The sequence below is a fragment of the Cervus elaphus genome, chromosome 20, assembly GCF_910594005.1.
Source record: "Cervus elaphus chromosome 20, mCerEla1.1, whole genome shotgun sequence".
In the NCBI taxonomy this organism is placed as follows: Eukaryota; Metazoa; Chordata; class Mammalia; order Artiodactyla; family Cervidae; genus Cervus; species Cervus elaphus.
The window spans coordinates 59,572,239-60,148,954 of record NC_057834.1 but is presented as its reverse complement, the minus strand read 5'-3'; the positions used below and the strand labels follow the sequence as shown (position 1 = coordinate 60,148,954).

General features: G+C 38.7%; 2 protein-coding genes across 5 annotated transcripts; both read left to right on the top strand.

Annotated features, from left to right (window-relative positions):
• The first annotated feature begins 106,819 nt into the window (after nucleotides 1-106,819).
• PRMT6 (protein arginine methyltransferase 6) lies at nucleotides 106,820-109,256 on the top strand. Its single transcript, XM_043877881.1, has one exon. The coding sequence runs from the start codon at nucleotides 106,975-106,977 to the stop codon at nucleotides 108,100-108,102; it is 1,128 nt and encodes a 375-aa protein (XP_043733816.1). The 5' UTR covers nucleotides 106,820-106,974; the 3' UTR covers nucleotides 108,103-109,256.
• Nucleotides 109,257-190,752: 81,496 nt separating this feature from the next.
• Nucleotides 190,753-554,988, top strand: NTNG1 (netrin G1). 4 transcript variants are annotated; one of them, XM_043876960.1, is made up of 10 exons: nucleotides 190,753-191,759; nucleotides 198,723-199,457; nucleotides 385,672-386,312; nucleotides 462,300-462,472; nucleotides 477,846-477,872; nucleotides 488,694-488,759; nucleotides 491,148-491,207; nucleotides 499,851-500,018; nucleotides 505,672-505,806; nucleotides 553,733-554,988. In XM_043876960.1, exons 2-10 carry the CDS (start codon nucleotides 199,212-199,214, stop codon nucleotides 553,963-553,965), a joined length of 1,749 nt encoding a protein of 582 aa, XP_043732895.1. In that variant the 5' UTR covers nucleotides 190,753-191,759; nucleotides 198,723-199,211; the 3' UTR covers nucleotides 553,966-554,988. The 4 variants fall into 4 exon arrangements, with proteins under 4 accessions (XP_043732895.1, XP_043732897.1, XP_043732896.1 ...); XM_043876962.1 differs by lacking the exons at nucleotides 499,851-500,018; nucleotides 505,672-505,806 and having other exon boundaries at nucleotides 190,760-191,759; XM_043876961.1 differs by lacking the exons at nucleotides 488,694-488,759; nucleotides 491,148-491,207; nucleotides 499,851-500,018 and having other exon boundaries at nucleotides 190,761-191,759.
• The last annotated feature ends 21,728 nt before the right edge of the window (nucleotides 554,989-576,716 follow it).

Sequence of the window (576,716 nt, the reverse complement as noted above, 5' to 3'; positions counted from 1 at the left end):
GATCTTCCCAACTCAGGGATCAAATGCAGGTCTCCCACATTGCAGGCGGATTCTTTACCACCTGAGCCACCAGGGAAGCTCAAGAATACTGGAGCAGGCAACCTATCCCTTCTCCAGGGGGTCTTCCTGACCCAGGAATCAAACCAGGGTCTCCTGCATTGTAGGCAGATTCTTTACCAGCTGAGCTACCAAGGAAGCTCAATAAGTAGTTACTGGAATACAAATATGCATTAGTTAAGTAAGGAAATGTTGATATATACTTCCAAAGCTACATATTATAAATTTATGTCATAATTATATTTCCAACTAACTAATGAAAAAGCATTTAAAATGTAATATATTATGCTTCCCAAAGGTACATGCTGAAATTTTCCAGCGAATAAGCTGTTCCCTTTTTACCTATAATAGTGAATATATATCTAAAAACATAAATAACATTATCAGCTATCATTATCTTATTCCTCTTCTTCATCAAAAGACCCATAGAATAGAACTGAAACTAAGTATAAGTAGAGATATGTATGTGTGTGTGTTTGTGTCTATGTGTATATACACACACATATAATCTCATGTACATATCTATATACATATGTACAGAGTAAATAAAAATGGAATGTAAATTATAAAAACAGAATTTTTTTCATTTAAACTTTTTATTTTTATTGGAGTATAGCCAATAAGCAATGTTGTGATAGTTTCAAGCACACAGCAAAGTGCCCCAACCATACATATAGATGTATCTCGATTCTCCCCCAAACTCCCCTCCCATCCAGGCAGCACATGACATTAAGCAGAGATTCTTGTGCTATATAGTAGGTCTTTGTTGGCTATCCATTTTAAATATAGCAGTGTCCATCCCAAACTTCCTAACTATCCCTTCCCTCTACCATTGCCCCCTGGTAACCATAAGTTCATTTTTCTAAGTGTGTGAGTCTAAAAACAGAATGGTTTTTAAAAGATAATGAATCTTGGCACTGGAGGGGACACTAAAAATCACATTCCAGAAGCCTAATCATGCAGATTCAGTATCTGAAGTCCAAAGAGTTGGAATGAATTGCTTGAGATCAGGCAATATTGTACAGCAGAATCATGATAAAATGCTGATCGCCTAATGCCTAGCCCAGTTTTTCTCAATTATACTATGATTAACAGATTTACTATTGCATTTTGTTTTAAGCTGATTCTGATGGAATCATGAATATGTTTGTTGTGTTCAACATTCTGTCTCTCTACTATAGTAGCTAAGCAGATTCAAACCACACTTAAACTGATTATCTCCATCTCCTTTATTTAACCATATATTATAGTGTTAAAAATAAATAACCCAAGATAGACGATTAAAAGATTCATACAGCGAGTCATTGTCTACAAAAGATTTGAAAATAAGGCTGACATCTGTTACAAAGAAGGATTAATTAGGTATTACTTTAAATGATGAATTCTGGCTCCATTTCCCATGAGAACAGTTGGTAAATGTACTGTTCTAATTAGAGATTTGGATCAAAATATCATTTTATTCTAATCATGAAGCCTATTAAGATTTTTATTAATACTATCAGTTTTACTAACTACGTGTATCACACATGTTTATATGACAAGCACAAATACTTTTTCTCTGGTGAAAAAAAAAATCCTACAAATGGTATAACATTTATAATTAGGGGTTATTGATCTAGGGCTACACTGCAGCATTATAATTCCTCCTTTTCATAGCACACTTTCTTCATAAAATGTTATTGATAATACTATGCTATTAAAACCTGTTAAGATCCTATAAAATGAGTGACAGAAAAAGCAAGGCTATGCTGAGAGGTATGGCAGATAGGCTTTAAGTCATGGGCTTGTATTCTGTATGGAGGACCAGTCACACCTCTCATGGACTGCCTTCTTTCTACCACCTAAATCCAGTCATGTGACTTGCCTCAACTCCCACAGCACGGCATTGGGAAGGCAGTATAAATAAGGGGAAAAACACAGAAATTAGCATATGGAGTCATGGGCTTAAATCTTGGCTTTACTACTCACTAGTTCTGTGTTTTTGCCTAAAATGTTCCCTTGATATATCTAATTTTCTTGATGAGATCTCTAGTCTTTCCCATTCTGTTGTTTTCCTCTATTTCTTTGCATTGATCGCTGAGGAAGGATTTCTTATCTCTCCTGGCTATTCTTTGGAACTCTGCATTTAAATGGGAATATCTTTCCTTTTCTCCTTTGCTTTTCACTTCTCTTCTTTTCAAAGCTATTTGTAAGGCCTCCTCAGACAACCATTTTGCCTTTTTACATTTCTTTTCCATGGGGATGGTCTTGATCCCTGTCTCCTGTACAATGTCATGAACCTCCGTCCATAGTTCATCAGGCACTCTGTCTATCAGATCTAGTCCCTTAAATCTATTTCTCACTTCCACTGGATAGTGATAAGGGACTTGATTTAGGTCATACCTGAATGGTCTAGTGGTTTTCCCTACTTTCTTCAGTTTAAGTCTGAATTTGGCAATAAGGAGTTCATGATCTGAGTCACAGTCAGCTCCTGGTCTTGTTTTTTGCTGACTGTATAGAGCTTCTCCATCTTTGGCTGCAAAGAATATAATCAATCTGATTTCGATGTTGACCATCTGGTGATGTCCATGTGTAGAGTCTTCTCTTGTGTTGTTGGAAGAGGGTGTTTGCTATGACCAGTGTGTTCTCTTGGCAAAACTCTATTAGCCTTTGCCCTGCTTCATTCCTTACTCCAAGGCCAAATTTGCCTGTTACTCCAGGTTTTTCTTGACTTCCTACTTTTGCATTCCAGTTCCCTATAATGAAAAGGACATCTTTTTTGGGTGTTAGTTCTAAAAGGTCTTGTAGGTCTTCATAGAACCATTCAACTTCAGCTTCTTCAGCGTTACTGGTTGGGCATAGGCTTGGATTACCATGATATTGAATGGTTTGCCTTGGAAATGAACAGAGATCATTCTGTCATTTTTGAGATTGCATCCAAGTACTGCATTTCGGACACTTTCTTCAAGAAAATTAGAGATATCAAGGGAACATTTCAGGGAAAGATGGGCACGATAAAGGACAGAAATGGTATGAACCTAACAGAAGCAGAAGATATTAAGAAGAGGTGGCAAGAATACACAGAAGAACTGTACAAAAAAGATCTTCATGACCCAGCTAATCGCAATGGTGTGTTTACTCACCTAGAGCCAGACATCCTGGAATGCGAAGTCAAGTGGGCCTTAGAAAGCATCACTATGAACAAAGCTAGTGGAGGTGATGGAACTCCAGTTGAGCTATTTCAAATCCTAAAAGATGATGCTGTGAAAGTGCTGCACTCAATATGCCAGCAAATTTGGAAAACTCATCAGTGGAGTGGAAAACTCATCACAGGACTGGAAAAGGTCAGTTTTCATTCCAATCCCAAAGAAAGGCAATCCCAAAGAATGCTCAAACTACCACACAATTGCACTCATCTCACACGCTAGTAAAGTAATGCTCAAAATTCTCCAAGCCAGGCTTCAGCAATACATGAACCAAGAACCTCCAGATATTCAAGCTGGTTTTAGAAAAGGCCGAGGAACCAGAGATCAAATTGCCAATATCCGCTGGATCATCAAAAAAGCAAGAGAGTTCCAGAAACACATCTACTTCTGCTTTATTGACTATGCCAAAGCCTTTGACTGTGTGGATCACAATAAACTGTGGAAAATTCTGAAAGACATGGGAATACCAGACCACCTGACCTGCCTTTTGAGAAACCTGTATGCAGGTCAGGAAGCAACAGTTAGAACCGGACATGGAACAACAGACTGGTTCCAAATAGGAAAAGGAGTACATCAAGGCTGTATATTGTCACCCTGCTTATTTAACTTCTATGCAGAGTACATCATGAGAAACGCTGGGTTGGAAGAAGCACAAGCTGGAATCAAGATCGCCGGGAGAGATATCAGTAACCTCATATATGCAGATGACACCACCCTTATGGCAGAGCGTGAAGAGGAACTAAAAAGCCTCTTGATGAAAGTGAAAGAGGAGAGTGAAAATGTTGGCTTAAAGCTTAACATTCAGAAAACTACGATCATGGCATCTGGTCCCATCACTTCATGGGAAATAGACAGGGAGACAGTGGAAACAGTGTCAGACTTTATTTTGGGGGCTCCAAAATCACTGGGGATGGTGACTGTAGTCATGAAATTAAAAGATGCTTACTCCTTGGAAGGAAAGTTATGACCAACCTAGATAGCATATTAAAAAGCAGAGACATGAATTTGCCAACAAAGGTCTGTCTGGTCAAGGCTATGGTTTTTCCAGTAGTCATGCATGGATGTGAGAGTTGGACTATAAAGAAAGCTGAGCGCCAAAAAATTGATGCTTTTGAACTGTGGTGTTGGAGAAGACTCTTGAGAGTCCCTTGGACTGCAAGGAGATCCAACCAGTCCATCCTAAAGGAGATCAGTCCTGGGTGTTCATTGGAAAGACTGATGCTGAAGCTGAAACTCCAATACTTTGGCCACCTCGTGCGAAGAGTTGACTCACTGGAAAGACCCTGATGCTGGAGGGATTGGGGGCAGGAGGAGAAGGGGGCAACAGAGGGTGAGATGGCTGGATGTCATCACCGACTCAATGGGCATGAGTTTGAGTAAACTTCGGGAGTTCGTGATGAACAGGGAGGGCTGGCGTGCTGCGATTCATGGAGTCGCAAAGAGTCAGACACGACTGAGCGACTGAACTGAACTGAACTGAAAGCTCTGTGTTTCCGTTGGTTACTTAAGCCCCTATATGCTTCCTGTCTTTATTTTGTCACGTATTCAGTTCAGTTCAGTTGCTCAGTCGTGTCCGATTCTTTGTGACCCCGTGAATCGCAGCACATCAGGCCTTCCTATCCATCACCAACTCCCAGAGTTTACTCAAACTCATGTCCATCCAGTCGGTGATGTCATCCAGCCATCTCATCCTATGTTGTCCCCTTACACTCATTTCTCAAGGGTTGTTGTGAGAATTATATGAGCTAATTTATGGGTTTGACATCCAATGCTACTCAAAGAAATGTTTATTTAATACTTACCAAATACTTCTCCTAGAATTTGTGAATAGTTGTTACACATTTTCAGAAAATATAGTAAGCCATCAACAGTTAGGGGGTAGAATGGAGGAAGTTAAAATAAAAACATACATATATGTGGAAATAAAAACTAAGCTGCTTCAAGACGTTTACTACATGCTTACTTTTTAATGAATGTTTGGTTATTTTATGAAAAAAAAGTAAATCTTAGAGCAATCACAGAAATTCTCTTTTTTAAAATTTTCAATATAATGAAAGTGAAAGTCACTCAGTCATGTCTGACTCTTTGCAACCCATGGACTACACAGTCCATGAAATTCTCCAGGCCAAAATACTGGAGTGGGTAGCCTTTCCTTCTCTAGGGGATCTTCCCAACCCAGGGATCGAACCCAGGTCTCCTGCATTGCAGGAGGGTTCTTTACTGTCTGAGCCACCAGAGAAGGGGAGGATGTTAAAATACCAAATTACCCCATTAAGTGATAGACACTTGAAAATGCTAGTTACTGAGGGAGGCTTGCTGTCTTGTCAATGGCATCCTCACTGCCACCACTGCATGTTGTCACCTCAAAGGACAAGAAAGTACTAGTAGTTGAGACAGAAGTCACAGTCAGGGCTGAGATGGGAGAGTGGTAATTGCTGGATAAATATACTTAGATGGAAAGGAGGCAGTCTTGTAGGAGGAACATGTTTGTGTTTGTGTATAGAGGGTAATTAGATAGTTCATCTTTAAAAAAATCTATTGAACATACATCTTAAGAGAGAGCAGAGTGTAAACAGAGAAACAGTTTCCAAAAATGTTTAAAAATCAGCTCCTTTACATATGTGCTCAGTCTAACTTATGATCATATTTCAACTTATATTTTTAAATTTCTTAAAGCAAATTTTGAATATCTTTTATCCAGTAGACCAAGCAAACATCTATGAAATTAAAGAAGTTGACAAACATCTATGACAAAGAGGTTTCTGGGAGCAGCAAACCTTATGTGGCCTGTCCCCTTAAAAAGGCTGCTGCTGCTGCTGCTAAGTCGCTTCAGCCATGTCCGACTCTGTGAGACCCCATAGACAGCAGCCCACCAGGTTCCTCCATCCATGGGATTTTCCAGGCAAGAGTACTGGAGTGGGGTGCCATTGCCTTCTCCAATAAGCAAAGGCAGCTGCCCCCAAAGCTATTATCTCCTTATCCTCTGAGCCTGCAGTTGCAGGGTTTTTTTTTTTTTAATTTAATTATTTTTAATTGAAGGATAATTGCTTCACAATATTGTGTTGGTTTCTGCCATACATCAACATGAACCAGCCATAGGTATATATATATATATATATCCCCTCTCTTCTGAACCTCCTTCCCACCTCCCACCCCTTCCCACCCCTCTAGGTTGTTACAGAGCCCTGGTGTGAGTTCCCTGAGTCATAGATAAAATTCCCATTGGCTATCTATTTTACATACGGTAGTGTGTATGTTTCCATGCTACTTTCTCCATTAGTTCCATCCTCTCCTTCCTCTCCGCCCCTTGCCCATGTCCATAGTCTAGAAAGATGGTACTGATGAGCCTATTTGCAGGACAGCAGTGGAGACCCTGAGGTTGTTTTTAACAGCCACCATGCCCTCTGTCTCAGTAGTGAGCTAAATCTTTGCATTAGGACCAATTCAGATAAAAATTTTTAAAAGATAGAAACAAGGCCCATTTTTAGAATTCAAAATGAAAATAACTCATAGAAACCTATAAAGACATTTATTCTTACAGTTGAAGATTACCAACTTTACTGAAAAGAATGCCAATGAGGAAAAACTGGCATTACATTTTAGCAACTAAAACTAAAATATTCATGTCTAGACATATTTCAGAAGTAGCAATAAAGAAGCAGATCTTAGCCTTCAAACTGAACGTACGTCACAGAACATATCTCAAAGGTAGCTTGACCACATACAACTTATTGCTACAAGTATGAAGTCTACATCAGTCCGTTATCAAAGTCCCAGACTCAACTAGCTACAGTTGATCTCTTGCAAACTGCCCTTTGTTGGCCCCTTCTCACTGGCTTGTACTGCTCTGGCAAAAATCTAAGCCAAATAAAACCCAGTTATCTGCTCTAGGCTCTATCCTTGAAGCTAAGCGTCGGTGAAGAGATTATGCAACTGAGTAAATCTGAAGCACTGCATTTTTATGATCATTAATCTTTTCTTCTAAAGAAGAGTCCTTCTACTTCTATTATGAACCCAGTTTCTCTTGTTTTCTCTAGGAATTTACTTCTTTGGTTATTCTTTCTCACTCCATCTTAAACCTCTCCTCTTAATTGGAGTATTCCTAGTAACATATGTTAATATATGTTTCTGATCTTAAATAAATAAACAAAAGCATCTCATCTCCCAACAGTTTGCTGCACTGTATTTCTCTTTTAGTTTGTATCCAAAACATTTGAAGAATTTTCTTCTTGCCCTGGATTTCCTGTTTACCTTTCAACTCACCTGAATCTATCATCTGCCTGCAACACTTCATCTAAACTCACTCTTGCTAAAGTTAACACTGGCCTCCAAATGGATTTTTAAGTATCTGACCCAATTGGCCACTATTTCTCAAAATACAGGCTTCACTGACCCCTGTATCACATTTCCTCCTTCTTCTTTGGCAATTCTTTCTTAGTCTCCTTTGCTAGCTACCCTTCTCAATCTTTCAAGGCTTGAATTCCTTGGGGTCAGATATTGCAGTTCTAGTCTTAGACCCTCTACCTAAGTGTTTCAACCATTCCTGTGATTTTAAAAACTGTCTGTGTCCCACATTGATATTGCCAGTCCTGACCCTGAGAATGACAGACTCATATCCAATTAACTACCTGACTCAGTTATTTATTTGCCTCAAGGTTGTTGCCATCCAATTGGTTTGATATGGAACCCTTATTCTTCCCTCCACTATCCCTCTCAGTGGCTTTCTGTTTCACTTAGAATAAAATCCAATCTCTTTAGCATGGTCCCCAAGGATCTGCATGATTTGGCCTGTGTCCAGATCTTCAAAGTCATCTCATGTTTCTGCACGGTAACTTCATTGAACCAGTTCCTAGAAAATGCCAACTTCTTGCCTGCCTCATGTTTTACAGGCATTTCTTCTGTTTAGACAGCTCCTTCATGTCTCCCTACTCATGACTTAACAGTCTTCACTTGACTAAAGTCAACTCATCTATTAATGTCCAGTTTGAATATCATACCACCAACTCTCCAATCCAAGTTATCTCCCATTCTCCAGCTGCTATTCTACCTCATAGAATCTAGTTAATTTACTTCATAGAAGTCATTACAGTGCTTGATTATACGATCATGTACATGTCTATGTCCATCTCTTATAGTAGATAATAAACTCCATGAAGCAGGAACATTTCTGTTTTATTTACCATTGTAATATACTCTCTGGTCTGTAGCCAGGGTTCAATATGTGTAAGTTCTTGAACCAAACGAATAAAAATTCAGTAGTAGTTACTTAAACCAATTAAGCTATTTAATCTTTGTAATGATTCTATATATAACGTTCATGTGTATTAGAAATATAAAACATTTAGTATTTGTGTCTCATATAATATCTAAAATTATACAAGGTTTGTGACATCGTGTAACCTCCTACAAAGTTTTCTGGTTTACTGTCTCCATTTTGTATTAGCACATTTGAACTTTCAGACATCACTTTTTTTTTGGTAGATAATGCAACTGAGGCTTAGAAAGATAAAAGACTTGATAAAATTCACATTTCTAGTAAGACAGCAGATATTTAGATTCTTCATGTCAAATACTCTTTACATTATGTTGATTATATAATAATTACATATTATATTATTGCTCCAAGACTAAATTTTAAACATTTTGAGAAATAGAATCACAACTTTAATTTGCCATTTATCCCCTTGAAAGATGATCACAAAAAAACGCTAACTTTGATAGAGAAGAAGATGGCGGAGGAGTAATGGATGTGGAGTACATTTCTCTCCACGGATACATCAGGAATACACCTTCAGACACAGAAGTGCATGCAGTACACCAGGGGAGGGCAGACAGGAGGACCTGACCAGTAGAAAAGAATATATAGAACCAGGCAAAATTCGGTAGGATGAAGGAACGAGGGGGGAAAAACAAGAGTATAAGTAGGACTGGACCTACCCTCTGCAGCTGGGGGAACTGAAGCAGGGGTCTGATCCCCACAGCGAGGCAATTGTCTGAGTCAGAGGAGAAATATTCAAGGCTGAAAGTAAAACAGCTGATCTGTGGCAGCCTAAATGGAATGAGAATCAGACAGTCCTTGTCACAGTCATACATATGCCAGGCAGGAACATGGGTCTCCTGGAAGGTGCAGCAGCTGGGAGCTGGAGTTTAGGGATTGTGGAGCAATCCCAGTGCAAGGGCTTCTGTTAACTGCGGAGAGATGGATCAAGGGGAGATGAAGAAGGGGATCGTGGTGGGAATTGCCAGTAGAGGAAAGCCAGGCAGCCATGGAAAAAAGGCAATACTGCTGAGTCATGTGTAGGGGGTGGAGCCATCACCATAGCCTCTTTCTCCACAAGCCAGCATAGGCAGCTGAGCAATAGAGAGGCTGGCCCATCAAATGCCTGACACAGTGAACTACAGAGTAGGACCCCACTCAGGGTGACCCTTTAAGTGCCTGATGTGCCCATCTACAGAGTAGGACCCTAGTCAGGGTTGGGGCGGGGGGGGGGGGGGGGCTCTATGTGCCTGACTTGCCAAACAACAGAGAAGGACCCCAGGCAAGGTATCCCTCTAAGTGCCTGAACGGGTGGAGCTATGGAGAAAGACTGGCCAAAGAGGCCTTCTAATGGCAAATAGGTGGGGAAACAGTGGAAACAGTGGCTGACTTTATTTTTTGACAGCATATTAAAAAGCAGAGACACTACTTTGTCAAAAAAAGGTCTGTCTGGTCAAGGCTATGGTTTTTCCAGTGGTCATGTATGGATGTGAGAGTTGGACTATAAAGAAAGCTGAGTGCAGAAGAACTGATGCTTTTGAACTGTGGTGTTGGAGAAGACTCTTGAGAGGCCTTTGGACTGCAAGGAGATCCAACCAGTCCATCCTAAAGGAGATCAGTCCTGGGTGTTCACTGGAAGGACTGATGTTGAAGCTGAAACTCCAGTACTTTGGCCACCTGATGCAAAGAGCTGACTCATTGGAAAAGACCCTGATGCTGGGAAAGATTGAAGGCAGGAGGAGACAGGGACGAGAGAGAATGAGATGGTTGGATGGCATCACCAACTCAATGGACAGGAATTTGGGTAAACTCCGGGAGTTGGTGATGGACAGGGAGGCCTGGTGTGCTGCGGTTCATGGGGTTGCAAAGAGTCAGACACAACTGAGCCACTGAACTGAACTGATCACCAGCTGCAAGAGGCTCGAAAAAAGACTCTGATAGGGCCATAACTCCTGCCGCGGAGGCAGTTTGTGTCCCTGACACTTGGCACCGCCAGGGTCATCCCTAGAAGCCAAGCAGCTGAGCCACCTTCACACACAACTCTCACTGGGGCAGAGCTGCCACAGGCAAAAAAAAAAAAAAAGAAAAAGATGTCTTGTGATTATGCTCGCAGGGTCACATCAGTCCTGTCCAACTCTTAGCGACCCTGTAGACTGTGTCCTGCCAGGTTTCTCCGTCAGAGAGGGGGCTCTCCAGGCAAGAATACTGGAGTTTATTGGCCAATACTGGTTGCCATACCCATCTCCAGCACTATATTTCCTGCTGCCCTAGCCGCCAACTCCTCTGAGTACCTGGTGCTGTCAGAACCCTTGTGACCCAAGCAGCTGCACCACCTCCACGCCTGGCCCTCACAGGGGCAAACCCAAGTCCTCCAGGGCAGCCTCAGGAGCTACACCCCAGCGGATGACCCACATGTAGAGGTGGAAATAAAACCACAATTGGAAACCCAGGGGCAGTGTGGCTAAGGAAGAAGACCCAAAACCTTCCCACGAGCTGTACAAGCTGCAGATTAAATCCACACGATCAACCAGGCAGACTCTGTGTCTATGGAATATATAAAAGGCCATTGAGAGTTCCCACAAAAGAAAACGCGCTATTTCTGATAGCTATGGATATTGGCGGCAAGAACACCCAGGAGTAGGACCAGGTTAGAATCTGAGCTGCCCCCACAGCAGGTCCAGAGATCAGTACAGTTTTGGAGGGCATCCTAGGGAGGTAATGTGATTCCCAGCACGGGAAAGGACTCTGACAGCAGACACTCAAGAAAAACATTTAGTATTCTTATTTTTTGACTTGTTCTGTAGATTCTTCTGGATGTTTTCTTCTTTTTTCCCCTTTCTTCACCTCCTCTGTTGTAGTTGTCTATTTTATTGGCACTAAGAAATCTAATTAAACTTTTGAGCGTTCTGCTTTTTTTTTTTCTTTATTCTCAGTCACATTTTTTATTGTCATAAACCTCTGCCTCTACGTTGGGCTTTTGCACTTCTGTGGCGTTTTGCTCTTTTTTTTCTTTTCTCTTTTTTTAATTTTAATTTTTAATTTTTTAAACCTATTATTTCTACATTTATTCCCTTGTTTCCTTTTCCTACTGTTATTTTCCCCTTGCAATTAATCTTTAATGTATATAAACCTTCTTTATCTACCTCTATTTAACTTTACATAGCTATTCTTTCTTTCTTTTCTTTCTCTCCTTTCCTCTCAACATATTTGTTAGTTTTATTTGCATTGCTTTATTCCCCAGTTGGCACCTTACTTTAGTTTTGTTTTCCAGTTTGTGCTTTAATTAGTTTTGTTCTGGTAGATATAATTTTTGGTTTCCTTTGTTTGCCAGGTCAATCTATTGTACTTTATTTTTGTTGGACTGTTTTGATTTTGCTTATGGCTGTATATGTATATGTGTATATTCAGTCATACTTTCTATTGTTGTTATAAACCTCTGCCTCTACATTGGGCTTTTGCAGTTCTGTGGAGTTTCTTTTTTCCCCTGTTTTATTTCTTTTTCCATTTTGTTCTCTTTTCTCTTTTTTTATATTTTCAATTTTTTAAACCTATTGTATTTTTTCTACATTTATTCTATTGTTTGCCCTTCCTACTGTTCTTTTCCCCTTGCAGTTAATCTTTAATGTATATAAATCTTCATCTACCTCTATTTAACTTTGTATATCTATTCTTTCTTTCTTTTCTTTCTTCCCTTTCCTCTCAACATATTTGTTAGTTTTATTTTCATTGCTTTATTCCCCACTTGGCACCTTGCTTTAGTTTTGTTTTCCAGTTTCTGCTTAAGTTAGTTTTGTTCTTAACTAGTAAATATAATTTTTAATTTCCTTTGTTTGCTGGATCAATCTACTCTACTTTATTTTTGTTGGACAATTTTCACTTTGCTCATGAGTGTATATGTATATGTGTATATTCCATTATTTTAATTATTATTTGCCTGATTTTGTAACTGCCATTGGTCTGGGGTTCATCTTTGGTTTCTCATTTTTGGACATTATTTTATTCTCCCTTAATGCCATAACAAACCACTTGTGGAATCTTCGTTCCTGACCAGAGATCAAACCCTGAGCCTTTGGAGTGGGAGCACTGACTCCAAGACCCTAGACGACTACTACTACTCTTCTCCCTAGAGAACGAACCCTAGGGAATATTAAATAGTGAGAACTCACACAAAGGAAACCACTTGAATACAAGACACAGCATCACCCAACCACCAGGAGCACCCTGTGCAGGACACCTCATCTAAACAACAAACAAAACAAAAATACAAACCCAATCATCAGCAGACAGAAGTACCACCTCACTCAGCCTTGCCCATCAGAGAAAAAACAAACAAAAAAACAAAAACTCAGCACAAATCTCACACTATACAAAGCTCACACAAGCCACTGGACCAACCTTAGGAGGGCAGAAACCAAAAGGAAGAAACAATTTAACCCTCTTCAAGGAAAGAATTCAACTTTCCTTGAAGCCTCGGAAAAGGAGACCTCAAACACAATAACTTAAAAAAAAAAAAAAAATGAAAAGGCAGAGTAATACCGCACAAATGAATGGACAAACTAGAAACACAGAAGTCCAAATAAATGAAGAGGAAATAGGGAAATTACCTGAAAAAGAATTCAGAATAATGACAGTAAAGATGATCAAAATCCTTGAAAACAAAATGGAGAAAATGCAAGAATCAATTAACAAAGACCTAGAAGAATTAAAGAATAAGCACACAGAGACAAACAATACAATTACTGAAATTAAAAATACTCTAGAAGGAATCAATAGCAGAATATATGAAGCAGAAGAAAAAATCAATGAGCTGGAAGATAAAATGGTGGAAATAACTTCTGAAGAGCAGAATAAAGTAAAAAGAATGAAAAGAGCTGCAGACAGTCTCAGAGACCTCTGTGACAATATCAAATGCACCAGCACTCAAATTATAGGGGTCCCAGAAGAAGAGAAAAAGAAAGGCTTTGAGAAAATTTTTAAAGAGTTTATAGTTGAAAATTTCCACAACATGGAAAAGGAAACAGCCAATAAAATCCAAGAGGCACAAAAGAGCCCCATACAGGATAAACCCATGGAGAAACATGCCAAGATACATACTAATCAAACTAACAAAGACTAAACACAAAGAAAAAATATTAAAAGCAGCAAGGGAGAAGCAACAAGTAACATATAAGGGAAACCCCATATGCTTAACAGCTGATCTTTCAGTAGAAACTCTGCAGGCAAGAAGGGAATGGCAGGATATATTTAAAGTACTGAAAGGGAAAAATCTACAACCAAGATTACGGTACCCAGCAAGGATCTCATTCAAAATTGATGGAGAAGTAAAAGGCTTTTCAGACAAGCAAAAGTTAAGAGAATTTAGTACCACCAAACCAGCTTTACAACAAATGTTAAACAAACTTATATAGTCAAGAAATACAACAGAAGAAAAAAGATCTACAAAATCAAACCCAAGCAATTAGAAAATGGCAATAGTGACATGAAGTCGCTCAGTCATGTCCGACTCTTTGTGACTGCATGGACTGTAGCCTACAAGGCTTCTCCATCCATGGGATTTTCCAGGCAAGAATACTGGAGTGGGTTGCCATTTCCTTCTCCAGGGGATCTTCCTGACCCAGGGATCAAACCCAGGTCTCCCACATTGTAGGCAGACACTTTACCCTCTGAGCCACCAGGGAGGCAATAGGAACATATATATCAATAATTACTTTAAATGTAAATGGATTAAGTCAACCAAAAGACACAGATTGGATGAATGGATACAAAAACAAGACCCATATATATGCTGTCTACAAGAAACCCACTTCAGACCTCAAGACACATATAGGCTGAAAGTGAGAGGGTGGAAAAATATATTCCATGCAAATGGGAAGCAAAAGAAAGCTGGAGTAGCAATCCTCATATCAGACAAAATAGACCTTAAAGTAAAGAAGATCACAAGAGATAAGGAAGGACACTACATAATGATCAAGGGATCAATCCAAGAGGAAGACATAACAATTGTAAATATCTATGCACCCAACATAGGAGCCCCTCAATACATAAAGCAAACACTAACAGACATAAAAGGAGAAATTGACTGTAACACAATAATACTAAGAGACTTTGACACCCCATTCAGACAAATGGACAGATCATCAAAACAGAAAATTAATAAGGAAACACAAGCCTTAAATGACGCATTAGATGAGATGGATCTCACTGGTATCTTCAGGACATTCCATCCAAATGCAGAATACACCTTCTTCTCAAGTGCACTTGGGACATTCTTCAGGATAGACCACATCTTGGGTCACAAACCAAACCTCCGTGAATTAAAGAAAATTGAAATTGTATCAAGCATCTTCTCCGACCACAATGCTATGAGACTAGATATCAGTTACAAGAAAAAAACTGTATGAAACACAAACACATGGAGATTAAACAACACGTTTTGAAATAACCACCAGGTTACTGAAGAAATCAAAAGGAAAATCAAAAAAATTCTAGAAACTAATGGCAATAAAAACATGACAACTCAAAACCTATGGGATACAGCAAAGGCAGTTCTAAGAGGGAAGTTTATAGCAATACAATCCTACCTCAAGAAACAAGAAAAACATTGAATAGACAACCTAACTTTACACCTAAAGCAACTGGAAAAAGAAGAACAAAAAAAAAAAAAAACCAAAATTAGTAGAAGGAAAGAAATCATAAAGATCCAAGCAGAAATAAATGAAAAAGAAATGAAAGAAACAATAGTAAAGATTAATAAAACTAAAATCTGGTTCTTTGAGAAGATAAACAAAATTGACAAACCTTTAGCCAGACTCATCAAGAAAAAAAAAGAAAGAATCAAATCAACAAAATTAGAAATGAAAAAGTAGAGGTTACAACAGACAATGCAGAAATACAAAGGATTATAAGAGACTATTATAAACAACTATATGGCAACAAAATAGACAGCCTGGAAGAAATGGACAGATTCTTAGAAAAGTTCTATCTTCCAAGACTGAACCAGGGAGAAATAGAAATTATGAACAACCCAATTACAAGCACTGAAATTGAAGCTGTGATCAAAAATCTCTCAAAAAACAAAAGCCCAAGAACAGATGGCTTCACAAGAGAATTCTATCAAACATTTAGAAAAGAGCTAATGCCTATCCTTCTAAAACTCTTTCAAAAAATTGCAGAGGAAAGAACACTTCCCAACTCATCCTACAAGGCCACCATCACCTTGACACCAAAACCAGACAAAGAAAACACACACAAAAAAGGCAAACTGTAGGCCAATATCACCGATGAACACAGATGCAAAAATCCTCAACAAAATTTTAGCAAACAGGATTCAGAAACACATCAAAAAGCTCATACACCATGGGCAAGTTGGGTTTATTCCAGGGATGCAAGGATTCTTCAATAAACAGAAATCAATCAATGTGATACACCATATTAACAAATTGAAAAATAAAAACCATATCATCATCTCAATAGATATAGAAAAAGCCTTTGACAAAATTCAGCACCTATTTATGCTTAAAACTCTATAAAAAATAGACATCGAAGGAACCCACCTCAACATAGTAAAGGCCATATATGATAAGCCTACAGCAAACATTTTTCACAGTGGTGAAAACCTGAAAGCATTCCCCCTAGATCAGGAACAAAAAAAGAGTGTCCACTTTCACCACTATTATTCAAAATAGTTCTGGAAGTCCTAACTACAGCAATCAGAGAAAAAAAAAAAAAAAGAAAGAAATGGAATAAATGGAATCCAGATCGGAAAAGAAGAAGTAAAGCTCTGTTGGCAGATGACATGATATTGTACATAGAAAACCCTAAAGAGAGTATCAGAAAATTACTAGAGCTAACCAGTGAATTTAGCAAAGTTGCGGGATACAAAATCAATGCACAGAAAACACTTGCATTTCTATATATGAACAATGAAAAGTCAGAACAATTAAGGAATCAATCCCATTAATCATTGTGAAAAAAAGAATTAAATATCTACTTTAGGAATAAACTTACCAACAATGGTATGATCACTCACCTAGACCCAGACATCCTGGAATGTGAAGTCAGGTGGGCCTTAGAAAGCATCACTATGAACAAAGCTAGTGGAGGTGATGGAATTCCAGTTGAGCTATTTCAAATCCTGAAAGATGATGCTGTGAAAGTGCAACATGCCATATGCCAGCAAATTTGGAAAACTCAGCAGTGGCCACAGGACTGGAAAAGGTCCGTTTTCATTCCAAACCGTAAGAAAGGCAATCCCAAAGAATCCTCAAAATACTGCATAATTGCACTCATCTCACACGCTAGTAAAGTAATGCTCAAAATTCTCCAAACCAGGCTTCAGCAATACATGAACCATGAACTTCCAGATGTTCAAGCTGGTTTTAGAAAAGGCAGAGGAACCAGAGACCAAATTGCCAACATCTGCTGGATCATCGAAAAAGCAAGAGAGTTCCAGAAACATATCTATTTCTGCTTTATTGACTATGCCAAAGCCTTTGACTATGTGGATCACAATAAACTGTGGAAAATTCTGAAAGAGATGGGAATACCAGACCACCTGACCCACCTCTTGAGAAACGTGTATGCAGGTCAGGAAGCAACAGTTAGAACTGGACATGGAACAACAGACTGGTTCCAAATAGGAAAAGGAGTATGTCAAGGCTGTATATTGTCACCCTGCTTATTTAACTCATATGCAGAGTACATCATGAGAAACACTGGGCTGGAAGAAGCACAAGCTGGAATCAAGATTGCCAGGAGAAATATCAATAACCTCAGATATGCAGATGACACCACCCTTCTGGCAGAAAGTGAAGAGGAACTAAAGAGCCTCGTGATGAAAGTGAAAGAGGAGAGTGAAAAAGTTGGCTTAAAGGTCAACATTCAGAAAACTAAGATCATGGCATCTGGTCCCATCACTTCATGGGAAATAGATGGGGAAACAGTGGAAGCAGTGTTAGATTTTATTTTTGGGGGATCCAAAATCACTGCAGATGGTGATTGCAGCCATGAAATTAAAAGACACTTACTCCTTGGAAGGAAAGTTATGACCAACCTAGATAGCATATTAAAAAGCAGAGACATTACTTTGCCAACAAAGGTCCGTCTGGACAAGGCTATGGTTTTTCCAGTGGTCATGTATGGATATGAGCATTGGACTGTGAAGAAAGCTGAGCACCGAAAAATTGATGCTTTTGAACTGTGGTGTTGGAGAAGACTCTTGAGTGTCCCTTGGACTGCAAGGAGATCCAACCAGTCCATCCTGAAGGAGATCAGTCCTGGGTGTTCATTGGAAGGACTGATGCTGAAGCTGAAACTCCAATACTTTGGCCACCTCATGCAAAGAGTTGACTCACTGGAAAAGACCCTGATGCTGGAAGGGTTTGGGGGCAGGAGGAGAAGGGGACGATAGAGGATGAGATAGCTGGATGGCATCACTGACTCGATGGACATGAGTTTGAGTAAACGCCAGGAGTTGGTGATAGACAGGGAGGCCTGGCATGCTGCGATTCATGGGGTCGCAAAGAGTTGGACACGACTGAGTGACTGAACTGAACTGAACTGAAAGAGACAAAAGAACTGTACACAGAAAAATTAAAAGACACTAATGAAAGAAATCAAAGGTGACATAAACATATGGAGAGATATTCCATGTTCCTAGGTAGGAAGAATCAATATTGTGAAAATGACTATACTACCAAATATAATCTACAGATTTAATGCAATCCCTATGAAATTACCAATGGCATTCTTCATAGAACTAGAACAAAAAATTTCATAATTCATATGGAAACACAAAAGACCCCAAATAGCCAAAGCAGTCTTGAGAAAGAAGAATGAGGCTGGAGGAATCAACCTTACTGGTTTCAGATTATACTACAAAGCTACAGTCATCAAGACAGTATGGTACTGGCACAAAAACAGAAATATAGACCAATGGAACAAGATAGAAGGCCCAGAAATAAGCCCATGCATCTATGCATACCTTATTTTTTAAGTTTTAGAAGGAATTTTAGAAGGAGGCAAGAATATACATTGGGGCAAACACAGCCTCTTCAGTAAATGGTGCTGGGAATATTGAACCACTACATGTAAAAGAATTAAATTAGAACTTCCTAACACCATACACAAAGATAAAGTCAAAATGGATTAAAGACCTAAATGTAAGACCAGAAACTATAAAATTCTTAGAGGAAAACATAGGCACAACACTCAATGATATAAATCAAAGCAAGATCCTCTATGACCCATCTCCTAGAGTAATGGCAATGAAAACAAAAGTGAACAAGCGGGACCTGATTAAACTTAAAAGTTTCGGCACAGCAAAGGAAACTATAAGCAAGGTGAAAAGACAACCCTCAGAATGGGAGAAAATAATAGCAAATGAAAAAACTGACAAAGGGTTAATTTCCAAAATATACAAGCACCTCATACAACTCAATACCAGAAAAACAAGAAACCCAATCAAAAAGTGGGGAAAAGACCTAAACGGATATTTCTCCAAAGAAGACATACAGATGGCTAACAAACACATGAAAAGATGCTCAACAGTGCTCATTATTAGAAAAATGCAAATCAAAACTACAATGAGATATCACCTCACACTGGTCAGAATGGCCCTTATCAAAAAGTCTATAAACAATAAATGCTGGAAAGGGTGTGGAGAAAAGGGAACACTCTTGCACTGTTGGTGGGAGTGTAAATTGATACAGCCACTATGGAAGACAGTATGGAGATTCCTTTAAAAATGAAGAATAAAACCACCATATGACCCAGGAATCCCACTCCTAGGCATATACCCTGAGGAAATCAAAATTGAAAAAGACACATGTATTCCATTGTTCACTGCAGCACTATTTGCAACAGCTAGAACACGGAAGCAACCTAGATGTCCATCGACAAATGGATGGATAAAGAAGTTGTGGTACATATACACAATGGATATTACTCAACCATAAAAAGGAACGCATTTGAGTCAGCTCTGATGAGGTGGATGAACCTAGAACCTATTATACAGAGTGAAGTGAGTCAGAAAGAGAAAGATAAATACCATATTCTAACACATATATACGGAATCTAGAAAAATGGTACTGAAGAATTTATTTACAGGGCAATAGTGGAGAAACAGACATAGAGAATAGACTTATGGACATGGGGAGAGGGGGTATGAGGGTGAAATGTATAGAAAGAGTAACATGGAAACTTACATTACCATATGTAAAATAGATAGCCAACGGGAATTTGCTGTCTGGCTCAGGAAACTCAGACACGGGTTCTGTATCAACCTAGAGGGGTGGGATGGGGAGGGAGATGGGAGGGAGGTTCTAAAGGGAGGGGATATGTGTATACTTATGGCTGATTTGTGTTGAGATTTGACAGAAAACAGCAAAATTCTGTAAAGCAATTATCCTTCAATAAAAAATTAATTAATTAATTAAAAAATGCTAACTTTGATGCCATTAATAAGATCATATTATCAAATTTACCATCATCCCTATCCCTGGATGGAATACACTACTAAATAACTTTGGTATCAAAATGAAAACATGTAAAACAATTCTATCTCAAGACATACTTTGCTATTTTAGTTTCCTAGTTCCATCTACTGATTAATATAGGATAAGGTGGTATGGGAAGAATATCCCTAATTTTGAGGCAAAGAAGATGATAAGAATTAAGAGCTGGCTTAGAGGTGTTAAAACACTATCTTCCAAAACTCATTTTCTCATTATTAATCCACATTACTTATTTTATTAGCTATTTTCCAAGTTTAAACATACAGGTGACAAAAGCCCATTCATATGGCAATGCAGGCAGGTTCTATGACATTAGCAAACTCATATGGAGCCATTTGTCAAAGAATTACTGCTTTACTTTTATTATTAACGAGAACAATAATGGTAAGAGATAACGTTTACTGAGTACTTGGAATGGTCAAAGCATTATTTCAGAATTTTAAAACTACTATTTTATTCTCAAACCATTCTTTAAAAATACACCTTATTTCTGCCATTTTGTTGACAGAGATACTGAATCCATAAATCATAAAAACAGGCTTCCAGATTGCTCAGCAGGTAGTTTGTGGGTCTGGGATTTGAACTCAGATTTATCTAGTTAAAATCCATTTTCTTTAGATGCTGGCAATATTGACCACCCTTTGTCCTTTTTGATAGTTTACCTCAGTTTCTTTATCTTCAAAGTTGTGATTATTGTCCCTTTTCTGGGTATCTAATAGGCTCCTAAGAATCTTTCAAAACCTTCACTAAGAATGGGTATGAAAGACAACAACAAAAAGGTAATAATGTGACAAAGATGTGTTAATTAACACATTTGTGATAAACATTTCACAATATATTACACATATCAAGCATCACTGTACACCTTATACTTCCCTGGTGACTCAGACAGTAAAGCACCTGCCTACAATGTGGGAGACCTGGGTTCAATCCCTGGGTCACAAAGATCTCCTGGAGAAGGAAATGGCACCCCACTCCAGTATTCTTGCCTGGAAAATTCCATGGACGGAGGAGCCTAGTAGGCTACAGTCCACGGGGTCACAAAGAGTTGGACACGACTGAGCAACTTCACTCACTCACTCACTCACTTAATCTTATACAATATTATATGTAAATTATATCAATAAAGTTGAGGGAAAAAAGAGTGGGTAAGAGACATGAGCATGAAGTCAGAGCATGAAATCACATTTTTCACTTACCAGCTGTTGATCTTAGGTGCATTATCTTACTTCAATAAGCCTCAATTTCCTTGTCTATAAAACAAAAATAAAAATTATAAGCTAATTCATAGGATTCTCATGAGAAGTAAATAAAGCATTTCTTGGACTAAATATGCTCCCCAGCTCACAGATATCTAAAAGGTAAGAGTTCTCATTACATTTTTTAAAGTTTTATTGGATATTACTTTAGAGTTTATTAGCTGGGTAAATTTGAAAAGGTTACTTAACTTCCCCAGGCTCCATTTTTTCTTACCTAAAATGAGAATTAAAATACTATCAATTATAATCATTTTGTCCAAATAATTTTTGTTGAAAATGGGATAATTTTGAGAATTTTTTTAAAAGTCATTTAAATAATTTTAGATAATTTAGCTAATATAATCTTGAAATAGTCACTAAAATTTGTTTTGTTTATATTGGTAGATCTAGAAAATAATTCCATACAAAAATATTTATAAAAGTAAAATTTCTAAAAAGAATAAATAAATTTGTGTAATGTAAAAGAAACTGAAGCACTTATAAATGTTACCTGAGTATTAAAAATAACAAGCACAGTAATTATACCTTCTATATATTCATATAATTTAAGCAGTTTTTAGCTATCTTTATCTCATAGCATATCACTATTATTTCTAAAACATGTATTTTCAATATTGATTTAGTTTTAATTTTTGATAATATTGTCTAGAATTACCCTTAAAATTACATATTGTAGTCAGTAAATTTGATATTCTTGATACCGCCAATTGACTTTTATATGTAGAACATAATATTTGAGAAAATACATGAGAAAATATTCTGGCTATGAGTGTGAGGAATATGATATGTTCAGAGCAAATTCTGCTAAATGTAGTATAGTCTGAATTATATTTTTCATATTTAATGTGGAAATATTTCAGCTCAAATACTTTCACAGAAGCTATATTCTGCCTCCACTAAAAGTAACAATGTTCAACAAATTTTTTATAATTAAAATGTCATTAACTAGTTCTGTTATTATTTTGAATGGATCTTTATATTTGTATTCTTGATCATCTCAATTTCATTTTATTATGGATATAGGATTTATTTATACAAGTAAAATCAGAAGTTTGATTAAACAATTCTTACCAGCAGGTAAGATTTTCCAAAACACAATTATGCACATTTATATTCTCATTTTCATTACATTCTCATCATTTAATTGTTCAGTTGTTTCTTTTGTAGGGATAAATTTCAGTGTCTACCTGATTGTATGTTTTGTCTTTAATAGTTAATGTGAAAGCCACTCAGTTGTGTCTGACTCTTTGCAACCCCATGGACTATACAGTCCATGGAATTCTCCAGGCCAGAATACTGGAGTGGGTAGCCTTTCCCTTCTCCAAGAGATCTTCCCAAGCCAGGGATTGAACCCAGGTCTCCCTCATTGCATGTGGATTCTTACCAGCTGAGCCACCAGGGAAGCCCAAGAATACTGGAGTGGGTAGCCTATCCCTTCTCCAGAGGATCTTCCCAACCCAGGAATCATACCGGGGTCTCCTGCATTGCAGGTGGATTCTTTACCAACTAAGCTATCAGTTAAAGCCCTATTAATAGTTAAAATTCCTTCCAAATCTTCAAAAGTTTGTTCCACTCTTAACACTGCAATTAAATAGTTACAATTTTTTTTAATAAAATGAAATAGAGAACCTGACTACAAGAAAGGGTCAGTAGAATTGTGGGAAAATTACAAAATCATTTATTATAGGTTCAAACATACCTAAAATTACATTTGTGATAGGCCATAAGAAGAGAAAATAAATATTAGTATATTGCCACAATGATATATGTGTGTTTGATACCAGTCCCAAAATTTTGTAGTTCAGTTTGTGAATGCATAAGATATTTGTAAATTTTGATAATTACAGCTGTACTTCAAAAAATATCATTATCAAAAAAACAGAATGCAGTAGTTGTTTGGATTATAAACTATGCATGTACCATAACAAATTTCCTGCACATGTCTGCCCCATGAATTTCTTAATTTATGAGAAAACTATTTTTTAACCATGCATTATATAGTAATGTAATATTTGTAGTCACATTATCACTATGAAAACAAACACATCCTCAGTGTTTACCTTTAGAGATGAATTAGCAAAGTGGTTCAAAATAATGTAAGGTGTTTCTCTTTCAATATAATGAACTTCCTCACCTATCTGATGGGATTGTCCATGTGTGATAGGTTGCCTTTCCACCATTTTCAAATTTTTCTCTTCTTTGAATTTTGTCAATTTAATTATAATGTGCTTTGGTTTAACCCTTTTATAGGGTTCAAATTATTTGGGGTCTTTTGAGTTTCATGAATCCGAATATCCATTTCTTTCCTAAGTTTGGGAAGTTTTCGGTCATTATTTAGATAGACTGTCAGTTCCTTTCTCTGTCTCTTCTCCTTCTAGAGTTACTATGATGCATAAATTTATTTTATGTGTCAGTGTTCCGAAAATACCACAGGTTTTCTTCATGGATTTTTTTTTATCCTTTTTTTCTTTTTGCTCCCCTGATGGGATAATTTTCAATGGAAATCGGAACCTAATTTTTCCTTCTTTTTCTAAGTTGCTGTTGAAGTCCTCTTTTGAATTATTCAGTTCCATCATTACACTCTTCAGCTATAGCATTTTCATTTGCTTTGTTTGATGGTTTCCATTTCTTTGTTAAACTCCTCATTTGTTTCTTCTAATGTTGTCTGTTTTCTGTACTTCACTGAACTTCTTTAAGAGGGTTATTCTGAATTCTTTGTCAGACAATTCAATGATTTCCATTTCTTTAGCATCAGTTATGGGAGCTTAGTTCCTGTTACTGGTGTCAGGTTTACTCGGTTATTTGTGATTCTTGTAACCTTGTGTAGGTTTCCGTCCCTTTTAGCATACAATCTCTTCTTTCAGACTTAATGGTTTTTGTGTTAGCAGGTTAAGACCCTTGGCAGTCACTTCAGCTTAGGGTAGTGGATGGGTCAGGTAGTAGTATCTGCAGACAGATCTGGAGCATGTTATAGGGATCCCTAGTTGGGTGAGGTCACTGCCTTTTCCTCTTAGGCTGAGGGAAGAGTTGCCAGTGGCTGGGCTCCACAGTCAGGTAGGTTTTCTGGCTGAGCTTCATGTTCAACCAGTGCCTCTGGGTGAGCTCCCCAGCTGGACAGAGTTGCTGGCTGTTTTCCATATTTGGATGGGGCCACTCTCTGGCTCTGGAATCACCCCTGTTCAGGTGGGGCCTCAGGCTGTCCTCCCCAACCTAGATGGTACCCTGGCTGGACTTTACATTAAGGCAGGGCCACAAGCTGGGCTTTATGGGTGGGTAGATCAGGGAGCAGAGAAGGCAATGGCACCCACTCCAGTACTCTTGCCTGGAAAATCCCGTGGGCAGAGGAGCCTGGTAGGCTGCAGTCCATGGGGTCACTAAGAGTTGGACACGACTGAGCGACTTCACTTTCACTTTTCACTGTCATGCATTAGAGAAAGAAATGGCAACCCACTTCAATGTTCTTGCCTGGAGAATACCAGCGATGGTGAGGCCTGGTGGGCTGCCGTCTACGGGGTCACACAGAGTCAGACACGACTGAAGCGACTTAGCAGCAGCAGCAGATCAGGGAGGGTGTTCACAGCTGGGAGAGGTTTTAGGGTGGGTTTTCTGGTCAGGAGGGGATGCTAGCTATACCCCACAGTTGGGTGGGGGTGATGAGTATGCTCTAGGGTTGAGAAGAATCTCTATCATGGCTTCTTGGTCAGGTACGGACACAAGCTATGCTCTGCAATTGGGTAGGGTCACTGACTGGGGTCCCTGCATCAGGGAGGCTACTGGAATCCCTCAGGATCGCATGTCCTGCTCCACTGATAGGTAGGGTTGTGGGCTGAGCTCTGTAGCTGGGTGGTTCCACAGGCTGAGTTTTCAGCCTCTTTTGGGTCTTTTCAGGCCCCCTGGTTATTCAGGGCCAGTTGTTATTCATTTGCTAAGTTGTGTCTGACTCTTTATGACCCTAAGGACTGCAGCACGCCAGGCTTCCGTGTCCTCCACTATGTCCCAGAGTTTGCTCAAATTCAAGTCCATTGAGTCAGTGCAGTCTACTCATCTCATCCTCTGCCACTCCCATCTCCCTTTGCCTTCAATCTTTCCCAGTGTCAGGGTCTTTTGCAATGAGTCAGCTCTTCCCATCAGGTAGCCAAAGTATTAGAGCTTCAGCTTCAGCATCAGTACTTCCAATGAGTATTCAGGGTTGATTTCCTTTAAGATTGACTGGTTTGATCTCCTTACAGTCCAAGGGACTCCCAAGAATCTTCTCCAGCACCACAGTTCAAAAGCATCAATTCTTCAGTGCTCAGCCTTCTTTATGGTCCGATTCTCTCATCCTACATGACTACTGGAAAAAACATAGCTTTGGTTTCAAGGACAGAAATTATGCCTAACAGATGGACAGGGCTGCTGGCTTGGCTCCCTGCGTGCAAAAGCCGGAAGATGTCTTCTACTGCTGCAGAGTGTTGTGGCCACAATTTCTAGAGCAGTGGATCTGGATGCTAAAATCAGAAGCTGGGCTGTGAATCTGCTCTCCTACCAGGGAATGGTATGTGCTCCATGGCCAGCATGGCCTGGTGGTGGCGATCCAAATCAGGCCAAACTGCTAACTGCACTCCCTGACCTGATTGGGTCATTGGCTTGGTTCTGCAGATCTGCACAACTGCTGGCTTGGATCTCTGCTTAAGCCTTACTACAAGCAGGAATGCAGTTGGCCAGGTGGTGAACTGGTTAACTGCGTCTATCTGAATCCAGTAATTGAGCTCCACAGATTCTCCCAGTGACCCTGTGAGCCTACCAGGAAGCATCCAGCAATGCTAGGGAAGCTGGATTTTCACTCAGGTTCTGTTTTTCTCACTGGAGAAACACAGGTCCTGGAGGCCTTCTCAGTAGAGCACTGTGCCCCCCTACCAAGGAAGGGGTGATGTGGTCAAAGTGAAACTTCTCCTCTTACTCTTGTAATTCATTCATTTTCAGTCTTTGTTGTCTAGGAAGTGTTTCAGCCTCACCTGGCTTCTTTGATTTCACAACGCTCTCCTGTCTAGGCACAGTGGCTAGTTGGTCTTGTTTGTGTGTGCTCAGTCATGAGCTGTGTTCAACTCTTTGCAACGCCATGGACTGTAGCCCACAAGGTTCCTATACCCATGGGATTTTCCAGGCAAGAATACTAGAGTGGGTTGCCATTTTCTCCTCCGGGTTATATTCCCAACCCATGAACTGAACCTACATCTCCTGTGTCTCCTGCAATGACAGGCAGATTCTTTACCATTGCCATCTGGGAAGCCCCTGGTTGGTCTTTTAGGGGACTGTATTTTGATGATATCGCCACCTCTTTTAAGTTATTATTCTTAAAATGAAATTTTAAAATACACAAAGCATTAGTTCCTTGATAGTCTTGGTCTTTGTTTCATTAAAAAAATTTCAGACATAGAAACCTTAATTTTGCATTTTCCGTTATTAAATTCTTAAGATTGGTTCTAAAAGCAACTTCAAGTTGGACATTAGAGTATACGCTGTTTCATATCAGCTTGTTTTCTTTTTTTGAAGATGAAAATATCTTTTCTCCTTGTTCTGATTTTTGCTTTGCCATCAATGTCAATATTGCTTTTGCTAATTCAGATTTTAAATCAACTTCTGATTTCATTTAAAGCATTCCACACAATAGTCACAAATTTTTTTCTCTTTGCATGTCCTCTGTTAGTGTCTAAAAGAACTGTAGAGTTCAGTTCAGTTCAGTCACTCAGCCGTATCCGACTCTTTGCGACCGATAGACTGCAGCTTGCCAGGCTTCCCTGTCCATCACCAATTCCCGGAGCCTACTCAAACTCATGTCCATCATGTCGGTGATGCCATTCAACCATCTCATCCTCTGTCGTGGTAGTGGTAAGGAACCCACCTGCCAATGAAGGAGACATGAGAGAGTCAGGTTCAATCTCTAGATCGGGAAGATCCCCTGGAGGAGGGAAAAGCAACCCACTCCAGCATTCTTGCCTGGAGAATCCCATAGACAGAGGAACCTGGCAGGCTACAGTCCATAGGGTTGCAAAGAGTCAGACATGACTGAAGCAACTTGGCATGCACAATAATATTAAGATAGTCTAGCAAAGCAACAGCACTACACAGAATCACATGCCAAAATTACAATGAAATGATTTGTTTTCAGAACTCGTTTCTTGGAATGCCACTTATATGTCTTAGAACACCACCCATAAATTTTGAGCAGTATATTTTATAAGTATAAACATAATTTTTTTCTTTTTTGCGAGAATGGCTCACCATCAGCAGCAGACAATTCCAAGAACATACACTTAAAAAATGGCAACAACTGCAAGCATGACTGCTGAGATAATAACCATGCTTTTCTATCATGTTCCTGTCCTTTGTCTTTCAAATTGGATGCCTGTCTTTCACTAATTCTCAGCTTCTAAGATTATCCAGAGACCCGTGTCAGTTAACACATTATACAAAGACACAGAAATAAACATTAGTAAAGCTGCCATCCTTCCTGAAATAAGGGATGAGATTATCCATTTGATTACTGATTTATTTTACTTTCAGAGTAGTTAAAACTCCAGAAAAATTTGCGTAGGGAGGCTACACATTAGTCTATCCTTGAGGTTTGAAAGATTGGATAAGGCCACTATTGGAAAGCATGGTGGTTCAGTGGTAAAAATCTCGCCTGCCAGGGCTGGAGATGCAGGTTTGATCCCTGGGTCAGGAAGCTCCTCTGGAGAAGGAAATGGCAACATTCTTGCCTGTGAAATCCCAGGGACAGAAAGAGCCTGATGAGCTACAGTCCACGGGGTTGCAAAAGAGTTGAACACAGCTTACTGACTAAACAACAACATATTAAATCAGGGAAGAAAACCAGATGACCTTAAAAGCCACTTACAACCTTAAAATAATAAGGCTATATTCAATGCCCGGGATTAACTCATTAAGCCATTGCCACTAGCTGTTAAATTTTCTAATATTCTGAGCCTGCTCTGAGCCTCTGTACTGCTTAGAGCTGAGTTACTACAGAAGAAAGAAAAGTCAGATTGAGCTGTCATCCCCAAAAAATTAACATATGCACCTAATTGGCTTAGGTTTTATTATTATTATTATTCATATAATTAAAATGTGTGTCTATAGAAAATGTGACCATTATTTTTAAATTACTATTTCAGAAAAGCAAGTTATCAAGATTAAGGTTGTGACACAAGTAAGGGAAATTCATAAAGTGTGCAGAAATTACAGCTAAATCCAGAATGGGCATATCAGTACATAAGCAGGAACACATTTTCAAGTTCTTGATATGCTTGGCCTCTATCCATACCACTAATTACTTCTCAGCTCAAACAAGCAAAATCGCTAGCGATTTGCTCAGCAATAGGTGAAAAGATATGTTTCTTTTTTTCTTTCCCTGTGGAAAATTGTCTGCATTGTACTGCAATGCTGAGCAAGTTATTCTTAGCAGCATGTCTCCTCAGACATTTTATGGCAGCTTGGGGAATATTAAATGTATGATTAATAAATAATTACAACTATGTGTCCTATCTTCAACCCATATTCAAAAGGAATTTTGACTGTATGAGGCATTTAAGAGAAGTTCTGAAAACAATATATTTATACATTTTAATTTAGATTTATTCCAATGTTAAAGTACAAATATTTACATACCCCATGCCTACTTTACATATAGAATTATTTTAACCATTATCAGTATACAACTACCTCCAGGGAGAAATTCAGTAAAGAATTTAGCAGCAGGAAAATACAGTAAACAACAATTTAGGACAGAAGGTAAAGAACATTGTAAACATGGAAAATCTGAAATTAGAGAAAGAATTTTTAATTAGGCAGAATGTAATCACTCAGCTGGAATTTGCGTTACCAGGACAGGAGCATTTTGTTACTGTGGCGGAAAGGGCTTTCAGATATTTCAAGAACAAACCAAGCAGAAAATCCCATCTCAGTCTTATTCACCACCTCTCTACCTAAGAGAACAATATAGTGTGAGCTTAGCCTATCCATTCTTGTGTAGGGATATAATATTGGAATGATTATATCACTGGCAACAGGGTATAGTCTTCATGAGCCTAGGCCCTGAATTTTCTGGAAAAGTCCCAAATTCCTACTTGATCAATTCTAAGTGTTATCCTTAGGTTCCAAAATTATGATCACTGTGACTTTGAAACCCAAAGCTGTGGCTGATGAGAAAACACTGCTAGCTCCAGCTCAACCACTCAGCGTGTGCCCTAAAATGTTTCTATGCAATTTGGGTGGCAGTCCCAATCTCCCTCTTTATGCAAAGGCATGACTGGGAAGATGCCAAACAGTCTATCATTCCATGGCTTAACTAGCATTAAGCAGGACAGCCTAGCTGTTAAAAACACAGATGGTACCAGTGTGATTGGATTTGAATCCCAGCTCTGCTAATTCCCAACCCTGTTTGAATCTGGGCAAACTAATTAACCACTCTGTGCCTCAGCTTCTTCATCTGTAAAATAGCCTGATGACAATAGTAATTTCTCATGGAGTTGTTATAGGAGGCTTTGATGAGCTGACATAAAGCACCAATAAGGAGGAGGGGTATGGGGGGGTAAGGAATGGGAGTTTGGGATTAGCAAACTATTATATATAGGATGGATTAAACAGCATTCTACTGTACAGCACAGGAACTATATACATTCAACATCCTGTGACAAACCATAATGGAAAATAAAATGAAAAAGAATATATTTGTATAACAGAGTCACTTTGCCATACAGAAGAAATTAACACATCATAAATCAACTATACTTCAATAAAAATTTTTTGAAAAGAACCTAAGCACAGAACAGTAAATGTGATAAGCATAATGGTTAAGCAAACACATGTGAGAAAGGACTGCATATGTTCAAATTCTCTATTATTGCAGTGATTCAGCTGTCCTTCCCTCTTTATACTCCAGCTCTGAGCACCTTAGGAGAGGGGTTTTGCTCGGTATAATTATGAGAAAGCAGATTACAGAGGTTAAGAAACTTGCCCATATCTTACCTGACACCCAATATTTATAACCTTAGTATGCCTGATTTCAAATCTATGCTCTCTATACCCTGCTTACCCAGAGTCCCCAGAGATTTTACAAGATGGTTATTACTTATTACAATATGTTTTGGTCCCAAGTTTGTTGTCTACAAAAATATATAACAAGTATGATTTTTGGACATACAATGATTGAAAGGCAGTTTCTGGTTTACATTCTCACAATAAAAAATTAGCAGTTAAAGAATCAGATTCTACAGCAAGGCCTCCTGTGTTCATAATATCAGCTTTGTCACTACCTAGATGACCTCAGGCTTAATATCTCTGTGCCTCAGACTTCTTCTCTGTTAAGCGAGCAGAGTGTCAAGTGTTAGCTGCTCAGTCGTGTCTGACTCCATGCAACTCCATGGACCCATGGACCCATCGACCTACGAACCCTACCAGGCTCTTATATCCATGAAATATTCCAAACAGGAATACTGGAGTGGGTAGGTTTATTCCCATCTCCAGGGGATCTTCCCAACCCAGGAATTGAACCTGGGTCTCCTGCATTGCAGGCAGATTCTTTACCATCTGAGTCACCAGGGATGTCCCATAACAGTACTTAATTCAGAGTATTATTTAAATATTTAATTAATTAATTTTTTAAAAAGCCTTAGAGTAATGCCTGGCACATAGGAAGCAACATAGAAATGCTTCTCATTAATATACTTACCATTACTACTATTACTTGGGAGGCTGGGATGAGTGGCAGAAGAGATATTTAATAATACTATACCAATATAATCAGGACTATATGTACATATATAGCCTGCAGAGATGGGTAAATGTGTTTCCAGTTTTTGTTCAAACAGAAAATCACTCTTCTTTTCAAAGGGATGTGCTACTCCTTCCTCATGAACCGTTGCTTTAGTGTGCAGAAGGACACTGATCCCCAAACAAGAGACACTTAAAAGGCTCAGCTTAGAGATACAGAGGGATCCCAGGTGGCACAGTAGGAAAGAATCTGCCTGCCAATGCAGGAGATGCTGGTTCAATCCCTGGGTCGGGAAGATCCCCTGTAGTAGGAAACGGCAACCTGCTCCAGTATTTCTGCCTGGAAATCCCATGGACAGAGGAGTCTGATGGACTACAGTCCACTGGGTCACAAAGAGTCAGACATGACTGACCACACATGCATGCACCCAGAGATACAGAAAGCTGGGATTATACAGACCCAACTAACAATAAACAAAAATGTTAAAAGGAGGCAAAGCCTTCCATGGAAACAAGCTGTTAAAAAGTCAATATCTAATAACAAGTGTTTGAGTAAGTATTATACATAAAAAACTCAAATGTAGTGGAATAGGTCTGACTAACTTGGATGAATTGAGAACAGCACCATGGGGAGAAGGAGGTGAAGACAGATTGGCACTGAGGTATCCCTTTGGCTACCCCTCTTCAAAGCTTATGATAACCAAAAGATGAAGGAGAAAATGACATTTACATCAGAAATCTTACTAAGACTTGAAAGTTTGTTGTTATGTATGTAAACAGTATATGGTTCTTTGTATAGTATGGAGCCTTCATTTTTTCCCATATTCATAGACCTCTAAATATAAAAGTGCCTTCAGGGATTGTAAAAGAGAGTTGCCTAAACTGGCTGGACCCCCACTCAGCTGTTAAATTTAAGATTCTGGTGTTCAGAGTGTACAAAATAAGTAGTACTTACAATATTTTCTCTTATTAAGGTTTATTTCTAAGTGGCCCCTCTTAGATTTGTCTTGGTAGGGTTTCAGTTTCCCATTTGCTTTCTCCTTTGTTTTCAGTAGAGGGAAAAACTTGAACAGATTTGCTGACAGCCCCAGTGAATGGGTCACTAAGAGGATTGTAGATTTTAATAGACTCTTCTCTTGCCTTCCCACGCAGCTAGCTATTTCCTAAAACCCTAAGTTCGAAGGATTTGAAATAGAACTTTAAATATTATAGAGCTGAACCATCAAAGAGTTTTAAACCTGCCACTGGATGAAGGACAGAAAGAAAGGACCATCTGATCTAAAGCCATGAATTCTTAGCACTGACGATGGCTCCCCCGGAGCAGAACAGAGGAAAACAGAAAAGGAAAATGCTTAATTGAACCAAAATAAGCTACTATGACATACATGGAAATCAAAGCTTCAAAATGGCAAATTAAAATAAAGGGTAAAGAAAGCAAAGGTGATGTTAACTTTCTTTCCTGAGGCTGCTAACTTATCTAGGGCAATGGATTTTAGATGCTAGAAAAAGTGCTGGTCCATAATGATGTTTTTAATGTTCTCCTACAAAGTGGAGAACATTAAAAGATTTTAAAATTAAAAGTTTTTTTTTATTAAGGGTAGTTTTTTTTTTAAAGGATTAATACTTAGTCTAGGAGTGTGTTCTACCTATGTGCTCAGTCAGTCAGTCATGTCCAACTCTGTGACCCCATGGACTATAGCCCGCCAAGCTCCTCTGTCCTTGGGACTTTCTTGGCAAGAATACTGGAGTAGATTGCCATTTTCTTCTCCAGGGGATCTTCTTAACCCAGGGATGAAACCCACATCTCCTGTGTCTGCTCCATTGGCAGGTGGATTCTTTACCATCAAGCCACTTGGGAAGCCCATTCTACTTACATTTTTGTATTAAAATACCACGTAATTGGAAGAGATGGTGACAAAATATGGTACTTTATTTGTCCATTTCAATGCCTTAATGATTAAAATTAACAATCAACAACACTATATTACCCACCTACTCCCCAAAATTCTGATCCATGAGAAAACAGTCTGAGACCCAGCAATTTGAGTCAGTTCTCTTCCAGAGGGCACATTAGCATTACCTTGGAAGTAGTTTCCAAGCACAGCTCCCCTCCCCACCCTTTGTGGTATGAGCTCTCAGAAGGGAAGTGGAAGGAGAGGGACGGGAGATGTATATTCTTATATAAGACTCTGATACAGACCCTAATTGACATCCACATTCTCACAGGAGAATGCTCAACTCTCATCCCTGGAAGACCCATATCTTTTTATTTTGTGTTTTTCTCGAATGTATTCACCTCTGTGGACAGAGGACAAGTAGTTTACAATGAATTTTCCTAAATAAGAGAAATAATATTTTAGGAAACAAGTTTTTATGCTCCACATAAAAAAGCTCTTTGAAGGAGAAGCTTCAAGGAAATGGCAATTCTTTTCATAAAGAAATCATAATATTAAGACTCTAGGGATATAGCAAATATATTCTTGACTGTGGTGGCAAGCTAAATAAAGTCCTTGAGCTAATTTTAATGGAAAAATTTCTACACACAAACCGAATAAGTAGACATACTCTATAAATATATATTTCTTGAGTTCTAAAAAAAACACATGGAGGACTGCTAAAATACATATTCAAACTGTGCAAGATGGGTGAAAGTGTAAAAGTAAATCCAGTTTTCTTTAACACTGTGAAGCAAAATAAAATGTTTAAAACACTGAATTCCTCTCTGTACTTGAGGAGATTGCTCTAGTACAATCTTTTTGCTCTAGTCTAGCTCATTTCCTCACTGACTGTATATTCAAAACAAATTTACTTATTTAAGCCATTGATTTCCACGGAAGACTTTGCCTCCTTATGGTGCTATTAGAACTAATGCTATACCCCGACCTTCCTCTCACTCCACCCTACTGCCAGAGCAAAATAAGTCTCAACTTTTCCTCTGCAAATTCTACGCATGCTCTAAAGCCTCTCTTGTATATACAAGCACAGAACACAGCATGTGCTTGGCACTTGCAAGGCTCCAAAAGGACCTAAGGGGAAATTTGAGGTTTTAAGGAGATTTGGATTCTAGGTGTGGGATATGAGTTGGAGGAGGCCTTGAATAGAAACAGGGAGATTCTGTAGGAGGCTGCTGTAATTATCTAGGACAACGATTATCAAAGCATGGCCTCCAAATCATCAAAATCAGAATCACCTGGAACTGCAATTTGTTAGAACGGCCAATTGTCAGGCCGATCCCAGACCTACCAAATCACAAACTACAAGTTCCATCCCAGCAATCTGCATTGTAGCAAGGCTCCCAGGTGATGCTCATGCACACTGAAGGATGTGAGCCACTGACTTAGCAGTGGGAAACAAGATTAGTGGCAATGGCTTCGGAAAGCGGAAAACACACTTTCCAGCTGTCACTGAACTGAAAGACACGATGACTGATTAGATGACAAGGAAGAAGTGAAAAAAAAAAATTGAAGCTTTTTATTTGTGTGACTTATGCCTAGTGGAGCCTTTCAGAGATATAGAAATATAAGAAAATATAAGATTAATGGTGCAGCATAGAAAATAAATGTTTTTTTTTTATTCTCTCTGTGTGCATGCATGCTCAGTTGTGTCCAACTCTTTGCAACCCCACAGACTGTAGCCCACCAGGCTCTTCTGTCCAGGGAATTTCCTAGGTAAGAATACTGGAGTGGGTAGCCACTTCCTTCTCCAGGTGATCTTCCTGATCCAGGAGTCAAACCCACGTCTCCTGCATCTCCTGCACTGGCAGGAGGATTCTTTACCACTGAGCCACCTAGGATGCATCATATCTGAAATTTTAGACATTCAAATGGAGATGTCCAGAATGGTAGTACAACAAAAAGATCTGAATATAGGAAGAAGGATTAAGATAAAAGTGATCATAGGAGTGATTAAAGTTGAAGAGCTAATTAAAAAAAAAAAAAACAAGGGAACAGAGGACGTCACCCAAGCAGAAAGTATGAGAAGTGAAGGAAACTGGAAAGATAGAAAAAACGGGAAACTGGAAAAAAGGAAGCTGGAATCTGGAAAACACTAACATTTAAAGAATAGATGCGTGCAAAGCTTGGGAGAAAAAAACAGGATCATGGTATTTTAGAAGTTCAACAAGGCAAGAGTTTTAAGAAGGAGGAGTTAATCAACAGTTTTAAATGTCACAGGGAGATTAAGGTATGAGAAGAAATATATCCATTAATTTTGGAAATGAATACAGTTGTGACTTTGATAAGAAAAATTTCAATGGTGACGAAACGAGATAAGGTAGGAGGAAAAAAAGAATGAATTAGGACTCTGGTTTCAGCCATAACATGTAAAAAGTTTAGCATTCATTGCTCTTATCCTTATAACAACAAAAAATAAGTTGGACAAACTGAAAATAAGTGACTTTTCTTGGACCCATCAGAGAACTGACACCACTTCCAAAATCTGGAGAAAGGATCATCCAAGAAAATGAGCCTGCTATGTTTACCTGAAGGAGAAGCCATTGGAGCCAGCAACTGATAGGAATACTTAAAAGGTTATTTTGCCAAATTGCTGGAGGATGAGCATGGACTAGCATGAGTGTGAGAAACTCCTGGGACCTTCCAGAATATCATGGCTTCTCCTTCCGGGTGATCATCTAGCAAAAATCCCTCCCTGATTCAGTCACGGAGAGTGTTTTGATCACTTCCTCTCCACCCTACTGGTGAGGGAGGGGTTCATTCTAGGATTACAAGAAGAGCCAAACTCACAGCAACTGACACTGGATACATGAGCTTGACAGCAATTTATGAGTCACATCCAGCCACAGTCCAAGAGAGGATGCAATAAAGGAATACCTGGGGGCTTCACTTGGGAACAGAGTGAAAAACGAAGGGCTGTGGAAGGCAAGTTTTATAGTAGCAAGAGGAGAAGGTGCATCTCAGTTTCTCCATAAAGATGTGGTTGGCTTGTTTGATTAATTCTGTAATCTGGCATGGAACTGAAACTCACTATTCATGGATTAAAATGACCTGTATTTAGTCCATTTGATAGGGAGGATTGTTAAGCAGAGGGTCATACCAAAGGAAGCAGAGTGAGACGAAAGTAACCACAAAGTTTTCTATTTTCTGTATTTGATGTATTGACACTTGGGCCTTGCTGACCTTGGAGGAACTGCCACTCTCAGAACTAGCCACTTTTTAGAGATAACAAAGGACTTGCCTGTGAGCATACTTTTCATTTGCAAACCAAGTCTAAAGAGGCCTTACAAATAGCTGAAGAAAGAAGAGCAGCTAAAAGCAAAGGAGAAAAGGAAAGATATACCCATTTGAATGCAGAGTTCCAAAGAATAGCAAGGAGAGATAAGAAAGCCTTCTTCAGTGATCAATGCAAAGAAATAGAGGAAAAACATAGAATGGGAAAGACTAGGAATCTCTTCAAGAAAATTAGAGATACCAAGGGAACATTTCATGCAAAGATGGGCACAATAAAGGTCAGAAATGGTATGGACCTAACAGAAGCAGAAGCTATTAAGAAGAGGTGGCAAGAATACACAGAAGAACTATACAAAAGAGATCTTCATGACCCAGATAACCACTATGGTGTGATCACTCACCTAGAGCCAGACATCCTGGAATGCAAAGTCAAGTGGGCCATAGGAAGCATCACTATGAACAAAACTAGCGGAGGTGATGGAATTCCAGTTGAACCAATTGCAAATCCTAAAAGATGATGCTGTGAAAGTGCTGCACTTAATATGCCAGCAAATTTGGAAAACTCAGCAGTGGCCACAGGACTGGAAAAGGTCCGTTTTCATTCCAATCCCTAAGAAAGGCAATGCCAAAGAATGCTCAAACTACTGTACAATTGCACTCATCTCACATGCTAGCAAAGTAATGCTCAAAATTCTCCAAGTCAGGCTTCAACAACACGTGAACCATGAACTTCCAGATGTTCAAGCTCGATTTAGAAAAGGCAGAGGAACCAGAAATCAAATTGCCAACATCTGTTGGATCATCGAAAACGCAAGAGAGTTCCAGAAAAACATCTACTTCTGCTTTATTGACTATGCCAAAGCCTTTGGCTGTGTGGATCACAATAAACTGTGGCAAATTCTTCAAGAGATGGGAATACCAGACCACCTGACCTTCTTCCTGAAAATCTGTATGCAGGTCAAGAAGCAACAGTTAGAATTAGACATGGAACAACAGACTGGTTCCAAATCAGGAAAGGAGTTTGTCAAGGCTGTATATTGTCACCCTGCTTATTTAAATTATATGCAGAGTACATCATGCAAAATGCTGGGCTGGATTAAGCACAAACTGGAATCAAGATTGCTGGGAGAAATATCAATAGCTTCATATTTGTACATGACACCACCCTTATAGCAGAAATTAAGAAGAACTAAAAAGCCTCTAGATGAAAGCGAAAGAGGAAAGTGAAAAATTGGCTTAAAACTCAACATTCAAAAAACCAAGATCATGGCATCCAGTCCCATCACTTTATGTCAAATAGATGGGGTAACAATGGAAACAGTGAGAGACTTTCTTTTCTTGGGCTTCATAATCACTATAGATGGTGACTGCAGCCATGATATTAAAAGACACTTGCTCCTTGGAAGAAAAGCTATGACCAACCTAGACAGCATATTAAAAAGCAGAGACATTACTTTGCCAACAAAGGTCCATCTAGTCAAAGCTATGGTTTTTCCAATAGTCATGTATGGATGTGAGAGTTGGACTATGAAGAAAGTTGTGCACCAAAGAATTGGTGCTTTTGAACTGTGGTGTTGGAAAAGACTCTTGACAGTCCCTTGGACTGCAAGGAGATTCAACCAGTCAATCCTAAGGAAATCAGTCCAAATATTCATTGAAAGGACTGATGCTGAAGCTGAAATTCCAATACTTTGACCACCTGATATGAAGAAATGACTGGAAAAGACTCTGATGCTGGGAAAGATTGAAGGTGGGAGAAGAGGATGATATGGTTGGATGGCATCACCAACTCAATGGATATGAGTTTGAGTAAGCTCTGGGAGTTGGTGATGGACAGGGAAGCCTGGTGTAAAACAGTCTATGGGATCTCAAAGAGTCGGACACAACTGGGCGACTGAAGTGAAGTGAAGTGATTCAGAGTCTACCCCCTGAATTTATTACACTTCAAGCCATTATTCTCCCACTGTACTCACTCCAGGACCAGGTACCAGACAAGAAATAGTCCCCATACATCCAAGTCTGCAGAAATTATTCAAAGTAGCCAATTATGTTTACCCTGCCTTACCTGTTCCTTCCTGTGGAAACTACAATTAAGATTCCTGACAACATTCTCCCCTGGCTTCCTGTCTGCTGATCGACCTTGGTAATTCCTCATGTGACCTTGTGTAATGTGCTATGCTTCCTGTTTCTAGGTGTTTTCGAGTATAGAAATTCTTCCTTCATGACAGTCATATTATGTCATGTGTTTATCATACCTGAATAAAACAAATCACAGCTACCTTGAAAACAAAGGAATTTGGGTTAAGACATTCAAGGTCCTCCTGGTTTTACCAGAGGCCAAGACAGCACACAGTTTTAACTTGTGGCCTTACATCTCCAACAGGGGGAAGAATAATCATTAAGAACTGTGTCCAGAACCTTATCAGGACATATACCTGTGCTCCAGGGGAAAATATTTGGCCAAAGCCTATCCCAATTGGGAGAAGGGCATTTTTCCACTCCAGCACTATCTAGCCTTTTTATTTCATAAAAGGGAGGGGGATTCAACAAGAGTCAATATTTCAAGAGGATAGGGAGAACTAAATCCAGGGAAAGTGGTAGGCAAAAGAAGGAAAAGTAAACAAAAAATGCTATACCAGTTGAAAAACACTTGTAAAAGACATAAACCTAAGACACAAATCCATTAAAGCATCGAGACTTAAATGTATGATTATAGAATACCTCTCTCCCCAACACTTCACCATCACACCAACCGGGCTCCAATATAGAGACAGTGGATTACACCTGAAAGAACTGAAGACACAGGCTCTTTCAGAAGGAGGCATAAGGAAATCTCAAAGTCAAGAACAGAGACAAAAGCAGGTCACTAGACAAGTTGAAGCTCTGGCACCTTTGGTTACAAAAAACATTAAACACATCCCACTCTTAGCCAGATCACCATATATTCTTACACTAAAGTACTTCAATCCCTATTACCTGGCACAAGATGTCCAGCTTTGGGGAAAAAATTACAAGGCATGCCAAACACAGCAGAGGGGAAAAAAAAAAAAAGAACCAGATTTGTTATGACGCAGATGTTAGTATCATCCCACAGGGAACTTAAAATAACTACAATTAATATTTTAAGGGATCTAATGGTAAAAGTAAAGAAACATCTGGACCATGCCAGAGATGGAAACTCTTAAAAATAAATCAAAAATCAATTCTACAAATAAAAAACTTTGTAACAAAGAAAAAGAGTGTTTTGAGTGGCTGATCAGTAGGCTCAACATAGCAGAGGAAAGAATCATTCATTGTGATAATAATTCATCAGAAGCTTCCCACACTGAACTGCAATGAAAATGAACAGACTTTTAAAAAATAGGACAGACATCTAAGAAATGTAGGACAATTTCTAAAAGTGTAACTTAGTCATAACTGGAATATCACAAGAAGAAGGATATGAAACAGTAATGGATTATAACCCAGAGTATAAGATAAATATCAAGCCTACACTGATAAAAATGAATGAACAAGTTAACAGTTGTGAAAAAACAGATAAACTGTTTATGGAGAAGAATTCCATATAGTTGTATAGTTACTCCACCCTCAGGTAGATGGAGCATAATTCCTCAGTCCTGAAGAATTGGCTGTCCACTGAAACTTTCTTCCAAAGAGCACACATGTCAGAGGGAATAATTGACTTCCTACAAATTGTGCTAACAATCAGATATCCGTATGCATTAAAGCAAATTTTCATCCACGCTTTGTACCGTATCCAAATATAATTCAAAATGAATCATAAGCTTGAATGTAAAATCTAGAACTAGAAAACTGTAAGACAAAAACAGAGGAGAAAATCTTTGTGACATTGAGTTAGGCAATGGTTCTTAAATGTGACACCAAAACTACAGTCTATATAAGGAACATTTTATTTTTATAGATTCAAATTTAAAAATAACATCAAAAATGGAAAGACAAGTCTTATACTGGAGAAATATTTGTAAAAAACATAATTCTTAAAACACATGTATTCAGAATATATACAAATTTACAATTCAATGGTAATAAAATGAACAGCCTAATAGATTAAAATTGATTAAAATTTTTGAATAAGCACTTTTCCAAGTTAAATATACAAATGATAAACACAGGAAATAATACTCAACATCAAAATACACTCAACCACAAAAAATACCACTAAAAACCCACTTGAATAAATCTATTCAAAAGGGCTTTCCTAGAAATCCAAAAAAGAGGAGATATATGTATACCTGTGGCTGACTCAGGGGCTTTCCTAGGAGCTCAGTGGTAAAGAATCTGCCTGCAATACAGAAGACCCGGGTTCAATCCCTGGGTTACAAAGATCCCCTGGAGGAGGACATGGCAACTCACTCCAGTACTCTTGCCTAGAGGATCCCATGGACAGAGGAGCCTGGTGGGCTGCAGCCCATAGCTTTGCATAGAGTTGCACACGACTGAAGTGACTAAGCACATTTTGCACACGTTGCACACGACTGAAGTGACTAAGCAGCAGCAACACGGCTCATTCACTTTGTTTTACAGCAGAAAATGACACAGCAGTGTAAAGCAACTATACTCCAATTTTAAAAATGTTTGATATATACATAAATACTGGGGGCTTTGCAAAAGTTGGAAAGAATGTGGAGACACTGGAATTCTCATACACTGCTGTTAGGAATGTAAAAATGATACAATCACCTTGAAAAAAGTTTGGTATTTCCTCAAAAAGTTAAGCAAAAACTTACTGTATAACATTGTAATCTTACTCCTAGGTATCTCCCACGGTAATAAAAACATACAGCCAAAGACTTGTACATAATATTCATAGAGGCATTATTTATGATAGCCACAACCTGGAAAAAAATCCAAATGTCTATCAGCAGGTGAATAAACTATGGTATATCTGTACAATGAAATAACTCTCCAAAATAAAAAAGAACACACAAGCAATACATGTAAAACAATAGTGAATCCCAAAACACTGTGCCATCTGAGAAAAGCTAGATACAAAAAACTACACATAGTACAAATCCAATTATTTGGAGTCTCTAGAAATTAGAAAACTATGAAGACAGAATGAGGTCAGTGATTGTTCAGGGCTGGAAGTAAGAATGGGATTAACTCTAAAAGGCAGGAAAGAACTTTTTGGGATAATGGAAGTATTCTAAAGTGTGGTGGTGACTGTATATATTTATTAAAACTCATAGAGACCTGTATCCTTAAAATAGGTAAATTTTACAGTCTGTAAATTGTCTCTCAATAAAGCTGCTTTAAGAAATAGTGAATATCTCCTAAAGAAGTAGAGGTTGTACTTACTTGAAAATTGACTAAAAGGAAAGAGATAAGCCTTTAAATAATAATTAAATAATCTTGATAGAGATGTATTTTCCCTTACAAAAATGAGAAACAGTTGAGCATACATAGTATAAAGGAGCCAGTAAATGATGGGAGACTAAAAACATAATGAAAAAAATATAATGGATCCAGACCCTTGAAAGCAAGTAGATGGATTCACTTAGGATGAAAAGGCTTATTTCATTCTCTATGCTGGGAGAGAAGATGGAAAAGTTGGATAAAGTTAAAGATAACAAATGGTGGTGATGGGGCAAAAAAAAAAAAAGCATCAAGTTAAGAGTTTTATCCCCCAGTGTCAATTCTCACTTAGAATTAAATGGAAAGAATATATTCCTTAATTGTTCAGTTTCTTCCTAATGATAATAAATTCTTCAATTAGTATGAATAGCATGGTATTCTTTTTCACTGAAGTGCACTTACATTTGTAGCTATAACAATAAAACTTAGCAAAATAATCTTCATCATCAATCAATTGTAAGAGGTGTGTACAGTTAGGGGTCTTAGTATGGAAGAATTTAGAAAGGCACATGATGACAATTGAAAAAGAAACTGATTAGGATCTATAGGATTGCTGGGAACTTGAGGCTCACCTGACCTCAAGTAAATAATTGCTGGAAATGAAGAATTGCTTCCATCATTCAGTTAGGTATTTTCTTCAGCTCTAACCCATAGCACAAGGTAGATAAGAATAAGGTGGTGGTTAGGTGGATCTATTAATGCTCTCACTATTTCCCAAAAGATTTCTCTATAACTACTTTCACTCTGGTCGATTGCTCTATCGTCCTCACCTTTCTCCCCAGCTGGCCCTCGCTTCAATCTACCACCTCCAGTTCTGTCTGCCACTGCAGTTTACCTCAAAGTCCTGCATACCTCTCCTCCATTGGGAGTACAATGAGTAGAGATGCAATATCTTAGGCTTCCCTGGAGTGTCTGTATTACTGCCGAGCAATTAGTCATGATTAAGTTTCAGTAAGTGAGAAATAATTTAAAATGATTACCAGTAAGCTATTTGTTAATAAAATCTTTTCTGAAATATTAGTAATAACCATATGTGTTAGACCTCATTTTTAATTTAGGCTTTTATGTCAAAGAGCTAGATGATATAGGACAAGTGACTTAATACCTGTGAGCCTCCATTTTTTCACCTGTAAAATAAATGGTTTGGCTTAAATACTTTAAAAAATTAGCAATTTTTTTCAATTACAAGTGAACAAAGGGACTAAGGATAAATGTTTATAAACCAAAATAGGTAGATGGTTAAAACAGAGAAGACCCTGAGAGATGGGATGGGGAGGGAGGTGGGAGGGGAGTTCAGGATGGGGAATACATGTACACCCATGGCTGATTCATGTCAATGTATGGCAAAAACCATGACGATATTGTAAAGTAATTAGCCTCCAATTAAAATAAATAAATTAAAAGAGAGAGAGAAGAAGAGATCCTATTTGTTTATTCCTGGATCTACTATTGCAATTTCACAGCACAGAGAATCAGAAATGTAAAATTGATTTTTAATGTAAGTTTTTGTAGCATTTGATGTTACTGAAAGAGAAAACAGTTTCTAGGAAAGAAAAGTCAAACATGTGCAACAATTTAAAAAATATGTCAAAATCTGTATAATTTCCTATATCCTAGGGAATTGAAAATTACTACTCAAGAAGACAATTACACTCATGATAAATCCCTATTTCACATACATGAAAAAAATAAAAATTTAATCTGCCTATCTAATATCTCAATTTTAAGTGTTCTGTAGCTAAATTTAGATATGCTATCTTTTTTTACTTGATGTTGGAGTTAAAACCTTTTCAGTTTGGTGGTTTTCTCTGAGAAAGACTGGCCCAGGATGATAATAAAAGACAAGGAAAACTTGTCTATAACAGAAAAAGATTAAAGAAAATCTAGTGAATTGCTTGAAGGAGTAAAACCTAAGCTAGAGTGTAGATAAAAGTGGACATAGTTGACTTCTTCAAAGTGAAACCTAAAGGCAAAGGTAGAAATTATGGATACATAACATAAAGAATATTTTTTTCTAGTCTTCACTGTCCCACAGTGAAGCATACAATTTCAGGAAGGAGTCAGCTTTGGGGACTGGGATTGAGTGGTAAGACCAGGGGCTTCCCTGCTGGCTCAGTGGTAAAGAATCTGCCTGCCACTGCAGGGGACACGGGTTTGATCCCTGATCTGGGAAGATCCCACATGCCACAGACAACTACGCTAGGCCCATGAGCCACAACGATCGAGCCTGTGCTCTGGAGCCCAGAGGCCATGTGCCACAACTCCTGAAGCCTGAGTTCCCTACGGCTCCTGCTCCACAACAAGAAAAGCCACCACAATGAGAAGCCCAAGCACTGCAGCTAGAGAGTAACCCCTGCTCACTGCAACTAGAGAAAAGCCCAAGCAGCAACAAAGATCCAGCACAGCCATAAATAAATCAATTATAAAAAAGAATGGTGAGACCAGCTGCCAGAGAAATTTTAAAAGGGAGTCTTATGGTAGACAGAAGTTAGTTTCCTTTACAAGATACTGATTGATGATAAAGTTCATGACTAGAAGACTACATAAAACCTACTGACCTCATAGGCTTTAATATGAACGTTCTCTTTTTTTTTTTAATAGAAACTAACCAACTGATTCATCCAATAAGTATTTAATAATAATTTACAAAGGAAAAGTGAATTTTTCATAAAGGTCTTGTAGAGGATTGACATTAACATCTACTAAATCTTAACTACTACTTGCCAAGCACTGTTCTAACGCTATGGATTTACTAACTGAATTCTCAAAAATAACCATTTGAGATATTACACTATCCTCATTTTACAGATGCAAAAACTGGTACCCAAAGATATTCAGAAGTCCACCTAACTCATAAATGAAAAGGCCAGAATTTGAATACCATTGGTATGATCACCAGATCAGACCTTCATTCATTATAGGTATACCAGTCCTTTCATATACATTTTTTACTGAAGTCATCTTTTTCCCAATGATGTGTTTATTCCAACATGGTGAAAGCAAAAAGGGTAGCAGGAAAAATTATCTCAGCATCTGGACCACTGTCTCCTAGCTTCTTTGACAAACTTAATTAATCTTTCAGAATCTTCCTCCTGGTTATGGGATTTTCAATTAACCAGCATGAATACAGAGAAGTGTCTTGACTAAACTAAGTTTATTTATACCTGCAGTGTTACAATGCAGTATGGCAAAATGATTTTTAGCATTAATCAACTCTAATCCCACAGAAGAAAATATACTATCTACTAAGAAAGGCCTTTTACAAACAAAAGTTATCACTTTCCTTTATTTCTTCAAGAAAGACTGAACTGATAATTATCTGTCTACTTTAAAAAATCTACTTTAAAGAAATAATCAGAATTATGGAAAAGATTATATAAAATGTGAGAGTTGCAAAAATTCAAAATTATCTAAATGCCCCCATAGAAAGACAATGGTTAAATAAAGAATTGTGGATCTATAAATAGATTTTCATCTATTCATTGAAAATCATATTTTAAAAAACAGTCCATGTCATCAAAAATTCTTATTATATCATACTGGGAGGAAAGGATCCCAGTACATGCAAAAAAATGAATTAGGAGACTATACTCCAAAATATCATCACTGATTATATCTTGATTGTATGATTATAGATGATTTTAATATTCTTTTTAGTGTTTCTGTTTTCCAAATAATCTACAAAATACATATACTATGACTTTTATAATTTAAAAAAATTTTTTAATCTATATTAAAATAGAACTTCATGGTTACTTTTTGAATAATAAGATGATATTTATACCTGGGAGAAGGAAATGGCAACCCACTCCAGTACTCTTGCCTGGAAAATTACATGGATGGAGGAGCCTGGTAGGCTGCAGTCCATGGGGTCACAAAGAGTCGGACACGACTGAGCAACTTCACGTTCTTTCTTTCTATAGTTTCTTTTGGAGAAGGAAATGGCAACCCCCTCCAGTGTTCTTGCCTGGAGAATCCCATGGATGGAAGGGCCTGGTGGGCTGCAGTCTATGGGTTGCAAAGAGTCAGACACGACTAAGCAACTAACACACACACACACATTTATACCTGCCAACCAAAAAAAAAAAAAAAAATGCATAACATGAGAGTTGTAAGTTAAATTTTATGTGGGGTAAAATGGGGATTGCAGCCCAGGAGAGAGCACCTCAGATAGCTCCGAGAAACTGCTCCAAATAAGCAAGGAGGAAGGTAACTGTATATGTAATTTTGATGAAGGGGTAATACATGCAATCAAGCACATATTTTTTTATTGAAGGTTTCTGCTAGTCACGAGGAACAGTCATCACCATGAAGGACTTTAGTGCTTTTCTAGATATGAGGAGATAACAAATATTGGGCTTATAAAATTGGCTCCAGAAAATATCTCACTATCAGAAGACCTTTGCGGCCAGTTTTTCCCCCAGGACAGAGAGCCTCATTTCTGCACCCCACTCTGAACTCCTTTCAGGGCATGTTGAAAATAAGCAGCTACAGCAGCATATGATTTAATCCTTGTAGAGGTAGATGGCAAATGTCAATGACAAATGTCAATGGCAAGTGCCAATTTGTAGTTGACATACCTCACACATTTTCTGGAAGTAATGAGTATATGTATGGAGTATTTTAACATGCTATTTCATTTAATTGCTAAAAGAAACCAAACAGTCTTCCAATTCCAGCTCAGATCAAATGACATATATTGGACTCACTCTCCTACCTGAACCAAAAAACTGATTAAAATACATGAAATAATGGTGTTTCAAGATACTAGATATCAGCTAATGGAGAATATTGATTCCTGAGGGACAGGAGTCAAATGAGGTGATCCTTAAAATTTTCTCAGCTTAGTGCCTTGTGAAGGTTCCCAGCCATGACACAGACTGGATGGGAGGAACCCAAGCAAAAGACAATAGTTTCCTGAGGTAAAAACATGGATTTGTGAGTTCAGGGCATACAAAGTTAAACTTCACAGGACAGAGTACTTTAAAAATGCTACACAGAGGAGGAACTCTAAAGACCCACAGTGTGTAAGAAAATTACCTAAGTCCTAGGAAGGATTAGAAGGGACAGTACCAAACTCACTGGAATGCTGCCTATTCCCATGAGCCAAGCTGAAAAACATCAAAACTTACAGGGCACTGGAAGGAATACTCATAAGGATTTTTTTTTTTTTTCCTCAGGAGTGGAGGAAAATTGCTGTTGTTTAGTTGCTAGCTTAGGTCTGACTCTTTTGCCACCCTCATGGACCCTAGCCCTCCAGGCTCCTCCTCGGGATTTCCCGAGCAAGCATACTAGAGTGGGTTGCCATTTCCTTCTCCAGGAGATCTTCTCAACCTAGGGGTCGAACCCTTGCCTCCTGCATTGCAAGCGGATTCTGTACCACTGAGCCACCAGGGAAACTCAGAGTAAAATTAGCTCCAGACTAAATGCTGCTCGGTCTCCACACTACAAATCTTAAAAGCAAGACCAAAAGGATGAAATGGTTTCAAGTGACTGTATTGCATTCCCAGAACACACCTTAAGAATACCAGGGATTGAACCCAGGTCTCCTGCATTGCAGGCAGAGTCTTTACCATCTGAGCCACAAGGGAAGCCCAAGAATATTTATAGCAATACAAAAATATTCAGCACACAATGAGGTAGCATAGGAGAAAACCTAGATGGCCTGGCTGTGGCAATGGCTTTTTAGATATGCCAAACACATGAGTCATAAAAGAAAAAATCACTAAGCTGAACTTTGCTAATATTAATACTTTGTAATTTGCAAAAGACACTCAGGAAAATGAGAAGAAAATATTTGCTATGGACTGGAAGAAAATATTTGCTAAAGGTATTTCTAATAAAGGACTGTTATCCAAAATATACAGGAAACAGTTAAAACTCAACAATAAGAAAACAAGCAACTCAACTTAAAAATGGATGAAAGATATGAAGACATGAACAGACGACTCACCAAAGAAGAAGGCACAGCATATGCTCAATGTAATACACCCTTGCATGCGTCCTAAATCACTTCAGTCATGTCTGACTCTTCCCAACCCCTATGGGCCTTAGCCCACCAGGTTCCTCTATCCATGGGATTCTCCAGGAAAGAATACTGGAGTGGGTTGCCATGCCCTCCTCCAGGGAGAAACTTAGTATATGTGATACTGTAATAGCAGCCTTGTGTCATTGTACATTGTACTAAACCCATAGAAAGTACAACCTCAAGAGTGAACTGTAATGTAGACTATGGACTTTGAGTGATAAAAAACGTATCAATGTAAGTTAAGCAGTTAACAAATGTACCAGGCTAGTAGTGGATGTTGATAATGGGGGAGGCAGCACTTAGGTCAGGGGAGGGAGTATAAAGAAATCTCTGTACCTTCTGCTCCATTTCACTGTGAAGCTAAAATTGCTTTGGAAAGAAAAGTTTGTTTAAAAAATCCTCTGCCCCCAAATATAAAGACATGCTATTGGCTTTTGTGCTTCTATAACATAAGATCTGAGTTAACTTTTAACATGTGATGAAATGCATCTGTTAACAAATCTTTATAGTTTATACTGGGGTTCAACTTACAATTATATCTGAGATCCCACTAAATTTCAATAATGTAAACCCTATATTTTTAAGGTAGTCACCAAAGGTAAAAGACAAACAGGCAAGATTCTCCTTAGCCATCAGAACTGTTTCCATGCCTAAATTCTCTAGAGCTGTAGCACTCATTGCTCTAAAGTATTCCAGGGTGGGCATGTATACTCTGAATCAACAAGTGATAAATTTAAATTGTATTAAATGTTTGCACTCATAATCAGCTTGACAAGATGGGAATCCATGTATCCCCCTGGTTAAAAATAATTAATATGGCCCAAGGTAAATTAAAATAGGTCCCTCACAGATATAAGACCTCTTTAGAGAAGAGGTGATGACACTAAGGCATTCAATAGAAATTTTACCTCCTTCACTAGCCTTAGGCTTCAGGCCTCATAAACGCCATAATGGCTAATTTCAAATTTAATTAAATAAAGTGTGGCACCTTTCGATCATTGGACAAATATAAGGGTGAACTGCAGTAAACAGGTTGACTCTATTTTTTAAATTTTTGACTGTTGATAGCTTTCAAGCCCCACTTTTCCCCCTTCTCATATAATTTCCACTTCTGGGAAAGCCCACGTGCTCCCTTCTGCAATACTTAAGCCAGACGAGCCACAGTCTTTAGGCAGGAGCCATTCCTCCAGCCCCATCCACTAACCACCACAGAAGTCAAACCCAGTCACCCCTGCCTTGCTCTCTGAACCATTTCAGAGAGCTACTTAGGAGCTTGCAGCTCTCCTCAGGAAGACTCATTTTATGAATAACAAATCTCTTCATATCCTCTTGATGCATTTGTGGCATCCTTAGTATCAATATTAAACTAAATGATGTGTGGGAAGTTGAGCCCTTTTCCCATGGAGTAATCAAAACAGGCACCAAGCCAATATTCTTAAAATTAGTAAGTAAAGAGAAAGAATCAAACACCCATGCTGCTTTTTCTCTATCAGTTATGTTCCAGAGTAACCAAATGCAGGAGAAATGAAAGAATGAGAAGCATCATCATACTACAACTCTAATGGAATACTGGGTTTAGACAACAATCATCAGTGACTGTGAAAATCATTAGATAAAAGATTAATGGGTAACTTTGTAATAGACAGATTAGGTTGGAACCATCTGAAGTGACTGATCACCTTAACAGCCCTAAAAGACAGACAACTAGCTGTTATTTGTATCCTGTTGAACACAACAGGAAGTACACAGCACAATCTGTTCAATATTCTTACTAAAATAATAATATGCATCCAATCAAGCCTTTAGATTTAAATACTAGCTATTAGAAAATGTGGTGGATAGAGGAACCAGCTAAATGTAACCATGAAACTCACATTAGTAAAATATGGTTTATGGAAATTCCATCAGAAAAATCCATGAATTCTTCCCTAAAATGCCATTGAAATGGGAAAAGGAACTAAAGAAACAGGAATAGTAGACCAAACTACCTGCCTCTTGAGAAATCTGTACGCAGGACAAGAAGCAAAAGTTAGAACTGGACATGGGACAATGGACTGATTCAAAGTTGGGAAAGGAGTACGTCAAGGCTGTATATTGTCACCCTGCTTATTTAACTTATATGCGGAGTACATCATGTGAAATGCCAGGCTGGATGAAGCGCAAGCTGGAATCAAGATTTCTGGGAGAAATATCAATAATCTCAGATATGCAAATGACACCAGTTTAATGGCAGAAAGTGAAGAAGAACTAAAGAGTCTTGTGATGAAGATGAAAGAAGAGAGTGAAAAAGCTGGCTTAAAATTCAACATTCAAAAAACAAAGATTATGGCATCTGGTCCTATCAGTTCATGGAAAATAAATGGAGAAAATGTGGAACAGTGGCAGATTTTATTTTCTTGGGCTCCAAAATCAATGCAGATGGTGATGGCAGCCATAGAATTAAAAGACTCTTGTTCCTTGGAAGAAAAGCTATGACAAACCTAGACTGTGTATCAAAAAGCAGAGGCAAAACTTTGCTGACAAAGGTCCATACAGTCAGAGCTATAGTTTTTCCAGTAGTCATGTATGGATGAGAGAGTTGAACCATAAAGAAAGCTGAGCACCGAAGAATTGATGCTTTTGAACTGTAGTGCTGGAGAAGACTCTTGAGAGGCCCTTGGATTGCAAGGAGATCAAACCAGTCAATCCAAAAGGAAATCATCCCTGACTATTCATTAGAAAGACTGATGCTGAAGCTGAAGCTCCAATATTTTGGCCCACCTGATGCAATAGCCAAGTCATTGGAAAAGACCCTGATGTTGGGAAAGTTTGAGGGCAAGAGGAGAAGGGGGTGACACAGGATGAGATGGCTGGATGGCAGCACTGATTCAATCGACAGGAGTTTGAGCAAGCTCCAGGAGATAGTGAGGGGCAGGGAAGCCTGGCGTGCTGCAGTGCATGGAGTCGCAAAGAGTTGGACATGACTTAGTGATTGAACAACAGCAGCAATACACAAGATGAATTAATAAACCTATTGCAATGTGTGAATTTTGATTCTGATTCAAGCAAATCCACTGTAAACTGTTTTGAGTCAATCAAGGAAGTTTGCACACAGACTGAACATTAATTGATATTGAGACGAATTGCTAAATATAGTAAATGTGATGAGGATATGGTGGTTATGTTCTTCTTAAGGGCTTAACTGTTAGATACACATACAGACTTGTGGGAAAGGGAATGTAATGTGAGGAAAGAAGAGCATGTTAGAGATACATACTATCGGAAGATATCAATGTCTCACCTGAGACCTAATAGACATGAGTAGAAAGGGAAAATAAGTATACACCACACAAGACAAATAGCACATGGGAAGCTGTGGATATCAGAAAGACCACAATCTAAGAAACTGAGAGGCACAATATGGATTGCATTGTAGAGCAGAAAAAAAGTGGGAACACTGAAAGGTAATTGGAAGCTAAATCATGAAGGCCATGAGTATTAGGGTTAGTAGCAATAAGAAGCCATTGAGAGACATTAAAAACTAGAATGATAAAATGATATTTTGCTTTAGAAATGTCACTTATTATGTTATGTGGAATGGATAGATGGGTAAGATTTCAGGCAAGGTGACAATAAGTTAAAAGGGTTTTGAATAGTTGATATATGAAGTGACAGTATAATTGATGAGAAAAATTTCAACAAAGTGACTGTGTGTGAGGGACAGGGTGTGAAGGAAACAATATAGACAAGGATGATACCAGATTTCTAATTTGGGGAAGTAAAGAATGGCATTGTCTCTAGACTGAGATTGGGAACATGAAATGAAGAGCTGGTCTGGAAGCAAAGATCATTTGCTGCCTTACTGAATTTAAAATAACCTCAATATACCTACATGGAGAGATAGCCAGTAGTCAGTGGACACAATGAATTGGAAACTTTGGGATATATATTTGACAATCATCAATATATACAATGTACTTAAAACTGTAGGAATGCATGAGAAAGCCCTGGAAGAATGTGTATGGTAAGAAGAAAAGCTTAGTAAACAAACCCTAAGAATATATAACTGAGAACTATGGAGAAGGAGATTCATTTTTAACCATCTGATTCCTAAAGCCTTGCACTTAGAAACTGCCACTATTTTGTTAAGCTAACCAAAAGCTGATATTATGTCTTACGTGCTTATGTTTGATTATTATTTTTAATTATTTTAAAATACATTAGAGATTGCAAGATTATACTACTTTTTTATTTATTTTCCTGTCAAGTACATATTTGCTATTAGAAACCATGCCACTATGAATATTTTTATATGTCTCCTTGGGCACAAACACCAGAGTGTCCTTAGGAAATATATGTAGAAGTTGGGTACATATGCAAAAAGTTTTCTTAGGGTTCATATCTGGATGTAGGATTCCTAGGTCAAATTTCAGTGTTCAATTGTAGGAGACAGAAACAATTATTTTAAGGAGAGAAATATACAACACAGTGTTAAGTGCTTGCAAAATCAATGAAGAGGCTACAGGAGTGGGCTCCAGACTTCTAAGAATGACTCAGAACAATGCCACTAGAAGAACCACTAGAAGTTCACCTTGGCTACAGTCAGAAAGGTTGAAAATCGGGAAGCTATTATTGGAGCTGTTGAGTTGAGGAATAAACCACTATCACTGTGACCCCAGGATCAAGAAACCACAGCCTCTGAACTACAACTGTCTGTCAACTCTGATGAAAATAGTAATCTGACATTCAGTGTTACTGTAAGAAAAACAAAACAAACTCTGCCTGACAACCAAAACAAATTCAAGAATTGCCCCTATATCATTTCTACTCCCTAAGTATTTCCCAACTGTATTTAATTAACAGAACCATGTGTTTCTGGTGTTCTAACTTCTCAAGAGTCTGAGAAATATTGATTTTAGCTCTCAAACTTTTAACAAAAGAGAGGAACCTGGCAGGCTATGGTCCATAGGGTTGCAGAGTTGGACATGATTGAAGTGATTTAGAATGCACACACACACAGTAGGCCAACTTGGAAAGGAATGCTGTCCACCACATAGTGTCTATGCACCTTACATTTGGCTACATACTGTGAAACTTATCTCTTAGTTAACTCCAGATACCATAACAAAATAGACTGGGTGGTTTAAATGACAAATTTATTTCTCATGCTTCTGGAGGATAGGAATTCAGAGATCAAGGTGCCATCCCATTTGGTTTCTAGAGAGAGCTCTCTTTCTAGCTTGCAGACAGCCAGCCACCTTCTCTGCTGTGACCTTGTATGACAGATATCTTGTATTCCTCTTCTTTGAAGGACTCTAATCTCATCATGGAGGGACCATTCTTACCATCTCATCTAAACCTGTGTGTGTTGGTTGCTCAGGTATGTCTGACTCTTCGCGACCCCATGGACTGGAGCCAGTCAGGCTCCTCTGTCCATGGAAATCTCCAGGCAAGGATATTGGAGTGGGTTACCTAATTACCTCCAAAAGGCCCTGTGCTCTGCTCTGCTATATTTAGCTGCTCAGTGGTGTCTGACTCTTTTTGACTCCATGGACTGTAGCCCACCAGGCTCCTCTGTCCATGGGGATTCTCCAGGCAAGAATACTGGAGTGAGTTGCCATGCCCTCCTCCAGGCCAAAAGGCCCTACAAATATCATCCCACTGGGAATTAGAGCTACAACATATGAATTTAGAGAAACTCATTCAGTCCTTAACCATTTCCTGCATGGATTTATCAATATATATTCTCACCACTAGTGTATGGGTGCTTCCACTGTTCAACATCCTCTCCACTGATTAGTATTTTCAAGGTTTTTTTTTTTCATTTTTATCAATCAAATAGGTGTAAAATTGTATTCATTGTGGTTGTAATTTGCATTTTTTGATTACTATTTAGGTTGAACATATTTTCAGTTGTTTGTTGGACATTTTAATTTCCTTTTAAGTTTAGATATCTTGTCTTTTTTATATTGAGTTGTTAATCTTTTCTGTAATGATTTATGGGAGGTCTTTGTAAATTCTGCATCTTAATCCTCTCCTTACTATATGCATTGAAATTATCTTCTAGTATATAGCTTATAATTTTACTTTTCTGTTGTTACTTATGGCATCTCTTCATAATATATTTTTTTACATTTTAATTTTTATGCAGTAAAACTTAATTTCTTCCCTTTATAGTTTATTCTCTGTGGGTTCAATTTATTACACTCCTCTCCTAGAAGTGTTAAAAGATATTTTTCTAACAGAGAAGTTCTTTATAACTTCTTAAAGGTCTAAAGATTTAATTTGCACAGTAGGTTTTATTAAACTTCTGATATTAACTTGTGGGTATGGTGAGAGATATGAATCTAATATATATTTTATTCCTTATGGGTCATCATTGTTTGAGCACCGTTTTTTTTTCTAGCTAGATCAACCTTTCCCTACAGTTGGAAATGCCACCTCTGTCATATATTAAGTTCCTGAGTCTGATTCTGAGATCTCTATTCTGTCAACTTGCCTATTCCAGCACTACACAAAACTGTCTTGATAGCTTGATAATTTTTTTGCCTTAAAATCTATTTTGTCTGATTTTTATATATACTAGCTTCATTCTGTTTAATAGTTGTCTGTTATACATTCTTCATTGTTTCACTTCCAATTTTTTTGTGTATATTTAAATATGCACTTTAAAAAAAAAAATGACACATGGCTAGATTTTTTTAAAAATTCAAGTCTGGCAATTTCTTTTTCACCTGGCAGGTTAATCCATTCACATTTATTGTGATCGTTGATGGTGAACCCAAGTTTCTGCACCTGATGCAAAATGACGTCAAACAAACCAAAACAGAGTTTGGAGTAAAGAAATGTTAATTTTAAGGGCCAGACAAAGAGAAAGAGCCAATACACATGCGTCTGTTAAACAGAAGGCCCAACACATGACTAAACACTGGAACCAGAAAAACGTTGGAACTAAAACCTATAATGTGATGATAAATGCTTTATTATACTAAAGAGCCACAATGCACTCTAGCCAGCAAGAAAAACATGGCAAAGTGCATTGGCATCTATTACTCCAACTATTTTTGCTTTTGTCTTTGTCCTAGTTACTTTCTTAGGAGTATACCCATTTTGATGCTTATAACTTACAGATGATAAACAGGAAGTTATCTATTTGTCAGAATATTTGTAAATGTTCTGCCAAGACATAGGACTTAAGTCGGAAAGCTTTATCTCCCTCTTCACAAACTTTGGTTCCTCTCTCAGTGGAAGATCTGTTTTCCAGCCTGCATGGGGACCTTTCTCTTTCTGCTCCTACTCTGACTCAAGTTTTTGGATCTAACATCTCTGTTCACTGCTCAGAAACAAGTCCTTAATTGGCCACTTTACCCTATTATAATACAGCTTGTGTTGGGAAAGCTTATTATAGCTGACTACATTTTTATTTTAATTATTAGTGTAATTGTGGGCTGCAATACATGGAATAAAATAAATGGGTAACTAAATAGATGCTTTTTTAAAGCCCCTTCATTTCCTCTGTATTTCTTAAATTGCTAATGGTTCTTTGCATTTCAACATGAAAAACATCCAGAGAGCTGAGAACACATGATACACACTACTGCTACACAGTTTCAGAAATTAAATGTGTACCCTTGCATCATTTGGCTGAGTCAGTAATGGGGCAGGGGTGGGGGGGTGGAGAGGCGGGTTGGGGGAGCGGGAAGTGCAAATTGTGTGGCCACCATTAGCAGCAGCCATTATCAGCCAGTCACCATCACTGCCAAAACTCTGTTTCTTCTTTAAGGCTCTTTTCTGAAATCTGAAACTCAAATGACATTTGCTAAACTGCAAAGCTTCCACTAAGCCTTGGCTCAATTTTAGTGTGAAATCTAGCTCTCCAAATTATGTGTGGATCTAGGCTAGATTCCAGCTTCTTACACTCTTATCTCTATCCATCGTCAAGAATCTTCCTCACTACCAGTGTCTCCTTATGGGGAAAACCCTTTGGCTTGACTGATTCCTTCTTATCTAATGTACAAGAGCCAGGTGGCCTTCCTCCCAGACGTAATCTATTTGCTAGTTCTTTCTGTCATCTTTTGAAGAGGACAGAAATAGGGGAATCCCTTCTTCCTACAACTTTGGAAATGTTTAGGCATTTTTTAAGAAGGTCAGAGTGAAGATATCAGGGATCTCTAAATTTTCTGCCAAACTTTTGATTGTCCAGGTGTTTAGCTAGATTCAAGGGCTACAACAGCAGTGCATCCTCTGAAAACATTTTAAAACTAACAATATATACTAGTTTTTGAGGTTTCACTTATATTTAAAATGTAACAACAACGTTGAAAAAGAAGAACTGCAACAAAGTATAAACTTAAAAAATGTTCAAAACTGTTTTTATTCTCCTAGTTTCTGAGATTTGTTGTAAGAGTGAAGATTAAAAAGAGTAAAAATATCATTGTGCCTTTAAATTGTACCTAGAACCCAATGTGCCAACAAATTTGGAAAACTCAGCAGTGGCCACGGGACTGGAAAAGGTCAGTTTTCATTTCAGTCTCAAAGAAGGGCAGTGCCAGAGAATGTTCAAACTACCACACAATTGTACTCATTTCACATGAGAGAAAAGTAACACTCAAAATTCTCCAAGCCAGGCTTCAACAGTACATGAACCGAGAACTCCCAGGTGTTCAAGCTGGTTTTAGAAAAGGCAGAGGAACCAGAGATCAAATTGCCAACATCTGTTGGATCATAGGAAAAACAAGAGAATCCAGAAAACATCTACTTCTGCTTCATTGATTACACTAAAGCCTTTAACTGTGTGATCACAACAAACTGTGGAAAATTCTTCAAGAGAGGGGAATACCAGACCACCTTACCTGCCTCCTGAGAAAGGTGTATGCATGTCAAGAAGCAAGAGTTAGAACGGGACATGGAACAGCAGACTGGTTCAAAATTGGGAAAGGAGTACGTCAAGGCTGTATATTGTCACCTTGCTTATTTAACTAATATGTAGAGTACACCATGCAAAATGCTGGGCTGGATGAAGCACAACCTGGAATCAAGATTGCCAGGACAAATGTCAATAACCTCAGATATGCAGATGACACCACCTTAATGGCAGAAAATGAAGAGGAACTAAGAGGTTCTTTATGAAAGTGAAAGAGGAGAGTGAAAAAGCTGGCTTAAAACTCAACATCCAAAAAACGAAGGTCTTGGCATCCGATCCCATCACCTTGTGGCTGGGGAAGCAATGGAAACTGTAACGGACATTATTTTCTTGGGCTCCAAAATCACTGAAGCCATCAAATTAAAAGATGCTTGCTCCTCAGAAGAAAAGTTAGGACCAACCTAGACAGCATATTAAAAACCAGAGACATTACTTTGCTGACAAAGGTCCATCTAGTCAAAGCTATGGTTTTTCCAATAGTCATGTATGGATGTGAGAGTTGGACCATAAAGAAGGCTGAATGCCAAAGAATTGATGCTTTTGGACTCTGGTGTTGGAAAAGACTTTTGAGAGTCCCTTGGACTGCATGGAGATCAAACCAGTCAATTCTAAAGGAAATCAGTCCTGAATATTCATTGGAAGGACTGATGCTGAAGCTGAAGCTCCAATAATTTGGCCACCTGATATGAAGAACTGACTCATTGGAAAAGACCCTGATGCTGGGAAAGATTGAAGGCAAGAGGAGAAGGGGATGGCAGAGGATGAGATGGTTGGATGGCATCACCGACTCAACGGACGTGAGTTTGATCAAGCTCCAGGAAATGGTGAAGGACAAGGAAGCCTGGCATCCTGCAGTCAATGGGGTTGCAAAGAGTTGGACACAACTGAGAGATTGAACAACAATAATAAAAGCACCCAAGAACAGCATTAAAACAAAATCAACTCAAAAGGTCAGCATTAATCATAAGACTGTGATTCTGACTGTGACGATTTCAGGCAGGTATGTCAAACAAAAGGCTTCCCAGGAAGCTCAATAGAAAAGAATCTGTCTGCCAAGCAGGATGCCTGGGTTTGATCCCTGGGTTGGGAAGATCCCTTGGAGAAGGAAATGGCAACCCACTCCAGTATTCTTGCTTTGGAAATCCCATGGACAGAGGAGCCTGGCAGGCTACAGTCCACGGGGTCACAAAGAGTCAGACAAGATTTACAACTAAACAATAACAAAACACCATGTTAAAAAAAAATTGCATTATGACAGCTGTTATATCAGCATGCATTTAAAATTTTTTCTTAAACTGGTGAATTTTTGTGTAGTCATTTTAATATTAAAATAAAAAAGCAACATTTTTGGCAAAAAAAAAAAGAAAAACCAAAAAAAAAAGTTTAATTAAAAAAATTTATTTTTCCTTCTAGGTACAAATAAAACTTTAATAAAAAGGGTAATTTTGAAGCACAGCTGATAAACACTTGGCACTTAATAAAACTTAAATTTTGTAACAAAAGAATAGTTATTTTAGCTTTTGGGGTTTTAATTTTTTTAACAGAAGGGTAAATAATAACACAATGAGGTTCTCCTCCCAGAAATTTCCTGGGAAATTTGACTGCCATCAACAAACTAACAATTCAGACAAAATCCCTCTTTCTACTTCTAAAGAAAACAATTGTCTAAAATGTTTCTATAATTCTCAAATTGAGCTAATTGCTTCTCTGCTCCATTTCATTTATCTGATTGTGTTTGAGTCACACTTCCTCTTTTTCATTTTCCAGCCCCTTAGGGCCGACTGATATCTTAGTCTAGGAGAGGCCACACTGCAGTAACAGAAAATATCCTCCTCAGGTCACAGGAAGGGCTGGCACAGCTGTGTGTGGTAACTCTGAGATCTAGGTGCTTTTCATCTTACAGCCATGTCACCCAGTTCTCGCAGGCTCTAAGGTCATCACAGGAAAATACGGGGATGAGGTGGCTTCTGGTTCTATATCCTGCAAGATTTGCACTCACATTTCATTGGCTAGAACCAACATATGCAAGGAAGGCTGGGAGGTGTGCATAGGCAGTGGGTAAGCGCTCATCATTTCTGACAAAAATGTGAACTTCTGGAACTACGCTTCTTCTTTTTATCTGAGATTTTCTAATTGTATAGTTTTGCTCACTCTCAAAGAACAGGGTCTTAGGGGTGGGGGAAAGAGGGGACTTTATTCCAATCTTGGTATCTCTTACTCTTGGAATACATTCAATTTCCCAACAACTTGATAACACAATTTTTAGTAAATGTTTATTCTTTCAGGATAATTTGGGTGGGGCTGAGGACAGGGGGTGGGGTGATACCTTGCCTGGCTGCCTCTTTTGTCATGGACAAAAAGAATAACATGTGGAGTCCAGGCATGAAGGGGCTCTTTTAATTTATGTAAAGAACTTGTCATGTGAGTCTAGCTGTATGGATGCAGGAAAGCTAAAAAAAGACAAAGTCCTGATGTGTCCATTCAGAATGCACCACTGTAAATCTACTGCATGTTATTACTTGCCAATATATATTTTTCATGTTTTAATAAATCACAAAATAGCATTCACAATCTGACTCACTTGGAAAAAGTAGAAAATAGTTGTCATGCTCTTTCAGAGAATGAATTCTTATCAGTCAGCCTAGTGACCAGTTTAAACAGAAATGAGTATGAAACTGCCAAGACAGAACAGAAGAAAATGTGTGCTGTCTTTTAAAAATGTCTTCCTGTCGGGCAAACAGCACACACAACCACCAATGGGAGATATTCAGCCTGAATTAAAACAGATGTCAGCCCAGAATGGAGAGACTACAGAGAGAGAGAGATAAGAAATAGCAACACAACAACTAAACAGCTACAGGGTGAGACCATGACTTTCCCCAAGAAGGTTAGAGCAGGTGGTTTACCTATGCAAATCATCATCACTGGAGACCTTGGTTCACATCTAGAAGATGAGAAAATTGATAAAGAATAAACCATAGTAAGGAAGGAAGACCCTCCTGCTACACGTAAAAGAACCTATGTAATCCACTGAGCCCCAGGAATCCCATTAAAGTCACAACCCTGAAAGATGTTTCAAAATACACTATGGCATCTAGCTATAGTGAGTTTAGTTTGCTTAAGCACTGAAATTCTTAATGGCATCCAAAAGGACATAGTGTTACACACACACACACACACACACACACACACACACACACAAACACATAGGAAAGGTTATACATCTAAACTTGGTGGTTCTCAACCGGGGGTGATATTTCTCTCCTAGGGGACATTTGGCAATCTCTGGACACATTTTGGTTGTCAAAACTGTATGATGCTTCTGGAATGTAGTGAGTAGAGGCCAGGAGTGCTGCTAAGCATCCTGCCATGCACAGGACAGCTTCCCATTATCTAATTCAAAGAATTACCTCATTCAAAATTTCATTTGTGCTATTATTGAAAAATCCTGACATTAATGACAGCTTCTCTGGGTAATCAAATTAATAGTTATGGTTGTTTCTTCTTTGTGCCTCTCTATATTCTGGATTATTTTCAGGAGAAGGTGCTTGTTTTGTTTTCATCAGGGTAAAAGAAAACTCCATTTGGGAAGGAAAGAACAATTATTTTAACATGCTTGAGTTAATTTGAGTGAATTTAAATCTGGAGACATTTTATACAGAAAATCTTGGGACCTTAACTGTTATAGAGAGATGATAGATAGATAGATAGACAGACAGATTTCTATTATGTGACCTTCCAATTCCAATGAATTTGTATTGTCTCGACTCATATCTATTCCTCAAATTTTCAGAATTTTGTTATTATAATTCTAAAATTGAATTTCCTATTCATAATTTTTACAATAAATCCATAATGTGGAAAGAATTCAATTGTCAAATGGTGACTGGCCTGATGAGGAATTGGGAAGGACAATTCCTCTTTATCCTAACCATCTCAAACATTACAGAGTATCTATCCTATCATCTCCACCTTCCAGCCACTAAAATGCTAGTGGGGCCCCTTCCATTGAGTCATGTACAATGAAAAATGCCCGCATTTCTGAGTATCTCCTTAGATGGACTATAAGCAACCCCAGCTGAGAACTGCTTGACTAGTTGGGATTCTGATGGCTTCTTCCAAACATGAGTCTTTGATTTCCCATATACCAATAGAAAACCTCTCCTGATCCTTTTATTTTAATTCCACCTGTTCTTAAGTACAGAAATCAAGGTTCTATACAGACATCTCAAGTTGAAGAAATGTCATTTTATTGATATACTTTGGTTTTGACAAATTAAACCAAAGTAAACTCAAGAGAAAACAAAGTAGATGATAACATAAAGGTCTAAGTGCAGCCAGTGGAACTAAATGTATTTAGTATGATTGCAAAGAGCATTTTCATAAATTTGACATTTCTCTTTACTATTACTGCTGTCTAGAATTTCTGCCTTCTTGCCTCTAATTTCCAAGTTCTAAAGTAATTGCTAAAAATAGCCAAAATTTCCTAATCACCATGTCATATTTTCATACAGTTGGTCAAGTGCATTTTGTCCAAAGAGTTACTATTTTGCAGTACTGCTACAGGATATCATAACTGTTTGCTTTTCTATGAATACAATACAGCATCTTAAAAAAATTTCATATTTCAAAATTTTACTTTTCATAAAACATTAAGCTAAATTTTTATTCCATGAGAATTATATATTTTTAGACAAATTGTAATTGCATTGATATTTAATGTCTTTGAGTTTATTTTATTAAGGTATAATAAAGTCCTTTCTAAAGTCATCTTTTTCATATGTCAGCTGACATATAGGGGAAGCACCGAAAGGCAAAAAACACAAAAACAAAAAAAATTGAGCACCTAAATTGAGAAACTGGATGTATACTGAGCTGAGATTTGGAGTGAACCAGATTAAGCTAGAGTTTCAAGCAGAAGAGAGAGAAAAGAAACTGAGAAATGGTCCTTGAAAGGATGTACTAGTAAGCAATGAAGTGGTTACTTAAGTCAATGACAGTGGCACACCAGATTATTAAGAAGTTAATTTGATTTTAATTCAAAAAGACTCATGGTGTTATGACTGAAGTCCACAGCTTTCACAGAGGCATACAATATAAACTCTTTTGAATTTATAACATATAGGACAGCATGCTATGAATAACTTAAGAAAAAAATTACTTGGTTCTTGAATTTAGAAACACTTCTACTGAGGGCTATACAGTGACTTTTCTTTTTTTACTGTCTATTGTGAGAAATTTCAAGTATATACAATATTAGAGCATTTGTATGATGAACCTTCATGTATGTATCATCCAATTTCAACCAATATCATCACAAGGTCAATCTTGCTCTTAGACTATGTTTCAATTTTGGGTAATGCTTATCTGACAGGATAAATTTAGGAGCCGCATTCCCAGAAATCCTGAACATAACCAGGATAATAAATGGATTTTCATCTTCAGTCTCTAAAGAATAACATCACAAAGATTAAGACCCCAGATAAAGACATCAAATTTCACACATCCATCTACTTTCTATTTCTCAAAAAAACTCCACCAAAACGACAATAAGTGAACTTTTTTTTTTAACATTATCCCAAAATAACTAGGAGTATGGGAGAGAGGACAACAGCACAAAGGTTTGGAAGTCAGAAACAGATGGAAGAGTGGCGTACAACTGAATCCTAAATGGGATCTGGGCAATGCTGGAAACTGATCTCACTTAATTCTGAGTCTCTGAAGAGTTTTAGGGAAGGACAGCTCCAAATCCCAGAATGCCAACAGGCATCCTTCATCTTCACACAGGTGAATAGAGGATCGTTCTCTGCAGAACATGACCAAACTAAGGAAAGAGCCCTATAGATGGAGGTGTCGGGGTCTTCAAAACTAAACCGTTCAGCCACATCATCCTACGGCAAAGCCTATGGAGAACTAACCTCTTTCATAGTCTCAGAGCTCCCCAAGATTTTAAGTCGCTAACTTTTGAATATGAAACAAATGAGTAAAACCACACATCTGAGAAAACCAGTCAAGATGAGAAACTGAGATCAAAATAATCAAAGAGGAAAAGCAATTGGGAGTAAAATTGGATACAGAGGAGAGATCTCTTAAAAGAGAAAAGAAAAAAATAATCATCAGTATCCTCAGAGAGACAAAAGAAGGTATCAAAACCATGAAACAAAAACAGGATATTGGTTTTTTAGGAAGCATTTTTAGAGCAAAAGGAGAGCTATTGGAAATGAAAATATGATAACACATATGCAATACTCAATACATAACAATGAATACACAGGCCACAATGGAAGCAAAAATATTAAAAAATTTAAAAGAGATAAAAAAGATAAGATAATGAGAGGATTAATCTAGATGAGTGAGTCAATTCTAAAGGAAATCAGTCCTAAATATTCATTGGAAGGACTGATGCTGAGGCTGAAACTCCAATACTTTGGCCACCTGATGCGAACAACTGACTCATTTGAAAAGACCCTGATGCTGGGAAAGATTGAAGGCAGGAGGAGAAGGGGAGGACAGAGGATGAGATGGTTGGATGGCATCACCGACTTGATAGACCTGAGTTTGAGCAAGCTCTGGGAGTTGGTGATGGACAGGGAAGTGTGGCGTGCTGCAGTCCATGGGGTCACAAAGAGTCGGACACTACTGAGCAACTGAACTGCACTGAGAAAGTGTTAGTTATCAGTGTGTCCGACTCTTTGAGACCCCATGGACGGTAGCTCACCATGCTCCTCTGTGCCAGGCAAGAATACTGAAGTGGGTTGCCATTCCCTTCTCCAGGGGATCTTCCCTACCCAGGAATCAAACCTGGGCCTCCTGCATTGCAGACAGATTCTTTACTATCTGAGCCACCAGAGGGGACTTGATGATCTAAATGACCCAAACTCCAAATTAGAAACAAAAGAAGACAGAATACTGACAGAAAATCGATCCAGGGAAATAATGAAAGAAAATTTCCCAGAACTAATTAAGAAGCCCACCAAGTGTCAGTCAAAAAAAAAAAAAAGATAAAAATAAAGCCATCTCACCAAACATCATCATGAAATTTCCAAACACCAAAGTAAGAGACAAAATCCTAAAAGCTTCGGGGTGGGGGGCGGGGGGAGAGTTTATACACAAAGAAACAGGAATCAGAGTAGCCTTGAATTCTATACAGCAACATTCCAATATCTCAAGATTACAGTGCAGTTCTGGATAAAATTGCCTAGTCTTTATAATATAAATATTGAAATCTACTCCAACCAGAATTATAATACACCTGTAGTCAAGGCTGTGGTCCTTCCAGTAGTCACATACGGTTGTGAGACCTGGACCATAAAGAAAGCAGAGTGCTGAAGAACTGATGCTTTCAAACTGGAGTGCTGAAGAAGACTTTTGAGAGTCCCTTGGATAGCAAGGAGATCAAACCAGTCAATCCTAAAGGAGATCAATCCTGTTCATTGGAAGGACTGATGTTGAAGCTGAAGCTCCAATACTTTGGCCACCTGATGCGAAGAGCTGACTCAATGGGAAAGACCCTGATTCTGGGAAAGAGAGAGGGCAGGAGGAGAAGGTGAACAGAGGATTAGATAGCTGGATGACATCACCAAGCCAATGGAAATGAACTTGAGCAAACTCCAGGAGTTGGTGAGGAACAGGGAAGCCTGGCGTGCTGCAGTCCATGGGGTTATGAAGAGTCAGATACCACTGAGTGACTGAACAACAACATATTAAGAGGAAGAGAGCTGAGTAGGAGAGTGAGATGACAGTAAGGGAAAACAGAGTAAAATCTTTGCTTTTCATTGCAGGGAGTCAGTGCTTGCATACGTCCAACTCTTTTTCGACCCGATGGACTACAAACCGCCAGGTTCCTCTGTCCGTGGGATTCTCTAGGCAAGAATACTGTATTGGGTTGCCCTGCTCTCCTCTAGAGGATCTTCCCGACCCAGGGTTTGAATCTGTGTCTCTTGCATCTCCTGCATTGCAGGCAGATTCTTTACCCAGTGAGCCACCTGGGAAGCCCACAGGGAGTCAGTAGATAATGCCAAAATAATGCAAAATCAAAAAGTAACAGTATAAGCATGTTAACAGGAGGTAAATACCACATGCACACACATATGTGCTCCAGATAGACAGTGTAGACAGATATTTAAAAGATATAAAAGCAACTTATTTGAGGAAGGGAAAATGAATGAGAGAAGGAAGAAGAAGACTATTTTTTCACAGCACATCTTATTTAATGAATTAATTTATTTGATTCTTCAAATTATTTAATTATGTGGTTACAGTTGAGGCATCTATAACTTTGACTAAAATTTTAAAACTGCAATGTCGATTAAAAAAATAAAGCCTTATTCAATGTTTCTGTGTTACTCTAAGTTGATACTTGTGTATATTTCATTTGGATTGACTCCTCGTATAATCAAAACACCCCATTTTATAACCCTCCAAGTAGCCAGCAATCCTGTGTGTGTGAGAGAGCTGTCACAAGGCTGATTTGAGACTGAGCTTTGACAATATTTTTGAAAGTAAAACAGAAAATAACTGATCCACATAGTTTTCATATGTCTACTGGACACACAAATTTTTAATTAGCTAAATGTGTGGACAAAGTAAGACCTTCCTGATGGCTCAACAATTTTGCATCAGAAGAGCCTACAAAACAGAGAGATAAATTGTTGGATTGCTTCCAGTCAGGATCTTAACATCTGTGTATGCTCTGTCTCAGGAGAAGCTAAGGAGCAATACAGAGCTTTAAAAACCACTAATAGGTATTCATGAGATGATCATTTTCAGCCACTAGAGACTTAACTTGAAAGGATAACACTGACCTAGACACAGCCATCCTCTAGGTTATGTGCTGAGGAGAAGCAGATATCTGAACCCTTTGTGATTAAATCATGTCAAGTTGTTCATTTCCTCTACCTATTTTAAATTACCAACATATTCCTAATAGATCCAACCATCTTCATGTGCACCAAGACCCATGCCTGAATTCTTCCTTGTCACTATCATCACCACCTCCACCATAAAATACTAAAAATATAGACATGTAGAGATGGGTAAACTGTAATATGGGCTCCCCTGGGAGCTCAGAGGTAAAGAATCCATCTGCCAATGCATGAGACACAGGTTAGATCCCTGGATCAGGAAGATAACCCTGGAGAAGGAAATGGCAACCCACTCCAGTATTCTTGCCTAGGAAACCCCATGGATAGAGGAGCCTGGTGGGCTACAGTTCATGAGGTCACAAAGTGTCAGACATGACTGAGTGACTAAATAACAAACTGTAATCTAGGTCTTAGTGAAAACAATGTTTCGAGAATCATACCTGTTTCTATTCACTGGATATCCTATTTTGGAATTTGTCTGATGCATGTGAGAACAGTATGTTTTCTTAAATAGATTAACATTTTAATATTTGTTGAGTGTGCATACTAAATCATAAATATGCACAGAGAAAATACCTTCTACATACTTCAAAAGAAATGCAAAGATATCTAAATGAGTCAAAAAGCAGGGCACAAAAGTAACAATAGAATACTTCATTATTTTTGTCACCAGACATTCCAATCATTAATGTTATACTGGAAAACATTAATCACCTTAAATTGTATCTCTATGTTAATATTTAAGTTAATATAATCAACATCACTTCAAAGAGTTTGTAATTTATGTAGTTCTCTTACAGCTGGTTTAATTTCCTTTAGTCTTTTAGACTATTGCAAGTTTTGAGCAATCAACAGGAAAAAAAAGAAAAGAAATAAAGTTGTTTACAAATACATCTCTTTTAATTTTGTTTAGGCTTGTTTTTCAAAAGATAGTAAGCTATGTTCATCCAGTTAAGACTCCTTATATTGCCATTTATTTGTGAGATAAAAAATCAAGTCTGAGTTTAATGTATATTTCTAATTTCCTCACCTTTTAAAAATTGTAACAGTTGGAGTTACAATCAGCATGACTAAATTATCTGTCACTGGATGGGAAGAGTTCTGGGTCTTTTTCTTTGTGAGAGTCGCTCAGTCGTGTCCAGCTCTTTGCGACCCCCTGGACTGTAGCTCACCATGCTTCTCTGTCCATGGAATTCTCCAGGCAAGAATACTGCAGTGGGTAGCCATTCCTTTCTCCGGGGGATCTTCCTGATCCTGAGAGCGAACCCAAGGCTCCTGCATTGCCAGCAGATTCTTTACCATCTGAGCTACCAGGGAAGCCCTTTTATTTCTTTAGGTTCAAGTAAACCAGGAATACTCGAAGAACCAATATAGGCACCAAAGAGTTACAGTTTCACTTGACAAATGCTCACAAACTATTCTTTCCTATAATTTATTTTGGAGTCCTGTCCATGTAGGCAGAAGTCAGTTGATCAGTAAAATATCTTTATTCTTATACAGATTATATCTATTCTTGCCTGTTTTTCATTGTTCTTCTAAGCTCTATGACAGAAGTTAAGCAATATCATTTTCAAGTGCCCTGTTTCCTGCAGTATAGTTTGGATCAAGATTCTTAAGTAGTTTAGACTGCTGAAGACCTCAGAGACTGCATAGATGACATTTCAGAGGGGCAATGAAACTAAATTATTATGCACAAACTCTTGTCACTCATTAGTTAAAGTCTTTTCAAAAAGAGATTAACTCTCAAATTTGTCTTGCCTGCCCCTAGTCTGAGAAGTGTTCATGCCTTCAAAGCATTTGAATTCATTTCAATTCCCTTTCACTAAATTTGTTCTTTTTTATTCAAAGCAAAGGTATTTTTTCTTAACAGAGAAAACATAAGCAGTATTGTTTCTGTCTCTTCAACCTCTATTGTTCATCGCTCAGTGGTGTCCAACTCTTTGCGACCCCACAGAAGCCTGCAACATGCCAGACTTCCCTGTCCATCACCAACTCCCGGAGCTTGCTCAAACTCATGTCCATCAAGTCGGTGATGCCATCCAACCATCTCATCCTCTGTCATCCTCTTCTCCTCCTGCCTTCAATCTTTCCCAGCATCAGGGTCTTTTCCAATGGGTCGGCTCTTCATATCAGGTGGCCAAAGAACTGTAGCTTCAGCTTCAGCATCAGTCCTTCCAATGAATATACAGGGTTGATTTCCTTTAGGACTGACATTTCTAAATCTGACTAAATCTGAAGACACCCATCTTAAATAGGATTCCACTAGAACACCTTGAGCAAGGTGATGGTGAAAGGTCTTCCAAAGAAGCACCCACAGAAGACAGTAGATTGAGAGAGTTAATTCTTAGGTAGGTTGGTAAGGAGTGTGAGAGTTGGACTATAAAGAAAGCTGAGCACTGAAGAATTGATGCTTTTGAACTGTGGTGTTGGAGAAGACTCCTGAGATTCTCTTGGGCTGCAAGGAGATCCAACCAGTACATCCTAAAGAAAATCAGTCCTGAATGTTCATTGGAAGGACTGATGCTGAAGCTGAAACTCCAAAACTTTGTCCACCTAATGCGAAGAGCTAACTCATTGGAAAAGACCTTGATGCTGGGAGGGATTGGGGGCAGGAGGAGAAGAGGATGACAGAGGATGAGATGGTTGGATGGCATCACCAACTCAATGGACATGAATTTGAGTAAACTCCAGGAGCTGGTGATGGACAGGGAGCCCTGGTGTGCTGCAGTCCAGGGGGTTGCAAAGAGTTGGACACAACTGAGTGACTGAACTGAACTGAACTGAAGGAGTCTGGGGCCCTCGAGGAGCAGAAAGGGACAAATTTTTTTCTACATTGCTTTGTTTTAGTCACATATTTTTTCTTAAACTCTTTGAGTTGTTATGACAATCTTTAAGACTAACTTCCTTGTAGCTCAAATAGTAAAGAATCTGCCTGCAGTGCAGGAGACCTGGGTCCAATCCCTGGGTTGGGAAGATCCTCTGGAAAAGGGAATGGCAATCCACTCCAGTATTCTTGCCTGGAAAATCCCATGGACAGAGGAGCCTGTCAGGCCACACAGTCTGTGGGGTGTCAAAGTCTGACTACTACTACTACTACTTCTTTAATCCCAGAGCTAATGATAACACAACAAAATAACTCATCTTGCTCAATGGGCACATTTTTCCTTAAGCTCTATACTAATGACTATACAACAACAATGTATCTTGCTTGAGGACATGTTTCTCCTTAACTAGACTATATGTTGTGGGAGGAGGTCTGGTAAGACCTTTCTATTGTTAGTTCTAATCTTATTAATTTAAGATGTATGTTGTGGGAGTGGGTCTGGTAAAAGTATATAAGACTAGCCAGTGGGGCACTCTCGGACCCCCTTTTGATGTCTGTGTCAGAACTTTTCTCTGTCCTTTTTCACTGTAATAAAAGTTCTGCCACACAAAAGCTCTGAGTGATCAAGCCTGGTCCCTGGTCCTGAAACTAAATCTTCTTCATCAGAGATTACAAACCCTACATCCTTCACTGTGAGCTATCAAGATGATACAGAGAAAGGAAGGAATTCAAAGGAAGGCATGTTAAAAAACCAGGATGCTACTGTAGATAACAGAGGATCAATTCTACTGAGAAGCTTGGGAAACTGCATAGAGTCCATCTCAAAGGACCAAGGAAACTCACTTAATAGGCACAATCTTGTCAACCATTAGTGAAGGCTTGTACCAAAGAAATCATTTTTTAAAATTGTCTGGGCTGCCCATTGCAAGCTAAGAACTCTCCACCTTTGCAATAAAAGTCTCAGGCAAAGAGCTGCAGGTATTTACAGAAGGAAGCTTTTGGGTCAGGTCTGCAAGCATGAGGACTATAGGTGTTCAGTGGAAATGGTCAAATATATGGACAGCATCTGCTTCTTCACACCAAAATGACTAATATGTCTCTATAAAAAATATCCATTTTTGGACTTCCCTGGTAGTCCAGTGGTTAGGATCCACCTACCAATGCAGGGGACACAGTTCGATCCCTGGTTCAGGAAGATTCCTTATGCCATAGGGCAGCTAAGCCTGTGCACCACAATTATTGAACCCACATGCCCTACAGCCTGTGCTCTGTAACAAGAGAAGCCACTGCAAGGAGAAGCCCTCACACTGCAACTAGAGAGTAGCTACCACTCACCTTAACTAGGGAAAAGCTGGCTTGTAGCAAGGAAGATCTGATGCAACCAAAAACAAATAAATATGTTGTTAGTCTTAAACAAATAAAAATGGAATAAGACACCCATTCTTTATTTTAATGATCTTTCTCTATATGATTATTAGGATGCGCTTTCAAAACTCCAAGTCCTATTTCATGCGTGCGTGCTGAGTCACTTCAGTCGTGTCTGATGACTTTGTGCAACCCTATGGACTGCAGCCCACCAGGCTCCTCTGTCCATGGAAGTCTCCAAGCAAGAATACTGGAGTGGGTGGTCATGCCCTCCTCCGGGGGATCTTTTCAACCCAGGGATCGAACTCACGTCTCTTATGTCTACTTGCATTGGCAGGTGGGCTCCTTACCACTAGCACCAAATCTTATTAAGCCATCCTATATTATAGCTCCAGATCACAGAAGCCCACTATGTTTCCTTTATTTTTGAAAGCCATATCTTTAGTGTTGATGGTAAGCACCTGAGTGAGTCAAATGCTCATTACTCAAGCTTGATGATGTCATCACTTCACAGCTTCAGCTGATAGGTAAGGGTCTCAATGTCCTCATCCTTAAGCAAGAGTAATATTTATTTGAATTAAGATAATAGTTTATTTATTAGGCTGCAAAGAGCAAGCCGGGCTACAGTCCATGGGGTCACAAAGAATCAGAGACAATTTAGTGACTAAAAACAACAGGGCTCTCCAGGTGGCACTAGTGGTAAAGAACCCTCCTGCCAATGCAGGAGACTCAAGAGACATAGGTTCAATCCCTGGGTTGGGAAGATTCCCTGAAGAAGGAAATGGCAACCCACTCCATATTCTTGCCGGGGAAATCCCATGGACAGAGGAGCCTGGCAGGCTAGTCCTTGGGATTAAAAAGAGTCGGACATGACTGGGCACATACACGCAAACAACAAAAGATCAAGGAGGTTAATATAAGTAAAATATTTAACATCTTCTTTATAAAATAGTAAACATTAATTATTATATTAGTAGTAGTAGTAATTACTGGTTTCACTAAACAGTTTTTCAACTTCCACATTTTCCTTCTTAAACAAAGTTATACCTTGAATAAAAGTTCCCTTAATCTTTAAACCATTCTAGGACAGGGTTTCTGAACTTCAGTATTATTAATATTTGGGATTGGATTAATTTTAAAGGCTGGGCATTTTCCTATACATTATCAAGTATTTAATAATATCCTTGGCCCCTCCTCCAGTAGCACTCTTGCCTCAAGTTATGACAACTAAAAATGTCTTCAGACACAGTCAAATGTCCACGGGGATTGATGGTCAAGTTGCTAGGAGAAAAATAGTACATGGCATATAAAGAAGTAGTCAATAAATACTTGTTGAAAGAAAGGAAAAAAAGAAAAGTAAAAAAATAATGGAGAAAGAAGGGAGGGAAGAGGAGAGGAAAAGCAGAAGTCAAGGAGGAAAGAAACAGAGAGAAACAGAGATGCCCTGCAATAAGTGGCAAGAGTTTATCATAAGTACTGACTTTCACTGAACGAAAATATCAGTAGATGATCTGACGGCTAAAGTCCCTCAGAGCTGCTGCCATGTACTGCCCCCATGCCAGTTTTATAATCAGATTCAGGGATACAAAGCCCATGTATTACACTTGACCTGTACATGCAGTCTTTTGTTACTTCTATTCTTTTCCCCTTTTACTCTGTATCCAAATGTTCTCCAATCTGCCTTAATCTTCAGGTTCATGAGTTTTTATGATAGGTAAATGTTGTCTTAACAAATGACAATACTTGATCTCTTCTGTTTAGCATTCTATTATATTTCAACAGTTTATACCTGGCCCTGTCCAACATGGTAGCCACTAGCCGGTAGACTTAGTATGTAGAAAATAACATAAAAAGCTGATTAATAATTTTTATTTGATTAACTGTTTTAATGATAGTATTTTAATATATTGAGTTAACTAAAATATATTGCTAATATTAATTAACTTGTATCATTTTACTTTACTAATGTATACCCAGAATTAGCCAAACTGTGAAGCTGCAGGCACATTCCTCCAGACTGCCAGCTGTAACCAAGACTTCTTTTTTTAATTGGAGTAAAGTTGCTTTGCACTGCTATGTCAGTTTCTACTGTATAGCAAAGTGGATCAGCTATATGCATACATAAAGTGAAGTGAAGTCGCTCAGTCGTGTCTGACTCTTTGCGACCCCATCGACTGTAGCCTACCAGGCTCCTCCGTCCATGGGATTTTCCAGGGAAGAGTACTGGAGTGGGTTGCCATTTCCTCCTCCAGGGGATCTTCCTGACCCAGGGATTGAACCCAGGTCTCCCACGTTGCAGGTAGATGCTTTACCATCAGAGCTACCAGGGAAGTTCCCCATATGTATACATAAATCCCTCTTTTTGGATTTCCTTCCCATATAGGTCACCACAGAGCACTGAGCAGAGTTTCCTGTTCTAGCCAGTAGGTTCTCATTAGTTACCTATTTTATTCATAGAAGTGTACATATGTCAATCCCAATATCCCAATCCATTCCCACCCGCCCCCCACCAGAGCCCAAGACTTTCATCACCAAGTGTGCCCAAGATTTCTGACGTCAATTAAAAGGAGTTGCAGTCCAAATACAAAATCAGAAGGAAAATTGCCCTCACTTCAAGCATGAACTGCAAGTTCAAGTTTCCAAAGCTACTCTGTTTTGATACTTCTCTAAAAGGAATCACAGAACATACTGAAGGCTATTATACTCACAGTTATGGTTTTATTACATTGTTCAGTTGCTAAGTCATGTCCTACTCTTTGCCACCCCATGAACTGTAGCACACCAGACTTCCCTGGCCTTCACTGTCTCCTGGAGTTTGCTCAAACTCATGTCCATTGAATCAGTAATGCCATCCAACCATCTCATCCTCTGTCACCCCATTCTCCTCCTGCCCTCAATCTTCCCCAGCATGGGGGTCTTTTCCAGTGAGTGAGCTCTTCACATCAGGTGGCCAAAGTATTGGAGCTTCAGCTTCAGCATTAATCCTTCTAATGAATATTCATTAATTTCCTTTAGGATGGACTGGTTTGATCTCCTTGCAGTCCAAGGGACTCTTAAGAGTCTTCTCCAGCACCACAATTTGAAAGTAACAATTCCTTGGCTCTCAGCCTTCTTTACAGTTGAACTCTCACATCCACACATGACTACTAGAAAAACTATTGCTTTGACTAGATGGACCTTTGTAGGCAAAATGAATGCCTCTGCTTTCTCATACGCTGTCTAGATCTGTCATAGCTTTTCTTCCAAAGAACAAGTGTCTTTTAGTTTCTTGGTTGCAGCCATTTTGGAGGCCAAGACTATAAAATCTGCCACTGTTTCCACTTTTCCCCCTTCTATTTGCCAGGAAGTGATGGGACCAGATGCCATGATCTTAGTTTTTTGAATGTTGAGTTTTAAGCCAGCTCTTTTGGATAAGGGAATGGCAAACCACTTCAGTACTCTTGCCTCAACAACCCCATGAACAGTAGGGTTTTATTATAGGGAAAGGACATAAAGTGGAATCAACCATGAGAAGAAACCCATAGGGAAAAGTCTAGGACAGTTCCAAACGCAGTTTCCATGGTTGTTGCACAGGATGTGTGGCAATCCACACAGAGCACTGCCAACCAGAGGTGCTCAGCCAAGCTTCAGTGCAGAGTGACCAGACTCCACTCCAAGGCTACGAGGTGTGGCTGGTCCCACCTGAAAGATCTGATGTTGCCAGCCCCCACCCTAAACAAAGACACAGAAGGTATGACATCAGATATGACACAGATGACTCCTACAAGCAAAGACAAAAGCTAAAGATCTCTTAGGGCAAGGCCAATGTGGCTACTCCTACTGTGAGTACCAACGTTAAATTAACTATGTGGCTACATTTTGTTCTATTAGACAGGACTTATAGATAAGCACTGTTCCATAACCTGGGCTTCCCACCTCGTGCTAGTTGGAAAGAACCCACCTGGCAATGAAGAAAACATAAGAGATGTGAATTCTACCCCTGAGTTGGGAAGATCCCCTGGTAGGAAATGGCAACCCACTCCAGTATTCTTGCCTGGAAAATTCCATGGATAGAGGAGCCTGGCAGGCTATGTCTATGGGGTGGCGAAGAGTCAGATATGACTGAGCACACACGCACACACTGTCCCATAACCAAAATTCTTATATATCCTATTATCCTAAATCTCACTAATATCTTTGGATTCTTATATTAAAGCTGTGTCATACTCTGTCACCTTAAGTAAGTTGTGAGGACTTTTCTGATTTTTTCTTTTTTTTCAGTATGACCTATTGGCAACTTTCTCCATTGTTATTCCCCTTTCTAGGTCAGTTTTGGATAACTGAATATATTTACATGTTTTAGAATACTTGATCTATTTTCAGCTGATCAGTCTGACATATCTCTTATTAAAAGAATTTTCTCCATCCTTGGAGTTCCATTTTTCCCACAATGAGCTCATCATTTTGGCAATCTTAAACAGTTGTCTAGGAAAATGCTGACATAATCTAGCAACCAAGTTCTTAATTGAATATATCCTCCTTTCTCCTCCATGAAGAAAGAGCCCAATTCTTCACAGACCCTAGATGCGCTCTCTAGGTCTTTTTCTGAAACTTTACTCATCCTATAGTAAAATCAGAATCATGTTCAATTACTTTCACCAAGTCTCCTGTGTAATTGCTCCAAAGACAAAGTTCTCTTCCCAGTCAGCCATTTCAGGACTACATACAAGTCTCTCTAGATCAATACTTTGTTGACTGGATATAAAATTTGGGGTTTATTCACCATTTATTCAATACTTGTAGTATAATATTAAGCAAGACTTATAAATAGAGAAAAGGTTTCTGCTGTCAATGAACTCTGAGCTTGTAATGGAACTTGACCAAAAAAATGCCTTACATGAAAAGTGAAAGTTGCTCAGTCGTGTCTGACTCTGCAACCCCATGGACTATATAGTCCATGGAATTCTCCAGGCCAGAATATTGGAGTAGGTAGCCTTTCCCTTCTCTAGGGGATCATCCCAACCCAGGGATCGAATGCAGGTTCCCTGCATTGCAGACAGATTCTTCACCAGCAGAGACACATGGGAAGCTCAAGAATACTGGAGTAGGTAGCCTATCCCTTCTGCAGCAGATCTTCCTGACCCAGGAATTGAACCAGGGTCTCCTACATTGCAGGCGGATTCTTTACATGGTCAATGCATTTTAAGATCATGACAGGCAATCTGAAGACAGACCAAGAACTAAGCTGCTCAGTCTACAGACTATAGATTCCCAGAGGCATTCATTTCACACGATTATTAATGCATACCTTGTCAGAAGAAAAAGAAAATATTAATTTTAAAAAGACCTCAATTAAGAAATACCCATTCATAAAGAATGTGTGCTGCAGTAGTGGGGATACAATTAACTATGTCTTTGCAATTGGGATTTTTAAGTCCTGGATCTTAGGAGGTAAAAATGAGTCATTAATTATATTTATTTTTGGTTCATCTTCTTATATTACTCCATTCTGTCATGGGGCATATACCAATTAAAATGTATGCATGATGTTTTTATGAACACATTAGGTGGAGATAACAATCACTAATGCAAAACCAACACAACTAAGTTGTTCTGCTGTGTTTAGCTCTGGAGGTGGGCACTATATGAGATTCTGCAGCCTCAAGCAGTTCTGTTGATGGCTTCCTGTCCCTGGCAAAACCACTGAGGATAACTCTAATAGATGCTACATCTGCACATATGCTGTTGGTTGTCCTTCCTTCACGCTTATTCTACCCTAGCTGACTTTGCACATCTGTCATAATTTGGTGAATAATAATAAATACACTTATGCAATAGGTGATGCTACAAGGCACCAACAGAAAATTCATTATGCAGCTGAGATTGGGGAAACAATCATAGGGTATCAGGGACTACCTCATTGTAGCCATCTTATGCTAGATAAGGAGTTAGGAAAGATATGTCTTGACCTAATACTTCTTCTCCCTTACTGAAAATCTTATGGAAATTTCTTAACTTTTCTGCCTCAATCATTCATCTGAAGAGAATAGCTACAGGGAATAGTTATATCTGTTTCAGTTACTTCAGAGTGATTCTAAGTAATAATTGAAGGGGTTTTTCCTGTAAGTACTTTAAAAAGATTTTAGTCTCTCACAAGTCTATACAGACAACATTTTCTTTAAGGTTTTATCAACCACAGTCTCATTTTTAATTTCCTTAAATGAGATGGTTTTCCATAACACCACACAATAATCGGTGCCTTTCAGGGGACAGGTTTGAAATTTCTATTACTGGTTCATAAGCCTGAAGTTATCTTCTGAAACAGAAGTCATAATGTTTTGATCACCCATCAAAGAATATTAAGGCAGCAGTTAAGAATCTTCTCAACTGTGCACGCTAATCAGGGAAATCTCAGAGATTTAGCTGCAAGTGAAGACCACAAACTGTTTCAGGAAACTTTTTATGTCTCTTCTTTCTTGGCAACAGGTGGGTGTACTTTTCCCTTCATTACTAAGGCATTCCCTGACAAATAGCTCTATTTCCATCAAGTGGTAAAATAAGCATCTTCTACCATTGTTTGACGCCCACGGAAATGCTTTCTGCTGTTGACTCACTGCAAATTAACTCGATAGTGCTGAAATTAATCACCCAGATTCTTTATCTCTATTTAGAAAAACAGGGAGTCCTTGGCTTTTTGTCAATGGAACCATGAGGAACCCAACTTTTACATCATTTATAGTTCTTTGTAATTGCCTTAATAGGTCTAATTAGTATACTGGATTTTGTTTTCCAAGAGTTTGCATATTTTTAATGGGTTTACTCTCTTGTTAAATGGTCTAAATGACTTTCCAAGAAGACCAGCTCTCAACAGAGGCAGACTGCTTATCAAAAAAAAATGACTATTAATCTCAAAATGTCTTTTCCCCATGATTTTAAGTTTAAATATTTAGTGTTGGGTTTTCACCAATTATAATCAATTAAGCTACATTAGTAGTGAAATTTCAAATCTCTTAACACATTTTGCATGATTTTAAGATTAAATATTTAAAAATGAACTTTGGGCAATCTAAATAAGTGTTCTGTTGAAAATTAAAATGTCACTGTTTGTTCAAGGGATATTTTCCAAATACAGTCAAAATATTAAATAGTAATAATATCTTATACCTAAAAAGTACTTCAAAGTGTTTTTACAGGCATTACTCATACTAATCAATATTAAATATTTCAATAAATAGTGGAATATACATCTTTGAAGATCCTTATGTAAAGATAAATATTCTCTTCATGTTTCTTTTTAATGAACATTTTTACAGTTCTTTACAAACTGGATAAAATGTGTTGTGAAATCTAATGACTTGCTTAAAGGAAATCACTTGATTCCATACATTTTCTACAGAAAAATAAGAAAAAGATCATGGAAGATACTCTATGGGATAGTAGTCATACCATCTAACAAGATACGATATACAGTTACTCTGTTTTAAAGAAAGAATAAAAGACAGGTGCTCTCTATAGATCATATATTTTGGTAAACAGTAAAGGAAGAGAACTCACAAGTGTTTATACATTAAAAAGTCAACACACTCAATTATCATTTGCCTTTTGGAGTGTTCATTGGGTGCCTCGCTGTTTAGATCCTGGGGATACATTAGTGAACAAAAAATAATCTCTGATAGACTATAATTTATATTCTAGTGTAAAGACAGCAATAAACAAATATATACATATAAAATAGAGTGTCGGGTAGTCCTAAGTTCAGGAATAAGAGGAAGGTACAGGGCTACAGAGAGGAAGAAACACCCTTTTAGAAAGGCCACCCAGGAAAGACTCAACGAAGTCCGAGATGAAAGGACACCTGACCGAAACAAGGCAGAGAGATGTGTGGACCCCTGGGGTCAGTGCACGCTGGGAGAAGGAAACTAGCGCCAGCGCCCTCATGGCATAGTGCTGAGCAAATTCTAGGAACAGAACTGAGGTGCATGGCACTAGAATACAAGGAGAAATCCGTCTTATTAGAGTCCATGTTACAGTGACAGATTTCCACACCGTGGTCTTAAACGCCTACTGCCTAACACAATACAAAAAGAGTAAAAGCTCTGAACAAAATGCACAGACACGCTGAATAAAAGTCAGTATGATCAATATGTGGATCACAGTCAGGTTAAGGGGAAAAAACACGATCGTGATTTATTAAACAAAATCCAAGGTACTGTTGCATTTTTTCTGATGCCTTAGAAAACTACTTAATTATATTTTCTATGTCAAATCAAAAATCTAACTTACATTCCATATGAAAGCAAAAAATAAAAAATGCTTACAAATCCATTCGCTTCATGTGGGGAATTAGAATACAAATGTCACAGTCTGATAAAACTAGACTTTCATTCTTAAACTCCCTTTACCTTCAGAACCACCAGGGAAGCCCCTAAACTCCTCCAGACACTATTACTAAAGATGCTCTCTTTTGAGGTATGTGCTTTATAACAGATAAGAGGCTCTCAATTATATATTTTTGCCATTGGAATTTCCATAATCCTGGATTTTATTAAATTAAACCACTTTTATTTTGTTTTTTAATATTTTAATTTTCATTAAGAGCTTGCTATTTTTATAATAATGTATACAAATTTATTCTGGCATTGGGGGTAGACGAATGGATAGATAAACTGTGAGATGGATTAAAGTATGTATGCATTAATTATATGAGTATATCAACTGGGCATGAAAACTACAACCAAAATAATTAAGATAGTCTTATATTATTTGCTCTGGAGGCTAGTTTTTATGAGATTTTTGTCATATAACTAATCTAAACAAAATTTAGCAGTAAAATGAGATGAAAACAAAAAATCTCCAATTTAAGAGAAGGGCACAGATGTGTAATTCTGTCACTTACTAGCTGCATGACCTAAGCAAGTTACTCAGCTTCTCTGAACCTTAACTTTCTCTTCTGTAAAATGAAAACTATAACTCCTTATTGTTTTAAACATACACTATCAAAATCCATGGCACAGTACCAGGCATTTAATAGGGTGCACAAAGATTAACATCTGATTTGTAAGTAATAGCAGTAGTTTTTATTATCATCACTACTACTAATCATTTGTAAGTCTCCCTTAGTTGGTGGCAGTACAAACAATCTATGTCCCAGGTGAAACTGTAATACGTACTTGACCCTGCCAGGATCTACTGGTTACTTTAGAGAAAGACTCAATCAATCTTGCACTCTTAACTTAGCATATGACAGATGGCAGTCTGTGATAACATTACTCCTGAGAGTTATGCTATGTTGCTGCACCATTGAAAGTGAAAAGCAATGACCAATATCTGCATAATTATAAACTCAGTGAAGAAAAATAGGGAAAAGTTTATTCTCACACATTTTGGTATAATAATTCTATTATAACATAAAGGAAACTTTAATTATTTAATGTTACCCCAGCCAATGATGGCAACTCACTCCAATATTCTTGCCTAGAAAACCCCCTGGAGGTCTACAGTCCATGGGGTTGCAGAGTTGGACACAACTGAGCAACTAAACCACCAGCCAATGATAGCGATATACTTTTATGACTTACTTTTTGAGAAAATCACATTAACAAAATATACAATTATAAATTATGTAACACTTCTTAAAGAACATATGTTCATCACAATAGCTTTGAAAACAATAACACACACATGCACAGAGTCCAGAATAACAATGGAAATAAACATACATTCAAGGTGACATCTCAAATGCATGACAGGAAAGATAGGCTGTCCAAAGAACATTTTTGAGCCAACTTGGTAACTGTCTAGAATACAGTGAAGTTGATTCAATACTTCACAAAGAAAGACAAGATAAATTTCCAAATAATCAGAAGTGAAGCAGTCCATACATTTAGTGTAACACTCTGCTTCCCCAGAGTCCTCAAGGCCATCAACATGGGGCTAAGACACAGCATATTCTGAATAGGATCACCCGCACTCCATTCAAGGTCAAGAGACTAAAACAATAACTACTAGAATTTCTAAATCCTTAACCAGAAACTCACCTTTCCCTTCTCCAATTTAAACTCTTAAATCCTAAAGAGGCTCTCTGTCTTAAATACACTCGGGGACTTACTTCATCAGGCCCTTTATCCTCAGGTATGTCCATCACCACACTCTTAAAACAGACAGCTACACTCTAATCATAGAAAGAAACCCAACATCATTATTCTAATTCTACCAATCCATTCAACTGCTGAACTTCTTCCACTCTCAGTTCAGTTGAGTCGCTCAGTCATGTCGGACTCTTCGCAACCCCTTGGACTGCAGCATGCCAGGCCTCCCTGTCCATCACCAACTCCCAGAGTTTACCCAAACTCATGTCCATTGAGTCAGTGATGCCATCCAGCCATCTCATCCTCTGTCGTCCCCTTCTTCTCCTGCCCCCAATCCCTCCCAGCATCAGGGTCTTTTCAAATGAGTCAGCTCCTCGCATGAGGTGGCCAAAGTATTGGAGTTTCAGCTTCAACATCAGTCCTTCCAATGAACAGTCAGGACTGATCTCCTTTAGGATGGACTGGTTGGATCTCCTTGTAGTCCAACGGACTCTCAAGAGTCTTCTCCAACACCACAGTTCAAAAGCATCAGTTCTTTGGTGCTCAGCTTTCTTTATAGTCCAACTCTCACATCCATACATGACCACTGGAAAAACCATAGCCTTGACTAGATGGACCTTTGTTGGCAAAGTAATGTCTCTGCTTTTCAATATGCTGTCTAGGTTGATCATAACTTTCCTTCCAAGGAGTAAGTGTCTTTTAATTTCATGGCTGCAGTCACCATCTGCAGTGATTTTGGAGCCCAAAAAAATAAAGTCTGCCACTGTTTCCGCTGTTTCCTCATCTATTTGCCATGAAGTGATAGGACTGGATGCCATGATCTTAGTTTTCTGAATGTTGAGCTTTAAGCCAACATTTTCACTCTCCTCTTTCACTCTCATCAAGAGGCTCTTTCATTCTTCTTCACTTTCTGCCATAAAGTTGGTGTCATCTGCATATCTGAGGTTATTGATATTTCTCCCAGCAATCTTGATTCCAGCTTGTGCTTCACCCAAGCAGGGTGACAATATACAGTCTTGACATACTCCTTTTCCTATTTGGAACCAGTCTGTTGTTCCATGTCCAATTCTAACTGTTGCTTCCTGACCTGCATACAGATTTCTCAAAAGGCTGGTCAGGTGGTCTGTTATTCCCATCTCTTTTAGAATGTTCCACAGCTTACTGTTATCCACACAGTCAAAGGCTTTGGCTTAGTCAATAAAGCAGAAATAGATATTTTTCTGGAACTCTCTTGCTTTCTCGATGACCCAGCAGATGTTGGCAATTTGATCTCTGGTTCCTCCGCCTTTTCTAAAACCAGCTTGAACATCTGGAAGTTCATGGTTCATGTATTGCTGAAGCCTGGCTTGGAGAATTTTGAGCACTACTTTATTAGCATGTGAGATGAGTGCAATTGTGTGGTAGTTTGAGCATTCTTTGGGCATTGCCTTTCTTTGGGATTGGAATGAAAACTGACCTTTTCCAGTCCTGTGGTCACTGCTGAATTTTCCAAATTTCCTGGCATATTGAGTGCAGGTTTACATATCATCATCTTTTAGGATTTGAAATAGCTCAACTGGAATTCCATCATCTCCACTAGCTTTGTTCGTAGTGATCCTTCCTAAGGCCCACTTTACTTCACATTCCAGGATGTCTGGCTCTAGGTGAGTGATCATATCATCGTGATTATCTGGGTCATGAAGATCTTTTTTGTACAGTTCTTCTGTGTATTCTTACCACCTCTTCTTAATATCTTCTGCTTCTGTTAAGTCCATACCATTTCTGTCCCTTATTGAGCCCATCTTTTCATCTTCCACTCTACTCTCTGCAACTCATGGTTCCATGATCAGCAAGATCATCTTCCCTTCATCTTCTAGAAGTCTGGTTCTCCCCATGGACCCTCCTTCTCCTGCAGCTCTTTTAAGTGGCAGCTGTCTATTGACTCCTAACCTGAATGTCACTAAGGTAAAAGTGAGGTAGATATCAGCCTCAGTCCTCATTGCTGTTTTCAGACCATTCCATCCCTAAAATAACCTGCTTTGAATACACTGTCACCAGATTACATCACTAAATATTCCCTATTTTTCTGACATATCAAATGTTCTAGATCATTTTTGTTAATTTCTCAAAAATTCCAGCCCCTGAGTCTCTCTTTACAGTACTATACCTTCCTACCAGTAGTCATGCATGGATATGAGAGTTGGACCATAAAGAAGACTGAGCAACAAAAAATTGATGCTTTCAAACTATGGTGCTGGAGAAGACTCTTGAGAGTCCCTTGGACAGCAAGGAGATCAAACCAGTCAATTCTAAAGGAAATCAATCCCGAGTATTCATTGGAAGGACTGATGCTGAAGCTGAAGCGCCAATACTTTGGCCACTTGATGCAAAGAGCAGACTCAGTGGAAAAGACCTTGATGCTGGGAAAGATTGAGGGCAGGAGGAGAAGGGGACAACAGAGGATGAGATGGTTGGATGGCATCACAGACTCACTGGACATGAGTCTGAGCAAACTTCAGGAGAGGTGATGGACAGGGAAGCCTGGCATGCTGCAGTCCATGGGGTCACAAAGAGTCAGACACAACAGAGTGACTGAACAAGAACAGCAAACATGCTGAAAGAGTTTGCTAGGACTGCCATAACAAAATACAAGGGACTGGGTAGCTTAGTAAGCAGAATTATTTTCTCACAGTTCTGGAGGCTGAAAGTCCAAGATCAAGGTGCTTACAAAATTTATTTCCTATGACACCTCTCTCTTTGGCTTACAGATGGCCATCCACCTGCTGCCCCCTTCCACATGGTTTTTCTATATGCACAGACCTCTCTAAGGTCTCCGTTAGATGACCTCATTTTAACTTAATTATCTCTTTAAAGACTCTACATCCAAATACCGTCACATTCTGAAGTTCAAGGAGTTACAGCTTCAAGACATGAATTTTGAGGGAACACAATTCAGCCCATAACACTTGTGGATGATCCATTTCATATTGTCTTCTCTTTTGTTTGCTTTCATGTCTTTTAATGATCCTGTCACTAAAGATAGATCCTTTCAATATTTATGTCAGATTATGCCACTCACATATCTGATATTCATTATCAAGAATGCATAGAGGCTTTGCTATAACTGAAACTCTTTCATAATTTCAATATATTGCTTCCCAACCTCTGGTGATTCCTCTTGCCAGCCTACTCCTAAAAATATTTCAGTCCCAGTAACTCTTTAGTCCCAGTAAAAAGATTCCTCTCACCTCCCCCTGCCCTTTGATATCCTGATTCCCCTCTTTTAACTGCTTACATTACATGGTTTCTCTTCCCCTCCTCTCCCTTCATTGAACTAATTTGGAAATGCCATAACCTTGGTTAAATCCAACTCTCACCATTCTGTTCCCGCATACCTTACAGCTGAACAAAACTAGTCTCACTCTAAATCCCTCAAGAGGGCCCTTGCTGCTACCAGAACAGTTATGATCCACATATATTCACTCCCCAACACTCCAAGATGACCATGACACCTATTCTCTCTTCCCACCCTCCAATAACTCCTCACTCTTAAAGCCCTTGCTACTAACCTCACTGAGATAATTAAAGGATTCAGGAAGTCCTGGCACCATGACATCTGTGTACCTATGTCCATCTAGACTCAGGTAGAGTCTGTCTGCCTTCCTGTTGGCATCGATAAACCATCCATCTCCATAATCTTGTACATTAGATCTCACCCCTCTCACTTTAGCAAGTCACTATTTAACATTTTCTGTCACTTTCTCCTTTATCATCAAATTCTTGTTTCCTTCTGTCCCAAGTCCATCAGCATAGCTTGGGTGTGCATTTAATTTCTCTCAAATTAAAGCAACAACTTTTTAAACTTTCTTTCAGCTTCACTTTCTCTACCAGATACCATCTCATTTTGTTCTTCCCTCCTAACAAAATTTCTCAAGATTTCTCTAAACTGTCATTCATTGCACTCCAGCCCCACGGCTCTTGCTCTTTCTCAGGCATGCTCTTAACTTATGAGTCTCAACCTAGCAAGATTTTCTCCCAGAGAAAAGTCACTCACTTCCTTCCTATCTTTACACAGATGTTATCTTCTCAATGAGGTCTACAGCAATCACCTTATTTTAAGCTGCAGCATATGTCTGCCACTTGTTATTCCAGTTCCCCTTCACTGACTTTCTCTACCTTAACTTTAATAGCACTCATCACTTTTGGCATACTACATAATTTATGTATTACATTGTTTTGGGTATTTCTGCTTTGATTCAGTTTTTAAATCTATCTCCTTCTGCTAGAGTATAAACTCCACAGTGGAAAGGATAATTGTCTTGATCAATGATACATCCCAAGTACTTACAATAGTTCCTAGTACATGAGAGACACTCAATAAATATGCGTTCAATAAATGGATAAACAAATCTAACAAAAATTTAGGTATTAAAAAGATAAAATTATCAAATGCTGGAAGAAAATTGTGTGTTGAGTAAGGGGATGGTGGGTAGGGGACTTGTATAGAAAAGGCCTCTCTATTGTATCTCAAAACCCTAAATCCACAAAAAGATAAGTAATTTGAATATATTAAATTTTTTAAAGAAAAATTTTGCCCAACAAAGCACCTTAAGCTAAAACAAATCTCAAATCACAAAAAACAATTTGATCCTCATATCACAGATAATGGTTAATCCTTATAATTTATAAAGGTCTCCTAGAAATTAATAAGATAATCTTATTATTTTATAAAACCAATAGAAAAAGAGGTAAAGACTAGGAATATACAATTGATCAGTTCAGTTCAGTCCCTCAGTTGTATTCGACTCTTTGTAACCCCATGCACTGCAGCACACCAGGCTTCCCTATCTATCACCAACTCCTGGGGCTTGCTCAGACTCATGTCCATTGAGTCCATGATGCCATCCAACCATCTCATCCTCTGTGTCCCCTTCTCCTCCTGCCTTCAATCCTTCCCAGCATCAGGGTCTTTTCAAATGAGTCAGTTTTTCACATCAGGTGGCCAAAGTATTGGAGTTTCAGCTTCAGCATCAGTCCTTCCAATGAATATTCAGGACTGATGTCCTTTAGGATAGACTGATTGGATCTCCTTGCAGTCCAAGGGACTCTCAAGAGTCTTCTCTAACACCACAGTTCAAAAGCATCAATTCTTCGGTGCTCAGCTTTCTTTATGGTCCAACTCTTACATCCATACATGACTACTGGAAAAACCATAGCCTTGACTAGATGGACCTTTGTTGGCAAAGTAATGTCTCTGTTGACAGTAATGCTGTCTAGGTTGGTCATAACTTTTCTTCCAAGGAGCAAGCATCTTTTAATTTCATGACTTCAGTCACCATATGCAGTGATTTTGGAGCCCAAGAAAACAAAGTCTGTCATTGTTTCCATTGTTTCCCCATTTATTTGGCATGAAGTGATAGGACTGGATGCCATGATCTTTGTTCTTTGAATGTTGAGTTTGAAGCCAGCTTTTTCATTCTCTTCTTTCATTTTCATCAAGAGGTTCTTCAGTTCCTCTCCACTTTCTGCCATAAGAGTGGCATCATCTGCATATCTGAGGTTATTGCTATTTCTCCCAGAAATCTTGATTCATGTATACAATTTATACAGGACTGGAAATAATAATGGTTTTTATCCATATGAAAATATGCCCAACTGCTCTCATAATACAAAGTAAAACTACCATGAGATAATATATTTATGAATCAGATTGATAAAATCCAAAAGCATTTTATAGATGTGCTTATACATTGCTGCTGAAAGTACAAATTGGTACAAGTTCTATGTAAGGCAATTTATCAAAATCTGACAAAATCACAAATGAATAGACCTTCTGAATTAATGATACCTCTCCTGGAATTTATTTTATATGAATCTGTTTGCATATTATGAGGTCTGTAAAAAATTATTCATTGTAATACACCATGAATTATTAAAATGCTGGAAAGTGTTCATCAGTAAGACTTTGGTTAAATAAATGATATCTCCACCAACTGAAATACTATTCAACTGTATAAAAGAATGTAAAACATTATATTTTGATGTGACAGAAACTCTAAGAAACAATGTTAAGTGAATACTGCATCAAGCAGAACAACAGTATCTTATGTTTAAAAAACAGACAATAAGAATATACATAAATACTGGTATTTGCTTACATGTATAAAAACAAACACTAGAATCACATCCAGTAAGTCCCCTACATATGAATCTTCAAGTTGAGAACTTTCAAAGATGTGAACATGCATATGCTTCCAGCAAGAAACCCTCCCTCCTCCGGTCAGTAACTCGTCTTGCCTGTTTACTCAATGCTAGCCCCTGTATGCCAGTTGTTGTAGTGTACTACTATACTTTTCAAAGTACTGTATCATATGATTAAAAATGTTTTCTTTATTTTTTATGTTTTTTTTTATGTACTATTTAGGTGAGAAGTGGTGTAAACCTATCACAGTACACTGTCAAATAGCCAGTTGTGTTAGTTGGGTGCCTAGGCTAACTTTGTTGGACTTATGAACAAACTGAATTTACAAATGCACTCTCAGAATGGAACTTGTTCATTTGTTGGGGACTTCCTCAGAAATTAACAAAAGTGTTACCTATAGAATAAAGAGGTGAAAGTGTTAGTTGCTCAGTCATGTCTGACTCTTTGCAACCCCAAGGACTATAGTCCATCAAGCTCCTTTGTCCAAGGGACTTCCCAGGCAAGAAAACTAGAGTGGGTTGCCATTCCCTTCTCTAGGGATTATTTGCAACCCAGGATTGAACTCAGGTGTCCAGCATTGCAGGCAGATTCTTTACCATCTGAGCCACCAAGGAAACTTTTCACTGTATATCTTTCTGCACTCTGTATATTATTTTTGAACTATGATAATGTATTATCTATCCTAACAAACACATGTTAAAAATAGTTGCAGAAAAATAGCTCATAAGAAAATCATATCAATGCTACATCATTGAAATTCCAGCTAACTTACTTTTATATACACCTTGACGAAACACTTTATATATACCAAATATGAAAACAGACGAAAAGAACATTTCTCCATTTTGACTACAGGATGAGTGTGGCGAGGGAAGAACAGAAACCGGTAAAGAATTCATTACTGTTATTTATTAGATACTGCAGGCCTGAAAACATGTCAGGAATCCAAATAAAACACGGCAAGAAGCAGTATTAGCATCAAAAACAACCACTGACAGTGAGCAATACCACTTGCAGAATGAATAAACAGGTGTATAGCCACTTAAAGTTTAATTTCCACATAATAGGAACAAACAGATAAATAAAAGAGAGGCCTTCCCACTGAGATCAAGAAAAATTGGACCACAGAGCAGCAGCACACCACTATTGTTAAAATAACAATCAAGATAGTGGGTGATGAAAACAGAAGGAAAACACAGAGACTGAAGGCAATCCGCCTGATATTTTGCATCTATTAATTCCTTTGTAAGTACAGTTCAAGGCCCTCAGATGAAGGAAGACTCTGATGCCAACACTCCCACCTTTGGGGACAAAAGTATCTTGTTCAAAAGTGGTGAGTACAAGTACAGACAAAGAGATTTCTCCCACTAATGGCTCTCACAATAGTCTGCACCAAAAACTGGGAGATCAAAGGGGTGTGACCAAATGAACTAAAAGTGTCATTGAAGACATATGCAAGAATGAATGGAATTGGGAGTAGTCTACCTAAAAAAAAAGAAGGGTAAGAAAAAAGATGAGTAGAATCAGCATCAATAAGAACACATTATTTAGTTACCAAGCATTTCAGACCTTTGGAATCAGAGAATTAAAAAAACAAAACAAAACAAAAAAACTCCCTCCAGAGAGCTTTGGAGATGGGACACGCACATTAAAACCAAGTTTATAAACTTGTTGCTTAAGAGTCAGTCCAGCACAGAAATATATTTTCTTATAGAATGCTACGTCAATACTAAATATGCTAGGCACTTTCAGATAAAAATCTGAATTTTCAGTTTCTTTTCAAAACTGGGCCACAGAGGACTGCCAAACGTTGAGAGGAGGAAGTGTTTAAGGAACCCTGGGCTGTATTTTACACTGAGAACAGAGGAAACGCCATGTGAGAGAAACCACCAGCGGCCTGGAGCCTATAAAGCTTACAAGATGAAGCACAGTGCTGAAGGGTATATTAGACAGCTTGGGCAGCCATCACAAAATACCATGGGCTGAGTGGCTCAAATAACAGAAATTTTCCTACCATTCTGAAGGCTGGAAGTCCAAGAACAGGGTGCCAGCATGTTCAGGTTCTGGTAAGAGCTGTTTTCCTGCTTTGCAGAGAGCCCTTCTTGCTGTGAACACACATGGGGGACAGTCGGCTATCTCTCTCCTCTCTCTTCCTATGCTTATAAAGCCATTAATCCTATCGTGAGAGCCCCGAGACCCTCATGACCAAATCTAAGCCTACTTACCTCCCAAAGGCCCCACCTTCAACTGCAACCACATGGATAGCAGGGGTAAGGCTTCAACATAGGAATTTGTGTATGTGTGTGCATGCTCAGTCGTGTCCAACTCTTTGTGACCCCGTGGACCATAGCCTTCTAGGCTCCTCTGTCCATGGGATTTTCCAGGCAAGAACACTGGCGTGAATTGCCATTTTCCACTCCAGAGGATCTTCCCAACCCAGGGATCGAACCCAAGTCTCTTGAGTCTCCTGCATTCGCAGCAGATTCTTTACCACTGAGTCACCTGGGAAGCCCATGAATTTATGGGGGTGACACAAACATGTGGTCAATAAAAGGAGCAGAAGTAAACCATTTGCTGAGTAAGAAATTTGAAAGTTAATGGAAATGTGGTTAGAAGACATATGACATTTCAATTATCTCTTTCACTCTTTTGTATTTCAAATTCGGTGTAGTTAAAAATCTTTCTCCACACAGCATTTCCCTTGTGGTTTGGTGGTAAAGAATCTGCCTGCCAATGCAGGAGGCACAGGTTCGATCCCTGGTCCAGGAAGATCCCACAGGCCTCAGAGCAACTAAGGCCATGCACAGCTATTGAGTCTGTGCTCTAGAGCCTGGGTGTCAAAACTCCTGAGCCCATGGACTACAGCTACCGGAGCTCTCATGCCTAAAGCCCTGCTTCTCAACAAGAGAAGCCACCACCATGAGAAGCCCATGCACCACCAAGAAGACCCTGCTCATTACAACCAGAGAAAGACTGCCCACAGCAACGAAGATCCACACAACCCAAAATAAATGAATAAATATTTTAGAAAATCTGTCTCCACTCAAAACTTCACTCTCTAATTTACAACTATTTTACCACCAAAAATCTCATCTTAAATTTCCAGAAAAGGAAATATATATTCCATTCCGTACCAATTATGGACATAAAAGTCAATTTCACAAAGTACATAAGAAAATTGGTTCTGCTAATTTACATTTACCTTTCATTAAAAAATAAATATTTTTAGTGAGCAGAGACTTAGAATCTGGCCAATAATTTGATATATTAAATTAGTTAATTAGTTAATTTAGTGATGTTAAATAGTCAAATGAGGTCACAAGTTCTACTTTAAAATTAATTACCTGTGCACATTCTTCAACAATATGGAAGCCTTTCATTTATTTTTCAAAACAGCTGTTAAACTTAATTTTTAAAAACATGCTGCTAAAAATCTTTTGCCCATGAAAGTCACCATATTTACACCTCTATTATCCTCCCTTTCAGCTTCTTTTGAAAGCAGGTGGCTTTTGTTTCATAATTAGTAAATACTAAAATAGATCATCAAAATGCAACTTTGTCAAGTTCCTAAAAGCTCCTATATCAGAATATGGTCCAATCTGTACTGGTAATAGAGCTGATACAAGGCTGCTCTGCCCAGAGATGGGGTCTCTCATAGCTTTGCAAACCTAATGTTCCCTTCACAGGTCCTCACTGTCCTCAAATCTAAAGCTGGGTTTGGAACCAGGGTTAGCTCTGATAAATGCAGGACAATCTTATCTTTGCTACATTAGGCCCAAAGAAGAATCATAACCTATGTGAAAGTGAAAGAAAGTGAAGTCACTCAGTCGTGTCCGACTTCGTGGCCCAGTGGACTGTAGCCTACCAGTCTCTATGGGATTCTCCAGGCAAGAATACTGGAGTGGGTTGCCATTTCCTTCTCCAGGGGATCTTCCCAACCCAGGGATCGAACCCAGGTCTCCCGCATTGCAGGCAGACACTTTAACCTCTGAGCTACCAGGGAAGCCCAGTCTATGTGAACCACTGTACAGATCTGAGAGTCACTTACTTGCCACAGCTCCACCACTAGCTCTTTGGCAACTTGATCTCTCTGAACTTCACTTGCCTAATCTTCAAATGATAAATCTTCACTTCCCAATAATAACGCCAGTCTCCTAGAATTATTATAAATTAAATTCTTAGTACAATGTCCAACAAAAAAGAAAGCACTTAAGGCAGGTCAAAAAGAGACAGATCACATGAATTTACTCTCTCTCCCTCCTAAAGCATACCATAATGGAGCTTTGTTTTAAGGCACAAAGCCGCAAGGACAAAGAGAACAGAGAAAAGTAAGAAAAGTTTAGAAGTCAGAAAAGTAAGTGATAACTGACTAATGGGAACTTGACAGCAGACCCAGGAAGGCAAAAGGCAAAGCAGGCAATGAAGGAAGTGAAAAAGAACCCCATTTAAGATATGTAACTGTGCCACATACCCACACCCCACCCCTGTCTGAGGCATAGGTGAAAATAAAGCCAAAACAAGAGGTCTAGTAAAAAGTCTTAAAGAACAGTTATCCCATCCACCATTATAAGACCAGATCACCCGGGTGATGGTTTCATCCCAGGGCACATTCACATCCTGAATGCTTGAGACTTCAGGCTGCTTACCCTTGTACTTCACAAAGGTAGAAAGTCAGGCTTAAAAATAACTTGTTAGACAGGCAATTAGACAAGCTTTCTCAGAAGAATATGATGTCTACCTTGAAAGATAGGGATCAAAACAAACAAATAAATGGAAAAGTCACCTCAGAAGAAATAAAAGTCACCAAAGCAGGGAGAAGAAATTTTCAAAATATTACTAAGACTATCAGAAATAAAATAAAAAATACTGCATCCATGGAAAAAGAGAACAGAATGCTATTTTTAAAAATGAGCATCAGGGAATAAAACAGAGCTTTCCAGTCTCCTGTGTAACACAGTAGGTAAAGACTGAGTACTCCCCTTGGTAAGGATTTCCAGAATCAGTAATCACACTTGAGTGTTTTGGGCTCCCACATCCAGATTTCACATCCTTTTTTTAAATGTATCCCCCCCCCCAACTCCCTATTCTGATTTAGATCCCCCTTATCTGTGCACTCAACACCCTGTGCATACATCTTTCATATCTCATACAGAATATACCCTAATTTCTGTTTGTTGTCTATCTTCCATATTCCAGTGCAAAGTTTCTCCAGGGAAGGGACTGGGTGTTCCCAACACATAGCATAGTGTCTGGCATATTAGTAGGTGTTCAATATTTGAGCAGATAAGTAATTGGATAGGGGAAATGTCATCACACCAGTTTGGTATGTCCCCAAGACTGATCATTCCAAAAGCCCATTACCAGCTCTGCTGGACCCCCACAGTAAACCCAGATATATCACTTGACTAGGGAAAGAACCAGAAAAATGTTTGAGAAGAGGAAGAAGGCATGAGTGGGATCTTCCCTTCAGTAAGGAAGGTCAATTGAACAAATAATATATAATTTATACAAAAAAAAAAAAAAAACCCTCTATGGAGTACCTATGGAATTATGCTTCTGATTGAAAGGCAAATGCTCTATTACTATAGTTAAACTCCAAATATCCATTTATGTATTCTAAAATATGAACAGTGGTCATATTTGAAGTTATTTTCTTCTTTTTGCTTCTGTCTTTTCCAATGTTTTTACAGTGAACAGGTCAGTTCAGTTCAGTAGCTCAGTCCTGTCCAACTCTGCAACCCCATGGACTGCAGCACGCCAGGCTTCCCTGTCCATCACCAACTCCCGGAGCTTGCTCAAACTCACTTCCATAAAGTTGGTGATGCCATCCAACCATCTCATCCTCTGTCATCCGCTTCTCTTACTGCCTTCAATCTTTCCCAGCATCAGAGTCTTTCCCAAAAGAGACCCAGGCATGCAAGCTACACAGATGATTCCAATATTCAGGCAGGTCTGACAATAGCCATTTACAGAACACAGGAAGGCTCATTAGAGCCTTAAGGCAAGAACTAGGACTCCACCCAGTAATTGCTTTCAGTGACTTTACTCATAACTTGTAAGTGGAAAAGTAATCATTAGTTCAGTAAGAGGGGTAGAAGACACATAAAGATACATAAAGAATAAGACTTCTCCTGGTGCCTGAGCAACATTAATCCGGATCCAAAGTATCTATTAAGTGAAGACAATGAGTAAGATAGGATTTATCAGGCTTATTTCAAGTTTATCTTGCTTTTCTGTATTTCTAACTGCTAAGGAGTAATTTCTTAGAGGATTAACTCCATTAAAAACCCACCCTCTTATCCTTTTTGCTAGCAATTCTCTCCAAAGTATATAAAAGCCTATTTCAGTTTTTAAGAAGCTAGTTAATCAAACGGATATTCAAGTTCATTTCCTTGGTGTCCTTGGCTAAGAGTTGACACTCAAATAAGGGCTTATAGCACACGCATTTGAGCTATTAGCCACGTCTGCTAACCATTTATCTTCCTTCTTTTTTCTCAACTCAAAAGCTAAAATTCTGTTAGCCTGTCACTTTATTTTTATTCACTAAAATATTACATTCAAATCACATCACTATTATATTAACGTAATAGATGAGCTCTGTAATTGAATGTGAATACTATCACTTTGCACCCTTCTAGAGTTATTAATTTCAGTGTATTCACTGTATTTTCGAATAGGGCTGCACAGTAAATAATACAACAGAAAGAGGCTTTAACCTATTCCCAAAGCCTACACAAGGATATAAAGCCAGTGGTGTATTAACTTAAAAAATAGATCAATCTTATCTTGCAAAGAGAAGATAAAAGGTAGTTCTGTCATTAAAGACAACCATGCTTGAGGCTGTAAACCATACTTGAGAATATAAAGAGAAGCCTGCAAGCATCTGTTAAATTTGGCTTTCCGTCCTTGAAGAAAATCTTCAACCTGATAGACATTTTAAAAACAAAAAAGCAGATTTAATCATCCAGGCATTTCCTCGTGTTAACTAGGCTGAGAAAGCATAAAGCCAATAACAACAATAATTATAATATCATTTTACAGCACTTTACAAAGAGCTTTAATACACATGAAAGTGAAAATTAACTGAATTCTTAAGTATGGCCATTACACTATCCAGATATCCTAAGGCATGTAAGTGAAGAACATAACAGTATTCATCAGAAGAGTAACACCATAGTGCCTCAAACCAGCAAGAAAATTCAGAGTGAGAATTAAATATCTGCAGAGCCATGAGAGGAAGACATTTGAATAATACAAAAATTAGCCTCAAGTTTTCGAGAAACAAACTCAGCATTATTTGCAAACCGTAGACAAACCTGGTTTAAAGGACTAGCAGGTCGATTTTCAACTCTTTGTACTCATGTTGGTCTGCACCCTCTGGACTTTCCACTGCAATCTGAAACTGGCTCCAGGCGATTTAAGAAAGAAACAGACAAGTCCAGACGGGTGGCATGCATGCGCATGCTCAGTCGTGCCGGGCACTTGTCCACCCCGTGGATTGCAGGCGGCAGGTTAAAAGGCAAGGGGACTTACCTAAGAGGCTTGTCTTGGGCGGCGGTAAGATGGTAAGATCTCCCCACCCGTCTGGCAGAATCTTAAGTTTGTATAGAGGCTTTAATGGGGTTCAGTCAGGTACGAAGTCCAACAATACCTGACGGTCTCAACAACGTCTTACTCTCTCAGGGCTCCTTCCATGAAATGGCTCGGGCTGTGGGAACGGAGGGGCTTCCCTGGTGGCTCAGGGGTAAAAAATCCACCTGCCAATGCAGGAGACCCAGGAGACGCTGGTTTGATCCCTGGGTATGGAAGAGGGCACGGCGATCCACTCCAGTGTTCTTGCCTGGAGAAGCCCATGGACAGAGGAGTCTGGCCGGCTACAATCCATATGGTCACAAAGAGTCGGACACAGCTGAAGCGACTGAGCACGCAGGCGTGGTAATGGAGGGCAAAACATTCATTTCCAGGACAGGGGAGGGGTTCAGTTCAGTTCAGTTCAGTTCAGTCGCTCAGTCGTGTCCGACTCTTTGCGACCCCATGAATCGCAACACGCCAGGCGTCCCTGTCCATCACCAACTCCTGGCGTTTACTCAAACTCATGTCCATCGAGTCAGTGATGCCATCCAGCTATCTCATCCTCTGTCGTCCCCTTCTCCTCCTGCCCCCAATCCCTCCGGGGTTAGGAGCTTCCAATTGCGTGGATCCAGCTTACAGGTCAACAAGCGGTCACACCCTCTTGATGACCTCCCTCAGCACTTCATCGCTTATGACTGGCTCTTAAAATTTCACACCCACCGGTTCCGTCCAATGTGCCCTTAGCAGTCAGCAAAACGTTTCACTAGCAGGGAGGTGGCTCATTTGGCGACTTTCAGGCTGCGTTGGAGGCAGATTCCACAGAAGCCATATGGGCACGTGCAAGAGAAAACGCAGAAAAAGATAATGCTTCCCAAAATAAGTAACAGTGTTTTTCACCAAAAGGCCCATGATTATTTGAACCACTGATGTATTAAGTCCCCTAGGATGGGGGCGGGGGAGGTGGTCAGATCACATAGCTTTCACGTGTGTCCTCATGTGATTTAATAAAAATGATGTCTTATCAGATTCATTAGGTATGAACACACAACAACATTCTGTTCCTATAATGGCACAAGTGCCTCCTTTCCAGACGGTAATAATGTCCAAGGCCATCCAGTTTTGGAGGACAGTATTTTTCATTAGAGACATTTCATTGTTCGGTAAAGACAGGCTTTGCTGACTATCATTTAAAGGTTTGCTGGGTGAATTCAGCGAGAGCTTTGTATGTGTGCTGTAACATCCTCAGGCCAATGAAGGGAACAAAGACAGTGGCCAAGTGACTGTCACAGTGGAAAACAGAATGTGCTCATCTGGCCTAGAGGAGAAGGAGGGTGAACATTTTTGTTACTTCGGGGTGGGGGAGAGTCTCCCCAGCCCCCAGAGAAGACCTGGATAGAGCACAGTGGCCCAACCACCCTGGTGGAAGCCATGTCCAAAGATTTGTGCTCTCCAACAAACAGCTGGGTGTCACAACCAGTCAGAACCAAACAGGTCACTACCCTTCCATGCGACGGCATGACTACACTGTTCTGGTGATATCCATCCCATATTCCTAGTACAATAGTGTTGGTTCTGTCCAGAGTGATTCGTCTGTTCCCAGCATGGGGATGCCGGAGGTTCAAATGTCGATAACCCAGCGTGAGCCACAGGAAACTATCCTAAATCTGAGTGCTAGTCACCCCTGACTCTAGTGGTGGTATTTTTAGGACCCTTCTGGTCAGCAGTTTGATGGGTTGCCTGTGTAGTGTGACTGACAGAAAAAGAATACCCATGCCCAGAGTTTGAGATATTTGTGCCACAGGCCAGATCTCCGAATCACGTATCGGTAATGCCAGATGAATTAAGAATACTAGTCCTAGCTTGTTCTACCTTATGTACTGCGTTATGGCCTTCCAGTTCTCTCCCCAGAATGGCCATGCCACCACGGAAATCCTGATTAGCTAGAAAGGGGCCCCTTCCCACAATACCCAACAGTTGGATTGATTCCTTTGTTGGGCATATGAGTGGACTCACTGTATAAAAGTATTTCCATTTTTTTGTTCATCCTGTGACCAGTAAACAGAGGAGCAGCGGACACCTAAAGGCAAAAGACAGATATTTAAGAGAAACCTTGGTGGGAAAGTCTTTCCCTTTTAAGAATTACACATGTGGCCTGATCCTTAATGTGACTGCAGCTTTAAGAATTTGACCTGGTTGCACATACCATAAATATTGGCCAGGGGAGGCAGCACTGTCAGGCACGTGGAGATTCGCTGAAGGTGGGATGTTCTAGATCAGGGACCCTCCTTTTTCCCCATCTTTCAATGGTGAATGTTCTGTTCCAGGTATAGCATGTTTCAGTAGGTCCAGCTTACAGTGGGACAGCAGGATCTCAGTGCCCAACCCATACCTTTAATAAATCACAAACACATCTAATTTAAACGGAAGCCCGGCTTGGGAGATGCCTAGAACTTTTATCCATTTTGTTAGTATTTTTCTTTTGTCAAAGGTGATTTACTGCTCTGATCCCCAGTCCCACATATGCCCTTTCTTTACCAGGCAGTGTGAGGGATGGAGGCATCAAAATAGTAGGGAGTAAAAGTCTTCCCAAACCCCCACATCCACAAAGGCTTGTGCCGCGTGCTCTTACAGACTGGATAGGCTTGCATCTTGTCAACCATAGTTTGTGGGACAATGCAGATTTTACCTGCTCATATGACTACCAAAAACTTTATGGTAGTGCCTGGGCCTTAAGTTTTTGGAGAGTTCATCACCTAGCCTCTGGGTTGAGCACTTCTGTCTTTGCAAATGGCACGTTAAGATCTCCAGCGTCTTATCCTGGTCTCCCATCTTGTCTGCCAGCCTTACAGCTAGCAGAGTAGTGGACATCCACACATGGTTCTCTAATAGCAGCCCCTCTTCCTGCTTTCTGACTTGGGCTTCAGCCTCTTCAGCGGGCATTGGTGGCCAGCAACCAACCCACAGTAGAGGCCAGCCCCCTGCACAGCCATTGCTTTCCTTCTTTGCTGTGTCTGTGCATCCTGTACACACATGAAGTCCATACGCATCTAACATATGGGCCACCCCTTCCCACACAGAGGTCAGCGGCCAACTCTGGACTTCCCCGGCTGATGTCTCTTTCTCAAGGCTCACTTCTTTGGTCTCCCGATTGGCTCACCAATTGTTGGTTCATCAAATTTAGGAGCTCCCCGAGTGAAATCTGAAACTAGCCTCCTACACAGAGAGCAAGGAGAGACCAAAGCATCAGGAAGATCAATCCGAATTGGCAGGTGGCAGGTTCAATAAGCAAGGGAACTTGCATACAAGGCTTTTATTGGGTGGCAGAAAGCTGAGTGGATCTCCACACCTGTTTGCCACTCTTATTTAAACTTTATATAAAGGCTTTAATGGGGTTCAGCCATGTACACATACAGATGGTCTCAACAGCACCTTTTCTTAAAACTATGTATCCTGAATATTGCTCTGGCAGAGTACATCATGAGAAATGCTGGGCTGGATGAAGTACAAGCTGGAATCAAGATTGCCGGGAGAAATACCAATAACCTCACATATGCAGATGACACCAACCTTATGGCAGAAAGTGAAGAACTAAAGAGCCTCTTGATGAAAGTGAAAGAGGAGAGTGAAAATGTTGGCTTAAAGCTCAACATTCAGAAAACTAAGATCATGGCATCTGGTCCCATCACTTCATGGAAAATAGATAAGGAAACAGTGGAAACAGTGGCTTGCTTTATTTTTCTGGGCTCCAAAATCACTGCAGGTGGTGACTGCAGCCATGAAATTAAAAGACACTTACTCCTTGGAAGGAAAGTTATGACCAACCTAGATGGCATATTAAAAAGGAGAGACATTACTTTGCCAACAAAGGTCTGTCTAGTCAAGGCTATGGTTTTTCCAGAAGTCATGTATGGATGTGAGAGTTGGACTATAAAGAAAGCTGAGCCCCGAAGAACTGATGCTTTTGAACTGTGGTGTTGGAGAAGGCTCTTGAGAGTCCCTTGGACTGCAAGGAGATCCAACCAGTCCATCCTAAAGGACATCAGTCCTGGGTGTTCATTGGAAGGACTGATGCTGAAGCTGAAACTCCAATACTTTGGCCACCTGATGCAAAGAGCTGACTCATTGGAAAAGACCCTGATGCTGGGAAAGATTAAAGGCAGGAGGAGAAGGGGCCAACAGAGGATGAGATGGTTGGATGACATCACCGACTCAATGGACACGAGTTTGGGCAGACTCCAGGAGTTGGTGATGGACAGGGAGGCCTGGCATGCTGCGGTCCATGGGATCGCAAAGAGTTGGACATGTCTGAGCAACTGAACTGACTGACTGATGGGATAGAATGGGCAGAGCATACATCCCAAGGGCAGGAGAGAGTGCAGGGAGCCTCTGATTGCCCAGGTCCAGCAACAGTCAGTAAAGTCCTTTGAGTGACCTCCTCCAACAATTGTGAACTCCTTATGGTGAACAACGAGACTGCTTCCTCCTCTTTTTCTTAAAACGCAGCATGGTGCTAGATATGTAGAGGGAGCTCAAAAATATTAAGTGAATAAACTAACATTCTTTTTCTTTAAAAATTTCACTTTATTTTTTTCTCACTTGATTGAAGTATAGTTGACTTTTATTAAACCAACTAAGGTTTTTATATATAGTCAGTCTAGTACAGCATCAGTAACAATTCCCATATCACAACTCTTCTGAGTAAAACACAAGCAATGATTAGATAAAAACATGATGTCTAATTTTCCCTTTTCCTTTGACGTATAGAAAAAGAAAAGCTGCAGAACAGAGATGAAAGAAATGAATAGCTTGGGTCCCTCTTTGATGCAAAGGCATCCAGATACAGTATGATCCATAATGACTTTGAGGAAGCTGAAAACTGAATGCTCTACAGCAGTATAAGAGGAGGAAGTACTGTTTTATGCAATCACATGGATTAATTTCAATACACATATAGACAGCAAAGGAATCTAGACCAATGAGGAGTCAGTTAGCCTCTTTTTGCTTATTTTCTGATCTCTAAAGGGGTTAATTATAATACCTACCAGGGATTGTTTTATGAAACTCCAGTTGTCTCTGGGGTATAGAAAGCGCAAAATAAATGTGAATTGCCATCAAAATAAATAATATTATGACTACGTGTATGGTGTTCCACTAGACTGTAGGAAGATAAAGGAAATTGGTTCCTGCCTAAAAGAAATTTACGATCCTATAGAAAAGATAAATAAGTGATTGGCATAACTACCATGTGCCTTGACTTACTAATGTCACCTCATGGATTTTGCAAATCAGAGATTATTCCCTAAAGTATAAACTCCATAAAAGCAGGGATTTTTGTCTGTATTTTTTACCCTTCTACTTTCTGATATAGAGTGCCAGGTGTTCAGTACCTATTTGCTGAATGATTTAATTAATGATGCATATAAAACATTTAAACAATGCCTCGTACATGGCAAACACACAAACTTTAGCTATTATTAAGGCACTTAATATATAATATGATAATAAAATAAATAAATTATATAAAGTATGAAATATTGAGTCAAAATAACCATACAAAAAATATGAAATTACTGATAGGAATGATTATTTCTATCTCAAAGGACCCGTGTGACAACAGAAACCTAGTTAAACAAATTGTGTATTCATACAATGGAATACTACAAAATAAAGCAAGGAAAGTGAGAAATACTGCTACACATAGTCACAGGGGTGACTCTCACAACCATAATGGTGAGCAAAAGAAATTAGACACAAGAGAACACATACTGCATGTTTTAGGTGTATATGAGGTTCAAAAAGCCAGGTCACTGAGTATTTTATGATATAATCAGGATACATACCTTTGGGAAGGAGAAAAAGTACAGGATTAGAGGGACACAGGTATAGTTATGACACTGGCTATGTTTTATGTCTTGATCTTGGTGGCGCTATAATGATTGTTCATTCTGTATGTATATTTATATTATTAATAGACAGCCTTGTTTTTGCTGTAGTAACAAGAACACCAATATCCCAGTGGCTTGTAACAACGAAAGTTTTATGTTTTTTGCTTCCATTATATGAGAGCTACAGTCTACTGGGTTCATTTAGGCTCAGCTCAGCTTGGCTTCATTCCTGGACCCAGACTAAAAATGTATTCGCTATAGATGATTTTTTTTTTCACATGGTGGGGTTCAGAAACTCAAGGGTGACTAAGGCAAACTTTGTTGTATTAAAATCTTTGGCTTAGATATGGTGAACAGCTTGTTCAAAACTTTGTTTCTGATCTATTTGATCAGTCATCTCCCCATGCCTTGAGTCATGTGTGCTCAGTCACAGGAAATTCTTCATGACCCCATGGATTGTAGCCTGCCAGGCTCCTCTGTCCATAGAATTTTCCAAGCAAGAATGCTGGAGTGTGTTGCCATTTCCTACTCCAGGGGATCTTCCTGACCCAGGAATCGAACCCACGGCTCTTGCATCTCCTACACTGGCAGGAGGATTCTTTACCACTGCCATGAACCACACCCATAATTCTCTGAGCCATAGACTAATTTTGAGATAGTTTGCAATATTTATCAATTTTCAGTGGGAATACACAGTTGGTCTCTATGCTGAGCTGTTTTCTCCAGCAGAAAGCATTATTTAATAGATGTAATTGAAATCCCAAATCACTTTATTTTGAATTTATCAAAAGGGACATCATCCTGGGGAGGTGGGAGGCAAGGAAGTTATTTGGAATAGGACCCTCCCTGAGATAAGAAAGCTTTTTCTACTGGCCTCGGAGAAGCTAGCTGTGTGTTGTGAGAGAACCTGGGAAATGACCATGTGGCAAGGAAGAACCAGCAGCCTTTAAGGGCCAAAACACCCTCCATCTGGAAGTCAGGAAAACTCAGTCCTACAATTGCAAGGAACAGCAACTACATGCTTGAGGAGAGAATCCCAAGATCCAGAAACAAATATAGCCAGATGGACACTGTGATTGCAGCCTTGCAGAGGTCCAGTGAGGCATGCCTGAACTTCTGACCCACAGACACCAGGAGATTTTAAAATGTTTGTAGTTTTAAATTGCTAAATTTGTAGTAATTTGTTTTACCACAGCAGAAAGAATAATAGACCTTCCATCCTATAATCTCTGCATGGCCTGCAACAGTCTGCAGGTTGTCTAGTGCAGGGGTTCTCAAATTTCAGTGTTCCTTGGAATCACCTGGATGACTGCTAGAACAAAGACAGCAGAGCCCCAACCTCAGAGATTCTAATTTATTAGGTACTGAGTGGGGCTCATGACTGCATGATTTATACAGTTTCCCAAGTGATGCTGATACTGTGATGCTTCCCAGGTGGTGCTGGTTGTAAAGAACTTGCCTGCCAATGCAGGAGACATTAGAGGTAGAAGTTTGATTCCTGGGTCGAGAAGATACCCTGGAGGAGGAAATGGCAACCTGTTCCAGTATTCAAGGCTGGAAAATTCCATGGACTAAGGCATCTGCTGGGCTACAATCCATGGGGCCGCAAAGAGTCAGACATGACTGAAGTGACTTAGCACACATGCACGTTGATACTATTGGTCCAGAAACCACCTTTGAGCATCACAGGACTACCATGACTACATTACTTCTCTACACTTTAGCAAAATACTATAGGAACATAAACATCTGATTGAAGCAATAGTCAGCTTCCTTTCATATTAAAGCTTTTCACAGAAGAAAAAAAGAGAGAGGAAGATCTTATTAAATGATATTCACTGAACCATAATGCCTGATTTTCATTAAACTACCTGATGCTTATTACTCCTGGAGCAGGTGAGCAAAGGCTTATTTCCAAAGATGCACCGATACATTACTTTTCCCATATTATAATTTACATTCATACTTTTCTGTACGATTTTCACTAAAGTGGCCTGATTTATAGCAGAAATTGTTAGGCTGTCATAACCAATATTTACACTTAAAATTGTTAAAATGCCATATTTAATACACTAAGAGGGCTCAATAAATTTAAATTGAATTGCTAATTATGGATTAAGTTCATAATATCCCTGTTGTTACAACCTAAACAATTCAATACACACAATTTTCAAAAGAATTAGAATCATAATCTAATCAGGGAGCTATGAATTTGCTATTCATCTCTTTCAGTATTAGGTTTAATCATGGGCCAATACACTGTGGATCTAAAAGATACTATACACATTATGAGAGTTACATATACCTGGGCTTTCTATTTTTGATGTTCCAATTTGTTTAAATACAAAAATCACCACCTTTTGTGTTCATTTTCTATAAAGGATTTCTTTTTTTTTTTTTTGACAGAAGTGCCTCTTTTTATGCTGGCAGCTTCCAAGTAACTGAAACAAGGCAAGAACTACATCGTTTAATGAATATTCATATCAGAGAGATATTTATAACATTCTCATGTCATTGTTCCTTTACCCTTCCCCAACATACACTTTGAGAATTATAATTAATCCTTGAAATCCTAAAGGAACTACCTTCAATTCTTATACTAGAATTTAAAAAATATATTTTTAAACAACAGGCCTTCAAACTAAAGGAGAAAAGAATTTAGAAATAAGTATTTCTGGGAGGAAACCACATCAGAACCAAAGATAAACAACTAACACAAGAAAGAAAGTTGAGAGTTAAAAGTGGTATAATGATTTACCTAAGTAAAAAAACTGTAAGAATAACAGATAACATTAACACAAAACATAAGCTTTTTAGGGGTAAGGGGTTTTGTCTTTTTTTTTTTTATTATTAATGTGTCCCTTGTTTCTAAATACTTAGTATAGAGTAGATGTCCAGAATGTTTGTTAAACAAGTGAATGATTGGATAAATGCATGAATGTGTATGATGCAGAAAATCATGGCTCTCCTAGTCATATAGGGCTTCCCAGGTAGTGCTAGTGGTAACGAACCCGCCTGCCAATGCAGGAAACATGAGACATGGGTTTGATTCCTGGGATGGGAAAATCCCCCTGGAGAAAGACATGGCAACCCACTCCAGTATTCTTGCCTGGAGAATCCCTATGGACAGGGGACCCTGGTGGGCTACAGTCCACAAAGAGTCAGACTCGACTGAAGCGACTTAACAGCACACACACTCCCTGTCATACAAAACACATCTATGATCCTGTGTGTACTGAGGACTGCCAGTCTGGAATCTGCAAATGGTTCGGATCCCAGCACAACATGCTAGATTCTCAATATGAAAGTGAGAAATAAAAATATCTTGGTGTTCAAATGTCCACTGTTTGGCATGGAAAAGCCAGATGTATAAATAGCTCTGGTATAATTAGATAAGTGAAAAAAGTTATATAAGTATTAACAGGACATAGGCTACTTGAAAAAAACTACCAAAAAAATGATAATATTTGAGCACTATCTAAAAATAAGAGTGGGAGGACAAGACTATTGCACTGAAAGCAAAATTACAAAAATGTCAAACTTCACTTTGTTTTTGGAGAATAGTAAGCTGTGGATTTCAAACTTTTAACTGTAACCTGTAGAAATAAATATGTATATAGTATGCATAACTGAAACACGGTTTTTGAAATAACACCCATCTTTATTCATTTTATGCATTTGATATTTTCTATTTTTTTAATGCTGGTGAAGGTATATTAAATCCATTTCAAGATCCATTTGCTTGAAAAACATTGGATTTGTGTGTTGGCTATGGCAAATAAACTACTGACATGAAAATACAAAGAACACTTTGCCATCACAGCTCTAATTCTTCTCCCATTACAGTGGTTTGCTGCTGAGTTGCAATGCTTAGACTATGATCTGCTCCCTTTCTTATTGAGGTAACTCAGTATGGTAGCAAAGATGAGCAAAGAAATCACTCACTATATCAAGACAGAGTGCAAGAAGGAAAAGCGTCACAGACCATTTTCCCTCTAATCTGGGTATGTTATTTAGGGCTTGTGCTATGTTTAGTTGCTCAGTCATGTCTGACTCTTTGCAACCCCATAACCTGTAGCCAACCAGGTTCCTCTGCCCATGGGGATTCTACAGGCAAGAATATTGGAGTGGGTTGCCATGCCCTCCCCCAGGGGATCTTCCCAGCCCAGGGATCGAACCCAGGTCTCCCACATTGCAGGTGGATTCTTTACTGTCTGAACCACCAGGGAAGCCCATTTAGGGCTTACCATTATTCTATCCAAAAGGGTTAAGAGAATTTGGAAATGAAATCATTTCCTATCTGGGAGCATCCTAAATTTGATCAACATCTGAATTCATCCCACAATTTACCAGAGTCAGATTGTCATAGAGAACCACAAAAAGCAAAACTCTCTTCCCCTTCCCCTATGAATAATAATTTAATTGTTTCCACAACAAGTCTTCATTGAAGACTATTAAATACTCTATGTCAGGTTCTGTTCTAGTGCTAGGAACTATTGATACAATAGTGGGGGAAAAACTCCTAGTCTCCTGTAGTTTATATTTTACAGAAAACAAATTGACAAATTACATACATTCAGCTGGAAATTCACCTAATAATAAAAGATATGAAGGAAATAAACCATACCTTGGGTGAGAAAATAGTGAGTTTTGTGTTTTTGTTTTTTTTTTGAATAGGGTTTCCTTTCTTTTTTTTCAAGACTTTTTGATGTGATCCATTTTCAAAGTCTTTATTAACTATTGAATTTGTAACAATATTGTTTCTGTTGTATGTTTTAGTATTTTGACCCCGAGGCATGTGGTATCTTGGCTCCCCAGGGAGCCAAGGATCAAACCCACAGGGATCAAACCCACAACTCCTGCCTTGGAAGGTGAAATTATAACCACTAGCTAGACCACCAGGGAAGTCCCAGAAAATAGTATTTAAAAGAGCCAGGGAAGGACCTTCTTTGGCAATAACATTTAAGCTGAAACCTGACAGATGAACAGTAGCCACTAAAGTACTAAGAAGAAAAACAATGTCCTAGTCCCTGCAAGAGCATAAGTGAAGACTTAAGACCAGAAAAAGGCTGAAAACCAGTCTATCTCAAGCCCAAGGAGGAGTTGGGATGAGTAGTTGAGATAAGATGGGAAGTTACTTGAAGTTACTAGATTGTTTCAGTAACTGGAAGTTACTAGGGAATGACACAGTCCAATTTAGATTTTGAACAACTAATTCTTGTAGCTCTGTGGAGAATGGATTAGACAGGGGTAAGACTGGAAGTTGAGAGATTTCTTAGGAGACTGATTTCCACATAAGCAAAGATGGAAAATTAGACTAGGGTGGAGGCAGTGGAGAAGAAAAGATGGACTCATATACTTTGGAGGTAAAACCAACAAAACTTATATTCAGATGTTTCCTTAGAAAGATTGCAAGTAAGTAAATTGAAAATCAGGTAGTAGAATGCATTTAAAAGAAGAAGGAGAAGATTTTGAGGACAGAAAGAGTGAGAGAAGTATACACTAATAGCCTAGAAGTACTATATTAAAGTGGCCACATTTATAACTTTAATCACATGTCCTGTTCTGGGCCTCTATTTTCTTAAAAAGATATCAAGCTGGGCAGAGAGGAAATGCTGTGAAGATTTTTAGCCTTAAATGGTTGAGCCCAGGCCACTGAAAAAAGATAATTTACTCAATGAAACTAATGAAGCAAAATTTAACTAACATCATTTTAGTGAGAAATGGTTCTCTCAGGCTGCACAAATTCCCTGGGTAGCTTTTAAAACTATATGCACAGGCTCCACTGGAATGCTTCTGATTTAATTAGTTTGAGGTGGGACACAGGTGTTTTTTAAAAGCTCCACAGAGGATTCTGAGGAGCAGCCAGAGTTGAGCCCTGAGTTAGAAGTACAGCTAAGGGGACTGCCCTGGTGGTCCAGTGGTTAAGAATCTTCCTGCTAATGCAGGGGACCTGGGGTCAATTCCTCGTCCTGGAAGAGGCAGCAAGGCAAGCAACTAAGCCAGTGCATCTCAACTACTGAAGTCCCCACGCTCAAGAGCCTTTGCTCTGAGATAAGAGAAGCCATCACAAAGAGAAGCCCTGGCACCACAACTAGAGAGTAGCCCCGACTCACCACAACAAGAGAAAGCCCAGGCACAACAACAAAGATCCAGCCCAGGCAAAAATAAATGAAAAAACTGTAATAAAGAAGTACAGCTGAGGATGTCAGGTTAATAAATCTATTTCATTCAATGACAGATTAACAGAGAATGGGCTGAAGGAACCTTCCCCCAGATAAGGAATACAGGCCCATTGTTAAAAAGAAACAGTTTGAGACTACAAGAAAATAAAAGTCAATGTTCTTCCTGTTTTTTTTTTTTAAGCTAGGAGAAAATTTTCTCACGTTACTCATGATGAACACAGACACCCATATAAACATCATATGTATTTTTAAAAGGATTTATTTCTATTACGAATATCTCAGAGGGAAGAGGTTAACAGCAGATAGTTGACTGAAAGGAACATAGAAGAGGAAGAAAGGAGTACCAATCTAGCCCAGACATGGAAACAGGCAGGAAAAAGTGAGTTGAAGCAGAGAAGTGATCACAGGTGATGAAGGATTCAGTTACCTAGGGAGGGGAAAAAATCAGCTACCAGAATACACCTAGCAACAGTTGCTTTTCAACTACTCCTTGGACTGGACGTTTCCAAGATTTAAGCCTTGAATGAGTCACAGAATTACCAGAGCAGAACTAAGAGCCAAATAACTATTCTCCTAAAATAGAGACCAGAAACTTAATTTTCAACTGCCTTTAAGATTCTTTGTTGCTGGAAGTTGCATGGGTAATTGAAGGCAAGAGTACTTATATAACTTGCCCTAATCATTCCGTTCATTTGTGGTCTCACTGGAATCCAAACCAGGGTTTTACACTGTTGGGTTTTCACTTTGTTTCATTTACACTTTTGCATTCTGCTGCTTCCCTCGTGTCCGACTCTGTGCGACCCCATAGACGGCAGCCCACCAGGCTCCCCCATCCCTGGGATTCTCCAGGCAAGAACACTGGAGTGGGTTGCCATTTCCTTCTCCAATGCATCAAAGTGAAAATTCAAAGTGAATCGCTCAGTCGTGTCCAACTCCTAGCGACCCCATGGACTGCAGCCTACCAGGCTCCTCCGTCCATGGGATTTTCCAGGCAAGAGTACTGGAGTGGGGTGCCATTGCCTTCTCCCTTTTGCATTCTACCTCCCCTGAAAACTGAGAAGAAAAACACGCAGTGCAATTTCCAAATCTCCAGGTTTGGAGAGCTTTAAGAGTTGCAACTGTGTAGATGAGGCAGCAGCTGTGCACGGTGGCGCCCAGAAAATTCTGTGTAATAAAGTCTGGAAGTTGGACAAGACAAAACATGGATTTTCAGTTTTAAGTGGGCGTGTCCACGTCACGAAGGGCGTGAAAGCCAAAGAGACTGGAGAATCTAAGGGAAGGAGAAGGAACGTAGAGAACCATGAAATGTGGGTGCAGGGGATGGAAAAGGGATTCCAGGACACCAAAGGAGCAGGAAAAAGAGCAGAGTACAGGTCAGAGGTATCCGGCTGACACTCGCCCGGCGACCAGCCAAAACCGCGAGGCACGAGCGCGCACTACAACTACCATAAGGCCCAGCGTCCTGGAGCCCGAGGCGCGGCGCGCAACGCACGCCGGGAGTCGGCCCAAGCCGCCAAGATGTCGCAGCCCAAGAGAAGAAAGCTTGAGTCGGGGGGCGGCGGCGAAGGAGGGGAGGGAACTGAGGAGGAAGATGGCGGAGAGCTGGAGGTGGCTGTGCCGCGACCCCGGAGAACTAGGCGGGAGCGGGACCAGCTGTACTATCAGTGCTACTCGGACGTATCGGTCCACGAGGAGATGATTGCCGACCGCGTCCGCACCGATGCCTACCGCCTGGGCATCCTGCGGAACTGGGCAGCGCTGAGAGGCAAGACCGTGCTGGACGTGGGCGCGGGCACCGGCATCCTCAGCATCTTCTGTGCCCAGGCTGGGGCCCGGCGCGTGTACGCGGTGGAGGCCAGCGACATCTGGCAACAGGCCCGGGAAGTGGTGCGGCTCAACGGGCTGGAGGACCGGGTGCACGTCCTGCCGGGACCGGTGGAGACGGTGGAGTTGCCGGAGCAGGTGGATGCCATCGTGAGCGAGTGGATGGGCTGCGGACTTCTGCACGAGTCCATGCTGAGCTCTGTGCTCCACGCGCGGACCAAGTGGCTGAAGGAGGGCGGTCTTCTCTTGCCGGCTTCCGCCGAGCTCTTCGTGGCGCCCATCAGCGACCAGATGCTGGAGTTGCGCCTAAGCTTCTGGAGCCAGATGAAGCAGCTCTACGGCGTGGACATGAGCTGCCTGGAGAGCTTCGCCACGCGCTGCCTCATGGGCCACTCAGAGATCGTGGTGCAAGGCCTGTCCGGCGAGGATGTGCTGGCCCGGCCGCAGTGCTTTGCCCGGCTGGAGCTGGCCCGCGCCGGCCTGGAGCAGGAGCTGGAGGCCGGGGTGGGCGGGCGCTTCCGCTTCAGCTGCTATGGCTCGGCTCCCATGCACGGCTTTGCCATCTGGTTCCAGGTAACCTTCCCCGGAGGGGACTCGGAGAAACCCGTGGTGCTCTCCACCTCGCCTTTCCACCCCGTCACGCACTGGAAGCAGGCGCTCCTCTACCTGAACGAGCCGGTGCAAGTGGAGCAAGACACCGATGTTTCCGGAGAGATCACGCTGCTGCCCTCCCAGGACCACCACCGTCACCTGCGCGTGCTGCTGCGCTACAAAGTGGGCGACCAGGAGGAAAAGACCAAAGACTTTGCCATGGAGGACTGAGCGTGGTCGTCTGTCCCAGCTACCTCCCAAGGCGGCCAGACCGGCGCGGGAGAGGCGGAGGGTTGGAGGAGTGAGGGAGATTCCACGTGCAAGTAGGGGGCTTTATCATCCGTCTCCCTTTTCACCCAGGGCTCCTGGGGAGGGAGTGACTTCAGTCTCCCTTCGAGGAGATTCTTCTGGCGATATTTATTAAAAAAATGATTTCGAATCCCCTGCCACAACCGAAACAGCGTGTTTATTAAGGGCCCTTTAAACCTCAAAAGCACGTGGTACCAGGCACTCCTTTTTCTATTTCGTTTCGTGCAAATGAAAGGGGGAAGAAAATAGCAGTTTGTGAAGGCTCCAGTCACATCCCTGACACCTCACACCCTAGTCTAAAGCCAGGGAAAGGGCAAAAGGGTTTATAGTTGGACTCCATGTATTTCCGATAAGATGGGATATCACTCCAGAGCCATATTCTCTCATGTTCTGAATTTCCTCTCTTCCCAGGTGCCTCTAGACTACAGTATTTTGTCCTCATTTTTTTTTTTTTTTTAATAAGTTTTACTGCCGGTAACGGGGGAGGTGAATGAGGATAAAGTTTAAATAACACCTACTACTTCCTTAGGATGCTAAAGTTAATGACATCTTACTCCATTAAATGAAATAAACTTCATATGTACTACTACAGCATACCTAAAAAATCTAGAAGGTACGTTTGGGAGAAAAAGACCTGAAACACAGTAAAGTAGTATGAACTTTTTGTCTTTACTGTTAAGATTTAACCAAGAAAATTTCATGTAAGTTCCAGAGTAAAAATTTTGTGTGCTTCTTTAAAACAGACTGATAGAGGCGATTTCTTCTGAACTTGGTCCAAGGGCTTATTTATCACCTTGGGTAAATTATTTAAGTAAGGAAAATATTTTCCCAGCTCGAGAATTAAAATCCCTCATTCAGAGGGATCATGTGATTTGGCCTACTAACATCAAGTGAAAATTTTTTTGTTAGTGTTTTGTTTGTTTTCTTTTTATTTAGGTCAGCTAAATGTGAAAGTTGTTAATTTAGGAAAATCATTTGTAATGTGAGTTATGTTGTCAAATTTATTTTACTCATGTTTCCCTCCTTGTCTCTGGCAAATAAAGCACTGGCATTCTCTATTTTTATAGATGAAGTAAGAAGTCTTGTGTAATGTTTGATTTATAACTTTTGCCTTTTTAATATTGTTCTTAAAAATGGTGTTATAACCCCATACAGAGCATAGCTTAGGGATAATCAACTATGCTTAATGTATGGTTTTACACTAGTAGCTTTTGTATGCTAATAGAAAACAGGTGTGAAAATCTGATCTGAAGCACTCTAGCATAGTTCTGTTTATTGTAACGGTTTTTTCTTCTTTATTCATCACTTATTAAAATACTTAAGTATAACTAATTTGCTAAAATTTGGTATCAACTCACTAGATCTGCCATTAGTAAGGGAACTATACATGTACAAAATCAACTTTACAAGATCCTTGACTTGTGATACATTGTTATCACAATGTGATAACTTGTTACAGTTGTCACCATTGTTGGTATTAGGATAGTTAGCTTATGTAAATGGTTCAGTCATTGCAATTTAGGCCTGGTTTAAACTAGAGTTACAAATTGGTTCCTTATGTTAGGGTCGACTGTATTTTACATTGAACATTAATTAGCATTTTGGTGTACAGTTTTAAGTGAATTTCTAGTGTTTATGTTAACTTCCTACCACAATCTCTTTGTTGTATGAGTACTTGAAAGCATCCTTCCAAATTCCATTTTTTAATATATGTTTTATACGAGTATTATAGAGTTCTCATTATCAGTATAAGCACACGAAGGGACACTAGTTAAAACTTTGGTTAACTATAGAAGTAAAGGTAAGTATTTTATAATTAGAATTAAAAATTATTTTGTAACTGTTTCCCCCAAGTAAGATGGATTATCATAAAAATACAGCTATACAGCTAAAGCAATTAGTTAAGAGGCAAGAGTGTAGTGGTGAAAAGTCATGGACTGAAGCCAGACATCTCATGCTGCAGTCTAGGCTCCACCACTTTTAACTGTGTGACTGTGGGCAAAATACTTAACATCTGTTTTTTCTCCACTGCTGTCATGCAAATGGGGCAACAGCCACACTTGTCCCATAGAAATGTGAAGATATAGTGAGTTAATACACGTAAGCAAGTAGTACCTGGTACATAATAAGATCCTTGCTGTTGTAACTATAGAAAAGAAATATGCAAACCTGGAGCACTCAGACACACAGAAAATGTACCACAGAATAAATGAGTCAACGTTTTGATTTTTTTACAGGTGTTTGAAAGTATGAGCATGGCTGTATATGATAAGCAGTGTGACTCTGGACACCACATGATCCAAAGGAAGCCCAAACCCTGGAAGTGATGATACTTCAAGAAGGATGAGATTGTGAGATGCACCATCATTCAGGCACTGTCCAGACTCTGTACGAACTGGTACCGAATCCTTAGGGTCATTTGGGCAATAGGAAGGAACTACCAACTCTAAGGAGAGAAAAACAAGATTAAGTTTTACCTGCTTCCCTCAAATAGCTTACATTTATTTAGCACTGTGAAACTTTCCAGCTATTTCCATTAACTCACTGGACCAATGGACATGTATTGAGTATTCAGTATATTAGTCATTGTGATAAGCACTTAGGATAGAAGCCAGTAAAACATCATTTCTATTTCTAAGTGGGTATAATATGTTCACAGAATAAACCAGTAAGTAAAAAATAATGGGCCAAAGACTAGGATGGTATAGGTGTTACGGTGGGCAGGTAATTATCTTCAGCTTACATACTAGGAAAAAAGTTAACACATTGAAGAATTTAGCCTAAGACTATACAGCTAATTCTTGACAACTGAACACAAGTTTTTCAATTCCTAACCCCCAAACAATCCCAAGTTTAAGGAAGTCCCACTGGAGCTCTTATCTCATGGGCCTCAAAGAGCCACCTTCACTATATAGGATCTTCAGCTTGATAGATCCTAGACACTCAACAAAGGATTCCCTGATGCCATTTCCCTATGTGTGTCCATGTGTTCTCAGTCCTGTCTGACTCTGCAACCTCATGGACTGTAGCCTGCCAGGCTCCTCTGCCCATGAGATTCTCCAAGCAAGAATACTGGAGTGGGTTGCTGTTTCCTCCTCCAGGGGATCTTCCCCACCCAGAGATCGAACCCACGTCTCCTGCAATGGCAGGTGGATTCTTTACCGCTAAGCCACTTGGGAAGCTGCTTCCCATTCCGTAACAGAGCTAATCAAATGTGGTCCCCCCAGGAAGTTGAATCCTCAACACAGTAGCAGAGATAGACAAGCTCTACCATTCTACTTGGTACTTGGTGCTGAGGAGCAGAGAGACCTCTGACCAGGTCACTCGTTTAATAAACACCAACTATCTAACATTGAAATTCTGTGACAAGCAGATCTTGTTTAAAAACCTGGAGTGCAGCAGGGAATAGAAATTGCCTTCATCAATAATTTCCAGTCATTCTTTAGCTTGGAAACATTTCATTCCAACTAAATCTTGCCCCTGCTGAAGGATGAGGCCAGCTCTCTTACCAATTTCATCCTTAAAATTTTTCCCAAGTGCAAAAATATTTCTTATCATCACATAGATTATTTGCTATATGGTGTTAATTCCAAAAATAAATCTGTGTCCTCTATATAACTGATTTGTTTCAGTTAATTGGCACAATATATTGGGTATACATACTTACACTGGCTACTGGAAAGCTGAGCCAAATGTATAGCTCACTTTTGATTTTTTTTTTTTCTAACTTTGTATCTAGCTTCATTTCCATAACCCAGTTTTTTTCCTTGATTTATTCCTCTCATAATAAATATTAATGTTTTGTTGGAATTTATGTATCTTTTTTCCTCCTTTAATACATTTTGGCATGAAAATATTTTCCTACATTTTGGAATACCTGCAGAAATTCTGAGAGTTGGAGATTGGAGAAAAGTCTAGAGGACTCTGAGATATGTCCCCTTTATTTTCTATGAATTGTGTCCAAAATTGTTCACATGGATGTAAAGCTGACTGGATCACATCTTTGTAGCCAATCTACAGCATTTTACATTTTGTAGAATCAAGATTTCTGAATGTGTGACAAACTCAGACATGTAGACAATCTTAAGGACACCTTAAATATTCTGCAGCTCTTTGTAAACTTAGAACAGGCCCTCAGTTCAGTTCAGTCACTCAGTCATATCTGACTCTTTGCAACGTCATGGATTGCAGCACGCTAGGCTTCCCTGTCCATCACTAACTCCCCAAGCTTGTTCAAACTCCTGTCCATCGAGTTGGTGATATCATCCAACCATCTCATCCTCTGTCGTCCCCTTCTCCTCCTGCCCTCAATCTTTCCCAGCATCGGGGTATTTTCCAGTGAGTCAGTTCACATCAGGTGGCCAGAGTATTGGAATTTCAGCTTCAGCATCAGTCCTTCCAAAGAATATTCAGGACTGATTTCCTTTAGGATTGACTGGTTTGATCTCCCTGCAGTCCAAGGGACTCTATCAAGAGTCTTCTCCAATACCACAGTTCAAAAGCATCAATTCTTCAGTGCTCAGCTTTCTTTATAGTCCAACTCTCACACCCATACATGACTACTGGAAAAACCATAGCTTTGACAAGATGGACCTTTGTCAGCAAAGTAATGTTTCTGCTTTATAATATGCTGTGTAGGTTTGTCATGGCTTTTCTTCCAAGGGGCATTGTAGATTGTTGTTGTGTTAGTCACTCAGTCATTTCTGATTCCTTGCAACGCCGCGGACTGTAGCCCATCAGGCTCCTCTGTCTGTAAAATTCTCCAGGAAAGAATACAGGAGTAGCCATTGCTTTTTCCAGGGGATCTTCCCAACCCAGGAATCGAACCCAGGTCTCCTGCACTGCAGACAGATTTGTTACCATCTGAGCCACCAGGGAAGCCCTGTAGATTGCCAAACTCCTTCCAAAAGTGATTCAAAATAATTTAATGTGATGATAAGGAAGAAGGTGACATAATGAGACTATTTCTCAAATATCATGCATGCTTGTAGGAGAAGATTCAAAACAAAGAATCTGAACCTAACTAAACAGAATTTAAACAAAAATTAAGACATCAACAGTGACATTGGAACTGTGCTCCTTGGAGAGCTTTGATAATTAAATTCATCATATTGATGATAATAACTTTGGGGAAAGACGTGAGATTTCAGTTGGATAGCTTTTTAACTCTAAAAACAATCACTTATAACAGAGATTTAAAATACGGAGAGCTGGGGTGAGGGAGAAGGGCAGAATTACTCCTCTTTCTATAGGCTATCCCCTGCAAGGAAAGACCAGAAAGGAGAGTGGGATGGGAAGAAATTCTCCCCCCAAGTTTTTAAATGCTTTATAGGCATTCCTGCAATCACCTGAGATAGGTATTTTTTTTAAAAAACAAAAACTTCACGTTCTGAAATGTTATGCACTAAAAATAACAAACTGAAGGAAAAATTAGGTTGGGTAGACCATCATAATATATATAATTTTGTAACCAAGAACACTAATTCTATTAAAAATATTAGCAGTTTAGAAAGATGTTAACCGTAATGAATGAACATTGCAGTAAATAAGATAGCTTGATGAAAGAGCATGAGGAAGTTACAGAGACAAAGCGAAATGCACAGAGATAGGGAGAAGGCTTAATAAACATTTATAGGACATAGAGCATGTGACTGAACAGAGCCAAAAGCAATAATACTCGGTGTGATACATTCCTCTCTGACTGGTTGCATGTAGTTGCATCTGTGTACTTTGTGTTAGGTGGTTGCTACCCGGTGGTGGTAAATATTAATGATGGGAGTGATCACAAATGAACCAATCAATTTCCACGTTATATTTTGACATTGATCTACCTACCAATCTCATTCAAGTTCATTATGTTATAGAAACGTGTACTGTAGCATAACATTTGATCCTTTGTTCAGTTTCCAAAAATTATAAAGTACTTCAAAATTCCATTGGATTTACAGGTATTTTCAATGCAGTTTTTCTTAAAGGAAAATGGAACGAAGTGGGGGCCTTACAAGTGGATATAACCACTCTTTAGCATGAATCTATTTATTTTATTATTTTGGTCACCAGGAAAGATCAACTAGAAGGGGAAATAGAAAATTCTGGCCTTTTTAGAGTGGAGGGAAAATAACTGAGTATTCAGGAGGTGATTAGATAGTGGGATTTGAGAACAATAGGTGTTTTTCCAGAGCCAAAGGTCAACATACAAATCACCCTGGGGTCAAAGAGACCTGAAAGTTAGTGAAAGAAGTGCATAAGCAAAGGTTAGACTCCTCACGCATATACTTTGCCTGCATTACAGTATCCTGAAGCATATCTGCAGTCATGGGCTCAGAACATAACCAAGATTATTTTGATCAATTACAAATTATTGCTTGTTTTGATACTTGTCCCTAATTGCTCTTTTTAGCTTAGATTCTAAACCTATTCAAAGACTCTTCTCAAATTTATGAACAAAACCTTCCAACCTCTGTTATCTCAAGTGATGTGCATTTAGTAATGGGTGGTATAGGGTGGGCTGATATTAGACCTTTTTAAAAAAAACACTTGGAGCTTTGCTGCTGGTAAAACTATTATATTTAAGAACAAAGGGTAGAATTTTTATTTTAAATATTTTAGATTAACTGTGATGCTAGAGAAAGAACTAAGAATCTCAAATGGTAAAAAAAAAAAAAAAAAAAATTTCACTGTATGCACTTACTGAAGCCAGACCTCCACCGGAAATTTCCCTAAAAATAACAAGCTCCTTATTTTAATGTGAACTCATTCTACCATTATTTATCACCTGATGAATTATAAAAATAGGAAATATTTAAATGGTTAGGTATTACAGTAAAAGAATTAAAAAGAGAGGATTTGGAAAATCCACAGATTAAATACATGGTCCCTGAATAATTGAGAATTTACTCTAGTCAAAATAATTAAGAGAAAACATAGAGAGAATGACAGCAATTACAACAAGGGGATTTTAGTATGAAATGAAATTGGAAATTACCAGGGAATGTTCAGTTTGTAATAAATAGAATTCATTATTAGCTAACTTTGCTTTAACCCCAACCAGGGGAATTTTATAGAGCCCAGACATTATTATAAAATAGATTCACAATAAATTAATTCCATGGTATTGGGTCCAAGAAAAAATAGGCCTCAGAAAGGTGTTCTGTGTAGATGGAAGATAGAACTGTTGAGTTACTATAAGCAATAAGACAAGATTCTTAAACTAGACCAATAAAAGATATGGTCATTGCACCACTCCTATAATAGTGATGTTATTTAAGATATTAAAATGATATATTATTCAGTGCTAAAATATGTGATATGGTTGTTAGGGAGATAATAGTTTCATTTTTTGATTCATTATCTGATTTATTTTATACCAGATGATAATGTATTCATAGGGACATATAGTGAAAATAGCATATGCTGAAAATTTTATACCAAATGACACTCTAATACACCAGCTACTACTTCTCAGCATGTAGAATGCTTTTATGAAATAATGGCATATTAATCATACTGTGCAAAGTCCCATTAAAATCAATGATGTATTGACTTTGTTTATTTCACATTAGTTACACGTAATGAAATAATGTTCTGTAAAGAGTGGCTTTCATCCTGAGGAAAACTTCATATCATTAATTTTCATGTAAAAGAAACTCCTTCTTTTATCAGACATGCCACAGCATACATAGAGATAAATAGTCATGATACTTACATAAAGATTCTTTATTAATTTCTAAATCATTATTGAGTGCCTAACATGCACTAGATGCACTTTAAGTACATTATTTTATTTACTCCTTGAAATAGCTCTGTTAAGTTCTTCTATTATCAGTCCCATCTTACAGATTAGAAAACAAAGGCCTGGAGTTGGATGAATTGCCCAAGGCCATATGGAAACTACTGGCCAAGCTTGGGACTCATTACCTAAGCTCTGAGGACCACCTATACTGCTACACATATAGCCTCTCCACAAAGCCTGAGTCCTCTGGTGAAGGTAACTTCAGTGGGCACTTAAAATAGACTGATTGTTGTCTTAGACTGGGGTCTCCAAAAGCACACTGAGTCAAGGATATATGTAAACATGCTTATCAGGAAATAGTCCCAGAAAATGCTAGAAAGTATTCCCAGAAAATGCTAGAAGGGCAGCAGGACTAGGAAGGAAAGAGATCTGGGTAGAGTGCGATATTAAGCCAAGTCCCAAGAGTGAGAACTTTGCCCCAATCCTGCAGAGATGTTCTGGAGACAGCATGAATCACACATGTGAAAGTGAAAGTATTTGTTCAGTCCTGTCTGACTCTTTGCAAGCCCATGGACTGTAGCCCACCAGGCGCCTTTGTCCATGGAATTCTCCAAGCAAGAATACTGTAGTGGGTTGCCATTTCCTTCCCCAGGGGATCTTTCTGACCCAAGGATTGAACCCAGGTCTCCTTCATGGCAGGCAGATTCTTTCCTGTCTTAGCCACCAGGGAAGACCACACATACTGCTCACTCTATAGGGACATGTGTGATCTGTGCTGTCTCCAGAGCATCTTCGCACCATTCAGATCTTCTCACCCATCAGACATTGACTAATGATTGCCTCTGTTGTTTAGTTGCTAAGTTGTGTCTAACTCTTTTTCACCCCCAGGGACTACAGCATGCCAGGCTTCCCTCTCCTTCACTGTTTCACCCAGAGTTTTCTCAAACTCATGTCCATTGAGTTGCTGACACCATCCAACCATCTATCTCATCCTCTGCCAGCCCCTTCTCCTCCTGCCCTCAATCTTTCCCAGCATCAGTGTCTTTTCCATTGAATCGGCTCTTCGCATCAGGTGGCCAAAGTGTTGGAGCTTCAGCGTCAGTCCTCCCATGAATATTCAAGGTTGATTTCTTTTAGGAAATGACTGCCCTTAGAGAGACATAAATTCTTAGGCATCTCCCAGCTCTCATGTGGGTGGGCGTAACGGTGTCCACAGCCTAAGGGCAGTTCCCCCAGCTGAGGGTTGCCAGTGTAGCAGATTGTGTCAAGGTTCCAGGGGAGCAGATGTACAAAAAGAAAGGGAAAAGATACAAAGTGACGTAAGTAGAATAAGTGAACTGTTGATAGGATACTGATACTCTCATAAATATATTTTCTAAGATTCATTTACATTCTAAATAAATAGTTACACATTTGCTTTATGTCTATAGTTATCATTAGATCTTTTAAAACTGCGTGAATAAAATACAAATATATTTAGAAGGAAAAAGTTGATATCCCATTCCCCACAGTTTAGAATGTATCCTTCTACTACATAGACTCATGTACACATATTTAACGTAGTTTTTTTAAATATGTAGACATATTATTCGTATTACTCTTAAAATTATATTTAGGTTAAAATATATATCCTAAATATTTCTTGAAGTCAATATATGTATAAATAACTTACTAAGAGTAATATGAAAATATATGGTATACATAATCCATAATTTATTCAACCTATTGAATTCTCTATTGATAAGTAGTAGTTGTTTACAATTCTTTGCTATTACAAATTACACTTACCCTTCTTTCTATTGTCTGCCTAGTTGATTTCATCCAGTCCCATTACTTTAAATAGCGTGTCATCTATATGCTGATAACTCCTCAATTTATACTGTTATCCCCTGACATCTTTATCGAGTTTGTACTCATATATACAACTGCCCAATTGTCATCACCACTTGGACATAGCAGGGATAACCTAAGTGATCTATTTAATATATAGTATGTATATATAAATATATATATATGTATATTACATATATAATTTTACCATATGTAAGTATTTTCTTACCTTATACTTATTTTCTTTTCAGAACCAGTATGCATTTATTGGACATATTTTTTAAATAACCAGAACCTCTCACTACTCTCTGTACAACTTTATCTTTAGTCAAGTTGATATGCTCCTTGAAAACATGACAACAGCTAAGTCATCACATCAGATTGTGATCACCAGTGAGTGTTTATTGAATGCTTATTGTATGAGAGTACTATTTTTGATTGGGGTATATCAAGGAGCATAGGAAAAGGTCCCTGGCCTGAGGAGCTGAGTCTGGAGTGGAGAGCAAGCATCTCAATTTCCTAAAGACAACTACTATGATAATGCAACCTACTTCCAATAACAAATGAATCACACAGACAATGGCTGTTGTAAGAGTATGGTCACTGCGTGATGGGAAAATCAGAGCTTCTCACTGAAAACAGGCATAGAATCAGAGGAATGTGAATCTTGCAGATTCACAATTATGTCAAGATCCTTCCTGAGGGACCTTCCACCCAGAATGTTCTTTCATTAAATTGCACGTTCCACTCTCTCTCTCTCTCAGTTCTCTGCGCAAATGTGACCTCTGAGAGGCTTTTCTTGGCTACTGTGAGGTTAAGAGTCCTCTACCACAGATAACACTTCCAAATTCAGTTTACTTGTGTATTGTCTTTCTCACAACATGAGATTCGTGAGCAATGTAATCTTGTCTCTCCTGTTCATCACTGTCTATCCGTTGCCTAAAACATTTTCTGGCACAAAGTAGGTATTCAATAAATATTTGTTGAGTAAATGGGCCTTGTAAACCAAATGGAACGTACGAAAAATGGCAGAGTAGTCATCCTAGGCAGGGACAATGGCATGAGAAACAAGTGCTCCTTAGAGAGTTATCTTCAATTATGATACATAAATGGCTTTCTACTCTCTACATGGAAACTTCAGTAATACCTGAGATACCAGTAATATCACTGGTAGACAGTGAAAATGATTGAGCTTGCCACTGTTATAATAATTCGTAGTCAGTTTATAGCCATTGAGCCTTCTCCTAGTTCTGCCAATTTCCCATGACCTCACAGAATAAAAGCTGTCAAAGAGGAGTTGACTGGAGTCCCTAGAAATAAAATTTTGCAAGGCATTAGACAAATAAAAATGTTGATGGGATTTTCAAAATGATCAGCTTGTTTTTTTAGAGTTTCCGTGAACAAAAGAGAGACTAAAATTTATGACAAAGGATGAAAACAAAACCAAGGTTTAGTTTGTTAAAGATGATAACAACTTTTGTTTTTTTCTTCAAAACTGTATTTTGATGACCAGTTTAGTCAGATTTCTCCCCAACTACTGTTTGAGGAGTGTCTGCCAGTCTTCTCCTCCCCCACCAGACCTGAGTGGACAAGATCCTACAAAACTGCCAGAAGGCCACTGAAGGAATTACAAGCTTGAATGCTCTTCATTCATTGTCATCATCAGAGCTGTTGAGTCTATGCTGTGAGATCATCCCTGATCTAGTCCATTTGCATTAACAGGAGACTGTGTTTCTTCCTTTGATGAAGAAAGCAAGCAGGATCTTCTCAGTTAGTGCTATGAGTGGTTAAACTCACTGAAGACATGATAGACTACAGTAAGAGTCAGCTACCACAGACTGAGGCTACATACCAGTACATTTTGACAGGATTTTACTAAGAACCATTTTGGAAAAAAAAGTTCATCTATTTTAATAGTATTTTTTACATTAAGAAAGCAATGCAAGCTGACTATGGCAAATTTCAAACTGCAGGAATCATAAGAGAAGAATAACATATGACCCATAGTTTCACCCCGTACAGTATTTTCCATTTCAACTTTTATGTATGCCTGTTTTTGAACTTTATAAGAATAACATCATGCTATCTAATACAACTCTTAATTGTCACACCACCATGTTTTATCTTCCAAATACCACTATTAATACCTGAAATTATTTTATTGATTTCTTTACTGCTATATTGACTTTCTCCAAATAAAATCTACATTTTACAGACAAAATTCTTTTCTCCCTTATGCAGTCAAGAAATGAATGAATGAACAAATGTCAAATTAATATCTTTATAAATATCACCTCAAATACTTGTATTTTCACATCTTTAAGATTGCACTCAATGCTCGGTTACTCAGTCATAGCCACCTCTTCACATGCTGCACCTTGCCTAGGATATAGTATTGGATTGTTTTTATTCTATAACACTGTTTCTTTCTGTTCCTCATAAGGGAAGAGTGTTTTTGTACTTTAAGGCAGAGTTCCTGGTGAACTGATTTTACAAAGGCCTTAGATCAACTTGGCACCCCATATGTTAGAAAATTCTATTACTAAAAGGAAATCAAAATACTGTATCCCCAAAAGAAGATGGAATATTATTAATTGAACAATAACTTTGAGACTTAGTTCTATTTTGCAAAATAATAAAATATCTATGTATAAAATAAAATTGAACATGTTATTGTTCCTCAGAAAACCTTAACCAATTTACAGCAAGTTTTATTGGGAAGAAATTCATCCAAAACTGCAATGCATATGCCAAGTTTTACTCTAATGTGTTAAAACTGCTTCAGTATAATGTTTGTGGTCCATCCACATCTAATCTATCCATATGAAATGTGACATTATTATAAAAGTGTAATTATTTCCAGAAACCTTAAAATAAGAAGTGTTTCTAATTAAACATTTGTCTTACAATATATTAACTGTAGGTCACTTTATCTGAGAAAAATTAGGCAATATTTTAACTAGATCTTGACAAAAATGCATTAAATCTATTTTTTAAAATGTTTTATTACTTGCAAGTTTCAGCCTGATGTGATTTTAAAATAGCCAAGTTATAAACCCCTGAAAATTGGAGTTTATAATGGAAATACTGACAGACCCTTAACTTTTAGGATGAATGTGCAGCTGTAATAACATTTGCTGTTGCTGCCTCAGTCAGTGTAGCAACATGACTGGGGTGCTAGATGTGGTTATTTCAAATATAAAACTGGCTGAACACTTGCTGAAGTATTTTCCCATTTCTAAAATCTTAGAAAATTCATTTCTTGTTTTGGAAACCCCTTTTATCTCAAAAGTTACTATAATAAACAAGATGGAGGCCCTATTCTTCTACTTTCTATTTACACATTATCTCCTTGGTTAGCCCATCTTCTCCCTTGGCTGGTTATCACAAAGGTTTCCTGTATATGGCATCTCTACCCACCAGTTAGTTATTCAAGCCGGAAAATTAGAGGTCAGTTTTAACTCATACTACATCTTCACCACATCTAACTGATTGCAAATACTGAGGGTTTTACTGCCAAAATGTGTTTTGAAACCATTTATTTTTAATCCCCAGTGCCATCACTTTAGTTAATGCCACTAAAACCTCAGGCCAAGCTGATTACAATAGCCTCCTAACTTGCATTTCAGGATAATCGATAGTTGGTGGAAGAAAGTTCTTAATATTTATAGAATTTCAGCAAATAAAGCAGTAGAAATGATAAAATTAGAAAATCACCATTGCCCAACCCACAATAAAATAACAGATCTCTGCAATGATTATCTATAGTTGCTAAAATAAGGAGGGAATGGTTAACAGCATTTTATATTGAAGGAATGAGGCTGACATGATCAGAATCTATCAGTTGTACTAATCACTAAAAGTGGGAAAAACCAGTTGCTATGTGTCTTAAAACATGATAAAAACAACAGGAAATATACTTGCCTAAAATGTTGAATCTGAATCTAGTTAGTCCTCTAGATTTATGGAAAATATAGGGAATGAAGGAATAAGTTAGCACTGTGAAGAAACAGTCAGTCAAATCCTGAATCTAAGAAGTCTACAGAAAAACAACAGACTGATTTCTCCAACAAATCGATGTTGTATGTAAAGCACTGATGATGGAATGGAGGTGGAATTGGAATTGTTATGAAATAAGAGTTTTAAGACACATAACAACTGAACACAATATGAGTATTTCACTGGATCTGATTCAAACAAACCATTTTCAAAAGTCATATTTGAGGCAATGGGGAAATTCAAATATGAACTGTATCAAAAATATTAAGAAATTATTACTAACTCCCTAGGTATGAAAATGGTAATGAGGTTATTTCCAAGAAAAGTTCTTACCAGAGAGACATAATGAATATGGGTGAAATGACATGATATATGGGTTTTGTTTTAAAATACTCCAGAAAATGAAAGGAGAGGCAAAAGAAGAAAGAAGATTGGCATATTCTAATAAGGGTTTGAGCAGGATAATGAGTATATAGGTTTCATTATACTATTTCCTTTATTTTGTGTATATTTGAAATTTTCCCTGGAAGATCAGTTTTACAAAGTCATTTAGGTTCTATAGAAAAGAAGGGTAATGACTCAGCAAAGGTAATCATGATAAAATATACAGATCTGAGATATATTTAAATTAATAGGCTTTGTTAATTAATTGGAGGAAGAGGTGAAAAATAAAGAGAAATCAATGGTGACTCCTTGGTTTTTGATTTGAGCAACTGGGTAAATAATGGTACCAGATCCCGTGAAGGAAGGCATGGCAACCCACTCCAGCATTCTTGCCTGGAGAATCCCCATGAACAGAGGAGCCTGGCGGGCTATAGTCCATCGGGTCGCAAAGAGCCAGACACAACTGAGCGGCTAAGACAGCGCACAGCACACAGAGGAGCAAGTTTGGGGATGGATTAAAAACCTGATTTAATTTCAGACAGTGAGACCTATAATAGTTTTCTACAGATGCTGTAACAAATTACCACATACTAATCCTTAGCGTGTTAAAGCAACACAAATGAATCATCTTACAATTCTGAAGGTCAGAAGTCCAACATCAGTCTCACTAAGCTAAAGTCCAGGGCTTCCCTGGTGGTTCAGATGACAAAGAATCTGCTTGCAATGCAGGAGACCCAGGTTCAATCCCTAGGTCTGGAAGATCCCCTAAGAGAAGGAAATGGCAACCTTCTCCAGTATTCTTGCCTGGAGAATCCCAAGGACAGAGAAGACTGGCAGGCTACAGCCCATGGGGTCACAAAGAGTCAGACACTTCTGAACAACTATACATAAGCTCGAGTCAGGCCTTCCCAGGTGGCACTGGTGGTAAAGAAACCGCCTGCCAATGTAGGAGACGTAAGACATGTGGGTTCGATCCCTGGGCCAGGAAGATACCCTGGAGAAGGAAATGACAACCCACTCCAGTATTCTTGCCTGGAAATCCCATGGACGGAGGAGTGTGATGGGCTACAATTCATGAGGTCAGAAAGAAGTCAGACACCTCTGAAGCGACTTAGCAGGCAATCTGAAGTCAAAGTGTCAACAGGACTGGTTCTTCCTCCTCTTCCACACCTCCCCCCTTTCTCTTCCTCCCCCTCCCCCTCCCGCGTCCTTTTCCTCCTCTTCTTCCTCTCCCTCCTCCCCCCCCGCCCCCACTTTCTCCTCCCTCCTCCCCCTCCTTCTGAATCTTAAGATTAGTGTTTCCTGGGCTTGTTTGGCTCATGTGTCAATACCCAAATATTTTCTTTTTAAATCCTAACAACCTTAAATTCAAATATCTACATATCAGGTGCTCAGTTTCTCAGTCACGTCAGACTCTGGCCCAATGGACTGTAGCCTCCCAGGCTCCTCTCTCCATGGGATTGTCCAGGCAAGAATATTGGAGTCGGTTGCCATTCCCTACACCAGGGAATCTTCCTGACCCAGGGATCCTATTGGGAGATTTCCTTAAAAATTTGGAATTTTGACTTGAATGATCTGGAGATACTGGCCTATAATTCTCCTTGCTAGCAATCACTTCAGGTGAAGATGAATACCAGGTATTTCTATCTCCAGGTCAGACCTCTATCGACCAAACCTTCAACTGTTTACTAACGTTAATCCATCCATAGAGATTGCTTTTCCGGTTTCCACTATTGCTAAGGAGAAGTCAAGACAAACTCTTCTTAATCTTCTGCAGGCAACCCTCTTGCCTTCCTTGAATACTTGGAGGAATTTTTCTTTGCAGAGCATACATGCTGAGTACTAAATTCACTGACACTCAATTTGTAATGAAAAGATTTATCATCTTTGTCATGATCAGAAAAGATCAGAAAAGATTTCCTTTATCATGATCTCTTTATCATCCCTACCATCAGACTTGTTTCCAAAATAGGAAATATTGCTGGAATTTTTCCAGATTTACTTCACTAACTTTCTAAAACACTGAATCACTCCCTTTGGAAGAATTTTTTAATGTCAACTTATAATGTCTACTTTCAATTTTATTCAGTTTATACAGTTTCTGAAAAATGTTCCATATAGTTTGGATAATAAGTTTGAAATGAATCCCTAGTCTCAAGTTTCTTGCTGTTTTATTCACTCTGGTACAGTTCAGTGGCCTGGACTTCAAGTCTCCTCTTATTCCTACATCTTTCCTGGAAATGTCTTCACTTCATGTTTAATGTGTATGTTACATAGTACACAGTTTATTAAACATCTTAATATTACTTTACAGTAAGTTGCTTTATTTACTTCAGATATTCCCTTTTCAAAGATAGGGAATATGCCACCTGTAAACATTCAATAAAACTAATTATATAGGGAATTTATGAGCAATTTATGGATGCGGTTGTTACCTGAATAAGTACTTGGTGTTAACGGCCATATAACAGTTGTCTTGTTCCTTTCTCTCTTCTTTAACCTACTAGTCAACAAACAAGAAGATACTTTCAATCTTGTATTTATCCTTAACATTCTAAGAACTCCCACTCAAAATTTTTTCTTTAATAGGTAGAGTGACTTTTCTAAGGCAATTGTAAGGTATATCAATCATAGGTATCTAGAGAAACAGAACCAACAAGGTATGTACTTATAGATCTATCTCTAACTCATCTATCTATTTATCATTTATAGAGAAAGAAAGAGGGAGGGATTCATTTTAAGGAGTTGGCTTAAGCAATTGTGGAGGCTTGGCAAGTCCAAAATCTGATGCAGTAAGCAGATGGGTTGGAGATTCAGGCAAGAATTGTAGTTCAAATGCTAAGTTAATCCACTGGCAGAATTCCTTTTTGCTAAGGGGGATGTCAATCTTTGTTCTGTTAAGGGTTGAAGGTGATTGGATGAAGCCTATTCACTTTACGGAAGGTATTTGACTTTAAAAGTCCACCAACTTAAATGTTGTCCTCATCCAAAGAGCACCTTCACAGAAAACATCCAGAATAATGTTTAATCAGATATCTGGCCTCTGTGGCCTAGCCAAGATGACTCACAGAATTAGCCATCACAGAAGATACTTTTTATAGGTGTTCATATTTATAAAAGTAGGTGGCATATTTGGGTTATTGGAAAAGAAGATCTATCCTTTGGTGAGTCGTCTGTTTGTTTACTGTTAATGTGAACTGACTGGAATCATAGCTATTTTAAACCAGCATTATCACAATGCATTACAGGAACTGCATATGCTGGAAAAAAAAAAAAGTGGGCAGTAAAACATATTGATGAATAGTTATTGACAGCTTTTATCCAGACATGCGTTTGCAAAAACAGTGAGTCCATATTTTTGCAAGAGGCTTTCTTACTGCAAGCCTGCATAGGCCATAGTATAAGCATAGTCTAAGCTCAGGAAAAACATGAGCTGAATATGCAAGTGTTGCTCCAGTGTTCACAGATAGCATCTGGATAATTAAATATCCATATTTTGATACATATATGGAAAGGGGGATGCATACTTTTGCAGAAAGCATTTGCTTAGGGTACCATAATATTTTTTGTTAAAATGCTTACTTTACATGCTTGGCTTTTTTCCCCCAGAAGAATGGAGGAAAATAAATATTTTTCTTCTAGAAATATTTAACTACTACATTTTTCTGCCTTTATAATTATTTGTTTTCAGTTTTGTTTTGTTTAGGGAGTCACTCCACAGATATAGTATGTTTGCTAACCATATAACATTCTGCATTTAGCAGCAATACTTTGAAATATTCTAAATTTATTTCATAAATCTACACTCAGGGAGGGATGAACAGTGCCATAACTTGGCACAGCAGAAGTTAAATCACTAATTTCCCATCTATGCAATATAATTATCCTCTAATTGACTGATATAATTTTCTAGTTACTACCAATAGAATCACTGCTCGTTCAGACTTATTCACATTTTTTGCAAAATAACGACCATTTAAAAAAATTCATTTCTGTGCATATGCCACTTTTTGTCCTGAGAAAGGCTCATCCTTCTTTTAAACCCTGTTTAAAACTATTCCTCTTTCCAGAAAGAGAAACCTTGGAGCGATTCTGCCTCTAATAGTTGCAGCTCGGGACCTCTCCCGTAAGCTTGCAGGTGTGCTATGACATTGTATACGTGTGCAATGGTTGTGCACAGAGGCTGGTGTGACCACATGCAGCTTTGTGTCCTGAATGAGCATCACTCTTGCTGGGCATTCAGAGTGAAGGTGGGTGTGTCATAAAAAATTTTCTTTAAGGCTCAGGATATTCAACTAATGTAGCCCCTGGGTGCTAACCCTGAGATGCTCTTGTTTGACTGAAAGCTGAGTAGATGGCAGACCAGGACTCAGTCCTTGGGAGGTCCTTGGACATCTTATTCAGTGGTTCTTCATTATGTCCACCCATCAAGTTCTTACTTCTCTTCTTACTTCTTGAGAATTTTACTGGAATTAGTTCCTAAACTTTAAGCATCTCATGTACTGATCACCCCATCTCCAAAACCACAAATGTGTTTCTCACCTCTGAAGCTCTTTCTATGGTCCATGCCCCATGTATTCTGCCCTTTCCATTTTAAATAGAAGTACAAGCTTACCTGAAACAGTCCCAGGATAGCAAAGAAAAGGAGGAAAAACTAAAGTGTTAACTTCTCATGTTAAAAGAGATCAAGTATTCTTGTTCTCTTACAATGTCTATGTAGGGAAATAAAATGATTTATTAAATGGTATTTTCTCTGGATCAATCATAAACAAATACTTCTCCTGAAATGATTTCTTCAAATTCTCCTTGCAGTGCTTAGCTATGATCAGCTTCCTTGGTGTCCTCTTGAGTAGAATAGGTTATTTTCTCATCCTCATCTTTTAACTGGTCAGGCAATGAGATTCTGGCACAGTTGCTTGTTCTGAGCTCTGGAAGAGACAGTTTCTCTGAGAAAACTGTTTGGCCTGGAGGAAAAGGATGGCATCTCTCCCTGTGATGATGGAGGAGAGAGATGCAGGCTGCTCTCAATTCCTATTAGACTTATATGCCATTATGAAGAGCCTTCCCAGGTGGGGCTAGTAGTAAAGAACCCACTTACCAATGCAGGAGACATAAGAGACACCGGTGGATCCCTGGGCTGGGAAGATCCCCTGGAGAAGGGTATGGCAACCCACTCCACTATTCTTGCCTGGAGGATCCCCACGGACAGAGGAGCCTGGCAGGCTAGAGTCCATGGCGTGGCAAAGAGTCAGATACAACTGAAGCGACTGAGCATGCATGCCATCATGAAAGGCAGAGGGACAGAGGGAAAGGGAAGGGGGTAGGTGCAAAAGGAAGGAAGGGAGGGAAGAAGAGAGAAAAGAAAGGAAGCAGAATAAAATAAATAATATAAAAACAGGGGAAAATGCTATGTGTTCCAGATTGAAGAATCCCTTCTTTTACTTTGTGTCGGGAGATCTTCTACACTCTGAAACCCTCAGCCACTGCCACTATTCTGATAATTCCCAAATCTCCATTACCAGCCTGTCAAGGACTATGAAGAACTTGTGGTTTTAACCTGTTTGCAAGATCACAAGTTAGGATACTATTTTCATGGATGGTGGCAGAAGACTCTTGGATCAGAAACAAAAGACCTTAATGCTCACAGCACAGCAAGGTGAGTAAGCTTCATGTTCATGCCAGTCCTCTTTTCCCCCTGCAAATCCAAGGGACATTGCTTCAAAGTCTAGATAGATGCTGCAGATGCAGTGGGCTTGCACTGCAACTAACAGACACAAACTTAGGAAACCCCAAACATTTATAATGATATGCAAGCAAACCTGACCAAATTGTGCTCCAGGGGGAGATATTTTCTTTATCACACTCTAAAGTAAAAAAGGGAATATTTCATGCAAAGATGGGCACAGTAAAGGACAGAAACAGCATGGACCTTGCAGAAGTAGAAAATACCTTAAAGAGGTGGCAAGAATACACAGAAGAATTATACAAAAAAGATCTCCATGATCCAGATAACCACGATGGTGTGATAACTCACCTAGAGCCAGACATCCTGGAATGCAAAGTCAAGTGGGCCTTAGGAAGCATCACTACCAATAGAGCTAGTAGAAGTGATGAAATTCCAGGTGAGCTATTTCAAATCCTAAAAGATGATGCTATTAAAGTACTTCCAGTATGCCGGGAAATTTGAAAAACTCAGCAATGGCCACAAGACTGAAAAAGGTCAGTTTTCATTCCAATCCCAAAGAAAGGCAATGCCAAACAGTGTTCAAACTACTGCTCAATTGCATTCAACTAGCAAAGTTAGTCAGTCAGTCAGTTCACTCACTCAGTTGTGTCCGACTCTTAGCAACCCCATGAACTGCAGTACGCCAGGCCTCCCTGTCCATCACCAACTCCCGGAGTCCACCCAAACCCACGTCCACTGAGTCGGTGATGCCATCCAACCATCTCATCCTCTGTCGTCCCCTTCTCCTCCTGCCCTCAATCTTTCCCAGCATCAGGGTCTTTTCCAATGAATCAGCTCTTCGCATCAGGTGGACAAAGTATTGGAATTTCAGCTTCAACATCAGTCCTTCCAATGAACACCCAGGACTGACCTCTTTTAGGATGGACTGGTTGGATCTCCTTGCAGTCCAGGGCACTCTCAAGAATCTTCTCCAATACCACAGCTCAAAAGCACCAATTCTTTGGGGCTCAGCTTTCTTTATAGTCCAACTCTCACATCCATTCATGACCACTGGAAAAACCATAGCCTTGACTAGACGGACCTTTGTTGGCAAAGTAATGTCTCTGCTTTTTAATATGCTGTCTAGGTTGGTCATAACTTTCCTTCCAAGGAGTAAGTGTCTTTTAATTTCATGGCTGCAGTCACCATCTGCAGTGATTTTGGAGCCCAGGACAAAAAGTCAGCCACTGTTTCCACTGTTTTCCCATCTATTTTCCATGAAGTGATGGGACCAGATGCCATGATCTTAGTTTTCTGAATGTTGAGCTTTAAGCCAACTTTTTCACTCTCCTTGTTCACTTTCATCAAGAGGCTCTTTAGTTCTTCTTCACTTTCTGCCGTGAGGGTGGTGTCATCTGCATATGTGAGGTTATTGATATTTCTCCCAGCAATCTTGATTCCAGCTTGTGCTTCCTCCAGCCCAGCATTTCTCATGAGGTACTCTGCATATAAGTTAAATAAGCAAAGTAATGCTCAAAATTCTTCAAGCCAGGCTTCAACAGTATGTGAACCAAGCACTTCCAGATGTTCAAATGGATTTTGAAAAGGTAGAAGACCCAGAGATCGAATCACCAACACCGTTGGATCATAGAAAAAGCAAGAGAATGCCAGAAAAACATCTACTTCTGCTTCATTGACTACACTAAAGTCTTTCATTGTGTGGATCACAACAAACTGTGGGAAATTCTTAAAGAGATGGGAATACCAGACAACCTGACCTGCCTCCTGAGAGAAATCTGTATGCAGGTCAAAAAGCAACAGTTAGAACTGGACATGAAAAAGCAAACTGATTCAAATTGGGAAGGGAATACGTCAAGGCTGTATATTGTCACCCTGCTTATTTAACTTATATGCAGAGTACATCATGCAAAACACTGGGCTGGAAGAAGCACAAGCTAGAATCAAGATTGCTGGGAGAAATATCAACAACCTCAGATACGTAGATGACACAACCCTTATGGCAAAAAGTGAAGAGGAACTAAAGAGCATCTTGATGAAAGCAAAAGAAGAGAGTGAAATAGTTGGCTTAAAACTACACATTCAAAAACTGAAGATCATGGCATCTGGCCCCGTGACTTCATAGCAAATAGATGAGGAAACAATGGAAATAGTGACAGACTCTATTTTCCTAGGCTCCAAAATCACTGCATTTGGTGATTGCAGCCATGAAATTAAAAGACACTTGCTCCTTGGAAGAAAAGCTATGACCAACCTACACAGCATATTACAAAGCAGAGACATCACTATGTCAACAAAGATCCATCTAGTCAAAGCTATAGTTTTTCCAGTAGTCATGAATGGATGTGAGAGTTGTACCATAAAGAAAGCTTAGCACCAAAGAATTTATGCTTTCGAGCTGCGGTGTTGGAGAAGACTCTTAAGAGTCCCTTGGACTACTAGGAGATCCAACCAGTCCATCCTAAAGGAAATCAGTCCTGAATATTCATTGGAAGGACTGATGCTGAAGCTGAAACTCCAATACTTTGGCCACCTGATGCGAGGAACTGACTCATTGGAAAAGACCATGATGCTGGAAAAGATTGAAGGCAGGAGGAGAAAGGGACGACAGAGGATGACATGTCTGGATGGCATCACCAACTGATGGAGGTGAGTTTGAGTAAGCTCCAGGAGTTGGTGATGGACAGGGAAGCCTGGCATGCTGCAGTCCATGGTGTCGCAAAGAGTCAGACACGACTGGAAGTGACTGAACTGATATACAAAGTTGAATGAAAGTATGCTTTTTATTTCTGGTGTTTTTATATTTCATTTACATTTATAGACAAAATTTTGGAGAGACTAAACACATATATTTAGACAGCTATTTTATTAAAACTTCCAGGGGAAGAGGTCATTTATTTTTCAACACCTCCCTTGCCAAAGGGGATGTTCTATAAATAATGTTTACTAGCCAACCAGTTACTTTAGTAGCAAACTGACTGCATATATATATATATATATATATATATATGTGTATATATATATGAATTGTGTCGCTGTTTTTAAATTTGGAGCAGGATTACTCAGTCTTGGCACTATTCACATATCCTTGGCTGCATAATTCCTTGTTGTGAGGGGCCATCCTAAACATTGTAGGATTTTTAGCCGCAATTCTGGTTTCTACAAGTAGATCTCATTAGTTTCTCCCCAATTCAGTTTTAACAACCAAAATTGCCTCCAGACATTGCCAAATTCCCCTGAGAGACAAAAAGCCCCCTGGTTTGTGATTCCCTGGTTAGTGCCAGTGCTTGACACTTTTTACCTCTCTAAAAAAGAGTTCAAATGGAGTGAAAGTTGTGCGCAAATTTCTCTAAAGTTAATATTTAAGAATTACTAGAAAAATATATTCCAGCAAGAAAACAGGTCACTGTAGTACAAATGGGATAAGATGCCTCACATGGGATAAGATACATATTAATGAATGAAATATTATTTGTTATATAGAACAAAACAACTGTTCACTGGTTCTATACATATATGATGCTTCAAAAACTGTTTTGTGGTAAACCACATGAACCATATTAACCTTGATTGTGTTTCTTGAACCCATAGAAAAGATTTATACCTTCTCCCCTTTCATAGAGTAATCTAGGCATATATCTAGAGTACTGTTTTTTTTTTTTCTTATTTAGAAGATTGTTTTTCCTAGCTCTTAAAATTCTTATGGCATTTTTATTGCCATAATCAATGTTTATTTATTGTAATGCTAATAAATGTTTGTGAGTCTGGTTGATCTTTTCCAGCAGGATGGTTCAAGAATAATTTTAACAATTGAATTTTGCAAAGAGATTGTCATCATACTGTCCATTTTTTCTCGGTATTTTGAAAAAAGTCTTTAAATTTGCTGTGATATTACACCCTAGAAAATGACTTGAGTGTTCTGCAATAGCAGCTTTTCATTTGGGTTATGAGTCTTAATATTCACTTACAGTAGTAAGTGAAAACTCTAGTAGTTTCAAATATGCCATTATGAGCCATTTGGAATTTTAAAAGCATTCATAAATAAATGCATGGTAAAATAGTTCCAATTGGTTGGATAAGTAATGTACATTTAAAAAATTAAAATGGTATCAAAATGCATATACACATTGATTAAATAGAGTAAGTGTATTTTGAGTCATTGAAATACATTCTTCATCATACTGAGTGAAGCTTTCCGAATTGTTTCTTTTGCATTGTAACAAATAGCAAATAGTACTCTAGAATAGCAAATGCCAGTAATAAAAGTGAAGATTTTACATAGAAAAAAAATTGTTAGTTTACTAATTTCATGAAGAGTGAAAATCTAAAACTTATTACCATTTGGTACTTAAGAAGCTTTATTGGACATCGAAGCAAAAATTATACAAAGGAATCAGAAATTTTTTATTACTTTTTATTCAGCATGCATAATATGTGAAAAGAATTGAATTAGGTCACATAGACTGAAAATTAATTTAGTATGGCTAGTATTGCTTCTGTATTTTAAATTTCTTATATATTCAGAGACATTATAACAGAAGAAATAGCAAATACATATATTTTCCAAAAAACTTCAATCCACCTCCCCTCCTCCCACAATTCAACAACCCTGAAGTCTGTGACAATCACTCTGCTACCTCTCCTTGCCAAGGTTTCCATTGTCCCTTTCAGGGTATGTTAACGCTTTACTCCTGTGCCAAATGTGACCATGGAAATCGGTGTCAGGAATCCAAACCTCCTAGGCACACATACAGCCACCATCATTTCAGATCCTGCCTGGCTCTGGTGTACTGGTAAAAATGGAAAACAAAACAAAAAAAAGGAAAACAGAACTCCTTTATGGGTACAGCAATTCCTGTGTTCTGCTAGGCTTAGAGTCAAGCCTCCTTCATCATCCTTTTAGATGCTCACTTCCATTTCCTCCCCTTCCAGAGCAGCCCCATCTCATTCTCTAACAAAAGTTTTAAGATGACTTCAGATAAGATCTTTGGAGTAGCTATTAATTATCACCAAGGCAAGAGAAGCAAGAACCAGTAGGTTTAGCTCCTCTTCCACTCTTTCTATTCCCTTCTAACAGTGAGAATAAATCAATATTTTAATAAGCTTATAAATTATATATATTTCCTCTACCCATATTTCTTTATTCCTCACAAAACCCTTGCAACACATGCTGCCATTTCACAGATACAGAATGACACTGAGAAAGTCGAGTTATCTTGCCCAAGGTCACAAAACTAGAAGAGGCAGAATTGAGACTGAAGCCCAACTCTGTGTGACTCAAGGCTCCCAAACTCTATAAGTGGAGGGGTCAAAGAAGGACAAGGTGATATTACTGAATTTAACTGCAGATAACTATAGAACAATGATTTCAACCTAGTGTTTGGTGTCTATGGTAGGTAGAATCATAGCCCCGCAAAGATGCCTACATCCTAATTTCCTGAACCTGTCAATATGTTAGGTGACAAGGCAAAAGGGAATTAAGGTTGCCAAGAGAATTAAGGTTACTAAGCAGCTCACCTGAGATAGGGAGATTATCCTGGATTATCCAAGAAGGCCCCCTGAAATTGTAATAAGAGTCCTTAAATGTGAACAAGGGAGACAGAAAAATGAGCATTAATCATGTGGTGTGAGAAGAATTTAATGGACCACTGCTGGCTGTGATGATAGAGTAGTAGTAATAACGTCAGTCGCATCCAGCTCTTTACTTCCCCATGGACTGTAGCCCACCAGGCTCCTCTGTCCATGGGATTCTCCAGGCAAGAATAGTGGGGTGGCTTGCCATTCCCTTCACCAGGGGATCTTCTTGACCCAGGAATCAAACCTGGATCTCCTGCATTGCAGGCAGATTCTTTACTGTGTGAGCTACAGCAAAGTCCCATGATGATGGAAGGGGCCAACAAACCAAGAAACTCAGGTAGCCTTTGAGCTTAGTCGTTCAGTCATGTCTGATTCTGTGACCCCACAGACTAGCCCACCAGGCTCTTCTGTTCGTGGGCTTTACCAGGCAAGAGTACTGGAGTGGGTTTCTATTTTCTCCTCCAGGGGATCTTCTGGACCTAGGGATTGAACCTGCATATCTTGGGGTTCCAGCATTGGCAGGCAGATTCTTTACCACTGAGACAGTTGGGAAGCCTTTAGAAGCTAGAAAAGACAAGAAAACAGAAGCTCCATCAGTTTCTAGAAAGGAATGCAGTTATGCCGAATCTTTTATTTTGGCCTAGTGAAATCTACACTTTGGAACTCTGGAACTGGAATTTAACGTATTTGTGCTGTTTTTAACCACTAAGTTTGTAATATCTTGTTATAGCAGCCATAGAAAACTATTATAAGATCTGTAACAATTTTATATTTTTAAAATATTCTAACCACAATTAGCAAACTATAAACCAGAAAAAGAGCAAATAAATCAGCATTCCATTATTATTAAGAAATTCTCAGCCCAAAGATATGTTGTGAAGTCGCTCAGTCGTGGCCGACTCTTCGTGACCCCATGGACTGTAGCCTACCAGGCTCCTCCCTCCATGGGATTCTCCAGGCAAGAATACTGGAGTGGGTTGCCATTTCCTTCTCCAGGGGATCTTCCCAACTCAGGGATCGAATCCGGGTCTCCTGCATTGCAGGCAGACGCTTTAACCCCTGAGCCAACAGAGAAGCCCAAAGATATATTGAAAACCATAAATTCAAAGTTTCCAAAGGTTTTCTTTCCTTATATTTATCAGGCATATAATTATTCAGTAAACATTTACAAGGCAGTTGTTATTACCTTGGTGTTGAAGAGATGGTGGGAGGCAAAATAGACCAAGTTTCTGTCCCTCATAGATTTATGAACAAAATAGACTCAAGAACTGATTCACTGGGTGTTCACTTTATGTCCAAATTGGTCAAGTAGAGTTACAAGAAGTTCACAGTCAAGTCAACAGTGGATCAAGGATAGATGATGTGGAGTCAGGGTCAGCCAGAGCCTCTCTTCTGCTTCACCCCTGTTGACCGCAGAGCACAGTCATGCTCTTGTTTTCTGTCTTCCCGAATCATTGTCCAATCTCTCCTTTCATTCTCAAAACTCACCGTACAGGGGATTTGGCCTTGACAGCCTCTCCTTTTCCTTACTGCCTCAATTTTATTTAAATATTTTTACCAATAATCACTGAAAAAAAAAGGCATTTGCAGTAGCATCAACAACAAAAGTAAGAGATAAACTTTCAAGCCTACAATGTTCTTACCTCAGAGCTTTGACTCATTTTCTGTAACTGAAAGCATTCCCCTGCTTTTTTCTGAGAGATGTCCAGACAGTAACTGGAGGTATAATTAAGGCCTAAATATGGATTTGAGGTAGAACAAAGTCTACCCCCTTGACCTCAAGTGGGCATTTGTGTTTCTGAGGTTCTCCCATAAGATGACACCCAATTCACTAGGGTGCCCAATAATTACATCCTTTGGGCATTTCCCCTGTACCACACATCAATTAAAGGGCATTTCTAGGAGACCTATGTCAATAAAGCTGTTTTTCAAATTTATTTTGACTACATTTAGAGGATGAAGTAGATTTCAATTTGTGATCATAGGCACCCATAATTGAAACAAAAGTTTCATAAAAAATATTTATCTTTTATAATGAACAATGAACTGATTTTTTTTTAATTCTATCTCTTCTTTTTTGAATGCTGTCTGAATCACAACCTGAAGTTTTCAAAATGCTGCAATGAGCTATCATGGGGAATTGGTTACACAATGTGACAAGCATAGTTATCACAATCAGAAACTCTGGAAATGAGTCTTGGCTCCAACACCTTCATAGCTGGGTGAGTTCATTCTAGTTACTTAATGTCTCTGATTGTGCTTCCTGTTATCTAATTTGTGGCAGTTAATATTTCAGAAGAGAGTGGCTAAGTCCCAAGGATTAAATCATGTAATGTACAATATTGGCTCCATGATGGCACAGTTTTCATGTATTTTGTTCACTAATGTGTAGAGTGGTGTACTCAAGTCAGCTCTCAGAAGTTCACAAGAGATAATTCTGTACTTTTTCCCAACTCTTCATTCAGTGACATCCCGTGGCTAATTTGAAATCAGCCATCACGAGAGTATTTATACCAGAGAAAGTGGCTAATACTACACCTCAACCCATTCTCCACTCCAGCCAATATTAAACATACACTAGCACACTCCTCTGTGTATTCTGAGCACCTAAAATAGTGCCTGACCCAGTGGCTCTTAGTAAATGTGGCTCAAATGGTGAAATAGAAAGATGAATATAAAACATTTCATAACAACAACTAATAGCACCATCAGGAAAGTGAAAGTGTTAGCTGCTCAGCTGTGTCCCACTCTATGGGACCCCATGAACTGTAGCCTGCCAGCCTCCTCTGTCCGTGGAACCCAAGGATCAAACCCAGGTCTCCCAAAAGGCAGGCAGATTCTTTAGTGTCTGAGTCACCAGGGAAGTCCCAAAGCACGTGTTAATAGAATGTGCCTCAGGGACTGCTTTGTTGAAAGAAGAGACACCTAAGGAATTGCCTTTAAGGAAGATCTTGCCAGAAAAGGAATTGTGTAGAAGGGTCTTATTCTCTGTTCTGTCATGGTATAACCCATGAGTTGGATGGTGATTTTTTTTTAAAGCCATTGTGATCATGGTATCTCCCCTGCCACTACAATATTGTAAAGTAATTAGCCTCCAACTAATAAAAATAAATGGAAAAAATAAATAAAGCCATTGTGATTTCCTTTAGAGCTTTACCCTCCATTCTCACCTCTAGCTCAGCTGCGAGTGACTGATTTCTAAAATGTCAAAAATCAAATTATGATGCATAGCAGACAAATTCTATACATAATTTGTATACATTTTCTCCCAATAGTGATGATGAAGAGGTGGGAAGTTTGCCACCCAATGTTAACACTTTGAGATTGATGGAGAAATAAAGACCACTTCCTTTAAGCAATATGTATTTTATGATTAAAAAATAAAGCAGAAAATAACAACAAAGCATATTTACTTCCAACTTATTATCACCTTCTCCAAGAACTTCTTCTATAAGTCTCCAGGAAAAGAGTGGGTATCCCTCTCTTACAGACTTTCATGGAATAATGTATGGGCTCAAGTGTATATTCTGTATATTTATCACATACAACATAGTATGAAAGTGAAGTCGCTTAGTCGTGTCCGACTCCTTGTGACCCCGTGGACTGTAGCCCCCCAGGCTCCTCTGTCCATGAGATTCTCCAAGAAGAATACTGGAGTGGGTTGCCATTTCCTTCTCTAGGGGGTCTTCCTGACCCAGGGATCAAACCCAGGTCTCCCGCATTGCAGGCAGATGCTTTAACCTCTGAGTCACCATGGAAGCCCCACAGCATAGTATAATTGCCTATAAATATTTGTCTTCCCCAACTTGAGTAACTGAAGTTTAATGACTCTTTTTGTTTATAATCTGACACTCAGAGTAATTACTGTACCTTCCAGAATGTATGGCAAAAAATAGAAGTTAGTAATGTTTAATATATACATAGTCAAAATAATACATTCATGGGTTAATGAATAGTTTTTTATATCTTTTAGTTTTTTTATCTTAAAGATAAAACTCAAGACTTTGGAAAAATTAAGAAACTAACAACAACAAAAACATAATGAATTAAGCTTAATTTTTGAGACCAAACCAGTGGTCACTGCTCTTCAGATTTAATGATGAGATCCTAACGGACACTCAATATTCAGTGTTTGTTCCAAGGTGGGAGGGAGGACAGGATTCCATGTGTAAGCTAACTCTGGGAGAAAATTCAAAGACAAATGAGTAGCAATGGTAATCTCTTCAATATTTATTTCATAGCCAGTACTAAACAGATACCTAGTTGAGTTGCTTTAGACTCTCTACTAAAGCACTGGTCTTCCCTGGTGACTCAGTCAGTAAAGAATCCACCTGTAATGTAGGAGACCCGGGTTCGATTCCTGGCTGGGGAAGATCCCCTGGAGAAGGAAATGGCAACCCACTCCAGTTTTCTTGCCTGGGAAATCCCATGGACAGAGGAACTTGGAGGGCTACAGTCCATGGGGCTGCAGAGAGTCAGACAAGACTTAGTGACTAAACCACCACACCACCACCACTGAAGAATTAAGTCTACTGCTTAAACCTCAAGGAACCAGTAATATTTGACTATATCTCATTTGGGGACCAGTTATACCTATCTTTATTGTTTGAATACATTTCATTCAGGGATTGTTTATGCTCATTTATATTTAAACATAATTAGATATGATCAATAGGAAGTTCAACCATGTATATTCTCACCAACATATAGTTGAAATGATAAATTCAGAGATTAAAATGCAAAATGAATAACTAAACAAAACATAACATTAAATTTCACACAGCTGAACTGGTTTACTTGCCCCAGCATTTGCTTGAATAGGTGTTTTAAAAAAGGCATAATTTTCTGTGCCCCTTGGTTTCTGCCAAATCATAGCAGCCAATAGTCACAGTAAATCAATGCATATTCTTTCTCTAAGTCCCTTAGGTGCTGTTGAATTGTAATAAATGCAACTCTCTACTTCAGTGAGCTGGGCTGTGGTCCAAGAGAAAAGAAAATCTTGAATTTAGAATCTTGGCTTAGCCACCGCTTAGCAAGACGTTCCAAATTTTAATGAAGATTCAACTAACCAATACATGTAAATAATGAAACTGAACTTGTTTTCATTGGACAAGATACACCATACTAAATTTGGGAAAGAATTCTTTTTTGTCTTGTTAGAGCTCAGGATGTTGTGCCATGACTTGGACATGCCTTTTATCATTTATCACAATACTGTGTGTCTTTGAATAGGTATTTCCTATTGTTGCTATGGTGATTTTTAAATTTTTAAATTCCAGATTCAGTAATATTTGTGTAATAACTATGAACTTAGGAAGTATAATATACTCTCTGGTATGGTTATATCTCCATCAGATAGCAGAATCTATAGATTACTTGGGCACATGGACAGGGCATTCCATAAATAGGCACTTTTTTGTTCTTGCTATTATTGTTCTAAGAATTTTTTTTTAATACACTAACAATTTTTATCAGAGATTTTTATAGAAACTGAATTTTAGTTTTCATTCATTTATAATGATACTTTTGGACTTAAGAAACATTTTATGAGACTTAGAAGTTTAATTATTATCTTAAAATTATAGTTCACATTCATAGAGATAATTAAACAGTAAATGCTTCATCATAAACTCCCTATAATTTTTCCTATAAAAAAGGACTTTATCTCTTTGTGTTGAACGAGTAAGACAACTGATACAAAATTTAATTAAATTTTAAAAGATGCTAGATATGTAGGGGTGGGAATGATTGCAAGGGAAGGTAAGAACTGGATGTCAGTCCATGAAACTATTCTCTTTCTTTTCCAGTTTCATAACACTATGCACTGAGATTTATTTTAGAAGATAAAAAGAAAAGAGAATGGAGCCCATTTCTTCAGTGATTGTCTCTGAGTCTTAACAGCTATCACGGACAGAGTTAAATTATCCTAAGCAGCAAGAATTGGGAGTTACTTTTTTTCTTCCCCTAGAATCTCTCATTTACCCATTTTTTGACTATTGACTGGGTGTCTGGCACTCTTTTCAACACTGGCAAGGCTCTGGTGGACTGGGTTTTCCGGCAATGGCAGCAGCCCTCTCCCATTGCAGAGGTGCTCCTACAAAGTGACCTGACCATTGCTCTAGCAGGAGGTGGAGTCTAATTGTTCTCTTCAGTTGGGCTGGTCTTTGAACTCACTCATAAGCAACAGAAGGATTTTGTGTGGATTTGAGGTCAATTCACCTCATATGTCTTCAGCCTCGTTCTCTTGACACTCTTGCTCTCAGGGAAGCCAGCCAACGTGTAAGAAGTCTGACTACCCTGAGGAACCAGGTGGTGACGCTGTGCGTAGCCACTCACTCAGTGGAGCTCGGTTTCCTGCCGTTCTCACCAAAACATCAGAGGTTAAATGAAGCTGTTTTGAATTTTCCAGACCAGCTGTTCTTAGTCAACGCTACAAGGAGTAGAACATTGTTCAGACATATCCTGCTTAGATTTCTGACCTACACAATTATAATAAATTGGTTGTTGGTGTAAGCCACTAGGTTTAGGGACTGCTATGCACCAATATTTTATGTAACTAAAATAATAATAATAATGAGTTCTTCTTGGGCCTTAGGCACTTCTTTAATGCTCAGGTAAGTACTAACATTATCTCCATTTTCTACAGAAGCCAAAATAAACCAGCTTAAGATCAGAGATGTTGGAAGAGATGAATCTGCAATTAAAATGCAAAGCCTTCATTCTGAGCTGCATTCCCTGCCTTCGGTTCAGTTCAGTTCAGTTCAGTCATGTCTGACTCTGCCACCCCATGAACCGCAGCACGCCAGGCCTCCCTGTCCATCACCAACTCCCGGAGTCCACCCAAACCCATGTCCATCGAGTCAGTGATGCCATCCGACCATCTCATCCTCTGTTGTCCCCTTCTCCTCCTGCCTTCAATCTTTCCCAGCATGAGGGTCTTTTCAAATGAGTCAGCTCTTCGCATCAGGTGGACAAAGTATTGGAATTTCAACTTCAATATCAGTCCTTCCAATGAACACCCAGGACTGATCTCCTTTAGGATGGACTGGTTGGATCTCCTTGCAGTCCAAGGGACTCTCCAGAGTCTTCTCCAACACCACAGTTCAAAAGCATCAATTCTTCGGCGCTCAGCTTTCTTTATAGTCCAACTCTCACATCATATATGAACACTGGAAAAACCATAGCCTTGACTAGATGGACCTTTGTTAACAAAGTAATGTCTCTGCTTTTTAATATGCTGTCTAGGTTGGTCATAACTTTCCTTCCAAGAAGTAAACATCTTTTAATTTCATTATTTAATTTCCTGCCCTCAAGGAGCTCATATTTCAGTGGAGAAATAGACTCATGAAAAATTATAGTAAAATATGACAAGTATCGTAATACGGGCTTTATGAGATGCCATGAGAATTTAGAAGAGAGAGAATATAATTTTTTTTCAGAGTGAGGAAGAGATGAGGGAGAAGGGGAAAGATCCACAAAGACTTTGAAGAGGAAGCAGAATTTGATCATGTACAGATCTGGTGCTTGTGAGAGAAGAGCCTTGGCTTTCTTTTCTTCTTTCCTCTCTCCCTCTCTCTTTCTCTCTCTCTATGGAAGATAAATACAGCTGAAACAAGAAAGAGTAAAGGGATATAATAAAAAATTTGAGGAGGCAAGTCGAGAGTTAACATAGGCTATTTCATTCCATGCTAAAGCTTTTGTATTTTTTTCCTATATATGATAAGGAGCCATTGGAGAAATTTTTATGAGGGAAGTAGCAAAAATAAACTTGCATTTTACAGTATAATTCTTTTTTAATTTTTTTTTAATTGAAGAATAATTGCTTTACAGAATTTTGCTGTTTTCTGTCAAACCTCAACATGAATCAGCCATAGGTATACATATATCCCCTCCCTTTTGAACCTCCCTCCCACCTCCCTCCCCATCCCACCCCTCTAGGTTGATACAGAGCTCCTGTTAGAGTTTCCTGAGCCATACAGCAAATTCCCGTTGGCTATCTGTTTCAGATATGGTAATGTAAGTTTCCATGTTACTCTTTCCATACATCTCACCCTCTCCTCCCCTCTCCCCATGTCCATAAGTCTATTCTCTATGTCTATTTCTCCATTGCTGCCCTGTAAATAAATTCTTCAGGACCGTTTTTCGAGATTCCATACATGTGCACTAGAATATGATATTTATCTTTCTCTTTCTGACTCACTTCACTCTGTATACTAGGTTCTAGGTTCATCCACCTCATCAGAACTGACTCAAATGCATTTCTTTTTATGGCTGATAATACTCTATTATGTATGTGTACCACAACTTCTTGATCCATTCATCTGTCGATGGACATCTACATTGCTTCCATGTTCTAGCTATTGTAAATAGTGCTTCAGTGAACAATGGGATACATGTGTCTTTTTCAATTTTGGTTTCCTCAGGGTATATGCCTAGGAGTGGGGTTGCTGGGTCATATGGTGGTTTTATTCCTAGTTTTTTAAGGAAACTCCATACCATTTTCCATAGTGGCTGTGTCAATTTACATTCCCACCAAAAGTGCAAGAACATTGCCTTTTCTCCACACCCTCTACAGCCTTTACTGTTTGTAGACTTTTTGATGATGGTCACTCTGACCAGTGTGAGGTGACGTCTCATTATGGTTTTGATTTGCATTTCTCTAACAATGAGTGATGTTGAGCATCTTCTCATGTGTTTGTTATCTGTCTGTATGTCTTCTTTGAAGAACTGTCTGTTTAGGTCTTTTTCCCACTTTTTGATTCGGTTGTTTGTTTTTCCGGTATTGAGTTGTATGAGCTGCTTGTATATTTTGGAAATTAATCCTTTGTCGGTTGTTTCACTTGCTATTATTTTCTCCCATTCTGAGGGTTGTCATTTCACCTTGCTTATAGTTTCCTTTGCTGTGTCAAAGCTTTTAAGTTTAATCAGGTCCCACTTGTTTACTTTTGTTTTTATTTCTGTTACTCTAGGAGATGGGTCATAGAGGATCTTGCTTTGATTTATGTCATCGAGTGTTCTGCCTATGTTTTCCTCTAAGAGTTTTAAAGTTTCTGGTCTTACATTTAGGTCTTTAATCCATTTTGAGTTTATCTTTGTGTATGGAGTTAGGAAGTGTTCTAATTTCATTCTTTTACATGTAGCTGTCCAGTTTTCCCAGCACCATTTATTGAAAAGGCTGTCTTTTCCCCATTACAGTATAATTATATTTACAGTGTGAAAGATGAATTGGATTGAATTTAGAAATAGGTACTCAAATACATATTTTATATGAAATAATAAATGTATTAATTTATTTTTATTAATTTTTATTGGAGCTGACAATGTTGTGTTAGAAAGAGAAAACAAATATTGTATATTATGGCATATATGTGAATCTAGAAAAATGGTGTAGATGATCTTATTTGCAAAGCAGAATTGAGATACAGATGTAAAGAACAAATGTATGGATACCAAGTGGGGAAAGGGGGCAAGGATGAATTGGGAGACTGGGATCAACATATGTATACTGTTGATACTACGTATAAATTGATTAATTTAAATTATAACTTTGTTTCCCCCTTTCTTTCTCTACTTTCTTAGCAGTTTGCCTTATTATTTACAACAAAACAATGCAGAATATGCAAGATAAAACACAACATTCACTAATATTTAGTGAACATTTATTATGCATGTTATCATTTAACCCTAACAATAAACTACAATGAAAGTATTATTACTCTCTCCTTTTTATGGAGGAGGGAACTGAAGCAGAGCTTGTCCAGACTATAGGGCTATTTGGTAACAAATCTGGAATTCAAACTAAGGCATTCCTGTTCCCACTGTACTACAAGTTCTGAAGCAGAGTTCAGTGGTGGCAGATCCTAAAGCAGGCATTTTCACCCTAAGTTAGGAATAGGTGAATATGGAGTCATTGATAGTGCCCAAAAATACAAAGGGAAGGGAACTTAGCCAAAACAGAAGTTAAGGAAAGGCTTTCTGGAGATTATTATACATGAGTGAATTTCAGAAGATGAATTTCTTTCTTCAAGCAGTCATTCATTTGTCCATCAAATATTTTAGAGTACTTATAGTGCCAGACACCCTGCCAAGAAAAGATAATTACTTTTCCCTCTTGCAAAACAGTCTGAAACATGGAGAGCTCACAACAAATAATGACAAGTGTAAAGAATGTTACAAAAGGAGAAGTACAAGGTTCTACATAAACTCCTCAAAAAGGGATCTTTACCTAATCTGGGGAGGTTAAGTTTAAACCAAGTGCCAAAGGGCACATAAGAGTTGTTCAAGTGAAGTGGGAGAATATTATGTAGGTAAAGTATTCCAGGCAGACCCGAGACCATGATGGCAGGCAGACAGGTGGGAGAGCACAAGGACTGAAAGACACTGAGCCTCACAACATGGAGAGTGATGAGCACGATAGGCAGGGCTCAGTCCATGAAGAGTTTCTTGGTATTACAGAGACCTTGATAACATTTGAAAGCATTTAAACATTTGAATTAGGACTCATGAAATTCACTGTGGCCGCTGTGTACAGACTGAATTAAAAGATGGCAAGAATAGAAGAACTGATGCTTTTGAACTATGGTATTGAAGAAGACTCTTGAGAGTTCCTTGGACAGCAAGGAGATCCAACCAATCCATCATAAAAGATATCAGTCCTGAGTGTTCATTGGAAGGACTGATGCTGAAGCTGAATATCCAATACTTTGTCCACCTGATGCAAAGAACTGACTCATTGGAAAAGAGTCTGATGCTGGGAAAGATGGAAGGCAGGAGGAGAAGGGGTCGGCAGAGAATGAGATGGTTGGATGGCATCACTGACTCAATGGACATGAGTTTGACTAAACTCCAGGAGTTGGCGATGGACAAGTAGGCCTGGTGTGCTGCAGTCCACAAGGTCACAAAGAGTCAGACGGGACTTTGTGACTGAACAAGAACAATGGAGTTAGGGATGATGTCTGGACTGAAGATACAGATTTGAAAATTTCTGGCAAATAGATATGTGGTACATGAAGCCATGAAATTGAATAGGGAGGGAAAGTAGAATGATAAGAGAAGACAAGAACATTGCCAAATTGAATGTTATCAGAAAAAGGAGACAGAGGAATTTCTTGGAGAGTTAGAAACTGAACTAGATAGTATTATAGAGTGTTTTGAGGTGAAAGAAGTGGTTCATAATGTCATTTTGCTGACTTGAGAAAATGTAGAGCTAAGAATTAAAAGTTTTTAAATTGGCCATACAGTGTGACATTCCTTTCAGGTGGAATGTTCCCACAGTGGGAAGAGAATCTCTGAAGAAATTTGGCTGTGAAGTATATGACAGTAATTAAGGTGAGATATGGTTTTAAGGAGATATTTTATTGTTTATTGTTTTCTTTTATTTTCTTCTTGTTTTGTTTTCCAGTGGAAGATTCCTGGTGGTATCTAGGCAAGTGTCAGAGTTTACAGAGTAGAGAAAGGTGAGCGCTTGTGTGTCAAGTTCTGTCCCCTTCGCCAACACCAAAAGGGAGTTGTTTCAAAGTATGAGATCAAAGAGATAAAAGAGATCACAAAGATCAAAATTTACTTAGAAAGTATGAACATGACCAGAAAATATATTGCTGCAATAATTTTGAGAAATCTTTCCCTGAGTTACTTTTTTTTTTCATTACTTCAAATAAATCTGTGGTCATTTTGTACAACCATTAATTCTTCCTGTGAGAACTGTGGTTCTTAATGTGGTTAATAGCTCTAATGTTTGTTTAGAGTAGATGCCAGTTCAACAGTATGTACATTAAATGTGCCCAATGAAAGTACATTTTCAAGTTTGTATCTCCCAAATGTCTAAACTCATGTCCACATTACAAATAAGAATTTGACTTCTAAAAATAATGATGGACTACTGCTTCCTAAAAATACTAAGAACACAGGCTGCTAGCTCCCTATATTGAAATTCAATGCTTGATATATCCTAGAAAAGATATAAGGTTTCTCACTGGAAAATTAATAGCAAAAATTATTCCCTAGGTAGATCACTGTTGGCCCCTTCCTAACTGTGAAACAGGGGAAGTATCTCTGGCCAACACCAAGAATGATAGAGGCAAAACAGAGTTCAAACCCACATGTGGTTTGGAGGACATGACAAGTGTAGGCGGATTTTCTATCTCCTGGGCATTTCTTTCACCCACAGTTTTTCCCTTCATTTACCCCTACAAAATCAGAGGGGTTCTGGTAGGGTTGGTGCAAACATCAGGCAACTTTTGTCCATTTGTAAGTGTCCATACTTACACTATGAAATACCATGCAACAGTCAGAAGCAATGAATTAGAAATGCATTCATAAACTGAATGGATGTGAGCATATTTCTTCCTTTTAGGAAGTGTGAGAAACCTCAAAAGAATGATAACCTATAGTACAGTATTATTTACATAAAATTCTTTTTCAAAGATTCAAAATAATATTCCATCAGACTAAAATATACAAATGTACATACTGTAAACAAAATGGAATGCTTTGGGTACAGGAGGTGACAAGAGAGGAAAAGGACTAGTGATTGTTGAAGAAAGGGATAAGTGATTAAAATAAAACGAGGACCAAGGATAGTGTCATGAACCTAGACCTGTGATTAAAACAATTTTCTGTACCTCTATCCAAAAAAGATTATAGACAGTATAGCCAAAAACAAATGTAAAAAATAGTATAATAAAATGCAAGGTTTATAATTCATGCGATTTGCAGGGTGAAAATGACCCAAATACAAATTTATAAGGAGGTAGGCTTTTTGCTACTGAGTGATTTCAGATGAAGAACAAAATCAGCAGCCATTTCCCCAGGCTACTATCAATTCATCAAACTCTTTCTAGTAGTTCCAAAGGCACATAGTGAAAAGGATCATCGCGGGTACAATATAAGATATTGAATGAAATGACCCTTTGGTGAAAGAACAGGAAATGTGGGAGAAGAGTTAAAAAAATCTCAGTAGGCTAGTAAAAACCTCAAGAGATTGATCAGTTTTGTCAAGCTAGTTTTGAAATTGCTTTCATATATTGTAAAATATTTTTGAGAGAAAAAGACCTAAAGACATTGCCAATTAATAAATACAAAAAATCTATATACTGGAAAATCTTATTAAATTAATATTTTATGCTTTTATTAAATGTCAATCTTGACCCAAATGATGCCATGACTTTGAGTAGAACAAAAGAAGGTTAAAAACGCCCTTAACATGAAAGTTTTATATTCTGACAGCACAAAGGAATGAAATACTTTCTCATCTGAAATAGCAGTTGTCTGGGAGGTTCTTTTATTCTTTCATTGGCACATAGTAAATTGAGTCTTTTCAACAGTAATGCAATTGGGAACTTTAAAGATAATTAAGAAACATAAAATATGTCAGTCTTCTCAAACATAGTTGGAATATGAGTTTTAATCTCTCTCCTTCAAGAGCATTAGTATAAGTTTAAGTCTACACTCTCATAATTTTTTAAAAAGTGTATCATTTCAATATGTACCAAGAAAAAATGTCTAATAACTCTGTAAGGAAAAATAAAATATTTGTTTTTTTATAAATATTTAATAAAAGCTATATTTGCAATATATTGCTGACCCCATATGAGCAAAAATATTTCTTAAATGGTTGATGTAATGTGGCAAAAAATATAAATGTACAGAAATGAAATCCTATAATGGAAATTAGGCTGATGACTGGCCCTGGAATAAATGTAGGGATTCAGTTCTCTCCTGAATATCTTGGAGGTCACAGGCAACACAAAAGGACAAGTGTGTTTTATCTGTCCCTTTCTTAAAATCTCAGCTAAATTGATTTCAGTACAGTATGATTGGTACCTGAACCAGAAATCCTTGTAATATATGCAGTATCCATGAGGTTCCCCCAGTTCTATCCAGTTTATAGAATTTGAGAAAGAATCGTGATTCATAGCAGCAGCTTGAGGCTACATAATGCATGCCTCAACTTCAGTTGAAAAGAGTAAATTTTCATGAAGATTTATATAGGTAATCTGCATATTGCTACATCTCAATTATAATTCACTCTCAGATTAGCTTTTTCTCATCTGCTCTGTGATCTGCCTCCACACTCCATAATCTCCATTCTGTTATCGGAAAGGTATTACTCTGTTTCAGAGGTGTTGATCCTCAGAAATACATTTCTTTCCCTTTAAAGGTTCTTGATACATTAAGGACATAGATTCTCAAGCAATCAGAATTTGACAATGCCTACCTGTACCAAAGCATTATCAATCTCTTATTATCAGGGTTCCTACTCAGAGCCAAAATTGTCTTCCTCAGTATCCACTATCATTCCAAAAGTTGAACACCAAGATTACAAGGATCCTACATAATACACATGGAAATAAAATAGATTCCCAACTATAAATATAGTCTAAACCACAAAGACAAGTATACAATACTCTAAAAGAAAATGCAGAATCTCACCAAGAAGACTGATTAAACCTGTGAATCACATTTGAAACGTCCAAAACAGACCCATAATTACAATTTAAATAGCTTACTTTTAAACATAAAGGAGTTTTTGTATGGCAATTTAAATATTTCAAACACAAAATAGAGAAAAGATGAAGCCATTGAACATTTAAACTCCTTTTCATTTGACTTTGGTCAACACTTGTGGTGGCAGCTGACAAAAACCCAACTTGAACAATGTTATGTAATAGCAGAAATGCTACTAGACCTCAGAGGCAGTGGACAGAGCACCAGAATCTTCCTACATTCTCAAAATTGCTAATCTTGGCTTCATTCTTAGCCTGACTTCTTCCATTTGGCAGAAAACATGGCTGCCAGAAACTCTCAATATATCTCCCTCCTCTTCCTATCACTAGTACCACTAATTTTTCTTCCTCAGTTTCTTTCTTAGCTTTTCTTTTGGAAAAGACAAACTACTGACTTGGATCATGTGCTCCTCATTGGGACAATTAACTGAGGTTGGGAGGAAAGGTAATGTCATTGGATCAGTTTGGTGCTAGTAATCACCATAGAACAAGCACTGTTACAGGTGAGAAGGTAATATAAGAGCATGTCTGGGTCATATTTATTGACAGTGTGATTTTGGAAAAGTTAATTAACTTCTCAAAGTCTCCATTTCCTCATCTGTCACCTAAAAGGAATACTAGTTCCCAACTCACAGAGTTCTTTGAAATTAGATGAAGTGCATAAAGCAATTAGCACAGTATCTGGAACATGTTGTTAAATGCTCAATTAAATAGTAAATATTATTTTAAAATAATTATTATCATCATCATTATGGAAGCGCCCCTTAGAATCACATCATTGGACAGGGAAAAGGGGCATTCCAGAAGGATAGGAAGTATTGGACAAATCAAATAGTAGTTATGTGTACTGCTGCTAGGACATCTTATTCTGAAAATTATTTTGGAATAAGAATACAAAAAATAGTTAAATGAAAAAAATGAAAGGTATAGACATATATCTAAGGTAGGAAAAAAAACAAAGGTAACTAGAACAAACTTACAGATAACTTAAAAAAATACTTGTCTTTTTTATATTGTGGCTGTTGAAGAAACATCATTGTATTTTTTTTCTTTGATAATTTAAATGTATGAGGGTCACACATTTTCTCACAGTACAATTCAGATATCTTCCTCTAGGGCCACTCCCACTGATGCAGGGTCAGGAAAGGATGGAGGAAAATAAACATTCACTTCATTTTTAAGCTTTGTCCAATTACATAATTCACATATAATTTACATATTATGGGGCTTCCTGGTGGCTCAGTGGTGAAGAATCTGTCTGCCATGTAGGAGACTTGCAGGAGACATGGATTCAATCCCAGGGTCAGGAAGATTCCCCTGGAGGAGGAAATGGCAACCCACTCTAATATTTTTGCCTGGAAAATTGTATGGAGAGAGGAGCCTGTTGGGCTACAATCTATGGGGTCGCAAAGAGTTGAACATGCCTGAGCACACACCTGGCATACATCTTCTGGGGCCACTCCCACTGGTGTAGGTAGAGAAAGAATGAAAGTGAAAGTGAAAGTCACTCAGTCCTTCAGAGAAAGGATGGAGGAAAATAAATATTCCCTTCAGTTTAAAGCTTTGTCCAAATACATAGTTCATATATAATTTACATATTATAAATTACATTATTTTTGCGTGTGCGCGTGATGAGTCGTGATGGTTTTCGGTGGACAAATGTGTCCGTTTTATCTTGGATAAAAATATTCAGTGATTCAGACTCCTTTCAGATTCTCTTCCTTAAATGTTGTCTGGGTACCTGGTTGGAATTGGAGAAAGGAGAAGGGTTGTATGGCTTTTATGTCCTGTGGACTTGGCAGGGGAGATAAGACAGTGCCTGAACGTGGGTCCAGTTTGGGATCTTCTCACAGGGATATCCTGGCCCTGATGATGTTTGGGGACTCAGTTTCTGATTGCTGTTCATGACTTGGTCTCTCTGGCTTGCCTAGAGTCCTGGAAGTCCTGCCTACCTATATCAGGATCAGTGTGGTTTTTACCATCTGGAGACATTTTGGTGTCCACCAGACCCTTCTTCTACTCCAGACTGGCAGTTCCTCTGCAGCCCCTGCCTCTGCCCCTGAGATGGTGGTCTTCTGGTAAGCCAGCTGGCTCTCAAGTCAGTATTCACATCAGTGGGGAATGCTACATCTCAAACGTTCAGGTGGCATGCTCCCACGTCTCCTTCAGGTTTTTACTCAAATCCTCTATGATATCACAACCCCACAACACTTTCTATGCTCCTTCCTGCTTAGCATTCACTGTAATCTTACACATATTATATTTTACTTCTTTTTTATTGAACGTGTGTCTTTCTCCCACTAGAATATAAGTTCTGTGGAGGCAGGGATTTTTGTCTTTGTTTAATATTGTATATTCAGTGTCTAGAACACAGCCTAGCATAACATTTAAAAAATGAATGAACAAAGAGAAACTAAAAAAATGCTTCACAGTTCCAACACACTCTCTGTACTGCACTGTTTTATTCTCTGGACTAGTCTGGTCTGGTGATGGACAGGGAGGCCTGGCATGCTGCAGTCCATGGGGTCACAAAGAGTCGGATACAACTGAGTGACTGAACTGAACTGAATTGAGTCTGGCTCCTGGCACATAGTAGATGAATAAATAAATGGACTTATCATCAATTTTTCCCTTAGTCATTGTATGGCTCAACTGATGCGGTTCCTCAGCTTGCCCCTGGGTCCTTTTCTAATGTTTGCTTTCATTCCTTAACTATCACTTGATGATTCTTCTCCCAGGCTTTTAATTCTGATTTAATTATCTGTGACCTGATGTAGCAGCCTTCCTTGTATGATGCCCTTGAAAATTCTGTATTTGTCTTTCACCTATACCCTAGTTCTATGCCCCCTGATTCCTTGCCTTCTCAAAAGAGGGATTACACATCTAGACAGTTCTTCACTATTCTTTCCTGGTTTCATGCTGTTAGATTATCAGCTGATTATCTTTATACTTAATTCTTAGTGTCCCTGTTCATCTTATTTGGACCTTCAGGGAACAACGAACTCATTTGACCCAATTCGAGATTTCTTTACGTATCTAAAATTGTGGGTCCTTGCTCTATTAAAAGATAAAGCTATTATGGATCTAAATTCTGTAAGCATATTATGAATATTGCAAGGTTATTTAAGCTTGCAACTTTAAAAATAGCAAACATTTATTGAGCTTTTATTATGTTCCAGTCACTGCTAAGCATTTTCTATATATTACTTTATTTTATATTCATATAACTATATAAAGAGACTATTGTTTTAGCCCCATTTTATTAAAGAAACTAAGATTCAGAGAAGCCAAGATATTTTCCCCAATTAAGTAACAAAAGTGAAGTTCATGGCTAGTTGTGTTTGTCATCAAGTCTTCTATTCTGAAGAATCACATCAAATAGCCTTTATGATTCATGGCTTTTTTTTGTTATTTAGTCGCATGTCCGACTTTTTACAACCCCATGGCCTGTCCCACTAGGCTCCTCTGTCCATGGGATTTCCCCAGCAAGAATACTGGAGCGGGTTACCATTCCTTCTTTAGGGGATCTTTCTGACCCAGGGACTGAACCTGTGTCTCCTACATTGGCAGGTGGATTCTTTACCAATGAGTCGCCTGGGAAGCCCATGATTCATGGCTACTAAACTACTAAAGAATAATTTTACCACAAATTATTTATCAAGTAAGTGAAGTATTATTTAGTAAATAATTGAACCAAGCATTAATTTACAACAAATTACCAAAAGCAAAAAAAAAAAAAAAAAAAAACCCACAAAGCAAAACAAAAACACTCTTTTTGTCACTCAGAAATATCTTTTGATTTGGTAAATTCCAGGGTGAATACTGAGATCATAAACAAACAAAAAAAATGGATTTCAATGAGGCAGAAATCTTTTTTTCCCTTTTATACCAATAACATCCTTACTCATTTTTATGCTATTTTGTGTTCATATTCCACTGATTAGAAAAGCAAGCAACACAACTGTTTCTCTAACACCCCTTTTTATACCACGTTATATAATGACCAGCTATTAAGCTACCAGGCTATATGTATTTTATTTGGCAATGGTTAAAATTCTCACTGGTGGCTTAGATATATGTGGTGACAACTGACTGATAATAATGTGCTGGTCCACATTAGTGCTTGCAACCCACCCTCAAGTTGTTTAATAGTCATCATAATATTCTAATTACCAATATGGTCAGGGATAAAGTGCTGTTTTTGTTGTATTTTCTTTCCCTTTTTACATGACTCAGCAAGGATAAGCAGTGAAATGTATTAGAAAACAATGTTTCTAATGATTTTATTTCAAAATATGTTTCAGATTTTTCATGCTGAGAAAGTTACCCTATGAATTCTTAAAACTGCTGAGATGAACTGAATACTTGGAATTCGCCAGTAATCTTTTCTGTAATCACTGAAATGAGGCGAAATCTTCAGAACAGAAGCTGCTTTATGACTCAGGCTCCTCCCTTCCTTAGTGATTATGTTACCAACCCTCTGGAGTTGGTCCCCAACAAGGCATGCATGTGTAATGATTTTGGGGGGCTTCCCTGATGGCTTTAGTGGTAAAGAACCTTCCTGCCAATCTAGGAGATGTAAGAGACACAGGTTTGATCCCTGTGTTGGGAAGATCCCTGGAGAAGAGCACCGCAACCCACTCCAGTACTCTTGCCTGGAGAATCTCATGGACAGAGCAGCCTGGTTGGCTATAGTCCATGGGGTCGCAAAGAGTCAGACATGACTGAAGTGACTTAGCACGCACGCACTGGAGGGTCCTTCTGTCCTGTGTTACTCTCATCAAGGGACTGGAATCCAGTTCAGTTCAAAAGCAAAAGACAGTTTACTTCTTAATCAAAGAACGGACAGTGACGGTTGTACTGGAGATACAGGCTCTTCTGAAAGGCCTTGGGCGGGGCTGTTTTATCAGCCAGAAAGGGGCTGGAGTTCTCGCGGATCTGGCGTAATCAGCCGGAAAGGCGCCGCAGTTCTCGCGGATCTGGCGTAGTTCACAGGGACCTGGCGTAGTTCCGCAAGTCCCAAGTGCTGTACACACAGCCGCCACCATCTTCACTTGAGATGCTGTGCTCAGCGCGTCTGCACACAACTCGCCCAAGCTGAAGTGCCAGGCACAGCCTTTCTGCACACAGTTCGCCGCCACCATCTTGAATTGAGGCGTTACACGCAGCGCCTCTCCACACAGTCTCCACACAGCTCATCGAGCTGAGGTGAAGGGCACCGGGTTCTGTGCTGAATGGTTAATCTGAGGAATGAGGTGCAAGACCTCTGCACATGGCCTCCTTAAGGCAAGTGAAACTAGACCACCTGCAAAAGAAGAGTTTAGACCTTATCATCTAGCTTCCCTCTTTTTCCTGGGAACCTCTGTGGACTTTGCTGGTGCCATTTACAAGGGACATAATTTCTGTGGCCTCACAAGTGAATGTTTTATTCCTAAAATAGGCTAGGCAGAGAATATGGTCAATGGAAGATAAAAGTTAGAGGAATAAATTATGGCTGCCCCAGGGACTCTAGCCACTGCAGTTTACATCTAAATTTCCTCCATATCAAGTCTCTCAGGCATTGTTAGAAGTCTACACACACTCCTGTTTTCTTTTTCAGCAAATAGGGTCGTTCATGCTTCTTTTAGAGCCGCCTCAACAACCAAAGCAGCTCACTACTGTGAAAATAACTTGGAGTAAAAATCAACCAACCAAATAAAAAAAATATATTTGTTCCTCAGAATTGAAGTGGGAAGGAAAAATATCCTGGGGGATATTATATTTTAAAAATTACGGTAAGGAGATTGGCAAAATAATGCTATTAGCCTTGATGGAAATATCCTTCTGGAGTTTGAAACTCCTTCAGGATGGAAGCCATTCTGATATCCTTTGATGATAAATACTTGAATGACTATTTCAGAAACTATTGTTTTCTGATGTTTGTTGATGCAAGAAGAAAGTAAGGAGACCGGGGCTGAATGTTTTATTTTGCAATTCTAAATATAAATGTTTCTCAAGCTACATGTTTTCTGACATCCAACATACAACTGATAATTCATGAGATTGTCTTATTCATACTTAGGCTATTACTGATTGAAATGATTAAAAGAACCTGTTAGTGAAAAAAGGTGAAATGAGGAATACACCTTCTGGTCTGAGAACAGAAAGCCCTAGAAATGCATAAAATAAGGTATCTGAAATTTGAACATGAAAGTGTTAAGTAACAAAAATAAGTTGTTTTCATGAATTCTGAGATAAAATTAGGATATTTGTGAAGTGACTGAAGCTGAGATACATTAGGTGGCCTCATTTATTTATCATAATCACAGATAAAAGTTCTGAAACGAGGGCTACAAAGCATGTTAAAAGTATATTTCATCCTCTGTGCATGAGACAGTCACACTGCCATTGCTAGGCTAGCTCTGTATGTCTCAGTATTTACTGACACAGCAAAATGTACATGAATATTCATTTTATTATCAAGATTTTTCAGAAGTATTATCTATCTCATCAGAGTAATTACATGATATGACAAAGTAGGTCACATCCTTATTACTGTGTACAAATCTAAAAAATTCATCTTAAACAGTTCCTGGAAAAACTGTCTCTTAAACAACTTCTCCAAAGCCAAAGGATACTACAAAACATTTGATCAAAGAGAGACGTTCTCCAAAAATTTCAATTTTGTGTTTTTCCCTTCTATTGAATGATCATCTTTTCTGGTTCCTTCCACAGTTTACCTCACCCAAGCAATCCTCAGTATAAAGCAGATTGTTCTAGAGGTCCTATCACAGACATTTGTCTGAGACACAGAAATTATTTTCCTAAGACTTGGAGCTGCTGAACTAATTAGACCCACTCAAGCTACAGTGCTATTTAGTAAAGTAGCAGGACTGTTTAGGTTAATGTACACTGTTTCATTGAAAAACACATACTGGCTCCTACAGGGAAAACATCTTTTCCAACCTTAGTGATAATTAGTCAAAAAGTCCTTTTCCAAAAGCACTGCTCATCTTCTAGAGTGGCTTAAGGATTTGATTTTTCTTAGAAAGTAACTCTTTAATTTCTTTGTAGTCATTTACACTGACACTTTGTATTAAAGGCCTACCTAATAAAAAAAGCAGTACTATCAAAAAACTATAGATGATAGAGGTAGATGGATAAACAGATATATAGTTTTAAGATTTGACCTTACAAATATGAAAGCTTAAGTTGGTTAAGTAGTCTCTATAAGGCAGTTGACTTTTGCATCTGGTGCTATAACATTGTGTGGTAGTGGTCTAGTTCTTCTTAACAGTCAGTCTCAAACACACCAGCCAACAGCATAATCCTCATATTTCCCTGCTGAGTCAGAGGCATAAGGAAACCAAAGTTTCCAGGCATCAGTTTCAGCTACCAGTTGAACGGAATCATTTCTGTGTGCCCAGAAGAGCCTAAAGTCAAGATGAGATGATGGGGAACAAAAAAATTTTTTTACTAGTAGAGTGCTAAGGGTAAAAGTGAAAGGAATCTCTCCTATTTCTACCATTTCATTCATGGACCCAGGAATCCTAGTTAAAGGAGAACAACATGGTTGTATGTGGATTTAGAGCATGTACCACATCCAAGAAGACATCTCACTAGTCTCTCAAGGTATTGCCACCCCTCTAGCACAAGTTTACAAATAGCCATTACATCAATCAAGCCACATGCTTCATGACAAAAAGGAATTCCATGAAGATGAACTCAGTGCCGTACTTCCTTTTTTATGAAATAAATTCCTTGGTCAAAAGTGATGCTGTGTCGGATGCCATTAGAGTGGGTAAAACATCCTGAAGTCCATAGCCGAGTTTTGGCAGGAGCATCAGGGAAGGCAAATCCATACCCGGAGGAAGGACCTATTTTAAAAGAGGTAAGTGCTGCCCTTTTCATGATGGCAGTATCCCAATGTAATAACTCTCTGTAGCTGGATGGTTCCACCTTGGGGATGGTATCATTTCCAAGGTCTCACATTGGTCTCTGCTGCAGTTCTTTGCTAAAATTGGGCACTCAGCAGTAAGTGTAGTCAGATCAGCCTTTTTGAGAGGAAGTCCACAATGCTGAGCACATGTATCACCTCCATTTCTGCTGTCACAGCTATTAATTCATGAACCCATGAAGCAATGATGGGAGTGGTTAGAGAAGTATGGGTTCCCGTATAGCAGGGGTCTCATACCTGATTACAAAAATTATTCTCTGCCAGGGTCACTCTTTGACGAGCATTCACATGAGACACAAATCATCAGACTATTTGGAATGGTCTCCCATATACCTTTTCCTCAGACCTTCTAACAACCAATTTTCCAAACATATGCCTTTGAAGTCTCAACCATCCAGTCAAACCATTGGCTGAAGTTCATAAATTGCATAGATTTATACACTGTATCATCCCTTCTTCTAGAAATAAAGGAACAATGGATTTTTTAGTGGATTTTCTTCCTCTACAGTTCTTTAGGGCCCTCCTTGGGGCTGTAGTACTGTTTTCTTTTGGATTGTACCTGCATATCATGTGGAAGTGTGAAAGTGAAAGTGTTAAGTCACTCAGTGGAATCCAACTCTTTGGGACCACATGGACTGTAGCCTACTGGGCACCTCTGCTTTTGGAATTTTCTAGGCAAGAATACTGGAGGGTAGCCATTCCCTTCTCCAGAGGATCTTCCCCAGAACCATCTATAAAACAAGCTCAAGATTTTCCTTTCTCAGTCAAATGATCAGGTGAAACTTCCTATGAGGCCATCACTCATGTAGAGCGAGAGAGCGAGAGAAGGTAATGTGGCAGGAGTAGAAAGAATGGGCATCCATATCATTAGGAACAGTAGCGACAGCAGGAATCTGGGTTCATGCAATTTCTTGTGCCTTCAAGACTTTCTTGGACAAGATCTTCTGTGTATTATCTTCATTTGATGACGGAATAAAGTTTGCACACACTCAGATTCAAGGTTTGGTGAACTAGACAGTTCATGAACTGTATGCAGTTCATGATGGACAGTTCAGGTCACATGGTAAATGGATGGCCCATGGTCAAATGGTCAATCTGTACTAAAGACCTATAGTAAAAAAAAAAAAAAAAAAAAAGACCCATAGTAATCAAAAACCTATTTCTTAAAAGAGACAACATCACCAGAGAAGAGCATTGTTCTGAAGTTCTAAGAATATATACTGTGATAAAATTCTGCCAATAGCTTTAAATAGCATTCCTATACACATCAAGTACCATTGGATCTGTTGGACCATATGTCCTAAGTGGCAGGACAGCTTCCATGGTAGCCTAAACCTGTTGCAGAACTTTCACTTGTTTTGTGCTTCACTCAAAACTGGTAGCTTTTTGGATCACTCAATAAAGGAGTCAGAGTAGTATGCCTAAATGATATATATGGTGCTTCAAAATCCAAAGTACCTCACTGGGTGATATGGCACTTTTTCAGTGGCCAGATGCAGCAGATTTCTTTCACTTTGCAAGGGATCATTTGACATGCCCCAAGCCATTGCACCTTTAGAAATTTCATCAAGATGACAGTCCTCTGGTTTTTATTTCATTCCCCACCCTCCAACATGCAAATGTCTTACCAACTTGTCTAGATGGTTGCTACTTTCTGCTTACAAGAATATAATATCCTCAATGTAATAGACCAAACCAATATCCTGTGAAAGGGAAAGGTGGTCAAATTCTTGTAGATTAAATTATGACATAGACTGAAATACTGGTGTATCACTCAGATAGAACAGTGAAGGTATATTGCTGGCCTTGTCAATTGCTAGGAAACTGCTTCTTTACTGGCCTTTACTACCAGGGAATAGAGGGGGAAAAAAAGAATATTTGCCAAACCAATAGCTGGATATGAGGTGCCAGGAGGTGCTGGCTTGCTCCAGAAAAAAAATCTGCCACAGCAACTACAATTGGAGTCACTACCGGATTAAGTTTATCCACTATCATTCTTCAAAATCCATCTGTTCTACACAGGCTGAAGAGGCAAGTTGAATGAAAGTCACCACCCCTATGTCTTTCTAGTCTTCAGTTGTGACAACGTGTCTTCAAAATGTCCCCAGAAATGCAACATTACCTTTGTTTTACCATTTTCATAAGTAGAGGCATTGTAATGACTTCCGTTGGGCCTTTCCTATCATAATAGCTCTAACTCCATGAGTCAGGGAAACACTGTGGGGATTCTTCCCATCAATCACTAAGTACATACATTCTAATTGTGCATTCTAGAACAAAAATAATAATCACAGAGTTGGTTTGAAGACCCCCTAAGTCCTACTGTGAAAAGGTCCTGAGCCAAACTTTGTTGACTACATGACCTCCATAATATCCAATACCATTTGGTGGACCACAGTGGTCATTTAAATCTATCGGAATCAGTATTAGTTCTGAGCCAGTTTCCATTAATATCCAAAAAGTCTGATTTTTTTTCACTTCATAATTTATAGTCACATTTAAAAATGGCCACAGATCCCTTTGAAGGAATTCTGAAGAAAAGAGTATACAATTTTGGCAGTGTATAAGTCTTTTCTCCAAGGGATTGTGCCTCCCCTTCATTCAAAAGACTCTCGTTGTGTAAACTGCCTAGAAATTGATGGAGAATTTATTACTGGGTTTTTTTTTCTTTCCTTGTAATTCAAGTCAGATTTCTGTCCATTAGACCTAGGACTATTCCACTTGTAAAGATTAAGTATCCTGGCCAATGCTAAAATCTCTGTGAATCAGTCTATTCTGGTGACTGCATTAGCTCCAGTGTCCATTGTAGTAACCACGCCCCCTTTTGTTTTTGGAAAGCAGTGTTGTAACTTGGCTCAGCAATACTGTCATCCCCATTGTATTTCAGAAACCCACTTTTATGGGAGTCAGTGGTTCTAACTGTATTGAGAAGGGCTACCATAAAGCTCTTCAAGGATGCCAGAGAGCCCGCTACTAATTTATTTCTTATAATTTCATGAAAAGGATGTCTTCTGAACACTCTAAGCAGATTCTTGATAAAAAAAAAAAAAAAAAACTTCAGTATTTTAATTACCCTTGGACAGCAAAGAGATCAAACCAGTCAATCCTAAAGGAAATCAATCCTGAGTATTCTTTGGAAGGACTGATGTTGAAGCTGCAATACTTTGTCCACCTGATGTGAAGGGCCAATTCATTGGAAAAGACCCTAATGCTGGGAAAGATTGAGGACAGGAGGACAAGCAGGCGACATAGGATGAGATAGTTGGATGGCATCATCGACTCAATGGACTTGAGCAAACTCAGAGAGATGGTGAAGGACAGGGAAGCCTGGCTTACTGCAGGCTGTGGGATCACAGAGTTGTACACAACTGAACAACAACAACAGATCTGGAAGGGCAGCAAGGGTAGGTCCCAAGGATGATCAGCAGTGCCTTGAAAGGCAACTCTGTTTGAAGAAGCTATCACAGATGCATCAAGAAAAGGAAGATTAACCCACTCAGCATTTTCCTTGCTAGTGAAAGCATCCCTTCCACCCCTCAACACTGCTTTATATCCTTTCCTGCCTATCAAAAGTCTTTTCTGAAAATTCCTGATGGAACACTTCTCAGGATGCATGGGGGTTTTATAATGTGTCGAATTGGTTATCCTTAACTATATTTCTCAAGATTCTTTTCCTATACATTTCCAATTACAACAGGCTCAAGAAAGACTCTTCTGTGAGATTTGGAGGACAGATGTAGGTGAGAGAGCAGTCATTTCATAGTTCACGTGCATCATCGATGTGCTGATCCACCATGGGCATGAGGAAGCAGCTGTGCCTGCAAGTGCTCTAACTATCTTGGGACCTTTCTTCTGTTTCTCTGATTCCTGTAGCAAGTGTATGTGTCAGGCTTCAGAGTTAAGTGTTTGGGCTTCTGCAGGACACCCTCATTACAAGTCAGAGGCAACAAGATCCAGTCATGAAACTTCTCATTAATTCTGCTCATGCTTATAGGTTCCAGCTTATTCTTGTTCTTCCTCACGTTATACTCATCTTTCCTTCCTGACTCTACCTGGCCTGTGGACTTAAGGTTCTACCACCAAATGTTGAGAACAAGCTTCACAGAGATTGTTTAACTAGCTCCAGCTCCCACAATTGCATGAGATCAATTCCCTGTAACAAATTATCTATCTACCTATCTATGTCTGTCTGTCTATATCTGTCTATTGCCTATTTTTATTTCCTAATGATTCTGTTTCTTTGATAATATCCTTACTGATACATAATTTGGCACTGGAACTGGGAGGGTTCCATAGAAACCAAATCTTAAAGATGAAGTCTTTATGTTGGTTCTGGAATTTTCTGGATTTTCTGGAATTGGTCCTCTGATGTGATTAAGTTTAAAGACATTAATGATCCTGTGAAAGTGAAAGTGAAGTCGCTCAGTCATGTCTGACTCTTTGCGACCCCATGGACTGTAGTCCACAAGGCTCCTCTGTCCATGGGATTCTCCAGGCAAGAGTACTGGAGTGGGTTGCCATTTTCTTCTCCAGGGAATCTTCCCGACCCAGGGATCTAACCCAGGTCTCCCGCATCATAGGCAGTCTCTTTAACCTCTGAGCCACCAGGGAATTATCCTGTAGCCCGTGATAAAGTGAGCCCTGGTGATCTATGGCATGCATAGGCATGTAGGCAACACAGTGACTCAATTTATAATGTCTGTATGTCTGAGTCCCCTTGCTGTCCAACTGAAACTATCACAACATTGTTGATCAATTGGTTATACTGCAATACAAAATTAAAAGTTTAATTATAATTTCATGATGTTTAAATACTTATAATCAAATGCATTTAGAAGGGGAGGGTCTCTGTGAACTAGTATTTTCAGCCTTAAAATATTACAATAAAAATACCGAGTATAATGGGGTTGGGTAATTGCTTCTAACGGTGCTGGGGAACTTGACGCAAGAAGATGATATACTCGCAGTGCTTTAAATTGTCATCTCAGCCCTCAAAAAGGGCTTGAACGCTTGTATGACTACTGTGAGGAGAACCGTTAATTCCTATCAAAGGTGGGATCGGGATATCTGAAAACCATACCCAAAGTCTAATCCTGTAGTTGGCTGAACTGTAATACAAACTGAATTCCCAACCATGAAGAGTCTCTTTTCTAAAGTTATGACATTGACTGAGAAGGAATGAGATCCTGAAAATTAAAATGGGGCATACGGGCAGACTCTGATGACCCAGTCTCCTAAAATCTTTTGAACTTTCTTTGCCAGTGGAAGCAGCATTTCCACCCCTCAGCATTATTATAGATCCTTAACTGGGATATAAGTGACTAAGAGGATATAATAATAAATAGCAAATATCCTTAATAGAGAAACTAATCAGCATAAATTTATCTACCTTATTCTACAATATTGGCTTCTGATTTCCTTTATTGATATCTTACCAAAAATGATGCTATTTGTTTATTTCCCATAGATTCTGATAAAGACTTCTCTTTTTTTCTCATGGAAAGTAGGTGTAGATGGACTATATGACTCCTATGGTTAAAAATTCAGAGTCTCACTTCTGCCTCTTTCACTCCCTTGAGATATTTCTACATAACTTCTTCTTCATTTGCAAAAACAGTAATAGGCTTATCTATATATCATAGAATTTCTGAGTTTATTAAACATATAATGGTTACAAAGTGTTATATCAATACTTAAAGGTTGAATCAATTGTTAAGTATAACTAAATAATAATTGAAAAGTAAATTAATAATAATTATAGCCAGATTATTATGTTCCTATAGAATTATTTATGGTTTTCACTTCCATGGTAGATTATAAAATTGAAATGTTTTTGTACTACTAATATCTTTACTAATAGTATTATATCAAAAATTTTTGTTTACAGAGATTAAATTTGCTAAATCATCTGCATTTTTAGTAGAGAAAATAACGATGATACTGTCTCAGTTATGAACTTCCTACTTAGAAACTGCCAGTTTCATGTCCCATTTTCTTTCCCCTCACTCACATGAACTTTTGTTCCCTCCAACTCTAACTAAAATACTAACTAGCACTTATTGAATAATGTTTATATGGCAAGCACATGGCTTATTGATTTAACCCTCCAAAATTTGAAAGTGGGGAGTTCTACTATGTACCTATTGTTTTAGTATGACAGTATTTTCAAACACCATATCCATCTTGTTGAAGAAAAGAGCAGAAAAATAGAGAGGCCAGTCAGGAAAGCACATCGTAAGAACTTCTAGCCATCCTTGAGGAATCAGAAAAGGTTACCAGAGGAAGTGAGATATGAAGAATGTTTTGAAATTGGGAAAAGGCAAATTGGGAGATAAGAGGGCATTCCATAGAGAGACTAGTTTATACAGAGCCTGACAGTGAAAAACAAAAAGTTTGCAGAAGCTACAAATAATTAAGTGGTCCAGGATACAGACCATGAAGATATAAGTGGCAATATGTGACAATGGAAAGGTAAGCAGACTTCTTCTAAAGAGCAGAAGGAAACTTTGATGAGTATATTCTCTCCTGAAAAGAAGGAGCCACCAAAATTTACTCTACACAACAAGTCCTGAGTTATTTTAGGAAAATTACTCTGGATGCCTTTATAGGATGAAATAGAAGGAAAGACTAGTTTCAAATGGGCCAGTTCAGAGATGAAAGGTGCTGTGACCTCAACTAAAGCATTGTGTGATGACCTTAAAAAGAAGTGACTGGGTCAAAGGACATTGAACTGTCAGATTTTCCAAGTGTTTTCTTTTTTTTCCCAAGTCTTAGTACACTGATTAGATGAGAAGAAGAGATAAAATTCAAGGTGTGTGTGTATGTGTTAGTCACTTAGTCATATCTGACTCTGTGTGGTTCTCAATATTCTCATTTCAGCATCTTGGTTGGATGGTGTTACCCTCACTGAGGTAGGGCAGATGGAACAACACCCCTTGAATTAGATGTTACTACACCCAACTCAGAAACAAAGCCTGAAGAAGTTGGATAAAACCCAAAGTCTCAATCTAATAAGTGGAAGAGTCTCTAGGATTATACTCCTGATACTTGTGCCCTTGTTGTTAGAAGGTGCTTTGACATGCTTCCCAAATCCCCTTTTGGGATTGAAAATTTTATTTTAGACCAGCAGTATCAGCATCACTTGGGAACTTGTTAGATATGCAAGTTTGCAGGCCACATTCTAGACTTAATCAGAAACTCTGGCAGTAGGACCCAAGAATCTGTTTTATTAAGCTCTCCTGGGCTCTGATTCTGATACATGCTAAAGTCTGAGAGACACTGGCTTATGTTAATGAGAATTGCCTTGACAAACTTTCACTCCTTTGCCCAAACTTGGAACAACTCTGAAGGACTATCTCAGTCTGAGTACTCCCCAAGCATCAGCTGAAGCCAGTGTTTTGTCTCTTCATTTCATATTTTGCCTCCTTAGGAACCTAGCCTGAAATAGTTGATACCAGAAGTGTTCAAAGATTGCAGACACTGAGATGGGATATTGGAGTTTGACCACCTGCCAGTTCCCTGACCATGAACACCGCATTACTGATGGTGGATGGAGGTCCTGGAAAAAGTAGCAGTGAAATTGCTAAAATTCTCACTGGTGGAAAATGGAGTTGTGTAAAGGAAGAAGTAAATGCACTAATGGTGCAGTATAACAGGTGTGTGAGAAATAGTAATTATTATAATTACAGGAATAACAGAATTATTTGGTTATTGATACGGGCAATGATGTTTTAGGAAAAGGCTGAGCAATTAAGGGATAGCTATGAAAGCCAGAAATCATCTTTGACAGAATGTAAAGAAACTATTGTCTCTTGGACCTAGATGACTGAAAATGCTGAGGACAAGCTCCAGATTTAATTTTAAAAGTAGCAGAACTCCAAAGGAGGCTGGATTCTCAGCCTAAGCAGGTGTGTAATGTCAACCTTAACTAGAAAAGAATGGGATCTTGAGATGTCAGATGCATTTGACAAATTTAAACCCCCAGTTTCCAGTGAACTCTTGGGATCTGCAGAAGTTGCCACTTTCCTATACTGGAGGATAGCACATTCACACTGCTTGACGGTGATACAGAAGCCCAGGCATTTCAGAACAACACATGTTCCCTCCGGATCTACCTTGGCCTCCAGCACAATTAAGTAAAAATCACACATAATCAAATATAACCTGGCTAGGGAAGTTCTGGGTCTAAGTGATAAAGGAGAAAAAGGACTGTCAAAGGAGATGCATGACCTAGTTAACATGTGCCAGAGGGACTAGGAGAGTGTATTTGGAAGCAGATGTTAAGAGTGCTGGATGAAGAGAAACAGAATATAAGGTTAAATAAGGAAGACTGTATTGATGTCGGATCATTCTCCTGGGATACAGGATTTAACATCTGGGTAAGGACCCTCTGGGAAAATGCTAACATGCTTGGAGAATGCAATGGTCGGCTCATAGTAAAGTGAAGTAGAAAGGTAAGAGTTGGTATGGTGGTTGGTAGAAGAAGAAAACAGGCTCAAAGAAGTGAGCATACAAGAATGCATATATTACAAAATCTGAAAATCCACCCACCACCAACATTCTGAGATGCTCCAGAAGGAATGCACCTGTGAGAGAGCTGTTAGCGTTTTGAGAAGTTCAGTAGAGGCTCTCCTTTATAAGCCTGGGCTAGAGATGTTGGTCTGACAGAATGTGGTCCACTGGAGAGGGAATGGCAAACCACTTCAATATTCTTTCCTTGAGAACCCCATGAACAGTATGAAAAGACAAAATGATAGGACACTGAAAGATGAACTCCACAGGTTGGTAGGTGCCCAATATGCTACTGGAGATCAGTGGAGAAATAATTTCAGAAAGAATGAAGGGATGGAGCCAAAGCAAAAGCAACACCGAGCTGTGGATGTGACTGGTGATGGAAGCAAGGTCCGATGCTGTAAAGAGCAATATTGCATAGGAACCTGGAATGTTAGGTCCATGAATCAAGGCAAATTGGAAGTGGTCAGACAGGAGAAGACAGGAGTGAAGAACAACATTCTAGAAATCACTGAACTAAAATGGACTGGAATGGGTGAATTTACTCAGATGACCATTATATCTACTACTGTGGGAAGGAATCCCTCAGGAGAAATGGAGTAGCCATGATAGTCAACAAAAGAGTCCGAAATGAAGTACTTGGGTGCAATCTCAAAAACAACAGAATGAGCTCTGTTCGTTTCCAAGGCAACCCATTCAATATCATGGTAATCCAAGCCTATGCCCAACCAGTAATGCTGAAGAAGCTGAAGATGAATGGTTCTATGAAGACCACAAGACCTTTTAGAACTAACAACGAAAAAAGATGTCCTTTTCATTGTAGGGGTCTGGAATGCAAAAGTAGGAAGTGAAGAAACACGGGGAGTAACGGGCAAATTTGGCCTTGGAGTACAGAATGAATCAGGGCAAAGGCTAATAGAGTTTTGTCAAGAGAATGCACTGATCATAGCATGCACCCTCTTCCAACAAACACAAGAGAAGACTCTATACGTGGACATCACCAGATGGTCAATACCAAAATCAGATTGATTATATTCTTTGCAGCCAAAGATGGAGAAGCTCTATACCGTCAACAAAATCAAGACTGGGAGCTGACTGTGGCTCAGATCATCAACTCCGTACTGCCAAATTCAGACTTAAATTGAAAAAAGTGGGGAAAACCACTAGACTATTCAGGTATGACCTAAATCAAATCTCTTATGATTATACAGTGGAAGTGAGAAATAGATTTAAGGGACTAGATCTGATAGACAGAGTGCCTGATGAACTATGGACAGAGGTTCATGACACTGTACAGGAGACAGGGAACAAGACCATTTCCAAGAAAAAGAAATGCAAAAAAAGCAAAATGGCTGTCTGAAGAGGCCTTACAAATAGCTATGAAAAGAAGAGAAGTGAAAAGCAAAGGAGAAAAGGAAAGATATACCCATTTGAATGCAGAGTTCCAAACAATAGCAAGGAGAGATAAGAAAGCCTTCCTCAGTGATCAATGCAAAGAAATAGAGGAAAACAACAGAATGGGAAAGACTAGAGGTCTCTTCAAGAAAATTAGAGATACCAAGGGAACATTTCATGCAAAGATGGATTCAATAAAGGACAGAAATGGTATGGACCTAACAGAAGCAGAAGATATTAAGAAGAGGTGGCAAGAATACACAGAAGAACTGTACAAAAAAGATCTTCATGACCCAATAATCACAATGGTGTGATCACTCACCTAGAGTCAGACATCCTGGAATGTGAAGTCAAGTGGGCCTTAGGAAGCATCACTATGAACAAAGCTAGTGGAGGTGATGGAATTCCAGTTGAGCTATTTCAAATCCTAAAATATGATGCTATGAAAGTGCTGCACTCAATATGCCAGCAAATTTGGAAAACTCAGCAGTGGCCACAGGGCTGGAAAAGGTCCATTTTCATTCCAATCTCTAAGAAAGGCAATGCCAAAGAATGCTCAAACTACCGCATAATTGCACTCATCTCACATGCTAGTAAAGTAATGCTCAAAATTCACCAGCCAGGCTTCAGCAATATGTGAACCATGAACTTCCAGATGTTCAAGCTGGCTTTAGGAGAGGCAGAGGAACCAGAGATCAAATTGCCAACATCTGCTGGATCATCAAAAAAGCAAGAGAGTTCCACAAAAACATCTATTTCTGCTTTATTGACTATGCCAAAGCCTTTGACTATGTGGATCACAATAAACTGTGGAAAACTCTGAAAGAGATGGGAATACCAGACCAGCTGACCTGCCTTTTGAGAAACCTGTATGCAGACCAGGAAGCTACAGTTAGAACTGGACATGGAACAACAGACTGGTTCCAAATAGGAAAAAGAGTACATCAAGGCTGTATATTGTTACCCTTCTTATTTAACTTGTATGCAGAATACATCATGAGAAACGCTGGGCTGGAATAAGCACAAGCTGGAATCAAAATTGCCAGGAGAAATAACAGTAACCTCAGATGTGCTGATGACACCACCCTTATGGCAGAAAGTGAAGAAGAACTAAACAGCCTGTTGATGAAAGTGAAAGAGGAAAGTGAAAAAGTTGGCTTAAAGCTCAACATTCAGAAAACTAAGATCATGGCATCTGGTCCCATCACCTCATGGCAAATACATGGGGAGACAGTGGAAACAGTGGCTGACTTTATTTTGGGGGCTCCAAAATCACTTCTAATGGTGATTGCAGCCATGAAATTAAAAGACACTTACTCCTTTGAAGGAAAGTTATGACCAACCTAGAAAGCAGAGACATTACTTTGTCAACAAAGGTCCATCTAGTCAAGGCTATGTTTTTTCCAGTGGTCGTGTATGGATGTGAGAGTTGGACTATAAAGAAAGCTGAGCACTGAAGAATTGATGCTTTTGAACTGTGGTGTTGGAGAAGACTCTTGAGAGTCCTTGGACTGCAAGGAGATCCAACTGGTCCATCCTAAAGGAGATCAGTCCTGGGTGTTCATTGGAAGGACTGATGCTGAAGCTGAAGCTCCAATACTTTGGCCACCTGATGTGAAGAGCTGACTCATTTGAAAAGACCCTGATGCTGGGAAAGATTGAGGGCGGGAGGAGAAGGGGATGACAGAGGATGAGATGGTTGGATGGCATCACTGACTCAATGGATATGAGTTTGGGTAAACTCCAGGAGTTGATGATTGACAGGGAGGCCTGGCATGCTGCGGTTCATGGGGTCACAAGGAGTCAGACACGACTGAGAGACTGAACTGACTGACTGAGAGATATTTTTACAGTAGTAAGCTCTTTGATAGCAATGCAACGATAGGATCTTAAATATAAACAAAATACAAAGTGGTGGTTTTCCGAGGCTTCATGTTATTAGCCCACTCTGAGGTCCAGGCTTTCGTAAGTCAGTATTCACAACTATAGATATTTGGTAAGTTAGAATTCAGTTAGTTGATTAATTAAAATACTTCTGTGCTAGCTGTACATAGCCTTTGTAGTAAGCACCCTGAAACTCTCAGCTGCTAATGTCCATCTCCACACAAGTAAAGGCTTACCTGTTGGCACAGCATCAAATAGAAGCCCATGTTCATTATGGTTCATAAAGGCCATACTGCTTGTTTAGCATTTTGATATTTTGAAGGGTCTTAATCCAATAATCTCATTATGAAAATATGAAGAAAATGCTTAAATATTCCTTTTACTACATATACTATGTTTGTTTATATGTATCAACTCTTTTAAAAAATTACATAAACCTTTTTTGGTATTATGATATATTTACAATATTTATTTGAAGGAAAGTATACTAGGATGGAATGGAACCATAGTGTTGAGAAAGTGGGGCAGAGGACAGAGTGAAAAAAGAGATAACATGTTCTTTCATTACAATCTATGTTGAGAGTATCAAATACATAAGCAATATTTGACTATCTACCTTGTGCTTGCATGCTTGTTAAGTCATGTCCAACTCTTTGGCGACCCCATGGACCATAGTCTGCCATGCCCGTCTGTCCGTGGGATTTCCTAAGGAAGCATACTGGAGTGGGTTGCCATTCCCAGGGGATCTTCCCAACCCAGGGATTGGATTCATATCTCCTGCGTCTCCTGCATTGGCAGGCAGATTCTTACCTCTGCACCACCTGACAGCTAAGAAACAATTGTGTTTTTGCAAAACCTTCCAGTTTTATATTAGGGCATTCCTTTGAATCTAACATATTTTTTAAGCCTTCAATAAAACATATACTTAAATCCCTTCATTTGCTGACCTATTACTGAAAATCATTGTAGAAAAGAAAAACACTTTTTAATAATTCTCCCAAATCAAACAAACCCTAGACACATGTTCCCTAAAGTGTGAAACAACAAAGGCAATAGATGAAAATGAATTGATGATGCTGTCTGGTATTTTAGGTTAATTTTTTGCCGTTGCTCAAATATTAATAACTTGAGATCTGATCTTTTTAAACATTCAGAATCTGTTTAAGCCTTTAAAAAAAAAAAAAAAAAAACTAAACAAAGACTTAGCTCCCACATTCTAGGGAACAAGCCCAGTTTGGCAGGGGAAGGAACTAGACAATTGCAAGACATTTTAGAATTGTTGTTTTTGTGCATCCCTAGAGACTATCTCCTAAGTGGGGTTATTAAGGAAACTGTCTCTGCATGGATCCTGGAGTGCATGTAAGCTATTTTATAACCTAGTCAGACACTAACAGAAACTGTCGAGTGAGTGAATCAAGATGGTGGGTCTCTTACCACAGGTTTGAAAGATCAGCTAAAAGCAGGGACTGTTTTATTGTCAGTTATAGGAGAATTTTAAAGAGCTGAGAAACAAGCCTTGAATTCTTAATTAGAAAATGACTAATTTTTTATTTTTCAAAGTTAGAAATAGGAGCAAAAAAATCCTCAAAAACTAAGCTTGGTGATTAAAACTTAAGGTGCTATCCTGCCATTCAAAGTTTGAATAGGACGTATGCAAATATGGTTTTTAAAATAAAAAGTATGGTTGTAGTTTACCTCAGCTTGACTTTTTTCCTAGCTGTAATCTGCTATGTGCCTTATTTCCTTTAAATGTAGGATGGGGATTTTAACAGTAACTACCTTATAAATTTGGGGGGAGCTAATAAATGTCAAATGCAGAAATTATCAACTGGTAGTTTGTAAGTACTAAATAAATAATAGCTAATGTTATTATGTTAAATATTGTTATTTTGTCAAATGGGAAGCTATAGTACTTTCAGCATATTAGCTTTCCTACCTTGTGGGCATAAAAGGCATTTAAATCTTATAACTTAACTAATTGTTATAACACTGACTCTTTGGGGAAATGTATTATTTGTCCCAAGCAACTATTTGTAACAATGCGGGCATATATCCACATTTCAGTTGGAAATAGTCTGAATCAAGCAGTATGTGATGAGTGCCCAAGGAAAGCTGAATATATCTAATATTTTATATATTGGGCCTTATCCTTGGAAAGAGACTCAGATGGCAAGATGCCCATCCTTCTTACCTTTCTTAACTCAGTAAGGAGGACAAGAGGCAAAGTGTTGTGAGATCCATCTGGATAGGTATGTTAGTATAGATCTTATCTTTTTTTCTTTGGCTGCCCTGGGTCTTAGTTGTAGCATGTGGGATCTAGTTCCCCAACCAGGTTCTGAAACCAGGCCCCTCACATTGGGAACATAGAATCTTAGCCACTGGACCACTAGGGAAGTCCCTGTAGATCATATCTTTGTTTACAGGACATATTCAGATTTCTTTTCATGCCCCCCAAAAAACTAAAACCCTCCAAAAGTGTTAAGCAGAACATGACTGGATATGTTTATAAGAAGATGACCACTAGGGAAGTCCCTGTAGATCATATCTTTGTTTACAGGACATATTCAGATTTTTTTTCATGCCCCCCAAAAAACTAAAACCCTCCAAAAGTGTTAAGCAGAACATGACTGGATATGTTTATAAGAAGATTACTCTGGCTGCCATATAGACAATGGTTGGTGGGTGGGAGACAAGGAGTTTGGGCAAATGAGAATACAAAAGACTGGTAAGTATTCAATAGTTATTGCAGTGGTCTGGTGAAATAGCTGAGCCAGTTGTGATTGTAGTAGAGATAGAGAGCAAACAAAATAACACATGAGATTATTTCAGACAATCAAATTCAAATCCAGGCTATTATACTATCACTTTTGACACTGTTTCATTTTGTAAGGTAGAGAAATTATAGTTACCACACACAGTAGCTGTGAAGATTAAAAGTAACTTTAACACAGAGAAGCAACAAGGCCACACAGCTAGACAGTTATGGTGCCAAGGTTAAACTCAAGCTGTCTAACCCTGACAGCTTCTCCCTCCTTGGACTGCCATAAGAATTAAATGAAAGTGCAAGTTGCTCAGTTGTGTCCCGCTCTTTGCGACCCCATGGACTGTCCGTGGAATTCTTCAGGCCAGCATACGGAGTGGATAGCCTTTCCCTTCTCCAAGGGATTTTCCCAACCCAGGGATTGAACCCAGGTCTCTTGCATTGCAGGCGGGTTCTTTACCAGCTGAGCCACAAGGGAAGTCCAAGAATTAAATAAAACTCTTACCAAACATCTGGAACCACCGTTGGTCCACTGAATGTTACCTTTTCTTTTGATTGTTAAATTAAAAAAATGCTTTGTACACTTTAAAGCACCATGACAGCCAAGTAACAATGTGATCCATTAAACAAGTCATATGCCTGAGTGTCAGTCACACTTATAACAGGATAGCCTTAAAGTTCAGTTTGCAATTATTTGACCATGGTTTTGAAGAGAAAGGGCAAAGAGACAGTGGCCTGTAGGTTAGGGGTTTTCCTCCTCAGACTATTGTGCATGTTCCCCTTTGCTGGTTTCTATGGTGGTTTTGACAGGGGACGTGAAGAAGGATGAAACTCAAAAGCCCTTACCTGAACAAATGAGATGTTAATGGCAGCAGGTCCCTCCTGGTTAGGATCCACCCTTGTGTAAAAGTCTACAATCCTCACTCATCCACTGAGAAGGAAACAGAGTCCCAGAAACTCACTACTTGCAATATTCTTATTACAGGGTTAACTTAAAACAGCAGCTCTTTGCAGTTGAGAACTCAGCCCTAGTTAGGGTTGGGGCCGCCGTAGGGCACTTTTATCTGGTTCAACCGTGCTTCGAGATCAAGTGTTCCTCTTTTGACTTTGCCATAAAAAATAAACGAAGCAAATGCATTTTGGAGCCCAGAACCAATGTTAGAGCCCAAGGAGATCATTAACATCACTTATTTTGCTCTCTACATCCACCTGGAGACATCTGAATGGCTGGACTGAGAAAGCCCTTCATAATGGAGGCTTGGGTGGCAGATTAGGGGAAGAACGGTTGGTGCCTCTATCTATCCTTTCCTTTCTGTTCGCACACTTTTTAAATGAAACTTCCTTTTTTAAGCACCAAGTGTCAAATGTGTTTAATTAGGTCAAAACTTGGGGGTTGGTACGGCTAGGGAGAATTGAAGTAGGCTGTCGGTAAATTAGATAGCTTGAATCCATTCTGCAGTATTTAAGCCCTCGAAGAGAGAACACACCCAAACATATTTGTGGGACTGATTAGTTGCAAAATTTGGAAGAGGTATTAGGGACCCCACATTTACATTTCCACTGGAGAGTTAAGTCATATTCCCTTGCCTGAAGTTCACAATGCACAAGACACTGGTGGAAACCTCTTATGTATGAAAATTGTACCACAGACATTCAGGTGGCAGTAAATCCTGGCATGTAGAGTCAAAACAATGAATTTTACATCGGCAAACAAATGGTACTCAAAGTGAGTCAGCTACAGTATATCATAAACAGTACTGTGAAAGACACTGCAGTGAAATGGGCTAGTTTACATTTTCATGGGCATCTGCTTCAGAAATTGTAACCTCTACACCTCTGCCACTCACTTAATGCCCTTTTCATCATGTATCTGCCTCTTGTTGTTGCTATTGTTTAGTTGCTAAGTCACGTCCAACTCTTATGCCACCCCATGGATTGTGGCCCACCAGTTTCTTCTGTTTGTGGGATTTCCCAGGCAAGAATACTGGAGTGGATTGCCATTTCCTTCTCCTGGGAATCTTCCCAACCCAGGGATTGAACCTGGGTCTCCTGCATTGCAGGCAGATTCTTTATTGCTGAGCCACCAGGAAAGTCTGGAATCTGCCTCTACAGCTTATTGAATCATTGAGAAAATGTGCTCTGCCTCTCTTTTAAATACTTTTAATCCCCAGCAGTTTGTGATATTACTATATTATGAAAAGCAAAATGCAGATTCTAATGTGTGCCACAAAAGCACAGACTTGACTATAATAAAAGGAAAGAAAAGAGTAGCCTCCTCCTATTATTCAAATAGATACAGAAAGACCAATGAATAGAAATAATAAATCCCAACAAATGCAATATTTCTTGTGACCCAGAAGGAAGCTTACGGATTATGACTAAGGCAGATGTATCCATTAAATATAAAACTGAATTTGCCACTCAAAGAGTAGTCAAGTTTCAGCACAGCCCTGCAAAATGTCCCTAGAAATGGCCTTGCTATTTAATAGAGAAAAGAAACAAAACATTATATCAAAAAAGGAAGGAACTCTTTTTTTTTTTAAGTCAGTATGAGACCTGTATCTTCAAACTTAAAATGTGTGTGACAAATGAAGGAAGCTGAGTGTTAGATATTGTTATGTTGACTGCCTAGCTAACCCAGGAAGACTAAGATAGAGTTAAGCTAATAATGTGGGGGCTTTTCAACATAATCTTTTGTACTCCTGGCTCCTTCAGCCGTAGCGTGTCTGTAACTGCATCTCCTATTGGGCTCAATTGTGCTTGTTGAATCCCTTTCTTCTTTCAGCACAGCATGGATCCTGAATTGTTTCATTTGTGTTCTGTTGTATAATCAGAATTTTTAAAAAACAAAATGATAAGAGTATTTAGACTTTAAATAGCGGTCTCCTGAAAAATGATGCCTACAAAAAGTGATAAGTATCTAATTCTTTACTCCTTACCCCCAATTATATGCATTTATATGTTCTAGCTCTTCCATATTTAAATGTGCCAACTGTACTGAGTCATACTTAGTGCAAACGTTTACTGGAGGGAGACTTATTAAGTCTTTAAAAAGCTTAGTAAGTTTTGTTTCTGCATTTAGAGTAAAGAGGATGGAATTATAGGATTTGAAAATATAAGGAACCTTAGAGGGTATCCATCCCACAGCATTTTGCTGAGAAAAGAAAGACTCAGTTAGGTCAAAGGCAGAATTCTATAGCAAAATAAGCAAGGCTTTGAGGCCAGAGAGTGTTGAGTTCAGTTTGTGACTCAATGATTTTTAATCAGGTTACTAAGAGCAGAGAAGCTTTGGTGTCTTCACCTGGAAAGGGTGTAAGAACGCCCAGTTCACAGACCTCTTTTAAGGATGAAATTAAATAATAACCCCAAGTATCGAGCACATGAGAAGGTACATTATAAACACTCAGTATATATTCTTTGTCCCACTTCCCTAGCCCTGGGTCATACCGTAGTCAGTGGCAGAATGTAAGTGATAATACAGGTCTCTGGATTTCCACTTACACAATATCTCATCTTCAATTCACTGGATGAGATGCGGCTGATCTACTCAAAGACATCCTCATCACAGAAGCCCAAACAGCCTAGGAAATTTGTCTTAAATCCACCAAGAGATAATAAGGTGTGTGGGGGTGGTGTGGGGGGAGGGGGGTAAGGAGTTTATGTTACCTAAAGGTGTTTCTGGGGTCCAGCTGCTCATCATTCAAAAGTCAATAAACAGGCCAGGTTGGTGGAAAGGAAAGTTTGCTTTATTTCAGGTGCCAGCAACTGGGTGGGTAGAGGGGAGGGTGATGGACATCTGTCCAAAGGCCGATTTCCTCCCCGTTCTGACAAGCAGGGCTTGCACGAGCTTTCATAGACAGAAGTAGGGGGGTGGCTACATGCAGGAACAGCATGGTCATCTCTAACAGTAATCTTCAAATTGGCCATCAGTGGTCTGGCCAGCATCACCTTGATTGTTTTAGGTACAGTTAATTTTCAGTTCCAGGGTCCATTTGTTCCCATTTCTTTAAGGCTAATTCTTGGAATTGCGGCAGCTCACGTCGTGGTTATGGTCTTGTTTTCATGTAGTTGACTTCTCCACCTGGTGTATTGGTATCTGTAAGACCGCACACAGGATACGGCTCAGAATATTAACTATATCCCTTGAGAACTAAAGGTTCTTGACTATACTTAATGACTACATTATTATTTAGTCTCACTTGACTGTTTTTCTTTGTTTCCACATTTCTCACTTCTCTGATTAAACTTATACTTTGACTAAGTTTTCCACAGACAAAAGGCAGGCAGAGGACATGGGGGGAAGGTGGGTAAGGACCATAAGGTCCTGCTCTGTTTCAGGGAGTCACTTCTATAGCTCACCTGAAAGGTCAGAGTTGCTCTTTTTCCATTACCCCATGCATTTCACTCTAATTCAGCTTCAGCCAGCTTCAAAAGGAGCTGAGTTCTCCAACAGCAGAAGCAGCTGCTGATCAAGGCCAGCAGTGGGTAAATACAAGGAATAAGTCCTAAAAAACAGGCATCAAAATGTTCATGCTCACATGGTCATTATGTCAGAACACTCTAGTAGGGGGAAGGGGTTAACAAATATTTAGCACCTACCAGGAATGAAGCACTGTTGTCAACCCGACTATGAAATAGGTGTTACCCTCATTTACAGACGTGGTCTCTGAGGAGTCAAGGAAATAACCCAGAGAAAATAGGGTAGTAAGTGTCAATGCCAGGATTTATAGCTGGGTATATCTGACTTTAAAACTCAAGATGGTTTCACTGCACTTGCAGCTTCCCAGAATTGTTCACTTTAACCCACACTGGCTAAGCCTGCTCAAATGACTATTTAAGTATGAATAGTTGGCATTATAGAAATCTGATCATATCAGTGAGAATGGACACTGTATTTAAAGATGCGCTGTTTAGACTGTATTCCATAATCTACTACGTAGCTACAGTACTAACCAGAAGATTCTTTAGCTAGGGAAGGGCACACTAGCAAGTTGATGAGTCAGACTATGGTAGGAAGTATTTAGTAATCATGTTTTATAGGAAAACATATTTTTTAACAGTTTTTGAAAAACCACTGGTCAGAGAGTCTAGAATATGTTCACTATGGAAAGATATAACTTTAGTTTCCCCTTAATTTTTTATCATGTGAAACTAAATAGTTTTAAAAAGTGAGAAACTAAACAAATTAGATTGACATGCAAGTGAGAAGATCCAAACAGTAGAAACAATCTAAAAATTTTAAAACAGATTGCATTTATTTTAAAAATAATTTCACTATTATAATTGATATATGATTTGATGTAGTTCAGGTAGGTGGTGATTCTTCTGCATGGCTATGAAATATGCAGTTTCTGTGCTGATGTCATAAAAGGTACTGTTTGGCCATTGAAACAAGACCCAAAATAATCTCACATAATTAATGAGCACAGCATTCCAGAGTTCATACAGTGGTCTATTATATCAGGAAGCCAAGACCATTTATCTCTCTTTCTCTGCAGCCCTCTTCCACATCAGGGGTCATGGTGGTTATTCTAGCTCCTACCTTCACATCTGCATTCCAAAAGGAAGGAGAAAAGGGGAAAATAGGACAGAGGTTCCTTCCCTTTAAGGACACTAACTGGAAGTTTCACATACTATTTAAGTGAGACTAGGAAATGTCCTTAGCTTAAATTCTATTACTAGGATAGAAAGGAAGACAGGTAATGGGGACAACAAGCTATAGAAGCTTGACCTACTGTCCATGATGTGGATCTTAATGGGGCAATTTGAAAATTACTCTGTCACAGGCTATTTCAAGTTGTAAAATATTCACAAATGTTATAGGACATACTCATTTACTACTGAGCAGGACACACTCCAGATGTGCACACTGACAGAGAAATGTGATAAGGCTAGTCAGACCTAGAACAAAGAGATGACCCTGGTGGGTCCTTGCAAATGAGCTATGGCATCAGCCTCTTGCTTTGTTTCTCTGTAATCTGTAAAAACCAATAAGCTGTAAAGATCAACAAAGATTTTCCAATAAGTAAGACTGTCACTTATTTTTTAAAATTATTACATGATGATTTTTAAGAAGAAAACAAGTACTCATCTCAAATTTTTATTTTGATTTGAATGCAATGGTAAATGCAATACTGATTTTTGCATAGCACATACTAAAGGCTTATACAGTCTTATTACACTTTATAAATGATCCATCATGAGCATAAATATTACACTTAAAAATGTTCCATATGTCTTTAAACAATCCAAAGCAACTAAATGTTATATAATATATTCTCTAATTGATTTGCCTCGTATATTTATGTTAAAAAACAACATTGTTATCAGCAGAGGCCATTTAATGTAATCCTTTCTGTAAGGATTGTGGTATGAGTTGTGTGTTATCTCCATTATATCCATAAAGAATAGGATGAAGTCACTTGTCAAGATCACACAGGTCTTAAGTAGAAGAGTTAGGGATCAGATCACAGATACCTCCAAAGACTGTGATGTACCCTATAAGAGCCCCAAATCTAAACCTATCTACTAAACGCTATCCTGAAATATTTTAAGGCCATTAAAAGTCTTCAGATCACGCTTATAACCAGCAAAAGAAAATTAAAATGAGATGTGGCTCTAACTACAGAACTGTCATCTCCTCCTTTCCCTCTCTTGACTCCTCTTAATCACTTAGGATAAACACCTCCCCCCCAACCTTTAACATATTGTGATGACAAATTAAGTTAATCAGAAAGCTCTGGCAAAGTGTAAAACTTGTTGCAAGGTTTTTTTTCACTTTTCTTCTACACATTATTAATCTAGGGCTAAAGAATGTTAGTTCAGGTCCTAAACGGATATCTGAAAAAGAATTTATTGAATTTAGAACTGTATCAGTTGTTCCATTGAATGCAATTCCTCTTTTATTTTCAATTTTGAATCAATAAAGTCTTTGGATGTTTATGCTATTCTGTAATATATTTCTGGATGGCAGAGTTGAGGTTGAGAAAATATTTCATTTACGTGTTCCCAGAATAGCTGCAGAAAAATCTTTAACTTCTGCTTCTAAGCACCAATTCTGCTTCTTCTTCTTCTGTAAGAACCAATTGATTCTGAAATGACAAATGGTCAAGTTAATTATAAATTTTCTTTTTGTGTTAAGATTATAGTGTTTAAAGCTAGCCTATCAGAACTACTAGCATAATATAATTAATTTGTAGCAAATATCTTTACATATAACAAAGTCAATCATTTTTATTTATGAATTGAAATAACAAGTAGGCTTTATTGTTTACATTACAAAACCGTTGACTGTTGCTGCCCTTTACTGGTTTGCAGTGGTACCACAAATCATAACTCATGGTTTGTTGTCAAAGGTTTAAAGGTCTCCACATGTTATGCATCATTCCAAAATCACATGTTTGTGAACAGCCAGGAAGTCATCTGAAATAACTTTTCTTTGACCCCAGGGTTCATAGAAGTGGTTCAGTACTTGCTGAGTGTTGTCATTTCCCACTTGAAAGTAGGTTTATCAGAATTTCCTGTGTCTTCTTTCAATATTACCTTACATATATAAGTGATCATCTGTGTCCTCAGTGAGTAGAGGTCAATGAGGAGAGATTTTCACTGATTTTCATATAACTCTAATAAATGACATGTAATTAAGAGATGAGAGTAAGGCAAACATTATAAATCATGATAAATATGTAATGGCACCACATCAAATGCATACTATAATGACACTGAAAAAAATTCCCACTATCTCAAAACAACTTTTAAGAGCATTACCAGTTGGTATGTGTGCGTCTGCATTCTCAGTCGTGTCCGACTCTTTGTGAACCCATGAACTGTAGCCCACCAGGCTCCTCTGTGCATGGAATTTTCCAGGCAAGAATACTAGAGTGGGTAGCCATTTCCTCCTCCAGGGGATTTTCCCAACCCAGGAATCAAACGCATGTCTCTGCATTGGCAGGAGGATTCTTTACAACTGCATCACCTGGGAAGCATCTTAATTTGTGTTTTTGATCATAATGTTGCTTTGCAGCACTTCTACAGCTACTGATTATTTCTTTGCTAGAAGTTGTGCATTCTTGGCCGCATATACAAATGATACTTAGCGTTTCCCACCACCCCAAATTTAACAATTTTGGTACAACTGGACTAGGGACAATTAAGCCTTCCAATTTGACCTTAGTTATGATGTTGTGGCTTCTAGGCTCTGTGGTACTCAGGCTCCAGCAGCTTGCTAGCACCAGACAAAGTGTTCCAGTCCCATTCTTTAGCATTTTTATAAAGATGTGTAACAAAACAAAGAATGTCATCCAAATTTCCGTGGTTTGAATTCTGTACTGAACAAGGGACAGAGATGTAGAGTTTGCAAATAAGTGGTTATGTGACATCCGAAGTGAGAAAATGAGATTCTTTTTTGCTAAAACAAATACAATTGCATGTGTATCCCACGCCTTTCCCAGAGGTGCTCAAGATAATCAATTGAAGTCTTGAATTAAAGTGCTTTTTCCATGAAACATTTTTTCCTCACTATTCATATCTTTGGCAAAGATATTGCAAAAAAATGTTATTTAATCCATGCTGGTCTTATTACAAAGAACAGTATACTTTTCCTAAATACCTAGTTTTTTTTTTTTAATTTAGTAGATATTATTAATTAAACTGTAAGATTTTTTTTTCTTTTTTATTGTCCCCTAGTAAGCTTTGGGAGAGATGTGTGGTTCATGGACATTATGATGGGCATCTTAAGCCTTATTTCTTGTTACACTTTGTTTCTGACCCCTTTTCAGGGTCATATTTTATGTATTCTTGTAAGTGGTCCGAAACCCTTTCTGAAATATAGTGGCAGCACAATTAAAAAAGAAGCAAAGGAGTTTTGAAAAAACTTCCCATAAAAATATAGAAATGAAATTTCCATACAAAAATCAATGCTATTAATAAAAAATAATAATACTGGCTGACATCAAGTGTGAAGAGGACTGTTTTCCATGTCCAAAAATATATAACATTTTCCCCTAAAGACTTAAACAGTACAAATATATTAAGCCTTGAAGAGTTACACAAACATGAATTAATGTGATTTGCTATAAGTTTCCATAAGATTTTAAAAGCAATATCTTAAATCTCTAGCCATGCTGGCTCTCTTTCAATATGTCAAGGAGGCTAGTTTGCTTTTTCCACAAATATCTCCTTCCTCCTTAACTCTCTGCTCAATATCATCTTCTCTGTGAGGTCCATACTGACCACTCTATTTTGCAATGCAACTTGCCCTTAGCGTATCACTCATAATCCCTAATATCCTGTTCTACATTTTCTTGTTTCCATATATTATCCTCTTTCAAACAGGTGGATATTTTACTTGTTCGTCGTGTTCATTGGTATATCCTTTATCTTTCAACTAGAATGTAAAGTTCATGAGTTCTGTCTTTGTTTTGTTTACCACTGAATCCCAAGCTCCTAGAACAATGCCCATATTATGCACTCAATAAGCTTCTTTTGAATAAAGAAAAGGTAAGTGCATTTTGAACACTTAAAGAATGTTGAAATTGTAAATGTTTTATAGGACTTCTCATTCTCGTCTAATTTAAAAGAATTATTTAACTTAAAATTATGTTTGTATAAATAAATTCCGTCAGAAATTTCACCATTTCCTCATGTATCTATTTTTTTTCATGTCAACAAGTTCAGTTGCTCAGTCATGTCCGACTATTTGCAACCCTGTAGACTATCCCATGCCAGGCTTCCCTGTCCATTAGCAAGTCCTAGCGCCTGCTCAAACTCATGTCTATGAAGTCGGTGATGCCATCCAACCATTTCATTCTCTGTTGTCCCCTTCTCCTCCTGCCTTCAGTCTTTCCCAGCATTGGGTCTTCTCCAATGACTCAGTTCTTCACATCAGGTGGCCAAAGTCTTGGAGCTTCAGCTTCAGCATCAGTCCTTCCAATGAATATTCAGGACTGACTTCCTTTAGGATGGACTGGTTGGATTTCCTTGCAGTCCAAGGGACCCTCAAGAGTCTTCTCCTACACCACAGTTCAAAAGCATCAATTCTTTGCCGTCAGCTTTCTTTATGGTCCAACTCTCACATCCATACATGACTATTGAAAAAACCATAGCTTTGGCTAGACAGACCTTTGTTGGCAAAGTAATGTTTCTGCTTTTTAATATGCTATCTAAGTTGGTCATAGCTTTTTGTCCAAGAAGCAAGCGTCTTTTAATTTCATGGCTGCAGTCACCATCTGCAGTGATTTTGGAGCCCAGGAAAATAGAGTCTGTCACTGTTTCCATTGTTTCCCCATCTATTTGCCATGAAGTGATGGGGCCAGATGCCATGATCTTAGTTTTTTGAATGCCGAGTTTTAAGACAGCTTTTTTACTCTCCTCTTTCACCTTCATCAAGAGGCTCTATAGTTCCTCTTCACTTTCTGCCATAAGGGAAGTGTTATCTCCATATTTGAAGTCATTGATATTTTTCCTGGCAATCTTAATTCCAACTTGTGCTTCCTCCAGGCTGCCATTTCTCATGCTGTACTCTGCATGTAAGTTAAATAAGTAGAGTGACAATATACAGCCTTGACGTACTCCTTTCCCAATATGGAATCAGTCTGTTGTTCCAAGTCTGGTTCTAACTGGTACTTCTTGACCTGCATACAGATTTCTCAGGAGGCAGGTAATGTGGCCTGGTTTCCAAGAAGTACCATTTTAGTATAAGTCACTGTCATTGAGGAGGACATGATCACCCACTCCAGTATTCTTGCCTGGAGAATCCCACGGACAGAGGAGCCTGGTGAGCTACAGTCCATGGGGTCACAAAGAGTCAGACACGACTCTACATTGTCTAACTGGCTTCATGTAGTAGCCTCCCATTTTCTCTCCCTGCTTCTAATAATCTCTGAACTTGGGTTTGTTATGAGTATAACTTCCAGAAAAATTAATAAAAAAATACCACATTATTCATGAATTTCCTCTGCTCAGAACTCTTAATTGTTCTACATTATTTCTTAGATAAATTTCAAATTCTTCACTTTAAAATTCAAGGAGCAATGACTTTATTTCTATTGATATACTTTTCCAAACATATGCCCACAGTTTCCTACCATGATACCTTAACTTGAGTGACTTTGCATGCCCACAGTATCCTGAAAATGAGTTGACTTCTGGGCTCCCCTGCCTTTTTCTCGCTCCTGCTGAAACTCTCTCCATCACTTATCTACTCAAACCCTAAAAGGTCTTCCTTCCTCCTCCCTCCTCCTTCAGGGGAACACTCCCTGATCTTTGAAGACCCATTGTATTCGTTTTCCAGTCAGTTGTAAAAATTTGTTTTTCAGTTTTAAACCTTACACTGTGTGATAGTGTTATAAAATCCTTAAGTAAAAATTGCCTTAAGCATAAAAATTATAACTTATATGCCTATATATTCCAAAGTATTTAGCACAGTATTAGAAGTGCTATAAATGGTCCCCAAAATGCTTATTTACTGAGTAAATTTAAGAATTTATGCTGACATACTAACAATGGAAGGGTCAATACTATAATATGGGAAGTAAATAATTAATATTTGAAAGTGTTTTTTAAACCCAATATTATATTTATTCTTCACAGCAATGCTATAAGATACTCAGCATTATTCCCATTTCTTACAGCTGAGGAAAGAGAGGCTCAGAAAGATTAAGCCTATTACCTAAGGTCAAGCAATGAATTCTGAGCTTTGAGGATTTACCAGTGTATCCCATTACATTTCATAATGATTTTAACTTGAATACACAGAAAATACACGAATATACATAAAATGTACACATCCTTATATATAGTTTGATAAGCTTTTAATCTAAATTGTTTTGGAAGTTTTACCATTATGGAAGTCTGATTATAATAATTCACAAGAGCATTTTGTATAGATATATTAGTGAGTGCTGGTAAAGAAAACCCAATAGTCACTGACTAATTCTGAAAAAAAAATCAACCAAAATATAAAGTTCAAAAGCTTTTAACACCTCATGACTAGACCTTATGGTAGATCTCAGAGAAATTGGGTTTACAAATCAAATAATTCACTTCTAGGAGAGATTTAGGAGAAGGCAATGGCACCCCTCCTGAGTACTCTTGCCTGGAAAATCCCATGAAGGGAGGGGCCTGGTAGGCTGCAGTCCATGGGGTCCGGGAAGCCTCAGACACAGCTGAGAGACTTCACTTTCACTTTTCACTTTGATGCCTTGGGGACGGAAATGACAACCACTCCAGTGTTCTTGCCTGGAGAATCCCAGGGACGGGGGAGCCTGGTGGGCTGCCGTCTATAGGGTCGCACAGAGTCCAGCACGGCTGAAGTGACTTAGCAGCAGCAGCAGCAGGAGAGATTTATGATAGCTTACAGTTAATAGGTATGTTTCAGAAGTTGGGCCTTAGTGAGCACAGTTACAAATTAACTGTATTATTTGGCAAATGCTTGATTTCTTCCTTTCCTAAAAATATGATTTCAAGTTCCCAGGTCTTCATTCTATCTGATCTTTTAGGGAATCAAACATATATCCCACTTAATTCTAATATACAGAAATTTATATACAACCTTGAGAAATCAGAGACCCTTTTCTGTTATCCAACAAGGTGATGAATACACTTCTTTTTGTATCAGCTGTCATTTAAATTAATCCCAACCTCAAAGCAAGACTTAAAATGCAAAAGCTAGAAGAAACCTCAAAATGTAATGTACTGAAATAAGAATCGCTTGTGGAGGTGCTGATTCAGGAACCTGCTTTTTAGCAAGCCCCCAAAGCCATGGATGCCCATGAACCCCAATCTGAGAATTTAAATTCATCTAACCCAACTTCCTTATTTTACAATTAGGTAGTTAAGGCCCAGAGAATTGAGATCACTTATGCAAAATCACCTAGCAGGAAAGTGTCTTAATGAGGTCTCAGTTGGCTCTTAGTCGGCACACTATCACTAGATTTTCTAAAAAAAAAAATTATCTGAAAGATCCAAACATATAATGATTTTAAACTAAACCTGTATTTAAGTCAGTCTCAGATTTTCTGTCACTGAAAGTCTGGGGGTTCTGCTTCTCATTGCTTAAAAGAGCTATGAGCATTCAGCTCTCCTTGACTATCAATCAATTCTTAATATGAGGACAATTGCAACATCTTAACAGTAATATATATACCATGATATATGCTAACTGACAGTCTAGCTCTCTCTTTATTGCAAACTCAGCCTTCAGACAAGTGGGGGCAGATATAGTTTCAGGGAAACAGCTGAGGAGAGAAGTAGTTTCCCAAGTCTCATTTTACATAGATATCAAGAAAACTAAGGTTTATAAATGGAGAAAGTAGCTGGGAGTATGTGGGGAGAGCAGGTGAAAAACAGAACCAGATCATTATTTTTTCCCTTATCACCAATACATCTCTTGGCATTTTGGCCATAAACAGTTAAAAAACTTGATTAACTGTCTCCATCTTCACCGAACCAAAAAAAAAAAAAAAATCTAAATTTTGCTTTGATTTAGAGAAGTATTGGTAACTAGAAATATCAATTTGTTTCTGTTCCTTTCTATTACGCATAATGCTTTTAAATTTCTTGAATTTTTTGCAACTTTTTTTGTCTTGTTTTATTTTGTTCTCCATTTCTTTTTGACAAATAGTTATTCTCCAATGAAAATCTGAAGCACACTTATCAGACATTAAAGAATATGCTTGCAGTGTCGGAGACCCAAGTTTGATCCCTGAGTTGGGAAGATCCCCTGGAGAAGGGAATGTCTACTCACTCCAGTGTTCTTGCCTGGAGAAGTTCATGGACAGAGGAGCCTAGAGGGCTACAGTCCATGGGGTTGCCAATAGACACCACTGAGTGACTTAACACTTTCATTTTTTTTCCTCCACTTATATAGCAAAAATGTAAACCATTGTGGAATGATTGAAGACTGGTTCTTTTATCTAATGCTTAACTGGTGTCTATAATTACTAATTACTCAACGCTTCATTATTCATGTGCGGCTTATCCCTGGTTAAATGTTTAACCTCGGGTTTCCTGGTCACCAGTCTGCTCTGCAACCACATGCTCCTGCTGTCTGTGCTTACTCAGGGAAATCCAACTAATTTTAATATCATCTAAGCACAAAAGCTCATTAGGAAGGTATAGCTCCTGCCGAAATAAGGCTTATAATGTATTCAAAAGCAAATATGTAAATTCTACAAATTATTTGCTGTTTTCAATTACTTAACACAGATTACTTAGAACTGAATGGGCAGTATCTGATCCTACTAGGCTGAGACCTAAAGTTGCCATTTTTGTAGGTCAATAATGGTAACTTTTTAACATGTTCATATGTCTCAACCTAAATAGCATAGGATATGTTCTTTCTCTTGATTTTCTCTTGTATTGCTCTCAATTCTTGTTATAGATTTTCCATGTCAAAAGCTCATAAGCATTCATTACAAAGGCCATCCATATGGAGCTGTGAGCTGCACTCATACCCAACTATTTGGGAGTGCCAAAACATGCCCGATTGTATTAGGCCTCTGACTTTGTTCCCCCTGCTTCCTGGTCAGAAGCCTTTTGCTCCTTTGTCTGCTGGATGAATGCCTACTCATCTTTTGAGATGTAGGTCAGGTACGCCTTCATTAGCTTTTCCCGGGATCCACCAAGGACTATCAGACACTGTTTCCTTTGGGGTTTACCTGCTCCCTGTGAGTTTTAATCTCAGCTCCCATGGTAGTATTACACTGTTTGTTTACAAGTCCGTCTTCTCTAACAGACTATAAACTATAGGAATGGACTGCCTTATTCATCTTGTTATTTCTAATGTTGTTCCTAATATAGAGGAGATGTTCAATTCTTGTTTAAGAATAAGGAAAAAGGAAGGGGGAGGGGAACAAGAAATAATTTCTATGATATCATAGGAATCTTATGATTGTGCTATTTTCTATGGGATTTCAAAGTTTGGAGAACTGACAATTGAGTTTCTTTCTGGCTTACTGAAGTAAGAAGAGAATTCATAGTGCCTCTGATTTCATTCTTCTCTATCACACACTGAGGCAGGATTTAAGAGAATTAGTCATCTACCATACGGGAGAGAGCATTCCTGACCAAGGAGAGGACAGCCACTGGGACATAAAGGCCGCCTGGCACAAACCTATCTTCCTCACTGGAAACCAACCCAGCTTATCTCCATTGCCTCCGTTCAGCATAGATGCTAAGCAATGGAGGCCACTGAGCTGATAAAAATAGCAGTCAAGGCAATCATTTCAGAACAGTAAATCTCAAACTAAACTCAAAAGCAGAAGTTAAGAAACACGGGGAGAAATATCTGGGTAGAAGACAACTCAAACCATTGGTACCCTGTAATCTTAGACCTCTCTTCTGTGTCTGCTATTTTTCTGTTCTTGGACAATGTTTCATCAAGGATATTCTCACTGCAGTGGTTAATTCACCAGATTTTAGCTCAGCCCTTGTTGCATTGGACCTCACATTTACAGTATAAGAACCGCTTACAGAGACTCTTAAACAAGAGGCTGGGCTCTGTTGTAGTCTTGGCCAATGGCCTGACAGAGATCTTGGAAATCCTGTACCATCATCTTAAATGTGTGCATTTTTGCCCCATCCTGGATATAAAACAAGTGCCCAGACTTGACCATTATTACTACATTTCTCTTAAGCAACCTCTAGTGTAATATTAAAGATGCACATTACACCTAGTCTAATTCTCTTATCCCAGATAATAGTAAAGCATGAAAGATAGTGTGAGAGTTTTATACTTCCTCTAGCACCTAGCAGGTTGTGTGGCTTCCATTAACATTTATTAAATTTAAAGAAAGAACCACCAGAAAGATCTTTCATGGAAAGATCTTTAAATTAGGCAAGGGGTATTACTCAGTCTGGGCTTCCCAGGTGGCGCTAGTGGTAAAGAACACACCTGTCAATGCAAGAGACATAAGGTTTGGATCCCTGGGTAGGAAAGATCCCCTGGAGGAGGACATGGCAACCCACTTCAGTATTCTTGCCTGGAGAATCCCATGAACAGAGGAGCCTGGCAGGCTACAGTCCATGGGGTTGTGAAGAGTTGGACATGACTGAAGCGACTTAGCATGCACGCACACAGTCTTCTTTCATATATTTTTCTTCTCAGCTTGGAAAGGCTGCTGCTTTTGTTCTTGGAGGATAACTGAAAACATGAAAATTACACAGGAAATTGACACAGCTGTGAACTTTTTAGAGTGAGCCTTTCCAGCCAACACACTAGATTAATTGTGGGATCTCCTTTTCTCAAGAAATAAGTTAATGATCTTAGACAAACTAAGCATACACACACACACACACACACACACACACACACACACAAGTTAATGGAGGCTTACTGAGTTTGTTCAGACCACAACATTATTCAAACCCATTGCTCAGATGCCTCTTTACGTAGCCTTGGAAAAAAAAAGATAAACTGTTAAACAAATATTGACTATGTGTTTTGATCAAAAAGAAAAAAATAAATAGGTCAAAAAAGACCCAGGGTGTCATGATTTTAACAGATTTTACTGGTTGGATAAAAACACCTAGTGTCATGGTGCTCTAAAAGCATAAAAATTAAGAGGTGATTACTCTTGACTTGTTATGGGTGAGATGGGTTAAATTAAGAACACTATTCACAGCTCATAAAGTTGGAATAGAAAAGATACATGAAATGTTTATTTGACAAAAAATTCATCTTTTAAGTTAGCATGCTTTCTTTCAGAAAAAAATACCAAAACTCACATTTTGTTAAATTTTTTCATTTTATTTTAATCAGAGAAGATATTTTTATTATTTTCAAACTATTTTACACAGTGCCATATATTAGAAAACACATGGATGCTAAAGGTCCTGTTCCTTGTATCAGTCATTGACTATCAATGGCTTGTACAATCTGCTATTCTTCATGTTCTAGAATCAGTAACACAGTCAATATAAGTATTTTCTTATATTCAAACCATATGTCCTTTGGTCTGCTATCAGTCTTCAGAAGAACAAAATGAGGCTATTAATCTACTAGTGTTGGGTATGCTTGATATTTGGATAATTTGGGCTTGTAAGTTTAAAATTTCCAGAAAAGTGTACTGATACACCTACAACAGCAGGCAAATGCCAATATAGTCAGTGATGGAGCCCATACCAGATGCTTAGGACTTATGAGAGGTTTAAATGTCAAAATATTTAAGCAGTAAAAAATCATGTTAGGTAAGGAACTTCAAAACCTGTCAAAACGACACTGCTAATGACTCTGTAATAAATTAGGTCCCTGAGCACAGAGTGGAGACAAGAAAGAGCTAAAGGTTTTATAACTACCAGGAAGGATGTTTCTACTGGGACACAAGCAGCAGTTAAGAAAGCATCTATTACATAGTACACAGTTGGCCAAATAGGACTCGTCCCTTATTTGGATATTTCAGACGTCTAAATTTTAGTTTAATATAGCAGGAATTAATCCTTGTTACCAAGAAGACTATTACTGAGTTCTGGGAATGGAAAAAAAAAATTATTTGCCCCTGCAAGAAACATTTCTCTTGTACCTACTTTATGTCAAGTACTTTATAGTATTTATAGAAAGACACATGTCTTTTTGGACCAGATACATTGCAAAAAGCTTCAATAGTTTGGTCACCTGAGGTGAAGAGCCGACTCATTGGAAAAGACCCTGATGCTGGGAAAGATGGAGGGCAGAAGGAGAAGGGGGCAACAGAGAATGAGATGGTTGGACGGCATCACCAACTCAATGGACATGAGTTTGAGCAAACTCTGGGAGATAGTGAAGGACATGGAAGCCTGGCGTACTGCAGTCCATGGGGTTACAAAGAGTTGGACATAACTGAATGACTGAACAATGAACAATAACATTGCAATTATGCTACCACTACCAGTTTGTCATGCTGACGCTGCAAGTATTTAAACAACCCGGTTAAATCTCTAAAAAGAAGGTTTTTAAAAAGGTTTTAATAACCTAGAAAAATGAACAATAGAGACCTAACAGAATTACAAATAGATGAAAATCTAAGCTGAAGAAGAATGAGGAATGCATGAAAACCAGCCAGAGATCTGAAATCAGAGAACTGAAAGATCAAATAATTCTCCTCTGAAGGGACAGAAGGTAAAGTAGAGTGGAAAGTTTAAGTAAAAAAAAAAAAAAAATCATTCTTTCAAAGAAAGTTAAATACATATATATTTAATGTATATAAACATATATATGTATGAATACACACATACAAGTGGAAGAAGCAAAGGATGCTAGAGAAAAGATGCCAAGAAAATAGCTAGGTAAATTTCTGATTGCTGTTTATTTAGTTATGCAAATAAATGTGCAAAGATATGTTCAGGAAAGCTGGTTTAAAATGTAAATTCACAGTATCTCATTTTAAGAAGGTATTTCAAATCCACCCAAAACTCTTTTTTTTTTTTTTTTTTTGGAGAAAATTTCCTTCCCTCCAATCCCCACTAGAGGAGGGATCATGATCTGGAGGAGAAAGGGTTTTAATACTGAAAAGTCTCCTTGGGGATTCAAATTTCCTGCTCAGAGTTTATTTGACTTGTTTAGTTGGTGATTTACTGAATCTGAGAAAATCAGAGCAGATGTTTGAGAGAAAAATTCACCTCTGGAAGACTATTACTCTTGGAGTAGGAGAAGCTACTTACCTGGAGAGGGTCCCCCATTCACATATTGGGCTTATTTGGGACTGATGTCTTCCTCCAAGTCAAAGAGACCCTGGAAATGTGGGAAGGTATAGTATAGGAAGAGGGGGAAGGAGGTTAGTTCTGAGTCTTTGACAGCTGAAAAGGGAACTTTCTTCAGGTTGGGAGCCAATATCACAAAGATCTTGGTATACTTAGAAGAGAATCTCCTAATCTCTGGACAGATTTCTTTTCTTTATTTTTACTGGAGAAACACCTAAAATGATCAAACAAAGCTGAGAATGGAAACTCAGAAGGAATTTTCTTGGCTTGAGAGAAAAGGGCAGGAGGGAAAGGTAAGGATGAGAGCTGTGTGAGGTCAGTGCTCAGGCCAGAAGGCCACTGAGACTCTGAAGAGCCGCTGTGGGTGTTGTCTCCCGGGTTGTACTGGCTTCTCAGAAGGGACGAGGCTCTGGCAGCCCATGAGGGAGGGTTAGGTGGTGAGTGGCGTCTCCCTATAATCAGTATATATAGACTCTGGAGAAACTTGGGGAGAGAGTTGACAAAGGGTCACTGTCTAAGAATGCCTTTGAGGAGTTTACCCCTGCAGATAACTCCTTTCTTCACTGTCAGTGCTTGAATGTGGAAGTGGGAAGGAGGGAAGCAAGGAAGTCACAGATTCCTGAACTGGAGGGAGTCAGCTGACAGAGGACTGACCTCTCAGGACGGCCTCTCAGGTGTTAGAGGGTCTGGGGTAAGGGTGCTTGGAATTCCTGCCTCCTTTCTGGCTGCTCAGGGCCAAGAAGGATCTGTTACAGGCTCAATTCAACACGCTTCTCCCCTGTGCACCCTCTGCCACACCAGCCCTGTCACCGCTCTCTGCCCTCAGCTCCCTGCGTCCATTGCGAGGCATGAAGCCAGTGACCAAGTGTTCACAACTGCCATTTCTTATCCTCTAGCTTTGTCTTTAACAAACTTGAGTTTGACTTCTCTGTGGCCCACTGCACTCTGAACTTGGCCCAAATCTGAAGCAAACACTAAAATGCAGAACATGCTTTTTTTGTGTTTATCCTCCAAATCGGTGTACCACAAAGACATATTTCTTATCAAACCAGCTGGCTTCATCATGGGTTTACTCCCTCTCATCTGACCAGCTTTCCCTACTGCTTATGCCCCTTACCATACAAAAGCCCGTTTCTGTTTGATTTTGAGATGCTCACAGACTTGTGCGATCAGAGCTCCCCGCCCCCCCACCGTTGCAATAGTCTTTTTAATTAAAGTCTCTCCCTATGTAAGTAAGTCTGGATCCCCACCCTCCCCCTTGACGTTAGTGTGTAGCTATGAATGAGATCCCGGGTAAGTCTGAGCCCCCACTGGCGAGGGAAAGAAGGCCTGGGGCGGGGGCATTTGTCTTTCTCTTCAGGGTGTTGATGAGGCCAGAAAAGCACAGCTCTCTCTTCAACTTTCCGAAGAAGAATGAATTTCTAAATAAGGAAGTTCGAGGCTTGCGCTGCAGGGGCCGCCGGCTGGGCAAGGGAATTGTCGGTTGAAAAACACCACTGAGATCACAGCTAGGAGTGAGGGGTGTGCTTAGGAAAGGTTTTCTAGAGAAGAGCCAGGAGTGAGGGATGGGACGGGCGCGGGCATGAGTGGAAGGTACGTGAAGAGATACTGGAAACCGCGCTCGGGTGGGCGAGCTAAGGGTGGGGGAGGTGAAGGGTGGTCGATGAGCCTCAGTACTCCGAGGTCCTGGAGCGGCGGCAGCGGCGGTTAGAGCGAGCGGGACGGAGTTAGGACCGCTCGGAGCGCCCAGGTCTGAGGTAGTGTAAGGTTTGCAATCCTTCCACTTGCTGGCAGTTGCAGAAGATCTGCTTTTAAGTGAAACGTACATGCCACCCCTCCAAGGGCTGCAGTTTCCCCCGGCTTGCTTCTTTCTTTCTCTTCTCCGGCCCTTGCGCTCACTCTTTAATTTGTACGCGCCCCTAAGTTTGCAGAGAGCTCGCTGCCGGCTGGGAGCAGGGTCCGGCCAGGCGCCGCGGGCGGGGGCGGGGAGCCCGGGAACCGCAATCCAGAAGCATCGCGGGCCATGTATATTTCATCAAATGGACTTTGGGTGCGTCGCGTCTCGCAGCCATCAACGCTATGTGCAGTGACATTTCTGACTTGAGTGGAGGAATGCGCGAAGGAAGCCCGGACGAAATTGGTACTAGAGGATCTTCTTGGCGCCAATGCTAATTGTCCTGATTTATGTCCCTTCTGAGTAAGCTCAACGTCTTCGTCTGAAATAAAATGAAAGCTGTGCCAAGCGGGGTAGAACCACCGGACCGCTGGTTCTGATCCCCGGGAAATCAGGAAGTCGTCCTGCGGCTTAAAAAAAAAAAAAAAAAAATAGGGGAAAAAAAAGAAAAGGAAAAAAAAAAAAAAAAAAAACAACCCTCAGTAAAGTTTAAGGCGAGAAGTGGCAGAGGCAGTGGCGCGAGGAGGCGCGGAGGAGACCCGGCAAGCAGAGGACTGGGCTGGCAAGACCTCCCGAAGGCTGCGATTTCATTATTAATATCACTATATTTTTGGAGGGAGAGGCACCTTTCTCATCTTCCCTTCCTCTCCGCCCACCCCTATTCCCTCCCCCTCATCTACCTGTCAAAGTCACTGATCTTTTGCATTTCGGAAGAGGACGTCAACGGGAAGGAATTCCCCCTCTCGGCTAGGGCTCCGAGAGGGGGCGACGTGCAGGAGGCTGCCCGCCCCCCGCCGGGGGGCCCGAGGCGAAGGTAATTAAGCGGCGGGGACGGGCGGGAGGGCGCGGGGTTCTGCGTCCGTGGGGTCCTCTCGTGCCACCGGCCAGGCGCAACCGGGACCTCGGGGTGCGGCGGCCGGGCCGCGGCGCTCGGGTCCACACCCCCAGCTCTCCCGCTCCGCCCGCGCCTCGGAGATGGCTCGGCGGTAAGCGCCGCCGCCCGCCCAGCGCCGCCCCGGGCTCTGCTGCTGCGGCCGCCGCCCGAGGCGCACCCGGCTGGGCTCGGCCGCCGCCCCGCGCCGTCGGCTGGGCTCCAGCCCGGCGCCTCGCGAACGGGCCCCACGGTGAGTGCCGCTGGCTTCCCGCTCCGGCAGCGACCCGCGCGTCTTCCCGTGGCCCCTCTCCCCCGGGCTTCCTCCTTCCCTCCCCCCGACTCCCGCTCCCCGCCACCCCCACCCCACGCTGCGCCGTCCACAGGCGGGAGGGGAGGCTCCGGGTGGGCGAGGAACTTTGTGGAGCGCCTTGAGGAGGCAGCGCGCAGAACCTCTGAGCGCACACAGCCCGCACCCTCACACCCACACACGTCTTGCTGGTGTGCGCCCGGGGCAGGTGACGAGTCTGTGTGTTGTAGTCCGTGCTTGGGCGCGGGGTCCGTGCTTCCATCGACGGACTCACAGACACACAGCTCGCTCCCCACTGTCTGTCTGTCGCTCGCTCTCTCTCTGTCTCTCTCTCACACATACACCTGACCACACATAAAGCATTGGAGGGTTTTTTTCTTTATTTTCTTTCTTTATTTGCCAGTTGTCCTTGCTTGGGGAAAAAAAAACTTGCCCTCTTGACGGCCCCGTGGGGCTGGTGGCCACACTGAGCTTTTGAAGTTCCTTTCTTTTAATCTCCTTTATTGGTGCGAGATTAAAGCATTACTATCCCATGTTGTGCAGCTGGGGAGAAGGGAAAATTGACAGAAAGACTTGGTATAGGAATGTTGTTTGGAATATTTTCTCTGATTCTTTACTGGCATTGCATTAATCAGTTGATGGATTCGGCTAGGGACATTGAATTGCTCTCCTGTATGGATCTGTGGATGTCTATATATAATACAAATAATACTGAGTATTATTGGGCCCAAAATAACCAATTAAGTGATTCATACACAGGAAAACTTAGATAAAAAAAGAAACTGCGCCCTCTGCTGTTTGTTTTAGTAACATCACTTTAGAGACTCCCCCGCCCCCCCTTTTTCTTTTCCAGAAATCCACTTAGGAGGCTGTCATTTTACAGGGGAGGGGAGGAAAATTCCTAGTGGAGATTTTAAGCAACTTTGTTTCGAAAAGTTGGAGATTGCGTTTCCATCCTCACATCAGGTACAGATTTCCAGAGTGTAGAGGCTTTTGTTTTCCACCTCCTCCCCCATTCTTCCCAGGGAATGGTAATGGAACCACTCGTTATCATAACAGTTTGTCAATCTTTGGAATGGAAAATTCTGAGTAAGATTCAGAATTCCACTAAACATATGGTGTATCTGGCAGTAGATTTGCTCTAGAAATAAGGCCCTATTTTATGACTGAAAATACTAAAAGTTTTATTTTACAGAATTGGGGGGAAAATATAAAAATCTTGTAACAAAATCATTTATTCAGATATACTTAATGGTTCAGCTTGTTAGAAAAAAGTTTTCTAGAAATTCTCTTTTTCGCAGTAGGGGCAACATTTTTCTGATTTGTCTAGTCCTTGAGGTCATCTCTAACCTTTGGAGAATTAACAATCGCAGATTTCATATAAGTATTTTGAACTGCCACTTTGAATGCCTTAAACTCCCCTCACCCTCTTTCTCTTTGGCAAAGGAAAATCAGCTCAATAACTGTTCAAGAATCTTTTGGAAGATAAGTAGCTTTCAGTTTTTCTTTAAGACAAAATTTGGTTCTTTGCATGTGGATTAGCATGCAAAGAAAAAAAATGCAAGTGTTTCATACAGAAGGTTGTTCTAGTTTACATACATAAGGGATATATTTACTATTTTTTTCTGGGTGCCATGAAATAAGATCTGTTTCACCGCTGCAGACCAACATAAGGGAATTCAAAATTCTATATAGTTGGCTATTAATTTGGCGATACTTCCTATTGTGAAAATTTAAAAAGGTGACCCTAACATTTTGTAAGAAAATAGTTGATGTTGATTTTATATGCACATAAAGCTGTTTTTCCTAGTGATATTTTTGTTTTGTCAACTTTCACTGGATGTATGTGTTTCAGGTTGGCTTTTTAGAAGGAGGCTAATATATTTTTCTGTTTTCTTTTGTATGTTTGTAAGTGGTGCATTTACCTGTCTTTACCTCTGTTATTATTCTGAAAAAAAAAAAAAACAGATCGAATACTAATTCAAAAAAATTAAACCATTACACACTTAGTTGATAAATTTTCTAACTGTTGTAAAGATTTGGAGAGTTTTAGAGTTACAAAAACACCAAGTGAATTGGAAAGAAAATTTTGTACAACTCAGAAAATTAATTACATGTTAACAGAAAAATGTGTATGTATGAATTACATTATAGGTCAGTAAGAGATTTAGTGTACTTTTAAAAGCAATTTTATCTTCAGAATCCAGAGTTTTGTTTCAAAACTTTAGGTGGGTGTAGATTTTCTCAAATGTGTACTTGAAACCTTGGATTTCTGAACTTCCCTACAAGACAATGAAAGATTTGTTGTTCTACATTAATAAAACAGCATATTTATTCTAGACTTTTATGAAATAATTTTATGTATTATTCCATCCCCAAACATCCTGCAAAATACATGCCTTCTAATTTCCCTAATCATTATTCTCTTGGTGAAAGCAGAGATCTTTCAAATACTAAGGTGTGCTATTTGGTTTTATTAAGAATCTCTTGATAGGCAGTTGCTCATAATACCCAATCAAGTATGAGTAAAATATGCCAATGATGTTGCAGTACATGTTAAATTTCTTTATCTTGAAAGACAGTTAACAAAAGGATAGAAGCAAATGTCTACCATTAAGAAGGCTAGAATATGCTTTCTTCACAACACATAAATAAATACAGAGAGCATTTAATATATGTTAAATATCCCATTTAGTTAATCTCATTATGACAATGTTGGAAGCTGCTAATTTTGATATGTAATGGAGTTTGGGTATGTCTGTGTCTCCTTGTATTTTTCACTCAATGGAATGTGATTATAGTCAATGTTCTTTTTGTTCCTTCCCATTCAGAAACATGCATATTTATAAAATTCTTAATGTCTATGAGGAATGAGTCAATAGCTGTCTATTTCAGGTGCCCCTGAAGAGCTGAGTATTTATGGAATAAATAGCCTACTATCACCACCCCCGCCTCCTCGTGAGATTATATAATAAAATGGGTACTGAGAGCCAGCTAGAGTTAGTGGATTTACTGTCCATGTTTTCCTCTTTGTTGATGAAATTGGCAGTTGTTTTTAGAGTATAATTGTCTATAATTTTGATCATTATTACTTCCATGTAATATTTAGGAGGCTTCTTTTGTAATGAAAGAAAAGACCTATGAAATGACTTCTGCAAAGTTAACACAAGGTGGAAGGGAATTAGCTACAGAACCCTGGGAAAAGATATGTTCCTTGTATGCAAAGCCATTTTATAGCTCATTTTAGTCCAGATCAGTAACATCTATCATGGGTATGACATAACTTTATATTTTCATATTGGCTTTGCAGATTTATACACCAGTCAGAGGTCTGTGGAGTACTCATGGCATATTAATGGGTATTTCTATCAAAGAGGACTTCCTAATACTTGAGTGCACAGGTAGAGATGATGTCACTATGTGATTACAGTGAGTTCCCAGGGTTCACAAAGTTAAGAACTAGAAATGGGGCTATGCAGAGCCCTTCTGAAGCTGCTCACATTTAGGTGAACACTTGAGACAAATTCAAAGTCCACGTTACTTGGCAATTAGTTCAGTTATGGGCAAGAAGGGATTGGTTTGGTATATTAAATCCCCAGATATGTCATTGGCTGTCCTCATAATCGGTTTGCCTGGCTATTTGCTGTAATGACCTAGCTTTGAAGATGCTATTGGTGATTTTAACGTGGTTGAAAGCCCAGCCAGATGGGAACTGGTACCATTAGGTAATAGAGGTTAAGGGGTAAATCATGCTCTATTTTAAAATCATTTTATTTTCTTTGAAAACTCCTTAATTTACTTTAATAGAAAATTCCTGATTTTGACAGGGGCTTCTTTCCCAGTGTGTGGCATGGAAGTTCATAGATTTATTAGTTTCTTACTGATTTTAAAGTCAGAGGATTTTCTTTGAAGTGTATGGCAATGAAAAGTATACCCTAATGTGAAGGATACACACTAAGTGACGCTACAAACATAAAAGTTGGAATGAAATCAAATAATTATGTTAAAGAACAGCTTAGTGACCCTCGGCTCCTGATCTGTAATATGCTGTGGTCAATATCTTCCCCTGTGTCAATGGGAGCTCATTAAGTGTAAATTCTGCAGACTGACTGAGCCACGCCATATTAGTGCTTGCCAAAGCTTGACATTTTTAATACATTAATAATATGTCTGTAATGTAATGGAAAACTATTAATCACAACTGGTTATGTGCCAGAAATTTAAGCTATAATTGGCTGCTTCTTGTCAAGAATGTCTCTCGCACAGTCCTGCAACTGCCTAATATTCAAATGTCTTGCACTCCTCTGCATTTTTCTTTTGTCAGTTTTCTAAATTCGATCAATGGTGTAGTCCATAATTCTGTGTAATGACCATCATTATAATTCTGGTGTACTTTAATGAGAATTCGTTGCACTGGGATTGCTCTTGTGTCAGGAAATAGTACCAGGTTCCCATACATTTCCTTAGTGACCAAATTTTTATCATAAATTTATAGGGTCATCCTTCATTTTGTGATTCAACTGAGGCAAAAAAGTGGATGAAGACAGTAGTGAAGAATAAGCAGATTAGGGGGAATAATATTTATTGATTAAAATGTTATTAATCTCAGAGAATTCAAATATATACTTAAGGTCCTATTTTAAAAATAATATTAAAAATTGGCTTTTGTGCTCACTCATTTTAAACTCAAAGCAGCTCATCTCAGGTCTTCAAGAGTATATGGTGCTGACTAGCATGTTGTTATGTATTTGAAACTAAGAATTTAAGTTAATAATTTCTGGTGTAGTAGACTTTATACTGCTTCAGTTATAATGCCTACTTTTCCCTCCCTTCCATTTCCACCTCCATGAAAGTGTTTGTTCTTATTGTAATAAAGTAGTAAACACAGTTGAAAAATGCATCTAGAAAATGCAAATTTGTATTATTTTAATACCTCTTCAGATTATTAATTGTCAAAATGTCAGCTGCTTCTGAAAATATCAACTAAAAATTAGTAATGAATCTGAAAAAAAGCAGAAGGCTATAGTAGCCACAACATTTACTTCTCTGTGATTTTTTTCTTTTTGGTTTAAGATTTCACAATGTACTGAGCACAATATGGTCTTTATATTACAAGAAAGAGGCAGATTCAAATATGTAGTTTATACATGTTTAGACAAACTGCTAATTATTGCTTCATAGGAACTCAAATATTCAACACTTTTCCTAATAGAAAATATCACAAATTGCAGCAGTATGATAACATTTTATGAATTGAATATAATGAAAATTGCACTTGCATCCATAAAGCAATTATTATAAATTACTTTGCTATGGAAACACAATTCAACCATCTGTTGGCATTTCATAGTCTCTGTGGCTTAGTTCATTTTAAGATGGTATATTATTTAAGTATAGTAGATTCCTTCTATAAGATTGTGTGAGGACAGTGAACTTCCATATTTAAATCGCTTAGTGTGAACTGAAGGGTCTATATGGTATTTCCTAAAATTGTAGACTTTTTTGTCCTTTTACATTTTATTGGGACTGTGACAATATAAATCAGCTAATTAAGCAAATGCACTCTTCTTACACCTGGATTCCAAATGTTATTGTTTGTTTAGATTTAGACAGTGATCTCTAAAGAGAAAAGTTGCCAGGTAAACTCACCAATGACTTGTACTCATAGTCTGTAGGCTGTGTTATCAGTTAGCCAAAAGTACTTTTAAACAGTAATTTTTATTTTCTCTTAGAATTAGTGCCATATTATTCTGCTTCATGGCCTGTTAACTCACCCTCAGCTATTTTTATATGTGCATTTTAAATTGTGCGTTTTACTACAGAGCTTTTAGTTTTAAAGCAGTGTATTATATTTGCCTTTGGGACAAATTCCCTTCTTCTGTTACAGAGAGTAACTGCAAATGCAGATGTAGTGGCTATAAAAAGATGTAAGAAAATAGAAAATTCTTATGAAAGGAAAATTTGCTCCTTTGGTTTTATTTTTGAATATTTTTTTCAGAGAGCCAAGTTATCTTTATCACTAAATGCAGCTAAACAAAAGATGCTAAATTCTTCTAATATAATGAGCAAATCCAAAGGGACGGGCTTGTGCCAACAATGCTGGTTTTTCACTCCAGTTAACAAAAGCTAAGAAATGTACAAGGAATTTGTAGATTTTTAGGGTCTCTTTGCCAAGAGACAAAAGGCATAGAAGTAGTTGTCACTTCTTTGCCATTGTTATAAAAGCACTCATTTCCCCCATTGTTCCCCTGGAAGATTTTCCAGCACTGCAATATATGAAGAAATGTTTAAATCTAGCTGCTTGCTTTCAGTTTTGTCAAGATGGGAATATAATTTTTGAAGTGAAAACCTGTAGGTCACCTGGAACACAAACATCTGTCTTTGTTATGGAAGAGTTAAATCCTTCATATCAAAATTCTTCCTAATGTGACTGATTTCTGTGGTTTGCTCATTCTAGCAAAGCAGCTGAGTAAAGGTTATCCATATTACACCAATCTGCTTCATATTGCATCTAACCTCCCAAATGTCAACATATCATATATTTTGTAATGCATTGATTGTGGGACAATAACTCTTATTCTTATTGTTTTTAAAAGGGTGTTGGTGCCAGAAGAGAAGAATGATTGATGGGAAGCAGACACCGAGCGATAGACACTCGTCCTTTTGCTTTAGCTACTGACACCTCAGTGCGCCTGAGCATCCCTTGTGAACTGTGAGCGTCGAGCACCCAGGGTTATTGGATGTACAATAGGAGAGCCATCATTTTGATAAATCATTATCTGCTACTGGACATCTTTTATAAAAAACCAAACTAGACCCAAGGCTAATAGATGCGTTCTAGGACAATGAAAAAGCTGCAAGTTGTTGCTAATGCCTAGTGCACAAGTATGCTAGGCTTCCACCAAAGTCCTCAATATACCTGATCATGTGCAATATATGAACCTTTCACTTTTAGTTTTGGAATCTACGTTGAAGTCTCATCTTCTTTTTCTTTTTTTTTTTCCTTTTTTTAATATACAAACCTACCTACGTATAGACATAGATAAGCTGCTTTAGTGACCACGAAGATTGCCAAGAATTTAGAGATGTATTTGTCAAGATTCCTGTCAATTCATGCCCTTTGGGTTACAGTGTCCTCCGTGATGCAGCCCTACCCCTTAGTGTGGGGGCATTATGATGTGTGTAAGACTCAGATTTATACGGAAGAGGGGAAGGTTTGGGATTACATGGCCTGTCAGCCGGAATCCACAGACATGACAAAATATCTGAAAGTGAAACTGGATCCTCCAGACATTACCTGTGGAGACCCTCCTGAGACATTCTGTGCAATGGTGAGACAACTTCTTTGAACTGCATATTTCACGTTAAGTGCTGGCATGCTGTATGTGCATACAAATGTGGTGAGTGTGAAAACTCAACTCAGGCAATGAGCAGAATCTGCAGGTGGCAGATTTGTGCTAAGAGGCTAGCTGCATTCTCAGTGGAGGCCTGCACCACCTGGAATTACACTTTGCACAGTGTGATTGACACACTTCCTGCGAACCAAAGGTTTCACTGAGACAAATGCACTGAATATAAATTATAAAGCAAAAAGTCCAGTTGAAGTTTAAATTTCAGAATGGAGATTGGGAATATGATTAGACCACATGTGATAGGTTAAGAATAAAATCCATTGGTAAGCCAACTTTAAAAACATAAAGGTTTCTTCACATGCTTCTTTAAATGAAGGCTAGTCCTGTGTTCTACAGTTCAAGGCTTGAGTAGATGTCATGGTTTTCCTCATCGGGAAACTGCTGTGGTTTGGAAATTCTTGGTTAGGAGACAGGAGCCAAAGCCTCATGAGAAGCTTTTCTGGAAGAGTCTTGTCAACTTATCCAGCCTCTTGTTTATAAGGGTTATGGTTTTCCAGAGAAAAGGCTGGAATATTGAAAATGTTTCCTAAAAAAGTAATGACATGGAGCATGCAAATTCAAATACTCTCCTTTTGATAAGCAAAGTTAGATAATTCATTGTTTTCATAGTATAGAAAAGGCATTCTGGGTGGTAAGGTAAATGCTATGTGACACGTTGAATTTTTTACTAGAGACATTGCTGAAAATATACCCATAAGGTGTAAGTAAAGACTTTGATCATTAAAATAATGTAAATCAGTGTGCTAAAGAATTCAAACAGTATGTTCATTTGGTGTATGTTGTTTTATTATTATTATATGTAGGGTTTATTTGATACATGAACTGGGATCTCATTTTTCACTATATAACAGATGTAATGGTATGGCAGATTTTAATAGTATCTTTACCTGACTTTATTATCTTGAACCTGGCCTGGCATTTTCAGGATAGTGAAACTATTAATCAAAGTAGCATCTGTTCACAGTCCCTAGTGAGTGAAATTAGCATAAGATCATCTTAGACCTAGCACTGCAGAAAAGGTTTTGTAACAGGAAACAATTTTGAGCACTAAAGAGTCTTTTCGCCTAAAAGCTAAGGGCTTGCCATTTTTCAGAAGTGCCTTTGGGGACTGGTTTGAATTATAGTCTAAACCTGATTTTGTGGAGAGTGAGAAAAAGAGCTTGGCTATTAGGTGTCACTATGACTAAAGTGCTCTGAAAGACTAAATATTTCAAAGAGAGGACCGTCTCTGGGAAGCAGGTATGAGCTTTGCAAAAAAGTTGCCTTTTAGAAACCAGAGACTTGCAGGAGAGGAGTTTATTCAAATACATTAGGAAAACTGTAATAAATCTGTAAAAGAGAGCAGAGGCATTTGTTGGCTTTATATAAGGTTTCTAATAATCTCTCATAAAAGGTAAAATTTAAGATCTTATTGCAAATCTAGGGGTGAAATGGCTGTTGAGGTGACAGGTGGTGCAATCTTCCGGTCCTTAGCAGAGGATAGTTCTGGGCCAAGTCTTAATATTATTAAGACACTCTATGTATTGGCTTGCATGCATTGCTAGCAATATGCCTCTTCTGGAATTGTTTAATAATTTACAGATCTAAGTAAAATAGCAGAGATCCTTTTTCAGAGAGCTGTTTGTACTTGCACAGGCTCTGTATGATATGCTCAACATGTGATTTGAACGTGCAGCTTCCCTGATGTCAGCCTCTGGCAAGAGGGTGCTTGCTCAGTGCTGCTGCTGTCCGTCATGTTGAAGGGTTTACCTGGTGTCTTCAGCATGCCTCTCTCTCCCATCTTGAGTGGGAAAGGGCACATTATAGAACTTCTCATGCCTGCTCTTTACAGTTACATGGTCTAAGGTTCTTAAGCCAATTCCTAGCAGTTCAATGGCTAAGTGATGTTAGAGACCAAAAGAGAAAAAATGAAAAGGATATCCCTCAGCTTTCTCAAGTGCAGTAATATATGTACTTTACATATTTATATGAAACTCCATAGGACAGTGTTTTAAAATACTGCATGTTACTATGATGCAAATATTCAGAAGCCTTGGTGGGTTTAAGCTTGTCATTAAACAGAATTGTTTTTCAAGAGAGAGTGTGAGATTTGTGAGATGTTACCTATAGCGCATTACTTGGGCTCCTTAATATACATTTGATTGGCATAACAGATTTAATAATCTACCCTTTAAATACAAAGTTTGAGACTGCTTGTATGCATATTATATACCAAGTCAAAGATAGTGACCTAATATAGCAACACATCCTCTCTCCAGTTTTGTATTTTCCATAAAATTCTTCAGTATAAGGGTTCCTGACACAAGGCTGTAAAGCTGCTTCAGGATGCTGTCATATCAGACCTGTTTGGGTGCTCCTTAGCCCGAGGTCTAATGGGAATCCATAAAGTCATCTGTGTTATGACTTTCACGTTCTCCCCTCCTTGACACATGCCTCCATACCTGCTCCCTCAGAGTCGTTACGGCCTATTACATCAGGGAAGCTGCCATATAAGCACAATCACTGCTTAGCTCTGATATGTAAATGTTTGCTGCAGAATGGTTTCAGTAATCACTTACTCGGCTAGTGACACCCTTATTAGCTATGACTAGCAATTCTGAGCACCAAGGGGACATTTGGTCAGAGAAATACCCTATAATTCCCATAGCCAATTTATCTTATATAAAGGTGAATTTCATTGGAAGTGCACTAAGAGTCTGTACTGCTGCTTTTTGCATCACCTCCATCATTATATGCCAGTGACCATCCGTGAATGCTGCATTTACTTTAGAGTGAGATTTTAGAGAAAACGGACCACATGATTCCATTTAGATCTTTGCTTATTAACCTAGGCAACCTGCTTAATACCTCTTTAATGTCCCAGTAATTTTAAGTTTTTGTATAGTAATAGCACCAGCATTTTAAATATTAGTTTTTTGGGAGATTTTGCCATTTCTGTTTTATGATAGTAGAATAGGGGAATAGAAATAGACATACACATATACATGTATATGCATGAATGTTGTATATTGAGGCCATACATTTTCTTTTTAGTTTAGTTTGATATATTCCTTGTAAGTTGTTGATGGCTAAAAAAAAATCTGTTTTTGTTAAGGGGGAAGAATATGAAGGGTAGAAGAGAGTTAAGCAATTAAAAACATTTTTTTTTTAGGCTGCGATAACATTAGTATAGATTGTGTCCTTCAGCTGCATAAAAGCTTCAGGTAGCAAAGCTTTGTCAGAACATAGAGATCATCGAATGACTACAGTTTGTTTCAGTTTGCATAAAGAGCAAATCTGATGACCTGAACCTGGGTGTAAAGCAGAAGTGACAACACAAAGCTGTGACTTGTCCTTTGTGTTTAGACAAACTTAGTTGTCATATCTTCATGCAACACCCCAGTAGCTTAAAAATGGCAAAATTATCTGCCATTATCTCCAGTCTGTGGCTGATTTTCTGGGTAAGTTAAACAGAAGCTTTCAGAAGAAGCCTACAGATGGAAGAAGTCATAGGCGTTTATACAATTTATGACACAGAAGTGCTGATGATGGTAGAAATGTGAGCCCTTGAGTGCAGCTATGGATTTCAGAGCCAATCAAAACTAAATTAGGAAACAAAGATTATTAAAATGTCTTCTGTGCATGTAATTTTGGCATAATATTATGAGGTGGACATTAAATGCTTCCCTTGGAGACCTTCGGCATCATTAATGCAGCACGCCTTTAATTACATGTAGACTCATATTACTAAAAAATGGAGAAAATAAAGTACTCTGAGGTGTAGTTAGCAATACCCTCATTATGTTTACTGAAATAATTAAAAGAAACGGTATAGTTTTTCTAAATAAAATGTCAGAATTTGAAATGAAAATGGATTTTCTTTAGGAAATTTACTAATGTGTGCCTGTGCTCTTGATAGGCATTTATTCAGGCACCAAAGCAGGTCTATTAATGATCATTCCATATTGTGCTATTTCCAAATGGACTCCTATTAAGAAAAAAATTTTAATTATTGTAAGCATTGTGGATAGAGCATATTTCATTATGTTCAAATGGAATTTAAAAAGTAGTACAAAAGCCTTTCTGTTTTATTATTTTAAAGGAACCCAGCGGGATGAGTGAGTGTGATGGATGCATAGTCTCAGGGCTACCCATAGCTTACATTTCTGATTTGACATCAGCTCAGGTTGCCATCTGGTGGCTATCAGGTGGCCTTTGAGAAATTAATTTGATAAATTTAGTTATGTTTTTAATGACAAGGCATTAATATCAATTTTCCAAAAACTGGAAATGACATTGACTTATATAATAATCAAATAATCTTAAAAATTCACTCTGTTCACATGAAACATAATTTAATAAATGAATGAAGTTTTAATAACAGTGACATCTTTCATTTGAATTGATTTATCCCTGAATTATGCCAGAATGAAATTTTTAAAAATCTTCAGTTCCTTCATTATTAACACTTCATTGTTTAGTTCATTATTTAGACTTATTTCTAAGAAAAACTTAATTTATGTTTGCAGTGAGTTAAGTCCCATGGAGATCGGTCTTCTGATACAGCACTGTATCAAGTATTCCCTTGTTAAGGAGCCAGCAGTAGCTCCCTATTACCTATGTATCAAGTCTAAAGTACTCTACATGGTTTTTAAATCTGAGTGTTTACAACCTTATTTCCAGTTACTTTCCATCAGGACCCAATGACATTTCCAAGTGATTTAGGACTGGCAGTCTCATTGGAAGGGACCCTGGATTTGGGTTGAGGCTGCATTGGCATAGCATGCATGGTTTATGTGGGAGGCCTTGAGAGGGAGCTGATAAAGATTATGTGGGGCTAGCTAAACTTAAAACCTGCCTCATGTCATTTATTGTTCCCAGACAGTGTTCTCTCTGTGCTGAAATGCCCTTGCCTCTGTTGAACTAATGCACAAATATAACTCCAGGCTACTGTATGTGGAATAAAGTGAACAGAGCATATAGCACATGCAAAGCCTGATGGTGGTGCTGGTGGTGAGAATCAAAATCAATAACATGTGGTCCCTCCCTCGAAAGGAAGCAAAAAAAAAAAAAAAATCCTAAGCAAAATTAATATATAGGGGTATGTAGCCAGAATGTGGGGACAGAGGCATAGAAGTAAGACAAGCACTCAAAGTTTAAACATGAATTATTTTGCCGCATATTAAAGGGCCACTTGGAAAATACTTCTGATAGCCAGGTTCCTGATATTAAACTGTGTCTGAAGAAGATAGGAAAAAAGGCTGGGTGCAGCAGATGCTGCTGCTGCTGCTAAGTCGCTTCAGTCGTGTCCTACTCTGTGGGACCCCACCAGGCTCCCCGTCCCTGGGGTTCTCCAGGCAAGACACTGGAGTTGCAGCAGATGAAGGCACAGCATTTAAATCACAGCCTAGTGGCCTGGTTAATGGTAGATTGACACGTTATATGTGGCAGAATGGAAGAGGAGCAAAAATTCATAGGACTAATAAATTAGACCTGTGTGTGCGTGTGTGTGTGTGTGTGTGTGTATGTATGTATTTCATATATCTGGCACTCCAGTTGTACACAGAGATTAAGAGAGGCATTTAACTGAATGCACACATGCAAGATTTTAAAGGTGAAACATGAGACTTCAGTATAATTACTGCCTTGTAGCAGACAATTTTGAATTACCTCCTTCAGTTCCCCCAAGATTTCTGCTCTAGAGAAATACCACTTTAAAAGTGTTGAACTAGTGTCCTTAAAAAACCCCATAGTCTGTCTGGACTGTTTTGAGGTCTCTCAGGCATATTCTGTAGACTTTTGGTGGTGGGGCTTGTTCTACTTAGCTCTGGAACTGTGCCTGGGTCTTAGGCTGGCATCTTGATCCTCTGATGTTAGTGACTAGTGTCATCACACAAGAAGTCCCTCATCTCATGTGTTTTTCTACCAGGACAAACAGAAGACATTCCTTTTGCTTGGAATAGTCTCCTCTTATCCCTATTCCACCCATCCTTCAAGGTCTATATCAAGTTGGTAAAGAATCCACCTGCAGTGAGGGAGATGTGGGTTTGATCCCTGGGTTGGGAAGATCCCCTAGAGAAGGGAAAGGCTACCCACCCCAGTATTCTGGCCTGGAGAATACCATAGGGTCCCAAAGAGTTGGACATGACTGAGTGACTTTCACTTTCAATGTCAGCTCAAGTCATTCTCTTGACCTTTTAACTATGTAACTAAAATATATGCCCATCTATCTACTCTACTATTCTGTAACATTTAGCAATTCATTCATCTTATTTATTTATATACCCACATACACATATGTTTCCTGCAGTCTACTGTATCTTGACTCTTAATCTGGACCACTGCTTTCCTTTAAGCGAGATAATACATGAGACAGTCTCTCATACTCTCTTGATGCAGAGTAGGAGCTCAGTAGAGACTGTATATTGCATTTGTTTTTCTACCTTATAGCATTTACCATATATCTAGGTAACAAATACATAATAACATGTTTTTAACTAATTAATCAATTGATTGAATATAGTATTTGACTTTCTGGAATGTTTTCTGTTTTGTGAGGATTTTTATCATGAATCTTTTTTCTCAGTAAATTAAGAGACAAAAAATTTAGCTACTGCATTTGGGCAGTTTATAATGATCTCAAAAGAGATATGGGAGAGAAAAATCTACTTTGAGTTTCAACACTGAAAGTATGTATGAAGAATTTTTTCCATTTGTATTGAAAATATTCAAAAAATATTTTTCCAAATAAAAAATTTGGAAAAGATGAAAAACCTCACACTCAACATTGAAATCATTTTGTCACTTTTCTTATGTCTTCCTCCCTAAATATAATATACATTTTGTTTTACAAAGTTGGAATCATGGAATCATATCACATATAATTTTTCATCTTTTTTTATTTGCTAATATAGCTTTATTATTTACTTATATCAATTATATATTATTAAAGAATATGATTTGATAGTTATAAATATCCTATCATAAATATATAATATTTAATCATCCTCGTACCTTGATGACTTGATTTTTTTTTTGGTTATAATGCTTTGATGAACATATATCGGTATAGTTTTCTTTATTAAACCTACTCTTCTTCTCCCATATTAAATGTACATTTTTTTTGATGATGAGTTCATTGTTTTGTGTTTAGTTGAGGCTAAAGGGTTGGGCTGTATTCTTTTGTTCTCAAGAGTGGAATCCCACTGAATGGAGAGGACAGAGCATTCTCTAGTGAATCTTGGGGAAAGATGTGTGTGTGTTAATTGCTCAGTCGTGTCAGACTCTTTGTGACCCCATGGACTGTAGCCTGCCAGGCTCCTCTGTCCATGGACTTCTCCAGGCAAGAAGACTTGAGTGGGTTGCCATTCTCTTCTCCACGGGATCTTCCTGACTGAGGGATTAAACCTACATCTCCTACATTGCAGGCAAATTCTTTACCATCTGAGCCACCAGGGGAAAGAGGTGTGGGACTTAAATCAAGATGTGAGACTCAGGCAGGCCCCTCTCTCTGGGTGTTGCTCTCTTTTCTCTGGACATGAGAGAGAGCTTCTAGAGTTGTAAAGAAGATAGTTTCTGCCACATGGGAGAGAGCAAAAGTCAGGAGACCTGTTTGGGAACAATAAGCTGAAGATGAGCAAGTTACACCTTGTAAACTATACTTGTGGCTTTAAATTAAGAGACAAAATTAAGAGACAAAAAATTTAGCTACTGCATTTGGGCAGCTTATAATGATCTCAAAAGAGAGATGGGAGAGAAAAATCTTTAAATTGCTTTAAACTGATCCACAGTGAGAAATGCATTTTATATTGCAATGCTGTAAACATTATCCTCATACCCACAACCAAAACAAAAACTTTGGGAAATGATCCTTACTCTTTTATGTGTGCTATGCCCTCTGATATTTTATCTTCCTTTATATTCTTTTTTCTTCTTTAAAAATAATTGAAAATTACATATTGATGGTTACCTGCAAATTACAAGTAGTATTGTTTTTGAACCTTACATAAATGGAAAAATTGGATACACATTATTGTATAACTTCCTTTTTAAAAATTTAACATTATATTTCTGAGATATACTGTATATAGTATTCTACCATATGAATATCTGGATATTTCTTTAATCAGTCTTCTATTTGTAGACATTTAGATTGTTTATTTTTTATATTTTAAAGCTATTAACCAGTGTCAATTTTACCTTCTGTCAGTTTTCCAGAAAGATAGTTAATTTTTATTTCCTCTATGGCACCCCACTCCACTACTCTTGCCTGGGAAATCCCATGGATAGAGGAGCCTGGTAGGCTGCAGTCCATGGGGTCACGAAGAGTCGGACACAACTGAGCGACTTCACTTTCACTTTTCACTTTCATGCACTGGAGAAGGAAATGGCGACCCACTCCAGTGTTCTTGCCTGGAGAATCCCAGGGACGGGAGCCTGGTGGGCTGCCGTCTATGGGGTCGCACAGAGTCGGACATGACTGAAACGACTTAGCAGCAGCAGCAGCATTTTATGAAATGTCCTAGTCACTAGACCTTCATCATTACTGGGCCTCTAGTCTTAAATTTTCTTCTAATATAGAGTCTTAGCAGATAAATTATGTAGTTTACCAAAAAGGATACTGATGAAATTATCCTTACTATGGGCACCTTTTCTGCTGTGATAATAGTTTTAAAAATTTGGCACTGATCTACAAACATATTGGAAGGTGAAAATGACATTTTATTTTTTTTAAATGTTTATTTATTTGCTTATTGAACAGATTGATTTCTTTAATACGTTTCTTGGCCATTTCAATTTCCCTGTTCCTGATTGTAGTAGTTTTACTCCTTTGTACTTTTTGCCCCTTTTCTAACTTTTCTATTGAAGTCAACAATTAAAAGATATATATTTGGGCCTTTTAAACAGATACCATCCATTTATCAGTTGATTGAGTTCAAAAGTGAATATCCTTTCTTCCAGAAAAGTAGGTCTTATTTCAGAGACTTTTCCATACCCTTTATTTGTGGAAATTTTATGTAATCTTGCCCTGGGTTTTGATATCAGGGGGCCATCATCTCACAGCTCTCATCACTCACTTATATTCATCTGAGTGCCCTCTTGAGTCTTTTGTTTCTAATGTGAAAACTTTAAGAAGCTGTCGTTCACTCGCAGTAAAGTGTTCCTGTTCACTTAGAATCAGTGCTTTTGGAGACAGTTGCATAGTTAAACAATTCCTTGTATAAAGATGGCTGGTGTGAAATCTGCTTTGGTTTTAGTTCCCCAGACCAATGGGCAGACTAACTTTTTTTTTCTTTTTCCTTTTCTCAGACTAGCTTTTCATGTACCATTTTCAGATTTCAGAATTTCTTCCCTTACAAAAGGGGAAAAGGATGAAAGTTGTTTCACACACATCATAATGGAAAAGACCTTATACTGAGATTGGCAGGTTGTAAGTTTCTTCTCATCTTTCTGGGAATAGATTCTCATAGTATCAGTTCCATGAAAATTACAGACGTGAGCCGAGGAAGAAACCAGAATTGGTTTTCATTCTTTGACCTACTTTGGAACTGACTTCTAAAAAATTAAATGAAGAATTGAGCTGGATGCTGTTTTAGTGCAAAGAAATAGCCCTTTTGGTCCAGAGGATTGATGTCCATTGAGAAGTCCATCAGCTGACACTATCATCAGGTCATGTCTGAACAATGATTTTTTACCATTCCATATAACTTTTTGTTTGTTTCCTGTTGTTCTTTCCTTCTTGGAAGTGATAAAATGAAGAAGTCGAATATGCTTCTAAGCAACTCTCTCTCAAGGGAGAGGAGAATCCAATGTATGTGGTCAGTACAAGTTGCAGAAGAGGCTCTGTGCATGACAAAAAAAATCTGCTGATGACCACTGAGGTTGATTGTGATGCCTGGACCGCGCCGTGTGGATTTTTATTTCAAAATTTAGGAAAGCTAATCTTACATGTGGTGTTAGGAAACACTGTCACCAATGTGTCTACAGTTTGACTCAGGATAATGTTCTATTTAGTCATAATTAGGTCACTTTAATAGTGCCTAGCATAGCTCTTGCCTGGAAAATCCCATGGAAAGAGGATCCTGGTGGGCTACAGTCCATAGGGTCACAAAGAGTCAGACACTACTGAGGTGACTTAGCATGCATTCATAGCACGTGTAAATACACTGTAGTTCTTTATGCATGCTTGTTGAATTTAACTTGTGGAATATTTTTACAAATAATGCTATTTATCAAGAACTTACCTGATGTCATGCAGTGTACTAAACACTTTGTTAGTTCATGTAATTCTCAGTTTTATCATTATTCTTATTCAATGGGTGAAGTAATTAAGACAGGATGTTAAGAAACTTTTCCAGTTAAGTAGTGGGAACAGGTTATGTATTATATTGCTGTGCTCAGATGCTCAGTTGTGTGTGACTCTCTGCAACCCCACAGACCGTAGCCCGCCAGGTTCATCTGTCCATAGGATTCTCCAGGCAAGAATCCTGACCCAGGGCTCGAACCTGTGTCTCTTATGTCTCCTGTATGGGCAAGTGGATTCTTTACGACTAGTACCACCTGGGATGAACAGATGTAAATCCAGGCAATCTAACATGCATGTCCTACTTTTAAACTATACCATAGATTACCCACTAATTTTATTTGTTGTATGTGAGATAAAATCATCACAAAAACCTTTTTAAAATCACATTTATGATTGGGACTGTAAGCTACAACACTATGATTTTGAATTTAAAAAGCCTTTTGTCTAAAATAAACTCAGAAAATTGGATTCTGTAAACAAAGTGTATGGAATGTTGGAAATACACATTATGTAATGAGTGTCTTCATTCCGGGACACGAGAAGCAATCAACAGTGTTTGTTTCCATTCCTGCTTCTTTTCCATTAACGTGTTCATGTAAATGGAAATAAGCCGTTAGAAATCATAGACAGCAGAGTACATATTGTATTCACCGTCTAAAAACCAGAATAATAAGTTAGCAACTTTTGGCTAGTTAACAAAATTGTATTCTTGTGGGTGAAGTGTTGAAAAAGTAGTTAACGTGATACTTTTGAGTTTTTTTTTCTTTTTTACACTATCAATAACAACTGTTATATAGCCAACTGCCTCCATGCTGTCTCCACTTGGATGTCTAGTAGACATTTTTAAATTTCACATGTTTATTATAGAACTCTTGATTTCTTCTTCCCAAATCAATTCTGCTTCTGGTCTTTCCCATATCTATAAATGGAAGCTTATATTTATCTAGTTACTCAAGATGAAAAATCTAGGAATCCTCCTAAACTCCTTTATGTCTCTAACAGCACATATATATTGATTCTATTAGCTAAACCTTCAAACATATCCCAAATCAGACCACTTTTCATCATCTCCACTACTAGCAACCAAGTTCTAATCAGCTATTTCTCTAGGCTGCATTCCTGCAGTATCTACTAATTGGTCACCTTGCTTCCCAGTTTTTTCCTATTATTAAATTCATGTATGCTTTATAATATATATATTTTATGGTTTGTAATTATTGTATATAATATGTTTTATAATAATATATATAATATAGACAATGAAATATATAACATAAAACACAAAATATATAATATATATTTATGAAATATATAAAATATATAATGTTTTATATGGTGTATATAATTATATATATTGTTATATTGGCTTCCAAGGTGGCTCAGTGGGTAAAGAATCTGCCTGCATTGCAGGAGGCACAGGTTCAATCCCTGGAAGATCCCCTGGAGGAGGGCATGGCAACTCACTCCAGTATTCTTGCCTGGAGAATCCCATGGACAGAGGAGCCTGGCAGATTATAGTCCAAAGGGTCACAAAGAGTCAGACACCACTGAAGCAGCTGAGCATGCATGCACATGTTATCATACATATACTATGTTTGTATAAATATTATATGAATATCATATAAATATATAACTAGACAGTATATTTTATGTAAATATACATACATAAAATTTTAAGGATCTGAATGAGTCAGAGCTTTTCCTTGTTTAATTTCCTCTCATATTTTTGTGTCCCATTGAGAGTTAAATCTAAACCACTGTGGCTTCCTGAAAGATCCTATGTAATCTGGTCCCTGAATACCTCTCTGATCTCTGTTCTGATCAGTCTCATCTTGCTCAGTCCTTTCTGCCTACTTTCTTGTTGTTCCTTGTTAAACTTAATTTATTCTTGCCTTGTCTGGACCTAAGTTCTCAATATTTTCTCATAGCTCTTTACCACCTTTTGTTAGGTCTCTGCTTAAAAGTGTTTCTCAAAGGGGCCTATCTGACCATCTCATCTAAAATCAAATTCACACACTTTATTCATTTTCCCTGATCCTGCTTAGTTTTTCTTCATTGAATTTATTATGGAGTTGATGTTCAAACTATTTAACAACTGGGACACCTCCAACACTGACCAGTCAGAAGAGATGTCAGTGGTTACACTTTACTGGGTACCTTCTGACTGAATATCAGTTATAACAACCTTATATTTATTATGTTATATGCTACTCCTTTATTTATATTTCTTTTCTCCTTCCCAGTACAAGCACCAGAGGGCAAGAACATTGTCTTGTACCTGCTATAGTGGGGCTCAGTAAATATTTGTTGAATGAATAAATGAACTGCTAGATATGTTAATTTGATCATAACATTCATACCAAAGATTTTTGCTCTAATACAAATATGGTCTTTGGGATGTATAGGACCTTTGGAAGTCCTTGATCTTGAAGATATCATAAGAATTTTTTTCAGTTTTTAAAGTATGTAAGCAATATAACATGCAGATACAACTACCACTTAAAATTAGCAAAGGTACATATTGTTTTTGTTATGATTAAAAAAAACTACTGTCCAAGTTTAAATCATGTTTGTCTTCATGCCCTGATCCATTTTTTGCCTCCCTCTACCGGAGGGAACCAGTGTTGTAAATTTGGTACACTTCCTTCCAGTCCATATTTTAATACTTTTTATACCAAGCTTGTGTGTTCATAAACAATAATAACCAACAAATCATAGAAGAAATCAAAAAAGGAATCAAAATATTCATAGAAATGAATGAAAATGAAAACACAACAACCCAAAAGCTATGGGACACTGTAAAGGCAGTGCTAAGGGGAAGGTTCATAGCAAAACAGGCTTACCTCAAGAAACAAGAAAAAAGCCAAATAAATGACCTAACTCTACACCTAAAGCAATTAGTGAAGGAAGAAATGAAGAACCCCAGGGTTAGTAGAAGGAAAGAAATCTTAAGAATTAGGGCAGAAATAAATGCAATTTTGATTTGGGGCTTTTAAAATATTACCATCCTGAAAAATCTATCCTGTTACTTACTTTTTTATTCAACCATGTTTTTATAAATTATCCATTTGATCTGTATGATCTTGTCCATTATATTAAAAATGTATATTCTATTGTATAAATACAGTCTTCATTATTTAGGGAATTTAGGAAGTTCTTTTTCTTTTTCTTTTTTTTTTAGTTTTATGTAATTACAGATCACTGAGCAATAAAAATTTTTGTACCCATATCTTGGTGCCTATGAGCAAGACTTTTGTTTCATTTTCTTTTTCCCAAGATGTGTACCTGATAGCCAATCTGTTGGTTTATAGAGTATGATATTTTCATAAAAAGCAGTTGGACCCTTTATATTCCTACCAACAAATTATAAGGATTCTCCTAAGTTTTGTCTTGTTTACTAATATGCTTCCTTTTACCATGTGAAAAAATTGAAAGTTGAAAAAAGTTTAAGAAGTCATGTTTCTTTTATTGCCTTAGTTGTCATGATACTCATAGTTTGATTTAATTATCATCACAACTGTAATTAACTTGGGATTTTTAATAGGACTCTATGTACCATGACCTTTGACCGCTCATCTTTTAGAAATTACTTAATAGTAAATCACTTGGACATTGTATGAGCATCATTAATAAATATTCATAGTTATGGATCAATAGGAATAAATATAGGATTTAGAGAAATAAATATTGAGCCAAACTATAAACAAACTTCTTTGACTAAATTTTTATACCTAGGGCAACAAATTTTAAGAGTGATATCTTCCACCTGAATTGAAAAATATACTCTGATCTGTATAACTTATGCAAAAATCACAGTTTAAAATTTTTAAATATTTAGCTATATATAATTTTTTCTCCAAAATCACTGTCTTCATTACTGGACTGTAACAATAGCCTTATAGTGCTTTTAAACTGGAAGTCTCTTTGCTTACTTTGCAAAATGATATATAAATATTGCCTCATCCATCACCAGAATGACTTGTTTCCTAGATGAAAACCTGAGGGTGATGTGTAACTGTAATAAATTTGGACAGCAAGGGACGGGTTCCATTTCCAATTAAAACCGACAGCCAGGATGTTTTCATTTAGGCTGACAGTGTAGGTAGATCAGTACACATTTTGTTCATTTGCCTGTTTGTTTGGGGCAAATTGGGATTGTTTTAGGAGTAAAAACAGTAAAGATTAAAGTTTCAACAGTAAAGATTAAAGAAGTAGCCTCATACTAGTAAGAAAGGGCCAAATGCCCTTTCTGGATAGGAAGTTGCCAGGGTCCTTGGGTCCTGGGCATTTTTAAAAATTAGTTAATTCATTGATTTATTTTTGTTGAAGTAAGTTGATGTGCCATATCGTGTTAGTTTTAGGTGTAAGGGTGTTGTACATATAGAATCCCGGTATTCTGAAGTAGGGGCTTCCCTCATGGCTCAGCTGGTAAAGAATCTGCCTGCCAATGCAGGAGACACAAGACACGTGGGTTTGATCCCTGGGTTGGGAAGATCCCCTTGATTTGGAGATGGCAACCTACTCCAGTATTCTTGCCTGGAAAATTCCATGGACCTAGGAGCCCAGTGGGCTACACACCCCCCCCCCCCGCCCCCCGCTGCCCCCCCACCCCCCCCACACACTCCTAAGTAGAGTTGTCTAGCTTGGGAAAGTGTGTGCCATTAGGGATATTTTATTTAAATTCAATAAAGGTTCAAGTTCCAACTTAATCAAGTTATTAGATTTCTTTGTTCTGAGCAACAGTTAGATAAAGATATACTTAACACAGTGTTCAGTAAATGTTAATCATCTTTATCATTATGATCATCATTTCTATTGGTAAAAAGTTGAAGTCCTTCTGATTCTCATTTTCTGCTTTGATGGGATCTTCTGAATATTTTCCCTTTAGTTTCCTTTTTGTGAATTGCCTGGCTCTTCCTGATGTTACTAATGGCATCTAATAACTAACTGTGAGGCTCTGGCTCCAAGCCAGGTATTTAAAATCAAAATAATTTCACAACTGTGGTTTTGAAGTAAATGAAATGTATTCTAAATAACACAGTATTAAAATAATTATTCATGGATGCAATGGCATTTGCACTGAGATTATAATGGATCAATGTTTTAACAACTGCACTAGACATGCCTAACAGCAACATAGTGACTCCTTACAAAAACAAAAAATGTTAAAGTAAATAGCTATGAGAAAATAAATAAGAGCTCATTTTATTAATAAAATATTGGAATGGGCTCACTCTGTTGAATCTCATGGAGGCCTAGAAGTGAAAGAGAGAAATTTCAATATGAGAAATGGAAATGCCCAGGTCCTAAATCAACTTTTCTGACTACTGTATTGCCCATTTATTCTCTTCCTCGAAAGCATCCAGTGTATCTCCATCACAGTCCTGATCAACAAGACAAACATTTTTCATCATTGCATTATTTATAGTAGCCAGGGTAGAATCTAACTTTGTTATCACGAGACTAGAAATCTAATCTCTAACCCCTTTTCCTCATTGGAACTATTTTTAAAGGCAATTTGACAGCAATATTTCTTAGACATGCTACAAATGAGTTATAGTAAGTAGTTATCCTTACCAGTATTTAGCACTTCATTTTGTAATTATTGGTGACTTGTCTGCCTCCACACTAATACTGGAAGCTCCTTGAAGACAAGAAAGGAGCCCTGTTTTCCCTTATATCCCAAGCAATTAGTTTATTGCCTGATACACAGTGGGCCCTTAATATATAGGGGTGGAATGAAGAGTCCTTCTAGCATCTGCTTTCCTGCATCTCTGCTCTCTCCACTTTTACTTTCTTTTTATTGTCCCTTAATAATCTTTCCTGCCACCTCAATTCTTCTTTTCACTATCTTTGCCGTTATTTATGATATCAAAGTGACCTCGTGCAGAATCTGGCAGAAGGTGACCCTTAGGGATATCTTGTGGGAGTATTTAGTTCTTTAACATAGTGCTTTTCCCCCCAGTTAGTTCAATACTCTGAGTGTTAATGGAATTCCTTGTTCTGCAGAGCCCTGTGCAGGGCATTAATGGGAGATAACAATGATAGGCTAGCTTTTGCCTTCAAGCAGCCTTATAAAGTAAACAGCTGTTTACAAAGAGGAAGAAACTAAATACTATGCTAGAGCAATATATAAACAGCTATGGGAGCACAGAGGGAAGCAGCTCATTGAAAATTCAGAGGGATCAATGATAGCTTCATAGAGGAGATGGCCTTTAAGCTGAGCTTTGAGGGAAGAGTAAACTGCTCTGAGATGGAAGAAGAAAGAATGGAAGGACATTCCAGCTTAAGGACACAAGCAAAGCCTTGTCTTTAGCTTTCCTTTTAAACTGATTTCCTTTCATGGATCTATCTCAGCAGTAATAAATGTTATGACTGTGCCATCCATGAATTAATCTAAATTCTGTTCAGCTGTCCTTATGTTTCCCAATACATGATATTGTAACATCATTTTTTTATACCTGTCATATTCTCCTACTCTCTATCAATCATTAAATACAATCATGTAGGTGAAGGTACTTATAAAAGACAAAGTGCTGTATAAAGTGCTATACAAAGATACTATAATTCTTATTACTTATTTATTTGTAAGATCAGTGGTCACAAATCTTAGGTACTTAACAGATCATCTAGAGAGTCAATTCAATAAATATTTATTTTGAAGGCTAACCAAGTAGTTTTGACTAGAAAGATCAAAAGGAACATAGAATTCAAATACAAGCAACTTAACCTGGCCTATGTCTAAAGCTCTGATATTCAGACGGTCTTCTATAATTCAAGCCAAACCTCAGTTTTCCTTCTTTTCCCAAAATACTTAGTTTTCCTTCTCCTAAAATACTGATTTGAGACTATATAATGTTTAATTGGCACATTGGACTATCGGTTTTTACCACTGATTTGCAGTAAAAAACATTTATAAAACTTCTTGAATGCCTTTTTATTTTATTTGGTCTTCAGTGTTCCAGAACAGGTCTTTATAACTCCATGAACTTGCCTACAGCCATCCTTAGAGTGGCATGAATTTATGTATGATCACCAAAAAGATCTTTATTTATTGTATCCATAAATATCAATACATCAATATTGCATTCTTCCCAGTTTATTAAATAGATGGGATATAGAATAAAAATTATATATATATGATTAATTATGATTAGTGTTAAAAGTCCTAGTATCTAGAGTTCAAATTCCAACTTTATTATACTAATAATTCATATATGTATGCGTGCATGTGTGCATGCTCAGTCGTATCTGACTCTTTGTGATCCTATAGACTGTAGCCTACCAGGCTCCTCTGTCCATGGGATTCTCCAGACAAGAATACTGGACTGGGTTGCCATTCCCTCCACCAGGGGCTCTTCCAGACCCAGGGATCAAACAGGTGTCTCTTGTGTCTCCTGCATTGGCAGGCAGAGTCTTTACCGCTGAGCCACCAAAAAGAACTTAAAAATGGTTTCATACATTTTGATTCATGTTAATAGTAATATATAGATGGCAAGCCCCATCTTACAAATGGGGAAGCTGAGATTTAAAAGAAAGGTTACATGACTTGTTCTCAGTCGCAGTAATAAGTGATAGATGTTAGATTACACATATTTTTAAAATTGTGAACTTTTATTGCATTTCATTCAAAGATTAAAGATTGCATATATTGTACCAAGAACTAAAGGTATAACATGTATGAATTTAATTTTTGAATGAAAGTGTGAATGAAATTTTAAAAAGATGTTAAGTATTTCGGCCTTGAGCTTCCAATTTTTCTCAAAGTCATTCTTTTATCTTTTCATGTTTATGTCTTTTATTAGTTAAGTAAACACTTAGCAAAAGAACATTGCAGTCATTATTGATGCTCCTTAGCTTGGATTGCCACAAAGTTTATGAAAGGCTTCCACAGAAATAATCCTAGACCAAGTTCCTCTGGGCTCCATAGTATTAGAGGCATTGGGCTATTGACAATTGATACCAGAAAAGAACTTTGAGATCTCTGGAGGAAATGTAGCCTGCAGTCTCTCAGTGTAACTAATGGAAGTTTACTATGAAACTAGATTATTCATGTAGTTATAGTCTAAAATGAGCCAGGCTGTTCTCAAATGTTGCTTCTACTGGCCTTTCTTCCTTTTTTTAATGGAAATCCATAATCATCATAGAAAATCATATGTTAGGTTCCTGTTTCCATTTTAGAGAAATGTCGAGGAAAAAAGGACTTCAGCACTAAGTTGTAATGTAATGTTAGGAAGCTCTGCATTCATGTTTATAAGTGTTTATTGATCTATGAAATGAGACACTATGTCCAGGAGAGTATTTTTTGATTATGTAAATCCTATTTCTTTTTATTATTTTGGACAGTTTAAAATCTTTCTCTCTATGGAAACTTGCAGTATCTTTGCCTTAACTTGACATGTCTTTTTGTCTATACCTGTTCATGAACATCTCTGCTCCCTTTAAGCAAAATACAAGTGGAACGACTTTGAAATGATCTTTTCCAAGGTCAACAAAACAATCCCAGTAGTAAATCTGTTTTAAAATAATCCTCTTTTGAATTGCATCCTAGAGGAACATAAGAACAAGCACATTCTGTACTTTTTTTTTTTTTTTTCATGTCTGTAGCAGTTTCTTTGATCTCTCCTGTTTGGCTCAGTCATCCAAACTTTGGACAGGTCTGTCAGGTCTGTCTTGACTATGGAGGGGCGGCTCATAGAAACCACTTAGCAACAAGCTCTCCAGAAATACCTTTAAATCACTGACTCCTTTTTGTGATTTCATGACTTTCTAAAAAATGATCAAATTGGTCACCAATTTCATATGTGCACCATGTTCTTGACAGATTGAAATTTGCCAGAACCATGGCAAAGTCCATATTCAGTCTAGGCTTCTTTTCTTATCAAACTCGTACCCACATTTACTGATACAGTGAAAATAAAAGTATCCATTTTAAACAGTCTAATCTGCACATGTATTATTTGGGCCTGTAGTCTGTGTATCAAACTGTTCTCTTAGATTTTATGAAGAGTAGTGAGGGTATTTTGGAGCTTTTAAAATACATTTTGTTATTTATTTTTGGCTGCGTGCGGGCTTTCTCTAGTTGTGGTGAGTGAGGGCTCCTCTTTAGTTGCGGTGCCCAGGCTCCTCACTGTGGTGGCTTCTCCTGTCGCAGAGCACGGACTCTAGAGGTGAGGACTTTCGTAGTAGCAGCCCTGGGTTTAGTAGTTGCCGTGCACGGGCTTAGTTGCCCTGGCATGTGGGATATTCCCCTTGCAGGGATCGAACCTGTGTCCCCTGCATTGACAGGCAGATTCTTAATTACTGGACCTCCAGGGAAGTCTTTGGGGCTTCTTGATACATAGTGTGCACCATTCTTTTGATAGTGAGATTCTGTGGGGTGTACATTCCTGTAAGGTCTTGACCACCTGGGAGAAGCAAGGTTATACCTGAGCAGGAATTCAAGGAAATTTGGATGGAGACTTACTAGTTCTGATAGGACTAGGGCTTCCTTGGGGTAGCTCAGCTAGTAGAGAATCTGCCTGCAATTCAGGAGGCCCTGTTTCGATTCCTGGGTCAGGAAGTTCCCCTGGAGAAGGGATAGGCTACCTACTCCAGTATTGGGCTTCCCTGGTGGCTCAGATGGTAAAGAATCCACCTGCAATGTGGGAGACCTAGGTTCGATCCCTGGGTTAGGAAGATCCCCTGGAGGCGGGCATGGCAACCCACTCCAGTATTCTTGCCTGGAGAATCCCCATGGACAGAGGAGCCTGGCGGGCTACAGTCCATGGGGTCGCAAAGAGTCGGACATGACTGAGGGACTAAGCCCAGCCCTTGGCCAAGCTCCAAGATAGCAACATTCTTTTTGCTGCCTACATTTCCCCTGGTCCTTATAGCTCTCCTTTTTATTTATTTTTTGTTTTTTATTTTTATAGCTCTCCTAATGGGTGGCATCCTTTCAGTGCATCAGGAGGGAGTAGGGGACCTCTAATGGCAAAGGCCTTAATAGGAATGATTTATGCTGTTACTCCTTCTAGAAATGTCTGCATTTTTAATAGGATCTCACAAAGGAGTGAATGGCTATATAATAATGCAATTTGACATGGCGAGGTATCTATTTTAGGACAAGGAGTACCTTCTGCTTTTTCTTCTCTCTGATACAATAGCCGAGACACCTTGCACAAGCCTGCTGTATCAGAATTCAATTAGAGAAGCAGAGTGGCAGCAGATACATAAGAATTGCATTGCAAACAATTGGCTTATACATCAACTATGGGGTTAGGCAAGTTCAAAGTCATAAAGCACATTGTCAGGAAAGACATGATAAACTCTCAGGCATGTTCTGAAGCTGCTGTCCAGAGATAGAATTTCTTCTTTAGGGAAACCTTGGTTTTACTGTTAAAGTCTTTCAACTGATGAATGTGGCCCACCCAGATTATCTGGGATAATCTCTCTTACTTTAAAGCCAACTGATTATGGACTTGACTTGTGCTATGCTAAGTTGCTTCAATGGGTGTCCGACTCTTTGACCCCATGGACTATAGGCCGCCAGCTCCTATGTCCATGGGATTCTCCGGGCAAGGATACTGGAGTCAGTTGCCATACCCTCCTCCAGGGAATCTTCTTGACCCAGGGATTGAACCCTTGTTTCTGGCATCTACATGCATTGGCAAGCGGGTTCTTTACCACTTACCACTAGTGCCAACTGATTACATCTATAAAATACCTTCATAGCAACTCCTAGATTAGTGTTTGAATAATTGGTGGCCATTGCTTAGTGGGTCGACACATTATCACATCTGCTCTTTAGGAACTATAAAAAAAAACATTTTCAAAGTGTTTAGCTACTTAGGTTACTTACATAAATATATCCTTTAAGATCTAAAGGAAGTGATATTGAAAAGATATTAGGACCTAAGCAAGATAAATAAATTACTTCTTTTTTGGGGGGCATGTGTATATCATTCTTCAAAATTCTAATGAGTGAAAAATTTAAGTGCCCAGGAAATATTTTATTTACCCTTATGATCATTTTGTGGATAATGATTTAACAGTATGATTATAATTAGCAGTCTTAATGAATGACAAATCAACTAATTATACACAAAAATTATTGTTACTGATGATACTGGTAAAAAAAGCAATTATTTAAATGACAGGTATAGTATCATTAAGGTTAATAACCAGATATAAACTAAACATAATTATTGATGTTGATCATCAAAACCAGTTGGAAATGAATTAATTGGATGTATCATTTGGTACCATTTATGTTTTATTTTAAAAGCAGTTATTTATAGGTCAGGTTTAGAAAACATATTTTAATTGATCAAGTTACATTGCTGACCCCCAAATCAAATTTATGTAATGATTTTTCACATCAAAGGGTATATTTGGGCTCACAGTTCTCTTTTCTTTTCTTAGAACTCTTCAATAAGTATAGGATATTAATAGTGGAGCCAGTATTACTTGTAGCACCATACAAATATTTAGTGCCCCAACCCATAATTTAATAAGACAAAATTTAATAGTGTTGAAATGTAGCCTTTAATTGTGATGAAATCAGATTGACTGATCTTATTTTCTTAGTTCCAAACCAGATACCTTTTTCAGCATGACATTTTCTGTATCTCAAATCAATACCACCCTCTGTGCTGTCTTTAATATTTAAAAATATTAATGGCTGAGTTATTGATGTTTAAAATTGCTCAATAAAATTTTAAGTTTTTTTCTTCCTTATTGTACCTATATTTAACTATAAGACTTCCTAGTTTTCTCTGTCCATTCTGTACCAGTTCTGAGTGTTAGACTTATGTTTCTTCTACCTCCCAGCAAACAGCTTTTTCTCCTCTCTCCCTGGCCTTTTACCCTCTTCTCAAAGCCATTGGCAGAAGGCACTGAAAAGAGACTGAAGATTTGGGATTAAGATTTTTCCTCCCTCCAGGTGTCTGGCTGCCTCAAAAGACACTGGGTTCTTTCTGGTCTCAGCAGCTTGCACTGGTCTCCCTCTGTGTGTCCCAGCAGTGGCTCAGAGGCTTCCCGGCTGTCCTGTGCCAGGCCTCCATAGGGCTCTGTGATAACTGTTGTCCTAGCATTAGTCACTTCACATCTGCTACATTTACCATTCTAAATTCCATTTCCCCGGCCTTCATAAACATAACTGCCCATCTACCCTCTGAAGACGCACAGCATTTCCTGAGACTCTGAAGTGATATTAACTAACCTTGCCCTAGTCAATGTGGTTGCTGAACCCTGACTGTGAGCACCACTGATTTTCTGGTATCATATTTGCATTGGTACATAGAAATTCTATTATCAATAGCCTGGAATTTGGTGGTTGGAGGGGAAGAGGGATGATGGGTAAGAAACCCAGGAGTCTTTGGACATCAGAACTAAACACTAACTTACTCTTCAGTCTGTTTCCCTTCCTTTACCAACTAGGATAATATATGCTATTCATTTATTTGCTTTAGTTGCTGTGTGCTATTCAGATAACCCTGACTGTAAGGCAAACATCTTATTTGTTTAATCCTCAAACAACTGTATGAGGTAGATATTACTGTCCTTGTTTTACACTTGAGCATTCTGAGACTCAGAGAGGTCAGACTGGGGTGGAATCCATCCCAAATTCTGAAACCTCTACTCTGCAAAGGGAAATTTTAGAGACCCTATAATAATATATTAACAACTATCAGTATTCTTGCCTGGAGAACCCCGTGGACAGAGGAACCTGGCGGGCTATAGTCCATAGAGTTGCAAAGAGTTGGACACAACTGAAGCCACTTAGCATATACATCTTCTGTTGAGCACCTGCTATGTGCCAGGACTGTTGTAAGAATTTTTAAAAGTATTAACTCACATCAGCTCTAATAGCTATGTGCTCTTATTGACCCATTTTTAAACGAGGAGGGTGGGGCACAAAAAAGTTATGTGATTACCCAAAGTCACACAACTAGCTTCTTATGTGGTGCAGTGGTAAAGAATCTGCCTGCCAATGCAGGAGACGCAGGTTCCGTCCCTGGATTGGGAGGATCCCTGGAGAAGGAAATGGCAGCCCACTCCAGTATTCTTGCCTAGAAAATTTCATGGACAGCAGAGCCTGGTGGGTTATCGCCCATGCTGTTGAAAAAGAGTCAGACACTACTGAATGACTGAGCATGTGTGCGCGCACACAACTAGCAAAAATCTTGTCAGTCTGGTTGTAGATTCTTCGTATTTAATCTGTATGCCATAATATATGAAGTAATAATTCCAGAGTCCAAGACATAAAATTCTCTTAACTATACTGTCACTAGGAAATAAAAATGAACACTCATTGGTTAAGGCATTCTTGAAATGTAAAAATATTGGCTATGCTTTTAGAAGTTGTCTTGAAAGGAAATGCAGTGTTTATGAAATCAAATTGATTAAGGGTTTGTCTTAAATTATAGACTACTTGTCCCATTTCCTTGCACTAGGAACTTTCATAAATGTAAATTCACTAATTTATACTTGAAAAAAAAAACAAAAAAAAAAGCTTAGCATTTTAAAAAGCAATAAGTGCTTTGTTGAATGTTTATGGTGTGTGAAAATAATTTTTTTTTGCAATCTCTACAGTAAAGAATTGAGTAGTACCCTTCTGCATTCTATGCACTGTGAACTTGATTTTTGAGGACTACTGCCTCTTTTAGAGAAATTACCTCATTCTGAACTGAGGACGTTTCTGTTTCTGGATTGCTGTGAGATTGGTACAGGAGAGTTCCATAATAAATTAACTGGTCCCCAAGAACATCATAATGACTCTGTAGTAGCAACTGTAATTATATTTTACTTCCAAGCCATTATATGGTATTTGTCAAAGAAATCAAGTAGCAGTGCTTCAAAGACTTATTGAGATATACCCAGCCAGGATGCATTTCTTTTTTCAGTGTACCTTAAAACCTCTTCATGATTCTCTATTCTAGAAATCTTTTTCATTTTATGCTTTATTCCTTTTTCGCTTTATGCTCTTGTTTTTATTTCTAGGATTGGATACAGTCTCGTCTAGGATACAGAAAGACTTGTGATTCTTTAGAAATACCAATTTCAAAGCCCTGGTTGAAAGGGATTGGTGTTTCTCTTTTTCAGTAATAGATAAGTTGAGTAAGCTGGCACTTTTTTTTTAACCTGGGGCAGGGAGGAAGTAAACCTGTGAGCCAAAGCTTCTTTGACTGCAAAATAAGACCCACAACACTTAGCTCTGCCTGAAATTTTAGGTGCTAAACCCAGCACCCTTCAATAATGCCCTGGCATACCTGACACCTTAGAAACGAAGGTTTTACAGCTCTCTGGATGTTCGGGAAGACTATACCCATCTATTGAAAGCAGTGTGAGGTGTTTAAGAAGTTCTTATTTAGAGCAGTGAAAAACACTGAGAAAAAAATTGTAACCTTTTATTCTTGTCCACCATTCTGAGAGAGATAAGCAAACCTTAAACCTCAAAAGATTTTGCGAAGAGAAGTCTTCAGTGCCACATGGAATGTTTATTCTGTTAGTCCTGGAAGAAAGATTTGAGTTTTAGAGTTCCATTTCTTTAAGTAATTTAAATGCCATTCTAATTCCTTCAGAACTTTCTGATCTTGACTAATCAATGCATTATACTAGTGAATACTACACTTGGAAGAGGAAAATTGAGTCCTGTTCAGGATTATGTGGCATAAAAAGTAGTATGTATTGTATGCCACTACAGAAAGACATGTCAGAATTGTTTCTATTTTATATTGAGATTTTATTCTTCTGAACAAACAGAAACTATAGTTTTAGTCCAGTCACCAAAACAGTACTTGAGTAGTATCTGGGTTTGAATCATCTATAATTACTTAATATTGGCATTTATTGAACATTTCATGCCACATTTTATTTCTACTCTTCATTAAACCCTATGAGGTATCTATCATTATTCCCAACTTATAGATGATAAAAATGGATCAAATTTATCCAGGGACACACTGTTGTTTGAGCTGAATTTACTGTGAAATCTAACATTTTTGGTTGGATGTTTGCCTAGTAGTTTATTGTGCTAAAATATGCATGTATTCTTGCTTGTGTATGTGTGTATGTGTTAGTCACTCAGTCGTGTCCAATCCTTTGCGACTCCATGGACTGTAGCCCACCAGGCTCCTCTGTCCATGGAATTCTCCAGGCAGGAATACTGGAGTAGGTTGCCATTTCTTTCTCCAGGGGAGCTTCCTGACCCAGAGATTGAACCCAGGTCTCCTGCATTGCAAGCAGTTTCTTTACCGTTTGCACCACCAGGGAAGTTCTTCCTTACTTTCTTAATTATTTGCTTTCTCATTCCTCTCCTTCTTCCTGACCATTTTTCAGAAGGCTTTTAGTTCTCTGTAGAAGCTATAAGTCTATTTTATTAATAAAGCTTTTCTTAGCCATCTCCCACCCTCCCTGCAAGCCTGATTTTTATGACCTTCCAAAGTGCTCCCATAATAACATCCTGTCTATGCCTATGATAGCACTTACTCCACCGTACCATGATCTCCTGTTTGTTTGTGCACTTCACCTAAGAGAGCAAGGATCTCATTCTGTAATTTACATTAGAACTTCCTGGGGTGTTTTAAAGAGATGCTCATATTTGAGACCTTACTGTTGGAGATGAAGTTCAGATTAGTTTAAGTGCCTCGGTGATTTTTTTAAGTTTTTAATTGGAGAGTAATTGCTTAACAATATTGTGTTGCTTTCTTCCATGCATCGACATGAATCAGCCATCAGTATACCTATGTCCCCTCCCTTTTGAACCTCCCTCCTTCTTTTCACCCCTCTAGGTCGTTACAGAGCACCGAACACAGAGAGCTCAAATCAGGTGCTCTGTGCCCAGGTTATTTTGATGCAAGTTCAAAATTGAGAAGTAAAGATTAACCTATAAATTCTTCAATGGCGAGGATAATTCAACCATATTTTCAAAATTTAGTACCATCCCTGATATTTAATAGATAATAAATAGTGGTTGGTTGAATGAATGAAATGCTGACTTACTATGATGTTTGCAATATAAATATTTATTTATTTGATTAGTGGATGGTTGATGGATGCATGAGTGTTGGAATATCTTTGAATATTTAAGAATAATACCAGCTTCAAATTCAGCTAGTGCTTTCTGATTTTCAGAACTAAGCTGTGTTGTGTAGCACACTGGCTCTTCTAGGATGCTTCCTGTGAGCTCCAAGTTCTAGAAAAGTAGTTTATCAGGGTGAATGAAGTGCGGCCATAGTGCAATCGGAATGTGAGGTTTCTTTGCAACTCTGTCCTGGGATCTGAAGGACCTTTAGTTACTGATGTGTTATATCCTGTGTGAGTTCTGTGTCAGAAAGCAAGAGGCATTTTAGAATTCAGCAACCTGCAGAGCGATCCTGGCCCCAGCACACAGCAGACTACTGCCTTGGGCAACTTAATAGGAGAAATTGATTGTTACCCTAGGTAGCCATCAGGATATTACTAGATTTCTTAGAGTCATAAGAACATTAAGTGGGATTTCCAGGACTGTAATGTATCCTTCAGGTCTCATTTCAATGGCAATCAATGCTCATAGTCCTTCCAGGGCACGGAAAACATTCTGGTATATTAATGAAACTGAGGTACTGTTTTTCCCTTTGCTTTCTGTTTGTTTGTTTGTTTTTTTTCCTCCTAAGAAAGTTAGGCAGGTTAACAAGACAGATGTCTTCTATGAGAACCTGTTACATAATTTGAAACAAAAGGCCAGTCTGTAATAATTGTAGGGTGTTGGGGGACAGTGAGTAAACTTACTTGAAAAAGATCAATCATAGAAATTCTTTAGGGGCACCATATTTCAACTTGGCATGCAGATTCCAAACTCATTTACCATATGCTTGGTAAGAACCACATGCATTCAATAGTTCTAAGGCCAGTTTTGTAAAGATTCATAAATTTGTCAATTGGTTAGTCTCTGCACAGGATCATAAGTAATTTTACTGTTGACAAGTACAGATTCTTGCTGGGGGCAGTTTGAAATTAAAGTCAGCAATCCAGAACTGGATGCTGGATCAATAGATACTTATTGAGGGCCCACTATTTTCAAGGCTAGGCACTTAGAGGGGAAGGAAGCAAACTAAGCCATGGATGCTACCCTCAAGGAACTTCCTGTTGGGTGGGAAAAGTGTAGCTTTTAATTGTAAAATTAAGTCTTATTGCAAAGAAATGAATGGTTTATGGAGAAACACAACGGTAGGAGAACGATTTCTCAAAATTTAAGTGGTTGCCCATTCCCTATGGATGACCTTTTGTTCCTATGTAGCTGCTATCAACCACTCTTTTGATAAGGGAGGTGCTGTAAAAAATATGATGTATACATTATTTCCTTCTGAAATTAAAATAAAAATCACTATGCATTTCCATAGACTTGAAAAACATGCTTTTACTGTAAGTATCTGATGTTTTGGAGAAAGAATTTCACTGAATTAATCCTTATAAATAACAGAGTTATATGGATCCTCAACTAAGGAATTCAAAGATTGCCTATGCTTAGCGTGGTTATGATTTAACGACTTAACGATTTTTCCAATTTACAATGGTACAAAAACGTTGCATACTCTGGAAGCAACCTAAATGTCCATTGGCGAATGAATGGATAAGGAAGTTATGATACATATAAACAATGGAATATTACTTAGCTATAAAAAGGAACACATTTGAGTCAGTTCTAATGAAGTTGGTGAACCTGGAGCCTGTTACACAGAGTGAAGTAAGTCAGAAAGAGAAAGATAAATATCATATATAAATGCATATATATGGGATCTAGAAAGATAGTACTGATGATCCTATGTGCAGGGCAGCAAAGGCGACATAGACATAAAGAAAAGACTTTTGGACACAGTGGGAGAAGGAGAGGGTGAGATTTGATTTGAGAGAATAGCATTGAAACATATATATTACCATATGTAAAATAGATAGCCAGTGGCAGTTTGATGTATGATGCAGGGAACCCAAAGCCAGTGCTCTGTGACAACCTGGAGAGATGGGGTGGGGAGGGAAGTGGCAGGGGGGTTCAGGAAGCAGGGGACACATGTATGTCTATGGCTGATTCTTGTTGATGTATGGCAGAGGTCATCACAATATTGTAAATTATCTGCCAATTAAAAAAAAAAGCAATATATACTCAGTAGAAGCCATAATTCAAATTTTGAAGTTTTCTATTTTCCCAGCTGGTGATGTGAGGTAGGATGCTCTCCTGTGATGCTGGGCTGTGGCAGGAGCCGCAGCTTACAGTCAGCCACATGATCACAAGGTGAACAACCGATACTTTTGTAACCATCCCATATCCATGCAACCATTCTGTTTGTCTCCTTCAGTATAGTATTCAATAAATTACATGAAACATTCAACACTTTATTATAAAATAGGCTTGTGTTAGATGATTTTGTCCAACTGTAGGCTAAATGTAGGGCTTCCTAGGTGGTCAAGCAGTAAAGAATTCACCTGCCAAGCAGGAGATATGGATTCGATCCCTGGGTTGGGAAGATCCCCTGGAGAAGGAAAATGGCAACCCACTCCAGTATTCTTGCCTGGGAAATCCCATGGACAGAGGAGCCTGGTGGCCTGCAGTCCATGTGGTCATGAAAGAGTCGAACACAACTTAGCGACTAAACAGCAACAACAGGCTAAATATAAGTTCTCTGAGCATATTTATGATAGGCTAGGACAAGACCCTGAGGCTGGGAGGGATTGGGGGCAGGAGGAGAAGGGAACAACAGAGGATGAGATGGCTGGATGGCATCACCATCTCGATGGACATGGGTTTGAGTAGACTCCAGGAGTCGGTGATGGACAGGGAGGCCTGGCATGCTGCGATTCATGGGGTCGCAGAGTCAGACACGACTGAGCGACTGAACTGACTGACTGACTGAGGCTAAGCTCTGATGTACGTTAGGTGTGTTACGTGCATTTTGAACTTACGTCATTTTCAGCTTACAGTGGGTTTATCAGGACGTAGTTTGTTGTTTAGGCACTAAGCCATGTCTGACCTTTTTGTGACCCCCGTGGACTGTAGTCTGCCAGGCTTTTCTGTCCATGGGATTTCCTGGGCAAAGATACTGGAGGACATAACCTCATTGTAAATTGCAGAAGATCCATACTCATTTGTTTATCAAAGTACAAATCTTAACATCACCATTATGTGCTTTAACTGACAGGAATGAACTATATGTGCTCTTATTGTAAGGTTTAAGGATCTTATCTGAATTGGGGTACATTGAAAATTTGCAGGTTAAATACAGTGCTGCATTGCATTAGGGAATTTACTAAAATGAGTAAACAGAGTATACATTTTCACAATCTCTATTTACAAAGGTTTCTGAGTTTGATCTACCATATCCAGTTTACCCAAAATGCTGCCATTTCCTCCTAACTGGTTCTTTCATCCAATCCTTATTGCCATTTGCTTTGTTTGGTGCCTTTTCACCTCTAATTTGAACAAATGTACATAGTCTTAAAGCAGAGTTTCTCAACCTTAGCACAAGTGACGTTTTGGGCTGGATAGTTCCTTATTGTAGGTAGCTGTTCTGTTCATTATAGGGTGTTGAGCAGCATCCCTGGCCTCTGTTTACTAAATACCAGTAGCACACACCTCCAGTTTGTGACAAACAAAAATATCTCCCGACACTGTTAAATGTTCTTGGGGCAAAACTGCCCCAGTTGAGAACCTGTTGTCTAAGGCAGTGTCCTAAATTTTCTTCCTCAGTCTCACCTCTGTTCATGATGGTTGCCATTTTAATGGTTCTAAGCCTTGCTTTTATTATGTCACTTCTATGCCCCTAAACTTCCAATGACTTTTTACCCTAGTATTCAGACCTTTATTATCCTCATCCCAGTCTTTTTTGTTTCATTTTTAACAAAGTACTAATGCACATGTTAACCAATTGCACCGATGGAATGAAAAGCAAGTCTCCTGCTCTGCTTCTCTCTTTTCTCATCCAAGAGGCAACTTTAAAAACAATCTCTGCTTTACTTCTAGTAGTTTTCTCCATAGCTCTAGATATAGTCATAGTTCTATTTATTTGACTTATCAATTTTAAGCAATATCTATTGGATCTCATTTGAAGTTGGTATTGTAGCTCAGTTATTTAATTTGCCATTTTCCCTCCCTTCTTTCCATATTTTGACATTTAGGTAATTATTTATATTCATATATAGTTGTACTTCCCTGGTGGCTCAGTTGATAAAGAATCCACTGTCAGTTCAGGAGACACAGTTTTGATCCCTGGGTCATGAAGATCCTCTGGAGTAGGAAATGGCAAACCACTCCAGTATTCTTGCCTGGAAAATTCCATGGATAGAGGAGCCTGGTGGGCTACAGTCCATGGGGTTGCAAAGAGTTGGATATGACTGAGCATGCACACTCAATCGCTCATGGTGTACTTTAAAAAATAATGTATTATTGGTTAGTCAACTTTCAGAGCTACAATTTTGTACCCTCTGAAGCTGAGTGGGACTGGAGACCTGGTTGGCAGTGTAGACATTTTCATTCTGCCTTGCAAATATAAACAAGCTTCTGTACTTTATTTTTAGGTTGACTGTTTAAGTTGAAAGCCGGTAAGCAAATTTTACATTATTATGATTATGCAAATATTTTCAATGCCAGGTCAAGTAGAGAGCTGTGATTTTATTTTCTTCTCCATAGGTCATGATCTTTGCATCACTTGAAGGAGAATGATCTGTGTCATAGCAGATAAAGTCTTTCTTTACCTCTCAATTATGAAAATCATACTATGTTTTACTTTAATTCATAAGTAGCCTGTATCTTTCTTATGAGTTTTTACTTGCCTCATTTCTTATGCTGCTGCTGCTCTTCAATCTCTAAGTCGTGTCCTACTCTTTGCTACTAACTTGGCCTCTTAAGTCTTCTTAAGTAAACTAAAGGAGTTGCTCCTATCTGGTAATGCTCACCTCTCAAAAGAGAGGAGCTGTGGTAGGACCAAATGTTGACACTTTATTGCTTATGTTATTTCTGTTCACTTTCCAAGATAGTCACTTGTCCATACCTGACACCAATTGAGCAGGAAATATTCCCTTGACAGCTCCTCCTTCCCCAGCCCTATGCTCCCCACACGGAGGAGTCCCAGGGAAGGTCCTTGAGTGATGGGCTGGATAAAGAGGGGCAGTGAATAAGTAGGACCAATAATACACCCACATTCTGGGGAGATTTCAGAACTTCCTTTCTATTCTTGGTGTTCTGAAAATTTATGATCTATCTAGATGGTTCTTTTATTCACCTGTTGTTCTGAGCACTTGGTGGGTTCTTCCAATTCAAAAGACTCATTCCCTTCTTGTGGGGAAGATTCCTCAATTATCTCTTTAGTAACTCCTTCTTCCTGTTTTCACTCATTCTTCTAGGAATTAAACCACATCAATTGCTCTTATATGCATCTTTTATCTTTTTAGAGCTTCCCTGGTGGCTCAGATGGTAAAGCATCTGCCTGCAATGTGGGAGACCTGGGTTCAATCCCTGGGTCAGGAAGATCCGCTGGAGAAGGAAATGGCAACCCACTCCAGTACTCTTGCCTGGAAAATCCCATGGACGGAGGAGCCTGGCAGGCTGCAGTCCACGGGGTCGCAAAGAGTCAGACGTGACTAAGCGACTTTACTTTCACGCTTCACGTTTCACTTTTTATCTTTTTATTTTTGAAACATGTACTTTATTATTTTAGCTTTGTGTTCTGTGATATTTTTCAAGATGTTTATTTTTAATTAATTTAAAAAATTGGCAATAGCAAATTGTTTTGATTGCTTTTGCTTGTTTTTTTAAACTGAAAATATTCTGTTTTTGTTTTATGAAGATAAAGCATTCTTGAATTTCTCAGTAGATGAACTGGTGTTCTTTTCTGTTTCCTAAATTATCTTCATTTCTCTCAGGCCTTACTTACTGTTCTATTTGTTTATCTTGGTTTTCTTTTCAAGGGTTTCTGACTAGAAGAACTGTGAGGAAGTAAATCTAGTTTGGTGTTAGGAAGTAGCATGTCAGGCACCGACTGTCCCACACGCAAGAATGCAAAGGCTCCACTTTGAGATTCCAGTATCCACACAGGAGCCTTATCTTTGCCCAGTTAACTTAAGGTTCTTTGTAATTCTTTCCACCTACACTCCAGAGAGTGCTTTACATTTTCCTGCCTAAAGACAAGAATATGGATTGATATATACTGTTAGTAACAATATAGGAATTGTATTAAAATGTATGCTTCTCTTTGAAGAGCCCATTAAGAAATGAAAATGTATTTGCATTTCTATGTGTTTGTGAATTTCACGAAGCTTGTGTTTTATACTGGTAAGGAAAGCTTAGTCAACCCTTTAACTTAGTAGGCATAATAATTAAGCTGGTCTGGCTGCTCTGTGCTCCTTCCCAATGTCAATGTGAATGTTACTTGATTTGATGAAGGGCCCTGGAGCATAAGCTTTCAGTTTTTTTGAAATCTAAAATTAATGGTAATGCTTTTTACGTCAAGAAACATAAACACATATAAACATAAATATGCATTAAACTAAAATGTATACTATATGCAAAGCAATTTTATATTTCCCTTTATGTTTTCAGTTTTTAAAATTCTGATCTAGATTTACAAAACTTGTTTTATGACTCACTAATCATTTCATAGTGTGCAAAACAGTGCTTTAGGATTAAAAAACAGTCCTAAGAATTAAATAAAAATGTACTCTGGGTTTTCAAATAAATGTCACAAAATTCCTTTTCTGAAGTTATTTTCTGTGTTTTTTAACATTTACCATTTTAACATCAGAATCTTATGTGTATTTAACATAACAATTCTTGGCAAATTTGTTATCTGGGTATTTTCTCCAAAACTCAAACTTAGAGGAAAAAAACCAGAACTAAAATGCATGTTGTTCAGTTGCTCAGTTGTGTCTGACTCTTTGCAACCCCATGGACTGCAGCATGCCTCGCTTCCCTGTCCTTCACCATCTCTGGGAGCTTGTTCAAACTCGTGCATAAGTGACCCAATCATTGCCTGGTATGACAATGGATATATTTGGTCATTGTCCTTATTAGGATATTGGGATATTGTATGGTCAATGTTGCTTACTTTTTATGGCGTAGAATTTACAATATATTTCAAATAATTTTCATCAAAAAGGTTTTAGCATTGTTGCTTGGTTTTGGTCCAGTTTTGTATTTTGAAGTCCCCCTAAAGATGGCTAGAAACAAATGGTCCATAGACCACGCTGCAGATGCCCCTCTAGCAGGTGGCTGCTTACGCCTAAAGTTCTCCTCAACGTTTTGCTGAAAAATTGTGTATCACACTTGGATCAGATTAGTTGAGTGCTCTTTGAGATCGATTAAAATCTGGGACTGACAGAGAAAGGGATCCAACAAAAAACATGAGGCAAGCATAGTTATGTCATACAGAAAAAGAATTCTGTATTCAGAACTGGTGTCTTAGAAAAGTAGAGACACGGCAGTGAATTGTAAATCAAAAACTCGTTTCAGCGAAATAACCCATGACTAAAAAGTAACTGTGAGCCCACCCATGGTTAACATCAATTATGTATTGAGTGAATGAGGGTTTGTTTTCAATTGTAATTTGGGGAATTAATTAAGTAGCTAGGAAGTTGCATAAGGTACACAGTTTTAAGTGGATGCTGTTATACTTCTGAAATTAAGTATTGGTTAACTTGTGTGAAGAGCTTCCCTGGTGGCTCAGACAGTAAAGCATCTGCCTGCAATGCAGGAGACCTGGGTTCAATCCCTGGGTCGGGAAGATCCCCTGGAGAAGGAAATGGCAACCCACTGCAATACTCTTGCCTGGAAAATCCCATGGACGGAGGAGCCTGGCAGGCTACAGTCCATGGGGTCACGAAGAGTTGGACACAGCTGAGCGACTTCACTTTCACTTGTGTGAAAGGGAAAGTAAAATACACCTAGGTAGGTTTTTTTTCTTTTTTTTTCTTCACTGGAGGTTGGAAGAAAGATGACTTTTTAGTTTTCCAGGGCCCTTCCAAAAAAGGCTTGTTGAGGATTCGTTTAAGGAATGGCCACACAAATAATCACAGATGACGGTGTCATATAACTCCATTAACTAGGTGAAGGAAAACAGCAACATTTTCATTTTAATGAGATGTCAGTTCCCTCTCTTGCCATACCATGCATCTTAATGTCCTTGTCTACACTGACTTGGGGCTCCAAATCTCTGTCATTACTTTGCAATCCCTTTCTATAATTTCTTGTGACACAGGATGCTTAAATCCACAAGAAATGTGAGGTGAGGCAGAGAGAATCCTGCCGACTGACTTGCTATATGCAGAACATTCATTTGCATTATTCATTAAATAAGAGCACTGATTTGCATCTCATTCTGGTTGTCTCCTTTAGGTAAAAAAATACTGGAGAACTCTGCATGTTCTCCCAGTTTTTATATTAATAAAAATTATTAGAGGAATTAAGCTTGATTGCTGTCCTAGATTTTGTCCTTCATCATTTGTAGTTTTGCTTAAAAAAAAAAACCCACACCCTAAACACTCCTAAATCCCCAAACCAATATACATTTTCCCTTTTCTGTTTAAAATATTTGAAGCTTTAACATTTGATGAAAGATCTGAATACATAAATATATTTTATTGAAATGCAAAATGAGACATTTATTTATGATCCATATCTTATGTTAGGAATGGGAAGGAGGTGGGGGTGGAAGAAAAAGTATAGGCACAAGTACATCTCCCTAAATCTCATTTTAGAGAAATTTCCTAGCAACAGAAACATGCCACAGATTAGAAGATACTGCTGGTAATAAATTCTTCCCATTTTGGTGGTCAAATCCATTTGATGAAATTTTGCTTTTTATTTTCTCTTCAGAAGCAGTGACCAATTAAGACTATACTTTCAGGCAAGCTATAGCCCCATCATTATCAAAAATGTACTCATTGATATTTTACTAAGTGGGTAGAGGTCTGGGTTGGTCTTGAGTTCTGGTTAAGTACAAGAAAAATTTTTTAAAATTCTTCTTTTCTTGGTCTGTAGTCTCAATTCCCCAAGGTCATAGTAAACTTCCCAGCACTTGCCAGTTCCTTGTCACTGGTGTTGTAGGGCTTTATTTATGTCCTCTGGAAATTCTCTGGGATTCTGAGGAATGAAGCTCTACAGGAGGCTCTGATCTGCAGTCACGTGTTCAATTTGAACCACTGGTGCATTGACAAAGGAGAAGCAGGACATCATGTGGATAGCAGCCCTCTTTATCCTTCTCAAGAGAAAAGGGAGCAGAAGAGTCACGGGTAATTCTTCTGCCTGCTGATTTGTTGCAGTTCGGTTGCCCCCGAATAAATGATGGTATTCTATTGAAGGTTGCATTGAATCTAGTGGTCATGGATCAATCACAGCATCCAAAATGAATAGAATTCCTTTGTTATTAAGGTGACATTGTGACTAGAAACATGGGGTGTGACAGACTGGGATGGTTTGTCTCAGAGATTTTACACAAATTGCACGTTGTTTCATTAACACAGGTGACAGAAGATGGAATTGATTCTTTTGCTCTACTTTTTCGTATAACCCAAAGGCTTTAAGTTCACTTGTGGAAGGAGGTCATCGCAAACATTTATTATCCTTGTTCCTGGGACACTCCCTCACACAACTGCTGTTCATTCTTGTCTGGTTCCTGTGATTAATGTTGTGATGCAAAGCAATTACCTCTTTATGGCCAACTCTGGCATATTGCAATGTTTAAGGGTTTTTGGCATCCCCTAAAGGAACACCATTTTTTAAAATAGTCCTCATTTGCTTCATACTGACTCTGGAATTCAATCCAAGATTTGATTTTTGGCCAATGACCAAAAAGGTCAGTGATCAGTTAGGTCAACTTCAAATTCTGTTTTTATTGCAAGTTCAGTTCAGTTCAGTCACTCAGGCATGTCTGACTCTTTGTGACCCCATGAATCGCAGCACACCAGGCCTCCCTGTCCATCACCAACTGCCAGAGTCTACCCAAACCCATGTCCATTGAGTCAGTGATGCCATCCAGCCATCTCATCCTCTGTCATCCCCTTCTCCTCCTGCCCCCAATCCTTCCCAGCATTAGGGTCTTTTCCAATGAATCAACTCTTCTCATGAGGTGGCCAAAGTATTGGAGTTTCAGCTTCAACATCAGTCCTTCCAATGAATACTCAGGACTGGTCTCCTTTAAGATGGACTGGTTTGATCTTCTCTTGCAGTCCAAGGGACCCAAAAAGGTCAGTGACCAGTTAGGTCAACTTCAAATTCTGTTTTTATTGCAAGAGTGATTGTTTAAAGATATTTTTTACCTCAAGCATTCAATTTTTTAAAATAATGAAGTTCCTTTCACTTATTTAATTAGGACCACATGGTGACCTTTCAAAGTAACAAATATTAATATTAAAAATTTGGGGCAGCTATGTTCAGTTGTATCAATTTTGGGTGATTATACTATTTGCAGGACATCAGTCTTTTGTTTTCTTAAATGTCATAATCAGCTCATAATGCCATGCTTTATATATAAAAAAAGTCACTGCTGAGCTATTTCCATTATAGAAGTCTTATGGTGGTTTTGGAATCCTGAATGAACTGAAAAGATTACATCTGAATGTCTCATACACTTTCAAAAATAACATGGCCAAAAGACAACTGTAATTTCCCATCTTCCTTACCTCTTCCCCCCATCCCCCTGAAACTATTACTGGTCATCTCAACAAGTGGTATTACCTTTCCCCATTGGACTAGGCCAAAATCTAGAAGTCATCCTTGATCCCCTCGTACTCTCATGCTTGTGATCGGATTACTATTGCTCTATCGCAAACTACCTCAAGACTCAGTGGCACAAAGTGAAGAAAGTGTATGTATATGTATGGGAAAGATATTGTTGTGTTATAAGTATGTGTATGGGAAAGATATTGTTGTACCCATCTTTGATAAATGCTATCAACCCCTGTTCACCTTCTGTCCACAACTATTCACATCCTTTCCACATGCAAAAAGACACCAGATACCTCCCTCAAAATTCCCAGAGTCTCATCTTATTGCTTGAAGTCTGTGATGTTGTCATCCAGATCAGATCCAGGTGCCAAGGAGCATCTGTGGGTGTGGTTCTTCTAGCATGTTTCTCCTCAATCTCGGAAGAGCTATGGGTAAAAGATTCCAATTATCTTTCTCTCTTTCTCCTGTATGATCAACATGTAGGGGGGGTCAAGCTTAGGATGGCCACTACAAGCATGCCCATTTTTAAAAAGGGGGAGGGGGAGGAGAATGAGAGGCCCACAAGCTGTCACCATTCAATGATGGTTCTGAAATTCAGTTGGACACATCTTGTTGGTTTCTTGATAAGAGCTCATATCTGTCCCTAAGCAGTTGTTTTCTCTAGCTGTAAAATCTACCTTTCCTAGTGTTTGGCTTCACTCCCTGAGTTGTTATTCTGCCTTTTCCATAAGAAATAACCCACATTTGCAGCTGACTAGGTGATGCTAGTCATAAAGAACCCAGCTGCCAGTGCAGGAGACACAGGGGATGCGGGTTCCGGTTCGATTGCTGGGTCAGAAAGATCCCCTGAGGAGGACATGGCAACCCACTCCGGTTGGAGAATCCCATGGACAGAGGAGCCTAGTGGGCTATAGTCCATAGGGTTGCAAAGAATCGGACACGACTGAGGTGTCTTAGCTTGCAAGTTTTCTCTTACTGCCTCTTGCCCAAGTAGGTCATGGGTCCAAAGACCCTACCCCCTTCATTTTATCATGTATCTCCAGCTCTTTAGGTCCAAGGTGATGCAGTTATCTTTAATGCTTTCGGGCTTTCTGTATATCAAGCCACATTAGACAAAAGACACCCCTGAAATCTCTTCAGTATCTGTAGGACACAATCCTTAAGAGTCTGGGTGCCCACTGTTTAAAAAGGCCTGCCCTTAAATCCAGAAGGCCTTGTGTGTATTTGAAAGGTTTATGAGGCACCGTCTTAAATCTTTCTGAAGGTTTAATGAAAGATTTTACAGTTGCCGTCTTTTCTTCATCCTAATGTTGGAGACATTTTCCTAACAAGCCAGGATTTGATCTTTGCACTGAAGCCCTATCTCACTTTGAGAATCTTCTGTGGAGAAATACTGAATGAACATTTTTTTATTAAAAAGCCCAGAAAGACCTTTTATATTTCTGTTCAAGTTTATTTGAAAGCTAAGTGGTTCCTTTTTCTTTTTATCTGTCTCTCTTACACATGGCTAAAAGAAACAGATTAGCACTTTTAGTATTCTAAGAAATGTCCTTAGCCAAATCTGCCAGTTTATTAAGCATATTTTTTATTTTCTAGTAAATGCAGCCATGGGGTTGCCCAACTTTCTGCCACTGTATAGCAAAGGACAGTTGTTGTTTTTTTTTTTTTCTTTTTGCCTAGCTTCCAATAACAGTTTCTTCCTTTTCAACCAAGCTTTCACCAAAGTCTCCTTAAAGGCCTTTCTAGCTTTCACTGACTATCTTCACTGGCTTAACTAGGTTTCGCTTACCTTCATCACCTGTCTTTTTAGGGTCCTTTGAGCTTTTTCCCACAGTCCAATTCCAAAGCCAGGGCCACATGTTTTAGGCTTTTTACATGTCTGAACTCCAACTTTCTATTTTACTTGCTATTTTTGCATAAGCAACCACTACATGATTTAGTGGCACAGATTACCTTTTTATTATGTGTGCAGATTCTGTGGATCAGGAGTTTAGACAAAGTACGATAAGGATGGCTTGTTTCCGTTCTAAAATTTCTAGGATCTGAGTTGGTAGGACTCAGCAGCTGGGGGGGTCAATTTGATAGCTGGAGCCAAAATTATCTCAGGGTGTCTTCATTTGTGTGTCTGGCAGTCGATGCTGACCATCAGTAGTCCAACCTCAGCTTGGATGTTTGGTGAAGTACCTTCATGTGGCCTCTCTGTGTGGCCTGGGCTTTCTCCCTGTGTGATGGACTCAGAGTAGCTGAATTTACTACACTGAAACTCAGACGCGTCAAGGGTCATAGCATACAAAGTGTGTATTTGTTTCCTGTTGCTGCTATAACAACATGCCCCAAACTGGGTGGCTGAAAACAGAAATTTATTATCTCACAGTTCTGGAGCCTGGAAGTCTGAAATAAAGGGGTTGGCATGGCCATACTGCTTCTGAAGGCTCTAGGAAAGAGTCCTGCCTTTCCTCTTCCTAGCTTCTGAAGGTTGTTACCAGTCTTTCACGTTACCTATCTTTCAGCTGCATCCCTCTAATTTCTGCCTCAGTTTTCACATGGACTTCTGCCCTCTGTATCTGTATGTCCTCTGCTCTTTGTATAAGGACATGAGTTAGTTATATTGAAATTAGGGTTCACTCCAATCTACCATGTCCTTAATTTGACTAATTGCCGCTACAGAGACCCTACTTCTAAACAAGGCCACTTTCTGACATTTCATAGGACACTGTTCAACCCAGTATAAGTTGGAAACTGCACTGTCTCTATAACTTAGCCTTGGAAGGCTATGTAGGGTCGTTTGCACTGTGCTTCATTTGGTTGCAGCAGTCACAATCAGGCCCTGGTATAACAGGAGCAGAGTTAGATTCTACTTATTGATGGAGGACTTTCAGGGTCACAGTGTAGAAGAATTTGTGCTATAAAATATGTTTTTGTGTTCATCCTTGAAAAATGCAGTCTGCCACACCCTTATCCAGTTCGTGACCAAATTCTATTGATTCTGCCTCCAAAATATATCTCACATCTGTTCCCTTACTTCCTTTGCCACCCACTCATGCAAATAATTTCTCATCTGAATTATTGCATTAAACTCTTATCCGATCTTTCTGTACCTACTTTTGCCTCTTCTAACCTTTTTACCACCAAGCTGCAAGAAAAGAGGTATTAAAACTATAAATTTACTCATATCACTCTGTTTAAATCTCTTTGGAGGCTTCCAATTGCTTGTATGGTCTTCCCTGGTGGCTCAGATGGTAAAGAATCTGACTATAATGCAGGAGACCTGGATTCAATCCCTGGGTTGGGAAGATCCCCTGGAGAAGGGAATAGCAACCCACTCCAGCATTCTTGCCTGGAGAATGCCATGGACAGAGGAGCCTGATGAGCTACAGTCCATGGGGTTGCAAAGAGTGGGACACGACTGAGCGATTAAAACACACATACGTAAAATTGCATGTATGATACAATGTAGATGACTCCCAAAAGCTGAAGAGGACTTGCAAAATCTGTCTTTCCGGCTGTCTCGATGAAAAGGCATGCCACCTTTTTCTTCTTCATGTACTTGTCTCTGGTCACTCAGGCCTTTGACAGCTCTTGGATCAACCCAATCATGTTTGCATCTTAAAGACTTTGCACTTATACTTTCTTCTGCCTGGAAATCTCTTTCTTTGGTTCATTAGGCTCACATTTTACATATTCTATGTTTTATATTAAATGCTACCACTTTAATAATAATGATAATAAAAATTATAGCTAACATTCTTTTGAGTTAGCTTAAAACATTTTTCAGACCTTAGAGCTAATCATTGTATCTGGATTATTTTTAAAAATCTCCATAACACCTGGTGAAAGAGGTTCTATTATCATTCTTATTTTATAGGTAAGAAAGCTGAGGCTTAGAGATTTTATATGATGCTCCCAAAATCATACTACCTTGTGCTGTATAATACATACCATGTACTAGAGTTCAGAATTCTACTTCAAGATTGTCTGACTCCAGAGACTGCCCTTTCAACCACTAGACCCTGCTGCCTCTACAGGAAACCTCATTATGTACTTTATTCTTAGTCATAACACTTATTTCTTTTCTTCATTTTGTTGATCACTCTCTGTAGTTTAAAATATGTGTATATATATATTAATGTATATATTTATTTATTGCTTATCTTTCCAACTAGTATTAAATAATTTTTGTTATTCATAGCTCTGTCTCACCACCCACAAAGTACATGGCACATGGTAGATAATTAGTATTTGATGAATAAATGTAGTGGCGTTTTGATAAATATTTAACCACCAGTTTGGGGTGGGGTTGGGGACTGATTGTAGCTTTTTTGAATTTCCATACTCTCACCTCAGAGCTTATTTCAAGCTACAAAGATTGTAACAACTGACTCACAAGATTCCTGAAAATTAAGTTCTAGCGTAGCATTCATTCTAGATGAATGAATGAATGACTGATGTCAAAAACAGAGTAGCTCACCTGCAGTCACTGGTTTTCAAGGGGACAGAGGATGTTCTCTCTATACGCTCTTGTGGTTTTAATTCTAAAGAGATCAAACACATTGGTGAGGGTTCAGAGCATAGTTCCTATTAGAGCTGCAGAAGGGCAGTGAAGAGTTAACATGGCATCTGAAATACTAAATATCTCCACAACAATGTAGTGAGAAACACTGAGACCAGATACTGTCATTTCTTCATCTTTTTTTCACTGCCTCAGGTGTTGGCAAGGACACGTATGATTCAGAAGCAAGGAGAGGATGACTTTGTTTTATCCTTTACAGGGAAAGGATAGCTGGGATTGGAGTAGGAAGGAGTGAAAAGAAAGGAGAAGGGGGAGGGGAGCCATTAATATTTCACGTTAGGTGTAAGAATGTTCAGTTGCAGCTTTGGTTAGGGAGAGAAATTTCCTTGAAAATATTTGTTAGAGTTTTATGCTAAATGATTGTACAGAAGACTGATTTGTGATTGGTCCAATTATTTACCTCTGTATGTAATATGGAGTGACATAGGCATTATTTTTTAAATCACTATATGCCACTCAGCATTGCTGCCAACATTTTATTTGACAGTTAATTATAAAAATACTGTGTGAATTTTTTGATCAACAGTCTCATGCTGGTTAGAATCTAGCAATAGATGTGAATGAATGTGTTGCATTTGGTGGGACTGTATTTATTACATTAGGTTTGAAAGTCTTGGCATCATGTTGGCTGACTATAGAGTGGTAAGAGAAGGTGCTGAGATGCTTAGATGTCTCAGTCATGGCCAGCATATAATGCGTCTCTTATTTAACTGACAAGTCTACACTTTGGCCCCATATCTTTCAGTCCCTTCACACTTTGCATAAGTAATATCTCCTATTATGCACATTCACTCAGGGATTTTGAATGAATAAACTCTATTCTCCTTGCCAGCTCCAGGATCCAGAGTTTTAAAAGTCCATGTGTAATTAATTTTGCTTTAGAATTTTGAGTAACTATCATGAGAAATGCTTTTCTCTTTATTAATTTCCAGGTGTGAGTCTAAAGAAAACAGCAACTGTTTTTCTTAAAATCACATGAATAATATTGGAGCAAGACTGTCTCAGTTGGAGACAAAAACATTATATTTATGTCTCATGGTAATCGATCTGAGAGTTAACGGACCCAGAACCCTCTGGACAGTTCACAAATCCACCTAACAGGGCAGATTTTTGCATTAGGATTCCTGACCTAGCTGAAAAATGTGAAAAATCAGATGCAGCAAAGAGTTCCCTATTGATTACAAATGTGAGGATCAAGAGTAAGTTATGCCATCTAAGGCAGCCTTTATTTAAAATTAAAATAGTCCTTCTTGGTAATCTCATTTTGGTTAGTAGCATGTAAATCAATGACATTTTTAAGAGTATTAATTCCATTACATTTGAGGGTCTTCCTGTGACAGAATAGGCATTGATATACAGTCATATTTTGGGGTGTCTAATTGTGCTCATCTTCTCCTACGAGAACTTCAAAATTGCAACTCACTGCTGAATAGCCATCGACAGGAGAATGTTGGAACCCACCACAAAAAGATACCCCACATCCGAGGGAAAAGGAGAAGCCCCAAGGAGATGGTAGGAGGGGCGAAATCACATTTAGAATCAAACTCCATACCTGCCAGAGATGCTCAGAGGGCTCAGACAAAACCTTATGTGCACCAGGACCCAGAGACCCCACAGAGCCTGAGCCAGACCTGCCTTTGAGTGTTTGAGTGTCTCCTGTGGAGGCCTGCGCCAACAGTGGCCTACCGTGGCGTCAGGGGCTCTGGCTGCAGCAGACCTGGTCACGCCCACATGGCAGGTGGATTCTTTATCAACTGAGCCACAAGGGAAGCCCTGAGCACACATTTATTTTCTTACACATCACTTCCAGCTGTACCAAACTGCTTGAAGTTGTCGATGGATCATGCATTAGTTATTTGTGCTGTTGCACACACTTCTTCCTCTACCCAGAACTCCTGTCGTGTTCACTAACTCCTGTCATTCTTCAAAACTCAGCCCAAAAGTCATACCTCAGAGATGGTTTAGTCCCCTTACTCTGCACCTCCACCCACAGCTGATGGTTTGGTACACTATTGTACGCTGAACTTCTCCAAGGCAATAACCAAGCATTCTTCGATGATTATGTGAAGTGGTCACCAGTGCAAGGAATTCTCTCATTTGAAATCTTTTCCCCTATTTTGCACATTCCTTAATTAATTACAGTAATCCCCACATATCCAAGGAGGATACTTTCCAAGATGCCCAGTGGGTGCCTGAAACCAGGGATAGTACCAAACCCTCACAGATATTGTTTTTTCTGATACATACATACCTATGATAAAGTTTAATTTATAAATTAGGTGTAATAACAAAGAATAATAATAACAAAATAGAACAATTATAACAATATACTATCATAAAAGCTGTGTAAATTTGCTCTATTTTGCTCTCAAAATATCTTATTGAACTGTACTCATCTTTTGTGTGATGATGTGAGATGGTAAAATGCCTCCGTGATGAGATGAAGTGGGGTGAATGATGTAGGCATTGTGACATAACATTAGACTACTACTGACAATATGTCAGAAAGAGGACTATCTGCTTCAGGTAACCCTTGATCATCAAGCCATGATGATGCCCATGGTTGGATGTCAGGAGCAGATGTCAGTGGTTATGGATCCCAGATGGGAAGGAGTGGAAGAGGAAAAGATTTTATCAGACTACTTAGAACAGCATGCAGTTTACAATTTATAAGTTGTTTATTTCTGGAATTTTTCATTATTATTTTCAGACCATGGTTAACTAAACTGGAAAACAAAACCACAGACAAGAGAAGACTATTGTACATCTTAAATCAGAATCTCCTTACAGAAAAATAAATACATGTCAGTTTCCCCAATTTCTCCTAAAACTCTTTCCAGTTAACTCAGGCACATAAGTCAATACTTGTATGTGTTCTTGTTTTTTCTTCCTTCCATTTCTTCATGTCTTTTCATTTGTGAATCATGAGACAGCCCCAGTTATGTCTATGTATGCAAGCCAGCATCTGTAGCCAAGAAAAGAAGATCCAAAATGTTTAAAAGTCCACCAATAGCATCAGTCTGTAACATGTTTTAAAATTTCTAGAAGACTCTGTCAGGTCTCTAATATTTCCATTATCCTCTCCTCAGTCTCAATACAATTTTCTTTACTTCCTATAACACTATTAAAAATAAATAAAAATATATTTCCTATTACTTTCATAATGATTATCAATGACAATATAAAGTTTCTATTGTATTTTTAATTAAATATATGATTCAACTGGAATACAGGTTATGCAGACTTTTATGGGTTGACCTGGAAACTAATAACCATTTGTCAGAGTTCCTGTGGAAAAAAAATGCTTTCCAGATTCTAAATAGCTACCTTACAAACTGTGAGATATAGTCCTTACTCAAGCTGTGGTCTATCTGTATTCAAATCTGTATAGTTTCTCTACAAATTTAAAGAAAATTTACACTTTTCCATATGTGCTTGGGGAAAATGAAAGTTTAGTGAAACATGTGCTTTAGAGTGGTGCAGATTTGGATTTTAATTTCACTGCAACCATTATTTTTTTCTATATTAATGGATAGTTTAAGCCTCAGTTTCCTCATATGTAACATGAAGATAAATACTCCTGTGTGCATGTGTCAGGCAGCTAGTGTTTCCAGATAAAATACAAAGCAGTTAAGTTTGAATTCCATGAAAACAATGCATATTTTTCTGTAAACATTTTAACACATATAATTTTAGTATGAAAATTGTCATTGTTGATCTGAAGCTCAATTTTTAACTGGGCATGCTGTATTAGCTTTTTTTAAGTATGGCAAACCTACAGGAGTGCTAGTCTATCTGTGTGATGCCCGTATATATGTGATACATAAAATGTGGGATTCTTTCTGCAGCCCTTAGCTACAGTGGTCAGCTATGCTGAAACTAAGTAGGTCTCTGCTAGCTTACTGCTACTCCCAAATGCTACCCTCTGCCTCAGCAAATTACGTAGTCACAGAGTCCCACCACTAAACAATCTAATGAGAAATCACAATAGTGGTCATTTTCAGATTTTGTTCTTCACAAACTATGTGGATAGATGAAGTGATTTTCAACACTCAATTTAAAAGTATGATGGCATCTTTGAAGTTCAGCATAATATGTAAGAATGGGTGTGGGTGGGGTCGTGCCCAACTCTTTGCACCCCTATGGACTGTAGCCCACCATGCTCTTCTGTCCGTGGGATTCTCCAGACAAGAATACTGGAAGTAGGTTGCTTTACCCTTCTCTAGGGAAGGATGGGTAGACAGTATTTGAAAATTATCTGCTATTCGATATGGAAGGGACTTAAGAGGCCATCCTAGCCTCTCCTTTTTATACTGACATGGGGCCTGAGCCCCAGAGAGTTCAACAGATTTGCCTGAGCCTGGGCTGGAATTTCAACCCCCTGACTTCAGTCTCAGTAGGATTTTCTCCTACAGAGTTTCTCCTGCAGTGTTTCCTATCTAATTCATTCCGTGACTTATTAGAATATGCTTGTATGCAGTGACAGGGTGCGATCTGTTTCATTTCCTCTGTGTGGCGCCTTGCCCAGGATCCTTTGGAGGTACGGATATAATTGATAATTTGGTGCACCATAGTGTGTAACCATTGCCTTCAAGTTGGCCACTGCATTTTTAATCATAAAATCGTATCTATTAAAATATTTTTTATGCATTACATTGGGTCACATTAAAATGTGATTATTTAAAAATAATGATCTTATTCCGAGACCCTTATAAATAAAACACATTTCTTCCCATTCTTCACGCTACAGTGATACACTGTCGGTATCAAAGGTAGATTATAGTGTAACTTTCATCACTACAGCTTATTTGGTTATTCTTTGTTTTCCATAAAGTAGTAAAATTTAAATTATTCTTAATTCAAATAAATTCTAAAAATGACATCTGTAGAACAATTGGAAATTTGAACATTGGCTTTAAAGTGATGCTAAAAATCATTAATAATTCTTTAGGTGTGATAATGGTATTGTAGTTAAATTTAGGTACATGTGCTGATATGCCTGTGAATGTACTCTTGGATTAGTTTCAAAATTGTACTGTCAGAAGAGGCGAGATTAAGTAGAGAAGAGAAAAAACAAGATTGGCCATGAGATAATTGTTGAAGGTGGATGATAGGTGCAAGGAGGTTTCATTATATTATTCTGTCTGCTTTTGTATATGCTTAAAATTTTCCGTAATAGCAAGTTAAGATTATGTTCCTGATTTCCAGACTCTAGTCTGATTATGAAAGTGAAAGTCACTCCATCATGTCTGACTCTTTGCGACCCCATGGACTGTAACCTGCCAGGCTTTTCTGTCCATGGAATTCTCCAGGCCAGAATACTGGAGTGGGTAGCCATTCCCTTCTCTGGGGGATCTTCCCAACCCAGGGATCAAACCCAGGTCTCCTGCATTGCAGGCAGATTCTTTACCATCTGAGCCACCAGGGAAGCCCTAGTCTGATTATACAGTTTAAATAAAACTGTATATCACTTGAAATCAAAGATTTTAATGCTTGTATTTAATGGACAGAAATAACATTTGCCTTCAAGTCCATTACTTGTTGGCTTTTTATTTTTTTCCCCACTCTTTCTGTTCATTTGATAGAGTCACATATAATAGAACTTAGAACTGGGAACTCAGAGAATCTAATTCTAGCAGGTCTCTCTGCCTTTTGTAATTTGCGTGACCTCAGGCAAGATACTTAATCTCTTTGGGCCTCAGTTTTCTCATTATGCAAAATGAGATCATTGTTCTCTGGTCTCCCGGGGCATTCAGCTCTGAAATTGTTTGACAAGATATCACACTCAGGCTTTCCAAATCCACCATTAAGCTGGCTCATGGTGTGTTTAATCTTTATTCTCTCCCTGTTAATGGAGTAATGGACTGTATTCTGGGAACAACTGGTTTTAACATAAAGATACTAGGAATGTGATACAAAATATTGTATGCTTCCTATGCATCTCCTGTGTATGAGTTTATTATTAAATCCTGAAAAGAGCTGATATTTCTATCGATATTACCTAGTGGACAAGTTACAGAAACTATTTCCCACTTTGAAAGTTGAACAATGCTCTTGATGTGGTGTTAATATAAACTCTTTCAAGACTCAGAGGGTTTACTTTCATTTTAGGATTCAAGATTTTAAAAAAATAATACTATATTTACTCTCTATATATAATTTTATTACCTTCAGTTATGTCCCCAGCCTTCTATATGAAGGCTGTTATATTCTCATATAGTAGAACATTGTCCTCTTCACCAGTTTTATTGTTTTCTTTTTTGAACTGTCCCTAATTTTGTAGTATGGCATAATTATGCATATTGTGTTTATACCATTTTTTTCCTAAAGGCAAGACTTTTGAATATGTGAAGTGTAGCCCTAATTCACTGTATTTATAACTTCTACCCAAGAATTCAGTTTCATTGCAGTCATATCATCATTGCAAAACATCTTTTTATGAAAATTATGCATTGGATGCTACTTTATAGTAATGCTAAATATATTATCTGAGTGTCACATCAAAATTCATCCATTCAACAAACGTTTAATGAATGTCTTCTAGGTGTGTTAATTTTGAAAAGAGATCTTGAAGGAAAGAAGGCTCAGAACAAATTACCAGAGGACACAGATTTCCAATTTTAAACTGATTTATTCCTTAGACAATGTTACTAAGAGACACTTAATTATTCATACACACAGTCCTCCTCTTGCACAGATACTTCAAAATTACCATAATTAATTCAGAGTCCCAACTCCAGCCCCCATAGAATGAAGTGACTGTTTCAGTAGAAGCCACCATGGAGTATCACAAAGTCCATTATTATCACTTTTTGGAATAAATCCTTTCTGCTTACTCAATATCTTTACAATAATCCATTTTATCCATCAATAGCCTTCTGAACCAGGATTTGTTTGTTTGGTCTCTGTGAAATTATGATACTTTAATCCAGAGTCTTTCAGGATTGCCTTCTGTTTGACCTTGCTGGAATCATGGGGTTTTTCATCAGCCTGTTGGAATACTTGACATGACAAGTAATAGGATCCATTCCTTCTTTAGTCAGATATACGCTTGAGTAACCACATCAGGTTCCCAGACACTGTTTTTATAATCATTCCTTTTATTCACTCTCATCTTCTAGAGGTGATAGAGTAGGCTTCTTTGTTAACTAACTCATACTTTCATACTTTCATTCGTCCGTAAACATTTTTTTTTTTTGAGAATCCACTGTGTGCTAGGTAAATCCAAGAGTGACAAAGATAATGTTAACAACCCCAGTTTTCAAAATAACATATTTTGAAATCTTGGTAGCATATGAGCTAATTATCTGTCTTAAAAGGTTGTCCCTTTTTCATATAAGAATAGATCATGTAGCATATAATATCTTGAGATTGGCTTTGTTAACTTATAATAATGCCTTATGATATTTATGACATGGACATGTATTTAAAACATCTTAATTACAAAAGTTTCAACCCAAATTTAAAATTATTCAATATGTATACACTATTTTTGAAAGAAAAAGATCTTAGATCTCACCCTCTGACCTTCCATTCCCCATTTTCTTGTTGCTGCTGCTGCTGCTGCGTCGCTTCAGTCGTGTCCGACTCTGTGCAACCCCATAGACGGCAGCCCACCAGGCTCCCCCGTCCCTGGGATTCTCCAGGCAAGAACACTGGAGTGGGTTGCCATTTCCTTCTCCAACGCGTGAAAGTGAAAAGTGAAAGTGAAGTCGCTCAGTCGTGCCCTACTTTTGCTACTGTTGTCTAAAATTTGAATTCTACTCTTCAAAACATAGTATTTCTTTGTTTTTGCAAGTAATTTAACTTAGCAAGAAGGTTTGCCAATTCTTCTGATCATTTTTCTCTATATATTTGCATCCTTCCATCTTTCTGCGTTTATTATTACTTTTTAACTGAAATATTTTCCTTAATAATTCTTTCAACAACAGTTCGTGAGTACTGATTTCTCTTAGCCTGTGTCTTTTTTTCTCTATAGCTTTAGAATAGTAGTGTGCTTAGAGATGAAATTTCACATTAATAGTTCTTTTTCTGACCATTTTTAAAGGATATTTTCTATCATTTTAGGTACAGTAGGTATCTATTGTTGCCAATGAAATTATATTGAAAATGTTATGAGTATTTTGTGATGAAGTTTTTTTGGTAGATAATTTTTCTCTCTGGAAGAGTTTTATATATATATATATATATATATATATATATATATATATATATACACTAAAACACATATATATGTATTATTCATGCAGTTTCAATAAGCTCTATTTAAGTACAGTTTTGTTTTATTTTTAGTTTTTCAGCTTGGCCTTTGGTATATACACTCAATCTAAGGATATCTATTTTTTTCTGAGAATATTTATTTTTTTCTAGGAATTTTTTTTTCTGGTAATATCTATTTTTGTTCAGTTTTGGAAATTTTTACCTATTCCCCTTATTATATGCTTTGAATTCTTTCTTTTTTTGGAGTATGCTTGACAGTCTCAACTGATCTATGTCTCTTAACTGCTTTTTCATATATTTTAAAATGACTTTATCTTTCTGCATTGCTTTTGGGTGAGTCTCTCAATACTGTGTTTTAGTTCACTAATTCTTATCATTGGCTTTCAAGAGTCTAAAGTTTTTCTACTACATAAGCTTTGTTTTAAAAGTTAATATCTCTGTTTTTCATATTCAAGAGTTCTAATCTACTTACTCTTCTTAGCTACTTGTTTGTGTTTTTTATATAGTTTTATTACTCCCCTGTATCTTTCTGAAAATCCTAAACATTTTTATGTTGAAGTTATCAGATGCTCCTGTTACTTTCATTTCATTTGGAATAAGTTTCTTTCCCATTTGTTGATTTCTCTGGTTGGAAATTTTAGCATGAATTTTCATTACATGTTTTAAAATTTTCTTGAGGAGATCTCTAGTCTTTCCCATTCTGTTGTTTTCCTCTATTTCTTTGCATTGATTGCTGAGAAGGCTTTCTTATCTCTCCTGGCAATTCTTTGGAACTCTGCATTCAAATGGGAATATCTTTCTTTTTCTCCTTTGCTTTTCGCTTCTCTTCTTTTCACAGCTATTTGTAAGGCCTCCTCAGACAACCATTTTGCCTTTTTGCATTTCTTTTCCATGGGGATGGTCTTGATCCCTGTCTCCTGTACAATGTCACGAACCTCAGTCCATAGTTCATCAGGCTCTCTGTCTATCAGATCTAGTCCCTAAATCTATTTCTCACTTCCACTGTATAGTCATAAGAGATTTGATTTAGGCCATACCTGAATGGTCTAGTGGTTATCCCTACTCTTCAGTTTAAGTCTGAATTTGGCAATAAGCAGTTCATGATCTGAGCCACAGTCAGCTCCCGGTCTTGTTTTTGCTGACTGTATAGAGCTTCTCCATCTTTGGCTGCAAAAAATATACTCAATCTGATTTTGGTGTTGACCATCTCGTGATGTCCATGTGATGATGAATATCATCACATGACCATAATCAACACCAGGTTCATGTGGAGCAGAAGAATCATCCAGCTGAGGTCTACTCAAATTTCTTACCTCCACATTTATAAGATATAATAAAATAGTAACTGGATTAAGCCAAAGTTTTAGAGTACATACGTTGTTACACAGCAATAGATAAAGGAAACAATGGCCTTATCTTGAATCTCTTTTCTTGCCTCCTACTCATTTCCCATAATCTCTGTACCTACTCAGCCTGACTGCTGTTTCTGGGATGCTCCATTCCTTCAGTCCAGAAGTAGACTTTGGGTTCCTGTCTGTGTGTGATACTGGATACATGGCAGGTGGAGTCACTAAGCCAAAAGCGTCCTGGCTTCTATGCTTTCCTGGCTTCCTCCTGACTTCTTAGGTCTTCCACTCCATATAGGCACCAGCTTTTATTCCTGAGCCACCTTTCAAACTGGAGGGGAGTCATGCTTGACCATAGTTTCTTGTTTTGTGTGGGCACTTTTAGTTTCAGCTATCACAGGAAAGCTCACTTCCTGGTTATGTTTTCTGTTTTCCAGGCTTCAAGCCCAATAGACTTTCAGATTTAGCCCCATTTACTGTTGTATGTGGGATTCCCTGGTAGCTTAGCTGGTAAAGAGTCCGCCTTCAATGCAGGAGACCCCGATTTGATTCCTGGGTCAAGAAGATCCCCTGGAGAAGGGATAGGCTGCCCACTCCAGTATTCTTAGGCTTCCCTGGTGACTCAGACGGTAAAGAATCTGCCTGCAATGCAGGAGACCTGGGTTTGATCCCTGGGTTGGAAAGATCCCCTGGAGGAGGGCATGGCAACCCACTCCAGTTTTCTTGCCTGGACAATCCCCATGGACAGAGGACTCTGGGGGCTACAGTCCATGGGGTTGCAACTAGACATGGCTGAGCAACTAAATCACAGCACTGTAGTGTATTGTTCATTTCTGACCATAGAGATTTTGCTTGTTTGGGAGGTTGGCCATGTCTCTCATTCATTCTCTTTCTTTTTTATTTTTCCTTTTGTTTATCATGTTCTTTTTGCATTTTTTTTAAAATGAACTTCTTATTTTAGAGTAGGTTTAGATTTACAGAAAAATTGTAAACATGATAGTTTCTGTATATCAGTATCCAGTTTCCATTATTATTAAGAGGTTAAATTTCCTAGATAAATTCTTCAGAATTAATGAAGCAGTATTGGTGATTTAATTATTGAGTAAATTTCAAAATTTACCCAGATTTTCTCAGTTTTTACCTAACATCCTTTCTCAGTTCCAGGATCCCATTCAGGATCCCACATTACATTTAGCTGTCATGTCTCTGTAAGCTCCTTTTGGCTCTATTTCTCAGATTTCTGTTGTTTTTGATGACCTTGACAGTTTGGAGAATCAGTTCAGTTCAGTCACTCAGTCATGTCCGACTCTTTGTGACCCCATGGACTGAAGCAATCCAGGCTTCCCTGTCCATCACTAACTCCCAGAGCTTGCTCAAACTCATGTTCATTGAGTCAATGATGCCATCCAACCATCTCATCCTCTGTCGTCCCCTTCTCCTCCTGCCCTCAATCTTTCCCAGCATCAGGGTCTTTTCTAGTGGGTCAGTTCTTCCCAACAGGTGGCCAAAGTATTGGAGTTTCAGCTTCAGCATCAGTCCTTCCAGTGAATATTCAGGACTGATTTCCTTTAGGATAGACTGGTTGGATCTCCTTGCAGTCCAAGGGGCTCTCAAGAGTCTTCTCCAACACCACAGTTCAAAAGCATCAATTCTTCAGCACTCAGCTTTCTTTATGGTCCAACTCTCACATCCATACATGACTACTGGAAAAACCATAGCTTTGACTAGACAGATCTTTCTTGACAAAGTAACGTCTCTGCTTTTTAATATGCTATCTAGGTTGGTCATAGCTTTTTGTCCAAGAAGCAAGCGTCTTTTAATTTCATGGACACAGTCACCATCTTCAGAGATTTTGGAGTTCTAGAAAATAGTCACTCACTGTTTCCATCGTTTCCCCATCTATTTGCCGTGAAGTGATGGGACCGGATACCATGATCTTAGTTTTCTGAATGCTGAGTTTTAAGCCAACTTTTTCACTTTCCTCTTTCATTTTCATCAGGAGGCTCTTTAGTTCCTCTTCGCTTTCTGCCATAAGATTGATGTCATCTGCATACCTAAGGTTATTGATATTTCTCCCAACAATCTTGATTCCAGCTTGTGCTTCACCCAGCTGGGCATTTCACATTATGTACTCTGCATATAAGTTAGATAAACAGGGTGACAATATGGAATCTTGGCGTACTCCTTTCCCGATTTGAAACCAGTCTGTTGTTCCATGTCCAGTTCTAACTGTTGCTTCTTGACCGGCATACTGATTTCTCAGGAGGCAGGTCAGGTGGTCTGGTATTCCCATTTCTTGAAGAATTTTCCACAGTTTGTTGTGCTCCACACAGTCAAAGGCTTTGGCGTAGTCAATAAAGCAGAAGTAGATGTTTTTCTGGAACTCTCTTGCTTTTTCCATGATCCAGAAGATGTTGGCAATTTAATCTCTGGTTCCTCTGCCTTTTCTAAATCCAGCTTGAATATCTGGAAGTTCATGATTCATGTACTGTTGAAGCTTGGGCTTGGAGAATTTTGAGCATTATTTTGCTAGTGTGTGAGATGAGTGCAGTTGTGTGGAGTTTGAGCATTCTTTGGCATTACCTTTCTTTGGGATTGGAATGAAAACTGACCTTTTCCAGTCCTGTGGCCACTGCTGAGTTTTCCAAATTTGCTGGCATATTAAGTGCAGCAGTTTTACAGCATCATCTTTTAGGATTTGAAATAGCTCAATGGAATTCCATCACCTCCACTAGCTTTGTTCATAGTGATGTTTCTTAAGGCCCACTTGACTTTGCATTCCAGGATGTCTGGCTCTAGGTGAGTGAGCACACCATCATGGTTATCTGGGTCATGAAGATCTTTTTTGTATAGTTCTTCTGTGTATTCTTGCCACCCCTTCTTAATATCATCTGCTTCAGTTAGGTCCATACAGTTTCTGTCCTTTATTGTGCCCATCTTTGTGTGAAATGTTTCCTTGGTATCTCTAATTTTCTTGAAGAGATCTCTGGTCTTTCCCATTCTATTGTTTTCCTCTATTTCTTTGCATTGATCACCTAAGGAGGCTTTCTTATCTCTCCTTGGTATTCTTTGGAACTCTGCATTCAAATGGGTATATTTTTCCTTTTCTGGTTTGAAGAATACTAGTGAGGTATTTGGTAGAATGTCCCTCCATTAAAATTTGCTTGGTGTACTTCTCATTATTAGACTGGGGTTATATGTTTTGGGGAGGAAGATCACAAGGATGAAGTATCACTCTCCTTATATCCTATCAAAGATACCTATATTACTATCAACGTGACTTATCACTGTTATTATTAACCTTGACCATTTGGCTGAAGTAGTGTTTGTCAGATTTCTCTGTTGTAATATTCTTTGATCCCTCTCTTAATACTTCACTCTTTGGAAGAAAGTTATGCATAGTCCATTTTTAAGGAACAGGAATTATGTTTCACTTTCTTAAGGGTGAAATATTTACACAAACTGTTCCAGCTTTGACTACTGGGAGCTCTTGGCACCTGGGTCCCATTGACACTCACCCTTCACTGTATGTGTGTTTGTATGTGTGTGTATGTGTGTGTGTATGTATGTTAGCATCTCTTACTTTCTGCCACCATAGATGCTCTAGGCTCATTTTGTATATTTCCTTCCCTAATACTAGAATCAGCCATTTCCCCAGGCAAACCTATTTCCTTTTATTGGAGGATGGTATTAGAAGTCAAGATCTGGGTGTTAAGATGTGCTTGTTGCTACTGGTATGTTACTGTTTCAAGGCCTTCCCAGCTGATAAAGCAATGAAATTGTCTTCTGTATACTAACCCCTGTTATACACATATGATAACTTTGTATATAGGAAGCCACTTTATCTATATTAGGTTAAACATGAGTTCATACTCATGTCTCCATTTCTAATCTATTACCGCATGAATCATTCTAGCATTGTCCCATTGCTTGTCCATGACCTCCCATTATAGCAGTGAGAAACCCAACTCCCACTATTTGGTATACACTTTCATAATATTTGAATTCTAGAGTATCAGTATAGTTGTTTCAGATATTTGGCATTTCTCTTTACTTCTTTCTTAGCATTTACTCTCTCTGCTTACATTACCTATCTGTTTTTACATGTTGTCTACTTTTTCTATTTAATATAATATAATATAATAATCATAGCTACTTACGTTTCCTGTCTGATAATTCCCTGTCATATCTGAGTTGGCTTCTAGTACTTCCTTTGTCTCTTCAGACTGTATTTCGCCTTCCTCTTTGGTGTGCCTTGTAATTTTTTGTTGTTGTTGTATTGGATAATAAGAATTGAGGTGACTACTCCAGTACTCTTGCCTGGAAAATCCCATGGACGGAGGAGCCTGGTGGGCTGCAGTCCATGGGGTCGCTAGGAGTCAGACATGACTGAGCGACTTCACTTTCACTTTTTACTTAGTGCATTGGAGAAGGAAATGGCAACCCACTCCAGTGTTCTTGCCTGGAGAATCCCAGGGACGGGAGCCTGGTGGGCTGCTGTCTATGGGGTTGCACAGAGTCAGACGCGACTGACGCGACTTAGCAGCAGCGGCGGCGGCAGTCCTCTGAAGTGATGTGTTAGTCGTTCAGTCATGTCTGATTCTTTGTGACCCATAGACCGACTGTAGCCTGCCAGGCTCCTCTGGGATTCTCCAGGCAACAATACTGGAGTGGATAGACACTCCCTTCTTCAGGGATTTTCCTGACTTAGGGATCAAACCTGGGTTTTCTGCATTGCAGGCAGATTCTTTACCCTATGCGCCACCAGGGGAGCCCAAATAGGCCTTTCGGATGATATTTATATTAATCTGGTTAGGACTTGGACTGTGTTTAATGTTTGCTGTAGCACTAGTTGGGGCTTCCCTTGTGGCTCAGCTGATAAAGAATCCCCCAGCAATGCAGGAGATGTGGGTTCGATCCAGTTACTAGAGGTTTCAAATTCCTTTACTATCCTTGTTTCTGTTTTTCCTCTTGACTTCGGGCTTCCCTAACTGGTCCTCTTTGGAGAGAAGCCCTGTGTTAGAAGTCTTTGAACTATGATCCTCTTTTTTATCAGAGCCCTGTTGGTGTGATGGTAAGGTGTCAGGGAAAGGGTGCTTTCTATAATCTTTAGATGTTGTTTAGTCTCTAAGTCATGTTCAACTCTTTTGCAACCCCATGGACTGTACCCAGTCAGCCTCCTCTGCCCATGATATTTCCCAGGCAAGAATACTGGAGTGGTTGCCATTTCCTTCTCCAGGGAATCTTCCTGACTCAGGGATTAAACCCACATCTCCCACATTGGCAGGCGCATTCTTTACCACTGAGCCACCTGGGAGCTCCAATCTTCTGATTACATCTCTGTCTTTCAGTGGACAACCTTTTGGGACTGTGACCTTCAGAATTGTTTTCCCCATGGCATAGCTTCCTGCCCATCCCTACCCCTGCTCTGACCTTTTGCTCTGTTCCCTGGCCACAGTGTTCCCAGTCTGTTTCCTCAAAGCCCTCAGGCCTGTCAACTGTGTATTCTCTGTGAGTTATTTTAGAAATTTTGGAGGGGGCTGGAGTGGGTAGAATACCCTTCCAACAGCCAGGATAACACTCTGACATCTTGTTCTGAATATTAAATCTTTCTCAGAGGAGACTTTTTGGGCACCTTGCACAAAGGTTGTCTTCTCTTCCCTCTGCCAGAGTCATATAGGAGCCTTTGGAGTGAGAACCTGGTGCAGTTACAGGAGGTAAAGCCCACGGATGTATGGATGCACGGGTACTAAGGCTTTGACTATAGACACACCTACTGTTAGGCTAACCCACACTCAGACTCCAGCAATCCATCAACAATCCTTTTTAAGTGTTCGTATCCGTTCATGACCTCAGAGGCTTCTGCTCCAGGTGTGTAGATCTCAACTCTGTCTCTCTCAATATGACTGTCTCCCGAAATTTTAGGGTACTGGTTTGCCCTGCAACCTCATTTCTCTGATGAATCCAAGAAGGCAGTAGTTTGCAGGTTATTCAGTGTTTCTTTTTTGTAAGGATGGGAGTGATAACTTCTAGGCTGTTTGTATGTCAGAGCTAAAAGCAGAAGTTGCTCGTGCCTTTTAAAAAAAATGTTTATAGTAATTATAATGAATCTGTTATGACTGTGGCCATGCTTGCTCTTTGGAAGGAAATCTGTGACAAACCTAGTTCAGTTAAGTTCAGTTCAGTCGCTCAGTCATGTCCAACTCCTTGCGACCCCATGAACTGAAGAAATCCAGGCCTCCCTGTCCATCACCAACTCCGGGAGCCCATCCAAACTCATGTCCATTGAGTCGGTGATGCCATCTAACCATCTCATCCTCTGTTGTTCCCTTCTCCTCCTGCCCTCAATCTTTCCCAGCATCAGGGTCTTTTCAAATGAGTCAACTCTTCACATCAGGTGGCCAAAGTATTGGAGTTTCAGCTTCACCACCAGTCCTTCCAAGGAACACTCAGGACTGATCTCCTTTAGGATAGACTGGTTGGATCTCCTTGCAGTCCAAGGGACTCTCCAGAGTCTTCTCCAACACCACAGCTCAAAATCATCTATTCTTCGGCACTCAGCTTTCTTTGTAGTCCAACTCTAACATCCATACATGACTACTGGAAAAACCATAGCCTTGACTAGACGGACCTTTGTTGAGAAAGTAAAGTCTCTGCTTTTTAATATGCTGTCTAGGTTGGTCATAACTTTCCTTCCAAAGAGAAAGCATTTTTTAATTTCATGGCTGCATTCACCATCTGCAGTGATTTTGGAGCCCCCAAAAATAAAGACAGCTACTGTTTCCCCATCTATTTGCCATGAAGTGATGGGACCAGATGCCATGATCTTAGTTTTCTGAATGTGGAGCTTTAAGCCAACTTTTTCACTCTCCTCTTTCACTTTCATCAAGAGGCTTAGTTCTTCTTCACTTTCTGCCGTAAGGGTGGTGTCATCTGCATATCTGAGTTATTGATATTTCTCCTGGCTATTTTGACTCCAGCTTGTGCTTCCTCCAGCCCAGCGTTTCTCATGATGTACTCTGCATATAAATTAAATAAGAACGGTGACAATATACAGCCTTGACAGACTCCTTTTCCTGTTTGGAACTAGTCTGTTGTTCCATGTCCAGTTCTAGCTGTTGCTTCCTGACCTGCATACAGGTTTCTCAAGAGGCAGGTCAGGTGGTCTGGTATTCCCATCTCTTTCAGAATTTTCCACAGTTTATTGTGATCCACACAGTCAAAGGCTTTGGTGTAGTCAATAAAGCAGAAATAGATGTTTTTCTGGAATTCTCTTGCTTTTTTGATGATCAAGCAGATGTTGGCAATTTGATCTGTTTCCTCTGCCTTTTCTAAAACCATCTTGAACATCTGGAAGTTCACGGTTTACGTGTTGCTGAAGCCTGGCTTGGAGAATTTTGAGCATTGCTTTACTAGTGTGTAAGATGAGTGCAATTGTGCAGTAGTTTGAGCATTCTTTGGCATTTCCTTTGTTTGGAATTGAAATGAAAACTGACTTTTTCCAGTCCTGTGGCCACTGCTGAGTTTTCCAAATTTGCTGGCATATTAAGTGCAGCACTTTCACAGCATCATCTTTTAGGATTTGAAACAGCTCAACTGGAATTCCATCACCTCCACTATCTTTGTTCATAGTGATGCTTCCTAAGGCCCACTTGACTTCACATTCCAGGATGTCTGGCTCTAGGTGAGTGATCAGACCATTGTGATTATCTGGGTCGTGAAGATCTTTTTTGTATAGTTCTTCTGTGTATTCTTGCTACCTCTTCTTAGTATCTTCTGCTTCTGTCAGGTCCGTTCCATTTCTGTCCTTTATTGAGCCAATTTTTGCATGAAATGTTCCCTTGGTATCTCTAATTTTCTTGAGGAGATCTCTAGTCCTTCCCATTCTGTTGTTTTCCTCTATTTCTTTGCATTGATTGCTGAGGAAGGCTTTCTTATCTCTCCTTGCTATTCTTTGGAACTCTGCGTTCAAATGGGTATATCTTTCTTTTTCTCCTTTGCTTTTCGCTTCTCTTCTTTTCACAGCTATTTGTAAGGCCTCCTCAGACAGCCATTTTGCCTTTTTACATTTCTTTTTCTTGGGGATAGTCTTGATCCCTGTGTCCTGTACAAGGTCATGAACCTCTGTCCATAGTTCATCAGGCTTTCTGTCTATCAGATCTAGTCCCTTAAATCTATTTTCACTTCCTCTGTATAACCATAAGGGATTTGATTTAGGTCATACCTAAATGGTTTAGTGGTTTCCCCCACTTTCTTCAATTTAAGTCTGAATTTGACAAACCTAGAGAGTGTATTAAAAAGCAGAGACGTCACTTGGCCAACAAAGATCCATATAGTCAAAGCTTTGTTTTCCTAGTAGTCATGTATGGATGTCAGAGTTGGACCATAAAGAAAGCTGAGTGCTGAAGAATTGATGCTTTCAAATTGTGGTGCTGGAGAAGACTCTTGAGAGTCCCTTGGACTGCAGAGAGATCAAGCCAGTCAATCCTAAAGGAAATCAACTCTGAACATTCACTGGAGGGCCTGTTACTGAAGCTGAAGCTCCTATACTTTGGCCACCTGATAGGGAGAGCCAACTCAAAGACCCTGATGCTGGGAAAGATTGAGGGTAGGAGGAGAAGGGGGCAGCAGAGGATGAGATGGTTAGATAGCATCACTAAATCTGAGCAAACTCTGGAGACGGTGAAGGATAGAGGAGCCTGGCGTACTGTAGTCCATGAGGTCGCAGAGTTGGACATGACTTAATAACTGAGTAACAACCATCTGTTATGTTCAATGTTTGGACCAGGATGCAGAGTATGAAATTAAAATCCCCCGTAGACCACAAATTCTGCATGCTTTCCTTGTATTCCCTTTATAGTATATAAAGCAAGCTTCTTGCTGAATTCTTTTATCAGTGAAATATATATAGACAGAAATGTGTACACATCCTAAGTGTACATACAGAACAGTGAATTTTCACAAATTGGAAGTTACCTGTGCAGCTAGTGCCAAATGAGCAAAGAGAACATCACACCACACCTGAAACGCCTCTCATGCCCCTTTCAACAGCCCTTTACACTTTACTAATTCCACTGATCCTCAAAAGATGACTACTCTCCTGATTTCTCAGAGCATGAACTAGTTCAGCTGGTTTTGGAACTTTATATAAATGAACTCACACGTTATGCACTCTTTTCATCTGACTTGTTTGGTGTAACATTATGATTTTTAGATTTATCTACCTTCTTGTGTGTAGTTGGAGATTGTCCATTCTTAGAGTGGGACTGTATGATAATTTATTTGTCCATTCTGTATGAATCAAGGTTTGGGTAATTTCCAGGGCTGTTGGAACTTTCACATATGTATTTCTTTTGATAAAATGTGTATGTATTTCACTTAGGTCATGCGCCCAGGAGTGCAATTGCTAGGGTATAACTTAGTCTTACTTCAGGCTTTCCTGGGCCTTTCGAGGAAATTTTCTGAAGTGGCTGACCTGTCCTTCATTGTCCCCCACCGCCACCCACACTAACACCACCCTGCCATGCATTCTCAGCAACATTCTATATCTCACACCTTTTTCACTTTTGCTACTCTAGAGTGTGTAGTGGTATTTCACTATAGTTTTAATTTTCTTTTCCTTGGTGAGTAACAAGGTTGAGCATTTTATGTTTTGTGGCCACTTAAAGGAAGGTGCTATTTATTATGATTTTAAAATCAAGTCTATCTTACCAGTTAGACTAGGGGTTCTTCCTAGGCTGAGCTCCTAACATTCACCCTTGCATCTCTCACAATCTGCCAGTGTTACTTAGATGCCTGCTTAATTGAATGAATGTATGGGGCTTTCCCCTGGAGAAGGAAAAGGCAATCCACTCCAGTATTCTTGCCTGGAGAATCCTGTGAACAGAGGAGACTGATGGGCTACAGTCCACGGGGTCACAAAGAGTTGGACACAACTGAGGAACTAACACACACACACACACACACACACACAGGGCTTTCAGCTTCTCTTCCTGAAGAGGTATTTCATAATCATATCAAGGATTATTCCTGGAGCATCAAGTGTGTACATTTTAAATTTTACACGTTAGAAACTTAATAGATATCTTTTCAGTGCCTTGTATGTATGTATGTATGTATTGGGTACTGTGTAAGGCTGTGCTGTGGGAAAGTGTATTAGTGGCTTCAGAGATACTTCTTATGCTCAGGGAGTTTTCAGACCATGTGCTAGCCTAGATTAAGTGCTTGTTTGGGATGAATCTTCCTTTAATATAAGGCCTTGGTTTTTCTCCCCTTCACGCACCCACTTTGTGGAGCAGAAGCTGATATGTAGCATTTTAAGGATATGAACATGGAGGCTACTTTGAAATTTGGTCTTGAGAGATTTCTGCCTAGTAATTTTCTAGAAGGAAGAAAAAGACTTTTCACTGACGTTTTTTCAGAAGTGATATGAAGTGTGTTTTGGAGATGAAAACATCCAATTACTTGGTTCCTAATTTCTCAGGAATCCTGGCCAGTCAGAAGTGTCAGTGTAGGTTTTATGAAAGAAATCCTCTTCCCCGTCTGACACAGCTTTATTATCCTCTATAATAGCAGAGCTGTGGCCTCCACTCTGAAGAGACACTCTTCCTAGCAGTAACTATGACACCTAGAGATTTCATTTTGCCTCAAACACTTTCGCATTTTCCTTCCATATCTGTGAAAAACTCCTCCATGGAATCAGATACTATATGTAGTAAGTATACATGCTGAAAAAAATGACTTTTAGATTGTGAATAGCCACTTCCCTAAGGAAGAATATTGTTAACTGTGAAAGAGATGGCACAAAGCCAAATTTTTCATGGTGCTTAGCAGGAGATGTTACTGTGCATTTATTTTTAAGAATCTCTTCATTCTGCTTTTCCTTTTGATCAACTTCTGCTCCAGATAGATACCAAGGAGAAAAATGAACTCTTCCATGGAGAAACTGTACATATGTTTAGTCTTGGGTATCAATATTGGCCATGCTAATTCTTTTTTTTCTAAATAGTCCAAATGCTTCAAAACTTTTTGCCTTTTAAAGATGAGGTGACATGCATATCAAGTTATTATAATTCTGGTTCCAGTGGCTCTGCTGCTGTTGCCTCTGGTATCCATAGAAGAGTGGTTTCTGCAGGGCACCGGGCACCCCACCTCCCTACCTCTAGACACTGCCCTGGGGGCATAACTGGTGCTCAAGTCCTCAAGGCGCCAAAATGCTGTGCATCCTCTGGAGACTGCAAGGCATTAAGGTTTGATTCTGCAAAGCTCTGATTCATGCAGAAAAGGGGAGAATGCTTCTTTGCTCACCTTGTTAACCTTTATCGAATATGTCCCAGAGCAACACAGGAGGGAACTCTTTCATTTTCCATCTGTTGTCTCATCCCAGAGGACTGGCTGGGAGACATGTGCAAGTGTTCAGCCCTGGGCTGCACTCAGGCTCATGGCCCCCTTCCAGCACCAAGGCTTTCTTCCTGGGTTAGGTTTATCCGCTCTACTCTCCCTTCCCTTAGGAAGAGTCCCGAAAGAACTTCAGTTGTGTCCAACTCTGTGTGACCTTAAGAACTGTAGCCTGCCAGGCCCCTCTGTCCATGGGATTCTCTAGGCAAGAATACTGGAGTGTGCTGCCATGCCTTCCTCCAGGAGATCTTCCCGAGCCAGGGATCAAACCCAAGTCTCTTACATCTCCTGGATTGGCAGGCAGGTTCTTTACCCTTAGCACCACCTGGGAAGCCCCATTTAGCATGCTCTATTCTCCCTTCCCTTCTGCAGAGTCCCTTCTAGAAGAAACTTTAGTCTCTCAGGTGGGCGATCTTTTGTAGGGGCACACTCTCCAGTTCATCTGACAGACATGCCTGCCCTCAGCAATGCCTCAGGCTTCTGCAGGCTCTTCCTGAAACCCCACACCACTGCTGTCCCCGTGCCGCTGCCCACAGACACAGCATGTGTTTGTGAGATTCCTTTCATAGCCAGTAAACGCAACTATATAAGGGAAATAGATAACATTTCCAGTTATCCAGAATCCAACAACTAAAGCTCAAATTTTACGTTTTGTGTTCATAAGTTTGTTTCCATGGCTTCTGAGATTGCAGATCTTCTATTTCTTTTTAAAACTACTTGCTTCCTTTTTTTTTTGTCCTTCCTTGTTGCATTCACTTTTATCTCTATTTAACTACAAATACCCTCATGACATTGACCCTGGGCCCTTGCTCCTTTATTCTGGCCTGCCTCTGTTTGAAACCTTTACCTATTGCCGTGATTATCACAGTATGGCAATTAACCCTTTCTGTTTTGGTCAGTTACGCGTTTTGACATTTTTTTTTTTTTTGATCCATTCAGTGAATGTTTTTTGAGAAACTACTATAGGCCAAGCACTTTAGTCGTGGATATGCCTCAGAGTATATTCTTGAGGGAGGCAAATAAGGGAGCACATCATGGTCTAATGGGGACTTTAAAAAAAATTTTATTGGACTATAATTGATTTACAATGTTGTGTTAGTTTCAGGTATTCAGCAAAGTGAATGATTTATACGTGTCTCCACTCTTTCTTAGATTCTTTCCCCATATAGGCCATCACAGAGTATGGAGTAGAGTTCCCTGTGCTGTATAGTATGTCCTTATTAGTTATCTATTTTATATTTAGTAGTGTGTATATGTCACTCCCAATCTCCCAATTTATCCCTCCTCTGCCATAGTTATGTTTGTTTTCTACATCTGTGACTCTATTTCTGATTTATAAATAAGTTCATTTATACCATATTTTTAAGATGCCACATATAAGCAATATCATATGATATTTGTCTTTCTCTGTCTGACTTACATCACTCAGTATGACAATCTCTAGGCCCATCATGTTGCTTCAAATGGCATTATTTCATTCTTTTTTTATGACAAATAATCTGTTGTATATGTATAAATTCAGTTCCGTTCAGTCACTCAGTCGTGTCCGACTCTTTGTGATCCCATGAACCGCAGCAATCCAGGCCTCCCTGTCCATCACCAACTGCCAGAGTCCACTTGTCCATTGAATTGGGGATGTCATCCAACCATCTCATCCTCAGTCTTCCGCTTCTTCTCTGCCCTGAATCTTTCCCAGCCTCAGGGTCTTTTCAAATGAGTCAGCTCTTCGCATCAGGTGGCCAAAGTATTGGAGTTTCAGCTTCACCATCAGTCCTTCCAATGAACACCCGGACTGATCTCCTTTAGGATGGACTGGTTGGTTCTCCTTGCAGTCCAAGGGACTCTCAAGAATCTTCTCCAAAACCACAGTTCAAAAGCATCAATTCTTCAGCACTCATCTTTCTTTCTAGTCCAACTCTCACATCCATACATGACTACTGGAGAAACCATAGCCTTGACTAGATAGACCTTTGTTGACAAAGTAATATCTCTGCTTTTTAATATGCTGTCTAGGTTGGCCATAACTTTCCTTCCAAGGAGTATGCATCTTTTTAATTTCATGGCTGCATTCACCATCTGCAGTGATTTTGGAGCCCCCAAAAATAAAGTCAGCCACTGTTTCCACTGTTTCCCAATCTATTTGGCATGAAGTGATGGAACCGGATGCCATGATCTTAGTTTTCTGAATGTTGAGTTTTAAGCCAACTTTTTCGCTCTTCTCTTTCACTTTCATCAAGAGGTTCTTTAGTTCCTCTTCACTTTCTGCCATAAGGGTGGTGTCATTTGCATATCTGAGGTTGTTGATATTTCTCCCGGCAATCTTGATTCCAGCTTGTGCTTCCTCTATATACATATATATCACATCTTCTTTTTACAGTCTTCTGTCAATGGACATTTAGGTTGCTTCCACGTCCTGGCTATTGTATACAGTGCTGCAATAAGCACTAGAGTGGTATATCTTTTCGAATTGTTGTTTTCTCCAGAGACATGCCCCAGAGTGGGATTGCTGAATCATATCTATATTTTTAGTTTTAAAAGGAACTTCCATACTGTTCTCCATAGTGATTGTACCAATTTACATTGCAATTGACAATATAAGAGAGTTCCCTTTTGTCCCCACCCTCTCCTGCATTTATTCTGACCAGTATGAGGTGAAACCTCATTGTAGTTTTGATTTGCAGTTCTCTAATAATTATTGATATTGAGCATCTTTCATGTGCTTTTTGACCATCTGTATGTCTTCTTTGGAGAAATGTCTATTTAGATCTCCTGCCTATTTTTTGATTGGCTTGTTTGTTTTTTTTGATATTGAGCTGCATGGTTGTTTGTATAATTTGGAGATTAATCCCTTGTTGGTTGCTTTGTTTGTAAATATTTTCTCCCATTCCGAGGGTTGTCTTTTCATTTTGTTTATGATTTCTATTGCTGTGCAAAAGCTTTTAAGTTTAATTAGGTCCCATTTATTTATTTTTGTTTCTATTTTCATTACTTTAGGAGATGGATCAGAAAAGATTTTGCTGTGATTTTTGTCAGAGTGTTCTGCCTATGTTTTCCTCTAAGAGTTTTATAGTAATGGTGACTTAAGATAGCAGTATGTGAAAGATGTGAAAGGAGCGTCTGTAGAGGTGACTCAGAGTGGATAGGTAAAGAAAGTCTTCTTGCTTTGACTCATTGGTTTTTCCTCTGCTCAGCGCTCACTCATCTCTCACCTTGTCCTAATAATAACCTCTGACACAAGACCTTGTCTGAGCCAGTTAGGGTAGTCCATTCTGCTTTCCATAATAATAGGTCCAGGAATAGAAATATGACCTATTTGGGCCAATGAAGGCATTTCTTTGCAGTTCTCTTTAAAGAATTCTCTTTTCTACTTGGTCCAGAGGCAGCTGCCTGCAGCCATGTTGCCCCTACATGAAGAAAGTCTGTCTCTAAGGGGAAAAATGAAGCTATTCTATTTGGGGAAGGGGCAGGGAAGCAAGGTCTGGAGCAGTCTGACAGCAGGTGTGTCATTAAACTAGGCAGTGCCTGAGCCCAGTTCCATAGTGGGCCTCTTTGTCAATACATCCCTTTTCGTTGAAGCTTTTTCAGGTTTTGTTTAAGTTGGATGGGTCAGATTTTAGTCAACTGCAACTGAAAAAGGTGTGATTTAAATGTGTCCTAAAGTAGAGAGATAAAGAAGAGCATTACAAAAAGGGAAGCCCTGTTGCAGAAGCATTTTGGGGTGAGATCATGCAAAGGAGTTTGAAGTGTTAATCTGAAGACAATAATAATGTTTTTAGATAAATGGGTTAATGACTATACTTAATACTGTATTGAACACTAGAAATATGCTGAGAGTAGATTTCAGGTGTACTCATCACACACAAAACTGCTAAGTATGTGAGAGGATGTGTTAATCAGCTTGACTCTAGTAATCATTTCACTATGTATATGTATGTCGAATCACTGGCTAGTACACATTAATTATATTCAACTTTAATTATATATGTGTGTGTGTGTGTGTGTGTGTGTATGGCTTAGGCACCTTCATCTTGTTTCACTGGTGTCATTTGGAGAATGGCCTGGAGTGGAACAAAGCTGAAGGCAAGGAGAAAGGTTAACTTCTGTGGCAACCCAGTCAGAAGTAACAAAGACCGGAATTAAAGCAGTGGTCCTGGAGACAGAGAAAGGGGATAGATTTCAGAGAGGATAAAGACATAAAACTGCCAGGATCAGGTTACTCATGAGGGTGAATAAGGGAGAGGGAGAGCCAAGGCCAGCTGTGGGTGGATGAAGGTGCCCTTGTGCCGAGAGGGGATCCCAGGAGGCAGAGAGGAAGACGGGAAGATCCGAGGGAAGATGAGGTGTCCACGGGAGCACCTCAGACTCAGGCTGTCCTGTGTCACTGCTGGATGAATCTTAATAAAACACTATTTTCAATGTACTTCTTCATCTGTGAGAAGGTTTCACAGGGAGGATAGGTTTAGATTAGTTGATCCTGAAGATTTCTTCAAGTGATTTTTTTTTTTTTAAAGCATTGATTATATGTCACTGCCAAGGAATTTACCCAAAAGTTTCAAATTCTAGCCTCTCTGCCTGGCTTTTAAGCCTTCCATTTTAATTTGGGCCTCTGTGCCTCTCTAATCGTGTTTATTGGTGCTTCCTCTGCCACGAGCAGTGCCTTCTGGGCTCCTGTGGATGCTCATGCAGAATCCCTGGTACCATTTCTTTTACTCATCCACTGGCTTAGCTCAGCATATCCTCCCTTTTCTTCAGGATGACTCCCTTCTCCATACTGTCCTCTATATTGTAGCCCTTGGATATCTTCTCTGAACATCCACTTGTCCTCAACTCTTACTGAGGAATGCAATCAATTATATATGTTTTCCATTATTTAGAGCACTAATTATTTTATATATAGTTTGCTTAAGGGTTTTTGATGTCTGGAGCAGGGCTGGGTGAATTGGAGGAGCATCATATAAGCCAGTTTATTTATATATGGCCTTCATCTCTGATGGAATTGTCTCGCCCTGACTTTTCCAAAATTACATCAATACATCCTTAAGAGGTAGTTCAAATTTTTGGTCTCATCTCAGCCCCAGACTGAATTAGTCCTTCTCTTTCCATATGTGTTGTATGTGACATGTATACTTTAATGGGCTTCCCTGGGGGCTCAGATGGTAAGAATCCGCCTGCAATGCAGGAGACTTGGGTTCAATCCCTGGGTTGGGAAGATTCCCTAGAGAAGGGAATGACTACCCACTCCAGTATTCTTGCCTGGAGAATCCCATGGACAGAGGAGCCTGGGGCGGGGGGGGCGGGGCGGGGTACTGTCCATGGGGTCACAAAGAGTCGGACATGACTGAGTGACTAAGCACAGCACATGTATACTGTAATGCATGACCTGTACTTGAGCATGCATAGGTAAATGCGTATCTATGAGCATGTCCCAGTTGTAATATATCTCAATCTAAACCAGCAACTTCAATAACACATACAAGAGGCAAACAAGTTCATTTTAATATTCTTAAATTACCACACCCTATGTAATTGCTACTTGACCTTTGAGAAGATTTTTGCAGACAAGAGGATCTCATGTTTGTATCCATGGAATTCCATTAGCATGTTGCAACACAAGGATAGAAGGTTGAACTCATCTAGAGAATAAACCCATCAGTTGACAGAAGGCAGGTGATAAGATCTCTCACCAGATTAAAAAGGGAAGGGCAGCAACTCATTAGGAAACACATAGATGTCTGCTTAATTACTTGAAAAATGTCTGAGCCAGTACATTTTATGACACCCGGAGGGTATAAACATGCCCATAAATTTAATTAATTTTCTTTCTTCTTTCATTGCACCTGTATGGCCTAAAGGAAAAGAAGTCTAATGAAACTACAATCAAGCACTTCTGCTGGACTTCCACAATTCATTTGGGCAATATTCAGAAAATGAAATACTGAATTTCCCATCAGTTTATGGGGAGAAATGTATTTGGAAAAATGCAGCCTAGCAGTGAAATTATACCTATGTCAAATTCTGATCAATGGCTCCCTCACTTTATTTCCAAAAAGAGTTTAAATCTCTTTATAGATGTATTAAAATATATTTAATACTCATAAATCTCTAAGGGAAAAATCAGCATGAGATATTATCATTTTCCCAGAGGAAAGCATTATATGAGAACGAGAGGCTTAGGAGTTGGTCAAACCTTCTGAACAAATAATCCCATTTGCTTTCTCTTACAGTAGCATAACCCACACATTTTCATTAAAAATCTTTCAAGGCTGCTATATTATTATTTTATCAATTGCAGACTTAGTAGTCACGAGTATGCTTGAATACCTGTTATAATAATATTATATCACCTAATGAGTGTGCTATTTATCAGAAACTAGTACTTTGTCCATATCTTATCTTGAATCCTCATAACAACATTGCAATGAAAGGATTATCCCTTTCAGAATGACTCCTTAAGAGATAAGGGACTTATTCAAGGTCACATAGCTAGTGTTGAAACTGGGATTCAAAACCAGGTCTTTCGGGCTCTAAAATCTGTGCTCATTTTAGTTTGTTATATGAACAGTAATGTCAAGTCATTTTTTTCCTTGTTAACTCAGTGACTCCAAACATACAAAAAGTCCATAGACAATACCCTCTTTTTTAAAAGAATCTTGACATTATTGAGCTTTGAGTGGTGAATTATTTATTGGAGCTTCTGGACTTAGCCTGTTTTCTCAAGAATTTCAGAAAAAAAACTCCAGGTGCATGTGATTCCATTTAACTTAATATATACTTCTCTGTGTCAACTTGTCCTTACAGTAAGCAAGAAAGGGCTTCTTACTCATGTGGTGTAAAGGAAAGGGAAATCAAAACATCATATATCGAGCACCTACCACGTGTCCATTATATGCTCAGCATTTGCATGTATTAACTCACTCAAAGCAAGTGGGTGGTGGAAGTGACCATTGAGAGGCAATGCCCACTGGAAACACCCCAAGATAGTGCTCCCACTTACCTTAGAATTCTGCTTTTAAAAGACACAGTGGTAAATGCCAAGCTTCACAGTCAAACATATTTTGGGATAATTTGAAAATTGCTATTAGATAAAAGTGAAATGAAATATTTTTATTTATCTGTTATTTTGTCATGAAACACCATAGTTAGTGTTGTTTTCAATTTTAATCTCTTGTAAACTCATTGACTGTTAATGCTTAGTGGGCTCATAAACTAATTTGAATCGATCTGATTCTGCACAATCAAGCCCGTTACACTTGTTTCAATTTTTTGCATCATGGCTCTAACATCTGGAAGCTATGAAAAGCACAACAGCCTGTCTAAAGAGACTGCCACAAGAAATCATGTTAAAGGACATATTATTAAGACTTGGCTAACCACTGGCACTAAAGCTCCTACCATGCTTTTTCAGTTTTTGTATTTCGCATCTCAGAGAACATACAGATCTAGGGATGGAGCATGAGTGGAAGGCAGATCCCAAAACCCTACTTGGGAATTGCTTTTCCCCAAACACATTCTTTTCTAGGTACCTCCTAAACCCTCCCTGCCTCTTACGCTCCCTCCCTTTGCCTGGTTTATCCCCCCAGTCCTGTTATTAAATTAGCAAATTAGCTATGACTAGTTCCTCCGTGACATTTTGAACCTAACTGGGTCTAGCTAACAAATTCCTGTGGCAGAGTCAGAAAAAACTTTCGTGGTCAAATTCTTGACCATCGTGTAAGTCTCAGTATGATTCTGTGCCTTTGTGTTTTCTCTAAAAGTTATTCTTTGAAGAAGCTAGTAAACAAGTTATTCTGCCTTTGAAAGTGGGACATTTTTAAAAGAGTCAGCCTGAAATTTTATGTCAGCCATGAAAGTGAAAATGTTAGTCGCTCAGTTGTTTCTGACTCTGCAACCCCATGGACTGTAGCCTGCCAGTCTCCTCTGTCCACGGAATTCTCCAGGCAAGAATACTGGAGTGGGCAGCCACTCCCTTCTCCAGGGGATCTTCCTGACCCAGGGATCGAACCTGGCTCTCCCACATTGCAGTCAGATTCTTTACGGTCTGAGCCACCAGGGAAGCCCATGCCAGCCATAGCAAAGGGGAATTAAGATACCAAATTCATTCACATTTTTGCATTCATTTTAAACCTTGATTTAGATTAAAATATGTTTTCATTTTTTGCCATTTAAAATATATCCTTGATATATAGTGTCAGCTTTTGTGGATATGCGGGCTTATAAGTGGACAGAATAGTCTTTTTTTTTTTTTTTTTTTGAGAGAATAGTCTTTGCAGCCTGACTGCCTGCCTTGACTCTACCACTTAACTAGCAGTGTGACCTTGAGAAATTCTCAGCCTCCTTGGGCTGATCCTCATTTGTCATACTGTATTTCATAAGATTCCTGTGAACATTAAAAGATTGAAGGAATTAGAACAATATTTGGTACAAGGTGTGTGCTTAACAAATTTTATTTATTATTATAATGATGCATTTGCTAGTTCTTAAAATTCACAATCAATTGCTATATACCTGTTGTGGAAAAGAAAAAATACACAAAATGAGTAAAAGTGAAATATATTTTCCTAGAGCCTACCACTAAGAGGCACTTTATGTTGCCACTTTCATCTGTTTTATCCCAGTTTCTAACAAACTCTTCCACTTATAATCAGTGTTGTTGTTGTTGAGTTGCTCAGTCGTGTCTGACCCTTTGTGACCCCGTGAACTGCAGCACACCAGGCTTCCCTGTCCATCACTATGTCCCGCAGCTTGCTCAAACTCTCGTCCATTGAGTTGGTAATGCCATTCAACTGTCTCGTCCTCTGTCATCCACTTCTTCTCGTGCCTTCACTCTTTCCCAGCATGAGGGTCTTTTCCAATGAGTCAGCACTTCTCATCAGGTGGCCACAGCATTAGAACTTTTTGGTTATTATCTGTGTAACCTTGAGCAAACCACTTAACTTCTCTAAACCTTGGTTACCATGTCAGTAAAATGAGGATGATTATATCACTTACTTCAAAGGACTGTTGTGATGATTAATTGAGGTATCACATGTGTTTACATGCTTAGCTGGGTACTTGGCCTTTGTTTACGTTGAAACACATGAATTGCTAATATTCACCATATTTGGCCCATGAAAAAGACAATTTCATTCAGTTCAGCCTCATGGGAAGAGTTCAGTATAGAGCTTTTATGATAAGGCTTTGCAGGGTTGTGATGACGCACAAATGGGGAGGCTACAATCCTATAGGCAAGAGAAAATATTCACTTAAAATCAAACTAACAAACAAACATTTCTAATGTAAATCTGGTGTGTGCCCTAACATTGGCACATGTTTAGTGGCAGATGATGGCAGTTGAGGTAGACCACCCTGTCTGAAAAGATTCAGGGCAGCTATATGGCAAAGGTGACATCTGAGCCAGACTGAGACATGCCTAGGGTCTAAACCTACCAAAATGCAGGGGAAGGGCATTTCAGGTGGAGAAAACATCTGGAGCAAAGAAAGAGCAGTATCTGCATGCACAGTGTCACTCGTTTGGTCAGAACATAAGGTGTGTGAGGATGGGAGGTCCTCCCTGAGCACAGTACCGGGCTCTTGGCTGGCAGCTGCTGCACACTTGAGCTGTCCACCCTTAGTCAGGTCACACCAGGTCTGGACCACATCTCTGCTGAGGACTTGCATGGCAGCCGTCCTTCCAACATGCTAGCACTTCTGTCTGTTCCTCTATATCTGCCTTGTAATCCCTCCAAAATGAAAGCTCTGGCAGGTAAGGAGTATATAACTTATTGATTGAAAGTGGGTTGAGAGATGTATAAACCTGCTTGTGAATCCTGGTTTGCCATTTAGAACTTGAGTGACTTTGGGTGACTTGCTTGCTTCAGCTCTTAGCATCCTCATCTGTATAATGGGAATAATAACAAAGCCTAATTTCTAAGATTGGTATGATGATTAAATGGCTTAGCATGAGTAGAGTTTTTAGCACAGGGCCTGGAATGTAATGGAAATAATAAACATTCATTAAAGTTTTGTCGGTAGTCACAGTCATACTCCTAGAATTCCCTACAACTATATGCTACCAAGCACGTAGTAAGTGTGCCAGATATTTCCAGATGATTAAAATAATGCCTATGGAAATGAAGAAGATGTGGGTGAAGAAAACATGTCCAGAGATCTACAATGGCCTCTTCAACTTGGGATAGAAAGCGGCAAAAATAATATTCAAAATGTTCAAATAGTGTAGTAATATATGTGATAAATCAAATATTATATATGGCATACCCCATTTATTGTCTAAGGAAATTAGTGACACATCATGTAAATTTCTTACCTAGTTGCATTATTTGTAGTACATTTCATTTGTGAAATTATTCCAATAGTTTCCAAATAGTATATCGATTAGTGTGCTGGTTTTGATCTTCCATTTGATAGTTTTGTCAGCAGCTAAATGGTAGCCCTCTTGGCTTTATGACTTGACATGGTGAACTACATCAAGTATCCAACAGCTTTCTATTAACTGATAGCCATTAAGTGATTGGGGATGAAGAATGTAGTGATGAAAGCCAGTAGAACATAGTAACCTAATTTAGAGGAGAGCATAAGAATTTGGGCAGATTCCATCTATGGCCTGAGTCTGGGGAATGAGAAGTCCAGTGGTACTTTTTGGAATAAGAGCAAAAGAAGTGATGGGTGAGAAAAGGTGATTATCAGAATTCATTTTGGGGCACACCAATTTGTAGGTCTAGTAGGAAGCTCAAAATTTAGTCCTGGGACTCAGAAAGAAACTGAAGATGTGAGATGGGCTTTAATTTCATTTTATGAGAAGGGACTCTAGAGCCAATGCTTTTCTAAATTTAGTGAACTTTGGAATAACCTGGAAATAATGTTACAAGGCAGACTTCTGGGTCTTATCTCTCCAGATTCAGATCAATAGGGTATGTTTGGAAGGGAACCGAAGAATATGCAGTTTGAAAAATTAGCTTAAATTACTCCACTGTGACTTTGAGCAAGTAATTTATTCTGAGTTTCAGCTTTTGCCCATATTAAATGGGAAAAATATCTAACTTTGATATCATTGAAAGGAGGAGAGAAAGCGCAAGGAAAGCAGCTTGTGATGCAGGGTGGCTCATAAGTAGTTTGTCAATTGAAAATTGTGGTGTGGGGGCGGGGGTACGGAGACACGGGGAGGCACGTAAATTGAGGAAGTAAAGAGTTTCTAGGAGAAAGTATGGTCATCACTGTATCTTGTGTAATATTGCAAGTTGATCAAAAAAGGAGAAAATGAGAAAAGGTTGCTGAATTTAACAAGTGGAAGTCAAAGTTGAGACAATTGTATATGTGGACAAGAGACTTGGGAGTGAGGAGACTGGGAGGAGGGTAATTAGTATCCTTTGGGCTTCCCAGGTGGCTGGGTAGTACGGAATCCACCTGCCAAGCAGGAGACATGGGTTTGATCCCTAGCTTGGGAAGATCCCCTTGAGAAGGAAATGGCAAACCCACTCCAGAATTCTTGCCTGGAGAATCCCCGTGGACAGAGGAGCCTGGAAGGTACAGTCCATGGGGTCACAAAGAGTCAGACATGACTTAGAGACTGAACAATTGAGTGTCCTTTACTTGTTCAAGTACATAAGAATATTTAATGACATGGAGAAACACCAGCTATGTTTTCTCAATTAACATAGAGTATAAATCAGAATGACCCTATGCTTTTTCTAAAAAACATTTGCATACACACATAAACGGTAGATGGATGTATTCTAAAATGCTGTATACATTATATCTAGGTAATTGCATGTATGGATGTGAGAGTTGGACTGTGAAAAACGCTGAGTGCCAAAGAATTGATGCTTTTGAACTGTGGTGTTGGAGAAGACTCTGGAGAGTCCCTTGGACTGCAAGGAGATCCAGCCAGTCCATCGTAAAGGAGATTAGTCCTGAGTGTTCATTGGAAGGACTGATACTGAAGCTGAAACTCCAATACTTTGGTCACCTCATGTGAAGAGTTGACTCATTTGAAAAGACCCTGATGCTGAGAGGGATTGAGGGCAGGAGGAGAAGGGGACAACAGAGGATGAGATGGCTGTATGGCATCACCAACTCGATGGACATGAGTTTGTGTAAACTCCAGGAGTTGGTGATGGACAGGGAGGCCTGGCGTGCTGCGATTCATGGGGTCGCAAAGAGTTGGACACGACTGAGCGACTCATCTGAACTGAGGTAGCTGCATTAGAGTGATAATTTCATCCTTTTGCTTACCTTTTGATAATTGACATACTGGTTATAACAAAAATAAAATAATAAACAGTGTTCTTTTTAACATTTAATAATTTTTATTTATTTAATTTTGGCTGCACTGGGTCTTTGTTCCTGCGTGGGCTTTCTCTAGTTGTGGCAAGCAGAGGCTACTCTCTAGTTGGAATACATGGGCTTCTCATTGTGCTGGTTTCTCTTGTTGTGTATCATGGGCTGTAGGACGCTCAGGCTTCAGAAGTTGCAGTTTGCAGGTTTAGAGCATATGGGCTCAGTAACTGTGGCACACGGGCTCAGCTGCCTCCTGGCGTAAACATTGTTCTTGCATGACGTGGATGACCGAGAAAGACTGGTATCTCTGACGGTAATGGGACTAAAATAAAGGGCTTTATTTTTTATTTTTAAAGATCATAGAACATTTTTGTTTGCTTGCTATACAAGGTAGAGGCAGAGTGAGGTGCGGATAAAATCCAGGAAGAATCAATTTGAGATTGTGTCAGATTAAGGAGTGAGCCCTTGGAATGGAGAAGGTGTCAGTTTATGAAAGAATGGGGAGCAAATTGATGAAAATAATAATGACAACTTGTGGAATAAAGGTATTAGTTACATGGGAATTTTGAAAATGCTAGTTGCTTTGAGATGCTTTTATTAGAGAAAAAAAGCTATAGATTTGATCCCTAAAGGGACAGTTAACTTCTTCCCATTTCTATAGGCTAAATAGTTTTAATGTTAGCCTTCTGTTTTATAAAAAAAAAAAAAAAAAGATGCCTAGGGTAGCAAGGGATGACATGCAAAAGAATTCATGAATCTCTGAAAATGTATTGACATCCTGCAAGGAAATGCTCATGGGTATGCATTTGCTAAGTCTGACATAGCACCTAACCCTACCTGAAGATCTGATGAGTCTGGGTTTGAGAATATAAAACCCTTAATGAAGGCTTATGTTCTGGGGATTTCTCTCCTTGAAAAGGACTGTCATGATAGGTTTGCTTAGGAACATCTGAGAAACACATTTTCAAGAAAATTGATGCTCATCAGGACACTTACATGCATTGGTCATTAATTTCTAAGTCTGGTAATTTAGGACACATCTCTAAAGTAATGAGTCTTAGTTTCCCAGACATCAGGTTGTCTCACCCTCTCTGCACAGTGAACTCCTCAAGAGGATGGTGAAGCACAGTCCCCTGAGTTGTTTGGGTAGCTTCTGTGGTCAGACAGTTGGTTCCTAAAAATTTTACTAAATAGGATTTGGTTCAGTTTCCCTGCCTAGAATGCTGCAGTTTTGAATGCTCCCTACTGGGTTACTGTCTTCTTTTTCTTCTGAGGTATTTCATGATATTTAAGAGAATCTACAGGATTGCAGTATGTTCATTTAATTATGAAAAAATAATAAGAAATTAAATTTCATCTTAGTTTACATTCTGGTACTAAGACAGCAATCCATTGCACTTAAAAATATGGATGCGTGTGTCAGAAAGAATCTAGTTTGAGACCCACCTCTACAAATTATTAGCTCTGAGACTCAAAGGCTGAGTTTCTCATCTGTTATATGATAGTCACTTTCCTTATAAGGTTAGAGTGGGTACTAAATGGATAAGTACAGTATCTAGCATATATATATATAGCTTTCCTGGTGGCTCAGATGGTAAAGAATCTGCCTGCAATGAGGGAAACCCGGGTTTGATCCCGGGGTCGGGAAGATTCCCTGGAGAAGGGAAAATGGATAATGCATGTTTATCAATCAGTATAATATCTAGCATATAATAATATGTTTAATAAATGTTTAATAAATGTTGTCTACTGCTACTGTTACTCTTAGTCTGTGTATACAAAGAATATCTCTAAAAAAAGAAAAAAGATTGTCCCAAGGGAAAACACTATTTATTATTAGACCAGAGTATAAGGTTTAGATGTGATGGAACTGGAAGACTTAGCAGTTTCTTTTCAGTGGTGAAAGATTCTGGATAAGAGCTTGACTAGGAAGGGGCTCTCAAGACAGTTCTGGGATCAGCAGATATCATCATAGGCTATCACAGGATATTTCCGTCCATCTCATAAGTCAAATGCAGGTGAGAAGCTCCTGCTCACAGGACAAAGAAATATGGAGTGAAAAATTTAAAAATCAGTGAAGAAAACTTGCCTATATTCAGTGATAGACTCGCTATGAAAAATATATAAATATGCCTGTGCAAACCTTTTAGAGAGTTAAAACAACATGGATTAAGGCTTCACACATGGTTTTGGAATTAAACAGGTCTAGGTTTGAATCCCAGCTAAATCACATTACTAGCTCTGGGCACGATACTATGTAAACCATACCTTCCTCCTTTTGATGGAATTAATTTGAATGCTGAAAGCAAATTAGCAGAGAGCATGGCATGAGGTAAGTAATCAATATGCTCGTCATATTTTTCTATATATGGAAAATATGACATCGGTGTGTATCCAGGCAGACAAAATCTTTCTATCCCAAGGAAGTTCTCATGTATATCAAGGTAAAACTGAGAGTTTGTTTTCTAATCCTCCATTACTCTATTGATCTAGAAATTTGAATAATCCAGAGCTTTTTTTTAAACTGGAAACCCTCCTAAATAATTAACATTTTAATTGCCCAAGTAGCCACCAGCCAGAACCACAGACTAAAGAAGTAGTAGTGAAAGGCTGTAGAGACCATGCTTGGTGGGACCAGTACTGTTCTAAGCACCTGGCAAATAATGTTACCTGCAAACCTCACGTTAATGCTTTGAGGTACGCAAATGTCATCTGTATTTTATAAACAAATGGTATGAGGTTCAGAGAGAGGAAGGATCTTGTCCAAAGTTGTGCAGCTTGTGAGAGCAGGCACCATTTGAACTGGGGTCTGTTGTCTTTAAAGCCACTTTTTATCCAGTGTCAACTGTGTAGCATATACAAATACAATGTATTATGACTATATGATGATGTCCTAGTGAACTCTGTGAGTCTTAATTTGACTAAATTGATCCCAGATGTTAAATGCTAAATTTAACATGTTCTGGGGTTTTTTTTTCCCCCCTGCTATTTAAATATAATCATTAACACAGGCAGGAAGTAAAATGTTGCATCTGAGATAAATGCCACCACATTCATATTCCTTTTTCCCTCTCTTTGTGTAAGAAAGGAATTTTGTCATTAATGTGACAAAAGTTTTATGTCTCAGGAATAAAACACATGTAGATTCACATGCCTCCAGGGCAATCTCATACAGATGTGGAGTTCAGCACACAGCAGGCACACAAATGGCAGTTTCCTACACAACTGTATTTCTAGCACCTTCACTATCCTTATTGCCTAAAGTGGTTTCTCCAGCCCACATCAGCCTAGGGGTGAAATACAGGGTAACAAACACTGTTTCTTTGGCTCTCTGCCCATTCATTATTGTGTGTCCTCCATCACTCTGAAGATTTCTTCAGTTATTCCAAGGAGATTTGCTCACAGTCTTCATAGGTACCAACTTGTATGTTCTGCTTCCCAAAGTGATGGCACCTGTGGATCTCTCTGATGGCCTGCAATGTCTCTGAACCTGCTCCCACTCTTGGTACCTCCAGGCAAACCTACAGAGTCTTAACGGTACTGCTTACAAAGAAACACCAATGGTTTGTTATATTCTCTAGAAATCCTGAAGCCTCAAAACTACTTCTCTATAATATTTTTTGAGTGATAGGGAAAACCCAGTTCTCCACTTGAAGATTTTGTTCCATAAACTGTGGTGGATCTGAGTAGGGTTGTGGGGTCCAACTCTCTCCTCCCTGGGTCTAAGTTTTAGCCCTCTGTCAAGTGGCAGTATGGCCATGGGCAATTACTTAATCTCCCCCTTTGGCTGAGTTTCTTATCTGTAAAGCGAGGCTAACAATGGTACTTTACCTCATAGGGTTGTACCTGGTCCAGAGTGAGGGCTCAGTAAATGCTGACCACTGTTATTATTATATGACTATTTAAACGGAACTGGTCAGGTATCCAGGATAGCACAGAGATTTTAAGCTGCTCTTTCATCATATGTGTCGAGCTCCTCTCCCTAGGACTCAGCCATGAGCTGGAGGATGCCCTGAGTAGTAAGCTCTTGGCTTTATTAAAAAATGTCCTGTTCTCTAATTCTTTGGCACTAACCTTTAATTGTTTTCATGTCCCTCATTATTCCTTCCTTAGGATTCACTCTTGCCTAGCTAGCTCCCCAGTCCCTTGAGCAAATCAATTCTATTGGGTCCGTTTCACCAGGCATCCAAATAGACCAAGATGTGTCTGTCTTTTTGAATATCGGCTAGTTACTTTTGGCTCAAATTGCAAACAAGCATTCTCTCTGTGTGTATGTGTCTTTCTGTCTCTTACAAAGAGGGACTTACATTTTTTGGCATCAGAAACTTTTCATTATAATTTGCTTGTAAAATTAACTCTGGTATACTTGACTCCTTAAATCTCTTTCAAAGATACTTTGTCAGTGGAGTTTCAATAGAACATCATTTGAGATGATAGTCACTTACATGAATCCTCCCAGATAATCTTTCAGTGATGTTAACTGGTTCTTTTCGAACCTTACCTGAAGTCAAAATTCAAAACTAATGGAAAGATATCCTTAGTAGTTTATTAAAGAACACTTATTTATATGACTTCTAGATAGCACTCACCTATGCTTCCTTTGTTCTTATTCAAGTACTACATAAGTGTCAGACAATCCATATAAGCTATTCTTGCATCAAAGTAAAACATTTTTTTTTTTTTTTTGCTAGATGAGACCTGAATCACAAAGATTCTTTTCTAAAGGCAAAATTGAAACAATACCTCTAAGACAAAAACAGCACTATCCCTTTCACTGATAACTTGAGTTTAGGCATTAATCAGTTTCTCTTCTCTCTTTCCCATGTTCTTGATTTTTCTTAATATTGAAGTACTGATCAGTGTTTGCTTTTTATGTACTGGGAGATTTTAAATCTATGAGATCAGACTTTATTGTTCTTCTGTGAACCATAACATCTGTTTATACAATCACTTTTGACCTAACACATCAGAGAAAATTTCTGTCTTGGTTATAGTAAACTCCTTGCATGTTTAGAGAAAGCCAGACACTCCTGTGAAATCATGGCTATAATTTCTATGGTAGGTTATCTCAGACACGTGGAATCATCACATCTTCCTAGAAATTGAGAAACAATAATAATAATTATTATCATTGGCCAAACACTACTACATGGCATCTACTGGACCACATCTATAGTAACCTCAGATAAATTAGTAAGGTAGATAGTGTTATTATTCTTGTTTTATACACAAGGAAACTGAGGCTCAGGGAAGTTAAATATGGTGTTGTTCTTTCAAGTCCAGATGTTAAAAAGTTTTTTTAATTCTGATAAGGCTGTGAGGCCTGGATCAACAAAAAGCTCACCATCAGCTTGTGAGGTGTACCATTTAGTTTCTTGTGTATGTGAATGTAGTGGCCAGACCAAAGTGCAATGAATGAGGTCGTGTGCTGTGTGTGGTCAGCCTACCAGGTGTGGAAGCATTACTCTCCTAGCGCATCTCTGCTGTTCTGATCATTGTTCCCAACATCCAAGTAACTGCTATAAGTGGAGTGAGGACCTCCTTCTAGGCAGGAAACTGGTAAAAATGCTTGAGAATGTGACGAAACAAAGCCTCACACTGTCTTCATGCTAAATGAAAGAGCTGCATAGTGAGCCCATCAAGGTACTAGGCAGACTAGAACTGCTCATATCAAGCAAAAGACTTTGGGCTGGCAGCAAGACTAAGAGAGTGGAAATGTTACAAATGAAGAAAGGGTTTTTGCCTAGCAGTCCTATTTTGAATTGGTAGCTTCACTAATAACTGATTGAAGGACAATCAATTCTGTGCTCAATAAGTGAGTGCCCTCAGTTGATCCAGAGTTAGCCTTTTTGTCCACATCTCTATATACTTGGTGTTATTTTCTCATCAAGTATGCTTTCTTTGAAGATAAAAAAAAACAGCACACAATACAAAAGTTGGAAGGAGAGGATTCCTTCACTGCCTTTTCAGGCTCTGAATTCTGTCTGTCTGAAGCAAAGTATTTATGCTGCAAGAAGTTATGTTGTTAGAAAGATGGTAACGATAACCCTATATGCAAAACAGAAAAAGAGACACAGAAGTACAGAACAGACTTTTGAAATCTGTGGGAGAAGGTGAGGGTGGGATGTTGCGAAAGAACAGCATGTATATTATCTATGGTGAAACAGGTCACCAGCCCAGGTGGGATGCATGAGACAAGTGCTCGGGCCTGGTGCACTGGGAAGACCCAGAGGAATCGGGTGGAGAGGGAGGTGGGAGGGGGGATCGGGATGGGGAATACGTGTAAATCTATTGCTGATTCATGTCAATGTATGACAAAACCCACTGAAAAAATAAATAAATTAATTAAAAAAAAAAAGAAGTTATGTTGTGTTTAGTACATCTCAAAGTTGTTTTCATTTATTTTTTCTTTTTAATTTATATATTTATTGAAGGATAATTGCTTTACAGAATTTTGTTGTTTTCTGTCAAACCTCAGCATGAATCCCGCCATAGGTATACATATTTCCCCTCCCTTTTGAAGCTCCCTCCCAAATCCTGCCCCATCCCTCCTCTCTGGATTGATCCAGAGCCCCTGTCTGAGTTTCCTGAGCCAAACAGCAAATTCCCGTTGGCTATCTGTTTCAGATATGGTAATGTAAGTTTCCATGTTACTCTCTCCATATGTCTCACCCTCTCCTCCCCCTCCCCATGTCCATAAGTCTATTCTCTATGTCTGTTTCTCCATTGCTGCCCTGTAAATAAATTCTTCAGTACTGCTTTTCGAGATTCCATACATGTGTGCTAGAATATGATATTTATCTTTCTCTTTCTGACTCACTTCACTCTGTATACTAGGTTCTAGGTTCATCCAGCTCATCAGAACTGACTCAAATGCATTTCTTTTTATGGCTGAGTAATATCCATTGTGTATATGTACCACAACTTCTTTGCCCATTCATCTGTTGATTGACATCTAGGTTGCTTCCATGTTCCAGCTATTGTAAACAGTGCTGCAGTGAGCAATGGGATACATGTGTCTTTTTCAACTTTTGTTTCCTCAGGGTATATGCCTAAGAGTGGGATTGCTGGGTCATATGGTGGTTTTATTCCTAGTTTTTTAAGGAATCTCCATACTGTCTTCCATAGTGGCTGTATCAATTTACATTCCCACCAACAGTTTAAGAGTGTTCCCTTTTCTCCACACCCTCTGCAGCATTTATTGTTTGTAGACTTTTTGATGATGGCCATTCTGACCAGTGTGAGGTGATATTGTGGTTTTGATTTGCATTTCTCTAATAATGAGTGATGTTGAGCATCTTTTCATGTGTTTGTTAGCCATCTGTATGTCTTCTTTGGAGAAATGTCTGTTTAGGTCTTTTTCCCACTTTTTGATTGGGTTGTTACTATAAAGCTACAGTCATCAAGACAGTATGGTCCTGGCACAAAAACAGGACTATAGACCAATGGAACAAGATAGAAAGCCCAGAAATAAACCCGTGCATTTATGGGTACCTTATATTTGACAAAGGAGACAAGAATATACAATGGAACAAAGACAGCCTCTTCAGTGAATGGTGCTGGGAAAACTGGACAGCTACATGTAAAAGAATGTAACCCCATACACAAAGACGAACTCAAAATGGATTAAACACCTATATGTAAGACCAGAAACTATAAAACTCTTAGAGGAAAACATAGGCAGAACACTCAATGACATAAATCAAAGCAAGATCCTCTATGACCCACCTCCTAGAGTAACAGAAATGAAAACAAAAGTAAACAAGTGAGACTTGATTAAACTTAAAAGCTTTTGCACAGCAAAGGAAACTGTAAGCAAGGTGAAAAGACAGCCCTCAGAATGGGAGAAAATAATAGCAAATGAGACAACTGACAAAGGATTAATTTCCAAAATATACAAGCAGCTCATACAACTCAATGCCAGAAAATCAAAGTTGTTTTCATTTATTTTTAAATGAAACTCCTGAAAAATATCCTGCTCTGACAGAAAAAACAATTGGGGAAAGGCTTAGAGGTAGAGTTAGTAGTGTGTTTGTCTGCTCCATAGGGACTGGAGAAGCTGATCCCTGTAGTATCTTATTTTCCCTTCCCACCTTGCCAAAGTTTGCTATGCCATGACAGTTTGCAGAAACTTTTCAAGATTTTTTTTTTTTTGCTTAAAAATATTCTTTTTAGAGTCCCAAGTGATTCTTTCACATAAGTCATAGTGTTGTGTATTTCTGCATTTACTGTGAATTCTATTGGAAATGATGATGATCCTCTGAGAAGGGGCTGGGAAAAAATGTGGTGGTTTCTCTCCTAGAGGAAAGAAACGCATTTTCCCTCAGAGTTGCCCAGCTCTGTAGACCCATGGGAATATGTTAATAAATAACCCTGAAAGGTGAATTTGTTTCTGAAGAAACACTGTTTTGTGGTCTCTGGGAATTTGGTTTGTTTGTACAGATGGCAAAGATTGGTCCTAGATTTCTTCACTAAGGCAAAATGTGGAATACAAATTGAGCAAACTGAGAATGAAATATACTTGATAATATGAGTTCTGAAGAGTTGACTCGTTGGAAAAGACCCTGATGCTGGGAAGGACTGGGGGCAGGAGGAGAAGGGGACGACAGAGGATGAGATGTCTGGATGTCATTACCGACTTAATGGACATGGGTCTGGGTAGACTCCAGGAGTTGGTGATGGTCAGGGAGGCCTGGCGTGCTGCGATTCATGGGGTTGCAAAGAGTCGGACACGACTGAGCGACTGAACTAAACTGCACTGAATCATAAAATGTGTAGTTTCTTCTTATTTTTGCTGGATTTTAATACCTGTTTATTGTACTGATTTTACAAGCACTTGTAAAACAGTTATGAAAGGTTGAATTCTTAAGAAATAATGACATCACAAGACATTTTTACTTCTGGATATGCCTAGGCCTAACAGTAATATAAGGTGCCAGTATTATTGTGGGAAATAAAGATAACTGCAGTGCCCTTTACTTCAGGTTCCAGTCAGCCCGCTGATGGACTGCCTACATCAGACAGAATCCTAGAAAGTCTGCAGTCCTTGCAGGATTTGTTCCACATGGGAGACTAGGGACAGCTCTAGGAGAATAAGTAGGCTGAAGAGTGGGTATAGGCCATCTGGAAGCTGGACATGTTTAGGATTCTGGAAAGATTGAGTAGCATTTGAATGCTGACTCTGTATATCTTAGCCAACCAAATACTCTAAAATTCTGTTTCCCTAGTTTTTTTTTTCCTTTGTTTTTGATTTTCCCTAGTTTTGTTTTGTTTTGTTTTGTTTTTTTTTCCGGTATGTTTCCTTGTATTTAAAATGGGAATATTAATAATAATAGTCCTCATGTATTTCCATAATCTCCAAACAGTGCACTATATAGGAATGTGGTTTTTAAACTATATTAGAAAAGTGAGTTATTCCAAAGATTAGCATATTAGTTAAATGCAATAGTTGGCAGTTTACTTTCTAGTTGGCCTTGGTAGACAATACAGCCCCATGGTATAATTGCTAATCAAGTTCAAAGATGCGTGAGTTTAGCTTTTCTTGTGTCACATGGAATGGGTAATTGGAATGAATACATTTTAATGTTATCCACATTATCCATTTTGACTCCCAGTGGACAAAAGAGGTATTGTGATAGAGTGGGCACAAGCTTGGACTTTGGGGTCAGATAAACATGAGTTTGAAGCCAGGTTCTCATAATTATTGAATGTTTAACAAAGTACTTGACTCTCAGGCCTTAGTTTCCTTACCTATAGAACAAAGATAAATATCTCCATCTTCCAGATTCATTAAAGAGATATTGCAGTAAACCATCTGTACAATAAAAGATGAATGGAGTGACTGTATGGCCGTTGCAATGAACGTGAAAGTTCATTCTAGTTAGCAAGCTCAGATGTTGGTGTAAACAGCCAGAGGTGCCTGCCACTATACCCCCTGGTAGCCTCTCAGTCCTGGATATGGCCTTCCAGGGTGTCTTTAAGTCCAAAAAATAAGTGAACAGTCTTTGAAGTTAAGCAGTTTAACTTCGACTCCTGACTGTCATTTACCACTAGTAAATAATGGTTAACTCAGATAAGTGATTTATGTTGAGTATATTTTTGTATGTCTTTCCAACTGACTCTATACTGTTTTCTAGGATTATTTGTTATATCTTAGGGCTAATTCATCTCACATGGCTAATCATTAGCTCCTTGTGATATGTGCTATTATACATTATGAAATTAATTACCATTCTGAGAACTTCATCTCTTTTTCAATTACAGTACCTTACACAGAAGGCAGACAAATAACCTTGGTTGGTGCTTGTCAAGTTCAGGCCAGTAAGGTGTGCAGATTGAAGGAGGGCAACTCCTAGTATCTGTTAGTCGGCCCTCCAGCACGAGTTCCTTTTTCACTACCTTGGACATTGTGAAGCCGTAGGAGGCTGACTGTTGCCAAGGACTGTGAAATGAAATTAATATGTTTCTATAATAGAAGAAACACATGTAGTCCATAGATTGACCCCTTCCTTAGGAATTCTCAAATGAAGTAAGTCTAGAGACTTACCAGGCATATCCTGTATATCTGTACTGTGATGGTTTTCCTGTAGAAGGAAAGAATAGTACAGGCCTCTTGATTCAGAAGCTCTGGCTATCATCCTGGTATTGTGTGAACATTCAACAGACAAAATTCCAGGATTAGTCTCATCTGGTGTTTATTGCTGTTGAGTCAAGGTGAATTGAATAAAGGGCTACCATATGTAACCTTCTTCGTTTCCTAGCTACTGAAACATTTCAAGGTCAGATCCTTTCTTACAGTAATAATATCTTTTCAAGTGAAGGAAAGTACGGATCGAGAAAAAGCAACATATAAAAGATATTTACTGCAGAACAGAGTTCTTTATAGGTGAAAAAAATCAACAAAACATTGGTTGTACCCCATGGTTAGAGAAACTCTCAAAGGACTGTGCTTAAACTGGTTTTTCTCTGCATATCCTTCCCTACTTCCATGGAAACCAGAAGCTCTGGATCTCGTGCATTCTCTGGTTTCTCCCTTTTCTTTTAATAAATATTCTTGTGTTCTCTCACCCACTAATTATTGTCACCATGTGCCTATATTGCTAACAGCTTAAAGAGAGCAGTTCCTTTGAAAATACAATCTCTTTTTAAATGCATCATCATTTTGAAGTGGTCTCATAAATTTTGTTGCTGATTTGAGATCTTAAACGGTATATTTATTTATATTAAATTCTGCCTGCTGTTCATCTTGAAGATATTATATTTGTATAGTTAACAGAAGTGATGAGCCAAATTTAATTTTCTTTCTACTCTGGAATGCTTTGCATCTTGTAATCACCATTGATTGCCTACTTACTAGTCAGAATCAATAAAAGGAGTAGATGTAAAATTGCCCAATCTCATGTTTTATAATATAATAGTCTAGTCAAAATGGAGGGTACTAATAGCATTCAGCTGCATAGACATTATCTGATAATGACAGTGCATATAGCTCAGACTACAGAGGAGCAAATTAAAGTTGGAAGCTCAAATATTGAACTTTATTTTGTTTAGAAAGAAGTTTATGCACAAATCTCATCAGAATATATGTTTTACTCTTTTGTGCATAATAATATAATTTTTATTAACTTTTAATCATTTTGGTTGCATTTATTTTCAGAGACCAGTAACACTGTTTTACCTTTGTGTTAAGATTTATCTAGTATAATTGATACATTTGCATAAAGACCATAAATATGAGATTATGAAAACACTAAAGCACATAGATCTGTTCTGATAATAACAACTTTCAATTTTAGGTTTGTATAAATCAGTAACACCCTTGAGATAAAACATGAGAACTATTACTAGGCAGTCAAAGTATTAGTCCTCTACTTTTAAGTATTTGCACGTCTCTGTTTATTGATCATTATGGGTCTCAGAAAATAATTTCATTGAATTATAATTTCATTAAATATTTCTAAAATGATTATTGTTTTATATGGAGTCTGTTAAAACCAGGCCTCCCACTGGGGCTAGCCTTTGGATCCTTCAGTGATATTCAGAATTTTAGGTCCTTAAGCATCCTTGATTATGGTTTTACAAAAGACAAACAATGTGTACAGTTTCAGAGTCCATCTAAAAAAGAGCTGTACTGAGAAAATGAATCTTAACAATTGATAAATTACATCCCCTATTGGAAAAGAAACAAGCTCATGGCATTTTGGAAGAGATTCAGCGTGGTAGTCAAGTTATTTTAGTGAGTTTTCTGACAATTATGTTCTTTTACTATTCCCCACGCCTAGAAGTAAGAATTCCTCCCCAGACAGCTTTCAAGTACTGTGATTAGGGAGTGTACATGGAATAGAAACCTTGTTTGTAGAGTTTGATTATGGATTAATTACTTAATTGGGTCTTTTGCCTGTTTAGGGTTGTTAATGGATATGAACATTTGGCTTTTGACCTTTCTCCCCCACTCTTTTGTTCCGGTTTGTATTAAGTTCTCCTCACTGGAAGCCATGTAATACAATCACTTTTCCATCTCATGCTCCTGTCTTCATTGTTTATCCTATAGTAGTATAAGACTTTTGTTTTGGAGCAAGAGGTGTATTAGATCAAAGGGCAAAGGACTACCTGCACTAACTTTGCTTGTGTTGTTCTGTAATTCTATGCTCTGGAGGTAGGCTTTTTGGTAAATGATTTTTATTTTATATAGGATGAAAATTTGTAAGAATTTTGTAAGAATAACATAAATTTGTGAGAATAGCATAAATTTCATAACAATGAATTTATGGTCTAGAGATACTAAGAGATGCTCAAGAAAGCTTTTTAATTTTTTTTTAGACATATTTGGTTAGTGAAACTCCTATGTAATATTTGCAGAATTCTTACTCTTTGCTGAGCACTGTTCTCAATGTTGTATGTGTTACCTCTTTTAATCTGCACAGCTATTCTATGAAGTAAGCACTATTTCACCTTATTGTACAGCTAAGAAAACTGGTGCACAGAGAGGTTAGGCGATACTGAAAAATGACAGAGGCAATATTTGAATTTCTCCTTAACTCCATCTCAACAACTCATTCTAATTCCCAGGAAAGCCCAAGATCAATTGGTCCCCATGGACAAAACATTGATAGTAATTACCCCCTTCCATTGGATAAAGGCTAATGATTAAAATGAGGAGACTCGTGCTAAAGCTACAGCTTCCAAATTTGTCAGCACTGGAACTGCTTATGCAGTATCCAGCCTCAGGTGTGAGACAGGGAGGCAGGATGCAGAGAGGTGGGTCAGGGCCTCGAGCAGAGCATCAGGGTTAAGCACAAATGAAAGTTGCCCTTGGGAAATAACAGCTGAGTTTTATTGAGTGCTCCATGGGCTAGGCCCAATGTAATGCAATGCCTTATTTAAAGTTAGCATCTTATAATTATTCCAGTTTTATCAATGCAGCAACTGGGGTCTAAAATGGTTAGGCAGTTTTCCCAGGGTTGCATAGCTACTTCATGATAGTAGCAGAACTCAGACTCAGTTTGTCTGAATCCAGAGGTCATTGCTCTAGGATTTCTGGTTTAGCGTCACATGTGAAGAGTTTAGAAGTTATCATTCCTGTCCTGACAAGAAAAAGCTGGACAAACTGGAAATCAGTGAGTTCTTTTGGACCCGTAAGAGATGAGGTTTCCAGGCAAATCACCACCTCCAAATCTAGAAAGACAGGCTCATTCAGAGAGAGACATTAAGATCTGCATACCTGCAGCAGAAGCCACTGGAGTCGTAGGAACACTTCAGTGATAATTTTGATGAATTACTGGATGCTAAGTGAGGGGAGTAGTATGAATGTGAGAAATTCTGAGGGACCTCAACCTCAGAAAATCCTTAACACATTCATGGGCTCTGCCTCCAGAAATCCCACCGGTTTCTTATGATGAACATTTCATCATTACTCTGGCAAAGAGTGATTATTGTGAAATAAGCCCAGAGTTTTCTCCATAACAGAAGTTTACTCTCCAGGGAAGACTTTTTCAGGGCTTTATCTGTGGCCCAGCTAAGGAAAGGGCATTCTTCACATTCTAGATCTCTGTAGCCTTCCAGTCATCTCTGAGGTTGTCCACAGAGGTCATGTCTTCAATGAAAATGTATTGGAAACACCACAACCAGGGAACAACATAGGGGAAAGAGGAGCAAATAAGGTATGTCACAGGCTTCCCTGGTGGCTCAGATGTAAAGAATCTATCTGCACTGTGGGAGACCTGGGTTTTCTCCTTGGGTTGGGAAGATCCCCTGGAGGAGAGCATGGCAACCCACTCCAGTTTTCTTACCTGGAGAATCCCCATGGACAGGGGAGCCTGGTGGGCTACACTCCACGGGGTCGCAAAGAGTCAGACACAAGTGAGAGACTAAGCACAGAGCACAGAGTCGCTAGAGTGACTGAACATCCCACAGCACAAGTGGAAAGGGCCTCCTGGAACACTGAGATGTAATTGGACAATTATGGACTATTCCCCTTCCTCCACATCTTGTCACCACTCCCACAGGGCTGCAGTATAACAACTGGATTACAAGTGAAAAACTGCAAGGCTCAGACACATACATACACACCTATAGAAAACATTAAATGCTGTGCAACTTTTAGCCAGAACGCCTGATTAACATAAATCCTCAAACTAAAAATTAAGTTACATCAGTTCCTGTCCCTGATATAATATATCCAGCTTTCAGCAGAAAGTTACAAGACATGCCAACAAGCAAGAATAAACATTCTGAAGAGACAAAGCATTTATCAGAAACAGACTCAGATATAACACAGATGCTGGGAATTATCAGACAAGGAATTTAAAATAAACATGGAACATGACTGATGTGTTGGGTACCCTAATGGAAAAGTAGACAACGTGCAAAAACAGATGAGAGAACAGTCAGAATAATGCCCTCCTTCCATGCCAAGGTGTCCACATTGTGATCTTCAGAAACTATGAATACATTATCTTAAAAGGCAAAAAAGAACTTTGAAGATGTCATTAAGGGCTTTGAGATAGATTATCTTGGATTGCCCTATAATCACAAGGGTCCTAAGAAGTAGAAGAGAAAAGCAAGAGAGACAGTCAGAATGGCAAAATGTGAGAAGGACTCAACGACAGTTGTTAACTTTGAAGACAGAGGAAGGAGGCAAGGAATGCAGACAGGTCTCAGAAGCTGGAAAAGGCAAGAAAATGGATTATTCCCTAGAGCTTCCAGATAATAACGCAGTTCTTTCTACACCTTGATCTTGGCCCAGTGGGACCTGTGTTGTACTTTTAACATACAGAACTGTATGACAGTATGTGTGTTTTGCTTTTGGCAGCTGAGTTTGATATAATTTGTTAAGGTATCCATTGGATACTGATGCAGATGGGTCATGTAAGCAGAGGGATGGAAAATTCCAAGAAAGAATCAAAGGAAAGGCTAAAAATCAAAAGCACTGTAACCAAAGTGAACAATGTTTCCAATGTAACCACAGTAACCAATATTTCTGATGGATCATCAGTAGACTTGGCCCAGATGAGGAAAGAATCAGTGAACTAGAAGATAGTTCAATAAAAGCTTCACAAATTGGAATGCAAGGAAAAAAACTGACTTAGTGAAAACAAAACAAAACACAGAAGAGAGCATCCCAAGAATTGTGGGACCATTTCAAAAGATGTTTGGGATAACAGAAAGGGTAGGAAGAAAAGAAAAAGATCAGAAGAGATATTTGAAGGAGTAATTGCTGACATGTTCCAAAATAGACACACAAAAGATTAAGGAATCTGAGAACATCAGGAAGGATAAATACCAAACACGGTATGCACACACACAGACAGACACAGACGCACACACACACACACAAACACACATACCTATGCATGTTATATTCAAACTGCAGTTGGTCAGAGACAGAGAAAGACTTGAAAGAAGCGAGGGGGATAAATAATGTTACCTTTGGAGGAACAAGTGTAAGAATGACAGTGGTCTTCTGGTCAGAAATCATGCAAGCCAGCAGAATATGGAGTGAAATATTCAGTGATGAAAGAAAAAACTGTCCACCAAACTAGACTTCTATATCCATCAAAATTATTCTTCAAAAATATAGGAGAAATAAGCACTTTCTCAGACAAACAGAAACTTAGAGAACTCATCACCAATCAATTTCTCCTGTAAGAAATGCAAAAGAAGTTCTTTAGAGAGGAAGGAAGATGATGTAGGTCAGAAATTTGGATCTATATTAAAAAAAAGTTCATCAGAGAAGGAATAAATAAAGATAAAATAAAGTTTTTTAATTTCCTTATTCTTAATTAAACCAAAAGGCAGCTTTAAAGTAATCATAGTAACAATGAATGGTATATTATAGTATATGGGTTATAGTAAATGAAGACAGCACTGTTAGAAGGGGTGAAGCATATAGATATTCTGGACCAGTAGGGGGCTTGAAGGACCTCTTCAGATTGTAGTCAGAACAGAAAAGATTGCTGCAGACCTCTGCATGTGATTTAGGTCAAAGGATAACTTATAATACTCACTATGTTCCAGATGCTGTTTAATATTAGGGACAAAAATATGAATAAGTGTGGTCCATACATGTAAAAAGTATAGCTAAGCAGAAAATATAGACAAATAAATGAGTATTATCTAGATCATTCATTTGTTCAACACATATTTCTTGAGCACCTCCTTTATACCAGGAAAAGTAATAAAGCCAAAATTGAGAAGTACAGAAGTATTATGAAATCACATAGGGGGCTAATAGTCATGTCTAGAGGCGTGAATCAAAGCTGCATGAGAGATATTAATAGGACTAAAAGGAGAAATAGAACTTTACAGGTAAGAACCTGAACGAGCAGCGTGAATGGTAGACATGGGGCATTAGCAATTTCTGAATTAGTAAATTATATGAGTATTTCATACTCTGTCTCAAATCAGTTCCAAGCATCATGTAGCTTAGGGCCCAAGGACCAGATCAGAATATGAGATGCACTAGATTAGAATAGAAATGAAAGAATGGAGCAGGAACCAGCATCTCATTATGAGTTTAAATAGCAAATTTGACATACTCATGTTGATACTACCTTTTTTTGTTGTTTTTAAATTAACACTTGAAATGGAATCAAATTAACATTTTTTTTTAAACTTTTCATTTTATATTGGGGTATGCTCCTGCTGCTAAGTCGCTTCAGTCGTGTCCGACTCTTTGTGACCCCATAGATGGCAGCCCACCAGGCGACCCTGACCCTGGGATTCTCCAGGCAAGAACACTGGAGTGGGTTGCCATTTCCTTCTCCAATGCATGAAAGTGAAAAGTGAAAGTGAAGTCGCTCAGTCGTGTCCGACTCTTAGTGACCCCATGGACTGCAGCCTACCAGGCTCCTCTGTCCATGGGATTTTCCAGGCAAGAGTACTGGAGTGGGCTGCCATCGCCTTCTCCCATATTGGGGTATAGCTGATTCAAATTAACATTCTTAATCCTGGAGTAGGAAGTCAGCTTCCTGAGGAACACTGACTCTTGGCCAGAGAATGAGCCCTAACCTGGAAGACACAGTAATGATAGATAAACAGTCCATCAGTTGTGTAGATTGAAATCCAATCAAATGAGAGTCTACCAACTGTATTTAGTCCTATTAGGCCAGAGACTGAAATTAGCCTGTCACCACTGGAGCCGTGGTGTTTAGAGGGACTAGAGAGAGAAAGAACCCACTACTGACATGCTGATCTGGTTGGCTTAGAGTTGTGATAGGATGGGGACAGATTAAGACCCATCAATCTGGGACAGATGATTGAAAGATGAAAATTACATTTGATTTTGTGGAGGAAGAGCTCAATATGAGAGGAATCATCAAGGAAATGGAGATCAGCCTATGTAATACTCAGCTTTCTAGAACTGAACTGCCCAATAACATGGTCACTAGTTAAATTTAAGTTAATGAAAATTACATAAAATTAAATATGAAGTCCTCAATTGCACTAGTCTCATATTGAGTGATCTTATGTGCCTAGTGGCTGCCATATTGGATAACACAGAAATCAAACATTTCCACCAATGCAGAAGGATCTTTTGGATGGTAGTGTTCTAGGGCAGTGGCCCCCAAACTTTTTGGCACCAGGGATCAGTTCTGTGGAAGATAGTTTTTCCACGGACTGGGTGAGGGGAGTGGTTACAGGATATTTCAAGTGTGTTACATTTAATGTGCACTTTATTTCTATTATTATTATATCAGCTCCACCTCAGATCATCAGGCATTAGATCCTGGAGGTTGGGAAGCCCTGTTCTAGAGTGTGTGAGAGGTTATAATACATCAGAAATGCAGGTTAATATCTTCTAGAAACAACTGCAAAGCAGCTTTAAAAAAAAATTTTTTTTTTTAATTTTTCCAATGAGGATAAGAAAGCTCTTGCAGTATAATTATCCAGCTCTACCCACAAATGTTTGTATGGGTGTCTGTCTCTTGTAAGTAGTATGAAATATTCTCATTTTTACAGATTAAGAAATTTAGTGAAGTCAAGTCACTTCACACTAGTAGTAAATAGAATAGTCAGGAGTTTAAGTCAGGTGGCTTAGCTCCAAAGTCTGTTCACTCGACCTTTGTACTGCAAAACACCCCAGAAGGCTAGATCCAGGATAGAGGTCACTGGTGGTCACTGGCGGGGGCACCTTTGGCTGTTCAGTGCCAGTGTCTGGACTCAGTAGGGAAAGTGTCGATTCTGCTTGGGCAGCAGTTGTTAGATATTTTGTAATATTACTGTTGCCAGAAAACATGTATATTAATGTTCACCTTTTTGATCTTTGCCAAAAGTTACATGCATTTAATACTTTTCATCAATACCAAGACTCATTGGTTTTCATGAGTCTAATTTGCTTTTCACTGTTTAGTGAAAAAAAGTGAGAAAACTCTTTATGTACAATGTAAACACACTGCTTTTCTTTTTCAATACTTGAAATTGATGGATGTTTGACCAATTAGAAGTATTAAAAAATAAATTCACTTCCATATACTGGAAACAGTTCCTCAATTTCTTAGTTTGAAATAATGTGAAACACCTTCATTTCTACTCTGTGTTTTTAGTTTCTTCTTTGGGGAGATGTTAGGTTCAAAATATTATCTTCAAATTCATTTTGGGTTTTGTTTTGTTTTTAAAAAAAGAGCTAATTACACTGTGTTGTTTTTCCCCCCAACTTTTTCTTATTTTACTCTTAATTTATTTCAAGCATTTTTTGAAATAACTGTTGAGACTTCTTCATTAAAGAATTTTTTTTTTTAACAGTGAATAGAGCAACTCTTTACTAAATCTACTGGGGCTAGAGAATTTCAGTTGAAGTTTAATAGTTTTTAGGCTGTGGAATAGACTTCAGCTCTCAAGTGCTCAAATATTTTGGAAAGCCTTGGATCATTTGTGATTGACAGTTCAAAAATACAATGATCTGTTGTGTCTGGCCCATGTCATGCTGGAGAATACTAAATCAATAGTAATGCCATCAGAACCAGAAATCAAATGCAAAATAGTTCCCTTGGCTTCCTGCATAATGACATTTGCTCTTTTGATAAATTACTAATGGATTCTTGGACTGGAGACTGGGAACAGCTAAGCCTGGATATAAATGGAAAGGATAAAATAGTGATGTTTATTGTACAGAAAAATTTGTCTTCAGTGAATGTTCTACACAAAGAATGTCCAAATATTATTAAATCTCACATTGTAACAGAATATTAGTAAAAAGGCAAGAAATGTGATGTCATGAATATGTTTTAGGGCAAGAAAAGGAGCTGTGCTTAGTCATTCAGTTGTGTCCGACTCTTTGTGACTCCATGGATGATATCCTGCCAGGCTCCTCGGTCAGTGGGGATTCCCAGCCAAGAATACTGGAGTGGGTTCCCCTTCCCTTCTCTGGGGGTCATCCCCACCCAGGGATCAAACCAGGGTCTCCCACACTGCAGAAAGATTCTTTACCGTCTGAGCCAATGGGGAAGCAAGAAAAGGACAGGTGCTTCATATTACTCTCTTTAAAGCCTGAACTGAAATTAAAAAAGAATCTTTTGACCACCTGCTCCATAGTGCCCATAGATGTATGTACATATTGCAAATATGGGGTAAGGAAAAATACTATTAAGAATATCCAAATACTACCTAACTCAAAAGCTTTAGAAACTTATTGCAAGAGAAAGTCTCTCTACCACTCAGTTGCACTGAATTGTGTGATAAATGCAGGTTAGCTTCTGGGCTCTACAGAATGCCAGATAACATGGAATAAGGTGTTAACAGTCTATGTTTCCTGTGTTTGTGGTGTACAAAATGAAAATACCTCAAGCTTTGGATGTACGCTAATTCTAACCTTCCTGTGGTTATAAAGTAACTGCTGTATTTTCCTGTGTGTGGAAAATGAATAAAAGTAGGACTTGCTCACTAAAAACGAAAAATCTTTTCCCTCTGCCTCTTGACCACCTCATTTACTTAATGTCGTGGCTGCATCTCACTGAGCTGCCTAAGTGAACATTTGTGCTTCAGAAATACCTTTGTTTTGTCAGACTTTCAAATTAAAGAGGAAAATTTTTATTCTGAAGGATTAAATGCAACCAGGGAACAAAATAATGAAAAGCTTTATTTGAGAAGAAATAACTCTTTGGAATAAGAGGTTACCATATGTCAATATGTCACACACAGAAAAAGTGAGCTTTTGATTACTTAGAGGTAAGGTTGCCAGAGGGTTTCTGATTTAAATTTCTAAGGCTTGATCAGAGACAGCATCAATGAAAATCCTCATAACTTGTGAACTTGACTTTTATTCCTTTGAAAAATTATACAAAATATTTTTTGCTCACATTTATATTCCATGTGGTATGTTTCTCCTTGTAACTTTGCAGTTATTATTCTTGTGCAGGTTTTACACTCATTGTAAAATCAGAATTGAATTATAGCATTTCTAGAAAAAGCAATAAGTTTAGAAATGGAAAAGTGACCCCAAAAGTTGTCTCAAAAATGCTTAAAGCACAAGAAAGTCTGAGAAAACCTAAATAGACATGAATTGGGACTACTTAAATCAATTATGCTGTACCCTTAAAATGGAATTCTGTTGATAAGTTTAAAAGATTGAACAGTTTTCAAGACACATTGAATGAAAGCAACAAAGTGTCCGCACTGTTAAGTACCTTGATTTTTTTTTCACTTAGTATTTTTATGTACATATACATAGACTCTTTTTGGAATAATTGCATAAGAAATTGGTAATATTGCTTTGGGGTAAGGGACGGATGCCAGGGCTCAAGTGATTGAGAGATTTGTTTTTCAATCAGAGATTTGTGTTTTGTATAGCCCTTTGTCGGAGAAGGCAATGGCACCCCACTCCAGTACTCTTGCCTGGAAAATCCCATGGACAGAGGAGCCTGGTGGGCTGCAGTCCATGGGGTCACTAAGAGTCGGACACGACTGAGCGACTTCACTTTCGCTTTTCACTTTCATGCATTGAAGAAGGAAATGGCAACCCACTCCAGTGTTCTTGCCTGGAGAATCCCAGGGTCAGGGTCGCCTGGTGGGCTGCCGTCTATGGGGTCACACAGAGTCGGACACGACTGAAGCGACTTAGCAGCAGCAGCAACAGCAGAGCCCTTTGTACCTGAATCTTGTTAAGTGACAAGGCAAGATAGACATATGGAATAATAACTTCATTCTTTAAATGTATTGCTTATATTTCAAGTTTCATCAAAACTTGACACCATTTTGTCCAGTAAAGTGGAAATATGAGTGTAGGATGAGTTAGGAGTTTTGTTTTGCTTGTTACGAGTTTTGTTTTTTTGTGTGTGCGTGTTATGAGTTTCATTCTGTTTATTATAAGTTTTGTTTTACTTTACTTTGAAATGAAAAATTAAATTACTAACTTCCATTTTGTAAATATCTTGATGGTAAAGTAAATATTCAGCAATAAAATAAAATAAAATATTTTTCTATTTATGGCAATAATTGTCAAAAGATAAAAACATGTTGGTACAACAAAATAATTTGAAAGATACACTTACTATTGCAACCAATGTGTTGACTAATGACTTCATATATATGAGGTCTGTTGTGTATATATGTTAACAGACCTCATATATATGTATATATATGCTTTATGTAGATAAAAATTGATAAAGTTTATATACATTTAGTTATCCTATGGAGACAAAATACTAGTTAAATAGATAAAGCTAAAATTTTGAACTGTTTTCTTTTATGTTGTCTTTAACTTTAGAAACTCACAATTCTGAAAATTTAAAAGTGTTGACTACTTGGTTTCCCCTCTACACCCTCATTATTTTAACTTGTTCTGAAATGTGCCACGTGTGGTATCTTGTATTAAGTCCCCACATCTGCTGCTCCATATAAACCAGTACTGACGTCTTAGAAATAATAGGCCCCCTTTCATTCTCTAATACAGACACTGTCATTATGTGCGATTGTATTAGAGTTTTAAATGTTTCCACTCTATATTTCTGTTTTCAGCTTTTCGTATGGAATAAGTGATCCATTATTTCAGTAGTTTTGTATATTGTTATATTTTTGAGGTTCCACACTCTCCCTTCCCCTCCCTTTCTCCAGCTCATTCTCTCCCTTTGCTTTTCTCCCCTTCCTCTCTTCACTCTCCCGCTTGCTGGCTCACTGTATCTGTGTCTGCATCACTCTCCCCAGTCATAGGTCTTGGGAATAAGGTGAAAGGTGTGGAGCAGGCACCTGGACCTGTAGAGTGGCACATACCAGGCAGTGCATCTTCTGCTGGAGAATTCAGCTGTCACTTTGGAGCCTGCTGAATGAAACTAGTATGCAATTCACATAGCCCAGGTACTGAAAGGGAAACTGCATCTGCTGTCCGAACAGATTACCGATAAGATTTTATCTTTTCTGCTGCTGATACTGATAGAGCTATAGCCAGGTGGGCAGTAAATAAAGATTTATTATGGGCTGGATTTGTTAGCTAGTGGTACTGTCTTAGAACTATATCAGAAAAGACCCAGAAGTGTTTATCTTTCACATCCATAGAGCCTAATAAAGGTGTGGTGTGGGAGAGGTGAGTGCAGGATGTGATCTATCTAGTTTGTTTTAAACAGCAAACATTTCTTACAAAACCAGTCTAATCTAAATAGATGACTAAAAATCCAGGGGTTGATAAATTATCATCATGGCACCTGCATCTTATGCCTCAAGAACCCTAAGCAAACCCAGGGCTGTACTTGCGGATTAATTGAGCATGCATAATTTACCACTGCAGTTTACATAAGTGTAAGTATTTTTCTCATCTGGGTAAATAGGCATTTCCAGCTTCAGGAGAAAAATAAGAATATTGCTACACAATGAAATGAGCCATCAGCCTCTTCGGCTATTACAAGAAAAAAGGGCCCTACTCTTGCTGCCAATGTTTAGTTCTTAAATTGAAATTATTTTTAAAGTTTAATTTGCTTTTCACCATTTATATGTATATTTTTTGCTCAAATTTACTGTGATGATTTTACCCATGCCTGTAGTCAATACTTCATCTTTTAGGATTTGAAATAGCTCAACTGGAATTCCATCACCTCCACTAGCTTTGTTCGTAGTGATCCTTCCTAAGGCCCACTGGACTTCACATTTCAGGATGTCTGGCTCTAGGTGCGTAATCACACCATCATGATTATCTGGGTTGTGAAGATCTTTTTTGTATAGTTCTTCTGTGTATTCTTGCCACCTCTTCTTAATATCTTCTGCTTCTATTAGGTCCATACCATTTCTGTCCTTTATTGAGCCCATTTTTGCATGAAATGTTCCCTTGATATCTCTAATTTTCTTGAAGAGAACTCTAGTCTTTCCCATACTACTGTTTTCCTATAGTTCTTTGCATTGATCGCTGAAGAAGGCTTTCTTATCTCCACGAACAAAGCTAGTGGAGGTGATGGAATTCCAGTTCAGCTATTTCAAATCCTCAAATATGATGCTGTAAAAGTGCTGCACTCAATATGTCACCAAATTTGGAAAACTCAGCAGTGGCCACAGGACTGGAAAAGGTCAGTTTTCATTCCAATCCCAAACAAAGGCAATGCCAAAGAATGCTCAAACTACGGCACCATTGCACTCATCTCACACACTAGTAAAGTAATGATCAAAATTCTCCAAGCCAGGCTTCAGCAATACGTGAACTGTGAACTTCCAGATGTTCAAGCTGGTTTTAGAAAAGGCAAAGGATCCAGAGATCAAATTGTCAACATCCACTGGATCATCGAAAAAGCAAGAGAATTCCAGAAAGACTTCTATTTCTGCTTTATTGACTATGCCAAAGCCTTTGACTATGTGGATCACAATAAACTGTGGAAAATTCTGAAAGAGACTGGAATACCAGACCACCTGACCTGCCTGTTGAGAAACCTGTATGCAGGTCAGGAAGCAAAAGTTAGAACTGGACCTGGAACAACAGACTGGTTCCAAAAAGGAAAAGGAGTACATTGAGGCTGTATATTGTCACCCTGCTTATTTAGCTAATATGCAGAGTACATCATTAGAAATGCTGGGCTGGATGAAGCACAAGCTGGAATCAAGATAGCCGGGAGAAATATCAATAACCTCAGATATGCAGATGACACCACCCTTATGGCAGAAGGCGAAGAAGAACTAAAGAGCCTCTTGATGAAAGTGAAACAGGAGAGTGAAAAAGTTGGCTTAAAGCTCCACATTCAGAAAACTAAGATCATGGCATCCGGTCCCATCACTTCACGGCAAATAGATGGGGAAACAGTGTCAGACTTTATTTTTTTGGGCTCCAAAATCACTGCAGATGGTGATTGCAGCCATGAAATTAAAAGATGCTTACTCCTTGGAAGAAAAGTTATGACCAACCTAGACAGCATATTAAAAAGCAGAGACTTTACTTTCTCAACAAAAGCCCATCTAGTCAAGGCTATGGTTTTTCCAGTAGTCATGTATGGATGGGAGAGTTGGACTATAAAGAAAGCTGAGCACAGAAGAATTGATGCTTTGGAACTGTGGTGGTGGAGAAGACTCTTGAGAGGCCCTTGGACTGCAAGGAGATCCAACCAGTCCATCCTAAAGGAGATCAGTCCTGGGTGTTCATTGGTAGGACTGATGTTGAAGCTGAAACTCCAATACTTTGGCCACCTGGTGTGAGGAAATGATTTATTGGAAAAGACCCTGATGCTGGGAAAGATTGAGGGCAGGAGGAGAGGGGGACGACAGAGGATGAGATGTTTCGATGGCATCACCGACTCAATGGCCGTGAGTTTGGGTGGACTCCAGGAGTTGGTGATGGAGGCCTGGTGTGCTGCAGTTCATGGAGTCACAAAGTGTCAGACACGACTGAGTGACTGAACTGAACTGAACTGTAGTCAGTACTATTTTCTTGTTCTGGTTTGATGCTACTATATTTGAATGATTTAAAGAATGTTAATCTAGGCACCTAATTTTTTAAAAAGCTTTTTATTTTTTATTGGGGCATAGCTGATTAACAATATTGTGGGAGTTGCAGGTGAGCAGTGAAGCGACTCAGCCATACATATCCATGTATCCATCTCCCCCAGACTTCCCTTCCATCCAGGCTGCCACATACATTAAGCAGTGCTCCCTGTGCTATACAGTAGGACTTTGTTGCTTATCCATTTTAAATATAGCATTGTAGGCACATACTTTTACTGCAGTTATTTTAAGTAAACAAAGGCAAGAAGCAAAGAAGTGGGGAGTAATAGTCATGGAAACACATCAGTATTTGAATGACTTGTCACATGTTACCCATGTACTTTTGGGTAAACTAGCCATTAATACTAAATTACTCTTTTCATATCTAGAAAAAGGGAGTAATAACACCTACCTCATGAGCGGTTGTGTTAAATGTTACAACGAATGTAAAGAACCTAATTCAGAATGTGCTAGGTGCTCAATAAATGAGAATTTTTGTTATTATCTTACTAAACTATTTTTAAAAATAGACCTAACGGTAAATTCTAAATCTCCAAATTAGTAGTTAAGGACATTTGTTTCTATATGACAGTTTATTTAATTCTTAATATCTAAAGTGTTTGGAGCTTCTTTGGTGGCTCAGACTTTAAAGAAACTGCCTGCAATATGGGAGATGTGGGTTCGATTCCTGGGTCAGGAAGATCCCCTGAAGAAGGGAATGACAACCTAATCCAGTATTCGTGCCAAGAGAATTCCATGGACAGAGGAGTTTGGCAGGCTGAGTCCATGGGGTCACAAAGAGTCGGACATGACTAAATGACTAACACCAAGTGTTTAGATACTGGTTAACATAGTATTTTTTGTCTAATTATGAATTTATATCAAATTTATGCAAGTTTATGTGTAAGCAGACAACCTCGAGGCATGTTAGGTATGCTCAACTTGCTTATATCATAATGTCTACATTAGAGTTTTATTCTTTTTGTTTAAGCCAAAAGAGGCCCTTGTGGGAAATGAAAGCTTAAATGCAATTGTTCATAAAGGAATACTATTATAAATTTATTAATCCCTGTTTTACAGTAGGGAAATACCTCTAAATCTCAATTCATATAGTAAGTATAATCTTCAGAAGCTGAGTTTAAATTTGCTTTTTTTCACTAACTCCTATTTCCTGTCCTATGGACATTATAATTTAAAAATATTATTTTTTATTTATTCTAAAACTTTTATTGCAGTAACTGCTAATGCTAAAATCTTAAATCGTGCCATCTTGGTGCCCTTGTGTTAGAAGTTATAGAAAACACATTGAACTGTAACAGAGAAACTGACTAAAGGAGCTTTTCAGTGAATCTTGTAAAAATCCAAGATCCCGTTTATAATAGAGGTAAATGTATTTGTACTGAGTGTAATTTTTCATAACACACAACACCCACGTGTAAATTGTAAAATCCATTGTATGCATCTTTATTGGTGAGAATTACAGCTTTCAGCCAGGTATTGGGTTCTTCCCAGAAAGGCACGTCACATATTCTGCTCCTTCTCTGTGGTTTTATTGATGTGGCTGTCACCCTCAAAAGCCAGTGAATTCAGAAATGAAGCTGCCTTTCTGCTTGATTTTTCACTGAGGTACATTTCAGGAGACCATTGTGAGGCTCTGGTGGAAGAAACTGAAAGGGTAATTCTCCATGAGAATAATCGTATATCTCTGAGGCTTTCCATCTGCACACACCCGACTGGTCATTTCCTGAATACTAAGTGGGAAGCTGTGGTGCCTGCCCTTAGTCATGCCACAGTGGCACCCTCAGTCCTACCAGAAATAATCATTACTTAATTAGCCAGTCTTTTTTTGTCTTTCTCTCTTTCTCTTTTTGTCATATGTTAAAAATGAGGTTACAGAGTCATGAATGGGAGAGAAACCAGCCAAAGGGATAATTAATTGCAAGCCCAGGGCTTCGAGTCAGATAGGTGAGGCATCTTTGGTCACTACGGAGTTGTATAATTTTGGATCAGTGACCGCAAGTACCTAACACTCAGTTTCTTCTTCTGTAATCTGGGTATTATAATATAAATCCACCTTAATGACTGTTCAGAGCATTAAATGAGATGATAATATAATTATAAGCACAGTGCCTTTCAGGGTATGTTGGTAAATCCTAGATAGATCTATACGTGGAAGCATGGACATTACCTTCTAATTTCTCTCCGAGTGCCATGGACTTGGGTCCCAGTCTTATTCCTTCCTCTTTTCGTGGCATTCCAGGTCATGTGATCACCTTTTTTCTTGGCTTCCTGAATGTTAGTGTTGCAGTGCCAACCATCTGTCACTTAAACAGAGGGATCTTATATACTCCCATCAAATGACATCCGTAATAAGAGAAACACTGTCAGTGTCAAGTGAAGTGAGGGTCTCAGCTGTGGTTTCCATCAACCATCCCAGCCTTGAGGGGCTCTGCTGTCCTCTTTTCAGTTAAATGTTCCTGACACCCACCCTTTTCAAGTGCAGCTAAAACAAGGAAGTCAGAGGCTGGAGCTCCACAGGTGAGGTTGAATGAACACAGCTCTACCTCACCCACTGCAACTGTTGATTTAGGTCAGTTTTATTGGTTTGCGCAGAATTTGAAATTGTCACTCATTGTAGTAGACGTCTATCACTTTTTAACAGTTCTACTGCTAATGTGCCTTTCTATTTAAAAGAAACATTTCACTGTGTATAATATCATTGGAATAAGTACCCTTTTCTAAATGCTTATGTCAAAAAAGGGAAAGAAACCTTTTCAAAGCTTCTTGGTAGCCAGGGCTAAGTCATGTGACATTTACTTGGTCAATCAGATGCTTCTGTTTGAGCCTTGACTCCAGAATAAGGAAGATGGGATTCATTCATGATCACTTTACTGATGGCCAATGGCAACGTCACATCCTTAGTGAGATGTTCAAGTATATAATGTCTTCCTTTGTTGCTAGGAGGGGAGCAGCAGGTGGTGGTGAAGCTAGTTTTTGGTTTGGAAAAATCTGAGATTTTTTAGCTGCCATTATAAATTTGATGCTACAGCAGTTATGGGAGGTAATAAGGAGTTAATCTTACCAAGGAACTAAGACTATATATATATGCATATTCACTATCCACTTGTCCTCAAATTTTCTGTGATTTAAGACAAACATTTGTCATTGCTTGTGGCTATCCAGTTGAGTTCACTGAATCTATAATGACAATCACAATATAAGCAATTTTATTGACCTGTCAGTTATTACTCAGCTTTCTTATTCTGGTCACATCCCAACTCTAGGAGGGTGTTATTAATGGAAGACAGTGTTTCTTTGAATCCAAAGTGCTGAATTTTATATTTTTCTTTCATGAATGAGAACTGTGGTAGTTGTACATAACCATCATAAGTTCTTATGAACTTTTAAGAATGCTCTAATTTACTTCACCAGAAATTTAAATATTATATTGACTGAAATCAGGAAGTTATTTTGGGGAGCTATGCATGTATTTAAACTCATAAGAAATTACTGCTTTAATTATTCTTTAAGATAGAAGTTCCTCAGATGTGTTGTTTTGATGAGACCACCCTAAAAAAGAGTTCTGTTGTCAAATAACTTTGGGAAAAACTACATAAAGTCTCTCCCTCTTGAAAATCTATGCTATATATTAGCTCATTTCTATTATTTGATCCCATATATGTGCTAATATGGCTTCCTTAGTGGCACAAGTAGTAAGGACTCCGTCTGCCAGCGCAGGAGACCCTGGAGACACAGAGTCAATCCCTGGTTCAGGACGATCCCCTGAAGTAGGAAATGGCGACCCAATCTAGTCTTCTTGCCTGAAAAGTTCCATGGACAAAGAAGCCTGGCAGGCTACAGTCCATGGGGTCACAAAGAGTCGGACATGACTGAGCAACTGAGCATGCACATGTATGTGTGTGTGTGTATATTCATTGTATATATGAGTTTATTTTACATTGTCTGACCAAAGTTTTCCAGAGTTATCTGACTTCCAAGACCTTTCCTGTAATATAAAAGCTATGAGTATCCCCTGAAATTATAGTTGCACATTCTGACTATAGTGTATTAAGAGATACACTTTGGGAAATATTGTGTTTCTTTATGTTACCTGTTTTAAACAACAGATGTTTTAGGCATATAAGCTTCCATAGTTCACATCTGCCTGCTCAATAGTTGTGGGATTTTGAGCATATTATTTAATTTCTCTCTGCATCAGTTCCTCACATGTAAAATGGGGAGAATGGCATCTGTGTCAAAGAACGTTATGTGGATTAAATGGCTCACATATGTAAATACTTAGACAAGTGCTACACTTATAGTAAGCATTATATAAAGGTTGGATATTGGTATTGTTGTTGTTTTTTTTTTTTAATTTTTCAGGCCAAATTAAAGTCCACTGACATTCTCTTTTTGTGTATGGAATATGTTGCTGAAGGTCTGTAACCTGTTGTTCTTTTGAAATCCAGTAACTGATTTGCTACTTGCTAATTGTATGCCTGTTCTTAGGCTTTTCTATTTGGTGATTCTTTTCTGTTCTACTTCAAAAAATGTTCTATTGAAAGTCACAGAAACTAGTGGATGTAAACATGTTGCTTACTGAATAGATCCAGCAGGCAATCACACTGACATATAAAAACAGGAAATTACAGACATCAAGGCCACATGAGGTTAGACTGAGAAGAGATGTCTCCTTCCATTTCTGGGGCATTTCCTGCCGTTTGGTCTGCTGCTGGGACCTTGCCCTAGTTCTCTAAGCTGACTGTCTTGCTTTGTTTGTTCAGTGTTGCCGTTTCCCCTTATTCTTCTGGCCCACTGCCTTGCTAAGGCAGTGATTTCTGCGTGGCCATAACTTGACTCTGCATCAGGGTTCCTGCACAACTAATAGAGTCAATCTTTCAGTGTCTGGATTCCATCTTACTAAGAAAAAGTATAGGCTCATGCCAGCCTATAGTTTGCTTCCCTGGCCAAATGTCCACTCCTGTTTCTGTTAGCTGTTCAGGCTCTAGCTCTACCTGGTACAAACGTGACCACTTAGACCAGCCTTCCTGGAGGGGTGGTAGTGGTAGTGGGGGGATAGTCCCAGTACCAGAGATGAGCATGGGTGGGACAGACACTACAAAATGGCCATACATCCTGTCACCATCTCTGCTGTAAGAAGATGTGTCTTAGTGTTTTCTTCCAGAATTCCTGCTTTTTTCTCTTTTCCTGACCAAGAGCAGCTGAGGGATTCTGGGAAGAATATTTTATAACCATGCAATATCAATTTCATGGAAAAATTTCCAAAAAGTCTAAAAATCTAATGATGATTTCACCAATAGCTTCCATAGGATAAAAACACAGTTTGGAGGAAGCCCCTATGACTCATTAGGGCCTGACCTGGGGTGAAGTTGAATACCACTTCATATTACACTCCTGGGTCAGCTGTCAGCTGTAAATCCAATCTGGTGACTCCTTTTAACTCTTGCAGCGGCCACCCTACTGTAAAAATTTGGTCTTCATGACATAAAGTGGAGTTCAATGGTAAGAGGTAGCTGATAACATTTGAAATTATTGAATTCAGGATCTGAATAAAGGAGACAGATGATAAGCGATTTATGTTTAATCTTTATTCTATGCAACCCATTTTCCCTGGCAAATCAACCAAACCTTAGTGTGTCAGAGATCCTTAGAGAAGGATACTCTTTTGGCTCTCTTATTGTTGTTCAGTCACTCACTTGTGTCTGGCTCTTTGCAATCCCACGGACTGCAACACCAGGCTTCTCTGTCCTTCACTGTCTACTGGAGTTTGCTCAAACTCATGTCCGTTGAGTTGGTGATGCCATCCAACTATCTGGTCCTCTGTTGCCCCCTTCTCCTCCTGCCCCCCATCTTTCCTAGCATCTGTATCTTCTCCAATGAGACGGCTCTTCACATTAGGAGGCCAATGTATTTTAGCTCCAGCTTCAGCATCAGTCCTTTCAATGAATATTTGGGATTGATTTCCTTTAGGATTGACTGGTTTGATATCCTTGCTGTCCAAGGGATGCTCAAAGAGTCTTCTCCAGCACCAAAGTTCAAAAACGTTAATTCTTCAGTGTCCAGCTTTCTTTATAGTCCAACTGTCACATCTGTACATGACTACTAGAAAAACCATTGCCTTGATTGTACAGACTATTGTTGGCAAAGTGGTGTCTCTGCTTTTTAATACACTGTCTAGGTTTGTCATAGCTTTTCTTCCAAGGAGCAAGTGTCTTTTAATTTCATGGCTGCAGTCACCATCCACAGTGATTTTGGAATCCAAGAAAATAAAAACATTCATTTTGTGAATGTTGAGTTTTAAGCCAGCCTTTTCACTCTCCTCTTGTATTTTTCATTAATTTTGTTTCATTTTCATTCATCAGGACATTTAAAATTAAGCTTATCTCCCCTTTCCCAGGAGGCAATTGTTGATCTAGATCATATTATAATTATCTCAATCCTTAAGGGCTTGCCTGATGTTCGGTAGTAGTGTTTCCTCCTCTATTTTAAAGCATTTGTTCTCTTTGTTTCAGTCTGACAGTGATATGTGTTGTTCTTTGCAAACAAAGGAAGGAACATCCACACTACATAAACATTTGTGTCACACTTTCTTCCTGAAATCAGTCTTCTTTTAAACTGGTTAACACATTTGTACTGTCTCTGACACCTTTAACTATGACAACTATGAAACAAAATAGGGTACAGTGAACAAACATATCACTTGGAGCCGATTAGATTAATTACTATTCAGGACAGTGCTTAGATTAATTATTTTGTTTGTGTAGTATGTTCGTTAAGTGGTTGCCTGATTGCTGCTCAGAAGATTGATTACTTGTTACATTTACCTTGTGGTTTCTGTGGGGAAAACATCTTTTAGGATTCATCACTTCTAAAAGCCCAGGGGGCTTGGTTGACATGAGAATGCTCCAGTAAAGCTGTAAAATGGAGAACGGGCTGTGGAAAATGTGTTCTTTAAATAAACACCTAGAGTGGTGGCTAGAGTAGCCATCAGATCTGTTTAACATCAGGAGAAACAATCGATGATAAAATTGAGTTAATGTAAACTATACAATCTGAAAACCCAGTGCAGCACTTGGATTGTAAACTTGAGGTGAATAAGTACTTCCCAAGGATTCTCTTGGTCTCCAGGAAGGCAAAATAACAAACTCTGTGACTTTGTTGTCATTTTACGTCTTGACTCTTGCATACCTCCCTTTCCAGTTGCAGTCACATGCCCACTGCTGCTGCTACTGATGTTTGAGTCTGCCCTCGCCATGGGGCTCAAGAGCCCCCAGGTTCCTCCTGAAGAACCCACACTGCTGCTCTCTGAGGTGTTTGCCTCACTGTAGGAAACAGCATGGGGCTGTGTGATGCAAGAGAACACGAATTATCTGCTGTGTTCAAGAACTGATTGCCTGCACTAGGAAGGGATTTACGATAATAGGATTTTGTTGCAATGAGGGATCATAACAAATTTAAGTAGAAAAGTACCTTTGAAAGAAACAAATGAGTTAAGGATTAAAAATAGAACAGCCTTTTGTTTAGTGAATGGCTGGACCACTGTCTCCATTTGCGGACCAAAAAATACATTGCTTAAACCTGTTCGTATATTATACCTATCTCTGACTTTGAATGCTGATGGCTGTGTTAGACAAACAGTTTCAGGACTCAAAGAGGCTTCATCTATCTGTTCCTGCCAAATATACCATACCATTGCTCAGAAGGCATAGACTAAAGAATATTTCTCTCTTTTCTACTCTTTGACCTTATTATTTAGGCCTATTAATCATAGTCATAAAGAAATAAAACAGTGACACAAAATACTTAGTAATAAGGTTGTAATGTAATGGATTTTGACTAACATACATCCCAGTAAATTGGAAGAAAGTAACCAAAAAGTAAAATAATGAAATGAAATAAACATTCCTCATGTTTTAGTTCCAACTATCCCATTTGTGCCTGGAAATTTCCAAAAAGGTAACTCATTTTCAAACAAAAAGTGCTTTTTTTTTCAATATTTAAAATCATTTTAAATTTAAAATGATTAAACATCACAATCATATGTCATAACATCCATATGTTATTATGGCAAAGATAGCTCTCCTTCATAAAGGTGCAGTAATTGCCAAAGGAGAAATAGCCTAGAGCATAGATATGGGGACATTGATAAATGAGAAGATGATGAGAGATGGACAGTTGTTTTTGAGTTGGTTGGCTTCCTACAGTGGTGCAAAGACTAGGAATTTTAAAAAAATGCATTAGTGCAGCTCAAGATGTACTTATGACTTTTTGATTAAATTCTTCTTTTCCTATGTGATGTGAAAACTGGAACTAGACAGGAATTAATTCTTTGAACATTTTTCTTTCTCACTGACTGCCCTGTTGTTTCTTTATGGGTACCTAAGTTCAAGTCCTGTAGGAAATTCCAGTGACAAAGGAGCCTAGCATGTTATAGTCCATAGGGCTGCAAAGAAGCAGACGCTACTGAAGCGACAGACAGCACATACAACTTTTTCAGCAGTTCACCCCTCCCAAATTCCTCATTTCTAATAGATCACTCTCTTAGGAAGTAGGTCTAAGACTATTAAGGGAATCAAGTTGCCTGTAAAACAAGTTTGCAAACTTTGAAAACTCTAAGTTCGGAATATTTAGAAATAGCCTGGAATCCTGAGAAATGAGCCTTGATTTTCAAAGTACCCCTCTGTTGTCATTTTTATATGTTATTATATAGTTTACAACTAAGAAGTATTCTACTAAATAAGTTGCTTATTTTATTGAACTCAAACTCTTTCATAAAATTGAAAATGTGTATTTGGAACCTCATTGGATTGTTCATACAAGTTGTTCTAATTGTAAAAGCAGCATTTAAATGTGTCTGTAAGAGTGTGACTTTAAGTTAATGAAGCTGGTTTTCGTATATTGTTTATTGAAGTCATTTCATTACTTTATGGTCACACCTCAAACATTTAAAGGTCCCTGTAATTACTTGATGGCTAAATGTGGCTGTCCTTTTAAAGAGAAAATGATGTTATTGATCCGTTCTTATTCCAGGCCCACAATTTAGTTTAATTGCCTTTTCCCTTTATGAACGAGAAGCTACCACTGATCTCATACTTTTCTCATGTAACCAAGGAAATCTCTCAGGAGACAATATACAGGGTGAGGAGTCCTAAGCGCTTTTAGAAGCAATATTTATTCATTCATTCGTTTAGTCATTCAGTCAGTCGATGAATCAATATATTGAATACTTAGTAGATTCCAAATGTCATGGTTTTATTTTCTGTATGAACGAAAGTCATAATCCATGCCTTCAAACAGCTCAGGGTTTTGTGAGAGTTCTTGTGAATGTGCAAGCAGTTAACACAAAGGGCATTTGAAGTGAGCCTAACAGAGCCCAAAGAGGTTACCAAAAGCATCCCAGGGTAGGATTTAATAAGAGCTCTCAGAGAGGAAGGGCTGGGGGAGGGTGGTCCAGGCAGAGGGAATTGTGCTAGCTGGAGGTTGCAGAGAGAACCCTGCTCAAGATGTTCCTTAAACCTATAGGTGGAGGACACAGGGGGGTGGGTAGAAGAGGAAGGTAAAGCACGACTGGGAAAATCTTTGTAAGCCATGCATTTGGCTTTTTCTCTGCAGAAGTGCTTGCGCACATGCTGAATCATGTGCGACTCCATGTGACCTCATGCACTGTAAGAGCTTCCCTTGTGGCTCAGATGGTAAAGAATCTGCCTGCAATGAGGAAGACCCAGGTTTGATCCCTGGGTCAGGAAGATCCCTTGGAGAAGGGAATGGCAATCCACTCCAGTATTCTTGCCTAGAGAATTCCATAGACAAAGGAGCCTGGCAGGCTACAGTCCATGGGGTCGCAAGGAGTCAGACGCAAGGAGTGACTACACTTTCACTTTCAGGCTCCTCTGTCCATGAGATTTTTCCAGATAAGAATATTGGAGTGGGTTGCCATTTCCTCCTCCAGGGGATCATCCTGACCCAGGGATGGAACTCGAGTCTCCTGCATTGGCAGGCGAATTCTTTACCAGTCAGAAACCAGAGGGCAAATAAAAGATTTAATCAAGAGAATGGCTTCTTTCCAGTTAGTATCATATTCTAACTGAATTAATAAGTCATACTTTATGCCTTTTCTTCACCTGTCAAAATGTCCAAACTGATTTTGTTTTTTATTTTTATAGTCTAAACTGAGCTGGCTTCCATTTCTGACAGATTTGACTTTGAAATGTTTTTGCTTATCTGAAAGGTAGAAAGATTTTTCTTTCTGGTCTGAATCTCCAACTTCTGTCTTCCTTCCTAAGCTACTTGCTTGAGATCTTTCCCCAGGCTAAATTAGAAAGGTAAATCTGCTTCAAAATATAATTAGATAGGACCTTTTTGAAAAATGATAGTGCTATTTATATGATATTAATTACCTGCCTTTATAACTATTTGGGTTGAATGAACCAGTTTAGGTCATAATTCATAAGATTGAAAAGAAAAAAAAAATATTTTAGTTGCTAACTGTAAGAAAACCGCAGTGAAAAATCACTGAAATCCACTTTTTAAAAATGGTGCCGAGACTGGAGAACAACTTGGTTCAGAGAAGTATTTGAGAAAAGTCTGCCTTGTGATGTGTGTCCATTTCAAATATTTATTTTGTAGTTTAAATATAGATGAGGAAATAAGAATTTGCATTTAGATATTGCATCCTTTCTCTCTCTCTTTTTTTTTTTTCGCATCCTTTCTCTTTAATATTTTGCTTCAGTGTCCCAATCAGCTCTTCAGAAATAGAGAATTTGCCTCCTTTTAACTTAGGACAGTAAAAAGGTAAAAATATTTCAAAGGGTCAAAACCATCAATACAGTCATTTTGGGCATCTTGATAAATAAACAGAGTTGCTATGAAGCTGTTCTAATCACTTAATTTGGAATTGATTGTGAATATATCAAAAAATACCAGCTTGACAACTACACTGCTAACTTGATCCCCGCACATAAATGTTTTATGATGGCAGAGGGTTTCAGGTGGAGGAGGTTAAAACATACTTTGCATGGGCCTAGCCTCCAGAGGGCTTCCTTGGTGGCTCAGACGGTAAAGTGTCTGCCTGAAATGTGGGAAACTCGGGTGCAATCCCTGGGTTAGGAAGATCCCCTGGAGGAGGAAATGGCAACCCACTCCAGTACTCTTGCCTGGAAAATTCCATGGATTGAGGAGCTTGGTAGGCTACAGTCCATGGGGTTGCAAAGAGTGGGACATGACTTCACTTTCATTTTCACTTTTCACTTTCTTTAGCCTCCAGAACCCTTCCCTTGGAGATGGAGAGCAAGGGGGAAGACACAACTCCATGGCAAATGCCTGCAGAAGCAGGACAAAGGATAAAAATATAGATGCAGCGTGCAGGAACTTCCAGAACCAAAATATCTTATTCTCCCTGTGACCTCACAATGAGAAAGTATTTGCTTTTCCACTTCAGCAATCCAGCATTCTTTCCCATGCCTCCTCTTTGTTTCAGTAACCTCAGGTCTATGGTAACTGAAGAGCCTTTCCCCCCAAAAGTATTTTATTGTTAGGCCCCTGTCCCTGATAATAGGGCTTCCATCCCCATTTTCCAATATTGAACAACTGGGATTAAAGCATTATATGAAAGACATTGTCATGTTAATCACTAACTCTACCATGGTATTGCCTGTTTTCCCCTGAATAGATAGGATCATCTACATTTGGGTTTATAGGATGAATTTCATTAAATTGAATGCTCTTCCTGGGATTATATGCTCTCTTATTTAATGTTTTGCCCAGGGCTACTCATAATAAGTGTCTTAATGGCTCTAAGAAGGATTTTTGTTTTTGGTTTTTTTAATTTTCCGCTTTAATAGTAGGTGAGGTTAAAAAAAAAAAAAAATACACAATTGCCTCTCGGCCTTTTGGCCAAGATCAAGTGTTAAAAAAAAACACATGATGTTGCTGGAAAAATCATGACCCACTTTAAAATAATGTAGGTTCATATCTCTTAATTAAGGCATGTCACTGCAGGTACTCTAGATGAAATGATTTTTTAAAAATTGAGTGAAAACAAAAATAAAAACAGTTTCATAATAGACTATATTGTATTTTAAAGAGGAAACAATTGGAGTGTCAACTTTGATTTTTTTTCTTTTTTTAGGGGCACTCATGAACAGATGCAGTTTATGATAACAGCAAACGCACTCATGTGGCAATTTTAATGTGCCAGACACTCTTCCAATCATTTACTTCCTCAAAAGAAACCCATTTTAAGTAGCTATTATTGTATCCTTATTTTCCAAATAAGGAAACAAACATTGAAATTAAAGAACTCACTTGAGTTTGTAAGTAAGTAAGTGGCAGAGTGGGAACTCACTGGGGATTGGGACTCACAAGTCCATCTCTAGGGTGCAGAAGGTCACTTCATGGAATACCTCTTGACTAGAAGGAAAGTCAGGCTCCATCAGTGAGCACACTTTGGCTAGCCCAATCTACAGAGGAAAAGACTTTAGTGTGAGAGTATGACCATCATCATGCAAGGAAAATAAAGACATTTCCTTGTTGCTGCTGCTTCTGTTATTGTTCATTTATTTTAACCCTTGGAATGGAGGAAGCAAAAAAAAAAAAAAAGTAGGGTTACAGAGAAGACAGATGTTTCATCTGAAAAGCTCAAAGGGAAAAGGCAAAAGATAGTAAAGGAATACTTTAGTGAAGTGAAATCGCTCAGTCGTGTCCGACTCTTTGTGACCCCGTGGCCTGTAGCCTACCACTAGACTCCTCCGTCCACGGGATTCTCCAGGCAAGAGTACTGGAGTGGGTTGCCATTTCCTTCTCCAGGGGATCTTCCCAACCCAGGGATCGAACCAAGGTCTCCCGCCTTGCAGGCAGACGCTTTACTCTCTGAGCCAGCAGGGAAGCCCAAAGGAATACTTTAAGAGTGCTAAAGATTAATCAGCTCTGTAATAAGGGTGACCAAAATTTGATTGGAATTAGAGACAGGAAAATAAAACATTTAGGAAATGCTAATCTTTAAAAGCATACTGTAAAAATGGTTGGATTTTTAAAAGTCAAAAAGCCACAAAAATTAAGCACTAATTGCTAAGGATACCAGTATACCAGTAAGTTTTACACTAGTCTTTAATGTTCCGATTTTCTTCGTTTGGTCATGTTTTCCTGATACATTTCTATTCAACCAAAAGTGCAAAACAGTCTGTAATTTCAAAATTTCTAGTTGTTTCCATTTGCATTCCTTTCATATCAAAGTCCTCACTAGGTCAAGGGGGCAAATAACGTTTATTGTGTAAAACTTAGTATTAGGGATACTGTAATAGGGATAAATTGGCAAAGGTGTTTGAAGAGATCATCAGTATTGAAAACTGGAAGACAGCTTTGATTTCCTCACCCCTGAGGATCATCAAAATTAGACACAGGAAAGACCTTAAAAGTCATTTACTTTCAACTCTGAACTTGTCTTGGGTGATTTTCAGAGATTAGAACTCATTTTTAGGTCTTCTCCCTCAAATTTTCCCTTCCTCAAATAGTGTTCTGGTAATGAATAATTTACACTTGCTGCTTCTGTTTTACCCTCATTGTATGTTCTTCCTCCACAAGATAAAACCTCAGTCTTGCTATTTGCTTCATTCAAACATTAATAAACTGCTTCACTAGTGTATGAGGTTTGTGCCATAGATGCTAGAGATTTTTTGCAGACTGATTTCTTTTTATTAGGTCTCTACTCTTCTTCTTTAACTGATTTTTGAAGTTTCATAGTTTTCTTTATATCACAAATTATAAATATAATTTGAAATTCTGTTATTTCTATTGTAATCCTGTTGATTCAAACTCTAGAGTAATGACAGTTTGTTACTGAGGTCAGAATGAATCTTGCTATAAATACTGAGTTAGGTGAGAGGAACACCACAGAACTATGGTTATGTGAACATTTCATTCTGTTCTTTGAATGCAAATTATAGTTTATCTAAAAATGACTGGAATGCACAAGATGCATTAAAATTTTGGCCATGTCTCCTTGATAGTAAACAATGATTGAAAAATGAAAACACTCATTTGATCATCTCACAACAGTAGTTTTCTGTAATAACATCATATAAGAATGAATGAGTTTTTTGATCTTCCCATCTTTCTAGTTATATTACTTGAATTGGCCCCTGACGAGAGAGCTTTCTGCTAATACAGTCTATACATAGGCTTTGTAGGAATGAGGAGAAGATGATCCTGTCTCTTCTTTCTGAATATTTTCTGGATCTGCTTTGAGAACTCTTTTCACTCTCATTTCAAAAGTTAAATTTGGGGAAAATAGGATCCTTATTTCACGCTGACATTCTTAAGTGGGGAGAAGGTCTATCTTGCCTCCAACAGTTGCACTAGCAACAACTGCCTTCATAGAATGGAGTTCAACTATAGCATCAGCAATAAGGCAAAATTAAGTAACTCCAGCTATAATGGATGCTTTGAAGCATCTAGCTTTTGACCAGGGTCTTCTCAATTCTAGCTGAGACTGCTCACCAACTTTAGTTCTTGGGGAGGGGAAAAGCAAGACAAAGGATCTAGACAGCTTCCATGAACTACAGCTTAAGCCCAAGTAAATACATCTGAAGAGCTGTAGTTTCTAGGGGTCAGAGCCCCAAAAGTAGGAATACTGGTGTTATTAGTTGTTCTTTAATGATTTCATTTCTTTTCAGTTATTCACTCCTTAATTCAGTGGTCCATCAAGTGTATTTTGAGGTCCTACCATGCACTGGGCACTGAACTGGAGATGTGGAAATGAACAAGGTACGCGTGGACACTGCCTTTAAAAAATGGACATTTAAATTTTAAAAAAAGACATCAGACAAATACACAAAGGATTATTTAATCACTAATGTGAGAAATGACACTCAAACATGTAAATTTTTCTTAAAATACCAGGCAACTTGTAGCGACCAATTTGATAACAATAATTTGATTTACTAACATTGTGTAAGAACTGCTGGAAAGTAAAATTTTTCTTCCTTTCTGTTTCACAAGATTTTTTAAAAATCTCTTTATAAGTATTCAAATTAATATTTCAATTAATATTTTGTTTCTGTCGGCTGTTGATCAAAGATGACATTAATATTCAAAAAGATAACATGGTATTATAATATTTGTTGGTCCAAAATCTTTTGCATAATGGAAACACAAGATATGTATACAGTACTCTGGCTGGGCACTGTGAACTACAGAAAACTACATTTTAGGTGTTTACCCTCATGGAGAAGAAATAAAATGTATGTATGTATATATATATGTGTGTGTATATATATATATAGCTTCAAAACAAAAAATCTGAGACAAAACCTATGGAAGTTAATGTATGCAATAAGTTTTACTTATATATTTTGAAGTGAAAAACTACAGTGCATGAACTGATACAGACTTTTTGTCCAGGTTTATACATCTGCACTGAAAGTTTTATTGTGTTATGTTGCTTCAGTCATGTCCTACTCTTTGCAACCCGATGGACTGTAGCCCACCAAGCTACAGAGGTGGTCCATGGGATTCTCTAGGCGAGAATATTAGAGTAGGCTGCCATGCCCTCCTCCAGGGGAATTCCCAACCCAGGGATATAACCCATGCCTCTTAGGTCTCCTGCATTGGCAGGCAGGTTCTTTACCACTAGCACCACCTGGGAAGCCTGGAAGTTTTATTAAGTCATTTTAAAAAGACTATTGTACACATAGTAATACATAGTAAATAACATGAAATGTGAATGAGTTCAGAAAGCTTGGAGCATACAGATGGAGACTGGTAGGGAGACTTAAGTTGGTCAGGGTGACCAGATGGAGCATTTGTGTACAGGATGGGGTAATGAGAGCACTTCAGGAAAGAGGAGCAATGGGCAGTATTTTATCATACAAATTCAAGATATGCCTGGAGACAAGCCGTAGACCAGTTAGCTAAAATAGAGATTTATTTTATTGTGAAAGACCATAATGATAGGTTGGGATCTAAGTAAGGAGTTTAGAGTCTAACTGATTTCAGGGGCAGGGGAGTTCTATGATCAAAGCAGAAGAGTCCATCTGGCTGTAGCACACGTAATGAGGATGACATAGTACATTATAATTACTCCAGGTAGTAGCTGGGAGTTGAGACATAAATACGTGAATTAGAAGATCTTAAAAATCACTTATCTTGACTTGAGCATATGGTATACACATTTCCCAGGAGCTTATTTGCCTTCTGTTAAAAAAAAAAAAAAAAAAAAAGACAAAACCAATGAAAAACCAACCTCTCCATCACTCCCAAAAGGGAGGGAAGTAAAAGACAAAGGGTTGTCTGTAAATCCATCTGTTGGTAGTAACCAAAGAGTTGAAACCCTTTGGCTCTGGGGCACAACTTTATTCTTAGCTATGAATGCTTTTAATTAGGTAGGTTAACCACTGTTGTTAGGATGAAATTCGGAATCAGTTTCCTGGAGGATCTGGTGGCAAAAGACTGGAAACCATTATCTAACAGCAACAATACAAAGTTGCTGTTTACCTTTGTATGAGTTACTTTTGCAAGTGATTGGGATTAAAAAGGTGAAAAGGCAGTGGAATCAATGTTGTGCTTATTGTAAAGGGGAACACGTAAAACCCAAAGCTTTGAAAAGTGGTAAATCCCAATAGATGTACCCCAAGGACAAGGCTGCATCACTCCAGCTCCTAAAAGAATGGGTTGCGGAGAAAGCTAATAATACCTATCATTGGCTTGCTTTCTTTTTAAAAAAAAAAAAAATTATTTTAAACCTTTAAGATAGGTAGATTTTTACCTTTGAGGCCTACACTAATTTCTGAGGCACATTTTGAACTCTTTCTATTTAGGCATTAATCAGGAAGTTGGTCTTTTCGAAGTGTGAATCATGAATAGTGAATATGAAACATTTTAAGAATGTAGTAGGAAAGATATTAGCACTTTGGGGACAGCTGCTTAGTGGTGTGAGAGAGCTAATGAATACTCTTAAGTTATCTAGCTCTTTTCATCTATGGTAATTAGCCTTAACAAGGCAAGTTAAAAAAAATTCTTTCTAAATCTTGTACAGTGTAACTCCTCACTTAGCATTTCTTGTCTCCTTACCAGCTTTATAACCTGAGGCAATCCTAGATTTTCCCTGTGGGAAAGATGTATTTGAGAGTTATGCTTATGGCACTTGCCTTTATTAATTTTATGGAAAAAAAATTCATTTTAACATTCAATTAAATATTTAAGTCTTCAACAATTCAGGGGTTGATTTGAGTATTGTTGTAGAATTTTGAAAAAATAGAAAGAAATTATAATGACAATAAATATCTTAATTAAATATTCTGAAATGTCATATTTTTTAAAAAAAGAGATTTTACTGTTTCTCTTCAAAGTCTTTGAATAATTTGTGAAACATTCCAAGGATTTATAGATACTATTTTGTTTTCTAGATGTCGATAGATGACAGGAGATTAATCTAGAATCCTAGCTCTCTCATTATTTGACTGAACAGATCCATGACACCTTCTTTCCTCTCTTAGCCTATACACACAAACAGACACACACACCCACACACACCAACATACTCATTCACACACCCTTTGTTTTTCAGAATCACCCCTGCCACCGTTTTGCCACTCTGCTGCAAATTTCTGTTGCCAGTTGCTCCTTAGGGTGACAGTGAGAGAGACTTCTTATTGATCATCCTGCCTCCCACACAATTTATTGGAGGCTTGACACACTCCCTGGCATTTTTTTTTTCTTTGTGAAGGTTGAAGGAGCCATTCATTATAGAGATGGCTTCATTAGAAAAGCAACCCCAAAGTTCTAGTGGATTAAGCTATTTAGCAACAGAGTAAAATCCTTTACAGTCTTATGGCAATCGATGCCCCTCATCCTTTCCTGATGAAGTTAAAACACTGTATATGGATTTTCCTTTCATTTTTTATAAGTGCTCCTTGGACCTTTGTATCATATCATGCTGTATTCTCTTGGGAGAATTCCTGGCTATAGCTCTTTGTTTTTTATTTCTTTATACATTAGCAGTTTTAAAAATAGAAATCATTTTGCATCTATTTGGCTAATCTTGACATTTTCTCTATTTGTACTAGTTTAAGACATCGTTGGGCCACTTTTTCCTCATTTTTTTCTGTTTGGTCTCTGTGTTTGGCTCCACTTTTGATAAGAGAGGGCTGAGGCAGAAGTTGAGTCCATATGTAAGTCCTTTTGTGCGCCTGTGAAATTCTCTTGTGAATTCCTGCCTGTTACACCTGACTTGTCGGCACTGAAAGAGAGGTTTTGGTCAAATATGCAGGCAGGGTATTTCATGTGACTTGGGTGCAGTGAGAATTTTACCTATTTGCTTTTCTCATGAGATGATGAGCACCTTGACTGTCTTTACTTGCCTTTCTCACTTCACATGTCTTGCACTGTGAGGCATCAACGAATATTTGTTGAATGAATGAATGTGCAAATGAATGAATGTTGCATAAAGTACTAATCCTGGTGTGATGATTGTGTCTTGTTTTCTTGTTCCAATATTCTGTTTCACTGTCCTCTCTCAAAATACTCCTTGAGTTTCCTGAATTACTCTGAAGAATTACAAAAGGGTAGAACCTGGTAAAATTGTGTAACAAGTCAGTGGTGTTCCGGGGACCTAGAAATCTGTACCTCTCTACATTGACACACTGTTAGAAGTTCATCCCTCCAGGCTCTTTGAATTACTTTTTTCCAGATATTAGAGGATTTTCATTAATGAAAAATTTAAATACAGAACTTCTGTTTTCTTTATCTTATTAGTTTGGCAGTGGATTGGAATGGTGAGAGTCTGCAAGTGGGAGGACTTCCTGAAGGGGAGTCAACTAAGAGTCAACTAACTGTGATTAGCAGAATAATCATAGGCATTGAAAACTCTGTCCTGAGTTGAGATTTTCAGGGCTGTAAGCCTAGATGGTGAGATAAATGTCACATGGAAATTTCTGAAAAGCAATGAGTTCCTTCTGTCAGGTGATTTGGTTATACTGATCCTTACTGATTTTGACATCATTTGTTTACAACTTACTCTAAACCAGATGGCTTTCTGTTAAATTTTCAAAATTAGTAGTAAGAAATATGAGCCCCAAATGTGTCTTTTTTTTTCCAAATGTGTCTTATTCTAAGTCTTTCAATCATGCTCCTCTTCTGTTAGAAGTATAATAAATTATTTGTTAATAAATATATAAGAAAATAGGGCAGAGTTATGAAGATGTAGCAAAAAATTGGAGCGTTCTCTTTGGTGTTTTGACTGGCCTACTACCAGTGGGTGCTTCTCTTTAATTCAGTGTCCAGTAATGATCAATGTATTTGAGAATGCATCTTGGAATTCATGGACAATTTGCAATCTCCAGTTCTCTGACCCTTACCCCAAGCAAAATTAATCTTTCCAATCCCTGTGCCTTCTCAGTATTTTGTATATAATCCTAATTGCATTTGTCACATTTTGGAATGATTTTTAACTGCCTATCTTTTTCTTTTTATTAAATGTAAGGTTCTTCATTTTATTCATCTTTTGCTTCTCCCGTAAATATACAGTACATGTTAGCTGAAATGGGGATTGCTGAGACGTACCAGTGTATAGTGTTATGAGAGGTAAATGGTTTATCAGGAAGGTATGCTGGATATGCAGTTTTTCCAAATTTAGACCTGTTGTCACACAACCAAGCTATTTAACCCTGTGAATTCCAGTTTCCTCACTCATAAGATGAGGACAACAGTTACAAAGAAGAATAAAAAGAAAGATGAGGTGTACACTGCTTTAAGGTCTTTAAAGTGTTATTCAATTAACATTACAATTTTGTTAACACTTCAGCCAATGAGGATGCTTTTGGATCCCCCAGCCTCCATGAACATGTTTCAGTGAAAACCGTCAGTTTACCTAAAGTTTCAAGATTTGGGGTCTCACCCACAGGTTTTCTTCACTACATGTCGACATTAATTGAATTCCTACTATGTTCACAGTGCGATGATGAGCTGAAAGGGTTTCGATTGTGCCTTCATAAATCACAGTCTCACTGTAGTCGGATGCATTATGGGACGATGTATAAAAACTACAGAGTAGCCATGCAGAAACTGCCCTTTGGTTATTTTAATTTTAATGTGAATTCAGCATGGATTTGGGAGACATTTAGACCTTTGTTAAAATGTCCACACTGAACATCCTTTTTTTTTTTTAACTTGTAAAAATGGACAATAAGGCCTGCTCATGGAGCTGTAAGAGAGATTAATCAGATGATACATGTTAATGTTAAACACCAAGTAGCTTGCCTGACATACAGAATATATTCAAACAATATTAGCAGTTTTCGTCAAGAAAGAGAAAGATCAGTGGGGCTGGAAGAGTAAGAGGTAGGGCATACCTTGGATGTGAAAGCAGAAGTCAAATTTGCATAGAGGTAAAGCATTAACAGAGGTGACTAAGCTAGTACCATAATCAGCATAAACCCAGTGCTCAAGCTAGAACCTGAGTGTCAGTTGAAGCTCTTCTCTTCCTCTCATACTTATCCCATGGTGGTGGTGGTTTAGTCACTAAGTCGTGTCCGACTCTTGCGATTCCATGGACTATAGCCCCCCAGGCTCTTCTCCATAGGATTTTCCAGGCAAGAATACTGAAGTGGCTTGCCATTTCCTTCTCCAGGGGATCTTCCCAACCCAGGAATCAAACCCCGGTCTCCTGCACTGCAGGCAGATTAGCTCAGCTGGTAAAGAATCCACCTGCAAGGCAGGAGACCCTGGTTCAATTCCTGGGTCAGGAAGATCTCCTGGAGAAGGGATAGGCTACCCACTTTAGTATATGTGGACTTCCCTCATGGTTCAAATGGTAAAGAATCCACCTGCAATGCAGAAGACCTGAGTTCAATCCCTGAGTTGGGAAGATCCCCTGGAGAAGGGAATGGCTACCCACTCAAGTATTCTTGCCTGGAAAATTCCATGGACAGAGGAGCCTGGTGGGCTACAGTCCATGGGTTGTAAAGAATCGAACATGACTGAATCATTGCTCATCTGAAGCACTTACCAACTGCTGTCTGAAACTAGCTCTATACTTATCCTGTAGTTCATTACTGTGTTCCATCCATTCTAACTTCCAAATGCTTCTCAAACTTATATAATTCTCTCAGTTCTCACTGCACTTCTCCACTTCTCTTACCTCTTTCCAACCAGGATCCCTCCAGCTATTTTCAGTCCCAAAGTAGCTTCTACTCTCTTGCCCCAAGGGCGTTGAACATGCAGTTTACTTAACGTAGAGCACTCAACCCTCTGGGCTGCCTTTCCCTCCCTAGGAGTGCACACCAACCACACACACACACTAACTCCTAGACTCCTTTCCTCCAGTAAGTCCTTATCATAATATAGATTGCCTGCCCTTATTTATCTTTGTCCTTGACTAGAATGTAAGCAGAAAAGGCACTTTGCTAACCATAAAAGAGCCCAGTTTCCACAAATTCCCAGCATCATATCGAAAAATATTCCTGCATCTAGCCCCCAAACTTTGTGAAAAGCAAAGGAGAAAAGGAAAGATATACCCATTTGCATGCAGAGTTCCAAAGGATAGCAAGGAGAGATAAGAAAGCCTTCCTCAGTGATAAATGCAAAGAAATAGAGGGAAACAACAGAATGGGAAAGACTAGAGATCTCTTCAAGAAAATTAGAGATACCAAGGGAACATTTCATGCAAAGATGGGCTCAATAAAGGACAGAAATGGTAGGGAACTAACAGAAGCAGAAGATATTAAGAAGAGGCGGCAAGAATACACGGAAGAACTGTAGAAAAAAGATCGTCATGACCCAGAAAACCACGATGGTGTGATCACTACCTAGAGTCAGACATCCTGGAATGTGAAGTCAAGGGGGCCTTAGGAAGCATAACTATGAACAAGGCTAGTGGAGGTGATGGAATTCCAGTTGAGCTATTGCACATTCTGAAAGATGATGCTGTGAAAGTGCTGCGCTCAGTATGCCAGCAAATTTGGAAAACTCAGCAGTGGCCACAGGACTGGAAAAGGTCAGTTTTCATTCTAATCCCAAACAAAGGCAATGCCAAAGAATGTTCAAACTACTGCACAATTGCCCTCATCTCACATGCTAGTAAAGTAATGCTTAAAATTCTCTAAGCCAGGCTTCAACAATATATGAACCACGAACTTCCAGATGTTCAAGCTGGTTTTAGAAAAGGCAGAGGATCCAGAGATAAAATTGCCAACATCCACTGGATCATCAAAAAAGCAAGAGAATTCCGGAAAAACATCTATTTCTGCTTTATTGACTATGCCAAAGCCTTTGACTGTATGAATCACAATAAACTGTGTAAAATTATGAAAGAGATGGGAATACCAGACCACCTGACCTGCCTGTTGAGAAACCTGTGTGCAGGTCAGGAAGCAACAGTTAGAACTGGACATGGAACAACAGACTGGTTCCAAATAGGAAAAGGAGTATGTCAAGGCTGTATATTGTCACCCTGCTTATTTAACTTATATGCAGAGTACCTCATGAGAAACGCTGGGCTGGAAGAAGCACAAGCTGGAATCAAGATTGCCAGGAGAAATATCAATAACCTCAGATATGCAGATGACAGCACCCTTATGGCAGAAAGTGAAGAAGAACTAAAGAGACTCTTGATGAAAGTGAAAGAGGAGAGTGAAAAAGTTGGCTTAACGCTCAACATTCAGAAAACTAAGATCATGGCATCTGGTCCCATCACTTCATGGCAAATAGATGGGGAAACAGTGGCTGAATTTATTTTTCTGGACTCCAAAATCACTGCAGATGGTGATTGCAGCCATGAAATTAAAAGACACTTACTCCTTGGAAGAAAAGTTATGACCAACCTAGACAGCATATTAAAAAGCAAAGACATTACTTTGCCTTGCCAACAAAGGTCCATCCAGTCAAGGCTATGGTTTTTCCAGTAGTCATGTATGGATGTGAGAGTTGGACTAGAAAGAAAGCTGAGCGCTGAAGAATTGATACTTTTGAACTGTGGTGTTGGAGAAGACTCTTGAGAGTCCCTTGGACTGCAAGGAGATCCAACCAGTACATCCTAAAGGAGATCAGTCCTGGGTGTTCACTGGAAGGACTGATGCTGAAGCTGAAACTCCAATACTTTGGCCACCTGATGCAAAGATCTGACTCATTTGAAAAGACCCTAATGCTGGGAAGGATTGCGGGCAGGAGGAGAAGGGGACGACAGAGGATGAGATAGTTGGATGGCATCACCGACTCTATGGACATTGGTTTGAGTGGACTCCAGGAGTTGGTGATGGACAGGGAGGCCTGGCATGCTGTGGTTCATGGGGTTGCAAAGAGTTGGACTCGACTGAGCAACTGAACTGAGCCCCCAAACTTTGCCCTTCTTTCCATTACTGTGGAGGAATTGTTCTTTATTCTGAGACTAGCTTCTCTCTACATGGATGGATCCCATCCCACCTCACCAAAGGATGTTGCTGCAGATATTCTATCCTTTTTCTCCTATATTATCATTTTCCTAATACCATTTTTGCAAATATGCTAAAATATATCCCATCTTTTAAAAAGTTCCCTTAACTTCACATCTTCCTCTAGCCATTGCCCCATTTCTTTTTATCTCTTCTTGCAACCAAACTCCTTGAAAAAGTTGTCCATATTAACTTTGTCTGCTTCCATCTATTCCATTCTCTCTCTTAACAGCTTTAATCTTTCTTTTGTCTCCACGATTCTAACAAATCAGTTCTTGTCAATATCACCACTGATCTCCACATCTTCAGATTCAATAGTGAGATCTCATACTTCATCTTTTTTGATTTATTGATGCATTGCATTCAGTTGATTACTTCTCCCTTCTTCACTTGGTTTTTGGACCCCTCTCTCTTGGTTCTGTCCCATCAGTCTCTCTCATCCCCCTTACCTGGGTGCACTGTTTTCTTCTCTGTTTCTGTTTATATTTCAGGCAAACAAGTTTCATAGCTTTAAATGCCAACTACATATTAATAAACCCCAAACAATAGCTCAAATCTAGTCCTTGTCACTGACCTCTAGACTTACTGCCTACTTCATTTCAAACTTAGCTTAGACAGAGTTTTCAATTCCCACTTCCTTCCCCAAACCATTGAACACCCAGACATCCCTAGTGCAAAACAAGCATTTGAAAAAATTCAACATTGACATGTGATAGAAAAAAAATTTTCAATAAAGTGAGAACATAGAGGACACTCTCAAGAAAGTGGCTATGCAAGAAAGTGATACCTCAGTCCAATACAGGCCATCTATGACAGGCTTCCCAGGTGGCACAGTGTTAAAGAATCCTCCATCCAATGCAGGAGATGCAAGAGACATGGGTTCAACCCCTGGATCAGGAAGATGACCTAGGGTAGGAAAGAACAACCCACTCTAGCATTCTTGCCTGGAAAATTCCATGGACAGAGGAGCCTGGTGGGCTATGGTCCATGGGGTTTGCAAAGAGTCAGACATGAACGACTGAGCACGCGCGCGCACACGCGCGCACACACACACACACACACACACAGACTCACAGCTAACATCATGTCCAGTGGTGATAAGCTGAAAGCTTTTCTTCTAAGAAAAGATCAGGAACAAAACAAAATAGTAGTGACCCACTCTCACCACATTTTTATTTATTTATTTTCTTTTGACATGTAATATCATAAAGGTTTATTTTTTTTCCTTTATTTTTATTAGTTGGAGACTAATTACTTTACAATATTGTAGTGGTTTTTGCCATACATTGACATGAATCAGCCATGGATTTACATGTGTTCCCCATCCTGATCCCCTCTCCCACCTCCCTCGCCATCCCATCCCTCTGGGTCATCCCAGTGCACCAGCCCTGAGCACCCTGTCTCATGCATTGAACCTGGGCTGGTGGTCTGTTTCACCCTTGATAGTATACTTGTTTCGATGCTATTCTCTCAGATCATCCCACCCTGGCCTTCTCCCACAGAGTCCAAAAGTCTGTTCTGTACATCTGTATCTCTTTTTCTGTCTTGTATATAGGGTTATCGTTACCATCTTTCTAAATTCCATATATATGCGTTAGTATACGGTATTGGTCTTTATCTTTCTGGCTTACTTCACTGTGTATAATGGGCTCCAGTTTCATCCATCTCATTAGAACTGATTCAAATGTATTCTTTTTAATGGCTGAGTAATATTCCATTGCGTATATGTGTCATAGCTTTCTTATCCACTCGTCTGCTGATGGGCATCTAGGTTGCTTCCATGTGCAGGCTGCAATGAACATTGGGGTACACGTGTCTCTTTCAGTTCTGGTTTCTTCAGTGTGTATTCCCAGGAGTGGGACTGCTGGGTTATATGGCAGTTCTATTTCCAGTTTTTTAAGGAATCTCCACACTGTCCTCCATAGTGGCTGTACTAGTTTGCATTCCCACCAACATTGTAAGAGGGTTCCCTTTTCTCCACCTCACCACATTTTTAAACACAGTTCGGAAGTCCTAGCCACAGCAATCAGACAAGAAAAAGAAATGAAAGGCATACAAATTGGAAAGGAAGAAGTAAAATTCATATTGGCATTACTAAATGTAGTAAATCCTAAAGATTCCACCAAAAAACTGTTAGAACTAATAATTGAATTCTTTTAAGTCACAGGATAAAAAATCAATATATGGAAAACTGGTATTTCAATACACTAATCACGAACTACCAGGATGAGAAATTAAGAAAATAATCCCACTTAAAATTACATTGAAAAGAATAAAATGACTAAAGATAAATGTGATCAAAGAGGTGAGAGACCTATTCACTGAAGACTGAAAGACATTGATAAAAGAAATCAAAGAAGACACAAATAAGTGCAAAGGTATTACTTGCTCATAGACTAGCATAATTGATGCTTTTAATGCAATCCCTATCAAAAGTTCAGTAGCTCTTGTCATAGAACTAGAACTTAAAATTTTTGTGGGGCCATAAAAGATCCAGAATAGCCAAAGCAATCTTGAGAAAGAAATACAAAGCTGATGGTATCATACTCTCTGATTTTAAACTATACTAGAAATCTATAGTGATTAAAACGGTATGGTACTGGCATAAAAAGAGAGACGCAGATTGATGAAAGGTAATAGAGAGCACAGAAGTAAGTGATGCATATAGGGACAATAATTTACAACAAAAGAGCCAAGAACAGACAATCTCGTCAATAAACTGTTAGGGAAATTGGACAGCTACATGCAAAAACAATGAAACTAGACCACTGTCTTACACCATACATAAAAATTAGTTGAAAATGGTAAAATACTGGAATGTAAGACCTGAAATTATAAAATTCTTAGAAGAAAACATATGGTAAGCTCCTTGACATCAGTTTTAGTGATTTATTTATTTTTACTCCAAGGGCAAAAATAAGAAATAAACAAATGGGTGTATATCAAACTCAAAATCTTCTACACAGAAAAGGAAGCCACTAACAAAATGAAAAGACAACTTATACTGAATGGGAGGAGATATTTGCAAATCATATATATTATAAGGGTTAGTACCCAAAATATATGAAAAGCTCACACAGCTCAACACCAAAAAATAAAGAAAGAAAACAAACAAAACCCCTACTAACCCAATTTAAAAATAGGTAAAGGATCTAAGAATTCTTTTAAAATGTAAGGTGTTTAAGTCTACTCCTCTGTTAAAACATTTTCCAATCTTTTCTTATCTCTAATAAGTAAAAGGCAGACTCTTAATGGTGGCTGTACTACCTCTCTGTCGTTATCTCCTATTTGATGTTCCTTTGCTTAGTTTGCAACCCGTCGGCCACTTCTTGACTTATGCTACATACGCAAGCATGCTTTCCTCTCAGGGCCATTTTGTTTCCTGTTCTCTCTGCCTGGAATTTTTTCTCCAAAATATACATGACTCACTCCCATTTTCTTCAGTCCTCTTCTCACTTGTCACCTTGTCAGTGAAGCCTTACCTGATTACCGAAGTAAAGAAGGATCTCCATTCTCACCCATGGCATATCCAGTTCTGTGTGCCTCTCTCTTCTTTTCCATGGTAATCACTGCTCCGTGATGTATTATGTACTTATTTGCTTGTTTATTGGCTGTCTACCCAAATGACGACAACTCCATGATGACAGGGCTTTTATTAAAAGGATCCTCTTCTCCTTTTATATTTATCCCCAACACCTCGAACATCAGATACATGGAATGTGTTCAAAGCAGTATTTATTGAATGAACAAATGAATGAATGAAGCCCTTGGTCGGCCATGAGAGACTAGGATGTTAGTGGTTCCTTCTACCTCTGTAGCACAAATGTACTAGTATGGGCTAAAACTTATTTATGTTACATTTTAAGTCTTTAGAATATGTAGCAGTTTCCCTGACAGTTCTTTTGAGAACTATTTTTTCTTTCCTTTCTCAAAGTTCTTCCTTGGAATATCAAAAACTTAACTAAGCATGTAGAATCAGCAGCTTTAAAACAGATTTTTATTTGATATCTTCACAATGGTGGTCTAAACAATTGTTTTGCTTTTAGGATAGCTGTCTCTGTAATTTCTATTCATGTTCCAAATGCTGTTGCAAAGCCACTGAATATTACACAAAATATGCCAATATGAAAAATACCATCAACTGCCATTTCATTGCAAGCTGGATTTCTGCACAGCAAATTGTTCCAAATTTGGTGAAAACCAAATCCCAGTAACCTTAAGCAAAAAGACAGATGTAAAGCAGCAAATAACTTTTAAAAAAAGAAAACAATGTGTTCACTCAGAGCAATATTTTATTATTTTTCTTAATATTTTATGACCTATCATTTATACTGAATTTTTCATGTTTTAATCAAAGTTATTTTATCACTTCTGCAAGTAGTTTTTTAAGATATGAAAATCCCATTGCAGATTCCTATGGCTGGCTTATTTCCTCATTCACTGCTGTGATTTCAAAGCTCAAGCTATGTAATTAGACAGGACTTAGTTTGAAGGTAAGCTTTTTGAATTCCATCTGGGCAAACTCATAAAATTCTATAACATTTCCAAGGCTCAGTTTCCTCATTTGTGAAATGGAAAGAATAAGTTTGTTATGATGATTAAAATAAATAATATATAGCATTCAATATGAATTTACTAGTATTTCTGTTATTAGTTATAGTATCAGAAGGGCTATTTATTAATAATTCATAATTGGGAGGTTATTCACTTCCAAAATAAAGTTTTTGTGCACTCCCTGACTGAAGCATATTAGTCCGTAAAACAGCTGGTGAGAAGTCGCTGTGTAACATAGGGAGCACCTGGTGCTCCGTGATGACCGAGAGGAGCAGGATAGAGGGAGGGGAGGAGGCTCAAAAGGGAGGTGATATATGCATAATTATTGCTGATTTGCATTGTTGTATGACAGAAACCAACACAACACTGTAAAGCAATTTTCTCCAATTAAAAATAAATTAAAAGAAAATAAATTTTAAAAAATAAATTTTCGGTGATAATGTATGCTCTGAAAAAAAATATGAGTTCCCATGGTACTGTGTTTGCTTTAGTTGCAAAATGTATGATTTATTTTAACTGAAGACCCTCATATAGCTAATGCACCATTTATCTATAACAATATATGACTTACAGAATGATTCTCATAATGAGGAAATTTATACACCAAATGAAGTCACATAGAGTATGGAAGAACTTATTAAGCAACAGAAGTTGTTCTGCATATTCAACCAAAAGGATTGGAAAGGCAAATTGCTTACCACAAAAATCACACAACAATATTAGACATAAATCCAGAACTAAGAAAATGTCAATAGTTATACTAACTTTATTTATAAAGATACAGATAATGATTTTGGTATCTGGGTGATATAAATCAATTTAAGATATATTTTAAATGAGATCATAAGCATTATTACTAGACAAAACCAGTTGAAAGCCAAGTCTGAGCTAATTTATCCTCTTCCAGCTTTTATTACACTTGTTTAAAACCTCTAAGTTTTCCTTTTTCAAATTTATTTCAGATCAGTTTATAAGTAACTAATGCTATATATTCAGAGTTGTATTTAAAGCAACAAAAACATGTTGGTAACTAGCAGACAGCAAAAACTTCAATAAATCCAACCTTCAGATGAATAGAAGTTCCAAAAAGCTATAATATCAAAGTGGTATATTCTGTCACAATAGTTATTATAATAGCTATTATGGTATAAACTTAAATTTGATGAAAAATAGGTAATAAAGTTATTGTGTGTAAGGATTTGACACAGAGAAGTATTAATTCTTCTGAGTTTGGTTAAATAGACATTTCCTATCTTTGAGTGAAAGTGCTACTAATCTGAGACAAGAACATGATAAGGTGTAGAGCATTGCAGGATAACACTACAATCATGTTTGGCTCATGAATATACATTAGTGACTTCAGAATCTAGGGCATGCACTGTCTTTTAAACGCCTTGAAAAACATGACCTAAGGAAAAGAGGGAATTATGGGGAGGTAAGACCTTGTTCTGTCAAGTTTAGTACCTGTTCTAAAAACAATGATTCAGAGTTTTAAGCTAAAACCATCTCTTCTAGTTAAAATTCCCTCTGACCGAACAGTGATGCAGAGAACTTTTAAAAGTCAAATGGAAATCAGCTTAAGTAAAACATCCTTGGTGCTTTTAAGTGACTTCAACAAGTTTTTGTTGAGCACCTCCTTGTGTCAATACCATGTCTGCAAATGACCCAGTTACTTGTTACCATCATTAACAGTATTGTTTAGCTTTTTGAATAATAATAGTAGTAGTAATACTATTACTATTATTCTTACAGGGACTAAAATAGATTGCTCAGTATTTTTTTTTTTTAATTCATTAGTGTTTCCTTTCCAGTAGGCCCTTTCAGAAGATGGAATAATAAGCATTGTTTCATCCCTGAGGAGTTTGTATTATAAACTAATGACTCTATATTTGCTCTGCAACTTTTTGGCTCTTTGCTGGGCTGATACATTAGAGTCATTTGTAGCTAATAAATGAGCATTTTACAAAGAATTCCACTGGGAAAATGGCTTTCAGATCAGCCCTCCCGGGCATTTTGTTGCAGTGGATTCCCATAGGTACATGGAGCAAGATTACAAGAAAATTCACCCTTGGGAAGCTTATTTTTGTGCTTTTGCTTGGCTCTATGGAATACTTGAATACCTTCAGAGGCAGCTACAAACCCCCTCAAAGGACCTGTTTCCTCCACATGTACCTAGTTGAGCAAGTGAAAGTTAATCTATATTTAAGGAAAGGTTGTTGTGGATTGATGTTGAGACTTGATAGTGTTCACTGAGTCACTTGAAAAACCAATCTTTAAAAGTGATACGTAATGTATAAATTTGTCTTTCAGTGCTTCTGTATAAGAAAGCAGGCATTACCAGTGTATAACCATTAAGTATAAATGCTAAGGAATTTAAAGCACTGAAGTCGGAAGCACTTAAAAGCTCTAGTAAAACTGTCTATAGGACACAGCTAATCTAAAGTATCATAAATACTTAAAGATTGCTTACCATTTCCTTACTATCATTGTTTTTCAAGCAATTTGCCTTTTGCATGGTGATCAATAATTTCCCATTTCTTAGTAGAGGAATGATATGTGTAGCATTTCCCCCCTTCTATGAAGGTTATTGCTTTTTATTCAGTTTTTATTTTATTTTTTTACAAAAAACATTATCAGTCCATGCTAAATGGTGTGGGTGACCCAGAAGTTGACAAATGTCAAGACAGGGGAGTTCTGAACAGGGTGGCAAAGTGTGAAAGGAAATGGGAGAAGAGAGACAGCAGAAGGACTTGAACTCAGATTCAGGAGGCTTGAATCCTGGTGAAACGATGCATTGGTTTGTGAATAAGAGCAAGTCATGGTGAACTCTCTAAAGTTATTCAAGACTCACAAACACCTCTAAGAGCTGTTAAGGGAACTGCAGGACAGTCGGTATTGTAAATGCAAAATATAAAGCAGCATAGTTATTTTTGTAGAGGTGGGGCGGGTTGGTTTGCTTTGGTTTTGTTTAAGTACAAGGAGCAGGAGGGAACTGGAACAGCTGTTATTCCTGCTCCCTGTCCCTTGCATCTTGCCATGAAGCCTTCCATGGAAATGCCTCATAATGTTAATGCATGTACTGTGATGTAATAGGTTCTGAGTGAATGCTAAAGAACTGGAGTGTTTTCTCATAGTTCTGATTTTTCAGTTAGGAAAATGAATTACATACTTCCTTATAATGTTTTATGTTTATACATGTCATAGTTTGTGGGGATCTTGGTGACTGCATGTTACCCATAGTTGTGTAGTCTATAGCCCCAGTTAATGCTCACTGAATCTATATTAAATAAGCTGAGTACATGAGGTATAAGCCCACCAACCTTTGTCATTTTACTTCCCAATAACTTTTTTTTCTGACAGTGTTGTTTCACGTCTCTCTTGAATTTTATCATGGTGATGATTTATGATTTAGCAACTACACTAGGTGCTGGGAATTTGAGAATCTAGGCATGGCTCTGTGTGCTCAGAAATCTCAGAAATAATTTATTAATATCAATTTATTAACAGTTTGTTAAAATTTAGTAAGCTCTAGGTGGCACCTGCCACATTAAAAAAAAAAAAAAACAACCTGGGTCTGTGATTTTTCTACTCATTTGTACAAGAGCACATTTAGGTGGGTATTATTTTTACAGTTTACAAATGAAGGACTTGAATCTGAGGAGTAACTTTCCCAAGGCCACAAGAAGTTGATGCTGGAATTCTAACCCAAAAAAGTTTGTTCTCAGGGCTCATTCTGGTAACATTTTGAGGTATTATGTGCTAAGTGTACATGGAGAATGTTAAGAACGCCATCAGATTTCAGAATATAAAATGCCTCTGTGAGTATGCCACTTAGATAGACTTGGTAGTATAGGTAAAACTTGAGTTTGCATATTAAGGGCAATAGTAACAACTTGAAATAATTATGTAGTGTTTGCCTTCTGTCAGGGGCCATTTGTATATAATTAATTCATTTTTGCCTCAGTTCAGTTTAGTTGCTCAGTTGTGTCCGACTCTTTGCAGCCCCATGGACTACAGCACGCCAGGCTTCCCTGTCCATCACCAACTCCCAACATTGCTTAAACTAATGTCCATTGAGTCATTGATGCTATCCAACCATCTCATCCTCTGTTGTCCCCTTCTCCTCCTGCCTTGAATCTTTCCCAGCCTCACACAGCCCTATATGATAGCCACATGATGTTCCCATTTCACAGGTGAGTAAGCTACGGCACGAGCAGTTAAATAACTTGCCTCAGTCACATAGCTGGTAAGAGAAGGGTTTAGAGGAAAAGCCAAAAATGGGGATGTATTGTCCAGATGAAAGCCACACTTCAAGTTGTTGTTTAGTTCCTCAGTCATGTCTAACTCTTTTGTGACCCCATGGACTGTAGTCTGCCAGACTTCTGTCCATGGGATTTCCCATGTAAGAATACTGGAGTGGGTTGCCATTTCATTCCCAGGGAATCTTCCTGACCCAGGGATCAAAAGCACATCTATTGCTTGACAGGCAGATTCTTTACCACTGAGCCACCTGGGAAGCCAAGATGAAAGCCACACGTGGGAACTTTATAAAGAAATAAGCATATTTTGCCACGTGAGGATTTTCTCTGGGCAATAAATAGGAAAGCACTTGAAAGAAGTTATCTGTCACTACTGACAACTTGTCGAGGGGCATTAGATACCTTGGCAAAAGAATTTGCACTCGATTCTGTGACAGCATTAGAGTGACAATGAAATTATTTTGAACATTTATTGTTTAGAATTTGGTTATACATAAAAATTGCTGCACTGAGGCTCAGCTTAGACATTTCTTCTAGGAAGCTTCCTGGCCACCCCTACATCACCCACTTCCACCTATGGGATAAATAAATGTGCCTCTGTGTCACCCAAGAACCCAGATATCCTCATTTTCATGACTCTTACTACATTGTCGTGTATTCTGTCATCATTCTGCCCACAAGCAATGCACTCCAATGAGAAAGGAGACTTTCCCTCTTATTTTCCTATGAATCCCCCAGCATTTACTACAGGCCTTGTAATATAGAAAGCCCTAAATATAATCAGGCTAGCCACCTGAAATATTTTCTAATAGAATAAACTATAGATAAAATTCAACATCCACTTATGATGAAGACACTCATCTAACTTGGTATAAAGGGAACATATCTGAACATAATAAAGGCCATTTTATGACAAACCCCCAGCTAACATCATACTCAATGGTGAAAAACTGAAAGCTTTTCCTCTAAAATCACAAAAACAAGGATGCCTACTCTCGTCATTTCCGTTTAACATAGTATTGGAAGTCCTAGCCACAGTAATCTGATAAGAAAGGAGTCCGATAAGAAAAGAAAATAAAAGGCTTTCAGATTGGATGGGAAGGAGTAAAACTGTTACATAATTATAGATGGAATTCTACTATATACAGAAAACTCATAATTCTCTACCAAAAAGCTATTAGAACTAATAAATGAATTCAGTTAAGTTTCAGAATGAGAGAAATCTGTTGTTTTTCTACACACTAATGAACTATCAATCAAAGACCCCAAACAGATAAAATCCTATCTAAAATCCCATCAGGAGGAATAAAATACCTAGCAATAAAGTTAACCAAGGAGGCAAGAGATCTATGCTCTGAAAACTATAAAACATTGATGAAGGAAACTAAAAATGACACAAAGAAATGGAAAGATATCCCATGTTCTTGTATTGGAGGAATAAATATTGTTAAAATGTCCATACTATCCAAAACAATCTACAGATTTAATACAATTCTTATAAAAGTGTTCAGAACATTTTCACAAAACTAGAACAAGTAATCCTAAAATTTATATGAAACCACAGACGACCCTGTTTTGCCAAAGCAGTCTTGAAAAAGAAGAGCAAAGCTGGAGACATCATGTTCCCTGCCTTTAGAACTGTACTGCAAAGCTACAGTAATCAAAATAGCATGGTACTAGCATAAAAACAAGACACATAGATCAATGGAGCAAAATAGAGAGCCAAGAAATAAACCCATGTGCTTATGGTCAATTAATCTATGACAAAGGAGGCAAGGCTATACAATGGAGAAAAGACAGTCTCTTCTTTAAGTGGTACTGGGAAAACTGGACAGCTCTATGCAAAAGAATTAAGTTAGATTGTTTCCCCACATCATATACAAAAATAAACTCAAATGGATTAATGACCTAAATGTAAGATATGAAACTCTAAAACTCCTAGAAGAGAACATACATAGAACACTCTTTGACATATTCTGTAAATCATAGCATTATTTTTTTATCTATCTCCTAAGGCAAAAGAAATAAAAACAAAAGTAAACAAATGAGACCTAATTAAATTTAAAAGCTTTTGAACCAAAGCAAAACAAAATGAATCCCAACCTACTGAATGGGATAAAATATTTGCCAATGATATGACTGATAAGGGGTTGATATCCAAAATGTATAAACAGTTCATACAACTCAATTTAAAAAATAGCTTCATAAAAAAGATTGACAGAAGACCTGAATAGACGTTTTTCCAAAGAAGACATACAGATAGCTAACAAGCACACAGAAAGATGCACAACATCACTAAATATTGTACTGTGCTACATTGCTTCAGTTGTGTCTGACTCCTTGCAACCCCATGGACTGTAGCCTGCCAGGCTCCTCTGTCCACGGGATTCTCCAGGCGAGAATACTGAAGTGGATTGCCATGCCCTCCTTCAGGGTATCTTCCTGACCCAAGGATCAAACCTTTATCTCTTATGTCTCCCGCATTGGCAGGCAGGTTCTTTACCACCGTTAATCAAAACCAGGCTTCCCAGATGGCACTAGTGGTAAAGAACCCACCTACAATGCTGGGGACATAAGAGGAGTGGATTAGATGGTGTAGCCACAGTTGAAAACTATCTGGAGGTTTCTCAAAAAACTAAAAATAGAATTATGATATACCCAGCAATTGCACTCCTGAGTATATATCCAAAAAGGAAAATGAAAAATACTAACTCAAAAAGATACATACACCCCAACATTCATAGCAGCGTTATTTACAATAGCCAAGATGTGGAAGCAACCCAAGTGTCCACCCACAGATGAATGGATAAAGATGATGTAATATATATATGTCATACACACACACACAAAGGAACATTATTCAGCCATAAAAATTAAATCCAGCCATTTACAGCAATGTGAATGGACCTAGAGGATATTATGCTCAGTGAAATAAGTCAGACAGAGAAAGACAAATCCTGTATGATATCACTTATATGCGGAGTCTAAAAAATAACACTAGTGAACATATATAACCAAACAGGAACAGTCTCACAAATACAGAGAACAAACTAGTGAATATCAGTAGGGAGAGGAAGTATGGGATTAAGTGATATAAACTGCTATGTACAAAATTAATAAGCAACGAGGATATATTGTACAGCACAAGGAAATACAGCCATTATTTTGTAATAATTTTAAATGGAGTATAATCTACAAAAATATTGAAGCACTATGCTATACATCTGAAACTAATGTAACTTTGCAAACCAACTATATTTTAAATAAAATGATACAGATGATAACTAATTTTGTTTCATTCTCCAGTTATTGTACATCTCTGTGATGCTTCTGCTGTAAATGTGATTCCATACGAAGGAGACTCTATACATACTTGATGACTGTATCGTCCCTTATGTAAGGAGGAACACAATATATTCAAATGTTTATTTACTAGACCTCAGCATAGTAGTCAGTCTCTGTCTCATCATGGCAACAGTTTCTGCTTTCTGCATTCCATTGTTCTGCCCAAAATCACTTTAAATTCTGGCCCCACCTGCTAGTCATTACTTCTCGCGTATCCTACATACTTGTCTACCTTCTTGCCTTTGCTTCTGCTGTACCCTCTGATTGAAAACTTTTCCTCTTACCTTCTCCACATGGTGAATGCCTACTCCAATTTCAAGGCTTAGATCACTGACCCTCCACCCTCAAGCTTTCTCTTGTAGAAAAATCAATTACTTCTTGGAATGAGTTCCCATAACACTGGGTATCTGCTTCCATTTAATTTGTTCAGGGCATATTACCTTCCTTGACAGTCAATGCAACTGTAGGGAGCAAAAACTAGGTCATATTCATCTCTACATCCCAAGCACCTAAAACTGTACCTCACACATATTAAAAAATAATTGGTAATTGTTGGATAAATAACAAAATTATTAACAATAACATTCGTTAGCTATTATTGGTTGACTTTCCCTAGGTCAATTAAATTTTGTTTTTTATGCATTGTTGAGGAGATAGCCAAATCAGTCATTCTTAAGATTTGATTTTTAATGGTACATTAGTTTAGGTCCTCCAAGAGGCATATACTATGATTAGATTACGTATACAAGAGATCTAGTGGGGAGAACTTGCATGAGAGAAAAGGGAGAGGAGCTGGGGGAGGCTGGGAAAGTTGTCATCACCAAGCAGGTCTCCTGTGGAAGAGACAGAGAGAGAGAGGAGTGGAGGTTGGGTAGCAAATGTTTTAGACCATGGTGCAGTTTTATGAACATTTCAGTGAACCCAGCAGGGCTCTCTGAGCCAGTAGTCATCTTATCAGGGGAGCCCTCCACCTCCCAGCACCCCGTTGCTTTGGTGTTCCTGCTGCATTCAGTCACTGGACGGGAGCAGCTGTTGGGAAGTGTGGAATCCCTGGCAAAACTGGTTTTAAGAGCCCAGCAGCTGAGGTCCTTGGTCAGTTATACTCCCTGCAGTTGGAGATATGAGGCCACACATAAGGTGCCTACGATAGCATGAAACCGTTGAGGGATTTGAGGCAGTAGAGATGGTTCTTTATTACTTCTATAGTGTTGTACCTAAACATGCATGAAACATACCTTTAAAAATACATGAAACATGCTTTAAATAATGGGGCAAGAGACAGGCCCTGGGAATCTTATATTCATTTGAAATTAGTCTTATGTCAGCTTCAGTTGAATTCTGACATTTTAGAGAAAATTAAAATACTCAACTGAGTAAACTTGAAGAACTACAGAAACTGACTCACAGACTTAGAGAATGAATTTTCTATTACCAGAGAGGAAGGGTTGAGGGGAAGGGATAGATTGGAAGTTTGGGGCTGACATGTACACACTTCATTTAAAATAAATTACCAACAAGGACCTACTATATAGCACAGGGTACTCTGCTCAATATTTTGTAATAACCTAAGTGGGAAAAAAAGCTTGAAAGAGAATATATATGTATATATACACATATATATATACATATATAGCTGAATTACTTTGTTGTACACATGAAATTAACACAACATTGTTAGTCAACTATATTCCAATATAAAATTTAAAAACCTGCAGCAACAGAATTGAGAATTGTTTCAAAAACAAAAACAAAACAAGCAAACAAAAAAAATCTACATAAACTTTAAGGAAAAATAAAGTACTGATGTATGCTACCGTGTGGGTAAATCTTGAAAATATACTAAGTGAAAGAAACCAGGCACAATACGTCACATATTGTATGGTTCCATGTATATGTAATATTCAGAAGAGATAAACCCATAGGGAGGGTATTTGGAGGTTACTGGGGGCTGGAAGAGAGGGAAATGGGGAGAAACTGCTTAATGGGTACAGGGTTTTATGTTGAATGATAGAAAAGTTTTGCAATTAGATAAAGGTCGTTGCACAATATTATGAATTTTCTAGGTGCTACTTGATTATTCGTTCTAAAGTGATTAATTTTATGTTGTATGAATTTTTGTCTCAATGAATCATACAGAAACTTTAGTTGATCAAATAACAATAAAACTAATTTGATAAACAAAGAAATATTACAGGAAACTTTGAGCATGAGTATGTTTCTAAAAAACAAAGGAGTTTTTATACATTTGACTAAGGTCATAATTTTCTGGAACTTAGAGTTTAAATTCAAAAGGCTTCCTCAAAAGAATCACATTTAACAAATTGTTGATGCTGCATATCTTGTGAGAAAGAACATGTAAAAGTTTGTTGTAAGAATAGAGCATGTCTAATTTATAAGGATTTTAAATGACAAGCCTTTTCTAAATTCCAGAAGGCTTTTTAAATTTGCATTCTTATAAATAAACCAGTCTCTCTTAGAAGCAACCTTAAGACCAATAAATAAATAAAACCCAATCATTATTTCATATGACATTTTCATGCCAGAAAAAGTGATTCAAGATAATATATGGTATAACTTGCAGAAAGCAGTGCTATTAAAACTACGTGATATGATTCCTCTGCTCAATATCCACTTTCCTTCCCATCCCTTGCACTCGTCTTCTCAATGATAAAATCTATTGTGTATCTCCACTCTTTTTCCTGTTGACTGCCCTCTTGGATTCACCTTGGAGTCAAATTATTTAACAACTAATGTGATATCATCATTGACCGATCAGCTCAGAGCCATTCATAAACCAGCCACTGGGGCATTCCAGTTTGTGCAGAGTGCAGCGCTGCTTACCAGCTGCAACGTGAATGGCTGGTCTCTAACGTGGCAGCGCGGTTGTCACACTAGGCTTCCTCCCTCCTGTTCTCCTGGGTGACTTAATCTTTTGTTGACTCTCCTGACTTTTTCTTTTTATCCCATTTTTCTCAAATATATCTTTAGCTTCTTTGGAAGAGAAATTTGGAAAACTAACTTCTTTTACTTTGTTCTGGGATTGATGATTTTTCTGGGAATGGAATTCAGGGTTAAAGGTAATACTCCTCTAGAATTTTTAAAACATTACTCCATTGGCTTTTGACCTCTCCTACTGCTGATGAAAGAAGTCTGGGGCTTTCTGGATTCCTGTTCCTTTATAGATGTGTGTGTGTGTGTGTGTGTGTGTGCGTGTGTGTGTGTGTGTGTGTTTATTTTTTTTAGTCTGGAAGCTTTTGGAATCAAAAAAGCATTTTTATCCTTGGTTTCCTTAGGTTTCCTAAAGATGTGCAGATGTTGGTGTTGGATTATGGTGCTGGACTTTTTAAACTTACTGTTTTGGTCAGTCTGTGAAACCTCTCAACCTGAAGGTTAATTTGTTTCTTTAGTCGTGGAAATTTTTTCTGTTGTCTTTCTGATAATTTCTGCATGTTTTCTGTACTCTCCTTTTGCAACTCTGTTAGATGTACTTTACCTCTCCTCTCATCTTTGTGTATGTGTGTGTATATCTGTCTTTCCTTTTACTTAATCTTGGGAGAAATTTCTCAGCTTTATTTACAACCCTTCTATTGATTTTAACTATATATATATATTGTTAAAAAGCACAAGAGCTCTTTATGATATTCTGGTTGTTCCTTTTTATATTATTATATTAGTGTGTCATGGATGTAGAGTGTATGCCATGGATGTAGAGTCTTCTTGACTCCTTGGACATGTTAATTAATTACTGCTTTTATACCGCTCTCTGTTTCTTGAATTATTTCTCTTTCCTTAAACGTCAGTTTTCTTTGTGTTGCTTTTTCTCAGTCATACTGTAGCTCTTTCCCCACTGTCTGGTTTTACCTACTAATCCATACTTATAGAAGAATGAAGGATTGGCAAATTGGCCTGGCTTCCTTGGTCACTATATAAGTACACTATCCTGAGATCCCCCTGCCTGAATAAGAAGTCTTATTTGGAACTCTGGGGGCAAGGATTTCTCAACTGGCTGACTTCTTTTTAAATTGAGTTGATGAACATTACACTGTTTATAATAGCCAGGACATGGAAGCAACCTAGATGCCCATCAGCAGACGAATGGATAAGGAAGCTGTGGTACATATACACCATGGACTATTACTCAGCCGTTAAAAAGAATTCATTTGAATCAGTTCTAATGAGATGGATGAAACTGGAGTCCATTATACAGAGTGAAGTAAGCCAGAAAGATAAAGACCATTACAGTATACTAACACATATATATGGAATTTAGAAAGATGGTAACAATAACCCTATATGCAAAACAGAAAGAGAGACACAGATGTGCAGAACAGACTTTTAGACTCTGTGGGAGAAGGCGAGGGTGGGATGTTCAGAGAGAACAGCATTGAAACAAGTATACTATCAAGGGTGAAACAGATCACCAGCCCAGGTTGGGTGCATGAGACGGGTGCTCAGGGCTGGTGCACTGGGAAGACCCAGAGGGATGGGATGGGGAGGGAGGCGGAAGGGGGGATCGGGATGGGGAATACATGTAAATCCATGGCTGATTCACGTCAATGTATGGCAAAAACCAGTACAATATTGTAAAGTAATTAGTCTCCAACTAATAAAAATAAATGGAAAAAAATAAATAAATAAATTGAGTTGATGGAGAGCCAGAGAGCAAACTCAGGATGTAAGCCACAGGACCACAAATACCAAAATAAGGAGGGACTGACTCTTGGGCATTCAATTTAAAATAGAAACTTAGGCTGTTGCCAGATAGTTTATTTATTTCAAAAAGAGTCCTGATTTCTTTTGGGGGGGGGGATCAAATGCCAATCGCTCTGAGTAATGGAAGTGAGGTGGTCAGTTGTTTTGTGTAATAGCTTCAGTGTTTTCCCTGTTTTCAACACCACTTCTTACCCTTAGTGTCGTCTAAAAATTTAGCCTAGAGCCCTTCAGGTTTCAAATATTCTCACCTTCGCACTAGATCTCTCATAGCACCTTCTAGGCTGAGGTAGTTCTGTGTTTTACCTGTCAACATCCCCATTTGCTTTTTTTCACAAATATGTTGAAATCTCATATCTTTGTTGTTATGTGTCTATTCCTCTTTGCACCTCTATGCAATTATATACATATAGAATTCCCATGGACAGAGGAGCCTGGCGGGCTACAATCCATGGCGTGGCAGAGAGCCGGACATGACTGAAGTGACTTAGCACAAAATACCATTACTCAGGGTCCCCAGTAGAGTTCAGAGAAGGCAGGTGCCTGGTCTGCCCAACCATCCCGCAGGTCAATAAGTGCTTTTAGAATTTATTCCAATGTATTGAACAGGAATGAGTTTTAAAACAAATATGACTCATTTTTTAAAGAAAAAAAATCCACTTGTTAGCTATTATTTATCATTTGTGAGATTCAATGGTTATGTTCAAGAGTTTTTAAAATGGTTGGGGAATTTGAACCAGTTTACAAATATTTTAAGAACTGTGTGATTTTTGCATGTTGGTACAAGACTGAGGAAATGGCCTAGCCCTAAAATAAACGTCTGCTTTGCCCTACATTTTCCTCAATCAGATTTGACTCATTTACTTGGTGAAATATGAAAATGTATATAAATCATTCCTTCCTAAATTGTGGTTTGTGGACCACTTATATGTATGAGTTATTTGTTGCCTGCCACTGACAAGATAAGGAACTTGCACCAGAATGTAAATCAACTAAGTTATTAAGCACACTTTGTAGTTAGCTGACATTTTTTTTCCTAGCAAGATATTCCAGTGAAAGAAGCAGTATGTTGATTAACATTTCGGTAAAAGCTATTTCTCCTATCACAGACAGGTAACAGTTTGCATATCAGCTGTAGTCCTTGGACCACACTTTGAGAAGACTGGTAGAAATCACTTAGAATAGTGCCTGGCAGAAAAGGCATTAAGTAAATGTTAAGTTGAGTCTGACACATGCTTTTTTTTTGGGGGGGAGGGGGAATGAATTTTGAAAACTACCGTGATCGTTCACAGAAAGAATGCTCGGTTGTTTATCTCTTTAGTAAAACAATAAAGTGAACTTTGCTAATTTCTCACAGTAAAAGTTTTGTTATTTTTCAGCTTGGCAAAATCCCATAAACCCCTTTAGTTTATTCAGCAGAAAACAATCTTTTAAGTTGCCAATGTGACAATAGCCAAAGCTGTTGCAAAGCTCTGCTTGTTGCCAATTTTTGCCAGTGTGTTCTAGCTCTCTTCCTGAGAGCCCCATCCTGAGATTTCTTGCCAGCTGATCCTAATTAATACTCTGGACTCTGCTAACCATTTGCGTATTTTGCTAGTGAAATGGGTAGTGAGTTATATCAACATCTGTCTTCCATCATAAGTCCGCCTAGAGTTTGGGACTGATATCTTCATCTCTGCTTGCCTGTGAACGGTAAGATATTTCTGTAATACTATTCAATGGGTACCACCTCCTGCAGAGGAGGCAGGCATAGAATGGCACAATCAGGCACTGACCAGCTGCCTTCTGGAGACACTCAGGGCTCCTTTAGTCCCTTCCTGACCCTTTTGCCTGAGGAGAAAGCCTGCAAAAGCCCTAACTCACTCTCTGGTGCCCGTGCTACCACAAGTTCCAGCTAGCTCCAGATTCCAAATGGCATTTTGTGGCCCTGTCCTTATGTCTCACTTCAGGCATGCTGGAATGGCCTAGTTTCTAAACGGAAGCCTTACCATCTTTGCACTCCATTCCCAGAGTGGCATGTAGTCCTTCTCTGTGGAGACCATCTTCCCTCTGACTTCTGCAACTCAGTCCACACAAGACTAAATAAGCTACACCCTAGACCAGCTTGGTTAAAGTCTGTGACCTTCCCCAAGTGCCACAGCTCTGTTCCCTCTTGGTACTTACTTGCTTTTCTTCCCCAGGACTCCTTGGTAGAGACAACCCTTCACAGAGCCTGTCCCAGCCCTGATAAACTTCAGCCTTCAAGCTCCCCCTTGCCCAGTCCCTGAAATAAGGAGTGCCAAATACACATGGGTTTATTAGTGCAAATAACCCTTTAGTTTGTCACTTATTCACTTTCAATTTTCCAAATACATATGGTAACGTTATTCCTTTGTATTTCATGATTGCCCTGGAATGAACAAGTCTAATTGTCTTGGCATTGCTGGCTTGCAATTTCCAATGAGTTAGCCTTATCAGCCATGGCCCATTTCAATATATCTGACCCAAATACATGTTACTCTTTCTCTTCTCAATCCAGTTTACACACTCCTTAATTTGCTACATGAACCCTCATATCTCTACTAAAAAACCTACAGCGGCTCCCTATGGTATAACAGATGGAGTCCAAGAACTACAGCCTGATAATTAAGCAACGCCATTAACTCAGCCACTGACTCTTACACTCTAAGCTGTCTTTCAGTTATTCAGTCACATGCCCTTAATTATTGTGTCTAATTTTGCTCATGTTGTTGTATCTGTCTTCTTCCTTTCTACTGATTTGATTTTTATGCATCCCCTAATGCTCAGTTCAAATGCTGTCTCTTCAGGACAACCTTTCTTAATTATCTCAGCTAGATGTGAGCTTCCCCTCTTCTGAAATCCCGCTTTATTTACTGTAATTTCCTTTTACTTATTATTGTACTTATTTCTTCTCTTTTGTGTATTAGCTCTTTGAAATCAGGCGCTGCTTCTTCATACATCAGTGTTCACCCATAGTGACTAACACAGTATCTTTCATATGGAAGACGCTCAGTAAATAGTGAATGAATTAATCATTGATTGTTACATTCTAACCAAGAGCTAAGAAAGTAACTATTATGATGGCCACTTAATAAAGCAGGTTTATGAAAGTTTGAACCAAGGCAACAAGAATGGGGCCATCTTCAGCAAATCTGTACTTAAGACAATTGGCCTAATAATTTTTTTTTTACTTCATGGTCAGTTTTATAGCTATTCATTAAAAATTATACTTCATTGTTTGCAAAAACATGGAAAATACTTATAGAATCCAAGTGAGAAAAGTAGAATAATATTGTGTCTATAGTGTATTTGTGACTGTGTATATATATATATATATAAAGGTTGGAATAGAAAAATATATTTTATATAAATATAAATTATATTTTATATAAATTTGTATATAAAGGTTGAAAGGAAAGATCAAAGCACCTCCAAAACATTAAGAATTGAATGTGGTTACATAACTGTGAGTGCCTTTTTATGTTGTAGTATTTTATATACTCCCAAGTTTTCTTTAATGAGTATACTAGACTTTGCTATATAAAGAAGTAATGGATTGAAAAGAGGAGGAAAAATAGCTAATAGGATGAAATCTAATCCATTGATAGCTACCGATAGGTTGAGCAGTCCACTGACTTGAAACAGAGAACAGAAATGGTATCCCTCAGGGAGGAGTACAGTATTCTGCTTTAAATATAGCTTCATTAAATCAGTTTTTATGTACCTCAATAAGTAAATAGTATCTCATCGATTGCCAGTCACATATGTAAAAAGTATTTTGATATATGTAAAGTTTTTGTGGGACAGTTGGGAAACACTAAGGTCTCCTAAAAATGAATTTATACTACTTGGTGGTGTAGATAAGCATGGATTAAATGCAGAAATAATTTAACATAACTATCCAGAACACTCTGCAGTAAAATGAATATGAAATATCACCCCTTTCTAGAGAATTATGTTGCATAATTTGATAATGTAGGAAAGTTTAACTCCAACTCATGCCAAGGATGTCTACTTTACTCTGTTGTGGTCCAGCTTTCAAATTTTCTCTTTCGTGGATTTTGAATTACATAGTTGCTGATGATGAATCATAGGAAAAATAAGCAGCTAAAAAGTCAATGCATCTTTTTAGAAAAGCAAAAGGAAATTAGGTACAACTTATGATTGCCATTTTTATTTATGTTAACTTTTTCTCCCTTTCAAAGGCTTGTATTCACAGAAGGGTTATTGAGAATTAAAAAGTGAATGGCAAAAACCACTACAATATTGTAAAGTAATTAGCCTCCAACTAACAAAAATAAATGGAAAAAAAATAAAACACTGTGGGCAAAATAAATAAATAAATAAAAGCAGATCCAGGTATTTAATATAAAAAAATAATAAAAAAGTGCATGTAAAACTGATCAGATATAACAGAAGTGAGTGCTGAGTTTTATGGCAAGAAGAAGGCAGTTTTTTTAATATGTGAAAATAGTGTTTCTGCAAACAATCAGCAATTCTGATTGTGGTATTTGACATTCTGTGTTAATCCACCAGCTCTAAAGCTTATTAAAAATGGTACTAGACACACTGGCAGCATAGAAGCAGGTCAAAAATTGTCGAAAACAATGAGAGCTTTAAGATCTGCTATGAAGTTGTGGTTATTTTAGAAATCTGATGTTTGCATAAAATCCACAGGTGTATAATCAATAGCTTAGGAATAATGCTCACAATTGGACACAATCCCAGCAGTACATTTCAGCGATCCCAGGTGGACGGGAAAAAATCTTCATTTGTTGTTTTTGCCTTTGTTCTTTTTTTATTTTCATCTGGATTTGTGGAGCTCCTCACCTCTAAACCCAATGGAATTAGCAATATAATTAACAATAAAGAATGAATGTCAACTTTACTTCCTAAAAGAAGGAAACACATTAGAGAGACTGTGAAGATAGGAGGCCTGTAGTCACTTTGTCATTTGTGAAGGTGTTTGCTGCAATTTTATTTAAGCAGGTGTATAAGGCCATGGGATTTATTTATGTTTTAGCTTCTATTTGTAGATTTATCTAAGAGCCACTCTCAAACCCTAATTCCTTAACTATCCAGGTTGCTCATGAGAAAATGAGGAATACTCAATGGTATATAGTTGGTTGAATATTTAAGGGGAGGTCATCTAATTTGATGTGACAATTGTCTACTTGCTAAATGAGTAGGACCTGAGGACCTCAGTCATCTTTCTCAGTCCCAGTCCTATGCTTTATAACACGTCTGACAAGAAATTCATTTCACTACTGCCACTAATGGTGAGCAGTTCTATCAATGCCTCAGCTTCTGCTGAGAAGATAGGAACCATCCAAGGGCAAATTATTAAATTAAAACTGACAGTATCTTGTCACAGGTACCCATTAATGAACACTATGGAGGATTGCCTGCTTCCCATTCATTGTCGTTCTGTAATTTATTGCTGTTTTCCCAAAGATTATGGGGAAGTGTTGTATGAATATTTGTTGTAGCCACACATTTTGAGAAGCACATAGGATTTTAAAATAAATGGGTGACGGTCAGAAGAGAGAAATGCATTGTAAACTCATTCTCTTAGGGTGAACATTTCAACAAAGTACATACAGGCTAACTTTTGTCTGCTGCTAGTGTATTTCTTTGCATAGAGGGCTTACAGATAAATATTAATTCCTCGTTATCAATGTGGTTCATTGTGATATCCATAATCTCTCTTATTTAAATTCCAAAGATTTTTGCCAAGAGAAGTATAAATCTCATCATCAAAATTTATGCAAAATATTAACACACTTTTTAAGCTAACAAAGGCTTAGGATATTCAAATGACACTTTACACTGTATCCTTCACAATATGTATAATGATATTTATACATGTATAAGAACTTTTTTCAATTAATTAATTTTGATTGGAGGATAATTACTTTACAATATTTTGATGGTTTTTGCCATACATCAACATGAATTGGCCACATGTATACATGTGTAACACCCATCCTGAAATTTTTAAACCTGTGCAAATTTGTATAGTTACTTACAGTTGCAGCTGGATTTTCCAAGCAGTTTTGAAGACTCCTTCTTTTTGCACATATAGGATTCTTACTGATACAAAAGAATAATAGAGGTATTCATTTATACTCTACCAGCTGTGATGCTGAAACCCAGCACAACGTGCATATGTGTATATAGCTTTACATAACAATAACAACAACAAAATCTCTTTTAATATTTATCCCCACCCTACAAAAAAGATTAAAGATAATATATTATTAAAAATTTTCTCCTGGGGTGTAAATAGTTCATCATTACTGTCTTAATCAACTACAGCATAAAATATGTTTCATGGCCCTTGATTAGCTACTGGGTATTCTTTGAAGCATTAGCACCACAAAGATTTTTACTGCTTGACATCCCTGTCAGAAAGATAGCTCATCCCATTTAAGAATGATCTAGGGAGAATGATGGTATGGACAAAATATTGAAGATGTAAATTTGAGAAATACCATGGAGATCTTGAATGACAGGCCAGAAAATTTAAACTTTATATTATTCTGTTTAGGAAAGTAGTGGTTATAAGGGAGCACAAAGATTTAGTTAGCCAGATGCTTTGTTTAAATTCTGGCTTTACTATTAGTTGAGCTCAATGGTCTGCAGTACTCTCACCTGTAAAATGGGAACAGTCCTCGCTTAGATTCTGAGGAGGAGGAGGATAAATGATATAAGGTAATATAAGATAAGCTGTGCAAACTGCTTGGAACTTAGGAAGAATTTGATAAATGACAGCTATCACTAATGTGAAACCACGAGAGGATTCTGAGCATGGGAATGATGCAATTACACCTGTAATTTAGGAAGATTGCTGACAACAGCATGTAGTACAAAGGAAGGCTGAAGGAAGATAGAACAAACCTGTAGAGGTTGTTGCAGTAATTTAAGCACATTTTATTTAGAGCCTGAGACAGGGTGGTGGTGGTTGTTCAGTTGCTGAGTCGTGTCCAACTCTTTGTGACCTCCTGGTCTGTAGCACACTAGACTCCTTTGTCCTCCACTGTCTCCCAGAGATTGCTCAAATTTGTGTCCCTTGAGTCAGTGATGCCATCTAACCATCTCATCCTCTGCTGCCCCCCTTCTCCTTTTGCCTTCAATCTTTTCCAACATTAGGATCTCTTCTAATGAGTAGGCTCTTTGAATCAGGTGGCCAAATCTTCAGCTTCAGCAACAGAACTTCCAGTGAATGTTGAGGCTTGATTTCCTTTAGGATTGACTAGCTTGATCTCCTTGCAGTCTTAGGGACTCTCAAGAGTCTTCTCCAGCACCATAATTCAAAAAGCATCAGTTCTTCAGCATTCAGCCTTCTTTATGGTCCAAATCTCAGATCTCTACACAACTACTGGAAAAATGATAGCTTTGACTATATGGACCTTTGTTAGCAAAAGTGATGTTTCTATTTTTTAATACACTGTGTAGGTTTGTCATAGCATTCCTTCCAAGGAGCATCTTTTAATTTCATGGCTGCAGTAGTTACTGTATGCAGTGATTTTGGAGCCCAAGAAGATAAAACCTGTCACTGCTTCTACTTTTTCCCCTTCTGTAGAACTTCTCCATCTTTGCCTGCAAAGAACATAATCAATCTGATTTTGGTATTGACCATCTGGTGATATCCATGTGTAGAGTCTTCTGTTGGGTTGTTGGTAAAGAGTGTTTGCTATGACCAGCATGTTCTCTTAACAAAACTGTTAGCCTTTGCCCTGCCTTATCTTGTAGTCCAAGGCCAAACTTGCCTGTTACTCCAGGTATCTCTTGACTTCCTAGTTTTGCATTCCAATCCCTTCTGATGAAAAGGGCATCTTTTTCTTGTGGTAGTTCTATAAACTGTTATATGTTTTCATAGAACTGGTCAACTCAGCTTCTTTGTCATCAGTGGTCAGGGCATAGACTTGTATTACTGTGATGTTGAATGGTTTGTTTTGGAAATGAAACAAGATCATTCTGTTGTTTTTGAGATTGTACCCAGGTGCTGCATTTCAGACTCTTGTTGACTATGAGGGCTGTTCCATTTCTTCTAAGGGGTTCTTGTTCTCAATAGTAGATATAATAATAGATCATCTGAATTAGATTCGCCCATTCCCGTCCATTTTAGTTCACTGATTCCTAATATGTCAATGTTCATTCTTACCATCTCCTGCTTGACCACATCCAATTTGCCTTGATTCATGGACCTAACATTCCAGGTTCCTACACAGTATTGTTCTTCACAGCATTGGACTTTACTCTCGCCACCAGACACATCCACCACTGAGCATCATTTTTGCTATTGCTCAGCCACTTCATTCTTTCTGGAGCTATTAGTAATTGCCCTCTGCTCTTACTCAGTAGCATGTTGGATACCTTCAAACCTGGGGGACTCATCTTCTGGTGTCCTGTCCTTTTACTTTTTCATACTGTCCACAGTATTCTCCAGGTAAGAATACTGGCGCAGGTTTCCATTTCCTACTCCAGTGAACCATGTTTTGTCAAAACTCTTCTCTATGTCCTTTGCATTATAGGGGACTAGAATGCAAAAGTAGGAAGTCAAGAGATACTTGGAGTAACAGGCAAGTTTGGCCTGGGAGTACAAAATGAAGCAGGGCAAAAGCTAACAGAGTTTTGCCAAGAGAACACACTGGTCATAGCAAACAGCCTCTTCCAACAGCACAAGAAATAATTCTACGCATAGACAAGATATCAATACCAACATCAGATTGATTATATTCTTTTCATTCAAAGGTGGAGAAGCTCTAGAGAGTCAGCAAAAACAAGACCAGGAGCTGACTATGGCTTAGATCATGAACTCCTCATTGTCAAATTCAGACTTAAATTGAAGAAAGTAGGGAAAACCACTAGGCCCATTCAGGTTGACCTAAATCAAATCCCTTATACAGTGGAAGTGACAAATAGATTCAAGGGATTAGATCTGATAGAGTGCCTGAAGAACTATGGATGGAGGTTCATGATGTAGTACAGGAGGCAGTGATCACAACCATCCCCAAGAAAAAGAAATGCAAAAAGGCAAAATGTGTCTGAAGGGGCCTTACAAATAGTGGAGAAAAGAAGAGAAATGAAAGGCAAAGGAGAAAAGGAAAGATATACCCATCTGAATGCAGAGTTTCAAAGAATAGCGAGATTAAAAAAAAAAAAAAAAGCCTTCCTAAGTGAATAGTGCAAAAAAGTAGAGGAAAACCATAGAATGGGAAATACTAGAGATCTCTTCAAGAAATGTTTCGTGCAAAGATGGGCACAATAAAGGACAGAAACTGTATGGACTAAGAGAAACAGAAGATATTAAGAAAAGGAAGCACTATACAAAAAAAGATCTCAATGACCCAGATAACCTCGATGTTGTGATCACTCACCTAGAGTCAGACATCTTGGAGTTGAGGTAAAGTGGGATGTAGGAAGCATCACTACAAACAAAGCTAGTGGAGGTGATGGAATTCCAGGTGAGCTATTTCAAATCCTAAAAGATGATGCTGTGAAAGTGCTGCACTCAACATGGCATTAAATTCGGAAAACTCAGCAGTGGCCACAGGCCTGGAAGGCTCAGTTTTCATTCCAATATCAAAGAGGGGCAATGCCAAAGAATGTTTAAACTACCACACAATTGCGCTCATCTCACACACTAGTAAAGTAATGCTCAAAATTCTCCAAGCCAGGCTTCAACAGTATGTGAATCGAGAACTTCCAGATGTTCAAGCTGAATTTAGAAGGCAGACGATCCAGAGACCAAATTGCCAACATCCACTGGATCACTGAAAAAGCAAGAGAATTCCAGAAAAACATCTACTTCTGCTTCATTGACTACGCTAAAGCCTTTGATTATGTGATACAAAGAATTGGTGCTTTTGAACTGTGATGTTGGAGAAGACTCTTAAGAATCCCTTGGGCTGCAAGGAGATCCAACCAGTCAATCTTAAAGGAAATAAGTCCTGAATATTCATTGGAAGGACTGATGCTGAAGCTGAAACTCCAACACTTTGGCCACCCAATGCGAAGAACTGACTCATTGGAAAAGACCCTGATGCTGAGCAAGATTGAAGGCAGGAGGAGAAGGGGATGACGTGGTTGGGTGGCATCACTGACTCAATGGACATGAGTTTGAATAAGCTCCAGGAGTTGGTAATGGACAGGGAAGCCTGGCGTGCTTCAGTCCATGGGGTCTCAAAGAGTCAGACATGACTGAGCGACTAAACTGAACTGAACTGAACACAACAAACTGTGAAAAATTCTTCACGAGATGGGAATACCAGACCACCTGACCTGCCTCCTGAGAAACCTGTGTGCAGGTCAAGAAGCAACAGTTAGAACTGGACATGGAACAATAGACTGGTTCCAGATTGGGAAAGGAGTAAATCAAGGCTATATATCGTCACCCTGCTTATTTAACTTCTATGCAGAATACATCATGCAAAATGCTGGTCTGGATGAAGCACAACCTGAAATCAAGATTGCTGGGAGAAATATCAATAACCTCAGGTATGCACGTGACACCACCCTTAAGGCAGAAAGTGAAGAGGAACTAAAGAGCCTCTTGATGAATGTGAAAGAGGAGAGTGAAAAAGCTGGCTTAAAGTTCAGTATTTAAAAAAGCAAGATCATGGTATCCGGTCCCATCACTTCATGACAAATAGATGGGGAAACAATGGAAACTGTCATAGACTTTACTTTCTTGGGCTCCAAAATCACTGCAGATGGTGACTGCAGCCATGAAATTAAAAGATGCTTGCCCTTGGAAGAAAAGCTATGACAAACCTAGAAAGCATATTAAAAAGCAGAGACATAACTTTGCCAACAAAGGTCTGTCTAGTCAAAGCTATTGTTTTTCCAGTAGTCTTGTATGAATGTGTGAGTTGGACCATAAAGAAGGCTAAGCGCTGAAGAATTGATGCTTTTGAACTGTGGTGTTGGAGAAGATTCTTGAGAGTCCCTTGGACTGCAAGGAGATCAAACCAGTCAATCCTAAAGGAAATCCATCCTGAATATTCATTGGAAGGACCGATGCTGAAGCTGAAACTCCAGTACTTTGGCCACCTGATTCAAAGAGCTGATTCATTAGAAAGACCCTGATGCTGAGAAAGATTGAAGGCAGAAGGAGAAGGGTTCAACAGAGAGCGAGATGGTTGGATGGCATCAGAGACTCGGTGGACATAAGTTTGAGCAAGCTCTGGGAGACAGTAATGGACAGGGAAGTCTGGCATGTTGCAGTCCATGGGGTCATGAAGAGTTGGACTTGACTGAGCAACTGCACAACAACTTCACTCTGACCTGTTCACCTTGGGTGGCCCTGCACAGCACAGCTCATAGCTTCGTTGAGTTAACACAAACCTCTTTGCCGCAACAAGGCTATTATCCATGAAAGGGCTGAAATAGGGGACAGAACTAATAAATGACATTATAATAAATAGAATTGATGGAGTAGGACCACTGATATGAGCATGAGGGAAAGGGAAGAGAAAAAGATGATTTCAAAATTGGAAACTAAGTGACTAGGAGGATGTTGACACTAATTGGGAAGCACAGTAAAATGATGAAGTAGTCTTTGGGGTTCCATTGGGACATTCAGACCAAGTAGTCTGGCTGGACCATTGAAAAAGAAGAGCAGTGGTACAATGGAAAGTTTCATATATTTCAGAGGTGTTTGCACTAAAGTACAAATTGAAGCTGGGAAGTTATATGAGTATTGTGAGACTGCAGAAGAAAAACAGAAAAAGTCCAAAATAAGAACACTGAGAAATAACAAATTTATGATAAAGTAGAAGAATCAAATAGAAGTTAAAATCATGCCCTAAAAGTCAGTGAAGGTAAATAAAATGTGATACAGCCAATCAATGAAATATTATTCAGCACTAAAAAAGACATGAGCTATCAAACCATGAAAAGACATGAAGGAAAGTTAAATACATATTACTAAGTGAAAGAAACCAACTTGAAAATGCTAAATACTATATGATTCCAAGTATATGATATTTTGGAAGAGAAAAACTATAGAAATAATTAAGATTATTGTTGGTAGTGGTGGGGGTGGGGAAGATGAATAGACAGGGCACAGAGGATTTTTGTGGCTGTTGAAAATACTCTGTATGCTATTATGATGATGGACATATGTCATTGCATATTTGTTCAAACCCATAGAATGTATGACATCAAGAGTGATCCCTAAGGTAAACTATGGACTTTGATTATGATATGTCAATGTTAGTTCATCCTTGTTAAAAATATATACCATTTTGGTGAGTGATGTTGATAATGAGGGAGGTAATGCATGTGTGGCAGCAGGTGATATATGGTAGGTCTGTAGTTCCCCCTTAATTTGGTTTTAAACCTAAAATTTCTCTTAAACATTTATCTTATTTTTAAAAAGTCAGTGAAGCCATTGCAAAGGATTGAGGAATGAGTAGAGGTTGAATAAAATGAAGCAAGTGTAAAATGTTTCAAGAAGTTTTGTAGTGAATGGTAGTGAAGTCAAGAAATGCTTATATTCTGAGGAGGTTTGGATCATTTCTTTTAGTGAAAGTTTATACATTCAGTCTTACTAGATTAATTGCTTTGGAGTCTTTTTTGAATCAGGATTCAGTGATTTTCTTTGTCTTAGCTTCCTTTCTCCCTAATTTCTCAGACAACTTCCCAGACAAAATCAAGATAACTTTTGTATAATACAAGTATACATAAGTCCTCACTTTATTAAAGTATAATATTCTCTAATCAGTTGTCAAAAAGACCCACATTTTTCTTCCTCTTCCTTCTCTTCATTCTCATCAGACATCCTACTTCAATGAGAAAATCAAGCCATCAGAGATGCTGATTCTTTCAACTTTCCACCATCAATTCTATAAAAGTATGTGCCTCTGAATCTGCTTGTTTTTCCTTTCCTCCTTTCACAATGCAGTGAGGTGACCCCTCCGTCCACTGGGTTAGATTTCTCTCCAGCCTCCTTCTCAAGAACCAGGACTTTCCGTCGTCTCCTTTCCTTTACATATGTGCAGCCTCACGTTGACTTCTTTATATCAGACCTCAAACAGGCTCAGGTCTCAACCAGACGTTTTTAAAGCCCTCCTTTTACTGCTTATGTTCCTCCAACTTATTTTATAAAGAGGTTAATTCCATAGCTTCATAAATTTTGGCCAGCTTTTCACATATAACACCACTCATTGCCTTCTACTGTTGCCAAGTTTCTTTGCTTGGAATGATTTCCTGCCCCTCAAATCCCCTGCCCCTTCCCGGCCTTCTTTATACTCATCTATTCAGTCTCAAATATCACTTGCTTAGAATAGTTTTTTCTCAATGCTAGTCCAGGAGATTTTTTTGTTTATTATACCTACTACCCTTCTAGTCACTTTTCATGGTTCTTTCTTAAGGGATTATAAATTCCACAAGGGAGAGAGAATGTGTCCTGTTCATTCTTACATAATGACTACTAGGTACAGCCTGGTATAGAGTAAATTTTAAGAAAAATTAGTTGAATATTCATTGTAGATGCTCATTAATAGATTTCTTAGTGCTTATAATGTAATTTATCAAAAAAATAGATTTAGATTCAATTGAATTTCACATTAATTGACTTTTATAAATTGATTTTAGGAGTAAAGCAAGGAATATTTTCACATGAAATCATATTTCTCACTAAGCACAATTATAATTTGAAATATGTTTTCACTGAAAACGTGTTGGCCTCAGTGTATAATATAATCATCCTTAACATTTCTATATATACTTCAGCAAGCATTATCTCTTTGCCATATGTATTTAATTTTTCAGTTTGTGTATTTAATTCTCCTATACTGCTAATAACTTAGTCAACCAGACACATAATGCTTATGTATACACATATTAAAAAATAGAACAGAATCATTTCACAATTCATAGGCATTTCCTCATAATGTGAGGAAATTCACTCATGGCTTGAGAATATCACTGATCCTGCCTTAATGCCAACATTTTTAACAGAGAAGCCCAGCTAGAAGAGCCAAATAAAATGCTCAGAAAAAAAGAGTGTAATGATAAGAATGGTACCTGAAATGACAACTGAGACTTGTGCCTTGATAGAAATATAGTCACTAATTAGCTGTGTGATCTTAGATAAGTCTTTTGACTTTCTTAATATACTTCATTTGCAGAATTGAGCTTTAAATTGAGGTAAATTGATCTCAAAAGTACATAATGCATTAAAGCCTACATTTCCTAATGTTGTGAGGGAAGACACACACAGTCCTAAATCATAAAAACTTACCTTCTTCATATGGACCCAAACCAAAATAGCCCAAAATTAAACAAAACATGCTGTTGTACTTGACATGATGAAGTGCTTAATGAACAAAAGGGACCATCCATGCTATAGAGTTTAGAGAAAAAAACTTCTTATTAGATGGTAAGACTCTTCACTGTCAATACAATAAGATTGAGTATAGAGCATCTAATTGCATGCTTGTATGTAGAACCTACGCATGAATATGCATTGAGTAAATAAATTAAAAACAGGTGGTTGAATCAATGAATTAAAATGTTTAAAATATTGACTACACATGAAGAAATATGCCAAAGTGTTTCATACATATATGTATATATATAATTATACACACACATACACAGTGTATTACATGTTTGTGTCTGTGTGTGCATGGATCTTTTTTGTAAATGTCAAAGTAGCATTTTATACAAGAGGAAAATGAACGTATAGCTGACTTGATTTATTAACTACTTGAAATACATTAGAGTGTTTGTATTATAACCCATACAAAGATAGGTTACAAGTGATTTAAAGAGTAAATGATGCCATAAATGAAAGAAAATATATGTGAATTTTATACTTAGAGGAGTGAGAATACATGTTCTAAATTCTATCTAAAACCAAAAAGGCAGAAGCCCTAAAGGAAAATACAGATAGACCATATTAAAACAAACTCACTACATCAAAAATATTTATAAGAAGTATATAAATTATAAACTGAGGCCATTTTGCAGTGGATTTGACAGAGCTAATAGCCTTAATATAAAGAACTCTTTCATATAAATAATAATAAAGATACAACCTAAATCTTTTTTAAGTGAAGGCCAAAGACAAATTTTAAAATTTACAAGAAATAAAGAGGAAAGCAATGGGTCAGTAAACATATGAAGAGTTGTTTTTTACTTCATTAGTTCTTAAAAATTTAGATAAATACAAATGTTGTGTGTTGACAAGCGTGTGAAGAAATGGTCATTCACTTTCCCTGCTGGTGGGAGTATAATTGTGATCTTCCTGGCAGACAATTTAGAAATACCGTAAGAATTAATGGCTCTTAAAATGTGATACCCACTGATCCAGCAATTCAACTGTTAGAAATTTAAACTTAAAGAAATAGTCAGAAATGTAGACAAAAATAAATAAGCAAATATGATCATCTAAGATTTATTTATAATCATGAAAAGTGAGAGATAATTGCTTCATAAGCATTTTGGCCAGTGAAGGTGAAAAAACGTGCAGAAATTTTTATAATCTTTTCTTAAAAGCAACCTGTCAATATGCATCAAGAATTAGATGTTTTAAAAGTATTTATACTCTTTGACACATTGATACCTTTGCTAGGAATTTCTCCTAAGGAAATAAATGGAAACACAGATAAAGCCAAATTCGTGGAGATACTCATTGTGACGTTATAGCAATTTATAATCCATTGTTGGACTATGAGCACTGAGTAAGCAAATGGTAGAGTCCTAAAATAGAAGAGTGTTCAGCCATTATTAATGTTATTTATAAAATGTTTCACTATCTTAGAAGTATGTGTATATCAGATGACAAAGAGAGAAAAAGACTGAGTTCCTGGGTTCACTCCAGCACTCTGCCATGATCCACCATGACTTCTCTAAGCTTCAATTTTTTAGTCTATAAAATAAGGTCATACCTGTGCATTATTTATAGGAATGCTGGGAGAATTAAACAAAATAATGAATATAAAGTACTTAGCACAAGACACATACCACTCAATAAAAAGTATTATTTTTTTAATGGGGCACACTGTTCCATAAAAGGACGGTTGTAACTGAGTACACAATGAGGATAATTCATTGTAGTGTTAATAGTGGTTATCTTGGAATGGTGCAGTTAGAAGTGATTTTTTTCTATGTATATTTCAAGTTTTTCTGCTTTTCATTTTTTAAATATATTGGTTTTGTGTTTTGCTTTGTTTTCAAATGGTAGAAAACAGACAAAGGATTCCGAGAAGAAAGAGTAAGTCAGACAGGCAGCGGCAGCATCCAGGACCTGGGCCACCAGGGCAGAGCCAGCACCATCTGCCGCACAGCGAGCAGTCAGAGGCCTGGCCGCCGAGCTGCAGCCTGGTGGCCAGAACAGCGGTTCTGCAGTTGTGATGTGTGTCTGAATCAGCTGTGGAGCCTGAGGACAGGGGAGATGCCAGAACCCCACCTCCAGAGATTTTAATCCGGTAGGACTGAGGTGGCGTCCAAGGACTGGAGTTTTTAATAGCTGCTCCACCTGTGACTCTAATTCACACCAAAATTTGAGACCCCTCAGGCTAGAGCGTGGTGTTAATGAGGCCAAAGTTCCAGACTGAATCCCCAAGGGACTCCAGACTTAGCCGCTTCGTGCGCCTGCAGGCTTCCGGCCCATGCGCTGCCATATGTCCAGCCAAGCCTGGGCCAGTTCAAGGCATGAATGGAAAAGAGCACATTAGCTCCTCTCTCCTCTCCATTCCCCACCCCACCCCCACGCACTGTTAAACAAATATTCCCAAACACATGTCCTATATTATTGGGGAGTCAGTAATAGCACCTTTGTTAGACTGTAAGAGGACATATCTTTAAAAGGAAGGAGACTTTGACTGCTCTATATGGTGGTTGATAAAGATCAGACAAAACAGGTGATCTGAAAAAGTAATCAGGTTAATAAGATTCATGTTTAAAGGGCAGGGTAGTTTTGCTTTTCCAAGAGAGTTATAGAGATTAGTGAGAGTTCACAGTTGTTTAGTATTCATTTGGAATTGTTCAGCATTTTTCTCCTATTTTTGTTGGTTTCATTTATTTATCCACTGTTTTCTAACATAACCTTAAAACATAGTGTGTTATGGGTCTGAGTTCATCTGAAGTTCAGGTTGTTCCAGCATATAAAATGACCTGATGGGACTCAAGTTTTTTCATCCAAAATAGTTTCAACCTTATACACCCAATAAATGAATTCTTTGCAACACTCAGCCGTCTGATTTTTACTTGCCCTTTTGCAAAATCCATTCATGTTTGCTTTTGAAAATAACTTTTAATTAAAGTCATCCCGTGGATTTTACACTGTGCTCAGTTTTCAATGTCAGAAAGCCATTGTGTAATTAACATTAGGGTTGGTTGGAACATGGAGGAAAATTCGTTTCTGTTCTTGCCTTTTTAAAATGGACCCCGGTAGAGCAAGTTATGTCGCTTTGATTTTCCTGACTGTCTTACTCAACCTTGTTTCTTTTCTTCTGGTTCCCTTTATATGTGATTATTTTAAGCTTCATTACCTATACCTTTGATCCATTCTTTTTTGTTCTTCAATCATGAGAACATCCGACTTCACTTTGCTTCATATTCACCAATTCTCTTGCTTCTATGGTGGATTAAATAATCCAGCTTCCCCCCTGGATTGGAAATATCAAATAGCCTTACTGTTTGTCACTAGTTTTCTTGTGCCATAATGAAGATACATCTGGTAGCATTTGACTCATGCTTTGAAACCTGAAGGGAACAGTAGCTTTGTGATATAAATGTGAAGAGAAGAGGCCTTGATATCTGTCCTACTTAGCTTCAGTTCCCCTTCTTGAATTACAGTTGTGGGAACACTCTGTTTCTTCATCTTTAAAATGAAGGTGATAATATGGACTTTGCAGGTTTGTTTGTAAGTTAATAACATTTACAAAGAACCAGGGATACAGTAAGCATTTAATAAATTAAAGCTATTATAATGAATGCATATAGAAATATATATATATATATATATATATATGATATAAAGCATACAAGTAACACAAAGCAGAAAAAGCTAGTGAATATAAGGGATGACAGATTCGCGATTCAGTTATTTCAACTAGTATAATATTTAACAAGTACAAGAAGATATAGTATCCAGTTTAGTATTCCAAATTAAGCTACTAGTGTTCTAATTTAGTAGATATGTTAACATCTTTGTTTAACTATACTTTACTGAGTATTTATCCCTGTCAGTTATTTTCACCCTCCAGAAACTTCCTCTTATCTTGACCCATTCTTCTTATTTTCTTTATACCTCTTTGGCCCATCCATCTATGTTCCCTTTATGTTGTTTTCTGCTTTACTTCATCCTCTCCATGGTGATATTACCTAGGTTCTATCCTCACAATTTTGAAATTTCCATTTTATTAGTTTTCCATGATTCACTAGTGAACACCAGATTCACATGTTCAGTTACCAAGCATCACCCAGTAATCCTATATGAACATTCGGAAAGAGAACTCATTGAGTTTGCATAAATATTCCTTCACCCTATCTAAACTCCTCTTGTTCCCAGGCCATGCTAAGCATCCCCTGTTAATTACTTATCTTGGTAAATGGTATATTGCCACTTACACAGACACACAAACCAGAAATCTAGACTCTTCAAGTCTGCTTACCATCCCTACCACTCGATCAGTAAGCCAATTCCTGTGATTCTGTTATTTCTTTTTATGTGGCATGATTATTTCTTCCAAATCATACCCCTGCCTCTTCCATAATTATTGCCTGTCATAATTCCTGCGTGGATTTCAATAGCTACTTCACTGGACAACCTGTCCCACTACTCTGGTTCCTTACCAAACTGCCCTCAAACCTTCTGTCAAAGTTGAATATAGCACAGATTTTTGAGTTTACCTTTATTTAAGCTCCAGATCCATCTCTTGTGGGAAAATTATTTAACTCGTTTTACAGGGCTGTAAAATAAGAATAATAATATGCATATCATTAGGTTGCTGGGCACATTACCTTTGCAAGTGCATGTCATAGAAAGGAACCTTAATAATTTCATTTACTGCTGTTATCTCTCATGCAAATTTGACCATGTCACATCCTTCCCTAAACCCCTTAATGAGGCCCCAATAACTTTTAAGATAAAACTCAGTCTTGTCTGCTTAGCTGACCAGTTCTCTTATAGTTTAGTCCTAACTCTAGATTCTTCTTTCAGCATTGACTATATGCCCTTCATTCTGGACTATTCTATCTCTAAGCTATTTCCTAGAACCATACCAATCTTAGGTCTCTCACACGTCTCTGTCTTTAAATACACTCTCCCTGTACCTAGAAGACATTCTTCTCCCTGGTGACTACGTTCTCTCCCTTTAATACTAACATATCATCTGACTTAGGGAGATTTTCTCTGGCCTAATCAAGGTGACCATCCATTCTAGCTTATCAAAGATAGGCTTAGTTTACAGCTGCTGTCTCCCTGTAATTATTATTAGCACCACCCTTCACACTCAGAGAATTTCATGATACATTATGTGGTCACCCTACCGAAACTCCACTTGTTCCCAGGCTAAGCTAAGCATCCCCTATTTTCCGTTTCCATAGTATTCTGCATCCCCTTCTGCTTTAGATTTATCACAAAGTAAATTTTTCATAAAATCTTATTGTTTTATAAAATCTTACTTATCTGTCTCCCACTGGATTATGAGCTCCTTGAGGGCATGAATTTCATCTCATCTATTTTCACATCATTCATTCCCCAGACAGTGCCTGGAAAACATAAATGTTGTATATTAATTATGGCATCCTGTCTTCCTAATCCCACTTAAATTACCTATGAAACAGTAAATAAGGAAAGATGCCTCAGCAGCAAAAATTAATGAGAATTCAGTTAGGTCTCTGATGTGCCTAAAATACCCATGAGACAAATGTGGACACCACAGAGAATTATCTTCACTACTGTGCTGTCCTCCCTTTTTCTGCTTCATTTTGTACTATGGGTCCAGGCTTCCACTTCTGCATTCATCTCTCTCTCTCTCTCTCTCTCTCTCTCTTTCTCTCTCTCTCTCTCTCGCAGTTGCCCTCTGTCATCTGCCATTAAACCCTACATTAAATTGCAGAAGACTTATAAATGCTAATTAGTTTTTCCTTTTGCTTTCAGTCACAGACCAGGCCTCCAAGCTTCATTCTCTGTGTCCCACTGAGTAATTATAACAATGTGCATGCTCAGTCACTCAGTCGTGTCCAACTCTTTGTGACCCTGTGGACTGTAGCCTGCCAGGCTCCTCTGTCCATGGGATTTTCCAGGCAAGAATACTGGAGTGGGTTGCCATTTCCTTCTTCAAGAGATCTTCCTGACCCAGGAATCAAACTCACATCTCCTGTGCTTCCTGCCTTGTAGGTGAATTCTTTACCCACTCAGCTAGCATTTATTGAGAGCTTGCTGTATGCCAGGCTACTTTTAAGTACATCTCATGCACTAAATACATCATTTAATAGTGTGAGGAGTAAATAGCATCCTTTGTGCTACAGACTCATTCTGAACTGAGGCAACCCTCAACTAGCCTTGAACTTTGTTTGCTGACTCACGTCTTTATTTGATTTGGTTATGTCCATCTTTGGGGCTTCCCAGATGGCACAGTAATAAAGACTCTGCCTGCCAATGCAAGTGACACAGGAGATGCGAGTTCAATCCCTGAGTTGGGAAGATCCCCTGAAGGAGGAAATGGCTACCCACTCTGATATTCTTGCCTGGAAAACACCATGCAGAGAGGAGGCTGGCAGGCTACAATCCATGAGATCACCAAGAGTGGGACATGACTGATCATGCACGCACACACACATGTCCATCTCTATGCTGGAAGTCAAGAGTTGTCCTCCTAGTCTTCTTGTGCTGTGAACCAAATCATTTCACCACTTGAAAGACTCCTATGCTAACATCTTATCTTGACCCTAGAAGACAAGTTTTAAGAATAGCTGTTCCAGCATAAGCAACCAACAACAACCACATGCAGTCTATACATTGTTAGGAAGCTGACGCAACAAACTAGTTATAAAAGGCAGTTTAGAATCACCAGGGGAAATCTGAATATGATCATGCAGTGTGAGATATTAAGAAGTTATTATTAATTTTGTTAGATGTGATAATGTCATTGCAGTAATGTGTTAAAGAAAAAGTTAGGGATGTGTTCTTCAGATTTAAGAGTGAAATAAAAAAAAAAAAAAAGAGTGAAATGAACTGGTGTTTGTGAGTGTGTGCATGCCAAGTCACTTCAGTCTCTTTGCCTCCCTGTGGACTGGAGCCCACCAGGCTCCTCTGTCCATGGGATTCTCCAGGCAAGAAAGGAGTGGGTTGCCACGCCCTCCTCCAAAGGATCTTCCTGACCGAGGGATCAAACCCACATCTGTTATGTCTCCTGCATTGGTAGGCAGGTTATTTACCAATAGCGCCACCTGTGTTCTAAAATAGTCTAGCAAAAAATCATAAAAATTTAAAAAATGAACACCAAAAAGATCAAATGTGGTTACTAGTAATAGAAGAGGACATAGATGAACCAGACTACTGATAATTGTTGAAGTTGAGTGATGGGTACAGAGTGGGTCACTATACTATTCTTTTGCTTTAGGGTGTGTTTGGAAATCTTGTATCAAACATGTAACAAATGGTGGTTCCTGGCACGCTACCTTAGTTGTGCTGAATCAAGATCACTGGGGGTGGATTCCTCGAATCTGCATTCTTAGAAAGCTCCCCAGATGATTCCTAGGTGGGTGAAATTTGAGAGCCACTGGTTGATATTTAAGATGGCAGGATCATTTCTCTAATATCTGTCTGTCTCCAAGACAATAATTGCTGCTGCTTAAGATGTCCAAGCAAACCTTTAACTTCAAGGATGAAAATATCAACACATCAATCTTAAAGGAGAATAGCAATAGCAGTGAGTCTACCACACAGAGCCAAATTATAAGGGCTCAGAAATAAACTTGATCTATTTCATGAAATAGAGGACATGGTTTTAGAAATTACCCACTTTTCATGCCTAATGAAATAAAAGAGGACATTGTCTCTATTGAGAAAAAGCAGGCCTGGGTAAGGAGAGCATGCTACATAATGAAAATGACAATAACTAAAATAAAAATCTTATTTGAAAGTAGTAAAAAGCAGACTTGACATTGCAAATAATCAAATCAGCCATATCCAGAATGCTGAGAAAATGAAATCATGAGTTTAAAAAATGAGACCGAGTATAATGGGCATAGAGGTCAGTCATGAAGATAAAACCTATAGACTTAACAAATGGATCAAAATTAATCAATAAAGATGTAATAACATGTACTTTAGAATTCTGGGATGAAAAAGACCCCAAAATGCCAGTTGAAAGAATTTTTCATGTCCCAAGTAGCCTAGTAATCAAGGAAATGATTTCTTGTTTTAATTTATAAATTATAAAAGATTATGATGATCTTAGGTTTCAGAACAAAAAAGCTAAGTTCCTTCAACGGGAGTTAACATTATCTTTCTTCGTCACTCTCATCTGCATTTCCTTAGGCCTGAAGATAATGGAGCACCTCTGGTATTCCTAGGGGGAAATCATGAGAATTTCATATAAGACACCCTGATTTTAACCTTGACAAGGTCAGGATGCATCTTCCAGTCAATGGTGTCCTTAATTGCTCCTTGATAGGCAGCAGTTGTGACATAGTTGTCATTGCCCTCACATGCACAAACCTGGTTGGGATTCCTGTTGACAGGACTGAACAAGAGCAGTTTCAAGAAACAAGAGAAGTTTGAAGAAAAAAACTGTTTCAGGGCAATAGGAAGAAAGAATATGAGTCCCAATTCTTGCCTGAAAAGGTTCTATTGACATATTCTAGTAGTATCAAGAAAAGGTAAGCGTCAAGACTTGCAAAATAGGTATTAGCAACTTAGGAGATAAACCCTTCAGATGGTAAAAGCATAGCTCTTTATTGAGTGTTGCCTTGAACTGTGGGTCCAAGGAGATTCATTATACTATTCTCTCTACTAATATGCATCTTAGAAAATTTTAAAGTCTTTTAAAATTGGAAGAAGTAGAGGAGCAGGAAGAAAGGAGAAAGAGATAATGCATTCCCAATGCTCCCTGATTGCTCAGATGATTTTAGGTAGAAAAGCACTGATATAGAGAACTCTGAGTTTCCAAGTGATTCAGCACAGTCAATCTACCCAATTAAATTTATGTTTTTCTTTTATATAGGCACAAAAGTAGTGTGTGATGCAAATGTGTGATGCAAATGTGATGCAAATGTATCTAGGTCTGGAGACCCTTTTTATTAAATATAAAGTAAAAATTCTAACAAGAAAGCATGATGTTGAAATTTAATTTGAAGTGATTTTTTTTCTTCCTTTTATAGTACACACAATGTACTGCTTATAATCAATAGTGTATTAGACCCCATGAAGTAATAGAAGTTATTATTTAAGAAGCACTTGATATCTTCTAGGAACTGGTCTAACAGCTTTGCATGTCTTTTATTTCTTAAAAGTAAGGTACTCTTACTATCCTCACTTTACAGAGGAAGAAACTCAAACATGGGAAGTTAAATTAATCAAGGTGTCCAATATCTCACAGCTAGTAAGTGGATTCAGATCCAGGTAGTCTGAGTCCAATGGCCAAGCCCAAAACCACTGTATCACTGCCTCATGATGACTTTAAGAGGAGAAATATCTGGTGCTCACTTTACATAGGTACAGATAAGGAACTGAGGCCCAGAGGCCTAAATAGCTTGACAATAATCAATTAGTGATAGAATATAGTCTGATTTTGTTCTGTGTTCTCTCTGTCTTTTATGGCCTTTGCAAAAAATCACATTGTGAATATTCAGACCTTAAAACCCTGTATACATGCACACGTGTGCACACACATACACAGAGTTCTCGTTATTGCCCCCATGGGCAGTAAAATGGAAGGAAAAGAATGCAGTAAGTTTTGAAGCAAGTCAGGCCATTTATGGGCTTCTCTAGTGGCTCAGACTGTAAAGAATCCCCCTGCAATGCAGGAGACCCAGGTTCAATCCCTGAATCAGGAAGATCCTCTGGAGAAGGAAATGGCAACTCACTCCAGTAGTCTTGCCTGGAGGATCCCCATGGACAGAGGAGCCTGGCGGGCTATAGTCCATGGGGTCCAAAGAGTTGGACATGACTGAAGCGACTTAGCATGAGCACACACACGCAGGCCATTTGTGTTATTTAATCATCACAACACTGCTTCAGGTTATCATTTTCATCTGACAGAGGATAAGACGGTTGGATGGCATCACTGACTCAATGGACATGAGTTTGGGTAAACTCTGGGAGTTGGTGATGGATAGGGAGACCTGGCATGCTGCGGTTCATGGGGTCACAAAGAGCTGGACATGACTGAGTGACTGAACAGCTGAGGAAATGAAGTCTTGGAGAGGATAGGTAATTTATGCTAAGTTCCAGAGCTATTATGTGGCAAAAGAAGACCTATCTACTGCCAAAGCCCACAGTCTTTGATTTTCCAAAGATAATTAAGTACAATTACTAATGGCCAAAAAGAAGCTTTATTGATATAGCAGAGGCATGATGGCAGTTTACATTCGAATTTTGCCTGTAGATGTGGTTGGTTTTGTCATGTACATTGTTTTGTCTTAAAAATATGTCAACTTTAAATACTGAGAGATCACCTGCAATCTGAGTTTTTTATAGTTTCTCTTGAAAAATTAGAGAACGTGGCTCGATCCAAATTCCTACATGGAGACAGTCAGCTGGAACCGACCTGTGATTGCTCCCCTAACCCAGTGCCTGAGTCCCCCAGCCCCCCAGACTCACACGCATTGCTTTACACACAGTATACTTCATGGTTTGCCTGTGCCTACCTGGCTTCTAGGGGCTTTGAGTCTGTGACCTTGAATCTAAGTGATTGTTAAGTAATCCAGAGAGCTGTTTACTTGAATATAATAAACTGAATGGCAGACAACTCAATTTTTTTTTAAAAAAGTTAGAAACAGCAGTTAGATCTATTTTGTGATATTCAGTCCTATTAAAAGAGCTCTAGATCAAGAAAGGACTCCATTTCTTCTTTTTAAATTTGGAAGTTTTATCTGAGTCTTAAAAATTAACAAATTTTACATTCTACTTTCAGGCTTCCCATTCTTCTTTGGCTTAGTGGTAAAGAATATGCCTGCCAGTGCAGGAGACACAGGAGACACGGGTTCAGTCCCAGGGTCAGGAAGATCCCCTGGAAAAGGAAATGCCAACCCACTCCAGTATTCTTGTCTGAACAATCCTGTGGACAAAGGAACCTGGTGGGCTCCAATCCATGGGGTCGCAAGGAGTTGGACATGACTGAGTACAAATTCTACTTTCACCTTCTGTTAATACCCTGAATTAATTATTAGTGTATTCATTTATTTTAGAGTGAAATATCAATAAAAATATCATGTAATGTTTAGATTTATTTTCAAATTTACTCTGAGGGAGCAAGAACTCTTATTATCTATGAAAGTTTTCATATACCATTATTGAAGTTGACATTAGTACTTATCACTAACAGCTTTCAGTAGCTGCAAGTGTTCCAGTGTGGGGCTAGAGTCCATCCTGGACAAACAGCAAAAGAAACAGAAGTAGAGCAGGAATGGGGAACAGCCTCTCCATTCCCATGGATTAGAGCTGCATTTTGGTAGAGAATGTCCACCCCAAGTGGTCTCCTTCCTCTTCTGGTTGTCTGCAAACTCATCAGATGTGTGCTTCATCAGTAAATAGGGAGCATACACTTTTAATTTATGTATGTTCTTTTGTATAAGTTCTTGTTTTGCACAAATATGTTTTAAGCATTATGAAACATATCAAAATAAAATTTAAAGCATGAGGTAACACATGTGGAAATAGATGTTCCAGTATTTTCTTGAACTCCTTTAATGGGTAACTTTGTGTCTGCTTCTTAATTGTATCCACCACAGTGTTCCAAAATCTACTCTATGCAACAGCAGCTCAACATCATTTTTAATAACAAAAGATTTATTTGTTAAGTAAGTTTGGAAAATGCTGGATTAAATCAGATAGGTGTCCTTGCCATGTGACTTCTCATCCTTAATACAGACTTCCACTGTGAGTTTGTATGAGGGAGAATGTCAATAAGGCTGATATTCCTGTAAGATCCTTTTGGGAAATCCTTCTCTACCTAAGTTTCTTAGAGGTCATCTTTGCTTGCTGTCTGCCATTTTCTTTCCATAGAGTTTCCATATAATCTCCCAAAGATCCTGGACACCAGCTCTCAATTTCTGAATTCCAAGTCTTTCATCTCACTGACTCTTTTCTTTCCTAAGACCATGTCCTTCCCTTTGCACCCAGAACCTTGTATCTTTTTAAATAAGCCTTGTTTGAGTCTTAGCCTCAGTTCTCTTCTTTTCCAGGCAATAGTTTTTGTTTGTTTGTTTGTTTTTTCCTTCTTTTTTTAAATTTTTTCATTTATTTTTATTAGTTGGAGGCTAATTACTGCACAACATTGCAGTGAGTTTTGTCATACATTGACATGAATCAGCCATGGAGTTACATGTATTCCCCATCCCGATCCCCCCTCCCACCTCCCTCTCCACCTGATTCCTCTGGGTCTTCCCAGTGCACCAGGCCCGAGCACTTGTCTCATGCATCCCACCTGGGCTGGTGATCTGTTTCACTATAGATAATATACATGCTGTTCTTTCGAAACATCCCACCCTCACCTTCTCCCACAGAGTCCAAAAGTCTGTTCTGTACTTCTGTGTCTCTTTTTCTGTTTTGCATATAGGGTTATCATTACCATCTTTCTAAATTCCATATATATGTGTTAGTATGCTGTAATGTTCTTTATCTTTCTGGCTTACTTCACTCTGTATAATGGGCTCCAGTTTCATCCATCTCATTAGAACTGATTCAAATGAATTCTTTTTAATGGCTGAGTAATATTCCATGGTGTATATGTACCACAGCTTCCTTATCCATTCGTCTGCTGATGGGCATCTAGGTTGCTTCCATGTCCTGGCTATAGTAAACAGTGCTGCAATGAACATTGGGGTGCACGTGTCAGGCAATAGTTTTATCTTGGCTTTAGATAAGACTTGTCCGCCTAGCTTCACTTGTTTCTAGGATGAATCCTGGTCTTGGGTAAAAGGGATTTAAAATAGATCGACTCCACAAGTTGGAACTTGCCACAAATTTACTCTTCCTGCTTTGTCTTGATCAGGTATAGGAACACATATTCTGATAACTTTTTATTCCTAGAACCTAGTTCCCACTGTACTCCACTGATGATAAACCAGTGATTGCTAACCTGCTTGGCATCTGATTCTTTCAAGAACTTTAAACTCTTACTATACAGAGAATATGCTTATCAGGGACTGAAACAAAGTAAAATATCAGTTAGGTTCTGTTCAGGAACTACAGTAGTGTACTAATATTTTGATCATAAAAAAAAAAAAAATCTTAGAGTTGGTTCTGTCCACTTTCTGCCACCACTAGATGCCACTACAATCTTGGCAATTCACTTAAGTCCCAGTTTCCTTATCTACAAGATTCAGTTCACTTCAGTCACTCAGTCGTGTCCAACTCTTTGCAACCCCATGAACCGCAGCATGCCAGGCCTCCCTGTCCATCACCAACTCCCAGAGTTTACCCAAACCCATGTCCATCGAGTCAGTGATGCCATCCAACTATCTCATCCTCTGTCGTCCCCTTCTCCTCCAGCCCTCAATCTTTCCCAGCATCAGGGTCTTTTTCAATGAGTCAGCTCTTCACATCAGGTGGCCAAAGTATTGGAGTTTCAGCTTCAACATCAGTCCTTCCAATGAACACCCAGGACTGATCTCCTTTAGGATGGACTGGTTGGATCTCCTTTCAGTCCAAGGGCCTCTCAAGAGTCTTCTCCACCACCACAGTTCAAAAGCATCAATTCTTCGGCACTCAGCTTTCTTTATAGTCCAACTCTCACATCCATACATGACTACTGGAGAAACCATAGCCTTGACTAGACGGATCTTTGTTGGCAAAATAATGTCTCTGCTTTTTAATATGCTGTCTAGGTTGGTCATAACTTTCCTTCCAAGGAGTAAGCGTCTTTTAATTTCATGACTGCAGTCACCATTTGCAGTGACTTTGGAGCCCAGAAAAATAAAGTCAGCCACTGTTTCCATTGTTACCCCATCTATTTGCCATGAAGTGATGGGACCAGATGCCATGATCTTAGTTTTCTGAATGTTGAGCTTTAAGCCAACATTTTCACTCTCCTCTTTCACTTTCATCAAGAGTCTCTTTAGTTCTTCTTCACTTTCTGCTATAAGGGTGGTGTCATCTGCATATCTGAGGTTATTGATATTTCTCCCAGCAATCTTGATTCCAGCTTGTGCTTCCTCCAGCCCAGCATTTCTCATAATGTACTCTGTATATAAGTTAAATAAGCAGGGTGACAATATACAGCCTTGACATACTCTTTTTCCTATTTGGAACCAGTCTGTTGTTCCATGTCCAGTTCTAATTGTTGCTTCCTGACCTGCATACAGGTTTCTCAAGAGGCATAATAATAATAACAGTTTATTCCCCCATAGGATTGGTTTGTTTTATTTCAAGAATCAAAAGATTTAATTCATGTAAGACTTTTAGAGTACTGTACTTAGAACAGCCCTAGCATATAATAAATTCACAATAAATGTTAACTTTTGTCATTATTATTGTTTTAAACAAAGCAACATTAGGTATTTTTCTGTAGCATTAGGCATTTTTCAAAAGAAAGTTGGGCCTTTTATGTAATTCAATAAAGTCAAATGTTTGTGTTTCATTTGAGGGCCCAAAAACTGCACTTTGTTTCTGGTTTTAGTATACTCTTAAGTATTGCTCAATACTGATTATTCTTGGTGGTGATGTTGTCTAGTGGCTAAGTAATGTTCGACTTTTTGTGACCCAATGGACTGTAGCCTGCCAGGTTCCTCTGTCCCTGGGATTTCCCAGGCAAGAATACTGGAGTAGGTTTTCATTTCCTTCTCCAGGGGACCTTCACTTTCCAGGGCTTGAATCTGCATCTCATGCATTGCAAGCAGATTCTTTTACTGCTGAGCCACTGAGGATGCCCACTGAAGATTCTTATCATATCCCAAAAATAATTGTCCTGTTCATTTGCTTTTGTTTACTACTTTTTGTATGGTATCAACATATCAGACTATCGAGAGGCAGTCTCTCTTGGCTGAAAGCTTCTTTTTGAAGGCAATACCACAAATACAGACATATTCATTGCTTCTTTATGTTAGCCTGGTATTTGTTTTGTTTTGTTTGATATTTCTTTTACTATCGATACAATAGCAAAATATGATTTGGCCACCAGATGTTAATACATTACTGCTTTAAAGTTTGCAAAATTTATTTTAAATCTTGGCCTGTCCACCATTCAATAAGTAGTATAAATATTTTCCCTCACCCTGTAGGCTTATGAGCCATCAAATACTGTACTAAAACAATACTGATCCTGCAGCAAGATAAAAAAGAAGGCTAGCAATAAGGACAATGTGATTTTACACTTTAATATCTAAAATTAGATCCAAAGTCCAATATAAAATAATCTAATATTTAAAATTCAATATCTTCTGACTTCTCAGTTCTGAAATCACTTGAGTAGACCAGTGCAATCCATTCAAGACAAGTAGATTTTCCACTGATATGGTCCTGAACTAATATCAAGGAAGATCTGAAATTGCCTAAAATCAATCCTTTTATTGGTTTCTGTAAGGGACAGTTAACCACAGCAGATTAATGAAATTAGAAGGTGAGGAACAAAGGAGGCATTTATTCAATAATCTTAGTCATAGAACATCCTGGCTACTAACTAAAAAGATTTAGCCAATACATAAGAGAGGTTTTTGCACTGGGAATACATCCTGCGTTTGCAAAATTATAATGTAGATACTTAGCAACTTAGTCCATACTTAACCTTTTTCTCATGAGTATGTTTATCTTCTCCTTTTCTACTACATTTATTTGCACTTTGTCATCAAAACTGATGTCTTAAAAGTGCACTGCCTGATCCTTTTTCCCATTTAAATTGTTATACCATTTTCCTTGCTTTCATTTTAGACCTCTCCAACGTGTGTTTTGAGCCCCTGCTTCCTCCCCTCCCCTAATTTTTAAAAATCATTCCATCATTCTCTAGTATAATAGTTTCTGCCTCAACACTCTATTATAACAAGTATTTTCAAGGTCATTGACAGCCACTTTCAAGACAAATCAAAGAATTTTTCTTATTCCTTATCTTCTCTCAAATATGTGGCACTATTAATCATATACTCTTTTTTTTAAACCTCTGGCCTTTTAAAAGAATTTTTTTTATCGAGGATAGGAATTGCCTTTTCATTTTCTTGGAGGTCATATTAAATTTGTATGTCTCTCCTGAACATATATTCAGATATCCAGAGTGTCCTAATTAAATATATATAAACTCAAATGTGGTTGTACACTGCCAATAAAATCAGTTGTAAGTAAATGATGTGTTCACATTTATGACCAATACATGAGGTCTTCCTTTTTTTAGGGGAGTTGATTAATTCCTACATGGTTGGTCCAGAAGAGGTTCCTCCATAAAGAGTAACTCATCCCCTACCCCTAAATTCTGGAATGACATTAATACTGGGGTTGAGGAATTTCTACTTACCTTTCTGAAGGAACTTAAGTGCATCTTGTTGCAGTTTGATTTTTGACCATCCCATTCATATTCTTTTCATGTAATTTTTAAGAAACCTTTTGATCCTTGTGGCTGCTCTCTGTTTGACTTTCTCAACCATGAAAAACACAAATTTCAGACAATTCTTCAAAGATTCCCTATTATTCTACTTCTCACCTTGTCTTTGCTTTCACCAGCTGGTCAGACCATTTTTCATGCCATCTGTACTCATGTTGCCCAAAGCTACACATCCAGGACATCAAGTACCTATTTCCATTGATGGCAAAGGTCATTTCAATCTAAATTACAAGAAGTAGAAGGACCATTATGAACATTCACCTGCCAGAGAGTTGTTTCCTTAATCACATCTGGTTGATTGTTTAAACTAGTATTGTCCAATAGAAATATAAGGTGTTCATATAATTAATTGAAAACATAACAAGGGGGGGGAAGAAACAGGTTAAAATAATTTTAATATGTTCTGTCTCCCTAGAATATCCAAAATATTATCATTTTAACATGTATCAACATAAAGTTATTAATGAAATACTTCCATTGTTTTGTACTAAGCCTTTGAAATCCCATGTGTGATTTACACTTACATCACATTCATTTCAGACTAGCTACATTTCAAGTGCTTAGTAACCATGTGAGCCCTGTGGCTACTGTGTTAGGAAACCTAGGTGTGAACTGTTAAAAGGAAAAGAGAATGGATATTGGAGAAAATGGATCTATGTTGTCAACTACATTTCAGTTTCTGTGTTTTGTGTGGCTTTTCTTTTTCTAAGGTCTTAGCTGCTTTAGTTTTTACCTGGGAGTGAGATGTAGTCTTGGTTCCATACTTGAGCCCAGGCAAGTTAGATAATTTCTCCAAGTTGATTTTGCTCATAAATTCAAGAGTATAAATTCGGTCTCAGGTATATCTCTTCCCATCTGGGTGTTAATTACACTGAATTCTGAGTTGCCTGGCAGGGTGGGAGGATTACGTTTTTTCCCCCTAGATTGGCCAGGTGTGTGTACTCAGTTGCTCAGTCCTGTCTGATTCTTTGCGACTCCATGGACTGTCGCCTGCCAGGCTCCTCTGTCTGTGGAATTTTTCTAGGCAATACTGGAGTGGGTTATCATTTCCTGCTCCAGGGGATACTTCTCACCCAGGGATCGAACTCATGTCTCTTGCATTGGCAGGCAGATTCTTTACGACTGCACCACCTGTGGAAAGTCCAGGTTGGGCATAGCTACTATAACAGGTTTGGTTCTGAGTGATAGATAGGGTATTTTCTAAGAGTCATCTGTGAATATTTTTATGTGCTCAATCACTTCAGTCACGTCTGACTCTTTGGGACCCTATGGACTGAAGCCCAGCAGGCTCCTCTGTCCATGGTATTCTCCAGGCAAGAATGGAGAAAGTGGCCTGCTGTGCCCTCCTCCAGGGGATCTTCCTGACCCAGGGGTCGAACCCAAACCTGCATATCCTGCACTGCAGGCAGATTCTTTACTGCTGAGACACTGGGGAAGCCTGATGATTTTATATTAGTTCACAAAGAGCGCCCTGGGACCTTGTATAGTTACAACATAAATAATAGGAATGGCATTTTTGCATTTGGATCCTCAAGACGTTGATTTGTTGTATATATTCTATGAAGAGATTAACTTCACCCCTCCATTTTATTACCCTACTTTGAAGAACCGACTACTAAACCATTCAGTGGCAACAATTGACTCTGAAGAGGTGGCTTTTAGGAAAAAACAAGTTGCAAATGTCATAGTTAGGAACAGCAATGATAATGATGCCAGTGATGATGATAATAGTATCGTGGACATTTACTGAGGTTCCACTATGTGCCGGACACCATGCTAAGCTCTTTTGCGTATTAGCTCATTTAATCCTCACAAAAATGCTATGAAAATGTACTGTTACTAGTATAATAGAGAGCAGAAAACAGAGGCATAAAGAATTCACAGAGGGGTGGGATGTGAATTCTGAGAAACAGAATTCACAGAAAAGAGCACAGTTCTGTGCTCTTTTTCACTACAGGAGAAGCTGATACGCCTTGATAAAATAACTATTTGTTCCAACCATCCAGGCTTGAAAATAATGATTTCATCTTTGTCCAGCACTGATACCCCCATGCATCACTAGTTTGCAGCTCACAAGTCTTATCTTTAAATTACTCCTAACCTGTTCCTATTTTTACTAGTTTCTATTTACCTTCCAACACTTAGTCCTATTCACTCTTCCACTTCATTTTTTCTCACTTCATTTGTAGTTGGCCTTCCACTTCCTTGTGACTGCTTGGGGAAAGGTAACATAATTGGAAGGACTGATGTTGAAGCTGAAGCTCCAATACTTCGGCCACCTGATGCGAAGAGCTGACTTATTTGAAAAGACCCTGATGCTGGGAAAGATTGGGGGCAGGAGGAGAAGGGGACGATAGAGGATGAGATGGCTGGATGGCATCACCACTCAATGGACATGAGTTTGGATAGGCTCTGGGAGTTGGTGATGGACAGGGAGGCCTGGAGTGCTGCGATTCATGGGGTCACAAAGAGTTGGACACTACTGAGTGACTGAACTGAACATAACTTGTTTGTTCCTTGGGTTGCAGTTCCCAGCTCTAGTAGTCTCTTGTTGAAAATATGGTTGGTTCCACTTAGCTCCTTAAGAGTATTTACAATTCCTTGCACTGGCTCCTGAGGGCTCTGTTTTGCCTTCTGGACTCTTGGGTCTTTATTTTCCAAACTAGAATAACGTGTAAGAAGGATATTTGAGGAAAACAGACTAGCTGGATTTGTAATGGAGTAGGCAGACAGTATGGATGTGAGAGTTGGAAGGCTGAGTGAGAAAAATTTGATGGTTTTGAACTGTGGTATGGAGAAGACTCCTGAGATCCCCTGGACAGCAAGGAGATCAAACCATTCAATCCTAAAGGAAATTAACCCTGAATATTCACTGGAAGGACGGAGGCTGAAGCTGAAGCTCCAGTACTTTGGCCACCTGATGTGAAGAGTCAACTCACTGGAAAAGGCCCTGATGCTGGGAATGATTGAAGGCAAAAGAAGAAGGGGCAACAGAAGATGAGATGGTTGGATGGCATCAACGACTCAATGGACATGAGTTTGAGCAAACTCCAGGAGATAGTGAAGGAGAGGGAAGCCTGGTATGCTGCAATTCATGGGGTCACAAAGAGTTGGACACAACTCAGAGCTGATGATGGACAACTTTAAAATATTTTGTTGAACATTATGAATTAAAAATCTTTATGGCATTTTTTAAAGTTTTCAGTTACATTAGCTATCAAACTAACATTTTGGAAATGGAACTCTGCTGGGATAGGCAATGATAGAGGGCAAATCTTTTACTAGTTGTAGATAGATACCTTATTACCAACACTTTCACTTTTTACCAGGCATTAAACCTTGGTGTCACCAATGATTCTTTCTTTTTCTTTTTTCCTCCACTTTCAATCTAATTTCTGTCGAATCTTCCATCACCTTTCTATTCACTTCATTGCAGATCCTTGTGCCTCTCAACCTCCAGTCCATTCCCCCTTTCATTATCAAATGTGCTGTGCTGTAGTTATCATGACATTCCACAATTTCTAAGGACATCTCAGTTCCTGTTCTAGATGTCATTGGAAATAGACTCACTTAACTTTAGGTCAGTTCCAGAGCCTTTCTGGTTTCATAATAAGAACTATTGATTTGGAAGTGAAGTTTGGAAGGATTTCTGTAATTAGGAGAGCCATTTAAGCAGTAACAAATTAAATAAAGACCACTTCCTTCTTTTCCAGCAAAATATGTGTGCTTTCTTATTGGATAACAAGAAAGTTGGGCAACAGTTTCCACCTTTACACATCTTATGGTTTTTCAAGGATTTGCACTACTGAGGTACTTCCATGCCTGGGTATTTTAAAATTACAACCATCTCTTTTGCAGCTTCGTCCTTAAATTTTATTTTGTTCTCCATTATTGTCTAAAAATAAATAAAACTCTTGGTATTTAGCTACTCCTGTATACTTAGAAGAATGCTGTGGGTTGGATAAGTAAGGAAAGATGAGGTGAGAAAAAGAGATCTTTGGCTGTAAAGTCACTAGGAGAAATACTACTGTGACTGATGGAGAAAAATGAAGATCAAATGAACACCAGGAAAGGACTGGGACATAATTGCAGCTCGTGCCATTTGTCTTTGTCTTCCAACCTCACCAGAAGTTGCAGTAACTGTATCAATCACACACAGGCATACTGCACTTGGAGTTGCACTCTGTTTTTTGTTTGGCTTTATTCTTTTTTGATACAGTGTATTACATCAAACAAATTCTATCTACAATTTAGGGAGCTGGGAAGTTCTTTAAGCTTGTTTATCTGTTTGATCCTAAATCACCAACCTATGAGCAAATCCTTCCCATCTTATTCCAAACTTTAATTCTACTTAATTTACTCTGTTTCCTCTCTGACTTCCTGTTTTTCTGCTTTCCTTGTGTTCTTTTGATCCATAAATTTTTGTTGCACACTTATTATGTACCAGTTCTCATAGAACTCTAGTGGAGGAGACATAAAAATAAACAACTGGAATTTGTTTATGATGAGTCATTTGTTTATGATGAGTCATTTGTATATGATGAGTCATATAATAATGCATATGGTCCACTGTGTATACACATATTTTCAGGTTGGTACGTTCAACTTATGAGGTATGAACTTGAGTGAGTTAAGAAATAAAAATTACAGAGGCCAGATCTTGAAGGATCTTAAAAGCTGGGAATTTGAATTGTACCCCTGAAGGTAATGGGAAGTCCATTAAAGAGCTTTAAGAGTAGGTATGATACAGTTAGTTTTGGATTTTAGAAAGATTACTGTAGCAGCTAGGTAGAGAATAGATTATAAGAGAACAACATAACCATACCATGGAGAGAGAACATTTAAGAATCTATTACAGCAATTCTGGGCTTCCCTGGTGGTCCAATGGTTAAGAATCTACCTTGTAATGCAAGGGACGCCAGTTCAGTCCCTAGTCTGGGAAGATTCCACATGCCACAGGACAGCTAAGCCTGTGCGCCATAACTACTGATCCAGTGCTCTAGAGCCCACAAGCTGCAACTACTGAGCCCATGTGCTGCAACTATTGAAGCCCGAATGCCTGGAGCCTGTGCTTCAAAACAAGAGAAGCCACGGCAGTGAGAAGCTGGTGCACTGCAGTGAAGAGTAGTCCCCGCTTGCCACTAATTAGAGAAAGCCTGCATGCGGCAACGAAGACCCACCATAGCCAAAAAACAAAATAAATAAATTAATAAATAAAACATATGACAAAGAAATGATTATATAATTATAAAAATCTATTACAGTAATTCAGAAGAATTTTAAATTTTAAAATATTAAAGAAAAAAAACCTAAGGACAGCATTGGCAGTATGAACAATGCTGTGGTGATGAGTTGCATCTGGAAAACTTGGCTGGTGAACAAATTGAAGAAAAAGAGAAAAATATAAAATAGTTCCCAGGTTTCCTGCTTGGGAAGTGGAAAATTTTGTGTCGTTCTCAGAGTTGAGGATATAGATGGAGGAGCATGGTTAATGCTAGCTACTATTAATAATTATTGAGCACTCATTGCATGCCAAAGAGATGCTAAACACTTATGTAATTTTATTTCAAATTGACATCATAGAATATGTATTATTATATGAATTTAAAGAAGAATTCAAGGCTCAAAAAGGCAAGTAGCTTGTCCAAAATTATGTAGCAACTAAGTGGTAGAGCTGGAATCAATCGTAGGCAGCTCTAACCTAGAACCTTGGTTCTTAAACAATACACCAGCATTATCAAAGTGTGATCCGGAGGGGATCTGCATCAAAATCATCTAGTATATTTGTTAAATCACGTTCCTGGTTCCAACCCAATATATTGAAACCAAATTCCTGATGAGTGGGACTGGACTTAATGTATTTCTTATACAACTTAAAATTTATATAGCATTGCATGCATAGTATATATTATGACATGGTGGAAGGAGAATTACAAATTCACTTTTTAAAAAAACATGGAGATTTTAGTATATGAAGACTACTACCTCGGTTACCGTTGGTGGTGGTGGTGGTGAGACTCTTTGCGGCCCCCAGATCAGCAAATATTCTCAGGCTGGAGTTTGATGAGATGGTTTAAGCCACAGTTCTCAGTCTTGATAAATCAGTTTAGATATGCAGGAAGGATGAAGAAGTGAATAAATTATCACCCAGCTGAGCCCCTAGACTCCTCCTCCTTCGTACTCTTGTTCCATGGTCTTTGACTCCTACCTCCAAATCTGTTCCCAGCATGAAAGGTCTCTGTTTCTTTCCTAAACACACTTGCAAATTTATTTTTGCATCTTACTCCATTAAATGTCTGTTTGTTTTTAATACAAAAAATATGTCTATTTATGTACCAAAGGGTGAAACTCCAGGAGGTTGTACAGGGTCATAAGTGACACTGTTTACCCTCAAGGACACCTGATGCTCTCTCTAAAGGCAGGAGGAACCAACCTGAGAAACATGTGATTTTGTTGCTTGTTTAGGTCTAAACTTCACTACTAAATTGTAAACATTTTATTGTATTAATAATGTAGTTTTTTTTTTTTACAATATTTTAAAAATAGCAATGGTACCCAGTAAACAGCTAATGAACTTGGAAGGAGGGCATTTGAAAGAAATAAGGAGTATGAGAAATCAGAATAGATTCACCAAAACCCTGTCACATTTGGGTATCACATTAGAAAGATCCCCTGCCACCTGTGACAATTAAGTGATCTCTTCAACAGAGGACACTTTGGTCTTCCTATACTATCTTAAAGATGATGGTTTTCAGAAGATGGACGTCAAGCAGATCTTGGATTTGCTTTCTCATGTGAGAGAAAAATGAAGCAGTTTGTGAGATCAAATCAGATCTTTCAAGATTCAAAATGTCCAAACTAATTCTCACAATGTATGATGGTATCAGAATGCATAACATTCCTCCCTTTGTGGTATTTTGCTCACCTTGTTTCTCTTAAGTTATTTAAACTATTGACAGCCTGCTTCAGCTTTGTGTTATTAAAATTTAAGTGTCTGTTTTCTGGTCTATTTTGAGACTATTTGTAAGGCAGAAATATTGTACCAAAGGTTTTTAAGTAGTATTTATTAAGAAAATAAAATTTAAAAAGCAATTGCCTTACCTATTATAATATCAGTTTATTACAGTGTTTCTGTAGATATTAACTTTCAAACCCACTTGATTCTATGAATATATATTTCTTCTTCAGTACATACCAAGTAATGAATTAGATGCTATGTAGGAATCCATTTTTGTGGTTTGTGGCTTGAGAATTTTATTGCTCCTTCTTAGAAACTTGGTATTTTTGACCTCTGCAGCCTTCACCAGTTTGAAAATCCTAACCATAATCCTCTGTGGGGATTTACACAGGTGTCTATTATGGCCTGTAATCTGTGATATGGCTTCCAGCATTCTTCTTGTAGGAAGGTTAAGCCTGCCCATCTTTATTCCTGAGTAAAAAAGTCCACACGCAGAATTGTCAATGAGCAGATGGAAACAAGCAACAGCTTCAATCAAGCCTTAAGCCCGTGTCTATGGCAGGGAGAAATCTTTGTGATGAGCAAGGGCTTCCATTAGAAACTGGAGTAGGCAGTTTTTAACTTTATAGAGTTACAAAAGTAAAATTCTTTATCCTGTATCATTCGCAGAGTAGCCACGTTTCCCATGCTCAGAGTTGAGACTCATGCTCCTCCAAATACACAGGTACTGGGAATCCCTGGTGGTCCAGTGGCTAAGACTCTGCACTCCTGATACAGGGGGGCTGGGTTCGATCCCTGGTCAGGGAACTAGATCCCACATGCCACAACTAAGACTCTATGCAGCCAAATGAATAAAAATAAATGTTTAAAAAAAAAATACACAGGTACTTTTGTAATAGCCATTACATAGCATTTTAGTTGGGGCAGTCCCAGAATATGGGACAGTCCCGGGATAATGTTCAAGCTATCTTGTTACCATGAATAAGCCCTACAGTGGGGTCCCTGCCAATCAATAGGGCAGGTTACAAAGTGAAATTGGATTGCCATTTGAAGAAATCACTGCCCTTTGTTTCCAAAGGAACAATGGACACCTGGAAACACACTGTCTTGTGAGTTTTTCCCATCTGAGGACATACAGAGTCTATCCCCATAGCTGTGGTCATCAAGTGTTTTTCAGTATTGGTGGCACTTATATTTATCTTTCTGGATAAATATCCACTGGATATTTATCTGGATAAATATATTTTCCAGATTTCTGGAAAAGATATCCACTATCTTGGATTGTGTGTGCATGTGTGCTAAATCACTTTAACTGTGTCTGACTCTTTGCAGCCCCATGGACTGTAGCCCACCAGGTTCCTCCATCCAGGGATTCTCCCGGCAAGAATACCATGGGCTGCCATGCCCTCCTCCTGAGGATCTTCCCAACCCAGGGATCAAACCCATGTCTCTTATGTCTCCAGCATAGTCAGACAGGTATTTTACCACTAGTGCCATCTGGGAAGCCACTAATTCTGATTTCCCTCTGTTCTCCCTAACGTCAATAACAAATCTATACAGCCTGAAGAGTGAACCTCAGCATGACTGACTAAACATCAGCTCCCATACTCAAAGCAGCCTAAGTTTCATCACATAAGTCATAAAGGAGGGGCCTTTCCCCTTTATTAGAGCCAAGGAAGAATCCAGAAGTTCCAAGACCAAGAAGTTCCAAGAAGGGACTGGAAATGGGGAATCCCCTCAACCAAAAATTGCCCCCCTGATAGAAAGAGATCAATCACCAGCTTCCCAAAATCTGTCCTGCTTGGCTCTCAATGAGCTGTATTGAAAGAGGAGAAAAAGAAGTCATCTCCTGAGGGTGATCACCTAGCCTAGCAGCTAAAGCATGCTGCTCATGGTCTCTTTCTCTGAGAGCTGAGCTGTGGACTGTGCTACAGTTTTCTTCACCCTTTGAAAACCTTGCATTGGCAAAAGTGTGTGTGTGTGTGTGTGTGTGTGTGTGTGTGTGTGCATGCCCCTTCGCTCAGCAGGTACAATTCTTTGCGAACCCATAGGCAGTAGTCTACCAGGCTCCTCTGTCCATGATATTTTCCAGGCAAGAATACTGGAATGGATTTCCATTTCTTTCTCTAGGGGATCTTTCTGACCAGGCGTCGAAGCCACATTTCTTGTGTCTCCTGCATTGGCAGGCAGATTCTTTACCATTTGGCCATACTGATGTCCATTTCAAAATCACAGTGGTCACCAGTGAAACAAACAAGAATGAGCCAGAGGCAAATGGTTGCTAGGCTTTTCTCAGTGTTTTTTACGAATCATGTAAGTATTAACCCAAATGCTTCACATAGCCACTTGTAAGCACATGCCTGCATGGCATGTAAATTTACAGGTTTGTAGCAAATCTCCCATGAGGATTCTCTATAGTTCCAACTGTCATTCCCAATAGTTTGCCAACAGGTTAAGCTTCAAAAAGTAAGTTCACAATGGTAGGAACCACAACTATTACATTATATACTACTCATATAGAATTTCCTTTTTTTTTTGTTTTTTAACTCTGAAGGGTCCAGCAGATCTTAGGTAAAAGGATGTTCTTTTTAAGTATCTGATCCCATCACTTCATGGCAAATAGATGGGGAAACAATGGAAACAGTGGCTGACTTTATTTTGGGGGCTCTAAAAATACTGCAGATGGTGATTGCAGCCATGATATTAAAAGACGCTTACTCCTTGGAAGAAAAGTTATAACCAACCTAGACAGCATATTAAAAAACAGAGACATTATTTTGGCAACAAAGGTCCGTCTAGGCAAGGCTATGATTTTTCCAGTAGTCATGTATGAATGTGAGAGTTGGACTAGAAAGAAAGCTGAGTGCCGAAGAATTGATGCTTTTGAACTGTGGTGTTGGAGATGACTCTTGAGAGTCCCTTGGACAGCAAGGATATCCAGTCAGTCCATCCTAAAGGAGATCAGTCCTGGGTGTTCATTGGAAGGACTGGTGTTGAAGCTAAAACTCCAATACTTTGGCCACCTGATGCGAAGAGCTGACTCATTGGAAAAGGCCCTGATGCTGGGAAAGATTGAGGGCAGGAGGTGAAAGGGACGACAGAGGATGAGATAGTTGGATGGCATCACCGACTCAATGGACATAGGTTTGGGTAGGCTCCGGGAGTTGGTGATGGACAGTGAGGCCTGGCGTGCTGCAGTCCATGGGGTGGCAAAGAGTCGGACATGACTGAGCGACTGAGCTGAACTGAACTGAACTAACAGAGGGAAGACACTTCTGTCCATAGAAATAGTAAGAACATATCTAAAATTTTATTTATTCCTCTAAGTTCTGAAAGCACATTAAAGAAGAGTAACAGCATTCCACTTTGGCTACAAAGTGCTAATTAATAACTACCTTCATTTCTCCCAGTAGTAAAATATTACATTATTTTTTAAATGAAGTTAAGCATCACAGTCTTCTAATTGTTATACAAATATTGAATATTTAGCAGCAGTGCCTGTTTAATTATTTAGACATCTCTTAATGGTGTAAATATTATCAGCACAGCCATAAATATTTTCTGCTTTGTCCATAGACAATCAGCTAAGGATCTGTTCCTTGTATGACTTAAATTAAGATCTATTTAAGACTGCCTGCTGGCCACAAAATAATTACTTACACTTGCAAATGCCTGAGTCTGTTAGATTTAGCAGCTAGAAGTGTTCTTTGCTTTTGCAAGGAGGAATAAGTTGTTTTTCTTATATAAATTTTATTGTTGATTGTATTAGAGAGGATTAGGGTATGGTTGAAATAGTTGAAATTTTAATTAATGTAATCCCTTTAACCGCAATTGTTTTCATGTTGATAATTCTCTGTAACAACAGTACTACAGATCACACCCTTGTGAAATATTTACACTAAATATTTTAGCATAAAATCTCTCCTCCAGCTTTGTCTTTCTAGAATTATAAGATTTTCAGCTTTGGCTTTCTTCTTTTCCTCTCTCACCTAACATGCAGAGAACCAGAATGACTTCTTTTTTTTCCCTCAGCTGATTTTCTGTCAATGTCATCATCTCTCAGTAAGTTATTTTGTTGTTGTTCAGTCACTTAAGTCTCATGTCTGACTGTTTGCAACTGCATGGACTGCAGCATGCCAGGCTTCCCTGTCCTTCTCTATCTCCTTGAGTTTGTTCAGATTCATGTCCACTGAATCAGCGATGCCATCCAACCATCTCATCCTCTCTTGCCCTCTTCTCATCCTGCCCTCAATCTTTCCCAGCATCAGGGTCTTTTCCAGTGAGTCAGTTCTTCGCATCAGGTGGCCAAAGCATTGGAGCTTCAGCATCAGTCCTTCCAATAAATATTCAGGATTGATTTCCTTTAGGATTGACTGGTTTGATCTCCTTGCAGTCCAAGGGGCTCTCAAGAGTCTGCCCCAGCACCACAATTTGAAAGCATCAATTCTTAATGGTCATCAATCATTAATCTCCTAAAAGAGCATGGATGCTATGAAATATGAATAGTTAAATTTTTTATGCTTGGGTTTTGGTATCTGCATTCATTAGTGTACTTTTTCATTTGAAATGATTTGTTTACTCAATGATTTTAGTAAATCGTTGTGCTGCTAAAATTATCACTAGGAGTAGAGTCATATGAAGTATGAAATTGTTATTTTGATTAACCTCTGATTATCCCCTGTGTAAACTAGGAATTGTTCTTAATCTACTCAAATGTTGTATTGTTCAGGTGAGATTTTCTCTCACCTCCCAGTATAAAATTACAATCAGTTTCCTTTCTCCAACACCATTCTCCCCTCCAACTGGCTTTATTTTTCTGTATAGCAGTTGTCATCATGTAACATTATAAAGCATTATATATCTGTTTTTGTTTTGTTTTGTTTTTTGGTTTTTTTTTTTTTTTAGTACATCTCCCTTGACTAAGATGGAAGCTATTCTAAAAGCAAGGACTTGGATTTGTTTACTGTTATATCCTGAGAGCCAAGACAAGTGCCTCAAATATAGTAATACTGTAAGCAGTCAATAATTACAGCTTTTCTCTCATTTTTTTTCTGGTGTCTAAGGCACCAAATCAGTGCAGAGAAATGAAAATTTCCCCTCTTCCCGGCGTGCATTTTGATAGCTGACAATTGGATGTAAGAGTAAGCATTTTTCTTGGGTTCAGTGTCTTCTCAGCCCAAGTAGAAGCATGTCTCTCTGGAACAGAAGCAAAGAGTGTGAGACTTGGCTACATCTTCATTAAAGAACTAAAGCTTTAGGTTGTGCCCTGTTGTTTGGCATTCCATCCACGTGTTTGCAATTTTAAGAGTAATACAAGCAGAGAATCTCAAAGGATGCTCTCTAGGACTCTACTTATGTGGTATACAAGTAGGGATTACTAAAACCAAAAAGAAGTTCCATGGTCAAATAAGTTTCTGAAACTGGGTAGTACATGAAGCTAAGGAAGGTTCTTAATATCAAGGCCTCTCAGAGGTATGATCATGCTCATTAGGGCTCTCCAAGGCAAGAGGACCTGAGGCTTGGTCATAGTTCTTCTATTCTGCCAGCCTACTCTTGTTCCCATAACTAGGTTCCATATAGGGAGCTCCATTGACTTAGGAGTTGAAAGGGCCAGATCAGGTGCAGAGAAAGTGGGTTCCAGCTCCGCCACTTACTCTGTTCTATGACCTTGGGCAAGTTGCTTAACACTTCTCTATGCCTCAATTTTCTCTTCTGTAAAGTAGAGATGAAAAGGATTACCCAGGATAATACATGTAAAGCAACTGATCCATAAGTGCTAAATAAATATAGGGTATTGTCAACACCTTTTGTCAGAGGTGGAAATGAGTGCTTCTTAAATATATATCTTCAAGCATATTTTTTAAGACAGGCTTATTATTACTGACCCATACCCAGAATCAGCTAGCTGCGTCTTTTTTTTTTTTTTGGTCTCAGCACCCTGTCCCCATCTCAAGAAGCTCTGTGTATCTAAGTGGAAGTGGAAGAAATGCTGTCTTTCAACAAGACTTAATACAAACGTCTGATAACTCACTTTGGTGTATCCCGCAGAGCTGATTTCCTGTGTTTCAGTATCCTTGACCTCAGATGAAGATACTTTTGTCAGGAGAAAGGTGGTAGCATCCATGTTAATGATTGTGCAGATGGCTACATGCTGGTAAATTTTGAAGTGACCATATTTTTTCAGTAAATTTCAAATGAAGGTGTGATTTGTGTAAATCTGACCCCTTCCAGTAAAATGTGCATTTCCATATATTTAGAATTTATAAATCCTGACAGATTCCACAATATTTATAGCCCTCCATAAAAAGTCTTTGCCAGTTTGCAGAGCTATGCATTTGGCTCTCTGGTATGCTTAAAAGAGTTTAAATAATAATAAATTTGGTGATTTATTCCACCTGGAACAGAAATTTATTTCCCTCCCCCCCTTGGCTCATTTTGAAGGGGATACTATAAATAGTGCCACAGACGCTGGGATCAGGAATAGGATATTGAAATTCAAGAGAGAACAGAAACATTTCCACTATCACTGATGCCTTGAATATATTTTTAAAACAGTTCTGTTCCTCAAATAATGTACCTTCTCTCCTTTCTCCTGCCCCTTCTCAGTTATACTCAGACCCCCAAACCTGTTGCCAGCTTTGGGATTCAGTTGCATTAATGGAAAAGAGAGAGTGAAAGTTTTAGCTGACTAGATAGGAGGAAGTTGCCTCTAGGGAGGCTGAAGCAAGTCTCCAGTGTTCATCTCATATTTCAAAGGAGTCAGCCAGTAACTGAGCATCAGTGTCTAAAGTGTAAATTCATTATTTGAGACTTAGCTTATGCATCCTGCAGATATGATGGAAAGCTCCTAGTTCATGAAAAAAAAGGGAAAAAAAAAGCCTAGGGACAATGTCAGAGGATTGAATCTTTTACCCATCCGTGGTTATAATTACCCACTACAGGATAATAGAGAAATACCTGAATAGTTGACTCCAAATGATACTATTTTTTAAAAACACAAAATGAAACCCAAATTGGAAAGCCAATTGTTTGCTATAGTATCAGTCTACTGATGAAACCTGAGAGCAGCCATTTAGTTTCACATAAGTGGTGTTGTAACTTGTGATATGACAAGGAGACTTTTCAGTTTCTTGTTGGAGTGGAACGTGAATTAGCCTTTGTGTGAAAGAAAATAATAATAATGGCTAACATCCACGGAGAGCTCACTGTGGGCCAGCACAGAGTAAACACATCAAGTGATTGTGACCCTTTGCAAAAACCTTCTAATTAAGTGCTGGCTTTTCCTGTCCTGATAAGTTGGAGCACACCCCCGCCCAAAGTCTTTCCTGAACATCCCCTTGCCTCTAGCTAATAGGATGGCAGATGTTTGGACCAAGCCCCAGAGCCTGGAGTGTACCACATTTTAATGATTTGTGGTGAACAAAGTAAATGCTTTAAAAGCAAGCTTTATGAAGCAGGGACCCTGTTAAGAGTGATGGATTTGAGGTGAAGCAAAAAGAAACTGAATGTTGTATGGGGGTATTGTCTCCCAAGCAAACCTATGGTTCATTGCAAATTCTAAAGCTTCACTTGAAAAATGACTTTTTAAAAACCTGTGCTCTTGAGGAACGCCCTTGAGGTGCAGAGAAATCTCCTTGCTTTTCTATAGCATCTTTCTAAGGGGATGCGGAAGTATTGAGCTATTAGACAGTTGCTCCGTGTCTTTGTGCTTCTGGGATCACATTATGGGTCTAACACATATGGGATAAATAAACTGTTTCATTTCTTAAAGATCATGGAAGGAAACAAGACAAGAAAATTACCATATTGTCTCTCTCTGTCTGTCTCTCTTTTTTAAGCTATTAAAGAGGAGAATCCAGTTATGGCAAATAAAAATGATTTCTGCAAACAGGTTTTTTTTTTTTTCCTTACTTTTCCTCCTAGCCTCCTACTTAGTAATAGCAATATGGCAAGATTTGTGTCATAGCAGTGTTTTGACGCGCCCTCTTTTGTTCTTCTTCCATAGGGCAACCCCTACATGTGCAATAATGAGTGTGATGCAAGTACCCCAGAACTGGCACACCCACCTGAACTGATGTTTGACTTTGAAGGAAGACATCCCTCCACCTTTTGGCAGTCTGCTACTTGGAAAGAGTATCCCAAGCCTCTCCAGGTTAACATCACTCTATCTTGGAGCAAAACTATCGAGCTAACAGACAACATAGTTATTACCTTTGAATCCGGGCGTCCAGACCAAATGATCCTGGAGAAATCTCTTGACTATGGACGAACGTGGCAGCCGTATCAGTATTATGCCACAGACTGCTTAGACGCTTTTCACATGGATCCTAAATCCGTGAAGGATTTATCACAGCATACGGTGTTAGAAATCATTTGCACTGAAGAGTACTCCACGGGTTATACGACAAATAGCAAAATCATCCACTTTGAAATCAAAGACAGGTTCGCATTTTTTGCCGGACCTTGGTTACGCAACATGGCTTCCCTCTACGGACAACTGGATACCACCAAGAAACTCAGAGATTTCTTTACAGTCACAGACCTGAGGATAAGGCTTTTGAGACCCGCTGTCGGGGAAATATTTGTAGATGAGCTACACTTGGCACGCTACTTTTACGCAATCTCAGACATAAAGGTGCATGGAAGGTAAGAAAACAGTTGTTTGGCTTGAATGAAAATGGGTGTGTCCAAAGAAAAGGCCAGTTTGCTGGTTGTGCAGCCGTAGAGTGACATTTGTCACTTTCTATTGCAAGATTTTCTCAGGAATACCGGCCTAGAGGTAAGTTCTGAGGCATTTGAGACCCTCAGCAGTAATTTGTTATCCCACACTTGCTGTCATTGATCCTGAACCTGGCGGGATTTCATAGCATTTAAACCAAAGGCGAAAAAGAGAAGCATTCTTACTTGAGACCAAGGAACTCTCTAGGTCAGGGGGTGGTTTAAGTCCTTAAGGCAAGGAAGCCAGGGCAACAAAGCCAGCGTCTCTGTAAAAGGAACTGAAAAACAGGAAATACATCTTACTATTGTTTTTGAATTCAAGAGAGGGTTTCAGCATGGTGCCACTCTCTGTTTATGTTTTGTTACATAGTATTAAAAAAGTTCTGAAAATGAAAATTATATCTCTTTACATTTATTAAATCAGAACCAAAAGCATTTAGGAAACATTGCATTTGTTAAAGAGGGGAAAGCTTTACTTTTCAGGGTTTTGGATGTTATTATCTTAAAACAATAAGCTGTCATTTAAAATATGAGTCAGGCTGTCTTCATTTTGTCGGTCAATTACAGACTGACCAAAGTTCAAATGCATTAATGCTCACAGTCAGGTATATCTTTGTTTTGATAATATACCAGAGACACAGTTGAGTAGGTTTCCAAGGACTTTGAAGACATTTAAATAAAAAACTTGAATAATGAGAACCAAGACCACCAACAGAGATTTTCAACCTAATTTTTGTGTGGCATATTACCAGAATAACCAGCTGATGGGAGTTGAAGCTTGGGATGATGAGGTAGGAAAACTAAATATAAGAGTGGAATACAGAGCACAATGGGGGGAAAAATGGAAATGTGAAGCAGAGCAAAAATCATTCTAAAAATGCCAATAGAGCTTTAAATCAAATATATGACAATAAGAATACAAACAGTACATATATCATGTAGCTTTAGTTAACTGTGTAGGTTTATTTAATCATATATGTAAACAGTGCATATATTGTGTATGTTTAGCTAAACAACAAGTCAGGATTCATTAAGTTTACTGGCTTCCAGCATCTCTTATGGCAGCCTAGTCCTCAGAGACTAGAGAAGTGTTGAGACTCCCTGGGCTTTCAGAGAGTTGTCTCAACCCACCTTTAGTGATAGTGCTTATACACTTGTGCACTAGAAGAAGTGGTCACTGCTGCTAAGTGAGGGCCATAGTGGGCATACAGAATGAGGTGGTGGGCATGAACTCAGTACAGTGGCAAAAGAATTTTACCGTATGGAATCTTACTTATGGAGGGTAGCAGGAACTGATGGCCACCTATTCTCAGCTTTGTTCTAGCTTCACGTTTCTCATGGAAGAGTCGAGTCTTTAGTAATGGAGCCTCTTTAAAAAGCCTCTTTAACCAAGGCTTGGTGAAGTTTGGTGAAGTTATCTCTAGAGCAATATCTGAAATATTCTGAAAGAAATATGCAGTGGTTCAATATTGAGCTTGTGGGTTCTAGGGTTCATATATTACCAGGGTATAATGAGAGAGCAGTGTGGAGCTCTGACCTTAAATATGAGCTTGTGATTTATAATAAAAAGCAGCTATTGTACTTGTGAATATTTTAGCACAATATCAGTTTCCAGTATCTTATTCTTGGGAACATGTAATATATAAAAATAGTTGATGTTGATATTGTTAATAATAGCAAACCATAACAAAGTAACAGGTATTCTGTTTATCTACAAGAATAATTGCAAAATTAAATTTGAATCCCAGTATGATCTATATTGTTAAGTAGAATCACCTAGGTCAGTTTACTTACAGTTTGAGAACTCCTTAATCTAAGCCAAAATCTTTACAGTCCAATTTCTCTAAAACTCTCATTTTGCACTTATAAAAAAGGCAGTCTTGTGATGTTCTTTGGCTAGGAAATAACCATTGTTGGGCCTTATTTCTGTCATTAGATATTTGTTTTTGTTTCCTCTGAGTAGTCAAGAGAGTGTAAAGTATATTTTAAAGCTAAAGGCACTTTTGTGTATTCTTTACTGCGGTCAAACATACTGTCACTTAAAGGTGCCATGGTAGAAGTGTAGAATCCCATCAGATTTATCAGTTATCTTTTAGCCCTCATCCTAGTACTGTCTTCAATGCATTTCAGTGGTTCTGAGGAGTTTGGAGGAGCCCTCCTCTCTTCTCTGGAACTCACCTCCTCTATCTTTTCCTGTTCACCAGTCAACTGTAAGCTGGTAAGGAAGCAGCTGGGCTAAAGAGAAAGGTCCAATAGAGGTGAGCCCCTTCCATTAGGTTCCACTCTGTCACTTCCAAACTCTGTCCAAATTCCTCAGGGCAAAACTGATGCTGGCATGTACTGTGCTAGGCACCAGATGGCTGGGGTATTTTTAGTCTTAGAGGAGGGACTAAAGAGCTAAGGCCTGATGGCTCAGGCGTGTCTCCAGCTTCTAAGTTATATAAGGAAGATGGAGCCACCAAAGGGGACTGTTATGTTGTTGCCTGGTTCACAGCCCTTTCAGCAAAGAAACTGATAGAGTAGAAACTTCCCATTGGGTTAAAATCCTGAGTTTTCTTCTTCCTGCATAGTAAATAATCTATAGAGGGATTGAACATTAATTGATCATCTCTAAAATAAAGTTCTAAAAGTTTCTTTTCAAGAATATTATAAATACAAACTTTCCAAAATATAACTGAAGTCTTTGCTTCCCTCAGCCCACTCTTCTCCAGCCTTGATGTGATTGCAACGTTTAACTTACTTTTACATGTCTGTGTCTGATCATGATAATAAATATTTTTCTATCTGTCATTCCACCTCCACCCCCACCATAATGTGAGAATTGACATGAGTTGTCTGGGGAAAATGGGTAGATTTCCTTACAATAGTGGACACATAATACTACAGGTTTTTTCTGCTTGAAATATTAAGCTATGAAACAAAGACAGTGGAGTGTCTTTGTTCGAATTGACTGAAGACTATGACCTCCATTTCTCCACTTCCTGTGCACGTGTGCATATAGCCTTTATGTTTTATACTGGCTAGTATAATTTTCTGTAAAAAATGGTGTTTTGATTGTTACTAAACCAGTGTAGCATTTATGTTCTTTTTTAGTATGTGACACATCTGATACCAGTTTCACTGGTGACAAGTATAATCACATCATAAAAATTTTATTCCTCTTTTGCCCACACTTTTTTGGCTTCCGTTTACTCCATCTTATTGTGTAATTTATTAAGATAATGGAGGAAAAAGAAGACGCATGGCTGTTGGCATTCTTAGTGATTCTGTGTTACTTACATTGTTCAATAAACCTAATAATCTTCATGGACTAATTCTGACTTATGGATGTCCTGCTTCAGTAAATCAGGGTGATTTTCTCTAGTGAATAATAGAGGAGTGAGTGTGCCAGTACCTTAATTAAAGAGTGGCTCTCTTAGTCTTGATCTCATTTTAATTTACAGGGTAATACTACAATAATATTACTAATGGAAAGTACATTAAAGGGCATCAAGTAGCATTAACTGTATTAAATTATGGTACTTGTGTTAATTAACTGCTGAAGCAAGATGGTTCTAATGGCCAAAAAGGTCATCTAATGCATAAATAAAATCTACCCAGATGAGGGGTGAGAGGAAAAGTGAAGAGAAGATGTTTGTTCTGAACATCTTTTTTATACAGACAGAGAGTTAAATGCCCAGGCTGTTAAATACAGATAATGTCCAAAATGTATTCTTAGTTACACAATTGGAAGTTCTGCTTTTTAAGTGTTTTGTTTCTGTCTAAAGTTTACAGATTTAAATTAATCAAAAAGTAAACATTATATTTCTCACATAGATTAGACTTTATAGAATATAAATTCAATATTATTGTTTCTTTGAGGTGAAGAGCTTCAAGGAAGTAATGTGATTTACTGTAATAATTGTCCCGTCTGAAAGATCGATGATCACTGGACAATGTGTTCATTGTTTTGTAAGATATGTTGTCAGCAATATATCATATATAAGATAATAGAAAAAATTTTTTCAACCTCTAGAAGATTTAGCATAGGATTGTAAGAACTTTTCTCAGTGGTAGAAAACACTAATGAACATCTCCATTACTTACCTTATTACACAATATTCCTAAACGTAATTATCAATATTTTTTTCTCAGTGGTGTTTACTCATTTCTTAACACCTTCAGGGCCTACGCAAGCTCTCTACAGGCAGTTGGCTGTCAGTTACTATTTACAGGATTGACTTTGCCCTCTATGCCTCCGTCTATCTTTAAGAAAGGAGCCAGGAAGCACTAGCACAGAAGCTCCACTTCTACACAGTTTTGGGTCCTTCCTGCCCTTCACTGATGCCCCAGCTTAGAACCACAGCCTCCCTGCCTAGTCTCAGGAGCTGGGAGAGTCCAGGGGCAGAAGTATTCTCTTTAGGTGTCAGGAGTGAGAAAGGCCCCCCTTTACTCTAACCTCAGAAAGAATAAGATATACTCGTAAGCCCTCACTATAAAATATGACTGCTGTGGTATTTGCTCTAACTGGGACAAAGTGTGGTTGAAACTCACTTTCTTGAAGCAAGGTTTTCAAATGGTTAGTGCACAAACATGTGATATTAGGTAAGTAGAAACACCTGTGGAAACTTAAAAGTATAAAAGCACCTAAGCATTCTTCAGTTGTTTTTTTTTTTTCAAATAATTTGGAAAACACATGTAATACAAAAGTGCTCTGCCAATTATAAAAGACTGACATTTACCCTACAAATTTTCCTACTCTTTTTCCTAGCTGCAATTTGAATAAGTCCACTAAAATATTTACTCTTCACCTCTCCTGTGAGAGGCATCCTGAAGGGTGCTTTTGACACGTTTGGCCTGGCATTTGTCCATTCTTCCCAGTTAGTCCTAATTATTATTGGACTTTGATACTGCTTAACAGACTCTGCTTTTATAATACCTTTCTTCTTTTGTTACCCGAAAAGACTTTACCTCTGCCCTGGGACAGATACTGGTTTAGACGGTGGCTATACAGAGATGCAGAAGGCAGAGTCAATGCCTTCAAGGAACTGATATCCAGAAGGGGACCAGACATGGAACAAAACATGATGACAGTTTGGGTTAAATGCTTTTATTGTGTGAATGTGTAAAGTGCCCTGGAAACAGAGCAAGAAATACTAACAATCTGGGCAGCCTAGCAAAAGCTTTGATGAGGATAACACTTGCGTGGTATCTTGAATATGTGCCTTAGAATGCCAAGCAGCCAGTGCAGAATGAATATCCTAGGTTACAAATTATGCTTTACAACAACAAAGCATGTTGAGGAACTCCATTTAGTGAGGAATTTGTGGGGTGGACAAATCCTGGGGGACATTCTTCGTCTTCTTCCTGAGGACCTTTAGCATCTCCAAAAACCTTGAAGGATTCCTGCAGCTGGGTATCTGAGTTCTCCATGTCACAAGAAATCTAAGATTATATGGGTTCTAATATATCAACTAAGTATAGGTGAGAAGCATTCAAGGCAATGGTGTTAAGGGATGATGCAGTATGGCTGTATTAACAAGGAAATACAGAGTGAGACAAGGAGAACGGTAACGTTGCTTGATTGTGGAGCAACTGTAACTGCAAGTCTTGATGCGCAAATGGAGTCTGTGAAAGTTCTCCAAATTCCATAAAAAGCCATCAGAGCATAAGGGCTTAATATTTGCTTACAAAGTCTATAGGACTTGGCAACCAATCAGATTTCAAAGAAGGAAAGACTTTAGTAGAGATCCAAGTGGAGATTCCAGTAAAGAATTTGCAAATATTGCCCTGGTGTCCCAGAGAGAGGTTTGCATTAGAAATGTAGGTTTGAAAATTATCACTTTACATGTGATGGTTGAAGTTTAGGGAAAGGACGACACTGATATGATAAGTGTTTTCCCTTATAACTATAAATGACTTTTATAAGGGCTTCCCAGGCAGATCAGTGGTAAAGAATTCACCTGCCAATGCGGGAGACACAGGTTCGATCCCTGAATTGGGAAGATCCCCTGGAGACGGAAGTGGCAACCCACTCCAATATTCTTGCCTGGGAAATCCCATGGACAGAGGAGCCTGGCGGGCTACAGTCCATGAGGTTGCACAAGTCAGACACGACCTAGTGACTAAACCATCACCATCATCATTTATAGAACATTTACAGAACTCCCTGGAGTACTATCATTTAAGAGGTAATTTTTTAAAAAATATTTATTTGTTTATTTATTTACTTATATGGCTGTACCAGGTCCTAGTCTTAGCATGCAAATTCTTAGTTGTGGCATGTGGGATCTAGTTCCCTGATCAGAGATTGAACCCAGGCCTCCTGCATTGGGAGCTCGAAGTCCTAGCCACTGGACCACCAGGGAAGCCCCAAGAGATAATTTTTAAAAGAAATTAAGAAAAACTCTGAGAAATAGAAGGAAATCAGAAAAGAGGGGAATGAGTTAATTCCCCTGTTAATATTTAAGCAGTATGCCTTTACATTTGTATAGCATGCAGGTTATAAGATTCTTATCAGATACCTTCTTTCCTTTAATCCTTACAAGTAGCCTGTGAGGCAGGTGCCATTAATTCTATCTTACAGATGAGGAAACTGAGGACCAGACAAGTTCCATAACTTTCTTTTAAACATCCCATACATGATAAAGTAGCAAAATCAGGTTGCTATTTACAAACTTCATATTTTCTATCATGCTTTTGTAGCCACACTAGCCTGAAGCAAGCTCAGTAGACATAGAAGACCCAGAATATCCTCCCCTCCAAAACCCATCTTTAAATGGCAATAATGAACCAATAAGTCTTGTGGCTGTATCCTTCTTAGAATGTTCTGGAAGCCACCTCTCCAAGACTTGTGACCCAGTACAGTTATCCCCACTTTGCTTTTTACAGAAGATCTATGTTAATATCTGTTTTTGCTAACCAAAAGGAATCTGAAGAGGATTTTTACCTTTATTTAAGAATGAGAAAAGCAAAAATAGCGTTTAGGGATTGTTCCACAGCAAGCCCTTTTGGAGGCAGCATGCTCCATGAGCGGCCTGGTGAGAGCTGCATCAGGCCCCTTCCCTGGAAACTACACTCAGCATCTCAGGATCAAGACTCCACCGTTTTGATCTGGGTCTGTGAGTTTCTGTGCTCTATCTCAGTTTATTCCATGCATCTGTTAGCAAGATGTGTCCTAAGGTAATTACTTCTTCATTTTAAACCTTTTAGCTTATGAAAGGTTTCTCAGAAATGCCCTGTTTTCAGATAGTGAAGGAAACTTGCATTTCATTACACCAGATTGCAGTGTATTTATCTGAACTTCTTATTTCATTTTACCAACTTTATAATGTGTAATTGGGCTAATTTGTCATATTGTATTAGATCTAAGTGTTTTACAGCTAAAACAAAATTATGATATTTGCTCATTTTCTGAGGGAGAAAATAAATGAACTTAATTTTCTCAATATTAATTTTTCTCATATTTTCCATAGACCTTTAATACCTGCAACTACTTCCACTTAATAGACATCATCAAACACTGAAACAATACACAAACATTAATGGATAAACTTGGAAATAGCCAACTACCTTAGTTTATTTAACAAAGTTTATCTTTCAGTTGAGAGCAATCAAATTTTCCTTTTAACTTCTATATAAGTCCACATTCTGTCTTCTGGAACTGTAGTGGATGTGTGCTGCCTCTTTTGTACATTTGCCAATATCATCCCAAAACTTTCATTTTAATTTCCTCTTCTTTTCAAAAGAAAACAAAATTCAATAAATGAGAGCATTCAGATGAAAAACTTAATAACCATACTTAAAAATAAAAAACAATACAAAGCGTTGCTACTTAACTGCAGTGGAAATGCTTAAAATAAAGGTTTATGGTATGAATCCACGTTAAGTGGACAACAGAGTGCCATTCTGATTCAGAGTATATTTTTTAAATCCTTGAGGATTTCTTGAATTATAAAGAGATTATATGTATAAGCAGCTCATTTTCCTTTGAGATTTGTACCATTATAAGGAGAGAATATGTCTAATAATTTCTCCAATTAAATTATGAACTTCATTAGTGTGCAGAAAAACAACCCTGTTTAGGAGCTTGTCTCTTTATCCTAACTTCCCAGTGCTAGAGATATTTTTAAACTAGTGGATCGTTAAAGGGAAGATGTCTCCTTTATAAGAAACAAAAGGATATTTTTCCTCCCTCACTTAATTGAGCATTTTTATAGGAAGTTATGTTCTGGCTCCATCTATATGACCAATCAGTGGGAAATAGACATACACTTAGCTTTTCTGTCCAGCTTCAGAACCCATGTTTTTTATTCTAATTCAGTGGTTGTCTTCTTTGGAAGGTCTCGATTTTTTTGTCCCTAGGATCAAAGGTATTTCATAACACATTAGGACTTCGTGGCCACTGGTTGATATTTAGTGTAAGAGATTTTATGGACCTGTGTGACCAATGATTCAGTAGAGACATTATTTCCATTCATTCTCCAAATATAAGAACAAAAGTGTTAAGGTCCTGGTTTTTAATCACAGTAATTTGACTGTGTGGATAGATATATTGATTTTGTAGTCATATAAACTCCAATTCATTAAGCCACTTTTAGAATAAAAAATGTTAGCATAATCAGAATTAACTGTGCTGTGTATAAATTCATGATTGCTATTTCTGCCTCCTTTTTATAGGTAAGAAAACTAGAAAACTATATCTAAACAAGATCAACAATTAGTGGCAAAGGAATTTTTTTGCTTTTTTATTTAAAAATTTTAATAAAATCTTAAAGGTTACTTTCCATTTATACTTATTACAAAATATTGGTATATTCCTCATGTTATATAATGCATTCTTGCCACTATCTTATACCCAATACTTTGTATTTCCCACTCCCCCACCCATATGTTGCCTCCACCCCACTGGTAACCACTAGTTTGTTCTCTATATCTGTGAGTCTACTTTTTTGTTTTATTCATTAGTTTGTTGTAATTTTTAATTCCACATTTAAGTAATATCATATAGTATCTTTCTTTGTCTTATTTACTACACTAGCATAATGCCCTCCAGTTTCATTCATGTTACTACAAATGGCAAGAGTTCATTCTTTTTTATGACTGAATGTATTCAATTATACAAGTATACCACATTCTTTTTATCCATTCATCTGTGGGTGGACACTTAGATTGCTTCCATATCTTGGCAATTCTAAATAATGCTGTTAGGTATCTTTTCAAATTAGTGTTTTTGCTTTTTGCAGGTACATACTTAGGAGTAGAATTGCTGGGTAATAAGGTAGTGCTGTTCTTAGTATATGGAGAAATCGCCATACTGTTTTCCACAGTGACTGCACCAGTTTACACTCCCATTATCAACGTGCAAGAGTTCCCATTTTTCCACATCCTCACCAACATTTGTTATTTGTGTTCTTTTTGATAAGAGCTGTTCTGGCAGGTGTGAGGTGATATCTCATTGTGATTTTAATTTGCATTTTGCTGGTGATTTGTGTGTTGAGCATCTTTTCATGCACCTGCTAGGCATCTGCATTTCCTTTTTGAAAAAGTGTCTATTCAGTTCTTCTGGCCATTTTTTAAAACTGGGTTGTTGTTTTTGATGTTGAGTTATATAAACTGTATATACTGGATATCAACCCCTTATAAGTCATATCATTTGCTAATATTTTCTTCTGCTTAGTAGGTTGTCTTTTTGTCAATGGTTTTCTTTGCTGTGCCAAAGCCTTTTAGTTTAATTAGATCCCATTTGTTTTGTTTTTCTCTTATTTTCTTTACTTTATGAGAAGGATCCGAAAAAATATTGCTGTGATTTATGTGAAAGAATGTTCTGCCTGTGTTTTCTTTTAGGAATTTTATAGTATCCATTCTTACATTTAGATCTTTAATCAACTTTGAGTTTATTTTGAATATAATATTAGAGAATACCTAGAGACAAATGAAAATATGATGATTCAAAACCTGTGGGATGCAGAAAAAGCAGTTTTAAGAGGGAATTTTATAGCAATACAAACTTACTTCAGGAAACAAGAAATATATCAAATGAAGAATCTAACTTTATACCTAAAGGAAGTAGAGAAAGAAGAACAAATGAAGCCTAAAGTTAGTAGAAGGAAAGAAATAAAGATCAGAGCAGATATAAATGAAATAGATCCTACAAAAAAAAAAAAAAAGAAAAGATCAATGGGACTATTATTAAAAGCTGATTCTTTGAAAAATGTAAACAAAATTGATAAACTTTTAGCCAGACTCACTGAGGGAAAAAAAAGGAAAGTGAAAGTAGCTCAGTCATGTCCAATTCTTTGTGACCCCAAAGGAATTGTCCAGGCCAGAACACTGGAGTGGGTAGCCTTTCCTTTCTCCAGGGAATCTTCCCAATCCAGAGATCGAACCCAGGTCTCCAAAGGGAGAGGTCCCAAATCAATAAAAGCAGAAATGAAAAAGAAGTTACAACTGACACCACAGAAATACAAAGACTCATAAGAGTCTGCTATGAAAAACTATATGCCAAAAAATGGACAGCCTAAAAGAAATGAACAAACTCTTAGAAAGGTACAATCTCCCAAAACTCAACCAGAAAAAAAAAAAAGTAGAAAATAGCAACAGATCAATTTCCAGAAAGGCAGTTGAAATAGTAATTTTAAAATGCCCAGCAAACAAAAATCCAGGACCAATGGCTTCACAGATGAATTCTGCCAAACTCTTTAGAGGATTTAACACCTAAACTTCTGAAACTCTTACAAAAAACTGTAGATGAAGGAACACTTCTGAACTCATTCTTTGAGGTCACCATTACCCTGATACCAAAATAAGACAAAATTATTACAAAACAAGAGAATTACAGGCCAATATCATTGATGAGCATAGATGCAAAAATCCTCAACAAAATACTAGCAAACTGAATCCAACAATTCATTAAAAGGGTTATATGCCATGATCAAGTGGAATTTATCCCCAAATGCAAGAATTTTTCAGTATCCATAAATCAATCAGTGTAATATACCATGTTAACAAATTGAAGGATAAAAATCATATGATCTTTCCAATAGATGAAGAAAAGGCTGTTGGTAAAATTCAGCATCCATTTGTGATAAAAACTCTCCAGAAGGTAAGCAAAGAGGTCTCCCTCAATGTAATAAAGGTCGTATATGACAAACCCACAGATAACATCATACTCAATGGTGAAGAGCTGTTTATTTCTGTGAAAAGTTCTTTATTTTCCTCTAAAATTTGGAAAGAGACAAGCATGCCCACTCTCACCACTTCTATTCAACATAATTTTGGAAGTCCTAACCACAGTAATCAGTGAAGGAAAAGAAATAACAGGAAGCCAGATTGGAAAGAAAGAAATAAAACTCACTGTTTACAGAAGACATTATACTATACATCGTTGTTGTTTTTGTTCAGTCACTAAGTTGTGTCCAACTCTGCAATTCTACGAACTGCACCACAATAGGCTTCCCTGTCCTTCACTGTCTCCTGGAGTTTGCTCAAACTTATATCCATTGAGTCGGTGATGCCAGTCATAAACTATACATAGAAAATCCTAAAAATGCCACCAGAAAACCACTAGAACTTATCAGTGAATTCAGTTAAGTTGCAGGGCACAAGATTAATATACAGAAACCTGTCACATTTCTATATACAGTGAAGTAAAAGAAAGTGAAAGAAGCAATCCCATTTACAATTGCATCAAAAATTATAAAATACTTAGGAATAAACCTACCTAAGAAGGCAAAAGACCTTTACTCCAAAGACTATAAGATGCTGATGAAAGAAACTGAAGACAACACAAACAGGTGAAAATATGTGCTGTGTTCTTGGATTGGAAGAATCACTATTATTAAAGTGACCATACTACCCAAGGCAATCTACAGATTCATTGTAATCCCTTTCAAAATATCAATGGCATTTTTCACACAAAAATTTGAAATTACTTATGTTTTGGCCGATGAGTTCATTGCTGAACCACTTGAAAAGAAAGTTGAAAGAATGAATTGTTGTTCAGTCACTAACTTGTATCCGACTCTTAGCTACCTCATGAACTGCAGCACACCAGGCTTCCCTGTCCTTCATCATCTCCCTGAGTTTGCTCAAACTTATGTCCATTGAGTCAGTGATGTCATCCAACCATCTCATCCTCTGTCACCCCTTCCTCCTCTTGCCCTCAGTCTTTACCAGCATCAGGGTCTTTTCCAAAGAATTGGCTCTTCGCATCAGGTGGCCAAAGTACTGGAGCTTCAGCTTCAGCATCAGTCCTTCCAATGAATATTCAGGGTTGAGTTTCCTTTAGGATTGACTGTTTAATTTCCTTGCTGTCCAAGAGTCTTCTCCAGCACCACAGTTTGAAAGCATCAATTGTTCAGCACCTAGCTCTCTTTATGCTCCTCCTCTAACATCTGTACATGATTACTGGAAAAACCGTACCTTTGACTATACAGGCCTTTGCTGGCAAAGTGATGTCTCTGCTTTTTAATATGCTGTCCAGATTTGTCATAACTTTTCTTCCAAGGAGCTAGTGTCTTTTAATTTCATGTCTCCAGTCACAGTTTGCAGTAATTTTGGATCCCAGAAAATAAAATCTGTCACTATTTCCATTGTCTCCCCATCTATTTGCCATGAAGTGATGGGAACGGATGTCATGATCTTTGTTTTCTCAAGGTTGAATAGCCTAGGTTTAAAATGTGTGATATAAGAGACTCACAGATATCATTGGTCCAAAGATCCCAATCCAGAATATTAAGATATATAATTAGGATGGCTACTGTCTCAGCTCTTTTCTTGCCTATGACTGGTGCCTAAAACAACTGATATTGTGCTGGGAATGTGTTGAGAGGACAAGGCACAAAACATCAGGATCTCAATATCATTATTTGTCTTATTTTAGAAGGAAAGAGTGGCACTATTGGTAAAGAATGTAGATGTGAGAGGTGCAGGTTTGATCACTGAGTCAGGAAGATCTCCTGGAGTAGGAAATAGCAACATGCTCCAGTTGCCTGAAAAATCACATGGACAGAAGAGCCTGTCGGGCTACAGTCTGTGGGGTCACAAAAGACAAGACACGACTGAGTGATTGAACACAGAAGGGAACATTGAGAAGATCAAGAGAAATAGGTTTTAAACAAGGTATTCTCATCTTCAAAATGAGATTGTTATACTTGATTTGTGTTTCTCAAAATTTTCTTCAAATAAAGGATGTAATGGTCAAAGACTTGGGAAATGTTATTTGCAGTATTTCCTTCTAGGAGAATTACAGTATATTATATTAATATGTGAGCATATTAGAGACCCTGACATATCCTACAATAAAGGAACATTTCCACTTTATTTCACCAGAGCCTCCCAAAATACTTAGTCAAAAACCTCTCTATTGGTGCCCCATCTATTTGCCATGGAGTAATGGAACCAGATGCCCTGATCTTAGTTTTTTGAATGCTGAGTTTTAAGGCAGCTTATTCAGTCTCCCCTTTCACCTTCATCAAGAGGCCTTTTAGCTCCTCTTCAATTTCTGCCATAAGGGTGGTTTCATCTGCACATCTGAGGTTATTGATATTTCTCCTGGCAATCTTGATTCAAGCTTGTGCTTCATCCAGCCTGCATTTTGAATAATGTACTCTGAATATAAGTTAAATAAGCAGGGTGACAATATACAGCCTTGACCTACTCTTTTCCCAATTTGGAACCAGTCTGTTGTTCCATGTCCAATTCTAACTATTGCTTCCTGACCTGCGTACAGATTTCTTGGGAGGCAGGTAAGGTAGCCTGGTATTCCCGTCTCTTCAAGAATTTTCCACAGTTTGTTGCGATCTACACAATTAAAGGCTTTGGCGTAATCAATAAAGCAGATGATGTTTTTCTGGAACTCTCTTGCTTTTTCAGTGACCCAACGGATGTAGGCAATTTGATGTCTGGTTCCTCTGCCTTTTCTAAATCCAGCTTGAATATATGGAAGTTCTCAGTTCACATACTGTTGAAGCCTGGCTTTGAGAATTTTGAGCATTGCTTTGCTAGCACATGAGATTAGTGCAATTGTGCAGTAGTTTGAACACACTTTGGCATTGCCTTTCTCTGGGATTTGAATGAAAAATTATCTTTTCCAGTCCTGTGGCCACTGCTGAGTTTTCCAAATTTGCTGGCATATTGAGTTCAGCATTTTCACAGCATCATCTTTTAGGATTTGAAATAACTCAATTGGAATTCCATCATCTCCACTAGCTTTGTTCGTAGTGATATTTCCTAAGGCCCACTTGACTTTGCATTCCAGGATGTCTGGCTCTAGGTGAATGATCACACCATTGTGGTTATCTGGGTCATGAAGGTCTTTTTTGTATAGCCCTTCTATGTATCCTTGCCACCTCTTCTTAATATCTTCTGCTTCTGTTAGGTCCATACCATTTCTGTCCTTTATTGTGCCCATCTTTTCATGAAATGTTCCCTTGGTGTCTCTAATTTTCTTGAAGAGATTTCTACTCTTTCCCATTCTATTGTTTTCATCTATTTCTTTGCATTGATCACTGAGGAAGACTTTCTTGTCTCTCCTTGCAGTTCTTTGAAACTTTGCTTCCAAATGGGTATATCTTTCCTTTTCTCCTTTGCCTTTAGCTTCTCTTCTTTTCTCAGCTACCTGTAAGGTCTCCTCAGACACCCATTTTGCCTTTTTGCATTTCTTTTTCTTGGGGATGGTCTTGATCACTGCCTCCTGTACAATGTCACAAACCTCTGTCCATAGTTCTTCAGGCACTTTGTCTATCAAATCTAATCCTTTGAATCTATTTTTCACTTCCACTGTATAACCGTAAGGGATTTTATTTAGGTCATACCTAGATGATCTAGTGGTTTTCACTACTTTCTTCAATTTAAGTCTGAATTTGGCAATAAGGAGTTCATGATCTAAGCCACAGTCAGCTCCTGGTCTTGTTTTTGCTGACTGTATGGAGCTTCTCCATCTCTGACTGCAAAGAATATAATCAATCTGATTTCAGTATCGACCGTCTGGTGATGTCCATGTGTAGAGTTGACTCTTGAAATTAAAAGATTCTTGCTCCTTGTAAAAAAGCTATGACCAACCTAGACAGCACATTAAAAAGCAGAGACATTACTTTGCCAGCAAAGGTCTGTGTAGTTAAAGCTATGGTTTTTCCAGTAGTCATGTATGGATGTGAGAATTGGACTATAAAGAAAGCTGAGCACCAAAGAATTGATGCTTTTGAACTGTTGTGCTGTAGAAGACTCTTGAGAATTTCTTGGACTGCAAGGAGATCAAACCAGTCAATCTTAAAGGAAATCAGCCCTGAATATTCATTGGAAGGACTGATGCTGAAGCTGAAACTCCAATACTTTGACCACCTGATGCAAAGAACTGACTCATTGGAAAAGACCCTAATGCTGGGAAAGGCTGAAGGCAGGAGGAGAAGGGGATGACAGAGGATGAGATGGTTGGATGGCATCACTGACTCGATGGACATGAATTTGAGCAAGTTCCGGGAGTTGCTGATGGACAGGGAAGCCTGGTGTGCTATAGTCCATGGAGTCGCAAAGAGTCAGACATGACTGAGCAACTGAACTGACTGGTTCCCCAAAGAATTAGTGTTAATGGAACTCATGTTAGGGTAACAAGGCCTCTTCAATCTCCAATATCACCAGAGTCTTCCTAGGCCATAAGGAAATAAACGAAAACAATTTGTGTGTGTTTCAACTATTTGCATTTCTAAGAACAGATTGATATTTCATACATAGTCTAATTTTAGCTGTCATTTTTCCTATATCATTGCTACATTGAGAGAAGAAAACGAGACCATCTTAATGAAAGGTTAGCTTTGATGGGAATACCTTTCTTCGGTTACTGTTGCTCTTATTTTTGGAACCTTGGAGAGTTCTGTGTATTGTTAAGAATGATAGGAAATTCACTATTCTATTGGAATAGATAGGGATATTTTTGTTTTGTCTTTAAGCTAGAGAAATTGTGATGGAAGAGTCAGCAAAGATGTAAAAAATGAAATGCCAAGAGGTACAATCTGGTGCCTTTTAGAGATTAAATAGAGATGCTGGAGTATTTCTCTTCCTCTCAGATGTAGCTCCTCAAACTCTAATTACAGCAATAAACTAAAGTCATATATGTAAAGGAAAATAAGATTAATTAATATTTAAAGTGTTATTTTTTTTTCCCTTACTCTGGAAGATATTCTTGAAACCACAGGCTGATTTTAGTTAAATGTGGGTTGCCTTCCTTCTACTTTTGAGGAGTGTTAATGAATAACAAATGAGAGCCCAGTAAAAAAAAATTGTATCCAGCCAAGGGATATCGTCTTGTCTAGGAATTGTGTGGCTGCCCTGGCTGCTCTTACTCATTTGGTCCTGCTAGAACATCAGGGAAGCAAGGCTGTTACAACATATTGGTGACATCCATGTGTAATTATAGATCCTCCAGGGCTGCTGAGAACAAGGAACAGATGGGGGTAGGGTGGGCCAAGAAATGATGGGATGGGGGAGTCTAAGAGGTCAGCAATTTGGCAGGTTGGGAGGAGACAGCCTCATGAACTCCTATAGTGGAATTAAACAGACAGTGTATATGCCAAATATAGGGTCATAGCATTGCAAAATCATTTCTTTTAGAACTGAAAGAAACCATAAAAATAATGTAATCTAACTCCCTCTTTTTCAGATGTGGAACAGAATGCTTAAATGAATTAACCAAGTATGGTACTATTGCATAACCAAAATTTAGACCCAGGTGGAACTTGTGTTTTACTCACTGCTCTGCCCTCTGTGCCCATGACTGGACCTGGCACACAGAAGGCATTCTGTAAATACTTAGTCAGGGAGTAACTGAATGGGTATAGAATATCCTTTTGAGCTTCAGGCAAACCAACCATTCTAAGAATCTGGATTTTTCCCCTTAGGCTTCCTGTGGCCAGCTTTGTGCATTCCTTACACAAAACTAGAAGGGAACTGGAGCTAAGCACGATATTTTTGGTAATGCTACTTTATCTATTACACTAAAATTGCAAAGCTTCACTTTTCAACCAATTGTCCGAAGTTAGAGAATAAAATTAGTCTACCTCAGATATCAGAGTAATGCATATACTCAGGATAATATCACCCTACCCAAACACACATTGTTTCTTCTGTTATTTGTCTGATAGGTGTTTTTAAGACCAAAAAACTCTTAGTTCCTTTCCTGGTTAAGGACAAGTCTGTGAGAAGATTTGGACTACCCACCATCAAGAAATAGTAGTATCAAAGTATTACCTTATCATTACCTCTGGTGTCTCAGATGGTAAAGAATCTGCCTGCAATTGGGAGACTTGGGTTCGATCCCTGGGTTGGAAAGATCTCCTGGAGAAGGGATTGGCAATCCACTCCAGTATGACTGAGCAACCGCACTTTTAATATCGCCATATGTCCCAAAGTCACCTTCAACCGATATTTGTCACTTGGGTTCAATAACCAAGGAGTTTAAAATGTATGAAATCCATCTTACAGTTTGTAAATGAGGCCTTGTAGAGGAAATTAAGAAAACAATCTCATTTACAGTACTGTCAAAAGGGATAAAATACTTAGAAACAAACTTAACCAAAAAGGTAAAAGACATACACAAGAAAAGCTACAAAACATTGCCAGAAGAAATTGAAGAAGACATGTATAAATGAAAAGAAATCTCATATTCATGGCTTGAAAGCTGTTAAAATGTCAATACTCCCTAAAGCGCTATATATATATATATATATATATATATATATATATATATATAGTCAGTGTAATTTCTGTCAAAATCTTGATGACAATTTCTTCAGAAACATAAAAATCTATCCTAAAATTCATGTGGAATCTCAAGAGACACCAAATAGCCAAAGCAGTCTTGAAGAAGAATAAAGCTGAAAGTCTTCCACTTTTTAATTTCAGAACTTATTACAAAGGTACTGGCGTAAAGATAGACATATAGAGTGGTAGAATAAAGAGTCCAGTAAATGATGTTGCTCAGGAAATCTTGAGATTTCTGAGAAGAGAAGTCTTTAACTTCATGCTATATTTTTCTGCACTCCTACCCTAGATGATCAGATCATTTGAGAAATCTCATTCACTTCCAAAGTATTTTTTTATTGCCTAACCTCATGCTAACTGTAGATCAGAAAAAATAAAAGGGTAGAGCATGTGTTTGAGGGAGATCTCCAGATCACTGGAATCACTCAAATGCTTTTTGATTATTTATTTTTGAATTTTTATTGGAGTGTAGTTGATTTACGATGTTGTGTTAGTTTTAGGTGTACAGCAAAGTGAATCAGTTGTACATGTACATATATCCACTCTTTATTTTTTTAAATTCTTTCCCTCCATAGGCCATTACAGAGTATTGAGTAGAGTTCCCTGTGCTATAGAGTAGGTTCTGACAGATCTTCTACCTCTCTAGCCTTTGTGAGTTTTGGAAGTCAGAAGACCACAATCTAAAATGCAGTCTTTTATGTGTTCTAGAGTGACTCATTTAGAAGAAGAGGTAAAATGGGCTGAAAATGAGAAATATGCAATGTTAGTGTCAAAAGAGACTGTAGCAACCACCTTCTTAACCTCAGCAGCACAAAGAATGTAAAATGTACCAAAATCCCATAATGTATAAACAGAAATTTATATGAAAAATAGGCAGACAGTGTCAGAAATAAACTGTAATCCAAAAAAGGGAAGAAGTCCATTTGGAAATAGCAGTAACCATTTTATTAAACTTGTTAATGAAATGCAGACATTTTACATAGTTTATGCTTGTGGCTTAAGAAAGAAGAGGATTAAAAAAAAAAGAAAAGAAAGAAGAGGATAATCAGTCATGTTTAATTAAATATAAGTGGACTTATAAGCTTTGTGAGAACAATAATTGGTAATAATAAAAAGGAGTAAAAAAATTATTTAACTGGGAATCAAATCTGGATTCTAATTCAAGAACTTTAAGATGGGAAGTGTTAATACCTACCTCACCTCCTTTCCAAGAATTTTGAAAAATGAAAAATATACTACAAATAAATGTAAGCACTTAAATATTTAGTGCTTGCTAGTTCCTAGCAGGGTACCAGTTGCTGGAGATAGAAAGATGAAAAGCCACAGTCCCTGTCCTCAAGTTACTATCATCTGGATGGGTTGATAGCCACTTCACAAGGAAAATTATAAAGCAATGTGGTCTTTTTAGTGGTAGGGTTGTGTAGAAGGTTGCTATGGTAACAGCAGGAAGAAGGAGGAAGACCTTTGGGATGGAGGAAGCTTTCTGGAAGACTTCCAATATTCTCTTCTTCATCAAGGTTATTTCTAAATGATTACCTTCATACATTAGGTCAAACCATCTGAAATTGTTACTGTTAATCAGTTAAAGATGGTTGAATATTATCTAATGATTGAAAATATCTAGTGCCCTATTTTAGTATCAGTACACGCTTAGACAAGTTTTCCTTCTCCTTTCCCTAATATATCTAGAAAATTTATTCACAGTAGACTTAGTTCCAGACACACAGAAATATTAAGTAAAATGTGGATTTCTAAGACTGCATGTTGTTTAATCAGACTGAATGACAGGCTCAATTTTCAATACAAAGTTAATCCTGTTTTCATTAAATATAAATGTTATTTATGGAAAACAAGAGTCCCACAGAAGCCAGAGGATATCTCTCAGGGTTACACATTGTATACTTGCTTAGCATTGATGAGTTTAAACCAATAGGCTTCTTTGCAATTTGAGTATTTGCTCCTTTCCTTGATATTGATTGTTCTATTAGATTTTGCTATTAACAGAGCACATGTAAAAATTCCAGTATTATTTTACTACCAAAATAAGATGCCAGAGGGAATTACTACCACAGTTGAGTTTTTGACACAAACTAAAATAAGAAAATAGTAAGTTGAAACGTATGCTTGTTAACCAACTATGGTTTACATGGAGAGGTAGCAGAGGGTAGCTGGAAGCAAGACAGACCTGAGTTCGAATCCCAACTCCTTCACTTGTTCCTTGATAGATTTCAGAAAAAAATTGCATAATTTAAATATCTCAGAGTCTTAGTCCCCCTCATCTATAAACTGAAACAATTGCCGTCCATGTTAGTGAGCTGTTTTAAAGATTATTAATGTGTGTAAAATGGAAGTGCGTGTTAAATAAATGGTGGTTATTATCATGGGCCCAGGAATGGTAGTGGAAATTGAATATTATGACTTCAAGAGCAGCATTTTTTTTTAAATTATTTTTATTAGTCTTACTGCAATATATTGAACCTATCAACATTAACCATTAATAATTTTCTTCTTTTACTAACTCTATCTTCCTATATTGTTGGATTGTATTTCCTATATTGCTGAGTTTATACTAATATATAATTCATATTCTACTGTACCTTCGTTAATGCAGTTATCTGTCTTAATTGTTTCCTTTCCCTTTAAAGACTTCAGCAAGTTACATTTATTGCTATCATGTTTCTAGAGTTCTCTGTTGGTAGAAATCCCCATGAAAATTAAAACCAGGTATTGCAAAATGAGCAGAGTAAGTTCAGGTTTTCTGAGGTTGGTTTCTTGAGCCCTGGGTAAATGCAGCTATATTATACCCCATTTCCTCTGGGTCACAGATGGGCATTTATCCTTACCAATGATGAATGGCCTACTTTGACACTTTGCATGGATGACTTCTGAGAATGAAGACTGTAGTTATAAAAGATTCATTGGTTCATCCTACAGTCCTAACATTGTCACCTTGACACACAGTGACAGTATTACAATGTCCATTGACCCTGTTGGTCAGCAAAAAGGAGAATAAAATGTCTCAGGATCATCTAAGACAGAAAAAAAGACTTTGGGACTTCTTTTCTGTAGGATGCAATAGCTGATGCAACTTTAGTTTTGTTTTTCCTTTGGCTTCAGGGAATCTGTTTTTGAAAGGCAGCAAAAGCCCTGTGTGCTGGTGAGGTTCAAGGGTCACCAACTTAAGAAGCACATCCAGTTCAGAGTCAAATCCATGGGTCGTGAGGGAATTGGAGCAGAGATTTAGCAGGTAAAGGAAAAAATTATGTCAGCTCAGAAGAGTGGACAGTTAAGAAGATATGATATAAAACAAATTATATATTATATAAATGATATTCAAACCCAATTAAAATTAGTCACTCTTTGTTAATCACCTTTTTTGACTAGTAACCTTTTTTCATCTCTATTATATATTGAGTATGTTCTATTAGTGGGCTTTTTGAAAATAAATATTTTGCTGGATTTGGGAGTAGATTAAAAACATTCTAACATTTAAAAATAAAATAGAACTGACTTATGAGTACCTCAGGGAACTCTGACATATAAACGATAACCTAAATTTTTAAAAAATGTATGACTGAAGCATTAATAGAACCATAAAATACTATACCATATAGTTGCCATAATTGTAAGACAGATGTCAAAGTTCAGACTTAAGTGCTTTATACAAATGAAACAGTAAACTATAATAATATAAAACATAGAGGAGGGCTCTGAACATTTAGATATGTGTCTTTACACTCAACTAATTAGTCACTACTGAATGTTTTTGCTTTGCTCAATGGCATGTGGTACATAAATCACTGCAATATGTTAAATGCAAATGGTTGTTAATAGAGAAACCATCTGCTCTGTGCTGAAGAGTTTGTTAAAAAGAATGTGGTGAACCCACTTTGGATAATGTTGAAAAACTCAAATACCAAATTTCTAAAATGAGCTGCCTCTGTTAACCCCAACATTACTAATACTCTCCTGGCCTTTTGGATTCCACAACTTCACCCTAAACCATAGTGTGTGGTGTTTGCTTGCAACCCTAAGGGACACTTACAAAGGCAGAATAGCCTCCAGTCTTCACATTGCATGGGGACCTGCCGTGTCCTAAAATTGTGTTCAGAGATTTAGAATAACCAATAAATAATCCAGGTGATCCTTTCTAGAACATCTTTGCTAACATGAGTAAGGCAGACCCTCCATCCTTGTCCCCCCTGGACGCTGTTCCTTTATAGCTGTGGATCACTGGCAAGTCTCAGGCTGATGATGAATTGCCGTGGGTATCATCAGTGTTTGCAACCTCCATCTCCTGTAATCCACAATACTGTATTTCTCCAAAAGATCATCAGTGCAAAGGGGAGCTACGATTTCTCTCCCAACATACTTTATTAGATGCTGTCACATAACTTCCTAATATTGTCTGCTGGACTCACCAGTGACAGTGTAAAACATGGGAAAATTAGTAATAGGGCAAGAATCAGAGCCCTCAGGTTTCCAATGTCATTCTCCACTTTCTGGCAAAAAGGGAATGCTCCTTAATCCTATCCTTTTTAATCAGTTCCTGGTCAAGGTTGCTATCAGTATATTTAAGAGCCAGCTGCCATGATGATCTATTACATTAATATCTATTGGAGGTGTGCTCAAACGGTGTCATACTCAAAATAGAACTTTGGCCATGAAAGAACAAGCTTAGAAATTGACTGTGTGGATGAAAATCTTTAAGCATACAACTTCACTAAAGCCAGATGCAGGTTTGATTATTGGCCTACTGCTAACTTGGCTTTCTCGACCCTACATTTTTTTTTTTTTCTTTCCTTTACCCTACCCCTCTCTCTTTTGGCTTTCACACTGTCTGATTTAAGACTATGCTTTTTGGGTTTCGCCTGCGGGAGAAGAGGCTGCAGGAGAGCTCATTAGCCCAGCAGACTCTCTATCCCTGGATGAATTATACAATGAAAAACTTGCTTCTGAGGGCCACCAAAAAGAGCCAGGGCTTTGTGGAGGTGGGCAGCCCTGCAGTGCAATACAGGCTTTTTATTTGTTAAAAAGGGATTTTGTACTAAAAACATTTCCCTTTGTTTGTTCTCATGAAAAGAGGAGCCTCCTGAAGGCTGCATGCATTTGATGACTCCATTTCAAAATGAACACTTGTCAGTTTCCAAACGGGGCTGCTGCACTTGAAAGTCACACAAAACCATTCAGAGATGGAGAGACTGGCACGATAATCAGACAAGCGATACCTTTAAGGCAGAGTTGCTGGCTGTGAATTTGAGAAGCTCGAATATTGAATTGGATTCTGACACAATGATCTCGAACCTTTACAAAGATCATGCTTTAGATCTGGAGATTAGAAACAAAAAATTTCTTAGGTTGTCTAATTACATTAGTTTATTGAGCTGTAGTACCACTTTGGTTCCCCAAACACTACTTTAATTTAATTTAGATTTTGTTACTTCTTCTCCTCCAAAAGGAAAACTTCACCATGGAGGCATATTTATTGTTTTAATGCTTATGCTTGGAAACATTCACTAATTCATTTTCCCACTTAATTACAGGGAACAGGAGGATTGATTCTTTAAACCTACAGATGATATTTACCAGAGTTTTTATGGAAATATAAATGGAAAGTTTCTTTGATTCAAAATTATGGTCTGATTTTCCTGGGGTTTTTTTAGGAGAGGAAAGGGCACCTAGGGAAATATAAAGAGCCAACAAAAGCCAGCTGCGGAGACATGGCATTCATCAACCTTGAGTCTTTCGTATAGGGAAGTGCATTTGGGTCACTGCAGCTTTCCTTCTTGGCAGGATCCTGTGGGGCCTCCCCTGTTCACTCTGCTGATATCCTGTGACACACACACCAGCAGGGAGAGAATTCAGACACATTCCATCTGTTGGTGTTTTAATTTTTTTCAAATCCTCTTGATGAGGTGTTTGTCAGCAAACTTGTCATTCTGTTGATTATTGAGGCTGGAGCCCTCTTCTTAGGCCCAGAGATATCTCAGAGATGCAAAGTAGAATACTATAATCCTCCCTTAGTACTTACTTATGCTGGAAGTGCCCTCAATTCCAAAACACTTCTCTCACTTTTATTCTGAAAACTCCTCAGGGTCATAAAGTTCAGATTATCTAGTGAAGTGAAGCATGCATTTATTTATTCTCAGTGATAAGGATAATTCTTTTAAACCTTGCCTTCTCCTTTGCAGTGTGATATTCTGCTGTAAAATAGCAGACATTCTTGATTTGTGAATAAAATATCTAGTTTTCTTTAAAACTGATCAAAACAATATGTTTTACTGTCAGGAAGAGTAGTCTCACACCATTCAAATACTGATATTCATGGAGTAGTTCCAAAATGTCACTTCTAATATTTTTGTCTTTCTAAGAAGGATAGGATTCAGTAATTCAGAGAGAGAATAGGGATTGCATTGTATTGTAGATGTGATCATGAAAATATCTCCAAATGTTTAAATTCATCCCATTTATCGGGGAGTTAAAATCTGGTGTTCAAAAGCTGAATGGAAGATCTGGGTAGTACTAGGTATTTTATCTCCACATTGCTTGATGCCAGAATTATTTGTCAAAATAAAGGGAGCTAACATTTTAAAGCAGGTTATAAGCAGGAGCTGCAACTTGTTATATAATGTTCAGAATAATCAACCCTTATTGCTCTTTGTGTGAATCCAAAGAGCCCAGAGAGTGAGTTTCCAAGTGCCATAGATCATGCTGGAAGGCAGCATGGTCAGCAGGTCACTCTTCGGTGTGTGCGGCCATGACACAGAGTCACAAACGCAGTGGTGTGAGGACGCGGTTACTCTGCTCTTCTCCTTTGAAATGGCATTTTTCTGTGATGGCAATGTCAGATGGCATTTCAAATTACTCATGATGGCAACCCCTCAGCCCAGAACCATTGTTCTAGAAAACCTATCTGCTCACTGATAGTTGTCCCCATCTCCAGTAGTCGGAATGCAGCCTTTTAAGCACCTTAAAGATTATCCCCCCTACCCAATCCCCAAATGAAAAGTGTGCCGCCTGCCCTAGCTTTGTGCTATTCTTTCTTTCTCTTTTAGATAACTTTCTGAATTGAAAGCTTTTCATTCCTAGATCATGTGTCTGACATGGTGAGCAATACCCTCTTCTCATTTGCAGATTGAGGGTACTCTCATTTCTCCATCTTCTCAGAATTGAGAATGTTCATTAGCTCCTCTGGCATGGATGGTGTAGTTTTCTTATCTGTTTCCTGAGAAGGGGTTTTGTGTGATTCTCACACCCCAGCATATCAGAAAAAGCACAGTTGTACCAACCAGCAACAAACCTAAAGACATACCCAAGAATCCTGGATTTCGTCTGGGATCTGGTCTCCCTGCCACTGTGGCTGGTGTGTTGCAGTCTGACTTGCCCAGGCATTATAATTTCCATAAATTTCAAAAAGAAGTGCATGAGACTGAGAAATGCTGAACTACAGCCAACCCGAAGTGGCTGAAGGTTTTCTCCATCATAAGCTCTGAGAGAAGACTGCTCCCTCGACACCAGCTCTATGAGGAAACTGCATTTCTTTGGCTTCGAGTGTGAATTTTGTATAGTTTTCTGGCCGGGGACTCAAGAGTCAGTCATTTTGGCTCCCTTGGGCTTTGCAGGCTGTAGAAGAAGACCACTCGTTTGAGAGCAGCCTAGAGGCCTGGTGAGAGTTTACCCTTAAAGTGTGTTCTGGGCAGCAGAATAGACACTACCTGTGGCCCCTTCCTTGATGACAGCTTGACTACTTAGGCTGGAATAGCTGTTCTGAATCCAGAATACATTTCTCTCAAGGTGCACTCACAAATCTCTTATATATTTAGATTTTTTTGGCAAGTTTTAAAAAAATCTTTGAGGATGTCAAAACAAGTAAAAGATTTATATCCAAGATAAAATGTTCAGTGCCTGGTTTAAAAAGAAGCTTTGATCAGGCATAGGGGACCAGAATAGCATTTGGAAGTTATTGCAAGGCAATCTTTATTTAACACATTCCTTCAAAATTGCTTAACTATGTCTTCAGTCTTGCCCCTGTAACAGCCAGGGCTTTCTTATCTTGTATTTGCATTTGTAAGGACCCCACGTGCACTAGGTATTCAACAATTCCATCTTATTCTTCGTCTGTCCCTGCCATCATCTCTTTCCTATCCTGGAAAATCAAAGTTTCCTTTCATTAGGGGTGTATGGACCCTACACTGATCTTTCACAAGATAACTGCTAGAACTTGTCTCAGAATCAAATTTCAGTCTTTCCTTTTTCTTTTTCATGGATTTTTTAAAAATTTATCTATTTGTTTGTTAGTATTGAGATATAATTGACATGCAACCATAATTAGTTTCAGGGAGGCAATACAATGGTTTGGTATTTGTATGTATTGCAAAATGATCACCACAGTAAATCAAGTTAATGTCTGTCACTATATATAGTTAAACAGATTTTTTTTTTCTTGTGAGGAGATCTGTTAAGGTGTACTCATAACAACTTTCAAATATGCAATAAAGTATTATTAACTACAGTGGTTAAGCTTGTTACATTACATCTCCATGACTTATTTATTTTATAACTGTAAGCTTGTACCTTTTGACTACCTTCACCCATTTCGCCCATCCCCTACTTGCTGGCTCTGGAAATTACCAGTCTGTTCTCTGTATCTATCTGAACTTGGTTTTGGGTATTTTTTTAAGATTCTATATATAAGTGAGATATACAGTAGTTATCTTTCTATGACTTATTTCACTTGGGATAATGCCCACCAGGTCCAATCATGTTGTTGAAAATAGAAAAATTTTCTTCTTTTCCACAGCTGAATAATATTCCTGTGTGTGTGTAATGTTTTATCCATTCATTCATCAATGGACAGTTACGTTGTTTCCATATCTTTGCTATTATAAATAATGCTGCAATGAACGTGAGAGTGCATGTATCTTTTCAAGTCAATGTTGTCATTTTTTCCAAATAACCCGAAGTGGGATTACTGGATCATATGATGGCTTTATTTTTAAGTTTTTTGTGCAACCTCCATTTTTCCCATAGTGGCCATACCAGTTTACACTCATACTGATAGGGTCCCATGGTTCTCTTTTCTCCACATTTTCACCAGCACTTGTTATTTTGTGTCCTTTTGATAATAGCCGTTCTAACAGGTATGAGGTGAGATCTCATTGTGATTTTGATTTGTACTTCCCTAATGATCAGTGATTGTTGAGCATCCTTCACATACCTGTTGGTCATCTGTATGTCTTTGTTGAAAAAATGTCTATTCAGAACCTCTGCCCATCTGTTAATTGGATTGTTTGGTTTTTCACTGTCGAGTTTTATAAATTCTTTATATATTTTGGATAATAACCCTTTATCAGATAAATGATTTAAAAATATCTTCTCCCATTCAGTAGATTGCCTTTTCATTTTGCTAATTCTTTCCTTTGCTGAGTAGAAGGTTTTTTTTAGTTTGATGTGGTCCTGTGTTTTTGCTTTTTGTTGTCTTTGCTTTTGGTGTCAAATCCAAAAATTATTGCCAACATGAATATCAAGATTACTGTCTATGTTCTCTTCTGGGAGTACTATGATTTCAGATCTTTAGTCGACTTTGAATTAATTTTTATTTATGGGGTCAGTTTGCATGTGGTATCCAGTTTTCCTAACATCATTTATTGAAGAGACTGTTCTTTCCTTATTGTAAATTTTTGGCTGCTTTGTTGTGTGTTAATTGGCCACATATGTGTGGATTTGTTTCTTGTCTCTCTATCCTGTTCCATTGATCTATGTGTCTGTTTTTATGCCAATACAATACTGTTTTGATTACTATAGCCTTGTAATATAGTTGGAAATTAAGATGCCTGATGCCTCCAGCTTTGTCTTCTTTCTCAAGATTGGTTTGGCTATTTAGGGTCTTTTGTGTTTCCATACAAACTTTAGTATTCTCTGTTCTATTTCTGTGAAAAAATGCCATTAGGATTTTGAGTGGGTTGCACTGAATCTGTATACAGCTTTGGATGGTATGGACATTTTAGCAATACTGATTCTTCCAGTCCATAAGCATGGAATGTCTTTCTGCTTATCTGTTCTTCAGTTTCTTTCATCAATGTCTTATTATTACAATTTCTAAAGTCTTTGTGGGTCTGGATCCTTTTGCTTTTTCTACCACCTCTCACACATGATTGTTTCTTGCAAGCTTTGTGATTTTTTAAAAAAATTCTTAGCTTATAATTGGTAGTATCCTATAGCAATTTTTTAAATAATAAAATAGATTTATGTTTTCTTCTTTCTAGAAGCAACATAGATCCAAGTCTATTTAAAATTATAATTAAAATCTTGCAGTTTGGAGGGCCCCTAAAGACTAAACATTGACCACAAACAATCATAGATATTTATTAACTTTAATCATTACTTAGAGCCAAGCCAAGAAAAGTAACTTTTCTTACTGTCTCTGTAGCATTTTTAAGAAGTATAGATGTGTGTATGAATGTGTATATATGTATGTGCACACACACATTAGTTTACCCTTTTCCACAAGACTAACCCTTCCTGGATTCCATCTTTATTTAGGCTGGTCTTTGATCCACTGGGCTCAAGTTCTTGGTAAGTACCAATCTAACTTCATCATTACCACTATCCTCAAGTTCTAGGCCACAGATTTCTGATAATCCAGTGGCTTCAATATCCACCTGCTTTCCTGGCTTTGTGGTTTATTCTTGACTTCAGTGGATTTTCTACACTCTTTTGGAGTCCCAAAAGTGTTTATCTTATATATTTAGATCTTGTGTTGTAAGAAGGTTCTAGAGTGTTCTAAACTGCCATAATGGCAGAAACAAAAGTCTTTATGAATATTTTGGAATGTTTCCTTCTTTCTTTAAAATATAAGGGGCTTCCCTGGTGGCTCAGACAGTAAAAAAATCTGCCTGCAATGTGGGAGACCCGAGTTCACTATCTGGATTGGGAAGATCCCCTGGAGAAATGGGAATGGCTACCCACTCCAGTATTTTGCCTGAAGAATCCCATGGACAGAGGAGCCTAGCAGGCTATGGTCCATGGGGTTGCAAAGAGTCAGACACGACTGAGCAACTAACACTTTCACCATGAGAGTAGGGTTCTAGTCTGTCCTGCTCACCTTTATAACCTCAGGCCCAGAGAGCGTTCCCCATTCTCATTATACTTAGGATCATACCCAGTGCTTATGCATTTGGTGTGGGGCCTGACATAGGTATTTTGTGAAAGCCTTTTAGGAAATTTAAATGAGCATCCAAGATTGAGAATCATCTACCTGGAATATACCTGGCAGGTAGTATATCCTCAGCAATATTTATTGAATGAATTGATGAGTGTTGAGAAACCCCTCAAGAAAAGTTGGCCTATTTTCTAAAGGGAATCAGGTAATTGGGAGATAGGCATTGGGTCCTTTGAGAATAGATAGAAAAGTTTGATGACTCTGGAGAGAATTTTACCTAGCCTGTTTCCATCTTGGTCTATAGTATCAACAATTTCTAACCAAACAGCACTTCCCAAATCAACAATGTAGTTTGTAAATATCTTCCCTGGCAAGCCCCACTTAATCAGAATGGAACTTGACAATTGTGTGTGCAGACTCCTTTCCCAGTTTACAGAGCGCCGGCCTACAGTATATCAGCGATCGGTGACCAAGGGGATGGACAGATGTGCCCCGAGCACAGGAAAGGATAGACAGGCTAAAGGATAGCTCATGATTATAGCACCTTTGCTAGATGCCTTAATGTCTAAATATTAAGATCTTTATTTAAGTCGTTATCTAAAGATTAAATCTTGGGCCCCAGACTCTCCAGATGGGCATATAAGCTTAGACAGGCTTTGATTTTAACTATTTCATTTCCTTCATAGACAGTTCATAGTTCTTTAAAAACTTGAAGTAATTTCATCTTTCATTTGACTTATCTGATAGAAATCACTGAGAAATGACCTGAAATTCTGGATCACAAAATGAACATTGAAACATAGAGGATGCGCTAGCTTCAAAGGTTAAGAAAAAAAGGAAAGAAACTGGAAAAAAGTACATTTTTAACATAAAAATATAAACATAATATTTTTGTTAGTGGCATTTAACAATTTGTTTTTCACAGTGACAACAAAAATAATTATTTGTAATAGGCTCTCTCATCCTTAGCTTTTCAATTATATGTGGTTATAATGGTGAGTTGATACAAAATTAAGGAAAATATTGATTGGAAACATTTGAAGTATAGATGAAATCATTTAGTTAGATAGAATATTGAAGTTATACTTTGTTTGATATGTCTAAGGAGCAATTAGAAACTCTAACAGTAGAGGAAATATTTTACTCCACTATGGAAGTCAAATTACTTGTTTTAAATTTTTGGCTGCTCTTCAATAACGGATGATTCCATTCAAATATATGATTAAGATTTTTAAATATATTGAATTTAAAATGAACTATTATTGTGAACTCCATTTTAAACACTGAGAAATGTTTACATGTCCTAAGAGTGCAGTGAAGAGTTATTTTAGATACAACAATATGCAAAATCTAAAAGTAAAAATAAGATGTATGGGTTTTTTTATCTTTGTGAAGGAAAAAGTAATTGGAAGAAAATATTACTCTCTTTACTAAGACAGCACCTCAATTTGAGTTATTTTCAAAGTTTAGTTCATCAAGCCTTCTTGGTGAAGTTGATAGTCCAGAGCTGAGCACTAGAAAATAGATGGGTGTGAAGAGATAGTATGTAATCTGTTTTCCTTGACATCAGTGATTTCCTATTTGAAGAAGCTAGGATTTATCAACAACCAATGGCCGCTTGCACATAGGTTTGGCCATGAGTAGAGGCTTTCTGTTCTTTTGTCCTGGATGACTGTCACAAGTAACATTTTTCTTCGTCGCCAGTTCATCTGCTGCATACATAGTGTTGATCTAGCTCCCTGAAAATTTTGGTCTTCTCTTTCCAAAGTAATTTTCTATGAGAAAAGTCTAAATTAGAATCTGCCTTGAAAGTAGTGAATTCTAAAGAGCATCTTAAGATGACAATCAAATCATTCCAGAAAAAAAAGCAGAGAGTTTAACATTATTCATACGATATGTTGCTTGAAAACACACAATTTGAACTAAAATTTGAGCATGTTTCTACCCTTTAGACATTATAAACGTGCCGTAAGACCCTGCTGTGAGGACAGCTTTGGTGCCCCAGAAGTAAAAGAGTTTAGCTGTGATTAAAGGATTGAGGTCTGTGCCTTGAACTAACAGTTAAGTTTTTGGTAAGTTTTCCCTGTTAATTCTTAGCTTGAAAGCCTCATAAATTTATCCAAATGATGGCAAACTCCTACAAAGCCCATCATTGTCTTGAAAAAAAAAAATCACAAAGTACTACTGAAAATGCTGACATCTCTATCACAAAATGCTATTCCAGTTTGGTAGGAACCTAGAGAAAGCGGCTAAACACCCAGCAGCACAGCCTCGGTGCTGGTGGGACAGTAGGGATCTGGTATATGCCTGACTTCTGTGATCACTGTTGTGAGCCTCCCGTGTTTGTGTTTTAGTTGATCAGGACAATGTAATTACATCCCGCCTGCCCAATTTTTCTCATAACTGAAGTTGATAAGTATAAACCACAGTTTATGATTGTAAATCACAGCCTGAAGCAACATGGCATGGACATAGATTGCAGAGAAATATAAATAGCAGCTGATAACAAATTGATTGACTCAATCCAAACCCTATCACAGACCAGTTAGGACATCAGAGAAGCAGAGAACTGCCAAAGAACAATCTTAACTTCCCAGGAAGAGACCATGGATACAGAGTGGACAGGTCCAGTCATTGTATAAAAACTTTATAGCCTCATTAGCCTTATTCATACTTATAAGATGATCCTTCCTCTGGAAATTAGCCCACTCTGCATCCTTGGAAGTAGGTACCAGAAGTTAGGAGTGGAATTTTCCCCTTTCCGTCTTGCAAGCCCCTACCCTTCCCATTTTCCATAACTGATGTATGTTCTTTAATTGAAGCTTCCTGTTTCTCTGACGAGAAAGCCTAGAGGTGTTTTCATTTACAGTCACTGCCCATATTATTAGGTTGCTGAATAGTCAATAATTGATCACATACGCTGTGCTAATTCACCTTCAGGTCTTAAGGAAAAATGGTAAGGAAGAGAAGGTGAAAGAAAGGGAAGGAGAGAAGTGGGAATGAATATTTATTGCGAACAATATTTTTCTCCAAAACCAGCTACCTTTAGATGACTGTTGCTGTCTGTAAATGCACACATTATGTAAACCTGAAGAGGCCAGGCCCAATGTGGTCCTCAAATGTATTTTATTTGGTGAGCACAGTGTATCAGTTACTCTTTAAAATTTGAGTAGCTTTTGAATGGAGCCTAAACTTTTCAGGTAGTTGCAGCACTTGAAAGGTTGTTGCTCAATCAAGAAAGATGCCGGGATTCTTGGCCTCTGGAAGAGAAGAATTCAATCCGGGGCCAGAGATGAGGCTTGATCCCTCAGAGCTTTTGTGTAATAAAGTTTTATTAAAGTGTAAAAGAGATATAGAAAGCTTCTGACATAGATATCAGAAGGGAGCAGAAAGAATACCCACCTGCTAGTCTTTAGCTGGACGTTATATAGTTACTAGCAGTCTGTTAATGAAAGAAAGGAATGTCTCAAAACTCAGAGAGTGGCACCAGGCTCCTTACCCACAAGATGCATTTTGAGATAATCTTGGCACCAAGTGGGTCATCCCAAGCCATAAAACTATTGACTTGAATCTTGTATAAAGGCAGATTACAAATAGTTTCGTTTACATGGATTAGGAGAACAAGGTATGAGGATAACACACTGGTTTGTCAAGTCAGTTCTGAGCCTTTAGGCAGAACCGACTTGAAGACAAAGTCTAGGGTAAATGCATAGTACATTAACATAGCTTAAGACAAACATTTCCATTAAAAAAAATGTATTGGTTAGCCCACTCCAGTACTCTTGCCTGGAAAATCCCATGGACAGAGGAGCCTGGTAGGCTGCAGTCCATGGGGTCGATACGAGTCGGACACAACTGAGTGACTTCACTTTCCCTTTTCACTTTCACGCACTGGAGAAGGAAATGGCAACCCTCTCCAGTGTTCTTTCCTGGAGAATCCCGGGGCCGGGGGAACCTGGTGGGCTGCCATCTGTGGGGTCGCACAGAGTCGGACACGACTTAGCAGCAATAGTAGCAGCAGCAGCTCAAAATTTGAGAAAAGTTAAGCTCAGGTAGGACTTATGGCAACACGGTATTTTAAGAGAAACCTCTTTTTAAATTTGTATGGAGAAGGGGGAAAAATAAACACTAGTTTGTTTCCTCCTGTCGCTTAAGAGAGATAAAAAAATGTCTGACACTTGCAGCCTACTTCCTCCATTTGGAGACCCCTGGCCTTCCTGCCTGTCACCTCTCACTCCCACCACACCTTGGTGTCTTTATCCAGTGTCTGCTTACTTGCCTGACAGCTGAAGACAGTGGAGTTGTGACCTCTTGGTCTATACCATCCAACAGATTGATTTGGAAACATTGTCTCTTTTAGGGAATGCTTACTGAGTGCATATTACATGCCCCGGTACTGAGCTTGACACAGGGCAAAACAATCAATTTTGTAATTTCAGGCAGTGGTACAGACCCTGAAGAATAACTTGGGTAAGGGAGAGAGAAAGAGAAGATAATCACTTCAGGAGTGACCTAAGAAGGCTTCTCTAAGGATAGGATATCAGAGCAAGAGTTTCATGAAGGAGTGAGCCTTGTAAAGATGTGGGAGAAGAACATTCCAAAAGGAGGAATAGCAAGTGTAAAGACCCTGAAGAGAAACAGGAAGGAGACTGGTGTGGAGTACTTGAGGTGGAAAGTGATAGAAAGTGAGGTAGGGGACTTGAACAAATGCTCAATTCTTCAGGTCTTATAGGCTACTTCAAAGACAATGGGAAGCCTCCAGAAGATTTTTAGCAAGGAAATCAAGTACTTTGCTTTATATGATAATAAATAGATAACTTACAGTTCATAGGTAGCACATACTTACTTTAAATTCTCAAAATATTTGCAAAATTAAACAACGTTCCCGAAAAAATTATATCCATATTCTTAATGTGCTCAGCTAATCAGTATGTTGGTGGTGGTGAGTCACTAAGTCATGTCCAGCTCTTTGCAATGCTGTGAACTGCAGCACACCAGCCTTCTCTGTCCATCACTATGTCCCTATTTCCTCAAACTCATGTCCATTGAGTTAGTGATGCCATCCAACTGTTGCAGGAAGGGGGACCCCTTCCAGGGCCCGAAACTGGGCTCTTGTCTAACACTTGAAAATGAATTGTCCGAGGAGACACACGTGCTGACAAAGCAAGAGATTTTATTGGGAAAGGGCCCCCGGGCGGAGAGCAGGAGGGTAAGGGAACCCAGGAGAACTGCTCTGCCACGTGGCTCGCAATCTTGGGTTTTATGGTGATGGGATTAGTTTCCGGGTGGTCTTTAGCCAATCATTCTGACTCAGAGTCCTTCCTGGTGGTGCACTCCTTGTTCAGCCAAGACGGATGCTAGAGAGAAGGATTTGGGAGGTGGTCGGACCTGTGATGTCTCCTTTTGACCTTTCCAGAACTCTTCCAGTTGGTGGAGGCTTATTAGTTCCTTGTTCCTTACCAGGACCTCCTGTTGTAAAACAACTTATGCAAATAGTTACTATGGTGCCTGGCCAGGGTGGAAGGTTTCAATCAGTGTGCTTCCCCTAACATAGCCATCTCATCCTCTGTCACTCCCTTCTCCTATTGTTCTCAATTTTTCCTAGCTTCAGATTCTTTTCCAATGAGTCAGCTCTTTGCATCAGGTGGCCGAAGTATTGGAGCTTCAGCTTCAGCATCAGTTCCTTCCAATTAATATTCAGGACTGATTTCCTTTAATATTTACTGGTTTGATCTCCTTGCTGTCCAAGGGACTCTCAAAAGTCTTTTCCAGCATCACAGTTCAAAAGTGTCAATTCTTCAGTGCTCAGCATTCTTTATGGTCCAATTCTCACATCCACACGTGACTACTGGAAAAACCGTAGCTTTGACTATATGGACCCTTGTTGGCAAAGTGATATCTCTGCTTTTTAAAACACTGTCTAGGTTTGACATAGCTATTCTTCCAAGGAGTAAATTGCAGTGAAGTTAAAGTTGCTTAGTCGTGTCTGACTCTTTGCGGCCCCATGGACTATATCGTCCATGGAATTCTCCTGGCCAGAATATTGGAGTGGGTAACCTTTCCCTTCTCCAGAGGATCTTCCCAACCCAGGGATCGAACACAGGTCTCCCGAGTTGCAGGCAGATTCTTTATCAGCTGAGCCGCAAGGGAAGCCCAAGAATACTGGAGTGGGTAGCCTATTCCTTCTCCAGTGGATCTTCCTTAACTAAGAATGGAACTGATGTCTCCTGAATTGCAGGCGGATTCTTTACTAACTGAGCTATCAGGGAGGCCCCTTCCAAAGAGTAAGCGTCTTTTATTTTGTGGCTGCAGTTACTGTCCACATGTATTTTGGAGCCCACGAAAATGAAACCTTATATTGTTTCCACATTTTCCCCGTCTATTTGCTATGAAGTGATGGGACCAGATGCCATGATCTTAGTTTTTTTAAATATTGAATTTTAAGTCAGCTTTTTCACTTCCCTCTTTCACCTTCATCAAGAGGTTCTTTAGTTCCTGTTCATTTTCTGCCATTAAAGTGTTATCATCAAAAAAAAAAAATAAAATAAAGTGTTATCATCTGCATATCTGAGGTGGTTGATATTTCTCCCAGCAATCTTGATTCCAGCTTGTGATTCATCTAGCCCAGCATTTCACATGATGTACTCCGCATATAAGTTAAATAAGCAGGGTGACAGTATATAGCCTTGATGTATGCCTTTCCCAATTTGGAACCAGTCCATTGTTACATGTCCAGTTCTAACTGTTGCTTCTTGACCTGCATACAGGTTTCTCAGGAGGCAAGTAAGGTGGTCTGGTATTCCCATCTCTTTTAGAATGCTCCACAGTTTGTTGTGATCTACACAGTAAAAGGTTTTAGCATAGTCAATGAAGCAGAAGTAGATGTCTTTTATGGAATTCCCTTTCTTTTTCTATGATCCAACGTATGTTGGTAATCTAATCTGTGGTCCCTCTGCCTCTCCTAAATCAAGCTTGTACATCTGAAAGTTCTTGGTTCATGTATTACTGAAGCCTCGCTTGAAGGATTTTGAGCGAAATCTTCTTGGCATGTGAAATGAGTGTGGTTGTATGGTAATTTGAACATTCTTTGGCATTGCTTTTCTTTGGGATTGGAATGAAAATTGATCTTTTCCAGTCCTGTGGCCAGTGCTGAGTTTTCCAAATATGCTGGCATAATGAGTGCAGCACTTTAACAGAATCATCTGTTAAGATCTGAAATAGCCCAACTGGAATTACATCATCTCCACTAGCTTTGTTCATAATAATGCTTCCTAAGGCCCACTTGACTTCATATTCCAGGATGTCTGGCTCTAGGTGAGTGACCACATCATCATGGTTACCTGGGTCATTAAGAGCTTTTTTGTACAGTTCTGTGTATGCTTGCCACCTCTTCTTAATCTCTTCTGCTTCTGCTAGGTCCTTGCTGTTTTTTGTCCTTTATTGTGCCTATCTTTGTATGAAATGTTCCCTTGGTAACTCCAATTTTCTTAGAGATCTCTAGTCTTTCCTGTTCTATTGCTTTCCTCTATTTCTTTGCACTGATCACTTAAGAAGGCTTTCTTATCTCTCCTTGCTGTTCTCTGGAACTCTGCATTCAATTGGGTATATCTTTCCCTTTCTGCTTTGCCTTTGCTTTTCTTCTTTTCTCAGCTATTTGTAAGGCCTCCTCAGACAGCCATTTTGCTTTTTTGCATTTCTTTTTCTTGGGGATGGTCTTAGTCATCATTTCTTGTACAATGTTACAAACCTCAATATGTTAGAAAACATTTATTGAGCACCAGCTATGTGCGAGGTCCTATGCTGAGTTCTGTTTACAGTGTAAAGATTGCTTAATACATGTTCACTGGCTCAGAAACCTTAGACACTATTTTGTAATGTATATTCACTAGTCACTGAGTATTTTCTATGCCTCAAAAATGCATTCTTTATGTTTTTCTTCCTATTATTACTAAAAAACAAACTTCAGAACCTTAAATTTGTTATTAATCAATGTATGTGTTGATTACCCTGACACAGAACTTGTATGTCACTCCTTTAATGCTTTTATTAATTGCATCACTTCAGAGAAAAGCATATTTCACAGCTCCAGAAGAAAGGGCAAAAGACCTATGAACTGGGTTTGAAGGAAACAAATCTTTTAATCACTGTCAGCACCTCTTCATCCTGCTGAAAGCCAATGTCATTTTTGATACTCGGGAAATGATTTGTGTGAAATATATGATAAATCATTTTGTATCCTACTACATTAACTTCATGAAAGATAGTGTTTGCTATTTCACTTCTGAGGATCACTTCGTAATCGTTGAATCATCCCAAATTAGCCACTGAGCTCCTGTTATCCTATTTTCTGGAATCCTACAGTGTGACTGACAGGGTCTATAGGACACTAATCAAGGACAGGCTAGTTTATATATGACAGAGACAAGCATAGGGACAGAGAGAGTCCTGAACAAAGTTGCAGGGAGGGTCATCTCTTACCCACCCCTCACTCGTCCAGTGCTCATGTACAACCATCAGGAATTCCCTGGACATCCCACAAAGCTCCCACCTCTGAAATCCATCTATTAGAATTACTCTGACCTCTGCCCCCTCTCTTTAGAGTCCTCTCTCTAATAGTGTTCCAAGTCTATGTGCCATGATATTTCCATCTCAATAACATAATTGCTCTTTTAAAGGGGTGGTGAAATCTTACCCGAAGGAGAATTTGAATGAAAATTCTAGGTGCATTAATAGCCAGCATGGGAGAGATATAGAAAAGAGCCTTTCATCTCCCTTGGAATGTCACCATTTGACGTCTAATATCAGGCTTCCCAGGTGGCACTAGTGATAAAGAACCTGCCTGCCAATGCAGAAGATGTAAGAGATGCACACTGGGTCCCTGGGTTGGGAAGATTCCCATGGAGAAGGGAATGGCAACCCACTCCAGTATTCTGACCTGGGAAATCCCATGGACAGATGAGCCTTGTGGGCTACAGTTCATGGTATTGCAAAGAGTCAGACACAACTGAGCAACACACACATGCACACACACACACACACACACACACGTGTGCGTGTGCACACGAGGCAGACCAGATACATGTGATTTTTGAATACATATTACTGCTTAAAACTCTAGCTTAGATGTGGTAAGCGCTGGGCCAAGTGTTCGATAGTTAATGCTCATTTTAGCCATACTATAGTATAATAGGATCTAAGTAGGAAAATGAAATTGTCTGTGTATAATCCTAGCACATGTAAAGCCAAAGCTGATAGGCATGTGATGTGATGTGGTGGAAAGAACTTTGGAGTCTGAAGACCTAGGTGTGTGCTCCATCTCTACTGCTAACAGGAGAGGTATGGGGCAGGCCCCTCAGCCTCTGAAACTCTTACATCATCTATAAAAATCCCACAGACTTAAATACAGAATATATGTTAAAACACTTTGTAAACTGTAAAGCACAAGGCAAATGATGCTATTTTCATTTAAGCAAAAATAGGATAAGGGCATATGAAGATTTCAAGATCTTCTTTTAGGGATTTTTTTTAAAATTTCTCTACCTTTCTTCACAATCTGTTTTCATTATGTCTTGATTATTTGAGGATGTGCTCAGGAAACCTTTCTGAGCAAATGTACGAGGTTTATCTCAGTGCCTCATCCTTTCACTGTTTCTTGTTGTTGTTTTTTTTTTCCCCCAGCCTTTCTTTTTTCATACAGAAGTTGGCTTTGGGTACTCCTTTTGTATATCTTGCCAAATTAATGGTCACAGTTCCATCATTTTGTTTCTTCCTTTTCAAGAATTAAACAGAGAATTAGAGTTAGGTTTTTTTTTCCTTTATTTTGTAAATATGAGTTTATCTAATTATACTTTTAAAAGTAAAGTATATATCATCTAAATGTTATAAATGTAAGATAGAATAAATGCAGGGCTTTTAATTTGGATTGTTTTCTGGGGAACACAATGGATAAAAAACCATGTTTGAAGTACAAATACAGAGGAACAGCATCCTGATCTAATCCTGTAAAGGAAGTAAAAGTTATTCACTCATTATTAAACTTTGACCATTTACAGTATGCCCAGCAGGATACAGAGTATTTCAGATGTGTAGAGACTCTCCTAGTGAGACTGCTAAAACTGTACCCCTTTATTTACCCTCCAGAAAACATCACCATCATCTTCTTTTTCCTGTCATTTATTGAGCAATTACTCCGTGCCAGACTATGTTCTAAGTGCTTTGAATGTTTATCTCATCTGAATTGGGTATTAGGATGTCCCTTTGCAGTTCAGAGTCTCTTAGACAGCTAAATTACATGTAGTTGTTGTTGTTGTTTAGTCATTAAATCACGTCCATTTCTTTGGGATGCTATGAACTACAGCACGCCAGGCTCCTCTGTCCTCCACTATTGACCTTTCGCACCACAGTTATTTCTCAAAAGCCAGTCACATAGTCACATGCACAACCTGGAGTCCCCATCTAGACCTGATACATGCCTAATTGTCTTGCTACTTTTTTGTCACCATGTCCCACATTATTTAACAAGTAGGTTTACATTTAGTGCCAAAATCACTGAGGAGAAGCAAAGAAATTTTACACAATGTACAGTTATACATTCACTTGGATCAGCATTAGAAAAATATTGAAACCATATTGCATTAAATGTTTTATTAAAATTAATTTCACTTATTACTTTTTGCATGTCAATAGTTAAAAAAATTTAAATTATATATGTGTTGCATCTGTGGCTCACATTACATTTCTGGTACAGAAATGCCTGACCTAAAAACAGTAGAAATCCAATATGTCCTGTGGGACAGTAGGGCATATTTCTTCTGATAGACTTCATTAACAATGATCAAAGTCAACTCTAGGATCTGGTCTTCACTCACACTATAACCCATAGCTTCAGCCTGTAATAGGAACTGTAAAAAACAAAAACCCTGATGATCCTACAGATAAGAGAGCCAAAGGGCCACCAGTGTGGTGAGTGATTTATTGATGGTACAGATTAATCCTTCTTAGCACTTCAGGGCTCATAAAAAGCAACTGGCTCCCAGCCCCATTTTTGAGAAGTTAAATGATAATTTAAAAAAATTATACACATGAATGAATATATTTATTCATTTGCATATAGGTAAACCAATATAATTTTATATGCATATTTTACAGTCACTTACCATATGTGATGTAATGATGTCTATAAGTATAAAAATTCAAATTCAGCCATAATACAGAACATACAGAATCTTCAATGAAACATAATCATATTTTTGCATATTTTTTCTATATGCCACTTGGCACAAGATATGATTTGTAAGAACTACTTAGCATAATCCCTCAGGATCTGAATTCATAAGAATTTAAAGCCTGTTTTAAAGGTCTAGAACTACACTGAGTTTGTTTTGCTTGGGGGAGGGCAGATTTTAAGCATGCCACTGTTATGCTCAAGCATTATTTTATTTTACATTCTTCCGAAGCTATATTAAACAGTATGAAATTATCCTCTCTTGTTTCTCCTGCAGCAATAAACAATTCAACAGAAACTCAATTTTCTTTCAAATCATAAATGTACTGTATTCCCCACTGTGTCAAAGTACCTTCTCTACTTTGCCTCTCCAGTAAGCTGATGACAGATAAAGATGCTGCTACCCGTGTCTGTTCCATGTAACAATAGCAGTTGACATAGATCTGTAACAACTCACCTGGGTAGCTCTGTTAGTGTGGGGGGAAATAAAAACATAGCAGTGCATTAAGTAATATTTTTGAATGGTATTGTAACCATGTCCACTCAGATGGTAATTTAATCCTCACAATTTTAGACCTCCCACACAACAAATTGTTCCCTTTCAGTGGCACAGTAGGGAGAAAAGTGCAGGATACCAGCTGGCAGTTGCTGCTATGGAATGCTACCTACAAATATAGATCGGAAGTTGTGGGTCATCACTCACATCTCAGAATAACTTTTTTTTAGGATGGCTACTGAGCAGATGTAAGGGCACTTTTAATTAAATATAGACCCAAAAATCTGTCTGAGTCAAAGTTTGTTGTGACACGTCCTCTCCAGAGACCCGGAAATTCATGGTTAAAATTAACTTTAGAACAAAAGGGTTTAAAGTCAAGGATGAGGCTCCAAAGGGCCGCAAAAATGCCAAACCGATGGGGTTATAAATCTGTCTATACACAGAAGATCCTGTAAGGCTGTGTGTGTGTGTGTGTGTTTATATCTAAAAACACTCAAAATAAAAGGATATAGTCAGACTTCAACTCTTTTCCAAGTTATTAACATATAAGCTACTGGGATAATATGAAGTCTTCCACACTTCATTTCTAGATGGAAATGATGCAGAATTAATTCATTTTGTCTCCTGGGGTTTTAAGATTTTTTTCTGGTTTTAATTTTTTTTGGGGGGGGGGGGAATTTAAGAGAAATTTAATGGAATCCTTTTGAAATGTTTTAAAATGTTTTCAGTTCATTTTGTCCACAAAAGTTGTACACCATTAAGGTTTTAGTCACATAGAATTCTATTTTAGCAATCTAAAAAGTCTAAATTTCTCTATCAGATTTACTGTATGTCATCTTGATTAAATATTTATGAATTTCTTAGAATGTATATTGTTTGTTTGATCTATTGAATAAGCATATGTTCATTAGTCTTCTTTTACGAAGGGCTTCTAAGCAAAAACAGTGTCTTTTATCTGTTTCTGTGTGTCTAGCACACTATGGGTGCCTAATAAATGTTTAATGACATAAGCCATGTGATAAATCACTACTGTCCTACAGATATAATTGGAAAAGGTCTGCATCCTAAATGTAGACTTGGGCATTCTAAACCCGTGGCTGCCAAAAACACAAAGTATAGATCTTAATATTTGCCCAGAATTGATTTTTATTTTCCATACAGGACCCTAAATAATTGAGGCAAGAAGTAGAAACATGCAGATTTGAAACTCCCTGAAGAACACTGAATTTTCTGAATATTGGACACCAGCATGCCTAGTTCATATCAGATACTCAGTAAATAGTTGTTTAGTGGATGATTATCCTTCAGTTCAGTTCAGTTCAGTCGCTCAGTCATGTCCAACTCTTTGCGACCCCATGAATCGCAGCACGCCAGGCGTCCCTGTCCATCACAAACTCCCGGAGTTTACTCAAACGCATGCCCATCGAGTCGGTGATGCCATCCAGCCATCTCATCCTCTGTTGCCCCCTTCTTCTCCTGCCCCCAATCCCTCCCAGCATCAGGGTCTTTTCCAATGAGTCAACTCTTCGCATGAGGTGGCCAAAGTATTGGAGTTTCAGCTTCAGCATCAGTCCAACGAACACTCAGGACTGATCTCCTTCAGGATGGACTGGTTGGATCTCCTTGCAGTCCAAGGGACTCTCAAGAGTCTTCTCTAACACCACAGTTCAAAAGCATCAATTTTTCCGCGCTCAGCTTTCTTCACAGTCCAACTTTCACATCCATACATGACCACTGGAAAAACCATAGCCTTGACCAGACGGACCTTTGTTGGCAAAGTAATGTCTCTGCTTTTTAATGTGCTATATAGGTTTGTCATAACTTTCCTTCCAAGGAGTAAGCGTCTTTTAATTTCTTGGCTGCAGTCACCATCTGCAGTGATTTTGCAGCCCAAAAAAACAAAGTCTGACACTGTCTCCCCATCTATTTCCCATGAGGTGATGGGACCAGATGCCATAATGTTAGTTTTCTGAATGTTGAGCTATAAGCCAACTTTTTCACTCTTCTCTTTCACTTTCATCAAGAGGCTTTTTAGTTCCTCTTCACTTTCTGCTATAAGGGTGGTGTCATCTGTATATCTGAGGTTATTGATATTTCTCCCGGCAATCTTGATTCCAGCTTGTGCTTCCTCCAGCCCAGCATTTCTCATGATGTACTCTGTATATAAGTTAAATAAGCAGGGTGACAATAAACAGCCTTGATGTACTCCTTTTCCTATTTGGAACCAGTCTGTTGTTCCATGTCCAGTTCTAACTGTAGCTTCCTGGTCTGCATACAGGTTTCTCAGGAGGCAGGTCAGGTGGTCTGATATTCCCATCTCCTTCAGAATTTTCCACAGTTTATTGTGATCCACACAGTCGAAGGCTTTGGCATAGTCAATAAAGCAGAAATAGATGTTTTTCTGGAACTCTCTTGCTTTTTCGATGATCCAGCGGATATTGGCAATTTTATCTCTGGATCCTTTGCCTTTTCTAAAACCAGCTTGAACACCTGGAAGTTCTTGGTTCACGTTATTGCTGAAGCCTGGCTTGGAGAATTTTGATCATTACTTTACTAGCGTGTGAGAGGAGTGCAATTGTGCGGTAGTTTGAGCATTCTTTGGCATTGCCTTTCTTTGGGATTGGAATGAAAACTGACCTTTTCCAGTCCTGGGGCCACTGCTGAGTTTTCCAAATTTGCTGGCATATTGAGTGCAGCACTTTCATAGCATCATATTTTAGGATTTGAAATAGCTCAACTGGAATTCTATCACATCCACTGGCTTTGTTCGTTGTGATGCTTTCTAAGGCCCACTTGACTTCACATTCCAGGATGTCTGGCTCTAGGTGAATGATCACACCATTGTGATTATCTGGGTCATGAAGATCTTTTTTGTACAGTTCTTCTGTGTATTCTTGCCACCTCTTCTTAATATCTTCTGCTTCTGTTAGGTCCGTACCATTTCTATCCTTTATTGACCCCATTTTTGCATGAAATGTTCCCTTGGGCCTAACTAACTTCATTTGCAATGGTGATTAGATTTACCCTCAGAAAGCATTTCCCTGGGTAATTCTTAAACTGTAGAATATTCCTGTTGCCTCACAATCAAGCCTGGAATGGCAATGGTATTCCCATAGAATGACAGTTTTTCTCATTGCAAAACAGACAATTCTGCCACAAAATAAAAATATATATTATCAATATATGAGCCATCTACCCTAGTCCTGAGGCTTGCGGAGTTACCCTGTGAGTGAAGTGGAAGTTGTTCAGTCGTGTCCTACTCTTTGCAACCTCATGGACTGTAGCCCACCAGGCTCCTCTATCTGTGGGATCTCTCAGACAAGAATACTGGTATGGGTTGCTATTCCCTTCTAGAGGAGATCTTCCCAACCCAGGGATCGAACTCAGGTCTCCTGTGTTGCAGGCAGATTCTTTTCTGTCTGAGCCACCAGGGAAACCCTGTAAGATCTTCAAAAAAAAAAAAAAAAGGCTAAAACATCCACCCAGCATAGAGTAAGAAACCCTTATCTCCATATCCCCATTATTTCCAGGATTCTTGGAGGGTTTATCTATCTGCTTATTACATTTTTGTTCCATATTCCTACTTCTACTGTCTTCATACTGTCTCTACCCTACTTCCTCCCATTCCCCGCTTCATTCTCTACCACATGAATGTACAGTATGTTCAAAAGGATGAATATAATCTCAACTGTGCAAAATACATTTCTTTATTTCCTTTGCAAAGAAAAAAAAAAACTGTTGGTAGAGTTCTTTAGTACATTTAGTAGTTCTTTATCTCACTTCACCTTCCTTTATAACAACTCTGTGTGGTAAATACTGTTTTTTATCCCCATTTTAAAGATAGGGAAATTCACTGCCTGCTCATTAGTGGTATCATAAGTGATTTACACAGTGAGCACTGTTATACATAACAGCATTCTTCTCGGTCCTTCAAAGTTCAGTTCAGTTCTGTCACTCAGTCGTGACAACTCTTTGCGACCCCATGGACTGCAGCACGCCAGGCTTCCCTGTCCATCACCAACTCCCAGAGCTTGCTCAAACCCATGTCCATCGAGTCAGTGATACCATCCAACCGTCTAATCCTCTGTCGTCCCCTTCTCCTCCTGCCTTCAATCTTTCATAGCATCAGGGTCTTTTCCAGTGAGTTAGTTCTTTGCATCAGGTGGCCAAAGTATTGGAGTTTCAGCATCAGTCCTTCCAGTGAGTATTCAGGACTGATTTTCTTTAGGATTGACTGGTTTGATCTTGCAGTCCACAGGACTCTCAAGAGTCTTCTTCAATGGTCCTTTACAGGTATTATTTTATATGATGTTAACCTATCATTCCTTTTCTTTGTTTGGTGTTAACCTGATATGTTTTTCCATTCTTTTACGGATAGCATATAGTTGCCCTTGCTTTTTTATCTGTATTTTAATTGGGTGTTTAGTTTTGGATTTAAGATAATTCCTGAGGTTACTGACATTTCTCTTGTAATCTTTATTCCAGCTTCTGCCTCATCCAGCCCAGTATTTCACATGATGTACTCTGCATATAATTTAAATAAGCAAGGTGCCAATATACAGTCTTGACATACTCCTTTCCCAGTTTTGAGCCAGTCTATTGTTCCCTGTCCAGTTCTAACTGTTGCTTCTTGAGCAGCAAACAGGTTTCTCGGGAGGAAGATATGGTGAACTGGTATTACCATCTCTTTAAGAGTTTCCCACAATTTGTTGTGATCTACACAGTCAAAGGCTTTAGTGTAGTCAGTGAAGCAGAAGTAGATGTTTTTTCTGGAATTCCCTTGTTTTATCTATTATCCAACGTATGTTGACATCTGATCTCTGGTTCCTCTGCCTTTTCTAAATCCAGCTTGTACATCTGGAAGTTCTCAGTTCACATATTTTTGAAGCCTAGCTTGAAGGATTTTGAGCATTTCTTTGCTATCATGTGAAGCAAGTGCAATTGTGCAGAGTTTGAATATTATTTGGAATTGCCCTTCTTTGGCATTGGAAGGAAAACTGACCTTTTCCTGTTCTGTGGCCACTGCTGGGTTGTCAGGGAATGTTTGACTGGAGGATTCCTACGTGCTGTCTCTCATGAGTCCTTTGTCCCTCTTCAAGCGGAACAGCACGCTGCTCCCAGGGACTGAGGTCATTGTGTGAGGCAAGCATGAGTCTCCTTTAGTAAACATTCTCCTTAGGACAAAACAGCTTAATCTCCTTCCCCTTACTTGAGATATAGATTGTCTCCTGACCTTGTGACTAACGTTACCCCTTGTTCCCTTGGTAACGGTTGCTGTACATTTGGTTTTCTGATCTCTATCATTCCCGAAAGAAGTTTCTTGTACTGCAGCCTATATATACTCATAGAAAAATCATTAAAGCACCTTTGCTCCATCAGAGCTTAGGTCCCCGGGTCTTTTTTGTCTCTCTCTCTCTCTCTTTCTCTCTCTCTCTTTCTCTCTTTCACTTTCTTATTGTCGACTCCGCACCACAAGGTTCCGGTCCATTAAAGGACCCCAACAAATGGCGCCAAGAACAGGGCCACTGGTATACGCGGCATATCGGGCGGAGTGACTCAGGGACCTATTGAGGTCGGTAAGTACTAAGGCATGGGTTAAACGGCTGGCCAGCCCCATTATTTTTCTACTTTACTTCACCATTTGTTTAAATTTCAGGAACTTCTGGCTTCACGGCAATGAATAGAGGCTTGCCTTCAAACAGTAGTTGAACATAATCCTTAGTTTCCTGATAAATGCAGTTTTAATTTAGAAATTTGGCTCCAGGTCAAAGAAAATGTTAAATGAGCAGCCAAACAAGGAAAAAATATTCCAATTGACCTCTAGCCCCTATGGGCTCTTATTAAAGCTATAATTCTGCCATTTCAAGGTACATTCTAGCCCTTCCAATATTCAGCAACAGACAGAACACTTATTACATAAATATAAATTAAATGATTAAACTTTACAAAAGGCCCAATTAAAACAATACAAAATATCTCAAAATTTTCTTACTAGCCCTGCCCCGGCTGCTCCAAATGCTTCTCCTCTGCCAACAGTCGCAACTCCAAAAGTCTCTCCTTTGTTGGAACCTAATGAAAAGTTATGCTAATTTTTAAGCTAGATTAGAAGCTGCTATTTCCCGTACTGTAATCAGAGAAGAAACCAAAAAACAGCTAGAGAAATTACTTGCTTATGAGAATGCAAATCAGAAATGTCAAAGAGCTATAGCTGCAATTTGTGAGACTAGGACTATTATTGATTATTTAAAAGCTTATCGCAATCTAGGATCAGAAACTCAAAAGATGCAAATGCTGATTGAGGCAATGGCTACTACCTTTAAAAAGGGAAATGAAGGATACTTTAATTGTGGAGATAAAAATCATTTAAAAAGAGACTGCCCTAAAAAGGCTAATAATACCAAAAAATTTGCCCTCGCTGCCGTAGAAGAATGCACTGGGCCAAAAGTTGTAAATTTAAATTTGATATTGATGGAAAACCTATTCCGGGAAACTCCAAACAGGGGACCCCCCAGGTCCCCTACAACAAAAACCAAGGGCAAATTCTATCTTTTCCCTCAAACCCTCAACATCCAGCAGTGCTGCCATCGATATACCAGCCCTAAATGATTTTTTCCTTTACCCTTAAGCAGTCCCTTCTAGAATACCTACTGGGCTTTTTGGACCCCTGCCCCCACAAACCTTCAGTCTTTTGCTTGGCCGATCTAGTCTGACTTCTAAAAGAATTACTGTTCACCCTAGAATAATTGATTCAGATTATAAAAGAGAGATTCAAATTCTGATGTCATCTCAGATTCTATGACAATTCAAAAAGGGGGACAAAATTGCTCAATTACTTCTTTTACCTTACATTTCTATTAATTCCTCTAATAATGTACGGACAGATGGGTTTGAAAGTACAGATCAAAAACAGTCTTTGTAGACATCATTAGTATCTGAGTATGCCCGACCAAATATAAATATCAAAATTAATGGTAAAAGATTTTCTGGTCTCCTTGACACTGGATCTGATATTACTATTATTTCCAAACATTTATGGCCCAAATCCTGGCCTGTACAAAAGGTCTCTTGCCAAATTGCAAAAATTTCTCAAACTAAAGTACAAGAAGTTTATCAAGGTGTTCAAATATACTCATGTGAAGGACCAGAAGGCCAACCTGCAACATTAAAACCTTATGTGATAAATGTACCCTTTAATCTAATAGGAAGGGACTTACTTATACAATGGCAAACTCAGATATGCATTCCACATTTTTCCTAGGGGCCACTGCTCATTTAACAAACAAAACAATTATTAATATAACTAAGAAAAATTATGAGCCTATTTGGACAAAGCAATGGCCCCTTATGAAAGATAAATTACAAGCTACTAAAGAACTTATAAACACACAATTAAAATTGAAACATATTGAAAAATCTTGCTCTTTTTTGCAACCAGAGATCCCATCACCTATTACTGTTCCTCAAGATTGGCACATTATTATTACTGATTCACAAGATTGCTTTTTAAATATACCTTTACACCCTTCAGACCGGCAGAGATTCACTTTCTCTCTCCCTTATCCTAATCATATCGGGCCTCATAAAAGATTTCAGTAGACTATGTTACCTCAAGGTATGCTTAAAAGTCCTGCTACTGCTGCTGCTAAGTCACTTCGGTCGTGTCCTACTCCATGCGACCCCATGGATGTCAGCCCGCCAGGCTCCCCCGTCCCTGGGATTCTCCAGACAAGAGTACTGAAATAGGATGCCATCGCCGTCTCCATAACAGTCCTAGTGTTTGTCAGAATTTTGTAGCCAAGGCTTTACTTCCTATGTGACAGCAATTCCCTCATGCATATATCATTAATAATATACTATAGCTACAAAAAAGAAAAATGATATTTTTGACACTGAATGGCTATGATATTCTTTAGATTCCGGAGGAAACTGATGAAAATAAAATATTTTTTGAAATTGCAAAACCGGTTCTTCTTGCACGTGCAGTTAGGAAACGGTTAACTTGTTAAAATTTTTTTTTTTAGAGCTCCAGTTCTGCCTGGGAAACAAAAATAGGCCTAAGAAAAAACCTTAAGTTAACTCTTATCATGTCCTTGGGATACACAACCCACTCTATCTAGGACTCCAGCCATTAACACTGGGTTTTCCAAATTAACTGACAAATTTATTGCAGCACTTTCACAGCATCATCTTTTAGGATTTGAAATAGCTCAGCTGTAATTCCATCACCTCTACTAGCTTTGTTCATTGTGATGCTTCCTGCAGCCCACTTGACTTCACACTCCAGGATGTCTGGCTCTAGGTGACTGATCATACCATCGTGGTTATCCAGGTCATTAAGATGTTTTCTGTATAGTTCTTCTGTGTATTCTTGCCACCTCTTCTTCATATCTCCTGTTTCTGTTAGGTCCATACCGTTTCTATACTTTATTGGGCCTATCTTATGGCAGAAGGCCAAGAGGAATTAAAGAGCCTCTTAGTGAAAGAGGAGAGTAAAAATGCTGACTTAAAACTCAACATTCAAAAAACGAACATCATGGCATCCGGTCCCATCACTTCATCATGCCAAGTAGATCGGAAAACAATGGAAACAGTGACAGACTTTATTTTCTTGGGCTTAAAATAACTGTGGATGATGACTGCAGCCATGAAATTAAAAGGCACTTGCTCCTTGGAAGAAAAGCTAGGACAAACCTAGATGGTGTATTAAAAAGCAGAAGCATTACTTTGCCTACAAAGGTCCATATACTCAAAGTTATGGTTTTTCCAGTAGTCATGTATGGATGTAAGAGCTGGACAGTATAAAAGGCTGGGCATTGAAGAACTGATGCCTTTGAACTGTGGTGCTGGAAAAGACTCTTGAGCATCCCTTGGACTGCAAGAGCCAACTTAGTACTCATTAGAGAAGACTGTGATGCCAGGAAAGATTGAAGGCAGGAGAAGAAGGGGACAACGAAGAATGAGATGATTGGATGGCATCACCAACTCAATGGATGTGAGTTTGAGCAAACTCCGAGAGGTGGTGAAGGACAGGGAAGCCTGGCGTGCTGCAGTCCATGGGGTTGCAAAGAGTTGGACACGGAGCAACTGAACAAAAACAGTGATTACTGATATGGTTAGATTTAAGTCTAACATCTTGCTATTTATTTTCTGTTTGTCCCATTCTCCTGGTTCCTTTTTTCTCTTGTTCTGGCTTTGTTTGGATTAATTTAATTTTTAATGAGACTTCCTGAGTGGCTCAGCCATAAAGAATCTGCTCACAACGTAGGAGAGACAGGAGACTCAGCTTCGATCCCTGGGTCAGGAAGATCTCCTGGAGAAGCACATGGCAACCCACTCCAGTATTCTTGCCTGGAGAATTCCATGGACAGAGGAGCCTGGCGTACCCACAGTCCATGGGGTCGCGAAGAGTCGGATATGACTGAAGCAATGGAGCACAGCACAGTTTTCAATGATTCCTTTTCATCTCCTTTGTTGGTTTATTAACTGTTTATCTTTGTTTTGCTTTAGAATTACTTTAGGGCTTATAGGGCTTCCCTAGTGGCTCAGATGGTAAAGGATCTGCCTGCAATGAAGGAGATCCGGATTTGATCCCTGGGTTGGGATGATCCTCTGGAGATGGGAATGGTTACCCATTTCAGTATTTTTGCCTGGAGAATTCCATGGACAGAGGAGCCTGGCAGGCTACAGTCCATGGGGTGGCAGAGTCAGACACAACTGAGTGACTGGCACTTTCACTTCACTTCTTTAGGGTTTATAATATGTAGCTGTAAGTTATTACAGTCTAACTTTAGGTGATATTATACCACTTCAAATATAGTCAAAGGAGTATAATATACTTTAGTTTCTTCCCTCCCTTTAATGCTCTTGTTTTTATACATTTTTCTTGTATGTATCTTATAAGCCTCACAGTATATTATTATTTTTGTATTAACAATTATCTTTTAAATAATAATAAGAAAAAATCTTATTTATTTACTTTCATAACTATTATTTCCAGTTATCTTCATTGCTTTGTGTATAAAGCTAGATTTCCATCTGTCATTTTTCTTCCACTGGAGTTCTTTAAGCATTTCTTATAGGTTGGGTCTCCTGGTAATGAGTCTTTCAGCTTTTTAAGTCTGGAAAATGACATTATTTTTCTTCGTTTTTGAAAGATATTTTGCTGGGTGTGAAGCTGTAAATTGACAGGGTTTTTTGTGTTTTTTTTTTTTTTCTTTCCTCTTTCATTATTTTAAAGATTTTGCTCTACTGTCTTACTTGTATTGTTTCCAAAGAGAAATCAGTATGTAACATGTCTTTTATTATTGCTTCTAAGAGAGTCTGGCTTTATGCATTTTGGTTATGATATGCCTTGGGGTAGATTTCTTTTTGTTTCTTGAAGTTCACTGCACTTCTTGAATTTTTAAAAAATTAGAAAATTTGGGGAGATTATTTCTTCAAATATTTATTCTGTCCACCCTTTTTTTCTTTAGGAATTCTAATTATACATGTCTTTGGTCACTTGACATTGTCATGTAATTCACTGATGCTCTTTTCATTTTTAGTTTTTGGTTTTTTTTCTGCATATGTTTTATTTTAAACTGTGTCTACAGCAGTGTCTTTAAATTTATTATCTTTTCTTCTGTGTTGTCTAACCTGCTTCTAATTCCAATTGAGTGTACTTTTCATTGCAGAAATTGTACTTCTTTGTCTCAAGAATCTTGATTTGAATCTTTTTTGTAACTTCCATTCCTCTAGTTAACTTTTAAACACGTGGAATACAATTATAATAACCGTACATAACTATTTCAGTGTCCGGCCTGCCAGTGTGGCAGTTTTGAGTTGGTTTCTATTAATTAGTTGCATCATTATCCTGCTCCTTTGCACAGCTGGTAATCATTGATTGTACGGTTGTTATTATAACTTATACCTTATTCACTACTGGGCATTTTTGTATTCCTATGAATATTCTTGAGGTTTTTCTGGAATTTGATTAAGTTATTTGGAAACATGTTGATCCTTTGGTGCCTTAGTTTTGTGACTTATTAGGCTTGTCTGAAGCAGTCCTTAGTCCAGGGCTAAATATTACACATTACTGAAGCAGTACTTCCCTATTTTATCCAGTGCCTTATGAATTAAGAGTTTTCCCATCTAGCTTGTGTGAACAGAAACTGTTTATAGTCCTGTGTGAGTTGCAGGCACTCTTCTCCAGTCCTTTTGAAAGTTCTTCTCCCTGGCCTCCTGTAGTTGCTTCATCGTCGTACACAGATAAACACTGGGCTTAGTTGAGGGGCTCATGTGCAGAGCCAGTGTTCTTTGGGCTGGTCTCTCTCCTCTAGGACTTTATCTTGACTCTAGTCCTCATAGTCTCCTGAACTCTTACCTCCTTCCCCTTTGACCAGAAAGTCCACTGGCCTCACTCTGGGTTCCCCTTTCTATACTATGGCCACAAAACTCTCTCAAAACAGCAAGCCAAGGCAGTGTTTGGACTCAGTTTAATTATTATTTTTTCCTTTCTCTTCAGAGCCTTTGTCCTTCCCTTCCTGGTGTCTAGTGTATTGAAACATTTCATGTATGTCGTCTTCGTGGGGATTATTTCAGGTGCACGAGGAAGCACTGACCTTGTCACTCCCTTTGGATGGAAGTGGGGGTCCTTCTGGAGTCCGTGATGTTAGTATGCTTTTTGGTGATTTCTGGAATGGTCTAAAGGGTACAGTTGATCAGCCCTTTGTTTATAGTAGATTGGCCAAAATGCCCCAATTGGATATGAGAGAATTTTTAAATTATTGTTATCTTTTAAGCCAAATGTGTTGACATATTTTTATTCTGAGCCACAAAGGGATCATTCCCCACAACTAAACCCATTTTAGTGCTTCTACCATCAGATTGAGCATCTGACTGGTAACTGATAACAGGCAGGATTTTTAGCTATGCCAAGAAGTGAATGCAAAATTCACTATTTTAGGTGTCAGACAAGCTCAAAATCTCAGTCTTTTGGGTAATCATTCTTTTGTTCTTTTGACTATGTTTCATGCTCTTTAAGTTCATGTATCCAAACCCCTTCTTCCTTCCTGTTCACCATTGCCTCCTTTTAAAGGGTGGAAAGCAGAGAGTAGGTGACTAGTCAGGTCATTCTGCCATTATTCAGTTGCTCCTAGCTCATCTCTGCCTAGAAAATAATAATAGCAGTGACAGTTATATTTAAAATGTGTTGGGTATTTATGTTGTGTAGGAACTCTTCTAAACACTTTTATTAACTCATTTAATCATCACAACATCCTTATAATAATATTGCTGTTACTATCCCCAATTTATAAGCCAGGAAGCTGAGGCACTGAGAAGATAAGAAAGTTGTCCAAGTCTTGTAGCTAGTTGAAAGACGAAAGAGCAGATTCCAACCAGGAAACCCCGCCCAAGAGCCCCAAATCCTACCCATTCTGCAGTGTTGCCTACCTTCTGCCCATATTCCCTTAATTTTGGAATTTATATCTGCCCTACATTCTGTTTTCTTTTTTCCTGAGTTTCTGACATGCTTTGCTCCAACTCTCAATTTGTACGATATGGAGATTTCTACCTAGTTGTTAACATATTACCTAGAGTGAACTTTACTGGATAAACCTCTGATCTTGCTGTTTCCCAGTCACCAGTGTACACCTAAGCGCCTACCCTTTGTATTCTTTTCCTGCTCTTCATATTCACAGTTCACTCAGAACTATGTGAGTAATACCTCTTCTTAAATTATCACAGCCTTTGCCCACATATTCACTGGTTCCACAGCAGAGCCTCATTTAGAAATAACAGTGAGTCAGGAGGATCAAGGAGATGCTGCTTTGTTAAGGGGAGACCAAAGTGCCCTGAGCCTTAATTATGTGGCTTTAGGACTCCTCCGGCCTCTCTCGCTGCTTAAAGGGGCTAATCAGATTCCTTGCCACATACCTGTTTTCTCCAATCCTAGATACCTACTTCTTTAAAACAAGATTGTTAAATTTAACAACACTTTATGGAAGGTTTGAGGATCACTGAAGTACCGTGTCAAGAGTGAAATTCTCACCACGTTCAGTTTTGAATGGCTCCCATCTCCCAGAAGGTGTCACATAGTGGTGATGTGATGGCTGGGCCAAGGAGGAACGTCTTCATGATCTCTAGCTGGAATCTCCAGCAATCTCCATGCCTCATAGTCCAGGTTCCCCACTTTCTGGCTCCAGAGAGGGAAGAAAGACCTCCTTTTTCCCTTCAAAGACCACTTAATTTCTTGCACAGGAAGATTGTCTGAGAATATTCTGTTCCTTCAAGAGAAATTCCCACCCCTGTCAAGAGAAGTATTGAAAAGTGAAAGGAGGCCCTCGTGAAAACAACTGTGCTGCTAATAATGCATTTCTTCAAGTCTGTCTGTTCCTCCACAACATCATCTTTGAGGCATCAATACCCAGTCAATATTGTGTGTATCAACGTCAGTCTGGTTCCTCTTCGTAGTGTTTTCTCCAAAAGGAGAATAAGACATCAGAATACCACATTCCTCCTTGTTTTGTAAACTCCCCTAATTCCCTATGAGTAGATGCTTGGGCAAAAAGATGCATCCATCTCCCAAGGGGCAAGTGAATTTTTCGGACCGCATTAATTGTGAATTAGTGGTGAGTCTCCTCAGAGACTTGGATCTGCAAATGACACACCACATTTACTTCACTAACCAGAAAGCTTATTATCTCGAGCTGAAGCATCTGCATTTGAGTTATTTCACAGGATAAAGACTTTGTAAAGAAGAGTGGGTGGGTATTTGCATCTCATTGTATGAATGAAAAGCTCATCCAAGAGTGCTTCCCTGAACCCAGGAAGATTTTGCCAGATATAAATAATCCATTGCAGATGTTTCTGGCAGAGCCCCCAAGCGACAGTTTTGCAACTTCAGTAAAGATTAAAACGCATTCTCTACTGAATACATAATATTTATATTTAATGTAAAGGCTCTTTAAAAAAATTTGAAAAAATGGAATTATTCTGAGTGCTTCTGTGAAAAGTGAGGCTCAGAGAAGTTAAACAACATCCCTGAGTCACACAGCTTCTTAAGTGGTGGCCAGTAAGTGGTGGTTTTTAGGGGCTTCTCTCATAGCTCAGTTGGTAAAGAATCCACCTGCAATGCAGGAGACCCAGGTTCCATTCCTGGGACGGGAAGATCCACTGGAGAAGGGATAGACTACCCACTCCGTTCTTCTTGGGCTTCCCTTGTGACTCAGCTGGTAAAGAATCCCCCTGCAATGTGGGAGATCTGGGTTTGATTGCTGGGTTGGGAAGATCCCCTGGAGAAGGGAAAGGCTACCCACTCCAGTCTTCTGGCCTGGAGAATTGCATGGACGGTATAGTCCATGGGGTCACAAAGAGTTGGACATGACTGAGCGACCTTCACTTTCACTTTCACCCCCCAGGTGAAATAGTGCCAGATTCACAGAGAGCGGCTGTGTCAGCAGCAGGAGCATGCCCCCTCTCCTAGTGTCAGTACTTTGTTTGTGACCTTTAGGATGCTTCTGATGAGGGGAAAAACTGAGGGCATAACTGTGGGAGAACAACAAAGGTCCATCTAGTCAAAGCTATGGTTTTTCCAGTGGTCATGTATGGATGTGAGAGTTGGACTATAAAGAAAACTGAGTGCTGAAGAATTGGTGATTTGAACTGTGGTGTTGGAGAAGACTCTTGAGAGCCCCTTGGACAGCAAGGAGATCCAACCAGCCCATCCTGAAGGAAATCAGTCCTGAATATTCATGGGAAGGACTAAAAGTGAAGCTGAAACTCCAATACTTTGGCCACCTGATGCGAAGAACTGACTCATTGGGAAAGACTGAAGGTGGGAGGAGAAGGGGATGACAGAGGATGAGATGGTTGGAGGGCATCACCAACTCAATGGACATGAGTTTGAGTAAACTCCAGGAGTTGGTGATGGGCAGGGAGGCCTGGTGTGCTACAGTCTATGGGGTCTCAAAGAGTCGGACATGACTGAGGGATTGAACTGAAGTGAACTGAACTGAACTATGGGAGAAGATAAATCCGCAGACGTAGCCAAGTGATTGCTTTAGAAGAAAGAGCCCTTCCTAAAGAACCAGTGTGTTGGAAGTGATCAAGGTGAAAAAATCAGGGTCTAACACCAAGTCTGGGCTTCCCAGATGAGGCTAGTGGTAAAGAACCTGCCTGCCAATGGGTTCTTTGAGCTATTAATAATGGTTTCGATCCTTGGGTCAGGAAGATCCCCTGGAGGAGGGCCCTTCTACCCACTGCAGTATTCTTGCCTGGACAATCCCGTGGACAGAGGAGCCTGGTGGTCTACAGTCCATAGGGTTGCAAAGAATCAGATCTGACTGAAGGTGACTTAGCACTCACACATAGGAACACCAAGTCTAATCACCAACAAATACAGGAACTAGGATGGATCCACAACAATCCTACTAAGAAGTGAAGATTAGAATCTGAGGTACATAGAACAGAGGATCAGCCTTGGAAGAAAGAGCCACAGCCTCAGAAATTGAGAATAAGGTTGTTAAAGGAAGGCACCAATGAAGAAGAGCAGAACTGGGTGCCCTGCCAATGTCAGGATCACAAGTAGAATGCGGGGGAAGGAGACAATCCCAAGGTACAGGCTCACAGATCAGAACAGTCTAGAGACAGGAGAAGCTGTTCTGGCACCACTGAGAGCATCTTGACAGTTTTAAATCCCTAGAGCCACTGCAGAAGCACCTGTACCACCTGGCGCTGTCTGCCGGGTTGTGGGGTCAGCCTGCTTGCTTCCCAGTAGGGTCCTGACACCAATCAATGGTGACCACACGGCCCCACGCGGACACCTCCATCGAGCAGAGGGCATGCTGTCGGGCAGATTCACTGTCAGCTTCCTAGCTTACTCTTTGTCATAAAGCTCTTGTGTTTACCAGTGCATTAAATATAACCCTGCAATAGAAAACCCTCATTTTCATGCTTGAAATATATTATCTAATGGCATATCTATTTGACTTTTACTACATGCCTTTCATTCCTCTAAGTGAGGTAATTGACCTTTACTTTGCTACCCTGTGGATTGAAAGGCTGTACCACACTCTGCATTTGATATTTCCAGTCCTGCAGGAGAGGCAATTTTGATATGCTTTTGTTGCAGTCCTGCACTTCGGGCGGACCCTCAAACGAAGGAAAACCTCAAGGCCCAAGACTGATTTGCGGCAGTTATTGTCACCATCATGTGGCTTTTATTAGAAAAAGCACAGGTCACTTCATTTCTAAGACCATTTCTATGGAGTCTAAGGAGTGTGCGCCTATAATGCTTCCAGAACCTTCCACCTCTGTTTCAGACAACATATCCTCCTTGTCTGACTTCAGTGATATTCTTTAGGGATCAGCAGCATTTTTCAGGTTTGCTTCAAGCACCTTAAAGTTTAAAATTGTATCCAAACTATATAATTTATAAGAGAGAAAAAAAATATTTGTGTTACTGGTAAAAGCTTAGCCTTTTTGTCAGCCAGGGGTACCCAGAAACCCTTTGTGTGATAATTTATCACTAGTGTTAAACAGAGCTCTAGAAGGCAGAGGAAGACTGAGCTTTCTCTGATGCCCTTTCAGTTCTGATGTCCTTTTCACGACCAAAAGGACAACAACAAAAATGATGATAGTGGTGGGGATAATGATGAGGCTAATAAACATTTACTATGTGCCAGGCACTGTTTTTAAATGCGTTGAAGATAATAATATATTATTCTTCATAGCGAGGATTCCCTGATGGCTCAGCAGTAAAGAATCTGCCTGCAATGCAGGAGATGCAGGAGACAGGAGTTCGATCCCTGGGTCAGGAAGTTTCCTGGAGGAGGAAATGGCAAACCATTTATAGTTTTCTTGCCTGGAAAATTCCATGGACAGAGGAGCCTTGCCATGGGGTCACGCAGAGGCGGACACAACTGAGTGACTGAGCACATTCTTCATAGCAACCGTATGAATTAAATACTGTTATTATCCAGTTTTACAGATGAGGAAGTTGAGGCATATAAAAGTATGTAACCTGCCTGAGGTCACAGTGCAAGCAAGTAGTTGAGCCAGAGTCCAAATTGAGGCATTTTGTACTTGAGAGACAGAAGACCTGAATACAAGTTTAGATCCTAATACACTTGGACAAGTTGTGTATATAATGAGGGTATTTCACTAACATCTGGTTTCTAGAGAATCCTCAGGTTTGTTCATTTACCCTCAGGAGGTACAGGATCCTCCTAAACATCCTAGGAGAATTTCAGGAACCCTCGGGACAGGCAATCAATCAGTGAAGTCCTATTATATGAAGAACAAAACTCCATCATTTCTGTGTGCTGACTAAAGACTGAAGATAGGGAATGGGTGTTGGGAGCTCCTTATTCCTGGGAAGCATGTGATTAATCGCTGAGGGCTTTGACCTCACCATATAATTGTGTCCTTTCCTGTGGTCCATCTTGCAGTCTAGAAACTCTTCTCTGGATCCTTCCCTCTGTCTTCCTAGTTCTGAGTCCCCCTGAGACAAGGATTTGGATGAAAATAGTATATTTGGGGGTAGGGCTTCCCAGTTGGCGCTAGTGGTAAAGAACCTGCCTGCCAATGCAGGAGACATAAGAGATCCAGGTTTGATCCCTAGATCTGGAAGATGCCCTGGAGGAGGGAATGGCAACCCACTCCAGTATTCTTGCCTGGAGAATCCCAGGGACAGAGGAGCCTGGCAGGCTACAGTCTATCGGATCACTAAGAGTTGGACACGATGGATGCGACTTAGCACATCACAGTAGAGTACATTTGGGAAATAATTCCAGAAAACTCTGAGAGGGAATGAGAAATAAATAGAGCAGGAAGGAAAGTCAATAAAGTTGAAATTTTCAATCTTTCTCCTTGAGAGGCAAGGAAACTGGAGCATTTATCCGCAAGCATCCAGCCCTCATTGACTGAAGAAAGTGAAAGTGAAAGTTGCTCAGTTGTGTCCAACTCTTTGCAACCCCATGGACTATATACAGTCCATGGAATCCTCCAGGCCAGGATACTGGAGTGGGTAGCCTTTCCCTTCTCCAGGGGATCTTCCTAACCCAGGGATCAAACCCAGGTCTCACACATTGCAGGCGGATTCTTTACCAGCTGAGCCAGCAAGGAAGCACTGGCTGAAGGATGCTCCTGAAAAGGTGATTCACCTCTAGCTTGTTCAACTTGCTGGCCACACACCACACACACTGAGGCCAGAGACCAGGAGCTGGTCTGGCTGGGAACTGTCTGCAGGGTGTGGTGGTGCTTTTACTACACACTTTTGCCTTACTGAAAATCCTCTCTCCTTCTCTTTTCCTTCATATCAAATGATTTTGGTAACCTATTAAAAGCAGAGCTGAAGTCTTTAGCAACTAAAATCAGAGTAGAAAGTGCTCAGTGTTTAAGTACTTGAAAAACTATTGGCTTACTTTGTTTAAAGTATTGCTAATGTGATTCAGGGAGAGGCAGGCAGGGAGGTGTGTGGGAAAAACTGAAACCATTATGTTTCCATATTAAAACAAGTTTTATCCTACTACTGCATGTAAGCAATCTCCATCTGAGTTTTATCTGTATCTGTAAAATGAGAGAGAGAGAGCAAGACCTGCTGCTCTCTCTCAAACTTGCTGTGTAAATGAAATAAAACACCATTAGGAAAATGCATCTTTTGAACGTACGTTTAAACACGAGTAAGCTAAAAAAATACCAGCTTATTTGTTATTGTTATTATTTTTTCTGATCCTGTGTTTCCACATTTCCACAATGAGGGTATGAGATTGGATGATTCTTCCAACAAATATTTTGAAGAGCCTGCTCTACACCAGGCACCCTGAAAGTTCCGTTCAGGAACTGGGATTTAGCCTTGCCCTCATGAAGTCCACAAGCCGGGTCCCTCTCCTCCACACTGCAGTCCCTCATGGTACACCAGTGCTTCTTCTAATCCTTCTGTTAAATGCAAAACAAGAACTAAAAGGCCTAGTGACTGGTAGTTAAGACAATAAGTCCCTTCTTTCGGTGGATATTGTTCAATTGAAAGCTTTACTTGTTTTGCTTGTTTTAATGTTTCAATACTCATAAATAATATAATCTTCACCACAGAGTCTTATATATTGTAAGTGTTTAGTAAATATTTCACAATGATTGATGATGACAGTCAAGTGGGGACTAAAAGTTACTAAACTTACCTAGTCATGAGCTCTTGGACATGGCCGAGTGACTAAACACAGCACAGTGCAATCATGAACCATATGTGGTGGCGCTTGACATGCTCTCTCATTCAAAAGTCAAAGTAAAACCAAATGAAGCTACTCATTGTCATTTCTGTTTTACAAATAAGAAACTAGACTTAGTCACTAGCCTAAGGTCAAACAGTTGAGAAGTGATCAAGGGGATATTCAAATCCAGGTCTTGAAACTCCAAAGTACAGCACTATTCACCTTAACTTAAAAAGTCACTTCATTTTAGAGAAAGAAAACAATAAAAAACTTTTAATAAGAATTGTATAAGCTTAGAATTGGAATGAAGTTTGAAATTATCTAGCATATTCTGATGCCCATCTCCTAGTGGTACCATGTCTCCACTTTCCAATTCTAAATTCTCAACAGAAAAGTCTGGTTGGCCCAGCTCATCTTTTCAAGCCAGGCCATAAATTTCGGGTTGTCAGTTAATGTTTGTAATGACTGCTTTGAAGTCTTACATCCAGTCTAGTTCGATCATCTCAGGACGTAGTCAAGTCATGGAAAAGTAACATGGTATATTGGGTCAGGATCTTTTGGTTGCTAGTAATAGGAAGATAATTCAAACTAGTTTAAACAAAATAGATACTATTTTGCCTCGTTACTAGGAATCCCGGACACTGATTCAGACAGGCTGGCGGTATAGGCTACACAAAGTCATTAGGATATTATTCCTCTCTCTTAGTTTTGCTCTCCTCTGTCTTAGCATTGTTTTAAGCCAAGATTCTCATGTTGTGGACAAGATGGTCAATGAGCAGTTCCTGGTTACTTACTGCCAGTGTAGCAGAACTATAAGGGGAAAGAATTCTCACTCCCATAATCTCAGCAAAGACCGAAGGTCCAGTTTTTGCAGAGATTAAGTCATGTTTCCATCCTTGAATCAATCTTTGTGTCCAAGAAAATAGAATGGATTGGTTGGCCAAGCTTGGCTTCTCTGCTCATCCCTGGAGCTGCAAGCTGGAATACCCCACCTGAACCTCTTAGCCTCAAAATGAGATAGGATGGTCCCAAAGAGTTGTTACAAAAGGAAGAAGGGGTCTGGGGTATGCCAAAACACACACATACTTACTGTAGTTTAGATATTGCCAGAAGGCAGGGCCAATCAGGCAGCCAAAATAGGGTATTTTTCAAACACAAACCAAACCCTTCACCTTTCAAAGAAATTAGCCACAGAAAGCCAGTTTAATTCATCTAAAACGGATCAGCGGGGCTTCCCTGTTGGCTCAGATGGTAAAGAATTTGCCTGCAATGCGGGAGAACTGGGTTCTCCCTGGGCTGTGAAGATCCCCTGGAGAAGGGCATGGCAATCCACTCCAGTATTCTGCCTGGAGAATCCCCATGGACAGAGGTGCCTGGCAGGCTACAGCTGCAAAGACTCATAAAGAGTCTAACATGATTGAGTGGCTAAGTACGGCACAGTACAGCACAGAATCAATCAACTAATAAGTGATTGAACTCAGATGTCTTGATCATATATCATTTGACTTTAAACTATGACTCTGATCCATATTAACTTACTTTAAATTTCATTTCTCATTAAAACAGTCTCATACATTTGGTACAGATCCTGTCTCTGAAGATTTAACTATATCGATGGAAACACTGACTCTCATCCTGACAGTATGGATACCATCTAGTCACTTTTCCCTGACCACATCCTATCTATCGGATCTCTTCAGAACTATTGCTGTACTGCATTTCTGTTCTTAGAGTTCTTTGTTTCTCTGCTTTTAACAGTCATAGCAGGTAAGATCATGCTCTTTTAGTGGGAAGGTTCCTTTCTCCAACCCCCCCCCCACACACACATTTTATCGTTTTGGTCTTTAAACTTCAACTTTTCCAAGGCTTGTTAACAAAAGTAGGCCACCAAATAAGGGGAAAAAACTGAAGGCTTTGCTAGGTGCATTCTTCTCTATTGGATATTATTTTATTTCTCAGAAAAAGGAGAATTAGAAGAAAGCTATTTCCCCCAATTTTCCATACCACCCATGAGAATCTAATTCAATTTTCTCTCAAATTTTGTAGTGAAAAGTAAAAGTACAGAGTACGGTTGCTATAGTGTATTCTTTTGCACAGATTTGACTTTTATTTCTAGTTATAAAGCTATTTATTCAGTCTGATCCATTTTTAATCAGACTCTAATGTAACCATTTGAAGAAATAAGACCTTTGTAAGTGGATAAGTATACACATTTCAGAGATCTCAAAATCTTACCTGACAATCCAACCTGATGAAGGAATCCTACGGTGTCAGATGGCTTATAGCTCTACAGTTCTCTTACAGAAGAATCTTACTGAACTCTGGCTTTGCAGAGCACAGAACTTTAAGATTATTCCTCCTCTACTTTTCTTTTGTCCCAATTAATCCGAGAGAAAGAAGAGAATTATATTTTTAATGCAAGGAAATATATAACAAATTATCATAGTATAGCTCACATCAAGGGCTTCCCAGGTGGTGCTAGTGGTAAAGAATCCGCCTGCCAATGCAGGAGACATAAGAGATGTGATTTTGATCCCTGGGTTGGGACGATCCCCTGGAGAGGGCATGGCGATCCACTCCAGTAGTCTTGCCTGGAGAATTCTGTGGACAGAGGAGCCTGGCCGGCTACAGACCATGGGGTCACAAAGAGTCAGACACAACAGAACAACTTGGCATGCACACAGTTCAGATCAAATTGGAATTTAAAAGATAGGTGAAAAAAAATTCACTTATGTGGTTCTATAAAGAAAACAAAAAATCTAATTTAACTGGTTACTATAAACCACAGAATGGGTGAACACAACTTGAATACATCAAAAATATTTAGAATTGGTTTTTAGATCAGGAGTATATTCAGTTTCCCAAAATAAAAAGGCTGACTCTTAAACAAGCTGGGGCTTATTTTCTGTGCACAAGAGGACATGGGCAGGTTGGTGGCTGGGGGCACACATAGTGTGTGAGGACATCACAGGGCCTTGATTTCCTCCTAGCCTCCTGCATGCCTATCCTTAAACAGAACTTCTATTCTTATGATTGCAAAGCTTTAAGTCCCTCTAGTTTTTCAGTCTATACCCCAGACAAACAACAGGAGGAAGGGGCAAAGAAAAAGGATCAAAAAGCCAAAGGAATGATTCCATTCAAGCTGTCCTTTTTAAAAAGTTTTCCTGAACACCCTATATAATAATATCTGGTTACATATTATTGGTCAGAACTACATAATTTGGTCAACTTCAGAGGAAGAGCAGCCTGCAAAATGCATATGTAAGTTTTCTCACATGTTTTATAGAGGAAGGGAATGCAAAGAACTTTTAGATAGCTATGAATTTGCCATACCTACCTATAAAAATAGCTGTAATAATAGCCAACATGTATTGAATATTTACTATCTACTACAATCTGTGATAAACACTTAACATGGACTGTTTCATTTAACATTCATAACAATCTTATAATTACTAATAGTGGTCCATATTAAAGATGAGGAAACTGATACTCAGTTGGGGACTAGAGCTAGGACTAGAACTCAGGCCCTTAGTATCCAGAGTGCAAGCTCTTAATACCATGTTGCCCTGTCCATCTTATAAAATCTGGTTCCCTGAACAGTGGTCATTTATATTTCTGGGATCGGAGACCCCTAGATATTTTTTTTCCTAAAAAGAATTAGAATGGTTCACTATGTACATATTAAGCATCTAAGATCATCTATAATTGCTAATTGGTCTTGGATTAGTTGAGTTTTAATTTAACTAGCTCTCTACTCTTTACCTGCCAGCCTTCAGATTGATTGGTTGTGCAGAGGAGAGTGGCAGTCTGGATTGTAATGATTATCTTGTTATGTCTTTTATCCTTCAGCACATCTTGTCCAACCAGATTTCTCTTGGGTGTTGTTAACAGGTCACAGAGCATCATCATATACCCATTCCAAGCTCAGACAATGTATTATCTCAAATTTATAAGCTCTTACTTTTATTTTATAGTCATGATACTCTAGTCTCCCTGGCAAGCTTTAGAACTAGAAACGGACTATTTTTAATACTATCTAAAAGAAACGGCATTTAAGTGAATCATGTAATCTGATCTTCACTATGGATAAGTTTAGGGTATCAATTAAGGTTTAAATGGAATTTTTAGAGGGTATGAAAAATGCCATAAGAAGATTTTCCAGTTCTTGTTTCATCAATTTTTGGACCAAATCATTAAGATCCCAGAGTTAATGAAAAACTGATCAGTATCTCAGTTTTTATTTTACACTCCCAGAGAAAACTGTATGACAATATATTTCTCTGCTTCAAAAATCAGTTTGCAAAAATAATTCTTCCAAGAACAAAAGTTAGGAAGTGGAAGTCTCATCATACTAGTATGGCCCCAGTATGGAAGGGCCATACTAGGAATTCAGATACAGTGTTGTGAAAAGAACGAGCTTAAGAGCCATATGGAAACCTGCCCTCTGGATTTGCAGGTGGCTTCCCAGAGTCCTAACACCCCTCCTTTCATCTATGCTTCTCATGTAATACAGGAAGCCAAACACAAGTTGAATGTTCATCCTCTTTGTTGGTCTGTTAGTGTGTTCCTGCTTTCAAAAAATTATAAACCTGTTGGGCTTCTCCGGTGGCTCAGTGGTAAAGAATCCATCGGCAGTGTAGGAGCTACAGGAGATGCAGGTTCAGTCCCTGGGTTGGGAAGATCCCCTGAAGAAGGAAATTGCACCCAACTCCAGTATTCTTGACTGGAGAATCCCATGGACAGAGGAGTCTGGTGGGCTACAGTCCATGGGGTCCCAGACAGTTGGACATGACTGAGGTGACTTAGCACACATGCAAGCAGATTTCTACTTCACATGGAACTCTGACCATTGCATAGCTCATAAAAACACATCTTCTGAAAACATTTTTGCTTACCAGTGATAAGTAGCATTAGACACTAGATTTTATTCGTGGAGGAATAGGTAATTGAATGCTGGAAAGTTTGGAGCCCTCTCTTTCATAGTGGGATTAGGGTCAGACCAGCCCCATTTGATGTTTGAAGATCTAGCCTTTGAGATAAGATTGTGATTAAAAATACAAGTAATAATAGTAGTAGTTTATATTTATTAAGTGCTTATTGCATATGAGTTGCTGTTTTCAGATATAATTTAAATTGTGTGCAAGATTCTCTTTAACAGTGCCTTAAACAAAGCAGAAGTTCATTTCTCTCTCCCTGCAGTTGGAAGGTAGATGCTCCAGAGCTGGGATGGTGGCTCTGTTCCACACACCCACCTTGATTCACATTCCCCTGACTGCAGGGGATGTTGTTTGAGGCCCTAGTCCACTACCAAAGTCCGTGAGATCTGAGATGGTTTCATACCCTGTACCTGTTCCAGGAGCTAAATGAGACATGGGAATGGGGTGCAGACACAATAGGAGTATCATAGACACCACTCCTGTAGTGTGCCATTGGCTGGCCACTCTTAGCTAAAGAAAATGCTGGGAAATGTAGTCTTAATGCCTGTGACCATATGCCTAGATAAAACTGTTCTGGTGTGGAAAAAGAAAGATCAATGAGCAGTTTCTGCCTCATCACAGTGTATCATTCAATCCTCCTAGCAACCACTAAGGTAGTATTTTACTATCCTCATTTTATAGAGGAGCGAAATGAGCTTAAGACTTTGTCCTGGAGTAGGAAATGGCAACCCAGTCCAGTTTTCTTGCCTAGGAAATTCTGTGAACAGAGGAGCCCAGTGGGCTATAAACCACGGGGTCTCACAGAGTCAGACACGACTTCGCAACTAAACAACAAAGGTTCCTGCTAATGCCAGAATGCCTAACCCCAGAGCCCAAACTCTTATCCACTGTTTTCTGTCATCTCTTTTGGATAAATACCCTATTTCACTTAGTTAATTTTTTCATTTGTCTAATGCACAATTTAGTGGGTGTTAGTATATTCAAAAAGTTGAGTAGCCAACTATCAAATTCCAGACCATTTTTATCACTTAAAGCCCTGTTCATTAGCAGTCATTCCCCATTCACTCCTCTCCCCAACTCCTGCTGATCACTTGTCTGCTTTCTGTCTGTACAGACTTGCCTTTTCTGGGTACTTCACATAAAGGAAAACTTACTATGTGGCCTTTTTGTCTGGCTTCTTTGATTTAGTATAATGTTTTCAAGGTTAACCATGTTGTAGCATGTTCCAGTACTGTATTACTTTGTTTTTTTCTACTGTATTGTTATCTGCATCTTCTTTATTCATTCATCAGTTGATAAGCATTTGGGTTGTTTCCACTTTTGGCTATTATGAATAATGCTGCTAGGAGCATTTTTGTACAAGTTTTCATATGGATATGTTTTCAGTTCTCTTAGGTAAATATCTAGGAACAGAATTGTTGGGTCATATGGTAACTTTATGTTTACTTTTTTGAGGAACTGCCAGATTGTTTTCCAAAGTGACTGCACAATTTTGCAGTCCTACCAGCAATACATGAGGGTTCTAATTTCTCTACATCATTACCAATATCTGCTGCTATCCATCTTTTTAAATTGCCATCATCCTAGTGGATGTGAAGTGGTATCTCATTGTGATATTAATTTGCATTTTTCTAATGACTAATGGGGCTTCCCTTGTGGCCCACCTGGTGAAGAATCTGCCTGCAATGAGGGAGACCTGGGTTCAATCCCTGGGTTGGGAAGATCCCCTGGAGAAGGGAAAGCCTATCCACTCCAGTATTCTGGCCTGGAGAATTCCATGGACTATGCAGTCCATGGTCCATGGAGTCCCAAAGAGTCAGACACGACTGAGCGACTTTCACTTTCACTAATGAGGGACTTCCCTGTGGCTCAGACAGTAAAACATCTGCCTATAATGCAGGAGACCGGGATTCTATCCTTGGGTGGGGAAGATCCTCCGGAGAAGGAAATGGCAACCCACTTCAGTACTCTTGCCTGGAAAATCCTGTGGACAGAGGAGCCTGTTGGGCTACAGTCCATGGGATCACAAAGAGACGGACATGACTGAGTGACTTCACTTCACTTCACTTCAGTGACTAATGATGTTGAACATTTTTTATGTGTTTACTGGTACTTACTGGCCATTTGCATGTATCTTTTTGGAGAAATATCTGTTTAGATCCTTCATCCATTTTCTGACCTATTAAAGTTTTATATTATATTTAATTTATTCTATAACCCTGTTACGTTCCGCTTGTGACTACAGCTAGAACCTTTGTGTCAGGTTTAGGCCAGACATTTCCAAACAACGTGGTGGAAGACAGAAGGTGTGCATAAGGATCACCCCCACGATTTTAGTTTTCTTGTTTGGCAGGACTTTGACACAGTGGTGAGCTCAGTAGTCCTTTTCAACTTTTACTGTGCACATAAATCACCTAGAGACCTGGCTAAAGTCCAAATTCTTATTCAGTAAGCCTGGGAGAGGCCTGAGATTTTAACAAGCCCTCGGGGTGATCCCAGAGCTGCTGGTCCACAGACCACATCTTGAGTAGCAAGTGTTAGAGAATAAGTATCAGTATTGTTGCTTAGAACCTTGAGTCTAATTCTCCTCTGAACTGCTTTGTTCTTCTTTGAATAAAGTTGTATCCTTGAAAGAGCCCAGATTTTGGAATTGACTCTCAGTACCACTTAACCAGCAGTATGTTTTTTTCAGCAAGTTACTTTACTGCTCAGCTATGCTTTCTACATCTCAAAATCGCAGATTGTTATTACTCCTGAAAGTGATGAGGATAATGTGAAATAACATACATAAGTCATCTATTTTATTTGTATAGTGGGCCTTGGTAAGTGTTGATTTTTTTTTCCACTTGCCTTCAATGGTAGGTACTGTACCTCTGTTTGTTTAGTACAAATACTTGCTTATCAATGTGAAGACACAGACAACTCAGTTTTACCATCCTTCTTCCCTATATTGCTGTGATTCAAGGATTCAGTCTTTGTGGCCTGTCCTTAGTCTGTGTATGTTTCATCTTCTTTAGTCAACAGGTTGCATGTTCTTGGAGATAAGGATGCTGAGTTGTTGTTCTTTAGAATCCATGAGACCTTTCACAATGTTATCCAGAGAAATATGTTATTAATTAAACCTTATGGAGGGCTTCCCTGGTGGCTCAGAGGTAAAGAATCACCTGCAGTGCGGGAGACATGCCTTTTATCCCTGTTTTGGGAAGATCCCCTGGAAAAGGAATGGCAACCTAGTCCAGTGTTCTTACCTGGGAAATACCAGGGACCAAGGAGCCTGGAAGGCTACAGTCCATGGGGTTGCAAAGAGTCTGATACAACTTAGCAACTAAACCACCATCACCACCAAAACTTATGGAATGAATCCGCTCATTCCAGCAGTAGTAGTAACAAGAGTGACAGTAGAAATTTTTTAAAAAATTGAAATTAACATTTTTAATATCTTTCTTAAGAGTATGCATGGGTTATCTCATTCAGTTGACAAAACTGTTCTTTGAAGCACATTCATTTATTGTCCTTATAGCAGCTGAAGCCTGGCCACGCTTAGAAAGACAGCATGCATTCTCTAATGGTTGGTAAGAGCTGAGTTCTGAAAGCTAGCTGCCCATAGTTCAAAGTTCTGCTCTAGATCAAACTACCTGGGAGACTTGAATTTCTTACCTCTCAATATTCAAATGTGTCATTTATAATTATTAATAGGGCCAATTCCGTGGGATTATTTTTGAAGTTTGTATGAAGAAATGTGTGAAATATGCAAGAAGCACTTAGCACAGTGTCAGGTGCTTGGACGCACTTCGTCAAGGTTAGCTCTGTCTATTCCTTTGTTAACTCACTCATGTAAGCCTCACAGCAAGTAAGTAGCAGAGGCGGAATTTGAACCCAGGCCGTCTGATTCAAGTGTCATAACTCATAATCTCTATGTCATTTTGCTGAGCCTCTTCTAGTTCAAATAATATATTGAAGTAGAAATAAAAAATTCATGTGTTGAAGTGAAAAGAGAAAGGTCAAGGGGCTGCAGAGGGAGAAAAAATATGCGAAGCATTTTATAATTTATCACCTTTTGAAAAAGACATCTCTGACTCTCTGATATTTGTGCTATCTCATTTTCTACAAGTATTTGTGTAGCGAGTGCTTGTTGAAGGCAAAGCCAGGCAAACCGGATTCAAGTTTTGTATTGACAAAAGTTTATGTCCTTTGAGAGGGGTCTTATTAAGGAAAAACCTTCATTAATTAAAAAATATAATGATATCTTATTTGTGAAAGTAATATGAAAGTATATGACCACACGGACACATTGTTAGGGTCCTTCTCAAGGTTGTGGAAGGGCCCCCTGATGCTTAAACTTCATTTACTTTGGGATGAATCCTCCTGTGGCATTAAAGTAGCCAAACAGCATTTTTGGTTTTTGTTTCGCAAAGCCTCAGTTTTCAACTTCTTTGTCTTGGTACCTTTATTTGAAACACTTCTAATAGATTATATGTGCAGACCTCTAACTCACCGGAAAATCTGGGGGATAGCATGCTTCCCAGAATAAATATATTAAGTTATAAAAAAGAAAACAAAACACAGGCAGACTACATGAGCTTTTCATACCTACTGGCAGGTGGCACAGATCTAAATGTTGGAGCCTTTTTATAAGCAAGATTAAATTGACTCATGACAGCTGGTCACTAAAATACAGGAAGTGCAAACCTGATTGAAAGCAAGAATACACTGGTTTTCATTAAGTTTGCATCACAGAATAGAGCTCACTTTTTGAAAGTCTGTCTTTGCAATGCCCTTATTTGACAGTATATGCAATTTGGCACTTACAAGTAGATCTTTGAGGTACAAGCAAGTCAGTTCGTTCCATCTGCAGTGTCTTGGTATGCATTCACACACGTAAACAGAATCAGTGAATAGGCTCAGCTCTCCGGAACATCAGATACATGAACACTAGCAAAGCCTGTTAGGTCTCCACTTGTACAATTCCTCCCCCCGCCGAAGTGAAGGCAGATGTGGCAGCTGGATGGCCATGGAAATGGATTCTGAATCTGTCAGAGACGAGTGGATATCATGGAAGTCTGCCCTCCACGCTATCACAAGGCTGGAGGTCATAACACCAGGAATTGAGAGCAATCTCCTAGCATTGTGAAATGCATTTTTTTTCTTTTTTTATGTTGGGGGAAAAGCCACTCTAGCAAGGGCTCTAGATAAAGGAATTTAGTGTCTGATTGGAATGGAGTGATAAGAATAAACTGGGCTGTGGAAAATGAAAGGGAGCCATTTCCAAATATAGGCCAATGTCGTGATGCCTCAGCGTCCACTCCAACAAGCGGTCAGCAGGTTTACTGAGCACCCAGGTAGTGCTCTGCCAGACTTCAGCTGAACCAAGGTGGCCATCCTTACAGGAAGGAGTTGATTCTAAAAGATTCCCATTTCAGAAAAACTATGCTACACAAATGCTCCTCTAAGTTGTTTTTTCTCTTCTCTAAGTTGAATTCGTCTCATGGGTCCTTAGGCAATTTTTTTTTCCTTGACAGTCTTGTGTTAGCTTTCAGACATGTGGCAAATCGTCTGGAGTTCAAATTAAATTAAATTGAGCTTATAAGTTCTCACCAATTTTACAAAGTTCCTTTGCCCAATATAAGGTTAGTTGTGAAAACCAGTGTTGAAGGCAATTTTCAGCACACATCTTAGAGGGTTGAATTTAGTACAATGCTTATAATTCTCTATTTTTAGTCCATTGCTGTATTAATCATAGTAGAACAGGCACATGAAGTTCCTGCTTTCAGGAAGTTTGGTTGTTGATTAGTCACCTGGTGTTTATCTGTTTATTTGTCAGATATTTTTTAAACACTTATTACATGCCAAGTAACTTGACTCATGCTAGGAATGTTGCAATAAATAAGGCAAATATACTATTGCTCCCAGGAGCTTAAACTCCAGTGAGAGTGACCGAGCAATAAACAATTACAATACAGCCTAAGTCTAGAGCAGAGGTGGAGTGGACTTCATTATGTGAATAGCCTTGCCTTGTGTCAGAGGAGCAAGGCTCAGAGAAGCATTCTCTAACCAGCAGATGGTTTTTGAAATGCCACCTAGGGTCCAGAACTGAGATTTCCAAGTTGACACCTGAATAGTAAAAATTATGCAGGTAAAAGAGGTAGAGGTATGTTCTAGCCAGATGGAACAGCTTAAAAGTTTACCTGAAGGCAAAGTTTGACTGAACTAGTTGTAGAATTGGTAAGTGGTCCAGATAAGAATGGAGAAGGAACACAAGATAGATTTCAAAGGGGCTGATAGGCCATGTTAAAGATCTTGGACTCTATTCTGGGAATAAAGGGAACTCTTTCAATGGTTCTAAGCCAAAGTGACCCAAATATTTTTGTGTAAATGAGTGTTTGCCTATTGTGATGAGGTTGGGCTGAAGGAGAAGTGTGAGTGGAGGCAGTTTTCTCGTTAGAAGCCATTGGAATAAACCAGATAAACGATGATGGTGATGTCAACAGGGAAGTGACTGTGGCTAGAGCTGTTTATATTTTGAGAGTTATCGTAAAAGAGGAGGAATATCAGAACTGGGTGAGAGATGGAGTGAGGACAGATTCGATGTGATAGGAAAGGGAGTGGGAGTGCTTGTTCTTCACAGGCTGACTAGAAGGTGATGCAAGGCCCTGAGGCTGAAAACATGCAAGAATGAGTAGGTGGTGGTTGCTGTTCAGTCACTCAGTTGTGTCTGGCTCTTTGTGACCCCATGGACTGCAGCACACCAGGCTTCCCTGTCCTTCACTATCTCCTGGAGTTTCCTCAAACTCATGTCCTTTGGGCCGATGGTGCCATCCAACCATCTCATCATCTGCCTCTCCCTACTCCTCCTGCCCTCAATCTTTCCCACCATCAGAGTCTTTTCCAATGAGTCACTTCTTCGCATCAGATGGCCACAGTAGTGGAGCGTCAGCATCAGCCCTTCCAGTGAATATTCAGGACTGATTACCTTTAGGATTAACTGGTTTGATCTCCTTGCAATCCAAGGGACTCTCAAGACTCTTCTCCAGCACCACAATTCGAAAGCATCAATTCTTCGGTGCTCAGCCTTCTTTGTGATCCAACTCTCACATCTGTACATGACTACTGGAAACACTGAAGCTTTGACTAGATGGACCTTTGTCAGCAAAGTGATGTCTCAGCTTTTTAATATGCTGTCTAGGTTTGTCATCAATTTTTTCCCAAGGAGCAAGTGTCTTTTCATTTCATGGCTTCAGTCACCATCCACAGCAATTTTGGAGCCCAAGAAAATAAAGTCTGTCAATGTTTCCATTTTTTCCTCATCTGTTTGCCATGAAGTGATGGGACCAGATGCTGTGATCTTAGTGTTTTGAATGTTGAAGTTTAAGCCAGCTTTTTCACTCTCATCTTTCACCTATGTCAGGGACCAAAGCCAAATAGTTCCATTTTGGATATGCTGAGTTTGACATGCCCAGGAAAGGGAGATGCATATTTGATATTACAGTACCAGGGACTTATCAATATATTAATCAGATCATCTTTACCTAGTGATAATGGAAGGAGAGGGTTCTGTGAATTCCAATGGGTAACAGAGAATTTGATTCTCCTAAAATGTTTCCAAATATTTGAGTTTATTTTGCCTATGTTTACTTTTTTCTAGGGAAAAAATGATGCAAATCTGCTTGAAAGTGCCTATAATTCAAAAATAGTTAAGGACTACAGAGGAAATTGAAGGGACAACCTGGATAAGAGTGCCCAAGGAGAGTCACATAGGCTGACTGTGCTGGTACAGAACCCGAAGAACAGCGCATAAAGAGAAAAACAGAAGAGGGTTCTGAAAATGACCTTGAGAATCCAGTGGAGAGAGTGTGTCAGGAGAAAAGGGAGTGGTCCCACAGAGTGAAATCCTCATAAGAGGTTAGATAAGGCAAGGAAAAATATACATTGGCTTTTCACCAAGGGGGTTATGGGTGATCTTGGCAAGAGAGGCTCTGGTTAGTTGGAAACAGTTATTAAGTGGGAGAAGAGGAAAATGAGATGGCAAGTGCAGAAAATTCAAAGGGAAAGAGAGTGTTAAAGTCATAGCTAGAAAACACTAGGATACAAAGTAGATGTTTTTATTCCTTAAGATGGGAGAGATGCAATGAATAAAAATTCTAAAAGCCGGAAGAGCCTTAAATGACAGCCAACCAAAGCAAACACACAGAAACATTTAAGGGAATCAGAAGCTTAAAGATTGGGTGTCTACAGTGGGTAGGCTAGATATCAGGAGAGAGTTATGAATAGAGTTAAGCCTTGAATGATTAAAAAGTTTTTGGACAGGTAAACATGAATCATTAATTGAAAGAAATCTGGAAAAAATAAGACTAAATATTCATCTATTCTTCTTTCACTTCTTTTTGTTATTCAAATAGTATTTTCTCAGCAAATATAAAGTCTTTAGAATAGAAATTGCCTCTGACTTAGAGAGTGACTACCAGTATAAATACATCAGCAGCTACAAGATATATAATCCAATTTACAATTACTACTTGCATTCCTGATCTTCACACATGAAACTAGCATATTCTTTGGGGTCACATTGTTCATTTCCTCATTTGGATTTTTAACACCAGATAGGGTGCTAAATCAATGTAAGCTGGTGCTTCTATCACTTAGGTTCCTAACATATTCCATATTTATAAACACAGCCATAAATAAAGGTGCTAATGGAGAAAGAGAAAGATTATTTAATAAGCAACTTAGCACAAGTAACTCCCTGCCTATAGGAGATTTTTATAAGACCTAGCTCATAATTAAATACTGTCTGTTTCACTTAACTGAATCTTTTCTCTTTTTGAAAGATTGGAAGAATGTTAAAGATTCTGCTTATGTGTTGATGCTGAATAGCTATCGTTTAAATAGTAGCCTTTCAGCTTATTATAATTTATAACTATACAGAGGGCAGAGTGTAGTTACAGGTACTACAAATTGTAGTAGATCCCGAGGAAGCTGAGACTTGGTCTTAGCCAGGGAGGTTTGAATGGGTGGCCATTGCTTTAGGGGCTATACCTTTTAGTTAGAGGGGAGCTCGACAGCTCTCAGTAATAATCTTAGATATTCCTTTGCTTCCTTGCCATAAATATAGATCAGTATTCCAAACAGACCATCAGCGCACAAGAAAGAAGGTTAGATATTGCTGTATAGACATCATGGCTTCCCAGGTAGCTCAGTGGTAAAGAATCTGCTTGCCAGTGCAGGAGATGCAGTTGATGTGGGTTTGATCCCTGGGTTGGGAAGATCCCCTGGAGGAGGAAATGGCAACCCACTCCAGTATTCTTGCTTGAGAAGCCCCAAGGACAGAGCAGCCTGTTGGGCTAAAGTCCACGGGGTCCCAACGAGTCAGACATGACTTAGCAACTGAGCACACATGCGCATGCATATGTACAGACATTATAGAGACCAACAGCAGTCGTTAAAGTATCTTATTTTCTTACCTAAGAAAGAGTATCGTTACCTTTCCCAATTCATGACTTCTGCCAAAAAAGAAACCAAATGTCTTTGTGAAATTTGGCTTTTTATATTTTTGTCCTCATCCCTGGAAAAGGTAAGACTAGTTTAAAGATGCACAGAGAAGGCAATGGCACCCCACTCCAGTACTCTTGCCTGGAAAATCCCATGGACGGAGGAGCCTGGTGGGCTGTGGTCCATGGGGTTGCTAAGAGTCGGACATGACTGAGCGACTTCACTTTCCCTTTTCACTTTCATGCACTGGAGAAGGAAATGGCAACCCACTCCAGTGTTCTTGCCTGGAGTATCCCAGGGACGGGGGAGCCTGGTGGGCTGCCGTCTATGGGGTTGCACAGAGTTGGACACGACTGAAGTGACTTGGCAGCAGCAGTTTAAAGATGCACACGCACACACATAGTTTCAGGTCCTGACCCTGACAAATCTTGGCCCTTTATTCCCCAAGTCTTTGTGTCAAAGTTCTTTCCTTTGTATGGACATTTCTCTTCCCATATACATTGTTCTGACCTCTGGTCATAGACATTCTGTCAACCTGGGTTTAACTTCTCCAGAGGATGCAGCTTGTGTTTTGTATGTTATAGTTTATAACCTGCTGCCTCAACAAATATCAAGTCAGACTTTGCAATTTTACAGCCAGAGACTTTGGATGGGAATGTATTTTTGTGAAAATTGCATATTCCATTGTTGCCTCTCATATATCACACTTTTATTCACAGGCACCAAAGGGAAGACCTTGGCTAATGACCTCAAACCCCTGCCACACATAGGTTTTTCTAGTGTTCTAAGCACTTTTTTTTTTTCCTGAGTCATTTGATCCATTTATGTAAGATCTTTGTGATTATTTTACATGAGTAGGAAATCTGAGGGCTTCCCTGGTGTCTCAGATGGTAAAGAATCCCCCTGCAATGCTGGAAACCTGGGTCCTATACCTGGGTTAGGAAGATGCCCCAAAGGAGGACATGGCAACCTACTCCAGTATTCTTGTCTGAAGAATCCCTATGAACAAAGGAGCCTGGTGGGCTACAGTCCACGGGGTCCCAAAGAGTTGGACAGAACTGAGCAACTAAGCACAACACACAGGAAATCTGAGGATTTCTCAGGTTGGGTAGAGGCCTTGGTGGGAAAACTCTCTGCCTGAGAATGTCATTTTACAGCCCCAAATGAGAATATCTGACTATAAACTATTGGGATTTATAAAATTAATCTGAATAGTAAATTGTCTTAGTGGTTATATTTCTTTTTAAACAAAGAAGAATTGCCCTTCTGGTTTAAGGAAAAACAGAAGATGACATTGTTCTTCAAACCCAGATGTATTGTTGTAGATTTGATAGTAGCACAGAAAAGCTTCTCACTAGTGGCAATATTTTTCATATCTTTCGGGAAACCCTTGATTTCCGAGTACAGTTGTCTTAGGGGAGCCTCAGACCCCACTGAACTGACTGGTATTAGGATTCCACAAAGTATAGTATGAGCTCAGGCTGTATCATAACCCCACTTTCACCCTCAAAGGCACTTGTTAAAAAGATTCTGAGGGCTGGGCCTGCAAATCCACATTTTAGCAAGTAGCACTCAAGCACTGCCGACTATGAGAACCACAACTCTAGCAGATAGTTGGGTAAAGACTCAGTGATCTCCAAGATCAATTTGACTTAACAATGAACTCTTGTCTCTCCTCTGCCTAGGTGCAAATGTAATCTCCATGCCACTGTGTGTGTGTATGACAACAGCAAATTGACCTGTGAATGTGAGCACAACACTACAGGTCCAGACTGTGGGAAATGCAAGAAGAATTATCAGGGCCGACCTTGGAGTCCAGGCTCGTATCTCCCCATCCCCAAAGGCACTGCAAATACCTGTGAGTAACTTTTGCTTGGTAACACCATATTCTCTGCACGATAACCTGAGAGTTCCTCTCAATTTCACTTGCAATTGTGCTTGCACTCCTTTTCTAGTAGTCTCATTCCTCTTCAAAATGCAGCTGAAACTTTACTCCTTATTTTGCCACTTGTACGCACATTTCAGCACTTGGATTATCTGTTAAATTCAGTCTTCCAACATTGACATCAGTGTGTTGGGAAATGATGTAAAACCACAGAATAAATTCTGTCTAAATGGATGAAACAGGAGCTTTTTTTCCTTCCCCAAATTAATTTCTAAATTATTAGTTATTTCTAAAATAACAAAGGCTTTCAAAAATCTGAACACTGGCTTAATTTTAACCATAAACAACTTCCAGAAATTCTCTACATGTTTATAATCCCATTTCCCATACTGGGCAATCTAAGAGATGCTTTGTCTAAAAGATGCTTCCTTCTCTATATTTAGCTACAGCCTAACTTTGTCCAGTGAAATGGTTGGCTTTTTCCAAATTCCAACAGTTGAGGTCATGCCTGGCACGTGTCTTGTTAGGAGAGGCCACCTTCTGATAAAGACCATGACTGTAGAGCTGCAGGGACCACAATAAGAAAAAGAATGTGTGCATGTGAAAAGAGCACAGACATTATCTGTGTCCACAGAAACCATGAGAGATGGCCCATTACCATTCATGTGGGTGCCCCTCTGAAATCCATGAACCTTCCTAGGAAGACATGTTCTGACACACTCAAGGAGAGAAGTGATTAATTCCAGAATAAACAACCCAATTCCATGCATGGACCAATTAGCCACTCACAAAAGCCCAAGGTTTGACCTCTTTTAAAAGTAGAGAAGGGTGAGGTTGAGAATACACCCATTCAATGAGAAGTAACAGAAGCAGCAGAACAGTGAGCAGAGGGAGAATAAGTTGAAAAGCCACCACCTCTGTCTAAGGCTGCCAATGTTATCAGGCCCTTCAAAGCAGCACCTGTGAGAAACCAAAACCTAAAAACTAATGTCATAGGAACGAGGACCTTATCAAGTTAAATGTAAGAGTAATGGACCAAGTAACAAGCCATAAAGAATGGGGGCATAAAATTATGATAAAATTTTTATGAAGCAGGGAAGAAAATCCTTCAAAGGTTAAAAAAGCACCTCTTTGTGAGGGTATTCAGTTTCTTTCTGTGTTAAAGAAAAAACTGACAGTCTAGCTCCTAAAATTAATACATAAAGCTCTGTGAGAAGAAATGTTGAATTGTTTTTTCAAGGTGGCTTTATTAATGGAAACTCTGTGGAGTTTCCTCAATTGCTGAGAGCCATCAGTTCAGTTCAGTCACTCAGTCATGCCCAACTCTTTGAGACCCCATGGACTGCAGCATGCCAGGCTTCCCTGTCCATCACCAACTCCTGAAGCTTACTCAAACTCATGCCCATAGAGTCGGTGATGCCATCCAACCATCTCATCCTCTGTCATCCCCTTCTCCTCCCGCCTTCAACCTTTCCCAGCATCAGGCTCTTTTCCAATGAGTGGCTCTTCACATCAAAAGTATTGGAGCTTCAGCTTTAGCAGTGGTCCTTCCCTTGAATATTCAAGGTTGATTTCCTTTAGGATTGATTAGTTTGATCTCCTTGCTGTCCAAGGGACTCTCAAGAGTCTTCTCCAGCACCACAGTTTGAAATTCTTTGGCAATTCTTTGGCACTCTACCTTCTTTACAGTCCAACTCTCACATCCATACATGACTACTGGGAAAACCATAGCTTTGACTAAATGGACCTTGTCAGCAAAGTGATGTCTTTGCTTTTTAATACACTGCCTTCTTTAGTGGGACAGAAAGGAAAAGAACAATGTTCAAAACACTTGCTGGCATTCTGGCTCATCCTCAGGGATGAGCAACTTGTCAAGGCTTCTAGAAAGGCAGCTGGGATAGACTGCTGTTGAAGGCATTGGCTCCTATTCTAACACAGCCTTGTTTTTTCCTACCCATAACTGTGCTTCAAAGTCTTGCTTATTTCGAGATATTTCACTGGAAACACCTTCTGTGCCAGCTAAACTTTTTTGGTATAATGAATTTCTTGTTATAGTTTCCATGGAAATGACTTATATACCCCTAATATTTTGCATATTGCAGACCACCAGTTCACCCAGGTCAAAGAAGTGTAACCCCTTTCAGTTTGCCTTGTGGATCCTATTGTCTATCCATCCCTTAGTTTTTACTGACCTTCTCTAGACTTTTCCCCATCTGTTAAAATAGGAAGGTGACAGATGGATACAATGGCCAAGGAGGTTCAATTCAGTTTTTCAGCTCTCAATATAGCAGAAGCTAGCTTAAAGATTTTAAGATAATCTGCAATGGTCCAGTCTTGCAATGAAAAGAACCACTTTAAACAAAATCTCTGCCACATCAGGCTGCTAGCAAATGTCCAAGGATGAAAGTAAGCAACTTAGTGGTTTAGTACACAAGTTCCAGGATCAAATACTAGTTTGTCCACTCACTAGCTGTGTAACCTTGAAAAAGTAAAGTATTTACCTCTCCAACACTCGGTTTCCCATCTGTAACGTGAGGATAATAATAGTTTTTACCTCATAGGGATTTTGAGAGAAGTGAATAAGCTAGTGCATGTGATGTGATTGGCATAACACCTGTCACAAAATAAGTGTTCAAAAATAATTTATTTTTAAGATTGTCTTCATAAGGCAGACGTCAATTATTTGACAATTTTTTTTTTTAATTTTTTTATTAGTTGGAGGCTAATTACTTCACAACATTTCAGTGGGTTTTGTCATACATTGATATGAATCAGCCATAGATTTACACTTATTCCCCATCCCGATCCCCCCTCCCATCTCCCTCTCCACCCGATTCCTCTGGGTCTTCCCAGTGCACCAGGCCCAAGCACTTGTCTCATGCATCCCACCTGGGCTGGTGATCTGTTTCACCATAGATAGTATACATGCTGTTCTTTTGAAACATCCCACCCTCACCTTCTCCCACAGAGTTCAAAAGTCTGTTCTGTATTTCTGTGTCTCTTTTTCTGTTTTGCATATAGGGTTATCGTTACCATCTTTCTAAATTCCATATATATGTGTTAGTATGCTGTAATGTTCTTTATCTTTCTGGCTTACTTCACTCTGTATAAGGGGCTCCAGTTTCATCCATCTCATTAGGACTGGTTCAAATGAATTCTTTTTGACGGCTGAGTAAAATTCCATGGTGTATATGTACCACAGCTTCCTTATCCATTCATCTGCTGATGGGCATCTAGGTTGCTTCCATGTCCTGGCTATTATAAACAGTGCTGCGATGAACATTGGGGTGCACGTGTCTCTTTCAGATCTGGTTTCCTCAGTGTGTATGCCCAGAAGTGGGATTGCTGGGTCATATGGCAGTTCTATTTCCAGTTTTTTAAGGAATCTCCACACTGTTTTCCATAGTGGCTGTACTAGTTTGCATTCCCACCAACAGTGTAAGAGGGTTCCCTTTTCTCCACAGCCTCTCCAGCATTTATTGCTTGTAGACTTTTGGATAGCAGCCATCCTGACTGGCATGTAATGGTACCTCATTGTGGTTTTGATTTGCATTTCTCTAATAATGAGTGATGTTGAGCACCTTTTCATGTGTTTGTTAGCCATCTGTATGTCTTCTTTGGAGAAATGTCTGTTTAGTTCTCTGGCCCATTTTTTGATTGGGTCATTTATTTTTCTGGAATTGAGCTGCAGGAGTTGCTTGTATATTTTTGAGATTAATCCTTTGTCTGTTTCTTCATTTGCTATTATTTTCTCCCAATCTGACGGCTGTCTTTTCACCTTACTTATAGTTTCTTTTGTAGTGCAAAAGCTTTTAAGTTTCATTAGATCCCATTTGTTTAGTTTTGCTTTTATTTCCAATATTCTGGGAGGTGGGTCATAGAGGATCTTGCTGTGATTTATGTCGGAGAGTGTTTTGCCTATGTTCTCCTCTAGGAGTTTTATAGTTTCTGGTCTTACATTTAGATCTTTAATCCATTTTGAGTTTATTTTTGTGTATGGTGTTAGAAAGTGTTCTAGTTTCATTCTTTTGCAAGTGGTTGACCAGTTTTCCCAGCACCACTTGTTAAAGAGGTTGTCTTTTTTCCATTGTATATCCTTGCCTCCTTTGTCAAAGATAAGGTGTCCATAGGTTCGTGGATTTATCTCTGGGCTTTCTATTCTGTTCCATTGGTCTATATTTCTGTCTTTGTGCCAGTACCACACTGTCTTGATGACTGTGGCTTTGTAGTAGAGTCTGAAGTCAGGCAGGTTGATTCCTCCAGTTCCATTCTTCTTTCTCAAGATTACTTTGGCTATTCGAGGTTTTTTGTATTTCCATACAAATTGTGAAATTCTTTGGTCTAGTTCTGTGAAAAATACCGTTGGTAGCTTGATAGGGATTGCATTGAATCTATAGATTGCTTTGGGTAGAATAGCCATTTTGACAATATTGATTCTTCCAATCCATGAACACGGTATGTTTCTCCATCTGTATGTGTCCTCTTTGATTTCTTTCATCAGTGTTTTATAGTTTTCTATGTATAGGTCTTTTGTTTCTTATTTGACAATTTTAATTGTTATAAAACATATTTCCTAACATCAGTATTAAGTGTGTCCTAATTTCCAACCACTTTTTCAAGTCTTAAAACACTATATTAAGCCCAGATTCCTTTATTGTCCAGGTTAACATCATCATCTCCATTTCTCATATGATAAGATTTTCAAGTCTCATACCTGGAAGTCCTGTTTTTTTAGTGTGGAAGTTTAAGCCAAACACAGGACTTCTAGCCCTGTGTTATGATTTTCATGTCGTATTGGCTTTTTCTTACACACATGCATACATGCACACACTCCCCATGTGCATGCACATACACATATACATGACTATAGCTGATACAAACCAGTTCTCAAGAGGAACACTTAGGATGTGCTGTATTTTAATACAAGAATACAGAACCTAAGAAGTAAAATGGAATGGTTACAATCTCTGATTCCTCAACACCAACTCTTCAGTAACCTAGAAATAACACTCGTATTGGATAATCTCTGGATTTAGCAAAATCTCAAGCAGCCAGGATTATTTTTGAACAGGAAGATCAGTACCTGCCCACTCTTAGCATAAAAACTAGGAGAGCTTCATCACATCAGGAAATTTTAAGATCTCCCTGCAAAGACTCTCAGCCTATCACTCAGAAGATCCTTTAACTGAGACCTTGCTGGAATCCTAGGCTTGGAAGTCCTAAATTCTGGAACAACTCCGAGGTCATTTTTGTATGGAGCTTATAGAGCCAGAAGAGAAGAATATAGAGCTCCAGCCCTCTAAAATACTGCCATCCAATCTGTGAGACACACCACAGTTCCCTACATTTTTCATTATAATAGATTCAACAGAGGCAAAAGTAATGACTCTTATGATAAAATTTCTATTCATTGTACTTTTATATAGAAGACTCAGTATGTTTTCTTAGTTCCTTAAAGCCATATATACATATTATGTGTATTGATATATTTCTTATTTTTCTACAAAGCTTATGTTTTATCTGTAAGACATCTTTCTTTCTCCCTATTGATCTTCATTCTATTTTAAATAGAATTCTATTTTGAATGTCCTTTCAATTTCATTTGTGTCTTCCAAGTAGATAGAAAATCTGTCCAACTACATGCTTAATCATGATTATCTCGATTCTCCTTGTCCAGTTCATGAGTAAAATTCTAATCCCTACATACAGATGCTGAAAACTTAATTAACCTTTGGGAACTATACTTGCAGAAAAGATTATATTATCTATACCTCTGATTGCCAAACTGTGTCTTATGACCTTTAAAAGAATTCCATGGCTCAATAATTTTGGAAAATTCTGTATAGTTTACTGACTCTTAGATATTCACATTGTGTGTGTGTGTGTGTGTGTGTGTATGTGTATGCTTAGTTGTTTAGTCATGTCCTATTCTTTGCAACCCTATGGACTGTAGCCCACCAGGCTCCTTTTTCCATGGGATTCTCCAGGCAAGAATACTAGAGTGGGTTACCATTTTCTCCTCCAGGGGATCTTCCCGACCTAGGGATCAAACCCTCATCTCATGCTTCGCAGGCGAGTTTTTTTGAGCCACCAGGGAAGCCCTAGATAGTCACATTATCTTATTAAAAAATTTGAGTACCCAAAATAATGTGTTTTATCCTGTGTTTTTCAAACTTTATTTTTCATGGAGCACTTAAAAACTTTCTATGAAACACTCTTTTAGGGACATGCTGCTCTAAATAATTTCCTCAGTTTACTGATAGAAATGTCATGGAGACAGACAGAAAGCCCAGCTAGTTCAGCTGTATTAAGTCTTTTACTTTCCCCTTACCTACATGGTCTAATATTCTTCAAAGAAAGAAAATTAAATTGGTCTGACATTGACATTATTTGTTTGTTCAGAAATCCAACCTGAATTGTTATACAATACCTAGGGCTCCTCTGAGTGATGGAAAGTAATTTGATGATAGTTCTGTTATTTTCTCTGGTATTAAATTTGCATTGACCAATGTATATTTTCCCAAATGTACACATGTGTGTCATTATCCAGACAATTTCCTAAGTGCTTTACATGCATTAGTTCATTTCAAACTCACAACAGTGTTGTAATGTAGGTGCTACTATTATCATATTCTAGACATGGAGTCTGATCAATACTGGGGGAAAGTATCTTTTTTAACATTTAGCTATCTAGTCAAAATGAGAAGGAAGATTTGAACCAAGTATGTCTTGACCCCAAATACTGTACATCTCACTATATTACTTCTCAGGTTAAAGTTAAATGACTTTCTGTGTCCTCCACTGGGATATAGATTCCATTTGACACCTGTCTGAACAATTCAGTCTTCTCTAACCTGCTATCTCCCATTTTTATTCCTAGATTGTTGATTTTTATTTCTTTGCCTTCAAAGACTCCCCTTCTACTCTTGCTTTAAATTTTCATGCTCCCCACCCCTGCCTCTTCTCAGTCTACAGATTTTTCCCTTCATATTCTAATCTATCCTTTTGGTTTTAATTCTTAGTAATATTGGTTTAGTATTAATAAACCAATTACAGCCCAAATCTATCTAATGAACCCAGACCAATTTTTTCAGCTATCTGTGAAGATCTCACAGTCAACATGCAAGACCCTGAATTTGTTCCTTTTCCCAAAATCACCTTTTCCTCATTCTCTATTGATGTTCTGCCCCTTCTTCAAGACTACTCCTCAGTGCAGCCTACCTAGACTGTCCTGTGCAAAGGACAGTCATTCTGTCTCTGCTGCCACCGCTGCTAAGTGGCTTCAGTCATGTCCGAGTTTGTGCGACCCCATAGACAGCAGCCCACCAGGTTCCTCTATCCCTGGGATTCTCCAGGTAAGAATACTGGAGCGGGTTGCCATTTCCTTCTCCAATGCATGCATGCATGCTAAGTCACTTCAGTCGTGTCCAACTCTGTGCGACCCTATGGACAGCAGCCACCAGGCTCCTCCATCCACAGGATTCTCTAGGCAAGAATACTGGAGTGGGTTGCCATTTCCTTCTCCACATTCTCTCTCTAGATTTTTGATAATGTTTGGACACTTAAAACTGGTTAACTGTAATCAAAATTATAATAATAATTATTATCAGTTCAGTTCAGTTCAGTCGCTCAGTCGTGTCCGACTCTTTGCGACCCCATGAATCACAGCACACCAGGCCTCCCTGTCCATCACCAACTCCCGGAGTCTACTCAAACTCATGTCCATCGAGTCGGTGATGCCATCCAGCCATCTCATCCTCTTTCATCCCCTTCTCCTCCTGCCCCCAATCCCTCCCAGCATCAGGGTCTTTTCCAATGAGTCAACTCTTCGCATGAGGTGGCCAAAGTATTGGAGTTAGTGGTAGCTATATTTATTAAGCTTACCATAGCCTTTTATATTTTGTGAAGTGCTTTACATACTTTCTTGCAATAAATCTTTCCAATGTCCCCATGGAAGGTATAGTATTTTTGTCCCCATTTTATAGATAAGGAAATATAGGCACGTAAAGATGAATATGTAGGTTTCCCCCAAATCCCACAGTGAATACGTGACAGAGCAAGATTTAAACTCAGGACTTTCTGACTTCAGAGCCAAAATGTTAGCAATTTAAGAATAGGACCATATTTTTTCTTGGCCTTCATAAATGCTTGTGTAATTAATTATTTGATGAATGAATAAATAAACCTACATAGCCCTGAAATGTGCCTGTGGACACATTGACCTCCCATTCATCTTCCCATGTCCCCTGGGATATGTGACCTTCACAGTTCAGCAATTGTAACACAAGGGCCTTCACTCTCCCCCAGGAAGAGATCAACTGAGATTTAGAGAAAAACCAATAGAAAAGAGAATCACTCATTTTTCATGGGTGCTAATGACCCATCCACCTATCTAGAGATGGCATCTTGGTTGGCTGGTTTTTAGAGGCCTCCCTAAGTGACTTCCCAGGTGGTTCAGTGGTAGAGAATCCACCTGCCAATGCAGGAGACACAAGAGACGCAGGTTCAATCCCTGGGTTGGAAAGATCCCCTGGCGAAGGAAATGGCAACTGACTCCAGTATTCTTGCCTGGGAAATCCCATGGACAGAGGAGCCTGGAGGGTTACAGTCCATGGGGTCCAAAGAGTCGGACACGACTTAGCAAATAAACAACTGAGTGGCATTCACAGCCTTGGTGACTTGACCACTGTTGGGCTTTGGCCACCAGACAAAATCTGATTCTGTCAGCACAATAAGAGAGCACCTTTCAGAGTGTAACCTCCACGAACTGTACGGCCAATATATAAAAACAAATACCTACCAAGTTATTTGTGTACAACTAGTCCACAGTCCCTTATCTGATGATTATGGGACCAGAGCTGATTTGGAATTAAATTTTTTGTTTAAATTTAAAAAGTAATACAGTGTATATATATATTATATCAATACCCACAGCAGAACATCAGGTATCCCTACTTAATCAAATATTTTAAATTTCTGCAGCAAACCTATAATCATTTTCATTCAGTGGGATAAAGGAGAAGACCACATTCATACCCCTTTCAGTCAGGTTTTGTCACCAAATTAGTTCAGAACATATTATTTTGTGATCCAGGTAAACTTTGGGAAAAAAACTGAGTCTTCAGAGATTTTTTTTTGAGGATTAGAAATAAGAGGGGCTTCCCAGGTGGTAAAGAACCCACCTGCCAATGCAGGAGACGTAAGTGACACAGGTTTGATCCCTGGGTTGGGAAGATCCCCTGGAGGAGGAAATGGCAACCCACTGCAGTATTCTTGCCTGGGAAATCCCATGGACAGAGAAGCCTGGTGGGCCACAGTCCATGAGGTTGCAAAGAGTCAGACACGACTGAGCACACATGCACACACCAGAGATAAAAGAGGGGGCCTATAATAAGTTGAGCAACAGTATAGAGTAGTTATTAGAGACCCAAGCTCTGGATCCTGGACCTCTGTATTCCAATTTCAGTCTCCTTCCCAACCGACTACAACTTTTTGTGCTTGAATTTTTTCCCCATTGGTAAAATAAACTAGAGTATTTATATCTAAGGTTGTCACAAAAATTAAGCAAACTGATGCACGTAAGATATTACACTAGCGGCAGTCACATACTAAGCACACAGTGAAGTTAGCTGTTACAATCACTGTAATTTTACTGAAATCTAGCACATGGACCCATCCCAGTTGAAACAGCAAATTCTCTCTTTGGAGACAGTAACTATATGGAGAAATAAATTGCATCCAAATGTCAACTTATTCATCCACAATATGAAATAAGTGCTACAATATGCAGATTATTTAAGGCCTTATGATCAGTAAGGCCTTATTCTCTCCCCTGTAATTAAGTCTCCTTGTAGAGCCAGATAACAATCAGAAGGTTGCTTGGTAAGCATGGGATCAGGAAATTTAAATCACTTGCATGCTAATGACATCAGGCTGAAACATCCTAACACATCCGTCTACCACAGGGTCAGCCTCCCTAATGCCAAGAGGACACTGAAGGTCTGAAAGTTCACAGGCTACCCTTCCCTGTTCCTGAGACAGTGCTAGGCCGGTACCGCCACCACATGCCTGAAGGTGTCCTTTTTTGTAGGCTTTACCTTCTGATTGGCTTTTCTTTCAGTTCTCAGATATAGTGACACTAATGTCACCTCTGTCAAATCTGTCATATACACTCAGGTCCCAGAGCCCTTCAGCTGCTCTAAGATGACTTAACCATCTTTGATTGGATTGTTTATGTATTGGTTTCTACTGTATAATTCTGTGAGGGCAGTCTTAGTTTCTTCACTTTCAAATTCCTGGGAGACAACTCACCGTACCCCTTATCATCAGCAGTTGGACCAGGAAGCAGGGTTGAATGGATGTTGGAAGTAGAACGTCCTCTAGGATACAAGTGAGGCTGTAGAATGTTTTCTTACTCATCACTTACCTCTTTTTCAATTGGGCTTTTTAGAATTAGAGCTCCAAGTTCCTGCAGCCTGACTGTAAGGAGATCTAGTCATTTTCTTGATAGGGCTTTGTCAAACCACCTAACACAACACTGGTAATATTTTTTCTTGATGTAAATTATGCTGAATCCTTGTCCTTTCTGCTTTCCTCTTGGTGAAAAGCTGCTGAACTTTGCGTTGATTCTCAAAAAGAGTTGTGGCTTTTAGCACTGAACTCAACTGCTTTGAAAAATCCATGTTTATTTTTGAGAACTCCATTATGTTGACTTTCTCACGCTTAACTATGTCCCCTTTAGCCACATACTTGGTGGAAAAGTTAATCTAATTGAAAGAAGGAGGAGGAGAAGGAGAAGGGGAGGGAGAGAGGAGAAAGAAGAAGAAGGAAGATGGGTAGGGGAGAAGAAGGAAGAAGGGAAAGAGTAGGAGTGGGAGGATGCAGGGAGCAGGAGGAGGAGGAAGGAGAAAATAACAAATTATATAATTCCACCAGGTTCTTATGCCCCAACTGCAGTAGAATTCCTTAAAGATAAAAAATTTAAATAAATATGGTAGTGGGGAGGACTGGTTGAGGAGGGAAAGATTGCAAGTACCTGCAAGCTTATCTCAGGAGATAGTGGAGGACAGAGGAGCCTGGCCTGCTGCAGTCTGTAGGGTTACAAAGAGTCGGCCACAACTGAGCAACTGAACAATAGCAAGCTTAGCACCTTCACCTTCTTTTGGCCCTTTGGCTTACTCAGTGTGTATGTGTGTCTCTGACTGAAGGAGCATTTCTATTCCTCCCTTAAAGCTCATTCGTACCTGTGTTTCATTTCCTCAGTATAAGTTTAGCAATGTCTCAGTAGACAGGGATTAGGAATTACCTGGGCCAGTGTTGACTATAAAGGGGTCAAAAAGGATGAAGCCCTTGCTTCTTTTTGTGCCTTCCATTTCCTCTTCTGTAAAGTGAAAGGGCTGAGTAAGATTATTTCTTAGCTCCGTTTCAGGTCTCCATTTTTTGCCACTCTTTCTGAATTAGCTTATCTGATATCTTCCTTTTTTCCTTCCTATCTACCTATCATCTGTCTTTCCCAAATGTTTTTGAGATTATTTCCGAGATAGACTTAAGCTAATGAAGCGTAAATTACAGGGTCCCTCGCTAGACTCCTTCTAAGCTATAAAAACATTAATTTCATGTGTGATGAAGTTATGTCTTATGTGTGTGTGTTAGTCATTCAGTTGTGTCCAACTCTTTGTGACCCCATGGACTGTAGCCCGCCAGGCTCCTCTGTCCAGGGAATTCTCTAGGCAAGAATACTGGAGTGGGTTGCCATTCCCTTCTCCAGGGGATTTTCCCGACCCAGGTATTGAACCTTGGTCTCCTGCATTGCAGACAGATTCTTTACCATCTGAACTAGTATGATTTTATACTTTGAAATTAATATTCTCAAAGAGAGCTCCCAGGTTTGTATTTGCTTTGGGCCCACAAAATCTGCATTTTCCCCTGATTGGCTTAGGAAAAAAGACAAAAATAAGCATCTACAAACAGGAATATAAAAAGAAGGTGTGAGAAAAAAAATAATAGAAAGAAAATAAGCCAAACATTAGATGAATTTACCCCATTGAGCATGAAGCTGACATCCAAGTTTCCCGGAAGACAAAGTGGTGAGGGGCATATCTTGTACATTGTGTAGCTCTTGCTCTCAGAATGGAGGAAATTTCCAAAGACAACAAAAGTATTTATGAATACTGGACTCTGAGAAATGTCTCAGTGGAACATTTTATAGGGGAAAAGATCATCTTATGACCAAAAGTGGTATTTTCACTCTGATAGAAACCTTGGAAACACGTGATAAATTTTTGCTCACATATGCACTGAGCAACTTTTCTGTACTAGGCATCATCCTGGACAGGCAGTAGAGATACAGACCTGACACTCATCCTCTCAGAGGTCTCAGGCTAACACACAAACAGTCATACAGAGAAGTTGATAAGTTGCTCACGGAGACCTGCACAAGGAGGTACGCATCACAAAGAACGCTGGCTAATTCACATCAGGGAGATGAAGAAGGAAGGGAAGTAATAACTTCTGAGCTCAGTTTTAAAGGTAAAAATACTCTTTACACAATAGTTGTCACTTCACAAGGAACACTAAAAAGCTACCAAGACATGTCTAGACAATTTTCCTGAGCATAATCTGACTGTCATTCCTGTGGTTTATGGGCAACCATCACTGCTGTGATTAAATTGCATTCATTGATTCAGCACTTACAGATGCCAAAGAAACCCACCTTTCATGAAATGAATTGTAGCCTTCCTGTCTTAGTTTCTTAAGCACCTGAAAGATTTCTCATGACTTACTCATAGCCTTTTCAATGCATATAACTGGTTTATTAAATTCTTTAGTTGTCTGTAGAGAACCAAAAGCAAGGCATTTGAACATTACAATAAGAAACACTGGGGAAAAAATAACACTTGACAATATACTAATGGACATCCCTTGGTGTTCAGGTATTTTCAACTTCAAAAATCTTATTCCAGTGAGCAATTTAAAAATCTTCTGTAAGCAGTTCCCATTTTACAGCAGTGGAATAGAAAGTGACTCACCTGGCAGCACCTCAAAACTTTTTAAACCACAAAATGATAAAGAGCCCGAATTTTAAGCATCCAAATGTTAGGTAATAGAAAACATCTTCATGAGGGAAATAGGATCTCATAATGGTCTTGCTTGGAGAGGTTTGTGTAGCTGCAATGAGCATTTCTCCCCAGCACTGGCATCCCCAAAGGAATAGAAACATTTCTGCATCTTTCTAAAATATTCAGCTGCAGCAAGTACTGCATCAAACAGTCTTACAAGTTTGCTCTCTATTGTGTCTGGCCAAACATCCTGAGAACTTTGCCTTGCATTATGCATGGCCCTCCACCTCCATGCAAGTTTGAAAACACTTGAAAAGTCTCTTCCTGCCATCCTAACTTCCATTCTCTTTGACGGATTACAGAGGCAAAGCAGTTCCTTGCAATGGAGCCGGATTTTCAATCATGGGGAAATTTGGAGCTTCTGCAATTGCTACTAAAATTATGATGCTGCCATCATATCTCACTCAACAGGGGATTTGCAAAGAAAGAAAAAAAAGAAAGATTCAGTACCAAGTCACTGTCAAAATGCGGCAAAGATAGTGTACTGAAATGTTGGGTCAGGAATCCAGCAGTCCTTTGCAGAAATTGCATGCAGCTTGAAATTCAGTTCAGACAAAGTAAAACATGAAAATGAAAGTTTAAGTTTCCAGTTTTGGTTGATCAGTGATCAGTAATTAAACTGAAACATCATAAGCTCTGTGCATTTAAAATCAAGATACATTGAATGTATCTAATAACTGAAAATAGGATTTCATTCCTTTCAGGTTTTTTTTAAACATGGTAAGCTTTAATTTCTCCTTCTCCCCTCCCTACTAAGAAATAGGGAAATAGCTCTCAGTTTTAAATAATACAAAGCTATAAATCTCTGAGTAAGATACAGTGATTAGTTAAGATAAGCAGAGGGCAGTTGTTCAAAGATTAAATACTAAAATAGAAAGTTAATGATTCCTACATTTACCACCTGTTAGTACACTTTAGTGATGTGGAGAACAAGTCTGAACAGCTCATTAACAGTTATCATTTATTGACTGTGTACCATGTGTCAGACATTTTTATGGATTATCTCATTTCGATTCTCACAGCAGCCTTGTGCAGTAGATATTATTAGCCCTTTCAGATGAGGAAACAGGCATAGAGAGGCTGGGAACTTACATGAAATCACCCAGCTAGTTAGTTGCAAAGCATGACTCTCACTAAATTCTATCTTATTCCCAACTCATGCTCTCACCCACACCACTACCTGGATTTGGTGGAAAAGATATAAATCCTTGACTGTTATTTATAGTGTCTATCATGGTGTTGCTTGTTTGATGAACCAACTAAATCAATAATAGTAATCATAGCAAAAATTGTTGATTATTGCACATACTACCTGCTCAATGCTTTTAGCATTTCAATTATATATAATACATATATTATATATATGTAATCTTTGCAACAACACTAAGAGGTGGAAAACAGCCACAGAGATCATAAGCAACTTGTCCCAAAGTCACAGTCAATGAGGGTAAGAGCAAAGTCTCAATCGGAGACAGCCTGGCTCTGGTGCCCGTGATCTTGGCTGGGAGTTTTCATCTGGATACAACTAAATTCATGTCCACATTTATAACAGCTTCAGTCACATTCTGAAATGGTTGCGCCACCTTAGCAGAGCTTGGCAATGAAAGCAGAAGCTGAAAAATTGGTGAAGCCCATGGTCGATGTGAACACAACCTCATGTATTCTTGAATTATTCTGCATTCTGCTCAATTTACTTTCTGTTAGAGGGTTTAATCCACATATCTGACAAGTAAAAGAGGATTGGAAATGATGGTTATATGTAGTTAGTCAAATAAAACAACAAGTGACTTTCAACTGCTAACACATGCATCTCAACACGTTTAAAGAGATAGATGGCATATTATGTAGATATATTTGCACAGGCATATATATTGTATACTTGGTGCTTGGTGCCCAGAACACAAGCCTAACTTAGTGTCTGTTTTGAACCACATACAAATATTCATTAACCTTATAGGTAAACACAAAATGTTTGATATCATGAAGCTGTCTTAAACCAGCTGTTAAAGTTGAATGCTGATTTCCCGACTCTGTTGAGTTAAAGGAGTTCTAGAATAAGCAAAATGGTTTCAGTGGTTGGATATATGTTTGGGTTTTTTGTGTGTTAATTTTCTGATGATATGAATGTTATCAAGTGTTTAAATTTCTTAGATTTTTATATGATGTTTAAGATATCCTTTACTAATAAATATCTAACAGCTTTTCTTTATTGTTTTCTTTCTCTCCAGGTATCCCCAGTATTTCCAGTATTGGTAGTAAGTAAAAACAAAATTAAAAAAAAAAAATCACAAACCAAGTCTAGGCTAGCTTGGCTTTGTTGTTCAGCTCCTCAGATCTATTTTCCCAGTGTCCATTTCTGATGTAAGAGAGTATTTCCTTTGTGAATTGAATTGTTGTGTTTGTTCTCTGCACAGATATGGTGAGAGGACAGATAAAATAGTTATCTATGTAGAATTCCTCCATGGTTATGGCAGTGCTACAGCTTTTCTGACTATTTTTGATGAAGGCTCCCTTTACAGAGGTGCAATTACTTACATAACTGTAACTCATTTAGCAAAAATATGAACAGTCCTATTTACCCATACTTAGTAACCAGCAAACAAATTGAACTGTCTCCCAAGGACCATATATGGATTTCTCCCATAATTTGGGAAAGCAGTGAATGAATGCCAGTGAATTCTTTAGGTATATTCGTTAGCCCAAAGAAATCACTATGAAACTAGGGAGAAGGAATTTTATTAATGCATTAAACTTTAGCCTTTGTGAAGGCCTGAAAGAGGTTGGTTTGTGATCATTAGTCTTTCTGGAGAAATGAAGAAAAGAAAATAATCAATATGCCCATTGCGCCCTCCTAAAATACAGTGATCCATATTTTCCTGACTACTTAGGTTCAAGTTTGGTAGAAAAGGGATATAAAAAAATACATGCAAAATTTAGGAATGGGGCTACTAAAAATTCCTGCAAGAAATGTATTAGTAGAGATATCAGCAATTGAAAAGAGAAGTCTCTCTTCAACATTCTGTTGAACATTTCTGTAGTTCCTTTACAAAGACATTCTATCAGATACCATGGGAGAACCAGGCTGTAGCTCCCGCTTTACATTTAAAACACTGACACCCCAACACCAAGCTTAAAATAGTCACTAAGGAAGTGCCCCATAACTTTTCAGAGCCAAATCTCACATATTTTTAAATATTGTTCCCTTTCTCTCTGATGGTTAAAACCTTTGAATAGCTACTGAATAAGTGATTTGAAATAAAGTACTGAGGGAGCCAAGATTATGCACTATAAGTGAAAAGAAACATTTTCACTAGAGTTTAACCTAGTCTTTGTCATAAATGCTGGGCCACAACAGGGCCATTTAAAAAACAATATCCTCATAATTTGTATAAAATAACTTCCTGCCTCTTATAAATGCAGTCAGGTCTTCCATTTTTTAAATCAACCCAGTTTACTTAAGCTTGTGAATAGGACTACACACAGATTTATTAATCACTAGACATGTTAAATGCAATGAACATCAGCCACTTTGTAAATGGAAATACAACTAGTGTTCACATTCATTTAGATACCAGTCTAATGCTGTAGCTTCCTCTTTGTGATCTTGTTGAAATGACATCAGTGCTACGAACTTGCAAGTGAAAACTCCACTTCTAATAGTCTAATTTTTCTGCTGTTGTATCTCCCTTGGCATTTGCCTATACGCTCCTTTCAGGCCTTGACAATTGTATTTGCACATGCATTTTGGAGCAAAAGGGAACCAAACGGAAGCAAGCTGAGACAGATAATTGAGGCTGCTATGGTGATCTGACCTGTCAAAGGTTTCAGAAATGGATGAACGGAAAGTAGTTCTTTGGCGTTGGGGTGTGTTTCTGTTCCAAGTGTCAGTCGTGTGTTGCATGGAATTTCTGAATGTTTTGCTCACTTGACATCTCATTCGGCCGCCTCCACCACATGCCCCATCTTTGAGCATCAGCAGATGTTGACCTTTTACACACTGAATCAGGAAATTCCAGTTTTGTTTTGCTTTGTTTTATTTTAAAATCAGTGGTGACCTGAAAGGATGCTTTGTTGTGCCTTTGGAAAATGTATTAACCTTTATTCAGGAAACTAGGAAAATTTAACTCCTTAATATCTAACCAAAACCCTCTAACAAGCAAAGTGATAGCTTATTCTCTGTTTTCATGATGCCTCTGGCTGTTCTGCTGGGAGAGCAATGGGTGTTTCCTCAGATTTCTCAGGCAAATGGTATAAGCACTTCCAGGGGTCACCCAGCATCACATATGGCTAGCTTGCTTATTGCCTGGCTTTAAGGTGAAGAGATTTGCCATAAAACCATCAAACATGATTTTATCTTCTAGCCTGCTTCAGTGGCATTTACACATTCCTTATAAGGACTTATAAGGTGTTCTCTGCGTGCAATGGTGGATTCCTTTACTCTCCAATGGGCAAGAATTCATGCATAGAAGACTCCCTGCCTGTTCAAGATGGCATAGAAATGGGGTTTTCAAGGTAGAAGCCGGAAAAGAGAGATCCGCTTGGATTTTCAACTAAGTTTGGGCATTTACCAGGGCTTTTCCCTTTATCCCAAGGAAGAAATGAATGAACATAATTCCACCAAGTATATAGAAAGATGCCATGATAATAGATATAACAATCATAACATTCCCATCATCAGGACCAATGAATGATGTATATTGTGACATAAATTATTGATGTATGTAACCATAAGTTCACATACATTTGCTGTATACACAGTGATTAAAGATTTTGGAGGCCTGATAAGTTTCAGTATAGATTTCAAACTGTCAACACCTATATTAAGGTTCAAATGCATGGACAGAGTGGTCATCCTTTCCGATCATCTGCTAAAAGTGATTTTGAAACAGATTTCCCATTAAGGTCATTTGTACCTGCTGTTGTCTATTAGGAAATAGATTTCCCAATCATCCCAAAGGTACTTGATTTAAAACTCAGTCATTTTGATGTGCTTTGGCTGTGGCTGAAAAATTATTGGTGATATTGTCAGCAATTAATGAGTCCCAAAATAAATCTGTAGCCATTTGAGCCTATGAGCTCTGTTTTTTCTTTACTTGATGCAGTAGAAATTCATTCAAGTTTCATTTTTTCAATGTAAAATGTATCATGCACTTATAAGTAAACATTCACAATTTTATCCAAGTGAATATTTGTTGATGCTGATGATCCAAATTAATATTTGATTTGGTGTGGGTGTTTTTGTTCAAGTGATAAACTAATCACTATAACATGTATTATCTGATCTTTAGTCCTGAAAAGCAAGTGATTTCACAAATTATTCTAAACAGTATATTATAAAAAATGGTAATTAGAATAACAAGAGTTGGCCTAATGTGCAAAGTAGCTTTGTGTGAGGGATTATCACCTAAAATGCAAGTGATGGAAGTTAACGATAAAAATGTCAGAGGTTAAATAAAGGTAGATCATCCACTGAAAACTCATGTCAGGAAACACAACTTAAAAAACTTGAAAATTTTTTAATAAACAAAACCATTTCTTAGACTAGCAACAAAAGAAAAGATGTATGTTGACATTTTATGAACCCAAGTGTACATTGTTTCCTTAAATTACCTTCAAATGATTGACATCATGTTTTATAAAGTGTAAAATATTGATGGAAGCATTTGGCTGTCTCCTCCTCTTCAGCTATTCAATTTGAAATAACAATTTACTTAGGATAAATATTCCACTTTCCTGCTTTCTCTTACAGTGAGCATTGCCTTCATCACAGAGTTAAAAATTCATCTCTAATTTGATTTAATTGGTAGGACCATTAAAAATGGGAAGTGGTACCTGCAGGGATCCATCAGCCTGTTGAGAAAGCTCAGAGATGTTTTCATACTTGAAAATATTTGATGCCAGTTGGAGACCTTATAAAAGTTGTTTTCCATACAGCATCCAAATATTTTTTGTTCCGTACCCATTTACTGTAGAAACCTGGACTGTGAGGAAAATAACAAGGTTAATCATTTCCCCCCTCAAGGGTTATTAGTAATCTTGTTCATGCTATCCAGAGAGCTGCAGTGTTTGTTTGTTTTTTTCCCTTTTCTTTAATACTTCTAAATCCCCCAAATAAAAGTTTCATTTGAATTGCCCTTTAGCTAATTAGGTTTTATATAATGAAGAAAAAAATTATCTGACTAGAGAGGCTATATGGCAGATTGTATGGTGTGCTACATTAATTTTGATCTGTTTGCTGATGTTCTAGAAGGAAAGCTAAGGTCCCAGGTGAAATACCTTTGGGACTTTATTATATCATGTATCCAGTATTCTCATCACAGATCCATTTCATATTTGTGTAACTAGCATTTCGCATTCATGAAACCTTTGTGGTTATCCTAAAATTGAATGAACATTAGGACATAGCTGCTGCTTTATTCTTGAATAAATTAAATATTCCAATGATGCAGGGGGTGAGGGCGTAGCCCCTACCTTAAAAAAAATCTGAGAGGTTTTAGTCATCTTTAGCAAACAACAGTTGTCCACCTTGATCAGATTTGACTTTTTTCATATATTAGCCTTTTCCCAGATGTCTTTAGAATGCCAAGCCACTTTTTAAGTGTGAGCTGATATCTGTACCTTTGCTCTTATCTCTTTGTGGGGGCATCTGAAAATTCCTAGCTTAAGCAAAGATTTGCCAGGATCTCTGAAAGGGCCTATAACTAACTTTCTCAAACATGTAACTGTGAACTAAAAGTAGGGTATCACCAAAGTCTTCTTGGAATATCAGTAGGGAGCTAACTGTTCCACTTCCTGGGAGATGTCCCCACATGTGTACAGAATTCCATTTTGGAGACTCTTGGGCTCAAAGTGTCCAAGTAACTTGTCAAATATAATATGGCCAGGAAGGCCTGTCTGACTCCAAAGGCTGTGCTGGTAACATTATACCAAATGGAAGAGGTTAGAAAGAAAGTTTCTATATTTATTGACTCCTACCTCAGACTCTTTCCAATCTAATACATTGACCCATTTCTGTGTGGGAAATTTTAGTGTTCTGAAGAAAAACAGAAGTTCATTTTCTGATACCTTCCTGTGTGATCAATAGAAACTACGTTAAAATGAGCTTCCTCTACCACCATCAATGATAAACATCCTCAAAAAGCTGAGGAAGAGGGGAAATGTGAAATGTTATTCATAGAACATGGGATAGTTCATGAAGTTTAGCTACGCATGTTATGAAACATGCTTGTACATAGTCTTATGACAGTAAAAAATCCAAATTGTTTTTATTGACACAGCTGCTTAAAACAAGCAGACACAATTCTGGGTGTCATCGCGAGGACAGACTTACCACTATCGCATTAACCTTTTGTCTTCCCCAGCAGGTTAATGACGCTGTGTTTCTGAGAGTAGGCAGCTTACTGTAAAGATGGTGAAATTACTCCAAGGCCCTAGGGGTTCTTTATGAAGAGCTTTAGGTTTTCTATGGATTCCTTTATAGACATCAATAATGTTTCTAAAACTCACTGAGGAATAAGAGCAGTAACTGTATAAATCCAAAGGGACCCCGTGACTCTGTCTCCACCTGGTGTTTTCCTCATACACTCCTGGAAGAAAAATGTTTAATGAAGGCTCACTAACATCCTCTCAAGCAGTGGCTTTTCATATCCATCGTGGCACCCTGCTTCCCACCGTATTTTAGAACCAAATATTATGTAAAAATTAGTGTTTTTAGGAAAATTGAAGAGTACTCATACAACATCATCATTTTATAGGCAAGGCAACTAAGGCTTAATTGAATTGTCAAAGTCATCTGGATAGTAGCCAAGGCAGAATTCTAGCTCAACATTCAGTTTCCAATCTAGGACTCTAGAATTCATTCACCTTCTCATTTAATTAAATGACTAATGTATTAAATACTACACAGGAGACTATTCTAAGGGGAAAAGTACATGGAAAAGCATAGTCACAATTTACTCAGGTTTTAAAAGGTTTCCACAAAATGAGTTGGAAGCTGCCTGTGATTCATGCTAAGTGGGTACATGTAAGATGGAAGGCGGTAGCTTTCTGATGTAAATGAAGTGTTTTTAACCTTCTGGTTCAAGCTTGCCTTTCAGCTTGATTCACTGTGGTGTCAGCAATAGATGGCCAAGTTTAGTAATTCTAACCTAGTTCTCTCCAACTTACAGTGCCGAGATTTCCTTGGGGCACAAAGAAGAAAAATTTTCTTCCAAAGTCCCATTTTTATAACCAGAATCTCAGTTTTTCTGACTCATTAAAGTGCCACAAACCAAATTGTCATAAAAGAGTTTTCTGAGTCTCCTTAATGAGAAAAAAAAAAGGAAATTCATGCAAGATATATAGTTGATTAATAGGCTAAACTGATGTGCTCCTAAATTTAAAGAAACCCGGAAATTTACATCTTATCTTTGTGTTAACAATAAAACCTTTCCCACAGTATTCCAAAATAATCTGTTGCTTTCTGGACAATAGTATTAATCAATGTAGGCCCTAGAACCAGATTATTCTCTAAAGTAAGTTGTTTCTTAAATCAACTTTTTTATATATCTGAATCACTTGCTTTGGGAACTGTTAAGGTTATAAGAAATAGGGGAAGCACATTATAACCCCTACTTCAGTTTAGTAAGAACTGTTTATGCTACAATAATTTTTTATTACAACAGCAACCTTAAATAGAATAATAAGAGCTAACACAACATTGAAAATCAACTATGTGTGTGCTCAGTTGCATACGACTCTTGGTGACCCCATGGACCTCCATGCTCCTCTGTCCATGAACTTTTCCAGGCAAGAATTTGGAAGCTGGTTGCCATTTCCTACTCCAGGGGATCTTCCCGACCCAGGGATTGAACCTGCATCTCTGGTGTCTCTTGCATTGGCCAGCAGGTTCTTTACCACTGTGCCACCTGGGAAGCCCTGTGCTTCAACTATACTTCAATTAAAAAAAAAAAAAAAAAAGCCAACATTTCTTCAATGCTCACTACAATTACAAGCAAATATTAACTCATTCAGCCTTGACAACAACCAGCAGGTAGTGTCATTATTCTATTTTACATATAAGAAAGCTTAGACACAGAGAAGTTAAGAAACTTGTCCAAGTGATAAAACTCGGATTTAAATCCAGTCCAAGTTCTACTTACATGCGACATATCTTAAATAAATTTACCCTCAATAGATATTGCCTAGGCTTCCCAAAGATGTAATTTGAAAATTTAGCAATGGCGATAGAGTTATAGTATATGATGGGCATTTCAGATATTCTTTTTCTTTGTAAAGGGGATAGTTTTGGAGTATGAAATCTTTGGTCTCCATATTCACCAAGCTAAAGTCTTTTGAGATCATCAAGACATGTTTAGTCCATTTTTCCAGCTTTGTGGGATCAGGATCCTTGAGAACTAGGGATTTCCATAAGAGGCTATTTTTGAAGGATTGGCCATCTACAATCCCATTGGACACATATGATGATCCTTCCCCTTACCTCAGTAATAATTTCTCAACTCCAGAGTGGGTTTCACTATGACAGTCACAGGTCCACAGTTACAATGTGTAGCAATAATTTTTCCTTCCACACAAGGGATTCTTAATCCCCTAAATCCCCTAGATTCTACAAAGAACATGTACTTCATTCCAACGGGCTTTATCCTTCCATGAATTTCAGCGTGACACTGCTAGGTCATAAAAGAGCCACTGGAGCGATAGAACTTAATGGCTGAGAGAAAACATAGACATCGTTTAGTCCAGCACCTTTACCTTACAGATAAGGAAATTGAAGTCCAGAGAATTAACTGCCTGACAACTACTTAACAGAACTGGGACCAGATCCTTTAACTTCTGATTCCTAGTAATTTTTGCCTTGCAACATACTAACACTTTGAGACCTTCATATGGACACAAAGATACTACTTAGTAAATTCATGAAAGAATGAAATTTCAAAATTCTGCAATAGTTCACCTGGAGGTAACCAATGCTTTTGATGTATTATAATTTTTCTTCTGTTTGCAGTCTCTTAGCTATTTGAAATCAGTGGCCACTGGCTAAAAATTCTCAGAGGCTTCATGTTATGCAAGGACTTTTATTAGAATTGAATATGATAACATAGAATTTGTCTTAATTATACAAATAACGTACCCTCCAATGTGCCTAATTTACTTCTTGGAATTAAACATGTTAGTAATATTGATTGAATATTTATATGTGCCAGGATCTTTGAGTAACAAGAGTAGCCAAATAGTAACTAGCTGATTTAAAGTTTTCTCACTTGGCTTTGCAGTTATAAGACAAAATAAAAATTCAAAATTTTAAGATGAGATATTAAATTTAAAAATTCTATGATGACCAAATATTAAAACATATAAGTACAGACAGTAACATGCTATAGGAGTTAAGGGTCCACACATTTCAATATTTCTTTTCAAGACATTTTTCCTCCCAAGGAAAAGATATCACACATAAAATTTTGTTCCACTAGAGATATATATAGATTAGATTAGGATTTCTAAGTGAATGCTGGTGGTTGTGAGTTTTAATTTTTCAGGAAGGTTAGGCATCCCACCCAGTGAAAACCATTTGGAAAAAAAAGTCTGTATTTCCAAGAAAATAGAAAAGCTACACTCTCCTCTCCCCCAAGAAACTACCATAAGTACAAAATACAGAAGAAAATTACCTTCTAGGTAGGGATCAGATTGTAACTGAGGTGTCTCTCTTCATAATTTCATACAGGTCAAGCAGTTAACAATTCTAAAGTAGAATCACCTACATTAGTTTTTTATATATGTAGGAAGATCCTCAATATGGACCTCAGTATACCAGAGGAAAATCATAAAAGAGTATAAATATACTACAGTATTGTAAAGTAATTAGCCTCCAACTAATAAAAGTAAATGGAAAAAAAAATATGAAAAGTGAAAGTGAAACTGAAGTTGCTCAATCAGGTCCAACTCTTTGCAACCCCGTGGACTGTAGCCCACCAAGCTCTTCCGTCCATGGGATTCTCCAGGCAAGAATACTGGAGTGGGTTGCCATTTCCTTCTCCAGGGGATCTTCCCAACCCAGGGATTGAACCCAGGTCTCCTGCATTGCAGGCAGATGCTTTAACCTCTGAGCCACCAGGGAAGCCCAATATAAAATATAGGCATAAACAAATATTTATTATATTAGAATATGGAATAGAGCTTAATTTATAAAGTTAATTTTCAAAACTCACTTCTAAATTGGTTTAGTATAAATTTCGTCTTCACTAAAAATTTCTTGGCAGAGCTTATTAGCAAAATGATTAATTATAGTATTACTTTCACTTCATCAAGTAAACCAAGCCACTGACTACTTAACTTTAGATTAGCAAGCATCACCCCCACATATGACCTATATTTACCTCTCCTACAGAAAAAGATGGAGAAAACCATTTCAGAGAACTAAATGGTTCCTAATTTGATGCTAATAATATACATAAATATATTTTCTATATAAAACTATAACAGTGATTTGAAATTTTTTCTAAATAAACAATTTCTAAAAATCACTTGTTTTTCAAAATGACTATCACAGTTCAAGTAGGCTTGTTCTGTTAATTCCGTTTCTCCCCATCACCAAAGTACTCACATGGAAAGTAATATTCAGTCAATAACTTGCATATCTTGCCTACATATTACCAAATATCTATTTATTTAGTAACACCTACAGATGTGGAAAGTTATTGCATTCTTTTTTCATAATTTCAGAATTCATTCCTTTTTCATAATTTCAGAATTCATAAATTTTGAAGATACAGCAATATCTAGCCCTTTGCTTTTACATGTATATAACATACACACAGAGCAAGAGTAGATCAGCTTTCCTAATATAAAAAGCCAAAGTTATAGTGAAAGTTCCATGTCTTGCAAGAATGTTATTCACTATAATCTAATTATGGAGGAAACAGTCTGATAATACCTGTTTACAGTAGCCTAGCCACTTGATATCAATTACTCAGTTATTAAATATTTACTGAGGCCTTCTGGAAGGCTTTGCCCTTCCTCAAAGAGATTCAATTTAATTATAGAGACAAGAAATAGACATAAAATTTAAAGTAGCAATATTAAAACTTCTGCCTATCCACATATCCATGAAAAATAAGGAACATAGGAGGTCACATTCTATAGGAGTTTCGAGGCAAGAACTCTCCTTGTGGTCTTGGATGGTCTCAAAGGACCACACTAGAAATGTAGTTTTGAACTGATCTCAGTGAATGGCTGATTATAGAGTCATGAAATGGCTGCTTTAATAGTTATACTCTATGTACCTTAGCAATAATAGTTTTAAAGCACTCAATCCTAAATCTGGCTATTTTCCTGCTTTTCCAGAGTCATTTCTTTTAAACATGGGCAAATATTTGAAAAATATAACATTAATTCTAAAGTTAACAGTGTTTATAATTATTTCTGGACTGGAACCAAAAACTTTAGAAATATATTTTCAGTTAAAAACATCATGAAAACATACACACCCATACATACAAACCTGAGATATGATCAGAATACCTTGGTCTATTCTCCTTAAGCCAGAATCACCAGTAATCCTTCTCTTTCTTTCTCTGAGAAATTGCATAAAAACAAATAGGAAATAAATCCACTTCTTTGCAGAGATAATGGCTCACACTTAAAACATACCCTGAAGAATCTCTCCTGAAGACTAATGTAACCAGCTGATATCTGTAAATATAAATTGCAGAGAATGGAATTCTCAAGTGAGAAATTATTTCTTTCCCGTTATCTTCCAGTTTCAGGCAGCAGCTTTATATAATGATTTGGATTGCTGAAGTCCCTATTTAGTTATTTGTAAGAACACTCTACTTTATTACAAAAGTTAACGTATAGAGCTTTGTTAGGGAACGGGCTATATATTTAATGTCCATTCAATGTTTTGGGAATCATCAATTGCTTGCTTTTGTCTGGTGTGGGAGTCATGTTGTGTTAAGTGCATCACAGCCAAGTTAAAAAGCAGATGTGTGGTTTGTGTCTTTGTCCATTTAGTTTTCTGTTTAAACCAAAGGGCATTGTAGCTGAATATAACAAACCCTGATTTTTCCTGATGCGTGCAGCTCCTCCAAAGTTTAATAGGAAATGGCCGAATATTTCTTCCCTTGAGGTTTCTAACCCAAAACAAGGTAGGAGCATGTCAAATTCCTACTGATATAAAATCCCACATGTTTAGGGGGAAAATCCCATATTCTTTTTTTTTTTTTTTTTAAGCACTAAATAAGAGCATTATCACCAATGCCATGCCTTTGAAAGAATCATAATTCAAATATTTTTTTCTAATATGGAGTGTCCCAGAAATATTATAGCAAAAAGTGTAGAAAAGATTAGATGCCACAGAAGCTATAAGACCTCTATCAAGTTTACATTGAATGTCAGCCAGTCCCAAGAGAAGTCTAGTATTTGGTTGCCATCACAGTGGGGAGTGTAAATAATACATCTTAAAAACTTTTGAGTGGCACAGGTGTCCTTCCACTGTCTCCCTTTTGCTTTGCTTAAGTAAACTAACTGGTAGTTTAGTTGTATTGAGGGTCAGGAAAAATAGGTAAAGGCAGTTCTACAACCCCTAAGAGACCTGTTTTGTTGTTTTTGTTAAACTATGGTTCCATATTGATTGACAGGAATTTGGATCTCTTTCTCTCCCCCTCTGCTCCGCCCCTTCCCTTCTACATCACAGTATATTTTCTCTGGCGAGGCTTTTCCTCTTTTAATCCTGTATCAATTAGTAATTTCTGTCAGGATTAAGAGCAACCTGTTTTCTTTCTGTCCTTAGAGCAGTAATTATTTTCTGACTTCTAACATCATAAATAAATAAATAAAGGAAACTGAAGCCAGCAGTGTGATTATACAGGAAGAAATAGAACCTTTAAAAACTAGCCAATCAAATGCATAAGATGCAGTGTAATGTTAAAATTACATTAACATCTAGCCTATAGATATATATAGACATGTATAAATAGTTCATATTAATAGAAAGTTGTCTTCTTTTGCGTCCTTTCTTCTCACACACACAAAAAAAGGCACATCTTTGGCTTCTACCTTCCTTCGTTATATACAGGATGTTCCTTTTAAGCTCTAATGAATACAGATGGAAGAGGAAATGAGCAAAAGGAGGAACCAGGAAATAGCTGCTAAGCAAAACAAAATATATTAGCAATTTGTTGAGGAGTCAAATTGGAAGGGCTGCTTTTTCAGTCCTTGATCAGAGTGATGAAATCAAGACTGTCCTAGATACATATATTACTAGCAAATAGAATTATCTTAATCATCTGCTCCAAATGATTTTTTTTCAAGTTTCTACATACGTATGTGGAAGAAGAAATACAGATCAAGCTCACCCCATTAGTATAATTCTACGAAGACTGTGGCGAGGTTTAGTGGCATTGTTCCTTGGCAACTTCAATGAGAGCATCTTAAGTGAAATGTCACTCAGTATTTCCCATTGAATTTCATAGCTCAACAAATTATACAAGACAGGATCTAAGACTTAACACTTCACAGTGAGTTTTCTGCTGAACAAGATTATGCATTGTTCAAAACTTGAGTTTTGTGCTGAACAAGATATGCATTGTTCAAAACCTGAAAGAGACCTTTTTATTACTTTTGCTATATTTTCTGAGTGTCACAAGACTAAAAGCTTTCAGAAATAATCTTTAGTTAATACTAGTTGCAGTTTTTTAGAATGTAGATAATGAGTTCAAATGAATTTATTTGAGAGGTGCACAGTTGAATACAGTGCTTGAACTTGAAATTTTAGCCAAAGGTGTACTTTCTGTCAGAGGTCAGTTCTGTGGAGATGTAATTTATCTGGTCAACATCTGCAGAAAGCATCGAGCTCTATCCTGTTTTTGCTACTTTCACAAGCGACTCTTCATGAATAACTGAAAAAGAAAAGCAGGCAAACTTAAAAATTCCTGCCATTAACAAACCGGTATCTTAAGAGTAACAAAAACCGGTATCATAAGAGTAACAAATGTTAGGAAAAGACTACATTTCTGAAAGACAGATTCCAATTGACTCTGAGACTGAGATCCAGGATCTCCTAAATGGTTGACCATTGTAACTGTGTTCTGTGATGTCTAATCAGTTCAGCAAAAGTAATCTAACTGGTTTATATGCAGATGGGCTACTGTTACACAGAGAGAAAGACATGGTGAATTGAGTTAATGATGTTACTAATTAATTCAACAACACAACTACTATTTTAAGAGAAAGACAATAGAGGATCCTAATATCCATAATGTTATTGAAATAATCTGCATAACTGGATTATTGATTTAAATGGTAATTCTTTTTGCATCTGAAAATAAAGCTTCCAAACTTTATTACTGACAAAGTCAAACCATTTTCAGCCAAATACAAGCTTTCTCTGTGATGAAATAAACTCCCAGAGGCAACAAATACAAACAGTATCTTCATTTAGGGCTACTTTTCAAGTGGGTTGATGATAAGTAATTACAATTTGAACATTTCACTGTTGTTTCTAATGTGCTGTTCATTCTTTTAAACCTATCCAGTTGCTCCCAAATTAGCTTTGTCAACAGTTTCTTCTGTTCAAGTTGCAAACCACAAGAGAGGTAGGAATTCTTGGATTCATACAGTGATTTCATGGTGTTATGTGTTGTGAAACATTGCACTGTATGAATCTGGAATATCTGTGAAGTGTACCCATCAGCTTATTGGTGAGGCATGTTGATTGATAATGATCAATGCATCAAATAGTACTGAGAACTGTCATGAGAGGAAAAAAAGCTTCACATGAAAATTTGAATGCTGCAAATTTAAAATGCTTCTTGTTTTCTGAAAGATTAATGTGCGAATCAGAATTATAACACTTTAGGTTCCTGTTTCGAACATGAATGTTAGAGCTATTAACATTGTTACTCATTTGCATTGAAAATAAGGAAACTCACAGTGAGTTTCAAGGATGCTTTTCATGAGAACAGAATGGTAGGTTCATGTACGGTGCCCATTTGACAAATGAAATACCTTGGAATTTCCACTTCCCAACATTGTTTGAATGGAATTTGAACAAATACCAGTGAAGAGCTACACTGGATTTAGCATTGATTATGACCCAAAAATAATAGTTACGTTACTTTCTTCAAATGAAAGCGAGCAGAATCTCATCTGTGACTCATGAATGGCCCATTCCAGCTGGCATCTGTCATCACATCTTCACAGACTGAAGATTTTTCAGGAAACATAAAGACTCCTGTTTTTATTTCACCATTTTCCTTTAAATGTCCTATGTGACAGGTGTCTTGTTTTCCATCCTTGCCTGTTGGGTACATGTCATGTTTCTTTTGGGGGGAGGTTGTTGTTTTTGTTTTTCATAAAACATCTCTTACAAAGAAATATATTAACAATATATGAATTTGATTTGACCCACTTGGTGAAAATGATAATAGCTTCCCTATTCCTTACTGAAAAGAGTCAAATCATTTTCCAGATTTTAATCAACTTGAACTGGTCCTGCTGTGGCATATACAGTGAAGGAGGAAGCTGGTCAGAAGATGGGAAAGGGAAACTGACAGGATTTAAACCACGTCTGAAACTTTCCTCACAATGTGCTTTTACATAGCAAACACTGACGGTGCCCTTTTGAGGGGAGTCCAGATGGATTTGAAATGTGGAGAACTAAGTCCTTCAGGAACAGAGCAGCCGCAGGTTGATAGGTTGTCAAGCCTATCTGGGCATGTGTGTGCATTGCACACTGCAGTCATTGACACCGTGGTAGTGATGCCGCTCCTTACCTGTGACAGGCAGACCTACCGGGAAACCAAGGAGGTGAAGGAGAAAGGAACTGTTAGAACCTTTACAGGACCCTTCTCTTTTCTGTCATGTCAAAGATTGCACATGCCAGAGGCCTCTTGACCTGAAATTTGACCCTGCATGATTGAATCTCTAGTTTCTTGGGCATCACAGCACTCATGAGATCTGAACACATCTCCACAGACCAGAAGAAGCCACCTAGTGAATTAGAGATATCATAGACTAATCCACACTGTTATCCAATAATATATGTGGAAGGGCTTCAAAAGTTACATAAGGTTGCAAGACAGGTTTGGGGGTGAGGCAGGGACCAGGAAAATGCTGCAGCCACTTTATTCCCATGCCTGGGGGTAGCCCCTGGAGGCTTGGTGACTCTGCTAATGTAGTGAAGGGAAAACGCTCTTTAAGAATTATAATTCTTTCACCTTCTATTTATCTAAAATCTTTTCCCAAAATCCTCTCCTTTTGAGTGACTAAAATTAATTTTCACCAGCTCTGACTTTGAATAAGCTTTCCTCACTTGGCCCCGAAATTAATAAATAAACCTACCTATGCCGCATTCAGGGTACATTATCTTATATTCTGTGGTGTATCTTGTGTTACAGTACATAGGTAAAATAATATTGGAATTGAAGGAAACATGGGGAATAGTAAGAAAGAAGAGACCAAGACGTTTAATCCTCCTCCTAGTCTTAATATTCTTTTTCTTTCATTCTTTCTCTCCAAACTTTTTTTCTGTAACTTCTACCTACTGAGGCCTTCCCCAGCCAATTTCAGTCAGAAAGTCTTTTAAACCTTAGAAGAGATTTGGTTCTCTCCTTATCTTTGACAACTTTGAACTCCTTCTACCGGAACACTGCTAGCTTTTATGGCTCTTAACTAGCCAGTTCTTAGGGCTTCCTGGGTGGCTTAGCGGTAAAGAATCCGCCTGCAATGCAGGAGTCACAGGAGATGCAGGTTCCGTCCTTTGGTCAGGAAGAGCCCCTGGGGCATGGGCATGGCAGGGCATGGCAACCCACTCCAGTATTCTTGCCTGAGGAATCCCATGCACAGAGGAGCCTGGGGGACTGTAGTCCACAGGGTCACAAAGAGTCAGACATGACTGAAACAACTTACAATGCACGCATCAGCCAGTCCTTAAGTAACATGTCATCGTACCTGCCTTATATGATGTCATGTATGTCAGATGGGGGGTTTTGCTCCCCCTGGGGACTCTTGGTTGTCACAGCTTGGGAGTTGCTATTGCCTCTCGTGGGTAGAGGTCAGGAATGCTTCAGAATAGCCTACGTTTAGGAAAACCAAGGGTGATTCGCCCCAGATGTCAGCAGTGCTGAGGTTGAGAAGCTCAGCGCCATACTCTTCAGGCCTGGGCCTCGTTCTTGTTGTCCCCCGGTATAAGGGGGTTCTCGATCAAAGCGCATCGCTATGCCACACTATGTGAATGTTTTAGCTTCTCTGCATAACAGTGGTCAAAACACACCTGAAAAATAAAGAGAGTCTGCAGTGGGATTGGAGATTGAAAAGCTGTGTAAAACCATAGCAATTTTTTTTGAGAATTTCCTTTTTCCTACTGAAATTGATCTGTATAGACATATAGTCAACTCTCAGCTAAAATATTTACTAACTTAGTTACAGCTTGATATGTGAGTGCTGTTTTTCTGAACTCTTTAATATATGGAATATAGCCAGACTCTTACAGCATTTGAAATGAATTTAAGCATAACTTTCGTCTGTGTCTTCCTCTGTTTTCCAAAAGAAGATGCCTCAGGATCCTCACTGATTCATTGACTCATTGATTCATTCATTCGACATATTTTGAGTACTTAGTATATGCTCGGCGATGTGTTGAGTTCTGTTTACATCTGTGAACAAAATGGACACACTCTGCACACATGTATTTACATTCAAAATATAGGGGAGAAATTTTTAACATAATTTTCAGATACTCTGCTGCTGCTAAGTCAATTCAGTCGTGCCCGACTCTGTGCGACCCCACAGACAGCAGCCCACCAGGCTCCCGTCCCTGGGATTCTCCAGGCAAGAACACTGGAGTGGGCTGCCATTTCCTTCTCCAATGCATGAAAGTGAAAAGTGAAAGTGAAGTCGCTCAGTCGTGTCCGACTCTTAGCGACCCCATGGACTGCAGCCCACCAGGCTCCTCCATCCATGGGACTTTCCAGGCTAGAGTACTGGAGTGGGGTGCCATTGCCTTCTCCTTCCGATATTCTAAATACTCCAAAATTTAAATAGGAGGAGGGGGAGATTAATGTGTTTGGGCCAGGGACTGTTATTTTCAGATAGAGTAGTCACAGAATTTACTCTGAGCAGAGACCTAAAAACAAAGTGAGGCAGCAATTCACAGGGAGGTCTGGGGGAAGAGTAGGCCAGACAGAGGTAACAGCAAGTGCAAAGGCCCTGGGGAAGTGCTTGGCGTGTTTGCAGAGCAACACGGAGGCCTTGTACAGTGAGCGAGGAGGAGTGTGTCAGTAGTGAATCCCTGGGAAGCCAGGGGCCATATCAGCTGGGAATAAATGAACTGAGATTCTGCCTTTTATTCTGAATGAGGCAGGAAGCCATTAGGATTAGGGCAAAAGGATGTCATGACCTAATTTAAGTTTGGAAAGAGATACTTTGACTGCTGTGTGGGGGAGACCATCACACTGATGGAAGCCGGGAAAGCAGTTTGAGAACAACAGCAGTAATCCAAGTACTAAGGATGAGATGGTGAGATGTAGAATGTATTTTTAAAAGAGTAGTCAAGAGGATCTGCTGATTGGTTGGTTATTGGGGGGGGGGGGGGCGGGGAAGGGAATGAGAAAAAGATTGGTGTCAAGAACAACTCCAAGAATTTTGAGCAAAGCAGTTGGTGGGATGGAGTTGTCATTTATCAAGATATAGGGCTGGCTGCTTATGTAAGTAGCAGATTTGGGAAAGATAGCCTATAAGCTCAGTTTTGAACATGTTAAAATTGAGATATCTGTTAAATGTGTTAAGTGGAGACATTAAGAAGGCAGTTGCATATATCAGTTTGGATGAAGTCTCACCAGCTAACTGGGAAGTTGGACTAGGCTGGAAATAACTATTTTGGAAAAGTCAGGTGGCACAGTGGTGAAGAATCTGCCTGCCAATGCAGGAGAAGCAGGTTTGATCCCTGGGTTGGAAAGATCCCCTGGAGTAGGAAATGACAACCCACTCCAGTGTTCTTGTCTGGAAAATACCATGAACAGAGGAGCCTGGAGAGCTACAGTCCATGGCATCACAAAGAGTCAGACAGGACTGAGCAACTAAGCATGCACACACACACACAGAGTGTATTGATGCTTTATAAAGTTATGAGGCTGGGTAAAAAACCCTAGCTCTGTACCCAATCCCTCTGAGTCTTCCCAGTGCACCAGGCCCGAGCACTTGTCTCATCCATCCCACCTGGGCTGGTGATCTGTTTCACTATAGATAATATACATGTTTCGATGGGTAGAGAGGGAGGTGGGAGGGGGGATCGGGATGGGGAATACATGTAAATCCATGGCTGATTCATGTCTATGTATGACAAAACCCACTACAATATTGTAAAGTAATTAGCTTCCAACTAATAAAAATAAATGAGAAAAAAAAAAATGAAACACACACACACACACACACACACACACACACACAAACCCTAGCTCTGGGTTAGCCTAAAGAGCGAATAGGTACAAGGTTTGAGCCCTCAGACATTTGAGAAGATACAAGAAAATACAGAAGAGGGGTAAAAGCAGTGGTAGGTGGGGAAGGAAGTGAACCAAGAAGAGAGTGGTGTCCCAGAAGCCCCCTGATTCGGAAAGGGTTGCCAGAAAGCCCTGGGGGCCCTATTGAAGTTCATGGTCGTGAAGTTGAAGTGAGACTTGTTCTGAAATAGTTGGAAAGAGGCCCAGCCACATTTAGCTGCTGGGGTATAGACATTGAGAAGTAGAGGGTTGGATTTAACCAGAATCAGATTTTCCCAGGAGTCTGTAATTGAGGGTGGGAATTTGGGGATGAGGGAGATGAGACTATATAAAAGGAAGTGATTATAAGGATGGGCCATGTACTCTATACTTTGTAAAAGAAAAAAAAAGGAAAGGATGAAATGGTGGGTAAGTGAATTAGAGGACCAACGAATTATGGACTATTAATATCATCCCTTCTGGATCCTAATAAGATTGTGCAGCTCTGACTGTATCATTAATGATCATTCATGGATTCTGTGCCTGTGTGAAAAGACTAGTTCCTAAAGAATGGGAAATTAACAGAAAACTGAAAAGTAATATAGAAGTTTAATAATTACATTTGAAATGTCTTGAATTCATACAGTGCTCTGGTGTTTTTGAAATCCCTTTCAAATGTCTTTTTCTCATTTTGTATTCTCAAGTATATCATGGCCAGAGAAGACAGATTTATCAAAGTCTCAGAAGAACCTTAGAAGTTTTAAAGGAATAAAGTCACTATTAGCTTGTTTCTTAGATTCTAAAGATATTTAAAATATACACATATCTTCTGAAACAGGCTTATAATATTTAGTGTTTAGCTGTGTGCGGTTTTGTATATAAATTATTTGTATAATTTATATTATTTAAATCTCCTGTTAAAATTGATAAATTGGTTTTCAGATGAGACCCAGAAACAAATAGTTAATGTCATATAAATGCATATTGTTTATTACATTCAAAGAATAGTAGGTAACAGTGAGTTTCTAATAAGGATTGGGTCTTTATTGAACTTGAATGTCTACAGACATGTTTTTTTGTGTGTGTGTGGGTAAAGTTTTGTCAGGTGAAGCCCAGCATGTAGTGCCCGGAAAGGAACCATGTTATGAAACTTCTCCAGCCCTGTTCTCTCCCTTTCCCCCATGTCGTGTCTTTGCACACTCTATTCTTCTCACTGGAAATGCTCATTTCCTCATTCTTTTTTAAAAAAATAAACCTTACCTGCCCTCATAGAAGATTCAATTTTAAGTTAGTTTTTCCTAATTTTCCTCAAGTTAAATGAATTTCTCCTTATGTCACTTTGCGTATCTGTGTGTGTGTGTGTTGTTGAGTGTGTGTGTGTGTTTTAGCACATCCTCTTGTTTTTTTTCTAGTTATCTGAGCACATTTGTCTTACCTTAAACAAGCATCTTGACAACAAGAACTTCTTGTGAGCTAGGCCTACCCCCATGTTTTGAGAAGATAAAACAGATTCCCCACCAAGTTACTTCTCACACTTTCTTTCTATCTGTGTGTGGTTCTGAAAAGCTCCTAGGATGAATTTATGCACAAAAAAGATTCTCTTGAAAAAAATCTGGATTAATTACATTAGGTACACAGAGGACTAACCTAGGGCAGGGTTATGTGAAGAACAGAAGCCACTTAGGGGCATCTTCTAGAGAAGGAGAGCCTGAGGATATCCAGGCAGCTCTGAAGAAGTCCTTGGGAAGCAATTAGATTTGAGATGTGGGTCTCCTCCCTGAAACTACTCCTCTGGGGTGGCTCCAGGCCAGAAAGAGTCTCCCTGTTCCAAACCCTCAGCTAAGGAAAGTTGGAGAAGCCCTTTGGGTTTCTGAGGGAGTCAGAAATGCCAGCCTAAACTAGGTTGAACTCAGGGAGATATAATGTATGGGGGTGAAATGTTTGTCTTCTAAGAGGATTTAATTTGGTGATACGTAATTTTATTATTTTTCTTGTTGCTGATATTATTATTAATTTGGCATGACTTAGCCTATTTGCAGGGTTATCTTGCCCCACCTCCCATATGGCCTCCTTCCAGAACTCTCCTCTCTGGTTCCTGCGAATCCCCACGCCCACTCTGCATCCCCAGTACAGCAGCACACAGGGCCACGCTGGCCTGCAGTAAACAGAGGGCCTTGCCTTCGGGAACCTCCCGTTCCTCCTGCCTTTCTCTTAAGCATCTGGGGTCTCCAAGGTGCTAGCCCTATTCCTGGGTATCTCCCAGTCTTCACTATTTCCAGTGTCCTCCTCTGCTTCTACCCAAATTTAATTTCATTCTGTTGGGATCTTGCCCTCAACTCTCTGCTGTAATAACTGGCTGTCATATAAATGAATCCATACCATTCTGATGAGTGGCAGATGTTAATTTAAAATAAAAAAGCCAGTCACCCTTCTTCCTTATTCATTTTGATGACACTCATTTTTACTCTGATCATCAAATGCAGTGCTACCAAAATTTTACTCTAGGGCAAAAGAGTAATTCAGCACTTTACCTTGTACCTAACACATAGACCAACTGAATAAATTATTTATTGCATGAATGAATGGGCTCAACTAGTGACTGTTTGGCTTCCTGGTGGGATAAAATAAAAGCCAGACATTATTGAGAGGAATATTTTTAGACAAACAAGGTTTGCAGTTTCATAGTTGACCTTCCTTATAATTGTGAGCTAGGTCTACCCCCATATTTTGAGAAGACAGAACAGATTCCCCACCAAGTTACTTCTCACGCTTTCTTTCTATCTGATTTAATAACTACTGCACAAGGAGAGGCTTTGTTTTTTTGTTTTTTCTTTTTAAAAGGTTGAATTAGATTAATGACTTGCTTTGGTTGAGATACAAGAGAGAGACAATTGAGTCACTCTCCACCCTTCCCCACAATTCCTTGTCTTATTATCACCATCACCCCTAAACCTCAGAGGAACCTCCAACACTTTGGGAAAACAAAGAAATCTAAGGGTACAGAAGCTGCCTGACTCTTATTTTGGAGTAGACTTAGCTTGAAACTTGCAAGAAAAGGAAATCTTAAGCACACTCTTTTCATACCAATAATCTCCCTGTTTTTTATATTCTCTCTCACACATAAGCAAACATGCAGATTTGGCCTGATGAAAGGATTACAAAAAGCCATATTCTCTTCTTACCAATTGGAAGGAACAAAAATAAACAATTGTTTAATTGTCTAGACTCGTATTAAATTTGCCGTGATTTCTTCTATGAAACTCTGACTGAGTTACTATCTTGACATAAATGATAGTAAGGCTCTAAACAAAGGAGTCATGAGTGATGGCAGACTCAGGCCTTAGATGCTGACAGTCTTTCCTTCTTCTTTTTTAAGACTGCAAATATGAAGAGAAAATGAAGGAAGTGATGCAAAGATAGCGAAGTTTTTAATGTGCAAAAATTAGACTTTTGCATCAATGGAAACAAGCCTTCCCAAATTTTAAAAGGTGTACACCTGCAAATGCTTCTGTTCATATTGTCTGCCAAGAATTAACACCCTCTGATCATGTTCTGAATGTCCAACCTTTCTCTCCTGCTTGAAACAAATGCCACTTCCATGCCAGTCACAACCACCTGTGGTCATCATGTGTCATGTGGAATCTCATACATGTAATGCCATTCCGCCGTCTTTTCTCCACTTCTCATTTTATCTGAGCATGTGGTGTGCTGATACTCTGCAACTGTATACACTCTGTATACATTTCTGTTCTTCCTTGCAAGATTGTGAATGCTTCGGCCACTCCAATCGATGCAGTTATATCGATCTGCTAAATACAGTCATTTGCGTGAGCTGTAAACACAACACTAGAGGGCAGCACTGTGAGTTATGCAGGCTGGGCTACTTCAGAAATGCTTCTGCACAGCTGGACGATGAGAATGTGTGCATAGGTCAGTTCCATTATAATTTCAGCTATTGTTCTGTGCCTTTCAATCGATGGGGAGCTATTTAAGGTGGAGAGGCTGGTGATTTGCACCACAACTGAGCCAGAATGAACTTTCTTAATGGAGAAAACCTCCTTGTGTTGGACTGGAAATTCACTTGTGCTGGTTGAAATCATAATTGGGGGATGTGTTTTCAATTCTTTTTTTATTATTGCTTTAAAGATGATGAGCTGAAAAATCATGTTTAAGAGGTAGAGAATTTTCTTTTTCTTTTTCTTCTTTGTTTTTGCATGAAATCTTAAAACCTGGTCATTTCAACCTGATCTTAAAGTCTTAAAGTTGTACATTCTACTTTCAAAATGTAAACTCATTATAAGATTTTTAATTATAGATATGAGAAACTAAGACACAAGCTTTTGTAAATAATTGGTAATCAACAAGTATTGATTTAAAATACTGCCATTTTGGAATTGAAAGCCACTAGCAATTGGTAATGCAGAAGTTTGCTTGACTTTTCCATCCATAGTAATCAAATTCCATTTATTGAATTTTCCTATAGCCCAAAAGGAGAAGCAATTTTTCAAACCTGCTCAAGGCAATTAATTCTCTTAGCTTCCAAAGTACATGAGCCCTGGAAGACCAGGACCACAGGGTTCCCTTGAGCATTCCTTCCACCCTGTATGACTACTGGTCATGTCAACTCCAGAGAATCAGGTGCCCTTGCCATCCAAAAAAGCTTCTCCTACCTTTTACATTGAGGAACCTATCTTTAAGAAAGGGTGCTGATGGAAAAATAAGAAATAAGAAATGGAATTTCACTTCATAATGTACTTTGGAGAAATGCATATGTTCAAAATAGTGAAGGGTAGATACATATCTATTACCAGACAATGGGTAATATATAGGCAACCAATGTTAAAAGAAGATTTTTTTCACATAGAGAGTAGATAGAATACACAAACCAAAAATGAAAGGTGGTCCTTTCATCAAAAAAGGCATCCAACCATTTTGTAATTCTAAGATCATTGTTTTCTGATTTGATTGTCAAGGTTGTATAGGTATTTGCCAAGTGTCACTTAAAATAGCTGGACAAGTTTTTTTCAGTTAAAATGGGTCAAGTTTTGTAATACTGTTCATGTCTATAGTATGTTCTGTTTTTCAAAGTGCTTCCTTATTATTTGTGAATTAGTGGAGAAATCCCTGGACTTAGAGGCTGGAGAGCTGGGTTCAAGTCCCAGTTTGCTATTTAATAGCTGTGTGCTTTAGGTAAGTCATGGAGAACTCCTGGTCAAATTGGTATCATATGGGATGCACAGGAAACACTTGGTAAACTGTGAACTGACTTGCAATTTTTTTTTTAACTTAATCCTCATTAACAAAACTGTGGTGGTAAGTATTCCACTGATAATTTCCCCTATTTTCTAGTTGAGAAAAGTAAGGCAGATTGACCCAAATCGTATAGCTTTGTAAAGAGTTAGTTTCCTGACTTCAAAACTTGAGCTCTCTCCCAACTACCGGGACACAATTAGCAAAGCTAAACTTGTCAGACTTTTACTTATGGTATGCTTTTAGGATGAGAGCAGCAATTCTACTATGAGTTTGTGAACAGAAGTTCAATTGCCTTCATAACATTTGGGTTACAAAGATTTGAGAATATTAATGAAAACCAAAAGGCACATAGCTGTCTGAATTTCAGATGCAGTTACATTTTGCTGAATGTCATTTATAAAAATATATAAATGTCATACTATAAATATGGAAACAAGTGAAAAGGTAAAATAAATAGGAACACTGGGAACACAGGAATAAAACCTAACAAGTTTTTTCAAGATACAAAACATTACAATAAGGAGTAAATGTTTTACAATATCAATTTCATATTATTTTAAATAAATCAAATAAAAAGACCTTACAAGAAAAGATTTTATTTCATAAAATTTCTCACAGCAGGTAACTTAACAATATCCTGATATTTTTACTCAGAGTACTCTCTTCTAATGATGTCTTCCCCTTTTCCTATTCTAAAGTAATCTATGAACTACAAAATCTGCACTCCTATCAAGTTCTAAGAGGCATAGTTCTGTTATAAATCCGTATTTGATTATACACAGACAAGAAACTAGCCATTCAGCTTTTGTCTTTTAAATCATGTAAAATAGAGATGAGTGGAAAACTTAATATACACTATTCTGTTTATTTCTACTTAAAAAAAAGAAACGAGCAATTGTTTTCTCCCTTTCTAGAACGTTTGTTAATTAAAATTATAAACCTTGGGAAGATTTTATTTTACTGAGGTAAATATATCCCTATGCAGTATTTTATACTCTTCAAGTAAAGTCATCAGTAAATATAAATATGAGTATTTTTATATACTATTAAAAGCTACAATATCCCCTTCACATACCCAAATTCTTTAAATTGTTGCCCTTTTCCTAAGAAGTAAAACTGTTTTTAAAGACTGAACTGAAAAATTTGGTTAGCTTGTATATGCTACAGTCTCTTTTGTCTTTAGTCGCTATAAACATTCAACAGCTTCCTTAAAGACCTATAGATTCCACTTTTCCTGCTTGAGGGGCCAAGGGGAGAGCCATCAGGCTGCGAGAACACGAGGCTGAGGCTTGGGTTTCCTCTCTGAAGGCCATTGGAAGCCTGTGGCTCCATTACCAAGACTAGTTGCTATTTTCTACATTTAAGTTCCCTAAAGGGCTTGCAGTAGGACTAAAGAATTAAATTTGAGAAGATACACCACAAGTAATTGAGAGTTAATTTTAATACCATTTTGTATAGAAAGCACTAATGAAAATAAATGGATATTTACCCAATTCACTTTCTCAGACTTAGGCACTAATCTCTGCAAATTTGAACTTCATCTAAGCCACCTTAAAAGTTAAGGGGGAAAAAAGGCATTTGCCATTTCTTTGACAATTGGCAGTGAAATCCACCACCCTGGTTTTGAGGGAACAGCACCTATCTTTAACAAAATAACGACTGTGTTGAAATAGATGTCTTAAACTATTTGCATCATTTTATATTATGGTAAATATAAAGTGTAGGCTATTCCATGTTGTCACAGTAATCACTGCTTTATGATTCTTGGCAGATTTACCCATTTTCACACAAATTCCAAGTCAGCCATGTTTCCAAAGATGCATGTGTGATGCAGCAGTTCCATGAAAATGGCCTCCTTGCATGCTTCCGTTTCATATAAACTTCAGCATTCAAGCAGGAAGCTGGATATATGGCTTCTGACCTTGGGTAATCACTGCTAATAATCCCTGATAACAAGCTTGACCTCAGAATGAAATGCAGGGCTCGGCATTTGCTACTAAACGTATCTTCAATTATGATGTATTATTGTTTTCATTCCCTTGGAAACCCAAGATCAGGTAATCAGAGGCACATTCTATAAAACAAAACAAACCCAACACACTTCTAATACCTATAAATCAATTGTAGTATGACTTTTTAATCAGACTTCCAAAAGTATTTCATATTTTTTAGTTTTGTAGTCCTGCATATTCTTCCTGTTTCAAGGAATAAAATATAATTCTCCAAGGCTATCCTCATCACTGCAACACCTACCATTGGCTTGAGTTCCAGAAATGATATTTTTAAACTAAATTACTTTGTATGCAATGTGGAGAGTAGACCCCACCTCTCTTTGTCACTAATTTTCATGACTGAGTACATTACTCTTACCACCTTTCAAATGGCAACCACTGAGATGTGCTGTGGTTTAGATGTTCCACGTTTTAAAAAAATCTTGTTTACATGTTTTACATCTCAAACCGTATATTAATGAGTTGTTACCGGCTGACTGACTAACGTAGTATGTGAATTCATATTGACCAGGTGTGACCCTATTCCCTGTCTTACAAAATGCTGGTGGTTAATTGTCAACTTACATACTTTAAATAGTAAGAAACATATCATAGTAGTTTTGCTATAGGTATGTATGTATATATATATATATATGTATGTTATATATATATATATGTCATATATATATAAACATTTTAAAAGTCACAAAAAAATTTCTATCTAAAAAAATTTTTAACAGCTGTCACACATACATGGGCTCCCCTTGTAGCTCAGTTGTTAAAGAATTTGCCTGCAATTCAGGAGAGCTGGGTTCGATTCCTGGGTCAGGAAGATCCCCTGGAGAAGGAAATGGCAACCCATTCCAGTATTCTAGTCTGGAAAATCCCATGGACAGAGGAGCCTGGCAGGCTACAGTCCATGGGGTCGCAAGAATCAGACACGATTTAGCAACTGAACCACCACCACCACCAAACAGACACACATTAAAATAGAAAATGCCAATTTAAAATAAAACTCCAGTTATTAAATCAAGCCAGACAAGAAGAGAGCAATTTAGACTTTATTTGGTTTTAGTTTTACTTGTGTATGTCACTCTTAGCCTCACAAATGTTTCTATCTTAAGAATGCTGAACTTCAAAATTCCCTTAACATGAAATAAATAATGATTCCAAGGTACGCCACAGTCTTTGAAGAAATTATCTGATTAGTTCCTATGACAGAACCACACCTCTAGACCTATCTATGTAACAGTAAATCCTTAATCTCCATTGCCAACTTAAGACACTAAACTTAAAGATACTAAACTAAAATTCTCAGGGTTTCTTGTAGTTGGCTGCTTGGTTAGTTGCTTGGTGTGATTTTATTTGATTTTTAACATGAAAATCTCTTAATGATACCATTTTATAATAAGGGAAATCAAGAGACAGAGGGGCATAATAACTTGCCCAGCATTCTACAGTGGGATTACAAAGAAAGAAATTTCAGCTTACAAATTCCAAAAGCTGCAAACTAACTGCTGTTAGCTTTCTTAGCTAATGGAAGCCTAAGGAATTCTCATTTCTAATTCATCCTTTAAGCAAAGCAGAGTTTCAGAAGTAAAAATATCCTGCATAATATTATGTGAGGAATCCAGAAATTATTCTATTTACTTTTTATTACACAAAGTTATATTTTTCTGTCCACGGACATTATAATGATACGAGTCTCAAACTGTGCATATGTTGAAATTTATTTAGGATTACAAAATTCATTTTTCTTCCGTGATTGTTAATCTAGGTTACATAAAACTATACTAACATGCCTAGCAGATACAATATCTAAAGGCTGATTGCAACACAGTATGAATATATATATAATGCACCATCCCAAATCATAAAGTAAAACCATCTTTGAATGAATAAAGTGCATTCATATTGCACTTTAACAATGTTCAGCAGTTCTCAAATATTGAGTGTAACAGATAGGCTCGTTTGAATAATTTAAAACAGATTTTACACTGATGGCATATTGATTTATCCTTGATACACAAACTTCTCATGGCATTCATTAAACCATCTAAAAATGCCCTTAACAAACGGAACCTCCATTATAATCTGTTAGCAGTGAAGAGCATGATGTCTTATTTCCTTAGAAGTTTTCAGCTGATTTCCTCCCATAACATAAAAATGATATCATGGAAGGCTGAGCAAATAAATAAATGGGCCTGAAAGAGCCATATTTTCCAAAGCATTTCATTAGTGGGCATCTTTCTTTAAGTGATCCGTTGAAGTAAGTGACGCTCCTGTATTGATAACTTACAAGCCATGTCTCCAGCCTGTGTGTTGTCTTGTTTCTACAGAGTGTTATTGTAACCCTTTGGGCTCAGTCCATGATCGTTGTAATGGCTCAGGATTTTGTGAGTGTAAGACTGGAACGACAGGGCCTAAGTGTGATGAGTGCCTGCCGGGAAATTCCTGGCACTACGGCTGTCAACGTAAGTAACTCTGGGAGCTGCCCTCTGCCTGCTGCAGCATGGCTGATTCTGCTTGTTGAGGCTGGTGCGTGCAGCTTCTCAGAGCAGAAAAAGACCCAAACCGCTGACAAGCTTTAAAAACTACTTAATGCCCCAGCCCACATATAGGAGAGCGAGCAATCCATCAGCTGTCCAGCGGGCTCCTTTGAAGCCCATCTTCGTTTCTTCTGATGGTTGGAGCAACTTATATTGAAATATTGTACGCAGATCCGTGTACCTGGCCAGACCATAAATTAAGTGGCACAATAGGGACCCAGCTTAGAAATCCTTACCGCAGAATGAAGGGTGATGTGTATGTGGTTAATATATTTCTTGAACTACCCTGGAGCTCCAGAGTTCATAAATTAAATGGTATCTACATAACTTATTATCACCCTTGTATCATACCCATCACTGCCTCTGAACCAAAAACCTAAAGGTAATAAATCTAAGGGATATTTAAATGCCAGGATAAAATAAATGATGAAAATCAATGTTGATTTTAAGCCTCTGAGGTTAGGCACCATGCAGTGAGCTTTACACAGATGCCATTTGGTTCAACCTCATTTCTCTGAGGATTATCAGACCTTAAAAGCTTGTCAAGGCAGGTGGCATGTCGGTGTATTCCGGGAACAGAAATTTAAAAATCTGAGCAGAAGCTTCCTTCTGTCATTCACAACCTTTTCTGCTTTTTAATTCTGCACTAGCTTTCCATTCTATCTATACACAGTCAGCTTACTAATATTAAAGAGCCACCAGACAGAGCCTCTGGAGAGTGCAGGCCCGATAGAAAATCATGCAAGCCATGCAAGTAACTTGAAATATTTTGTTATACACATTTAAAAAGTAAAAATAAATAGAGGTGGATTTTAACAATTTATTTTATCCAAAAAAAACCTGAAATATTATCATTTCAACATAGAATTAATGTTATGTTATTAAGGATATATTTCACTTTTTTCAGAGCCTTTGAAATCAGATGTTTACTGCTTATAGAACATCTCAATTAGAACTAGCCATATTGCAAGGCTTAATAGACACATATGTCTACCATATTGGACAGCACAGCTCTAGAGGGTTTTTGCTTAGTTTTCACTTGAAAAAAAAAAAAATGTCAGCATGCAGGAACTATCTAAAGCCGTTTCTACCAGGGGTGAACAGAATATTTTACCTGCTACTTATGAAATGTATAGTTATCTGGAGGCTACACTTCTGCATATTATAAAGCCAAAGTGAAATCTGTCGCCATAGTAATGCCATGGGCATCAGTGAACTGTGGTGATAACTGAGAAATTTGACTTTGAGCAGTCAAGGTTAGGATGGGATCTAGAAGCTGGAGGGTGAGCATCTCTCCCCATGCTGGAGAGTCGTTAAAAGAGTCAAATAGTGTCAGAAGTCAGGCATCACTTCTGTACCTAAGCTCTGGATACGGTCATTATTTGAAAGTTATACACACTGTAGGTTCCCAGGAAGCATTTTAAGGAAAACAATATGAGGATCCAGGACTGAGGAGATAGTTGTCATCTAGATACAGAGGCCCATAGAAGGCCAGCAGTCGGGAGGAAAGAGAAATAGAGGAGGGGCCAGCATCAAGACTCAGAGCATAGGGAATGAGGAGACTTTATAATGAAGACACACCTTTCCAAAGGGAAAGTATCATGTTAACTACCCAATGCAGCAGGACCTAATGAATGAGTTCCTGAAGTGTAATCAGGGAAAGACATTGGAGAAGTAAGTAAATGAATCCAGCCTTAGAAGAAATGTATGCCCAAAAAAGGCCTAACTTGATTTTTCTGTGTTAATTTCTGGAGTATTATAAAAAAAGATATGTCATCAGATTTTTTTTTTTTTCTGGAATTAGAAGACTGGATTTAGGCATGGACGTACCACATATGTGCCATATAATGTGCAAAATGCTCTGTGCCTCAACTCCAGCACCTTATTACCTCCTAGTTAAGTAGATCAATGAAATTACAGGAGTAAATATTTTACCCTCCTGAGTATTTCTTGAATATCTACTATAAATTAGGTATTGAACTAGCAGTCAAGGCTAAAGGATAAAGAGAGATAGCTGCTTTGGGCATGTGGATGTGAAGTTCGCAATCTGGAGTGAGAAGCTGATATGCACCCAACAGTTAGGAGGTAATCAGACCAAGTGCTATGGACATGCTTTTAGGGAAGCCCAGGTGGGGAGTAAGGCATCCTAGAGAGGAAGACATTTTGAGTCTTTAAGTATTAGTAAAAGCTTTCCTGGATGGAACTTCTTGGGCAAAAAAGTACATAAGCTGACATGCTCTGCTTCAGAAACATCAAAATGTACTGATATGATTAGAGGGTAATGAGTATGCATGTTGTATGTGTGTTGTTTGTGTTGGGATGGGAGTAAAATGTTGAAAAAGCAACCATAGACCAGATCATGAATGCCAAGCTAAGAAGTTTTATCTCATCAGGAAAGAGAAGTGAGGACCTTCCTACAGGGGTGATATGGGATCCACCATACAGTTTCAAGCAGAGGAGAGGATAAGATTCTGCTTTAGGAAGATTATTCTGACTGCTCTGTAAAGGAAGGGCTGGGACAGGGTGAGACTGGGTTTACTATATAAATTTAACAGACTTCAGATACACCTTTGAGCACACAATAATTTTATTTCAGTCTGAAATCTTTTCTTCCCTCAACCCAGCTACACAGGGCTGACATGTTAAAATATAGGAATTCTTTTGCCAGTTGGTAAATGGCTATTGCATTGAGACCTAAGTGCATCCCTGGAATCTCTTAGATATCCTCAAAATCTAACAGGATAATACTTGTCAAAGTGGTGTGCGCTCAGCACCTGCTCCAATGCTAGAGCAGGTATCCATACTAATTCGTTAGTGCCTGTCGGCCGATAGGTATTTTTCATACCCCTGCTATGTCTGCATACACATGAATGCATCAAAGAATGCCCCTCAAGTCAGTCTGTTTTGCTCTCTTCCCTTCCCAGCCACCCCACGTGCACACACACACACATGCTTCTGTTTGCCCTAAGTTGGACCCACCCTTGGATTGGCCACATTATTAGTGGCAGTGATAGTGACCTGGCAATGAGAAACCAAGGAAAGGAAAACATAGTGTTCAAGTAGGGCTGAGAGTGGCATTGGCAGCAAGGAGCAGGAATCAGGTGCACATTTAGGGAGTCAAGACCAGGGAGGAGCTGTCGTATCAGGACAGAGTCCAGCGGATCCAGACACAGGGTCCCCAGTCTCCCAGAGGACTGACAAGAGGAGCAGTGTGGAACTGCAGCCCCACAGGACTTGTACTTGGGAATAGAAAATAAAGAGATTCAGTTCCTGACACCATTGCTTCCATCCCATGAATAGAACCAAATGAGTACACGCTTCGGCTCTGGAGTCATACAGATCCAGGTTTGAATCCCATCTCCATGCCTTACTACCCACAGGACTTAGCAGAAAGTCCTTGGACTCCCTAAACTTAATTTTTCATCTAAAAACTGTGATAAAACTAGAACCTAACACGTATGGAAAATAATGAATGTGGAGCTCATGGTACATAGTAAGATCTCAATTATTATTAGTTCCAGGTACAAGTTGATGTGTCAAAGAACTAGGTAAGAATCCATGGGTTTTTGTTTTTTTAAAAAAAAAAAAAAAGAAAGAATCCATGTTTAACGCTAATTGCAGAGTGATAGTGCAGAAAGTGTAATAAGAATGGCCACTATTGAGTATCAAATTGTTGACCTAGGGGATTCTAAAAATCCCTGTCTAGACACAAGACTAATTCAAGTGATTGAAACAAAGGTGACCCCTAAAGTAATTGTGTGTCTTCAACTGGGGAAATGAAGAACTCCAGGCTCATTAGTGAACTTTCTGCCTGAGGGGTCCACTGGCTGTATGCACCATAAATGTAAACTGGTCTCTCTGGCAAAAGGGGAAGCACTTGAAAACCACCAGAATGAATGGACATCGGGCAGCATGGAACGCATGGTTCAGGAAACAGTGCAGAAATAAAAAGGTTTCAGGGAGGACGGGCAGAATCAAAATTAGTGTTAAGGTTACCCCGCAGAAGAATAAGATGGAGGAGAAATTCTTTTTTAATGCACCCTTTTGAAATCCAAGAAGAGGTATGAGCCACATCCCAGAGAATAAAGATGAACCTTCTAAAGAAAAAGTAACATTTCATGTTTCACATAAAATGTGGTTGGTTAACATGTGTTAGAAAATAAGGAAATACTTGTTAAGGGTGCCAAGAAGACTAGACACAAGGGAGGTGGGGTTTTTTTGTTGGGTTTTTTTTTTTTTTTTGGTTTGGAAGATGTAATGGAAATACCCATACATAGAACCAGTGGGGCTGATGAAGAGATGTGTTGTCTTCCTGAAGTATGTATAAGCTACATTGGAATATCAGGCAATATTAAAGCCACCAATTTCCCCACATTGTTCCCTAATTTATATGGATACTAATGGTGCTTTCAGAAGAACTTATAGTGTGAATATTTGGATTAAAGTTAAAATATTTTGTGACATAGCTAAATGTTAAGATTTTGGAAGATAAGATATAGGAAATCAAGAACTACGCACCCACAGCAAAGGGAAACCTGAGAGTCAGTTGCTGGGTCATGGCCTAGAGTATCAAAATATGTGTTCTTGGAAGAGATCAGTACATATATTACCAAGAGCAAGAAAACACGTGTTTTGTAGGAAGCTCAATGGTCTGCCTGATCAAGAAGAGTTTCTAATTAAATTTGATCAGAATATAGTAAAAATGCTCTTGTAAAACTGTAAAACCAGAAATTGTGGCAACCAAAAATTGTTTTAAAAGCCAACAGTTATCTTAGGAGAAAAATGAGAGAAAGTTTGGGGAACAGAATTCCATTACTTAGGTGTATGCCTTCCAGAGAATGCATAATAAGTCTGTTTGTTTTTACTGCTGCTTAGAGAATTATCACCAATTACCACAAATTCAGTAGCTCAGAACAACAAAAATTTATCATCTTACAGGTCTGTATTTAGAAGCCAAACAAGAGTCTCCCTGGGCTAAGATCAAGGTGTTGGCAGGGCTGTATTCCAGTCAGGCTATAAGGGAAAAGTCTGTTTCCTTGCCTTTTCTACCTTCTGGATGCCACCTGTACTCTTTTCCCCGTGGCCCTGTCCTTCAGCATTCAAAGCCATGAACTCCCCATTTCTCTGTGCCTTTTCTTCTGTCACTGCATCTTTCTCTAACCACAGTCTGGACAAAGTCTCTACTTTTAAGGACCCGTGTGATTAGAATGGGAACACACAGATAACCTAGGATAATCTTCCCATCTGAAATCCCTTAATCACATCCCTTTTGTCATGTAAGGGAACAGGTTCCAGGAATTCGGATATAGACATCTTTGGGGAGATATTTTTCTCTGCCTACCACAGTTATCATCAAGAATGCCAGCTTTTAATGACAGTGATGAATATGCAGGTATCGTGGAGATGGAATGTAACTCCTATTTGGAATAAAGATATTCAAAGGTAAAACTTTGAAAGAAATACGTACTATGATTAGAAAAGAGTGAATGTATGTCAAGAAGGTATAGACTTGCGCTGTGAGTTAGAGACTGAAATATTTTTCAGGGAGGATCAAAGATCTTATAGAAAAAGTATTGTGAGTGTGTTTCATAGACTGTACAACCATTTAGAGGATATAGATACTATCCAAAGCCAAATTAGGAAATCTAACTGCTTTGTAATCTTCCAAAATGGGGGAATTCACGTATCAAAAATGTGTGTACTAGCCATTCAGTTGTGTCCGACTCTTTGCAACCCCATGGACTGTAACCTGCCAGGCTCCTCTGTCCATGGAATTCTCCAGGCAAGAATACTGGAGTAGTTAGCCATTCCCTTCTCCAGGGGCTCTTCCTGACCCAGGGATCAAACTCGGGTCTCCTACATTGCACAGGCAAATTTTTTACCATCTGAGTCACCAGGGAAGGCCTCACATATCAAGAAATCTGCTAAAAGATGTGTCCTGCTAATTGTTGACTGCATTGATGAGAATTTCTTTACCCAAAAGAATGGAAGAAGCAGTCAGGAAACTATTTATACCACTTATTTATAGTAGGGAGATGACAATGTCACATAAGAGAGCATTGCTATTAAAGGCCTTTGAGAGATATTGTCCTGAACCTTAAGGAAAAAAACAAAATATTCTTGGAGGGGTGCAGATAAGATCTTAGACCCTCTTTATAACACAAACACACATATTAATTTTTTAAATAAAATCAGGCATTGTTTCTAATAGACTACCTAGAGAAAAATGGGAGACTTCTATACTAACCAACATGGCTATATAAGGATTTCTTATGAAGTTTTGGTGAACATTTATTAAGTCCCTACTATATGCTAGATACTGTGCTGCAAATTAAGGCTATAAAAACAAACTGCAAAAATGTAGAATGGTGTAGAACTGTGTTAACAAGTTGTTCAAGTGGCAAAGATGTTCAGTTCCAGGTAACATTTTGTCGTGAGTGCAAAGACACTAACACAGTTTTAGACTGAACAAGGACCAAAGTGGTTATAGTTCCCCTGAAACATTCACTGGACAGCCCACAGCAAGAGTTCAGTCACTGAAAAAACCTTTTGAACAAAGCAGAGATATAGGTGAGTTTTGTCTTTGATGAAAGATTTCTTCATTTGGACGAGTTTAAACAGTTTGGTAAGCATGTGGTTTAACATCTTACATATGTCAACCAGTGTTTGGAGGGCTATTATGTAACAGGTAGACGTGTTGGTTCAGGAAGATAGAATAAGGACCAGTGGGAAGAAAGAGAGAAATGTTTCAGCTTAATATTTTCCAAAAATTATTCTCTCCAGCTGTCTGAGAATATGCAGTATGATGCCTTGGGTTATGATAAATCCCCAGACTCTGGAAAAGCTCACACAGAAGCTGAATGAGCTCCTATGAGTGATGCTTGTTGGAGAGTTTCTGCTTAAAAGAAAATTCAAGTGAAAAGACCTCTAGGGCCTCTCCAAGATTCCAGCTCTGACTTTCAGACCAAGTCTGTGGGGGCAGAAAGGAAGTATAATGAGAGACACAGCTCAATTTGTATTAAGAACCACAGTTTGGCCTCTCAGCTTTCCTCTATAATCTCTCTACCAACAGACAGACTCTCATACTCTCACTAGCCATGTTCTCAGTCCTCAGTTCTGGTTTCTAAGAATCAGATTTAAGGCTTACATAACTTCTGTTTCCTGGAGATTAATAGGTTCCCATCATAGCTTTTCTGCTACCATTGTTCAAGGGGATTTATTTTTCTTTCTTTCTTATTTTTTTTTTTCTATGGGATTAATTTCTACAATCCTGACAATTTGTGATCATTAAAATGATTCTTCCAGTTGCTTCTCTGATATGAAGATTTTACTTCCTTGGGCAAATGCCTTGAACCTAACTTGTAATTTTTCACTTGCTGTGGTTGCAGTCTCCTGCTATTTGCTGTGTTACATTGAAACGTCCAGTTCACATTTCACCAGCTGACCTCACATGTTGAATCCATTGACAGGTGGCATATCACTTAAAGAGGAATGTCTGTGATGCTACAGAGTATTTTCAGTCCTAGACACATGACTTCACTCATTGGGCTCTTACATCTCTATTGCTAAAAATGAATGGAATCACTGAATCCAAGTTTTTAATTTCCTTGCTATCAGTTTGAACGCTAGTCTCATTTCCCTTGCTGAGCACCACATACATAACGGTGATGAAAAATAAATACTTGGAAGGGCACTCGATGTTACTGTTTTCAACTCCTAAGGGTGGGAAGGAAGTGCTTGTTAAATAGAACCAGTAGTAGCCTCCCAGAGGTAATTTAAAAAGGAAAATATTAGAAAGAAGGAAGATAGAAGGTGGCAATTTGTAGGCATTACAAATATGCTGGGTTGTCCTCCTGGGGGGGAGATGTGCATTTTGTTAACTAGAAGAGTAAACCCGGGGTTGCTCCCAGTTGTGAAATTTCTCCTGATTCAGCAGAACAGCACCACACCACTCAGTCATGCTAATGCCCATCACTTTCCAGTGACAATTCTGTTTTCCATTCACTCCTAATAGAACTTCAATCTGGGATTGGTAGGAAAAGCCCACCGACCTCTAATACATCAGGGACCCAATGCCACCGTGAGCAGAGGAGTCAGGGTTTACGCCTGTGCTGTGGAAAGTGCTTTAACGCTTCACACCACTAATGGCTCGTTTGGAACAACCACAGAAGCAATGGCTGATGAGGCAGGCTGAAAGAAGTGAGTTGTTCAGAATGCCCTTCACAGTAGGATCATATCCTAATACATTCAAATCCCAACGCTCTTGAATTGCTGAAGCTTGGCATAGTAGACATTCTAAAAGCAATTCCAGGCTCCCCCCTGACATTCTGAGGTTTGCCTACTGCTCTGCTAACCTGTGATCAGCTGAGAGAGGGGCCTCAATTCTGACCTGGCTAAGCAACTTTCCATATTTACTTCACAGTCCATGCTAATTTTTGCCCCTTTATTTGAAGAGAATATTAATAATGACAAGTATGCACAGATTTTACCATTTCACACTGTAGAACCATCCAAGTTTAATAGTGAATGTTATCTGAAACGGCAAAGCTCGTGAAGAAATTCAAGTACAGTTGTATCAACGAGTAGCCCAGAATCAAAGCGGCAGCCTGGACTTTTCTGACAGTGAGATGATCCGAAGTCCAAGCAGAAACACAATGCATGAAGTTCTCCCCTTACTTTAGACAGTGCAGAAGTGGAGTTTCACCATGAGCCATTCTTTACACCCTAGTGAATGTGTTCTAAAATTACATGTATAAAGAAAATGTCTAAGTGTGAAAATCAGCTCAATGGAAAAAGTGTCAACCTATTTGAAACTTATAGGGGAATGGTCTTCATTTAAATGAAGGGCCAGTCCTCAGCCACCAGAAGAAACGAATTCTGAGGTGTAGGAGCCACAGATACGCCAGGATGGGGGGTGCCTGATAACTAAGGTCTAGGAGTCAGCACAGTGACTTGATCTGGGTGTGACTGTCACCACCTCTTGAAGGACTGTTTGCTGGACCACTGCAGACTTTTCATTGCACCTCCTCCTGTGAAATCTTAGACATGGTTTGGATGTTCTAAGGCTTTTTCTTGATCTGAAATTCTATCATCCTGAAGTCTCAAAAGTGGTCCCATCTGTTTCCATATGGATCAATTGCTGAGAAATAATAAGTAATATAAAATAATTAAGTTATTTATTGTGTACTTTATTTGTGTCAGGAACATGTATGTACTACCTCATTCTACCAGGGAGGTAATTTTTTTCCCCTTATTTTATAAACAGCAAAACTGAGACTTATAAAGGGTAATTCTTCTGAGCCAAACACCTAATAAGTGGGAAACCAGTTAATAGTGAATATTTATTGCTAATTGAGTTTGCTGAGAACATTCTTGGGTTTCCCAGGTAGCTCCAGTGGTAAAGAACTCACCTGCCAATACAGGAGATGTAAGAGATGCAGGTTTGATCCCTGGGTCAGGAAGATCCCCTGGAGGAGGGCACGCCAACCCACTCTAGTATTCTTGCATGGAGAACTCCGTGGACAGAGGAGCCTGGCGGGCTACAGTTTAAAGGGTCTCAAAGAGTTGGACGTGACTGAAGCGACTTAGCACAACTCACAGGATAGCATCCTTAGGATTTTATAATTTTTACTTTGCAGATGGAGACAGAGGCCTTGGTGATTTATTCCAAGAGTCAGTGAACTGTTTTTTAAGGGCCAGACAGTAATTATTTTAGGTTTCCTGGGCCATACAGCCTTTGTTGCAACTACTCAATTCTGCTGTTGTAGCCCCAGATAGACGGCACTGAAATGAAAGTGTCTGTGTTCCTTTAAAACTTTATTTGCTGACTTTTAAATTTTAATTTCATATAATTTTCACATGCCATGAATTATTCTTCTTTTGATTTTGTTTCAATCACTAAAAAAATATGAAAACCATTCTTAGTTCATAGGCCATAGTAGACAGGACACAGACTGGATTTGGACTGTCAAACATAGTTTGCTTTATTTTAAGCTCAGACAGCAGTTAAAAATGAAGAAACCGAGGACCTCTTAAATAAAATGGAGATAATATGAAGCAGGAAGCAAGACTGAACATTAAGAAGAAAAAAAAAAAACCAAACCATGCATTTCACTAGTGTGTCCTCTGTCTTGATATGAGTATCACAGAGAGTTGGTCTAATTGATTCATATTCACAAGGCCCTAATTGACCTTAAGAAAAAAGCTAAAATTTTCAGAAACATGAAGGCTTTGACCATATAATTTCCAGAGCAAGATCACAGACATAGTCAGTGCCAACTGTTTAAAGACTTACAAGCCAGCCAAGTCAATTTCGCATCAATTTAGTACAATCAGCAACTAATGAAAGTGAAGTTAGGGTGGCCATAATGCAATCAGGATTGCTCATGTTGGTGTGAGGAATCGTTCTGTTGCATTCTGCAGGAACAACCCGTCACCTTGAATATCAGCAAAAACCTCTGCTAAGGGAGAATCACAGCAATAATATTGGCTACAACATCAAGGGCACCAGGAAAAAAAATACATACAGAATATACATACAAGATTTATTTTTTTACCATCAACTTTGATATCAGAGGTAATTACTCTGAATACAGCACTCATCAGTACTGTGAACCCCTGCCTTTTCTGTCCAACGCTCTTGTGAGTGTTACCAAATCTATTGAACCCAGGGCATTCTAAATCATAAAGCTCTACCTACACGGATGGAATGTCACGCCCCATCTCAATTTAAGTACCACATGCTTTCCATCTCCTCTTTGTCAGGTTTCCTGTTTTTAAAAATTACAGTCAACCTTCAGTTATCTGTTGCTGCAAAGTGTGGAGAAGAGTCATGCATAAATACAGGGCAATTGATTATTTTGATGTAAATTCCAGTAAAGTTGGGTTTCATCTGGAACAGGCATATATACACAGAAATTCAGACCCACACATGGTTCATATGGTCTGTGTCCAACCTCAGTCCCCAGCTCATCGTCACAATTCAAAGTCAAGATCATTCAGACATCTCTGGGTATTTTAAAAGAGGAACAATTGCTAAGATGTATTTTTAACAATATTCCTTCCCATATTCTGCAAAAGTGTAGGATTAATATTATGTATTGTGGTTATTTCTTCTAAGCTACAACTCTTTGGGGGAAATGAGCATATGTCTCAAAGACAACACACTGTAAAAATAATGAAATATTGATGCAATTATTTTTAAGAATCACACTTAGACCTCTTTTTAATTAGTATTATTGACCCTATGGACTTAGTCTTACCTTAATCTGTATTCTTCATCATGAAAATCAATAATATGGACAACTACATTGTTCACATGGATTTGAGTGTAAAAAGACAAAGTTTGGGAGTTTGCAGGAGGGCTAATTACCAGAATAATTTGGCAATGTATTAGTGAGGCAGTTTTAGAGATGACAATCACTGCATTTTCAGTGATTTTACTGATCCAGCTTTTACTAGCACTTATGTGGAAGATACTTAGATATATAATATTATGAGGTCTTTCCTGAGATATCACACCTCTGTTCTTTCTCTTTTTTTTTCATTTTAATGACATTTGCTGTTTTCCTTCTAATACTACAAACTATACATGTTCACTGCAGACAACTAGAAATATGTAAAAGAATAAATTAAAAATTAGCAATCACCCATAATTCCCACCCCTCAGAAATAACTATCATTTATATATTTTTCTCAGTGTCTACATATTTTTTTAATTGACCTATGTCACTGTGTTAGTTCTAGGTGTACAACATAGTGGTTTAATATTTCTACACATTTACAAAATAATCACCATGATATGTTTAGTTGCCACCTATCTGTTCTTTCTTTAAAATGAAAACTAAAGTTGCTGATTTTGCAAAGGATACTAAGCTACATATGGACATATAATGTATGACTTCTATAAGATTTTACTAAAAGCTGTCTGGTGTCTGGTGATGGAGAAAACTGTGCTTCACCTATTGATAGGCCCATCTAATATAACATGGTTAAATCAGTCATATTCCATATGTTCTTCATGTACAACAAATGAGATCAGATCATCCCATGCACTATAGAAAAACTCTGCCCATTATGTCATCTTTGATTACTAGATTCAGTTTAACCAAATAATAGAAGGGCTGCTTAATAAAGTCTTGCTAAATCTTTTGAATTCTTCTCCCCATCAAACTAGACCCACTTTGGGTTGCCTAATTCATTTATTTATTCACAAAGTCACTCATTCACTCATTTACTCATTTATGTATACTGTCTCTCATTTAGCAAATAGTGCAGTTCTAGTCATGTGCCAGGAATTCTGCTAAATTTGAACACCAAGAAACAAATATAATATCATCCCTGCCCTCTTATAAGGACTGAGAATACAAGATGGGTGTCAAACCTGACAGAACTTCACTCTTGTTGGCATCTGAGAAGACCGACTTCCAGTACCACTTTTCTAGCTCACTTTCCTGATCATAGGTACCTGTGCTTTGACCTATAAACTTAAAATCTTATATCTGAGTTGGCATCTTGGAGATATCCTAGTTTAGCCCTTGGGTCATACATTAGCTCTCCTAATTGCAGGGACGACAGTGGTCACAACTTAGTGAGTGCTTGCCGAATGTAGTAACTATGCCAAGCAATTTACATTGCCTTGTTTAATTTGCATAAAACCTTATTAGCGGTTATCCTCATTTTACAGATACAAGAACTGATGCTCAGAGAGGCTAGGTAACCTGCACATAGTCGTCTAGATTCTAACAACTTAAATGTGTGATCATTCTGTGCATCCTTTATCATCAGCATCATTTGGGGATTTATTAGGAATGCAGAATCCCAGGCTTCATTCTAGATTTACTGATCTGCATTTTAACAAGATTTCCAGGTGGTTCATATGCATATTAAAGCTTGAGAATCAGAGGATGAGATAATACATGTGAACTTTAACCTAGGAATTTGACTTCAAAGCCCAGTTTGTTGTTTGTTTTTGTCAGTTATCCATTCATAGAATAAGGGTGTCTGGAAAATCCAGGGCTTACATGTGCCTTGGAAAAATTTTATTAAGAGGCAGCAACTCATACTGTGGCTCCTGTCATCAGTTTTTACCAGCATGTATTCTACAAATCCAAATCATATTAAAATAAAGAGAATCATGAAAACTTAAACAAGTAGCCTATTTGTTTTCTTTCATCCATATAATTTAAAAGTGGTTAATATTTGATAGGCTAATAATAAATATTTTAATACAGTATATTGCATTTGGTTATGAATATATCAAAAGGAAATACAAAGTGAGTTCCCAAAGATAAACTTTTATTGGACACATGAATTAGAACATAAAATTTGATAGCAATTACCATTTAATCTATTCATGTTTAGAAACATATTGAAAAAGAAACTCATAACTCAGTTAATTGTTATGAATTATTAATTGCTCATTTGAAACGTGATGAGCAGAACTGCACTTGTTGAAAAACTTTCTTTCCTGGTGGCTTTAACCTTTGTGTCATTGGTTTTATGAGAACAAAAGGGAAAGAATGACAGCAAGATTCTAATCGTCCAAAACTAGAAAGTGACAAGACTGTGAACATTTCAGTGACTATATAAAGGTTAATTGAGATTGAAATGAAATAGTTAGTGCTGGCCCTTCTCCAGAATACTTAAGTGTGATTCTCCAGGGATGGACCCTGGCACCTGTATTTTACACAACTTTCTAGGCTGTAACAATATATAGCCAGGATTGAGGGATACAGTTTTAATAATTATATATTATCAGAAAGATTTAACACATCCATGAATTTGACTCATGATATTCTGAACCTCAGGTGAGATGCAAACTGGTTTCCAGTCTGCCATCCCTGTTTAGAGTTTGAGGCAGAAGGGCACATAACTAATGCTGATGCTGAAAACGCATCCTTTGTGCATCAGTGCCGAATCAAATCTTGGAGACAGAATTTTGAGTGAAGTAGGAAAGAATAGCTTTATTGTTTTGTCAGGCTCCTGCCCTCGTAAGCTGTGTGTCCCAACCCAGGAGGATTTGGTGAGGAGTTTCATAGCAGTGATTCAAGGATGGGGTTGCTGACAAGATTCGGGTGTGTGCAGAGTCTACTCTCCTTTAATCTGGCCTCAAGAGATCTTCTCTGAAGCGAAGAATGCTGACATTTTCCACTTGTTGGGTTTTAGTTCTGTAAATAGTTCAAAGATATTGTTATGTGTATCCGTTGCGGAACCAGGACTCTGCCCCTAAGGCTGCTCGGCGTTTCTTGGCTGCCCCTCCCTTGTCTCTGCATCCCCTCCATTCCCTGATCAGCAAGTGTTGTCTGTCAGGATGGCCGAATGGTCGGAGGTGCCCACCCGAAGCTTCTGTCTTCTCTGATTAGCAACTGTTCGAGTCTGCCCTTTGGAACTCAGAGAAGGTCATGGAGGCTAGAGCCCGTTCCCTACGGACAAGAAATGCAGAATATAGAAAGGCTTTTGTACCCAGGAGCCCAACAGGGTCCTGGTCAGTTTCAATACCAGGAGCATTGTAAACCTTGGGCAACTTTATAAAGATACATTTCCTAGATGGCAGTGATTCCTGATTCAAACAGGCAGACTAAGATCAGGAATACATCTGGATTTAAAGATACTTGATGTAAACAGCCCCTTATTTCTCAAAAAGAATCAGTGTTACGAGTTTCTTTTGTTGAATGAAAAAACAAACTTTCAAAAAGTGGAAGCTTTTTTTATTAACTAAATCCAGGGATTTATTGTTTACTGTCAGCAGCGTAACTGCTTTATAATTGATTTTTCTGAAGAGAATTGAAAACTTAAGCCACCTTGATTTTCTTTATCTTGACACACATGATTAGCATTACTCTGAAATATATTTTACCAGGTTCCCAATTACCATTTTTTAAAATCCACTTCCTTGTTGCATACTTTTCTTGATAAAATAGCTCTAAGACGGAGAGAAAGCAAGTTTATAGAGATAAAAATATGACTGCTTTATTCCTATTGATAACTTTATCCTCTTTATTCAAAGATATTGTCTTATTCAGTTATGCTTTTTAAAATGGATGAGATTATTAAATGCATTAACGTCTCTTAATTTTTTAAATCTTTGGATAAAGAAGTGAGAACATTAAGGGCAATGACAGTAATTTAAAGATAATGAGACAAAATGTAATATTTGCAACTTAGGAACTAATGTGCCTAAATCCTTATTAGTTCAGTTCAGTTGCTCAGTCGTGTCTGACTCTTTGCGATCCCATGCACTGCAGCACACCAGGCTTCCCTGTGCGTCACCAACTCCCGGAGCTTGCTCAAACCCATCTCCATCACGTTGGTGATACCATCCAACCATCTCATCCTCTGCCATCCCCTTCTCCTCCTGCCTTCCATTTTTTCCAGCATCAGGGTCTTTTCCAATGAGACAGCTCTTCACATCATGTGGCCAAAGTACTGGAGTTTCAGCTTCAGCATCAGTCCTTCCAGTGAATATTCAGGACTGATTTCCTTTAGGATTGACTAGTTTGATCTCCTTGCAGTCCAAGGGACTCTCAAGAGTCCTCTCCAACACCATAGTTCAAAAGCATCAGTTCTTCGGCGCTCAGCTTTCTTTATAGTCCAACTCTCACATCCATATGACTATTGGAAAAACCATAGCCTTGACTAGACGGACCTTTGTTGGCAAACTAATGTCTCTGCTTTTTAATATGCTGTCTAGGTTGGTCATAGCTTTTCTTCCAAGGAGCAAGTGTCTTTTAATTTCATGACTGAAGTCACCATCTGTAGAGATTTTCGAGCCCCCCAAAATAAAGTCTGTCACTGTTTCCGTTGTTTCCCCATCTATTTGCCATGAAGTGATGGGATCGGATGCCATAATCTTAGTTTTCTGAATGTTGAGTTTAAGTCAACTTTTTCACTCCCCTCTTTCTCTTTCATTAGGAGGCTCTTTAGCTCTTCTTCACTTTCTGCCATAAGAGTAAATCCTTATAGATACAATTAAATATATTTTCTGCAAAAATGTCAATCCTGTACCAATAGTTACTCACCCTCAATTTCCTCACATAAAATGAAGATAAGAATTATATCTACCTTAATATCTGTGAGAATTAAATAATATAACAATATTTAACCTAAGTTCTGTCACACAGTAAGGGCACACAGTGAGATAATAAAATTGTAAATGGTGGCACCTGCCTTCAAAGTTTCATTGAAAACAATGGGACCTGGCTCAACAAATTTAAAAAAGCAATCAAATTACAAACAGATCACATGATAAGTAAAAGGAAAGCCTTGATAGTCGTGGCTGCTTCCTAAAGAAAAAACAAAACAAAAAAGGCTAAAGATGAATGGGATCTAACACTTATTGTGTCAAAGATGAATGGGATCTAACACTTATTGTGTCATTTTTTTGTAGTGGTTTTAGGATGTAACTGCCACATGCAAATGCACAATTTCAATTAAGATTTTGTCTAAAATCAGTTACTTTTATTTTGCTGCTTCCAAAAGGTAAATAAAGGCTTTATAATAAACATTCATCCATTAAATTCACCCTAATGTTAGCAGAACTTTTTCATCAACTCTGGGATCATCCTAAATCCTAGAAATTAGCATATAATGTTAAAATGCCTGCCTGCTAGCCAGGTCTTGAATTACGGTGACCCCTAAACAAACCAAAAGCTAGAGTAGGTTCTGCACTTGGACATGAACCAGTTTGTCAGGAATAATGATCGGACAGGTACAATCCACTGAGTCACCATCAGACCTACTGAATACTTGACTATTTTCAGCTGGGTGACTGTTGAAACTCTTATGGATTTGTATGTCAGAAATGTATTAAGCTCCTTCTTTGGGTCTGGGCTTTGTTTTCTGCCTTTTTTTTTTTTTCTTTTTTTTTAGGACGCCTCAAGAGACTTCCCACGGGGTTATTTAGCTCTTCCTAGCAAGTTCATGCTATGTACTATTTTTCAGCAAAGTTAAGATTTCTCTTCTTATAATAACAAGATAATCAAATTGAAGTTCTTACTTTGAAGAAAATAAGGTGGTTCATTCCTATAGAAGGTTAGAAAATAATAATATGGGTAACAATTTAAATAGATGTCATACTGCCGTTGAAGAAGGAAGGCTAAATTTTACAGTGAACCAAGAGACATTGAGGAACAGAGGATACATTAGTATTTTTGCAGCCCTAATACCGTCACTATAACATGTGAAAATGAGAAGGAAACATTAACCTCCAAAGACCAAGGAGAATGTGAGGGAAATGTGACTGTCACTAGCTTACACGGGACTCATTATCAGGGTCAGCTAGTCCTAGTTAAGTCTCTGCATTTGAAATGTTCTCTCTACACACTGTACTGGCATCTGACTTTATGTTTTAACATGAATGGCATTTAACATGAATGTCATTGCAACTCCATACTGAGTGAGGGATCACCAGGGAAGAGAGAAATGGTGTTAAGAAATACCACTCTGATGGAACATGGCAGGAGAGAGACCCTGGGTGGAGGGATTGATTACTAAATAACCAAATATTTATCGACTATTTTTATGAACTTCACATCATGGTAGTAAAAGAGAAAGAAAGAAAAGAAAAGAGTTTAATACAGCCTGTTCCCTCGAGGAGTTTACCTAACTTATAAAGACTGGACTATACTTCTCCTGTCCAAAGTATATAGGATCCTCCTTTTGGCTCTTACTGTGAGAAAGAAACTGGAAATTATTCTAGGTCTACTCTAGCTGAGTAACTCTCTCTTGCAATCCTGGCTCTGCTTCTTCCTGTATAACTTGTTGATCAAATTATATAACCTCTAAAACCTAAGATTTTACTTCTCTAAAAGAGATGATTCCACCTCATAGAGTTGTCAGGGAATGAGATGAAATGCTTGTAAACTGCTGAGCACAGTTCCTGGGACACAGTAAGCTCTGTAAATGATCACTGTTTATTGTTACTGCTCTTTTATAAGCAAACTCCAGTAGGTAACAAAGAACCTGGATGAAGAAGTGGGAGGGATTTGCAAATATCAGTTAGTCATTAAACCTGTAAATGGAGATCCCAATCATAAATTTTGGCTTTTTAATTAATGTATGTGTGTGTTGGGCTTCCCAGGTGGTGCTAGTGGTAAAGAACCCTCCTGCCAGTGCAGGAGACATAAAGTGAAAGTGAAAGTCACTCAGTCGTGTCTGACCTGTGACCCCATGACTATACAGTTCATGGAATTCTCCAGGCCAGAATACTGGAGTGGGTAGCCTTTCCCTTCTCCAGGGGATCTTCCAACGCAGGGATCGAACCCAGGTCTCCTGCATTGCTGGTGAATTCTTTACCAGCTGAGCCACAAGAGAAGCCCAGGAGACATAAAGGTTGTGGATTTGATCCCTGCATTGGAAGATCCCCTGGAAGAGGGAATGGCAATCCACTCCAGTATTCTTGCCTGGAGAATTCCACCGACAGAGAAATCTGGCAGCCTACAGTCCATAGGGTCACAAAGAGTCAGACATGACTGAAATGACCTAACATGCACGCACACACACATGCATGTTTGTGTGTTAGTCACTCAGTCGTGGTCAGTTCTTTATGACCCCATGGACTATAGCCTCCCAGGCTCCTCTGTCCATGAAATTTAACTTGTGTGTGTCCGGTACCCATCACGGGAACATAGGAAGTCTCTGGTGATGTGATGGACAAAGACCTTAATATGGATTTCTTGATGCTATAAAATTCAGTAGGAAATGGAAGTGAAGAAAAAATAAGAATTGAAAGTTCTTCCTAGACTCAGAGGTACCTGACATGGATGATCTGCTGGTCCTTGGGAGATAACTAAGATACAGAGAGTGCCTGAGTCCCCTGCTCAGAATTGGTGAACACTTCTCTCTGGGTCCTCTGAATGGGAAAATGGAACTTCCACTCACTGTAGCTCACTTCTCTAATACTAGTGTAGTTTCATGTCACAAAACAATGATCAGCGTTAGCCATTTATATAAGTAGGAGACCAGAGTTCTTGCTTGTGTCCATTTTCAAATTAGAATTGTATTGTTTTGTAAAGCATCCAGTGAACTTCAAGTTCGGTCCTGAATCTGAAGGTGGTTAGTCTTTTCCTTTCTCTTTAATCAAGAAGACAAGGCACTGTCTGTTCCCAGCCCCAAGTTTAACATTAATATAGAAAATGCTTTAGACGTGGATTTCTGTCTAAAACTTCATCTGAAAACTGGCAGTCTAAAAGGTACTGCAAACACATTTCTTTTCAAGAGAAGACAGGAGTTCACTGGGGATCTTTCCTTTCCATCCGTAGGTACCTAGTTTCCAGCGACAAAAGTATGCATTAGTCACCAAAGGATACATTTGCAAACAGAACTAGAGAGCATGATGAATCCCTCAGGTGGTCTCTTCAGGTCAACATATGTCTGTTTCTGTTCTTCCAGTATATTTAAACTTTTCCTGGTAACTATGTCTTTCTTTTTAAACTGTCATGCCTTTAATAAATAGGAAAGATGAATACCACATATGCAAGAGTCTTACAAATAAATACAGCCATATTATAAACACTTTAAAAATTAAATTACATTGAAAAATATTTCAGTAATAAACATACCATGTGCCATAAGCATGCTTGGACATTTCATACATAGTATTTCATTTATTCTCCCCAATAACTCTACAAGGAAGTGCTAGTATACCCATTTTATAAATGAGGAAACTGAAACTCAGAGAGTTTTTAATTTGTTCAAAGCAAACAACTAGTAAGAGGTAGAGCTGTTATAAAACCTAAGTATAGATCTGACTTCTTGCCCCATATGCCACACAAGCTCAATGCAACGGGTTCAAAAGAAACCCACTTTAAGCTCAGCCCTCCTTTAGAGCCAGGAGGTAATTGGAGCTTGCAATGTTCTGGTCTTGGACCACAGCCCAGCTACAGAATCAGTTTGCTTTCAGTGAGATAGAAACAAGCCTCAGTTCTTATCAATAGGGGTGTTCATGAACACAAACGCCACCTTGTAACGGAGAGACTCTGGATAAAGGCAAGCATCCACTGACAGAGGTTACCGTCTCTCTCCCTCCATCGCTTAGTCATCTGCCATCAGGAGCAAATATGTATTCAGTACCCTTTATGTGCAATGAATTTATTTCTCAGAGTCAACAGCTGGTATAACTACGCACACTCGGAATAAGCAAGTTATTCTCTCAGGTCCCCAGCGCACAAGGTCAATGCTTAGATGCATGCAGAGGAGAGTTCCCGCTGAAACATACAGTCACTGTTGCGACCTACTATCTTATATAAACCTGGGATGTTAGAAGGAATGTGCCATCATTCGAGGATGCAAATCATGTGATTCAAGACAAAAATCCTGTGCTTTTTCACACAAAAATATCACCCCAACTAAGCCATTAAAATCTTTTTTGATCAATTCCTCAAGCCTGTCAAAAGCTTAAATCAATAGATATCAAACTGTGGCCCGATTCGCAGACCCTATGTCACAAGCTAATACCCCAAGAGGGAAATGGCATACCTAAACAGCTGTGAGATACTTAGTCACTGGATCTTCTATGACATCTTATTTAATCTTCACAGTGTTCCTATAAGAGATGTCACTTTCTGCTTTTTCACATGAGGAAACTGGGAGAGGTGAAACAAATGGTCTAAGGTCATGAAATTAGAGGAGAAAAGCATGAGACTCAAACCCAACTCTCTTCCTCTCCAGATCTCTCCAACACATGTTCATCGTTCAGGTGCTGGGCACAGAACACCGAGCTATGCCTGCATGGTGCTGAGCCCCATAGGGAAGCCCAGGCGAGAGGTGAGGTGTGATGAGGAGTGATGCTGAACATCAGACACTTGCATGATGATTTTTAGAAGCAGTAAAAAGTCATTATTACCAATAGTCTCCATTAGCCTAGCCCCTTCGGATCACACTGTTGGGTGCTGGAAATAGGAAGGTGCCCATCTTCTCTCAAGCAGCAGGCTTGTTCTTCACCAGCTGTGTTAGTGCTTGTGAAAAGTAATAAATGCCTGACTCACTCTGAGGGTCCAATAGTCTCAGCCAGGCAAGGCAGCTACAAAGTGACTCTGCTGGGCAGCAATCTGGCGAAATGGAAAGTGATGGCTTTTGCATCGCAGCCATTCCTGTGACATGAGGCGACAATATGGCAAGAACAATATGTGGACAAGCCTTTGTTGTGGTAGCAACTTTCCTGATGTCATGTCAGTGCTATACGGTCAGGCTCCCTCTGTTGCCCTGGAGACAAGAAATGGCAAGAATTCTCTTCATCATCAGATCATTAGCCGCTGGTGGCAGACACACTGTCTCAGCTCTTGTGTCCTTGGCTTGTCATCCCTTTGGAAGAGTGGATAGGGAGGAGTGGAGATGGCTCCATGGAGTGGCTATAAATACTATAAACAAGATCTTTGAAAACATGGAGAAGTGTCACAGAATAGTCCCCAGTGAGGTTGGGCAAGATGCATCTGTTTCTAGAAGGAATAAGAATATTCCCCAAGCCGTCACACAGTGACTCATTCTCCTGGGAGACAGGTCATTTTATCTTAGAAAGTGAAAACCATCTTGTGGAAAAGGGAGGATGAGCAATGAAAGACAAGGAGATGAAATAGACCAGTGGAAGACACCTTTGAATCACTTTAGGCTTTAAGTATGGTGAATAGATCTGCCTACAATAAGTAGAAGGTCAATAATGTGACCCACAGGAAGCCTTGATGCCCTCCATGGGCTGGTCTGATAAGCCAAAGATTAACTTGACTGTAAGCAGTTGAGTCTAACAAAAATGAAACCTCCTTGGACATCAAACAGACATCCCTGCTTTCAAACTTTAAGAGAAGGAGTGGGATTTGGGCACAAGCAAGTTCTCTCTCATCCAGACTTATTTTGGAGTCTGTTGTATATAGGTCATCATGTAATCCTGGAAACCCTGGTATTACATTTTCACTCTCAGTCAAGTGAATCAGACAGAGCGGTCTGAGGGCTCCCACCAGAAGCAAGTGGAGACACAAAGGGACTTCTTTACTTGGACTTCTCGCTGAATCTTAGAAAGCCTTTGAAGTGGCTGCTGATAACACACTCTTCTTCACCCAACTCTTTGTTTCTGAATAGATTCAGTTACCTGGTACCAACCAGGGGACCATATAACCAAGGGTTAGAGGTTCCATTTTGTTTTATATTGGTCAGCAAATACTTCTGTCTGGCTACATATTGCAGTGCTCTTGCTTACATAACATGATGCAAGACTTTAATCCCCAGTTGGATGACATGTTTGTTTTGACGTGCCGTTAGCTATCAGACCATCATGAAACTAGTCTCCATAAGACTGTACTGGAGGGCTAGGGCTTAAGTCCATGGAATTACACATTCGGAGCATTGTGTCATGTAACTCAATGTATAGATTAATTAATAATTATTCTGCAAAAATTATACATACAGTACCATCCACACCTTTAGGAAGTGGCTTCCTTTTTTTTCCATTATGAATCTAATTATAGGCACATCTAAATTGTATTATTTAAAGAAAATGCAAACCTGAAGCCTCAGACTCATGTGGCTAACACCATCCTTTTTGTATTGCTTTTTTAAAAACCTTATTCCTCAGTTTTATAATTGACATGCAACATATTTGTCCAAGGTGTACTACACAATGATTTTATATATGTATATACTTCAAAATGATTACCACAGTGTCTATAATCTATAATATCCATAGATATTATATCCATATAATCCATATATATCCATATATATCCATAGTCTATAATATCCATAATCTCACACAGTTACACATTTTTCCTTGCGATAAAAGATCCCATGATCCACTACTTTCCCAACCACTTTCAAATATACATTGTCATTTTAACCATGGGTGTGTGCATGCTAAGTCACAGGACTACTGGGAAAACCATAGTCTTGACTAGACCATAGTCACATGCTATACATTAATTCCCATAGCCTTTCTATCCTATAACTGGAAGCCCATACTCTCTGACAGCCTTCATCCCCCCCACCCCACACACACACACACATTATTATTTGGGTCATATGATTTAGTCCTGACAATAACTCTTTGAAGTAAATATTACCATGCCCATTTTACAGATGAAGAAATAATCTCAGAGAGGAAAAGTACTTTGTTGGAGGCCTCTCCTCTAAGTTGTTTTAGTAAGAAATTGTATGTAAATTAGATGTGTACACAAAGAATTGTTCCAGTCTGTTTTCCTTCATCAGGAAAAACATTCATGGGGATAAAGACCAGCAGGCAATATATTCATGTTGGAAGGAAATACCATAGTATACCTATCGTTTGGCTTATTTTCCAGGGTGAATTTCTGGGGGTTTTGGTACCAAATTCCCAGTCTAATACTTTAACTGAAACATTCCAACATACATTTGGAAAGATCTGAAAGCAAGGCATTTGAATTCCATTTGCATCTTCCACATGTACCCATGTGCATGTCACTCTGCTCAGTGCTGAAGCTATACATAGACACAAGCTCTCATCCAACATGGTTACAATGAATGTGTTATACTCGATTATGGGAGAATTTGAGAGTATTAGTTAATATTTTGCTTAATTATAACATGCATGTGTCCATCAGATAGTCATGTAATGTTTGAAGAGTCAAATGGATACTTTGTTGGGGCGTTATCTAACAATAACTTATTTTAATTAAGTTTTTTGTAACAAGAAAATTGCAACATTCTTTATAAATATTACAGTTTGAATCATACATAAGCTCCCAGAATAAATTATTCATATCAGTAGACTTATGAGTTCATAGCGTGAGGATGTGTTCGCCTCCTAAAGTATTAGAAAATTATGAACCTAATACTTAGCCATGATATCTAAGAAGCAGAACATTAATTTCTTGACTTTTGTGTAATGAGTAGTGTGAGGAAGTTTTGCCTAAAAACTTTTTTTCATATACATATCCCAGACTCCTTAGTTAGTGATATTAGAAAATGGACACATCCTCGGGATGGTATGTTTTTATTTACTATATTTGAGGGAAAGCCTTGGCTTCCCATTAAAAGTTGATCTAATTTGTTCTAATAGCCCAAGTGCAAATAAATTCAATTCTGACATGTTCTCATCGAAAAGTTTGGGAATGTTATTCACCATATGTCTAATGTCAAATATTAAAACACATAGTACAATAAAAAGCTAGTTCAAAATCCCCTTACTTTCAATCTATTATTCAGATTAATGGGGATGACACATTAGTTCCACTGTTAAACCACTCCAGTGGCAATCTTCTAAAATTAGGAACTGCCAATCTGGGGAAGCAAAAGAACTCTATATCATTTTAAATTTAACTTCAGCCTACTCTGAAGCCATTAGAGACGATTAAAGGAGATCTCTAGCCATTATATTCAGCCCAGTAGTCTTAGAGTTCAAAAGGTGAAAAGCACTTTTCACCATAAATAAACTGAGAGACAAAATTATTTTCAATGAAGTTCAATTTTAGTGAAAATAAAGTAGGTAATTACACTGGTTATTACTGAGGTCACTGCTTTCATTGACCATCTGGCTTAAAACTAAAAAATAGGTATCATTTGTGACATGGGCAGAAATGAGCAGTGTCCACAGCTTCCTCTTTATAAAGACCTACAAATTCAGTTAATTCACATGTTAACAGTCCTCATGAAACAGTCACTGAAAAATAGCCTGATGGCCTTTTGAAGCTAAACAACTCAGGGGAAAAAAGGCAAAAAGCATGCGGTATCCTACCATTACCATCACTATGGGCTTCCCTGATAGCTCATTTGGTAACAAATACAACTGGGTTGGATTCCTGGGTCAGGAAGATCTGCTGGAGAAGGGATAGGCTACCCACTCCAATATTCTTAGGCTTCCCCTGTGGCTCAGCTGGTAAAGAATCCATCTGCAATGTGGGAGACCTGGGTTCGATCCCTGGGTTGGGAAGATCCTCAGGAGAAGGGAACAGTTACCCCCTGTACCCCCTGCAGTATTCTGGCCTGGAGAATTCCTGGTGACAAAGAGTCGGACACAACTGAGCAACTTTCACTTGACGATCACTATAGTTACCATTTTCCATATGACAGACCTTTGCATAATATTTTTTTCTTGACAAAACCTGTCTAAATTTATCATTCCAGTTACTATAGTTCACCTTAAATGGAATCCTATTTATTGGATGTAAACTTTGTTTTTAAATTGGAAGTGTTATCCCCCCCACCCAGTAAAAAATATAATTTAATTTTTGCCTAATTTTGTCCTACTTCATACAATCTCAGAAAGCATTAAAACAGTTTGGAAAGTTGGATGAATGAAGTTTTAAAATCATTTTCAATGCGTATTTTTAAATTTCTCTTTATTAAACTCTTCTACCTCTGAAAAATGTTATTAATATTATTACATTATTATATAGCATCAGTTCACACTATCACCTGAAGTGTATCAAAGAGAAAAAAGTTAGAGCAGTTTCTTGCTTTTTGCTTGGCAACTTTGAAAAGACTTCTAAAAATATTTTGCTCAAGAAGAGAGAGAAAGAAATTGTGTTACTTTGGTTTGAGTCTTAAACCTAAGGTAACTTTATTCCTTTATTCTTTGTAAAACCTAGGTTCTGTGGTGTTGTGTTTTGTTTTCCTAACACAGAGGCCACTAGCTTCAGGTTATGCTATTCATTCAGCCTCAAAATAGAATACATACTTTCTGAAGATCCCATTCTTTACATTCATTTCTGTTAGAGAGTCTTTGAAAATACCCTTGCCAGTATATATAGATGTCAGCCTACAAGAAGGAAGGGAAAGGAGAGAGTGGGAGCAAGGCAGGAGTAGAAAGTAAGTTGCCAAGAGAAAAAAAAATGTATTTTCAATTTGAGGTTATTTCTATTCAGTCAAGTCTTTCAAAACCATTCACAGTAAAGAGTAATGATTCCTTACAGGTAGGGGTAGGCTTTAGCATCCCCACTAGCTTCTCCTGACAAAATCCATTATGCAGTGACGCTAACAGGAAGCCAGCAGGGGAGAGTTTGTTAAAACACCTTCGGAAGGAAGCGCTTTAACCTAGAATCCGGCACAAAGGAGCTGTTCCAACACAGGGTTTTGGAACGTTGAAGAGATGCGTCCACAGCAGCATTTTCAGGTGTAGCCAACCAGGTACTTCCAGAGCAAATTATTTGCTTGTGGGTTTACCAGTGGGAGGTTTTAAATTACAAATCAGTACCCTTCCTCCCCAACCAGCCAGATGTACACTGAGGGAGTGCAAAAGAATTGATGAGTTAAAGTACAACTGTGGCTCGTCTTATCTGATTTCTGTCTCTGTTCTTGCCCTTTCTGTAGAACACGGAGAGTAGAAAACGGTTTGCTCTGCTAACAACACTTCTTAGCACAATTAGTATGTGCAGGCTAATACCCATCTCAGAGTTGCAGATTCCTGGTTCTCATCACAACACTCACATCGTGCCTTTTGCCACACAACTCAGTTGTGCCGTCACACAGGGTCATGCTGATGGTTCAGAGGGAGCACACTCTCAGGCCATTATTGGCCTTTTTCACGATGACATCATTCCTCTGCCCTTTCACTCAGGCAGAAGTGAGCTGATAATATTTTATCTGGCAGGACAGATTTTTAGAATTTGGAATAACCCTGGCAATTAAATCTCACAAAGGAATCCAGTAGTTTCTGTTTAGGATATGAAATTATTTCTTCTATGGTCCATGGTTTAACATTGGCTTCTTATGAATATTTATATTGCTAGCATCTTAGCTGCACTGCCAGGGAAAAAGGCAGTTCTGTTGAAATAATAGCTGTAATTATTTGATAGGTTCCTTTTTTTTTTTTTTTTGACAGCAGTACATCCTTCAGCTTTCACTGTTATACCAAACCAGATATTAGGAGGTAGCCTAGCTGTGGAAACCAATGCTAGAAATTGTCCATCCATCATGAGGAATGATCCTTTCTCTGAGGGGAATTTTCTGCTGAATTGCCAAGTGCATAATATTCCCCTGGAGCAAGATTCATGAGACGACACTGCTGAGACACATTCTGTGATATTTAACTCTGGAGGGTCTGGAAGCCAGTGCACTGGGGTTCTAATTGTATTCTCTAGTTATCGTCATGACTTAAAGCCCAGAAGGTCGGAAGAGTTTATCTAATCCCGGGGTAGAAAAGCAATTAAAATCCATCCTAGCCAAGATAGCTTCCACAAAATCCGTTATCCCTTCCCTATTTTTAGGCCCATAAAGGAAAGACGCTGGGTAAAACAAGCCATAGAAGCCTGTAGTTTATTTAATAATGTGTACTGAGCATGAATTCTGTGCCAGGTGCTGTTCTAGGTACTGAGAATATGGTGATAAGAAGACAAACATAGATCCTGCTCTCAAGAGCTCGTGAGCTGGAAGGAGGCAGATGGGAAACAAGTAAAGAAATAAACACCGGGTAGGCGGACACCACCTGAAACTTGTAGTCAGCCAATGCTTTTCTGAGAAGGTAACACTTTGATTGAAACCTGAGTATCAAGGAAGAGCCCACCATGGAAAGTTCTGGAGAAAGAGTATTCTGGACATAGGAAATACTTCCTGAGAAAGCCAGAAGGCAGAAAGGAGCTTGGGCGATTGAGAGAACGGAAAGAAGCAAGTGTGACCGGAATACAGTGAGTGAGAGGGAGGTGGCCTGAGATGAGGTGGAAGAAGATAGACAGGCACTAGACCACAGGTCCCTGATGGCCAGAACAAGTGTGGATTTATTCTAAATGCAGTGGACTTTAAGCAGGAGAGTGGAATTATATGGCTGTTTAAACTTTAAAATAATAATTCTGGTACTGTGTAGACAACAGATTGTAGAAGAGGTCAGGGAGGAAGGGCTAAAAGGTGACTAACAAGACTCCAGCAGTCCACATGAGAGGTGTTAGTGGCTTGGACTAGGTTGGGAACAAAGCCTGTAATGAAAATGTTGGATTAGGAGCCTGTTGTAGTCTGTGCCTGCCTTTGTTGCAAAACTTAACATTAAATCTAAATTTTGAGGCATCTGCAACAGAGATGTGCTCTTTCTGCTTTCTCTTGCTCTCACCACATGGATACCCTATAATGGATTAGCACTTGATTCTGTTCTGTAGAGAAGGAAACAAAAAGACAAAAAGTAGTAGTAGTCACAGCATTCCAGCATATGGGCATAGCAATCAGACAGAATGACAAGGGGACTAAGACCGCAAGACTGGGTGGGAGCCCAGGTTTTGCCTCCCACAACTTGTGTGACCTTAAATATATTATCTCAGTTCAGTTCAGTTGCTCAGTCATGTCTGACTCTTTGCGACCCAATGGATTGCAGCACGGAAGGCTTCCCTGTCCATCACGAACTCCTGGAGCTTGCTCAAACTCACATTGAGTGTGATGACAGTGATGACCTCCAACCACCTCATCCTCTGTCGTCCCCTTCTCCTGCTGCCCCCAATCCCTCCCAGCATCAGGGTCTTTTCCAATAAGTCAGTTCTTTGCATCAGGCGGCCAAAGTATTGGAGCTTCAGTGGCAGCATCAGTCCTTCCAATGAGTATTCAGGACTGATCTCCTTTAGGATGGACTGGTTTGATCTCCTTGCAGTCTAGGGGACTCTCAAGAGTCTTCTCCAACACCACAGTTCAAAAGCATCAATTCTTTGGTGCTCAACTTTCTTTACAGTCCAACTCTCACATCCATCCATGACTACTGGGAAAACCATAGCTTTGACTATATGGACCTTTGTCAGCAAAGTAATGTCTCTGCTTTTTAATATGCTGTCTAGGTTAGTCATAGCTTTCCTTCCAAGGAGGAAGTGTCTTTTTCTGTAAAACTGTTGAAATGAGAGTACCTACCTTGTAAGATTATGAAGAGGATTAAATAAATCAATTCATGGAAAGTATTTAGAATAATGCCGGTACAAGCTAAGTGCTCAGTGAATAAGTGTTAGCTTTCAGTATTATTAATTTGGCTTAACTGAAACCTGTCCCCTTAAAAAAATAACATGTATACTGACACAATTCTCTTTAGTTACCAAACAGGAAGAAGGATTCATAAACAATTATACCTCATTTAGACTGCTCTATAATCAAAATAGTTACCATTTATATGCAGTATCTGTTTTCGTCTTCAAAAGTACCCTGCCATGTACCCATTTCACGGATGTGGAAGCTGAGGTCTGATGAGGTCATTCGCCCTGCCAGGGCCCTATAACTAATAATGCGAGGAGCCAAGATTTGACCCAGCTGTGCATGACTTCACAGCCTATGCTATTCCTCAGAAAGAGTGGGTGAGAGACCAGCTATACCAAGCTAGTTCTAGTTCTCTCAGATCCATCATCAAACAAGCCAGGAAGTGAGGTTCCCCATTGGTTTTCTGCTGCCAGTTCAAGTCTTCATTTGTGCCTTCACTGGTTCCCAGTTAAGAATGTCCCAAACTAGATTCCTGTCCTAGTTAGCATGTATTTATCGTACATTTTGATGTCATGAGGCAAGTACCCATCATCAACACGAATTCTTAGGAAATAAACTAATGATTGGAAATCACTACATATCCTTTACTTTTTTCATATGGTTCTTCAATCTTTTTTCCATTATTCTCACAGTATTGCTCTTGGCAATACAGTTAAGAATCTACTGACGCTAGCGTTGGAAAATAAATCTATCTCATGTAGGTTATAACTTGGTCATACCAATTCATTTACCTTTTAATTTTGCAAGGTAATTTTGCAATTTTATCATTACTGACTGAATTTTTGCCTAAACTTTCATCACATTAGTTATATAATGCTGGGAAAAATAATTCACAATTTCAGTTCATTGGTCCCTTCATTTTTTTGCTTTTTTACACTTATTTTCCAAAAATAAAATGGATGAATTTAAAACAGAAATGAATAATCCATATATTAATTAAAATATTTTTAGGTAGTTGAGTGTTCTGTAGAAAGAAAGTCTAAGTGTTCTTGTTAGAAAATTGTCAAGAACTAAAATGTACTTGTGTTTTGCAAGGTGTTTTCCAAGCAGTTTGCTACCTGGTCTATTTGAGGGCCTAGTTCTGTTCTTAGGAGTCATTTCCATATATGTTCATTAAATCATAGGACTTATTCATTCTTCACATCGTCCGTAACCTTGAAAATTGCCTAATGCTCACAATACAGTAAAAATGCCATGTATTCATTTTTAGATATATTTCCATTTTGATGGATTTAGGAGATTTGGGGTTACTTTGAAATTATGTACTTCCTTCTTAGACTATAAAAAAAGAGGCTTCTAACCATTATTTTGGAAATATGAAAGCAATTAGTGGCAACAAGGTAATGGTTTCAATATTCAAGTTTGAAGTAACAGCTTGCCTTCAGCTCAACATCCTGTGAATTATGTTTCTTCCCTTCTACTTAACATAAGCAGAGTCATCCTCTTTACATACTCTAAAAACTTGTTGAATCTTTTCTTTCTTTGCAGTCTGTGAATATACCACCCTGCTTAGTCTAGTTAAAGCTGGGCCAGACATAGGCTTGCCTTTTGACTAAAGATTTAAACACTGTAGGTTGATTTAAGAGGCATAAAAATCTATAACCAGAAACATCATTGGCACAAAGGAATTGCCTGAGTGAACAGGCTGGAGATGTATCTGTTTCAGATCCTCATAGGCTGACTTGTGAGGGGCACCTCACGTAAAAAGCAAGCACTGCATAGAAATCAGTGACTGGACACAGATGGAAGATCTAACATATCAGTGATAGGTAACAGGAGTCCAGGGGAAAGAGGGGTGAATGAAAGCACAGAACTTCAGATTAATCAGAAGCCTACATGAAATAAAGCAATCAGAACTCTGGAAGGTAAAACCAGATAAGATGATCCATGTGGGATCACACAGCATACCAAGCAGCACAGCCAGTGACAAGAAGCATGTTTGTTTGAATCAGTGTCTTAGCTTTGGCCTTAGGACAAATCTGAATGGGGATTTGTGGGTGGGCCTATTCAACCTTCTGTGCTTTTTTATGGGGAGCATGCAGGAGTCATTCTTCCTTCCGATCCTTGGAGTGAAACAACCTGGACAGAAGCTAAATCCAATAAGATTTTTCAGCTTAAGATCTTGAAGAGTTTAAATTTTAAATACCATCCATCTACCTGCAATGCAGTAGACCTGGGTTCCATCTCTGGGTCCCATCTCTGGGTCGGGAAGATCCCCTGGAGAAGGGAATGATAACCTACTCCAGTATTCTTGCCTAAAGAATCCCATGGACAGAGGAGCCTGCTGGGCTACAGTCTGTGGCGTCGCAAAGAGTCGGACACGACTGAGCAGCTAACAGTTTCAAACCTCCAAAACAGCCAGAGACACCCTCAGAAGGCACTGCATCTCTAGATAGGTTTCTGTGGGTATTTCTCTCCCAATCAACCCAACTCTGTAATTTCCCTCCTTGTCCTCCTGGGTCCTCTTTCCCTGCTGCTCTCCTTCTCTCCATGACAAAAGAAACAGAAACAAAAGGTATTAGAAGCTAAACTAAGGGACTTTTCTGAAGCCATTACTTGAAGTTAGTAATGAAACTCAGATTTGTTTCCGTTCTATTCTCAGGACTGATTTAACTCTTATATGATCTCAGGGCTTCCCAGGTGGCACTAGTGGTAAAGAACCCGCCTGCCAATGTAGGAGATTAAGAGACACATGTTCGATCCCTGGGTTGGGAAGATCCCCTGGAGGAGGAAATGGCAACCCACTCCAGTATTCTTGCCTAGAAAATCCTGTGGACAGAAGAGCCTGGCGGGCTATGGTTCATACAGTTGCAAAGAGTTGGAGACGGCTAAAGTGACTTAGCACATGATCTCAGGAATGCAGAAATCGCTGGAAGAAACATTGTGGAGAATTTCCTCTTATGTACCAGAAAATAGCACAGATGCTTAGAATACAAAGATGAAAGCTGGCTGAGTGCACAAAGCGATGTCTACTACCCTCAGGAAGTAATGTATACAGACTTCCCACTTGCTCCGCACAAAGCGTGATGTTGCTAAGTGCAGACAGTGAAAGGAAGCACAAGACAAAAATCGCCCTGCCCTCACACCACTTATGCTTTAGTTGAGGAGACATGAAATTCACATGAAAAGGAGTGTTTGCTGTAGGTTTTGAAGAGTCAAATAAAACTTAACATTTACTGAAGGATTTTATGTCAGGCATTGTTGCAGTTGCCTTATATGTTTTACTTAATTTACTTCATCATATAGTCCTATGACATGGATATCATGTATTAAATTATCTCCATTACATAAATGAAGCAAGCATAGGTCAAGGGATTTGCATGGAGTCACCCAACTAGTATTTAGTGGAATTGAGATTTAGATCCAGGCCATCCAAATTATGTTTACCTTTATATCTATGTCCATAGCTAGATCTACATCATTAGCTGTAAGGTTTGAAAAGCAGGACTGGTGTCTGAAGGCAGGAACAGTCAGAGAAACTCTGGTGGGTGTTGTTCATGAGCTGGACACTTAGAGATACGTGGGGAGTTTTGGGAAGGACAGGCCAGGAGCAGAGGCACCAACTCAGAGGCCAGCATACAACAGAAGGACAGGAGGATACCAGGGACTGATAGTGCTATGGAGTCAGAGTAGTCTAAGTTCTAGTCCTGCCTCTCCACTTGGCCACTAGTGAAACTTGGGTAAGATGCACAGGTTTCCTGTAAAGTGGAAATAGTAATAATAATAACTCCTGCCAGGTGAGTGAAAATATTCTGCAAGATAACATGTACAAGTGTCTATCCTCTTAATTATAATTTTATTTTATTAATAATTTTGTGTATATATTTCAGATTGTTGTTGTTCAGTCGCTAAGTCATGTTGGACTTTTTATGACCCCATGGACTGCAGCATGCCAAGCTTCCCTGTTCTTCACTATTTCCCAGAGTTTGCTCAAACTCATGTCTGTTGAGTGGGTGATGCCATCCAGCAATCTGGTCCTCTGTCATCCCCTTCTCCTACCCTCAATCTTTCCCAGCATCAAGGTCTTTTCCAATGAGTCGGCTCTTCATATCAGGTGGCCATAATATTGGAGCGTCAGCTTTAGCATCAGTCCTTCCAATGAATGTTCAGGGTTGATTTCCTTTAGAATTGACTGCTTTGATCTCTTTGCTGTCCAAGGGACTCTCAAGTGTCTTCTCCAGCATCACAGTTGGAAACCATCAGTTCTTTGGTGCTCAGCCTTCTTTATGTTCCAACTCTCAGATCTGTACATGACTGCGAGAAAAGATAGTGAATAGATTAGCCAGGAGTAGGAAGTTCACAGTGGGGAGTGAAAGCAGACAATGGGGAGATTCTGATCTCCTCATATTGTGGGGGGTCCTGACTTCAGAATTATCCATTCAGCAGCCACAGAAGATTGTGAGTGAGAACTCAATCTGGCCGTAGCCCCTCTATGCAATTTGATTTAGGGGACAGAGAATAAACACCATGGGAAAGTATTCTAGAAGAAGAAATAAAACAATGAGTAGAGAATATGTGAGTTTTTTTCTGTAAAATTCACTTGTTCACTCACGTAAAAATACTCATACTCAATAGATACTGGATACTAGGCAATCTTTGAGGCATGCACAAAATCAAAAAAAGGATTTGGATAAGTCAAAATTCTTATCTTCACAGAGCATATATTCTGTAATAACTCTTTAAAAAGCGAAGTGAAGTCACTTAGTCATGTCCGACTCTTTGCGAACCCATGGACTGTAGCCTACCCGGCTCCTCTGTCCATAGTATTTTCCAGGCAAGAGTACTGGAGTGGATTGCCATTTCCTTCTCCAGGGGATCTTCCCGACCCGGGGATCAAACCCAGGTCTTCCACATTGCAGGCAGACACTTAACCATCTGAGCCTTTATTATATAAAATTACATATATTCAAAGAGAAGTATCAGAGATGTTGAAGAAAGTGAAATGCATTAGAACAAGATATTTTCAAAGCATGTTGTATGATTTCTCTTTAACCAGCCCACCCAAATCTTATTCATCCCTGCTTCATCTAACCTTGGTATGCCTTAGTCTGCTTCAAAGAGAAGCACTAAGATCTTTTCACTGTACTTTAAATAATGTTCACAGCCTCCCAGTTGTATCTAAACCAATTTATAATTTTTTTTTTCTTCCTGCTGCTGAATCTGAGAGCCCCAGAAGGCATAGCTTCTACACATTGCTCGCTAGCCTCTTGATTTCTGTCTAACCAGCTCTCTTCTCTCCTGAGATATAACAGCCTTGCTCTTCTTAGGCAAAGTCGTAAAACGCCCTTCTGCATACTTGCAATGGCTTCATTTCCTCTTCAGATCATCTACTAAATGGATTTATTCTCATTCCCGCACCTTTTTCTTAAGCAACTATGAAAGGATTCTTTTGGATATTGAGAAGAGACTCTGAGTACCTCTTTCTAATTCTTCATGTTTGAGGTTTAGTTTAAGTAAAAGTGTTGCCTAGAATTACTTAATGTTACTCATGAGCTGGTCTCACCTCCCTGTCTTTATGTAAACACTTTCTTTAATAAGAATTTTTGTCTGTTTTCCTCTTCATTAAAGAAAACAAAATAAATTGCAATTATTTTTTCATGTAAGACGCAAGAGGAGTGAAAGATTATATTTTTCAAATCAATGAGTAAGCACCAAAGAAGCTAGGAATTATTAATGATGAAAGTGAACTAGAGGACACAACAGCATCCACTTTGTGAAGTTACATTATCTAATGAGATGCAAATACATGAACCTATAAAAATAAACCCTATTTCTGTGGCTCTTCTGGTTTGTCTTTTTGTTGTAGAACTTTGCATAGTGACTGGCACTTAAAAAGCACTTAATAATTGTGTTGAATGATCTCTTGTGCTCATAACAGCCCTGTGAAATGGCCTCTGTTACAGATAAAAAATAGAATTTAAGAAAAAAAATTCAGATTGGAGAGCCATGAGTGGTGATGTCAGTATTTGAACCCAGACTTCTGGACACCACCACAGTACACAATTAAGGGCTAGATTTTACAGTTCAAATTTTGAGTGTCTCAAGAATTTATCAATGGGGGAAGATGATGTAAGTTGCAATGTGAGGTGCGACTTTATTGAAAAGGTATGCTTGTGACTTGTCCATAATTGTAACCCCTTTGTCCTTTCCTAACCTCACTAATATATTTTAGATCACTTAAATGCCTGGTCCCCAGTGCAATAGTGAGTACATTTTTGAAAATTAGCAGTCATTTTTGTTTGGTTCCAGTATCCCTAAATGACTCATGTCATCATTTTGCACATTCTCTTGATTCCATAATGTTGCTTTCTTCACCTTGAATTTATCGACATCAATTCATTTTGCTTTGACATTGGCATTAACAGGAAAATGTCTTTGTTTCATCCTGACATTATAATATCACCTCCCAAGACTTGGTTTGACATTGTCAGGAGGTGATTATGGTGACAGCAAGGCCACAGAAGACAAAAGTGAATTATAGTGATTCCCAGGGGGAAAAAAAAAATCATTAAGAAAAGTTACTGCTGTGTGATTTTAGTAGCTATTTTTCATACTTAAATATCCCTGCTGTTTAAAAATCCTAAGAGGGCTTAGACCATATTTAGAACACTCCTGCCAAGTATATATAGGAAAAATTAAGTCTCTAAGGAGACATTTGGCTATAGCTCGACAAACAGGAAACTCAGATTATATTTTAGTTTTACAAAGTGCTCAAAGGCATTGAAATTCTGTCTCAAAAAAAAAAAATCATGCATGTGAATTAATGACACAATTATCTCCTTTCAGCCACAGATACTTGAATTTCTTAATGCCGAAAATCAAAAGCCTGTAGTACAGCTCTTCCTTCCTACTCAGAATATGAAATGTCTTACAGATCTGCCTTCAGCTCTGAATGGGGCTATATGGATTGTCTTATAATTCTCAAGGAACACCAAGTGTTTGTTCTTGCATTTTTCTATATGCTATGATAGTCTCTCACCTCCACCCCAGTCCCACATAGAACAGCTCCATCTGGATTTTCCTTTAGCCTGTGTTCCAAACTTAACTAATCACCTTCTGATGAAAAGAAACATGTCACTAAGTTCCGTCCTTGTGATATTTCTTTGCCTTCATATTACCCACAATGCCAAAATTATAATGAGAGGTAATGTGTTTTGACTAATGAAAAATGAAAGGAGTGCTTCTAATCTCTTAACTCATCTGCCTACCCTTGCTTCTTCCCCTCTCTCCCACCCTTCCCAGGACATATATTGTATCATTAAAGGAAGAAACCCAAAACTAATCACCATTCTCTTCTAGCTAATGCTCTCCATTATGGATTCACGTATGAGAAGCCCTGACAAATCATGACATACAAGCTGAGCTGGAATGTCAAAGCTGACCAGCAATTTTTCTACATATTGCTGGTTAACTTCTTCCCATTCCCTGCAAAATGTCTCCCCCTTCCCTTAACTCGAGAGCATGAGTTAACCCCAGCTCTACTCTGCCTCATGCTCAGCAGAAGCTTTACCCCCCACTCTGCGGAAACTAAAATAAGACCATCAAGGAAATGTTCCTTCTTCTTCTTCCCACTATCCAACCTATCTATCTAGTAAGTGGATATCCTTACTATCTATCCAACTATATTGATATCAGTCTACTAATAATATGTTTGTATTCACCACTCAGAAGAAGGCAGGCAATAAAAGACAATTTCTGTTTACTTGCTTAATAAATATTTATTTGGCATTTATTTCTGCCAGAAACAAGGCTGAATATTTGTGATACAGCCACAATGAACAGGTCATATATGTGGTGCAGACATGTACAAATAAAGCAGATATGAGTTTCTCACAAGTTCAAGCAGCATGAAATACATTTTCTTTAGGTTAAATCTGACCATGAGCCCCTCTACTGAAAAGGTGGTGGGAGATTCGATTAAAGTCATCACTGTTTTTGATCTTCGAGTGTGAAAATGTCCCCTCATGTTCCATTAGTCTGTACTAGTTCACATGAGATGGCCCTTGGGCTACAGATGCCTTTAGCTCAGGAGACCCTGCTGGTTCCATTCACACCTGAAGCTATGCAGCCTTCTGCAAGACAAGGAATCCTTGTGTCTAAGTCTCTCTTAAAATTATAGGATTATGTAGGAACTCTTGCCTTTTGTGAGATAATTTTTGTAGACATTTAAGATAATTGGTAGTTTGACTAGGAATATATATTAATAACAAATATTGAAATGTGGTAAAATATGGTCACATGATTCATTTACTGAAATTACCTTTATCATCTTAGTAAAAGACACTTTTATTTTCTCAAGTAACAATTCTCTTTATTAACAAATGACAAAGAATCTGTCTGCAATGCAGGAGACCTGGGTTTAATCCCTGAGTCAGGAAGATTCCCCTGGAGAAGGGAGTGGCTACCCAATCCAGTATTCTTGCCTGGAGAATCTCCATGGACAGAGGAGCCTGGTGGGCTACAGTCCATGGGGTCACAAAGAGTCGGACATGACCAAGTGACTAACACTTTCAGTATTTTCAAAGGACTCTATATTTATTCCAGGCAATTTGGAAAGAGGAAAATATGTAAAGATGAAAATTAAAGTTATTAAAATCAGTTGCACTGCTACCAGCCAGAGATAAACATTGGTCACATTTTGGTAGAATCTGTCCTGGCACATTCTCTTAAGTTTATATTACATAAGGTACTTGAGAGGTACATGTCTGGACTTATGGGGTTCACGCTGGATAAATATTTGTACTTTCTCTTTTGACATAATGTCATGTACTTTGAAATGATGGTTTATACCCTGGTGTATGTTGCCATTGTGTGTGACTATGCCTCCCAATGAATGCCATCTTTCACCTTGGGCAAAAAGAGTAGAGCTTGCACATTTTTATTAAGCTAGACAAGTGCATTTTCTGATACCTGATGAGAAACTGTGATTTCTCAGCACCATTTTTATGAGCATCTTGCCTGCGTCTGTGTCTGAGATGTTGACCTAAATAGGATTTCAATACATCATTAATGATCGCTTTAGGAAAGGTGACCAGCCTTTGGTTTGTGGGATTCTTAGTGAATTAATTATATCTCAATATCAGCAAAGGTTTTTTTTTTTTTTTTTTTCCAGGTTGCAACAGCTAAAAACTTGGAGGTGTTTGGGCAATGCCTCTAGCTCCTGCCTTCGAGTCATCTGTTATCTCATTCACGCTAGCTGAGTTACCATATACTACAGACGTAGGCCTTTTGAAATGAACATGGCTTTCTTATGATGTTTTGAGTAGCATTTCCTTTGATTGGACAAGAGCAAGTGTCACTCCCATAATCAGTGCTTTGATATTAGATGTATAAGTATAGAATGGTTGCTCTGTAATGTCAGAACCTGCTGTACTTGATTACCCAGACGTGTCTGACCACTTGCTGACAGCTCCACATTGTTCGCTACAGCCCCTTTAGCTCTGCTCCTTGGCCTCATTACAGTGAAACAAAGTGGGCTGGCTGCTGTCACACGGGGATTATGCCACCAGCGTCACTGTCCCTGATGAAAAAAGGCTGACAGGCATGTAGGCTGAGAGCAGGAAAGCAAGGATGTTTCCACTTGATGGCTCCCAGGTTTCAGTCTATACAGATACCGCTTCAGCGTTGCAGAGGCTAAAGACTGGCCAAGGGGCAGTATCACCATTGCTCTTCTGAAAACACACCTTATGTACCCGGATTGGCACAGGAGGATGCGCATTGAATGCAAGTATATACAGGTCACCTTTGAGGAAACAGGCACTGCCTGTCCACACTGACCTTGCAAGCACACAACAGTTGAATTAAAATATTCACTAGCTGCATGTTTGACCCCACACTGTCTCAAGATTCATGCCCTCAGAGGATATATACAGATGCTGTCTTTGAGAGAGTACAACATCTACTTCCTTTTCACTTCAAGTACCTTGAATTGGATAGGTAGTGATTAATTCATTCTTCTGGCAGATACAGAAATAAGCACCTCACTCTTCCACTTTGAGCTTTTAGCATTAAGGGAAACTGGGAAGGTATTGAACATTAACCAAGTATACTAAGGTTTTATATTTTTTAAAGCACCGTCACATAATTCATCTTGAGGCTTCCAACGACTGTGAGGTCGATGAGTAGGACAAGTGTTATTATCCTTGCCTTAGAAGTGCAGAAAGAGAGGCACAAAGAGGTTAAATGATTTCCCCAAGTTCACACAGCCCATTAACCACAGAGACCAGACTTGAATCACAAGTTCTTCACCTAATTCTCTTCATACCACCTCATGCTTTTAGTGATAAGAAAAAAACTCTCTCTCTTCCATGGGACACGAGCAGACAAAACCGATCAAGCCAAACAGTCACCCAAGTCATCACTGGGGCTCACAATATTGGAGAAGTCCAACTGTCATCATGTATCTGATGAAAAAGAGGAGGAATTCCTCACTTTTTGTCTTTTAAAATGATAGGCTTTCCATGAGAAATATTCATGCAACTCATAAAGCTCAAAAGGACTTTAAAAATACCTACTTCAAACTCCCTAACTTCATAGCTGCCACTAGAAGGTAAGCTCCACAGAAGCAGCTGCATGGTCCATCTGGCTCACACCTTGTGTCCATCATCTGGAACAGTGCCTGGTTGGATGATGGATGGAAGTCACTAAGTGGTTTCATGATAATGTTGAAAGCCTTACTGCAAAGTGATGATTAGTCAGAACTAGAACTCAGGTTTTATGACTCTTAATCAGTGTTGTTATCACTAAGCCATATCCCCAATCGTGGCCAGACATAAGTAAGAACAGATAGGAAAAATGTACCTCTAGTTCCCCCGAAAGGCCATTAGACAACAGTCTGTAGAGTTTCTTCTATACACCAGGAGCTTACCTGTAGATTCAGTTTTACATCTCACATCTCAAAACTTAGTAAAACAGCCACCAAGCCTGAATAAATGGGTTATTATTACAGCCCTTCATCTCCCTGCTGCAAGCTCTCAAATGCCTCAATCAGAGCTGTGTGTTGCACGCATGCCTTTGTTATTAGCCTGTTTGGTGGAGGTTATTCACTCTTCAACGTTTCTTTGAAAAGGACAGAAACAATTTGGAATATCTTTCCTTCAGCAATCCTAGGCTTGTTTCAGGTGGTGAAGGTAGAGGTCACTTTATTAATAAAACCATCAAGGAAGGCTGTCATGGTAACGCATTGCCTTGATTCCTTGAAGTGCAGGAGACAAAGCCAAAAAGAGAAACTTTCAAGTCTATAAATACAGACCCAGCATTGCTCAAGCCTAGCAGCTTACTGACAGGGCAAACCTAAATGTATATAGCTTTGAACAAGACCCAAACAGAAAAAGGAAACTTCCCTTTGGTAATGTAATGGGTCATCATGACCATAATGGGGATAAGTGACCCTTCAAGTCACAAAAGAAATGAAGAATAGAATGAGTAGCAATTCTAAGTCCTGGCTGGTGCCCTCTTTGCACATTGGGGTTCCCTCTCAGTCTGCTTTTCCATACCTTCCAGAAATGATGAATAGAGGAAAAAGGAATCAAAGTCTTATCATTCAAATTTTGATGATAGTTTGCAGTTTAGAAAGGGGAAAAGTGGATGACAAGAAGGAAACCTACAGAAAGTAAGTTAAAGGATCAGATGATTTAGTCACATCCCTGTGACTCTCATGATCCAAGATAAAAGAAAAATAAGAAGAAGTGAAAGAGGGGGGAGGAAATGCTGTCTGTTCCTATTCTTTCACTGTGAAAATTCTGAGTATTTTTATAAACTTGTAACAACTAGTTTATATAGGAGCTTATGTATTAGTTTCTTCCTCCTGTAGTCATTCACAGGTGGGCCTGATAGGGATATTTTCTGTGAGCCAAACGAAGATATTTTATTAAAAGCTTCGTGTTCATTACCTGGGAGGCAGGGTTCCCATTATGTATAACTTAAACTTATAGGCACATCCCTTTGGTGATTAATTTGTAATAGAATACAATATCTACTGTGGTGGCTTGCTTATCAGAGCTATTAGAACACCTTGCTGTCTTCAGCCTTTCCATCAGGATTCCACATTTCATCTTTTAGCCATACAACTCTGGGTCTAACATTAATACTGTAACCTTATCTATCAAGGGCCAAAGATTGTCTTGGTTTGAAAGCATTCCTAATATTGAAACATTATAGGTTACATGGTGTGATATTGGGCACATCATAATGAATTTATTTCTATCAATAGTAAAATGATCCTTTAGAATGTAATCAAACTGTTAGCAAAGTAGTATTAGCCTTTTCTGTATCTAAGGATTTATATTTTATCATAATAATAATTGTGCCTGCATGCATGCTCAGTTGCTTAGTCGTGTCTGACTCTGCGACCCTATGGACTGTAGCCCACCAGGCTCCTCTGTCCATAGGATTCTCCAGGCAAGAATACTGGAGCGGGTTGCCATTTCCTCCTTCAGGGGATCTTCCCAACCCAGGGATCCAACCTGTGTCTCTTGTGTGTCCTGCATTGGCAGGCAGATTCTTTACCACCTAGCCACCTAGGAGGCCCTAATAATTGTATCTAACAAATAACAATTTGTTTCCAATACTAAATCAAGTCTTATGTGAGAGATTTAAAAATGAACCTTCACTATTTATAGAGGTAGCACACTCTTAGTTTGTCAGTAGCAATGAAGAAAAAAAATTAGGACATGCTTAACATAAATATTTAACAAAATAAGGTCAGCGTTTTCAGTTTGAGGCAAATTCACACAGAAGGGTACCAAATAAAGAAGTGATAACTGCAAAGTGCTTGTTGGATAGAAATCCCATTTGGATTTTTAATCTGCAGTGATATGCAAGATGAAATGGAGCTAATGCCAAGGTTTTGTAAATGTTATCCTCTTGGCAGTTCCATCAACTGGTGGTCGATGCCTGAAACTGTCACCACGTCCACGCTCATACTGCTTGCCGTACAACAAGCCAATAAGTCGAGAGGAGTTGTTGGGACAAGGAAGAGATTTTATTCAGAGATTTTATTCAGAAAGCCAGCAGACTGAAAAATTGGTGGACTTGTACCCCAAAGAACCATCATGCCTGTTTAGAATTCAGGCTTCTTTTATACTAAAAGGGGAGAGAGTAGTATCAAACATTTTCTGGTTCTGGTCAGCTTCCAGAGGTGACATGTTAGCTTCTTCCTCCCTTCAGTGATTCACACGTGGGCCTGGTGGGGATGTTCTCTGTGAGATAAAGATATTTTATTAATAGCTTGATGCTCATTACCTTGGAGTCAGGGTTCTCAGAGATGGGCCATTATGTATCACTTAAGCTTATAGGCAACATCCCTTTGGGTGATTAATTTATAATAGAATATAAAAGGTTCTTTGTTATTACAAAACCTTGTGTTGAAAGGAATTCTGAAGGTTAGTGCAAGAGAATGCCATGATTAATTAGCTATGTTTTCTACATAGAGGAAGAGGAAATGAGAGCATATACAACATATTTGCCATTCCCAACCTAGACCTGTGATATTTTTGGTATTTTATGTATGGGCTGATTTGTTTTTGGAGCTCTGCCAGAATGTGGTGGAACTCTAGAAGATGTGAAATTTAATGTTGTCAACAAGACCCCCACCCAGTATGATATGAAAACAGATCAGTTGGGCAATACAAATGAAAACCGGAGGGTCTACAGAAGTTATTTATATTGTCTTAAGGAGCATGGAAAGCGTTGCACACTGTGCAACACATTAACTGCATTTCTTCCGACTGCTCTCTTCTATGTGAAAAGCAGTAATCTGTAAATTTGGAGACCTGCAGTTCTAGAGCTACCCTTTAATGTTTTCAATTTCCTCATCTAGAGCTTGTCTAGATAGCTCTTAAAATTTCCACAATCTTTGATTTCTATCAGAGCAAGGTACAGAACAAATTACATGACAAGAGTGATTTTGGTTTCTCTTTAATTGTAAGCAATATTAAGTGGTCTGTCTTAGATGTTCATCGTCTGTATTTAACTCCCCCAGGAAGATAATCTGCTCATACTTCCGTTTTGAGTACTACAGTCATCTTAATTCCTATGGTTCTGCACCTGAAAGCTTGCTCTCTCTGATCACTAAGGAGTCTTCATTTTCCTTCCCCCAACGTATGTAAGGACAGCTGCCCATCTTCATTGCTGTGGCTGATAACCTGATCCAGACCTTCAACATTTTATCACCAACATTAATTGAGGAGTAATTCTTTGTTTGGGTGGGAGAGGGGGCGACCCTGTTTATTGAAGGATATTTAGTAGCATCTCTACCCATGAGATGCCAGCACCATGCCCTCCCCCAAGATGTGACACCGAAACACATCTCCAGATGTTGTCAGATGTCCTGTGGGGGGAAAAAAATCATCCACTGTTGAAAACTACTACTTTAGACTGACAACCAAAGACCTCTATTAAACGTTAATTCCTCAAATTCCTCCAATCCTTTTTCTAATTATTCTAAAATCCCTTCTGTCAGATTCAATCAAGAGCATGCAGGGCTTACTTTGCATATTTCCTTTACCCAGCTCAAAGTGCCCTTCCTCTTGTACACTTCCAGTCTATTCCTAGATCCAGCTAACCACAGCAGGAAGACTTTTGTGATTAATTTTATAACCTCATATCATCACTGCATTTTGTTGAGATCTTTTTTTCTCAGCATCATTCCTGGGTTTTCTTTCTTTGCCTATGGCTTAAATGAGGATATTCTTCAGGGTTCTGTTTGCAGTTTTCCTTTCAACTTAATCTATATTCTAGCAGATGAGGTCTTCTATTCCTTTCTCTTCACTATTTGTAACAATGACCACCATCACCCCTGTTCCAAATCTGTATCTCCAGGAAGAACTGCCTCCTGAACTGTTAACTAGTTTTTTCCAACGAATAACAAGACCCCTGCAGAAGAGCCTGTGATCCCTCTAAGTCAACAGATCCAAAAAAAAAAAAAAAAAAGTTCATTTTCTTCCCTAACCAAACCCTGCCTCCAGTCTTTTCTTAATAAATTACATTATGATGTGTCCAAATGTCAAAAATAGGAACCTCAGACTTTCTCTTACCTATTTCAAATAACCTGCCTCCAAATATGTTCTTCCTTCCTCTTCCCCATTGCTCTAACCTATACCAAGCCTATTCTGTTGAAGTATCTGGTCACCTTGCCTCCAGCCTGTCCTTTCTCAGGTCTAGCCTCACCTTTTCCTCCCTTTAAATCACCATCCTGCCCATAGGTCTTTGACAGCCTCCCATTGCTTATTGTCTAAACTCTGTAGCATGTTACACAGAATCTTCATCATTCACCAACATTTTCCATGTGTCTCTGAGGCTCCAGTCAGAAAAGTGAACCCATACTACGTATTTCAGTAGAGAGAATTTACTAAAGGAAATGGTTAAACAGGTGCTTTAGAATTTAGACATGAGAAGAAGACACTGAAATAACTCAGAAATTATCAATTGTGTGAGCAGGGAGCAGTAAAAGAGGATGGGGTTATTAGAAACTAACAGTTTGGAGGAGAGACCCCACAGATGTGGGACCCATGCCTCTTAGGAGAGGTAATGCCTGGCTGCTACTATTAGCCCTGAAATGTTAGGCAGGAGCCCCTTGGAGCTGGGACTCACACCTCTAGAGAAGGAATGCTGCCAGGTTGGTGCAGAAACCTCTAAGGGTTTTAGTCTCTGAGAGACTGAAACTGGTTCTGAAAAGGCTGAGCCCCAGAACAAACTGCTGCTGTTGGGAGGTGGGGCCATTGTTGGGACAATACTCTTAGGAAGAGCCCTGAATCTGGGAAAGGGAAATCTCTGCTTCCTTCCTCCTGCCTTCTCTGTTCTCTCTAATGCACCCTGATGGTGGAAACCAGGAGAGAATTTGCAGGGTTTCAGCGTCAACATCAGAAGAAAGGGTGGATTTAGATTTGAGTGACAAATGCTTAACAGTCAGCACAAAGTATTTTCACATCTTCTTGCCTTTACTGATAGAGTTTCCCCAGCCACAATGTTTTTCTACCAATATTTGCCTGATGCATGCCATTGTTCAAATACCATCTCCTTTCTATATTCTTCTCAAATCTTCCCCCAGATAATTACTTACACCAGCGTTTGAGTTCCCCTAGCAGTTTGCTTCTGTTATAGTTTTTTCATATTGCATCATAATTATTTCTGTATATGTTCATTTGTTTGTTTTCCACAAAACTGTGAACTCCTTTAGGGCAAACAGAGTTATAACCATATAGCAGTAGATTTAGCAGCACACCTGACATGCAACAGATGCTGATTGAGCTGGACAGAACTGATAAAAGTATTTTAATGAAATTTATATTATATTATTTCTTGTATATATGTATTTTATTTTCCCAACCAGATTTAAACTTTATAAGAGCAGAGATCATGCTTTCTATTTCTTTTATTTTTTCATGGTGTTTAGTACAGGGTTTTATATGATGAAGAAGAGCTTAATGATATTTGTTAACTACTTAGTTTATTCATTAGGCACCACAAATTTGGTTTAAAATGACATGAAGATGGAGCATAAGTTTATGAATAGCAGGTAAGATTTGTAGTTAGGTTTAGATGTGCTTCTAACACGTGATTCCAACAGAGAGATCTGTGCATTTGGTAAAGCTCTGTGTTTGCTGAATAGCACAATCAAGAGACCAAATGAAATGTGTCTTAAAGTAAATTCTAAAGTAATTAAATATATTCCAGGTTCCATTTTTTCTCCTTATCACTTATAGAAAACATATTACTCTAATTAATGTGAATATTAATCCTGGGTTACATCTGGTCCTTGAGTATTTATTAAATCTCTCACAATCATCAACATCAACTAGTAGATTATTAAAATGTAGGAAAGGTATTGAATTTTAACTTAATCACCAGATTCTTGAAAAAAAGAAACCTCTGTTCAACAACTGATTTACATTCAGGTCCAAGAAGAAGAAAAATAGCTTTTTTTTTTTCTTACGGGGAGTGATATTTAATTAACTATTGATTTCTTCTCAATTATTCAAGGCAAGCAATTATCAATATTGATGGAAACAATATTTCCCTATGTGTAGTGCCCAAATGAAAGGAAATATCCCATTCAGCAATCTGCTGCCTGGAACAAGAAATGCTGAGAATCTTTAACTTTAAATGGAAACAGTTATTTGGATCTGTTTATTCCATGTTGCCCCAATTAAACAGATATTTCCTGAAATGTAAGCAAAACAAAATCCTGAAACCCTATGTATGCTTTCCAAATTAACAAAAACCAAAAAAAAAAAGTGGGGTTTTGTCAGTTTTGACCATGAGTTTAACCACTCTACTCTTGTAGATTTTGCCTCAAAGCTACAGATCTTGACTTTTTTTTTAACCCAGACTCATAAAATACTATAATTTGGATCTAATATTTATGGTTTCTAAGTCACCCTATGAGACGTAGCTTACATAATCATTAGAACCCTTGAAACACTACCTTGTATATCAATATTTTGAGCCTGAAGGATTTAGTAGGCCTTAAAGTCACTTCTAACATTTACAGATAGCAGGTTGGGGTACACTTGAAAATTATACCAATCCATTATACAACTATGATAGAGGTCTCCAAGGAATTGTTGTGGAAGGTGGGAAGATAGGGCCCTATTTAGGGCACATTTTTATTAACTCTTGAGCATCCACCACCATCTTTTCTCAGCTCATTTGCACATAGAGCATTAGCATGTTTACATTTAAGAAGCTTCTTTTGAAGGTGACATAACTATTGAACATGATTAATGGACAAGGCAATATTCTCTATTGAATTATTACTGGGAGAAGAGGGTTATATTTTTTAAATACTTTACACTTGATAGTATGAATATGTGTGTGCGTGTGTGTTAAATTGGGGAAATCTGACTATGACACTTTTTAAAGATGAAGAATGGTATAATTTATAAGAAGCTACTTTTTCTGCTCTGCGCCAACCCCCTCCTCATTCCAGAGTTGTTCTATATAGTAAGTGCTTAAGTGGTAAATGTTGCTGGAAAGTGTTCTTAGCTCTTTTCCTCTTTGGTGTTGTTTTCATTTCCCTGTGTTCTATTTATCATTCTGCTAAATCAGTGAAACCTTGATTATCTAAAGGAATAGGAGACATAGAATAATAAGAAAAACTTGATCTTTGAAGAAATAAATTATTAGCGGTGCAAGTTACATGACAGGGACTGTGAATGAATTTTAGTATCTGAAATTGCTTGCTTTATTTATTCAAACTGATTTTATTAATTGATGGACATAGTGAAGTTTTGATAATCAGGGTTTCACCATTGCATTTATTATTATCCCTGGAAATCAGGGTAACCTTGGACTCTACTTGCTATATTTGCAAAGCGATAAATATCCTAATAGGCTATTAGGCACAAATGCACTGCTCTTCCTCACACTTCTCCCATGAAAAGCTTTCTCTCCTCGAATCTGGCTGCCACCTTGCCTGGAGCATGCTGCCTGCCCCCTGCCCCACCCCTCCCTGCTCCTGCTTGCCGCAGGCTCCCGACTTCCTGCATGCAGCGTTGGAATCACCCGCAAAGAGAATGGCCCACCCCTTAGAAGTTCTTGGTCATTCTAGCAGTACTGCTTTGCATTTTAATTCCATTCATCCGGCTCCAAAGCCCTGCTTTCTTGTATGAGGCACTATCCTTGAACAGCCCTGGAGGTCACAACAGGTCCCAGTTCTGTGAAGATACTGCCAATCCCGGAGTATCACATTTCTTTGTACTTGATAGCCTGAAATGGACAATGATAATATCCAAGATTGCAGCAAAAAAAAATCTATATGAAAAGGATTAATATGATCAAAACAAAGGCAGCAAACTACATTTGTTTGGAAATCGGAGTCACATGCTTAGTGTGCGGAGGGGAGGGGGGAGCACAAGATCGATAGAGATTTTTTTTTTTAAGCTGAAAACATGATGTACCAGATGAACTTAAATTGATTCTGCTTCTCCTCCCCGCGCCCCCCTCCCTCGTTCTGCAGCGAACGTCTGCGACAACGAGCTCCTGCACTGCCAGAACGGAGGGACGTGCCACAACAACGTGCGCTGCCTGTGCCCCGCCGCCTACACCGGCATCCTGTGCGAGAAGCGGCGCTGCGAGGAGGCGGGCGGCTGCAGCCCCGACTCCGGCCAGGGCGCGCCCCCGCGCGGCTCGCGCGCGCTGCTGGCGCTGCTGGCCGCTCTGCTGGGGGCGGCCGGCCCCCTGGGCATCTAGGCGGCGCGCCCAGCCACCGGACGGGCCGTGCTCTGGGGAAGCAAACACAGCCCCGGCGTTTGCTGCTAACATAGGAAACCCGCCCTCAGACACCCCCACTCAAACACAGTGTACAAAGAAGGCCTAACTGAACTAAGCCATATTTATCAGCCGTGGACAGCACACCTGAGTCAAGACTGTTAATTTCTGACTCCCAGAGGAGTTGGCAGCTGTTGATATTATCACTGCGAATCACATTGCCAGCTGCAGAGCTTACCACCCATCGGAAAGGCTGTGACAGCCCCCCAAAAGGAAAGAAAAACAACAACAACAAATCAACCAACCGAAAAACATTTGCTACAGGCACGTGGCGTGCCCCAGCACCACCCGGCCCCGTGTGTGGACCAACCAAATAGAAGCATCTTTTGCTGGCAGTGCGTTGTGGGTCTAAGGAAGTCTGTTACAAGCTGCCATATTGGCCTGCTTCAGCCCCTGAACCCCCTTCCAACCTGTGCTTTAGTGAACCGTTGCTCTGTAACCCTTGTTGGTTGAAAGATTTCTTTGTCTGATGTTAGTAATGCACACGTGTAACAGCCCCCTCCAAAAGCTCCAACCAGTCATACCCTGTGTATCTTAGCAGCACTGAGTCATCCCAGTGCAAGCACACATCCACTGTCCCCAAGAGTGGCTACAGGAAAAAAGAAAGTGTATCTATCCTTTTGTATTCAAATGAAGTTATTTTTCTTGGAATACTGTAATATGTAGATTTTTTGTATTCTTGCCAATTTGTGTTACCAGACAATCTGTTAATGTATCTAATTCGAATCAGCAGAGACTGACATTTTATTTTGTCCTCCTTCATCCTGTTTTGTTTCATTGTGCAGAGATTTCTCTGTAAGGGCAACGAACTTGCTGGCATCAAAGAATATCAGTTTACATATATTAACAAGTGTAATAAGATTCCACCAAAGGACATTCTAAGTGTTTTCTTGTTGCTTTAACACTGGAAGATTTAAAGAATAAAAATTCCTGCATAAACGATTTCAGGAATTTGTATTGCAGTTTCTTAAGATGAAAGGAGCAGCCACCGAGCAGTTTCACACTCACTTTACTGATTCCTATGTGGACCGAATACACTCAGCTGACGAATTTAGTACCCAGGAAGATGGATTGATGTTCACTAGCTTGGACAACTTCTGCAAAATATGAGACTATTTCCACTTGGGAAAAATTATAACAGCAAAAAAAAAAAAAAAAATTAAGTGATTGCCAAGATTATGCCAAAGCCTGTTGGCAGAGTACTAAGAGACTTTTATTTTTAAGTCATGCTATTTTCACAGATTGATGTGATCATGTGACTCTAGGGATGCTGATCTATGTATCTTTCCAATTACAGTGTTTACATGGAGTATCATAAGAGAAAACCTGGGGAACCAGGAAAGTCGCAGGGAAATTGAGTGATTAGCAATTTGACTTTGAATATATTCAGACTAAGTATTTACAGGAAATACCAAAATACCCAGCAGCAAGTAGACATAACTGCTGTTCCTGAGAATAAAGTTTGTTTTAAGTACCGCCCAAGGTGTAATAAATTCTTGTTTCTGCCTTTTATTAGGCCAATTACTGTGCAAGACAGCAAGTTGGGGAGAGGAGGGAAGAACCAGTGCAAAGTTCCAAAGTGACTAAAACAGTGTGTATTCCATTCCCACCACACTATTGTCCTACAGATTGCAAATGTGTTAGCGACAGCATCTCCTGGAGTCAAAAACAATTATCAGCCCAAGCCGGAGTCTGAAGGGCAGTGAAGTCCTGCATGACTTGGTAGAGCAATAATCTATGATGGTGTTAGGTTGGACGCCTACTTCCAGTCTGAATTCTTCATCCTGCCGCTGCTCCTTGCTGAACTGGGGGAGGGGGATGTCTTCTGATAAATATCCTCGGTAAAAACTAGGAACAGCACGTCTTACTGGTTTTGTTCCCAGAAAAGCCAATTCAAAGAAGGCCATAAAAGGTAATCAGGTAATGCCTGTGCTGCCTGCCACCCCACGTCTAAGTCGATTGAATGTTTGTTATTCAAACCCACAGTCTCTTTTGATGTAAGAAATAAGGAGAGATGGAAATAAATTAGAGCTCTGGCTTAGTGCCGGAGTGGCCAACCAGAAACTGGAGATTTACATTAGAAGCATAAACAGCAAATTGTATTTCAAGCTCACCAAAGACTACACGTGAAAATGCCGATAACATACAGAGTTTGAGATTACTTATAATGAGGTGGATTTCTAATATTAAAATTGAAGTTTAAGTTGTCTTATAGTTTATTAGCACAAACCAAAGGCAGACTATGTTATTTCCAGCAGCGATGCACTTTATCATTATCCACTCGTGGCTTTGTCACCTGCTCAGGAATCAGACTGAACATTTCAATACACAGTTTTCCAAAAGCTAATTCTAAAATTTAATGAAGGCCTGATCTAAATCTATTCATCTGCATTTTATCTTTATGACGCTATAAGAATCTAAATTGATGAGGAATATCTTGCGTTCAGTGTATTTAGATATAGTTTCCTGAATTTCCTGAAGTGATGTGATCTGCTTTTAATAAATTCACTTTTAGGTATATAACAAATGGAAATGAAATGTTCTTTTTAATCTGGATTCTCAAATTCTTCTAAAGAGTATATTACTTTGATTAAACCCCAACTCGGTGGATTTTATCTGCTGTTTTCTAGCATTCTTGCAAAGCTGGTTCCATCTACAATGTTATGCCTAAGGACAGGATTGGGGTAAAAAGTGGGAACTAAGTTGTTCACATATTTAAGGCCCTAATTCTTGCTTGGTCTTTACTTGGATTAACCCTTAGGGTTGGTTAATATGGTGTTATATATGAGTTAGTCAGCCAACTTTACCACAAAGTACAAACACAATTTCTTCCATCAACTCCTTTGATGAATATAAAACTTCAAAGAAATCTTTGTCCCAAGGTTCTACTATATAGAAAGGGCTTCCCTGGTGGCTTAGATGGTAAAGAATCTGCCTGCAATGCAAGAAACCCAGGTTCGATCCTTAGGTTGGGAGGATCCCCTGGAGAAGGGAATGGCTACCCATTCCAGTATGCTTACCTGGAGAATTCCATGGACAGAGGAGCCTCGCAGGCTACAGTGCATGGGGTTGCAAAGAGTCGGACATGACTGAGCAATTAACATTCTTCACTTTTCAAGTATATAAAGTGTTGGTATTTTGAGAAAGTAATTAGACTGCCCTGTGATGATGTAGGAGTGATTTGTTTCTGACCCTGTACACAGCCAAGGCAGGGAGTTTCAGTCCTAGAAGAGGGGGCACTTACTTAGTGAGGCCCATTCTGACTCTCCTCCCCCTTTGTCTTCATAGCCAGGAACCTAGAATTCCCTACCTATGTGTCCTCCACCCACTTTTAGGGTATGTCCACTTATTCTGGGGTCTAAACTCCTGAAGGCAAGCAGCACCATGAGTGTACATCCTTGAGTACAAGAAGAGGCAAAGGGTGAACATGTATTATAGATAGATTAGTGACTTGGGCCTCGGAGTATATGCTGGGGAATCCACACGTGAGTGAGAAGATGCTCCTTGCAGTGAAAACCAGAGCTCTGGGATAGAAAAGAAGGGACTAAGGGGTGGGAGAGAGAGTAGGGTATCTCAGGGCCAGGGTCTGGTACAGAACTCTAAGCAGTCTGAATATTCCAGACCTATACCTGGGTTTCCAATTGTTATGACAGTATTCATGTTAAAGCAACAGGATGGAACATAGGGTTCAGTAACACTATGTTAGCTTGAGGTGTAATTTTTAAATATTTAGAAATACGGTATGTGGGCTTCCATTGGTACTGTTTCCTGCCCCAGCCTTGTGGGATGAACACTGCATGAGGTGCCCTTGAGTCACATGACCAAGTTAGCACAAATCCTTCACCCAGGTGCAGGTTGGGAGAAGGCATGTGTGTTAAGCCACTTCAGTTGTGCCTGACTCTTTGCAATCCTATGGACTGTAGTCTGCCAGGCTCCTCTGTCCATGGGATTCTTTCGGCAAGAATACTAGACTGGGTTGCCGTGCCCTCCTCCAGTGGATCTTTCCCACCCAGAGATTGAACCGGAATCTCCTGCTTTGGCAGGCAGGCTCTTTACCACTAGCGCCACCTGGGAAGCCTGCAGGAGAAGGCATACTGGTCACAGTTCAATTCCTATAGTTAATGCTCCACTTCCCTTTTTCTCCAGCCTGTGGTCTTATTGAATGCAGGAAGGTTTGGATGGACTGGGGGCAGCTGTGAGGAAACCCTGAAATCAGAATTTTTGTCTCATCATCTTCACTCTTTGCCATCAATTAGCCAGTATTACTGGGAAGTAAGGACCTCATATTCTGAGATGGGATGCTCTGTGCTATGTGGGAAATGGGTTGTTGCCCTTCACCTGTTGTTAAATACTAGATATGATACTTATTTAACCGTTTATCTGCTCACAGGCTTACACAGAATGTGTGGGCACTTTGAACTACCTGTTCTATATACTTGTTATGCATTGAATTCTGTTTATGTACAATTTAAAGCTTTAGCTTCAGAAATCTTATCTAGAATTTCATACCCACTGTTTCGATTCTCAGCCTTTATCTGTAAGGATGACAATGGTGGCAGCAACTAAGCTGCATCTTAGAACAATATGAATAACTGAGTAAAACTCTAGGATTTTTTTTTTAGAAAATCTAATTGGGCAGCCATAATGGCATGCATATAGGAATGAGAAATATAGATAAGGAACACCCCTAGAGTTTGGATCCAAATGTGTGGTTGTGAACAATTCTTTCTTTGCCTCAGGAAATCAGGACTAGATTCTAATCAATTTTCTTTCCAAGAAATATCAAATGTCCATTTGGCACAAATATTCTGACAGTTCTGATCATTTCCATATGAAATAATTTTTCACTTTTATCTACACTTTCACTATTTTACACTAAAAGTAGTTTTTCTCTTTAGTTACCAAAAAATTTGCCAGTGAATTCTCGGCATAAACTGTATATAAGCATCATATGATGTCAGAAAGAATTAAGAATGCCAACTATCATATTTTGGATTGTTACCAATAATCTTGGGAACATGAAGAATTTTTACTCTTCAACACCTGGTAAGGTGTGACTCACACATGTTACCATCTTCATCTTGCATCTGAAGAATAAAATAACTAAGCAACAGGCATATCCCTTGTATAAATAATGTTATTACATTTAACTAGAAAGGAGAAAATAACATCTGTGAAAAACTTGCATTAATCTTGAAAAATGCAGTTAAGTGACTTAGCAGCAGCAAGATCCACTATGGCAGAAAAATTTCTAAACCCAACACGTTTTTAGAGTAAGTTCTGAAACAAGTCTACCAAGAAGACTTAAATGATTTTAAGTTGTTTAGAATATAGTTGAGCATTTAACAAATGCTGGAATCCCCTCTCTGCCTTCGCCCATCACCCAAGAGCTCTTTTTAATTGATGACTGAATTAAAATGGAGTAGTAACATCTCAAATTATGTGATGTTTTTATTAACCTGGAATGATAGCTGGTAAAATGGGCCATTATTCTGCAAGACCTAATTATGTTAACACTAAAGATTTAGCTAGGCTGACTGGAGCAAACTGCAGAGAATTGGAAGTAAAAATATTATCATTTTCTTAACCTGGTCTCATTTTTTTCAGAGGCATTGCTTTTAAATATTATTTAATTAGTGAACTTTGAATTCTGTGGGTAAAAGAACCTGACTGAAAGAGAGAAAAAAATAATTATTATCCCTCCTACATCTGTCGGAATAGATGTGAAAATTCCTGCGTGGTGAGAATGTGTCAAGTTATGTTACAGACATGGTGTACCACGGTGTGTCTCCTCCAGGAGCCCTGCCCTGACGACACCGCATTGCAGCTTTGCTCTCACTGTGGTAAGTCATTCTAATCTAATAAAAGAAGGAAAATGGCAGAAAATCACACACCTGAAGTCCTGTTAAGAATAGGTGATTCTTTTTGCCCCAGGCAGGCAAGAACATAATGTCATTTCTGTTCGTTTGTGTTTTGCTCTGAAGGAGGGGCCGCTCCTGTGGGGAAAATCTACCCGTGTGAAACACGGCAAGAAAACATTCTCCAAGGAAATAGCATTTTGCTGTTTACCAGTCATGCCTACCCCATGAAGCCCTGAGTAATTGTTTTGGCTTTCACGGTGTGATAAACACCTAAAGGCAAGAGATTAGTGCCATCACTCTTTGTCTCTTTTTCTCTCCCTTTGGAAAAAAGAGTGGGTCCAAATATAAGATGATGACATTTGCAAGAATCCTTCAGTTAGTTGATCCTAATTATGAATACTCCAGCTAAATATTTAGTTTATTAAGTTAATAGTGTGACAAATATTGGAGCAGTTTTACAACCACTTAAACTCGTGTTTACATCCTCTGTAATTACAATTCATAATTGGGAAAGCAAGCAGTCAAAACTAAATGCATTCTGATCAATGGTTCTCATTCTGCCAAATAGATCCAGCACAACGTGAAAGCAGGACTTCTCCATCTAGAGTTCCAGCTAGACTTGGGAAGGGCAATGGAGGGATTCTAGCACTGAAGTACTTTTTAACTTAGGTGTAAGAGTTTGTGTGTAAATGATTTTTTTTTTCTTCCTGAGCAGAGGGTCTATTAATTCTCTCTCTTTTTAAATTTATCAAAGGCCTGGAAGTATAAGGATGACTGCACTAAAACCTCAGGCTAAGTTTTTTTGTTTTTTTTTTAAGAAAAATGAATAAATAAACTGTTGATAGGGGATGGATGAAAATAATACATTGGTACTTGAAAGTACATGTTTTCCAACAATCAGCTCTTTTTTCATCTCTTACTGACTTTATCTTTCCTGAGCATCTTTCCCCAAAGGGCATCTGTATTCTCTTTTGTAGATATATATTTCAATACATTCACATTTGTTCTGGAAGCCGCATGAAGGTAAAAGTGAAAATAACCTAGATCAGGAATGTAGTATGAGTAACAAGCCATCAAAATGTCTCAGCAATCTGGTGTATTTCTCATGGCAACATGTAGGATCAAGGACTTTCACTTCATCTGGATTCTTGGGTCAACCTTCCTTTAAGCTTCAAAGGATATTGGTTCCAATAAAGACTTCCAAATAAAGCTCTTGGGAGAATCTCTGTTTCTGAATAACTTAAATATTTGCATTAATATATTGATAATAAAAGCCTCATACCTCATAATCAGTTCCAATTAAATGATAACTAAGTTCTGGCAATCAGATAGATATCATTTTTTTCATTCAATCTGAATATGTACATATTTCCATGTAAATTCTCATTTCAATGTGCACAACATATTTTCACAAACAATCACATACCTGTGTCATTGAGCCAGTGAGGGCTACCTCTAATCAAAGGTAGATGGTACTTGGTTGACTCGAGACTTGCCTATTCCAGGATGTTACCACAAATACTTAAATCCCTCTCCATTAGTCAGATTCTGTCCCCTAAAATACAAGCACACTCTGAAAAGGTTGGAAATAATGTGGGTTCTGATTGTGTTTTCAGGGTTGCAAGAAGCATAGCCTCTCTGACTTCTCCGTTGCAGGCATTTTGCTGGAAAGGGCTCAAACTGTTTCTTTCCCACACTTGTCCTAACATTTTAAAAGAATAAAATATTTGAGACACTAGAACATGGATTGAATGGCGCAAAGTCATTTTCCTTTTGGCTGATTTGTTTCATTTCTATAGTGATTCTCGCTACAAGCATCCAATCAGGAGCAAAGGTCCTTCTAATTGTCTGTATGGTTCCCTGAGTTGTGGGCACTGTTCTCACTGTTCTGCTTGGGGTCCTGATTTACATTCTCACCCTGAGCGAGCCAGCCAAAGACTTGAGCTATCTGAATCAGAAGTGACTAGACCACCTGTGGTGTTGAGCACTTGAATGTGGTTAGTCTAAACTGACGTGTCTTGTGAGTGTAAGATACCAGATTTTAAAGAGTACCAAACAAATGAGAAAAGAATGTGAATTATCTCTTTGATCATTTTCATATTGATTACCTGTTGGGATGATAGTATTTTGGACACATTGTGTTAAATAAAATATATTATTAGAATTGATTTAAACTGTTTCTTTTTCATTTTCTAATGTGGCTACCAGAGATGTTTTAATTACATATGTGGCTCACATTATGTTTTTATTGGACAGCACTGCTCCTAATTTTCCTATCTCTAAAATGGGTCTAATAGTATTCACTCTCCAGACTTAATGTGAAAATCGAAGTTTGAGCTAATGAACATGAAAATAGTTGGTAAATTGTCAAGTGTAGGAAGAGTCTAAAGGGGTGATGTCCATCATGGTGATAATCTTGATATTTTCAAGCTCCAGTTCCACCTTTCCAGATTTTTCGGGAAATTTTCAGCTGGAGGTCTCACCAAAACTTCCTCTACAAGCTCTCCAGGGCACTGAATACAAGGCCCTTAAAGTTTTGAATGTGACACATACCTGAATGTGAAGCTTGCATTTGCAACCTTGTCAACAAACAGAGTGCTAATAGCAGTGAAAAATAAAAGTAATAGCAACCACTCAGCTAATCTTTGCTGAAAGGCTTGAACCAGTAGCTGTGTTAAGTATTTTTACTGTCTTTATGCTAAATAATGCACTGCATTTCTATAAGTGCTGCTTATGAGCATATTGCTGACTCATTTTCTCTCTGCATACTTAATTGCTTCTCCTAAGGCCTATATGTAGACCATGAATGGAAGATGGCAAAAAAGGGAACAAAGGCATAATGTGAGTTAGCAATGTGTGTGTGTGTGCTCAGTTGTGTCCAGCTCTTTGTGGCCCCGTGGACTGTAGCCTGCCAGGCTCCTCTCTCCATTTTCCAGGCAAGAATACTGGAGTGGGTTGCCATTTCCTCCTCCAGGGGATCTCCCCAACCCAGGGATCAAACCCACGTCTGTCTGTTGCTACTCCTGCATTAGCTGGGGGGATTCTTTACCACCAGCAGCACCTGGGAAGCCCGATATGTACATATACTTGCATAGCGGGCTTTCCTGGTGGCTCAGCGGTAAAGAATCCACCTGCAATACAGGAGACTTGCAGGAGACCCGGGTTCAATCCCTGGGTTGGGAAGATCCCCTTGGGGCAGGGGAAGGGGCGGGGAGAGAGTTAGGAGGGTGCGGAACTAGCAACCTGCTCCAGTATTCTTGCCTGAAAATCCCCTTGGATAGAGGAACCTGACAGGCTGCAGTCCATGGGGTCACAAAGGGCTGGACACAACTGAGTGACTAACAAAGGGCAAACTTGCATAACAGAGTTCTAGGATCATAATGTGCAAGATGTTAGGGTTTCTATGTAGGCATTCTTCATTTGACTGCACTTCCCTCTATTGCTTTTCCCAGATACTGCATTTTTTACACATCGAAGGTTCGTGGCAACGAGCAAGTCCATCAGCTCCATTTTTCCAACTGCATCTGCTTATTCCGAGTCCCTGTGTCCAATGTTGGTAATTTGGACAATATTTCAGATTTTTTTCACTATGATCATATGTGTTATGATGATCTGTGATCAGTGATCTTTGATGTTACTATTGCAAAAAAATTAAAACTCCCAGAAGGCTCAGATGATGGTTAGCATTTTTTAGCAGTAAAATATTTTTAATTATAGTATATACATTGTCTTTTGGACACAATGCTATTGCACAGTTAATAGACTACGTGTAAACACAACTTTTGTATGCACTGGGAAACCAAAAAATTCGGTGATGCTTTATTGTGATATTCTTTTTATTGCAATGGTCTGGACCCCAACTGGCAACATCTGCAAGGTATGCCTTGTAGTTGGATTCAAGTGTTGAACCTCTTATTAATTTAAATTCTGTCTGCTTAAAGGATAGTTTTCATGTGATAACACCTTTGTTATCTCACCACTCCATTCACAGCCTCTTAGGACAGACTCTTCACTCCATAGCCTTAAACTCAAACCCCATCTTGTCCTCAGCACATCTCTCTAATCCATGAAGTCTGAAAATGCCCTGCACTTTATCATATTCTTGACGTGTTTAGGTCTTTTTTAACACCTCAAATGCCTTTCATAATTCTTCACCCATAAAAATCCTACTCCAAGTCAGGTTCCACCTCTCCAAGAAGTCTTGTCAATCATCCTCATTACTTCTATCCATGCTTAATGATCTGACTCATCACTTAGCTGTTGCTGCATGTGCTTTATCCTGTGATTTACTTGTTATCTCTCCTACTAGATTATCATTGTTCACACTGACATTACACACACACACACACACACACACACACACACACACACACACACACAGAGGATCTTGCTTATAACAGGTCTCTGTACATTCATTTGGACTTCCCAGATGGCTCAGCGCTGAAGAATCTGCCTGCTAATGCAGGAGATGCAGGTTTGATCCCTGGGTCAGGAAGACCCCCTGCAGGAGGAAATGGCAACTCACTCCAATATTCTTGCCTGGAAAATTCCGTGGAGAGAGGCGCCTGGTGGGCTACAGTCCATGGGGTCACAAAGAGTTTAACACTACTGAGTGACTGAGCATGCACACGTACGTTCATTCACAAATACTGAGTACCTGTTCTGTGCCTGGCGCTGATGTAGATGATGGAAGCAGCAGAGTCTAATACAAATTTGAGTGTCTGTGCTTCTCATTATCTTTAAATAGTGCAATTTAAGTAAATCACCATATTAAATAATATAAATAAAAACAAAAATAAACTGAATGCCTGAGAAGAAAATATGTCTACATTAAAGATTTGCAGACTGAATCTCATTTTAAATACTTTAGGGGAGTGTTCCTAATTAAAACCTGTGGTGTGTGCTTCTTAAAAAGCAAGCAGTCCTTATCATATCATCAGTGTATCCCAGTTGACGTTTTCTAATTTCAGATTTCAATATACATAGCTTTTTCTTAAAATAGAAAGATCTGCATTCCTGAACCTTTGTCGTAGTTTGCCCTTGAGCAGATTGTTCTCAGACGTGAGAGTGTGCATCAGAGCTGGAGGGCTTTAGTAAAACCTGATGCTAGAGCGAACTCCTGAGTCCTGACAGCGCATCTGAGCTGAAGCCCAGGGTTTGATTTGTAACAAGTTCCCAGATGAGACTGACACAACTGGCCAAGACATCAGCCTTTGAGAAACTTTACCCTAATTAAAAACCTCACTGCAATTTCTTGAGAAACGCGCAGGCTTTAGCCTAACTCCCCTTCCTTGAGACTCAGTGACCTAACACTAAAATGGGCATCATGATTTTTACCTGCCAGGCCTGTGATGAGAATTAAATGAGATAATGTACATGAAACTGTCTAGTCTGATGTTCACATTCAGGAAATGTGACTTGAAACCACACACTTTCAGTTTAGCCATAAATAAGGCAAAGGCATTTATTTCACCAGATTCTCTCACTTCAGCAATTCAAGCTATCTATTAGAAATTCTGGTCTCTAAATTCAACCAATTTCACCCACAAAATGATAAAATAATAGAATCCTACAGTTGACAAAGACCTTAGAGATTTTCTGGATCGAGCAGTTAAATGTTCTGGACCAGGTAAATGGTCCAGCCTTTGCTGTTTACTTTCTTGATCCAATAATGCAATCAAAACAATTGAACTGGCTGCATGTATCATCCCTGAACTTGCATATTTGGTTTTTCCTAAATTGAATTATTTGACCAAAACAAGCTGTATCCAGACTGAAAAAAAAAAAATAAGAGATGAGATTCTCGGTTTTCTTGTCAGCTCATGGTTGTAGCTTCCAAAGGGACACTCTGCGGCTCACACTTAATTAAAGCCCAGTCCCTCTGACTCCGGCTTGCCCACTAACTCACTCTGTGGCCTCTCCCTGTGATGTTTCTCTACACTATAAGGGCTCAGGGGGCTGTTAATGCCAGGAATCAATGATCAAAAATTAATTTCGAAGCCTATGTTAAGAGCTCATTAACGTGAACAGTGCAGCCTGCCTAACCGAGAGTCTGAGCGGCACAGCCGAGATCTTCCAAAGGATTTGAGAACAAAATTTTGCAGATAGAATGTATCTTGAGATAATGATGCTTGTCACTAATAACCTAGCGCTAAGTTATAAGCCTAAATTGGAGACTTTGCAAAGGCATACACGGCCTCTGTAATTTCCAGTTTGGTGTAATAATATGGAAATGGCTTTTGATGCTGGGATTGGATCAGCCTAAATGAGCTGGAATTGATAGCTGCCTGTAATACTAAGGGCAGGAGAGAGTGATCACGCCTGTGTCCTTGCTGACTTCTCTAGGGCTCTCCAGACGTGACAGTTTTAAGGAGTGAGACTTTAAATGTGTTATGGAAACGCACTACAACATCCGGCAGCACAAAGCGAGGTACTTCTAAAATTGCCTCAACAAGAATACAGAATGGGGATGCTCCTTACCAGCAAAGGAAAGGGGCTTTTGTTCCCAGTGAAAAGTAAAAGGAGATGGCAATTCAGGAAAAATGTGGTGGAGGTATTCTGAGGGCACAGAGAATTAACTCTTCCTCTAGGAGACCCCCAGGCCCACCCACTCTGTCCCCTGGAAGTGATACCATTCCTGAAGGCAGACACCTGCAGACTTCTGGGGGGCAACATAATGGACACTCAAGGGCAAGACAGTTACACTCATGATTAACATGTGAAAATAGCAAAATTCAAAGCCTGTGGTCAGTGATATAGGAAATAAGGCGCTTCTTTAGTTTCTGTATAATAGATAACATCTGTAGTATTACATAACAATTAATTTCACTAACAAGCTGTCACAGTATCAGCAAATCACCAGGATTTGTGAAATAGTGGCGTGTATAGATGAACCCAAGTGGGCTCAAACATGACACCAAATATGTATCAAACATAATGCCTCATGCATCACGTTTCTCCCCTGTCTTCTCCGTGGCTCAAGGGTTTGAAAGAAAGGAGGAGGAGGGCCTCATGGCTAACCAGCTGGCCCCAGAGAAAAGTGCACCTGGATCCTCTTACCTTCATTAGCACAGCCCTTCCCCAGGCACAGACTGGAGTGATGTGGAGGGTTACTCTATGCCCAGAACTCTCCCCAAATTGAATTGAGGGAGATAAGAAATAGTGCTGTCTTTATCCTGTGCTTATATATGTAACTTCTAAGGAAATTAATGTTTGAATTTGTGACAAAAGCCCTTAATCTACATTTGGCATTTCCTGTCTTCGGATGTTAACACTCAGTCACTCAGGTGGTGTGATCATTTGGGAGGTCCCAAGAGACTATGCTTTCTGAGTTACTTTTCGCCAGAATGACCCTACTGATGCTAAATAAGGACAAAGTGAAACAGGGAATGCTGCTTTGTGCTTGTAAAACTTCTTCCAACCCAGGTTTTCCAAGCATGGTACAAACATTAAGAGAAATTATTATCCCCACTCTACATGGAGAAACGTTTGATTTCTTTAGTAATAGCCTCTTATAGCAGTTTCCAGATGTAATTACATTGGTTAGAAATGCCAGCTTGAGCAACGAAATTATCAGCACGTTACATGAAACAAATAAAGGAAAACAATACTCCCTAGAACATATCAAGTACAAAAGGAGTTTCCTCCACATCCTGACTCCCACTCTAATGGGGGGTAAAACACCAGCATTGCTGTAATGAGAAAATCTGTTGCATCTTTTGGGGGTTATGGTCGAATGTTTTAACATCATTTGAACACACATGAGTAGGAGGCTCCCTCAGGAGTAAGGAGAAGGCTGCCGCCTGCCCCTCAGACATTCATTCTCTGAGTGAGATAATGAGCAAATAAACTTTTACCAAGCACCACTCTGCTCCTGGTGCTAGATGCATTCACATACCCAATTTCCTTCAGTCACCATCACGATTCATTTTGGAGAACCCTGGAACTGTGACTTGATCTTGGACTCCAGGCTTGGTGTCCTTTCCACCGGCTGCAATGCCAAGGCCAGGACAGGACTCACTACCTTCCTCCCAAGCAAATCCAGTTCCTCATTTCTTCAGCATCCCCAGGGGGCAGAAAGCCAGCCCTCCAGGACTGCAAGGAGTCTGCCTGAGTCACTGACGTGCTCAGCTCATAAGAACATGCTGAGGGGTAGACATGACAGGCACCTCCTCACTGTCACAGGCCTTCAGCACTCATCTAGATTCCAGGATCTTTCCTTGCCTAGCAGAAGTGTTGGGAGTGTGGGCTAAGAGGTCCAGTTAGCCAGGTCTGAAGCCAGTTTATCCTCTTACGAGCTCTGCAACCTTGGTCCCTGACTTAACCTTGTTGTGCCTCAGTTTCTTCATTGATGAATGGGTTTAATAATACCTACCTCTCATTGTTGTTATAGGAATTGAATGTATCACTCGGTATTTGGTTACAGAGATGCTGTTCAATCAGAAGAAATATAATCAAAAGGATGACCTCGGAAAGGTTTCCAGTACTACCTAAATTTCCCAATTATAGGCAGAGTTCAACATTCTAAATAAAGCCGTAAGCAATGACACCTGGGTTCCTTTGCTTTCCACACCCTCCTTCTTTTTCCCAAGACCTTTTTCTCCTTGATGTATTAATAGCTGCCTACAGATAATATTAATAAACCAGTCACAGTCTCTAGATGCTATTCCATCCCTGACCTACTCCTGTCTCTATGAGATGGGAAATTGTTCTCTGAAGACAGAAATGTGCTTATGTAAGTGCATGTACACATTCTCATCCCCTTCGGCAATAATGCCTTAAGGAAAAAAATGTGTTTTTCAAGTTGTGGCCATAAAACTATTTGGTAGGACCTTATAATCTCGGGGCCAGGAGTAAAAAAAAAAAAAATAGCACACAAAGGGAAATTTCCACCAATGTTACAGAACCGCAGCAGCAAAGAAGCTGTTTCCCAAACAACATAATCACTAAGCCACGTGACCTTTGCTGCCATGTGACAAGCGAGAAATCCTCTAAATTAAATCGGTCGGAATGGCGAACCTGAGAGGCGCCCCCTGACTGAGACCTCCGGCAGCAGGGCAGAGGGCCAGGCTGGGAAATCAAGCAGAATTGAAGTTCCCCTGAGAGAGCAGTAAAGAATTGAATGGTTCGAATGGTAGGTGTTTATAAGTTTTGCCAAGTCTCCTCTTGCTGACAGACTGTGGCTTCTCAATTGAGTATTCCACTTATGTTCTGTGCTTCTGCTTCTGTGCTGTGGCCTTGCAAAATTGTAATGTAATCACAGTTTGTTTCCGTCCTCTGAACCTGTACCAGAAGGTAACTCCCAGCTGTATGTGTGTGTGTGTTGGGATTAAAGATAAAACAGGTTCAGAGGCTCATGATACTCAAAGTGCACTTCTTTTAAAACAAGGCATTTGGGCAGAGCAGATCTGGGCTCCAGATGTAGCTGGGAAGAAGAATAGGTGACCCCTCTCTGACCTTATTTACATCTGGCCAAGCTGGAGCTCGGTGGCTGTTCACAAATGGTTTAAGAGGAGTGAGGCAATGTCCTCCATGCTTGTCCCTCCCCATCCCCATGTACCATTTTGAGTCTCCAATTTAGTAGAATACTGATTTGAAATGGATCACACCCAAAATCAAATTCCAAGAAAGGACCACATAAGAGTGCATGAGAGGAAGACAACTTTGGAGTCAGTGTCCCAGCCTCAGAGGCAGGGGCCAGGGTGGAGTCCAGCTCGGCATCCTTCTGAGGTAGGAGTGCTTTGGGGGAACGGCTCTGGTATAGTCAGGGTTCCAACAAGAAACAGATGGCAATCTTAGTGGGGTAGTTGAGAAGAATCTATTGAAGGGACTGTGATCAAAGATGTGAGCCAAGTTAAGAGAAAAGAGGTGGTGAGGTATCTGGGCGTGGGGAAGCAGTGCCTCCCCTAGTCCAGACGGGCAAAGGTAGTGAGCCTTCCGCAGAACCTAGGGAGGCTGGTGACTTGGGGAGAGGGTGGGCTCTCATAGAGGAACCGGCCTCTGCCAACCTGCACGAGAGCATCCCAGGGGAAATTCCAGTTCTTCTCTGCCTTTGAGTCTCTGTCACGACCTCCCACTCGCCAAACTCAATAGTAATCAAGAGGGCGAAGGAGTCTGTATGATGCATGAAGGTTTATCCAAGACGAGTGGTGTGTGGTCCACAGGGGCAAATGGAGACTATAGAGCATCATTCTTCTCCCTCCTTAAGGTCCTGGCCCATTGGGACAATCTGCGAATCCTCACTGAAGTCAAGTCAAGTGACTTGATTAGGCTTATCCCTGTGAGGCTGTCAAGGGCTGTTCCGTCTTGTCTCACAGCCCACCAGAATGTTGACAAGTTTGTGGTTCCACCAGTAGCAACTGGGACATTTTGCAACACAGCAGCCAGTGCAGAAGGGGCAGTGAACGCTGTGACCAGTAGGAGTGAATGATCCTGCTAGAGTGGCCTTCTGCAGGGCCAGCACTTTCTGAACCTGGCTACAAAGGACACATGCAATCTTCCAGGTCCCCAGAAAGGACATCTTTAGAGCAATGACCAGAACTGACATATAAGTGCCCTAAAAGAACCTCTGACATTCTGGTGATATGGGACGAGGACTAAGAAAACTTCTGTAAAGAGCCATGTGGTCATATTTTGTGCTTTGTGAGCTATATATTCTCCATTGTAACTGTTGAGTTCTCTCATTGTAGCACAAAAACAGCTACAGACAAGTGAACAAATGAGCATGCTGTGTTCCGATGAAACTTTACAGTAGGTGGTGGGCTGGATCTGACCTTCGAGTAATAGTTTGCTGACTACTGGCTTAGACTACTGAGATTTAGGGGGCTCATATAATCCTGCCCTTATGGGTAACCACAAGATAGTGAGGTAGGGGTCATATCTGTTTTACATATTGACATTTTTTAATTTCCTTTAGATTGTTACCAAATGAAAATAGGAGCCATGTCTTATTGCTCTATTTGTAAGGCCTCCTCAGACAGCCATTTTGCTTTTTTGCATTTCTTTTTCTTGGGGATGGTCTTGATCCCTGTCTCCTGTGCAATATCATGAACCTCCATCCATAGTTCATCAGGCACTCTGTCTATCAGATCTAGTCCCTTAAATCTATTTCTCACTTCCACTGTATAATCATAAGGGATTTGATTTAGGTCATACCCTTATGGTCTAGTGGTTTTCCCCACTTTCTTCAATTTAAGTCTGTATTTGGCAATCAAGAGTTCATGATCTGAGCCACAGTCAGTTCCCAGTCTTGTTTTTGCTAACTGTATAGAGCTTCTCCATCTTTGGCTGCAAAGAATATAATCAATCTGATTTCGGTGTTGACCATCTGGTGATGTCCATGTGTAGAGTCTTCTCTTGTGTTGTTGGAAAGGGTATTTGCTATGACCAGTGCATTCTTTTGGCAAAACTCTATTAGCCTTTGCCCTGCTTCATTCTGTACTCCAAGGCCAAATTTGCCTGTAACTCCAGGTGTTTCTTAACTTCCTACTTCTGCATTCCAGTCCCCTATAATGAAAAAGACATTTTTTGGGAGTGTTAGTTCTAAAAGGTCTCATAGGTCTTCATAGAACCATTCAACTTCAGCTTCTTCAGTGTTACTGGCCAAGACATAGACTTGGATTACCATGATATTGAATGGTTTGCCTTGGAAATGAACAGAGATCATTCTGTTGATTTTGAGATTATATCCAAGTACTGTATTTCCTACTCTTTTGTTGACTATGATGGCTACTCCATTTCTTCTAAGGAACTCCTGCCCATAGTAGTAGATATAATGGTCATCTGAGTTAAATTCACCCATTCCAGTCCATCTTAGTTCACTGATTCCTAGAACGTCAACATTCACTTTTGCCATCTCCTGTTTGACCACTCCCAATTTGCCATGATTCATGGACCTAACATTCCAGGTTCCTATGCAATATCGCTCTTTACAGCATCAGACCTTGCTTCTATCACCAGTCACATCCACAACTGGGTGTTGTTTTTGCTTTGCTCCATCCCTTCATTCTTTCTGGAGTTATTTCTCCACTGATCTCCACTAGCATATTGGTCACCTACTGATCTGGGGAGTTCATCTTTCAGTATCCTATCTTTTTGCCTTTTCATACTGTTCATGAGATTCTCAATGCAAGAATACTGAAGTGGTTTGCCATCCCCTTCTCCAGTGGACCACCTATGGTCAGACCTCTCCACCATGACTCATCTATCTTGAGCGGCCCCACACGACACGGCTTAGTTTCATTGATTCAGATAAGGCTGTGGTCTGTGTGATCAGATTGGCTAGTTGTCTGTGATCGTGGTTTCAGTCGGTCTGCCCTCTAATGCTCTGAGAAGAAGAGAAGCAAAAAGCAAAGGAGAAAAGGAAAGATATACCCATTTGAATGCAGGGTTCCAGAGAATAGCAAGGAGAGATAAGAAAGCCTTCCTCATCGATCAATGCAAAGAAATAGAGGAAAACAATAGAATGGAAAAGACTAGAGATCTCTTCAAGAAAACTGGAGACACCAAGCGAACATTTCATGCAAAGAAGGGCTCACTAAAGGGCAGAAATGGTATGGACCTAACAGAAGCAGAAGATATGAAGAAGAAGTGGCAAGAATACACAGAAGAACTGTACAAAAACGATCTTCATGACCCAGATAATCATGATGGTGTCATCACTCACCTAGAACCAGCCATCCTGGAATGTGAAGTCAAGGGGGCCTTAGGAAGCATCACTACGAACAAAGCTAGTGGAGGAGATGGAATTCCAGTTGAGCTATTTCAAATCCTAAAAGATGATGCAGTGAAAGTGCTGCACACAATAAGTCAGCAAATTTGGAAAACTCAGCAGTGGCCACGGGACTGGAAAAGGTCAGTTTTCATTCCAATCCCAAAGAAAGGCAATGCCAAAGAATGCTCAAACTACTGCACAGTTGCACTCGTCTCACATGCTAGTAAAGTAATGCTCAAAATTCACCACGTCAGGCTTCAGCAATACATGAACTGTGAACTTCCAGATATTCAAGCTGGTTTTATAAAAGGCAGAGGAACCAGAGATCGAATTGCCAACATCCACTGGATCATCGAAAAAGTAAGAGAGTTCCAGAAAAACATCTATTTCTGCTTTATTGACTATGCCAAAGCCTTTGACTGTGTAGATCACAATATACTGTGGAAAATTCTGAAAGAGATGGGAATACCTGACCACCTGACCTGCCTCTTGGGAAATCTGTATGAGGGCAGGAAGCAATAGTTAGAACTGGACATGGAACAACAGACTGGTTCCAAATAGGAAAAGGAGTACTTCAAGGCTGTATATTGTCACCCTGCTTATTTAACTTCTATGCAGAGTACATCATGAGAAACACTGGGCTGGAAGAAGCACAAGCTGGAGTCAAGATTGCCAGGAGAAATATCAATAACCTCAGATACACAGATAACACCACCCTTATGGCAGAAAATGAAGAAGAACTAAATAAAGAGCCTCTTGAAAGTGAGAGAGGAGAGTGAAAATGTTGGCTTAAAACTCAGCATTCGGAAAACTAAGATCATGGCATCTGGTCCCATCACTTCATGGCAAATAGATGGGGAAACAGTGGCTGACTTTACTTTTGGGGGGATCCAAAAATCACAGCAGATGGTGACTGCAACCATGAAATTAAAAGACGCTTACCTGTTGGAAGGAAAGTTATGACCAACCTAGACAGCATATTAAAAAGTAGAGACATTACTTTGTCAGCAAAGGTCCGTCTAGTCAAAGCTATGGTTTATCCAGTAGTCATGTATGGATGTGAGAGTTGGACTATAAAGAAAACTGAGCACCAAAGAATTGATGCTTTTGAACTGTGGTGTTGGAGAAGACTCTGGAGAGTCCCTTGGACTGCAAGGAGATCCAACCAGTCCATCCTAAGGGAGACCAGTCCTGGGTGTTCATTGGAAGGACTGAAGGTGAAGTTGAAACTCCAATACTTTGGCCACCTGATGTGAAGAGCTGACTCATTTGAAGAGACCCTGATGCTGGGAAAGATTGAGGGCGGGAGGAGAAGGGGACGGCAGAGGACGAGATCGTTGGATCGCATCACCGACTCAGTGGATGAGTGAGTAAACTCCCGTAGTTGGTGATGGATAGGAGGCCTGGCACGCAGCAGTTCATGGGGTCCCAAAGAGTCAGACATGACTGAGCAACTGAACTGCACTGAACTTATTGTCCTGGGCATCCTTAATACCCAGGATTACATAAATGAATGAATGAGTATCCACAGAAGGATACATTGCAGTTTCATTGAGGTTCTATTGCAGTTCACATTAAGTTGAACCTCCTGCCTTGTTCATATATATATTGACTAATCTGAAGATAGGTAGAGAAATAGAAACTCTGTATGGGTCTTAAATTTCTCATAAACTTGAGACAGTTTCATGCACTAAATGGTACTACTTTACCTTAATGAAGGTATAATAGGTTAGCTGAAACAAACAACTGTTGACAGTAGGAAAGAAAATAGGATCCTAATTAATAATGTGTTTGCTAATGAGACTCCCTGGATGAGTGTTTAACCACAACACGTGAATTAGGTGTTTATTCCTAACATATGCTCAACTTATGGGGCTGGGTATTGGGTGCTTTATTTGTCACATATGGCCTTCAAAAACTCCAGAAAAAAATTTTTTTGCAACTCTGTTCTGTTTTTTTAAATTTTTACTGGAGTATCGTTGATTTACAATGTTGTGTAGTTTCAGGTGTGCAGCAAAGTGAATCAGCAGCTCTGTTTTTATGATCTTGCGTAAGTTCCTTTTCTATTTCCCTCCCTCCCACCCCCGGGGTATTTATGGTGCACCTGCTATCATTAGTCCTCTCATAAAAGATACCTTTGCAATTGGCTGTGAGACACGTCTTCACATCCCAACCACTAGTGCAGATCCAGGACTATATAAATCTATTTGCATAAGGTGAAGAGAGCTGGAGAGGAAAAGAGCAAATAGTTTCAGTGGTAAAGAATCCATCTGCCAATGTAGGAGGCTTGGAAGATACGGGTTTGATCCCTGTGTTGGAAAGATCCCCTGGAGGAGGAAATGGCAACCCACTCCAGTATTCTTGTCTGGAGAATCCCATGGACAGAGGAACCTAGAGAGCTACAGTACATTGGATCACAAAAAGCCAGGACATGACGGAGTGACTGAGAAAGCAGGCACACAGTAGAAAGTTTGACCACTACCCTCCTTTACAAGTGAAAAGCAAAAGCAGAGTGCCTTCCACGTAGCCCGAGACTTCTTTGTGATGATGGGAATATAGCCAACAAAGCCAAGGAAGGGTGCTTTTGTGTTTTCCTTAAGTAAATGGTAGTTTGATTCAGTTCAGTTCAGTTCAGCCACTCAGAGGTGTCCGACTCTTTGGGACCCCATGAACCACAGCACGCCAGGCCTCCCTGTCCATCACCAACTCCGGGAGTTTACCCAAACTCGTGTCCATTGAGTCGGTGATGCAATCCAACGATCTCGTCCTCTGCCGTCCCCTTCTCCTCCCGCCCTCAATCTTTCTCAGCATCAGGGTCTCTTCAAATGAGTCAGCTCTTCACATCAGGTGGCCAAAGTATTGGAGTTTCAACTTCACCTTCAGTCCTTCCAATGAACACCCAGGACTGGTCTCCCTCAGGATGGACTGGTTGGATCTCCTTGCAGTCCAAGGGACTCTCCAGAGTCTTCTCCAACACCACAGTTCAAAAGCATCAATTCTTTGGCGCTCAGTTTTCTTTATAGTCCAACTCTCACATCCATACATGACTACTGGATAAACCATAGCTTTGACTAGACGGACCTTTGCTGACAAAGTAATGTCTCTACTTTTTAATATGCTGTCTAGGTTGGCCATAACTTTCCTTCCAACAGGTAAGCATCTTTTAATTTCATGGTTGGAGTCACCATCTGCCGTGATTTTTGGACCCCCCCCAAAAGTAAAGTCAGCCACTGTTTCCACTGTTTCCCCATCTATTCGCCATGAAGTGATGGGACCAGATGCCATGATCTTAGTTTTCCGAATGCTGAGTTTTAAGCCAACATTTTCACTCTCCTCTCTCACTTTCAAGAGGCTCTTTATTTAGTTCTTCTTCACTTTCTGCCATAAGGGTGGTGTCATCTGTGTATCTGAGGTTATTAATATTTCTCCTGGCAATCTTGACTCCAGCTTGTGCTTCTTCCAGCCCAGTGTTTCTCATGATGTACTCTGCATAGAAGTTAAATAAGCAGGGTGACAATATACAGCCTTGAAGTACTCCTTTTCCTATTTGGAACCAGTCTGTTGTTCCATGTCCAGTTCTAACTATTGCTTCCTGCCCTCATACAGATTTCCCAAGAGGCAGGTCAGGTGGTCAGGTATTCCCATCTCTTTCAGAATTTTCCACAGTATATTGTGATCTACACAGTCAAAGGCTTTGGCATAGTCAATAAAGCAGAAATAGATGTTTTTCTGGAACTCTCTTACTTTTTCGATGATCCAGTGGATGTTGGCAATTCGATCTCTGGTTCCTCTGCCTTTTATAAAACCAGCTTGAATATCTGGAAGTTCACAGTTCATGTATTGCTGAAGCCTGACGTGGTGAATTTTGAGCATTACTTTACTAGCATGTGAGACGAGTGCAACTGTGCAGTAGTTTGAGCATTCTTTGGCATTGCCTTTCTTTGGGATTGGAATGAAAACTGACCTTTTCCAGTCCCGTGGCCACTGCTGAGTTTTCCAAATTTGCTGACTTATTGTGTGCAGCACTTTCACTGCATCATCTTTTAGGATTTGAAATAGCTCAACTGGAATTCCATCTCCTCCACTAGCTTTGTTCGTAG

Coding starts and splice junctions, on each gene's coding strand:
- NTNG1 (XM_043876960.1), top strand. CDS start 199,212: ATGTATTTGTCAAGATTCCTGTCAATTCATGCCCTTTGGGTTACAGTG. Junction 477,873..488,693: donor CAGTATTTCCAGTATTGGTA/GTAAGTAAAAAC, acceptor TGATGCGTGCAG/CTCCTCCAAAGTTTAATAGG. Junction 500,019..505,671: donor CGATGAGAATGTGTGCATAG/GTCAGTTCCATT, acceptor TTGTTTCTACAG/AGTGTTATTGTAACCCTTTG.
- PRMT6 (XM_043877881.1), top strand. CDS start 106,975: ATGTCGCAGCCCAAGAGAAGAAAGCTTGAGTCGGGGGGCGGCGGCGAA.